Source organism: Pinus tabuliformis, chromosome 6 (assembly GCF_031772625.1).
Source record: "Pinus tabuliformis cultivar Carrire ecotype Pingquan chromosome 6, CPIR1, whole genome shotgun sequence".
Classification (NCBI taxonomy): Eukaryota; Viridiplantae; Streptophyta; class Pinopsida; order Pinales; family Pinaceae; genus Pinus; species Pinus tabuliformis.
The window spans coordinates 1,593,740,482-1,594,194,310 of NC_142292.1; the positions used below are offsets into that span (position 1 = coordinate 1,593,740,482).

Here is a 453,829-nt window from a genome sequence, read left to right on the forward strand (position 1 = left end):
AGTAGACTTCAGTGCCTTAGTAGAGTGGTGCCACTTGGATTGCCATGTCTTTGCCCCCCTCACCAGATGCTTTCACAACAATAGTGATTTCCTCGTAAGGTTTTTTGGAACTGAAGCAAAGGAAGGGGCGGTAGCAACACGTTGTATAAGAGTCAAAGACATGTAAGGCTTGAGCTGGTCAGGAGAGGTGTTTGTGGGAGGATCAATGTACCAAATTCAGATCCCCAAACTCATGTTAGGAAGACTCAACATAGCCATTAGTAGTGTAGAAAATATTCCTGGTGGCAGGAATAAGAAAGGAATCTAACCAAAGGGGTAATGATCTAGAGGAACACCTCCCAAGGGTGGATGGCCTGGGTGAAAACCACTAGTAGGGAAATGTCTTGGAGGAATTGTTCTTGAAGGACTAGTTAAGTCTTGAGAAGTAGATTGTTGGGAATTTGACTACTAAGAAGATGTATCGTACTGCTTGTTGGAGGTCTGTAATGCTTCAATCATGCAAACATTTGAAGATCTAGGCTTAGTGGAAATAAGCGATGGGCCGTAATAAGCCCCAAGTAGTGTGGAATCTTTATAGACTCTAGGGGAAACATCAATGAAGGTAGGAGTGGCCTTATTTCCCACCATTGATGAAATGACATTTTGAGGATACCTCTAGGATTGAGGGCCATAGTAAGTTAGTTGATCGATGGTGATGATCTTTCCATTATGGGGAAGCACATCTTACGAAATATAGGAGATGCAGCTGGTGAAATAGCGTACATGTAGCACTGACCAAGAAAGAGGTTATAATCTAGAGGGGCATCGATAAATTTAATATTGATCATGACCTTCCTGCTAGCAACACTAATGGGAAATTTTCGTATAAAATAAGATGTTGCAAGGGGTGATTGTCCCATGCACTAAGTGTGATATTTGATGGTGACAAGTCGGGGGAACCAAGTTGCTTCTAGACACTAGCAGCATCACACAAGTGGAAGTGCCTTACTCTACTATACGTCATTGAACAATGGTGTTTTTAATTAAGATTGGTATATGAAAAGAAACAAAGGAGGGAAGGGGGGAATGATTCGATTTATCACCATCAAAGGCGATCATATGATCATCAAAAGGATCCATAGTTCCTAAGGAAGTTATTAGAGCTTTCCATTGGGATTGGCATGTCTGAAGGGCTTCTAGCATTTCCCTGGAAACAGGAGACTACACAAAGTCATATACAATACTATAACTGTGGGTGACTCAAGAACTAGTATCATTTCGACATAATGGTCCTTCGGTGGAAAAAGGGAGTCATTTGAACCTTTAGGTTGAGAATCAATCATTGAATTATCAGGAGGCTTATCATATGGGTGTGATTGAGTTCGGAGGTTGATGTCTTTAGAATTCATCATGAGATTCTAATAATTTCCATTCCTACATTACGAAGGTGGAGAATTTTGGCGAGCATGGGTAGCCACATATCCTTGCCGAGGGAACGGATTGGTAGGCACTTCCAACTGCGTGAAAGGAGGAGGGGGTTGACCGATAGGTTGCTTCCCTATATAGGTAGCATCTTGGGATTCCCATGCTTAGTGCATCTGAGGGAGAAGGGGATAGTCATGAGTGTAATGGCCATAAGTCCTTCAACAAGGACAAGGTTTATTTGTCCCAAGAGCCTTGATATGCTTGGGTTGTCTTCCCTATTGATGGGATGCAAGATTTGACTCGTCACCATTATTAGCATGAGGTTTTCTACCTTGGTTTCCATGATTTCCTTGAGATGGTTGATTCTGGTTACCCTTCCCCTTGTTCCTTCTCTTAGGGTTGGGGGGAATAGTAGTACTCTACTAATCATACACTTGACTCTGTGGACGTAGTTCTTTCTATGGAAGATATTGTTTAGGCATGGGAGGTTGAGGTGTTGGTGTTTTTGGGGTTGTAGAACTAGGTAGTGCATATGAATAGTAAGGGTTCACGGTAAAATTTTGGTAACTAGGTTGAGCAATAAGTAGCCCTAGTATTGGCTAATGTGAATGGGAAAATGTGTATGATGTACTAGTACATTGGTAAGAGTTGATGTGCGAAGGATCAGGAGGAGGATAATTGTAGGTGGAACTGGTCCCCCTTGGGGTTGACCATAACTTGTAGGAGGTTGATAATATGGTGATGAGTGAGGTTAATATAGGGATCCAACAATACTGTCAATGACATGGGATGCCTCTGGTGCAAAAGCAAGACCATGCCTAGGAAGATTGGGAAGGACGGTATAAAAATAACTTAGCTAGTCGTATATCAAATAATATTTTAGAGCCATGTGGAGAGCTTATTCCTTGGTTTGAGGAAAGTGAAAGGTGACATCTTTATTTATTGGGTTTAGGAGATTTCTCAAAAACCAATCCATCTAGACACAACCCTCAAATTCAAGAGCTCTATAGAGGCTCCTCCTTCTACGCCATTCTTGTACATGGTAAAAAAGGCGAGTGGCAAAAGTTTGACGGCAATAAGTAAAAAATTTGGTACCCATGTCATATCGAAGAGGTAATTGGAAATATGATAGGAAGGAATTAGTGAGAGTCACAAAAGTATAATTAGAGGCATGTCATTGTTCGACATACCACTTGGAAACAACTCCAGTTAGAGTGTGTTAGAATAGATGAAGACAAATGGAGTTCTCGGTGATGGAGTTGGAAGAGCACGACAAATGGAAAGAGAGAACATGGTTTGTAGGGTATTCTCCAAGATTCCCTTCAAATTTGGGGATGTATGAGGAAAGTTTGATTTCCGTGGGAGGCCAATTCCAATCATGGAGAAGGGGGTCATTAATGAGTTGGTTTAAGTCAGGGAGGCTAAAGCTAGCCATGTAGGGAAGTAAAGGTTGATTAGCAACCAACCTGAAGAGGTTCTAGTATTTCATCCTTAAGGGTTACCTTGGTTATTACCAATGTTACCATCGTGGCTTCCACCACCCACATTAGTTCCTGACATGGTAACAGTGTGGGGTTGAGATGATGAAGAATCAAAGCATGAGCTAGAAGAACTAGAGTCTTTATATGGACTGGATGGTGGACTAGGTGGATGGATATTTATGCATCATGCAGGGGTAATAATATGTCCTAAAGGAAATTCGGGGCCAAGGCCATGAAGTCTCTATGAAAAATGCCTAAGGGGAACATTGGTGTTAGGATGAAAAATAACTCTAAACAACAAGGGATGAGGATAAAGAAAGAAAGTAAAAAATAGCAAGAAAAAACCCAGTGCAATTGTGCAAGGTGAGAATTAAATATAATTATATGCTACTCTAATTCTAGAAACCAAGTCCTATCAAAGAAAAATGACCTCTAGCCTAAAGGTTTTCTAAATTCTTAAACAAGTACTAGTTCCATTATTTTAAATGGACTTCCAAAAAACTTCTTACTTGATAGGGTTTGATGTTCGCAAGTAGAGTTATCTAGTGGAAGGTAAGGTAGGGGATTAGTGACTACCCACAACCACCCCTATAGGGTATTTTCTTAAGATGATCCATTAACATTCATTTGTCCCACGGGGTAGTTGAATATTAGGCTTCTTGGTAGTCAGTTGCCAATGCAGAACCCTAGAACAATGAGTCAAGTAGCCTCATGGAGAGTCGTGCACATCGAGACCTAATTATAACCACCTCTTAATCAAGTTTTTGGTGTGCTTCGGTTTTAACCGTGGGATTATGAAGGATTTCAAACTCCCTACAAGTACAAATTTCTATGTCTCAGTGGAAGTGATTGATGGCTGTTTTAGAAACCTATCCCACCATCCTAATCGAAACTACAAGATTATTTTTCCCAAGTGCCCAAGTGGGCTTAAATATATGTGAGTTAAGTCACTAATGTAGATTGTTTAAATTCTTGGCTTGGCAATGTTAACCGAGCTCTCATTCACTTAGGGTGTGAGTGTGTGTAAGATGTGTATGTGCATGGGTTGATTAAGGAATGTTTTATTATTCCAATTCTGCTAATAAATAAAGTTCATAAATTGTAAATAATATGGAAAATGAATAATAAAATAACAACAAGCTCAGGCACACAAATTCCCACCCAAAAAGGCTTATGAAGAAGTAAGAAAAGAGATGGAAAATGAAAGTGACCCAAAGAAACTGAGGGACCAAAATATCTATTGTCTATAGGGACTAGATCTTAAGGACAAATCTGTTGAAATGAAAAATCAACAAAAATAGAAGGTAAAGCGTTGGAAAATAGCAAAAAACAAACTGCAAAATGAAGGATTCTTAAGGGAATCCTAAAGAAGAAACTAAACACAAGTAATTAAGAGAAACAAAGTGTTGTAAAAAGGTCCTAGAAAGGAATGAAACGAATGATGGAAAAAAATGGTTGAAAGTTTTGCAAACTAAACTCCTCAACTCAACATTTTTTTACTAAATGGTAGAGGTGTACTCTAATCTATAAGGGGTTTTTACCTTCCTCAAAATAAGAAAAAATAATAAGAGACTCTAGGCCTAGGGATGAATGGGAATACTGAAGAAACTCTTATGAACACCCAGACAAAACTCTTGGAAAAATTTAAAAAATGCTGAAAATTTTGGGAAAACATAGGAAATGTAGGTCCTAACCTATTTTCTGTGTTTTGGTGCAAGTATTGGCCCAAAAGTTTTGTTGGCTTGTGTTGGCTCTACTCCAAAAAGTAAGTTGGCCCTCCAAGATTCCCGCTTTACAAATATGTTGTAGACAATGTCGTCTCCTACACTGATGGAACCTGTGACCGCAAAAAAGAAATGAAATGGAAACCTAGAAGAATAAAGCTTTTTTCGGCAAAGAATAAAAATCTAAAAGTAGAAATTGAAAGTGAGAGAAAGAAAAATGCTAAAAAATGTTGAAACAACAGTCACCAGGGTTCTAAATTTTTAGGCAAATGGAGTCGCCATTTTTTAGTATGAATTTTTCTAGCGAGTGTACCAAAATCCTTCACTTAAGCTACTGGTGACAAATAGCCCTAACAACAAATAAAAATGGTTGCTAATATGCTTCAAATTTGTGAAACATTAAGTAGGAAACCTACAAAAAGATGGCATGCAAACATAAAGGAACATATAACTGAAAATGATATACCAAAATCCCAATGGAAATAGAAGAAATTTGGTTTTATTAAAAATATAATGTTTACACCTTGTGAGGAGAATATGCAGGCTTCTATCTGCAAATCCCCCTCCATGAGATGGGTTCTTGAATATGGTGTGCTTCATATTCAACTTTCTCTCCTAATGGTTGCAGTGGGAAAATGGTGCTAATGGTGGTCTAAACTTGCAAATGGGAGCTCAAATATCGTAATAAGATAATGAGGACGATGAGAATAGTCATGGTGATGAATGAGGATAAAACATCTGTATCTGTAACAAAATATTAAGATAGATCTAGATTTAGGAAAATAATAAAAAATGTTGCACTAAATCAATATCTAGCCATTAGGAATATTTATCATATTTTAGAAAGAGAGATTTTATTTGAAATGATAAAATATCTTTCTTTAGAAAGTGATTAAAGTAATTAAGAAATAAGAAATATTTATTAATTAACTTATGGTGATAAAGTCAAAGATGGAATAGAAATAAATATTAAATAAACATTTAATAATTATTTCATGAGAGAAATAAGGGATAATTATGGAATGATAAATAAATAATGATTTATTTAATTATTCTCATGAGATTTTTTGGATTCTAAAGAAAAATGTTTGAGGAAAATGGTTCACAAATTATTTCCTAAGGTGAAAGTTGGTTTTAATATGTAAAACTCCATCTTACATGGTGTATTTTGATCAACCTAGAAGAAAATCGCTAGGTAATCATTTTTTGGGTGATAACACTCTATAAAAGATGCAATACTTTGTTCACATCAACAAGCTACAACATAATTACAACTACAACCAACATAGTTGCAACAATAATAAAAAATATAGCTAATAGAGTTTCAACAACAATAATAGCTACAATCAATGGAGTTTCAACAACATACAATGAATAGAGTTGCAGCGTCAGACATTGAAGAAAGTTGCAACAATGTATAGTTATAGCTAAGTTGCAACAACTATGAGCTACAACAAAACAAAAATACATTATTTTTATTCCACTACTATGTGTTCTTCCTTCTGTTACATTCATCCATATTTATACAAAAACTTTCAGTTCGTTAATTAGACTTGAAAAAATTAATAGCCCCTTCGTTGATAAATCTTCAAATCTCAATTAGGTAAAAGGACAAGGTTGAAATAAATTATATGGTGGTGTTTCTCGTTCAAATTTCAATGAGTTGAGGAGGTGGTAGCTCTTCACATTTTCATGTTACCCCTTCAGGTTTCAATGAGATGAGACCGAGGCAAATCTTCATGATTTTAGCCACTGATGAAATAGTTATTGTTACTGACATTCTCCCCCTTAATTGTTTCAACAAAAAGTTTTGTTGTTACATCAAAAAAGTAGTTACACCATACACATACCTATATTTTTCCCATGAATTTGAATAACTCATTTTCCAAGGGTTCTGTAACATACATCCAAATTAGTCTTCTAATCTACAAAATTCCATACAAATTTCATTAGTGTTTAATAATTCTTAAATGAAATGATTCCTTATATCAATATACTTACTTCATTTATGGAAAAACATTATTTATTGATAATGCAATGGAAAATTTGTTTTCACAAAAAAATCGAGTTGGTTCTTCTTACCCATCCAACAACTCAATTAACATTCTTCTCACCCATAAAGTTTGACAAGCTATTGTTGTTGCAGCAACATACTTTGCCTTATAAAATGGTAAAGTCACAATGGACCACTTATTTTATGCCCATGATACTACACTCAATCTAAAACTGAACATATACCTTGACATGTTTTTCCTATAATCAATATTTCCTACAAAATCACTTTTTGTATATCTAGTCAATTTAAAATCTAGATGTGATGTATACAAGATACCATAAAAAAAAATTAAAAAAAAATCGAACAATATACCTTAATATCGTTTTTACAACTTTCCAATGGGTACTCTTTGGAGACTCCATAAATCAGGAAATTAAACTTACAACAGACATTATTTCAACACTTGTTACAACCAAATATATGATACTTCAAACCAACTTCTTGTACAAGGACATATCAACACTTATCCTGTAATCCTTCTTATTGAGTTTTGTAGTAGTCGCATTATAACTTGATTACAATTCACCATCATAAATCTTTTCAATATATCTTTCTCATACTTAGATTTACAAATAAAAATACCAACTTCAGATTGAGCTATTTCAATACCAAGAAAATATTTCATCATCCATAAATTAGTCATATTAAAATCTTTTTTCGTCATTTTTTCAAAATCATCTATTGAAATATCTCCACTGAAAATAAAATCATCAATATACAAGCAAACTATGAAAATTTTACCTTCCTAATTTATATTTGTATATACAGTTGGCTCACTTGGACTTCTATTGGATCCTTTATTATTTAAATATTCATTTGTCATATTATACCATATTTGGGGTGCTTGTTTCAGTCCATATAATACTTTATTTAACCTATAGAAATTATCTTCTTGTCGTCAATTTCATATCCTCAAGCTAGTTTCACATAAAACTTTTCTTCTAAAAATAAATTTAAAACTGCAGACTTAACGTCTATCTAATACATTTTCCATCTATTTTTTCTCTAATAGCTAACGCCATCATTACTCTATCAATTCTAGCCACAGATGCAAAAAATTCATTATAATCAGTGTCAGGTTGTTGAGTGAACCCTTGTGCTACAAGTCTTGATTTTTGTTTCTCAACTTCACCTTTAGCATTCAACTTGCTCTTGTAAATTCATTTAAGACCTATACTATTTTTTCATTTAGGTAGATTTACAAGATCCCAAATATTATTTCTTTCTATGGATTCAATCTCTTCGTCCACACCCTTTACCCAAAATTATTCTTTAATAACTTATTCAAAATTTATGGGATCCTATGCAATTAATGAAATTTTTGAAACTTGATCTATTTCATCATTATGCTCATATATTTCTCTTAATATTCTAGTCTCCTAACTTTTAACTTTATACTTTAATGTAGCTAATGTAGGATTTGATTTATTACTTACCCCTAATCCTACTGTTTTTTGTACTTCATAACTTGATGGTCCACCATGTTCTTAAGTTCTGGGTGATCTAAACTTTAACATTAGGGGAATTTTTAGGTTTGAATTGGGCCTCTTGATGAAAATAATAAAATAATAGTTAAAATAATAAAAAAATATCTATGAATTTTTAAAGAAAAAGAAAGGATTTTTTTTTTAATTGTATTCTTGGTTTATCTCCTTTTAGTTTTACTCAAATTCCAATTGTAGACACCCATTGTATGTGGATTTAAATTCCACATCTAACGAGTGCCCACTAAACATACTTATGAGAAGGCCCACAACAAAACATAATTTTTTCATTTTTTTTTTATATGGGTCTACTTAGAAATATCCAGAGTGGATACTCGTTGGATGTGGAATTCAATTCTGCATCCAACAAGTGTATACACTTGACATTTGAGTAAATATATAAAGAGATAAGCAATAAATCACTACAAGAAAAAGGGTCATTGGTGAGGGTCATGCTTGTGATGGACCTTTAAGGTCTGTCACCAATGTCGCATATGGTGACGATCTTTAAAAAGAGTTGTTGTAAGTGTATATAGTGATGGTCCTTTACGATTTGTCACCAAAGCCATTTTCAATGACACTTTTAGTGAGGGCTATTAAAGGCCCATCGCTAATTCTCTCTTTGGTGAAACTTTTGGTGAGGGTCATTAAAGGACCATCAGTAATTCTCTCTTTGGTGACAGTTCTAGTGACGATCTTTTATTGACCGTCACCAATGATCTTTTTGGTTACTTTTGGTGATGGTCAATAAATGTTCGTCATCATTTATCATTCCAATGAGTTTTTGATGACACTTCATGCTGTGACGGACCTTTAAGGTCCATCACCATGTTGCATATGGTGACGGTCTTTAAAAAATCATTGTTATAATTGTATATAGTGATGGTCCTTAAGGTTTGTCGCTAAAGCCATTTTCAATGACACTTTTGGGTGAGGGTCGTTAATTGACGCATATTGGCATACTCTGGCACCCTGCACATCCTAGCATGTCTTAGCACCTGGAATGCCTTGGCACTATTTGGCACATGTTAGCACACCTCGGAACTACCTAGCACACTCTAGCACTTCTTGACATTCCCTGATATTCCCTGGCATGCCTTACCAATTCTTAGCATACCTTGTCATTCCATCCTTGGCATGACAACTAGCACTGATTGACACTCCCCAACACACCCCCATATTCATTCACTTCCATGCAATTTTACCTAGTGCTCCCTTGTGTTGTCCTAGTACTCCCTAACTCCTCAGCGTGCATTGGCACTCTCTAGCTCACCTTAGAGGTCATAAGTGAAGAATGAAACTTGTAACCAATGTTATCAGACTTGGAATAAACAATAAATCGACGAGGCAAAAGAGCTAAGAGTTTTAATTAGATTGGGGAAAAATCAGAAAAAAATCAGGAAAAAGTTAGTGAACTCAATAAATAAAAATATACACATATATTGAATTAAAAAAAAAACATTTTTCATTGATATTCAATAAAGCCATGTCCAAAAAATTCATAATATCAATAGATTTCCAAAATATCATGAATGAATAAACATCTCATATATGTTATGAGTCCAAACATGATCCAAAGTATTGAGTCATGACTCCTAACTAGTAACTACATAGAACTAGAAGCAACTGTTTCTAAAAGTTTACAAACAACTGTATACTAATTAGAAAAAAATCAGTAACTAAGAGTCTAAGACTCTTAAGAGTGAGAACTAGAAGTGATTCCTCCCACTCCTCCACTTTCTTGACTCTCAAAGTTCTTCATGTCATGTGCTTAAAAGAGGAGCCTCCTCTAATTGGACCCAATCTGTTGCATTTGTAGTTTGCAAATCTATCTCTTCAAGGTCTATTGGTGAATGATCCAAACCTATCATTATCATGAGACATTGAAATGTGAATTTAGGTTTGACTTTGAACTTTAAAGTTTAAACTTTAAATTCCAAATCAAATTATGAAACCTTCAAATTCAAGCTCTCACCTAGTATTTTCTTGTTGCAAAGTTGTAGATTGTAATGGAAAAATACAAGGTCATTTAAGCACTTTTGTGTCAATCAGTTGCACTTCTTAGAATGTATTTTCTCAAACATGCTCCAGTTGCACTCACAACATGAAGCACTGCATACTTGGTTTAAGATTCAAATGGAAAATCTCTTCGAATCTGGCGTATCACTACAAAAGTTTTGCCACCAAAGACCTAGAAAGTGGCAAGGGTTCGTGAGTAGATGTACTAAATACTAAATAGGAAAAACTTAAAAAGACAACAAAATTTAATAAAACATTTAACGTGCAAAATAAAGTTTAAACAAATTTAATGAACTGATAAAGCCTTCAAGCCTCAAAGGGTACCTGGCAACACCTTAGACCTTTCTCGTATAACACTGGTATAGGAAAGTAATTTAGGTGGTGCTCTATAATCCTATAGTTGGGAAAAGACACGACTTTGAAATTCTAGATCAGGGAAGCACCTTTCCATGCATGTCATAAGTCCTCTGTGAACCTCCCCATCCTAATTAAATTTGCTCTTATCATAAAAATACTATGGGTTTAAGAAGTACCTAGTAGCATGTAAGGGGGAATGCAATTTCCTATCCCAATGTGAAGCAATAATGTCCCAAAGAGGCATATACTTTGCCTGCTCATCCCCATATATTCGTTTGATGGCCTCCTTTGCGAGATCCATCACCTCATAAATGTAACTGATAGCAGGTTTATCACCATCAACCATCCTGAAAGTTCAAGCTTTCAAATTTAAATGAATATGAAACATTGAAAATAAAAATAAGCTTGAAATGAAATTTAAAACATGAGAAAGTTAAAAGACTTGAAGTACCTGAGAACTCTAACAAGGGACTCCATCACAGCAATAATCTCTTCGACATCTTTCCAAAAACCATCATTAAACACAAGTGCAACAACTTCAATGCCTTTAAGGGTCTTGGAATGTTTAGATGCCATCCACTTAGGTCCCAAGGACATCCTCTTCATATTTATCTTTTGGTCAACCACAAATTGCAAAGATATGAAATTTGTTGCAAATCTAGTTAGTGCAAGTCGAACAATTTCTTTACCTTCAGTGTATTTTCTCATGGTGTTTAGGACAATAATGTGGTTGTATAGGTATTTGGTTATGGATTTTTCCTTCTCCACAACTTCTTGTATCCAATGAAGCTTACCAATGTCCTCAAGCATTAAATATATATAATGAGCAACACAATAGGTCCAAAAAATAGTGGGGTGCCTAATCTCAAAAAGTCTACCAACAGCCATATAATTAGTTGCATTGTCAGTGACAATTTGTACAACATGTTCTTCTCCCACTTCTTGAACGACTTCCTCCATCATTTCACAAATAAGTTGTGCAGTCTTAACCTTGTCTGAGGCATCCATTGATTTGAGAAACATTGTACCTACTGGAAAAGATACAAGGAGATTTATTAAAGTTCTATTCCTCTGATCTGTCCATCCATCACTCATGATCATGCACCCTGTTTCTACCCATGATGAACGAAACTCAGATAGCACAAGCATGGCATCTTCAACACTTTCTAATAGAAAATTTGTCCTAATGCTCTCTAATGAAGGAGCTTTGAACCCTGGACCTATAACAACAACTGCATCAATCATATCTTGCCAATAAGGACTTATGGCACAATGGAAAGGTATGTCAAAATAGTACCAAAAGTTAGCAATGGCCTTCCTTGCCTGACTATGGATATTTTTTTTCCAACCAATGGTATCCAAGGTGGGTTGGGAACCGAGTTTTGTGCGGGGAGAAAAAAAGGTGTTTATGTTTCCACCTACAATGTTGAATGCAAGAGGATTCATTTGGCCTTGAGTTTGACTTGGACTTGGAGGCATGTGTGGGAAACTTGGGAACTGCATTGAGGATTCAACAGAGGGAGATGACAATGGGGTAGTGGAAGAAAAATTGTCAGCTTTAGGAGTTCCTATTTCTTTTTTTTGCTTTTCTTTCTTTGCGTTATGCTGACTCAACATATCAATGGCCAAGGTTTCTTGGTGTTTGACATTATTGTCAATGTTTTTGCAGAGACCTATATCATCGCCGGGTATTTATGCAAGGTGGTACTTGAATCTATAAATGCCTCCACTACATTTTGCTTTGCAAAATTTACAAAGGAGCTTAAGGTCTCCAAGATTCTTGTCACAATAAGCCCAAGCAAAGTCCTTCTCCCTTGGCATTGTTGTTGTTTTGGACTTGTGTTTAAATTGTAGCTTCTGTTTAGATTTGGAGTTGTGCCTTCTATTTAATTTGGCTCCTGTAAAATACAATAAAAAATTAAAATTAAAAATGCCATATATAACTTCGCAAAAAAGAGGGTTGGTTTTAAAGGATATGAGGTTTTGTTAAGGATCAAAGAGGAGTCTGTCCAGCAACACAAGCACATTTCGACCTAATATATCATTATGACCTCGAAACAAAATTAGGTATATATGAGGAAATGCTACCTAAAGGAAATATTATCAGCATATATTGCATTGTAATCTTGAATTTGCAAGTTCGTTTAGCATAAGACAACTGAACCAACACATCAATAACAGATTCTGGAAGAACAAAAATACCCAAAGTTGTGTATGCATGGTTAAAGCCTTTGAAGTCAGCAAGACATCGACCAAGGAAGGAATGCTTGATGACTTGGTCAGTGGTTAGTATGAAATCATTTCTTAGTGCATTTTTAAAATCTATTTAAGCCCCATTTATAGGGTTGAAAAGTCATAACCAAAGGAATACACTGAACATTCAATTGTTGAATAGTGAAACTTGAAACTTGCCATTGAAAACGACATTGAAACTTCAATATAGTAATATACCTATTATTTAAGCCAAGTGCCAATGTACCTCGATTGTTGAATAGTGAAGCGGATAAGCCTAAAGGTAACACACAATAAAGGTGACACGCAACTGCCCAAGGGTCGATATGGAGTATGGATACAACACACATTGGCGACTGCCCGATATGGAGTCTAGACTTAGGCTCACCTTGGCAGTTCCCCGATATTGAGTCTGGACTATGTAATAGTGAGTAGTGATTGATTACTGAAGGTCTCGGTGTATGAGTTTTAGGCCTGAGAAATGAGAAATAAATTTTGGAATGACTGATGTTTAGTTTTTAGCAATGCGGCATACCTAAACTTGAAAAACTCATGCTCATCGAGTCAAGGCTGAAAATCGAATAAATTGGAATCAATCGTAGGAATCTGCTTTAATTGGAAAGTCTCAAGTCAAACTTGCATTGACCATGATTTAAACTTTGTCAACGTGAGTTTGACTCGCAAATATTTAGATCGGATCATTTGGAGAGTGAGAAGATTCCAACTCGTGATTAATCGCGATTGATCGGCGAGTCCTGTTTCACTGCTTGTAACTGAAATCTAAACTGAAAATAGGAGATATTACAATTGAAACTATTTGTGAATTTTCTAAATTGAAATTGGCCCATCGGCATCGTTTCTATTTGCGGCTGAGCGCGTGAACGAAAGAGATTCATTTTAAATCAGGTTCATGGAGAAAATATTTTATTGAAGATGTTTCTTTTATGTCGAGGAAGACATAGTAATATTTTGTATTAAATTTGAATAACAATAGTATCTACTCTGTATCTCCCGTATCTCATTATTTTTATCTCCTATAACTCATACAGAAAGTGGGGTAATAGTGTACATGTAGCATCAAGCTCCACTCCTTTTAATCCAAAGTTTTGCATGCAAACCTTTGTGTCACTTGCGCCGCAAAGCCTTCACTGTAGAGTGTGGAGTTAACACCTACCTCTGCATGACAAAAGATACACATACCTTTTGACTTGGTTTTTTCACCTTTTGTCCATTATTTGTTTGGAGTCTGGGACAACAAGCTCCACATATTTTTTTCCATACCTCTATGTGAGTGTAAATTTGCACATTTTATCTGCTTCAACCAATATCAAAAGCATTTGTGAGCTTCTTTCAAGGCATGAATACATGCTTAAATCATGGAAATTAGCAAAGTTTCTAAAGAAAAAAATAACCATGGAGTTATCCTTTTCCATTTCAAAGATGTTAGGATTCTATTGAGAATTTTTTAGAGATAATTATTAACTGACCCTCTACTTTTCCCTTTTCCTTAATATAAACTGAATCTCTTATTACATTTCTAGTCAAGAGATTTACATCAAATACTGGATCAAAGGGCCAAGGACTTTTCATAAATTCTTCCTTGTCCAGTAGAAGAATAAATGGTCAACATGTCAGCTTAGCTCCAATTTCTTGGGAATTAATAATTTCTTTGAAAAATGACTATTCTTGTTTGAATCTAGAACTATGTTTAAGCTTTGAAAATGGATTTTCCTCCAAATTGATCTTGTAAAGTTCCTTATTAAAGGCTTCTCTATATCTCCTCCACTAAAATGAATGGCTTGTATGTTGAAAAGTATAGCAGAGCTCCCTTCTGAAAAGCCTGATCATCCCATTGTCACCAAGAGCTCCTCCTTTTCCCCAAATTGGACCCAAAACAACAATGAGTACTTAATTATGATCCAACCTGAGAAATTTTGATTGACACTGCAACTTAAGAGCTATTAAATTTAAAGTGCGCTAATATGATTCGTCATTATTTCATTGAATAAGTATATTGTTTTTGAATTTGTCATTTGTGCTTGTAGTATGTGGTATTGACCTTGTTTCACCTGAAAGGGTTTTTATTCTTGGACTATGACAATGCTAGTAAGATTTAGGCCTTTTGTAGTATTTGTACCCCATGATCATTTTTGCAAGATGTATGTCCTATGTGGAAAGAAATAAGCATTTAGTTATTACCTCCTAAACTAAAGCACTGTTTCTTTTATTAGGTGCCATGTAACATCCTCTACAAATTGAGGATGAATGGGACATAATATCCTATCCATCCCCGTAGACTATAGTCCTCCATAAAGGGGAAAAACCCCAAAATACCCATTGTTGGGCAATTTTTGGGGAAACTGGGCTTAAAAAACCCAAATTTGGGGTTTGGAGTAAGGTTTACTCAATCACTTAAGAATATGAAACCCCTTTGGAAAATCTATAAATAAAGAAGGATTGAATTCATTTTGGATCACCAAGTGTGGATTAATTCATTTGTTCTTGAGCATTAGGTCTAATATTTTTTGACCCCTTCTATCTCTTGTCAATTTCGGTGGTGAAATATTCCACCCTAGTTGACATTCCCTTATTATCTCATTGTGTGAGCACAAGGGTCTATAGCTGGTCAGCGAATTCTATTGGATATTGGTCTCTTGTCTTTTTCTAGGCATAAGATAAAGGTGAATGGATTTGGAGGATAGTGCATGATAGCTTAGTTCTATTTGGCATACACCTCTATTGAAGGAAGCAACAAAGTTTCTGAGTCCTTAATATCTTGTTCTGGGCAAAGCACTTACCTTAGGCAGTGGATTCTTTTCTGGCACCTAGAGTAGCAAAACTCTTTTCTTTATTTAGTTTTTGCATGCACAGTTAAAAGGATCACTTCCCTAGTTATTAATTCTCAGCCTTAGCTAAGGAAGCATGTTTTCATATCTCATATCATATTCACTAGTGTCAGACTTTAATTGTCTTATCTATCCATGCAAGGAAGGTGCATTAGGATTAGGAGTTAAGAAAGTTGAGACATTGTTGTACATGTTTCTAGATTCGTTATACCTTCTGGACTAAAGGAAAAGTGAATAGTAGTGTTTGAAAATTTTAGTTATTTCTTGTTTCAAAGAGTAATAAATAATGACGTGATTTGAGTTTCAAATCTATGTACTTGTTGTTACTTTCTTTAGTGGCATGTGCTTCCCTGTTTAGAACAAGGGGTTTTTCTATAGTATCTAGCCTCCAAAGCTTCTTCAATGCAAACTAAATATCAAATCATGCCCTCATACTCCAAATCATCTAAGGTATCACCCTAGAGAAGTTCCAAAGTAGACAAATGAGCTTTGATAGGCCAACTCCAACTCCATGTCACTATACAAGTGTTGACATCAGTGCTACAAAAATTATTCTGAAGTGTTTCATCCTACACCAATTCCTAATATGGATGCCCAAAGGGGTTCTAGAACAAGGCTCAACCTTCGTTACCACATTTAAGACTTTTCAAAGGGATCGGTCCCTTTAAACCATACCAATTTTTACACTTTCACAATTTGACCATGTTCCTATCAATTTATATTTTGTACTAAAAAGTCAGTCCTATTTTACATGTTTATTAAATTTAGGAACAATTATAGGTCAGCTCCAGAAAAATGTCAACAAATTTGTGGGTTAGTTTGGTATTTCTCCAAATACTATCACACATGTATTTATAATCACACATTTTCCTTTTTAGATCTTGATTTGTTGAACAAAAAGGTTCTCTGCCTATGTAATTTTGTCCCATACCTCCACATCAGCACTCACAGATAACAATATTCTTAATTCTTCATTTGTGTGCACAGTAAGGTCCCTTTTGGTTGTTATTTTTGATGGAGCAACCTCTGATAGTAAACCTTTTGCCACAGAGATGTTGTTGTTGGATAGAAATCTCCAGAGGAGTCTTACACCAGACATAAAAATGGTTATTGTATATCACAATAATAAGCATTAGCATATGAAGATGTGCATACCCTAAACTATGTGAATTCAATACATTACTTTTTCTTTCATGGAAAATTTCGTTCTGAATAGTAGATGTGTTGTGGCACTTGAGTGTGTTCTCATAAAAAATTCTAAGGCCAAACCCAGATTCTCATGTGTCATGGAAATTCAGCATATGCCTTGTTCACCTAAGAACTACTTGTAACTCATCTTAGGGTACTCATGTACAATCTCACTCATCCCACTTAACAATTTACCAAGACAAGGCTCATCACATCCAACCTTGGTCTAAAACAATTAAGCAACACAATTTACATCTTGACATGCCATAGCACCTGACATGTCTTAGAATGCCTTGGAACTATGTGGCATGCATTAACATCCCCTACATTTCTTGGCATGCTTTGACATTGCCTAGCACATCGTGGCACTTCCTGACATGCCTTGGTAGTTTAGCATACCTTGGCATTGCCTAGCATATAACCTTGTCACTCCCACCTTAACACACTTAGAACTCATTGAAACTCCCTCTCACACACTCTTATTCGTTAATTTCCATGAATTTTGAACTAGTGCTTCCCTATGTTTCCTTGACACCCCCTAACACTCCCTAGCTCACCCTAGCACCTGACACATCTTGGCCTACCGCCTTAACACTCTAGCATTCCTTGGCACTACATAGTATACCTTGTCACTCTCTCCTTAGCACACCTAGACATCACTGACACTCTTGGTCACAAACTCTTATTCATTCATTTACATGCATTTTTACCTAGTTCTCCCTTGTGTTTCCCTAGCAATCCTTATCACTCCTTGACATGTGTTGTTACACCCTAGCACCTATGACATCTTGGCATGTTGCCCTAGCCTCTAGCATGCCTTAACACTGCCTAGCATACCTTGTCAATTTGTCCTTAGCACACCTAGAACTCACTGAAACTTCTAATCACAAACTCTTATTTGTTCATTTCCATTCATTTTGACATAGTTCTCCCTTGTGTTTCCCTGGCACTCCCAGCTAACACTTCCTTACACGTGTTGGCACATCTTGGTTGCATGTCGCCCTAGAACTCTAGCATTCCTTAGCATTGCCAAGCATGCCTTGTAACTCCTCCTTAACACACTTGGAACTCACTAACACTCCATGCCACACACTCTTATTCCTTCATTTCCATGCATTATGACCTAGTGCTCCCTTGTGTTTCCCTAACACTCCCTAACACTCCTTGGCACACATTGGCACACCATGGCACTTTTCACATCTTAGTAGGATTTCCTAGCACTCTATCATCTATTGGCACTGCTTATCATACGTTTCCACTCCCTCCTTAGCACACCTATAACTTGTTAAAACTCCCTATCACACACGCACATTAATTCATTTACATGTAATTGAAACGAGTCCTCCCTTGTGTTTCCTTGGCAATCCCTAGCATGTGTTGGCACCACATCCTAGAACCTAGCACACATTGGCATGCCTTAGCACTTGGCATATCTTGACATGACTAACATTCCTTGGAAATTTATAACATGTGTTAGCACTTCATGAAATTCCCTTCACACCTTGGCACTCCCTATTTTTCATGCCCTCATAGATAACCTTACTTTTTTTGTGACTTGGGAACCCAACCAAGTCATTGAAAAAATAGTGTTGTGCCTAGACCAATGTCTCCCTTTGTTTCAAATTGCTTTTTCCATCCTCTTATCACAATCGTAGGCTTTCCTCTTACAAGTCCTAATATGAAATTCTCCTAACACACTTCGTCCATGGGACACCTAGAATTCACTGACACTCCCTGGCATAATCTCTTATTCATTCATTTCCATGAACTTTGACCTAGTTCTCCCTTACGATTCCCTGATACTCCCAAACACACCTTGACACGCATTGACACTATCTGGCATATGTTAGCACGCATTTTCATTCCTCGGCATGCCATGGAACTCCTTAATTATCATTCCCTCATAACTACCCTTATTTTATTTTAGACTTAGGAACCCAACCAAGTCCTGCCTCGACTACAACAAATTTACCAAGTTACATTTACTACAATTAGACTATGCCTTGTTCCCCTAATGGACTATAAATCATCTTAGGCTTCTCATGTCCAATATTAACTCATTCGACTTAACAAGTTACCAAGTCAAGGCTCATATCCAATAGCCCATAAAAAAACTAAGCAACATAGTTTACATCTTCACATGCCATAACATCTGGAACGTATAACAATCCATTGGCACTACATGGAACACATTATCACCCCCTACATTCCTTGGCATGATTTTCCACTCCCTAACAGACCCTACCACTCCTTAACATGCCCTGAAACTCTAGCATGCCTTCGCACTGCCTAGAATATACCCTTGTCACTCCCTCCTTAACACAATTGGAACTTGCTAACACTCCCTATCACACACTCTTATCTATTCATTTCCATGCAATTTGAACTAGTTCTCCCTTGTGTTCTCATGGCACTCCCTGACACACATTGGCACACCCTAGGACTTGGCACATCTTGGCATGTTGCCCTAGCACTCTAGCATTCCTTGGAACTACCTAGCATACCTTGTCACTCCCTCCTTAGCACACCTAGAATTTGCTGACAATCCCTGTCACACACTCTTATTCATTCATTTCCATGCATTTGAAACTAGTGCTCCCTTGTTTTTCCCTGACACTCCATAACTCTCCCTGGCATGCATTGGCACACCTTAGCACCTAGCACATCTTGTCATGTTTCCCTGGCCTCTAGAATGCCTTAGCACTACCTAGCATACCTTGTCACTCCCTCCTTAGCACACCCTGAAATCACTGACACTTCCTGTCACAAACTCTTAATCATTCATTTGCATGCATTATTTTCACCTAGTGCTCCCTTGTGTTTCCCTAATGCTCCCTAACACTTCCTAGCACTATTTTGCACACCTTGGCACCTAGCACATATCGGCTGCATGTCACTCTGGCACACTAGAATGACTTAGCATTGCTTAGCATACCACGTGACTCCCCTCTTACCACACCTGGAACTTATTGACACTCCCTGTCACACACTCTTATTCATTCATTTCCATGCATTTTGACCTGGTGCTCCCTTGTGTTTCCCTAGCACTCACTAACACTCACCACACATTGGCACACCTAACTGCAATGAGTTTCACTAACAGTCAATCCAAAAACCCTTCCAGAGTCTAGCTAGTTACTTGTTCTTCACTAAGATATTAGGGTTCAGTTTATTGTATAGTGTTCAATGTGAAAATATTACTAGGTGTTTTTATCGCATAGAGTAATTATGATCTTCCCCTTGTACACAAGGATAACTGAGAAATGTTTCCCATAATCATGCAAGTGGAAATTCAACTTGTACATCAGGATAACCACAAAATATTTATCATATTTACACAATGCAAGGTGATAGGAAAATATTTATATTATATACGTGAATATACTAATATCGGGACCATTAGCATCATAACTACATATTTACCACAAGACGAGGGTCACTAAAACCCCTTATAGCCATAAGGCCTTCCTCTTCTGCAGCTTCTTGACCACAAGGGTTTAATTGAAAAATACATAGTTCCTTTAAAGATTTGTAGGTTGAGGCAGCCACTTCAAGCCCTTGAACTTAAAGATAACCAAATATTTGCAATTTGTTACAATAATAAGTCCATTATGCACACTCCTCATCTTAGAGTTGGGTAGAGAGGGAGAATACTTGATTGGTGCCAACCTTGTAAATGAAAAACTTTGCCTACTCATTGGTTGGACACTCCACCACTAGTTGACACCACTAACACACACCAAAAGTCCAAGATACCCATAATATGTGCCCTACACCCAAGGGATTAGACTACACCTCCATAAAATGTACCTTCAACTTTAGATGTCCCAAAACAGTAATATCCTAACCCTAGGCTATTTGTTAGATTTTTGTAACTTTCATCCTAACTAACATTTGTTTTTAACTATTTAATCCACTTACCATATACTCTCTCTTGTCTGCACCCACCTAGTATACAAGAACAATTATGTTTTTAATACAACCAAGTTAAGAGGTCATGTTTCTTTCTTACACTTAAATGTTTTCAATACAACCAAGTTAAGAGCACGTGTTTCCTTTTCAAATTCCAAAAGTATAACATGTCTATCTCTATAAACTAACAACAAAATCATTGCATAAAAAGGTAAGCTTAAAATTAAATTAAAATTAGATTATTATTATTATGATAAATACACCAAATATGGAAAAATTGTTTTCAAACACAACCATAAAAAAAATGTTAGTTTATCAAATACAACTACAAACTTATTAAGCCAGCCTAGATCCACCTTAACTCGAATCTATCAAGCGCCGAGAGGGATCCAATCTCTCGATGTGCAAAACTCTTTTTTGACGCTTGGTAGATCCAGGTTAAGATGGATCTAGGCTAGTTATATAATACTATATAATATATATATATATATATTTGTATCTATGTGTCTCTTTCTTATTCCCTCTCTCTATCTCACCCCCCAAACATACACACTCTCTCTCCATATCTATCTCTCTCTCCCTCCCTCTTCCTCTCCGCCTCTCTCTCTTCCCTCTATCTCTCCTCTCTCCATCGCTCCCTTGTCACTCCCTCTCTCTCTCTACCTTTCTCCCTCTATGTCTTTCTTCTTCCTTCCCTCTCTCTCCCCCTCTAACTTCATCTCTCTCTCCTCTCTCTTAGTCCTCTCTCTCCCTTTCTCTCTCACCTCCCTCTATCCCCCCCCATCACTCTCTCTCTCTCTCTCCCCTCCATCTTTGTGCCTCCCTCTCTCTCTCTTTCCCTTCTCTCCCTATCTTTATCCCCACCTATTCTCTCTCTCCCTCCTCTCTTCTCTCCCTCTCTCTCTATCCATCTATCCCTTGTCACTCCCTCTCTCTCTCCACCTCTATCTCCCTATGCCTTAGTTCTTTCCTCCCTCTCTCTCCACCTCTATCTCCCTATGCCTTAGTTCTTTCCTCCCTCTCTCTCCCCCTCCAACTCCATATCTCTCTCCCCCACTCTCTTCTTCTCTCTCTCCCCTCTCTCTCTTCCTACCTCCTTCTCTCTGTCTCCCCCCATCACTCTCTCACTCTCTCTTTCTCTCTCTCTCTCTCTCTCTCTCCACCCTCCATCTTTGTCACTATCTCCCTCCCCCTCTCTTCCCTTCACTTTGCTTGCTATCATCACTTGGATCCTTAGTTAAGATAGATATATGTTGGTTCTTACTAATATTTGTATTATATAAATTTCACATCTTTAAATACAAAAGTATTCTCATTTTTAATTTTATTAAAACCTTAATTTAACTTATATGGGAATAATTTTAGTAGCCATGAGGATATAGGGTTTATATATATCTCAAAACTAATTACAACCCTTTTCCTATTAGCTTCAAATAAAAAATGTTATAAAATTAAATTAAATTAAAACATTTTTATTGTGAAATAAGTTATGGTTTTTGGGCATGTGGTATTGATAAGTCATGATATTGGCCCGTGGTATTGTAACAAAGCCTATTTACAAATTAATAATATCCATGGTAAAGTGGGGGTGAATATCGATGGTTAAGAATCTTGTCATATTGTTATAAAATATTTAGATTGTGAAATAAGATATGATTTTTTGGCATATGGTATTGATAATCCATGGTATTAGCCCATGCTATTGTAACAAAGCCTATTCACAAATTCATAATATCAATGACAAAGCGGGGGTGAATATCCATGATTAAGAATCTAGTCATATTCGTATAAATATTTTGATTTTGAAATAAGTATGTTTTCTGGGCATGTGATATTGATAAGCCATCACATTGGCCCATGGTATTGTAACAAAGTCTATTTCCAAGTTAATAATATCCATGGTAAAGCGAGAATGAATATCCACGGTTAAGAATATTTTGATATTGTTATAAAATATTTTGATTGTGAAATAAGTTATGTTTTTAGAGCATGTGGTATTGATAAGCCATAATATTGACTTATGGTATTATAACAAAACCAATTTTTTACAAGTTAATAATATCCACTGTAAAGTGGGGGGTGAATATCCATGGTTAAGAATCTTGTCATATTGTTATAAAATATTTTGGTTGTGAAATAAGTTATGGTTTTTGGGCTTGAGGTATTGATAAGCCATGGTATTGGCTCATGGCATTATAACAAAACCTATTCACAAGTTAATAACAAAATCAAAATATAACAACTTCAAGCTAATTTATTAATATTAATTAATTTATTATTAATTATAACATTTTGCTATTGATTGTATTACTATTCAATATTATGTTTAATTTATTATTATCATTAGTCATTACATATCTATATCATATTTGAATGACTTACTAATTAATCTATATTAACTTCATTATTATTTATTATTAATTGAGCCAACATTTAGATTGTTGCACTCATCCCCATACTTTGACTTTTATTATTATTATTACTATATTCTTTAACTAAGACCATATTTAGAATTGTTTACATACTTACATTATACCTACATCTACTTTATACTCTATAAATATTGTATTTATTGTTTTCTAGGGAGGGAAATTTTAACATTTTTGAAAAAAATTAGCCTTAATTTTGATGTAACAAATCCCTCCTAATTCCAATATTCATTTACTTTCTAAAACAAGTAGTATATTTTCACTTTTCATAGGGTGGAGGGAAAACTAGTAGATATTTTCACTTTTCATAGGGCGGGAGGGAAAACGAGATTGAAGAGAGTTGTGAATTAAATTTTCACTTTTCATAAGGCAGAGGGAGGGAAAACTAGTAGCATATTTTCACTTTTCACAGGGCGAGAGGGAAAATGAGATTGAAGAGAGTTGTGAATTAAGGTTTTACCAGTAGCAAATTGATATCGAACCCCACCATTAGATCTTCAATCCATTAATGGCGCCCAAGTATGTTTCATTTCTAACCTCGTTGCATTTACACCCCACTTTTAGTCTTCTTCCACATAGGGAGGAGTACACACACCTCAGATCTCTGGTTCAAAATTCACTATTTTTTTCATCCTTGCTTTTAAGTTTACGAGTAGCATATTTTCACTTTTCACAGGGCGGGAGGGAAAACGATATTGAAGAGAGTTGTGAATTAAGGTTTTACCAGTAGGACTAATATGGAACCCCACCATTGGATCTTCAATCCATTAATGGCACCCAGGTATGTTTCATTTCTATCCTCACTGCATTTCCACCCCACTTTTAGTCTTCTTCCACACAAGCAGGACTGGTTCAAAATTCACTATTTTTTTCATCCTTTCTTTTAAGTTTAAGAGTAGCATATTTTCACTTTTCACGGGGGGGGAGGGAAAATGACATTGAAGAGTGTTGCGAATTAAGGTTTTACCAGTAGCAGACTGGTATCGAACCCCACCATTGGATCTTCAATCCATTAATGGCGCCCAGGTATGTTTCATTTCTAACCTCGCTGCATTTCCACCCCACTTTTAGTCTTGTTCCACACAGGGAGGAGTACACACACCTCTGATCCCCGACCATTGGATCTTCAATCCATTAATGGCGCCCAGGTATGTTTCGTTTCTAACCTCACTGCATTTACACCCCACTTTTAGTCTTCTTCCACACAGGGAGGGGTACACATACCTTAGATCTTTGGTTCAAAATTCACTATTTTTTTCATCCTTGCTTTTAAGTTTACGAGTAGCATATTTTCACTTTTCACAGGGTGGGAGGGAAAACGAGATTAAAGAGAGTTGTGAGTTAAGGTTTTACCTCTTCAATCCATTAATGGTGCCTAGGTATGTTTCATTTCTAACCTAGCTATATTTCCACCCCACTTTTAGTCTTCTTCCACACAAGGAGGACTGGTTCAAAATTCACTATTTTTTTCATCCTTTCTTTTAAGTTTAAGAGTAGCATATTTTCACTTTTCATAGGGTGGGAGGGAAAACAAGGGAACATAGGTAAAAGCATATGTATTTTTCCTTGTTTTATGATTTGTCTCTATAGAGTTGATTTTACTGGGTGTACACTATATGCATCTCAAAATTTCTCTTTAGGAAATCCTATTTTTATTCTTTCCAAGAAAAACTGTCTAGGGAATCCCAATGGATGTTTCCCCACATTAATGGATGACATCCCTGGTAAACCCATTGGCATTGACTAGTGCACCTCACCCAAGGGATTTCAAATAGGGCACCTACCAACACAGAACTAGCCAAATACCTAGTAACATTAATGACATTCGGTTGGGCTAATCCCTTGGGCTCAATAAATCATAATCAACTACACTATTTTCCATATTAACATATTGATCCTATTTAACATTTTGTTAGAGTAACCATAACAATCCAAGCCTGTTACTATTTTTATTTTGGTTTTTAATTCCTTCTTTGGTGTGGGGACAACTTTATATGACTGTATAGATGTTTATTTTTGTCAGAGTATATGTTGAAAAGTAGATTCTCTCTTACATTCTACCTTGTCTGTTATGTATTGATGGAGTTCAGTTTCATTAGTTGTGACCAAAGAACTATGTCAGACATGTATACAAGGATTCTTGTATCATTATTTATAAAATGAACATTGTCCTTAAACAAGCAAAGTAGATCCTTAATGCTACATGTTTGTATCTCAGGGAACTTCCAATCCTAATAAATGAGGTGAAATTTAAGTGTTTCCAGAATCCAAATCTCAGGATTTGTGAATTCACTCATATATGGTCCTCGAAAAGTGAAGAGAAATTTAATTATTTCCAAATCTTAAGTTCTGTGAATTCACTCATATTCGGTGCTGGAATCTTTTGAGAAAACTGGAAGAATTTCTTTTAGTTGCATTCAAATTTTCCAAAAATAATACTAAATTTCTCCCTGACTAAAATTCTCCTTGAAATGGCTTTGGGATTGAAAATTTTGTAAATATTTTTAGGGAAACAACCCAAAATACTTTTTCTAGAGTTTTATAACACTAGGTACTAAAACAATCTTCTATTTTCTACTACAAATGTCTGATAGAGTCTTCCCAGAAACTGATCAGAAAATTAGGTAGATGCGCTGGATGGACTAAGTAATTTTTAATGAATAATCATTTAACATAAATGATATATTAGGTTGCATAAATATATAACTTAGAAGCATTAAATGAAGAAGAAATTTCAACAAGATTGACATATTCTTAATTGAGTTGAATGAGGCTAGGAATAACTTTGACTAGAGGGTGCTAAAAATGGCATAATTTTGTTCTGGTTGGATAGATTTAGAACTAAAAATCAACAGTTTTCTTGCTTGCATAACTTGGGAAGATTTATGTATCTCAAGTCTCAACCTTATTGAATAGTATGATTTATGCCTTGCAATGTTTAGATATGCTATGATACCACTTGCTAGTAACCTAAGCACTTTGGACGAAAATTTAGTTGTGAATTCTACTTGCAAAAGATATAAGTGAAAATATAGATTAATTGTCCCTTGTGTAGAATTTCCTTGAAATTCTGCTACTGCTTGAATGAATAAATCTGAAACTAATTTTTGCATGAAGACAAAAAATATCTCTACCAATTTGTAGTGGAATAAAACAAAAATAAAACACAGTCACACTATAGTAAAAAAAAAACAAAATATTCTAGGGAACCCAACTGGGAAAACCCTCTGCTAGCTGTAGAAATTTAAAATACTATCCATATTAGACTTTGAGATGCCTTCTTCAAGGCCAGGTTCATCGATGCTTATTACTTTCCATATTCATTTTCATAAGCAATAGGGTTGTTGTATGTCAAATCAGAGTAGCTAGAAAGTGTCTCTTTGATTTCAAAAAGAAGATCAGGATCAACTTCATCCAAGAATCCCCTAGAAGGCTCATCAGTAGCAAGAAGAAAGGTCTTTTCTTAATTTTGTTTCATCACATGCATCCATCATAATCATTGATTTTTCCTTAGGTAACCAACCTCAGACATATTGTTGGTTAATTTATGTTGTTGAAGTTTATTGAGTTTGAGATTTATCATGAAACTACTAGAAGCATACTAGAATGGGTGAGTTGATTATCTTGATAAGAATGTTATGGTTTGATCTAGTCCTTGAAAGGAACTTATAGTTGATGGTCAAAATTTCACATTCCTTTCATTTTTTTATCTTCACATATAACAAATATATCTATGTTATAGCCTCTAGCAAGATATATACAGTAACTATCGCTCAGAAGTTGGATTCCATCATTTTGGAGCTTGAGCTTACTCAACTTACCTTTGTTTGAGTTCAAAATGTCATTAGATCTCATTATATCGTCTATTGCAGAGCATGAATCCAATTTACCTTTGTTTCAATTAAAAATGTAATTAGATCTTGTGATATCATCTTTTGTAGAGAATGAATCCAATTTCTGATTGTCCATTTGCTTGAGGTATAACAAAGCTACTTTAATTCATTAAACTTAGTTTTCATATTCTATTTGCTGATTGTGATTCTGTAGGACACATCTGCATTGGAAAAGGGTCATATTTAATGAAGTGTGGAAGGAGAGGGAAGCTTCAGTTATGTCCTTCCAAACTTTCTAAGGTATGTAATAAAATTTTAAAAAATTTCTCCATAGAATGTTGTGCTTTAACTTTTTCTTTTGATAATGGATTATTTATGTGATCTCCCCTCTCTTACACACAACCAGAGTCCATACATACATGGTTTTTGGGATATGTGGACAATGGATAGATTTACGCTAACCATTTATCTAGAAATTTACATTGTAGAAGATCAAGCATTTACAGTTGAATATTTCGTTTCCACTAAATTAGAGTTGAAGAGTCGGTCTCCTATTTTTCAGGAATATGCCTCACTTTTAGTTCAATTTATTGCTGACTCTGTATAGATCTTCCATGGGAGGGAAAAGAGTGATCACTACCATTACTTAATATTTCTACAGACCAAGCAAAGATTCCAAATGTGTATAAATTAGTGGCTCCTTGGAGAATCCCAAGAGTGGTGCTATTGTAGCAACAAGAAATTCATTTATTTTGAGTTCTTCATTAGTGCATTGATAGTATATTGTTTATTCCATACAATACCTCAACAGTTTATGATCAAATTATAGTTAATCTTGTCATAATATTTTGACTTACCCTCTTTTAGAGGGAAACTAGAGTGTGTGTCAATCTTGCACATCACAATTGTGTCATGCAAAGTTTACCTGGGACAAGTTTTGTGGATCTAAGCAGCAAGATACCTGTTGGAATTCAAGAGGCAACAATACTACAAAGTGGGAAAGAGGTTTCATAGTTAACTAGGATTTCACATTATGGTTGGAGTTGGTTTGTTGGCAAGATGCTAGATACCCCAACTTCCTTTTTATGACTAAGTGCAAGATTGAATCCTTCGACATATTCCTCACTCAATTGTCATTAAGTGATGGGTTTTCTGAGAAGTGTTGCACACCTATAAACTTTACTAGAGTTGTTCTTGAGTCTTCGAAGGTGGTTAGCTTTTCAAAGAACACACGTACAAGAAGAGGAGAAATAATATGCTCGGCTAATTTGAAGTTATCTACTTGTGAGTAGGGTGTTCCGATTCATAAACCTGATGACTCGCTCTACTTCTTTCTAGTGAAAAACTTTGGGACTTGCCATGAATCGTGAGACGATTCCAACCCCATAACTATAAATTTCTTATTTAAATCTATACCAAATAGATTAGAATCTACACAAGGAGAACTCCATTCTTGTTTCAAAAGAACCTGTAATCGACTTCTACCATGCTATTTAATATTTTCTGTATTTATTCGCATCCTTGGTCTGTGACATAGAGATGCAATAGGCTCCCTTCGATTTTCTATACTAACACTCCTAAAAAATAATAAAGTATGCCCAAATCTATCATTTCAAATGATCTATGTAGCTCACCTTTTGGTTTTTCAATTATCGAATTTGTTACCTATATTGATGATAACTTCTACAACCGATACCATAGTGACAATATATGTTATAGTTTAATCTGTGTTTCTCTGAAGGTGTTTCTCTTCAGTAGAGCAACAATACATTGTAGTTTCCATTTAGGGGAGAAGTGTACCCAATATCAACCTTGGCCTGTGTGCAGATGGGTTGAATGCACATTATACTCTATCCATTGTTTTGAAGGTGTTTCTCCTTCAACAATACATCTTAGTAGATACTTTCAGTCTGCACCTTTAGTAGATGCATGCAGCCTTAGGATACATGTTGTAGATTATAGTTTTCCTATGAGGTTGTAGCAGCGATGAAAGAAGTGCATCGATTTTAGGCATATTTAGTATGCTTTTATAGTTTGACTTAAATGCTCACTTTTCTTAATTTAGGTGTTTTTCTTAGTTCTGTTTTATGCACAGATTTATATTTGAGAAAAGTGCACAGTAGAGAAGGGTTCTATATTTTGAGCAGGGGACACACTTCTAGGTAGGAGGTACTCTATTCTAGGAAGATTTTTCCATGAAGGTTAGGTGCTTTATCGGAGAATCCCAAAAGGTGCTATTGTAGCAATAAGAAATTTGTTTATTTTGAGTTCTTCATTAGTGCATTGATAGTATATTGTTTATTCCATGCAATACCTCAATATTGTATACAACCATATTTAGTATGTTTTTATAGTTTGACTTAGATGCTCACTTTTCTTAATTTAGTTTTTTTTCTTAGTTCTGTTTTATGCACAGATTTATCTTTAATAAAAGTGCACAGTAGAGAAGGGTTCTATATTTTGAGCAGGGGACACACTTCTAGGTAGGAGGTACTCTATTCTAGGAAGCTTTTTCCATGCAGGTTAGGTGATTTATCCAAGAATCCCAAGAGGCGCTATTGTAGTAATAAGAAATTCATTTATTTTGAGTTCTTCATTAGTGCATTGATAGTATATTGTTTATTCCATGCAATACCTCAATATTGTATGATCAAATTACAGTTAAGATTGTCATAATATTTTGACTTACCCTATTTTAGAGGGAAACTAGAGTGTGTGTCAAGCTTGCACGTCACAATTGTATCATGCAGAGTTTACCTAGCACGAGTTTTGTGGATCTAAGTAGCCATATACCTGTTGGAATTCAAGAGGGAACAATACTACAAAGTGGGGAAAGAGGTTTCACAGTTAACCTGCCTTTCAAATTATGGTTGGAGTCAGTTTGTTGGCAAGATGTTGGATACCCCAACTTCCTTTTTATGATTGAGTGCAAGATTGAATCCTTCGACATATTCCTCGCTCAATTGTCATTAAGCGATGGGTTTTCTCAGAAGTGTTTCACATCTATAAACTTTACCAGAGTTGTTATTGAGTCTTTGGATGTGGTTATCTTTTCAAAGCACACATGTACAAGAAGATGAGAAATAATATGCCCGACTAATTTCAAGTTATCTTCCTGCAAATAGGGTGTTCCCTTCCATAAACCTGATGACTCACTCTACTTCTTTCTAGTGAAAAAATTTGGGACTTTTCATGAATTGTGAGACAATTTCAACCCCATAACTATCAGTTTCTTATTTAAAGTTATACCCACTATATTAGAACCCGCACAAGGAGAATTCCATTCCTATTTCAAAATAACCTGCAATCGACTTATACCATGCTATTTAATATTTTATGTATTTCTTCGCATCCTTGGCCTGTGACATAAAGACGCAACAAGTTACCTTGAATTTTCTATACTAACACTCCTAAACAATAATAAAGTATGCCCAAATATGTCATTTCAAATGATCTATGCATCTCACCTTTTGTTTTTTCAATTATCGAAGTTGTTACCTATATTGATGAGATCATCAACAACCGAGGGCACAGTGACAATATCTGTTAGAGTTTTATCAGTGTTGCAATAAAGGTGTTTTTCCTTCAGCAGCACTACAATACATTGTAGTTTCCATTCAACGGAGAAGTATACCCGGTAGCAGCCTTGGTCTGTGTGCAAATGGGTTGAATTCACAATAGAATTTATCTATTGTTTTGAAAGTGTTTCTCCTTCAATAGTACTTCATCTCAGCAGATCCTTTCAATATACGCCTCTAACAAATGCATACAGCATTGGGGTACATGCTATAGATTCCAGTTTTGTTGTGAGGGTATAGAAATGATGAAAGAATCTCATCGATTTTAGGCATCTTATTGTTGTTGTATGAAAGCATGCTTCTCTAGTGTTTCCCAAACTTATATAGAGCCATATTTATTATACTTTTATAGTTTGACTTAGATGCTAACTTTTCTTAATTTAGATGTTTTTCTTAGTACTATTTTATGCACAGATTTATCTTTAAGAAAAGTGCACAGTAGAGAAGGGTTCTATATTTTGAGCAGGGGACACTCTTCTAGGTATGAGGTACTCCATTCTATGGAGCTTTTGTCATGCATGTTAGGTGCTTTATCCTAGACAGAGTTCCAAGTCCTTGCCTCTTTGACAAAGTTCCTGCCAGATAAGACATGGGTGGATAGAGTTCCAAGTCCCTAAATTTTCCAAAAACCCACCTAACCCTAGCTATCTAGCCAAAATCCTTTACATTCTAGTCATCTCTTGGCTGTGATTTCATAGAGAGAGCCCTCTCTGGTTTAGTAGGGTTAGCTACCAAACTACAAGCTAGGTCTGTAGTTACCTCCGTTGATCTCTTCATCAGCCTAGGACATTATGGAGGATAACAGATGACATGACAACTAGGGAGTGCCAAGGTGTTCTAGTGAATTTAAGGTTCCCAATTCATGGAAAATTGCAATTCTAGTTGTGAGGTCATGACTGCCAAGGTGTGTTAGGGAATGCTAGGGCATTATAAGATGTGCCAGATACTACAAAGACATGTCAAACAAGCTAAGATGTGCCAAGTGCTAAGGCATGCCAAGATTTACAAGGGTTCCAAGTCCCTGCCTCCTCTTCTTCCATATGATATCCACTTATGAGATTTCCTTTGCAATATTTGGTGCATTTGATAGTTATAGGTCATTTATAGGTTATAAATGTCTTCAGAGTTTCACTTCTAATTGAGTATTCAACTTAACATATTGATTCTCTTATACATAACTATTTTTCCCTCCACCCAATTTTCATAACTTCAATAACCATTAGGTAGGGACCTACATCTTCGATGTTGCTTTGCTTGTTTAGTAAAATATTGTTGAGGCTTTAATTTATTGAAAGTTGTAGAATTTACAATTGATGAAGTTTCAAGGTCTAATTTTAAAAAATATAATTCTTTAAAGGGTGCTAGCTCAATGGAAGGGCACCTGCTTTACAAGCAGGAGGTTGGTGGTTTGATTCCGTCATGCCCTGACATACATAAGGAATGGGGATGATCAATTTTTGGTGACGAAGGCTCTTTTGACCATCACCAATGAGCTTCGGTGACATTTTTTGACCCTCACCAAAAATATGAAATGGTGATGGTCAATGAACGCCACCATATATGTGCATCAATAGTGACGACCCTCAAAGGTCTGCAACCATAAATTATTGTTGTTGATATGAAATGGTGACGGTCATTATCCGCCATTATAGTCATTATTCGTGATAGACATTGAATGTCACCACAACACCTATACTTCTAGCAATGCGGCTTTTGGTGATGGTCAATGAACGTCACCATATATATACACCAATAGTGACGGCCATTAAAGGTCCATCACAATAAATCATTATTGTTCATATGAAATGGTGATGGTCAGTATTCGTCATTATAATCAATATTTGTGTTGGACCTTGAATGTCGCCATAACACCTATACTTTTGGCGACGCCACCTTTGGTGACATTCAGTTTTTGGTGACCGAGTCTATGGTCCATCTCCATTTCTCATATGCAATGGTGACGGTCACTATCCGTCATTATAAATCATTATTGGTGACGAACTTTGAATGTCACTACAACACCTATACTTTTGGCGACGCCACCTTTGGTCACGTTTAGTTTTTGATGACAGAGGCTATGTCCATCACCATTGCTCATATGAAATGGTGGCGGTCGTTATATGTCATTATAAATCATTATTGGTGATGGAATTTATATGTCACTATAACACCTATACTTTCGGTGACATTCAGTTTTTGGTGACGAATGCTCTTTTGACCATCACCAATGAGCTTATGGTGACATTTTTCACCCCTCACCAATGTCCTTTTTTCTTGTAGTGAATACAATAATAAAATGGTTTTCTTCTTTTCCCTCCAAAATATTTTCCCTTGCTGATGACATCATCATATTGAACCATATTGATTCATTTAAAGATAATTTTGTTAGTACATTTTTAGTTTTGAGGTCCATTCCTTACCAAACAATTCCCTTTATGTGTGCTAACTCCTACTGATTTCCTTGCTGAAGTACTTGCAACAAGTGTATATGCATATGGAGTCAACTTTATAGCATGTACATCCTTCTCATATCCATCATAATCTCAATGAGAGAATAAAAGTCCCTCTGCAATAGATTTATATATGCTTCCATCCCAAGCCTCTTCTTCCTTGAATCAACATCCCTACCAATAATTTACTTCTTCATAATGGGATTATAGATTCTATATGCCTTATAATCCTCACTATATTAAGTAAAGATACACTTCTCATTGTTTTCATCCAACTTCTCATCTCTTTAGGTACATGTGCCCAGGCTACACACCTGAAAATCCTCCAATAAGATATATTGCAACTCTTACCACTCCCTCTTTCTTCAAGAACTCATTCCTTCACACTCTTAGTTAGACACCTGTTGAGGATATAAACTAAACAAATAACTTCTTCTCCTCAATATTCATGTGGTAAATACTTCTCTGTTAGATTTATTTGAGCCATATTCATAATGGTTTGATTTTTCCTTTTAGCCACCCCTTTTTGTTATGGAGTATAACATGTAGTAAATGGTCTCTTGATTCTATGATACTAACAAAGCTCCATGAAATCATCTAGAATATATTCACCGCATCTATATGATCTTGAAACTTTAACATATTTTCTACTTTCTTTTTCAACCATAGCTTTAAACCTTTTGAATATAGTAAAATATTCATACTTTTCTCTTAGAAGATAAACCCAAGTTTTTGAATATAATCATTAATAAAAGTTAAAAAGTAAATATTACTAACCAAAGCATGTGTTTTCATTGATCCACACAATTTTTTTGTACATTCTCCGATGGAGATTTCACCCTATATGAAATTATAGATACAAATTTCTCTTTGTGATGCTTTGTAAGTATAAAACTCTCACATGAGCTTACTAGTTGTTGAATTTTAGGCAGCCCATACACCATCAACTTCTTTTATAAAAACTCTACAACACTATATAAATGACCATATCTTAATTTCCATAACCAAGATTCATCAAAGCACTTAGTTTTATATGCATGCAAAGCGTCAATGAATTTATTTTTCATTGTAAGTGGAAACAACCATTTCTTTTTCATCTCCACCCTTGCTATCAACTACTTACTTGGGTACTTACCAATGATTGTACATACCTTGTCCTTGAAGAACACTCTGTATATTTTCTATATTAGTTTCCCAATGCTTAACAAATTGCATTTTAAACTAGGTACATAGTATACATCCTTGATCATTCTTCTTTCACCATTTCTAGTATATACAACAATCACTCCTTTACCTTTAACACATACCTTATTATCATTGGCTAGCTTTACCTCATACTAAATACTAGTGTCTAGACTCACAAAAAAATATATGTTTCCATTCATGTGATTGAGGAACCTACTATCTAAAAACCAAACATCATTTGAACTTTCTTGAGTCACATTATAGGTCAAAAACACAAGTTTATGATTATCTTTAGAATCCTCTTTGATTCCTCCATACTAGATTTTGTTGTTACTCACCATTAAATTAAAAGGGTATTGTTGAGATTTCTTCTCAAATCTAAAATTATCTTTGTTGTCCATTTTATTAGATATTTTCCTCCTCTTCCTTTGTTACTTAACCTTCCTATGCCTCTTGCTTTAGTAAGTTGTAGTTTATTTTTGAAGGAATTCTCCAATGGATTACCATCATATATTGTCCTCATGGATTCATGTTCAACCAAAGAACGAGTGAACTCATTAATTTTCATTTGAATTACAACCATAGCTTCAAACTTCTTTGGAAGACTTTCTCAATCACTCTCTTATTTCATATGTAATCACCATATTGTCTTAATTGATTAACATTGCTCATGACATAAGTCATAAAACTAACCACAATCTCACTATCTTTCATTTCCAGATTCTCGAAATCTCTCCTCAAGTTTTGTAACTTAACATTCTTCATCTTGGATACACCTATAACAACCCTTTTTGGTTACCCCCTCATATAAATATTTTCATGTGCAATGGTAATTAATTGTGAGAAATGTAAAAGTAACTGGATTGATGAGAGGACATGGATTCAAAGTTTGAGAGGAAAAGTTTCTTGGGAATTTCTTGGGGAAATAACCAAGATTAGAATTTTTCATTAAATGGCCAACCATATCCTTATTGAATTAAAAATAAGCTGGTACAACAATTAAAATGGAGTATGGATGGTTGACGAAAAGGATGAGCCAACTTGATCTCATGGGACATGTTGTTCCAGTCCACATGCAAAATAATCTCAAAATGAAAAAGGTGTTATAGTGTGGTATACACTTGATAGCAAGAGACACAAAGACATGTTACTCCAAACAAGAATGCACACTCAATAGAGGAGAATATGAGGAGAGAGAACGCTCTCAGTTTCTCAAGGGATTTGCAAGTGAATGACTAAGGAAAAAGTCCAGCAAAAATTATTGAATACACTAGCTTGGAGCATGTTTAGGAGCATAGATTAAAGATGAACTTGTGGTGTTAAGAAGTTGGAGTGACAGTGGAATCTCGATCCCTGCTTAGCAGGTGGAGAGATTTTGCAGTCTGGGAGTTCTCTCGATGTTTCATAGGTGGATACCATGAGGGAAGACTCTAGATTCTCGTGAAACATATTAGGTAGAGACATGGTGTGTTATGGATTCCTTCCGGATTATAGGTGAAGGCACTGTGGGATCTAGACTGTTGTAGTGTGAATTAGGTGGAGACATTGTGAGCTCTAGATTCTTGTAGTTATTAGTGGGTGGATCATTGTGTGCTCTAGATTCTCTAAAGTGTTCTTTGGGTGGAGATACTATGTACTTTTGACTCATAAGTGCTAGGTGGAGGCACTGTGTGCTATGGATTCCCATGTGAATTCTTAACTAGACTAGTGTGAATGTTCTTTAAACACTTCACTCCTCAGACTCTAAATATGGATTAGGTGTGGTTAACTGCAAGAAATAATGGCAGTGCAATTGGCCTACAATTGGGAGGAGAGTTGAAGTCCCTTCCTTAGTTTCGAGTCACTCTACTAATAAGGTAAGTTTCTTACTTGTATCTTTATGTGTACCTATTGCACTTTGAATGATAAAAATTGTTGTTATATGACAACAAGTGTATCAACACAATTAATGATGGAATATGTATTCTTGTGTATTTTCAATGAGATGGTTTGTATGATTATTATCATGGCATGAAGGGCTTACATACCCCTATAGTTTCCTATGTATTTTATAATTTGTAGATCTATCTACATGATTACGTATGACTATGTAATGAACCCAATTAAACCATTATAGTGTGTAATTACCTAGTTTGGGTGCTATAATTGTCAAGGAGTCCCTCTAGTGTAAGAACTACTAAAATTCTATTCTTAAAGGGATCTGTATGGCATGCTAAGAATTAGTATGGATTTTTGTTGTACGTGAATGATTATTCTCCCTCTTTACTCATGGACCGATAATGAATTAATGCATGATATATTAGGGAACCTAATATAAATTATTTTAGATCCATTCCATAGGAGGATTTGGTATTACAATAGAAGAAACCATAGAGCATTGTTAGTCATTGATTGGCTGGTTATAACTCCTATTAATATGTGGATTATGTTTGATGTTTGAACTTGGATTGTTTCTACTTGATGTAAGAATGTATTCCAATGATCATGGAGGTTTTAGGCAAAGTTGTTCTTCTAGGAGAGCCTTGGCCAGTTCCCTGAAAAACATAAGTAAAAACCTTAAATCATTTTGAGTTGAATAAGCATAAATTGGCACTGTACCTAGGAGTATCTAGGCCAGATATAATTCAGGTGATCTAGGCATATATGAGAATCTCAATATATAGGAGAATTATTATGACGAATATCATGGGGAAACCAGATATAGATGAGGCTTGATAAATATGCAAAAGGATTGATTTAAGGTTTATCTAGTGTGGGGCCTAATTTGAGTAAACCTCATGAGGCCCAAATGAGTGCCCAAAGCTGGATATTTGGGATTATGGAAATATGTTTGGGGATTTTGATGCATCTCAGAATCCAAATCATTTGCCTCATGATAAAAATTCATAAGCAGTATATACAATGTATCACAAGATGTTTGTAACAAGTCCTAACACAAACAGGAATCTAAATGATTTTTATGTGAAAATTTCTTAGTAGCACCATATTTCTTTACAAATAGGATATAGCGTAAAACAAAGAAATAAAATGTGAGGGACAGACTTGGTGAGGTCCATAGGATTTTCTATATGGAAAGGGTTACGTGGATGTAGCCACATCGACATTGGTATGAAGGATAACATGGAACCACCTAGTGAGGTCCACGCAAGTGCCACATGGGTGCCGTGTGGCAGGATCTTGTTTGTGTGACAATGATTACATGATCAAACTTTAAATGGGCATAATTTTTGGCCTCTGTTTCAGATCAAGATAAAATTTATATAATAGAAAAACTCTTAATGAGTTACAGGCGATGGTATGTTCCAAAGTTAATTCCACTAACTCTGGAAATGAAATATTGTTATAACACGATCTTCATAATGGGACCATGGAGGTCAACCTAGTTAAAAGTAACACCTCTCATTAACCTAGAAATGTCCAAGGGGATGGGAGGGAGCATTGCAATTCCCTGGTAACATGTTTCAAGAGTGTCCCAAGCCTTCTTTGAAGAATTTGCACTTGACTCTGGAAATATCATGTCATTTAAACCTTGTTGGATTAAACCAAGGGCTTTATTATCCTTCTTTTAGTTCTCCTTCAAAAGAGTTCACTAAGCTTTTGTTAGAGCCATTTTTTTTGCTTGATCAACAAACTCTAGATACTCATAGTGAAAAATCTCCAAAGGTCAGGATAATGTAGTAATGTTCTCATTCTGATAAACCAAGAAACATAATTTCTCTCTGTTAGAATAAGAACCTATGATTGAGCCATACTAGTGATTGATGATATTTCAATTTAACATCTATACAATTGAAGCATAATTTTTTTTTTCTAACTTTGATATATAACTATATCTTCCAACTCACTACATGTTTTGAACATGAAAATAATTGCATAATAACAAAAAAATTGTAGGATATAAAGCATATGATTTCGTAAATACAATACTCTATTCACAACAAGAAGTTACCGTGGATTTGTAGCAATATGCAGTTGTGAAACAACCAAAAGTGTAATAATGTACAATGAATAAAAATACAACAATGGATAATGAACGGAGTTATAACAATGCACAGGTGTTGAGGCAACTATGAACTACAACTAAGCAAGTATAAACTACAACTAAACAAATATATTTTGTTTAAACAAAAACACTTTGTTTTTATTACACTACTTTATTTTCTTCCTTTTTGTTATATTCATCCATATTTATACATAGTTTTAAGTGGGTTAATTGGAGTTAAAAAAAAAATACATAGCTTTCAGTAAGTTAACTGGAGTTGTTTTCGGTATTTAAAAAAAAAACTGCCCCTTCATTGATAACCCTTCAAATCTCAATATGTAAAATGACAAAAGTGACAAAAGGGAGTAGTTTACCTAGTACTTTAACTTTTCCTAGAGTAGCAGGCATAATAGTTATTGTAAATGTCACATCTACGTTGATTTTTACCTCTCTCCTTGGAGGCCACCTTGGAAGTTGAGAAGTTAGAATCCATTTCTTTTGTGTCAGAGCGCTTATGGAGCCATTTTTGTCAGAGATACATATCATAAACTCTTGCATAATGGCTTGATGTCAGAATTTACAGTTTCATAACGTTTTGAAGTCAAAATTTGCAATTTCATAATGTTTGATGGGTATTAAGTTTTTATTTAAATGCAATGATGGTTTACTTCATTTTGTCTAAACATATTAAGAGTATTGTTTAAATTTAAAGAAGAAAAACAAACTAAGGGTATTGTTCAAATTTTTAACAATAATCTATTTAACATTAAATTGTGTATTAAATTTTTAATTAAATGTAATAATTGTTTACTTTATTTTATCTTTCTTCCAAAAAAATAGATTAAGAACAGTGTTCAAATTTTTAACCATAATCCATTTAACATGAAATTCGGAGGCTAGAATATTGTTGAATTATTTTTTTTATTTAAATATAAAACTTTGTTGAATAAATTTTTTTATTGAATAAAATTATACTGAAAAAATAAATAACAAATTTATTTTCTTAATACTTAATAATGTTATAAAATGGTAAAATACTAAAACTATTTTATTAATTTTATTTTAACTAATAATAATAACAATTAATTTATTAAATTGAAAATATAAAAGATAAATCTTTTAATTAATTTAATTTTCTAATAGTTTATTATAATAAACATATTCAACTTTCCTTATATTACAAAAGTAAACCATGTCTTTTAAAATTAACCAATCATAATAAACTTTATTTATTAATATCATGTTACCTAATATTTAATTATAATAAATATATTCAATTTGTAAATAATTTCTTTAAAATTAACCTATCATAATAAATTTTATGGTAACATGATATTTAAAATTTCAAATAATAGAAAGAAACAAAACCATTATATTGATATACAATAAATATTTTGTCAACGTTAAGTCAAAGACTAGTGTCTAAATTTTATTATAGTAGACACTCAATTTCATTTTTCATCTTTTCTTTTCTTTTTTTCCAATTTAACTTTTAATTTTTCTCTGTGATCACTTCATTTCATTGTCTGTTTATTCTAAACTATCTTTTCAATTTAACTTTTAACCTTTCCCTTTGGGTCACTTCATTTCATTGTTTGTTTATTTTAAGCTATGGATAATGACATTTTACTAGTAATTATCATGTGTTTTTTTACTTTCTTTTTTTATTTTGCCCCTGTGAAGTGATTGTAGGGTCATCAACATTAACATGTGACTTTTTATTTATGTTTTGATTGTCCCCATGTGATGTGATTGTAGGGTTATCAACATTAACACATTTGATTACAAATTTTGGGGTTTTTTAAAGTCATTATAAGGTCACCAACATTAACACATTTAATTAATAATTTATAATTTCGGGGTTGGTTTTTGATGATTTTCACAACAAAAATCATTAATGAATTTTTAATGAATCTAAATCAAATATTATTTTAATTTTAAGATAAATTGAATTCAATTAGTCATTAATCATGATAAATACCATTAATTGGAATTGCTAGTTACTTATTCAATTAATTACTTACTCACAAAAATATATTAAAAAAATCTATTATTATAATTTTTTATTATTTAAAATACAGTCTTTACATTATAAATACATTCACACATATTTTTTTTAAATATCTAAATTATAACCGCACTGTCTTATGAATTACACAAATCCAATACTTTATAAATTCATTCAACCCATTGACTTTTTTTTAAAACATCTAAATTATAACACAACTGACTTATAAATTACACAAACCCAACTTGTTACTTTAATAAATTTATGCTAAATTTCAAACAAAATAAAGTGGGAGATATAAAAAAGGCTTCAAAACATTCACGTGATAAATAATCTTTTACAATATAAAAGGTTCGTTAGACTATGCGATCAAAAAATGAACAATAGGATTTATAATATTGTTTATGATATTAAAAATATGTTACCACTGGCCACCAAAAACACGGAATATTTTGAGCCACATTTATAGCATAGCGGTGGCAATATAAGACCGACATGTTCAAACCCCTCGGCAAATTGATAACGCTATGCGCCATTACGATCACAGTCACAGCTGCAGTGGCTGGATGAGAACTTTGAATATTTGGTCCTTTACCTCATTGTCAGAAAGGGATATGCCATCATTGTATTTGAAGAGGAAGTGCATGCCTCGTGCAAGATTGAAAGTAAACCTTTTGCAGCACAGCGGCACTGTATTGTCATGCCTTAGAAATTCCCAATTCAGTTGGCTGACAGAAAGATCCAGGATGCCTTTCATATGATTTAAAGCATCTTCACGGGTACATTCCGGATTGTCTTTCACATAACACTCTGAACATGAAGCTACCTCCCCGTGTTCCTTCTCTTGCTTCAAACACACACATAGTGGCAAATGTTAAAACAAATCCTAATCTCATCTTATGTTTAAAATGAACATTAATTTGAATGTCAAATACCTCAAAGTCCGTTATGTCGTCCTTGACTCGGATCGTCAGTTCTAACAGCTCATGGATCTTGGATGGATAGACTATTTGTTTCAGAATGTCGTCTGGTAGAATCTGATCCATTAACAGAAGCGGAATCAAATTTAACACACACATCCCGGAGCTAGCGAGGCCATTCTTATAGTACTCATTAAACGAGGGGACATATCCAGCCGCCATCCATTCCGCTTCTTGCAGATAAGACTCAACGTATCGCTCCCACTAAAAGTGAAGGCAAGCGGTCAGATATTTCATTCATACAGACATACTAATAACAAGGACATAAAAAAGGGTACAAGCATGTTTTGCATAGATGTCTCTAATAATCATAGACAGTACATACGCCATTTTTTCTTATATACGCCGCCATGTCACGCCCTTGCTTTGTTTCCACTTCAGCAGTCTATTCATTCGATGTCTTCATGAAAAACTCGAATATTTTTTGAATGTGGTCTGGAAGGCGGCTTATTAGTGAAGTATCCCATCTGAAAATAATTCAAAATGTTTATTAAAAAAATTAAAAACTTCCTGCGATATAGGCTATCCCAGAACGTCACTCCTGCAGAACTAAAAATATTTAATGGATCGCGCCAATTTCTACATAATAGTCGCTATAATTTGAACTTGACTTGACCTTCTCACTCCCTCAGTGAAGATTTTGATTTCGTCCAATGTTCCGTGAGTATCATATAGGTCATCTATAACCGTCATCACTGTTGAAAGTTTTGTGAAGGCGATTCTGCTGCTACGAAATTCGAGCTCGAATGTGCCTAGAACCGCCCAAAAGTAAAGTTCCACGTGGCGTTTCCTATAGAAATCCAGCTGCGGCAGATATGACTCGGACCACCACCTATATGTTGCAAAGGTCATGTCACTAAATTGACAAGCAAGCATTATGATCAGATACATAATCTATGCTATCCTATCATAATGTCAAAGGCCAGTGCACCTCGAGATAAGTTGCATTTCCTTCTTATGTGTACATTGCAGAATATTGAAGTCCAATTTTGCCAGCTCTAAAATTTTCTGGTTCATACTAGACCTGAAAGAATACATGGTGAACATATATTAGTGTATGGAAAACACTTGTTGAAATTCAGGATTCATTGAAACTGATCAAATCTTATGGACAAGGTTAGTACTTGAGCCATGAATAGTTTTGTTCATATATTTCGATAAAGTTCCTAGCCTCCCACCTAGGCACACTACAATGCCATGGAAATTCCAATGCATATTTCACCTGGAAAACAGTAATCAAATCAGACTTTTGCCAATGTTAGGAGGGTAAAACATACAAAATAAATAAATAAATAATTTCCAGATGCGAAGAGTTTGCATACAATACCAGAAGTTAAAAAAGGTGTTTACAACTTACCTCTCTCTGGAGGCTTTGATCGATGTCAGCTACAGTGTGTCCTGTTAAAACTTGGGTTAGATACTGTGTTGTGAATGTCTTTGCCTCCTCCATCACTTTTTCGCCGGGAAACGAAATGTTTGAAGCTCGGAATAATGACAGCATGCTTCTCACTTCTTTATCAGCATTTCCTTCTTCACCAGTACTGGAACTACAGAAGAATTGCCCGTTTTCATCTTTGAAATTCTCTAAAACGTCTGTTTCATCAGTGCATGACATTCTATAAGTATCAAATATATTTGTCAAAGTTATCTCAGCTCACTTATTTAACTGTCAAACGACATCAAGGGTATATTTTATTCAAGAGACATTATATCGATGCATTCTGAGTGCCCGAAATCCCAACGCCGTAGAGTTGAGATCTTTAATGCCGGAATTTCTTGATCCGAGCCCGATGCCCGTTTCGTTCCAATATCTGCTAATCATCAATGAATGAGGTTTTAATGATCAATGAATGAGTATGTATCATCTAGAAGTGCATACAATCACTGAATCCTATAAATGGAAAATCAAATTCATGTGTAATGCTTAACCTGTAAACGTAATCGATAGCTTCTTTTATTTCAGGCTGAAAATGTCTATCAATTCCCAAACATTCGATAATATCCACCATCTGAAGACGTCGGATTAAATCGTCAGCGGCATCACTGCAGCTATCTTTCATGTCACTCAAAAATCGGTGTTTGATATCTTCAACAAGCGTTTCTCCTCGTTCACGATATGTAGGTGCCTGGTCACGGCGTATTTCAATGAAATACAAAGTTATCTTGCAGAGATTGATGAATGATGGATTTTAACATGTGAAACTGCAGTGCTTAATACATTAATTTTAAAGGAACATAAGGCAATAATGAGATTAAGATAAATACCGCGTATGACGTTGAGAGAGAATGTATAACGTCATCGTCCCAGACGTTGGAATGATGATTGCCTGTGCGTCTTTGAGTGCTCATGCTTAATATTGGCGTCACAGATTTCTTTGGCATTAGCATTCGAGCACTTGAAAGTTGTTGACAGAGAGCCAAACGATCATTCTTGGAGCTGATCAGCAATCTGTGGACACCCGATCTCGAAATCAACGGCGTTACAGAAACAAGAGCCATTAGCACTTGCTTCCTATTGTAACTATATAGCATTTCCCTGTCGTGCCTGGCCTATTTATATTACAATTTCTAATGAAAATTCCAAATAAATGGGATCTTCCATTTCGATGCGATTTTGCATACTTGATTTCTCTAAGGAATCCTTTTGGACGGTAAAGGTATTGACAATTTCGGCAAGGTCAGAAATGGAACTGTCTTACCTTTTAGATAAAAATAGTAAAATATACTTTACATTTATTCCGTTCCTTGTTTGCATCCTAGTCTGTCTCTCTTCTGTAATAATTATAATGATTCCATTCCTGGTCTGTTACATATTTGTTGAAATCTAATTTCAACGCCGATGTACCAAGCCAGAAACCGTTCATCGGAATTTTCTCGGAGCAATTTGCCGACGAAGGAATAATCCGGCTAGGAGCTCCGATATAATATGGAGCTGACACGTGGTTCACCACTGACGTAATGCAACGTAATTTTCTCGGGCGATAAAGCTAGGTGACTTGTTGTCCACCGTCCGATTCGTCCGAATGCTTTCCGCCATCGATCTCCTGAAGGTGCACGGGCTTGCAGCAAATCAATGCATTGCGTGGAGTAAAAGACTCATGGTTTGACCGCCGAATGAAAGAATTTAATGAATTTATGTGTTGTTCGTAGTTTTTAGGTAGATGCTTTTAATTTTGGTTATGGGCATGTGTCCCATATGATATACGTCACATTTTTTTTATATGTTTTATATATATTTTATATATACGTTGTCATAAAAAAAAGTCTACGATAGGGAGTCTTTAGTAAGTGCGTGCTATAGTCTTCATGTGTTGTTGTGCCTGCGAGCAAAAAAAAAGGTTTATGGGTATGGTGCCTTCGCACGGTGGTAGTGCGTTTTTTGGGTATGTATGTTTTATAAAACATTGTGTTGTGCCTGTGCGCATAAGTGGTTCATAGAAATGAATAGAACGCAGAGCGGTGCGAAAAGAGTTTAAGAACAGGGATATAATGTTTTTATTCTGCCATTGTAAAATATAGGAATTGTATGAAATTGGTTTTGTAATATCCACAGCAGTGGAAAATCTGTGACTACAATAGAGTTTGTTTTGCGAATCCCGTTCTGCACAGAGGGTGAAATATGTATCAGTTTTTGTTTAATGAATAGAAATCTTCTATGGTGGTGAAATACTCTGTTCCTCAGTAAGTTTTTTTTAAGCTTCCCTGTGCACAAAAGATCCTGGAAAGGTAGAAACAGAGCATTGCCTCTGTGTGTTTGAATTCTTGGTTTTTGGTATTTTCTCCATGAAAAAAATACCCAACAGTGGTATCAGAGCAGGCTTAGGCTCTTTAAAGAAGTTAAAGAAGCTAAAGGGAGAAGGTTGTTGCTACAGCAAAACTTCTCAGGCAGACAGAAGACAGTCAACAAAAGATTCAGGTATTCCAAAAGTTTTTTTTTGTGTTGCTGAAGAAGCAGTCAGTTGTTTTAATCACACAGTCAAGGATTTAGAGGCATAGATCAGAATGCAAGGAATGGCCAGCACAAGCACTGGTATGGGTATGTTTAACACCCAGCTCCCACAGTTCAATGGGAAGAACTATGACTACTGGTCTATAACTATGAGAGCCTTGTTTGCTTCTCAAGATTTATGGGAAATAGTTGAAGATGGTTTTGAAGAACCAGCAGATGAAACTGAGTTCAATGCATTAACTCAGGGAGAGAAGGATCTGCTGAAGAGCAATAGGAAGAAGGATGCAAAGGCCATTTTATTGTTGCATCTAGCAGTAGACCAGAGTATATTTCCAAGGATAGCAGCAGCTAAAACATCAAATGAAGCATGGCAAACCCTCAAGACAGCCTATCAAGGCATGGAGAGAGTGAAGACAGCGAAACTACAATTGCTGAGAAAGGATTTTGAGAACTTGAACATGAAGGAGTCAGATAACATTGACTCATTCTTCACTCATGTGATTGGTGTAATCACACAAATGAGAACTCATGGAGAAACCATTGAAGACAGAAGGATTGTGGAGAAAATATTGAGGGTCTTACCCTCAAAGTTTGATGCCATAGTCACCACCATTGAAGAGACAAAGGATCTCTCAAACTATTCAGTTGATGAGCTACATGCATCACTGATAACACATGAGCAGAGGTTGAGTAGGAATGAAAACTCATCTCTTGAGCAAACCTTCAAGACCCAGATGTCCTTTGGAAGAGGAAGAGGTCAAGGCAGAGGAAACAGAAGAGGAAGAGGCAGAAGCCAGAACAGAGGTGGAAGGAACAGCCCATCAAATGCACAAGGAAGAGGCAGCAATCAAAATCAGAACCAAGGCCAAGGCAGCAGCCAACAAGGAGGACAACATCATGCTCAAGGACAAAGGTATGATAAATCTAATGTTCAATGCTATTATTGCAAAAAGTATGGACATTATGCTAGTGATTGTAGAAAGAAACAGCATGATAAGAACAACAGACAAAATGCAAATGTTACAAGAGAAAACAACAGTCAAGACAATGTCCTGTTAGCTTGTAACATGGCTGAAACACATAGTGAGGACATATGGTTTTTAGACTCAGGTTGCAGCAACCATATGACAGGGAATATAGCCCTCTTTTCAGCCTTAAATCAGAATTTGAAATCAGAGGTCACACTAGGAACTGATTGTAAAGTGTCTGTTATGGGAAAAGGGGAGATAAAAATATTTACAAAACAAGGAGAAAGGAAAACCATAGCAGATGTATACTATGTCCCCGGAATGAGATGTAACCTCTTGAGTGTTGGACAGCTTGTCCAAAAGGGTTACAATGTTTACTTTGTAAATGATGTGTGCACCATCATGGACATACCACCCAGCAAAAGATGCATTGCTGAAGTGAAGATGACAAGGAACAGGATGTTCCCTCTCAGGATCAGGGCAGACTTGAAGAACAAGAAGGAAATGGCAGCAGTTACCAAAGAGGCCTTCCAAAGCGTGCCAAAGGATGAGAACTGGTTATGGCACTTGAGATTCAAGCATCTAAATTTGGAGGTATAAACTTATTGAGCAGAAAAGGAATGGTAAAGGGATTACCATTGATAGAGAAACTGGACAGCCTATGTGAAGGCTGCATTCTGGGAAAACAACATAGAGAAAGTTTTCCATCAGGGAAGAGCATAAGGGCAAAGGCACCCTTAGAGATTATCCACTCAGATTTGTGTGGACCAATGCAAGCTCCATCATTAGTTGGCAGCCTATATTTCTTAACATTCATTGATGACTGTACAAGAAAGACTTGGATATATTTCCTTAAAAACAAAAGTAAAGTGTTTGAGAAATTCCAAAATTTCAAGGCATTTGTTGAAAACCAAAGCGGGCTGCACATTAAAGTTTTGAGAAGTGATAGAGGAGGTGAGTATATCTCCAAGGAATTCCTAAGATTTTGTAGAGAAAATGGAATTCATAAACAGTTTACAGCAAGGTACACTCTGCAGCAAAATGGAGTTGCTGAAAGGAAGAACAGGACTATCATGGATATGGCGAGGAGCATGCTGAAGGCAAAGCATTTGCCAAATGAGTATTGGGCTGAAGCTGTACATTGTGCAGTTTATATATTGAATAGGTGTCCTACAAAAGCAGTCATGAACAAAGTGCCAGAAGAGGCATGGAGTGGGAGAAAGCAAGGAGTCACCCACATGAGAGTTTTTGGGTGTGTGGCCTATGCACACATACCAGACCAGCTAAGGAGGAAGTTGGACAGCAAAGGGGAGAAATGCATCTTCATTGGATACAGTGATGAATCCAAAGCCTACAGGCTGTACATCCCATCTACCAAGAAGTTCTTTGTAAGCAGGGATGTTCAATTCATTGAAGAGGAAGCTTGGGATGGAAGCATAGAGAAAACAGTGAATGTCAAGAACTGTTTGTCTCATGATGAAGATGAAGAGGAAGTGGCTGAAATGCATCCCCAAACAGCAGCGCCAACACAAGAACAGCAAGGTACACCATTGAGGATAAATGAGAGTGCTTCTCCAAGCACACCACAAGGAGGAAATTCAAGTGCATCTTCAAGCACTTGCACACCAAGTGAAAGAGGTAAGAAATTTAGAAATCTAAGTGACGTTTATGATGAAGGAATGAATTCCTTATTTGCCTTGTATTGTCATGTTGATGATCCTATTCATTTCGAAGATGCAATTAAAGATAGGAAATGGATAGAAGCTATGGATGAGGAGATGAATTCCATAGAGAGAAACAAAACATGGGATTTGGTTGAGTTACCAAAAGGCAAAGAAGTCATTGGTGTGAAATGGGTCTACAAGACCAAGAGCAATGCTGAAGGCAAGATTGAAAGGCATAAGGCAAGGCTGGTTGTCAAAGGCTACAAGCAGCAGTATGGAAGAGATTATGAGGAGACTTTCGCCCCGGTTGCAAGAATGGAAACCGTGAGAGCAGTGCTGTCCATAGCAGCACAAAATGAATGGAAAGTCTACCAAATGGATGTGAAATCAGCATTCCTAAATGGAGTGTTAATGGAAGAGGTCTATGTGGAACAGCCTCTCGGATATGAGAAGAAAGGTGAAGAGCACAAAGTGTGCAAATTGAAGAAAGCTCTTTATGGGCTGAAGCAAGCGCTAAGAGCATGGTACAACAGGATAGATTCTTATCTATTGGATAATGAATTCGACAAATGTGAAGGAGAACCCACAGTCTACATGAAGGAAAAGGATGGTAAAATTTTAATTGTTGTCTTGTATGTAGATGATGTTATTTTCAGTGGAAATGATATTTATCTTATTGAGAATTTTAAATCAGTCATGAAGGATGAATTTGAAATGACTGATATGGGTTTCTTGAGATACTTCTTAGGCATAGAAGTAGAGCAAAATGAAAAAGGAATTTTTATATCTCAAGCAAGATATGTAAATCAAATTTTGAGCAGATTTAAGATGGAAGAATGCAAGGCAGCAATCACTCCCACAGTGATGGGATTAAAGCTCAGCAGAGAGGACATCAGCAAGGATTTTGATCCTAGCTTGTATAAAAGTATTGTTGGCAGCCTTATGTATTTAACAGCAACTAGGCCTGATTTAATGTATGCTGTTAGTTTAATTTCCAGGTTCATGGAGAGGCCGAAGGAGGCACATTGGCAGGCAGCAAAGAGAATTTTGAGGTATGTCAAAGGCACCAAAATGTTTGGAATTTTATATCATGCCTCAGAACATTCAGATTTGGTTGGATACACTGACAGTGATTGGGCTGGAAGTGTAGATGATCGGAAAAGCACTTCCGGTTATGTTTTTAATATGGGTTCAGGAGCCATCTCATAGGCTTCTAAGAAGTAGTCCATTGTAGCATTGTCTACAGTAGAGGCTGAATATGTGGCAGCTACAACAGCAGCATGTCAAGCAGTGTGGATGAGAAGAATGTTGAGAAGCTTAGGCCAAGAGCAGGCAAAAGCGACAGTGATTTTTTGTGACAATAGCTCAGCTATTGCATTGTCAAAGAATTCAGTGTTTCATAAGAGAACGAAACACATTGATACCAGGTTTCACTACATCAGAGAATTGGTGAACAATGGAGAAATTGTCCTAGAACATTGCAGGACTCAAGAACAGGTAGCAGACATCTTGACAAAGCCACTGGATCAGAAGAGCTTTGAATTTTTGAGGAAGTGTCTCGGTATGACCGAATGCCCAGCTGTTGAAATTAAAGGGGAGTGTTGAAATCTAATTTCAACGCCGATGTACCAAGCCAGAAACCGTTCATCGGAATTTTCTCGGAGCAATATGCCGACGAAGGAATAATCCGGCAAGGAGCTCCGATATAATATGGAGCTGACACGTGGTTCACCACTGACGTAATGCAACGTAGTTTTCTCGGGCGATAAAGCTAGGTGACAGAGTGCCTTCCGATATTGTTGTCCACCATCCAATTCGCCCGAATGATTTCCACCGTCGATCTCCTGAAGGTGCACGGGCTTGCAGCAAATCAATGCATTGCGTGGAGTAAAAGACTCATGGTTTGACCGCCGAATGAAAGAATTTAATGAATTTATGTGTTGTTCGTAGTTTTTAGGTAGATGCTTTTAATTTTGGTTATGGGCATGTGTCCCATATGATATACGTCACATTTTTTTTATATGTTTTATATATATATATTATATATACGTTGTCATAAAAAAAAGTCTACGATAGGGAGTCTTTAGTAAGTGCGTGCTGTAGTCTTCATGTGTTGTTGTGCCTGCGAGCAAAAAAAAAGTTTATGGGTATGGTGCCTTCGAACGGTGGTAGTGCGTTTTTTGGGTATGTATGTTTTATAAAACATTGTGTTGTGCCTGTGCGCATAAGTGGTTCATAGAAATGAATAGAACGCACAGCAGTGCGAAAAGAGTTTAAGAACAGGGATATAATGTTTTTATTCTGCCATTGTAAAATATAGGAATTGTATGAAATTGGTTTTGTAATATCCACAGCAGTGGAAAATCTGTGACTACAACAGAGTTTGTTTTGTGAATCCCTCTCTGCACAGAGGGTGAAATATGTATCAGTTTTTGTTTAATGAATAGAAATCTTCTATGGTGGTGAAATACTCTGTTCCTCAGTAAGTTTTTTTTAAGCTTCCCTGTGCACAAAAGATCCTGGAAAGGTAGAAACAGAGCATTGCCTCTGTGTGTTTGAATTCTTGGTTTTTGGTATTTTCTCCATGAAAAAAATACCCAACAATATTTAAGAAAATCCATTTTGCAAAAATTTCGAGTTGGATTTGAATCTGACAATATGACATTATGTAGAGATTGATTGCTTATCAATTTAGTGACATGATTTTCTACGATACACTACGTCTATTATCCACATATATATAAAAGTGGTTGATTTGTAGTTTTCTGTTTTAAATTTGAGGTGTAGGTTTATTTTTAGGTATTACCGAAAATTGATTTATGAGGTGTTTCACAAATATGTTGAGATTCTAGAAATCTAGGGACGTTCTAGTCAATCGTGAATTCTAGAAATATGTTGAGATTCTATATGAAGTTCCAGCAGTATAGTGAATATACTACAATCTTAATGACAATTATACCAACTAACCTCTCCACTAACAATGAAACTACTTTTTCAAGCTACTTTTTCAAAATTTACGTTCTTGATTTTATATATTTCTTTTTAAATATGAAAGTCATTATATCCTTCAAATTATAACGCCATCATTAGCACAATCTAATATATATATATATATATATATATATATATATATATATATATATATATATATATAGACAAATGACTAAATATGTGTATTTAGTTTTATAGATAACATATTTGTCTACTTTATATAAAAATAACATCAAGGATAGCGATATACACATTTTTTAAAAATTTGGTGTTTGCATGTATCCCAAACCACCACTATATTCGAAGCAACCATGTTTATCTAGGTGGATATTGGTTGCCACATGCCTATTCCACATGGGCCAACACTTTTTCCTTTCAATTTCCTAATTTCCACCATTGTTTTCTATTTTTGGTAGGTTTTTGGGTCCTCAACTTCCAAAGCCATTTTGACGCCCTAAACAACATTTTTTGAAAATGGGGAAAAAAGAATACATTGGCAAGGGTTTGCAGTCGAAAGTTGTTTTCCTGAGATAGATATTTCTAAGCAGGTATTGTGCATGCCAAACAAAGATCGTATGCTAATGTTACAATCCCAGGAAGCTAGCATCCCAGCTAACCCCAACAGGGCCAACAAACTTTTGGTGATTCATCTCCTACAGTTAGATTTTTGGATGTTTAGAGTTTTTCATTGTTTTTCAATAATAAAAAGGACTCTGATCCTTATTCTAACATAGTCTAGAAGACATTTAGCTGTCACATCTCTTCTTACAGATAAGCCACCATCACCTGAGCTAGTTGATTTTGATTTTACAAGTAAATAATTTTCAACATTTGATATTAATTAATTGAAGTCCATTTTTTGTTATATCTCTGTGTTTCTATATAAATATTCATTTAAGTTCGTTCTTTCATAAATCTGAATCACAAGTCATCATGCACATAGGATTCCATCCATGAAAAATTAAAATTCAAAAAAGTGTCTAGTAATAAAATGTGTGCATGACTTCATAGCACTAAAACATATGAGTAACTAAATGTATAAATCTTTATCCAAATATTTCTTCAAAAAATTATGTTTGCATGTATTTAAAATTCAAAAAAATTGCGTAGGAATAAAAATTCAAAAATAAAGTGTGTATATCTAAAAATTAAAAAAGAAGTGTTTAGTACTAGAAAAAAAAAGTGTGTAGCACTAAAATTTTAAAATAAATATGTAGCACTTGTTGAGCCACAAAATGGGTATGTATTTACCATTAATTTCATCACCTTTTTCCTTGTTTCTTATCTTTTTCATATCTTAATGCTTTAATATATTGATTGATTATGATAAAAAACAACTGAATTACTCGCAGTTAAGATTTAGCCATAGTAACTGACTTTTACTCTTATTTATGCAGAAAAATGACGAAAGGAACAGTTCTTGTTCTCTAACGATGGAACATCATAAACCAACAAACGGAGGGTGAAACACATTGATTGCGGACAAGGCTGAGGGAGAATTAGGAGGATCAGCGTGAAAAAGGAAAGGTGTTTGAAGTTAGCAATCAGTTGCAAATCCCTCAGGATCAGGAGATATTGAGGGATCACATTTATCTTTTACCCTTTCCGATTATAAAGAAGATGATTGTAGGAAGAGAGGGGAGGAATCCTTGTTATTTCAAACTATAATTTTAATTTACAAATTCGTGTTGTCGAGAGAATGCGATCATATTGTAATGTTACTCAAGTTTAATGATTAATATATAATTTGAGGTTGTTGTTCATTCGCCTTATCTGAAGTAGCTTAGCAGCATTTGCTGGCAAATAAGGGCCCAACCTCTGGTGGATTAAACTACTTCTTTGTATTATATCTTTCTGATTTCAACAAGTTTGATTAATTTGTTAATTTTCCCATCTTATGTGCTTTTTACTATTTTTTTGAATTGAAGGAATATCTTTGCTTTATGTGATTTACAACACTCTCATTTGATTTAGTTTACATTCATTGTAGATTGAGTTACTTAGATAATTATTCGGATTGATTTAATCAACTGTAAAGAGTTTGGTTATTGCTATTGAACTCTCATATTGATATCATTTCCATCTGGATTGCTTCGTAGAGATTGAGTATGATTTAGATTGAATCAACTAGGAAGAGATGAGTTATTGCTACTATGCTCTCGGCTAATGTTATTGTTGATTAAATTTCTTGTGTGAGATTTGATTATGATTTCAGTAAAGAATTCAATCTTGAAGCTTAGATGTCATATTTCCTTTAATGATTGTAATTTGAGTTTATTAGATGCTTCTGTTTGTTCTTGTATTAAATATCTATACTTCATTTTAAGAAGCATTACTCTGTAAATTCATAGCATGCACATATTGTGTACACTCTTGAAATAAAAGGACTTGCCCGGGTTGATGATTAATGTGGGGTAATTAGGAGTTGCCGGGGAGATTGTTGCCACCTTACAAAGAGTGATGTATGTCTGATAATTGTTGTTGGGAAAGAATTGGGTATTGAAAACAGAAGGTAAGAACCTACGTAACGAGAAAGAAAGTGCTTGCTCCTCCGCCCGCTTTTCAGCACAATTACAGAAAAGTGAAGTAGGTGTTTGATGTTTGTCTGTTGAGAGAGAACTAGGTATTAAAAATGGAAGGGAAGAACCTGCGTAAGGAGCAAGTAAAATGCCTTCTCCCCTACCCGCTTTCCAGCAGAATTGCTAGGAACTTAAGGTAGAAATAAACATTTGAATTTTTGCATGAATGTATAAGAAGAAAATACTAGAAAACAATATAATTCCACATCCCAAACCTAAAAAATCTAAGGGACCGGTGACCCTTGGATGATCAAATTTTATCGATGACATCTTAAGAAAAGCTGAATCTCAGCCATTAGTAGGTCCCTGAACCATTTCTTCCAGAGAACCTACTATCTCCCTTCGGGCCACAGGTTCACCATCTGTAGCCTACGCTGAGGTCCACAGTAAAACTGAAGGGACTTATTAGAGTTGTCAAGACATTGAAAATTCAGGAACAACACCATCGCAAGAAGGGAATTCTTGCAACATTCGTGAAGGAGGAGCAGAAACAGGGGAAATAGAGGAACCAAGATCCCCTCAGGTAGTAATTGAACAAAAGACACCCAGTGTCCCAGATCAAGGGAGTGTTGTTAGGATCTTTCCTACCTATTATAGACAACCAAGGGATAACTCTCTAGCTCCAGAAATCCCAGAAGGGTACTGTAATATCTTTGATCAAATGGCCAATAATCCACAAGCACCCAAGACCTCTTCATTACAGTATCCTATCGTTGACATAGCTGTTAACGCACCCATGAAAGCTATCCCTCTACAAAATATTCCCACCTTTCATGGACTCACATCAGAAGATGTGGATGTGTTTCTGTTTGAATTTGATGTCCTATGTCGGGGTTATGATTACACCACCGACCCTTAGAAACTAAAGATGTTTCCCTCCACGTTAAAGGGAGCAGCCCTGTGTTAGTTTATGGGACTAGGTGGGGGCACCACAAACGATTGGGACCAAATGAATACCGCTTTCCTTAAAAAATATCAAGATTATTGCAGATCTAGGGAACTAAAAGATGAGATATTCCAAATGGTAGCAAGACCTAGTGAATCATTGGAAGAGTAGGTGGAGTGTTTCCAATATAACCTCCAAAGGTCTCCCTACGCAAATCTGCCTTTGCCTTATAACGTGGTAAAAACGACACTGATTAAGGGGATGAAAGACCAATGGATATAGACATTAAATATTATGGGTAAAGGTAATATCTATCAAGAAGACTATGCTAACATTATTAATTTGTGTATCAGATGCTCAAGGGGCAGTACAAGATTAAAACTAGATGAATGTGATATGATCACCAGGGACATCAAAATCTCTGGTGGAGGCATTACTCGTACTGAAATTGGCAACCTGTTGGAAGATTTTAAAATAGATATCTTGGGAACTTTGACAACACAATTGCACATCATGCAAGCCAAGCAGAAGCAGGTCGAAGCAGAACAGAACCTGGCAATCTTTTGCCCTTGATGCAAGAAGAAACATAGTCATAAAGAATGTTCATTGGATACGGTATAGACCTGTGCCATATGCACCAAAGAACATGCCACAGAAGATTGCCCATCACTTCCAGGGTTAAAAGCAGTCTTCAAAGAGGAAGAGGAAGAAAAGGAACCAGTCTACCTGTTAAATCAGTGTCGCCAATGGCAAGCATGAAAACCAGGTATGCCTCCCGACCCATCTTCATTCTTTCAACCCTCACAATATAATTCTCAGCAATACACAGGGGCTACATGGTAGAACCAATAACCTTTTCCTAATTGGTCACCACAAGAATTTTCTATGCCACCTTGGTCCAATCAATCAAGTCCAAAAAATAGTTGGCCAAATTCCTCTTACTTTCCACCATTTTAGCAGAACAACCCATATCCATCTCAATGGCCACCCTCCACTTCACAAAACCAAAACTGGCAGTCAAATTGGCAAATACCTACAAACCAGCTAGCAGGAACAATCCCCCTGCCTCAACCTATGCTACCAACACCTTACACGTTACAACAAAATCCTCAATCCAACATATGACCACAACTCCCAGCCTAGCCCAACCCGAATCCCAACAATAAACTAGTCCAGTCAGTACAAATTATTGAAGGGTTGGATCCGAAAACCGAGTTGAGAGAGTGTAATGAACTCAAATTGAGGTCTGGATGGATAATTGAGTCAAAGGAAGATAAAAATATGCAAATAGAAGAACCACTACCTGTAGAAGAAACACCTCAAACAGAGAATACAGTTAAATAGAAAAGCCATGATCAAACCATTACCTCTTCTCCACCATTCCCAGAAAGATTGATTATACCTCGCCCAATCAAATATCCCGATTTTGATCTCCTGGGAGAATTAAAAAATATTTGTGTAAAAATAACCCTCCTCCAGGCTATTCAGGACATTCCAATCTATGCAAAAACCATTAAGGAATTGTGTACCAAGAAGCCTACGAGGAAAATAAAAGCAACACCAACTATCCATGTAGTCGGAACTTTATTTGATTTATTATCAGGCGGAGAAACACCGGTGAAATATGAGGACCCAGGAAACCCTATAGTCACAGTACAAATAAATGTATGTTCCATCCCCAATGCATTAGTCAATCTAGGGGCAGCCATTAATATTATCACAATAACAAGATGTTAGAGACTTGGCATCACAGCTTTAGATCTAACTATGACCTTGCTGGAACTTCTTGACCTATCAGTTGTCAAACCAGAAGGGACATTACAGGATGTAATGGTGTCTGTAGATTCTTGGAATACCCAGCAGATTTCTTGATTATTAATCCTAGAAATCGGCTAGATGGACATCCTCTAATACTACGAAGACCTTGGATAGTGACCACAGATGCTTACATAGGCTATTGAATAGGCAGTATGACTATAGCAAGAGGAAGCAATGTGAAGAACCTAGCTTTATCCTCCAGCATAGCCAAGCCTAACTATAATAAAAATTAGGAAACAACTTTGTAACATATTTAACTGAAAATATTCGATCACCACTAACTATAGTAGATGCTCTTGAATTTAAGAATCAAATAGAAGATGACATTATTAACACTTACATTAACCACCCAGCTGTCGTATCTAATCTAAAATGTCACATGATTGAAGCAGCCCTGGATAACAAAATTGAATAAGATCCTTTAAAAGATATCAATGACCAAACAATACCAACAACAACTGTTTATAACAGTAAACCCATTGAAATTGAACCAAGGAAAGTCCTAAACATTAACAAGAACCTGACTGATGACCAGCAACAAAGGCTTATTCAACTCCTTAGAAAATATAAAGAGGCTTTCGCTTGGGATTACCCAGATATGAAAGGGATTGACCCCCAATTATGTATGCACCACATCTATACTAAGAAAGACGTGAGACACATTTGACAACCTCAACGAATATTAAACCCTCACCTAAAGGATGTTGTTAAAGTCGAACTACAGAAACTGTTAGATGTAAATTTCATCTATCCTATATCTGATAGCAAATGGGTTTCTCCATTAGTTGTGGTTCCTAAAAAGAATGGGAAGTGGCGTATATGTGTCGACTACAGAGAGCTTAATAAAGCAACACAAAAGGATCATTTTCCCCTCCCGTTCATTAACCAGGTGCTAGACACATTGGCAGGTAAAAAATTCTTCTCTTTCTTAGATGGCTTCAGTGGCTACAACCAAATCCCCTAAAGACCAAGATAAGACTACCGTCACCTGCCCCTGGGGAACGTTTGCTTACAAGGTATTCCTTTCGGACTATGCAACACACCTGCCACATTCTAGAGAGCCATACTCAACATTTTTGCAGATTTGATAAACGAGGGACTCGAGGTGTACATGGACGATTTTACACCCTATGGAGATGATTTCAAGCTGGCATTACAGACGCTGGAGAAAGTCCTGCAAAGATGCATTGCTGCCAGGCTCTGCTTAAGCCATGAGAAATGCCACATGATGATGACCGAGGGCCTCATCCTCCGTCATTACATCTCCACAGCTGGAATTTAGGTAGATCTAGTGAAAATTCAGATAATCCTCTTAATACCTACCCCCTGCACTCAAACTGAGGTACACAGTTTTTTGGGATTTTCTGGATATTATCGAAGATTTATAAAGAACTTCTCCCAAATTTCTGCACCATTATATGCTTTGACAAGAAATATCTATTTATATGGACTGAAAAATATGACATTGCCTTTGAAGAGTTAAAACGGCTAGTATCAACAGCCCTAGTATTACGGGGCCCGAACTAGGATTTACTATTTCAAATTTCATCTGATGCATCAGATACCATCATTGGATCAGTTCTTGGCCAAGAGGATGATAAGAAACCTTATTCGATATACTACATCAGCAAAAATTTAACTCCTGCTGAGTTGATCACATCGTGACCAAGAAATAGTTTCTAGCTGTAATCTATGCTATTAACAAATTTAGACACTATATAACATGATACCCTGTGGTTTTGTATACTGATCACTCTACTATCAAATATTTAGCTAATAAACCTATTACAAATGGGAGAGTGACACGACGGTTAATCCTTTTGCAGGAATTCAACATAACAATCAAGGATTGACCAGGAAAGGAAAATATAGTGGCAGACTTCCTCTCATGTGTGCCAAAGACAGACAACGCAGTGGCAGTAGAAGACCAGTTTCCCGATGAGCACCTATTTGTTGTAACTATGAAAACACCATGGTACGCTGATGTCATAAATTACCTAGCAGTGGGAAAATTACCCAAGCACCTGACGCCCAGAGAAAGAAAATTAATAGTGCAACCCAGCACTCGGTTCTCCTGGATTGAAGGGTACCTCTTTCACACAGGAGAAGATATGCATATCCACAGGTGTGTTAGGGAAGAGGAAATCTACGACACCTTAAAAGCTTACCATGATGGACCTTGCAATGGACACTTTCTAGACCACAGGACTGGACATAAAGTCTTATAGATGGGCTATTATTGGCCCACCATTTTTAAGGACGCCAAGAAACTTGTCCAGGCATGCGATAGCTACCAAAGAATGGGTCGCCCTAGCCAATCTGATTAGATGCCCCTGCATCCACAGTTAGTCATCGAACCTTTTGAATGCTGGGCATTAGATTTCATTGGCCCAATAAACCCATCATCTCATCAAAAGACATATATACTAGTTGCAACGGAATATGTGACTAAATGGGTGGAGGCAGAAGCATTACCAAGGGCCACAGAGGACACAATAATCCATTTTGTTTTCAAAATTTTCGTGCAGTATGGCTTGCGTAGAGAAATAATTATGGATAGAGGGCCACAATTTGTAAGCCATAATCTTGCTGCTACATTAAAAAATCATCACATCTTACACAGAATCACATCGCCATACCACTTGCAGGCAAACGGTCAGGTAGAAAGTACCAACAAAGTAATCAAGACCATACTAACAAAAACAGTCACCTCACATAGACATGATTGGGCTACCCGATTACCAGAAGCCATGTTGGTATATTGCACGACTTGGAGGAATACCATAGGATACTCCCCATATCAGCTAGTGTTTGGCAAAGAACCTATCTTCCCAATAGAATTTGAAATTCAGACAATGAGGATAGCCCAAGAAGTAGGCCTAGATCTGAATGAAGCACAAGTTAACAAACTACATCAAATTAACAAACTATATTGTATTTTTGGCTTATCTCCTTGTAGTTTTACTCAAATGCCAAGTGTAGACACCCGTTGTATGTGGATTTAAATTCCACATCTAACGAGTACCCACTAAACATACTTATGACAAGACCCATGACTAAAACACAATTTTTTCATGTTTTATATATATATATATATATATATATATATATATATATATATATGGGTCTACTTAGAAATATGCAGGATGGATACTCATTGGATGTGGAATTTAATTTTGCATCCAACAAGTATATACACTTGACATTTGAGTAAATATATAAAGAGATAAGCGATAAATACAATAAAAAGTGGTTTTCTTCTTTTCCCTCCAAAATATTTTCCCTTGCTGATGACATCATCATCTTGAACCATATTGATTCTTTTAAAGATAATTTTGTTAATACATTTTTTGTTTTGAGGCCCATTTTTACCAAACAATTCCCTTTATGTGGGCTAACTTGTGCTGATTTCCTTGTTGAAGTACTTGTAGCAAGTGTATATGCATATCGAGTCAACTTTATAGCCTGTACATCCTTCTCATCTCCATCATCACCTCAGTGAGAGAATACAATTCCCTCTGCAATAGATTTATATATGCTTCCATCCCAAGCCTCTTCTTCCTTGAATCAACATCCATAATAATAATTTACTTCTTCATAATGAGATTATAGATTCTATATTCCTTACACTCCTCACTATATTAAGTAAAGATACACTTCTCATTGTTTTCATCCAACTTCTGATCTCTTTAGGTACATGTGCATAGGCTACACACCTAAAAATCCTCCAATAAGATACGTTTGAACTTTTACCACTCCCTCTTTCTTTAGGAACTTGTTCCTTCACACTCTTAGCCAGAATCTTGTTGAGGATATAAACTAAAAAAATAACTTCTTGTCCTCAATATTCATGTTGTAGATACTTCTTTGTTAGCTTTCTTTGAGCCATATTGATAATGGTTTGATTCTTCCTTTTAGCCACCCATTTTTGTTATGGAGTATAACATGTAGTAAATTGTCTCTTGATTCTATGCCACTAACAAAGCTCCATGAAATCATCTGGAATATATTCACCACATTTATATGATCTTAAAACTTTAACATATTTTCTACTTTCTTTTTCAACCATAGATTTAAACCTTTTTAATATGGTAAAATCTTCATACTTTTCTCTTAGAAGATAAACCAAATTTTTTCAAATATAATCATTAATAAAAGTTGAAAAGTAAATATTTCTGACCAAAGCATGTGTTTTCATTGGTCCACACAATTTTTTTTGTACAATCTCCGATGGAGATTTCACCCTATCTAAAATTATAGATACAAATTTCTCTCTGTGATGCTTTTTAAGCATACAACTCTCACATGAGCTTATTATTTGTTGAGTTTTAGGCAGCCCTTACACTATCAACTTATTTTATAAAAAGTCTACAACACTAAAATATAAATGACCATATCTTAAATTCCATAACCAAGATTTGTCCAAGCACTTAGTTTTATAAGCATTCAAAGAGTGAGTGAATTTATTTTTCATTATAAGTGGAAACAACCAACTCTTTTTCATCTCCACCCTTTCTATCAACTACTTACTTGGGTACTTACCAATGATTTTACATACCTTGTCCTTGAAGAACACTGTGTATATTTTCTCTATTAGTTTCCCAATGATTAACAAATTGCATTTTAAACTAGGTACATAGTATACATCATTGATCATTCTTCTTTCACCATTTCTAGTAATAAACAATCACTCCTTTACCTTTAACACATACCTTCTTATCATTGGCTCGCTTTACCTCATACTAAATACTAGTGTCATGACTCACAAACAAATATATGTTTCCATTCATGTGATTGAGGCACCTACTATCTAAACACCAAACATGATTTGAACTTTCTTGAGTCAGATTATACGTCAAAAACACAAGTTTATGATTATCTTTACAATCCTCTTTGATTCCCTCCCTGCAAGATTTTGTTGTTGCTCACCATTAAATTAAAAGGGTATTGTTGAGATTTCTCCTCAGATCTAAAATTATTTTTGTTGTCCCTTTGATAATATGTTTTCCTCCCCTTCCTTTGTTACATAATCTTCCTCTGCCTCTTCCTTTAGTAAGTTTCAGTTTATTTTTGAATGAATTCTCCAATGGATTACCATCATATCTTATCATCATGGATTCATGTGCAGCCAAACAATGAGTGAACTCATTAATTTGCATTTGTATATTATATTTAAGCTCTTCAATGTATACAACCATAGCTTCAAGCTTCTTTGGAAAACTTTGGAAGAATTTCTCAACCACTCTCTTATTTCATATGTAATCACCATATTGTCTTAATTGATTAACGTTGCTCATGACCTAATCGTAAAACTAACCACAATCTCACTATCTTTCATTTCCAGATTTTCAAAATCTCTCCCCAAGTTTTGTAACTTAACATTCTTCATCTTGGATACACCTATAACAACCCTTTTTGGTTACCCCCTCATGTAAATATTTTCATGTGCAATGGTAATTAATTATGAGAAATGTAAAAGTAAATGGATTGATGAGAGGACATGGATTCAAAGCTTGAGAGTAAAATTTTCTTGGGAATTTCTTGGGGAAATAACCAAGAGTAGTATTTTCCATTAAATGGCCACCCATATCCTTGTTGAATTAAAAATAAGCTGGTACAGCAATTAAAATGGAGTATGGATGGTTGACCAAAAGGATGAACCAACTTGATCTCATGGGACATGTTGTTCCAATCCACATGCAAAATAATCTCAAAATGAAAAATGTGTTATAGTGTGGTATACACTTGATAGCAAGAGACACAAAGACATGTTACTCCAAACAAGACTGCACACTCAATAGAGGAGCATATGAGCATAGTGAACACTCGGGGTTTCTCAAGGGATTTGCAAGTGAATGACTAAGGAAAAAGACAAGAAAAAATCATTTAATACATTGGCTTGGAGCATGCTTAGGAGCATAGATTAAAGATGAACTTGTGGTGTTAAGAAGTTGGAGTGACAGTGGAATATCGATCCCCGCTTAGCCAGTGGAGAGATTGTGCAGTTTGGGAGTTCTCCCGATGTTTCACAAGTGGATACCATGAGCGAAGAGTCTAGATTCCCGTGAAACATATTAGGTAGAGACATGGTGTGTTATGGATTCCTTCCGGATTGTAGATGTAGGCACTGTGGGATCTAGATTGTTGTAGTGTGAATTAGGTGGAGACATTGCAAACTCTAGATTATTGTAGTTATTATTGGGTGGATCATTGTGTGCTCTAGATTGTCTCAAGTGTTGTTTGGGTGGAGATACTATTTACTTTCGACTCCTGGGTGCTAGGTGGAGGCACTGCGTGCTATGGATTCCGATGTGAATTCTTAACTAGACTAGTGTGAATATTCTTTAAACGCTTCACTCCTCAGACTCTAAATATGGATTAGGAATGGTTAATTGCAAAAAATAATGGCAGTGCAATTGGCCTACAAGTGGGAGGAGAGTTGAAGTCCCTTATTTTCAAGTCACTCTGCTAAAAAGGTAAGTTTCTTACTTGTATCTTTATGTGTACCTATTTCACTTTGAATGATAAAAATTGTTGTTATATGACAACGAGTGTATCAACACAATTAATGATGGAATATGTATTCTTGTGTAATTTCAATGAGATGGTTTGTATGATTATTATCATGACATGAGGGGCTTCCATACCCCTATAGTTTCCTATATATTTTATAATTTGTATATCTATCTACATGATTACGTATGACTATCTAGTGAACCCAATTAAACCATTATAGTGTGTGCAATTACCTAGTTTGGGTGTTATAATTGTCAAGGAGTCCCTCTTGTGTAAGAACTACTGAAATTCTATTCTTAAAGGGATATGTATTGGATGCTAAGAATTAGCATGGATTTTTGTTGTACATGAATGATTATTTTCCCTCTTTACTCATGGACCAATAATCAATTAATGCATGATATATTAGGGAACCTGATATAAATTATTTTAGATCCACTCCACAGGAGGATTTGGTTTTACAATAGAAGAAACCATAGAGCATTGTTAGCCATCGATTGGCTGGTTATGATTCCTATTAACATGTGGATTATGTCTAATGTTTGAACTTGGATTGTTTCTACTTGATGTAAGAATGTATTCCAATGATCATGGATGTTTTGGGCAAAGTTGTTCTTCTAGGAGAGCCTTGGCCAGTTCCCTGAAAAACGTAAGGAAAAACCTTAAATCATTTTGAGTTGACTAAGCATAAATTGGCACTATAGCTTTGAGTATCTGGGCTAGATATAATTCAAGTGATCTAGGCATATATGAGAATCTTGATATATAAGATAATTGTTATGATGAATCTCATGGGGAAACCAGATGAGGCTTGATACATATGCAAAAGGATTGATTCAAGGTTTATCTAGTGTGGGGACCAATTTGAGTAAACCTCATGAGGCCCAAATAAGTGCCCAAAGCTGGATATTTGGGATTATGGAAATATGTTTGGAGATTTTGATGCATCTCGGAATCCAAATCATTTGCCTCATGATAAAAAGTCATATGCAGTATATACAATGTATCATCAGAGGTTTGTAACAAGTCCTAACACAAATAGGAGTCCAAATCATTTTTATGTGAAAATTTCTTAGTAGCGCCATATTCCTTTACAAATTGGATATAGCGTAAAACAAAGAAATAAAATGTGAGGACCGGACTTGGTGGGGTCCATAGGATTTTCTATGTGGAAAGGGTTACGTGGATGTAGCCACGTCGACATTGGTGTGAAGGATAACATGGAACCACTTAGTAAGGTCCACACAAGTGCCACATGGGTGCCATGTGGCGGGATCTTGTTTTTGTGACAATGATTACATGATCAAACTTTAAATGGGCATAATTTTTGGCCTCTGTTTCAGATCAGGATAAAATTCATATCGTAGAAAATCTCTTAATGAGTTACAAGCGATGGTATGTTCCAAAGTTAATTCCACTAACTTTGGAAATGAAATATTGTTATAACCCCATTTTCATAATGGGACCATGGAGGTCAACTTAGTTAAAAGTAACACCTCTCATTAACCTAGAAATGTCCAAGGGGGTGGGAGAGAGCTTTACAACTCCCTGATAACATGTTTCAAGAGTGTCCCAAGCCTTCTTTGAAGAATTTGAACTTGACTCTGGAAATATAATGCCATTTAAACCTTGCTGGATTAAACCAAGAGCTTTATTATCCTTCTTTTAGTTCTCCTTCAAAGGATTTCACTAAGCGTTTGTTAGATCCATTTTTTTACTTGATCAAAAAACTCTGGATACTCATAGTGAAAAATCCTGAAAGGTCAGGATAATGTAGTAATGTTTTGATTCTGATAAACCAAGAATCGTACTTTCTCTCCATTAGAATAAGAACCTATGATTGAGCCATACTAGTGTTCGATGATACTTCAATTTAACATCTAGACAATTGAAGCATAATTTTTTTTTTCTAACATTGATACATAACTATATCTTCCAACTCACTACATGTTTTTAACATGAAAAAAATGACATAATAACAAAAAAATTATAGCATATAAAGCATATGATTTCACAAATAAAATACTCTATTCACAACAAGAAGTTATAGTGGATTTGTAGCAATATGTAGTTCTGAAACAACCAAAAGTGTAAGAGTGTACCATGAATAAAAATACAAGAAGTTATAGTGCATTTGTAGCAATATGTAGTTGTGAAACAACGAAAAGTGTAATAATGTACCACGAATAAAAATACAGCACTGGATAATGAACGGAGTTATAACAATGGACAGGTGTTGTGGCAACTATGAACTACAACTAAGCAAGTATAAACTACAACTAAGCAAATATATTTTGTTTAAACAAAAATACTTTGTTTTTATTACACTACCTTGTTTTCTTCTTTTTTGTTATATTCATCCATATTTATACATGGTTTTAAGTGGGTTAATTGGAGTTAAAAAAAAAATGCATAGCTTTCAGTAAGTTAACTGGAGTTGCTTTCGGTATTTAAAAAAAAACTGCCCCTTCATTGATAACCCTTCAAATCTCAATATGTAAAATGACAAAAGTGAAATAAATTCAATGGCGTTGGTGCTCCTTGGGAGCTCAATTATTTGAGGTAATGGTAGCTCTTCACAATTTCATTCGACCCTTAAGGTTTCGTCGAATTGAGGTTGTCTTAATTCTTTAAGAGTTAAGAGACTCGTGAAATAACTATTTAAGAAATTATAACAATAGATTTTAATAATAACGGTGTTGTTTAAGTGTTTTTAATAATAAAAAATTTAATAGAATTATAAGTGAAAATTCCGCTTCTGGCACATAAGACTCAACGTATTGCTCACACTAAAAGTGAAGGCAGCGAGTCAAATATTTGATTCATTTAGACATAGTAATAACAACCTCTTTATTTTATTTTTTAAAATGGTTCAAGCATGTTTTGCCCTGATGTTTACAATAATTATAGACCATACACACGTCATTCGTTATTCTTTCTTCTTGCAGTAGTTTAACCGGGTTGTTTTTTTTTTAATTATGGAAAATTGGGTAGGATTTCCATAAAATGTTAAATTTAAATTATAATTATCAAATTTCAAAATTTTAAATGCACCAAAATTTTTTAATGATGCTAAATTTATTTAAGAAAAACATAATTCAAGAACTCCTCCCGCATAAAAAAATTCCAGCTATATAGGCTATCCCACAACGTCAGTCGTGCAGAAACTACAAATAAATGGATCGCGGCCAATTATAAACATTAAAAGGACGTAGTTTATTATAGTTATAAACATGAGAAGGAAGTAGTTTATCAAGTATTTTTCATAGGGTGTCATCATAAACATTAAAAGGGAGTAGTTTATCTAGTACTTCAACTTTTCCTAGAGTAGCAGGCATAATAGTTATTGTAAATGTAACATCTAGGTTGATTTTTACCTTTTTCCTCGGAGGCCACCTTGGAAGTTGAGAAGTTAATATCCATTTCTTTTGTGTCATCTACTTTCGGATCATATATTTCGGGCGCTTATGGCGCCATTTTTGTCAGAGATACATATCATAAACTCTTGCATAAAGGCTTGAAGTCAGAATTTATAGTTTCATAACGTTTTTAAGTCAAAATTTGCAATTTCATAATGTTTGATGGGTATTAAGTTTTTATTTAAATGCAATGATGGTTTACTTCATTTTGTCTTTTCCTTACAAGTCTGAACATATTAAGAGTATTGTTTAAATTTTTAAGAAGAAAAACAAATTAAGAGTATTGTTCAAATTTTTAACAATAATCCATTTAACATTAAATTGTGTATTAAATTTTTAATTAAATGTAATAATTATTTATTTTATTTTATCTTTTTTCCAAAAAACAGATTAAGAGCATTGTTCAAATTTTTAACAATAATCCATTTAACATGAAATTGGGAGGCTAGAATATTGTTGAATAATTTTTTTTATTTAAATATAAAACTTTGTTGAATAAATTTTTTTATTGAAATAAAACTATAGTGAAAAAAATAAATAACAAGTTTATTTTCTTAATACTTAATAATGTTATAAAATGGTAAGTTACTAAAACTATTTTGTTAATTTTATTTTAACTAATAATAATAATAATTAATTTATTAAATTGAAAATATAAAAGATAAATCTTTTAATTAATTTAATTTTCTAATATTTTATTATAATAAACTTATTCAATTTTCCTTATATTACAAAAGTAAACCATGTTTTTTAAAATTAACCTATCATAATAAATTTTATGGTAACATGATATTTAAAATTTCAAATAATAGAAAGAAACAAAACCATTATATTGATATACAATAAATATTTTGTCAAAGTTAAGTCAAAGACTAGTGTCTAAATTTTATTATAGTAAACACTCAATTTCATTTTTCATCTTTTCTTTTCTTTTTTTCCAATTTAACTTTTAATTTTTCTTTCTGATCGCTTCATTTCATTGTCTGTTTATTCTAAACTATCTTTTCAATTTAACTTTTAACCTTTCCCTTTGGGTCACTTCATTTCATTGTTTGTTTATTTTAAGCTATGGATAATGACATTTTACTAGTAATTATCATGTGTTTTTTTACTTTCTTTTTTTATTTTGCCCCTGTGAAGTGATTGTAGGGTCATCAACATTAACATGTGACTTTTTATTTATGTTTTGATTGTCCCCGTGTGATGTGATTGCACGGTTATCAACATTAACACATTTGATTACAAATTTTGGGGTTTTTTTTAAGTCATTATAAGGTCACCAACATTAACACATTTAATTAATAATTTATAATTTCAAGGTTGGTTTGTGATGATTTTCACAACAAAAATCATTAATAAATTTTTAATGAATCTAAATCAAATATTATTTTAATTTTAAGATAAATTGAATTCAATTAGTCATTAATCATGATAATGTATATATATATATATATATATATATATATATATATATATAGTATTTACAAACATCTTTAATTAATTATATCATGTAAGATATCATTTTTATTTTTTCTACATAGCCTTACATGTTTCTTTAATGTAATTTTCTCTCAAGTTTCATTATGTTCATCTAGAGATATAAACTCTTTGATGATTTGTTCTTAAGTTTTCAAGATTAGAATTGTATCTATAAATTAATACAGGAAGCTTTTATGAATTAAAATCTGTAAAGTAATTTAATACAAAAGTTCCGATTATAAAAATTTATCTAACAACAACATTAAGATTTCTCTTTCACTCAAACTAAACTACATTTACATTTAAATCACATAAAAATTCACATTTATCTTCAACTATACTCTTTTTTACTCAATTCTTTTACAACATATGATGGAATTGGAATTGCTAGTTACTTATTCAATTAATTACTTACTCACAAAAACATATTAAAAAAATCTATTATTATAATTTTTTATTATTTAAAATACATTCTTTACCTTATAAATACATTCACACATATTTTTTTTAAATATCCAAATTATAACCCAAACTGTCTTATCAATTACACAGATCCAATACTTTATAAATACATTCAAGCCATCGACTTTTTTTAAAACATCAAAATTATAACACAACTGACTTATAAATTACACAAACCCAACTTGTTACTTTAATAAATTTATGCTAAATTTCAAACAAAATAAAGTGGGAGATATAAAAAAGGCTTCAAAACATTCACGTGATAAATAATCTTTTACAATATAAAAGGTTCGTTGGACTATGCGATCAAAAAATGAACAATAGGATTTATAATATTGTTTATGATATTAAAAATATGTTACCACTGGCCACCAAAAACACGGAATATTTTGAGCCACATTTATAGCATAGCGGTGGCAATATAAGGCCGACATGTTCAAACCCCTCGGCAAATTGATAACGCTATGCGCCATTACGATCACAGTCACAGCTGCAGTGGCTGGATGAGAACTTTGAATATTTGGTCCTTTACCTCATTGTCAGAAAGGGTTATGCCATCATTGTATTTGAAGAGGAAGTGCATGCCTCGTGCAAGATTGAAAGTAAACCTTTTGCAGCACAGCGGCACTGTATTGTCATGCTTTAGAAATTCCCAATTCAGTTGGCTGACAGAAAGATCCAGGATGCCTTTCATATGATTTAAAGCATCTTCACGGGTACATTCCGGATTGTCTTTCACATAACACTCTAAACTTGAAGCTACCTCCCCGCGTTCCTTCTCTTGCTTCAAACACACACATAGTGGCAAATGTTAAAACAAATCCTAATCTCATCTTATGTTTAAAATGAACATTAATTTGAATGTCAAATACCTCAAAGTCCGTTATGTCGTCCTTGACTCGGATCGTCAGTTCTAACAGATCATGGATCTTGGATGGATAGACTATTTGCTTCAGAATGTCGTCTGGTAGAATTTGATCCATTAACAGAAGCGGAATCAAATTTAACACACACATCCCGGAGCTAGCGAGGCCATTCTTATAGTACTCATTAAACGAGGGGACATATCCAGCCGCCATCCATTCCGCTTCTTGCAGATAAGACTCAACGTATCGCTCCCACTAAAAGTGAAGGCAAGCGGTCAGATATTTCATTCATACAGACATACTAATAACAAGGACATAAAAAAGGGTACAAGCATGTTTTGCATAGATGTCTCTAATAATCATAGACAGTACATACGCCATTTTTTCTTATATACGCCGCCATGTCACGCCCTTGCTTTTTTTCCACTTCAGCAGTCCATTCATTCGATGTCTTCATGAAAAACTCGAATATTTTTTGAATGTGGTCTGGAAGGCGGCTTATTAGTGAAGTATCCCATCTGAAAATAATTCAAAATGTTTATTAAAAAAATTAAAAACTTCCTGCGATATAGGCTATCCCAGAACGTCACTCCTGCAGAACTAAAATTATTTAATGGATCGCGCCAATTTCTACATAATAGTCGCTATAATTTGAACTTGACTTTGCATACAATACCAGATGGAGGGTAAAACATACAAAATAAATAAATAATTTCCAGATGCGAAGAGTTTGCATACAATACCAGAAGTTAAAAAAGGTGTTTACAACTTACCTCTCTCTGGAGGCTTTCATCGATGTCAGCTACAGTGTGTCCTGTTAAAACTTGGGTTAGATACTGTGTTGTGAATGTCTTTGCCTCCTCCATCACTTTTTCGCCGGGAAAGGAAATGTTTGAAGCTCGGAATAATGACCGCATGCTTCTCACTTCTTTATCAGCATTTCCTTCTTCACCAGTACTGGAACTACAGAAGAATTGCCCGTTTTCATCTTTGAAATTCTCTAAAACGTCTGTTTCATCAGTGCATGACATTCTATAAGTATCAAATATATTTGTTAAAGTTATCTCAGCTCACTTATTTAACTGTCAAACGACATCAAGGGTATATTTTATTCTGTCTGACCCGAAGAGACATTATATCGATGCATTCTGAGTGCCCGAAATCCCAACGCCGTAGAGTTGAGATCTTTAATGCCGGAATTTCTTGATCCGAGCCCGATGCCCGTTTCGTTCCAATATCTGCTAATCATCGATGCATGAGGTTTTAATGATCAATGAATGAGTATGTATCATCTAGAAGTGCATACAATCACTGAATCCTATAAATGGAAAATCAAATTCATGTGTAATGCTTAACCTGTAAACGTAATCGATAGCTTCTTTTATTTCAGGCTGGAAATGTCTATCAATTCCCAAACATTCGATAATATCCACCATCTGAAGACGTCGGATTAAATCGTCAGCGGCATCACTGCAGCTATCTTTCATGTCACTCAAAAGTCGGTGTTTGATATCTTCAACAAGCGTTTCTCCTCGTTCACGATATGTAGGTGCCTGGTCACGGCGTATTTCAATGAAATACAAAGTTATCTTGCAGAGATTGATGAATGATGGATTTTAACATGTGAAACTGCAGTGCTTAATACATTAATTTTAAAGGAACATAAGGCAATAATGAGATTAAGATAAATACCGCGTATGACGTTGAGAGAGAATGTATAACGTCATCGTCCCAGACGTTGGAATGATGATTGCCTGTGCGTCTTTGAGTGCTCATGCTTAATATTGGCGTCACAGATTTCTTTGGCATTAGCATTCCAGCACTTGAAAGTTGTTGACAGAGAGCCAAACGATCATTCTTGGAGCTGATCAGCAATCTGTGGACACCCGATCTCCAAATCAACGGCGTTACAGAAACAAGAGCCATTAGCACTTGCTTCCTATTGTAACTATATAGCATTTCCCTGTCGTGCCTGGCCTATTTATATTACAATTTCTAATGAAAATTCCAAATAAATGGGATCTTTCATTTCGATGCGATTTTGCATACTTGATTTCTCTAAGGAATCCTTTTGGACAGTAAAGGTATTGACAATTTCGGCAAGGTCAGAATAAATGGTTAAAGTTTACATTTTTTTTAATTTTTTTTTAGCATTTTATATATATATATATATATATATAATCTACACGGATGACTCGATATATGTATGTAGCATCCTATATATTCAAACATGCATGCAGCACTAAAAATTCAAAAAAACATGTAGCACTAAAAAAGTGTGTAGTACTAAAAGTTCAAATAAAGTGTGTGGCACTAAAAAAAAGTGTGTACCAGCAAAAAGTGTGTAGTACTAAAAATTCAAAAAAAGTATGAAGCACTAAAAAAAGTGTGTAGCACTAAAATATGTGTACACAAATTGAATTTTGAGTTCTCATTTCATTGGTATGCTACTTTTCATGTAAAACGTAATGTATATGTTTCCATTAGTACAACCTTTGAGTAACTTAATGACAAAATCTTTATCCAAAAGCTTGTGGATTTGTAGAGAATAAAGTGTTCTCGATCAAGCTACTTTTTCAAAATTTATGTTCTTAATTTTATATATTTCTTTTTAAATAATGAAATTCATTATATCCTTCAAATTATAAGGCCATCATTAGCACAATCTAATATATATATATATATATATATATATATATATATATATATAGACAAATGACTAAATATGTGTATTTAGTTTTATAGATAACATATTTGTCTACTTTATATAAAAATAACATCAAGGATAGCGATATACACAATTTTTAAAAATTTGGTGTTTGCATGTATCCCAAACCACCACTATATTCGAAGCAACCATGTTTATCTAGGTGGATATTGGTTGCCACATGCCTATTCCACATGGGCCAACACTTTTTCCTTTCAATTTCCTAATTTCCACCATTGTTTTCTATTTTTGGTAGGTTTTTGGGTCCTCAACTTCCAAAGCCATTTTGACGCCCTAAACAACATTTTTTGAAAATGGGGAAGAAAGAATACATTGGCAAGGGTTTGCAGTCGAAAGTTGTTTTCCTGAGATAGATATTTCTAAGCAGGTATTGTGCATGCCAAAAAAAGATCGTATGCTAATGTTACAATCCCAGGAAGCTAGCATCCCAGCTAACCCCAACAGGGCCAACAAACTTTTGGTGATTCATCTCCTACAGTTAGATTTTTCGATGTTTAGAGTTTTTCATTGTTTTTCAATAATAAAAAGGACTCTGATCCTTATTCTAACATAGTCTAGAAGACATTTAGCTGTCACATCTCTTCATACAGATAAGCCACCATCACCTGAGCTAGTTGATTTTCATTTTACAAGTAAATAATTTTCAACATTTGATATTAATTAATTGAAGTCCATTTTTTGTTATATCTCTGTGTTTCTATATAAATATTCATTTAAGTTCGTTCTTTCATAAATCTGAATCACAAGTCATCATGCACATAGGATTCCATCCATGAAAAATTAAAATTCAAAAAAGTCTCTAGTAATAAAATGTGTGCCTGACTTCATATCACTAAAACATATGAGTAACTAAATGTATAAATCTTTATCCAAATATTTCTTCGAAAAATTATGTTTGCATGTATTTAAAATTCAAAAAAATTGGGTAGGAATAAAAATTCAAAAATAAAGTGTGTATATCTAAAAATTAAAAAAGAAGTGTTTAGTACTGAAAAAAAAAGTATCTAGCACTAAAATTTTAAAATAAATTTGTAGCACTTGTTGAGCCACAAAATGGGTATGTATTTACCATTAATTTCATTACCTTTTTCCTTGTTTCTTATCTTTTTCATATCTTAATGCTTTAATATATTGATTGATTATGATAAAAAACAACTTAATTACTCGCAGTTAAGATTTAGCCATAGTAACTGACTTTTACTCTTATATATGCAAAAAAATGACGAAATGAACAGTTCTTGTTCTCTAACGATGGAACATCATAAACCAACAAACGGAGGGTGAAACACATTGATTGCGGACAAGGCTGAGGGAGAATTAGGAGGATCAGCGTGAAAAAGGAAAGGTGTTTGAAGTTAGCAATCAGTTGCAAATCCCTCAGGATCAGGAGATATTGAGGGATCACATTTATCTTTTACCCTTTCCGATTATAAAGAAGATGATTGTAGGAAGAGAGGGGAGGAATCCTTGTTATTTCAAACTATAATTTTAATTTACAAATTCGTGTTGTCGAGAGAATGCGATCATATTGTAATGTTACTCAAGTTTGATGATTAATATATAATTTGAGGTTGTTGTTCATTCGCCTTATCTGAAGTAGCTTAGCAGCATTTGTTGGCAGATAAGGGCCCGACCTCTGGTGGATTAAACTACTTCTTTGTATTATATCTTTCTCATTTCAACAAGTTTGATTAATTTGTTAATTTTCCCATCTTATGTGCTTTTTACTGTTTTTTTGAATTGAAGGAATATCTTTGCTTTATGTGATTTACAACACTCTCATTTGATTTAGTTTACATTCATTATAGATTGAGTTACTTAGATAATTATTCGGATTGATTTAATCAACTGTAAAGAGTTTGGTTATTGCTATTGATCTCTCATATTGATATCATTTCCATCTGGATTGCTTCGTAGAGATTGAGTATGATTTAGATTGAATCAACTAGGAAGAGATGAGTTATTGCTACTATGCTGTCGGCTAATGTTATTGTTGATTAAATTTCTTGTGTGAGATTTGATTATGATTTCAGTAAAGAATTCAATCTTGAAGCTTAGATGTCATATTTCCTTTAATGATTGTAATTTGAGTTTATTATATGCTTCTGTTTGTTCTTGTATTAAATATCTATACTTCATTTTAAGAAGCATTACTCTGTAAATTCATAACATGCACATATTGTGTACACTCTTGAAATAAAAGGACTTGCCCGGGTTGATGATTAATGTGGGGTAATTAGTAGTTGTCGGGGAGATTGTTGCCACCTTACAAAGAGTGATGTATGTTTAATAATTGTTGTTGGGAAAGAATTGGGTATTGAAAACAGAAGGTAAGAACCTACGTAACGAGAAAGAAAGTGCTTGCTCCTCCACCCGCTTTTCAGCACAATTACAGAAAAGTGAAGTAGGTGTTTGATGTTTGTCTGTTGAGAGAGAACTGGGTATTAAAAATGGAAGGGAAGAACCTGTGTAAGGAGCAAGTAAAATGCCTTCTCCCCTACCTGCTTTCCAGCAGAATTGCTAGGAACTTAAGGTAGAAATAAACATTTGAATTTTTGCATGAATGTATAAGAAGAAAATACTAGAAAACAATATAATTCCACATCCCAAACCTAAAAAATATAAGGGACCGGTGACCCTTGGATGATCAAATTTTATCGATGACATCTTAAGAAAAGCTGAATCTCAGCCATTAGTAGGTCCCTGAACCATTTCTTCCAGAGAACCTACTATCTCCCTTCGGGCCACAGGTTCACCATCTGTAGCCTACGCTGAGGTCCACAGTAAAACTGAAGGGACTGATTAGAGTTGTCAAGACATTGAAAATTCAGGAACAACACCCTCGCAAGAAGGGAATTCTTGCAACATTCGTGAAGGAGGAGCAGAAACAGGGGAAATAGAGGAACCGAGATCCCCTCAGGTAGTAATTGAACAAAAGACACCCAGTGTCCCAGATCAAGGGAGTGTTGTTAGGATCATTCCTACCTATTATAGACAACCAAGGGATAACTCTCTAGCTCCAGAAATCCCAGAAGGGTACTGTAATATCTTTGATCAAATGGCCAATAATCCACAAGCACCCGAGACCTCTACATTACAGTATCCTATCGTTGACATAGCTGTTAACGCACCCATGAAAGCTATCCCTCTACAAAATATTCCCACATTTCATGGACTCACATCAGAAGATGTGGATGTGTTTCTGTCTGAATTTGATGTCCTATGTCGGGGTTATGATTACACCACCGACCCTTAGAAACTAAAGATGTTTCCCTCCACGTTAAAGGTAGCAGCCTTGTGTTAGTTTATGGGACTAGGTGGGGGCACCACAAACGATTGGGACCAAATGAATACCGCTTTCCTTAAAAAATATCAAGATTATTGCAGATCTAGGGAACTAAAAGATGAGATATTCCAAATGGTAGCAAGACCTAGTGAATCATTGGAAGAGTAGGTGGAGTGTTTCCAATATAACCTCCAAAGGTCTCCCTACGCAAATCTGCCTTTGCCTTATAACGTGGTAAAAACGACACTGATTAAGGGGATGAGAGACCAATGGATATAGACATTAAATATTATGGGTAAAGGTAATATCTATCAAGAAGACTATGCAAACATTATTAATTTGTGTAGCAGATGCTCAAGGGGCAGTACAAGATTAAAACTAGATGAATGTGATATGATCACCAGGGACATCAAAATCTCTGGTGGAGGCATTACTCGTACTGAAATTGGCAACCTGTTGGAAGATTTTAAAATAGATATCTTGGGAACTTTGACAACACAATTGCACATCATGCAAGCCAAGCAGAAGCAGGTCGAAGCAGAACAAAACCTGGCAACCTTTTGCCCTTGATGCAAGAAGAAACATAGTCATAAAGAATGTTCATTGGATACGGTATAGACGTGTGCCATATGCACCAAAGAACATGCCACAGAAGATTGCCCATCACTTCCAGGGTTAAAAGCAGTCTTCAAAGAGGAAGAGGAAGAAAAGGAACCAGTCTACCTGTTAAATCAGTGTCGCCAATGGCAAGCATGAAAACCAGGTATGCCTCCCGACCCATCTTCATTCTTTCAACCCTCACAATAAAATTCTCAGCAATACACAGGGGCTACATGGTAGAAACAATAACCTTTTCCTAATTGGTCACCACAAGAATTTTCTATGCCACCTTGGTCCAATCAATCAAGTCCAAAAAATAGTTGGCCAAATTCCTCTTACTTTCCACCATGTTAGCAGAACAACCCATATCCATCTCAATGGCCACCCTCCACTTGACAAAACCAAAACTGGCAGTCAAATTGGCAAATACCTACAAACCAGCTAGCAGGAACAATCCCCCTGCCTCAACCTATGCTACCAACACCTTACATGTTACAACAAAATCCTCAATCCAACATATGACCACAACTCCGAGCCTAGCCCAACCCGAATCCCAACAATAAACTAGTCTAGTCAGTACAAATTATTGAAGGGTTGGATCCGAAAACCGAGTTGAGAGAGTGTAATGAACTCAAATTGAGGTCTGGATGGATAATTGAGTCAAAGGAAGATAAAAATATGCAAATAGAAGAACCACTACCTGTAGAAGAAACACCTCAAACAGAGAATACAGTTAAATAGAAAAGCCATGATCAAACCATTACCTCTTCTCCACCATTCCCAGAAAGATTGATTATACCTCGCCCAATCAAATATCCCGATTTTGATCTCCTGGGAGAATTAAAAAATATTTGTGTAAAAATAACCCTCCTCCAGGCTATTCAGGACATTCCAATCTATGCAAAAACCATTAAGGAATTGTGTACCAAGAAGCCTACGAGGAAAATAAAAGCAACACCAACTATCCATGTAGTCGGAACTTTATTTGATTTATTATCAGGCGGAGAAACACCGGTGAAATATGAGGACCCAGGAAACCCTATAGTCACAGTACAAATAAATGTATGTTCCATCCCCAATGCATTAGTCAATCTAGGGGCAGCCATTAATATTATCACAATAACAAGATGTTAGAGACTTGGCATCACAGCCTTAGATCTAACTATGACCTTGCTGGAACTTCTTGACCTATCAGTTGTCAAACCAGAAGGGACATTACAGGATGTAATGGTGTCTGTAGATTCTTGGGAATACCCAGCAGATTTCTTGATTATTAATCCTAGAAATCGGCTAGATGGACATCCTCTAATACTACGAAGACCTTGGATAGTGACCACAGATGCTTACATAGGCTATTGAATAGGCAGTATGACTATAGCAAGAGGAAGCAATGTGAAGAACCTAGCTTTATCCTCCAGCATAGCCAAGCCTAACTATAATAAAAATTAGGAAACAACTTTGTAACATATTTAACTGAAAATATTCGATCACCACTAACTATAGTAGATGCTCTTGAATTTAAGAATCAAATAGAAGATGACATTATTAACACTTACATTAACCACCCAGCTGTCGTATCTAATCTAAAATGTCACATGATTGAAGCAGCCCTGGATAACAAAATTGAATAAGATCCTTTAAAAGATATCAATGACCAAACAATACCAACAGCAACTGTTTATAACAGTAAACCCATTGAAATTGAACCAAGGAAAGTCCTAAACATTAACAACAACCTGACTGATGACCAGAAACAAAGGCTTATTCAACTCCTTAGAAAATATAAAGAGGCTTTCGCTTGGGATTACCCAGATATGAAAGGGACTGACCCCCAATTATGTATGCACCACATCTATACTAAGAAAGACGTGAGACACATTTGACAACCTCAACGAATATTAAACCCTCACCTAAAGGATGTTGTTAAAGTCGAACTACAGAAACTGTTAGATGTAAATTTCATCTACCCTATATCTGATAGCAAATGGGTTTCTCCATTAGTTGTGGTTCCTAAAAAGAATGGGAAATGGCGTATATGTGTCGACTACAGAGAGCTTAATAAAGCAACACAAAAGGATCATTTTCCCCTCCCGTTCATTAACCAGGTGCTAGACACATTGGCAGGTAAAAAATTCTTCTGTTTCTTAGATGGCTTCAGTGGCTACAACAAAATCCCCTAAAGACCAAGATAAGACTACCGTCCCCTGCCCCTGGGGAACGTTTGCTTACAAGGTATTCCTTTCGGACTATGCAACACACCTGCCACATTCTAGAGAGCCATACTCAACATTTTTGCAGATTTGATAAACGAGGGACTCGACGTGTACATGGATGATTTTACACCCTATGGAGATGATTTCAAGCTGGCATTACAGACGCTGGAGAAAGTCCTGCAAAGATGAATTGCTGCCAGGCTCTGCTTAAGCCATGAGAAATGCCACATGATGATGACCGAGGGCCTCATCCTCCATCATTACATCTCCACAGCTGGAATTTAGGTAGATCTAGTGAAAATTCAGATAATCCTCTTAATACCTACCCCCTGCACTCAAACTGAGGTACACAGTTTTTTGGGATTTTCTGGATATTATCGAAGATTTATAAAGAACTTCTCCCAAATTTCTGCACCATTATATGCTTTGACAAGAAATAACTATTTATATGGACTGAAAAATATGACATTGCCTTTGAAGAGTTAAAACGGCTAGTATCAACAACCCTAGTATTACGGGGCCCGAACTAGGATTTACTATTTCAAATTTCATCTGATGCATCATATACCATCATTGGATCAGTTCTTGGCCAAGAGGATGATAAGAAACCTTATTCGATATACTACATTAGCAAAAATTTAACTCCTGCTGAGTTGATCACATCGTGACCAAGAAATAGTTTCTAGCTGTAATCTATGCTATTAACAAATTTAGACACTATATAACATGATACCCTGTGGTTTTGTATACTGATCACTCTACTATCAAATATTTAGCTAATAAACCTATTAAAAATGGGAGAGTGACATGACGGTTAATCCTTTTGCAGGAATTCAACATAACAATCAAGGATTGACCAGGAAAGGAAAATATAGTGGCAGACTTCCTCTCGTGTGTGCCAAAGACAGACAACGCAGTGGCAGTAGAAGACCAGTTTCCCGATGAGCACCTATTTGTTGTAACTATGAAAACACCATGGTACGCTGATGTCATAAATTACCTAGCAGTGGGAAAATTACCCAAGCACCTGACGCCTAGAGAAAGAAAATTAATAGTGCAACGCAGCACTCGGTTCTCCTGGATTGAAGGGTACCTCTTTCACACAGGAGAAGATATGCATATCCACAGGTGTGTTAGGGAAGAGGAAATCTACGACACCTTAAAAGCTTACCATGATGGACCTTGCAATGGACACTTTCTAGACCAAAGGACTGGACATAAAGTCTTATAGATGGGCTATTATTGGCCCACCATTTTTAAGGACGCCAAGAAACTTGTCCAGGCATGCGATAGCTACCAAAGAATGGGTCGCCCTAGCCAATCTGATTAGATGCCCCTGCATCCACAGTTAGTCATCGAACCTTTTGAATGCTGGGCATTAGATTTCATTGGCCCAATAAACCCATCATCTCATCAAAAGACATATATACTAGTTGCAACGGAATATGTGACTAAATGGGTGGAGGCAGAAGCATTACCAAGGGCCACAGAGGACACAATAATCCATTTTGTTTTCAAAATTTTCGTGCAGTATGGCTTGCGTAGAGAAATAATTATGGATGGAGGGCCACAATTTGTAAGCCATAATCTTGCTGCTACATTAAAAAATCATCACATCTTACACAGAATCACATCGCCATACCACTTGCAGGCAAACGGTCAGGCAGAAAGTACCAACAAAGTAATCAAGACCATACTAACAAAAACAGTCACCTCACATAGACATGATTGGGCTACCCGATTACCAGAAGCCATGTTCGTATATTGCACGACTTGGAGGAATACCATAGGATACTCCCCATATCAGCTAGTGTTTAGCAAAGAACCTATCTTCCCAATAGAATTTGAAATTCAGACAATGAGGATAGCCGAAGAAGTAGGCCTAGATCTGAATGAAGCACAAGTTAACAAACTACATCAAATTAACAAACTATATTGTATTTTTGGCTTATCTCCTTGTAGTTTTACTCAAATTCCAAGTGTAGACACCCATTGTATGTGGATTTAAATTCCACATCTAACGAGTACCCACTAAACATACTTATGACAAGACCCATGACTAAACACAATTTTTTCATATTATATATATATATATATATATATATATATATATATATATATATATATATATATATATATATATATATATATATATATATATATATATTATGGGTCTACTTAGAAATATGCAGGATGGATACTCATTGGATGTGGAATTTAATTTTGCATCCAACAAGTATATACACATGACATTTGAGTAAATATATAAAGAGATAAGCGATAAATACAATAAAAAGTGGTTTTCTTCTTTTCCCTCCAAAATATTTTCCCTTGCTGATGACATCATCATCTTGAACCATATTGATTCTTTTAAAGATAATTTTGTTATACATTTTTTGTTTTGAGGCCCATTTTTACCAAACAATTCCCTTTATGTTGGCTAACTTGTGCTGATTTCCTTGTTGAAGTACTTGTAGCAAGTGTATATGCATATCGAGTCAAATTTATAGCCTGCACATCCTTTCATCTCCATCATCACCTCAATGAGAGAATACAATTCCCTCTCCAATAGATTTATATATGCTTCCATCCCAAGCCTCTTCTTCCTTGAATCAACATCCATAATAATAATTTACTTCTTCATAATGAGATTATAGATTCTATATTCCTTACACTCCTCACTATATTAAGTAAAGATACACTTCTCATTGTTTTCATCCAACTTCTAATCTCTTTAGGTACATGTGCATAGGCTACACACCTAAAAATCCTCCAATAAGATACGTTTGAACTTTTACCACTCCCTCTTTCTTTAGGAACTTGTTCCTTCACACTCTTAGCCAGAATCTTGTTGAGGATATAAACTAAACAAATAACTTCTTGTCCTCAATATTCATGTGGTAGATACTTCTTTGTTAGCTTTCTTTGAACCATATTGATAATGGTTTGATTCTTCCTTTTAGCCACCCATTTTTGTTATGGAGTATAACATGTAGTAAATTGTCTCTTGATTCTATGCCACTAACAAAGCTCCATGAAATCATCTGGAATATATTCACCACATTTATATGATCTTAAAACTTTAACATATTTTCTACTTTCTTTTTCAACCATAGATTTAAACCTTTTTAATATGGTAAAATCTTCATACTTTTCTCTTAGAAGATAAACCAAATTTTTTCAAATATAATCATTAATAAAAGTTGAAAAGTAAATATTTCTGACCAAAGCATGTGTTTTCATTGGTCCACACAATTTTTTTTTGTACAATCTCCGATGGAGATTTCACCCTATCTAAAATTATAGATACAAATTTCTCTCTGTGATGCTTTTTAAGCATACAACTCTCACATGAGCTTATTATTTGTTGAGTTTTAGGCAGCCCTTACACTATCAACTTATTTTATAAAAAGTATACAACACTAAAATATAAATGACCATATCTTAAATTCCATAACCAAGATTCGTCCAAGCACTTAGTTTTATAAGCATTCAAAGAGTGAGTGAATTTATTTTTCATTATAAGTGGAAACAACCAACTCTTTTTCATCTCCACCCTTTCTATCAACTACTTACTTGGGTACTTACCAATGATTTTACATACCTTGTCCTTGAAGAACACTGTGTATATTTTCTCTATTAGTTTCCCAATGATTAACAAATTGCATTTTAAACTAGGTACATAGTATACATCATTGATCATTCTTCTTTCACCATTTCTAGTAATACAACAATCACTCCTTTACCTTTAACACATACCTTCTTATCATTGGCTCGCTTTACCTCATACTAAATACTAGTTTCATGACTCACAAACAAATATATGTTTCCATTCATGTGATTGAGGCACCTACTATCTAAACACCAAACATGATTTGAACTTTCTTGAGTCAGATTATACGTCAAAAACACAAGTTTATGATTATCTTTACAATCCTCTTTGATTCCCTCCCTGCAAGATTTTGTTGTTGCTCACCATTAAATTAAAAGGGTATTGTTGAGATTTCTCCTCAGATCTAAAATTATTTTTGTTGTCCCTTTGATAATATGTTTTCCTCCCCTTCCTTTGTTACATAATCTTCCTCTGCCTCTTCCTTTAGTAAGTTTCAGTTTATTTTTGAATGAATTCTCCAATGGATTACCATCATATCTTATCATCATGGATTCATGTGCAGCCAAACAATGAGTGAACTCATTAATTTGCATTTGTATATTATATTTAAGCTCTTCAATGTATACAACCATAGCTTCAAGCTTCTTTGGAAAACTTTGGAAGAATTTCTCAACCACTCTCTTATTTCATATGTAATCACCATATTGTCTTAATTGATTAACATTGCTCATGACCTAATCGTAAAACTAACCACAATCTCACTATCTTTCATTTCCAGATTTTCAAAATCTCTCCCCAAGTTTTGTAACTTAACATTCTTCATCTTGGATACACCTATAACAACCCTTTTTGGTTACCCCCTCATGTAAATATTTTCATGTGCAATGGTAATTAATTATGAGAAATGTAAAAGTAAATGGATTGATGAGAGGACATGGATTCAAAGCTTGAGAGTAAATGTTTCTTGGGAATTTCTTGGGGAAATAACCAAGAGTAGTATTTTCCATTAAATGGCCACCCATATCCTTTTTGAATTAAAAATAAGCTGGTACAGCAATTAAAATGGAGTATGGATGGTTGACCAAAAGGATGAACCAACTTGATCTCATGGGACATGTTGTTCCAATCCACATGCAAAATAATCTCAAAATGAAAAATGTGTTATAGTGTGGTATACACTTGATAGCAAGAGACACAAAGACATGTTACTCCAAACAAGACTGCACACTCAATAGAGGAGCATATGAGCATAGTGAACACTCGGGGTTTCTCAAGGGATTTGCAAGTGAATGACTAAGGAAAAAGACAAGAAAAAATCATTTAATACATTGGCTTGGAGCATGCTTAGGAGCATAGATTAAAGATGAACTTGTGGTGTTAAGAAGTTGGAGTGACAGTGGAATATCGATCCCCGCTTAGCAAGTGGAGAGATTGTGCAGTTTGGGAGTTCTCTCGATGTTTCACAAGTGGATACCATGAGCGAAGAGTCTAGATTCCCGTGAAACATATTAGGTAGAGACATGGTGTGTTATGGATTCCTTCCGGATTGTAGATGTAGGCACTGTGGGATCTAGATTGTTGTAGTGTGAATTAGGTGGAGACATTGCAAACTCTAGATTATTGTAGTTATTATTGGGTGGATCATTGTGTGCTCTAGATTGTCTTAAGTGTTGTTTGGGTGGAGATACTATGTACTTTCGACTCCTGGGTGCTAGGTGGAGGCACTGCGTGCTATGGATTCCGATGTGAATTCTTAACTAGACTAGTGTGAATATTCTTTAAACGCTTCACTCCTCAGACTCTAAATATGGATTAGGCATGGTTAATTGCAAGAAATAATGGCAGTGCAATTGGCCTACAAGTGGGAGGAGAGTTGAAGTCCCTTATTTTCAAGTCACTCTGCTAAAAAGGTAAGTTTCTTACTTGTATCTTTATGTGTACCTATTTCACTTTGAATGATAAAAATTGTTGTTATATGACAACGAGTGTATCAACACAATTAATGATGGAATATGTATTCTTGTGTATTTTCAATGAGATGGTTTGTATGATTATTATCATGACATGAGGGGCTTCCATACCCCTATAGTTTCCTATATATTTTATAATTTGTATATCTATCTACATGATTACGTATGACTATCTAGTGGACCCAATTAAACCATTATAGTGTGTGCAATTACCTAGTTTGGGTGTTATAATTGTCAAGGAGTCCCTCTTGTGTAAGAACTACTGAAATTCTATTCTTAAAGGGATATGTATTGGATGCTAAGAATTAGCGTGGATTTTTGTTGTACATGAATGATTATTTTCCCTCTTTACTCATGGACCAATAATCAATTAATGCATGATATATTAGGGAACCTGATATAAATAATTTTAGATCCACTCCCCAGGAGGATTTGGTTTTACAATAGAAGAAACCATAGAGCATTGTTAGCCATCGATTGGCTGGTTATGATTCCTATTAACATGTGGATTATGTCTAATGTTTGAACTTGGATTGTTTCTACTTGATGTAAGAATGTATTCCAATGATCATGGATGTTTTCGGCAAAGTTGTTCTTCTAGGAGAGGCTTGGCCAGTTCCCTGAAAAACGTAAGGAAAAACCTTAAATCATTTTGAGTTGACTAAGCTTAAATTGGCACTATAGCTTTGAGTATCTGGGCTAGATATAATTCAAGTGATCTAGGCATATATGAGAATCTCGATATATAAGATAATTGTTATGATGAATCTCATGGGGAAACCAGATGAGGCTTGATACATATGCAAAAGGATTGATTCAAGGTTTATCTAGTGTGGGGACCAATTTGAGTAAACCTCATGAGGCCCAAATAAGTGCCCAGAGCTGGATATTTGGGATTATGGAAATATGTTTGGAGATTTTGATGCATCTTGGAATCCAAATCATTTGCCTCATGATAAAAAGTCATATGCAGTATATATAATGTATCATCAGAGGTTTGTAACAAGTCCTAACACAAATAGGAGTCCAAATCATTTTTATGTGAAAATTTCTTAGTAGCGCCATATTCCTTTACAAATTGGATATAGCGTAAAACAAAGAAATAAAATGTGAGGACCGGACTTGGTGGGGTCCATAGGATTTTCTATGTGGAAAGGGTTACGTGGATGTAGCCACGTCGACATTGGTGTGAAGGATAACATGGAACCACTTAGTAAGGTCCACACAAGTGCCACATGGGTGCCATGTGGCGGGATCTTGTTTGTGTGACAATGATTACATGATCAAACTTTAAATGGGCATAATTTTTGGCCTCTGTTTCAGATCAGGATAAAATTCATATCGTAGAAAATCTCTTAATGAGTTACAAGCGATGGTATGTTCCAAAGTTAATTCCACTAACATTGGAAATGAAATATTGTTATAACCCCATTTTCATAATGGGACCATGGAGGTCAACTTAGTTAAAAGTAACACCTCTCATTAACCTAGAAATGTCCAAGGGGGTGGGAGAGAGCTTTACAACTCCCTGATAACATGTTTCAAGAGTGTCCCAAGCCTTCTTTGAAGAATTTGAACTTGACTCTGGAAATATAATGCCTTTTAAACCTTGCTGGATTAAACCAAGAGCTTTATTATCCTTCTTTTAGTTCTCCTTCAAATGATTTCACTAAGCATTTGTTAGATCCATTTTTTTACTTGATAAAAAAACTCTGGATACTCATAGTGAAAAATCCTGAAAGGTCAGGATAATGTAGTAATGTTTTGATTCTGATAAACCAAGAATCGTACTTTCTCTCCATTAGAATAAGAACCTATGATTGAGCCATACTAGTGTTCGATGATACTTCAATTTAACATCTAGACAATTGAAGCATAATTTTTTTTTTCTAACATTGATACATAACTATATCTTCCAACTCACTACATGTTTTTAACATGAAAAAAATGACATAATAACAAAAAAATTATAGCATATAAAGCATATGATTTCACAAATAAAATACTTTATTCACAACAAGAGGTTATAGTGGATTTGTAGCAATATGTAGTTGTGAAACAACCAAAAGTGTAATAGTGTACCATGAATAAAAATACAAGAAGATATAGTGGATTTGTAGCAATATGTAGTTGTGAAACAACCAAAAGTGTAATAATGTACCATGAATAAAAATACAGCACTGGATAATGAACGGAGTTATAACAATGGACAGGTGTTGTGGCAACTATGAACTACAACTAAGCAAGTATAAACTACAACTAAGCAAATATATTTTGTTTAAACAAAAATACTTTGTTTTTATTACACTACTTTGTTTTCTTCTTTTTTGTTATATTCATCCATATTTATACATAGTTTTAAGTGGGTTAATTGGAGTTAAAAAAAAAATACATAGCTTTCAGTAAGTTAACTGGAGTTGTTTTCGGTATTTAAAAAAAAAACTGCCCCTTCATTGATAACCCTTCAAATCTCAATTATGTAAAATGACAAAAGTGAAATAAATTCAATGGCGTTGGTGCTCCTTGGGAGCTCAATTATTTGAGGTAATGGTAGCTCTTCACAATTTCATTCGACCCTTAAGGTTTCGTGGAATTGAGGTTGTCTTAATTCTTTAAGAGTTAAGAGACTCGTGAAATAACTATTTAAGAAATTATGACAATAGATTTTAATAATAATGGTGTTGTTTAAGTGTTTTTAATAATAAAAAATTTAATAGAATTATAAGTGAAAATTCCGCTTCTTGCACATAAGACTCAACGTATTGCTCGCACTAAAAGTGAAGGCAGCGAGTCAAATATTTGATTCATTTAGACATAGTAACAACAACCTCTTTATTTTATTTTTTAAAATGGTTCAAGCATGTTCTGTCCTGATGTCTACAATAATTATAGACCATACACACGTCATTCGTTATTCTTTCTTCTTGCAGTAGTTTAACCGGGTTGTTTTTTTTTTTAATTATGGAAAATTTGGTAGGATTTCGATAAAATGTTAAATTTAAATTATAGTTATCAAATTTCAGAATTTTAAATGCACCAAAATTTTTTAATGATGCTAAATTTATTTAAGAAAAACATAATTCAAGAACTCCTCCCGCATAAAAAAATTCCAGCTATATAGGCTATCCCACAACGTCAGTCGTGCAGAAACTACAAATAAATGGATCGCGGCCAATTATAAACATTAAAAGGACTTAGTTTATTATAGTTATAAACATGAGAAGGAAGTACTTTATCAAGTATTTTTCATAGGGTGTCATCATAAACATTAAAAGGGAGTAGTTTATCTAGTACTTCAACTTTTCCTAGAGTAGCAGGCATAATAGTTATTGTAAATGTAACATCTAGGCTGATTTTTACCTTTTTCCTCGGAGGCCACCTTGGAAGTTGAGAAGTTAGAATCCATTTCTTTTGTGTCATCTACTTTCGGATCATATATTTCGGACGCTTATGGAGCCATTTTTGTCAGAGATACATATCATAAACTCTTGCATAAAGGATTGAAGTCAGAATTTACAGTTTCATAACGTTTTTAAGTCAAAATTTGCAATTTCATAATGTTTGATGGGTATTAAGTTTTTATTTAAATGCAATGATGGTTTACTTCATTTTGTCTTTTCCTTACAAGTCTGAACATATTAAGAGTATTGTTTAAATTTTTAAGAAGAAAAACAAATTAAGAGTATTGTTCAAATTTTTAACAATAATCCATTTAACATTAAATTGTGTATTAAATTTTTAATTAAATGTAATAATTATTTATTTTATTTTATCTTTTTTCCAAAAAACAGATTAAGAGCATTGTTCAAATTTTTAACAATAATCCATTTAACATGAAATTGGGAGGCTAGAATATTGTTGAATAATTTTTTTTATTTAAATATAAAACTTTGTTGAATAATTTTTTTTATTGAAATAAAACTATAGTGAAAAAAATAAATAACAAGTTTATTTTCTTAATACTTAATAATGTTATAAAATGGTAAGTTACTAAAACTATTTTGTTAATTTTATTTTAACTAATAATAATAATAATTAATTTATTAAATTGAAAATATAAAAGATAAATCTTTTAATTAATTTAATTTTCTAATATTTTATTATAATAAACTTATTCAATTTCCTTATATTACAAAAGTAAACCATGTTTTTTAAAATTAACCTATCATAATAAATTTTATGGTAACATGATATTTAAAATTTCAAATAATAGAAAGAAACAAAACCATTATATTGATATACAATAAATATTGTGTCAAAGTTAAGTCAAAGACTAGTGTGTAAATTTTATTATAGTAAACTCAATTTCATTTTTCATCTTTTCTTTTCTTTTTTTCCAATTTAACTTTTAATTTTTCTTTCTGATCGCTTCATTTCATTGTCTGTTTATTCTAAACTATCTTTTCAATTTAACTTTTAACCTTTCCCTTTGGGTCACTTCATTTCATTGTTTGTTTATTTTAAGCTATGGATAATGACATTTTACTAGTAATTATCATGTGTTTTTTTACTTTCTTTTTTTATTTTGCCCCTGTGAAGTGATTGTAGGGTCATCAACATTAACATGTGACTTTTTATTTATGTTTTGATTGTCCCCGTGTGATGTGATTGCAGGGTTATCAACATTAACACATTTGATTACAAATTTTGGGGTTTTTTTTAAGTCATTATAAGGTCACCAACATTAACACATTTAATTAATAATTTATAATTTCGAGGTTGGTTTGTGATGATTTTCACAACAAAAATCATTAATAAATTTTTAATGAATCTAAATCAAATATTATTTTAATTTTAAGATAAATTGAATTCAATTAGTCATTAATCATGATAATGTATATAATATATATATATATAGTATTTACAAACATGTTTAATTAATTATATCGTGTAAGATATCATTTTTATTTTTTCTACATAGCCTTACATGTTTCTTTAATGTAATTTTCTCTCAAGTTTCATTATGTTCATCTAGAGATATAAACTCTTTGATGATTTGTTCTTAAGTTTTCAAGATTAGAATTGTATCTATAAATTAATACAGGAAGCTTTTATGAATTAAAATCTGTAAAGTAATTTATACAAAAGTTCCGATTATAAAAATTTATCTAACAACAACATTAAGATTTCTCTTTCACTCAAACTAAACTACATTTACATTTAAATCACATAAAATTCACATTTATCTTCAACTATACTCTTTTTTACTCAATTCTTTTACAACATATGATGGAATTGGAATTGCTAGTTACTTATTCAATTAATTACTTACTCACAAAAACATATTAAAAAAATCTATTATTATAATTTTTTATTATTTAAAATACATTCTTTCCCTTATAAATACATTCACACATATTTTTTTTAAATATCCAAATTATAACCCAAACTGTCTTATCAATTACACAGATCCAATACTTTATAAATACATTCAAGCCATCGACTTTTTTTAAAACATCAAAATTATAACACAACTGACTTATAAATTACACAAACCCAACTTGTTACTTTAATAAATTTATGCTAAATTTCAAACAAAATAAAGTGGGAGATATAAAAAAGGCTTCAAAACATTCACGTGATAAATAATCTTTTACAATATAAAAGGTTCGTTAGACTATGCGATCAAAAAATGAACAATAGGATTTATAATATTGTTTATGATATTAAAAATATGTTACCACTGGCCACCAAAAACACGGAATATTTTGAGCCATTTATAGCATAGCGGTGGCAATATAAGACCGATTGTTCAACAAAAATCATTAACAAATTTTTAATGAATCTAAATCAAATATTATTTTATTTTTAAGATAAATTGAATTCAATTAGTCATTAATCATGATAAATACCGTTATGTGTATATATCTATATATTATTTACTAACATCTTTAATTAATTATATCATGTAAGATATTATTTTTATTTTTTCTACATAGCCTTACATGTTTCTTTAATGTAATTTTCTCTCAAGTTTCATTATATTCATCTAGAGATATAAACCCTTTGATGATTTGTTCTTAAGTTTTTAAGATTAGAGTTGTATCTATAAACTAATACAAGAAGCTTTTATGAATTAAAATCTGTAAAGTAATTTAAGACAAAAGTTCCGATTATGAAAAGTTATCTAACAACAATATTAAGATTTCTCTTTCAGTCAAACTAAACTACATTTACATTTAAATCACATAAAAATTCACATTTATTTTCAACTATACTCTTTTTTACTCAATTCTTTTACAACATATGATGCAATTGCTACTTACTTATTCAATTAATTACTTACTCATAAAAATACATTAAAAAAATCTATTATTATAATTTTTATTATTTAAAATATATTCTTTACCTTATAATTACATTCACACATATTTTTTTAAATATCCAAATTATAACCCAACTATCTTATCAATTACACAAATCCAATACTTTATAAATACATTCAACCCATCGACCTTTTTTAAAACATCTAAATTATAACACAACTGACTTTTATAAATACATTCACACACACATGTTTTTTTTTTAAATATCCAAATTATAACCCAACTGTCTTATCAATTACACAGATCCAATACTTTATAAATACATTCAACCCATCGACTTTTTTCAAAACATCTAAATTATAACACAACTGACTTATAAATTACACAAACCCAACTTGTTACTTTAATAAATTTATGCTAAATTTCAAACAAAATAAAGTGGGAGATATAAAAAAGGCTTCAAAACATTCACGTGATAAATAATCTTTTACAATATAAAAGGTTCGTTAGACTATGCCATAAAAAAATGAACAATATGATTTATGATATTGTTTATGATATTAAAAATATGTTACCACTGGCCACCAAAAACACGGAATATTTTGAGCCACATTTATAGCATAGCGGTGGCAATATAAGACCGACATGTTCAAACCCCTCGGCAAATTGATAACGCTCTGCGCCATTACGATCACAGTCACAGCTGCAGTGGCTGGATGAGAACTTTGAATATTTGGTCCTTTACCTCATTGTCAGAAAGGGATATGCCATCATTGTATTTGAAGAGGAAGTGCATGCCTCGTGCAAGATTGAAAGTAAACCTTTTGCAGCACAGCGGCACTGTATTGTCATGCTTTAGAAATTCCCAATTCAGTTGGCTGACAGAAAGATCCAGGATGCCTTTCATATGATTTAAAGCATCTTCACGGGTACATTCCGGATTGTCTTTCATATAACACTCTGAACATGAAGCTACCTGCCCGTGTTCCTTCTCTTGCTTCAACCACACACATAGTGGCAAATGTTAAAACAAATCCTAATCTCATCTTATGTTTAAAATGAACATTAATTTGAATGTCAAATACCTCAAAGTCCGTTATGTCGTCCTTGACTCGGATCGTCAGTTCTAACAGATCATGGATCTTGGATGGATAGACTATTTGCTTCAGAATGTCGTCTGGTAGAATCTGATCCATTAACAGAAGCGGAATCAAATTTAACACACACATCCCGGAGCTAGCGAGGCCATTCTTATAGTACTCATTAAACGAGGGGACATATCCAGCCGCCATCCATTCCCCTTCTTGCAGATAAGACTCAACGTATCGCTCCCACTAAAAGTGAAGGCAAGCGGTCAGATATTTCATTCATACAGACATACTAATAACAAGGACATAAAAAAGGGTACAAGCATGTTTTGCATAGATGTCTCTAATAATCATAGACAGTACATACGCCATTTTTTCTTATATACGCCGCCATGTCACGCCCTTGCTTTTTTTCCACTTCAGCAGTCCATTCATTCGATGTCTTCATGAAGAACTCGAATATTTTTTGAATGTGGTCTGGAAGGCGGCTTATTAGTGAAGTATCCCATCTGAAAATAATTCAAAATGTTTATTAAAAAATTTAAAAACTTCCTGCGATATAGGCTATCCCAGAACGTCACTCTTGCAGAACTAAAAATATTTAATGGATCGCGCCAATTTCTACATAATAGTCGCTATAATTTGAACTTGACTTGACCTTCTCACTCCCTCAGTGAAGATTTTGATTTCGTCCAATGTTCCGTGAGTATCATATAGGTCATCTATAACCGTCATCACTGTTGAAAGTTTTGTGAAGGCGATTCTGCTGCTACGAAATTCGGGCTCGAATGTGCCTAGAACCGCCCAAAAGTAAAGTTCCACGTGACGTTTCCTATAGAAATCCAGCTGCGGCAGATATGACTCTGACCACCACCTATATATTGCAAAGGTCATGTCACTAAATTGACAAGCAAGCATAATGATCAGATACATAATCTATTGTATCCTATCATAATGTCAAAGGCCAGTGCACCTCGAGATAAGTTGCATTTCCTTCTTATGTGTACATTGCAGAATATTGAAGTCCAATTTTGCCAGCTCTAAAATTTTCTGGTTCATACTAGACCTGAAAGAATACATGGTGAACATATATTAGTGTATGGAAAACACTTGTTGAAATTCAGGATTCATTGAAACTGATCAAATCTTATGGACAAGGTTAGTACTTGAGCCATGAATAGTTTTGGTCATATATTTCGATAAAGTTCCTAGCCTCCCACCTAGGCACACTGCAATGCCATGGAAATTCCAATGCATATTTCACCTGGAAAACAGTAATCAAATCAGACTTCTGCCAATGTTAGGAGGGTAAAACATACAAAATAAATAAATAATTTCCAGATGCGAAGAGTTTGCATACAATACCAGAAGTTAAAAAAGGTGTTTATAACTTACCTCTCTCTGGAGGCTTTGATCGATGTCAGCTACAGTGTGTCCTGTTAAAACTTGGGTTAGATACTGTGTTGTGAATGTCTTTGCCTCCTCCATCACTTTTTCGCCGGGAAACGAAATGTTTGAAGCTCGGAATAATGACAGCATGCTTCTCACTTCTTTATCAGCATTTCCTTCTTCACCAGTACTGGAACTACAGAAGAATTGCCCGTTTTCGTCTTTGAAATTCTCTAAAACGTCTGTTTCATCAGTGCATGACATTCTATAAGTATCAAATATATTTGTTAAAGTTATCTCAGCTCACTTATTTAACTGTCAAACGACATCAAGGGTATATTTTATTCTGTCTGACCCGAAGAGACATTATATCGATGCATTCTGAGTGCCCGAAATCCCAACGCCGTAGAGTTGAGATCTTTAATGCCGGAATTCCTTGATCCGAGCCCGATGCCCGTTTCGTTCCAATATCTGCTAATCATCAATGAATGAGGTTTTAATGATCAATGAATGAGTATCTATCATCTAGAAGTGCATACAATCACTGAATCCTATAAATGGAAAATCAGATTCATGTGTAATGCTTAACCTGTAAACGTAATCGATAGCTTCTTTTATTTCAGGCTGAAAATGTCTATCAATTCCCAAACATTCGATAATATCCACCATCTGAAGACGTCGGATTAAATCGTCAGCGGCATCACTGCAGCTATCTTTCATGTCACTCAAAAGTCGGTGTTTGATATCTTCAACAAGCGTTTCTCCTCGTTCACGATATGTAGGTGCCTGGTCACGGCGTATTTCAATGAAATACAAAGTTATCTTGCAGAGATTGATGAATGATGGATTTTAACATGTGAAACTGCAGTGCTTAATACATTAATTTTAAAGGAACACAAGGCAATAATGAGATTAAGATAAATACCGCGTATGACGTTGAGAGAGAATGTATAACGTCATCGTCCCAGACGTTGGAATGATGATTGCCTGTGCGTCTTTGAGTGCTCATGCTTAATATTGGCGTCACAGATTTCTTTGGCATTAGCATTCCAGCACTTGAAAGTTGTTGACAGAGAGCCAAACGATCATTCTTGGAGCTGATCAGCAATCTGTGGACACCCGATCTCCAAATCAACGGCGTTACAGAAACAAGAGCCATTAGCACTTGCTTCCTATTGTAACTATATAGCATTTCCCTGTCGTGCCTGGCCTATTTATATTACAATTTCTAATGAAAATTCCAAATAAATGGGATCTTTCATTTCGATGCGATTTTGCATACTTGATTTCTCTAAGGAATCCTTTTGGACGGTAAAGGTATTGACAATTTCGGCAAGGTCAGAAATGGAACTGTCTTACCTTTTAGATAAAAATAGTAAAATACACTTTTGAGGAAGATGATCTGTAATAATTATAATGATTCCATTCCTTGTTTGCATCCTAGTCTGTCTCTCTTCTGTAATAATTATAATGATTCCATTCCTTGTCTGTTATATATTTAAGAAAATCTATTTTGCAAAAATTTCGAGTTGGATTTGAATCTGACAATATGACATTATGTAGAGATTGATTGCTTATCAATTTAGTGACATGATTTTCTACGATACACTACGTCTATTATCCACATATATATAAAAGTGGTTGATCTGTAGTTTTCTGTTTTAAATTTGAGGTGTAGGTTTATTTTTAGGTATTACGGAAAATTGATTTATGAGGTGTTTCACAAATATGTTGAGATTCTAGAAATCGAGGGACGTTCTAGTCAATCGTGAATTCTAGAAATATGTTGAGATTCTATATGAAGTTCCAGCAGTATAGTGAATATACTACAATCTTAATGACAATTATACCAACTAACCTCTCCACTAACAATGACCTGAACACAATCTATTAAACGAAAATAATAACAATTACAAATATATTTGAGGAGTTACAATTTTCTACTAGTAGAATTTCGTTCAGAAATCTTGCTCTGGTGAGGATGGTTCTAAATGGCCTATATCTGCGCATTGGACGAAATCAAAATACTCAAAGCGGCCGCAAAGAAGGTGAAGTTCAAAATATAGCGTCTATCATGTAAAAATGAGTTCTGGTTCATTTATTTGTAGTTTGTGATCCAGTATTTTGTGGGAGGTTTTGTATCTTTTTCTTCTAAATTTTATTTTTAATAAATACTTTTATATGCCATGTTTAAATAGGATATTTTGTTAATAGGAGACATTGACAGAATTGACTTCTTTATTAACAGGTATAATAAATTAATTATTTAAGTAACATATAGAATAAACTAATGGTTCAAGTGGAAAAGATAAAGGATAAAGGGTGGGATATATTTGATGTATCTGAGGCTAAAGGTGGATGTAAGTTAATGATGATACCTCATAATGTGTTAGTGGCAATGCAAAATTGAAAAAACATAATATATTAATTTGGAGGAATCATTAAAGGGACTTACATAATGAATTTGAAGATGGTGTAAGAAGATAAAATGTAGACAAATGAATGAGATTTTAAAATATATGATTTTTATTTATAGAAATTGTGTCTAAGTGATGATGATGATGGTGGTGGTGGTGGTTACCGTCCATTGAGACCAAATTGGTCTATCGGACCTATAATTTTATCTGGCTCCTCGTCCTTCTTGGCGAGATTAGTGTTGTAGCTTTCTTTTTTTCCTCTATGGTCTTCCAACTTTCTTTATCTTGCATCTTCTTCATCTCTTTTGATTCTTGGGACATTGGTGTCTTAGCTTCACGATCTATTGTGTTCGTCCTTTTGAAGATAGTCAGAGAAGAAGTTTGGTCTAGGAGATCTGTTTTGCCGTTAAATGGAGATTTATTTTGTGCGGTATTCAAACCCTCATAACTTGAGGGGTTGTCGAGTTCATTCTTTTGTTGTTGGGCAAGGTTTTCCCTTGCTTGTCTTGAGAATTGTTTATTTCTTTCCCGATTTCTTGTGATTCAGAGTTTTCTCGAGAATATTCTTCTTTGATGACAGTGTAGTGTTCTTTTTGTGCTCCTTCCCACCATGTAGATCTGTGGTGATTTTTTCTTGCAAAATTTTCCTAGGAGGCTTTTAGGCAATTTTTTGCTAGGTGGCCTATCTCAAAGCAGGACCGACATCTGAAGAGGACACATTCATAATCGAGTTTCTGGTTCCACACATAGTCTTTACTTGTTAGGTGTATTTTAGCTGGGAATCTGATGCTAAAATCCATTTCCACACAAATGCATGCATAGGTGGTTCTGGCATATTCCTTTGTTTCTTGGCACCTGCAATAAAATTTCCCAATTGCATTTCCAATGGCTTTTAGCGAAGTGAAATTCCAGAGATGCAAGGGTAGGTTTGGCAATCTCACCCAAACTGGTGCTAAGGTTATCGCTGTTGTTGAGAGATCGAATGATGGGTTCCATGGCCTCATGAATAGGCCTGATTTTTCCCAAAACCAAGGGTCGGAATCTAGAATACATTGTCTGCTTTCAGGGTTTTCAAAATCTACTATAAAGAAACCCCTAGCACAAGGGTAGATATTAATTGCATTAGGAATTAGAGGCTTCCATACCTCCGCGATCCAACTGTGGAGAGCTATTAGCTGTGGCCAAAAACCATTGAATCGGTAGATTAGGGCACTTTCAGAGAACTTCAAAGCCTCATCGAGTGAGGCTTGGACCACCTAGACAGTGGGAGCTGGGGCTTCACTGAGATATGGGCAGGAGCTTGCCCCCCAAAGGCGGACGGTGAGCCAGCAGCTATTTTCGCAAAGCTGGGAGCCATCTGGAGAATATTCTCCTGCCCGCAGATCTAACCACAAAAAGCCCAATCGAGCCGCGGATCTAACCGCAGAAGGAATTGGCAGACCTGTGAGAAAAGCCTCAGACCTATGCGTAATCAAATTTGGAGAGCCGCAGATCTTCTTTGGATGACCTTGGAGCCCTATTATCCTTGTCAAGCCTGGCGTTCAATTGTAAGGACCAGCATCTGGCATGTAAAGCCTGAGATTTTGCAAAGAAAATCGACAGACCAACGTCCTCCACCAGGCTGCCGATCTGAGGCTAGAAAGAGAGGCAGATCTACCGAAAATAAAAAGAAAATCAAAGCTGGGTCTGATGATGAAACTATTCCTTTCATTCCACGCAACAAGCCCTAGGTGCATTACCCTGGCCTTCGATACACCGGCGACGAGAATGACAGGCCACGGTTCTCTTAACAGCCCACAGTTCTACCAAAAAAGCGAGAGCCGCTCTATATCTCAATAGAGCCGCAGATCTAGAGTCTTTGGCGTAGATCTGGAGAGCTGCAGAGCCGCAAATCTAGACGACGACGAGTCGCAGAGGTTATCACGAAGAGCTGTAGAGCCGCAGATCCGGACAATGACGACGAGTTGCAGAGCCGCAGATGGATTTTGAGTTCTCATATCATTGGTATGTTATTTTTCATGCATAACATAATGTATATGTTTCTATTAGTACAAATTTTGAGTAGCTAAATAATGAAAACGTTATCCAAAGAGTGTTCTTAATCAAGCAATTTTTCCTAAAATTATGTTCTTAATTTTATAGTTTCCTTTTTAAATAATCAAAATCATTATAACCTTGAAATTACAAGGTCTTCTGTTAGTGCAACGTAAAAGTGTCTTAGCATTTTATATATATATATATATATATATATATATATATATATATATATATATATATATATATATATATATATATATATATATATAATCTACACGGATGACTCGATATGTGTATGTAGCATTCTATATATTCAAACATGTGTGCAGCACTAAAAATTCAGAAAAACATGTAGCACTAAAAAAGTGTGTAGTACTAAAAGTTCAAATAAAGTGTGTGGCACTAAAAAAAGTCTGTACCGGTAAAAAGTGTGTAGCACTAAAAATTCAAAAAAAGTATGTAGTACTAAAAAAAGTGTGTAGCACTAAAATATGTGTACACAAATTGAATTTTGAGTTCTCATTTCATTGGTATGCTTCTTTTCATGCAAAACGTAATGTATATGTTTCCATTAGTACAACCTTTGAGTAACTTAATGACAAAATATTTATCCAAAAACTTGTGGATTTGTAGAGAATAAAGTGTTCTCGATCAAGCTACTTTTTCAAAATTTACGTTCTTAATTTTATATATTTCTTTTTAAATAATGAAAGTCATTATATCCTTCAAATTATAAGGCCATCATTAGCACAATCTAATATATATATATATATATATATATATATATATATATATATATATATATAGACGAATGACTAAATATGTGTATTTAGTTTTATAGATAACATATTTGTCTACTTTGTATAAAAATAACATCAAGGATAGTGATATAAACATTTTTTAAAAAATTGGTGTTTGCATGTATCACAAACCACCACTATATTCGAGGCAACCATGTTTATCTTGGTGGATATTGGTGGCCACATGCCTATTCCACTTGGGCCCAACACTTCTTCCTTTCAATTTCCTAATTTCCACCATTGTTTTCTATTTTTGGTAGGCCTTTAGGTCCTGAACTTCCAAAGCCATTTTGACGCCCTAAACGACATTTTTTTTGACAAATGAGAAAAAAGGAATACATTGGCAAGGGTTTGCAGTCGAAAGTTGTTTTCCTGAGATAGATATTTCTAAGCAGGTATTGTGCATGCCAAACAAATATCATATGCCAATGTTACAATCCCAGGAAGCTAGCATCCCAGCTAACCCCAATAGGGCCAACAAACTTTTGGTGATTCATCTCCTACAGTTAGATTTTTTGATGTTTAGAGTTTTTCATTGTTTTTGAATAATAAAAAAGACTCTGATCCTTATTGTAACATAGTCTAGAAGACATTTAGATGTCACATCTCTTCTTACAGATAAGCCACCGTCACCCGAGCTAGTTCATTTTCATTTTACAAGTAAATAATTTTCAACATTTGATATTAATCAATTGAAGTCCATTTTTTGTTATATCTTTGTGTTTCTATATAAATATACATTTAAATTCGTTCTTTCATAAATCTAAATCACAAGTCATCATGGACATAGGATTCCATCCATGAAAAATTAAAATTCAAAAAAGTGTGTAGCAATAAAATGTGTGCATGACTTCATAGCACTAAAACATATGAGTAACTAAATGTCTAAATCTTTATCCAAATATTTCTTCAAAAAATTATGTTTGCATGTATTTAAAGTTCAAAAAAATGCGTAGCAATAAAAATTCAAAAATAAAGTGTGTATATCTAAAAATTCAAAAAGAAGTGTTTAGTACTAGAAAAAAAAAAGTGTGTAGCACTAAAATTTTCAAATAAATATGTAGCACTTGTTGAGTCACAAAATGGGTATGTATTTACCATTAATTTCATCACCTTTTTCCTTGTTTCTTATCTTTTTCATATCTTAATGCGTTAATATATTGATTGATTATGATAAAAAACGGCTGAATTACTCGCAGTTAAGATTTAGCCATAGTAACTGACTTTTACTCTTATTTATGCAAAAAAATGATGAAAGGAACAGTTCTTGTTCTCTAACGATGGAACATCATAAACCAACAAACTGAGGGTGAAACACGTCAATTGCGGACAAGGATGAGGGAGAATTAGGAGGATCAGCGCGAAAAAGGAAAGGTGAAGTTGGCAATCAGTTGCAAATCCCTCAGGATCTCTGGCAATCAGTTGCAAATCCCTCAGGATCGGGAGATCCTGAGGGATCACATTTATCTTTTACCCTTTCCGATTATAGAGAAAACAATTGTAGGAAGAGAGGGGAGGAATCCTTGTTATTTCAAACTATAATTTTAATTTACAAACTCGTGCTGTCGAGCGAATGCGATCATATTGTAATGTTACTCAAGTTTAATGATTAATATATAATTTGAGGTTGTTGTTCATTCACCTTATCTGAAGTAGCTTAGCAGCATTCGCTGGCAGATAAGAGCCCGACCTCTGGTGGATTAAACTACTTCTTTATATTATATCTTTCTGATTTCAACATGTTTGATTAATTTATTAATTTTCCCATCTTATGTGCTTTTTACTGTTTTTCTGAATTGAAGGAATATCTTTGCTTTATGTGATTTACAACACTCTCATTTGATTTAGTTTACATTCATTGCAGATTAAGTTACTTAGCTAATTATTCAGATTGATTTAATCAATTGTAAAGAGTTTGGTTATTGCTATTAAACTCTCATATCGATATCATTTCCATTTGGATTGCTTCGTAGAGATTGAGTATGATTTAGATTGAATCAACTAGGAAGAGATGAGTTATTGCTACTATGCTCTCGGCTGATTTTATTGTTGATTAAATTGCTTGTGTGAGATTTGATTATGATTTCAGTAAAGAATTCAATCTTTAAGCTTAGATGTCACATTTCCTTTAATGATTGTAATTTGAGTTTATTAGATGCTTCTATATGTTCTTGTATTAAATATCTATACTTGATTTTAAGAAACATTACTCTCTAAATTCATAGCATGCACATATTGTGTACACTCTTGAAATAAAAGGACTTGCCCGGGTTGATGATTAATGTGGGGTAATTAGGATTTGCTGGGGAGATTGTTGCCACCTTACAAAGAGTGATGTATGTCTGATAATTGTTGTTGGGGAAGAATTGGGTATTGAAAATGGAAGGTAAGAACCTACGTAACGAGAAAGTAAAGTTCTTGCTCCTCCGCCCACTTTTCAACACAATTACAGAAAAGTGAAGTAGGTGTTTGATGTTTGTCTATTGAGAGAGAACATGGTATTAAAAATGGAAGGTAAGAACCTGCATAAGGAGCAAGTAAAATGCCTGCTCCCCCACCCACTTTCCAGCAGGATTGTTATGAACTTAAGGTAGAAATAAACATTGGAATTTTTGCATGAATGACTAAGAAGAAAAGACCAGAAAACAATATAATTCCACATCCCAAACCTGAAAAATCTAAGGGATTGGTGACCCTTGGATGATCAAATTTTATCAATGACATCTTAAGAAAAGTTGAATCTCAGCCATCAATAAGTCCCTGAACCGTTGCTTCCAGACAACCTACTATCTCCCTTCGGGCCATAGGTTCACCATCTGTAGCCTACGTTGAGGTCCATAGTAAAACTGAAGGGACTGAGTAGAGTTGTCAAGACATTGAAAATTCACAAACAATACCCTCGCAAGAAGGGAATTCTTGCAACATTCGTGAAGGAGGAGGAGAAACAAGGGAAAAAAAGGAACCAAGATCCCCTCAGTTAGTAATTGAACAAAACACACCCAGTGTCCCAGATCAAGGGAGTGTTGTTAGGATCATTCCTACCTCTTATAGACAACCAAGGGATAACACTCTAGCTCCAGAAATCCCAGAAGGGTACTAGAATATCTTTGATCAAATGGCCAGTAATCCACAAGTACCCGAGACCTCTACATTACAGTATCCTATTGATGACATAGCTATTAACACACCCATGAAAGTTATCCCTCTACAAAATATTCCCACCTTTCATGGACTCACATCAGAAGATCCGGATGTGTTTATGTTTGAATTTGATGTCCTATTTCGGGGTTATGATTACACCACCGACCCTTAGAAACTGAAGTTGTTTCCCTCCACGTTAAAGGGAGTAGCCCTGCGTTAGTTTATGGGACTGGGTGGGGGCACCATAAATGATTGGGACCAAATGAAAACTGCTTTCCTTAAAAAATATCAAGATTATTGCAGATCTAGGGAACTAAAAGATGGGATATTCCAAAAGGTAGCAAGACCTAGTGAAACGTTGGAAGAGTATGTGGAGCGTTTCCAATATAACCTCCAAAGGTCTCCCTATGCAAATCTGCCTTTTCTTGATAACGTGCTAAAAACCACACTGATTAAGGGGATGAAATACCAATGGATAGAGACATTAAATATTATGGGTAAACGTGATATCTATCAAGAAGACTATGCTAACGTTATTAATTTGTGTATCGGGTGCATGAGGGGTAGTACAAGATTAAAACTAGCTGAACGCGATATGATCACCAGGGACAGCAAAATCTCTGGTGGAAGCATTACTTGTACTAAAATTGGCAACCTGTTGGAAGATTTCAAAACAGATATCCTGGGAACTTTGACAATACAATTACACATCATGTAGGCCAAGCAGGAGCAGTCCGAAGCAGAACAAAACGTAATGATCTTTTGCCCTTGATGCAAGAAGAAACATAGTCATAAAGAATGTCCATTAGATAGGGTACAGACCTGTGCCATATGCACCAAAGAACATGCCACAGAAGATTGCCCATCGCTTCCAGGATTAAAAGCGGTCTTCCAAGAGGAAGAGGAAGAAAAGGAACTAGTCTACCTGTTAAATCAGCATCACCAATGGCAAGCATGACAAACAGGTATGCCTCCCGACCCATCTTCATTCTTTCAACCCTCACAATATAATTCTCAGTAATACACAAGGGCTACATGGCAGAACCAATCACCTTTTCCTAATTGGTCGCCACAAGCATTTTCTATGCCACCTTGGTCCAATCAATCAATTCCAAACAATAGTTGTCCAAATTCCTCTTACTTCCACCATTCTAGCAGAACAACCCATATCCATCTCAATGGCTACCCTCCACTTTACAAAACCAAAACTGGTTGTCAAACTATCAAATACCTGCAAACCATCCAGCAGGAACAATCCCCCTGCCTCAACCTATGCTACCAGCACTTTACACGTTACAACAAAATCCTCAATCCAACATACAACCACAACTCCCAACCCAGCGCAAATCAAATCCCAACAATAGACTAGTCTAGTCGGTACAAATTATTGAAGGGCTGGATCCGGAAACCGAGTTCAGAGAATGTAATGAACTCAAATTGAGGTCTGGATGGATAATTGAGTCAAAGGAAGATAAAAATATACAAATATAAGAACCACTACCTGTAGAACAAACACCTCAAATGGAGAATACAGTTAAACAGAAAAGCCATGATCAAACCATTACCTCTTCTCCACCATTCCCAGAAAGATTGATTATATCTCGCCCAATCGAGTATCCCGATTTTGATCTCCTGGGAGAATTAAAAAATATTTGTGTAAAAATACCCCTCCTCCAGGCTATTCAAGACATTCCAATCTATGCAAAAGCCATTAAGGAATTGTGTACCAAGAAGCCTACGAGGAAAATAAAAGAAACACCAACTATCCATGTAGTTGGAACTTTATCTAATTTATTATCAGGCAGAGAAACACCGATGAAATATGAGGACCCAGGAAACCCTGTAGTCACAGTACAAATAAATGAATGTTCCATCCCCAATGCATTAGTCGATCTAGGGGGAGCCATTAATATTATCACAATAACAACATGTCAGAGACTTGGCATCACAGCCTTAGATCTAACTACGACCTTGCTGGAACTTGTTGACCAATCAGTTGTCAAACCAGAAGGGACATTACACGATGTAATGGTGTCTGTAGGTTCTTGGGAATACCCAACAGATTTCTTGATTATTAATCCTAGAAATCGGCTAGATGGACATCCTCTAATACTAGGAAGAACTTGGATAGAGACCGTAGATGCTTACATAAGATGTCGAATAGGAAATATTACTATAGCAAGAGGAAGCAATGTGAAGAACCTAGCTTTATATCCTCCAGCACGGCCAAGCCTAAATATAATAAAAACTAGGAAACAACTTATAACATATTTAACTAAAAATATTTGATCACCACTAACTGTAGTGGATGCTCTTGAATTTAAGAATCAAATAGAAGATGACATTATTAACACTTACATTAACCACCCAGCTGGCGTATCTAATCTAAAATGTCACATGATTGAAGCAGCCCTGGATAATGAAATTAAAGAATATCCTTTAAAGATATCAATGACCAAACAATACCAACAACAACTCTTTATAACAGTAAACCCATTGAAATTGAGCTAGGGAGAGTCCTAAACATTAACAAGAACTTGATTGATGACCAACATCAGAGGCTTATTCAACTCCTTAGAAAATAGAAAGAGGCTTTTGCTTGGGATTACCTAGATATGAAAGGGATTGACCCCCAGTTATGTATGCACCACATCTATACTAAGAAAGATGCGAGACCCATTTGACAACCTCAATGATTATTAAACCATCACCTAAAGGATGTTGTTAAAGTCGAACTACAAAAACTATTAGATGTAAATTTCATCTATCTTATATCTGATAGCAAATGGGTTTCTCCATTAGTTGTGGTTACTAAAAAGAATGGGAAGTGGTGTATATGTGTTGACTACAGAGATATTAATAAAGAAAGACAAAAAGATCATTTTCCCCTCCCGTTCATTAACCAGGTGCTAGACACATTGGCAAGTAAAAAATTCTTCTCTTTCTTAGACGGCTTTAGTGGCTACAACCAAATCCAAGTTGCCCCTAAAGACCAAGATAAGACTACCTTCACCTGCCCCTAGGGAATGTTTGCTTACAAGGTATTCCTTTCGGACTGTGCAATGCACCTGCCACATTCTAGAGATCCATACTCAACATTTTTGCAGATTTGATAAACGAGGGACTCGAGGTGTACATGGACTATTTTACACCCTATGGAGATGACTTTGAGCCAACATTACAAATGCTAGAGAAAGTCCTGCAAAGATGCATTGCTGCCAAGCTCTTCTTAAGCCATGAGAAATGCCACATGATGATGACCGAGGGCCTCATCCTCGGTCATTACATCTCCGCAGCTGGAATTCAGGTAGATCCAGTGAAAATTCAGATAATGCTCTTAATACCTACCCCCTGCACTCAAACTGAGGTACACAGTTTTTTGGGATTATCTGGATATTATCGAAGATTTATAAAGAACTTCTCCCAAATTGGTGCACCATTATATGCTTTTACAAGAAATATCAATTTATATGGACTGAAAAATGTGACATTGCCTTTGAAGAGTTAAAATCGCTAGTATCAATAGCCCCAGTACTACGGGACCCGAACTAGGATTTACCATTTTAGATTTCATCCTATGCATCAGATATCGCCATTGGAGTAGTTCTCGGCCAAGAGTATGATAAGAAACCTTATTCGCTATACTACATCATCAAAAATTTAACTCCTGCTGAGTTGAATTACACCGTGATCGAGAAAGTGTTTCTAGCTGTAACCTATGCTATTAACAAATTCAGACACTATATAACATGATACCCTGTGGTTTTGTATACTGATCACTCTGCTATCAAATATTTAACTAATAAACCTATTACGAATGGGAGAGTGACACGATGGTTAGTCCTTTTGCAGGAATTCAACATAATAATCAAGGATTGACCGAGAAAGGAAAATCTGGTGGCAGACTTCTTCTCATGTGTGCCAAAGACAGACAACACAATGGCAGTAGAAGACCAGTTTCCCGATGAGCACCTATTTGCTGTAACTGTGAAAACACCATGGTACGCTGATGTCGCAAATTACCTAGAAGTTGGAAAATTACCCAAGTACCTGACGCCCAGAGAAAGAAAAATTAATAGTGTAACCCAGCACTCGGTTCTCCTGGATCAGAGGGTACCTCTCTCACATAGGAGCAGATATGCATATCCGCAAGTGTGTCAGGGAAAACGAAATCTATGACATCTTAAAAGCCTGCCACGATGGACCTTGCGATGGACACTTTCTAGACTACAGGATTGAACATAAAGTCTTACAGATGGGCTATTATTGCCCCACCATTTTTAATGACGCTAAGAAATTTGTCTAGGCATGCGATAACTACCAAAGAATGGGTCGCCCTAGCCAGTCTGATGAGATGCCCTTGCATCCACAATTAGTCATCGAACATTTTGAACGCTGGGCATTAGATTTCATTGGCCCAATAAACCCATCATCTAATCAAAAGACGTATATACTAGTTGCAATGGAATATGTGACTAAATGGATTGAGGCAGAAGCATTACCAAGGGCCACAGAGGACACAATAATCCATTTTATTTTCCAAATTTTCGTTCGGTATGGCTTGCCTAGAGAAATAATTATGGATGGAGGGCCACAATTTGTAGCCCATAATCTTGCTGCTACATTAAAAAATCATCACATCTTACACAGAATCACATCTCCATACCACCCGCAGGCAAATGGCCAGGTAGAAAGTACCAACAAAGTAATCGAGACAATACTAACAAAAACAATCGCCTCACATAGACGCGACTGGGCTACCTGATTACTAGAAGCCCTGTGGGCATATCGCACGACTTGGAGGAATACCATAGGATACTCCCCATATTAGCTTGTGTTTGGCAAGGAACCTATCTACCCAATAGAATTTTAAATTCAGACATTGAGGATAGCCCAAGAAGTAGGTCTAGATCTGAATGAAGCACAGGTTAACAAACTACATCAAATTAATGAATTGGATGAAATCCGGCTATCAGCTCCTCGACACACTGCATTGATCCAACAACAAAGAGAAAAATGGCATGATGCCCTCATCAAGAAAAATATATTCCATGAAGGTGATTGGGCACTTCTGTATGATTCTAGGTTCTAGGATTTCCTGGGCAAACTCTAGACTAGATGGTTAGGTCCCTACAAGATACAAGAGGTGCACAATAATGGCACCCATACATTAGCCACCATTGATGGGTCTAGCTACTCTTTTAAAGCAAATGGACATCGAGTATGCCTCTATCACAAATGGCTTACAAGGGAATCCTTTTGCGAGCAAATACGTGAAGACTCTACGATACAAATTCTCACTGAAGGGGGAAACTATTCAACAGCACTAGTTTAGTGAAGAATTTATTTTTTGAAAATCTAAAAGTATAAATAGGAAGTGAGAGAAAGAAAAATGCAAAAAATGTTGAAACAACAGTCACCAGGGTTCTAAATTTTTAGGCAAAAGGAGTTTCCATTTGTTAGTATGAAGTTTTATAGCGAGTGTACTAAAATCCTTCACTTAAGCTACTGGTGACAAATAGCCCTAACAACAAATAAAAATGGCTGCTCATATGCTTCAAATCTACGAAACATTAAGTAGAAAACCTGCAAAAATATTGCATGCAAATATGAAGGAACATATAATAGAAAATGATATACCAAAATCCCAATGGAAATAGAAGAAATTTGATTTTATTAAAAATATAATGTTCACACCTTGTGAGGAGAATATGCACACTTCTATCTGCAAATCCCCCTCCATGGGATGGGTTCTTGAATACGTTGTGCTTTATATTCAACTTTCTCTCCCAATGGTTGTAGTGGAAAATGGTGCTAATGGCGGTTTGAACTTGAAAATTGGAGCTCAAATATCATAAGACGATAATGAGGACAATGAGAATAGTCATGGTGATGAATAAGGATAAAACATCTCTATCTATAACAAAATATTAAGATAGATCTAGAATTAGGAAAATAATAAAAATGTTGGACTAAATCAAGATCTAGCCATTAAGCATATTTATCATATTTTAGAAAGAGAAATTTTATTTGAAATGATCAAATATCTTTATTTAGAAAGTCATTAAAGTAATTAAGAAATAAAAAAATATTTATTATTTACTTTATGGGGATAAAGTCAAAGATGGATTAGAAATAAATATTAAATAAACATTTAATAGTTATTTCATGAGAGAAATAAGGGATAATTATGGAATAATAAATAAATAATGATTTGTTTAATTATTCTCATGAAATTTTTTGGATTTTAAAGAAAACTATTTGAGGAAAATGGTTCACAAATTATTTCCTAAGGTTAAATTTGCTTTTAATATTTAAAAACCCATCTTACACAGTGTATTTTGGTCAACCTAGAAGAAAATGGCTAGGTGATCATTTTTTGGGTGATAACACTCTATAAAAAATACAGTACTTTGTTCACAACAACAAGCTACAACATAATTACAACTACAACCAACAGAGTTGCAACAATAATAAAAACTGTAGCTAACAAAGTTTCAACAACAATAATAGCTATAATCAATGGAGTTGCAGCAACATACAATGAATAGAGTTGCAGAGTCAAACAATGAAGAAAGTTGCAACAATGTATAGTTATAGCTAAGATACAACAACTATGAGCTACAACAAAATAAAAATACATTATTTTTATTCCACTACTATGTGTTCTTCCTTCTGTTACATTCATCCATATTTATACATAACTTTCAGTTCGTTAATTAGACTTGAAAAAATTAAATTACCCCTTCGTTGATAAATCTTCAAATCTTAATTAGGTAAAAGGACAAAGTTGAAATAAACTCTCTGGTGGTGTTGCTCCAAATTTCAACGAGTTGAGGAGGTGGTAGCTCTTCACATTTTCATGTTACCCCTTCAAGTTTCAATGAGATGAGATCAAGGAAAATCTTCACGATTTTAGGCACTCATGAAATAATCATTGTCATTGACATTCTCCCCCTTAATTGTTTCAACCAAAAGTTTTGTTGTTACATCAAAAAAGTAGTTACACCATACACACACCTATATTTTTCCCATGAATTTGAAATAACTCATTTTCGAAGGGTTTTGTAAACATATATCCAAATTAGTCTTCTGATCTACAAAGTTCCATACAAATTGCATTAGTGTTTACTAATTCTTAAATGAAATGATTCCTTATATCAATATACTTACATATTTTATGGAAAAACATGATTTCTTGATAATGCAATGGTAAATTTGTTTTTCACAAAATAATCGAGTTGGTTCTTCTTTCCCATGTAGGAACTCAATTAACATTCTTCTCAGCCATAACATTTGACAAGAAATTATTGGTGCAACAACATACTTTGCCTTATAAAATGGTGAAATCACAATGGACCACTTATTTGATGCCCATGATACTGCACTCGATCTAAAACTAAACATATACCTTGACATACTCTTCCTGTAATCAATATTTCCTACAAAATCACTTTATGTATATCTAGTCAATTTAAAATCTAGGTGTGATGTATACAAGATAGCATAATTTGTTTTTCCAACAATATAGCTTAATATCCATTTTATAACTTTCCAAGGGGTACTCTTTGGAGACTCCATAAATCAGGAAATTAAACTTACAACAGACATTATTTCAACCCTTGTTACAGCCAAATATATGACACTTCCAACCAACTTCTTGTACAAATACATATCAACACTTAACCCGCAATAATTCTTATTGAGTTTTGTAGTAGTCACATTATAACTTGATTACAATTCACCATCATAAATATTTTCAATATTTATTTTGCATACTTAGATTGACAAATAAAAATGCCAACTTTAGATTGAGCTATTTCAATACCAAGAAAATATTTCATCATCCATAAATTAGTCATATTAAAATCTTTCTCATCGTTGTTTTAAAATAATCTATTGAAATTTCTCCACTGAAAATAAAATCATCAATATGCAAGCAAACTATCAAAATTTTACCTTCCTAATTTATCTTTGTATATACAGTTGACTCACTTGGACTTCTATTGAATCCTTTATTATTTAAATATTCATTAATTATATTGTATCATACTTGGCATGCTTGTTTTAGTCCATATAATACTTTCTTTAACCTATAAAAATTATCTTCTTGTCCGTCAATTTCATATCCTAAAGCTAGTTTCACATAAAACTATTCTTCTAAAACTAAATTTGAAACTTCAGACTTCATGTCTATTTAATGCATTTTCCATCTATTTTTTTCTCTAATAGCTAACACCATCCTTACTCTATCAACTCTAGCTACAGATGCAAAAAATTCATTATAATCAGTGTCAGGTTGTTGATTGAACCCTTGAGCTAAAAGTCTTTATTTTTGTTTCTCAACTTCACCTTTAGCATTCAACTTGCTCTTGTAAATTCGTTTAACACCTATACTATTTTTTCATTTAGGTAGATTTACAAGATCCCAAATATTATTTCTTTCTATGGCATCAATCTCTTCATCCATACCCTTTACCCAAAATTCTTCTTTAATAACTTATTCAAAATTTACGGGATCATATGCAATTAATGAAAATCTTCAAACTTGATCTATTTCATCATTATGCTCATAAATTTCTCTTAATATTCTAGTCTTCTAACCTTTAAATTTATACTTTAATGTAGCTAATGTAGGATTTGATTTATTACATACCCCTAATCTTGTTTTTTTTGTACTTCATAACTTGATGGTTCACCATGTTCTTAAGTTCTAGGTGTTCTAAACTTCAACATTGGGGGAATTTTTAGGTTTGAAATAGGCCTCCTGACGAAAATAGTAAAATAATAGTTAAAATAATAAAATAAGATCTATGAATTATTAAAGAAAAAGAAAGTAAACTATATTTTATATTGTATTTTTGGCTTATCTCCTAGTAGTTTTACTCAAATGCCATGTGTAGACACCTGTTGTATGTGGATTTAAATTCCACATCTAACGAGCACCCACTAAACATACTTATGACAAGACCCATGACTAAACAATTTTATATATATATATATATATATATATATATATATATATATATATATATATATGGGTCTACTTAGAAATATGTAGAATGGATACTCATTGGATGTGGAATTTAATTCTGCATCCAACAAGTATATACACTTGACATTTGAGTAAATATATAAAGTGATAAGAGATAAATACAATAAAAAATGTTTTTCTTCTTTTCCCTCCAAAATATTTTCCCTTGCTAATGACATCATCATCTTGAACCATATTGATTCTTTTAAAGATAATTTTGTTAGTACATTTTTTGTTTTGAGGCCCATTTTTTACCAAACAATTCCCTTTATATATGTGGCCTAACTTGTGCTGATTTCCTTGTTGAAGTACTTGTAGCAAGTGTATATGCATATGGAGTCAACTTTATAGCCTGTACATCCTTCTCATCTCCATCATCATCTCAATGAGAGAATACAATTCCCTTTGCAATAGATTTATATATGCTTCCATGCCAAGCCTCTTCTTCCTTGAATCAACCTCCCTAATAATAATATATTTCTTCATAATGGGATTATAGATTCTATATTTCTTATACTCCTCACTATATTAAGTAAAGATACACTTCTCATTGTTTTCACCCAACTTCTGATCTCTTTACGTACATGTGCATAGGCTACACACCTCAAAATCCTCCAATAAGATACGTTTCAACTCTTACCACTCCCTGTTTCTTTAGGAACTCGTTCCTTCACACTCTTAGCTAGAATCTTGTTGAGGATATAAAATAAACAAATAACTTCTTCTCCTCAATATTCATGTGGTAGATACTTCTCTGTTAGCTTTCTTTGAGCCATATTGATAATCGTTTGATTCTTCCTTTTAGCCACCCATTTTTGTTATGGAGTATAACATGTAGTAAATTGTCTCTTGATTCTATGCTACTAAAAAACCTCCATGAAATCATCTGGAATATATTCACCACATTTATATGATCTTAAAGCTTTAACATATTTTCTACTTTCTTTTTCAACCGTAGCTTTAAACCTTTTTAATATTGTAAAAGCTTCATACTTTTCTCTTACAAGATAAACTATTTTTTTTTAATATAATCATTAATAAAAGTTGAAAAGTATATATTTCTGACCAAAGCTTGTGTTTTCATTTTTCCACACAATTTTCTTTGTACAATCTCCGATGGAGATTTCACCCTATATGAGATTATAGATACAAATTTCTCTTTTTGATGCTTTTTAAGTATACAACTCTCACATGAGCTTATTGTTTGTTGAATTTTAGGTAGCCCTTACACTATCAACTTATTTTATAGAAAGTCTACAACACCAAAATATAAATGACCATATCTTAAATTCCATAACCAAGATTCATCCAAGCACTTAGTTTTATAAGCATTCAAAGAGTGAGTGAATTTATTTTTCATTATAAGTGGAAACAACCAATTCTTTTTCATCTCCACCCTTTCTATCAACTACTTACTTGGGTACTTACCAATGATTGTACATACCTTGTCCTTGAAGAACACTGTGTATATTTTCTCTATTAGTTTCCCAATGCTTAAAAAATTGCATTTTAAACTAGGTACATAGTATACATCATTGATCATTCTTCTTTCACCATTTCTAGTATATACAACAATCACTGCCTTACATTTAACACATACCTTATTATCATTGGCTAGCTTTACCTCATACTAAATACTAGTGTCTAGATTCATTAACAAATATATGTTTCCATTCATGTGATTGAGGCACCTACCATCTAAAAACCAAACATGATTTGAACTTTCTTGAGTCGCATTATAGGTCAAAAGCACAAGTTTATGATTATCTTTACAATCCTCTTTGATTCCTCCCTACAAGATTTTGTTGTTACTCACCATTAAATTAAAACGGTATTGTTGAGATTTCTCCTCAGATCTAAAATTATTTTTGTTGTCCCTTTCATAAGATGTTTTCCTCCTCTTCCTCTGTTAGTTAACCTTCCTCTACCTCTTCCTTTAGTAAGTTTCAGTTTATCTTTGAAGGAATTCTCCAATGGATTACCATCATATCTTATCATCATGGATTCATGTGCAACCAAACAATGAGTGAACTCATTAATTTGCATTTGAATATTATATTTAAGCTCTTCAATGGATACAACCATAGCTTCAAGCTTCTTTGGAAAAATTTGGAAGAATTTCTCAACCACTCTCTTATTTCATATGTAATCACCATATTGTCTTAATTGATTAACATTGCTCATGACCTAATCATAAAACTAACCACAATCTCACTATCTTTCATTTCCAGATTCTCAAAATCTCTCCCCAAGTTTTGTATCTTAACATTCTTCATCTTGGATACACCTATAAAAACCCTTTTTCATTACCCCCTCATGTAAATATTTTCATGTGCAATGGTAATTAATTATGAGAAATGTAAAAGTAACTGGATTGATGAGAGGACATGGATTCAAAGCTTGAGAGGAAAACTTTCTTGGGAATCTCTTGGGGAAATAACCAAGATTAGAATTTTCCATTAAATGGCCACCCATATCCTTGTTGAATTAAAAATAAGATGGTACAACAATTAAAATGGAGTATGGTTGGTTGACCAAAAGGATGAACCAACTTGATCTCATGGGACATGTTGTTCCAATCCACATGCAAAATAATCTCAAAATGAAAAACATGTTATAGTGTGGTATACAATTGATAGCAAGAGACACAAAGACATGTTACTCTAAACAAGACTACACACTCAATAGAGGAGCATATGAGGATTGCGAACACCCTCGATTTCTCAAGGGATTTGCAAGTGAATTACTAAGGAAAAAGACAAGAAAAAATTATTGAATATATTGGCTTGGAGCATGTTTAGGAGGATAGATTAAAGCTAAACTTGTGGTGTTAAGAAGTTGGAGTGACTGTGGAATCTCGATCCCTGCTTAGTAGGTGGGGAGATTGTGTAGTTTGGGAGTTCTCTCGATGTTTCACAGGTAGATACCATGAGGGAAGACTCTAGATTCCCATGAAACATATTAGGTAGAGACATGGTGTGTTATGGATTCCTTCCGGATTGTAGGTGGAGGCACTGTGGGATCTAGATTGTTGTAGTTAGGTGGAGACATTGTGAGCTCTAGATTCTTGTAGTTATTATTGGTTGGATCATTGTGTGCTCTAGATTCTCTTAAGTGTTGTTTGGGTGGAGATACTATGTACTTTCGACTCCTGGGTGCTAGGTGGAGGCACTGTGTGCTATGGATTCCCATGTGAATTCTTAACTAGACTAGTGTGAATTTTCTTTAAACACTTCACTCCTCAAACTCTAAATATGGATTAGGGATGGTTAACTGCAAGAAATAATGGCAGTGTAATTGGCCTACAATTGGGAGGAGAGTTGAAGTCCCTTCCTTAGTTTCGAGTCACTCTACTAATAAGGTAATTTTCTTGTATCTTTATGTGTACCTATTTCACTTTGAATGATAAAAATTGTTGTTATATGACAACGAGTGTATCAACACAATTAATGATGGAATATGTATTCTTCTGTATTTTCAATGAGATGGTTTCTATGATTATTATCATGGTATTAGGGTCTTACATACCCCTATAGTTTCCTAAATATTTTATAATTTGTATATCTATCTATATGATTACGTATGACTATATAATGAACCCAATTAAACCGTTATGGTGTGTGCAATTACCTAGTTTGGGTGTTATAACTGTCAAGGAGTCCCTCTTGTGTAAGAACTACTGAAATTCTATTCTTAAAGGGATATTTATGGCATGCTCAGAATTAGCATGGATTTTTGTTGTACATGAATGATTATTTTCCCTCTTTACTCATGGACCAATAATGAATTAATGCATGATATATTAGGGAACCTGATATAAATTAATTTAGACCCATTCCATAGGAGGATTTAGTATTACAATAGAAGAAACCACAGAGCATTGTTAGCCATTGATTGTCTAGTTATAATTCCTATTAATATGTGGATTATGTCTGATATTTGAACTTGGATTGTTTCTACTTGATGTAAGAATGTATTCCAATGATCATGGAGGTTTTGGGCAATGTTGTTCTTCTAAGAGAGCCTTGGCCAGTTCCCTGAAAAACTTAAGGAAAAACCTTAAATCATTTTGAGTTGGATAAGCATAAATTGGCATTGTAGCTGGGAGTATCTGGGCTAGATATAATTCAAGTGATCTAGGCATATATGAGAATCTCGATATATAGGAGAATTGTTATGATGAATCTCATGTGGAAACCAGATACAAATGAGGCTTGATACATATGCACAAGGATTGATTCAAGGTTTATCTAGTGTGGGGCCCAATTTGAGTAAACCTCATGAGGCCCAAATGAGTGCCCAAAGCTAGATATTTGGGATTATGGAAATATGTTTGGGGATTTTGATGCATCTCGGAATCCAAATCATTTGCCTCATGATAAAAAGTCATATGCAGGACATACAATGTACCGCCAGATGTTTGTAACAAGTCCTAACACAAACAGGAATCCAAATTATTGTTATGTGAAAATTTCTTACTAGCGCCATATTTCTTTACAAACTGGATATAGCGTAAAACAAAGAAATAAAATGTGAGGACCGGACTTGGTGGGGTCCATAGGATTTTCTATGTGGAAAGGGTTACGTGGATGTAGCCACTTCGACATTGGTGTGAAGGATAACATGGAACAACTTAGTAAGGTCCACACAAGTGCCACATGGGTGCCATGTTGTAGGATCTTGTTTGTGTGACAATGATTACATGATCAAACTTTAAATGGGCATAATTTTTGGCCTCTATTTCAGATCAGGATAAAATTCATCTCGTAGAAAATCTCTTAATGAGTTACAAGCGATGGTATGTTCCAAAGTTAATTCCACTAACTCTGGAAATTAAATATTGTTATAACCCCATTTTCATAATGGGACCATGGAGGTCAACTTAGTTAAAAGTAACACCTCTCATTAACCTAGAGATGTCCAAGCGGGTGGGTGGGAGCTTTACAACTCCCTGATAACATGTTTCAAGAGTGTCCCAAGCCTTCTTTGAAGAATTTGTGCTTGACTCTAGAAATATAATGTCATTTAAACCTTGATGGTTTAAACCAAGGGATTTATTATCCTTCTTTTAGTTCTCCTGCAAAAGAGTTCACTAAGCTTTTGTTAGAGCCATTTTTTTTGCTTGATCAGAAAAATCTAGATACTCATAGTGAAAAATCTCCAAAGGTCAGGATAATGTAGTAATGTTCTCATTCTGATAAACCAAGAATCATAATTTCTCTCCATTAGAATAAGAACCTATGATTGAGCCATACTAGTGTTTAATGATATTTCAATTTAACATCTAGACAATTGAAGCATATTTTTTTTTTCTAATGTTGATACATAACTATATCTTCCAACTCACTACATATTTCGAACATGAAAGAAACGACATAATAACAAAAAAAGAATGCAGCATATAAAGAATATGATTTCACAAATACAATACTATATTCACAACAAAAAGTTACAGTGGAATTGTAGCAATATGTAATTATGAAACAACCAAAAGTGTAATAATGTACCATGAATAAAAATACAGCAATGTATAATGAACGGAGTTATAACAATGAACAAGTGTTGTGGCAACTATGAACTACAACTAAGCAAATATAAACTACAACTAAACAAATATATTTTGTTTCAACAAAAATACTTTGTTCTTATTACACTACTTTGTTTTCTTCCTTTTGTTATATTCATCCATATTTATACATAGTTTTAAGTAGGTTAATTGGAGTTAAAAAAATACATAGATTTCAGTAAGTTAATTGGAGTTGTTTTGGGTATTAAAAAAAAATTGCCCCTTCATTGATAACCCTTCAAATCTCAATTATGTAAAATGACAAAAGTGAAATAAATTCAATGGCGTTGGTGCTCCTTGGGAGCTCAATTATTTGAGGTAATGGTAGCTCTTCACAATTTCATGCGACCCTTAAGGTTTCATGGAATTGAGATTGTGTTAATTCTTTAAGAGTTAAGAGACTCGTGAAATAAAAATTATGATAATAGATTTTAATAATAATGGTGTTGTTCAAGTGATTTTAATAATAAAAAAATTTAATATAATTATAAGTGAAAATTGAGTTTTTTGATTATTTAAAATGTAATTTTTGCCTCTTATTACATTCATATAGTTAAAAAAATTCTAAAACATTTAAATTCTATAAATTACACAAATCCAACTGATGTAGTTTTAATAAATTTATGCTAAATTTCAATTTCAAAATAAAGTGGGAAATATAAAAACGCTTCAAAACATTCTCTTAATGAACAATATGGTTTATGATATAAACGGTGGCAAATATAAGACCAACATATTCAAACCCCTCGGCAAATTGATAACGCTATGCACCATTACCATCATAGTCAGAGCTGTAGTGGCTGGATAAGAACATTGAATATTTGGACCTTTACTTCATTGTCACGAAGCCATATGCCATCTTTGTATTTGAAGAAAAAGTGCATGCCTCGTGCAACATTGAAAGTAACCTTTCTGTATCACAGCGACACATTGTCATGCTTTAGAAATTCCCAATTCAGTTGGCTGACAGAAAGATCCAGGATGCATTTCATATGATTTAAAGCATCTTCCCCGGTACATTCGGGATTTTCTCTAGGATAACACTCTGAACTTGAAGCTAACTCACCGCGTTCCTTGTATTGCTTCACACACACACTGGAAAATGTTAAAACAAATGCTAATCTCATCATGTTTAAAACAAAGCTTCACAAATGTTAAAACAAATGCTAATACCTCAAAATCTATTATGTCGTACTTGAGTAGGACGGTCAATTCTAAGAGATTATGGATCTTGGATGGATAGAATATCTGGTTCAGAATGTCGTCTGTGGAATCAAATTTAACACACACATCCCCGAGCTAGCGTGGCCATTCTTATAATACTCATTAGGCCCATTAACACAAGCCGAATCAAAGTTAACACAGACACTCTAAACTTGAAGCTAACTCACCTCGTTCATACAAATGCTTCACACATAGTGGAAAATGTTAATACAAATGCTAATTCATCTTGATTAAAATATAGCTTAATTTGAATGTTAAATACCTCAAAATCTGTAATGTCGTCCTTGATTCGGACCACCGTTAATTCTAAGAGATCATTGATCTTGGATGGATAGAATATTTCCTTCAGAATGTTGTCTGGTAGAATTTGGCCCATTAATCAGAATGTTGTCTGGTAGAATTAGGCCATTCTTATAGTACTCATTAAACGAGGGGATCATGTCCAACCGCCATCCATTCCGCTTCTTGCAGATAAGACTCGAGGCATCGCTCCCACTAAAAATGAAGGCAACATAATCATAACAACCTTTTTAATAGAAAAAAACTAAAGTATGTTTTGCGTAGTTGTCTATAATAATTATAGATAATACATACGCCATTTTTTTGTATGTACGCTGCCATATCCCGCCCTTGCATTTTTTCCACTTCAGCAGAACATTCATTGAATGTATTCATGAAGAACTCGAATAATAAGTATCCCCTCTGTAAATAATACAAGATGTTTATTAAAAATATAAAAGCTTTTTGCTATCCCACGATGTCACTGGCGCAGAAATTACAACAAATGAATGGATAGCGGGCAATTCAACTTCACCTTCTCACTCCCTCAGTGAAGATTTTGAGTTGGTCCAAAGTTCCGTGAGTATCATATAGGTCATCTGGAACAATCAACAGTGTTGAAACTTGTGTGCGTCCTATAGAAATTCAGCTGCGCGAGATATGAGTCTGCCCACCACCTATATTATATTGCACACGGTCATGTCCCTAAGTAGGCAGGCAATCAATCGCTACATAATGATGAGATACATAATCTCAAATCCCAGTGCATCTCTTTCTTATGCGCGCATTGCAGAATATTGAAGTCCAATTTCGCCAGCTCTAAAATTTCACCTTCTGGAACGATCAACAGTGTTGAAACTTGTGTGAAGGCGATTCTGCTGCTACAAAATTCGGGCTCGAATGTGCTTAGAACCGCCAAAAAGTAAAACTCCACGTGACGCGTTCTATAGAAATTCAGCTGCGCGAGATATGAGTCTGCCCACCACCTATATTATATTGCACACGGTCATGTCCGTAAGTAGGCAGGCAATCAATCTCTACAAATTATGAGATACATAATCTCAAATCCCAGTGCACCTGGAGATAAGTTGCATCTCTTTCTTATGCGCGCATTGGAGAATATTGAAGTCCAATTTCGCCAGCTCTAAAATTTTCTGGTTCATACTAGACCTGAAAGAATACATGGTGAACATATATTAGTGTATGGAAAACACTTGTTGAAATTCAGGATTCATTGAAACTGATCAAATCTTATGGACAAGGTTAGTACTTGAGCCATGAATAGTTTTGTTCATATATTTCGATAAAGTTCCTAGCCTCCCATCTAGGCACACTGCAATGCCATGGAAATTCCAATGCATATTTCACCTGGAAAACAGTAATTAAATCAGTCTCGTGCCGATGCTAGAAGGGTATAACATACAAAATAAATAAATAAAATGCAGATGCGAAGAGTTTACATATAATAAAGGAAGCAGGAAAAAGTGATTGCAGATTACCAGTGTGTCCTTTTAAAAGTTGGCTTAGATACTGTGTTGTGAATGTCCTTGCGTCCTCCATGACTTTTTCTCCGGTAAACGAAATGTTTGAAGCTCGGAATAATGACAACATGCTTCTCACTTCTTTATCAGCTCTTTCTTTTTCACCACTGGAATTGCAGAAGAACCGCCCATTTTCATCTTTGAAATTCTCAAAAACATCTGTTTCATGAATGCATGATATTCTGTGAGAACTGAAGTATTAAATATTTTTATTTAATTGTCAAATGACATCAAGGGTATATTTTAATCTATCTAACCCGAAAAGACGTTGTATCGATGCATTCCGAGTGCCCGAAATCCCAAAGCTGTAGAGTCGAGATCTTTGCTGAGTGAATCTCTTGATCCCGACCCGATGCCCCTTTCGTTCCAACAACTACACATCATGAAGAAGTGAGGTTTTAATGATCAATGAATGAAATCTAGAAGTGCATACAATAACCGAGTCCTATAAATGGTAAATCAAATTGCTTAACCTGTAAACGTAATCCAGAGCTGCTTTTATTTCAGTTTGAAAATGTCGATCAATTCCCAGACATTCGATAATATCAACCATCTGAAGACGTTTGATTAAATCATCGGCGCCATCACTGCAGCTATCATTCATGTGACTCAAAAACAGATGTTTGATATCTTCAATAAGTATTTCAGCTCGTTCACGATATGCAGGTGACTGATCACGGCGCATTTCAATGCATTACAATAATGTTATCTTGCAGAGATCGATGAATGATGGATTTTAACATGTGAACTTGTAGTCCTTACACCGATTCATACATTAATTCTAAACGAATATCATGAGATTAGTACAAATACCGCGTATGACGTTGACAGGGAATGTATAACATCATCGTCCCAGACGTTGGAATGATGATTGCCTGTGAGTCTTTGTGCATCAGTGCTCATGCTTCTCGTTATTGGTCTCATAGACTTCTTCGCTATTAACATTCCAGTACTTAAGCCAAACATTCCAGTACATATATCTCCATTAGGAGTAACCAAATGATGGAATCTTGCTACAAAACATGTAAAGTTGTAGAGAATAGAGTGTAAAGTTGTAGAGAATAGAGTGTTCATGATGAAAGTGTTATAAGCATACAATAAATATGAACAAGAACAAGCTACACTAATAACAACAAGGAAATCCAACCAAATAGATAAGATGGTTGGAGCATTTTTACCTTCTCTTAACCAACCATAATTTACTTTATCTTACATATTTACCAAGACAATGTGTATGATGACAACATAGGTATAAAGACCCTTACAACATCCCTCTTACCCTCAACCTTCTCTTAACCAACCATCATTTACTTTATCTTACATATTTAGTGAGTATTACCAATGTTTATGATGACAACATAGGTCTAAAGACCCTTACAACACCCCTCTTACCCTCAACCTTCTCTTAACCAAATCATTTACTTTATCTTACATATTTACCAAGTATTACCAATGTGTATGACGAAAACATAGGTCTAAAGACCCTTACAACATCCCTCTTACCCTCAACCTTCTCTTAACCAACCATCATTTACTTTATCTTACATATTTACCAAGCATTACCAATGTGTATGATGACAACATATGTCTAAAGACCCTTACAAAATCCCTCTTACCCTCAACCCTCTCTTAACGGACCATCATTTACTTTATCTTACATATTTACTGAGTATTACTATCATTTACTGAGACAATTTGTATTTCCTTCAGAGCATGTGTTTCCTCCTAAGAGGTCACAGGTTCAAAACCAGAGGGGGGTAGAGTATGTATGCCTTTGTAGACTTAGAAGTCAAATCGCTACGCGGAGGTGGGTCCCTTGTCCCACAAACAAGGGGGTCTCATAAACCAATTTGGTGTCTGCCATGGCTATGACCTTAAAAGTGGATATTATTATTACTATCATTTAGAAAATGTGTATGATGACAACATCGGTCTAAAGACCCTTACAACATCCCCCCACCTTCAATGCATTGAATAGGAAGATGCACGTGTATAAGGATTATTGTGACTTCTTCATGTTCGATGGTCACATCTTGCAAATCTTCATTATTCACATTTTTAGTGTAGTATTCTCAACCATATAAACTACAACTTCAACCAAGAACCTTAAGGAAGCTCCTCTTCAGTTTAGGGGTGTTCTTTTCGCTCTCTCTACTACAAGTCCAAGGCATGATTGTCATTTCTGGGAGTCTCTAATTCATCATAAAATTTGTGAAACATCTGCATAAAAACCATCCCACTTTTTCTTCTACTACAATAAAAAACAATTATGCAATCTTCATATTAGGAGATTATCATAATGTTTTCATCATCTTTAACACTTCATCTCTTTATGTGTATGTTCTGCTAGTTTGATTTGATGTTCTTGATTGCATCATTCACAACGAGTATTCTTTTAAAAATCATTTCTATTGTAAGTTCCTTTTATGTTGTTGGTTTTTATTATCTTATAATATATAGTTTTTATTTAAATTACATGAAAGATATGATAAAGGATATGACTTGGAATTTCTATGACTCTTTACAATCTTAGTCGACCCGACAGACATAAAAAAAAACTAACCAACTTAGTCGACCTGATAGACATCAACAAAAACTAACCAACTTTATTACATGAAACGGATTGAACTTGACTCTAACATCCTTCATGATAATTTTTGTTTTATACAAATCTCCATAAGTTTGATTGCAATAAACATATTAAAGCATTCTAATAATAGGTAGAAGTCGCTTCCTATAATAATCAACTTCATCAACGAACATAAATAGGCAAATAAATCGAAGTCAACTATTGTGGACTTGGTTGATGCTCTAATGAGACTTTTCTCAAAGTAAACTTGCATATGCTTTGTTTGGCGAATCTTTCGACCAAGTTCAAAAATGTGTGTCAAGAAGACTCATCCACTTCCATGTGCATTCTTGTTATCCATATCGACCAACACCACACATCAACCATAACTAAATTTGGCTGCATGGACTAGGTGGAACTTTAGTCAAATGAATCCGAGTCAAAAATAAAACAATTTAATCTATCCAATTAACAAAATTTTGACATCGCACGTCCAATAACAATATACCAATTGACCAACAATAAAATACGAGTTTCTTGAATACTTTGTATTCTTTATCGAAATTTTCTTGAATACTTTGCATTATTTATCTAAACTCGTACTTGAAAAAGTTTGAAAGGGTCAAATCACTTAGAAAGATTGACAAGGCAGTACGATTTAAAATATTTAAACACCATATTTTACTCCAACTTCTCCATATTCTTCTGAATTCTCCTCTTCTCTTTCACCATCTTATTTTTCTTCATCATTGTTGTCATTAACATCAATGTTATTACTATGGAAATGGTGGAACTCCAATTTCATTTTATCCAAAACAATGGCAAAAGAGCAACAACTTCCTTTTTTCAATAGAGCCACAATTTCCTTTTTTCAATAGAATATCTATGATTCTAATGATAAAAGGGTGAGTGACTTATTGAGGAATTCAAACCTCTCGTAACAATATCTTGGTGCCCAAATCTTTTCAGAATATGTCATAGAATACCATGATGGAAACTTCATGGGCATGGCACTTGGATCCCTCCTCAATCTTCTTCTTATAAACATGGAAGTATGTCCTTCCAGCAACATCGTCACCAACGATTTTGGAGGAAGCAAGATTTTTCTTGATCAATAACTTGTCGATTCATGTACAGAAAAATCTTAATCTTTGTCCTCCATTAGTGCAACCTAAAGGAGTCTTAACATTATGAAAGATTATAGGCCTTAGCCTCTTAATGTGCCATATAATTTTTCTCCAAATGGTTAAAGGCCAGAAAAGTTATAGTGGAAATAGAGAAGGGATGTATTTTACAATTTTGATGTATGCAAAGAGAAAAAGTATTGAAAATAGTAAACACTATTAATTTCACACATGAATACACACATAAGTTGACTCTATATGTGTATGTAGTTTCATGTACAACAACTTTGTTGAACTTGTAGAAAAATAACGTCAAAGATAGAGATATATATAGAAAAAATTAGAAATTGATGGTTTCATATATTTGCAACCCAAACCACCACATCCATGATCTCAAACCCATATTTAAAGAAGTCAAGCCATCGTGCACATAAGATTCAAGCTAGCAAAAGTTTAAACTAGAAATATTGCATGTGTGTTCCTAGCACTAAAAATGCATGCTTGTTCTAAGCACTAAAAATGTATGTGTCTTTCTAGCTCTAAAAATGTGTGTGTGTTCCTAGCACTAAAAAATTATGTGCATTTCTAGCAAAAAAATGCACACACATTCTGAGAAGCAAAAATGTATGTGCATCCCTAGTGCAAGGAATGCATGCATGTTCCTATTGCTAGTGGTTTATCACATAAAAAAAGGTTGATGTCGAGCTGGGGGGTGGGGTGAAGGAGGCGAGAGAGGAGGGGATAAAAGGACAAAGGGGAGAGAGAGAGAGAAGAACGAGTTGATGAGTAATGGGAGAGAGTGAGTGAGAGAGATAAGGAAAGAGAGTGGGGAATGGATAGGAAGGAAGATAATTGTGGTTGACACAAGGAGGAAGAGAGAGACAAAGGTGGATGGGGGTTGTTGTGAAGGTGGGAAATTTGAGAGAGAGAGAGAGAGAAAGAGTTTGTATGACTTTGTGAGATTGGAGTGGGGGGGAGAAAGAAAGAGTAGAGGGGGAAGAGATAATAAGAGCAAGAGATATAGATATGATGTGGGTGAGTGAGGGAAGAGAATAAGAAAGGGGGGATAATGAGGGAGATAGAGAGATAGGGAGGAGAGATAGAAAAGATGAAGGGATGGAGATAGAGATAGAATTGAATGACAGATAGAGAAAGTGAGAGGGAGGCATAAGAGAGAAGGAGAGAGGAGAGGGAAGGAGAGAAGGAAAGGAGGCAGGGTGGGAGGAATGAGAGAGGATTTAAGGAGAGAGAGAGAGAGGTCATGTGATAAAGAGAGGGAAATATAAAGTTGAAAGGGGGTTGTGAATTAGGGATTAAGGGAGTGGGGAGGATAGGAAGAGAGGAGGCATGGGAGAGTTGAGAGGGGAAGATGGGAGTTAGGAAGTGAGGGAGAGAATAAGAGAGAGAATGAGGAAAATATGTAATTGGAAGGAGGAGAGAGGGACTGATTAAGAGAGAGAGAGAGAGGGAGAGTGAGTGAGAGAGATGTATATAGATATGGAGAGAGGGGGGCCGGGGTGTAAGAGAGGAAATATAAATAGATCTGGAGGGGGTAGATAAAGGAAGGGAGAAGAAAGAAGAGAGATATATAGAGGGAAGGGGGCAGAGAGAGAGGTTGAGAGACAAAGAGAGGGTGATAAGGGAAAGAGAGAGTAAGGGAGTGAGGAAGATATGATATAAGGATGGAAGGAGGGAAGAGGAGAGGTGAGGGGGAACAACGGAAGGAGAGAGAGATAGAGGTTGAGAACAAGAGGGAGGGAGAGAGAGAGACAGGTAGATATGGAGAGAGAAATAGGTAAATATGCAGAGAGAGAGAGAGAGAGTGAGAGTTGGAGGGTGAGAGAAATATATGGATAAGAATAGGAGAGACAAAGAGTTAGAGACAAAGGAGGAAGGAGAGGGAGGATGTAACAACCCTCATGAAAATTCCATGTAATAAAAGTAAATAAAGGAAAAATAATAACCATAGATGATGGGACACTTATTCCAAGTTGAACATTGGGAATAATCCTAGTGATCGGGATCACTTGTGATTGGTTATGGCTGAGGAAAAAGGCAAAGGCAATGGCTAAGACTTTGGAAAGGCAAAATGGAATTTTTGGCACATTTATGAAAATAATGGAAATTAGGAGAAAAGGGAGGTGAAAGGTCACAAGTTGAATGTGAGGAGGAAATTGAAGGAAAATAATGGAAAATGAAGAAAATAGAGGCCTCATTCATAAAAAGGCTTATGAGGATCAGTTGGTAACCTTTTGTCACTTCAGTTTTGGAGCTCTCATTATTCTCTCTCTCTCTCTCATACTCTTGGAGAATTAGAGTTTTCTTGGAGCACTCTTGGAGGGTGTGGCATACTTGGATTTTTGGAGCAATAAGGCTTAGGAAGAGTAGGAAAGCACAAGAAGGCATCAGAATCAGCAGCTACATCATATTTACTTGTAGGTACTGAGTTGCAAATATGTTTCCTTCGCTAGTTTTGGTATGCATGGCATATGCATATGGATTTTTACTTGTCATATGTCATTGGCATGGAGGATGACTGGGATTCACAATGGATTGCCTAGCCTTGCCATTTCCTAGATAGCCATGGTGATTGTGGTTTTATTTTCATTGTTGTGTTTTTGGTTAGTTCTCATGTTTCCTTAGTTTGGGTTTAGTTACTAGTACTAGAGCCTTGGTTGGACAAACGCTCTAGAGCCCTAGAACAACATGGGTTAATTTACTATTCCTACAGCCTTGGTTGGAAAAATGCTTTGGAGACCTTGGTGAGTTGAGTTACTAGTCCTGGAGCCTTGGTTGGACAAATACTCTGGAGCCTAGTCAAATTTGTGGGTTGAGTTACGAGTCTTGGATACTTGGTTGGAAAAATGCTCTAGAGCCTTAGAAGGCTTGGATAGAGGTCGATCTGATGACAGCTTTGTGATGTTTGACCATGGGGTGGAATCATTGTTTGATGGGTTGAGGTGGATGGCCTCTGGAATCCCTATATGGTCTTTTATTGATGTTTTCTATGAAATCCCACATTCATGCTTGGAATATGGCATGGGGGCGAATCACTGAAGAGAGATTTGGCTCAACCATTCTATGGTCCAGTGGAACATGGAAGTCCCATATCGGGTTTGGATTTTGCATCCTCAATGAAAGATTATTTCTCCTTGTATTTCTATGAGTATTTTAATGGATTATATGTGGTTTATATGGTTGTACTTTCATGAGTATTTTTGCTGCTATTATGTTGGTTTTGTTTGTGTTTTAAGACAACAACCATGTGTGTCTATCATCATGTTTTACTTGTAATTGAATGATAAATTTATCTATGACCTAATGGATGGAATGGAAGTTGATGTGTCGAGGCATCAATGGTTCTTAGCGATTCTCACCTAAGTATGAGACACCTATGCTCAGAACTATTAACCACACCTGTAGATTACACATTTGCAATATGTTTGACGAAATGCTTGTCATGGCTAGTAGGGGCCTAGTCAAGGTCTTAAACAAGTATTTTCTTTAATACTTTCATTTCCATGTTATTTTACTGATCTGAAGAGATGGTTCAATTCTAGGCAGTGACCTGAGGTCTCGGCTTGAAAAAATGGCTCAAATTCTAGAGTCGTTGCCATATCACTGTCAATTTTGGTCTTTGGTCACTGGCAGGCAAGCCTGTGAGAGTGACTTTGGGTTGCTCGTCTCACTCATGCCTATAGCATGGGAGCGTTTGAGCCTTAAATTGTCCAAAATATCACAAGGACCCTAAGGCAAGTTGTCTAAAGTATTGGATTGGTTCTTGAGGGTCCTGTAGTTGATAATTAATGTATGGATGGTGTGTTTCTATTGGTTTCAATTCCTTAACATGACTTAGGAGGTAGAATCATATCATAATGGCATCTCGTCGCATGTTTACCCCAGTTGGTCGGTTGCTTGGGTAGATGTGGGAGGAGGGTGTTACAGAGTGGTATCAAAGCATGATTCACCCCTTAGACTAGACGGGCTATGTGTTGGTCATGCATGCATGTCAGTTGCATTCCATGTGCTTGTTGCATTTGCACGATGTTGTCCATGGTTGTAGTGTTGTCGTCATGTGAAATTTGAGGTGTTATTGTCAAATGCATCATTGTGAGTATATGACTGGGTATATGTCAATTTATGTCGCTTACATGTATCATTATAATATGCTTGGTTACATTCTTGCATGTTTGGTTACATTCTTGTATGCTTGGTTGCATGTATCATTCTTGCAGGTTTGATTTAAAGTATTGTTAATTCATGATTGGTCATATGTGTTTATGCATATTTGTGGATGTTTATGCATCACTCATGCATGTTCATGTTTTCAAGTGGTCAAGTGTATAGTGACATAATGATGGTGGTTGACATGCATGAGGTCGTGGTGTGTGTTGTTATTGAGGTCCTGCATTGATGACTAGACCCTAGTTAGAATGACAGTTGCATGGTCGTATGATTATGTTTTATGTTTCTATATGTTGTCATGATTATGTTATACATGTCTCACATTGATTTGTTGATCTTAAAAACAAGGTATCCTCCTCGAGCTACTAAGGTACGTTGGTTTATTTTGATTTGGTTTAGCTGACATGATACACCTTGTAGGAAGAAATATCAAATGGCTAGCAAGATGTTTGACTACAAAGACTCTCCCTATGAATTTGAGGAGTAGTATGGTGTTAGGAACTCTTCTAATTTGGAAGTTACAATGAGAAGCTTAAAGGAAGAAATAAGGAGTTGTAAGGCAGATAATGATTGAATCATACAAGCACAAGAAAAGTTAACAGAGGTAAATGTAGTCATACTTCAGAGCTTGTCATATTTGTAGCGACAGGGACTACTTCAGATCAACCATGAGAAGGAGGATAGAACTAATGGGGCATATGGTAGTAGATTGCATGGTGGTCACTGATCAAATAGATATGACACAATCAGAGATGGAAGATTTTTGAACACTTTGGATAGGAGAAGGGATAGACATAAGAATGATTCTAGTTTTAATTCAGATAAGCACTATGATCGTCATTGGTATCATCCTTACAGGAGGAGTGATAAGGGGTATTTTCCAGATGAATTTAAGAAATCAAAGCCACCTACTTTTGATGGATAGGTAAAGAAATCACAAGATGCAAAGGCATGGTTGCTAGGCATGAAGAAGTTCTTTAGGTTGCATGACTATTCAGAGAACATGAAAGCTAGAGTGGCTACATTCTGTCTCAAAGGAAAAACAAACAGTTGGTGGGAAGAAGTGAAGAATGTCAGAGGTATAGATGAGGAAGGTTTTACTTGGAGTGAGTTTGAGCAGATATTCAAGAAGAAGTATTTGTCAGAAAGACACTTTGATGACAAGTTGAAAGAATTCTATGAGCTAAATATGGGATCCATGATAGATGATGAGTACACTAGAAGATTCTTGGAGTTGTTGAGGTATGTGCCTTACCTCAAGGAGGAGAAGGCTAAGATTCATAGATTAGTTAGTGGGTTACCGGTTGCATTCAAAGATAGGATTGAGTTTGACGAGCCTATATCATCGCAGGAGGCTATTGTAGAAAATCTGTGATAGGTTAACCCGATAATACAATATAAATCAAAGCAGAATACTATAACCTACTTCTACTATCAATTTGCGGAAGCTTAAAAATCGAGATGAACAATATAACCAGAAGAAGAAGAATCAATGTCACAATACACATGAAAATACTTTGGGGAAAGTCTCAGATAAAAAACCCACACTATTGTATTATCATACATGGTGGAAATACATAGGAATTATACAAAGCCTTAGCTCTCACAGCTAACCAGCTCTTAGTACAATCCTCACAGATGCTCACTGGCAATCTTGGCTTCTCTCCAGCCTTCCTCTTTGCCCTCCAAGCTCCTATTTCCTTGTGTTGTTCCTTGTGGATGATTAGCCTTCAAAACTGTGCAATCCTCAAGGATGAATCCTTGACTGCATGCATGAGTTTTCTCCATGAGAAAACACATGCAACTAATAGTACACTGTCCTTGAACATTAATCTCAACTGGGTATTTCTCAGAATAGACATGCATGAGTTTCTGATGAGGGAATCTTCAGTTAACTGGAGTAGCACTAGTTGAGTGCATTAATGCATCAACTAACTGTTAACTCACTATTAGTTCCTCAAACAGTTTGGAACTAATTTAACTGGACTTAGCTCACTAAACTGAGTTAACTAATTACAACTCAAATATAACTCAATCTTATCTCCTTAATTTAAAGGATAACTCTTGCATGACTTCAGAAAGACTTCTAACTTGAATTTCTCCAACTAATTAATTTAAAATAAATTAATTAATTATTTCCAAGTAGCTGTTAAGACTAAATTAAATTTTAATTCACAATTTAATTCAAGGACAAATTAAATTGGAATATTCTTGTTCCCATATTTCAACACTCCCTCTCAATAAGAAAGGGATTATCTACCACCCCAATCCAGTCTCTATGGAACTCGAATTTACACTTTGACAATGCCTTTGTAAAAATGTTGGCATCTTGCTCCTCTGTCGAAATATCCTACAGCAACATGATCCTATCAACCTGTGAAAATCCACGGGCAACAAATCTTGCCTTATGCTTCTCCACACTACCATCAACAGCTTGCTTTACCTTGTAAAGCTAACGAGAACTCACAACTAACTTGTTCTCTGGTCTCATAACCACGTACCAAACACTCTTACGAACTATGGATTCATATTCCTCCACCATAACATCAATGCAAATCGGCTGCTGCACTACTTCCTTAAAGGAAGATGTCTCGATCTCAACACATTCCCCAGCAAGGGCAATGTATCCAGTGTACCTCTTAGGTGACCTCCTCTATCTGCGCTGAGAAGATGGTGCTCCCACATTCTCTCTCATATCCTCCAACAATTTGTCAGTTTCTTTTGTGCACTTCCGTCCATCTCCGGAAGACTCTGCTTGATTGGATGTCTCCACTCCTGGAACCTCTGCATGTGGTTGCTCCACATCAGTGTGAGGCTCCTCCTCCTTAGGAACCAACAATTCCTCCACATCTTGTAGTTGGAGCTCCCTCTCAAGGGAAACTTGCATGGCCTTCTACTCATCAAACTTGAGATATCTATGAATCATTGTCCTCTGACTGGTAAGCAAGTACACCTGATAGTTGTGAGGTGTATCAGTGTACCCCACAAATATCCGCAACTCTACTATCGGCTCAAGCTTCTTCCGTGCATCCTTTGTCACATGGAAATATAGCGATAAGCCAAATATCCTGAAGTGACCCACATCTAGTCTCTTACCAGAGAAAGCTTCCTCTGGTGTCTTCATCCCAAGTATGTGATGCAGGTTTCTATTATGCAAATAGATCGATGTGTTGCATGCCTTGGCCCACAAGTGAAGTGGTAGGCCTTGGTCATGCAGCATTGCCCGTGCTGGACCTACAATAGTTCTGTTCTTCCTCTTGGCCACCCCATTCTATTGTGGGTTATGAGGTGCCATTAACTCTTATTTAATTCCTTTAGCTACACAGAAGTCCTTAAACTCTTGAGAGACATATTCTCCACCGTTGTCACTTCTCAAGGCCTTGATCTTCTTCCTTGACTCTTTCTCGACCAAAGCTTTGAACTCACAAAACTTTGTGAACGTTTGGTCCTTCTTCTGCATGAAATAAATCCAGCATTTACGAGAATAGTCATCAATGAAAATCACATAATACCTTTGCTTCACTATGGATGCCATTGAGAATGGTCCACACAAATTAGTATGAACTCTCTGTAAGATAGCCTCTGCTCGATTGTCTCGACCATGAAAGAAATACTTGGTGTACTTTCCCAAGGTACAACCTTTGCATGTGTCAACTTGTTCAAGTTTACCTTTGGGAAGTCCTGTAGATATCTGATGCATTATCTTCAAAGCCCCATGATGCAAATGGCCCAACTGCTTGTGCCACAACTCGCCAATTTCTTGGCTTTGCACCAATTTTTCTTTCGTACTCATTGATGCACAATCTTCTACCTCTAGTTTATAGAGATTCTTCACCCAAATCCCTATCCTCTTGGTCTGACTCATTGCTATGTGCCTTAGGAACGCCTTTCCTTTACTGAAGACAACATCGTAGCCTTTGTCCTCCAACATCGCGATTGATACCAAGTTCTTCTTCAGTCCAGGTACATACATCACATTTTTCAAGGTGAGAGGAGCTCCATGCTCCCTCTAAAAAGCAACCATGCCCACTCCTGAAACACTATACCTTCCGTCGTCACCCATCTCTATGCGCATCTTGAGGTCTTTCTCCTCCAAGGCACTGAATAAATTTTTATCACCAGTCATGTGGAATGAGGCTCCACTGTCAAGATACCAAACACAACCCATCATCGATGACACCATGCATGCGATGAGGGTAAAGTCCATTTTGAACTGAGAGGCTAATGCCTCACCTTCCAATCCTTTTGAGGATCCCTTCTTGGACTTCTTTGATGGGCAATTAGTCGTATAATTTCCCATCTTATGACAATTAAAGCATCTTACTTTAGACATGTCACCCTTCTTCCCTCCATGAGAAGAATTCAATTTGAAATGGGAAGCCTTCCCCTTCCCTTTCCTTGCTTTACTTGCTAAGGCCAGATTTTCTTCATCATCATTCTTGGATGAAAAACCATCTCGTGTGCTCCTCCTGATCTCCTGCTGCAGAAGATCCAACCATAGTTGTTCCTAATCCAACAGTTTCTCCCTTCCATTCACAAAGTCCTAGTAGCTATTCCAACTCTTTGGAAGGCCAAGGAGAGCGAGGCTCACCATATCATCATCAGAAATAGTTATTCCCACACTACCAAGCTCATCTTTGCAGGTGGTGAGCTTGTTCAGATATGTGGAAATAGTATCGCCCTTCTCCATCTTGATTCTTCGAGGCTTATCCTTGAGCACCAATTTACTCTGGTCGCTACTGTTCTGGTAGAGGTCCTTCAATGTCTTCCACATTGAAAATGGAGTATTATTCCCATGGAGACTCAAGACAATATGGTCTCGAACTCCCTCAAGGATGATTCATCTCGCCTTCACCACACACTTCTTCCACTCAGCCTACTCTTGTGCATTAGTTGAAGTTGGCTTTGGGATTTCTACGTCAATGAATTCCTTCAAGCCATTGTATTCTAATACAACCTCCATTCTATTTTTCCATGCTATGTAATTTGAGCTACCTTCCAAGGCATACTCGAGTCTCAAGCCATAGAAGGCCATTGGCCAACCTTGAAGTATGATATGAATTTGATTTGCACCTGTAACCCCAAACATCAAACTTCGAATTCTCTTCTCAATATACTGTTCACAACTTCGATACCATGTAGAAAATATGTGATAGGTTAACCCGATAATGCAATATAAATCAAAGCAGAATATTATAACCTACTTCTACTATCAATTTGCGGAAGCTTAAATATCGAGCTGAACAATATAACTAGAAGAAGAAGAATCAATGGCACAATACACATGAAAATACTTTGGGGAAAGTCTTAGATAAAAACCCCACACTATTGTATTATCATACATGGTGAAAATACATAGGAATTATACAAAGCCTTAGCTCTCATAGCTAGCCAGTGCTTAGTACAATCCTCACAGATGCTCACAGGCAATCTTGGCTTCTCTCCATCCTTCCTCTCTGCCCTCCAAGCTCCTATTTCCTTACGATGTTCCTTGTGGATGATTAGCCTTCAAAACTACACAATCCTCAAGGATGAATCCTTGACTGCATGCATGAGTTTTCTCCATGAGAAAACACATGCAACTGATAGTACACTGTCCTTGAACATTAATCTCAATTGGGTCTTTCTCAGAATAGACATGCATGAGTCTCTGATGAGGGAATCTTCAGTTAACTGGAGTAGCACTAGTTGAGTGCATTAATGCATCAATTCACTGTTAACTCACTATTAGTTCCTCAAATAGTTTGGAGCTAATTTAATTGGACTTCACTCAGTAAACTGAGTTAACTAATTACAACTCAATATTATTTCCTTAATTTAAGGGATAACTCTGCATGACTTCAGAAATACTTCTAACTTGAATTTCTCCAACTAATTAATTTAAAATAAATTAATTAATTAATTCCAATTAGTTGTTAAGACTAAATTCGATTTTAATTCACAATTTAATCCAAGGACAAATTAAATTGGAATATTCTTGTTGCCATATTTCAACAGCTATCCAAAAAATGAAACATTGCTATGAACAATCGAAGCATAGAATTGAGACTAAGCCAGACTAGAGAGGTAATGCAAAGAACAAAGGAAAAAGGGACAAGAAGCGAGTACAACCACAAGACACAGGTAACAAGGAGAATGTTGCACACCTAAGAGGTTCAGTGCATCAGATAGAGGACAAAGACACAGATCTAAGGAGCATAATAAGGAGCCCGCGCGGTGTTTGATTTGTGGAGGAGATCATCACAGGGAGGATTTTCTGTAGAATTAGGGTGGTAGACCTCAGATATACAGTGCACAGGAGGCACAAACTGTTGGGGATGTTGGTCAGAGTATTCCACACATCTATGCAACATTGGGTAGCAAATACACAGAGCATCAGGCATCTATCATTGAAATCGATGGTAAGATTTGTGATCAATTTATTTCTATTTTGATTGACCTTGGATCTAATTATAGCTATGTTAGTCCTAACTTGGTGGATAAGTGTGGTTTGAGTAAGGAATTGCATGCAGATTTTTGGTTAGTGCAGTTGGATACATGTACAGCGAAGTGAGTTAATCATTGGGTAAGAGCTTGTGCATTTGACTTGAATGATATGCCTACCATAGCACATTTGAATGTATTACCGTTGGGTTCTTACAATATGTTGTTGGGCATGGACTGGTTGTATCTTCATAGAACCAAGGTGGATTGCTATGACAACTATTGAGTGTGTTGATGACAATGGGGAACCAAGAGTTTTACGGGGTAAGAAGAAAGCTACATCAGTTAGGATGGTGACAAATATGCAAGCAAAGCGTAGCTACAGGAAAGGGTGTAAGCTATTTGTAGTGCACATTTCTAGTGATAAGGGTAAGGAATTTGAGGATATGGATGTGTTCAACAGATACCTAGTTTTACAACAGTTCAAGGATGTATTTCCTGAGGACATGACAAAGTTGCCACCTCACAGGGAGGTATACTTTTCTATTGTGTTAGTACCAGGGGCAACTCCAACATCGAAAGCACCTTATAGGATGAGCACACCTCAGTTAGTTGAGCTAAAGTTGCAGTTGAAGGAAATGTTGGACAAGGGATACATTAGGCCAAGTGTGTCACCATGGGGCACATTGATATTGTCTGTGAAGAAGAAAGATGGAACACTCAGATTATGCATTGACTACAGGCAGTTGAACAAAGTGACCATCAAGAACAAGTACCCTTTGCCAAGGATTGATGACTTGTTCGATCAGCTGAAGGGAGCAACAATTTTCTCCAAGATCGACATGAGATCCGGATATCATTAGGTATGCTTCAAAGATGAAGACATTTGCAAGACCACTTTCCGGACCAGGTATGAACATTATGAGTTTGTTGTTGTTCCATTTAGATTAACTTATGCTCCAACTATGTTTATGTGTTTGATGAATAGTGTGTTGCATCCATATTTGGATAAGTTCGTTATTGTGTTCATTGATGATATACTGGTATATACTAAAAATGAGGAAGAGCATGCCGAACATTTAGCAGCAGTGTTGAGGTTGTTAAGAGAGCATCAGTTGTATGCTAAGCTCAACAAGTGTAGTTTATTTCAGACTTAGGTACAGTACTTGGGGTATGTTGTCTCCAAGGAGGGCATTGTAGTTGATCAAGAGAAGATAAGGGCCATCATGGAGTGGGTAGCTCTTAAGAATGTGGATGAGGTGAGATATTTTATGGGTTTGGCAAGTTATTATAGGAGGTTCATCAAGAACTTCTCGCATATTGTTTATCTTATCACATCATTGCAAAGGAAATGTAAGATGTTTGAATGGATTGAGGAGTGTGAGGCTAGCTTTGAGAAACTCAATTAGTTTTTGACACATGCACTAGCACTACATATTGCATATTCGAATAAAGAGTTTGTAGCATGCACAGATGCTTGCAAGGGAGGAATTGGTCGAGTCCTTATGTAGGATGGACAAGTGGTATGTTATGAGTCCCAGAGACTAAACAAGCACGAGAAGAACTACCCGACACATGATTTGGAGTTAGCAATGATCATACATGCATTAAAGATGTGGAGAGACTATCTTCTTGGTAGGTGATTTGTACTTACCAGTGATGACATTGGTTGAGGTATTTGTTTGACCAGCCAAATCTGAATGCCAGGAAGGCTAGATGGTTGGCCACGATCAACAAGTTTGATTTTGAGATTAAATACATCAAAGGTAATGAGAATAAGGTTGCATATTCTCTCAGCAGAAGGGTACAGGTAAATCACTTGGCAATTGTGAGCTCCTATGGGATGAAATTATATGATAAGATCTTGTAAGCAGGTCAGCAAGATGCTAGTATAGGTACAAGTAGTGGTATAGGTACAGGTGCAGGTGCACAGGGTATGGATTATTGTCTTATAGAAGATGGGTTAGTCAGGTTCCGAGACAGGATATATGTATTGGATAACAGTGAGCTTAATAAGGTGATCTTGAGGGAGTTTCATGCGAAATCGTATTCGAGTCACCCAAATTATCAGAAGACATTAACGTTAGCGAAGAGATTTTAGTATTGGCTGAATCCGAAGAGAGGTGTAGCAGAGTTCGTGGCTAGATGATTCGACTATTAGCGAGTGAAAGAAGAATGTAAACATCCAGGTGGACTGCTACAGCCGATTGCGATTCCAAAATGGAAATGGGAGGTCATTTCCATGGACTTCATCATAGGGTTTCCAAAGATAGTGAGACAACATCATTCCATCATGCTTAATGTGGACAGGTTGACAAAGGTTGCACACTTCATTCCAGTTAGGTCTACATTATCAGCTAGTGATGTAGCACACATATTCATCCGAGATGTGGTTAGATTGCACGGTGTTCCGAAGAAGATTGTTTCAGATAGGGGTGTGAAGTTCACTTCCAAATTTTGGAAGGGCTTATTTACAGGGTTAGGCACAAAGTTGGCCTTGAACACAACTTATCATCCACAGAAAAATTTAAAAATAGAGAGAGTCAACAGGGTATTGGAGGACATGTTGAGGATGTGTGTGATGCATTAGCAGTGGAAGTGGGAAGAGTATCTCCCTTTGGTAGAGTTCGCATACAACAACGCTTATCAGGAGTCATTGACAATGAGTCATTTTGAGGGATTCTATGGGCAGAGTTGTAACACTCATATCAGTTGGAGTGATCTGGTTAAAAGGGTGTTGATTGTACCATATATGTTGGTAGACACGAAACAGGAAATGTAGGTAATCAAGAAGAATCTAAAGGTAGCACAAGATAGGCAGAAGAGTCATACAGATCAAAATAGGTTGTTCAAGGAATTCTAGGTTGGGGAACACGTATACTTGCTCATCAAACCAAAGAAGAGCTCCTTGCAGATTGGATCATGTGTTAAGCTGACACCATGGTCTTGTGGACCCTTCAACATTATTGAGAGCATTGGGCGAGTAGCCTATCGACATGCACTACCTCTGATAGTGAAAGTCCATGATGTTTTCCATGCATTGTTGCTTAAGAAGTATATTAAAGATGTTGATCATGTGATTGATTGGTTTGTATTGCATGTGGAGCCAGATGGATAATTTCATCTTGAGCCTTAGAGCATATTGAAAAAAAGGTGCTCATGCTCCGGAATCGAGCAATCGAGCAAGTTAAGGTGCAGTGGAAGCACTTTGGGCCCGATGAAGTTACATGCGAGATGGTGGATTAGATGCGGGCAATGTATCCTTCCTTTTTTTCTGACTGAGGCAAAGAAACTTCGATATGGTGGTTTGGTATATGCTTTGATGTGGTCGGTATATGCTTTATGGTGGTTTGATATGTGCTTTATGGTGGTTGATATATTCTTTATGATGGTTTGGTATATGCTATATGATGTTTTGATATATGCTTAGATATGTGTTTAGTATATGCTTTGGTATATGTTTTGGGATATATTTTTGGTAATGTTGCTATATGTACACATGTATATGGATGTAAATATCGTCATGAGCTATGTTATAAAGCTCCACTATGTGGTATGTTCTTATGGTGTCATCTTATTATGTTGTTATGTTGATTGCTTCTGAGTAGGTTGATCATTGTAAATATTGCATCGAGCTAAGTTATAAGGCTCCATCGACAGTATATATTTCTCTCACAACAGTTTTGTGGTTATAGGTGTTGTTGAACACCGAGGACAGTGTTCCCCAGGTTTGTGCATCAGTGCTATGCATCTACTTATTGGTGCGATAAATTTCTTTCGCATTAGCATTCCAGTGTTTGAAAGTTGTTGACAAAAAGCCAATTGATCATTTGTGGAGTTCATCAACAATTTGTGGATGCCCCATCTGGAAACCAATGACGTTAAAGAAAGCCATTAGCACTTGCTTTTTGTATAACGTTTCGCTGTCTTTGCTGACCTATTTATACTACAATTTCAAAAGAGAAATCCAAACAAATGCGATCTTTCATTTCGTATGACTTTGCATACTTGATTTCTTTTGTTTAGGTAAAGGATTCTTTTGTCCAATAAAGCTATTGACAATTTAAGGATGGTGAGAATAAAAGGTTTAAAGTATAAAATAATTTTAATATTTTAAATAGTAAAACATATTTTAAGGAAGATTTTAGGTCTATGTCTGTTATATTATAATTATATGGGAATTTATAAGATAATTCCCTTTTAAAATATATTTAAAAATCATTCCATTCCTTGTCGGTTATATATTTAACAAAATCTATTTAATAAGAAAGAGATAGAACTTTGGCATTTGACAATACGATGGATATATTTTCCATCTGTACATACTCATTGTAGTGACGTGACATGATGCTGTGCAATACAGTACGTCCCCACACATATATATGAGTGGCTGAAATATTGATATCTGTAGTTTTCTACCTTAGATTTTGCATTTAGTGATGTGATATGATGCTATATCATAAAATAAGTAATTTTTTATATATAATAATAATAATGAAAATGGCTATATATTGACACCTGAAGTTTTTAATCTTAAATTTTCCGTGGAGCTTTATTTTAAGTGTACAAGTAGGTTGGTATGGTGTTTAATTTTTAGATTTAAATTTTACGTGAGGAGTGGTTGATAGACTGATATTTGTATTTTTTATTTTTTATTTTATTTTAGGTGGAGTTTTATTTTTAAAGAGTATAAGTTAATTGGTGTGGTGTTTATTTTTTATGTTAGATTTTTATGGAAGAGATTGGAGGTTCAAGTCAATTATAGATTTTAGAAATATAATGAATATAGAACAATTTTAATGACCATGCAAATTTTTTTATTCCAACTAATATGTACTGAATACAATTTTTTTTTTTTTTTGGAAAAAAATAATAAAATTACCAAATAAATTTGAACAGTTAGAAATTGCTTTCAAGTTTTCAATCTTTTTTATCTTAATTTTAGGTGGAGATTTATTAGTTGGTGTAGTGCTTACTTTTTACCGTGAGAATATTTGTATTCCAACAAACATGTCCAGGAACACAATCTATATTTTTTTTTTAAACATTACAAAATAAATTTCACCCGTTAGAAATTGCATTTAAGTTTTCTATCTTCTCTATCTAAATTTTAGGTGGAAATTTATTTTTAAGCATATAAGTTAGTTGGTATGGTGTTTACTTTTTAAATTTGAATTTTATAGAAAAGATTGAAGATTCAAGTCAATTATATATTCTAGAAACATGATGAATCTAGAAACATAATGAATATAGCACAATCTTAATGACCAAGATTTTTTTTTTTTTATTCCAACTAACATGTCCCATAACACAATCTATTTTTCTTAGAAAAAGGAAAAAAAACATTACAAAATAAATTTGAAGAGTTAGAAATTGCGTTCAAGTTTTCTATCTTTTCTATCTTAATTTTAAGTGGAACTTTATTTTTAAGGGTATAAGTTATTTGGTGTGGTGTTTATTTTTTAAGTTAGAATTTTATGGAAGAGATTGATGATTCAAGTCAATTATAAATTCTAGAAACATGATGATTCTAGAAACATAATGGATATAGCACAATCTTAATGACAACAAGAAATTTTTATTCCAACCAACATATCCATGAATACAATTTTTTTTTTTTGGAAAAAAATAACGAACATTGCAAAATAGATTTGAAGAGTTAGAAATTGGGTTCAAAAATCTAGTCATACTTTCACGATGATTCCAAATGACCTATATGAATAGAAATATTGAAAGAGATAGCAGTTCAAAATATAGTGTAATTCATGTAAAAAATTTATATATTTAACCTTTATGTGCAATTTTTAAATTGGATATTTTACTCATAACATTGTAAATTACATTGAAAAAGTTTGAGATTTTTTAATGAGCAAATAGAATAAATGAAATGTTTAGGTGGAAAAATTGAAGATCAAATATGTCTAGTGTATTTGAGATTAAGAGTTGTTATAAGTTATACTTCGTTAATTTGGAGGAATGATTAGAGATACTTATGCAATGCATTTAATGAATATAGTGATTAGTCAGTGCATGGCATATTTTTAGTAAGAAATAACCTTAACAATCATTTTCCTATTGATTATTATCAATTTAATATTAACTAATGTAAGTTATAATGTTTGACTTTGAAAACAAATATTTACTTTTCAATATATTTGAAAACAAATATTTAATTTTCAATATCATTGAAAAAACATTTTTCAATCATTTGATTGGGCCATAACTTGAAGCTCTTATTGCAACATTTGCACAATATAATGCCATGTGGGTAAATGCCTCATATTTTATTGCCCTAAATTAGGGATGAAGTTGCAATATTTATGTCATGATTTTTAGATATTTGTCCAATGAATTTTCATTCTTATGCTTAATAGGAAAACCACTTAAAATTACAATCCTTTGAAAATAGCTCATATTTACCTTAATAACATATTTGTCATCAAATACTTCCTACCATAATTTAAGGAAGTATTTGCATAAGAAAATGGATAGGAATAAGAAGTAAATAAAAATACTTATCAAGAGTTATTGTCCACCATTATTTGTGTTCCTGGACACTCTAACAAGTAGGAGTACATATGTAAATGTGTAGACTTACTAGTGGATACTACCCACCAAAAAATATATGCAAGTCCTTGCCCCTTAGTTGGCAATTATTTTTTCCACTTCATATATAGATTTGTAATTTGTATAAATGAATAGTTGTTTACTTGTGTAATAAATAAAATGTAGACAAATTAATTAGTTTGGCAATATATAAATGTTACTTCTAGAAATTGGGTTTAAATATTTGAATTTTGAGTTTTAGTATCATTGCTATGTTATTTTTTATGCAAAAAATAATGTATATATCTCCATTAGGGGTAACTAAATGATGGAATCTTGGTACAAAACATGTAAAGTTAGAGAATAAAGTTTTCATGATGAGAGTGTTATAAGCATACAATAAATATGAACAAGAACAAGATACACTTATAACAACAAGGAAATCCAACCAATGTTCTATTAGACTTTTGGTATATTTATACATATATAAGGTAATTGGAGCAGTTTTACCTTCTCTTAACCAACCATCATTTACTTTATCTTACATATTTACCGAGTATTACTATCATTTACTTAGACAATGTGTATGATGACAACATAGGTCTAAAGACCTTACAGCATCACCCTACCCTCAATGCCTTGCTCGTCCCGAGAAAGGATGCATCAATGTCTTGGGTCATTACTATTTTGAAGAAATATTCTTATTGTACATTGTGACTTCTTCATGTTAGATGACCACATCTTGCAAATCTTCATTATTCACATTTTTAATGCAGTCTTCTCAATCATATAGACTCTTACTCCAACCAAAAGCTTCGGAAGCTCCTCTCGAGTCTAGGGGTGTCCTTTTCGCTCTCTCTACGATAAGTCCAACACATGACTATTATTCTTGGGAGTCTCTAATTAATCATAAAATTTATGAAAGATTTGCATAAGAACCATCCCACATCCCCCCATCTTCATATTGGGGGATTATCATAGTGTTGTTATTATCTTTAGCACTTCATCTCTTTATATATGTTATACTCATTTGATTTGATGTTCTTGATTGCATCATTCACAACCAGTATTCTTTTAAAAATGGTTTTTGTTGCAAGTTCCTTTTATGTTATTGGTGTTTATTATCTTATAATATATAAAAACTGTATTTAAGTTAAATGAAGAAAATGACTTGGAATTTCTATTAAACAATTAATACATAAAAACTATATTTAAATTATTTAAATTAAATAAAAGAAATGACTTGAAATTTCTATTACTCAATTAACTATTACAATCTTAATCGACTAGCTGTCAATAGACATCAACAAAAAGTAACCAAAATTACATGAAACAGATTTGACTTAACTCTAGCATCCTTCATGATAATTTTATTTTTGTACAAATCTCCATAAGTTTGATTGCAATAAACATATTAAAGCAATCTAATAATAGGTAGAAGTTGGCTCATATAATAATGAACTTTATCAACCAAAATAAATAGACCAATAAATCAAATTCAACTATTATGGACTTGGTTGATGCTCTAATGAGACTTTTCTCGAAGTCAACTTGCATATGCTTTGTTTGTCGAATTTTTCAACTAAGTTCAAAGATGTGTGTGAAGAAGACTCATCCACTTCCATGTGCATTCTTGTTGTCCATATCGACCAACAACACACATCAACCATACCTAAAATTCGGCTGCATGGACTAGGTCGAACTTTAGTCAAATGAATCCCAGTCAAAATAAAACAATTTCATCTATCCAATTAACAAAATTATGGTAACTAAATTTTGGCATCGCAGGTCCAATAGCAATATACTAGTCAACCAACAATAAAATACAAAGAGTTGATAACCTTATGGAGGGGCGGGGGGAGGAGGAAATAGAAATAGAGCTGGAGGGGGTAGATAGAGGAAGAGAGTGGAAAGAAGAGAGGTATATAGAGAGAAGGGGGAAGAGAGAGAGGAGGAGAGACAAAGATAGGGTGATGAGGGGGAGAGAGAGAGAGTAAGGGAGTGAGGAAGAGAGGAGAGAAGGACAGAGGGAGGAAAGAGGAGAGGTGGGGGGGAACAACGGAAGGAGAGAGAGATAGAGGTTGAGATCAAGAGGGATGGAGAGAGAGACAGGTAGATATGGAGAGAGAAATAGGTAAATATGGAGAGAGAGAGAGAGTGAGAGTTGGAGGGTGAGAGAAATATATGGATAAGAGGAGGAGAGAAAAAGAGTTAGAGATAAAGGGGGAAAGAGAGGGAGGATGTAACAGCCCTCGTGAAAATTCTATGTAATAAAAGTAAATAAAGGAAAAATAATAACCATAGATGATGGATTACTTATTCCAAGTTGAATGTTGGGCATAATCCTAGTGATGGGGATCACTTGTGGTTGGTTATGGCTAAGGAAATGGCTAAGGCTTTGGAAAGACAAAATGACATTTTTGACACATTTATTTATGAAAATAATGGAAATGAGGAAAAAAGGGAGGTGAAAGGTCATAGGTTGCATGTGAGGAGGAAATTGAAGGAAAATAAAGGAAAATGAAGAAAATACAGGCCTCATTCATAAAAAGGCTTATGAGAATCAGTTGATAACCTTTTGTCAGTTCAGTTTTGGAGCTCTCATTACTCTCTCTCTCTCTCTCTCTCTCTCTCTCTCTCTCTCTCTCTCTCTCTCTCTCATACTCTTGGAGCACTCTTGGAGGTTGTGGCATACTTGGATTTTTGGAGCAAGAAAGCACAAGAAGGCACCAGGATCAGTAGCTACATCGTATTTGCTTGGAGGTATCGAGTTACATGTATGTTTCTTTCACTAGTTTTGGCATGCATGGCATATGCATGTGGATTTTTGGTTGTGATCTATCATTAACATGGAGGATGGTCGGGATTGATAGTGAATTTCCCACCCTCTCCATTTCCTAGATAGCCGTGGTGATTGTGGGTTTATTTTCATTGTTGTGTTTTTGGTTGGTTCTCATGTTTCCTTAGCTTAGGTTGAGTTACTAGTCTTGGAGCCTTGGTTGGACAAATGCTTTGGAGCCCTTGGTGGGTTGAGTTAATAGTCCTGGAGCTTTGGTTGGACAAATGCTTTGTAGCCCAGTAAAAGTTGTGGGTTGAGTTACTAGTCCTGGAGCGTTGGTTGGACAAATGCTCTGGAGCCCAGTAAAAGTTATGGGTTGAGTTACTAGTCTTGGAGCCTTGGTTGGACAAACACTATGGAGCCCTCTAAGGCTTGGATAAAGGCTGATCTAATGATGGTTTTGTGATGTCCGACCACGAGGTGGAATCACTATTTCATAGGTTGAGGTGGATGGCATCTGGAAGCCCTGGATGGTTTTTTATTGATGTGTTCTATGAAATCCCACATTCATGCTTGGAATATGGAACGGGGGTGAATGAATGAAGATAGATTTGGCTCAACCATTCTATGGTCGGGTGGAACGTGGAAGTACCATCTCGGGTTTGGATTTTGCATAATTAATGAAGGATTATTTCTCCTTGTATTTCTATGATCATTTTGATGGATTGTATGTGGTGTATAATGTTATACTTTCATGAGTATTTTGTTGCTATTATGTTGGTTATGTATGTGGTTTATGACAAAATCCATGTGTGGCTCTCGTCATGTTTTATTTGTAATTGAATGATAAATGTATCTATGACCTAATGGATGGAATGGCAGTTGATGCATTGAGGCATAAATGGTTCTTAGTGATTCTTATCTAGGTATGAGACACCTATGCTCAAAAATGTTAACCACACCTGGAGATTACACATTTGCAATATGTTTCATGAAATGCCTGTCATGGCTAGTAGGGGTCCAGTGAAGGTCTTAAAAAAGTTTTTTCTTTAATACTTTCATTTCCATGTTATTTTACCGATCTGAAGAGATCAGTTTTTGGCAGTGACTTGGGCTCTAGGCTTGAAAAAGTAGCTCAAATCCCAGAGTCGCTAGCATAGCACTGACATCTTTGGTCTCTGGTCACTAGCAGGCAAGCCTGTGAGAGTGAATTTGGGTTGCTGGTCACATTCATGCCTATAGCATGGGAGCGAATGAGCCTTAAATAGTTCAAAATCTCAGTGGGACCCCAAGGAAAGTTGTCTAAAGTATTGGATTGGTTCCTGAGGGTCATGTAGCTGATAATTAATGTCTGTATGGTGTCTTTCCATCAGTTCCACTTACTTAACATGACTTAGGAGGTCAAATCATATCATAGTGGCATCTCGTTGCATGTTTATCCCTTTTGGTCGGTTGCTTGGGTAGATGTGGGAGGAGGGTGTTACAGAGTGGTATCAGAGCATGGTTCACCCCTCGGACTGGACGGGCTATGTGTTGGTCATGAATGCATGTTAGTTGCATGTCTGTCTCTCACCCTCGCATTTCATGTGCTTCTTGCATTTGCATGATGTTATTCATGGTTGTAGTGATGTCATCATGTGAAATTTGAGGTGTTATTGTGGAATGCATTGTTGTGAGTGTATGACTGGTTACATGTCGATTTATGTTTCTTACATGTATCATTGTATCATGCTTGGTTACATTATTGCATGTTTGGTTACATTCTTGTATGCTTGGTTTCATGTATCATTCTTGCAGGTTTGATTTCAAGTATTGTTCATTCATGCTTAGTCATATGCGTTTATGCATATGTGTGGATGGCTATGCATCACTTATGCATGTGCATGTTTGCATGTGGTCAAGTGTATTGTGAAGTAATGATGGTGGTTGACATGCATGAGGTCGTGGTGTGTGTTGTTATTGAGGTCATGGATTGATTACTGGACCCTAGCTAGAACAACGGTTGCATGGTCGCATGCCTATGTTTTATGTTTCTATATGTTGTCATGATTATGTTATACATGTATCACGCTAATTTATTGATCTTGTAGATAAGGTATCCTCTCGTAGCTATACTAAGGTACGTTGGTTTATTGTGATTTGGTTTAGCTAACATGATACACCTTGCAGGAAGAAATATAAAATGGCTAGAAAGATGGTTGACTACAAATGCTCTCCCGATGAATCCGAGGAGTAGTATGGTGTTGGGAACTCTTCTGATTTGGCAGTTACACCAGGAAGCTTAAAGGAAGAAATAAGGAGTTGTAAGGAAAATAATGACATAATCATATAGACATAGTAAAAGTTAGCAGAGGTAAATGTGGTCATACTTCAAAGCTTGTAAGATTTGTAGTGACAGGGATCACTTCGGATCAGACATGAGCAAGAGGATAGAACTAATGGGGCATATGGTAGTTAATCACATGGTGGTCACCGATCAGATTGAGATGAAACAATCAGAGATGGTATAATTTTTAACACTCCAGATAGGAGAAGGGATATACATAGGTATGGTTCTAGTTCTAATTCAGATAAGCACTATGATCGTCATCGATATCATCCTTATAGGAGGAGTAATAACGGGTATTTTCCAGATGAGTTTAAGAAAGCAAAGCCACCTAATTTTGATGGAGAGGTAAATAAATCACAAGATGCAGAGGCATGGTTGTTAGGCATGAATAAGTTCTTTATATTGCATGAATATTTAGAGAACATGAAAGCTAGAGTGGCTACATTCAGTCTCAAAGGAAAAGAAGACATTTGGTGGGAAGAAGTGAAGAATGTCAGAGGTATAGATGAGGAAGATTTGACTTGGAGTGAGTTTGAGTAGCTATTCAAGAAGAGTTATTTGTCAGAGAAATACTTTGATGACAGGGTGGAGAAATCTATGAGCTAAAGATGGGATCCATGATAGATGATGGGTACACTAATAGATTCTTGGAGTTGTTGAGGTATGTGCCTTACCTCAAGGAGGAGAAGGCTAAGATTCATAGATTCATTAGTGGGTTACCGGTTGCTTTCAAATATAGGATTGAGTTTGACGAGCCTAGATCATTGGAGGAGGCTTTCTGAAAACTAAAACATTGCTATGAACAATCAAAGCACAGAATTGAGACTAAGCCAAACTAGAGAGGTAATGAAAAGAATAAAGGAAAAAGGGACAATAAGTGAGTACGACCACATGACATAGGTAACAAGGAGAATGTTGCACCACCTAAGAGATTCAATGCGTCAGATATAGGACAAGGGCACATATCTAAGGAGCAGAATAAGGAGCCTATGCAGTGTTGGTCTTGTGGAGGAGAACATCGCAGGAAGGATTGTCCGCAGAATCAGGGTGGTAGACCTAAGATATACAATGTGCAGGAGGCACAAACTGTTGGGGATGTTGGTTAGAGTATTCCACGCATCTATGCAGCATTGGATAACAAACAGGTAGAGTATCATGCATCTATCATTGAAATGGAAGGTAATCTTTGTGATCAAGTTATTTCTATTCTGATTGACCCTAGATCTAATTATAGCAATGTTAGTCTTGACTTGGTGGATAAGTGTGGTTTGAGTAAGGATTTGCATGCATAGTCTTGGTTAGTGTAGTTGGCTACATGTACAAAGAAACAAGGGCATCATTGGGTAAGAGCTTGTGCATTTGAATTGAATGGTATGCCTACCACGTCACATTTGAATGTATTACCGTTGGGTTCATACTGTATGTTATTGGGCATGGACTGGTTATATCTTCATAGAACCAAGGTGGATTGTTATGACAAAGCTATTGAGTGTGTTGATGACAATGGGGAACCGAGAGTCTTGAGGGTAAGAAGAAATCTACATCAATTAGGATGGTGACAACTATGCAAGCAAAGCATAGCCGTAAGAAAGGTGTAAGATACTCGCAGAGCACATTTCTAGTCATAAGGGTAGGGAACTTGAGAATATGGATGTGTTGAGAAGGTACCTAGTTTTACAACAGTTCAAGGATGTATTTCCTGAGAACATTACAGAGCTACCACCTCATAGGGAGGTAGACGTTTCTATTGAGTTAGTACTAGGGGCAACTCTAGCATCAAAAACACCTTATAGGATGAGAACACTTGAGTTAGTTGAGTTAATGTTTTAGTTGAAGGAAATGTTGGACAAGGGATACATTATGCCAAGTGTGTCACCATGGGGTGCACCAATATTACTTGTGAAGAAGAATGATGGAACACTTAGATTATGCATTGGTTATAGGCAGTTGAACAAAGTGACCATCAAGAACATGTACCCTTTGTCGAGGATTGATGACTTGTTCAATGAGCTAAAGGGAGCAGCACATTTCTCCAAGATCAACGTGAGATCTGGATATCATTAGGTATGCATCAAAGAGGAAGACATTTACAAGACCACTTTCTAGACTAGGTACGACCATTATGAGTTTTTTGTTGTTCCATTTGGCTTAACTAATGCTCCAACTACATTTATGTGTTTGATGAATAGTGTGTTACATTCATATATGGATAAGTTTGTTATCATGTTCATTGATGATACACTAGTATATTCTAAAAATGAGGAAGAACATGCCGAACATTTAGCAACAATTTTGAGGTTGTTGAGAAAGAATAAATTATATGATAAGCTCAACATGTGTAGTTTATTTTACACTGAGGTACACTACTTGGGGCATGTTGTCTCCAAGGAGGGCATTGCAGTTGATCAAGAGAAGGTAAGGGCCATCAAGGAGTGGGGAGCTCATAAGAATGTGGATGAGGTGAGATATTTCATGGGTTTGGCAGGTTATTATAGGAGGTTCATTAGGAACTTCTCACATATTTCTTATCTTATCACATCATTACAAAGGAAAGGTAACAAGTTCGAATGGACTAAGTAGTGTGAGGCTAGCTTTAAGGAACTCAAGTAGTTGTTGACACATGCACTAGTGCTACATATTGCATATTTGGAAAAATAGTTTGTAGTATGCACGGATGCTTGCAAGACAGGACTTGGTGGAGTCATTATGCCGGATGGATAGGTGGTATGTTATGAGTTCCAGAAAATAAATGAGCATGAGAAAAACTACCTGACACATGATTTTGAGTTAGCAGTGATCATACATGCATTAAATATGTGTAGACATTATCTTCTTGGCAGAAGATTTGTACTTATGAGTGATCATATTGGGTTGAGGATTTTGTTTGACTAGCTGAATCTGAATGCCAAGCAAGTTAGATGGTTGGCGACAATCAACGAGTTTGATTTCGTGATCAGGTACATCAAAAGTAAAGAGAAGAGGGTGGAAGATGCTATCAGCAGATGGGTACAGGTAAATCACTTAGCAGTTGTGAGCTCCTATGTGATGAAATTACATGATAGGATCTTGTAGGTAGGTCAGTAGGATGTCAGGTATATGGATATTGTGCACAGTTTGTAACAGGATGTTGGTATAGGTACATGTATAGGTGTAGTTACATGTATAGTTAGTGGTACAAGTACATGTGTAGGTACAGGTATAGGTAATGGTACAGGTACAGGTGCAGGTGCACAGGGTATGGATTATTGTCTTACAGTAGATGGGTTGTTCAGGTTCTGAGACAAGATATATGTACGGATAACAATGAGCTTAAGAAGGTGATCTTGAGGGAGTGTCATGTGAAACCGTATTTGGGTCACCCAGGTTATTAGAAGACATTAACTATAGTGAAGAGATTTTAGTGTTGGTCGAATCTCAAGAGAGATGTAGTAGATTTCGTGGCTAGATGTTTCGACTATCAGCGAGTGAAAGCATAATGTAAACATCCAGGTGGACTGCTATAGCCAATTGTTATTCCAGAATGGAAATGGGAGGACAAATCCATGGACTTCATCATAGGGTTTCCAAATTCAATGAGACAACATGATTCCATCATGGTTATTGTGGACAGGTTTACAAAGGTTGCACACTTCATTTTGGTTAAGTCTACATTCTTAGCTAGCGATGTAGCATAAATATTCATCTGAGATGTGGTTAGAATACACAATGTTTGGAAGAATAATTTTTCAGATAGGGATGCGAAGTTCACTTCCATGTTTTGGAAGGAGTTATTTGTAGCTTTGGACATAGAGTTGGCCTTCAGCATAGCTTATCATCCACAGATAGATGGACAGACAGAGAGGGTCAATATGATATTGGAGGATATGTTGAGGATGTATGTGATGAATTAGCAGTGGGAGTGGGAAGAGTATCTCCCTTTGGTAGAGTTTTCATACAAGAACAATTATCAGGAGTCATTGAGGATGAGTCATTTTGAGGGATTTTATGGGTAGAGTTGTAACACTCCTATTAGTTGGAGTGATCTGGTTAACATCGTGTTGATTGGACCATATATGTTGGTAGAAATGGAACATGAAATGTAGGTAATCAAGAAGAATCTAAAGGCAACATGTTGTAGCAGCTACAACCACCCTCCAAAATTTTGGCTTGCACCCAATTTCAAAGCCTCCTTTGAGAGTTTCACTTGATGACTGCACAAACTCGAGTTCACTCTGTGAGCTTGTGTGAGTCTTCGTACCCACCTTTATTGATCATTTCACCCAATATTTTGCATGTTGATGTCAATGTCATACTTGTGACCATGTTCCGTTCATGTTCAAGGTCTTTGCTTTGTGTGTACATGTTGTGCTCACTATGAAAATGTCTGTCGCACTCACACGTGGAGTCACATACATTGTCGCGCAAGCATCATCATAGTTGACCAATTATCAATCACAAGTTTCGCACTTGTCGCTCACACCATTGGTCAGTCATGTTGAGCATGTGTGTCTGGATGGTTTGATTCATCTCGTCGCCAAGTCATGTAAGTGTGTGTTTGCAAGATCACATATGCATCTTTTCACTCGTTCACACACTTAGTGATTTTGCTAAATTTCTGATGACTGGACTCCCCTTTGACAGTCGGACCATCACCCGGCCATCAACTCGATCGACTGTCACCTAGAACAACACAAAAGCACCAAGTAAGTTATTTCAAGCTGCGCTGCCTGCAAGAAAATCATTCAACCTTCATGCTGGTCAATCAGAGAGTTTGACCCGACAGCCACCCTGGGACTGACTCCCCTAAAAAATGGTGTAGAGGCTGCAGACCTTACCCACTCCGCTGACTGAGAAAATTTTCCAAACAAGCTAGACAGACACCTAGTTCCCATCCCTGTCTCCCTCATAAAATTGCACAGTTTTTCTAGCCAGCCCTCCCGATAGTTGACTGATTGCTTACCAAGAAAATTGCGTAGTTTTCATGAGCAATTCCTCTACTGCACATCAGTCCGCTTAGCTTAGAAATTGTGTAGAGGCAATTAACAGGCTAGCCTCCCAGCATCATCGTAGTTTTTCCCACCAGCAGCTCCCACCAGTCGACTGCTAGTTTCTTCCAGGAATTGCGTAGTTTTTGCTACCAAGCTCCTGCAGCCAACTACTAGTTCCCTCCAAGAATTGCATAGTTTTTGCTACCAATGACCCAACAACGGACTTCTAGCTCCCTCTAGAATTGTGTAGTTTTTGTTGCTAGTGACCTAGCAACTGAATGCTAGTTCCTCTCAAGAATTGCGCAGTTTTTTCTTCTAGTGTCCCGACATCCAGCAACTAGTTCCCTCTAAGAATTGCGCAATTTTGGTTGCTAGGCTCCCGCTGCCCGCTAGTTCCAGAAATTGCACAGATTTTGTCTGCCAGGCCTTCCCACAGCCCAGACTGTTCCTCCCAAAAACTGTGCATTTTTGTCCTCCAATTGAGCTAGACCCCGGAGACAGTCACTGTCAATCCAGATTTCCCATCTCCATCACCTAGTGGCTACTGCACAGTTTTCATCAGCAGTGCCTAGAGCCTCCATCCCAGCTCGCAACCTTGCCTCCTCTCCTAGTCACCTGCATTCGAAACGTTCATGTATCATGGTAGACTAGGAGGTTTTTGGATTTCATGTTGTCTCGTCATGAGTGCCTACAGATGCAGGTACACAAACAAACATGATGCGACAACAGATGGGATGAACGAAGGGAGCACATGCAGAAGGACATGTTCGCCAATGGATGAACAAGCTATGCATGCGAAGAGATGTGCTCGTGATTGGATGATCATGCAAAGATGTGTTCATGGATGGATGGACAAGAAAACATGCAAGATGTGTTCATGGACGAACATGCACTTTTCACGAACGAACGAACAAACCTATCAAGCCTTCCAACATACAAGCAAGGAGAAACGTGCAAATGCAACATAAAGTGAAGCAACAACCGTTGAGGACTTTGTGCATGTTGCCATGCGGAGGTGAAGCTATGACACACCATGAGGACATCCATCAATAGCAACACTGTAGCTCAACATACATACCAACAACAGCATGAATGTACTAGCACTGTCATTTTCAATCTTGTCATGAGTCATGTTGTCTACATGTCTATTGTGGGCCATACTGTCAATCAATGTAATGTAACATGGAAGTCCAAGAGACCAACTTGTTGAATTAAGAGTCATGTAAAGTCAAAAAGTCATGGAATTCAAACAGTCATGAGGGTAGTCGAACAACCACAAGCGTCAGTTTCAACCTTGGCTATAAATACCCCCTCATTTGTACATGCAAGAGACTTTTCACCTCAACTCTTCCCACATAGCCTTAACAGTCTGTAATATTTTCTTTGAGGAGTAATTAGTGGCTCCAATGCCCCACCCACAGGGTTAGTGATGTATGGTGTAACGATGTGTCTTGTAACTTTCACTTAATTTAGAACCTGGCTGATAGGCCAGCATGTTTTCACACATGTATTGTAACTATTGTAAGACTAATCTTGAACACTTGTAATGCATGTTTCTTTAACCTTTGTTTAACACTTGAACTCATTCACTTGTTATAATACATATATGTTAATAAAAATGTGTTGTATATGCTATTAGCGATGTCTCGCTTGTGTTGGTTACCTCCCTGGACATCAGACAAAACTTTCACATAGAACTTGTTATAACAACTGTTGCACTCGCACAAAATCATTCACTCAGTGTTGTACGTGTTATCCTCCATTGTGTGTTGTGACTTCTGCATCCATGTGGACTTTTCTTCAGGAAGTTGGGCACGTCCTGTTGTGTTATGTGTTCCTAATAGAGTTGGAGCTTCTTCCCAATCGACTTGGGATTCACTCCCACCCTCTCCCTCTACAATGAAAGAACCATTGACACAAGTGACACTAGTAATCACCGAGCATGTGAACCTCACTTCTTGAAGACAAAGTGAACCACTATCTTGTGCTGACAAGCAAGAGTTGAGGAAAATCCTTAAGATAATGGAAACTGGGATTCCCACACCAAACGGTGTGAGATCTAGTTGGGACTTCATACTGGGGTGATCCCCTAAATGTTGGTGGGTCCAACACAATCAACATTTCTGGCACTAGAAGGAGGGAAGCTAGTTGTATATGGCTAAATGTACTCTCACACTCACTCATAAACCATATGGTCAAGGCAACAACTCGAACTCCCTCTCACTTACGCGTGACTCTATAGTTGGTTTCTCACCTCCTTGGACTGAACTTGAAATTCCATATCATAGCCTTCGCTCCGTCCATCTAATCACCCACCAGTTCGTGGAAGTAATCAGACCGATCCCATGCATACAACCTATTCCATACGCATCAAGGAAGCCAAAATCCACTGACACAATGGTTTCTGTATCATTAGTGGAAGAAGCAGTTCTTGCCACACTTGAAGGTCTGACAGAAGCTATTGAAGATGGAGAGGAACCTCCGGTCTTCCGACAAGGGGAATTAGACACCCTTGTGATCTTGCGATCAGGCTCTTGTATAGGAGGTGGAGGGGAAAGCAGTGGAGAAGGCAAAGGTGGAGACGAACCAACAGATTCAGATCCGGAACCATCAGATTCTGAAAGAGAGGAGGAGGACGAAGAAGAACAATGCTATAGGATAAAATGCAGGTGTATGGAGAATGGAGATACCCTCAAGGGCCTTCCCCTTACCCTTGGTAGACTGTAAGATTATCTGCAGCCGTCACAAAGTTACATGCATGTCCATAAAGATTAACTAACTATCAAAGCAAAACAGATGGATTACCTCAAGCCTCTGTGTAGATTTGATGGAGAGCAAAATGCAGCTAGGTGGAAGTCCCCTGAGCTGGCTCCAGATCAAGTCCTTCACATAGAAGAGACAAGCATAATCATAGCATACAACCTTGATAACTAATACATGAATACATAAAAGACATCTAGTTACACATAACTAAGCTACTCATGCTAAAAGGTATTGGACAAACAAATAAATGAATGATAGTACCAACACCACGGAGTAGATAGTACAACTGAAATTATATATTAATGTCGGAAGAGTGATTACAACCATCTATTGCATCACCCTTCCCTTATCCCTCCAGCTTCTCTCTCTCTCTCTCTCCCTTCTTACCAACATATTATGTTTAGATTTGAGACTATGCTCAACAATCAAGTAAGCTATCCTTTCAAATTATCTGACCTCTATCACCATAGCCCTAGCTTTGCTTATGTAGCAATTGAGTTAGGGTTGCCAAGGTCCTCCATGAGCTCCTTAAGGTAAAAGCAATGAAGTTTCCATGCTTTTCAGCTCTTTCCCATTTTCCTCCATTAGGATTATAAATCCCCCAAATAGGTCGAACTTGAGATGTTTCCTTGCTTTTCTTGAGTAGATTTAGGAGCAAATATCTAGATATTTATGAGTCAATTCACTCCTTTGACCTTTAGAACTTCATTATGATCCACTAACGCTGTTCCGGAACTAACAACTAGAGTTAGTAGGGTCACTAACGCACCCTTAGGCTTACAGAGAAGATTTATAAAGCAGGTTGTCAATGTATAGCCAACGTTAGTGTCGAAACAAGGCATGTGATCTTGGTCTTTGCTTCAACTATCATGTCTTTCCCCTCTGAGCTGATGAGGGGGTCATTTTGCTGTATAACAGATGCCCCCTAAAGTGTGAGATCAGAGGCTACGACGATGGCCAAAATACTTTACTTAACTGTAAGTTTCCTTCTTCAACAAAAAGAGAGAGAGGATCGAAGCTTCAGGTGGTATGGGAAACCTGATAGAACACATATATATAAAACTACTAAAATCATGTCCTGAGTCGGGCATTACCATGCTCAGTAGTTATGTCAGAGTGATTTTCTCATAAAAGAGATATGACGATGTTGGATGACGATAAGCACAATGCAGATCCGGTGTCATAATAGGATAATTCTGATGAGCTGTCTCCAAAAAACAATATACGCAACTTGGGAGAGGAAGCAAGGCTGATTGATGCAAGCCTCCACCCAAGGTCTTGATTTCCGCTTCACCGAACATCATAGATAGATACATGTGAATATATGCGTTGATGTCGAACATGCACGAAATCATCTGATTACCAATCAATAATGGAGACTATTAACAGATGCGAGGAAGGCCACCAATAATGGTGATGGTCTCCAAGATGCACAATACAATCTAACGAGTGCGAAAGATGTTTTTTTCGTTGAACACCCATATAATCGCTTAACCAGGAGCCAATAATAAGAACCCCTGGTCAAACACAAGGTGACCTGCCACTAATGTCTGCAAGTACCAAGGCACTGAATGTGTTTCTGGGTTGTCTTCCTAGATAGAGTGTTGAAGTCAATAAGAAGATACCTGTCGAAAGGTAGGCAATAATGTGTCCTACATCAATCGACATGAAACATGACAAGAATGATTTGTTTTTTGAGGAATCTTTGAGCATTGGATCTAAACAACAGAGAGCATGATGAAAGGATATGCTTGATGGGTTGATGGAGGAAACAAAAGGTTAACCCTTGAACAATAGAAGGCATGACAATGGTTTTAATCACGCAACACTAGACTCATTAACACCAAAGAGTGTTAAGATATAGAGATGCAAGAACATCGGGGTATTTAGGCTAAACTGATAGGATGGTAGGATTCATATTGAGAGGCCATCACAAGGAAGGTTTATTTGAGGGAGTGCCATGTTCAAGGGAACGACTGCTTCCAAACCACGCTTTCTAATATTGAATGTAGTTGTATTGTCTACCTTCCTCGTCTGATTAGTTTAGTGAGTCCAGATGGGTAAACTCGTCGATCTTTTCATATTTTAAGAGTTTGAAAAGGACTGCGAAAAGAGTGACTCTACGCCCTATCTGATTAGTTTAATGAGTCCAGACATGCAAACTCATTGATCTTTTCATGTTTTGAGAGCCTAAAAAGGATCGTAAAAAGAGTGACTCTATATCTTGTCTGTGTAATTTAATGAGTCCAAACTAGACAACTCGGTGGTCTTTTCATATTTAGAGAGTCTGAAAAGATTGTAAAGAATGACTCCATGGTGGTCCCTTTGTCATAGTTGTTAACCAGGTGTGACAAAAGGTTAATAGTATACCTGGATTTGTTACTTTCTCATGAGTTAATCTATTGAATCCAGATAAAGAGAAACCTATGTTCAATAGATGTTGACCTCATTTTGTTACGAGTACGAGGAGATAGACTAAACTCATTTTTTGTCATGAATTTTTAATGAGTCATGTGACGACAAACTCAATACCTTCATCAAAGTTTAATGAGTCAAATGAAGAAAACTCAAGGTATCTTTTTCAGTTTATTGAGAAAGGAAAAAGAGATAAAAGAACTGCTCATTCATTCTTCATAGATTTAACGAGCCTGAAGAAGGGGAAAAACTTGGGGATTTTTTGATTTAAGAGCAAGAAATGGTCCCAAAAAAGCAAGTGCTCGTGTTGCTACCGTAGACTTTTAACGAGCCCGGTGACAAAAACTTGAGATTTTTCAGTTTAACGAGTGAGAAAAGTACCTAAAAGAATGCTCGGGTCATCTTTATAAATTTGTAATGAGCCTAAAGAAAAAACTCAGGATTTTTTTAGTTTTATGAGCGAGAAAAAAGTGCCTAAAAAGGATGCTCTAATGATATTTTTCAGTTTAATGAGCTAGAAAAAGAACAAAAGAAGAGTTTCTTGGACTGTCATTGTATGTGTTTAGCGAGCCCAATGATGAAAAACTTGGGGATTTTTTAGTTTTTTGAGAGCGAGAAAATATCCCATAAAATAACATCGCTCTTTTGAGAATTGCATGTAGCTTTTACTGCTTTTCATTCCTGAGGGTACTTTCATCAAAAGTGGAAAAAAAGTATAAAAAAGTAGTAGTTCCTATCCATATGGGTTCATGCATGATAAAAAATCCTGGGGAATGGACTACTGCCTCTTTGATGATTTCAAAAAAATCATGTCTCCAAAAATAAATATAAGGAAGTTTTTTGAGCTTTCACATGCATTGTTTTCACTATTTGAGAATTGTGAGAGCATTTTGGAGCCAAAGAGGAGCATATTTTCCGTGGACCATTGCAGGAGATCCGTGCAACCATTCAATGTGCCGTCAGTCCCACGTAGAGGCTAAAACCTTGCTCTATTCATTGCTTAACCTTTCTTATCAATTTATGGAGTGGAATTTTGCAGATTTGAGGTGCCCTAAAGCAGTATTTGCACACTAACGCCCTCTGGCAGGCCTGTAGGGAGCATTAAACACCTTATACGAACTGTTGGAGGGCGTTAATCCTCCCTGTGTACCACTGGGGGGGGGGGGGGGCGTTAGAGCTTAAGGGCACACTTTATAACCTCATGGAGTGATTCTTAAAGTTGTATTACCCCATTTTGACTGATCTTAGGGTTATTTTGCGCAGGTTTCAGGCCATAATGACTAGCCTATTGAGAGAATGGGCCCATGATAGCTAGGAATTGCTGATGCGAAATGATCCAGCATGTATACTTGCATTGCGCCGCTGCGGTTTACTGAAGTATGCAAAGCTAGAGCTAATGAAAGGGCAGGAGGATTTATTGAGATGGATTATCTAGCACTGGGATGAACACGAGCAAGTGTTCAGGATTACAGATCATGAGCTGGATATTGACTGTGATGACATATACTTTTTAACTGGTTTGTCATGTCGTGGGGCACAAGAAAACCTCACTAGGAGAAGGCCAGATCCACGATCTACCAATGAGCTAGTGAAATCCTACTGCATCCCTGAGAGTGGACCTGTCAGCAACAGAGTCCCCATAGAGAGGATAAGGTCTGGGTCTATGAGGGCCATTTTATGGTTGATTGTGCGGTTGGTGGGATCAAAGAGTCCCCACGTTGCAACAAAAGCCCAACTGTTGCTTGCAGTTGACTGTGTCTAGCCACAAATGTTCAACTGGTGTGAAGCAGTGCTTTGCCAATTGAAGGCAGAGTTAACGGCATGCAATACTGATACCCAACACAGTTTTGGGTATGGTACTCTCATAGTTTCATTCATTTTTGAGAGGGTACCTGTTATGTGCCCAAGGATGAGCTTAGGTCCCTTTGATCCGAGGGAGCTGAGGCAAGGGTGATGGTCATCACTTGATCCTCGCACAGGAGGAGGACCGATCCGACATTTCTTCGAGGAAGACTTCTTCCAGTGGCTTCGTGGCCAAATTGTGATGATTGATGACTATGCTTATGAGGGCATGGACTCCATTGGTGACCCTGATTTGGTGCTGCCGTCCAGGACCAACTGGGGTCCTTAAGGTGAGAATAATTTTTGAAAGTACTTCAAGTATTTTTTAGCTTTTGAATGTTCATGTAATGTTTTTATAGGCGAAATAAGTATTGACATGAAGCTTTATGCTTAACACAGATGTGGTGCCATTTCGACCTGCAGGCGAACCCCGCCATATGCGACGAGGAGGCAAACTACCTGCTAGGGGGGTGTTGATGCCAACAGTCTTCACGAAATTCTGCGGAACCTGGAGGGCTTGAGCATGGGTGTCCCCCCCTTCCTATGAGGGAGATTCCCACTCATATGCAACGACACACAGTCATTGTACCTGAGCAGTTTCTAGTTCCTCTTCGGAGGATAGCTAGAGCGGTTTTAGCATTTCAGGAGTAGTAGGCTCTTTTTGTCAGGTGTTTTGGTGTAGCCAATGTGTTTTTGTAGTTGGGCTTAGTAACCATTTTGTACTTAAAACATCCAAGTTTTGGAATATTTCGATGTAAAAGACTGGATTTTGATCTCTCTCTCTCTCTCTCTCTCTCTCTCTCTCTCTATATATATATATATATATATATATATATATATATATATATATATACATTTTGGTATTTTGATGGCGTAAATGTTTTCTAAATGTTTTTGTAAAAAATTTTAACTTAGTAAATTTTTACTTTTCTCGCATGTTTCTATAGTGAATGAGATAGATGCCAATCTAATACATAATTAGCTAATGAATCAGCAACCGCATTAAATTCTCTAGGAATGTGTTCATATGTTATTATTTCAAATTAACGTTCCAGGAGTTGTACCCTTTGTTAGTGTCAGTCTTTGAAGCCTTCCTCCAGTGATCAAACATACTCTTACAAAGTGATTTTAGGGTGTCAAGGTCAAATTTTGTCATTTCAGTGAGTCTTCAAGTAAAATTTGGTCACTGGGTATTAGGTCTAGGATTTTTTTCACTCCTTTCAAAGTTTTCCAAATGTCGGTCCATATCACCATTCGGCTTAGTGTACCATCATTCAAAAGGTTTTCATCATAATTTTGGGTTCCAATGGATTATTTCACACCTTGTTTGTGCTTCAGTTGTGCTCAGGTAAGGCTCATTTTCCTCTCCTAGGGTTTTTGTTTCTGAGTAAGAAAAAATAAATTTGGAAAATGTGAGAGAGGTTTTGTCCACAATAGGCCAAGGAAGAGAAACCTCCTTCACTTTTTATACAAGTTTCATGGTTTTAGAGAAATGATAAAATACAAGTTGCCTCAAGAGAGTTAATGCGCCTCTAGAGTGACCTTGGGAAAATCAAGATTTCTCCCAGCATGGTTGGCCAAATGACTTGCTTGATGAGTAAAATGATAACTAGACACAAATATCTTTCCAATGAGATTTCACAAGCTCAATTTGGAGTTGAGGAAGACCTTAAAATGTTCACTGCAACAACAGTCTGCATTTTGGCACCCTCATTCTGCACATTTTGACTAGTCTTGGGAGATTAGACTTTTGACAGTGTAAATAAACTCCAAATTGGAAAATTCAATATGTTCTAGAAAGTAGAATCGTTAGGATTTTCAACAAGCTATCACACGCCCAATTTAGACACTGGGAAGACATCCAAAACTGGGTTTGAAGTGGTGCTGTGCATAGGACGATGGCGCTGCGCATAGGATAAATTTTGCAACACAGGAATTTGACATAGGTGCACAGCGCCATCGGTGCTGCGCTTTTGATGGAGACACTTCTTGAAAGAATGTATTGCATATTCAGATTCAGCATGATGAAAATATCAATCCCTGAAAGTTTCAGCAATTTTGGAGCAAATCTTGGTCACCTAAAGGTAAAAAAACGATCAAAAAATGCCCTCTCTGCCTCTTTTTGGAAACACAGGAAGAAGTCTTGGGATATTCCACTTTTGAGGAGGGAAATGACCTCTAAATGCAAAAATTCAATATTTTCTAGAAACTAGATAGGAAGACCTTCCCAAAGAGCTATCTTGGGCTCAATTTGGTCAAGAGGAAGGCCTCCAAAACTAGGTCTAAAGCGTCGCTATGCATAGGAACAGTGGCGCTGCGCATAGGATAAATTTTGCCATTTTTGCTCAAAAATCAAATTTCGCCTAGTTTTTCTACAAGTTGACTTTTTCTTTCATCTTGGATGAATTTATGATTGTAAATTATGCTATGTTATGTAAATGTTATTGCAAAATGACCGTAGAGGGTAGATTCACGATTTTGAGGTGGTTGAGGGGTAAATGAAACAGTTTCCATGGTTATAGAGGCAAGTTGTCCACTGCCTATATTCTGTTCCTAGTTTAGAAATGGTTGAAACCACCCCTCTTCTCATGGATTCGACCCCTGATGGCTAGCATAGGTGGTTTGATGTCTATATTATGTATTTTTTCAATCATTAGCAAGGGTTGGACTCTTGTGGATGCTTTGAGCTACATTGTACATCTCTGCAGCAGTTTGGCAAGGAAATAAACCAGGATTTGCAGCTATTTTTGTGGGATTCTTGTGCTAATGTGTTTTAGCATTGTTTCTCCTTCTATCATTAGTTTTTTCTCATGTGTTATGTGTTCCAAATCTAATTCATTCTTCTAAACTAAATGAAATCAAGATAGATAGGTAGAATACATTGGTAACAGTGCTTTGCCTTGGGAATACGTTTAGTTTTTGATGCGTTCAGTTGTTTGAAGAGGACTCATGATCTTTGCATGCCCTCCTCAGCTCCTCACCAGTCTAAGACCTACCATCTCACTCAATTCCAAGTGCTAAAACACCTACCTACTTCGCCCCACAGAACACCCTGAATTCCTGACTTGATTTCTTGGACCCAAAGCCACTTGCTCCATTTGATCCAGCAACAAAACCATCAAAATCAACCCAAAAACCCTAGAGCTACTATACCTAGCCTAAAATCCATATTTGATTCAGTAATCTCAATTGAGATTGACAAGGGGAGAGCCCTCTCCCGACTTGGTAGGGATAGCTACCAGGTTAAGAGTTGTTTGTGGTTATCCTAGGATTGCCTCCCTTCAGCCTGAGGTCGATATACGTTCTAACACCCTTAAATAATGATGTAACAAGGTGGTATTATGAATGTGATAATGATTTTTCAATTGCATAACAACTAGCTAGGAGTCTAACCTGACCACAAGATTGGAGATGTCCCTTGATGATGCTTCCGTGAGAAGTGAAATTACGGACATGTACTCGGCAATATTGTTGGTGGAAGCACCAAGAAAGACTCCTCTAGAACAAAATAGTTCTGACTCGGGTGTGTAGATGACCCAGGCAGCGGACGCAATGTGCCGTGTATGACGATTGGCACCATCCGTGTATCCTACGTATGCTAAGGGTAATGAAGACATCTGCATTGCGAGAAGGATGTATGAGACAAATACTCCAATAAATATCAAAACAATCTAATCACACCAGAAAGGGAAGAAAAAATTATAAATACATAAAATTATAAAGCATCTGTCTAGTGCAATACTAGGCATAACACTTTTTTAGATAGAGCCCATTTCTGGGCTCAGCGAGCGGGACTCCTTCCCAGTCTTGAAGTTCATATGCCCCTTTTGAGAGGACTTTCTTGATGACATAGGGACCTAGCCATAAGGGTTGAAGTGTTCCTACCCCCAAGAGGTCATGTTTTTGATCATAGAGCAAAGAAAGATCTCCCTCTTGGTAACAACGATGCTTAACCTTTTTGTCATATTGGGTTTTTACCCGGCGCTTGTGAACCTCGAGTGCTAATTCAGCATCTCGACGGGTTTCGTCCAGTTAATTGAGGTATAGTAAGTGTTCTTCTTCGACAGTAGTGCCAGGCAGGAGTTCAACAACTATTTGCAGGGAAGGGATCTCACACTCGATGGGTAAAACTGCTTCTAGGCTATAAGTGATTTGGAAAGGTATAAATCTCGTGGTAGTTTTTAATGAAGTTCGGTATGCCCATAACACTGAATATAACATTCAGTGCCAATTGGTTTTATGATTTCCTACCAATCTATGGATCATGGTTTTTCAGATGCCATTGATGGCTTCTACTTGACCATTAGCTTGGGGTTAGTAGGAGGATGATTTGTCCTGATGAGAACCAAGCATCGATGTTAAATCAGACATCATGTGGTTCTAGAAATGAGATCCATGGTCTGTAACGATCATGCGGGTACACCAAAATGACAGATAACCTGATTGAATAGGAATAGGGCCATGATTTCTTCATTAGCTCTTTAGGTGGGAAGGTCTTTGACCCATTTCGTGAAATAGCCCACAACTATTATGATATAGTTGTGTCCAGCAGAGGAAACGAGATTGCAAGTTACGAAGTCTATCCCCCATTTGGCAAAGGGACTGATGGAGATAACCGGGTGCAGTAGGGCTGGAGGAGCACACATTTTCTTTGTGAATACTTGACAAGGATGGAATTTCCAGATAGCCTTGACACAATATTTCAACAATGTTGGCCAGTAATACATGTGTGCAAGATTTTCTGTGTAGTAGATATGCCTGAAAGATGGCCGCCACATGCCCCCGCATGGTAGTCATTTAAAACAAGTTTCATCTCTTCATGAGTGAGGAAACATCGAAGAACTGTATCCGCACCGCGATGATATAACGTATCGTTAATCACTAGATAGTTCCGCGCTTGGTGGTGGATGCTTTAACGGTCACCTGTTGAGAGTTCAGGGCAGAACCGTTTTGCTTGGAGGTAGACAAGAATGTCACCGTACCAAGGGTCAGTGGTTTCGATAAGATAGACAACTTCATCCAGAAGAGGATCATGGGCTATCTTGTTAGGATCGACGATGGGAAGTTTCAACAAAAATTCGTTGAAGACTAAGGAGTTCTTCCCCTTAACAGTTGTGAAAACCAAATCAAATTGTTGGAGGATCACTATCCATTTTGAATATTTTCCTCCAATTACTTGACGAGACAAAATATGTCTCATGGTATTCTCCAAGGTGATGACAGTAGTCTGTCGCAGCAGGATGTAGTGTCGAAATCAGTTGACAACAAAGAAAACTGCCAATGACAGCTTTTCCACATGTGAATATATGAGTTCGGGCCCAGCCAAGCCTTTGGACAGATAATAGATCACATGTTCACTCCGGTCATCATGAGTTTGAACCAAGACCATTCTGAGAGAGGATGGCGAGGCTGCTTGGTATAGAAGAAAGTCGCGGCCATAGTCGGGAGTGCTAAGGAGTGGGGCCGATATAATTGCCTTTTTCAAGGCGTCAAATAATCATTGAGCTTGATCATCCCACAGATACGGCACTCCCTTCTTAAGTAGGTGCATAAAGCCTTTTGTCAACTCAGCATAGTTTACGATGAACCATCATAAAGAGTTTTCTTTCCCTTACAAACATTGGAGCTGTAGAACAGATTGTGGTTCAGGCAATTGAGTAATTTCCTTTACCTTATCGGGATCAACCCTAATCCCGTACTTGGAGAAAATGAATCCAAGTAAGCATCCAGACCCGACAAAGAAAACACATTTATGCAGATTTAGGTGGATGTTGTAAAACTATCACCTAAGAAAGATGGCTCTTAAATGGTTTAGGTGCTGCGTTCGTTGCTTAGAATGGGTTGGAAGGTCATCCAAGTAATCTTGAATGATATGCTTGATATCGTGAAATGCGTAGTCCATGGCTCTTTGAAAGTTTCTCCAGCATTCATTAAATCGAATGGGAGTTTTCGATAGGAAAAGATGCCCCATGGGTAGACAAAGGTGGTTTGTGCTAGTCTTTGGGTTTTATAGCAATTTGGTTGTAACTTGAGAATCTATCCATGAATGAAAACGATTCACAACCAGCGCAGTCATCGATGATTTGATCGATGAACGGTGTCGGATAATTATCCTTGGGACACGCGTCGTTCAAGTCTTGATAGTCGACACATACGTAGATGGTTCCTTGTTTTTTATGGATAGGAACGAGATTGGAAACCCATTCTGTTAAAGGAACAGGATAGGCGAAACTAGCATGTAACAATTTTTCTACTTCACTTTTTATGGTTGCTGTTTTACGGGGATGGACCGATCAAAGCCTTTGACGGACAGGTTTAACATTGTTGTCAAGCTTGATCTCATGCTCGACAATAGACGGATCTATGCCAGGCATTTCCTCATAAGACCAGGCAAATACATCATGGAATTCCTTAAAAAGGTAGGTGAAGCTTGCAATTTCCTCAGGATTGCAATCTACTCCAATCTGGATGTTTTCTATGATGCTTGTCTTGACTGAAATATCGATGAGCAATGTCTTTGAAATATTTCCCATGTTTCCTTCCGCCTCCAAAGTTTGGATAGTCATATATGGTGAGGAAACGATTTCTGGTATGTCAGGGGATAGGATTTGAAGAGGCATCATGTCTGAATCAGATATCGAAACACGATGGTGTGAGTCCTCCCAAGGTCACTCTTCTAAACTCATGATTTCTTTAATATCTTCATCCATAGGTAGAACTTGATTGAGTGGATCGAAAGAAGGAGCGTTTATGGGAGGGGCAGTGGTATCGTTGGCCATAACCAAAGTGACCGGAGATGCAGATGCAGATTGAATGGCTTGGTAGGCCAGTTTAGCTGGTGAAAGCGGCATTTGTTCTCTGTATGTGTCAATGTCTGAAGGAGCCGGTAGGATCCATGGATTGGTCTATTCATGAGGAATAGATGAAAGCATATTGACTGTCTGTGAAACCTGGGGTAGCTGAAGAAGGAAACAACCTATGAGGGAAGAAGCCTTTAGTAGACTGGTACTAATACTGACGTAAGAGTTAGGTACACCACCTACTAGGGGTACCAAGCCACTTGGCAATGGGAAATAATCAGGGGTGCAAAAGGACAGTTGGTCCACTGTAACTACCTTTCCATTCAATGGAAATAGGATGATGCGAAAGACAATAGATACGATGACCATCATGGCATATGTCCAACTGTGACCCAGCAAGAGATTATAGTCGAGTTTTTTTATCTAAGACTTCTATGTCCACTGTTACCATTTTCCCATACAAAGTGATGGGGTAGCTAGCTAGGTAACCTTTTGGGATGAAAGTGTGGCCTTCGAAAGCTTTAAGGGAATTTGATGGCGGGGATAGGGTTGGGGAACCCAGAGCAAGCCAACATGAAGCCGACATGACGTAGGTAGAAGCACCTTCGTCGATGACAGTTATGTGTATACCTTTACCTTTCGAAAAAATTTGCACTTGAAATGCAAGCTGGTGGAAAAGGGGAGGTTTACACTTTTCCATGTCAAAAATTGCAAGCATGGAATCCTGTGGGTCGATACCACCAATAGTTGAAAGTAAAGCTTTCCTTTGTGTTGGACATGTTTGTAATACTTCGAGCACTGACATAGCCGATGACTCTTATGCGAAGTCTTCTACAATGATGTAGTTTTGGGCGGCAAGTGTAGATGTATTGTGCATTGTACGTCAAAGTGCCCCTTTAGGGGAGTGAATTACAAGGTTAGCAACTGGCCTTTCGATATGCAAATCGTTGGGCAGCAGTGGGTTTTGACTTGAGGAAGGTTCCTCTGCAAGAGCGACAGGAGCTACATAGGATTTGGCTCTTGTTTGTAGATCTACTGTTTCAAAGGTGTAAACAGTAGAAGATCCTTCACTAGTTGAAGTATTTTGTGAATCACCATTGCCTCCTTGCCGAGGCTAGGTTTGGTTGGCAATGAGGTGTTATTGCTGCTAAGCGGGGAAAGGATTATTAAGGACAGTGGGGGTCCTACTAGTATCCTTTTTAGCAATGTATTATGTGCATTCCTGAAGATGCGGGCAACAATAGGTCATGTGGTCTTCAACACAAATTTTGTAAGGGAATCTGGTGGGTTTATCCTTTCCATCGTCAGGAGGCGCAGTGGCCTTCTGCTTTGGGTTTTGCTGCTTTGTTGATTGTTCCTCAGAAGGAGTGGTATTTTTCTTATTCTTCTTATTCTTACCACCAGGTTTTTGTGTAGACTACACAGATTTTATCGTGGTGGTAGGAAGAGCAGTCGATTTCGTAGAGGGGTCCACTGACATCTGGGCAATGTGACCGTCGAGTTGTTTTACAGTAGCCCTAGAGGTTGCGCCAATAATCCCATCGACGTGTGCTTTGAGGTGCTAAGTAGCGGAAACATTCGAGTTACGAGGGGAATTGGGGATTACATTGTAAAGAGTGCTAGACTATGAATATATCAAGTCTAAGTGTTGGGCACGACGTATGGATTGGTCTTCTGTGACCGCACCACCTAAAGCGACATCTTTAGCGATTTGAAGGAGTAGGGACTTGTAAAACCAATCTGCTATGAGATAGTCTGGGAGGGGAGCTTTGACTAACCTCTGCCTACGTCTCCATTCATGTATATGATCAGAGATGTGGGTGGCGGTATCCTGATGTAATGAAGTGAGGAGCTCTATCCCAGTCTCATAGCGGATGGGTAGCTGGAAGTGCTTTAAGAATTCCATCGCTAGAGCGTCGAAGGTATTTAATGACATGCGTGGAAACTTAGCGTACCACTTAGCTATGTTGCCAGTGAGGGTACTGGGAAAAAGTCTAACCAGACACTATCATCCACCATGGAGTTGGAAACACACTAAAGATGATAGGTGCTGATATGGGTGCCCGGATTCTCCCCTTGTTTCCCTTCGAACATGGGGATGTCTGTTGGTATTTTATGCAAGATTGGTGACCAAAGTAAGTTATAATAGATGGGGTCATTTGTAAGTTTTTACAGGTTGGGGATATCCAATGTTGCCAAGAAAGAAAGAGTGTGTGGTGCCCCCGATTCGAACCAAGACGATGACATATGACTTGAGGATCCTTGCGGTCCTCCCATTGTTTGAGTCCCAATATATACATAGGCTACGTGGTATAGTAGTTGCCTTGGGGTATGGCATTGTAGTGTCGATTTCCATGGGGAATTCAATGTTGGGGTATAGAATTGCCCCCAGGATAAGCAGTGCCCCCTTGACTCATTTTGATTTGTGAGTAGGGTGCCCCCATGGATTGGTTGGGACCTCCTTGAGGATTCTTGCCCACCACAGAACTAACCATATGTCCTTGATTGACATAAGGAATGCTCATGTCAATCAATGATTGACCATGCATGCCTAAAAGTGGAGGGGGAATTGTTACATTCCCAAATGGTATATGCATATTGGGAGTTCCCCCAGATACTTGAATCTAGGGAGTTGAACTGTACAATGGATGCCAACCATATTGTTGGTTGAGGGGACCCACGCTAACCATGCTATATTGAGCGTTATAAGGAGCACTATATGTAGCACTTGTCGATGGTATAGAGTTTGACACTAAAGGGGTGGAACCTGGCATAGGTTGGGTGCCACTTGTGGAGGGTGTCATGTGAAGGTTCGTACCTGTTATCACTCAGGCTGTCCCTTGGCTCCTTAAGGGATACGACCGAGGTAACCACAAACCAATCTTTAGGCTGCAGCTCCTAGCCTACCTGCAGTCAGAGAGGGCTCTCTCTTTAATATTTAACTTTGTTTTGGGTTGATTTTAGGCTAGTTATGGTGTACATGGGTTTTGTTTTGATTTTGGTGAGAAGGATGATGTTTTCAAGCGGAGTTGGGATGCATAGAGTGAGAAGTTCAAACCATTGGGCATGGAGTCATGGATTAGGGCTTGCTGTTGTGTTTTCTTGGTCACAAGAGGAATACAGAGCAGGATAGCTACACATAGAACAATATCAAGCTGGAATAAAGATGGAATGAAGGTCATAGATGAAAGGAAACTAAGAATCTTTCATTAGCTAACAGAGAGGGAAGGTGAATGAAAGTTTGTCTAGAAGCAGTCAAGAATTCCTAAATAACAGTCATATGTGAAAGAAACAGGGTAAACATGATCATTTAAGTATGCATATTCATAACCATTTCTGAAGAAAACATATAGAAATAACAAGAACTGAGCATAGAGTGCAGTCAAGCAAAACCTAAGCTATTCATCCTTCTTGCTATTTAGAGGGTAACACAATGGTGGAGCAAACATATATAAACTGTAAACAGAGGTAGGAAAACACTTATTGAGCCATGTAGTAGCACAGGAATTCCACAGTCACTCTTTGTCATTAAATAACACAACAGACAGTCCTTTATCCAAAGCATTCCAACAATCTTTGATTATAGAGCTCTCAAAGTATACATCGCAAGTCTAGAATGAGGATTATCAACCAACCAACTCTTTAAACAATGAATTAGGGTGGTTTATATAGAGAAAATATCCAAAAATATCTATTACAGCAGACCTAAACAGATCTGAGGGAAATGAGTTCTTTAATCTAATCTTGTCCTGAAATTAATGCGAGAAGATATTTGTTTGAGTTGCGCTGGAGGCAGCTGCATCAAAATGAGTTAATATGGTGTCCTTGGTGGCTCGGTGTAGTGAGGCGGTTCTGCTACTTTTAGGTGTCTTTAATGTGCACTAATCCCGATATGATAAGCTTTGAATGGCCTTTACTGCTTCTTTGACTTGGATGGAGGCCTTTAATGTTCACCTGCTTTGATATTTCCGATCTGATACTCTTTGTCGCTTCACTGATACTCTTCAATTTAATCTGGGCTTTATCTTTCCTTTGATACTCTTTAACACTTGAATCGGGCCACTTTCTCTCCCTTGATATGCTTGAAACTGTCAAATCGCCCCTTTTCTACCCTTTCAAGGCAAAAATAACTACTGCAAATGCTTTTCGTGGCCTCTAGAATGCTATCAGTGCTGGCTGATTGAATATGAACATACATGAAGAAATCCTGTCAAATAACAGCGGGGGAATGCAACCTAATAATTGTGATGGGCTGAGGCTGGTTTTTAAGCCCTCCATTCTGAGAATTTTTTCTTAGCGATGCACGATTAGCGCTAATCGCGCATCGAAAACTGCGTCAGTTTCTCATTCCAGGCATCCTTTGCTGCGATTTTCGCCCTTCGCACCTTTTCGGTGATGACATCAGCATTATGTCAACGGTGGGTCCCGGTACAGCAGGGTGACATGGCAGTACGGCAGGGTGACATGGCACAGGACATGGTGGGAGGGTAGGGATGGAGGCAGATGCGGTGGCAGCGACGTGGTGCTGACGTCAGGGGCGGAGAGACAGAAGGCAGTTTGTGGTTTTATTGGACTTCCTTCTGTACGAGGGCGGTATGTGTTAGAGGGGCTCCGATATAATCGCGTGGAGACACGCGTCTTTTGTACGGTGGGGAAACCGCTAGCCTATCAGAGGCTAAGCGTCGGACGTCGGGGCGGCTCCGAAATGCACCTGGGCCATTGGATCTGGGAGGGCGGATCAGAGGGCCGACGGAGCGCAGAGCTGGCGGCAGGTTAGTGTACAGGGGCCCTCCATATATTTGATTTATTTATGTGGCAGGGGGGGTCAAAACTTTGGGTTTGTGGGTTATGGTATGTGTGCCGGGGGTGGATTTTCACTGTTTAAATCAAATAATTAAAAAAAATCCGAAAATGTGAGTGCGCAGGGTAAAACATTAAGGTTTATGGGTAAGAGAGGGGAAGGAATGGTTATTAGTTTAACCAGAGGTTAAGCTAACTCCAGGTTAAGATGCGGAAGGGCTAATGCCAAGCCCCAAATGGACTTAGCATTTCCCCAAACTGATGTTATAGGGCTATAGTGCCAGGGGATGGGAATATGTACATAGGGGAGCTATTTAGTGCTTTTTAGTAAGGGGAAGGGGAAATAGATAGGGATTTACATAATAATGTTAGAAGTTAATATGAAAATGACAAGAAAGCGCTAAGTTTAGAGATCTTAGGCTACTTAAAAGGGAAAAATGACTTATAGAGTGAATAAGAGTACTCTTAAGCAAAGCAAACCTTTACTTAGGCCAATGATATGACAAATGATGAAACTTAAGAGATATCAAGCAGATCTTGACCTCTTTGGGGAGGTTAGTGAGTGATTTGGGGAAATAAGAAGAAGGGGGAGTTAGACATGCCTCGCTTGAGCTCCTCCAAATGAAAAACTGCCTCATAATTGTGATCTGAATAGATATAACACTTGAAAATATGAAATGGATCACATAGCTTGATTCTGCAACCACAAAACTACTTACCCAGCCTACTTACCTAGCATTTTTTCTTCTTTTTGCATGGGTGCACTTAGACTTGCAGACCCTGATTATCTTCTTTTCTTTTGACTACCCTCCTATCTAAGTGTACCCTTATCTCTTCCAAGGGCCCAGATTTAGTAGTTGGGCTCCTTCATTTCTCTACCTAGCTACTCATCTGCCAAGCTTAAGCTGTTTGGACAAATATTCATTCTCTATCTTCTAAAACAAGCAATTTAAACCTAGGGAAGCCAAGATTAAGCTGTTTGGCTTTCCCTTAACTGTAAAACTCTTCAAAAATGGTATGATTCTTCAAAATGGAACTTCTTGGAAATATGGAACCTTGCAGCATGAAAACATGACATATTTGGCATGTAAAACAGTCAATCATGAAATATGAAACCTATTGCAATAGGAGGCTAACAGTGGCTCCACTTGGGGATGGTTTTTCAAGATGAAAAGCAAAGAACAGCAGGTCAGAATGCCTTGATCTTCAATTGTTACTGTAAACTGAAATTCTCGTTCTTCTCAATGCCTTTGACTGAATTCTTACAAGCTGATATGCAGTATCCTTTTGAGCTGAATTGCAGAAACATTACAGCTCTGCTTCTTGCCTTTTGGGTGCTTGTAAACATATTGAAATCTGCTTGAGCACTTCTTTGAATTTATTTCAAAAACAGAGATCTGAAATAGAGCTTTCTTTGATCTTTCTTTCAAAATTTGCTGCGTTGTTCCCTCTTATTGGCCTGCTATAAGAAAAAGTGCTGAAAATACAAATATTAATGTACAAATAGTATACAGAGCTGTGTTGCATTCAACAAAAGAGATCATGATAGTGCTTTATCATTCGGCCATTGACAGGGCCTTCTTCGGCTGTGCTGCCATCCAAACTTTTCAGAAAATATGTGTTGTTGCCTTGAATAGCATAAATAATAAAGGGGCCTTTCCACAGGAAATCAAACTTGCCATGCTTTCCTTTGTCCTCTCTTCTTGAATCCCATCTTAAGACTTTGTTGCCTAAGTAGAAATCTTCAGCCTTGGTTCTTTTGTCAAACATTTTCTTGAGCTTCTCTTGTAAAATCTGAGCTCTGTCGTACACTTGCTCTCTTGTTTGCTGCAAATGGATGGTTTGGTTTATTCTTCTTTGGATATCATTTGGCTCTGCCTGAATCTCTTGCAACAACTTGCTAACAGGGATTCCAAAAGAAGAGGGAAACTTGGCCTCCATGCCATAGACTAACTCATATGGGCTCATCCCAATGGATCTCTTGGTTGACAATCTGTCTGCCCATAGGGAATTTACAAGCTTTTTGTGCCAGTTCTTCTTGTTCTCCTCCAAGACTTTCTTAATGATGTTAATCAGATTTTTGTTGGATGATTCGGCCAAGCCATTACCTTGAGGGTAATAGGCTATGGAGTGTGTTAGCGCTCAAATCTGCCTCAGGCTGAGGAAGGCAAAACTCGACGCAACATCATACCACGCTCAGCCTCGTAGCTAGCCCTACGAGGACAGGAGAGGGCTCTCTCCGGGTCTATCTCGGCAAAAAGTAATCAATGAGGCTCGAGATGACTAAAATTGCAACTGATCTTAGGCTAGGTATTAAGTGCAGAGGTTTTGATTTGGTTGTTTTTAGGGTTTTGTTGAAAACAATGGGAAAGGCAATTTGGGCTCGGGGATGAGACACAGTTTCTGCAGAGGTCTGAATGGAGCAAGGTAGGCAATTGTTTGATGCCTTAAAAGCAATGAGGTGAATAGATCAGACAGGTGAGGAGCTAAGGAGAGCAAGAAAACCTCAAGGATTCTCCTTAAACAGATGAAAACATAGGATATTAAACAAACTTAAAGGCAGAGCATTACAGATTATGAATTCTACCTTAACACTTCATTTGTTCAATTGTAGAAGATGAGAGAAGGAAAATGATACACATAACAAACTTACAAGTACTGAAAGAAGCACACCATCAAGACATAAAGCCACAAGAATTCCAAACAGTGTTACAAAACCCTGGTCTTTCCTTTGCCAAAATGCTGAAGTAAAATGTACAATAAAGTCTCAAAGCCTCTTCCCTAAGAGTCCAACCCTGAAAATGACTAAGAAAATACATAATATAGGCAAGCTAACACATTCCCTTGCCTCTAGGGGTCGAGCTCATCATCCTAGGAGCTGTTTCAACCAATTCTAAACAAAGCACTACAATCTAGGCAGTCAAAACAACTTGCCTCTATAAGCTAGGAAACCAATTCATTCATTAAATTTTTTGCTATTTTATGAATGAATCATCTAGAATAGGTAAATAAGTGTCAAGTCGACATAAAGTTCCATTAATTACATCAAGAAGGGTGAAAAATCCCATCACAAGTCAAAACTGGTCAAAACTGGCCGAATTCCTGAGCTGGAAGGTGAAAAATTGGCCAAAATCCTCAACGCACAGCGCCCTGATCTCTACGCACAGCGCACTTTTCAGGCTAATTTTGAGGCACTTCCCGGCATCCAAATTGAGCTCAGGTTGGCTTGTTGGAAAGCGCTGGATGTCTTCTTTCCAACCCAAGTGGACGTTTCCCATTTGGAGCTCATTTGCCCCCTCAAAACTGCATTCTCCCAGAGGTACTTCCTGTTGTGGCAAAAGGTGGCAGCAAGGTGGTTTTCATCGTGTTTTTGAGCCTTTTGACCATCCAAATCTCGATGAAATGCTTCGGCAATAGATAAGCAGGTACATTTCATTATGAAAAATCCAAAAATGCAAACCATTTGTGATTTGGACCTCCCAATCTTAGGGGTAGCGCGCTGCGCGTTTGAACCAAAAAAACCTGTTTTTTGGACAAAATTTTCAAAAATGACAAAAATTTCTCCAAATTTGCCCAAATTCGGAGTAATGACCCTCTATCATGTATTGTGCCCCACCAATGAAGCCTCGGCCAAAATTTGGAGTGGATCAGGCTTTTTCCGCCGTTTAAGTGCCTTGCTCAATCGCCTCTTAAGGATCTTCATTTTCGCTTTGCAAACATGCATGCGGGCCCAGTAATGATTCTTCATGTGACGAAGCAATTCCTTGTCTCTATTGGCCTTTGCCAACAACCCCTCCAAGTGTCGGTTGACCTTCTCAAGCACAAATTGTTGCGCAACAAGTGTCAAATCACTCGGTCTTTTACGGGCCAACCTACGGTCTTCACGGATTCGTTGCAGCTCTATAAGTGTGTGCTCGTCCTCTAACTGTTTATTGCGCTGCTCCAAGTATTTGATCTGACATTCTGCCTTCAGCAACTTCTCATTCAATCTATCAATTTCGATCTTTTCCACATCACTCAATGCAACATCAATATCATGACCACCTGAATGGCCCTCCTCGTAAATTGGCTCCTTTCCTCTGTCCTGAACCTATACCTGTACCGAAGAAGAAGGCGAGACCCCTTCCATACCATGTGGAGATAATACTCGCCATGTAGATGCAAATAAGGCCTTGTGTCCTCGCTGATATGTCACACATGCTGGAGCGCTAACATGCTCTATCTCAGGAATGTCAAACTGATGTGAAGGCCCTCCCTCATCATGAACAATCTCAGGAGGTGGCTGTGGCGCTGTGAAAAGGTCTCGAGAAATAAAATCCTCCCAAGTGATGCCCTGCTGTGCCAACTGATGAACCACTATGATCTTGATCAACGCGTAATGATAAATACTATTATGTTGCTGTGCTAGGGTCTTCCTTTGTACAAGAGGCACCATCTTCTCTATGTTGCGAAACATGAAGTATGGAATGTTCATTATACGTACCCTTGTAAAATGCATCAACAAACGGACATGGTACGCATAAAGACGGGAGAATCTGCCCTCACAACTAAAATACCGAATGATGAGTTTCATCAAAGGTGCAAACTGATCATTCAGGTATTGAAAAGGAAAAATGCTGGTCAAGTGCCTCATATACCCAGGTTTGATGTATGGATGATAGTAAGATTTCTCTAACTGCTGATGTTTATTCCATTGCTCTCCAACATTTGATACCCCAGTGGCCTCTGCAATAGTTTCTGGTGACAAAATGAAATCAACTCCGGCGAGGTTTACATGGCCATCATGTAAATGTAGAATGAATAAACGAGCTAATTCACGATGATGCTGAATTTGTGAAATTAGCTCACAATAGTGATAGCATGACTGACGACAAAAACAATCCATTGCAAGCGGGCAAGCCCGCAATTGATCCAAAGAAGTAGGCTCTTCCCTACGAGGCTTACCGCCTTTGCCACCTCTGCGAGACCTTCATGGCACATTACCCTCTGCTGTAGAATCACTGTCATACCCCTGCTCATAAGATGAATATGTGTCTGACATAGCTCTGAAAACACAATGTCTGCAAAATGTATGCTGTTTACAGCTTTGGAGGCGTTTAGACACGATCTGGGCACATAGACAAGTTTTTTCTTTGGTTGTGATTCAACGCGCAGCGCACCACCCCAACGCGCAGCGCACACTCCAACGCGTAGCGCCTGTGTAATTTTACACTGGCTCAAATCACCCAACGCGCAACGCACTGCCCAACGCGCAGCGTGCCACCCCAACGTGCATCACACACCTGTAAACGGCCCGATTTGCTCACAAACTCACAAAATCGCCTGAGAACAATGCTCTTTGCTCTTGGAATGTGGAATGGGTTGCAAATGAGGAGAAATATCTTCATATAGACTCCTTGTTGATTTTTGCTTAATCCAAAACTTCTTTTCTTATGTTTGGTTGTTGACACTTTTTCAAAATTAATAGGCTCTGACCTTTTTGGTTTCCCCTTTAAAATTGGCTGAAATAATGATTTTCTCTGATAATTTTTTGCAGGGATAGCTCTGATATGCTCTGGCAAAGGAGACCAAGGCTGCACTTGAACGATTGAAGAACTGAAAATTTTTACAATTTTTACAAAAATGAGATGGCGACTTATCTTCAAAACAGAGTTTTGAAGAGAAGTCCTAATTCAGCTGTACAATGATGAAAATTATTGAAGTGATGATCTATCAAAGACATCCCTCTGGTCTGTTGGTCTTCTAAGACTTTTCAAGACAAAATTGACTCAACCCTAGACCTAAGACCTCAAAATTTAAAACATGATTGTAAATGACCTTTGAAGACTTATTTTAATAAGCAGGCCTGAACCAGCAGTGCCAAGCACGAGGGAAATGAATGACACAAACCGCTCCATCAGAGTTATGGCATGCCTAACGAAATGCAACTGACCAAAACTGATGGGACACCTAATCATGAAATGCAAAAGAGCTTTGATCTCTAACGGAGTGATAACTAGACCGACTCTAACAGAGTGACCTAAGGTAATGTGGAATTTGTGGCAAAAACTGATCATTTTCTTGGATTTTAAGGCAGCAGCGTTATCTATAATGATCTTCTCAGGACAGCCAAATCTGGACAAAATGTTGGTTTCAAGGGATTGGATGATGGTGGAGTCATTGGCTTGCCTACATGGGATGGCTTCAATCCACTTGGTAAAGTAATCTGTGGCTGTTAGAATCCACTTATGTTGGCCAGAAGAGGATGGATGGATTTCTCCAATGAAGTCAAGACTCCATTGTTGAAAGGGCTTCTCAGTTGAAATGGGCTTAAGGGGCAAGGGCAGAAGCTTTCTTTTGCCTTCAAAGATTTGGCATTTGTGGCATGAAACATCAAACTTTCTCACATCAGCAAACAAAGACGACCAGTAGAAACCAGCCCTTAGTATCTTATCAGCAGTGGACTTCCAATATAAGTGCCCTCCACAGTCCCCTGCATGAAATTCTTTCATGACACTGTCAGTTTCATTCATAATTAGACAATTCAACAATATTCCTTCATGATGTTTCCAAAACAGGGCACTATCTAAGACACAAAACTTTGATGCTTTCATCTTTAAAAATCTCTTTTTGGTTCTGGACAACCCTGAAGGAGCACACAGGTTTAACAATATAAAACATATATCAGCATACCATGGGGATTGCGAAAAAGATTCACTGATTTGTGGAGTCGCCAGCTCCTGTTCATTGTCCAGTTGATTAATGTCCAAGGCTTGAAAATTGGTTTCGTACATCAGTTTGGCTAAACCTTGTCCCTTTATCAGCTTGGTGGGTTTTATCTCAATGTCATACTCAAGGATATTGGCAATCCACTTGCCTCTTTTGCCTTCTATGCCCTCCTGAGTTAATATGTCTTTTACAACAGCATTTGGCACATAAGCAATCACATGTGAATATAAAATGTAAATTCTGAAATCTTTGATTGCTTTAACAAGGGCATATGCTTGCTTTTCCATGATTTGGTACTTCAAAGGTGCATCTCTAAGGGCTCGGCTGAAAAATGCAATTGGCTTTTCATTTCCCTGATCATCTTTCTGCAAAAGGACAACAGCAATGGTGTGTTCAGATGCAAATAAAAAAATGATGAAATTTTTATCAAATTGAGGACTTGTGAGGACTGGGGCTTGGGTTAAGGCAGATTTTATGCCCTCGAAAGCTTGCTTGGCCTCTAAAGTCCATTTTACCATGGAATCCTTCTTTAACATTTTATTTAGCATTCTTATCTGCTCGGCCAAGTTTGGGATAAATCTCCTTAGGAAATTGATCTTTCCTAGGAATGCTTGCAGTTCTTTGATGTTTCTCGGATAAGGGATTTGCAAAATGGCTTGGATTCTTTTCGGATCTATTCTAATTCCATCTCTTGAAATGATATGGCCTAGCAATTTTCCTTCTTCAAGGCCAAATAAAGACTTCTTGGGGTTCAAGGAAATGCCATATTTCCTACAGGTTAGGAACACTTGTCTCAAATGTTTTAGGTGCTCTTGATCAGATTTTGAGAAAGGAGTAAGGTCATCAAGGTAAACCACTAGGAAATCATGGATTTCCTTGGCAAATGCAATTTCCATGGCCCTTTGAAAGGTAGCACCTGCATTCTTTAGTCCGAAAGGCATCTTCACATACTTAAATGTTCCCCACAGTGTTGTAAAGGCTGTCTTGTCTTGGTCATCCGGGTGAACAAGTATTTGATTAAAACCTGAAAAGCCATCTAGCAAAGAAATTCTTGAAGACCCCACTACTCTTTGTAGAATGTGGTCCATTTTTGGCAGTGGGTAGTGATCTTTAAGGGAGACGTGGTTCAGATTTCTTAAGTCCACACATAGTCTAATCTCCCCTGTTTTCTTCCTTGTGGGAACAAGATTGGACACCCATTCTGAAAATCTAATGGGTGCTGTGATACCGGCCTCAAACATTCTTTTCACTTATTTCTCAATCAAAGGGAGAAGCACAGGATTGATTCTCCTTAGCTTCTATTTGAAGGGCTTTTGATTTGGCTTTAAGGGAATGGTATGTTGAATAACGGAGGTGTCATAGGACTTAAGGTCCTCGTAACTCCAGGAAAATACATCTTGAAACTCTTTAAATAAATCAACATATTTTGGTTTTTGATCGGGAGGCAAAGACTTGGACAGTTTAATCATTTTGGGATTTTCTGCTGTCCCAATATTACAGTCTTCCACAGCAGCGTTTAAGGGCTGCATCTTTGGCTTTTTGGGGACATCATTTGAATCAAATATGTCTTCTAATGGAGTGAGGCCAGCAGGTAGAAAATTTTCTTTTAAATCAATCACTTCGGCCTCTGCTTCAGCTATTTCATCTAAATGCATTTGCTTCAGCTCTTGCATGTTTTTCTCATCAAAAATGGTTGGGTGCAGCATTTGATTTGTTGCTTCAGCTATTATAGTTTGCTCATTTTGGCTCATTTGCTATTGTGGGTCATCCATGGCATCTTCATCAATGTTTGAGCTTGAGAATTCTTGCTGTAAGGTAAGAAAATTGTTGATTTGAGCATCATCCTCAAACACTTTCCAATCTTTGATATTGTTAGGGACAACAGGCCTGTGCTTTATCTCAGCAGTAAAGTGGTAATTGGGCTCAAAGGGCAGCTTGCAAGTGCTAGCAAAAGTAGGTAGACTATGAGCATGCATGTTATGGCTTCTAGAAATCTTAGCAAGCTTGGATTCGGTGAAGGAACTGAGTATTTCTGTGGTAGCAGACCTATAAGCTCTTAGCCTATTGTCATTAGTAACAAAGTTACCTTTCATCTATTGAATGATCAAATCGGAGTCACCTAGAATGGACACTTTTGCAGCTCCTAGAGCTTTGAGCAATTTAAGGCCTAAAAGGAGAGCCTCATACTCTGCCATGTTGTTGGTGCATTTGAAGTTTAGTCTGTAAGCATGACCCTCTGCATGGCTGTTATGTGTATTGTGAATCCATATTCCTGCCCCTACTCCTAGCTTATTGACAGAACCATCAAACTCTAAATACCATGTGATTTCTTGCTTGTGGTTAGTATTAAGAGTTTTAGTCATTTTAGGATTGGGCAGACCTAGGTTTTGTGCTTCATGTGGTTCTTCTTGTATGCTGGTTGCACTAATTGTTTTAACAGTTACACGGGTATGGGCAACCGACTCTTGATTGATGCATGTTTCTTGTTCTAAAGGCAAAGGCTTCTCATCAGTGGGAGGGCAGCTATCATCATTGAATAATATAAAGGAATCCATATCAGAATGGATTGAGTAAATTGGAAAGTTTTGGGATTTTTCCTCACTACTTACCACATACTTCATCAGTGTTTCTCTATACAGTCTCTTTGGTTGCCCAAAGACTAAAATAGTGGCATAGGAGAGGTCTAGTTGGAGAGATCCTTGGAGTTTTGCTCCCCAAGATCTTGATAAGAGCATGCCATACTTTGGTGGAATGTCAGCAACCACCACGTCCATTAGGATCGTTTTGTTGGGAAATTGGACTAAATACACACAAAGGTCTTTGATTAAGCCTAAACACTTGACCTAACTAGAATCAAATGAGAATAAGTCCTTGTAGGGTCTAGTGACATTAAGGTTTAGCTTCTCCATTACAACTTTGGGCATTAGATTGTGTGAAGCACCTGAATCAAACATAGCATTGTGCAACACTTTATCATGAATGTGCAAACTGACATAAAAGGGTAGAACAGCTCCATGTCCTGATTTACCATTGACTTCAGGACCAAAAAGTAATTCAGGTTGATTATCTAAGACATTAACATCATCCCTGTTCTCTGGCATTTGCAGTGATCTTTTGATTTGCTGTCTGTACACATCATGTTTGGCAAGCTCAGAGAGAGGAATAGATATCTTTAATTTACCAATTTCTGCTTCTAAATCAAAAGGTTTTTCTGACTGTGTTTTAGTATTGTGACTGGTAGATTTTCCCTTTTCAATTGTATCTTCAATGATCTTCTCTTGGTTATCAGTGATTTCTTGAGATTGTTCTGTTTTGGGAAGGCTTCGAGGAGTGCTATTTACATTGTCTTTTGAGGGAAAGGATACAAAAGGCTGGTTATTAGAGGGCTGCATGTCAGATACATCCTCTATGGTCACTTCTTTTAATTTTGGGTCTGTTTTATCAACAGGTTCTGTGATAGTGGCCTTGTCCTTAACTTTCTTAGGCTGCTTGTCATCCTTTGGCTTGATGGGATCAGATACATCAATGGTTCTTGTTCTCAATTTGTATTGTTTATGGACTTCATAGACAGCTGAATCATAGCCTTGTTTGAAGTCAAATGACTCTCCAGACTTAGTCTGAAGTTGATTTATATCATGGTCATCTTGGTCTTCTTGGGTTAGAAATACTTGTTGTTCACTCTTCAAACCCATCAAGTTTATGTGAGTGTCCTCTATCTGCTCACTAGATGTGGATGCTTCAGCATAGTTTTCATGAAAAGGAGGTCTTATATCATGGTCAGGACTTGCCCTTCCAACGTTTGGGTTCTGATTTTTTCTAAAGTTTGGATTTCTGATAGGATTGTTTTGCTGTCCTTCCCATGAGGCTTTTCTTTCAATAGTTCCCATTCTATTTTCAAAGCTATCCATACCTTTGATGATTGTGTCCAATTTTTGCTCAAAGGCTGAAGGTTCATCTTTAAAAGTAGTTCTTCTCTCAGCTCTTGCTCTATTTCGCTTGGCAATCAGATTTGCCTCCACACTAATAGCTACATTCTGCATGTCTGCTAAGGTTTGAGGGGCTCTTTCCCTTAACTGATAAGCCATGTCTGAATCAAATCCATCATGGAATTTGTATAAAGAAAGATTAGGTGAAGGTCTAAGGTTTTGTGGAATAGCGTTGTAAACATTGTTAAACCTGGCACAATAGTCTAAGACAGCTTCTTGAGGGCCTCTTTTGATAGTGTCATACTCGGATAATATGTGCAGAGGGTCCTTTTTCTTTTCCCATCTGTTAAGAAATGTTTGGTAAAGGGCCTCTAGGTCAGCTATGGAATTTGCAGGAAGAGCTCTAAACCAGGGCCCTACATCTCCTGTTAAACTTCTGACAAAAATTTTCATTCTTACACTATCATCATCTATTTCATAACTCTCAAAATAGTCCTGCATTTTCTTGGTATGTTGCAGGGCTGTGCCAGAACCAGTACCTTCAAAATATGTGATTTTGGTTTGATAATCCTAAGGCATAGCCCCTGGATTTGTAGGTAACTGTAAAGGTGCATATCTGTTAGCCATATTTACCGGGATAAGTGGAACGACTGGAAGAGCTGTAATAATAGTGGTGGTAGTGGTAGTATGCGCAGTGAATGGAGGTGTGGAAAAGGTGCTTGGAGAGGTGGACGATGAACAAGGGAAGTAGGGGTTGAACGAAACAAAACTTTAACAGGGGTTGGAAAACAGCTTGGCTGAACTGTTTTAGGACTAGAATCAGCAAACTATTCTTGTTTTTGTTTGCTAAGGTTTCTAGAGATTAAATTGGGATTTTCAAAAACAGCTGGTGTATTTGGGTTTGGATTTGACCTAGTATTACGTGTTTTCTTCATGGGAGCTAGCTTCTATCTTGCTTTTGGAATTTTTTGAATAGTTCCCCAGCGGAGTCGCCAATGATGTTATCACTCAGGTTGTCCCTTGGCTCCTTAAGGGATACGGCCGAGGTAACCACAAACAAATCTTTGGGCTGTAGGTCCTAGCCTACCTGCAGTCACAGAGGTCTCTCTCTTTAATATTTAACTTTGTTTTGGGTTGATTTTAGGCTAGTTATGGTGTACATGGGTTTTGTTTTGATTTTGGTGGGAAGGATGAGTTTTCAAGCGGAGTTGGGATGCATAGAGTGAGAAGTTCAAACCATTGGGCATGGAGTCATGGATTAGGGCTTGCTGTTGCGTTTTCTTGGTCACAAGAGGAATACAGAGCAGGATAGCTACACATAGAACAATATCAAGCTGGAATAAAGATGGAATGAAGGTCAGAGATGAAAGGCAACTAAGAATCTTTCATTAGCTAACAGAGAGGGAAGGTGAATGAAAGTTTGTCTACGAGCAATCAAGAATTCCTAAATAACAGTCATATGTGAAAGAAACAGGGTAAACATGATCATTTAAGTATGCATATTCATAACCATTTCTGAAGAAAACATATAGAAATAACAAGAACTGAGCATAGAGTGCAGTCAAGCAAAACCTAAGCTATTCATCCTTCTTGCTATTTAGATGGTAACACAATGGTGAAGTAAACATATATAAACTGTAAACAGAGGTATGAAAACACTTATTGAGCCATGTATTAGCACAGGAATTCCACAGTCACTCTTTGGCCATTAAATAACACAACAGATAGTCCTTCATCCAAAGCATTCCAGCAGTCTTTGATTATAGAGCTCTCAAAGTATACAGCGCAAGTCTAGAATGAGGATTATCAACCAACCAACCCTTTAAACAATGAAATAGGGTGGTTTATATAGAGAAAATATCCAAAAATACCTATTACAGTAGACCTAAACAGATCTGAGGGAAATGAGTTCTTTAATCTAATCTTGTCCTGAAATTAATGCAAGAAGATATTTGTTTGAGCTGCACTGGAGGCAGCTGCATTAAAATGAGTTAATATGGTGTCCTTGGTGGCTTGGTGCAGTGAGGTGGTTCTGATGCTTTTAGGTGGCTTTAATGTGCACTAATCCCGATCTGATAAGCTTTGAATGGCCTTTACTGCTTCTTTGACTTGGATGGAGGCCTTTAATGTTCACCTGCTTTGATATTGCTGATCTGATACTCTTTGCCGCTTCATTGATACTCTTCAATTTAATCTGGGCTTTATCTTTCCTCTGATACTCTTTAACACTTGAATTGGGCCACTTTCTCTCCCTTGATATGCTTGAAACTATCAAATCGCCCCTTTTCTGCCCTTTCAAGGCAAAAATAACTGCTGCAAATGCTTTTCGTGGCCTCTAGAATGTTATCGGCGCTGGCCGATTAAATATGAACATACATGAAGAAATCCTGTCAAATAATGGTGGAGGAATGCAACCTAATAACTATGCTGGGCTAAGGCTAGTTTTTAAGCCCTCCATTCTGAGCATTTTTTCTTAGCGATGCGCGATTAGCGCTAAGCACGATTAGCACTAATCGCGCATCGAAAACTACCTCAGTTTCTCATTCCGGGCATCCTTTGCTGCAATTTTCACCCTTCGCGCCTTTTCAGTGATGACATCGGCATGACGTCAGCATGACGTCAGCGGTGGGTCCCGATACGGCAGGGTGATGTGGCAGGGTGACGTGGCAGTATGGCAGGGTGATGTGGCATAGGACACAGTGGTGGGGTAGGGACGGAGGCAGATGCGGTGGCAGCGACGTGGCGCTGACGTCAGGGGCAGAGAGACAGAAGGCGGTTTGTGGTTTTATCGTATCACCTTCTGTACGAGGGCGGTATGTGTCAGAGGTGCTCCGATACAATCACTTGGAGACATGCGTCTTTTGTATGGTGGGGAAACCGCTAGCCTATCGGAGGCTAAGCGACGGACGTCGAGGCGGCTCTGAAATGCACCTGGGCTGTTGGATCTGGGAGGGCGGATCGGAGGGTCGATGGAGCGCGGAGCTGGCGGCAGGTTAGTGTACAGGGGCCCGCCATATATTTGATTTATTTATGTGGCGGGGGGGGTCAAAACTTTGGGTTTGTGGGTTATGGTATGTGCGCCGGGGGTGGAGTTTGACTGTTTAAATCAAATAATTAAACAAAACCCAAAAATGTGAGCGTGCAGGGTAAAACATTAAGGTTTATGGGTAAGAGAGGGGAAGGAATGGTTATTAGTTTAACCAGAGGTTAAGCTAACTCTAGGTTAAGACGCGGAAGGGCTAATGCCAAGCCCCAAATGGACTTAGCATTTCCCCAAACTGATGTTATAGGGCTATAGTGCCAGGGGATGGGAATATGTACATAGGGGAGCTATTTAGTGATTTTTAGTAAGGGGAAGGGGAAATAGATAGGGATTTACATAATAATGTTAGAAGTTAATATGAAAATGACAAGAAAGCGTTAAGTTTAGAGATCTTAGGCTAATTAAAAGGGAAAAATGACTTATAGAGTGAATAAGAGTACTCCTAAGCAAAGAAAACCTTTACTTAGGCCAATGATATGACAAATGATGAAACTTAAGAGATATCAAGCAGATCTTGACCTCTTTGGGGAGGTTAGTGAGTGATTTGGGGAAATAAGAAGAAGGGGGAGTTAGACATGCCTCGCTTGAGCTCCTCCAAATGAAAAACTGCCTCATAATTATGATCTGAATAGATATAACACTTGAAAATATGAAATGGATTATATAGCTTGATTCTGCAACCACAAAACTACTTACCCAGCCTACTTACCTAGCATTTTTTCTTCTTTTTGCATGGGTGCACTTAGACTTGCAGACCCTGATTATCTTCTTTTCTTTTGACTGCCCTCCTATCTAAGTGTACCCTTATCTCTTCCAAGGGCCCAGATTAAGTAGTTGGGCTCCTTCATTTCTCTACCTAGCTACTCATCTGCCAATCTTAAGCTGTTTGGACAAATATTCATTCTCTATCTTCTAAAACAAGCAATTTAAACCTAGGGAAGCCAAGATTAAGCTGTTTGGCTTTCCCTTAACTGTAAAACTCTTCAAAAATGGTATGATTCTTCAAAATGGAACTTCTTGGAAATATGGAACCTTGCAGCATGAAAACATGACATATTTGGCATGTAAAACAGTCAATCATGAAATATGAAATCTATTGCAATAGGAGGCTAACAGTACCTAGGACAAACAGGATAGTAGGGTTTGCCATAAATGTTGTTGTGGTGACTGTCGACTGGGGAAGTGGTGGGGGACCAAAAGTGTCCACAAAGTTCCATGACCCGTTAGTCGTCAATGGGGTGGATGGAAATGTTACAACTAAAGAAACAGGGAGTACAGGTGCCACGATAACCAAGAGTGGGTCCAACAAATTTGTGAGTAGAGGGTTAAAGGGAGGAATAAATCCTTTGGTAAAGAAATCCTCTGGAAAACTTGAATCGTTGTTTGTCCAAACAGATTCCGTGTGAGATGTAGGAGACTGATTCCCCAAGGATGGGGGATTCGATTCATTGGAGCTCAGTGGATCTTCCACAATGAGTGGAGGAAGTCCTAACAATCGTCTAGATTGACGATGAGGGCCGGATGTAGCCACGCTGATAATTAATTTTTATCAATAATTTTTATCGTGATATTTCTTAAAGTCTTAATGATAGCACATGGGTACCTAAAAATATAAAAAAAAATACATTAAGTTGATCAATCAGCAAACAGAGGGAAATGACCCTCTCTCATAAGCACCGATCACAGGAGATGAAACCCAGTATCACAATGAATAACAAAGAGGGCTGCCCAAATGTACAGTTATGGTTACTCTATAGCTTTGCCCGAACCTCAGATTGAGGGGCCAAGTACTCTCGTGAAGATGAGCACCCTCCCAAAAACTAAAGACAAAGTAGGTTTGTCTGTGTTAGGTACCAAGGTAGCCTACCCCAGTCACCTTGTGTAAGTCCCTAAAAGCTTGGCCACTAAGGATACCTCAGATCACAAACACTACCGAGGGGGACATAGTCACAGATAGCACGCTGTGTGGGCAGGATACCTGAGTCCCCGACTCAGCTCCGAAATCCTCGAAGGGATCCCCAATACACATAATACCCAAAGGAGTTGCAAGCAAAGGTGGGCTACCTTCACTTATAGTCCGATGTTGTCTCGTATTTAGCTCCGCTTTGACTGGAGTGGTCCTGGTAGTATAAGTACAGAAGGAATTTTCTCTCTTTTAATGACACTAGTTTTGGTTTTTGATCTTGGGCAGTTTAATCACATTGCATATCCGAAGATCCTAGCCTGAACTAATATTTGTTTGCTCAATAAAGAGTTACTGATTGTACAGTGATGTGTGGTTTGACGGTAAGTCACATGGGCGAAGCCTGGGCAGACCGAAGTTCAAATCTCATTGAGTACAATGACCTGCTATGGTGGCAGCTAGAGGGGCGGATTCCCCTTTCCCGTGAGTCTGCTCTTGCTAAAATCATAGGAACTTATTATAACCAACTTGCAAGTGGTTGGTTATGCTCTTGGTGTTATAGTGGCAGCTATGAGGTTTGATCCTTGGTCTCCCATAGATTAGGCCTGGCAGTTACCGATTCACCATGTGGTTAAAAAAAAAAAAAAAAAAAGAGTTACTGATTGATTTTAGGTAAATTTTATGTGTACTTTTTTAGTGTCTTCGATAGGGGAGTTGACGTATGAAATGTGATGAGACTCTGACCCAAAAATCATGCCCAAGACAATGCTTAAAAAATATTCAATTTGATGAAAACAAGTTGTATTCTACAGGTGAGAGTCTTTCACATATTCATATTTGTTCCATGCATCCTAGTCATTATAACACATGCATAACCAACATAAATCTTTCTAATGCTTTCCTAACAACTATTTAAAACCAAAATAAAGCATATTTTAACTAGATAAGTAGAAGAATGAATATAAAATGTGGATATTTCTTTCATAAAAAATGTTTTAAGAAAGAAAAAAAACTTATTTCCTAAAAAAAAAATCTTTCAGGACACCGATCTTGCTAACAAAATACAGCTATAGATCCCTTTCAGTTGATGAACAGGCTTCTTGTCCCTTTGAGTTTAGAGACACAGTTGTATGTTAAGATTTATGCGACTAACGCTTTGTAGCAGTGGCCACAAAGAGTTACTGGGTCCATTAATAAAGCACTGTGTAGTCTGCTAACCTACGTTAGTGTGTCAAAACAACTCAAAACAAGGCTTGTAGGATCAGATTCAAGGCTAAATATATGAAGGCAGAGTGTAGCAAGGTTTTGGTGGGTCAGAAAGGGAATGTAGAAGTATAGGGAGGTCTTAGAAGGAGGAGGAAACTGAGAACTGTCCGGATAAACTGGGAACTAGATGTATAGTCCCCAGTGGAGTCACCAATTCTGCTATAGGATAAAATGCATGATGTATGGAGAATAGAGATACCCTCAAGGGCCTTCTTCGGACCCTTGGCAGACTATAAGATTATCTACAACCATCACAAAATTATATGCATGTCCATAAACATTAGCAAACTATCAAAGCAAAACAGATGGATTACCTCAAGCCTCCATGTAGATTTGCTGGAGAGCACAATGCAGCTAGGTGAAAGTCCCTTGAGCCGGCTCCAGATCAAGTCCTACACATAGAAGAGACAAGCATAATCACAACATACAACCTTGATAACTAATACATGAATACATAAAAGACATCTAATTACACATAACTAAGCTACTCATGCTAAAAGGTATTGGACAAACAAATAGATGAATGATAGTACCAACACCACAGAGTAGATAGTAGAACTGCATTTCTATATTAATTTTAGAAGAGTGATTACAACCATCTGTTGCATCAACCTTCCCTTACCCCTCTAGCTTCTCTCTCTCTCTCCCTTCCTACCAACTTCTTAAGCTTAGATTTGAGACTATGCTCAACAATCAAGTAAGCTGTCCTTTCAAATGATCTGACCTCTATCACCATAGCCCTAGCTTTGCTTATGTAGCAATTGAGTTAGGGTTGCCAAGTATCTCCATGAGTTCCTTAAGGTAAAAGCAATGAAGTTGCCATGCTTTTCAGCTCTTTCCCATTTTCCTCCTTCATTAGGATTATAAATCCCTCAAATAGGTCAAACTTGAGTTGTTTCCTTGCTTTTCTTGAGTAGATTTAAGAGCAAATATCTAGATATTTATGAGTCAATTCACTCCTTTGACCTTTAGAACTTCATTAGGATCCACTAACAGGGTTCCCGAACTAACAACTAGAGTTAGTAGGGTCACTAACGTACACTTAGGCTTATAGAGAAGCTTTACAAAGTAGGTTGTTACTGTATAACCAGCGTTAGCGTGGAAACAAGGCATGTGATATTGGTCTTTGCTTCAGTTATCATGTCTTTCCCCTCTCAGTTGATGAGGGGGTCATTTTGTTGTATAACAAACAAGACATGGTTGACCAAAATATGGAATGGATGACTTAGGGACCATTGGCTCTCCCAAGTGTCTTACAGAAGATGCCAAAGAGAGCGGAGAGAATGAACATCAAGTTCAACCCTGACAGCATGGTGAAGGCAGAAGACCATTTGGACAAATTATACCTGCAGCTATAGGCCCTTTAGGTACGATATGACAATGTAGCATGTAGATTGTTCCCATGTACCTTCGATGGTCGTGAAGCTACATGGTATCACAACCTTCCACCAAACTCCATACAAAACTGGGGTGCATTCAAATGCGTGTTCCTTGAAAAGTTTGTTGATGACAAAACCCTAGCTATGCTACTCAAAGTATTGGGAAGTCGGAAGATGGAGGGAAAAGAAAAATTAAAAGACTTCAATCAGAGGTTTACATGCATATTGAATAAATTTGCAGCGGAAACCAAGCCTCATGACTCCATCACTGTTGATTACTACACATCCACACTACCAATCAAAATTTTTCAGTTAGTCAAGTGAGCTACCGAACTAACACTCTTGGAAAACTATGAAGAGGATATTGTTGTTGAGAAAGACCTGTGCACGATTGGAGTCATCAAGGATGATGAACCAACAAAGGAGTCAAACGACGCGAGCAAAAAGTCCCAAGCAATGGCGAGAAAGGGTAGAGACAAGGAAGGAAATGATATTGAAACCCTCACTTGCCTCATTAAGAACTTGACAACAAAAGTGTATGAGCTTAAACAACATAAAGCAGACACATTTTCAGGTAGTCATCCACCCAGGCTGAGACAGGCAAGCATCTCATCAAGAAGCAACCTGTACACTCCAAAAACTGCATAGAGCTCTATGTTCCATGTTGAACACTCCGCAGATCCTGAGTTCTGTTCATTCCATGAAGAACATCATGCCGAGAACTTTTGTTCAGACTGGAAGCAAGTCACAAACTCAATATACAGTCGTACATTCGATGTAGAGAGAAGTATCTAGGAGAAGCTAGAAGACATTGATAATGATGAAGGTATTGCACCTGATGAAGCATCAAGTTCTTGGCATGTGGTGAACACATGTTAGTGCTCGCAAGCAATGCTGAAGATGAACACCGAGAAGCAACCCCAAAATAAAAATGACTATTACAATCTCGGAGTAAAGGGGCCCCCCCTACACTTGGCAAAGTACAAGAAAATATGAGATTGTTGATGAAGAAGGCTGATCCATCAGCCACTCCAAAGTAAAAAACACAAAACAAGTTTGGGAAGACAGCGAAAAACAACAGTACGTCCATGAACAACAAACTATAGAACACTACGCCGGACAACACAAACATCCATTCTACCATGGACACCTTGGTGATTCTACCACCTATAGAATACAACATTGTAGATGACATGAAGAAAACTCATGTGAACATCAGTTTGTTCAAGTTATCTAAGATCTGGAGTCAGTGAGACATCCTGTTGCGCGCATTGGGATAGACAACAACAGATAGTGCAACCTCTACCAATGAGGGAGCAAGCACACCTCCTAGATCCCTTTCTACCATGATTAACACACTCTGGATGGAAGAAGTGAACTCAGGTTGACCTCCATTCCTTCTATCATTAATTTTTTTAACTACAATGTTCATAACTGCTTGGTTGATTCTGGCACAATAGACAACATCATGCCGCTCTCCATTGCTAAAAATATCAATGCACATTAGAGCAAGACATCCGTGTGAATCATCCAACTCGATCGAACATCGGTACCAGGAATTTTTGGACTTCGAGATGTCATCATCTGACTATCTCATAATGATCGAGTCCACCAATGCATCAACATTGTCATTGTGGACATACCGAAAGCATACGATCTACTACTCAATAGAGATTGGTCCAACAAGCTGAACGGATACCTTGCTATAGAATGGTATCACATGTGGCTTCTGTACAAGGGAAAATGCAACCAAATCTGAATGATATCCGAGAGTTATATGAAGCACAATGTCACTCCCCTTAATGATGAGAATGAACCATTGGCCTTTGCAGAACTCATGTTTAGAAACTGCCTCCTAGAAATAACGTTGGGGTGTTATCTTGCACGGCTAGCTCCAACCCCACTAGACATATAGTTGGGACTCCTTCCTTGCCCAACCGATGGTAATGAAAAATGTACATTACATTGTACTAGTAGTAGCAATAATAGTAGCAACAGTAGAAGCAACAATACTAGCATGTCAAATGGTCTGTGTGCAGACAAGTTGTGGACCATGTACTTTGATAGATCAAAGACACAGGACGGCTCAGGAGCCGGGTGTGTCTTGATCGACCCATACAAAATAGAACATCTGGTTTCAAGTCACTTGGAGTTCAATTGGATGAACAATGTTGTTGAGTATGAAGCACTCATGTTGGGCTTGCAGAAATCCATCAACCTCAACATGGTAGTGCTCAATGTAGTAGGTGATTCAGAGATAGTGGTACGATAGGTACGTAACACCATTCACTATTTATCACCGCATCTCAAAAGTTACTAGCAATATGTATGGTGACTAATCTCTAACTTCCAAGAATTTAACATCACTTCTATACCACATATGCGTAATGTAACTTCCAATGCTCTGGAAAACGCAGCTTCAATAATGTCACCGATTAGGGATAGATTTACTATTGAAATTTTGTACAAATCATCTATCCTGGATAACATAAATAATTTACACGTGTTTAATGATGATCAACAGATACTGCATTTCATGGCCAACACTGAAATCTTCAAAGATGCAGTGATAGATGATGACGAGCATGAGCGCTCTCTGCAAGCAAAAGGTGGTAATAGGAAAGGCCACCTTATCACAAAAGGTGTGGCAACATTGGAAAAGCTTTGTTACTTGCAAGAACGTTTTCAGGGGTCGAGGAACAAAAAGACCCACACTTCCACCATGATGCATGAACTGATTAATCGGGGAACAGAACAAGATCCAAATTTTGTCAATCTTGGTACATGTTGCACACAACAAGAGAAACAAGCCTTTGTCTTCTAGTTCAAACAGTACCGAGGTGTTCACGTGGATGTATTACGATATGAAAACTTATGACACGCAGATCATCCAACACATCATTTCGATCAAAGAAGGGGTCAAGCCATATCAGCAGAAGCTGAGAAAAGTACATCTGTCACTAGAACCCCTCATACAGAAATAACTTACCAAGTTTTTGGATGCATGGATCATACACAACATTTATCATTCCACGTGGGTTTCAAACCTTGTTCTTGTACACAAGAAGTCTGGGGAAATTCACTTGTGTGTTGATTTCTAGAATGTGAACCACACCTCAGACAAAGACAACTACCCCATGCCATCTATGGACCACATTCTATAAATAGTATCTGGGGCACAAATGTTTTCCCTTCTTGATGGTTTTTAAGGATACAATTAGGTTTTGGCAGAAGAACCTGACAGACTTAAGAATACTTTCTGTACCAAATTGGGTACATTTACTTACAAACGAATGCCATTTGGGCTTGTAAATGCAGACGCAACCTTTTAGCGCGCCATGGCCATCGCTTTTCACAGACTCATAAGAGAGAGCATAGTGGTATACCTCGATGATGTGACTATGTTCTTAAGAAGATGAGAGGACCACATATGCCATCTAAAGAAAATTTTTGAGTGATGTCAGAGATACAAGATTTCCCTGATTCCCAAAAAGAGTGTATTCGTAGAGTCTGAGGGGAACCTTCTCGGACACGTTGTTTCCAAAAGTGGGATCAAGGTGGATCTGGACCGGGTCTAGACTATTACATAGATCCCTCACGCAGCCAACAAGAAGGCCATGTAGTACTTCTTGTGATGAAGAAAGATACAGTCTACAACTAGGGCAAGAGGGTAAAGTATGCATTCGCCCAGATCAAGTAGGCCATTGCAGAAGTGCCTGCACTCTACAATCCAGAGTTCAAGAAAGATTTTCTACTATACAACTTTGCCTCTGATAATTCACTCGCTGCAGTACTCACTTAGAAGGACGAAATGAACAATGAATGTTCCATCTCCTTCATGAGTGCAAGCATGCAGGGACTAGAACTCAACTACCCCGCCGTCGACAAGCAAGCATATTCAGTTTACAACGTGGTGAAACACTTCAGGCCCTACATGTTGAAGAACCAATGCATAGTCTTCGCCCCTCGCCCAACAGTCTGCACATTGCTTATACAACAAGAACTGGGTGAATGACGTGTGAACTGGATGACATGCTTGGAAGAGTATGATATTGAAATCAAGCCAGTTCACACGATCAAAGGACATGAGATTTTAAGACTTGTGGCTCAAGCGGTACACACATCGAAGATTGAAGAAGAGCTTGTCAGCTAGGAGCATGAAATTGAGATGTATGATATAAGGCGAGCAACACCCATTGAAGACGGGACCTCTTGGTACGTAGATGTGAACCAGTACCTTTAGCATGACACCATACCTTATCAGTTTTCCATCGGATAAAAGAGGGAATTGTGCCTCAAAGCCTTAGCATATCAGTTGGTGCACGGAGTGCTTTACAGAAAGCACAATAACAAAGTTTTTCTTAGGTGCCTAGAGGCACATGAATCGAAGAAGGTACTTCAAGATCTGCACGATGGACCCACCAGGGGTCACTTTGCAAGAAACACCACTGTGAACAAAGTTATGCGAGATGGTTTCTACTGGCCCACATTATTCAAGGATGCACATGCTTATGCCCACAAGTGCCTGTTCAACAGCTCCATTGCACCTTGTTGCAGTGACCGAACCATTCCAATAGTGGGGCCTGGACATCATTGGGGAAATATTCCCACATTCGTCAAAGAAACACCACTAAATTCTAACATCAACTAATTACTTCACGTGGTGGATGGAAGAAGTTCCGCTCAAACAAGTGAACGACTAGGAGGTTATCAACTTCCTACAACAGAACATCATCTCACGCTTTGGCATTCCGGTATCACTTGTTTTGATAATGCAACGTACTTTTCATCTTTGAAACTCTATGATTTTTCATTACAGATATTGTGCTAAAACATTCATCTAACTATTACCCGCAAGGAAATGGTCTCGCAAAATCCACGAATAAAAACCTCATCCACATAATAAAAAGACCATTTTCTCTAAGCAACGCAACTAGCATACCACCTTGACGAATGCATTATGGGTTGACCGTGTAACACCCAAACCCTCTGTGAATACCTCACCGTACTTCCTAGCCTATCATAAAGAAGCCATCCTTCCACCCAATATCTACTTTCCTGTGCTTCAGCTTTCAAAAGAATCCCAAGGAAAGCCTTGCCAACTAGTTTAACGTAGGATGGATTCTCTCCATAAGCTTTAGGAAGAAAGGATGAAAGAAAAAGAAAAAATCACACTCCACCAAAACCGTATCAAGAGATGGTTTGATAAGAAGTCTACAGCGAAAGCTAACTTTGGTGTTGGTGACTTGGTTCTGAAATGGGATAAGTCCCATGAAGACAAAGCAAAACATACCAAGTTCCAGTCCATGTGGATTGGTCCATACATAGTCTATGAGAAGCTTGGCCCACACACATACCATCTGCAATAACTTGACGAGAAGATTGACAACCTTCCTAGCAACGAGCAAGATCTCAAGCACTACTTCCAGTAGGCCGGGCCGCACCCTGTGCCATGTACATAGTTTGCTTGGTGCTTGTTGTTTTCATCTTGTTTTCCTTGCTTACCATATTTGTTTTTATTTGGTTTGTTCTGCTTACTATTTTTTTTACGTTTGTTTTGTTTTCTCGATACCTTACTATTTTTTTCTGGAAATAAGTGCTTCCAACAACTACATTCTGGCTTTTGAATAGAGTATGTGGCTAAGATTTTAAGAGACTTGTAACACTGTAGCACTTGGAGAGTCTTATGTCTATCTTCTCTGTGCTTGGTTATAACCTTCGGCCAATGAAGTCTTGACAAAAAATATGAGCCGTCTGCAAGGGAAGTTTTGGTCCAGCCATGAACCTATGTCCACACTAGGAAACTCCATGCATGTACTCAGCCTTCTGCTCTGTGTGTTCAAGCTCATCCAACTAGTAGAAACGAAGAAGGGGAAAATCTAAATGAGAAAACATATGTCAGATGTATTACATGCTTCTCTGAAGGAGCAACCTCTTCTGATCTCAATAAGTTGGGATCTCTCTTCTGCCCCAAAAATAAATAAGTGCCTATGAACAATCCTCTTGAAAAATACAAAGGTGAAAGATGAGAAAGAATTCCTGCGCAGAGAGGTGAAGCATGCAACTCCATTAGGGTACTGACCAAGCTCGTTGGTAGTGTAGAAATGTGTGTGTTCCTGTGTGACTCCATCGGGGTATTGTTCAAGCCCACTGGCAGCAGAGCAACACCAGAGATGAAAACTTATACTCTGAAAATCTTCAGCTCATGATCTAAACTACCCTTCCCAAATTCAAAACACTGTGATCAAGCTAAAATTTTGGTTGTGTTTGATTGAGTGGGAAAAAGGTGAACCATGTATGTCCATGGGGTAAGTGGGGAAGCCGAAGTAACCCAGACAGGGATTCAATACTCCCCAAAAAACCAAGGCCCTATGCTATCAATGAACCAAAACATAGAAGATGGAGTTCTACCGGTGTGTCACCAAGTGTTGTATCGACTACAACCACCCTCAAAAATTTTGGCTTGCACCCAATTTTGGAGCCTCCTTTGAGAGTTTCACTTGATTACTGCACACACTCAGGTTCACTTCATGAGCTTGTGTGAGTCTTTGCACCCACCTTGCTTAATAATTTCACCCAATCTTTTACATGTTCATGTCAATGTCATGCTTGCGACCATGTTTTGGTCATGCTCAGGGTCTTGGCTTTGTGTGTACATGTTGTGTTCGCTATGAAAACGTCTGTCACACTCACACATGAAGTCACATACACTATTGCGTAAGCATCATCACGGTCGACCAATGATCAATCACAAATGTCGTGCTTGTCTCTCACACCGTCGGTAAGTCATGTTGAGCATGTGTGTCCAGATGGTTTGAATCGTCTCATCGTCAAGTCATGTAAGTGTGTGTTTACAAGATCACATATGCATATTTTCACTCATTCACACACTTAGTCATTTTGATAAAGTTCTGACGACCGGACACCCCTCTGACAACTGGACCATCATCTCACCATCAACTTGATCAACTATCACCCAGAACAACATAGAACCACCAATCAAGTTATTTCAAGTTGTGCTACCTGCAAGAAAACCAATCAACCTTCATGATGGTCAACCAAAGAGTTTGACCCGACAGCCACCTCGACACTGACTTCCCTAAAAAATTGCACAGAGGCTGCATACCTTGTCTGCTTTTCTAACTAAGAAAATTGTGTAGATAGGCCAGACAGACACGCAGTGCCCATCCCTGTCTCCCTCAGAAAATTGCGCAGTTTTTCCAACCAGCGCTCCTGACAGTCGACCGATTGCTCACCAAGAAAATTGCTTAGTTTTCATGAGCAAGTCCTCTGTTGCCCAATAGTCTGCTCAGCTTAGAAACAGTGTAGAGGTGATCAGCAGGCCAGCCTGTTATGAAACCAGCTCAAGAAAAGATAGAAAAGATAGATCAACGCCTTAGAATTCAGCCTCTTCGAGGGGGCAACCTCCTTTACATTACATAAATGAACAATTCTTGGATGATTCAAATGACAAAACCTCATTTCTATATATAGGAGTCTAAGGAGTCACAATATAACCCAGCCGACCTAACAATAATAATATAAAGCCACAAAAATAACAATAGAGGGATTCTACGGGGCATAGTAATAACAATATGGGGATAATAGGGGCACAACAATATTAATAAGGGATGCAACTGCAATAGTAATGGGGTAATCACTAGTATTATAGGGACCCAACATGCCCCTCTCCTTCAAGAAAGTGTTGTCCTCAACGCTTGAGTAGTTCTAGATGCTTCTGTTTAAAATTCTCATCCTCCCATGTGGAATCTTCAGCGGATAAGTTCTTCCACTTGATAAGATACTCCGAAATTGATCAATTTCGTAGCTGTCGAGTTCTTGTTTCTGTGACTGCTTCCGGTTCCAATATAATTTTTCCTTCCTCATCAAGTTCTGGAAATATTGTTTGAACTGGGAACTTATCGCCTATAACCTTCTTTAAACATGAAACATGGAAAACTAGGTGCAATCGAGAAGCTGCAGGAAGCTCCAATTTCTATGCCATAGTACCAATCTTTTGCAACACCTTGTACAAACCATAATACTTTGGTGATAATTTATTATCCTTCTTAGCTTGCTTGAGGGACATTTGCTTATATGGTTGTAGCCATAGGAATATCCAATCACCTACATCAAAACTTCTTTCGATGTGATGTTGATCTACTTGTTGTTTCATTCTATTCTGTGCCAACACGAGGTTATCCTTTAAGTGTTGGAGGACTTGTTGTTGAAGTTCAATGTGATGTTCCACTGCTTGAACCTTAGAATTTTCTCTTAAATATGATGTGATGGATGGTGGATGATATCCATAAAGTGCCATAAATGGGGTCATTTTTGTTGCTGTATGGAAGGAAGTGTTATACCACCATTCAGCCAGGGGCAACCATTTGACCCATTGTGTCTGTTTATCAGATACAAAGCAACGAAGATATACTTCCGAACATTTATTTACTATCTCAGTTTGCCCATCAGATTGAGGATTATAAGATGAGCTATGGGCTAACTGAGTACCAAGACAAGAAAATAATTCTGTCCAAAAAATTCTAGTGAAAATGGGATCTCTGTCACTTACAATAATCTTTGGGTTTCCATGTAGCTTTTGAATTGTTTCCATAAATGCAGTAGAAATTGTACTGGCTTTAAATGGATGCGATAATGCACAAAGGTGTGCATACTTGGTAAGTCTGTCAACTACCACCATGATGACACTCTTTCCCTCAAACTTGGGTAAACCTGTGATAAAATCCATTGAAACCTCCTCCAAACATTGGCTTGGAATGGATAAAGGTTGTAATAGACCCGGTGTCTTAATTGTTTCAACTTTATTTTGTTGGCAAACCAAGCATTCCGCCACAAATTTTTGAATATCCGATTTAAGGCCATCCAAAAAAATTCCTTCTTAACCCTGTGGTAAGTTTTTAAAAATCTTGAGTGCCCTCCTAAGGCAGAAGTGTGCAATTTCATAAGAATCTTTTGTTTTAGTTGGGAATTCTTGCAGAGGTATAAGCAATCTTTGTACCATAAAGAATCATTTTTCCAGCTAAATGTATCAGATGTACTGGAATCTTGTTGTAACTTTCAAATAAGTGCCCACACTTCTTCGTCATTCTTCCATTCCTCCCTTGCTTCGTTTATCCAATCTAGTTGGATAATAGAAATGGCGCACAACAATCCTTCCACATCCTCATCCTTTCTTGAGAGTGCATTTGCCACCACATTTTTCTTCCCTTTTTTGTAGATGATTTCAAAGTCATAACCCAACATCTTTGTGACCCACTTTTTTTTCTCTTGAGAGGATAATCTTTGATCTAAAAAGTATTTAAGGATATCATGATCTGTTTATACCTTGAAGTGTCTTCCCATTAGGTAGGGTCGCCATTTCTTAAGTGCATGGAGTATTGCCAACATTTTCTTCTCATAAATAGATTTGTGTAAAAGCTTTCCCTTGATTGGACGACTTTCATAAGCAATGGGTCTTTCATCTTACATTAAAACAGCACCAATTCCATTTCTTGAAGCATCACATTCCACAATAAAGGTTTTTGTGAAGTCCAGTGTAGCTAAGACCGGTGCTTGGCACATTGCCTCTTTAAGATGTTCGAAGGCCATTGTTTCTTTTGGAGTCCATGAAAATGCATCTTTCTTCAATAATGTTGTTAGAGGTGCTACTATTCTCCCATAATTCTTAACAAACTTGCGATAATACCCTGTCAACCCGAGAAATCCTCGCAGATGCTTTATGGATGTTGGGATTTTCCATTCCTTAATCGCTTTAATTTTGCTAGGGTCTACCTTAACTCCTTCATGAGAAACAATATGACCCAGATATTCCACCTCTTGTACTCCAAAGAAACATTTGGATCTTTTTGCATATAATTGTTTCTCCTCCAATAGTTGTAGCACCCTGTTAACATGTTCAACATGATCCTTCCAAGACTTGCTGTGGATTAGTATATCATCAAAAAATACTAACACAAATTTTCTAAGGAATGGTTTGAAAATGGAATTCATCAAACCTTGAAATGTTGAAGGTGCATTGGTAAGGCCAAAAGGCATGACGAAAAAATTCATAATGACCCTCATGAGTTCTAAATGTTGTTTTTAGAATGTCTTCAGTCTTCATTCTGATTTGATGATATCCTGAATGAAGATCCAACTTGGTGAAGTAAATTGATCCATGCAATTCATCCAGTAATTCATCAATGACAGGAATGGGAAACTTATTTTTAATAGTTAGCTTGTTGAGCTCCCTATAATCTGGACACATGCGCCATGATCCATCCTTCTTGTGCACTAATACTACTGGAGCAGAGAAAGAACTTTGACTCAGTTGAATTATACCAGCCTCTAGCATTTCTGCAACCATATGTTCAATTTCACTCTTTTGGGCATAGGGATATCTGTACGGCCTGATGTTTGGAGGAACACTTCCTGGAATCAAATGAATAGCATGATCATGATCATGAATAGGTGGGAGACCTTTGGGATTCCCAAATACCTTGGAATGATCGTCCAAGACTTTTTGGAGATATGGAGAAATAGATGATTGCAATGTGGAAACATCTAACAAACATAATTGTGCAATTACAACCCTTTGTTCCTTTTTTAGAAGCTTTGTCATACCGTTAGAGCTGATTATATTTCCCAGTTTCCCTGCAATACCCCTTAATTCAACTTCCTTTCCTTCCACATAAAATTTCATGAAAAGTTCTTGAAAATTAAAAGCTATTGTACCCAAGGATTGTAGCCATTAGACTCCTAGTACAACATTAGCACCTCCCATTGGAATGGAAAGCATTGGGCTAGTCAATACATATTCTCCCATCGATAGCTTGATATTATGGCACTTTCCAGAGCAATTTATTGTTCCTCTATTTGCAACCATCACTTAACACTCTGGTGTTGGATATAAGAAGCAATTCAATTCTTTTGCTATCTTACAATGAATAAAATTGTGGGTACTTCCTGAATCAATCAACACTATTACCTTTTTCTTCTTGATTTGTCCTTCTATCTTGATGGTTTGAGGAGTGGTAATTCCCGCCAATGCATTACAAGATATGGTCGGATTCATTTCTTCTTTATCTAGGCTTTGTTCCTGGAGTATATCCTCTTCTTTTGACCTTTCTTTCTCCTTTCCTTCTTCCTCTTCGCAATCTATGTAGAATAATTTCTTCTCAGCACACTTATGACCTTTAGTGTATTTTCTATCACAACTATAACAAAGCCCTTTTGCTCTTTTTTCTTCCAATTGTTGTGGTGTCAACCTTATAGGTTGTGGAAGACTAGGGGCAACAACACTTCCATCTTTATAGTTGTGAGTGGTATGCTTCTTGGTTGCAATAATTTTGCTTTCCATTTTTCTTGCTAACCTGAATGCCTTCTCTAATGAATCAAGTCCCCAAAGGCAAAATCATGTTGGATATTATCCTTTAAAATCCCTATGAACACATCAATCCTATGCTCCTCTAGAATATTTTTTACCCTTATGTTCAATTTTTGGAACTCCTCAATGTGCTCCATTATTGAACCCTTTTGTTTTAGACTTATCAATTGGCTAAAAAAAGTGTTGCTTTTTGTATCCTCATAATGTGCTGTCAATTCTTCCGTAAAAATTGCCCAAGTGATAATTTGTTTAGGAGAGCAAATCCATTGATACCATACAAGCTGATTTGGTTCCAAATATAAAGTTGCAATACGTACCTTTTGTGTGTTTTGCACATTATTGAGATCGAAAAATTGCTCCACTGTAATATCCATGTTGCGGGATCCTTGCCATCAAAATTCCTCATGTTGATTTTTGGAATATGGTGGGTCTTCGATCCCACATTAGAGTCTAAGAAATCATGATTAACATTTCTTTTGTTCGCATCATGAGTTTCCTTTACTACCTTTTCACCATTAGTAATTATTTCTTGTAGAAAATTTGTCAAATCTGTCTTCAAATCTGCCATGTCTCTCTTCAAATATGTCTTCAAATCTATCTTCAAATCATCCATCTTAGCTTCCACACCCTTATCTTAGATTCCACGCCATTTATCTTAGCTTTTGTTAGCTTTTGTGAGAGTGACATTTGTTGCACTTGTTCTTGTAATTTTGATATCTCATGTAGCATTTCTTCCTCTTCTTCATGAGTCATGCTAGAGCTTTCAGGTTGCTTACTAGGTGTTTGCATTTTCTTTCCTCGAGGCATAAATTACCGATAATAATGCTCTACTATGCCCTTTGAATTCCTTCAAAATAAATTTTCAAACCAAGCTTAAGCAAAAATTTAAAAAAAATCTACACACTGTTTTTCACTTTGTAGGAGCTCGATATTGCCTCTGATGTATCTCTGTACTTTCTGATCATATAGTTCTGAAATTGCGACCTTCAATATCCCTCTGTGTCCTCTTTCCAATGCCACCAGTCTAACCCAAATTTAATTCTCCAAGGAAGAGTTATGCGAAATCTCCCACAGTGACTTGATTATAGACTAGTTCAGTAGAGCGAACTTGTACGACATGCCACGAGTCACTGTTTCAACCTTTGGCTCTAAAAATATCTACAAGAAACTATAGTTTGTCCTCTTTCTGTAACTCCTTATGAAATTTCAATTCGATGCTCAGAGAGAAAGTTAAGCCTATTTTCCCTAGGTCACCTATTTGGAATGTAATTAAGGTGTCTGCAAAAAGACCAACTTCCTCAGATCATATCTCCTCAAATATAGCACACAAAGATCTGAAATTTGGACCCAAGGTTTAGCACGATGTCTTCTCAAATGGGTTCTTTTTTTAGCTTCTGAAACGTCGCAGAAAAAAAGTTATAGCGAAAATTCCACGATCACCTATTTGGAGCAGCGAAACCCTAGAATCCAAAGCTCTAATACCAAATGTTATGAAACCAGCTCAAGAAAAGATAGAAAAGATAGATCAACGCCTTAGAATTCAGCCTCTTCGAGGGGGCAACCTCCTTTACATTACATAAATGAACAATTCTTGGATGATTCAAATGACAAAACCTCCTTTCTATATATAGGAGTCTAAGGAGTCACAATATAACCCAGCTGACCTAACAACAATAATATAAAGCCACAAAAATAACAATAGAGGGATTTTATGGGGCACAGTAATAACAATATGGGGATAATAGGTACACAACAATATTAATAAGGTATGCAACTGCAATAGTAATGGGGTAATCACTAGTATTATAGGGACCCAACACAGCCTCCCAACATCAACATAGTTTTTCCCACTAGTGGCTCTTGACAGCCGACTGCTAGTTACCTCCAAGAATTGGGCAATATTTGCTGCCAAGCTCCAGCAGCCGAATGCTACCAGTGACCTAGCAGATGAATACCAGTTCCTTCCAGGTAGGGAAAATTTTAAGAACCCCCCCTAAATTTATAAATATAATAAATGGGCGAATCTCCATGGTATATAGGAAAAATGGAAGGCGATTTTATCAATAATATAATATGTATATATAATTTTTTGGCGAATCTCTCACCAGGCATGGCGAATATTTTACTCAATTATAAAATCTTGTAAGATCTTGGCGAGTCTTTCACTAAATAATAAAACTCTGTAAAGTCGTAGTGAATCTTAGCATAGGCTACATGCTGGTTTAATTCCCCCATTTAAATAGGCTACATTCCAGGTGAATACCATGGGTCAATACCATGTGCCATTTTGGTGAATACCATGGGTCAATACCATGTGCCATTTTTATTTTTATTAATTCTAATATTAGGGTTAATAATGATTTTTTGCATGGTATTAATAACAATCTAGTCCATGGTATTTGTCCCATAGTATTTTGGCCATAGGTTTCACCTAAATATAACCCATTTTTTGAGTGTCCTTAAATATAAGGTGACTTATGGAGTAAATATAAAAAAATGTTTTATTTGTTTACCATACCTCTCGTTTATTTATATTTTTATTAATTTACCATACCTCTTTTACAAATATGGTATTTGGCCCATAGGATTCACTTAAATAAAACCTCTTTCTTGAGCCTTCATAAATAGAACGAGGGTTATGGACTAAATATAAAAAGAGGTTTTATTTATTTACGATACGTCTAGTTTATTTATATTTTTATTTATTTACCATACCTTTTGATAAGTATAGAAAGACGTTTTATTTATTTACCATACCTCCACTTTACTTATATTTTTATTTGTTTACACCCTTACATGTATATAAGGTGACTTACGAAGTAAATATAAAAAATGTCTTATTTATTTACCATACCTCTCATTTATTTATATTTTTATTAATTTACCATACCTATTTTATAAATATGGTATTTGGCCCATAGGATTCACTTAAATAAAACCTATGGATTCACTTAAATTAAACCTATTATTGAAAATGGGCGAATGGAAGGTTGTAAGTCCTAATTTCAAGGGCTAAATTTACCTTTTTTACCCTCTCCCTTAAAATAAGGTGGGCTATTTGAGGTGATTTGTAAAAATGTACTATGATACAAAATATTCGCCCGCTAAAAATTTAAAACCCCTTAATTTCGCCAAAGGGCGAACATTCGCCCCTAAAATTATCCTTGCTTCCAGGAATTGCGAAGTTTTTGCTTCTAGTGACCTAGCAACTGACTACCAGTTCCCCTCAAGAATTGTGTAGTTTTTTATGCCAGTGTCCCGACAGCCAGTTGCTTGTCCCCTCTAGGAATTGCGTTGTTTTGGCTGCTAGGCTCCTACTTCCTACTCCTTCCAGAAATTGTGCATATTTTATCTGCCAAGCCTTCCCATGGCCTAGATTGTTCCTCCCAAAAACTATGCAGTTTTTTCCTGCAGCTGAGCTAGACCCCGCGGACATTCACTATCAATCCAGATTTCCCATCTCCATCACCGAGTGACTGCTACACAGTTTTCATCAACAGTGCCCAAAGCCTCCATCCCAGCTTGCAACCCTACCTCCTCTCCTGGTCATCTACATCTGAAATGATCATGCATCATGGTAGACTAGGATGTTTTTGGATTTGATGTCATCTTGTCATGAGTGACTGCAGATATAGGTACACAAATAATCATGGAACGACGACGGATGGGATGAATGAAGGGAGCACATGCATAAGGACATGTTCGCCAACAAACAAACAAAAGATGAATGTGAAGGGATGTGCTCACGAACAGATGATCATGCAAATATGTGTTCGCCAATGAACGAACGAGCAAACATGAAATATGTGTTCACTGGAGGACGGATGGACAAACATGCACTTTTTGCAAACGAACGAACCTGTTAAGCCTTCCAATATACAAGAAAGGAGAAACATGTGAATGCAACATCAAGGGAACCAACAACCATCAAAGACAGAGTGCATGTTGCCATGTGGAGGTGAAGCTGTGACACACCATGAGGACATCCATCACCAACAACACTGCATCTCGACATGCACACCAACAACAGCAAGAATATACCAGCACTCTCATGTCGAGTCTTGTCATGAGTCATGTTGTCCACATCTCTACTGTGGGCCACACTATTAATCAATGTAATGTAATGTCGAAGTCCAAAAGATCCACTTGTTGTATGAAGAGTCAGGTAAAGTCGAAAATTTATGGAAGTCAAATAGTCGTGAAGGTAGTCGAATAGCCACAAGGGTCAGTTTCCCCCTTGGCTATAAATACCTTCTCATTTGTACATGCAAGAGACTTTTCACCTCAGCTCCTCCCACATAGCCTTGAGATTCTATAATATTTTCTTTGAGGAGTAATTAGTGGCTCCAATGCCCCACCCACGGGGTTAGTGATGTATGGCGTAATGATGCGTCTTGGAACTTTCACTTAATTCAGAAGCCTGCTAACATGCCAACATGTTTTCACACATGTATTGTAACTTTTGTAAGACTAATCTTGAAATTTTGTAATGCATGTTGCTTTAACTTGTGTTTAACACTTGAACTCATTCACTTGTTGTAATACATATATGTTAATGAAAATGTGTTGTATATGTTGTTAACATTGTCTCGCCCATGTTGGCTACCTCCCCATACATCAGATAGAACTTTCACATAAAACTTGTTATAGCAACTATTGTAGTCACGCAGACTCATCTGCTCAGTGATGTACGTGTTATCTTCCCTTGTGTTTTGCAACTATTGCATCCGTGTGGACTATTCTTCCAAAAGTTGTGCACGTCCTATTGTGTTGTGTGTTCCTAACCGAGTTAGTGCTTCCTCCTAAACTACTTGTGATTCACTCACACCCTCTCCCTCTACAGTGAAAGAACTATTGACACAAGTGACACTAGCAATCACCAGGCGTGCAAACCTCACTACTTGAAGACAAAGAGGACCACTCTGATGTGATGACAAGAAAGAGTTGAGGAAAATCCTTAAGATAATGGCGACTGGGCCATCATACCGGATAGGACTCCCACACCAAACGGTGTGAGGTCAAGTTCGGACTTCATACCAAGCTGATCCCCTGAATGTTGGTGGTTCCAACACTGTTAACACAACACAAGATAGGAAGAAGAGTTATGCAAATCATAAAAAGTTGTTCAAGGAATTCCAGGTTGGGAAACATGTGTACTTCTGCATGAAACCAAAGAAGAGCTCCTTGTGGATTGGATCATGTGCTAAGTTGGCACCATGGTTTTGTGGACCCTTCAGCATTATTGAGAGGATTAGGCCAGTAGCCTATTGACTTTCACTTCCTCGTATAGTGAAATTCCATGATGTTTTCCATGTATTGTTGCTTAAGAAGTATGTTAAGGATGTTGATCATGTGATTGACTCATCTGTATTGCAGGTGGAACCAGATGGATAATTCTAGTTGGACCTTAATGTATATTTTAGAAAAAGGTGCTCATGCTTCAAAACCGAGAAATCAAGCAAGTTAAGGTGCAGTGGAAGCACTTTGGTCCCGATGAAGCTACATGTGAGATGGTGGATCGAATGTGGGCTATGTATCCTTCTTTTTTTTTTTTCTTTCTGACTGAGGCAAAGCAGCTTCGATATGGTGGTTTTGTATATGCTTTATGGTGGTCGGTATATGCTTTATGGTGGTTTGATATGTGATTTATGGTGGTTTGGTATATGATTTATGGTGGTTGATATATTCTTTATGATGGTTTGGCATATGTTATTTGATGTTTTGATATATGCTTAGATAGGGTGTTTAGTATATTTTTTGATATATGCTCTGGTATATGATTAGGTATATGTTTTGGGATATATTTTTGGTAATGTTTCTATATGTACACATATATATGGATGTAAATGCCATGAGATATGTTATAAATCTCCACTCTGCGCTATGGGTGTCATGTTATTATGATTATGTTGTCATGTTACTATGTTATCATGTGGTTTTGTTATCATGATGTTATGATGTCATCTGGATTGGCACTCAACAAGATGATCATTGTAAATATCGTAACGAGTTGTGTTATAAAGCTCCACTATGCGATATGTTGTTATGATGTCATGTTATTATGTTGGTTGCTTCTTAGTAGGTTGATCATTGTAAATATTGAATCGAGCTAAGTTATAAGGCTCCATCGGCTGTATATATGTTTCTCATAGGAGTTTTGTGGTTACAAGTGTTGTTGAACACCGAGGATGGTGTTCCCCCAAAGGGGAGGGTTCTGTAACAACCCTCGTGAAAATTTCATGTAATAAAAGTAAATAAAGGAAAAATATTAATGGCAGATGATGGGACACTTATTCCAAGCTGAACTTTGGGTAGAATCCTAGTGATGGGGATCACTTATGATTGGTTATGGCTAAGTAAATTGGAAAAGGAAATGGCCAAGGCTTTAGAAAGGAAAAATGGCATTTTTGGCACATTTATTTATGTAAATAATGGAAATTTGGAGAAAGGGGAGGTGAAAGGTCAGAGGTTGAATGTGAGGAGGAAATTGAAGGAAAATAATGGAAAACGAAGAAAATAGAGGCCTCATTCATAAAAAGGCTTTTGAGGATCAGTTTATCACCTTTTGTCAGTTTAGGTTTGGAGCTCTCACTATTCACTCTCTCTCTCATACTCTTGGAGACTTAGAGTTTTATTGGAGAACTCTTGGAAGGTGTGGCATACTTGGATTTTTGGATAAAGAAGGAAAAGGAAGAGAAGGAAAGCACAAAAGGCATCAGGATGAGCAACTACATCATATTTTCTTGCAGGTACTGAGTTGAATGTATGTTTCCTTCACTAGTTTTGGCATGCATGGCATATGGATGTGGATTTTTGGTTGTGATCTGTCATTGGCATGGAGGATGGTCAGGATTGATAGTGAATTGCCTAGCCTTGCCATTTCATGGCTAACCATGGTTATTGTGGGTTTATTTTCATTTCTGTGTTTTTGGTTAGTTCTTATGTTTCCTTAGCTTGGCTTGAGTTACTATTCCTAGGGACTTGAGTGGACAAACGCTCTGGAGCCCTGCAACAACTTGGGTTGAGTTACTAGTCATGGAGGCTTGGTTGGAAAAACATTCTGGAGCTTGGTAAAAGGTGTGGGTTGAGTTACTTATCCTAGAGCCTTGGTTGGAAAAACACTCCAGAGCCCTGGAAGGCTTGGATAAAGGCCGATTTGATGATGGTTTTGTGATGTCTGACCATGAGGTGGAACCACTGTTTCATGGGTTGAGGTGGATGGCCTCTAGAAGCCCTGGATGGTTTTTTATTGATGTGTTCTATGAAATCCCACATTCATGCTTGGAATATGGCATAGGTGTGAATGACTGAAGAGAGATTTTTCTCAGCCATTCTACGGTTGAGTGGAACATGGAAGTCCCATCTAAATTTTTGACTTTGCATCCTTAATGAAAATTTATTTCTCCTTTTATTTATTAGACAATTTTGATGGATTGTAAGTGGTCTATATGGCTATACTTTCATGAGTATTTATGTTGCTATTATGCTGGTTATGTATGTGTTTTATGACAAAAATCTTGTGTGGCTCTCATCATGTTTTCCTTGTAATTGAATGACCAATGTATCTATGAGATAATGGATGGAATGGAAATTGATATGTTGAGGCATCAATGGTTCTTGGTGATTCTCAGCTAAGTATGAGACCCATATGCTTAGAACTATTACCTACATTTATAGATTACACATTTGCAATATCATTGACGAAATGTCTGTCATGGCTAGTAGGGGTCCATTCAAGGTATTAAACAAGTATTTCCTTTAATACTATTATTTACATGTTATTTTATTGATCTAAAGAGATGGTTCAATTATGGGTAGTGACCTCAGCTCTGGGCCTGAAAAAGTGGCTCAAATCCTGGAGTCACTGACATAACACTGGTAGTTTTGGTCTCTAGTCGCTGGCAGGAAAGCCTTTGAGAGTGACTTTGGGTTGTTGGTCACACTCGTGCCTATAGCATGGGAGCTATTGATCCTTAAACTGTCCAAAAGCTCAATGGGACCCCAAGGCAAGTTGTTTAAAGTATTGGATTGGTTCCTGAGGGTCCTGTAGATGATAATTAACTTTTGTATGGTGTGTTTCTGTAGGTTCCACTTCCTTAACATGAATTAGGAGGTAAAATCATATCACAATGGCCTCTCATTGCATGTTTACCCGAGTTGATCAGTTGCTTGGGTAGATGTGGCAGGAGGGTGTTACAAAGGATGTGTGTGTGTGTGACAGAGAGAGAGAGAGACATAGAGAGTGGATGGGTGAAAATGTGAGACAAAGAAGGAGAAAGGGAGGGATAAAGAGATAGATGGGGAAGAATAGTGAGAAAATAAAGAGGGAGGGAGAGAGATTGGTAGGGAAAGAGGGAGAAAGACAAAGGAAGAGAGAGGGAGAGAGAGAAAAAAATATAGAGGGAGGTACATAGAGACAAAGATGGTGGAGAAATAAAGGAAGAGAAATGTGGGGAGAGGGAATGATCCAAGTGTATATAGGTGGCCACCCACCTCTTCTACTTACTCAATGGTTCTCTATCTTTTTCATATTTTCTCTTTATTTTTTTGGGTCCCAAGATTCCATGAATGTTTTAAGGCTCTAGATGATTTATTTCAGTGATTAAAGGGACCAAGGGATGCCATGGCATGCCTTAGCGCCAACCAAAAGTTTTAATTCTTTTATAGTTTTTTCCAATGGGTGGTTATACGCCCCAAACAATTATTTTATGAAAAATTTGTTCCTCTAGGAATATGATGTACCAACTAGCCACGTCATAATCCATAAAACATTTTGTGCTTCGTCTTCTAATTTTAGGGATTTTGACCTCTCGGGTTATTTATTTACATTAAAAAATCAAACTTTCAGTCTCTTGTAATAGATTTTACATATGCATGTAGCTGCCATCTCTTTCCCTATAGAAATAAATACCATCATTCTAACCCATTTATGTTCTACAATATTCTATTATTTTATTTATTATAAAATTTTGATTTTTGTTATATTATTATGGTCTTTACTATATTTTTTAGGTTTGTTTATTTTACTTTCCTACCTTTCATTTCATTCCTTTTACAACTTGGGTGATTGGTGCCAAAGCAATCTTCTCCCTATTGTTTCTTAGTGCATGTCCTAACAAGGTCAAGGTATAGAGAGTTTAATCTCAAGCTAGTTTCACTTGGAAACAATTGCTCTCGCAAACCCATGTGGCCTCTAATGGAAGAATAAAATATGATCGAGTGTGATATGATATCTATGTTTTGGTTGAGGAATAACCTACACGAAGGAGGAATGAAATGACAAACAATTTCACCCAAATCCTTGGACGATTTCCAACAGTGACCGAGGTGCCTTCAACAAGCAACAATTTTAGAGGTGTGGCACCCTTCAAGGGTAATTTAAGTTTGATATCCCATTATTTGAAGGCCAAATAGATGCAGATTCTTTAGAGAAATGGTTAAATCTATTGGATGGCTATTACTCTATCCATTTTTTTTCGAGAATAAGAATATGACCTTTACATTCCTAAAATCCCTTCCCCATTTCAAATATTGGTGGCAAGGTTATTAGGAGAGATAGAGTGAAGATGAGTATATGATATTCAATGTAGGATCCACTTGGTCCACTTTTTTTGATAGCCTCAAGGAGGAATTCTACCTTGTAGGCAACTATGATGACCAATATATGAGATTGACAACTTTGCGATAGGAGAGAGATAAGAAGGTGGTAGAGTACACCAATATTTTCCATACCTTTTGCTAGAAGTTGGGTATCAAAGACACCAAGTAGAAGTAGGCTTTGAAGTATTTTAGTTTCACACATAGGTATATTCAAATGGGGATGGATTTCGTAGAAATTTCCTCAATGGGAGCTACTTATATATATGTTGTCAGAATTGAGAAACAATTTAAGCAATGGAATAAGCAGGAGTTCATTTCTACAAATTCGCTGTAAAAGAAACCTAGGATAGGTGTTCATAACTCACATAATAAGGGAAAAATCAAGGAGTTCTGACTTCAATAAAACCAATCCAAGTCACAGGAAAATAAAGGTAATGGGAAGTTAAAGAAGGACATTAGAAAGTGGTGTGAGTTCCACAAAATCCCTTACACAACACTAAGGAATGCTACTTGAAATAATCATTGTTAGCTAAGAGTAAAGAAAAAAGAAGAATAATTTGCCTTAGATTCTATTTTAGAACACCATAAAGGAAATAAAATCATTGATGTAAAACCCAATGTTACGATCATAACCATAAATATCTAACCAAAAGAGTTAGAGGAGGCTAAGGAGGGGGAGTCCCTCTTCCATTCTCAAATGTGGCTACGGGGAACACCACTAAATTTCATTGCTGATAGTATAAGAGGAAAGAACTTTATCTTAGCTGAGGTCATCAAGATATTGAAATTATTGAAATTTTCACACCAAAAACCATACACCATTGGTTGGTTGAGAAATGGGAAAAACATCCATGTTAGCCAATAATGCCACTTATCCTACAACATCAATACCTTCAAAGATGAGGTATTGTGTGATGTTTTCCCACTCAATTTTTGTGATGTTCTTTTTGCTAAGCCTTATATGTGGAAATTTCATGTTTTTTATGAGTCTTGTCCACATAGTGTCATTGTTACTTTAATAGGTCATATCTATTGTGTGATAAAGCTAGCTTATACTACCACAATTTCAGAGATCTTAGCAAAATAATGTTAAAAGGTAATCTCTCAAACTACAATTTTTTTCGTCTTCATGGTTTAGTCATAAGGTGAAAGGAAGGTCAATATAACCACAACATCCTTAACACAAGGGATCTCTACATAATAGAATCATGTGGACAAGATTGGAGAGGCATACAGTGACATGTTTTCTTCACTTATGGGAATGACTCCTCAATGTTAGGTTAAACACTCAATTCACTTGATGCTCAGTGCTCCTTTATATAATGGTATGGTATAGTATAGTATAGTATAGTATAGTATATAGTATATATATATATATATATATATATATATATATATATATATATATATATATATATATATATATATATATATATATATATATATATATATATATATATATATATATAGATATATATATGCTCTCTTTTGGAGAATGAGGAAATATATCTTCATATTAATGAGCTCATCCAAAAGGGCCCCATTTGACCAAGCTCCTCACCTTGCGGGAGCTCAAATGTGTTGGTGTAGAAGAAGGATGAGACATCGAGACTCTATATTCATTATAGATCCATAAATAATATTACTATTAGTAATATATACATGATACCCTAGATTAACAACCTTCTTGATCAACTTAAGTGTTCCAAATTGTCTAGTAGTATTAATTTGAAGTGACGCTACCACTAGGTTCCAATTGAATAAACCAATTTATGGAAAACAAACTTCAAATGTAAAGAAGACATTTTTGAGTGGTTAGTCATGTTCTTTGTCTTTAATAATTCTCTAGAAACTTTAGCAGGGCGATGGATTATATCCTACAACTTTTTAGAAAATATTTTGTAGTTGATATTTAAATTACATCCTCATCTTTAGCAAAACCTAGGAAGAACTTTTGTAGCATATTTAGTATGTCCTAAGCACCCTATGACAATAGAAGTTATATGCCAATCTAGAGAAATGCTCATTTAGCATGAAAAAAATTCAATATTCGGGATGCATCATGGATGAACATGGGATGCATGTGGACCCAACCAAGATCCAAAACTTTTAGGATTGGCCTACCTTGATGACCCTAACAGATCTTTGTAGCCTCTTAGGCCTTTATAACTTCTATCTAAGGTTCTTATTGGGGTTCTCTCATATCGCTTCGACATTAATTCAAGTGACCAAGGATGGAGCTAAAGTAAATTTTTCGTGGTATAAATCATAATACAAAGAATTCAAGGGTCTAAAACATTGCCTCTACTTTGCACTAGTACCTACCTTGATATACATATAACAACCATTTTAGATTGAGATAGGTGCCTCTAACTATTCCATTGGTGCAATACCCATTCAATAAGGACATCTAATGGAAGATCATAATGAAAACATGAGTGTGCCAGGATAATGAAAGCACATTGCAGTAAGGTGGTAGGGCACTTCAGTGTGGATATGATAGTAATAAAACTTTAGAGGAATTTCTATTGGCCCAACAATTCACAAGATGTTCGTCAATATATCATATCATGCACTTCCTATCCAATTTATAAAATAGCCATCAAGAAGTTCTTGTAAACTCTGAGACAACCTTTGGTTGAGAGGAGGTCATTTCCTTGGACATCTATGCCAAATAGGTAAAATATATGTTTTCCCTCTTTTACATGATTTCCCAGAGATGTGTTAAAAGGGTGTAATGTATGGGTAACTCTTGGAAAGAAGACAAACCCTCCCAGATTGCCATGCTATATATGGAAATGACTTCCAAAGTTGTAGTAGAGTGAAATGATGGAGCAATGAAATATTCAATGTACAAGACTATATGAATAGAATCTCTTAGACCAAAATTTAGAAAAAACCATGAAATACTAAAGAAATGGAAACATGAAAATGTGGATTGAAATTTAAGGTTATTTTTATTAAAGATGCACAGGTACTGTGATTTATTCAAAGCAAAAGTAAATATGTCTGACTAAAATAACTAGCAGCTTCTTTACACATTCTCAAAGGAAGAAAATAGATAATGATTTACCGTAAAAGAAAGAACACATATCATGCCCAAAAGACAGTTGGAATCATCCATAAATTTTGTTAGTCTTGCAAGAAAGTCTGATACATTTCACAACAAAAATATCTCTCTCTGATTCCAAAAATCGGAACCCCAACTTGGCCCCTTAGTGTCTTTTTAAAGTAATTCTTACATTGAGGATAGTTACAAAATGGTTAACTTCCAAAACTAATTCATAACTATCTCTAGTTTACTCAGTTCTTATGAGGACTCCAAAGACTAAACTGAAAAACTAAACTATTTTAACTTTAAAATTACAAAGTGTCATATTTCTTCGAAATTGAAAATAAGTGTATTAATATCATTCAATAACTTCAGACTCTTGTATAGGCTCACTTGATGAAGCTACAAGTTCCATAACTCTAACCTTTGTTGGGCACACTAAATTTCAACATTTCTTCCATATTTTGAAGTCAAGAGTTGGACATTGTATTAGTTTGTTGTAGGCCATTCTCAGTTTTGTTATTTTGTTGTATGTTGGCTTCTCAAAAAACAGGCTATTAATTAACTACAAAAATTAAAAATCCCTCTGTAAATAGTTCACAATTGTTGTTACTTTCAGAATTATAGTTCGTTCATGAGAAGAATTAATTTTACTTTTGGCCTCTACCAAAAAAGTTTCATATTGTTGCCAGGGAAGTAGATTTCCCTATTAGTCCCAACGTCAAAGAAACCCTATCTGCTTTCAAAATTGGAATCAAAAGTTATCACAAATCTTGTGTTTTCCCTACTATAGAAAGAAGTTTTATGATAATCCAAATAAATATTTGGGTTTGATAATTTATGGTATGGGAGAAAATAAAACACTTCTACCATATTTTGTCTACACACCAAAAAATTTACAGCAGGAAAATTCTATTCAATTTAACTTGGTTGGTTGTATGGTCTTTAATGGGAAGATGTTGCCAAGGGTTTAATTCATAACTCCAAATATTCATAATGATGCAAATATGACCATAACTATAATCCATGATGTGGTTTCTCATTGGCCTGGTATTCTTCCTAAAATTTTGTATCTGCAATTAGACAACACAAGCCGTGAAAACAGAAATCAAGTTGTTTTTGGATTTCTAAACATGCTTGTTGAATTCATAATTTTTAAAAAGGTAAAGGTTGGTTTCCTTCTTGTTGGGCACACTCATGACCATATTGACCATATGTTTAGTCATTTTTTAGGAAAATTTTGGGGGAAGGATGTTGGAGCCTGCCAACATTAAGTGAATGTATTAAGAAATCATATATTCAAGAGCTTCTTTTTCATGTGTTGGAAGAAAGTAGTGACATGCGAAGGTTTATTATATGATTGCATGGTGAGGATAAATGAGTTGAAAAACTTAATGACATTAGCTTCTAGTATCAATTTCATATAAAAAAAAGTGATGGGAAAACACTTAGATGGGGCAAGAAGTATTCAACTGTTGCAGAATGAGGGTCGTCATCAGGTTTAGCATTTTTGAAGTTCATTCCAGATCATCTAATATTTGCATTAAAGATATTATTATCACAATCAATTGCTGAAATCCATAATGCACAGAAGCATAAGAGAGAGGTAAATTATTATGAATGCTTGGAAGAAATTAAAAGATGTATTAGAGATACATATGATTACTTTGATGTTGATGATTCAGTTTGGTGGGAGTCTTTTTTCAATAATCAAAGTGATATCATTTCAAGAACAAGAAATGAAGATACATGTTCGAAGACTCCATTTACTTGGCCACAAAATATTCCAAATGAACAGGAGGAAATACACATTGTTGAACGATAACAATCTCAAGGCATTATTAATTCTCCACATGTAGAGGAAAGAGAAATCTATATTGGTTCTAGAAGACCACGTGCACAACATGAAGCCATGGAAGACCTTTATAGGGGTTCTGTGCTGGATGTTAAGGAGGGTTTGATGATAACAGTATTAGCAGATGGAGATCCACTTAGCTTTCCATTTTGGGGTTCCAAGGTTATAAAGGTCATTAAAGAAAATGAACATAATACAATTGTTGATGTACATTGTTATGCCACAAATACCCACCCATTCAATAGTGTGTATAAGCCAGATATGGTAGTCGATAAAAAGATTCACAGAAAAAGAAAGGGTACAAATATAAATTGTCGCTGCACAAAACTCTTAAAATTGGAGGATGTTGGCATACTTGTCTATGACTTCAATTTAACAAAGAGAGGAAATATTCTCTTTAGGACCATAGATATTTTGAAGAAGTTGCTACCAGAAGAAACAATGTTGAGATGGATGTTTGCTGAACCTTGTCATAGATCTAGAAACCTTTTCAAACCTGAAATGGTGGGCATGAATGTTGACTCAGATGGGGCTCTAGTTGATGAAAGAGAATAATATGGGTCATCTTCATCTGCGTCTAGTCATTCATATGAAGATGTAGATTCTGATGGTGCACCAGAACCTACGAGTGATTTTTAATAAATGTCAAAGATATTTTATGTAAATGATGTTTGCATGGTAACTTGAAATAAATATTTTGACTTCCATATTGTCTTACATGAAGTTATGAGTCATTTGAATGTGTGTTCGATTATATGTTTTAATTATGAAGAATTCATCTCTTTAGAATATCCACAATGAAATCATTGAAATAATGAATTACCAAAATAATGTAGGTTATATTCAATCTACCAAAGTTTATATTTTGATTAAAAGTAAAGAAATATTAGAAATTAATGTTGAATTTTTAATTTATACAGTGATATTTCCATGATATTATTTATTGTTATCATTTGCTATAAGATAGTTTTAAAAATGTTGAAATTTTAATGTGTCATTAAAAGAGGACACTTCGTTTTGATGGTTGATTTTTAGGTTTTTGTTGCAATAGGATAAGTTGTCTTAGACTAAGATTTGAAAAGAGCTATAGTTTTAGCCTTTAAAATAAAAATTACTCTTAGAATAATGAATCTTTCATTTACTGTTTCATTTTTTTAAATTTTTTTTACTCATATAATTTGTCCATAATTTCATGGTTGAAATATGTAAAAAACTTAAGGTTTTTCTAAGTTACGATATTTTATCTTTAATGCTATTGTTGAAAACAATTACAATTTTAAGGTTTTTTTGAGTCAAGATATTTTATCTTTAACAACATGGATGGAAATTGTTGGAATTATAAGGCTTTGAGGCATGATATTTTATCTTTAACATCGTGTCTGAGAATCGTTCGAATTTTACGGTTTTTCAATGTCCTGATATTTTATCTTTAATTCCATTACTAAAAAGTGTCAAAATTGTAACTTTTTTTTTTTGTTCTAGCATCAACACTTATTCTTTTGAGGGTGTTTTTTTCATCCATTTTGTAGAAAAAAATGGTTTTTACTTCCATTTAAAAAAATGTTGAAAATTTACGTAAAAGGAAAAAAACATCATTCCGCAATACACAATTTTTGTTTTTGGGTTGTTTTTCATGTGTTCTTTGGGTTTTTTGGGCTAGAGTTCTCATTTTGAGGTAATAGTTCTCGTTTGATCAGCAAGCTCTAAGCCCCAAGTGCTTTATCTGACACTAACCTTTTATTTGTTTTACCACCAACTGTGAAACCCCAAAAACAAATAGAAAGTCCATTTTCATATTCCTCACAGCCTTCCAAACAAGCATCAAAGCTTCATATTTTGTGATATTGTTAGTGGAAACAAATTCCAATTTATAAGAAAGATGGATCCATGAAATACTCCTAAATAGGATCTATGCTAGGGAAACCACAAGAGCTTTTATCAGGTGAACACATTTTACTCTTTTTGAGTCAAATGAATATAATTATTTGTATTATTTAGTTATTTGTAAATTGAGCTGCTTCATTACAAAAAGAGGCATAAAATTATGAGAGGCCCCTGAGTCAAACATACAATTGTGTATCATGAGATCATGTACTAAAAGAGTAATATAAAAAGGAGGTGTATTTGGTTCCTATTCCTCGACATGAGGACCAAACATGACCACTGGCCTTTCTTCTTGCAGATTGACCATATCTGCTAAAACAATTGCTTGAGATAAATTTAAGAAATCTGAAATCTGCTTTCTGTAAGTAGGTTACTTTTCCAGCTCATCCAACAGAATAGGAATATTCACTTTCTCGAACTCCTTTTCCAAATAAAAAAAAACGAACATTTTTTTCTTGCTTTGCTTTCTCTTCCTATAGTGATTTATCTTTTTGGAATCTTTGCTCACCTGGAGCAGACTGATTTCTTTGCTTCTCCTGATTTACTTTGACCTGCTGGCCTTTAGAGGACTCTCCTTGTTGGACTAGAATAGTCTAGCTTGGTTTCTTCCCCTTATCATCAGCTTTCTGGATAGGTTGTTCGGATTGCTCCTCGCCTTGGTCTTGATTTTTGGATCTCTTTCCCGATCTAAGGTCATTTTTTATGCAACTCAACTTGTATCATGTCAACAAACTTCTTGTAGTAATCATCAATTTCTTCCTCACCCAGAACAACTTGTGAATCAAAATCAAGATTCTCCTTATAGCCCTTCTCACCTTCTTCTTCTGATAAAGTGGAATACTGATTTTCTTGGAATTTTAAAGTTTCTTCAAGTGCTTCTTCTATTTCATCCTCAATATATAGAGGAGGTTGTACCTAATCTTGACACTTCTTCTCCCTCTGCATAATTTGTAAAGGTAGTCTCCTGAACTGAGGATTGAAATTCCTATTTGGTGCGTGTTGAATATTCCAAGATGGATTCTTATTTTTTAGCTCCATTTTCACTAACTTGTTAGGAAAATTTTTGATGACCGTAGTCATCTCGTCGAGTTTTTGTTCTTGTGATTCCTTCTGCTATTTTGAGGGTCCAACTTCTTCTTATCCCTTTGTCTTATCTGCATGATCAATTTTTGATTTCAAGTTTCTAGCTGTAGATAATTTTGTCTCAATCTCCAAGGCATCAGTTTGAATTTGGTCTAATGTAGGAGATCTTCTTTCCCTCAATGTGAATCTAAAGTATGATTCAAAAGACCCTACAAAAACAAGTTTTTCACATGGAGGAGGTGGTTTAATCTATGTCAGAATACTGTTATAGATATTATTGAATATTTTGCTGAATTCAAAAACTTCTTCATTGGGATTCATTTTAATATCATTAAACTCTATCAAGAAATAGCCATGATCCTTTTTCTCTCCCCACTTTTGTATGAAAACATTTTCCAACTCTTCCCAAGTATTGATTAAATTTTTTGGGAGAGATTTAAACAATTTTTTGGCCTCTCCATTCAGATTCTACATAAACAATATCATTACCACATCCAAATATTCAATATTGAGATTTTCTGCAAAGGCATAGATGGTGGCCACATGCTTCTTAGTTGTAAGTTCATCTTCTCCTGTTAATGTTGGAAATAACTTCAAGTAATCTTGATGCATTTTGTTCATGGGTTGAGGAATATTTAGAGGATCATATTTTTTCAATAGGAAACATGGAATCACCATGCTTTGATTGGGGGTGGGGGGGAGGAAGATTTGCTGCTTGAAATGTAAAGGAGGGTGGAGGAATTACATAGATTAGATAATATTGAGAAATTGAAGGAATGGTCTCATATGCAATTGAAATGTCAGTAATCCTTATTTCTTCAACTTTTGAAAAAGGTAGGAAAGAAAAAGAAACAGATTCAAAGGATATTTCTTCAAGGTTAGGTTCAAGAAAAGGGAAATGAGGAGGAGGAAAAATCCCCTCAAAGAAATCCAAGTTTCTTGACCTTCCTTTTGGACATGTTTCTTTGATATCTTGGGTAAAAGAAATAGAAACAGGAGTAGATAAAGTAGGACTTAGGGTTTTAGGAGATTTTTTTTCTCTCCAGACCCTTATGGAGACAAGCTTCTAAGGATCTAATAGAGATGGCATTTTTTGCTCGGCAGTGTCTAACCATGTGTATGGTCTTCTTGGAGTTATGATTGTTGTTTTTAATTCACATCTTCGTGAGAAAATTCGGCCAACTCACTTTCTTTGTTCACCACACAAAAAAATGGTTTCAAGAAACACCGAGGGAAACATAAATTCATTCTTTGTTCCCTGGAAGTGGTGCCAAAATATGTGGTAACCATAGAGACAAGCTCTGGCTAAGAGTAGGTGAGTGTGTAGGAAATATATGTAGAATAGGTAAAATCTCTATTTTCCCTCTTGTGCATGATTTCTCAGAGATGTGTTCAAAGGGTGTAATGTATGGGTAACTCTTGGAGAGAAGAAAAACCCTCCCAAATGGCCATGCTATCTATGAAAATGACTTCCAAAGTTGTAGTACAGTGAACATATGAAGTAATGGAAGATTCAATGTACAAGGTTATATAAACAAAATCTTTTACACCAAACCTTAGCAGAAACCTTGAAAGATTAAGAAATGGAAACATGAAAAAGGTGGAGCATAGTTTAAGGTTATTTTTATCAAATATGCACAGGTACTATGAGTTGTTGAAAGCAAACTTAAATATGTTTGACTAAAATAAGTAGAAGCTTCTTTACACATTCTCAAAGTAAGAAAACAGATAATGACCTACAGTAAAAGAAAGAACACATATCATGCCCAATAAACAGTTAGAATCATTCGAAAATTTAATTACTCTTCTAGGAAAGTCTGATACATTACACAAAAAAATATCTCTCTTTGAGGCAAAAAATCGGAACCCAAACTGGTCCCTTCATGTCTTTTTAAATACATTCTTACATTGAGGATAGTTAGAAAATTGTTTACTACCAAAACTATTTCATAACTATCTCTAGTTTACTCGGTCCTTATGAGGACTCCAAAGACTATACTCAAAAACTGAACTATTTTAACTTTAAAATTACAAAATGTTATATTTCTTTGAAATTGAAAATAAGTGTATTATTATCATTCAATAACTTGAAGCTATTGTACAGCCTCGCTTAAAGATGCTCCATGTTCTGTAACTCAAACCTTTGGTGGGGACATCAAATTTCAACGTTTCTTTCGTATTGTTAAGTCAGGAGTTGGATATTGTACTAGTATGTTCTAGGCCATTCAAATATTTGTTATCCTGTTGTATGTTGCCTTCTTAGAAAATAGGGTTTTAATTCACCACAACAATTGAAAATCGATTTGTAAATAGCTCACAATTGTTGTTCCTTTCAAAACTGTAGTTCTTTTATGAGAAGCATTAATTTTACTTTTGGCCTCTACTAGCAAAGTTTCATATTTTTGCTAGGGAATTAGATTTCCCTATTGGTCCCAACTTGAAGGAAACCCTGCTCGAACTGTACTGTCAAAGTTGGAATTAAAATTTATCGCTAACAACTTGACCTCCAGTAGCCTTCTTTCTGTATTTTCCCTGTATATTTTTTTTTGTACCATCTTTCTTATCTCTGCTACAATAGAGGTTTTGTCAGCAACATTCATTTCTCTCAACTCTAGGGAATACATGGCATTTAAAAAGTCAATCAACTTTTTTGCTAAGTTTGCACTATTATGTGACTGAGATTTATTGGTGTAGATAACATATTCAAAATATCTTAGGATTCCTTTCTCTTCAACCATGAATACCATGTGATCCCAAATTTACTTGACCCGTTGAATGATGTAATTTCAGATGATCTCTCTCACTTGAATAAGGGACATATTGCCCTTTAATTTATCTTTCAATTCCTTTACTTCATCACAAGCTGATTGGGAGTTCTTGTCATGTTGGGTTGAATTTTCTCTAGAAATGTTTAATTTCCTCTCTTTGTGTTTCAGTTACTCCTTTGTATCATCTATATTCTTTTGTATCTTTTTCAACTCATCTTATGAAATTTTCAACTCAGTCATAACTCTGGTGAGTTTCTCAATGGGATCCCCAGGTCTTGGTTGAACCACAATTGTGTAGACATGTTTATCTATCTTCTGCTACAACTCTGCATTGAGTTCTTTAAGAGATGCTACTTCTTGATTCCTTTCCACCATCTCATGAGTTAAAATCTTCTTTTCTTTCTCAGTTTGAGCCAGCTCTCGAGCTAGAACATGTTCTGTAGCAGACAACTTTAATTTTATTCTTAATGTTTGGATCTTATATTCTACATGCTAAACTAATGCTTGAATAATTGTGTTATGCTTTGGGTTCACCCCAAGCTTAATGATCAGTTTTTTAAATTCTTCACTTTGAGTGTGAAGAGCTCAAGAGTTAGTTATCTCTAGCTTCAACTAATCAATTACCTTTCCTAATAATGCCTCTATTTTGCTTGCCTCCAAATATGTTTTACTTAGGTCACTATAAATTAATTCTCAAGTCTACTTGTGCAGGTTTATCTTGTTAGGAAAGAAAATTTCTTTTGTATTCACATACAAGCTAATTGTCTTGAAATCAAGTTCAAAAGAGATTGATTGTGAAATAGGATGTGTGAAGGATAATTTCAATTGATTTATTTCCAAATACCTCATTGAAAGGAGTCTAGTTTGATAACCAGCGATCGATTAAGCCTCCAACTATGTGGTAAAATTTACTTTGATTTTCTTCTTTCTTTCTTCAGTTTTCTGATAAGAATCCCTCAAATTACTCAAGGAACCATGTTCTTCTTCTCCAGGAATAGGAGAAGAGGGTACACACTTTACTCCTATCAGCAACTAAAATCCAACTTCACTGAAAGGCATCTCCTTTAGATACTAAATTTTTGTTTCTTCTCTTCGTGTTCTTTGCCTTTTTATGCTTTGAGAGCTCTCTCCTTCAAGATAAATGACATCTATGAGTTTTAACTTCCACATTTCTATATTTTTCAACCATACCACCATTGGATAATTTCTCTAGTTCAGGCCTTGATACATGTACATAAGGGGCATAATAATTCTCTACTCTCCTCCTTGAAATAATCTAATCAGGATTATTCGACCATTTTCTCCTTGCTAGATATTCATTGCTTGTAGCAAATTTTCAGCCTCCTCAACTGCCTATTTATTATTAACAATGAATGGAGAAACAATCCTCAAAAATTTGAATAGATATCCTTTTTAAATGATTAGAACAAAGTGTATTTGGTATACGTTCATGCTTTGCCTGATGAAATCCAATGCAAATATCCTCATAGGTACAAAAGAGGGAAGTTTTTAAGGAACAATCTATGCTCCATACAATCTAATTTCTACATAATATTCAAATAAGAGAAAATCTCCAACCTTCAGATCTTTTCTCAATTGCAAAAGGGACTTATATTTTGGCAAAAGCTTAGGAGGGGCATAATTATTAATAATTTTGTAGACAATTGACATAAAGGAGGCAATGTAATATGAAAAACCCTCGTTGTTTGGTTGAATTCTTACCAACGCAGTCTAATTTACGATTGTTTTCTTCTTTTCTTCGACATCCATCACATTTAGACCCAGGTCCATAAATTGTTCAACATGCACATATAGAAAGGGATACACTAATAGTGAAGGAAACTAAAAACACCCAGTAATATTGAAATGAAGGATTTGTGATCCGGATTTAAACAGGAACGCAACAAATTACAGAGATAACCATATACACAAAGATGCAGCGGAAATAATACTTCATTTCATTAATGGAAAATACTAAAATATGCTTACAAACAGAAATGGCAATAAACTAGCTAGGGCGATGGTAGCTTATCTCTGAGAAGAGATGTGATGGCTACATGCCTCTGAACTGTGTTACAATGAGGCTCGAAGGCCTATTTATTGTTGAGAAACAATGGACAAACCCTTAACATTCCAAAACCTAACCCTAGGAGATGAAACGCCAAACTGTGGGCCCCGTTTGGGTAAATTGGTACATCAACTTCCCGGGGTCGTAACTTTGGCATACGATCTCTGTTTGACGCGTACAATAGCTCGTTAGAAAGATCTATCCGAGCACTACCACTTTGGGAAGGGCAACATCGGTCCATGGACCCATGTTGCCCCCAGATTTCCCAAAAAACGTCGTTTAGGGCCTCAAAACGGCTCCGGAAGTTCAGGACCCGAAAAACTGCTAAAAATAGTAAGTTGTGCTACAATTAAGGAAACTGAAAATGCTGAGAAAGACAATGGTGGGGGTCCAGGTGGACTTGGCAGGTGGCCACCAATATCCACCTGGATCATTCCTCCCCCCTTAGGAAGCAATGGTCCCCATTGCGTTGAGCTCCTCCATGAGATGAGGAAACTTCTGCTGAACTTGTTCCCTGGTGAGCCACTTGCCCTGCTGAAGGAGTTGGCCCGCTTTGACAACTCGATACAGTTGGATCTTCTGTTGGCGAGTGTTCTTGATCTGTGTGTCCATGATCCGATCAGTTGCAGCTTGTTCCATGCAATCTGGATTTAATTCTGTGGGTTTGAGCTGTTCTGCAATGTCGGATGTGTCTAACAATGGTGGAAAGTATGGCCGAAGGCGGTCCACATTAAATACTGGGTGCAGGCCAAGGAATGGGGGAATGCTGAGCTCAAATGCATTGTCTCCCATAGCCTTAGTAATGGTGTAAGGACCATATCGGAGTGGTCTCAATTTTCGATAGGCTCCAGTAAGGCGTTCCTTTTGCAAATGCAACCAGACTTTGTCGCCCACCTGAAACTTGTGTGGCACCCGATGTTGATCATGTCGCTGCTTGTACTTGGCATTTGATTTCTCAAGAATGTCATGGACCTGCTGGCGAATATGTTGGATTCGCTCAATGAAGCTGGTGGCCTTATCTGTTTCGGACTGGACATGAGCTGAATTCATGTGAGTAGCTGCAAGTGGCATGGCCACATCAATGGGGCATAGTGGCTGGAATCCCAAACCCACCTGAAAAGGGCTATGGCCAGTGGAGCTGTGAAGAGCTCGGTTGTAGCTGTGCTGAACGTAGGGGAGGCTCTCGTCCCATGTGCGTGGATGCTTTGAGTTATACATGCGCAGAATGTGCACAATCATCCTATTGACAACCTCTGTCTGGCCATCAGTTTGAGGATGGAAGGCTGTGGACTTCGTGAGTTTGGTGTCCAGCATTGACCAGAGACTGGACCAAAAGGTGCTGAGAACCGACTGTCCCGATCTGAGATGATAGACTGTGGGATCCCAAAGTGCACCCACACTCGTTCAAAGAAGAGTTTAGCAGTGGCTTCTGCTGTGATATTCTTCTTGCAGGCCATCATAATGGCCATCTTTGAGAACCTGTCGACGACCACAAAAACACAGTCATTTCCATGCTTAGTGGAAGGAAGGCCTGACATGTAATCCATGGAGATGGATTCCCAAGGTCGACTAGGGGTAGGCAACGGGGTATAGAGGCCTTGCTTCTTAATGGTCGGTTTGGCAATGGCACAGGCAGTACATGATCGGATGTACTTCCCAACATCCTGTCGAAGATTCGGCCAATAGAAATAGTTTTGCAGTACTGCCACTGTTTTCTCGACCCCGAAATGCCCAGCAGCCCGACTGTAGTGTGCTTCCCAAATCATCTTGGCACGCTCGCTTGAAGGAACACAGAGGTGACCGAGGTGGCATAATAGGGCATCCTGGAGGTGAAAATCTGCAACTTGCCGACCCTCCAAGAGTGTCTGGTATGTGTGGCCGAATTCTGGGTCGCTTTTGTAGAGAAGTGGCCAATCAGAAGTCTCGTGCCCGCAAGAGTTGAGCACGGTGGTTAGCGCCATGATCGGTGGTCGACTGAGGCAATCTGCAACATTATTGGTGCTGCCCTTTTTATACTTGATATTCAAGTGAAACTGTTGCAGGTATGTAGACCACTTCTGATGGCGATCATTCTGCAATTTCCCTTGGGTCTGTATGAACTGCAGAGGTCGGTGGTCTGTGTGGATGACCGTTTCCTTCCCCAAAATGTAATGCTTCCATTGTCGACAGGCCTGTACAATGGAATACATCTCTTTATCATAAGTGGGGTACTTCCGGACTGTGTCTGAAAGTGTTTCACTGTGATATGCCACTGGATGTCCATGTTGAGTAAGGACTGCCCCAATAGCATAGTCAGAGGCATCTGTCTCGACCTCAAATGGTTGTTGTAAATCTGGTAACGCGAGCACTGGTGCCGTGCAGAGGCGATCCTTCAACTCCCTGAATGACTTCTGTTGAGATTCAGACCAAAAGAATTTTGCTTTCGCCCCGCCCTTGGTGACTTGACTCAAGGGCCAAGAAATATGAGAAAATCCCAACACAAACCTGCGGTAGAAGTTGGCAAGACCTAGAAAGCTGCGGAGCTCTGTTAGAGTGGTTGGAGAGGGCCAATCCCGAATGACTTGGACCTTGGCTGGATCGACATGCACCCCCTGTTCATCAATGATGTATCCCAGATACTGAACCTCGGTCATGCCAAAAGTGCATTTCTCCAAATTGGCACATAGCTTGTGTTGCCGCAGTGTTTGGAGAACCTGTCGGATGTGGTGGAGGTGCTCTTCCCAACTCTGGCTGAAGATCAGAATGTCATCCAAGTATACTACTACAAAGGAGTTGGTGAATGGCCGCAAGATGTCATCCATTAGCCTCATAAAGGTTGCAGGAGCATTCGTCAATCCGAAAGGCATGACCAACCATTCGAAGAGGCCCTCCTTGGATTTGAAGGCAGTCTTCCACACATCTGAGGGTTCAATTGGTACCTGGTGATATCCTGACTTCAGATCGATCTTGCTGAAATATTTCGCCCCCTTTAGTTGGTCTAGGAGGTCATCAATCCGCGGGATCGGGTACCTATTACGGACAGTGATCTTGTTCAGCCCGATAGTCAATACAGAGTCTCCACGTCCCATCCTTCTTCTGTACCAACACTATCGGGCTCCCACAGGGCGAAGAACTCGGACGGATGTGACCTTTCTGCAGGAGCTCCTGAATCTGTCTCTTGATTTCATTGTTCTCCAGAACGGAGCGCCGATAAATTGGTCCATTGGGTAGCGGCGCACCTGGGGTCAGATCGATGGAGTGCTTGACTTGACAGTGCAGAGGAACCCCTGCCGGGGAGGTGAAAATGTCTTCGTACTCCTCCACAATCTTGTCCATCTGTAGCTGCCGTGCAGAGGAACCCCGTTTGGAGGCCGTGGCCACTGTCTTCTTCTTCCCTTGAGGGCGTATCATCAGGAAAACAAATTTCCTGGTTTTGGAAATGATCTTACTGCATTGTTTTGCAGTAATCAAAGAGATGGCGGCAGGTGGTGCTACCTCTGGTATCCTGAACAACTTATTTCCCAATGTAATAATAACAGCACGGGGCCTTGATTCATACACAGCATGTCGCTTCCACAAGTATGGTTGTCCTAGTAATACATCACAAACTTCAAGGGGAGCAATGTCACACAATACCTCATCCGTGAAGGGCTTGATGTTGTATGGAAGGCGACACTGCTGGCTCACGCGAAGATCTCGCCCTTGGTGAAGCCACCCAATGGTGTATGGTTGTGGATGTGCTGTGGTCGGTAAGCCCAACCGCTTCACGACCTCTGCCGAAATGAGGTTCTTTTGACTCCCGCTATCAACAATGAACTGTATCGGGGAGCCCTTTACCCACATCTGGGAGTGGAAGAGACGCTCCTCCTCCTCTGGATCTTCGGGTTCATTTTTCTGGATCTTTGCGGTAGCAACAGTGGCGCTGGGATCCGCATCAATGATCTGCTTCCCTTTTTCATACCCCTTATCGGGTTCTGACTCAGAGTCGGAACATGCATCTGATTCTGAAACCTTTAGCTCAGCCACCAGTGACTGCTTGGCCCGACACTCACTTGTGTTGTGAGTGGAGCTCTTATGGAACTCGCACCATTTTCCAGTGTCCTTTCTCGGCTTCGCGGCGTTGCTCTTTGCTTGCAGCTTCGGCTGGTTGTCTTGGGCTGTCCCGCCTTGGCTTTGTCCTTTGTTCTGTGGTTTAGGGGCACCTTTCCCCTGCTTTGGATTCGCAGATCCAAAGTCTCGCTTCTTTTGTTTAAACTTCTGCTCGACCTTGACGGCATACCGGTATGCTGCGCCGAGCGAGGGGATGTTTAAGAACTGTATTTCTTCCTGGATGTACTTGTGCAGGCAGCCACGGTATTTGAGTATCAAATGTTGCTCCGAATCCTTGATACCCAACTTTGTGCGAAGGGTATGGAAAAGATTGGTGAACTCCGGCACGTCTTGGTCCCTTCCCTGCCGCAGCGTGGTCCACTTTATGTATTCATCCTCATAGCTTCCGACAGGGTAGTATTGCTCCTTGATGGCATCCCGGAATGAATCCCAGGTGGGTGCGGCTGAAAATAGTGAGCCAGTACTTTCATCCTTCTGCTCGCAGTAGGTTTCCCACCAGTCCTTGACGTGGGGGGCTGCTTTGAGAAGAGCAAAAACAATCTTTTCCCGACTCGAAAATTCATGAACAGAAAAATAACCCTCTAGCAGATTTAACCATTTATCTACGGCATCGGCGTCTATCTGACCCTCGAATATGGGGATTTCAAAATTAACTTGTACCTTAAAGGGTGTGGTGTTTCCAGAGGAGCTACTGGAAGCCGATGCGCCGCTTCTGGGTAGCCGCTGAAGGATCTGCGCAAAGCTGTCCATCATCGCGTTCCGTTGTCGCTCGAGCACTTCTTCGAGCAAGATTTTGATGGGATCTCCTGCCCCCTCGTCTTTCTTCTCGTCCGCCATGGGAGGCCGTCGGGATTTGCGAGGCTGGTCTTGCAAAGGTTCAACCAGTTCAAGCCCTAACTCCTTATATCCCGACCTTGTTGGGGACATGCAAAGAAAAACAGAGAAAAAGCAGACCGCTCTGATACCACTGATCCGGATTTAAACAGGAACGCAACAAATTACAGAGATAACCATATACACAAAGATGCAGCGGAAATAATACTTCATTTCATTAATGGAAAATACTGAAATATGCTTACAAACAGAAATGGCAATAAACTAGCTAGGGCGATGGTAGCTTATCTCTGAGAAGAGATGTGATGGCTACATGCCTCTGAACTGTGTTACAATGAGGCTCGAAGGCCTATTTATTGTTGAGAAACAATGGACAACCCTTAACATTCCAAAACCTAACCCTAGGAGATGAAACGCCAAACTGTGGGCCCCGTTTGGGTAAATTGGTACATCAACTTCCCGGGGTCGTAACTTTGGCATACGATCTCTGTTTGACGCGTACAATAGCTCGTTAGAAAGATCTATCCGAGCACTACCACTTTGGGAAGGGCAACATCGGTCCATGGACCCATGTTGCCCCCAGATTTCCCAAAAAACGTCGTTTAGGGCCTCAAAACGGCTCCGGAAGTTCAGGACCCGAAAAACTGCTAAAAATAGTAAGTTGTGCTACAATTAAGGAAACTGAAAATGCTGAGAAAGACAATGGTGGGGGTCCAGGTGGACTTGGCAGGTGGCCACCAATATCCACCTGGATCAATTTGTGTCTTAATGACATGCTCCCATAAGGAAAGAATATCCAGCACCACATTAGGTTGCATCATCAAGTGAAACAACTCAATAGCTTGAGAATCTATTACTGAAGTCTCATCCCTTCCCAAAATTATCATAATTATTTGCAACACAGACCTAACACTCCTAGAAAAACAAGTTACCATAAATTGGAAGGATTCTGAAGGAGAAAAAACATTTAGAGGCATAATATAAGTATATAATCTGTTATAGTACTTTGTTGATAGATTATGAAAGGTTGACAAGAGGGTTTCATTAGAGAAAGAATCATAATGGTTTGACTGTGGAACATCCAGAGCTTGGTGAATTAGTAATCAGAAAACTTGAAAAATGTTTTCTCCTAGATAATTCATGACATAATACCTCCAGTGATACAAGGATGAAGTCAACCAAGTGATATACTCTAGGAAAGGATAAGTTTGTGGAACAATTATAGAAAACATACCCGACTTGACCATTCTAGCTGACACTTCTAACTCATTTTGATTAACGAGGACATTTTGAAGAAATTCTATTAAATTAATAGGACAAACTGGGTCAAAAATGTCACGTTCCATATCCATGAGGGGAATGTGGGTTGAAGAACCAGATAGAACATTTTTTTTTATCATTTTAGACTTCTTTTCAAAATTCAAGGAATTATGAAGATGACTAAATACCTAGTGAATAAGTGCTAAGATGATGGCATTGACGTCGTTGGAGGCAACAACACTTGTTATGAAAAAGAAATTAAAATAAGAGAGAATTGGAAAAAATGAGGCTTTATAGGTGGAAAGAGGGAAAAACAGAGTAATGATAGTAAGGTTAAAGAAGTATGGAGGAGTTACATGGTCAAGAATCATGGCAGATGACGTGGAAAGGGTGGAATATGTGGCATTGTGAGAAGTGAGGTGGTGATGACAGAGAGCTTTTGAGAGGGCACATGCTGGCTTTCATTCCCACTCACCGTAGATGTATGAAAAAACACTTGCTGCTCCTGAGGCACCCTCAGCAGTAAGTTGTCTCTCAGGGGAGTGTTGTCACGTCAAGCTCGACCATAAATTTCCCTCGCAACATTTTCCCCTAGACTTCTTACAGGGCCACTCCCCCACATAACGAACGATGCCTTTGTGATGTCAAGTTCATTGTGAAGAAAGCGAGGATGCATGCAACAACATCACATCGAAAGAGTTTCATGTTTTTCAATCCTCGATCCCCTTTACCATAACGAGGATGGGATATATTTGTGCATAAAACATATTTTGAATATTATTTTTAATTTAAAATTTTCCTCCAATGTATTTATACTCCATCAAAACATTAGAATTTTTCAAAAATATCACATAAAGAGTCCCTTGATCTTTTTGTATTGTTTTTATTTCTTTTCTTTTCCTCTTGTTTTCTCTTTTGTCGTATTTTCATTCATATATATATATATATATATATATATATATATATATATATATATATATATATATATATATATATATAGATATATATATATATGGTTCTTCTTTAAATTTTTGTTTTTTTTTAATCAAAGAAAATTGGCTACAACACAAGCAAGGGTTGTACACTCCACTACCTACCCTAGACAAGCCTTGGGATTAGTTCCCATGGATTCTATGTTTATTTTAACCTACAAAAGGAATCATAGTAATGATTGTGTGTTTGTGTTTATTGATTGGTTCTCTAAGATGGCCATCCTTGCACTGCGCTGAAAGTGTATCAAGACTAAATCCATTGCTAAACTCTTCTTTGAGCATGCTTGGGTCCATTTTGGGCTATGTTGTACCATTATTTTAGATGGATATAGTAGGTTCCTTAGTATCTATTTCTCCATTCTATGATCTCTAATGGATACCAAGTTGACCAAATAAAATGCCTTCATCACCAAGCAGATGGAAAAATATAAGTGGTCAATAAGATTATTTTGGATATCTTGCACATTTAGAACTCAAAACATCCAAGTACATGTGATGAAATCCTTCAATATTTTAGCATATCTATAACAAATCCTTCCACAAATCTATTATCCAAATTCTTTTTTAGGTGTATTTGAGTTTTCAAGCATGGGCCCTAATTTATGTAGTGCTTTCCATTACATATTCATTCGTAGATACCTACCATGATCAAGCTAAGTTAGATAAAGTAGCGAAATTTGTTGAACATATCCAATACCTCCAATAATAGGTTCATGATATATTATATAAATCCAATGCCTAGTATAGGAAATTACATGACCAACATGGGATCCACACAAGTTTCATGTTAGTGATAAGGTGTAACTGCATTTATAAAAAGAGAATTTAACAAGCCCTTATAGGAAGCTCATAGCAGTTTGATATGGGCCTCATGTATTTTATAAGTTTGGGTACCCTAGAGAACTAGTCATTGATCAAGACAGCCAGTTTACATCTCACATGATTGAAAATTTGTTAATCCTGCATAAGATCAAGCATATAACATCCACTCCTTACCACCCACAAGCTAATGGGCAAGTGGAGGTGACCAACAGAGCGTTGGAGGGCATTCTGGCCAAAGTGATTAGTAGCAGTAGAAAGGATTGGGCAGATAGATTACTTGAGGCCACTTGAGCCTACAATACCACCTGGAAGATCACCACTAGATTCACTCCTTATGAGATGGTCTATGGGAAGAAGGCCCTGCTGTCCATTGAATTTGAGTACAACACTTTAAGAATGGCAACACAACTAGATCTAGATCTCACCAAGATGAAAAAAGAGAGAGTGGTCCAGTTGAATGGGTTAGATGAGTTTAGAATGCAGGCCCTCCTGCACACAGAGGTGACTCAAGTTCAAAGGAAGATCTGGAATGGCAAGAACATAAAGGATAAACAATTTCAAAAAGGTGATCGGGCTTTGTTGTATGATTCCAAATAAAAGGATTTTAAAGGAAAGTTAAGGACTAGATGGTTAGGGCCTTATGTCATAGAAAAATGTCATGATAATGGTTCAGTGCAGTTGAGAACCAATGATGCATATGCTATTCCTTTACTTATAAATGGGCATAGATTAAAGGTCTACAAGAAGTCCTTTTCAAAACAAGAATTCATTAGTGGTATAAGCAAGACAGTGATGGTAGTGGAGCAAGTCTCAGCTTCAACCTCATCAAGTCACTGAAATATATATATATATATATATATATATATGAGAAAGAAATAAAGATAATCAGGTGAAAACTCCATGAGGCACCTAAGTCCCACTATTGGGTTGAAAACCTCTTTAGGCATCCCAATGGTGTCAAGAAAAAGAAAAAAAAGAAAGAAAAAAGAGATAAAAAGATATTTGGGTGAAAACCTCTTTGGAGGCACCCAAGGCAATCAGCTAGGATGAAAACCTATTCGAGGCAGACTAGTTGTTTTCAAAAAAAGAAAAAAAGAAAAAAAAGAAAAAAACTTTGAAAATATTGTTTGTACGTGAGTAGGAGGAGGATCAAAAGGACCTATACAGTTCATTTTTTCATTCCTCCATTCCATATTCTTCATCATCCCATCATTCCCTCCATTTTTGAACTCATCTAGATCAGTTTGCATGGGTTCTGTGTTTTCTATAGGATTCCGTGTAAACCTACAGGATTCCCTGAAAACCTACAGGATGATCCTGTAGTAATTATAGTGGCTTGGGAATCCAAAGGAAAGTGACCCTAGAGCAAAGGGGATGACCTTCTTATGTAAAAGAAAATGTTTACTTCGCCATCTCATCACCATGCCTCTCACCACCATGATTACCCATGCATTCATCCAATAAGTCAATTTCAAAAAGATTACAATTTTCAGAAAAAAACAAATAAAATAGGATGAGAACAAAGGACAAGGGGACAATACTTGAAGTTTATACCTCTCACCTACCAATCACTAGGCCCCTTCTCTACCCATGACAACAACCCTCATGCTCTAGAAGTGAAGGAAAGAATAAAAATTTATGGGAGAGGCAGTTAGATGACATCCTATAGGTTTGCTTTAGGAAATCTTGTAGCAGCTTATCGCACAAAACAAAATGTCACAGGTTGCAGTCATCTTCAGCATGAAGATCCCAATGTTAAGGAAGCTCCTCTAGATCTTAGCAGCTGCAGCAGGATCATCAGCATCACCCTCCAGTACCTGCACATCAAAGAAAAAAACATCAAAGGAGGCCAATCTAAAAAAAAAACATATGCAACAAATACACAGCAGGGACATCATTCTCCAACAAGAAGCATCATCAAGGCATCTTTCCATAGGTATGTCATCTCGCTTAAACCCTCTTGTTAGCATAATATGATCAAAAGTGTAGGATTGTGTAATAGTTGGTTTTATAAGAAAAGGTGGCCAGTTAACTTGGCCACCTTCGGCCAATGAATGAGGAGAATAAAATTAGTTCACTACACACGTGGTAGCAGTCAAATTAGGAGAAAGAGGAGATGATGCCAAAAATGGGTAAATTACAGATGACCAAAGTGGGAGATGATTACGAGGTAAGGAGAAATGATGAAGTGGTAGTGGGACCAACGGTCCAAAATTGGGTGCTCGTACTTTGGTCTCCAGCACACCATCCCACACAATCACCCATATGAGGAAATAAAACATGGATTCCCATGCATAGGATGCATTCACAATCTTGAGGAGACATCGAAGCAAGGTTTCTCTCGGCACTTGAAGCAGTGTCTATAGGAAAGACGGTGAGCAGTTTTTCAACGTAGGAGCACCTACAGGGTCCTATAGGAAAACCTACAAGATCCTACAGGAGAACCTACAGGATAGAGAGCAGTCATCTATAGGATTGGCATTAGGAATTTCAGAATGGAAGAACCAAAGGTTGGCTTCATCAGGAAGTAACAAGGAGGTAGGAGCTATACCTTCCCACATTTTCCAAGTTAAAAATATAGAAAATAACCTTCCATATGATTAAGAAAATTGCAGTCTAGGGGAATTATATACAAAGTTCTCATTTAAAATCCCTCATCCATTAGAATTTGGAATTAGACCTATACAAGCCTCCACATTCATCAGAGAAAAGTGTCAGGGGGATTTAATAAGAGGGAATCCACAAACACAATGAGAATTCATCAGCACCCTCTTGTAGTAGAGATCTTCAAAAGGCATAATTGGATGGGTTTCTTTGAAAAAATTAGGGGATACGATGATGAGGTGGCCAGAGAATTTTCTCTCTCACTCATACCACTAACTAGGACCCATGCCATCGATGTGGTGAAAGGCCTCTCAGTAGAAATCACCCATGAAGTCATAGGCAGAATCACCATAGTTCCTTTAGGGTTGCCTTGGAGAAAGGAACATAAGGGTAACAACCAACTTGCAAAGAAGAAATTCTTTTTGAAAGGAGAGGAGGAAATGGAAGACAAAAATGGGGTCAGAAGAGAAATCATGCCATACCCTTGGAATGAAATTAGCTACCACCTCATTAAGTATATATCATGTGAAGGAAGATATAATGTGGTATATGGATACCATTTCAGGCTTCTCCAAGAACTGAGGTTTGGATCAGACACACCTCCTCAAAACAGACTAAGCATACCCTACTTTCTTCTTCAGTGATAGATTTGAGCATCAAGGTTTAGGAAGGAAAACATCAACAAGTAGCCCATTGTGGGTTAATTAAAATTATCCTAGAAGATGCCCTCCAAAACCTCAGACTCCCTATTACATGGACAACTTTCAGAGACATTCGGACAGAGGGAGAAATAAAAACTCTGGAATATGACAAAAGCCCCACTGCTGGTGAGAGGGATGAGGAGGAAACAGAGGTGGAAGAAGAGGAAGAAGAGGAAGAAAATGAGGAGGAAAGTGATGAAGAGACAGAAGAAAATGCAAAAGAAGAAACTGATGAACAGAGTGAGGAACTGGAGGGAGAAGAAGAAGAGAAAGACAAGGATGAGAAGGAGAATGGAAAAGAGGAAACAAAAGGAAAGGAAGAACAGAGGTCTACAATTCAAGAAAAAGAAGGGGAGGAATCACCAAGGGTATCTCCAGAACCCACTGAGAAAGAGTCAACAGCTCCCGTCAATGCCCTAAATACCCCTATCAAGTAAAAAGGAAAGAGACAGAGACAAACCCCATTGTACTTTAGGACAAGAAAAAGTACAAGGATTAGGAAAGGAAAACCTCAAACACCCACCAAAGTACAAGCCTCTGCCAAATATCCCATCACTTATGATAGGAGGCGTGTCACCAGGTCTACCTCATCCAAAAGAAAAGGTCCCCTAAAAGAGACATAAAAGGACCTATAGGAAGCATAGGTGATCCTACAGGAAACTTTGCTAAACCTATAGGAAACTCAGAAAATGGACCAAGACGGGATCATTCAGCAAGAAACAAACAAGGAAGAGCCAGAACTGAGGGAACCTAGTCCTCAACCCAACCTTGACTCTTACTAAAGGTTCATTGAATGGGGTAGGGTTATTCCACAGAAATTTTCCATCCCCTTATTTTTTGAGCTTGAAAAAGAAAGGGAAAGAATGCATAGGTGGATGCAAATTTCCAAATCTAAAGGAGTGGAGGACATAGGCCACATGGAGGAGAAAGTAAAGGAGACCGGCAGAGAATTTAGCAGCATAAGGGATAGAGAGGCAATGATGAAAGCTCAATTGTAAGCAGAGAATGCATGGCTAAGGGGATAGTTACAAGAGAGAGAAAGTCAATTGGCATCCATGGCCAATTTAGCCTTAGAGGCAATCCAGTGTAGGATGCCAACAAATTCCTATGCATTGTATCTTAAGGAACAATGGCTACAGATCCAAATTAAGACTTTAGCATGGAGAGGAACCATGCACTTCCAGAATTATAGAAAAATCATTGATCTCTATGATCAAATCACCTTGGAGGAAAGAGCTAAAATGTCTGAATTTTACCTACACAACTTGGCCTTGACAGATCTGAATGTGTGGGACCCAAATTCAAAACTAGGGGATTTACAATTGATGCCTTTGGCATCATGGATGAATCATGAGGAGAAGAGAGCTGCAGAGATGAAGAAAGTAATTGCAAGAGAAGAGGCAAAACCCCTCATCATAAGAGATGAGCAATCAAATCCAATGGATGTCATTATCACCCACAACCTGATTGCAAATGACCCTAAACTTGCACCTAGATACCTTGCTGCATAAGAGAAAGAAGTCACACACTTTGAGGACATGTTTAGGTTGTTAGGGGATGATAGCATGCAAGCTTTCCAAACAAGATGGAACACTTTGCCCTACAACCTGAAAATCAGAGAGTACTATTCCCCTCAGAGAATGAGAGAGGCACTAAATAGAACACCCATGTACAAGCAAGCTCTCTAAAGACTCAAAGACAATTGGATTGGCTTGAGACTTAGTCCACCACTGCTCTTAGGAATGTTGGAAGGAAGGAAGGAAGAGGAAGAAAGAAAGGAGTGGGAGTGGATAGAGAGGAAGGAAGGATTCTATGCATAGGAAGACGAAACTACAGCAGAAGCATGGGATGTCAGGGAGGCCGCTAGAGCAATGAAGGACATGGATATAGATTGAGTTGCTCAGAGGATGAACAACACTTTCAGTAGGGGGTGATGAGGAGCCTCATCATTGGGTAAATAAAAGGACCTTAATACACCTCCAAGCTTATTTAAATCGACCCTTCTCATAGTTCCTGAATCCTTACATATTTTGATTATATTTTTCTTAATGAGATGAGTAAAAGTGAGATGTTATGCCTAGTGGAATAATGTGCATTAATTGCAGGTTTTTGAGAGAAAATCATGGAAATTTTAGTTAATTAAGGGCAGAAACTCGAATGAGACAAGGAGGAGAGATTGTAGGAGATAGATCCTCCTCATTTACTACTCACTCAATCAAATATTCCTCCATCAAATCACACTAGCTCAGAGTTGCAAGCAGTCGAATCATGAAGATCAAAAGGCAGTTGAGGCAATGACAGTTGAAGAGCCAGTTTATCTTGAGTTTGGGAGTTGAGCCTCCCTAGATTTAAGGAAACTATTGGAGACTTCACTTGTATAAATAAGGAGGCCTAGAGCCTCATTAGAATTCGAATCTTTGATGTAAAAGAACTAAGCATTTTTCGAGTTCAAGACTTGTGGAAGACATTGTTATGTAATTTTATGATATGATAATGAGAATGAGTATTTCCTTGATCCAGCACTCATTTGACTCAAAGGGCTGAGGCTCTTGGGTTAGGGCCCAACCCTAGTAGCAAAGGCTTTTCTTCTTGTATTTTTATTCTTAGTTGACTTCATAGATTAATGGTTGAATTATCTTTAGCATTATTTCATTGCAAGTAGTTGTGGATTTGATTAGTTTGCTTCCATTTGTGCATTTATTTAGCAGTATATTAGGAAGATAAAGGAATATTAGAAAGATTTTAGTAGGTGGATTTAGCCTCACTCCTCCCTTCAGGGACCATGGTTTGAGGAAAGAACTCCTATGCAGCCCCAAAAAGATAGAATTCTTATTTCTCATGGAATTTAGGGTTTTCTGTTACTTAGGCCAACATTTTACCACTTTTCAAGAATAGGATTTAATTTTCATTTATGATTTCTTTAGCCTTGCATTAGATCTCATAAAGGTTTCATTATTCTGCAAGTTTTCCCGTGCGTGAAATAGGCAACTAGCTCATGAAATTCTGTTTTCTTTAGTTAATTGAAAATCTTTCTTGTTTAACATGATTCATGTATAAATGTTAGTGATTGATGTAGCACAGGAGTTTTAGTAGTACAGAGAGATTTCATGACCAGCAACCCCATCCTAACCTCATCCATCCTTGGTTTTCACTTTTTCCACTAAGTCCCTCACCAAATTCATCATTCCATAAGAATATTCCTCCAAGCTTGTTGAGCAAATCCAACCATCTCACAAACTCTACTTTGAGCTCTGAAGGAGTCCTAGCCACTCCCTTTCCTCACTTCACCAACCATTCACCTTCCCTAAGCCCTACACCACCTTCCAAATCTGTCCTCTTGCTCTCAGTCGGATCCTGTAAAAATACAGCGGATCCTGTAGGAGCATTAGGACATCTTGTAGGAGGCATTATGAAATCCTGTAGGAGGCATTAGGACATCTTGTAGGTCGACCTGTAGTGGCTTGATTTGAGGCTGATTTGTGGGAAAGGCACCTAGGAAGATAGGAGAAGACCCCTACTTGCCTCCCAAGCCATCTGGCCATTCACCATCATCACTAATCCACCTACCACATTGCCAAGAGAAGTTAGCATTCACATTTTCACAAAAAAAAAGACAAAAAGGAAAAAGAGTCGTTGTGTTCATTTAAATGCACAACAGTAGAATGTTTGAATGTTTCAAATTGCATTCCTAGGACAGTAGGGTTACGCACATGTTAAATTAGCATTCTTTTGAAGCAAAGCCTCTTAGTAGTTAGTTAGATGAATGGTGTGTTTAAGCATTCGATTTCAGTCTTTTCCTTACTATAGTAGACAAGATTTCATTTAGTGTAAATTTGCCTTTTTCTCATGGCTAATCAAGCTTCTTCTGAATCAATATAAGTCTGGTTTGAGAAACCATAGTGGTCTATCACCACCTTAGTAGTGACAAAGAGCAGACCCATTGCATCTACTTGTGTATACAACACTATCACCTCCAAGTTTGTATGAACCCCAAGTTGATAAAGTAAATTTGGTAACCCCGGGAGTTGTAGCATTCTTGCTGCAATACTGGTGCTCATCAGGAGGATACTGCAAGACTAAGGGTAATTCAGGCTTTGATAATAATATTGTGGTGCATTATAACCAGAAAAATACGGTGTAGGTTTAGAAGTCATACATGTACTTACCTGTGGCGATGACTTGCGTGCCCCCATAGCATGCAATGGCTTAGGTACCGAATTCTCTCCCTCAAATGTTGCCTTCCATCCTGGTGTGGTTGGGAATTCCTCAGTGCGATGATTTCCTGGACATATCACACACCTATTAGCACTTTTAACATCTACAAGACACTCACATAAAATATATATTTTCTACATTTTTGACAATAAATAGATAATGTTTCTTGCTCTTCTACTAATTTTTGTTGAAATTTTAAAGAAACTATCTGTTTACTAAAAATATTCATAATTTTAGTTTTCATGTTATCCATTTTATTTTCCAAACCAATAATCATAGCATTCATCGATCCAAATTTGATATTCCTAGAATTGCTTTTGATTCCCTTCCTAGATCTGGATATATTTCGTGAGAATTTCTCGCACATGTCACAAATATGATTAAAAGAATTCTGAGCAATGTCCCCTTTCCCTAATAGGTCCAAAATTTTCCTAGAACCATCAGAAATCCCACGTAGAAACAAGGTTCTAATTGTGCTCATACCAAACTTATGCTTTGACCTTTGAAGGATGCATAAAAATCTTTCTACATAATCCTCTAAAGTTTCATCATCACCTTGTGCAATGGTAAAGATGTCATTCTGTGTCTCTCATGTTTTGAAATATTCTTGATATTTAGTCAAGAAAACCCCCTTCATTTGTTCCCAAGAAGTAATAGTGTTTCCCCCAACCCCATGAGTCAGTGTAATGTTGAGTCCATAAGGGTTGTAGGGAATAGCTTTAGCTTCTGTGCATCCAAAGAATAGTCATAACTTCTACAAAGTATATCAAACTCAAAATTAAAAGCATCAAGATCTTCATGCACCTTACCATGAAAGTGTGGAAGAACAAATGGTGGAATATTTTTCATTTGAAAAGTTGCATTTGGTCCCACAATTGGAAACCCAAAAGTGGATTGTTCTTCTGGTGGTTGATTCTCACCCATCCATTCACCATGCACTTCTTCATTATTTGCCATTTTTCCTCCTAAAAACAGACCACTTACTTCAGACTATGAGGGATAATTTATTTTCTGATATAACTTCTCGATCCAAAAAATCTCCTTCTTCCCTTCTACTAGCTGTGAGATTCCTGCACTATTGTCTCAAGAATCTAGCCAAAGGGTACCAACGTGGTTAGTCTGTGTCTGCTTGGAATAGAAGGCCCGTTGTGAGAAAACTTTCTAATTTATCAATATTTCCTCTTCCCTTCTTCGGATTTAGACCCCTACCTCTCCTTTTCATTCATTTTTAAAGAAATAAAACCAGAAATAATAAAAAAAAAACTATAAAAATTCTTGCTCGAAGAAATAAATTCAAAATCAAATGTTGTAGCTGATTAAAAAAATATGTCTACATCACACAATTAATGTAAACAAAATTCCTTCAAGAAATAGAAGCACACTGCACTAAAAAATAAAGCAAGCCTACCTCTACTACAAAAAAGGGAAATGAAAACTTTACTAGAATTACTTTTAATTCCTCCCCGACAACGATGCCAAAATGTTGGTGGGTGGAATTGTAAATTCAATTCACAACATTTACTTGTCAAACTAGGGCCTTGTAGAATTCGAGGAACAACACAGTTTATGCCAAAGGTTCTGGACAAATTCTACAAATTTTACCTCAATCCTAAACAATGAAATCAATCAAGTTCAAAAGGGCTTCAAATGAAACTCTTATCTTCTATTCTTGTACTATTCACATAGTAACACCAAAACCACCTCCAGAAACTAGATTTCCACACAAAAATAATTAGAGACTCTTCAGAAAAACATTTCACCCTAAATAAAAAAATCAAGACTTTAATAGCACAATTAATCAAATGCAAATTGCATTCGTGTACTACGCAATCATTTAAAATACCTCGTTCATGTACTTAAAACAATATTTGTTCTCATACTTCCAAGCAACTATTTCCTACATTATGTGACACACTTACTATTATGGTGTCAAGATAGAAACTAGCTCAATTTAAGGGTGCACTATCAGATTCAACACACACTGTCTAATAACTCAACAATAAAACCTTGACTCAGAATAAGGAAATTGCATTAAACAATAAAACAAAAAGAAAGGAAGATGTCAAACACCTATGCTTGCAACATAAATAAATATTGACCAAATTGAGTCACTCGCTGCTCCAATTTTAATTGAAGCCCTCTTTCAAAACAAATCAAAACTTATGATAAATTTCATTATAGATTATCTCGGACTTAGATTGATAGATTATTAATAGAAGAAACTTTATTCCCGCACTAAAGACCTCAAGGCATCTGAGTTGTTTGTTCTGGGTTTCATGAAACCAATATCACTGTGTATTGTTTGAATCATAACATTTTAATAAAAAAAGAATAACCCTTCATCCACATATGATTTTAAACAATTGTCAAAGTCATTAGAATTTGTAATACAATCCCACAACCATCGATCATATACCAGAAATAGTACTTGATATAAATCAATCAAACTTAAACTTGTATGTTCAGTTGTGAAACAAGATTTTTATTCCAAAATAAATCTTCTTCATCGCAGCCCAATCTCCAAGTCCCAACTTGTTATCAAACAAACAAAACAATTACGAATCTGAAATCTAGGGTTCACACATTTGTTCAAAAAAATAACTTCAAAAATAAAGTTCAAGTCTTGGATCATCACAAGCAACATAGAAAATCTCTAAAAATCCTATTCAAGAAATAATTCTTCAGGAAGGAAGAAATTTTCATATCTAAGCTTTTTTCCCCTCTTCAAAAAGAAATACACAAGGTCCCTTCTTTTACACACGCACCCAACACTAGCAACTGAAAGAACAATAACTAACATCGACTTCAATGCATAACACACCACACAATGAAACGATTTTTGATAAAATATGTTGGGTTGGCTAGGTCCTTGCCAACCAACTTGTTTCCCTTTAAGGAAAGGAAACTATATTATATGCAGTAGATTAAGCATTTACAAAGGAATAGAACAATTTCATGAACCTAGCATTAAGCTCCTCTATTGATTAAAAAGTCTCAGCTCAGTACATTCAATAAAATGATATATCCAACTCCAAAGGAGGCATTATCAATACAAGATTTCAAAACATCAATATTATTACTTATCTAAGCTAACCTATCAATTCCTACAAATACATATATGTACATCTCAAACAGGCTCTCGGCCATGTCAAACTAGTTGCAACAATATATCAACTGACTTCTACCAATAGAAACCCTTACACTCTTCTATTTTTCTCAAACCACTTGCAAGAGGCCAATAGACAAAACCATGGTGAAGACAAGGGGCAAGATAATGTAGTTCTTCCTTGACAGATCACTTAATCCTCAGTGAAATTCTCGAAATCAATGATCTCCCTCCTTTAGTGTATGAACTAAGATTAGTGTAGGAATCTCGAGATATCTCCATGTACCACAACCTTCAATTTAGGATTAGTGACAACTACTACAAGAGGTTATTTTAGGTAATACCAAGGTCAACTTTTCATTAAAATATCAATCTAATTAATACTTCTAATGTAAATAAGCAACATTTTATCTATTATCCTAAAGAAACATATAAAAGGTAAAAGAATATATGCATGGAGGATTATTTGGCTTGTAAAATAGAGGTTAAGGTAAGGGTTTTAAAGTGAAAATTGGAAAATTTATAAGTCCTAACAAGCAAGTGGTTGGAATTAAATTCTCCAACAAATCATCCACGACAGATATAAGTCTCTCCACCACCTCTATATTGCACATGGTCATGTCACTAAATTGACAAGCAATCAATATCTACATAATTATTACATACATATTCCAAATATAAGTGCACTTACATATTGTCAAATGCTAGTGCACCTAGAGATAAGTTGCATCACATTCTTATATGTGGATTGCAGAATATTGAAGTCTAATATGGCCAACTCTAAAATTTTCTAGTTCATATTAGACTTGAAATTAATTTTCTAGTTCATATTAGACTTGAAATAATACATGTTGAACATACTTAGTGTATGAAAATATTTTATTGAAATTAAGGATTTTTTTTGGGTACTAATTGAAACTGAAATATTATGGACAGTGTTAGTACTTGAGCCATGAATAGTTTTGTTCATAAATTTCGATAAAGTTCCTAGCCTCCCATTTAGGGACACTGTAATGCAATGAAAATTATAATACATGTTTCACCTGGAAAAAACTCATGGAATCAGCCTTGAGCCGATGCTAGGAGTGTATAACATAAAAAATAAATAAAAAAATTTCAAAGAATTTACATATAGTACCAGAATTTGAAAAAAGTGTTTACATATTATTAATTAATTTCAAAACGACATCAAGCATACACTGAATCTATCTAACTCGAAGAGACATCATATTGTCGATTCATTCTGAGTGCCCAAAATCACAAAGCTGTAGAGGTGAGCTCTTTGATGAGGAAATTTCTTGATCTGAGCCCGATACCCCTTTCATTCCGATATCTACTAATCATGAAGGAATTAGGTTTTAATGATCATCAAATGAGTGTCTATCATATAGTAGTGAATGCAATCTCTGAATCTTATAAATGTTAAATCAAATTCATGAAAAATGTTTAAGCTATAAACGTAATCCATAGCTACTTTTATTCGAGGTTGAAAATGTAGATCATTTCCCAGAAACTCGATAGTATCAATAATATGGAGATGTTTTATTAAATGATCATCACTATCAATGCACCTATCTTTCATGTAATTCAAAAATAGATGTTTGATATCTTCAACAAGCATTTCAACTAGTTCCCAATATTCAGGTGCTTGATCATGGTGTTTTCGCTCTATGATTTTTAAGATTTGAAAGAAAAAAGATCATAAAGGATACATCAAACCACTTTGGAGTTTAGGATCTAGCCATCCTAGGCTCAGAGAGGGCTCTCTCTATATATTTTGAGATTTGATTATTCTTTCCGGTGTTTTAATATTTTAGGCTAGCTATATAGATAAAAGATTGATTAATTGATTGATTGTTTGGTTGGTTGGGATAGATCCTGTTTAAATCTTTTCCATTGGGCTATGGAGTCAAAAGCTGGATTGTAGCATCAATTTTTTCAGAGCATTCACAAGGCTAGTTAACTATATCTACTGGATCTTAAAACACAATAAGGAATGAAGTGACAAAATAGTGAAACCAGTTGTGGTTAAAAAGAAGTTAAGTATTTCTTAACCAAACCTTAGAGGAAAACACTTATATAGTAAACACAAACAAAAATAAGGTGCTCCAACATCATAGCTTACTCTAAAAATTTTGTTTTACTACGAGATTTGAATGATGCACAATGAAGAAAACAACAAACATTTAGCATAGAAAGAAAAACATCACCACATGAAAATAACTCATGTATCTTGCAAACGGTCTTTATTATCAATGCTCCAGCTCCAAAAATTACAATTCTTGTCAGGCGGAAAGAGTCGATAGTGCGGACACAAATCAACCTCCCTAGGAGCCTAAGACTCTCTAGTGACAAACAAGACAAACAAGAGCAATTCTTCTCTAAACATGCATTTACTATATGGGAAATCAAGTGTTTAGATCCTACCTGTAATCCAACGCTGTTGTAGCAGTCCAGATCTGCTGATCCGGATGAGCTCCTCCTTCACTTTGAAACCTGCATACACTAACAATCAAACGATTAAATAGCACTTGATAATCTCATAGAATAAAACATATTTAACACATAGACCAAGGAGTACATGAAACAACTCATAAATAACAAGTTATTGAGAAGAATGGACTCATTTGCATTAATAGGTAACAAAAGGAACAAATACAACCTGAGCCTTGGTGTTGTGCAAGTCCTTCCCAGGGTCCATCAAGAGTTCTCCTTTACTTTGACAAAGCTCACCCACTTCCAAATAGAACAAGCAAAGATGGCAATCTCTCCTCACAAGCTTCTAAATGGGAGTCCTAATTCCTGCAGCATTTACCCTTAGAAATGTATAGCTTCCAACCTCCCCTCCTTCTGACCCAATGCCTGTATTTATAGTGCTCAAGAGGAGGTTAATCAGGTCCACCATCAATGGGATAATCCCCTCTTTGGATGGGATAGCTCCCTTATTGATGGGATAAGTTCCTCTTTGGTAGGGGTGCATGAACCATTTGGAAGCGCTCAATACACGTCGAACAACCTTCTAGAATGCTCTAGAAATGACCACAAGTAACTTTTTAAAGATGAAACTTGCGGTCATTTCTAGAGCATTCTAGAAGGTTGTTCGACGTGTATTGAGCGCTTCCAGATGGTTCATGCACCCCTACCAAAGAGGAACTTATCCCATCAATAAGGGAGCTATCCCATCCAAAGAGGGGATTATCCCATTGATGGTGGACCTGATTAACCTCCTCTTGAGCACTATAAATACAGGCATTGGGTCAGAAGGAGGGGAGGTTGGAAGCTATACATTTCTAAGGGTAAATGCTGCAGGAATTAGGACTCCCATTTAGAAGCTTGTGAGGAGAGATTGCCATCTTTGCTTGTTCTATTTGGAAGTGGGTGAGCTTTGTCAAAGTAAAGGAGAACTCTTGATGGACCCTGGGAGGGACTTGCACAACACCAAGGCTCAGGTTGTATTTGTTCCTTTTGTTACCTATTAATGCAAATAAGTCCATTCTTCTCAATAACTTGTTATTTATGAGTTGTTTCATGTACTCCTTGGTCTATGTGTTAAATATGTTTTATTCTATGAGATTATCAAGTGCTATTTAATCGTTTGATTGTTAGTGTATGCAGGTTTCAAAGTGAAGGAGGAGCTCATCCGGATCAGCGGAGCTGGACTGCTACAACAGCGTTGGATTACAGGTAGGATCTAAACACTTGATTTCCCATATAGTAAATGCATGTTTAGAGAAGAATTGCTCTTGTTTGTCTTGTTTGTCACTAGAGAGTCTTAGGCTCCTAGGGAGGTTGATTTGTGTCCGCACTATCGACTCTTTCCGCCTGACAAATTGGCACTAATTATGAAAGTACTCCTTGGTAGGGGTGCATAATGCAAATGCATAATGCATAGTTCTTTTCCTGTGTCAAGCTCGTTAAAAAATGAAACAAATCCTCCTCTAATTGAGTCGAGAGTTTGACTAGATCTCATAGATGTTAAGTTGTGTATTTAGGTTAGTTATTTCAGTTTTTTGTTTTAGGTCCAGTCTCTCAAATGATCTCGTAACTCAACCTTCATTTCATCCAACTGGTTGAATGAAATGAAGTTGGGGGGGGGCATGCACTCTAGCAGTTATGCTTAGGGGGCATCAAGCACAGTTTTTCTCTGTTTCAAGCTTGTGAAAAATGAAACTACTTTAAAGCATAGTTTTTCTCTGTTTCAAGCTTTTGTAAAAATGAAACCTATCTCGAGTCAATTAGAGGAGGATTTGTTTCATTTTTTAACGAGCTTGACACAGGAAAAGAACTATGCTCGGATTTGGTTTCATGTTTACGCAAGCTTGAAACGAAAAACTATGCTTGTTATAAGTTCACATGCCCCCAGCATAATGACGCAAAACGAGGTAAAAGATTTCCCAACCCAGGTGAATGAAAAGTGTCGTGTTCAAGAGTGGTAATAAAGTTTCTTCTGAGACAAAAGATAACAAATAGGTTCATTCTTCTCTCTTTTCCCCCACCATTTCTGGCAAGTACCTCTTTATTTTTAACAAGGTTGAGGAGGATAACATATGCTTGATTATAAGCTCATCCTTCGGATGAGTCCAACCTAGTTTTGATTCGAACCCTAGGAAGGAGTGGTTCGTTCCTATTTGTAATTGAACAGGTCCTTTACTGTGAAATTTTAACGAGCCCAGTATAGGAGTAACTCGGCGTTTTTCATTTTTAGAGAGTCTGAAAAACTTAAGAAGACTCCAAGTTGAACTTTTTCGTAGATTTGTGTCCCTCAAGCCCGAAAAAGTATAAAATAATACCTGGGGGAACCGCTTGATCTTGCGACCAAGGAGTACTTTCATAATTAGTGCCACTGACCTGAAAAGTAAAAAGCGGTGCATTATCAATGGGATAATAAGGGGTGCATTATCAATGGGATAATCCCCTCTTTGGATGGGATAGCTCCCTTATTGATGGGATAAGTTCCTCTTTGGTAGGGGTGCATGAACCATCTGGAAGCGCTCAATACACGTCGAACAACCTTCTAGAATGCTCTAGAAATGACCACAAGTAACTTTTTAAAGATGAAACTTGCGCATTTTAACCTTTACAGGGGGACGCACCTGCCCCTTTACTTACAGAGCGTCCAAAGACGCAGCTTTTGTGAACATTGGGTGCGTCCCCGCAGGTAAGGTTGAGAGAACTTGCGTACCCAGAGATAAATACATTTATAAAGACTTTCTCTCTTTTTTGGAGTTTGACATGGAGAGCAGAGGTATAAGACTTGCCTAAGAGGATAGCATGACTGTTGATAGAGCCATACTAACTGTAAATAGTCATGGTGACATTTTTTAGTGTAACAATTCTCCAAAAGAAAAGTTTTTCAATTACTCGGATCCAACCTCTAATACTTCCAATGCATGAAGTATTTAACCAAAATCTACAACAAGTGCCGTATATACTTGGAAATTTGTTATTAATTACAAAGAAACTAAAATTTGACTAGTGTGACCACGAAGTGGGCATGATGAGATAACTTCAACATCTAGCCCCTTTTTTTCTAAATGTCATTGCTAGGTAATCAATTCTGCTGTAGTGGTTGATCTGGTTGTTCTTTAACAAATTGTGTTGGTGTTGCTGACATGACTGAGTGCTGACTCGGCTCTATATTGACTCCTCAATATTGCTTGTCTTGTTCCTCCTGGTAGTTGCATAGTTCGCTCCAATGTTCTTCATCTAGGATTTTAACTTTAATCATCCTGCAATATATCTCATCTGTTTCTGTGTACCGCGCAAAATTGGGCTTCATTATGAAAACATGTTTCAATTCGTGTTCAATGAAAATTGGATTGTTGATAGGATCTGACATTGCTTTTCCTGTTATGCTGCCTCTGATATTGGAGAGATTCACAAAATCCTTTGCTATGTCTTTTAGCCTCTTGACATAATCTTCTCTGGTCATGAGTTCATCATTAATGACAAACAGAGAAGGGAGACCTTTTTGTGTCAAAGGTTCAATTTTGTTGAAAAATCTGTTTACTGTTAGCTCCAAATTCTAGCATTTCTCCTCAAGCTATATAGTCAACTTCTTTTTTGTCAATACCTTCTTCACCTGTAGGATAGTTTCTGTTCTGTTTGATACTCCCAGCTCTTCTAGCTCATACCTATTCTTTGAATTTAGAAATTTGATGATTCTATTGGTTGTTGTTGGCATGTCACCCAGCTCTAGGTTAGTGGTTGAAATAACCTCTTTAGACTTTTCAACTAGCTCCTTCTGCTCAAATATGATTTGGATGTTGGGCCAAATCTCATTGATACCATTAATGATATTGTTCCAAATGATTTCCTTTAGCCTTCCCAGAGTGTTTCCAATTGATGACTCCTATTTAGATTTCTGTAATTTTTCAATTAAAGTTCATGCCCTCTACATTTCTACTAAATGTGCACTCTCGACTCTTTTAATATGGTCTTGAAAAACGTTGACTTGAGTTTCCAATCTCTTGATTTCTTCTGTCTGAAGGTTCATGCTCTCCATAGATTTGGTTATTTGTTCTGCACTGCTTCCTGTCGATGTAGTGGTAGTTGTTGGAGTAGTTTTGGGCATAGCTCTAAGAGGGAAAATCTGCATAGTGGTGGTGGTCAACTGTGCTGCTTTCTCCTTCTCCTTTACCATCTTCTCCATTTTTATTTCCATTTGTTTTATTTGGAGTGACTGCACCATTATCAGTTTCATCATTTCTGCCTTCTAACTTTTTTCCTCTATTTCTTTAGTCAAGGGATCTTGTGTTATAGCAATTTTGAGATGTTTTTATCAATGCTACCATATCAGCCCCTTATTTTTAATAATCTCTTCTACTGCTTTCACATCTGATGGATCATACCTAATTTTCACCACTAAATCTTCCAAGGACTTAATTCTGTTATCTTTTGTTTGAGATGAAACCTTTTCCATATTCAACTGAGATTGGGCATTTGATAAAGCCACCTGCATTTTAAGCAAATTCATAGAGGTACTTGTTAGAGTTGAGGAGATCATCTCACCTGTTTACTTATGAATTTCCAGATGATCAATAGGATGAACATTTCTGGCATGAAACTCAAAGGAAGTTTGTTTATAATCAGCTGGAGTTTTAGGTTCTTCTGTTTGTGCCTCAAGGAATGCCATATGCATTTTCCCTTTCTGAATGGAAAGCTGATAGAAGTCTACCTTCGGAAGTAGAAATTTGCTTCCAGAACTGAGCATAATTACTCTTTTTCAACATTTCATTTCTGATCTTTGTCTCTCTAAAAGTATAAAAAATGGTCTCCTCCTTTTCTCCTGTTACATTGGTATATGTAGAAATTTGAAGAGTTATTTCCCTTTCTGAGATAGGAGTTGTAGGAAAACATTGACCTCCTACTGGAGACAAATCAGGAATACCACTGAGGTTGATAATTGTTTGCTGTGGTGATTCTTTACCTAGGTCCATGTCCATACACATCCTTGCCCTTTTCCTAAATTTCAACTTTAACTCCTTTATAGAAGTATCAGTCCCTAATGACTCATATTCTCTTGGTCTTTTCCTAGTTGATTCTTTTTCCTATTCTTTGCCCTTGTCTGGTCTGTCCTCTATACTCTTCCTTTCTTGCTACCTAGGAGTTTGCACACTTAAAGAGGAAAGTATTTGTTCCTCAGCCCCTTGCAAGGTTTTAGGCATCCACTTTGTTTGGTTCATGAATTTTTCTATTTCAGGTCTATGAGTGTGAATGTAAGGTGTTGATTTGTTTTCCACCCTTTTCTTGGAGATGATACCCCATGGGTCATAGGACCATGTGAAGCTGCAGGTGAACTTCATTTATTTCAACTTCTTATCAGCCTCTTCACCTGCTGCCCTACTATTGCAAATAAAAGGACCAATTTGGGATTTGATATTGAATTGAGATTTCTTCTTTGCTGCTACAAAGTGCACTTCATCTGCATTGATCATGTGCCTAATATACTATAGTGCAAAGGTCCTCATGGGGAGGAACTTTGGAAGCTTGTAAGGGGCCAATTCACATCCATATATCCTTAATTCTATGTAATTTTGGTACAAATACTAATCTCCTGTTCTAGCTTGGTCGGTCAGCTGCATAATTATTTTAATTTCTTGACTCATTCTGGGTTCTGATGTACCACAAAGGAGGCTCATAGATGGATGGGCAAACATCTCTATGAATGTTTTGTATGTGAAGTCCCTTTAATCCTTCATCACCAAGGTTATCCAGAAGATGACAAACTGAGGTTCACCTTCTTCATTTAGCTTGATCATCAAAAACTGAAACCTATCTGCCTAAGAATAAACAAACATATAAACCAGTATTGAAGAATACTGAAACACTTCTTCTGTAGTAAAATTTATGAATTGTTTATGGATGGCATCTACCAGGAATTAACTAAAATTAAACAAGATAGAGAGCTTTGACTCTCATGATAATATGGATAGGAAACCTATTATGGCTTCATCAAGCCACTAATCTTAATAATAGCGTAGCATATATGAAATCGTAGTGACTATATGCTTGGTTCTATCAGGGAAAACAGAGGATGTATGTGGATGATTTTTGCTAGGAAGTGGGGTTTGTTGAGTCATGACTAGTTCCAGGGCTTTAGCTCTTTTAGAAAAGTCAAACCTTTGGTACATTTCACTGAGGATTTCATGGGAAAAAGAAGTTGTTTCTTCAATGTTAGGAGCTTGCATCATATGCATTATGGATTTAGCATCATTGGTTAAAATTATTTCTCCTGTTGGGGCTACTACTGCTCTTTCCTGTGGGTTATAGTAGGACTGGCAATTTCTGATCAATTCTGGGAAGCTATGGGTTTTGGGAAAAATGTAGAAAGGAAAATTTGTATCCCAGAGCCCTATATCATCCACTTCATTGACGAATTTGTCCTCCCACCAAAAATAGATGTCGAAGAGATCATATTCTAAAATGTTTCATGTATCTTGAAGTCTCTATCTGCAAGTGGAATATGGTCCAAGTCCACTGGTGGGTGCACCATTGGATTGAACAACTCCTATTCTTTTTTCTTCAGTGGCATGGCTATCTTCTGAAAATTTTAAACCTGGACTGTCTTTGGATTTGCAGGTGAACTGCGATTAGGAAAAGTAATGAGAAGAAAAGGGAACTCGGAGAGGGAAAACAGAAAGGGAATGAGCATAAAATGGGATTCAAGAAGGGGAATGCCTACTAAACAAAGACAAATGTAGCTTTCTTCTACTGAGTTGATAATTCACAGTGTCAACTATTGCTATGTGTATGTCTCAGAAAATCTTCACTTCACCTGTAAGAAAAGAGGACATATTGGAACTCTTTAAATGGGTGAGAGATGATGTGTTTGTGATTTCCATAGAGTTCCCGTTGAAGTGGGATGAAGTGGCACAGGTTCGTTGGCTAATGGTCTAGAGAATTGAATGTGCAATGATATAGCGCGGGAATGGAGGTGATAGGTGGATGGGATAGAGTGGTGAATGGTCATGACTAATGGGTGGTTTGTTTGAGAGGTTAAACCACTTTTTGGAGGGCCTGTGGAGTGGTAAGAAGAATTGGTGGGGCGGGGGGTGAGAAATTATGATAGCGCGACACCTAGGCAGAGGGAAACCATTGCTTCCCCCCCGACATTAACATTTGGAGGGTGAGGGGGGGAAGAAAACTCTTATGGGTCATTGGATCGACCATTGAGTGCAGGGATTTGATGGAAGGTGCGGGGTGGATAATCAAGGATATGACAGACACGTGGGTGATGGGAATTGGAAAAGAAATGAAATAGGAGCGGAGTATGGAATAAAGTTAGGAGTATGTTATTAGACTCCTATCCTTTATTAATTTATTTTTCCACATTAGGGAAAACAAATGAAATATAGAATAAAACATTTAGAAGGAATTTTTCATGTCCTTTTCCCCTTTATTATTCTTTCAATCTACCTACCCTTTGTTTCAAATCTAACTTTTTTTCTTTTGCAAGGTGCATTTAGACTTGCAGACCCTTTTTCGCTTTCTCTTTTATTTTATTTTATTTCTAACCTACTCTATCACTTATCTCTCCTATTGGTTCAAATTGAATAGTTGAACCAACTTCATTTCTACCTAGCTATTGATTTGCCAAGATTAAACTATTTGGCAGATCTTTATTTTCTACCCTATCAACAGAAATTGAAATTTGTTCAATCATGCTTAGACTGTATGAATTGAACAATATTTGGGGTTTTCTTTTCTTTCCATTTTTTTCACTTTTGTTGTTTTCCTTCTTTTTTTAAATACCCTCTTTCTTTTTCCTTTTTTTTTGGAAATCTATTGAATATTGAAATCTATGAACAATATGAAATCTGAAAAATGTGAGATGCTCAATCACCTTGGGATCATATAAATTATAGGACCTTAACAGTGGCTTTAGCTGGGGATGTCACTTCTTAGTGTGAAGTTTCAAGAACATAAGATCAGTAGCCTTGAGTCCTTCATATTTGCATTGTCTTCAATCTGATTTCTTTTTGTAGTAAATTCTTCAAAGCAGGCTTAGGGCCTTCTCTGTGGGCTTCAACCTTTGTCAAATGAGTTATTCAATCAAAGTCATAAAATACTGTGATATTTAAAATACTGTGATATTTGCAATGGAATGATGGAAATTTGTGTTGTTATGAGAAGTAATGCTTCAACATCCTACCATTGACAAGACCTCTTGGTAGCTTTGTTCCATCCAACTCTTTGAGAAAAAATGGATTCTTTCCTCTGAAAGCAGAAATAATATATGGACCTTTCCAAATATTTTCAAATTTACCATGCTTCCCTTTATCTTCTCTTCTTGAGTCCCATTTTAGCACTTTGTCTCCTGGGCTGAAATCATAAGCTTTGGTTATTTTGTCAAAAAATTTCTTTATGTTTTCCTGGACAACCTGAGTTCTATTGTATACCTCTTCTCTAGACTGCTGCAATTGAATTGTCTGATTTATCCTTGTTTGTATATCATTTGGTTTAGTTTGTACTTCCTGAATAATCTTCACGACTGGAACTCCCATGGAAGAAGGGAAAACTACATCCATTCCATAAACCAGTTGGTATGGGGACATGCCAATTGATTTCTTTGTAGTCAATCCATCATCCCATAATGCGTCGATCAATTTGTTATGCCATGAATTCTTATTGTCCTCTAGTATCTTCTTAATGATGTTTACCAAACTTTTGTTTGAGGATTCAACCAACCCATTACCTTGAGGGTAATAAGTTGTTGAATGACCCAAAGTGATATGGTACTTGTGACAAAAATCCACCACCTTCTTTTATTTGAAAGCTACAACATTGTCAGTGATAAGTTTCCTAGGACAGCCAAATCCGGAAAGGATATTAGTTTCAAGGAATTTTATAATAACAGAATTAGCAGCAGCTTTGGAAGGGATGGCTTCTATCCATTTGGTAAAGTAGTTTGTAGCAGTCAGGATCCATTTGTGTTGGGTAGAGGATGGAGGGTGAATTTCACCAATGAAATCCAATCCCCACCGTTGGAAAGGACTTTCAACAGAGATAGGCTTCAGGGTTAAGGATAATAATTTTCTCTTTCCTTAAAAGGTTTGGCGTTTATGGCAAGCAGTTACCATCTTATGGATGTCTGGGAAAAGTGTAAGCCAATAGAAACCAGCTCTAAGGATTTTATTAGCATTTGTTTTCTAATAAATATGGCCTCCATAGTCACCTTCACGGAATTCCTGCATAACTCTATCAGCATCATCTTTTAACAAACATTTGAGTAAGATACCTCCAACATGTTTCCAATATAATGTATTTTCAATAATGCAAAACTTGGTTGGTTTTAATTTTAGAAATCTAGCCTTTGTTTTCTATAATTGAGGAGGAGCATTCAAATTGAATAGAACATACAAAAGGTTTGCATACCAGGGGAAATTTAAGAATGCCTCATCTATTGGTGGAGTCGCCAGTTCCTCTCAATCATCTAAGACAAATACCATGTTGATATCTAGTGCATTAAAATTTGATTCATCCATTAGCTTGGCTAATCCTTGTCCTTTGATCAACTTGGTGGGCTTGATTTCTATATCATATTCCAGAATAACAACTATCCATTTGCCTCTCTTTCCATCAGGTCCATTTTGTCTTAGAATATCTTTGACAACCACATTAGGCACATAAGCAATGATATGAGAACGTAAAATATAAACTCTGAGATCTTTTATTGCTTTGACTAGAGCGAATGCCTATTTTTCCATGATATGTACTTTAAAGAAGCATCTCTTAGAGCTTTGCTAAAGAATGCTATTGTTTGTTCATATCCTTCTCTATTTTTCTGTAATAGTACAACTACAATAGTATGTTCAGATGTAAAAGAAAAGATAATAAAATCTTTGGTGAAATTTGGGTTGATTAAAACTAGGGATTTTGTTAATGCATGTTTGACTAGATCAAAATATTGTTTGGCTTCAACATATTTCATTATCTTTCTTGAGCATGTTTGTTATATTTCTAAGCAGTTCAACAAGATTTGGTATGAATCTTCTCAAAAAATTAATTTTCCAATAAAAGATTGAAGTTCCTTTTTGTTTCTTGGATGAATGATTTTAAGGATACCTTCAAACCTACTAGGGTCAATTCTGATTCCATCTTTGGAAATGATATGGCCTAGAAGTTTTCCTTCTTCAAGCCCAAACAATGTTTTCTTGGGATTCAGCGAGATACCAAATTTTCTGCATTTTTCAAATACTCTTCTCAAATGTGCTAGGTGTTCTTCATCAGTCTTTGAGAAAACAATGATGTCATCAAGATAAATCACAATAAAATGTCCAATTTCATCTGCAAAAGAAATGTCCATTTCTCTTTGGAAAGTGGCACCATCATTCATTAATCCAAAGGGCATTTTCACATACATGAATGTTCCCCAAGGAGTAGTAAAAGTTATTGAAATGAGGCTTCTATGATCCATAATAGTTGTAAGCAGAACTTTGGCGAAAATCACATGAGGAAAGAAGACGCGTTTCGAACCAACTAGTGTGGTTCATCGTCAGGACAAGTTGAAGAAATAGATCCAGCTATGCAATTTAAATAGTATGAGTAGAGACCCCCAAAGGCTATCTTGTCCAACGGCTAATTTTGACTATGGGACCAGAATTAAAAAGTCAAATTACTAATATAGTTATATTCCATGACCATTCTTTTAAAATATAAAGGATTTTTATATAAATAAAATAATTTAATAGGTGTTAATGTTACTAGTTAGTTAAAAGGTTTAATAAAAATATAAGTTATAAGAAATATTATAATACAATATACATAGGGTATAGGATAATAGTTAGTTAGAATGAGAAACGAGAAAAATAAATAAAATAAGGAAAATAATAATAATAAATAAATAAATAAATGAACCAAGTTAGTAAGGGTAAAAGTTAGTTGAAAAGACAAAATTAATAATAAATCAAAATAAAAGAGGAAAAACAAATAAATAAAAATAAAAATAAAATAAAAATAAAAATATATAAAACTAAAATAAAGCTAATAAAGGTACAAGTTAGTTTAAAAATTAAAAATTAAATAAATAAATAAAACTAAAACTTAGGAAAAAACTAAGAAGGAGGTTAGTAAAGGTTAGTTTAAAAATAAAAATAAAAATACATAAAAATAAATAAATAAAAATAATAAAAATAATAAAAGAATAAAAGTAAAAATACAAATAAAATAATAAAAATCAAAATATATAAAAGAGAATAGAGCTAAGGTAAAAGATAGTTGAAAAATGAATAAAAATAATAAATAGATCATTATACTGGAAGAAAAAAATAAAATAAATAAATGAATTAATTAATTAATTAAAAATTAATTAATTAATTAATTAATTAAAATAATAATAATAATAATAATAATAATAATAATAATAATAATAATAATGAATGTATATATAAGGTATATAAATAAATAAATAAATAAAAATAAAACAGAGAGAACGACAAAAAATAAAAAGGGGAGGGACAGGAAAAAGACCAATAGAAACCACAGAGCAAAACGGATCAACCCTAGGAGGAAGGAAGGCTCCAGGGGGAACACAGAAAGCTAGCACAGAGATAAAAAGGGGGCGGGGGGGGGGGGGAAGGAGAAAGACTAAGACGACAGGGCAGGGATCCAACAGCTACTGATTTTCCAGCCGTCATCTCTATTGAGATTGTTAGGCCTTCTTTCAATCTCAATAGCTTCCCTAAATTTACGATGATGGAATTGAGCAACCTTAGCAACAACCTTGGCCTCCTCAATACAAACCTGATGCATGGTCTTTTCCACATGCTCTGCTAACGCTGAAGACTTGGTTCTCCAATGTCTTAGGTCAGCTGCATGTTCGCTTATCCTCTGATGGATGGAGTGTCCTGTTTCCCCGATATAGGGGGTTCCACAAGAACAAGGGATCAAGTAGATGCCCTTCATGTCCATAGGGTCAACAGGATCTTTCACCGATCAGAGGGATTTATGAATGGTGTTGAGGGGCCTAAAGGTAGAGGGGATATCATACCTCTTAAGGATCCGAGCAATTTTGTCTGTGGTTCCTTGAACATAGGGAAGATGGACCCCTAGTCGGCGCTCCTTCGGTTCTTTATTAATTATCACATTTTTAGAGGCTTTAAGGAAAGCCTTCTGACCTAGGCGCCTACTGTAGCCATTCTCCACAAAGACATTAAGGAGATGGGATCTCTCCTTATCAAAGCTCTTATTATCAGAAATCCTCATGGCACGAGTAGCAAGGGTGTTAAGAACACCCATCTTTTGAGCAGGGAAATGATGGGAATCAGCATGAAGATACTGCTCAGTATGCGTTTTCTTTCGAAATACTGAGTGGGAGAGAGAGCCATCCATATTCTTAGAAATAAGAATATCCAGGAAAGGGAGGCAACCATTGACCCCTTTTTCCATGGTGAACTTAATGGCAGAGGACTGACAGTTGAGGTGATTGAAGAAGCGATTGAGCTCCTCTTGGCCATGGGACCAGATGACATTAGTGTCATCTACATAGCTTCTCCAAAGCTTAGGAAGGAGGTGAGCCGAGGCTAGAGCTTTGGCTTCGAAATCTTCCATAAAGAGATTGGCGACAATAGGGGAAAGGGGGGAACCCATGGCAACACCGCAAGTCTGTTCAAAGAACTCACCCGCGAAACAGAAGAAAGTGGAAGTGAGACAGATCTCAACCAGATGCGCGGTACCGGGATCGGTAGTGGAAGTGAGACAGATCTTAAGCCCCTGGTTGGCCGCACTGAGTCCTTCGTGAAAGACTCTGCATCCTTCATTAAGGAGCTTAAAGATATTAAACTTGACCCTAATGACATCCTTGTCAGCTTTGATGTGGTCTCCCTTTATACCTGCATCCCTATAAAGGAGGCCTTGGAAGTGATCTATCGCCTAACGGATCCCGATACCGTGCATCTGGTTGAGATCTATCTCACTTCCACTTTCTTCTATTTCGAGGGTGAGTTCTTTGAACAGACTTGTGGTGTTGCCATGGGTTCCCCCCTTCCCCTATTGTCGCCAATCTCTTTATGGAAGATTTCGAAGCCAAAGCTCTAGCCTCGGCTCATCTCCTTCTTAAGCTTTGGAGAAGGTATGTAGATGACAATAATGTCATCTGGTCCCATGGCCAAGAGGAGCTGGATCGCTTCTTCAATCACCTCAACTGTCAGTCCTCTGCCATTAAGTTCACCATGGAAAAAGAGGTCAATGGTTGCCTCCCTTTCCTGGATATTCTTATTTCTAAGAATATGGATGGCTCTCTCTCCCACTCAGTATTCCAAAAGAAAACGCATACTGAGCAGTATCTTCATGTCGATTCCCATCATTTCCCTGCTCAAAAGATGGGTGTTCTTAACACCCTTGCTACTCGTGCCGTGAGGATTTCTGATAATAAGAGCTTTGATAAGGAGAGATCCCATCTCCTTAATGTCTTTGTGGAGAATGGCTACAGTAGGCGCCTAGGTCAGAAGGCTTTTCTTAAAGCCTCTAAAAATGCGATAATTAATAAAGAACTAAAGGAGCGCCGACTAGGGGTCCATCTTCTCTATGTTCAAGGAACCACAGACAAAATTGCTCGGATCCTTAAGAGGTATAATATCCCCTCTACCTTTAGGCCCCTCAACACCATTCATAAATCCCTTCGATCGGTGAAAGATCCTGTTGACCCTATGGACATGAAGGGCGTCTACTTGATCCCTTGTTCTTGTGGAACCCCCTATATCAGGGAAACAGGACGCTCCATCCATCAGAGGATAAGCGAACATGCAGCTGACCTAAGACATGGGAGAACCAAGTCTTCAGTGTTAGTAGAGCATGTGGAAAAGACCAAGCATCAGGTTTGTATTGAGGAGGCCAAGGTTGTTGCTAAGGTTGCTCAATTCCATCATCGTAAATTCAGGGAAGCTATTGAGATTGAAAGAAGGCCTAACAATCTCAATAGAGATGATGGCTGGAAAATCAGTAGCTGTTGGATCCCTGCCCTGTAGCTGTTGGATCCCCCCCCCCCCCCTTTTTATCTCTGTGCTAGCTTTCTGTGTTCCCCCTGGAGCCTTCCTTCCTCCTAGGGTTGATCCGTTTTGCTCTGTGGTTTCTATTGGTCTTTTTCCTGTCCCTCCCCTTTTTATTTTTTGTCATTCTCTCTGTTTTATTTTTATTTATTTATTTATTTATATACCTTATATATACATATATTTATTATTATTATTATTATTATTATTATTTTAATTTATTTATTTATTTATTTTATTTTTTTTCTTCCAGTATAATGATCTATTTATTATTTTTATTCCTTTTTCAACTATCTTTTACCTTAGCTCTGTTCTCTTTTATATATTTTGATTTTTATTATTTTATTTGTATTTTTACTTTTATTATTTTATTATTTTTATTATTTTTATTTATTTATTTTTTAATTTTTAAACTAACTTGTACCTTTATTAGCTTTATTTTAGTTTTATATATTTTTATTTTATTTTTATTTTTATTTATTTGTTTTTCCTCTTTTATTTTGATTTATTATTAATTTTGTCTTTTCAACTAACTTTTACCCTTACTAGCTTGGTTCATTTATTTATTTATTTATTATTATTTATTATTATTTTTTTCCTTCTTTTATTTATTTTTCTCGTTTCTCATTCTAACTAACTATTATCCTATACCCTATGTATATTGTATTATAATATTTCTTATAACTTATATTTTTATTAAACCTTTTAACCAACTAGTAACATTAACACCTATTAAATTATTTTATTTAAATAAAAATATTTTGTATTTTAAAAGAATGGTCATGGAATATAACTATATTAGTAATTTAAATTTTTAATTCTGGTCCCATAGTCAAAATTAGCCATTGGACAAGATAGTCGTTGGGGGTCTCTGCTCATACTATTTAAATTGCATAGCTGGATTTGTTTCTTCAACTTGTCCTGACGATGAACCACACTAGTTGGTTCGAAACGCGTCGTCTTTCCTCATGTAATTTTCGCCGAAGTTCTGCTTACAAGTAGTAAAAGTTTTTTTATCTTGATCATCAGGATACACTAAAACTTGATTATACCCTGAGAAACCATCTAACAAGGAGATCCTACTAACCCACTACCCTTTGTAATATGTGATCCATTTTTGGTAAGGGGTAGTTGTCCTTAAGGGAAACCTTGTTTAGATTTCTAAAGTCAATGCACAATCTTATTTCATCAATCCTCTTTCTTGTAGGCACAATATTGGATACGCACTTGGAATATCTAATTGGGACTATGATTTTAGCCTCATACATTTTCTTGATTTCTTTTTCAACCAAGGGCATTAGGACAAGATTTATCCTACACAGCTTCTACTAAAACGGTTTTTTGTCTTCCCTGATTGGAATTTTGTGTTGTATAATGCTAGTATCATAAGATTTCAAATCCTCATAGCTCCAAGCAAATACATCTATGAATTCCTTAAACAGAGCTATATACCTTCATTTTGTCATGATAGGCAGTGATTTTGAGAGTTTTATGATTTTGGGGTTTTGCTCACTGCTTATGTTGCATTCTTCAATGTTTGTTCTTGTTGGTTTCATTTTTGGCTTTTTGGAAACATCATTAAAGTCAAATAGTTCTTCTAAATGGGCAAGCCCTCTGGGTAGAATGTTATCCTTGAGTTGAAGTACTTTAAATTCCTCTTTTTCTAGGTCTTTATGTATTTGAGTTTTATATACAGTTTTATTTGCTAAAATATTTACATCAAAAGAAGCAAGTTGCTCTATACTAATATGTACATTAGTTTGACTGTGTAGTCCATCCTCCAAATCTATGTTTCTATTCTCAAATTCATCTTTATATTGTAAAAAACTCTCAATTTGTTTATCACTTCTAAAAACTTGCTAGTATCTCATGTTATCAGGCATTGTAGGACGATGTTTCACCTCAATTGTGTATTGTTTGTTCGAGTGAGGTAATTGGCAGGCACTGGCTGAGAAATATAAACCATTTGCCATAACATTTTAGATCATTGGGATGACATCAAGGTCATACTCTTCAAATGTTCTTAGGAAATCAATCATAGCATTTATGTACTCTCCCAATCTAGGATGCTTTGTAGAATATTGTCCTTTAATTTGTTTTATGATTAATTCAGAATCTCCCTAGACTGAAATTCTTCTACCTACTTTTTAAAGCCATTTCAAGCCTAATAGTAATGCCTCATATTCTGCTATATTGTTTATACACAAAAAATTCAATTTGTAAGAATTACCTTCACCCTGATTAGTCTTTGAATTGTACAGCCAGACTCCTGCCCTAGAACCTGTTCTACCAAATGAACCATCGAAAGTCATATTCCAAATAGGCTATGTTTCAGGTTTTGTTGCACAATAAGTATTTGTGGATCATGTTTTTCATTAAAATCAATTTTTGCATGAGTGTCGTGTGTATCTATAGCCCCATCATTGTACAGAATGAAGGAATCAAGACTAGTATGGACAGAATAGAGGGGATAGTTGTCTGGATTTTCTTAGCTTCTCACCATATATTTCATTAAGGTTTCTCTATAAAGTCTTCTTGGTTGACCAAATACTAGTATTGTGGCATATGTCATATCCATTTGAAGTGTTTATTGTAACCTAGCCACCCGAGAGCATCATAATAACATGCCATACTTAGGTGGAATGTCTGCGACCACTATGTCCATCAATAAAGGTTTTGTTGGTATCTGGGCTAGTGTGACAAAAAAAATGGGGGAACACCTCCTTCCTGGGGCTTGCCATCAACTTCTAGAACAAACAACATCTTAGGCTGGACATCATTCAAGTTCATAGTATCGGTGGTTTCTCCTATGTTGAGTACCTTTAGAACCTAAGATCTATACACATTTTTGCTTATCAATTCAGTGAGAGGAATAGAAATTTTAAGTTTAGCAAGTTCATTCTCGATAATGAATGGTGTTGGAATTTTAAGTGGATTTGAGAAATCAACTCTTTCAGCCACTGCTTTTGTGCCAGGTTTAGTTTCTTGACTTGTACTAGGAATATCAATTTGGGTAGTCATAGTAGAAACATCAATTGTTTTCCTGGTAACATTTTCTGTGTTCTTATTTTCTGAATTGTTTACATTTTTCTTAGAGCTTTCAGCTGTTTTCTTAAGATCACGCTCAACAGTATTCTTGGCAGGGTGATCAAAATTATTTTTGTTTGATTTTCCATTGTTTTTCATACTCCTAATATTATAATGTGTATGGAATTCTAAGATGGCATTCTCAAATCCATGTTTATAGTCATCAGATTCTTCAGATTCCAACTTTGTTTGAGCTAAAAAAAACAGTTCTTGTTCCTCTTGTGTAAGAAAAATAGAAATATCTTCATTGGTCCCCATTAAATTAATTTGATTTTCCTTAACTTCTTCAACCACACCTACATCTTCATCCGCGTAATTTTCTTGAAATGGGGGCCTAATTTGTTGATATGGGCCTCTTTGTTCTCTTTGTCTGATTTGTGGAGTGTTTCTTCTGGGATTTGGATTTCGGTTCTGGGGAATAGGTTGTTTTTTCCTAGGGACACTTCTCTCCTTCAAACTTATTCTCTCCATCATTCTTTCCATGGTCCTCACTAAAGAATCAATCTTAGCCTTTGTCATGGAAGTTGAAGCTTCTTCTCTTATTGTCACTCTTCTTTTAGTTTTCATCCTGGCTCTTTTTGCTTGTAACTTAGCCTCTAAACTTACAAAATCCCTTTGCATCGCTTCTAATGTTTGAAAAGTCCTTTCCCTAAGCTGGTAGGACATATCCACATCAAATCGATATGGGAATTTTATCAAGGCTAAATCCTATGGTGGTTTAAGATTTACAAGAATTACATTATAGGTATTGTTGAATCTAGGACAATAGTCTTGAACACTTTCACCTAATTCCCTCTTAATATTTTCATATTCTGATAAAATTTGTAGAGGGTTCTTTTTGCCTTCCCATCTATTAAGAAAGTTTGGTGGAACACAGGGAGATCATTTATATTATTTGCAGGAAAAGATTTAAACCATTTTCGAACTTCTCCTCCTAAACTTTGAGCAAACATTTTGAGCTTAACACTTTCTGCATATACCTCTTGTAAGTCAAAACAATCATTCATTTTATCCACATGTTGTTGGGCTATTAAAGAACTAGTCTCATCAAACAAAGTGATTTTGGACTGATAGTCTTGTGGCATATTGGCCAATGGTGCTGGCAACACCAAGGGAGCATACCTGGCTGCCATGATTGGTGGTGGTGGAAGACTACCTGAAGGAAGTTGAACAGTGGATGAGGTTGGATTAGCACTAGGTGGAGATGAGAGTAAAGGAATTTGAGTAACCCTATGTGGAAGGATAAAAGAAGGGGTGGGAATTGTGGAGGCAGTAGGACTTGGTGACTGAATATGTATAGATTGAGATGAGATGGAAGACGCTGCTATGTTTAAGGCAGTTAATTCTACTGAGTGTTGAAGGTAAACATCATCAATTTTTGAGGCGAGATCTATTAGTAAATCTTGAAGAGTGTCAAAATGTTGTAAGAGCTAAAGATCTGATTGAGTTTGTGAAGAATATTCTCTTACTGGGCTCTTTGGTAAAACTAATGGATCATAGATAATATGATCTTTCCAATTCTCTGATTTGGTCCTGAATAAGCCTTGTTCAAAGTTTAAATCAAATTGGATATCCTAAAAAGTAACAAAGTCTTCAAGGAGAGAGTTGGCTCTATGAAGAAATCTGTTGCTTGTCTGACTCTAAGTTCTAGGAATTTTTCTTAAGATCTTTTCAGGATTGTCCACTATGGTAGGAGGATTTTGATATGGGTGGGATCTAGTAGAGATTCTTTTGGGAGCCAGTGTTTATATTTAAAACATAGAAAAAATGAATATATACAAAAGTAGAAAGGAAACCATTCTTAGGAGCTATCTTATCATACAAATCTTTTGACTGGGTACTTTGAATCCGAATGAAATGACAAATTTTCAATAGTTCCCTAGTATGGTCACCACTATGTTATCGCTCTATGATTTTTAAGATTGGGAAGTAAAAGGATCATAAAGGATACATCAAACCACTTTGGAGTCTACGATCTAGCCATCCTAGGCTAAGAGAGGGCTCTCTCTGTATATTTTGAGATTTGATTTTTCTTTCCAGTGTTTTAATGTTTTATGCTAGCTATATATAAAAGATTGATTAATTGATTGATTGTTTGGTTGGTTGGGATAGATCTTGTTTAAACCTTTTCCATTGGGCTATGGAGTCAAAATCTAGATTGTAGCATCAAATTTTTTAGAGCATTCACAAGGCTAGCTAACTATATCTACTAGAACTTAAAACACAATAAGGAATGAAATGATAGAATAGTGAAATCAATTGTGGTTAAAAAGCAGTTAAGTATTTCTTAACCAAACCTCAAAGGAAAACACTTATATAGTAAACACAGGCAGAAATAAGGTGCTCCAACATCATATCTTACTCTAAAATTTTTGTTTTACTATGAGATTTTACTAATGCATAATGAAGGAAAAAACAAAACATTTAGCACAGAAAGAAAAACATCACCAAATAAAAATAGCTCAAGTATCTTGCAAACGGTTCTTATTATCAATGCTCCAACTCCAAAAATTACATTTCTCCAAAAGAAAAGTTTTTCAATTACTCGGGTCCAACCTCTAATACTTCCGATGCATGAAGTATTTAACTAAAACCTACAACAACTTCCATATACAATTGGAAATTTTTTATTAATTACAAAGAAACTAAAATTTGACTAGTGTGATCACAAAGTGGCCACGATGAGATAACTTCGACATCTGGCCCCTTTTTTTCTGAATGTCTTTGTTTGGTAATCAATTCTACTTTAGTGGCTGATCTGGCTATTCTTTAACAAATTATGTTGGTGTTTCTGACTCGGCTAAGTGCTTACTTGGTGTTGAACCTCAGAATTACCTTCGCCTTGACATTTTTTCTCACCTTTTTCTCTCATTTTCTCATAAGACTACAGGTCCAATTAATGATAAATGCTAGGTTTTGTCTTAGGAAAAATTAAAATTATCTCCATATTATATTTTCATGTTCTTGCTATTTTAATAAATTTTTGTAAAGTAGCTACGGAATGCAACCTATTCTGCAGCTAACTATGGGTTCCGTAGCTACTCTCATGGTTTGGCAGGTTATAGGTGTCAAATGAAGAACTGAGCCACATGGGATTTCCAGAATCATCTCCACATGGATGCTATCCTATTCACTTGGCCCAGATCGACAAAAAAGCATGCCTAAAGTCATGGTCAAAGATGGAGTCAAATACGTTATCTAGAAGCAATAGGACTCTTGATTTGCCTTTTGTAGCTCGGATAGATCTTTCTAATGAGCTATTGTATGCGTCAAACAGAGATCATATGCCAAAGTTACGACCCCAGGAAGTTGATGTACCAATTTATCCAAACGGGGCCCACAGTTTGGCGTTTCATCTTCTAGGGTTAGGTTTGGGAATGTTAAGTGTTTTCCATTGTTTCTCAACAATAAACAGGCCTTCGAGCCTCATTGTAACACAGTTCAGAGGCATGTAGCCACCACATCTCTTCTCATAGATAAGCTACCATCGCCCTAGCTGGTTTATTTCCATTACTGTTTGTAATCATATTTCAGTATTTTACATTAATGAAATGAAGTATTATTTCCGTTGCATATCTGTGTGTATGGTTATCTCTATAATTTGTTTCGTTCCTGTTTAAGTCCGGATCAATGGTATCAGAGCGGTCTGCTTTTTCTCTATTTTTCTTTGCATGTCCCCAACGAGGTTAGGATATAAGGAGTTAGGGCTTGAACTGGTCAAACCTTTGCAAGAATAGCCTCGCAAATCGTGATGGCCTCCCATGGTGGATGAGAAGAAAGACGAGGGGGCGGGAGATCCTATCAAAATCTTGATCGAAGAAGCCCTCGAGTGACAACAGAACTCAATGATGGATAGCTTTGCCCAGATCCTTCAACGGCTACCCAGAAGCGACGCATCGGCTTCTAGCAGCTACTCTTGAAATGCCACGCCCTTTAAGGTACAAGTTAATTTTGAAATCCCCATATTTGAGGGTCAGATAGACGCAGATACCGTAGATAAATGGCTAAATCTACAAGAGGGTTATTTTTCTATTCATGAATTTTCAGGTCGGGAAAAGATTGTTTTCGCTCTTCTCAAAGCAGCCCCCCATGTCAAGGACTGGTGGGAAACTTACAATGAGTAGAAGGATGAAAATACTAGCTCACTATTTTCAGCCACACCCACCTGGAATTCATTCTGGGATGCCATTAAGGAGCAGTAATACCCTGTCAGAAGTTATGAGGATGAATACATAAAGTGGACCACGCTGCAGCAGGGAAGGGACCAAGACGTGTCGGAGTTCACCAATGTTTTCCATACCCTTCAAACAAAGTTGGGTATCAAGGATTCGGAGCAACATTTGATACTAAAATACCGTGGCTGCCTGCACAAGTACATCCAGGAAGAAATAGAATTCCTAAACATCTCCTCGCTCAGCACAACATACCGATATGCCGTCAAGGTCGAGCAGAAGTTTAAACAAAAGAAGCGAGACTTTGGATCTGTGAATCTGAAGCAAGGGAAAGGTGCCCCTAAACCACAGAACAAAGGGCAAAGCCAAGGCGGGGTAGCCCAAGACAACCCGCCAAAGCTGCAAGCAAATAACAACGCCGCGAAGCCGAAAAAGGACACGAGAAAATGGTGTGAGTTCCATAAGAGCTCCACTCACAACACAAGTGCGTGTCAGGCCAAGCAGTCACTGGTGGCTGAGCTAAAGGTTTCAGAATCAGATGCAAGTTCCAACTCTGAGTTAGAACCTGACAAGGGGAATGACAAAGGCAAGCAGATCATTGATGCGGATCCCAACGCCACTGTTGCTACCGCCAAGATCCAGAAAAATGAACCCGAAGATCCAGAGGAGGAGGAGCGTCTCTTCCACTCCCAGATTTGGGTAAAGGGCTCCCCGCTACAGTTCATTGTCGATAGTGGGAGCCAAAAGAACCTCATTTTGGTAGAGGTCATGAAGTGGTTGGGCTTACTGACCACAACACATACACTACCGTACACCATTGGGTGGCTTCACAAAGGACGGGATCTTCGCATGAGCCAACAGTGTCACCTTCCATACAACATCAAGCCCTTCACAGATGAGGTATTGTGTGACATTGCTCCCCTTGAAGTTTGTGATGTATTATTAGGAAAACCATACCTGTGGAAGCAACATGCTATGTATGAATCAAGACCCCGTGTTGTTATTATTACATTGGGAAATAAGTTGTACAAGATACCAGAGGTAGCGTTGCCTACTGCCATCTCTTTGATTACTACAAAACAATGCAGTAAGCTCATTTCCAAAACCAGGAAATTTGTTTCCCTGATGATACGCCCTCAAGGAAAGAAGAAGACGGTGGCCATGGCCTCCAGACAGGGCCCCTCCACATGAAAACTACAGATGGACAAGGTCGTGGAGGAGTATGAGGACATCTTCACCTCCCCCGCAGGGGCCCCTATGCACTGTCAGGTCAAGCACTCCATCGATCTGACCCCAGGTGCACCGCTACCCAATGGACCAATTTATCGGCGCTCCATTCTGGAGAATGATGAAATCAAGAGGCAGATTCAGGAGTTGTTGCAAAAAGGTCACATCCATCCGAGTTCATCGCCTTGTGGGAGCCCAATCGTGTTGGTATAGAAGAAGGATGGGACTTGGAGACTCCGTATTGACTATCGGGCGCTGAACAAGATCACTGTCCGTAATAGGTACCCGATCCCGCGGATTGACAACCTCCTGGACCAACTAAAAGGGGCGAAATATTTCAGCACGATCGATCTGAAGTTAGGATATCACCGGTACTAATCGAACCCTCTGATGTGTGGAAGACTGCCTTCAAAGCCAAGGTGGGCCTTTTCGAATGGTTGGTTATGCCTTTTGGATTGACGAATGCTCTTGCAACCTTCATGAGGCTAATGGATGACATATTGTGGCCATTCACCAACTCATTTGTAGTGGTATACTTGGATGACATTCTGATCTTTAGCCAGAGTTGGGAAGAGCACCTCCACCACATCTGACAGGTTCTCCAAACACTGTAGCAACACAAGCTATGTGTCGACTTGGAGAAATGCACTTTTGGCATGACCCAGGTTCAATATCTGGGATACATTATTGATGAATAGGGGGTGCATGTGGATCCAGCCAAGGTCCAAGTCATTCAGGATTGGCCATTTTCAACCACTCTGATAGAGCTCCGCAGCGTTCTAGGTCTTGCCAACTTCTACAATAGGTTCGTGTTGGGGTTTTCTCATATCACTTGGCCCTTGAGTCAAGTCACCAAGGGCAGAGCGAAAGCAAAATTCTTTTCGTCTGAATCTCAATAGCAGGCATTCATAGAGTTGAAAGATCGCCTCTACACAACACCAGTGCTCGCGTTACCAGATTTACAACAACCATTTGAGGTCGAGACAGATGCCTTTGATTATGCTATTGGGGCAGTCCTTACTCAACACAGGCATCCAGTGGCATATCACAGTGAAACACTTTCAGACACAGTCTAGAAGTATCCCACTTATGATAAAGAGATGTATTCCATTGTGCAGGCCTACCGACAATGGAAGAATTACATTTTGGGGAAGGAAACGGTCATCCACACAAACCACCGACCCCTGCAGTTCATACAAACCCAAGGGAAATTGCAGAATGATCGCCATCAGAAGTGCTCTACATACCTGCAACAATTCCATTTGAATATCAAGTATAAGAAGGGCAGCACCAATAATGTTGCAAATTGCCTCAGTCAACCACCGATCATGGCATTAACCACCGTGCTCAAGTCTTGTGGGCACAAGACTTTTGAATTCGGCCACTTCTCTACAAAAGAAACCCAGAATTCGGCCACACATACTAGACACTCTTGGAGGGTCAGCATGTTACATATTTTCACCTCCAAGATGCCCTATTATGCCATCTGGGTCACCTTTGTGTTCCTTCAAGTGAGCTTGCCAAGATGATTTGGGAAGCACACTATAGTCGGGCTATTGGGCATTTCGGGGTCAAGAAAACGGTGGCAGTACTGCAAAAGTATTTCTATTGGCCGAATCTTCAACAGGATGTTGGGAAGTACATAAGATCATGTACTGCCTGTGCCATTGCAAAACCAACCATCAAGAAGTAAGGCCTCTATGCCCCACTGCCTACCCCTAGTCGACCTTGGGAATCCATCTCCATGGATTACATGTCAGGCCTTCCCTCCACTAAGCATGGAAATGATTGTGATTTTGTGGTCGTCAACAGGTTCTCGAAGATGGCCATTATGGCGGCCTGCAAGAAGAATATCACAGCAGAAGCCACTGCTAAACTCTTCTTTGAACGAGTGTGGGTGCACTTTGCGATCCCACAGTATATCATCTCAGATCAGGACAGTTGGTTCCTCAGTACATTTTGGTCGAGTCTCTTGCCAATGCTAGACACCAAATTCACTAAGTCCACAGCCTTCCATCCTCAAACTGATGGCCAGACAGAGGTTGTCAATAGGATGATTGTTCACATTCTGTGCATGTACAACTCAAAGAATCCACGCACATGGGATGAGAGCCTCCCCTATTTTCAGCACAACTACAACTGAGCTCTTCACAACTCGACTGGCCACAACCATTTTTAAGTGGGCTTGGGATTCCAGCCACTATGCCCCATTGATGTGGCCATGCCACTTGCAGCTACTCACACAGATTCGGCTCATGTCCAGTCCGAAATAGATAAGGCAACCAGCTTCATTGAGCACATCCAACATATTTTCCAGCAGGTCCATGACATTCTAGAGAAATCAAATGCCAAGTACAAGCAGCAACATGATCAACATCAGGTGCCACACAACTTTCAGGTGGGTGACAAAGTCTGGTTGCATTTGCAAAAGGAACGCCTTACTGGAGCCTATCGGAAACTAAGATCTCTCCGATATGGTCCTTACCCCATTACTAAGGCTGTGGGAGACAATGCATTTGAGCTTAGCATTCCCCCATTCCTTGGCTTGCACCCAGTGTTTAATGTGGACCGCCTTCGGCCATACTTTCCACCATTGCTAGACACATCCGACATTGCAGAACAGCTCACACCTGCAGAATTAAATCCAAATTGCATGCAACAAGCTGCAACTGATCGGATCATGGACACACAGATCAAGAACAATCGTCAATAGAATATCCAACTGTATCGAATTGTCAAAGCAGGCCAACTCCTTTACCAAGGCAAGTGGCTCACCAGGGACCAAGTTCAGCAAAAGTTTCCTCACCTCATGGAGGAACTCAATGCAATGGGGACCATTGCTTCCTAAGGGGGGAGGAATTATCCAGGTGGATATTGGTGGCCACCTGCCAAGTCCACCTAGACCCCCACCATTGTTTCTCTCAACATTTTCAGTTTCCTTAATTGTAGCACAACTTACTATTTTTACCAGTTTTTCGGGTCCTGAACTTCCGGAGCCATTTTGAGGCCCTAAATGATGTTTTTTTGGGAAATATAGGGGAAACATGGGTCCATAGGCTAATGTTTCCCTTCCCAAAGTGGTAGTGCTCAGATAGATCTTTCTAACAAGCTATTGTATGTGTCAAACGGAGATCGTATGCCAAAGTTACGACCCCGGGAAGTTGATGTACCAATTTACCCAAACAGGGCCCACAGTTTGGCGTTTCATCTTCTAGGGTTAGGTTTCGGAACGTTAAGGGTTTTCCATTGTTTCTCAACAATAAACAAGCCTTAGAGACTCATTGTAACATAGTTCAGAGGCATGTAGCCACCACATCTCTTCTCAGAGATAAGCTACCATCGCCCTAGCTGGTTTATTTCCATTACTGTTTGTAAGCATATTTCAGTGTTTTACATTAATGAAATGAAGTATTATTTCCGCTGCATATCTGTGTTTATGGTTATCTCTATAATTTGTTGCGTTCCTATTTAAGTCCGGATCACCTGCATTGAAGGAGGTTTTTCACTTGTTGTTTTCAGTTTAATTTCTATTACTCTGTTTTCTACAAGTATGTTTTCTCTAATTTAGAATGATGTTTCATTTTAGTTTGTAACCAATAGTGTAAGGATAAAATCACAACTGTGCAACCTTTTTCTTATGAGATATTTTATGAAAAATGACTGACTGAAGATTGAAGTAATATGAATACATAGTTTCTTATTTTTTTGTTACTCATTTTTTAGCATAGAACTGTCAATCTCACCTTCTGTCCTCCCAAATTTTCATGGATTACAAAGTGAAGACCTTGAAACCTTCTTATTTGAATTTGAAGTCTTATGCAGAACTTACGATTATTTACAAGACTCCCAAAAACTCAAATTTTTTCCTTCAACATTGAAAGGAGCTACTTTAAAATGGTTCATGGGATTAGTCACTCAGTCTATTAGAATATGGAATGACATGAAGAAAGTTTTTTTGGACAGGTATTTGGATTATTGCATGCCTATCAATCACAAAGATGAAGTGTTCAAAATGATGCAAAGAGAGGATGGAATTTTGGAGGATTTAATTGAAAGATTCAACTATAACTTAGAAAGAGAAAAAATGGATAACTTAGATCAAGATACGTTAAAATATCTTTTATTGAAATCCATTAGGGATGAGTGGATAGATATCCTTAACATGATAGGAAAGGGAGATATCTCTCAACTCCCATTAAGTGACATTGGAGAATTATGTGTTGATCTCTCAAGAGGAAAGTCCAAAACTGGTAAAGGTCCAAGAGATCCTTCTCTTGTTAGAGTGAATATATCTGCAACTAGATAAGTGAGTAGAGCAGAAATTGGAAACATGCTTGATGAATTTAAAATAGATATTCTAGGGAGCCTTCGTGAACAGATAAACACCCTTAAGTTACAAAACAACCAGAAATCCAAGACTGACACTTTGGCTATTTTTTGTCCCAAATGCAGAAAGAAGCACACTTTAAGAGAATGCCCTTTAGATGCAAAAAACATAGAGACTTGTGTGATTTGTTCAGAAAACCATGAGACCAAAAGTTGTCCTTCAATTCCTGGTCTTAAGGTTTTTTTTCAAGAGGAAACAATTTCAAATCCAATAGAATCTCTTTGCTTTGCCTCTAGAAGACCTTGGTAGGGGCAACAAAACCAAGGTTTTAACAACCAAATGTATATGTAGCCCCCTCCAAATTGGAATTCTTGGCAGCAACCTTGGCCTCAATCTCAAACTCAACCTTGGGCTCAAGGAATGCAGAATCCTTATGGAAGATTCTCTCCATACTATCAATATCCCCCATCATATCTAAACTATCCTCCCCAACAAATTCCTCAAGAAAATCAATAGCCCCAACTTCAAAACCAAAACCCTCAACTTTCACTGCCATTTCCACAGAGACCAAACTAGTTACCTTCCCAACCATTACAAAACCCCAACAATAAAAATTCTCAAAATACCTATATGGTGGAAGGACAACAATTTCCAACTTATATGATCACTCCATTAGATCTCAATGATGTCCAACTAAGATCTGGTAGGATATTAGAAAAGAAAAAAACTTCCGTAGTTATTCAAGAACAAGATAATTTTGAGGAAGATTCTCTACAACAAAATAAAAGTTTTGAAGGAATATCTCAAAACTAGAATATTGAAAATGAAAAACAGAAAGAACCAATAAACTCAACTCCTATCATAGAGCAAAAGCGAGTATCCGCTTCTACATCTTCTTTTCTAAAAATGTTACATGTCAACAGAGGGGTAGAAAAGCATATTATGTTGCATAATTATGATTTTCTAGATGAATTGAAAAATGTCTATATCAAAATCCCATTGTTAGAAGCCCTTAAGGAGATCCCAATTCTAGCTAAAACGATAAAGGAGTTGAGCATGAAGAAACCAGGAAGAAAAACAAAAGAAGTAAAAAGAATTCATCTAGTAGGAAAAATATCAGACATAGTGATGGGAAAATTTTCCATACAAAAATATGTGGATCTAGGAAGTACATTTGTAAAAACCCATATCAATGGAGTTGAAATTCCAAATACACTGATTGATTTAGGAGCAACAATAAACATCATGAGCAAACAAACCATGGAACATCTCAAACTTCCCAATCTTCTTTATACACCTACATTACTGCAGTTGGCAGATAGATCCGTAATCAAACTAGATGGTGTATTAGAAGATATTTCAGTGTCCTTGGACTCTTGGGAGTACCCTGTTGATTTTATGATTTTAACCCCAAAGGGATATCTATGGGGGCATCCACTTATCTTAAGAAGACCTTGGCTGGCTACAACTAATGCTTTCATTAGCTGTAGAGTTGGTGATATGTAGATCTCTGATGGTAATTCAACTAATAAATTCACTCTATATCCTCCAGCAATAACAATCACAGAGATAGATGACAAAGAATGGATTGATGATGAAAATTATATTCAAACTCTCTTTATTATTTCAACCATTAGTGAAGATAGTCAAATCTTAAATACAATGGAAAATTTTGAATCATCTCCAGAATATGAACATGATCAATTTCAAGAAAAATCCAATATTGAATATTTGTCATCTAGACAGATGTCTCTTTGTTCTATGGAAGAATTTGGTAGCTCTACAGTTGAAACCTTTCTAGGGAAAACATTGAACATAAACAATAACTTGGAAAAATTACAACAGGAAAAGCTAATCAAAACTTTACAACAACATTCTTCTGCATATGCATGGGAACACATTGACATGAAAGGAATTAGTCCTAAGACTTGTATACATCACATCTACATTGAGGAAAATTGTAAACCTATCAGACAACCTCAAAGAAGGATGAATCCAAATCTTAGGGAAATTGTGAAAGAAGAGTTGCAAAAATTGCTGAAGGTAAACTTCATTTACCCAATTTCAGACATCCAATGGGTTTCTACTCTATTGATTGTTCCTAAAAGTAATGGTAAATGGAGGGTATGTATTTATTATCAAGAATTGAATAAAGCTACCCTGAAAGATCATTTTCCTTTGCCTTTTATAGATCAAGTGTTAGATACATTAGCAGGTAAAAAGTATTTCTAATTTTTGGATGGTTTTAGTGGTTATAATCAGATTTAGGTAGCACCTGAAGATCAAGATAAAACCACATTCAGCTGCCCATGGGGAATTTATGCCTACCAATTACTCCCTTTTGGATTGTGCAATGCACCTACAACATTCCAAAGAGTAGAACTAGGAATTTTTTGTGATCTAATACATGATTTTGTAGAGGTGTATATGGATGACTTTACAGTTTATGGGAATACATTTGAAGAAGATTTAGAAAAATTGGAAAAATTTATTAAAAGATGTAAAGAAGTAAACCTTTCACTAAGCCATGAAAAATGTTTTATGATGTTTACAGAAGGGGTTGCTTTAGGACATCACATTTTAGGAGATGGAATTAAGGTTGATAAATCTAAAGTTGAAGTCATCTCTAAATTATTAATTCCAAGTTGTCAAAAGGATGTTAGAAGTTTTCTAGGATTCACAGGATACTATAGAAGGTTTATAGGAAATTTCACTAAACTAGCATCCCCACTCTTCAAATTACTTACCAAAGATTGTGAATTCAATTGGAATTCTGACTACCAGTTGGCATTTGAGACTTTAGAAGCGAAAATTTCTGAGGCACCCATCTTAATAGGTCCAAATTGGAAACTACCTTTTCATATTTCAACAGATTCTTCAGATACAACTTTGGGAGTTGTATTAGGACAAAAAGATTTGATCCCTTATGCCATCTATTACACAAGCAAGAATTTGACTCCCATTGAGTTAAATTACACTGTAATTGAAAATGAATTCTTAGTCGTTGTTAATGTTATCAATAAGTTCAGACATTACATAAAGAGGATATGAAACCTTTCTTTCATACAAATCACTCTGCAATTAGGTAATTAATGAATAAACCTATTACTAATGGTAGAGTTACCAGATGGTTATTACTCCTGCAAGAATTCAACCTCACTGATCTAGATAGACCTGGAAAACAAAACACAGTCGCTGATTTCTTGTCTAGAATTCAAAATATCAAAGATGACACTCCAGTTGAAGATAAATTTCCTGGTGAATATCTTTTTACAGTAACTACTCAAACCCCTTGGTTTGCAAATATTGCTAATTACTTAGTCACAAGAAAATTACCTTCACATTTGTTTCCCAAAGAGAAAGAAAAGATCATTCAAACAAGTGCAAATTTCTCATGGATTACTAATAAATTGTATAAAACAGGTCCAGATCTCATGATCAGAAGATGTGTTCGAGAAGATGAAATGCCTGAAATACTTAAGGCATGTCATGATGAACCTTGTGTTGGACACTTTGCTGACAAGAGGAGAACCTATAAAATCCTTCATTTAGGATATTATTGGCCCTCCATCTTTAAAGATGCCAAAGAATATATCAAAAGGTGTTACTGCTGCCAAAGGGTAGGGAAACCTGCTCCTTCAGATGAAATGCCACTACAAAATTAGGTACTCATTGAACCTTTTGAAAAATGGGCTTTGGATTTTGTTGGACCAATTAATGCTCCATCTAAAAAAAATAAGTATATTTTGGTATGCACCAATTATGTCACCAAATGGGTAGAGGCTAAAGCATTACCTTTTTCTAATGAAAAATATGTAGTTAATTTTCTTTTTAAGGACATCTTCACTTGTTTTGGTGTTCCAAGAGAAATTGTGACAGATCAAGGATCTCAATTTACATCTAAATGGTGGAGAGACTTGGGGAATATTACAAGATAAAACATAGAAAGTCTACTCCTTACCATCAACAAGCAAATGATCAAGTTGAATCTACCAATAAGGTGATTGATGGAATTCTCATTAAGACTATACATCTACACAGAAGAGATTGGGCAGAAAGGATTCCTGAAGCCTTATGGGCCTACAGAACTACATGGAGAAACACAACAGGACATACTCCCTATGAGCTTGCTTATGGAAAGCAAGTCTTGTTCCCTATAGAGTTTCAAATTAGAACCTTCAATATGGTAGTCCAATTGGGACTAGATTTATAAGAAGCACAGAAACATAGATTGGCAAAACTCAATGAGCTTGATGAAATCAGGTAAGATGCAGTTTAAAGAACCAGTTTAGTCCAACAACAAGTGGATAAATGACATGATAAGTATATCAAGGAGAAGAAGTTTCAAGCAGGGGATTGGGCACTTTTGTTCGACTCAAAATTCAATATTTTCAAGCAAAGTTTCAAACTCATTGGCTTGGGCAATATGATATTGAAGAAGTCTTTAATAATGGAGCAGTGAGAATAAGGACAATAGATGAAAGAAAGGTACCTCTTCTTGTGAATGGTCATCCATTAAAGATATATCATAAGCCAATTTCAAGAGGTGATTTTTCCAGTATTTTCCAAGATAACACTGAAATGAAGTTGGTGAAGAAGAATTCTTCTTCTCCACTAACTTACTTTTTCTTGTATATATATATATATATATATATATATATATATATATATATATATATATATAGTACGAAGACCAATTGTTCATTGGCATACTTATACATGAAATATAGGGTGAAAATCAGAGATTTCTGACATCCTATATTTCCTATTTTCTTTCTGTAATAAGTAGTGACATAAAGCTACATTCATTTGTAGTTCCTAATATGCAAATTCATTTCATCCCACTTCACTTTCATTCCCTTTCACTGTTATATTCCATTTCCATTTCATTTCACATTCATGTTCCATAGCCATACTTCATCTTTATCATATCCTCCAGCTAATTACATTTCGCAGCTAATTTGATTCTGCAGCCATATCTCATTCTGCAGCTCTATTCCAAACAAACGATGATTGTAGTGAATTGAAGAATCTTGTTTTTGAAGATTGATATGCTAAAAAGGGTATCTGCAGATCAACATCAAAGGAAATAACAAACGAAAAGGTTAAGTTATAAGAGGTGAAGTGTAAAAAATTATTTTAAATAGCAAGGTTAGACAATAAGGCATGTATAATATGGGAATTCATATGTTTCCTTGGCAAATCATCATTTGATTTGATTGTAATCTCCATCGTATTGCATATTTTCCACATCCTCCATATTTTGTCACATAGCGGTCCATAATTAAATCCCTCATTGTTTTTAATAGTCATGACTACGACGTTACATACTTGTCCACGTTTCTCCAAAACCCTTACCATCTACTTATTTTCATGCGAACCCGCAATTCCTTTCATCATATTCGAAGTCAGTCCATTTCATAAACCAGGAAGGGTAATTCTAAAGGTTGAGGAACTCTGCATAGTAGAAGACATGGGGCTCATTGTCAGATTAGAACCAGTAGGAGCCAAGTATATGGAAGGATACCCACAACTCCAGGAAATGTTGCAGAAGGTTGGATGGCTCAAATTCATTGAGAAAGTTGATGGTTTTCATAAGGAGATCATGAAATACTTTGCTAGAACTTTTGATGGCACAAAGGTACAAATTGGAGATATTAATTTTACAGTAACTGAGTCATTTATAACCGAGGCTACATAACTTCCAAGGCACGGTGAACTATGGTTCAAAAACAAGGAATTCCATAGTGAATCATGGAAATTAATACTCAGAAACCCAGGTGTGGATGTCTCTATTTTTAGAAAAGGAATTCCCATTTTAGCTCTTAAAAGTAAGTGGAGGAACATGCTTTTGATATTACATAAATTTATCACCTGTGAAGAAAGATTCGGTTGCATGTATGTCTACCATGTCCGTTTACTGATAAATTTCCTAGAAAACGGAGAAATCAATCTTCCTTTCTTTCTGCTAAATAGTTTAAGAAGGATGGCCTCAAATGTGCAAAAGAAAATAGAGTGCATAGATACAACCATGTATCATCATGGGTTGATAAAGGTACTGATTGAGTTTCATTTAAAAGGCATAGGAGATACCTGGGAGAATTTCCTCATTAGAAACCATTTCCAAGAAGCACCAGAATCACCTAAAGAAGATAATGTTAGAAGAAGAAGAAGAAGAAAGAAGACTGGAATAACTATTAAAGATAGACCTAAGTCTTCATTACAAAAAGATGATGAAAAATTAATCTCTGAAGAACTAACAGAAATCAAGAAGCAAATCAGGGCAAGAGGAAAAATAAGAAAGGAGAAAAAGTTCACAGAGGAGGAGAATGTAAGTCATCCACAACCTAGAAGAAGCTCTAGACTCCGAGGTTTGATAAAGAAAACATCGTCAAAAGGGACAAAGTTCATAAAATTAGAAGAAAACCCCATAAACTTCTCCTCTTAACATCCCTTCTACACACAGTCCTCAAAATTCTCTTGATCATCATTTTGAAGGTAGCCCAAGCAGAAGATCTCCAGGCATAGACCCAGTGCAATAACAAATATATGATTATATAGAATCAATGGATAAGAGAAGTGCCTCAATGAACCCAGAACCTTCTTTCAATCCAAAAGAACCTCTAATTGACTCTCTCAAACAATACATTTATGAATTAGAGATATTGAATAGAGATATCAAATAGGAGAATGAAACCTTGAAGGAACAAAATGAATTGACCAAGGCAATTCATGATAATACCATTCTACATCAAGGACTGTGGTATAAGAAAAAAAGGAAGTTGAAAAGAAAGAATAAGATTCTGAACAGAACAACCATTAACCTCAAGTACGAGCTTCTTATGAGAAAACCCAGAATGACAGTCACTTCAAAGAAAAGAAAAAGAAGAAAATTGGATGTACTAGCATAGGTGTTTGAGCATATGCATTAGAGAAGAAGAACTCACATTTTTTGCGAATTGCATGAGGACATGGAATGATTTTGCAGTGGGGGTAGGTTGAACCTTAGAATTACCTTCCCCTTAACATTTGTTCTCACCTTTTTCTCTCATTTTCTCATAACACTACAGGTCCAATAAATGATAAATGCTAGGTTTTGTCTTAGGAAAGCATTAAAATGATCTCCATATTATATTTCCATGTTCTTTATATTTTAATAGATTTTTGTAAATTAGCTACAGAACACAACCTATTCTACAACTAACTGTGGGTTCTGTAGCTACTCTCATGGTTTGGCAGGTTATAGGTGTCAAATGAGAACTAGGCCACATGGGCATTTCCAGAATCATCTCCAAATGGATGCTATCCTATTCACTCGGCCCAGATCGACAGAAAAGCAGGCCTAAAGTCATGGCCAAAGATGGAGTCAAATACATTATCTAGAAGCAATAGGACTCTTGATTTTCTCTTTCATAGCTAATCAAGAGTTTAACAGTTCTGTTGAGGAGTTAATTCGGATTAAGCCACCTGTAGCTGATTAGAAGTTAAGCAGTTAATTCGAATTAAGCCACCTGTTGCTGATCAGAAGTTAAATAGACCTATTACAGTTCAAATTAAGCCACTGGTAGCAAGTTTTTCTTATAAACAGTCATGATATATTCGAATTAGCCACCTGTAGCAAGATTTTCTCTTAGACAGTTATGTTATTTTCCTATAAATATCGGTTGCATAAAACTGAGAAGTAGTTTGAAGCTAGAAGGAATTACAGGCTTTTTGTTAATACTCTATAATTAGACTTCGTTTTGTTCATAACACAAACTTCGTTTTGTCAATGGTGGTTTAAAAGTGCATCTTTAGCTAGCTAGCATTCAACGACATCAGTTGCAAAGGGCCCCTGCATTGAAGGAGGTTTTTCACTTGTTGTTTTCAGTTTAATTTATATTACTCTGTTTTCTACAAGTCTGTTTTCTCTAATTTAGAATGATGTTTCATTTCAGTTTGTAACCAATAGTGTAAGGATAAAATCACAACTGTGCAGCCTTATTCTTCTGATATATTTTATGAAAAATGACCGAATGAAGATTGAAGTAATAAGAATACACAATTGCTTAGTTTCTTACTTTTTTTCTACTCATTTTTTAGCATAGAACTGTCAATTAGCTGTATTAATAGATGTTCTCAAAACAATTTTAAAATGATGATAATTCTAACTTAAATGGTTAAATATCTAATTCATGCTGTGATTGAGTTTACTCAATACATTGTTAGTTTTACATGCTTTTATCTTTTCTTTTCTGCTTTCAGGTCCTTAGTTGCATCACTTGACATTCCAAAAAATCATTTCTAGGAGATTGATTCCATCATATTCCAATATTGAATGGTTGAATGGTTAAATGAATGCAATTACTGAATTACCTTTTGCATCAATATCACTTTTGGTTTTAAGAATTAGATCCACAGATTAGGGCTAATGGTAGGATAAGATAGATGCTCTATTTTTCTTATTATTAGGTTCTAACTAGTTAAAACAGTTCTTGGTCCATTTTTAGGAGATTAGGCTAACGTAGGAAGCTTTCCTTTCTTTCGAAATTTGTTAGATCCATTTAAATATCTCATAGATTGTATATTCTTAGACATCAAAGAATAGAAACCCCCAAAACAAACATAAAAATACAAAACAAATAAGTAAGAGAAAGGCTAACTAAGCACATATAGTGCATCACACTTCATCAGTCTACAAACCTTGGTTGATAATTCATGTAAGCAATTTAGGACACTAAATTGACTAAACACTCGGCTCTGTGCTGACTCCTAAATCTTTCTTGTCTTCTTCCTCTTGGTAGTCGCATAGTTTGCTCCACTCTTCTTCATCTGGGATTTTAACTTAATTCATCTCGTGGTATATATCACATGTTTCTATGTACCGTGCAAAAGTGGGCTTCACTGTGAAAATGTGTTTCAATTCATGTTCAATGAAAATTGGATTGCTGATAACATCCAGCATTGCTTTTCCTGTTATGTTGCCTTTGATATTGGAGAGATTGACAACATCCTTTGCTATGTCTTTTAGCCTCTTGACATAATCTTCTTTGGTCATGAGTTTATCATTAATGACAAATAGAGAAGGGAGACATTTTTGTGTCAAAGGTTCAATTCTATTGAAAAATCTATTTACTATTAGTTCCAAATTCTGGCATTTTTGCTCAAGCTATATAGTAAAGTTCTTTTTTGTCAATACCTTATTCACCTATAGGATAGTTTATGTTCTGTCTGCTTACTCCCAACTCTTCTAGCTCATACCTGTTCTTTGAGTTTAGAAATTTGATGATTCTGTTGGCTATTGCGAACATGTCTCCCAGCTCTAGGTCAGTGGTTGAAATAGCCTCTTTAGCTTTTTCAACTAGCTCCTTCTGCTCAAATATGATTTGGATGTTGGGCCAAATCTCATTCATACCATTAATGATATTGTTCCAGATGATTTCTTTTACCCTTCCAAGAGTGTTTCCAATTGATGGCTCCTTTTCAAATTTCTGCAATTTTTCAATTGATGTTTGTGCTCTCTGCGTTTCTACTGAATGTGCACTCTCAGATCTTTTATTTTGGTCCTGAAAGCATTGAATTGAGTTTCCAATCTCTTGATTTCTTCTGTCTAAAGGTTGATGATCTCCATAGATTTGGTTAGTTCTTCTGCATGGCTTCCTATCCCTATAGTGGTAGTTGTTGGAGTAGTTGTGGGCATAGTTGTAAGAGGGACAACCTCCATAGTGATGGTGGTCAACTGTGATACTTTCTCCTTTTCCTGTACCATCTTCTCCATTTCTATTTCCATCTGTTTTATTTTGGGTGGCTTTCCATTATCAGTTTCATCATTTCTACCTTTTGACTCTTCGTTTCCTCTATTTCTTTAGTCAAGGGATCTTGTGTTGCAGGAATTTTGAGTTGTTTTCTCAAGGCTGCTATATCAACCTCCTTATTTTTAATAATCTCTTCTATTGCTTTCACATCTGATGGATCATACCCAATTTTCACCACTATATCTTCCAAGGACTTAATTTTGTTATCTTTTGATTGAGATGAAATATTTCCCATCTTCAGCTGAAATTGGGCATTTGATAAAGCCACTTGCATTTTAAACAAATTCATAGAGGTACTTGTTAGAGTGGAGGAGATCATCCCACCTATTTGCTTATGCATTTCCAGCTGATCAAAAGGATGAACATTTGTGGCATCAAACTCAAAGGAAGCTTGTTTATAACCAGCTAGAGTTTTAGGTTCTATTGTTTGTGCCTCAAGGAATTCCATATGCATTTTCCCTTTCTATGAATCGAAAGTTGATAGAAGTCTGCCTTGGGGGGTAGAAATTTGTTTCCAAAACTGAGCATAAGTACTCTTTTTCAACATTTCATTTCTAATCTTTATCTCTATGAAAGTATCAAAAATGGTCTCCTCCTTTTCTCTTGTTACAATGGTAGATGTAGAAATTTGAAAAGTTTGTTGCCTTTCTAAGATTGGAGTTGTAGGAAAAAATTGACCTCATGCTGGAGATGAATCAAGAATATCATTAAGGTTAATAATTGTTTGTTGTGGTGATTCTTTACCTAGGTCCATGTCCATACACATCTTTTCCGTTTTCCTAAATTTCAGCTTGAACTCCTTTATAGAAGTATTAGTCCCTAGTGTCTGATCTTCTATCGGTCTTTTCCCAGTTGCTTCTTTTTCTTGTTCTTTGCCCTTGTCTAGTCTATCCTTTGTACTCTACCTTTATTGCTGCCTAGGAGTCTGTGCACTTGAAGATGAAAGTATATGTTCCTCAGCCTCTAGCAAGGTTTCAGGCATCCACTCTGTCTAGTTCATGAATTTTTCTATTTCAAGCCTGTGAGTGTGAATATAAGGTGTTGATTTGTTTTCCACCCTTTTCTTGGAGATGATACTCCATGGGTCATAGGACCATGTGAAGCTGTGGGTCAAATTCATTTCTTTCAACTTCTTATCAACCTCCTCGCCTATTCCCTGCTGTTGCAAATAAATGGACCAATCTAGGATTTGATCCTAAATTGAGATTTCTTCTTTGTTGCTACGAAGTGCACTTCATCTGCATTGATCATCTACCTGATATACTCTAGTGCAAAGATCCTCATGGGGAGGAACTTTGGCATCTTGTAAGGGGCCAATTCACATCCATATATCCTTAATTCTGTGTAATTTTGGTACAAATACCAATCTCCTATTCTAGCTTGGTCGGTCAGCTGCATAATTCTTTTAATTTCTTCATTGATTCTGGGTTCTGCTGTACCACTGAGGAGGCTCATAGCTGGATGGACAAGCATCTCTATGAATGTTTTCTATGTGAAGTCCCTTTGATCCTTCATCACCAAGGTTGTCCAGAAGATGACAGACAGAGGTTCACCTTCTTCATTTAGCTTGCTCATCACAAACTAAAACATGTCTTCCTGAAAATTAACAAACATACCAACCAATACTGAAGAATACTGAAACACTTCTTTTACAGTAAAATTTATGAATTGTTCATGGATGGCATCTGCCAGGAATTGACTAAAATTAAACAAGATAGAGGGCTTTGACTCTGATGACAATATGGATAGGAAACCTATTATGGCTTCATCAAGCCACTGATCTGAATAATACCCTAGAAGATATGAAAGCATAGTGACTATATGCCTGGTTCTATTAGGGAAAATAGAGCATGGATATGGAGGATTTTTGCTAGGCAGTGGGGTCTGTTCAATCATGAATAGTTCCAAGGTTTTAGCTCTTTTAGCAAAGTCTAACCTTTGGTACATTTCACTGAGGATTTCATGGGAAAAAGGAGTGGTTCCTTCAATGATAGGAGCTTGCATCATTTTCATTATGGATTTAGCATCAATGGTGAACAATATTTCTCCTGCAGGGGCTATTACCGCTCTTTGCTGTGGACTATAGCAAGACTGGCATTTTCTAATCAATTATGGGCAGCTATGGGTTTTGGGAAAATTGTAGAAAGGAAAATTTGTATCCTAGAGCCCTATATCATCCATTTCATCAACGAATTTGTCTTCCCACCAATAATAGATGTCGAAGAGATCAAATTCTAACATTGTTTCATGTATCTTGAAGTCTCTATCTACAAGTGGAATATGGTCCAAGTCCACTGGTGGCTACACCATTGGATTGAACAACTCCTGTTCTTTCTTCTTCAATGGCATGGCTATCTTCTAAAAATTTTAAACCTAGATTGTCTTTGGATTTGCTGGTGAATTGCAATTAGGAAAAGGAATGAGAAGAAAAGGGAACTCGGACAGGGAAAACATAAAGGGAATGAGCAGAAAACAGGATTCAAGAAGGGGAATTCTTGCTAAACGTAGACAAGTGTAATTTTTTGCTGCCGAGTTGATAATTCACCGGGTCAACTATTGCTCTGTGTATGTCTCAACAAATCTTCACTTCACCTGTAAGCAAACATGACATATTGAAACTCTGTAAATGGGTGAGAGATGATGTGTTTGTGATTTCTGCAAAGTTCCCATTGAAGTGGCATGAAATGGCGAGGGTCCTTTGGCTAACGTCCAGCGGATTGAATGTGCAACAATATAGCATAGGAATAGAGGTGATAGGTGGATGGGATGGAGTTGTGAACGGTCATGACAGATGGGTGGTTTGTTTGAGAGTGGAAACCACTTTTCGTAGGGCCTATGGAGTGGAAAGAAAAATTGGTGAGGGGGCATGAAAAATTATGATAGTGCGGCATGTAGTTGGAGGGAAACCACTTATTTTGAACCCCCCTAGCATTAATGTTCAGAGGGTGAGGTGGGGGTTGGGGGCGAAAAATCTTATGGGTCATTGGATCGACCATTGAGTGTGGGATTTGATGGAAGGTGCGAGGTGGATAATCAAGGATATGACAGGCACGTGGGTGATGGGAATTGGAAAAGAAATGAAATGGGGGCAGAGTATGGAATAAAGTTAGTAGTATGTTATTAGACCCCTATCCTTTATTAATTTATTTTTTCCACATTAGGGAAAACACATGAAATATAGAATAAAGCATTTAAAAGGAATTTTTCATGTCCTTTTCCCCTTTATTATTCTTTCAATCTACCTACCCTTTGTTTCTAATCTAACATTTTTTCTTTTGCAGGGTGCATTTAGACTTGCAGACCCTTTTTCGCTTTTTTTTTTTTTTTTTTCTAACCTACTCTATCACTTATCTCTCGTATTGGTGATTGAACAGTTGAACCAACTTCATTTCTACCTAGCTACTGATTTTCCAAGCTTAAACTCTTTGGCAGATCTCTATTTTCTACCCTATCAACATAAATTGAAATTTGTTCAATCATGCTTAGACTGTATGAATTGAACAATATTTGGGGTTTTATTTTCTTTCCATTTTTTTTCTCTTTTGTTGTTTTCCTTCCTTTTTTAAATACCTTTTTTTTTTTTGAAATCAATTGAATATTGAAATCTATGAACAATATGAAATATGAAAAATGTGAGATACTCAATCACCTTGAGATCCTATAAATTATAGCACCCTAACAAATGACTCATTTCAGTGAAATACAATGTTATCTTGCAGAGCTTGATGAATGATGTATTTCAACATGTGAGAATTGCAGTGTTTAATACATTAATTCTAAAGGAACTTAAGAGAATATGTAGAAAAATACAATGAGCTTAAGATAAATACCGTGTATGATGTTGAGAGACAATGTATGACATCATCATGCTAGACATTGGAATGATGATTTCCTGTTCGTTTTGTCTATCATTGCTCATACTTGTGATTACTGGCATGACTGACTTCTTTGGCATTAACATTCCAATACTTGAAGGTTGTTAATAGAGAGACAAACGATCATTCTTGGAGTTGATTAACAAGCTCCATCTCAAAACCAACGGTATTACAGAAACAAGAACTATTAGCGCTTGCTTCCTAATGTAACTATATAGCATTTCCCTATCTTTTCTGGCCTACTTATATTACAATTTCTAAAGGAAATTCCAAACAGATTCACATATTTGATCTCTTTCGTTTCAGTAAAGAATGAAAATTTTAGGCAAAGGTTAGAATAAATGTTCAAATTTTAAATTAATATATTTATGAGAGATGGAATTGTTTTAGTTTTTAATAAAAATAGTAAAACATATTTAGGTCTATGGTATATATTTTTCAATGATTTCGTCATTTTCTGCATCTAGTTTATGTGTTATATATAATAAATATAACATAATTTTTAATTTTAATTATTAAGTTTTTTTACTAGAAGTTGGAATATTAATCTTTTTCTTAATTACAAATTTTGCTGGGACTATGTAAAATTAAAAATATCTTATTTTTATGGTGGTATCTATATCAATGGATGGAAATCTCACCAATAATTTTCTTGCATTACTAAAACATATGTTTTAAATATTTCTAAATTATGTAATTTACAAAAACTTATTATAAATTTACTATGCCATTTGTTAATTGCTACCTATAAGAATTGACAAGAAGTGGAATGATTAAACAAATGTTTTAAAAGACACCTATCAAAGTGGTGGGAAGTGGAGTTACTATACCTCAATGGGCCTATTTATGGATATAAGCCACATATCATAATGATGTGCATTGGAATTACTATGCCTAAAGTAGCAAAACCACATTAATAAAGGGGGTTGACATAACCCAATAGGAATATGTCAATTATGTCATGATAAATAAAATTTAATGAGAAGTAATCAAAATTTTCAATTCTTGTTGAGTATTTTTCATTTTATTTCATTGTCTTTGAGAGTATTAGGTAAATTATTGCCAAAAATGTATAATTTTCAACTTTCGTTGCATAAGAATAAAAGAAGCTTCATTTTCATGGTGTTTGAATATATGTTTAACCAACTTTACACTAATTTTTTTTTATTATTAACAATATATTTTAGTTAATTACTATCTCATCACAATTGGAGATTAAGGTTGATCAAAATTACATCTCAAATCTAACCAGTCTAATAGTGGTATGCTTATATTTATCACATGTTTTATATATGAAACTTATGCTCTAGTATCCAATAACAACTTTTGAAAAAAATTAATCCACTCGACATAAACAAAAGTTAATGATCAATAAATCTAAGCTTGGCTCTTTATTAAATTATTTCCTTCCATTTTAGTTCAATAAAAAATAAGCTCTATTAGCTTCCACACTGAGTACAATATTCCTAAAATATCTATTGAGGGATGCATTGGCAGCTTCTGGCCTTCCCATAGAGGAGGACATTGTGAGGAATATTAAATGTGTCTCTTGATGATCACATAGGAGACCTCACTATCATGTAAGCTTGTTGACACCAGAATTAGCACACCCATGTTTCTGACCTCAAGTTCCACATTCCTATGTTATCAAATGTTAAAAGAATAAATTCCATGACTATGATACACCTATATTGAAACAAAACAACACAACAGTCATTTTATTAGGTGTAGTGGTAATGGTGATAAAAAGTGAGATATTTCCATTCTCAAAATGGTAAACTTAACTTTCATGATACATTTTGAGCAGCTATAAGAATGTACATAAAAAATGAGGGAGACAATTTATTTTCGAATCATCGAAGAGATTGTATGCATTCCTACTTGCAACAATCCATGTACCACCCTCGATTCTATAGATGAAATGAAAATGAAATCAATTAAGCAAAACATGTCTATAGAATTCTTATTTTGGAGAAAAATACCACAACCCTAGCTTAACCAGAACCATGAATCCAACAAACCATTGTTAAGAGAGAAACAAATTTTGGCAATGAAACTTCATGCATTGGAAATTAGAACTAACCCCACTATAAAGAAAGAATAAATAAGTAATATACATCCAAATACCATGACTAGATAGTGTTTTCATCGTTCATGAGAATAATATTAATGAAGTGCGACAGACAACACAAGAAACTTCCATTGTCAAGACTATCAGAAATGTCTCCAAAGGTGTACACTTTGCTGATGTTATAGTAATCTACAAGTTGCACTGATATGTTTGGATGTACAAAGGAGACATGATATATCCCTATAATACTAGTGTAGCACCCATATTGTTATTGTTGTGCCTAATATAATTCCACTATTGTTATTTTTGAGCCCTTAAATTATTTTTGTTATGTAAGCCCTAATTATATTTTTCCCCTTTAGACTCCTATATATACCAAGGAGTGTGAAAATTCCTTGAATACAATTAACTAGACATTTTTCTCCTAACCGAAAGCAATTTATTTATCTTCTGTTAATTAGTAATGACAAATAGTGAATAATTCACAATTGCATTCTTCATCATAAAAATTCTATGGAAATTTAAAATGTGGAACTCAGAAATAGATGCACACATAATAAAATGACACTCTTATTTTTTTACAATTATCCCTAGAAAAACCAGTGCAACACATGATGTTTTTATTATTATGTAGCAAATGTAGAGAATTACAACTATTAGGAATTCTAATATAGCTCCAAAAATTTATCTCCTCTAGAAATATATTTGGAAAATCCTTTTCCGTCACATCTATTCAATGTGGCCTTCTTTGGGAAACTCACACCTCCTTGGAAATTCAGATTACCTAACTCGGTGTGCACACTACTACCACTAGAAAAACTCATTATTCCCTGGAACCACCTGTAGTTGAGTCATCTTGCTACCTTTTTCCTTGAGAAACAATTTGGTCTTCCTTTCAAGACTAGGTCTAGGAGCTAGCAACTGAATCAATCTTCCTTCTGGTAACTCACAATGGAGAATGTGTTCTCCTCTGCTCGATAATTCAACCTCCTTTCTTGAATCTAGATCATTGGAAAACCTCCTGAGAATTTATCTAGAACTTCTCACTGTTGCAAACCCTTCTACTGTCTCTCCCATAGCTTCAATTGTATCATTGTTGAATGCTGCAAGCTAGGTAAGTGGAACTGTTGTGCTCATAATTGATATTCTCGATGCCTCTTCTCCAAGACCTCGAATTGCTCTTATAACCTTTTTTTGGACCTTCAATGGCCAAGATCTAATCCCAATCAAAGGCTTAAATCACTTTGACTCTATCAATAGAAGTCTCTAGAGAAAAATTGAATTACCTTAATTAATTAACTTTTATTTACCACTTTCCCTAAGTTAGACTTAGGACATATTTTAATTATGGAAATTTAATTTAATTTAGATGCTTCCCAAGATTATCTCATGAAAACATTTCTGGGTTTTGGAGATATCATGTTCTTTAGCCTCTTAGCATCATCTGAAACTAGAATGTCTATCCGCTGCTACCAAATCAACCAAAAAATAGCACTCCCTCTTAGTGAGGAAGGTGTTCTCCACTATACCCATATGTTCTCTAAAGTAGGCAAACTTAGCTCATGAGTTTATCAGTCACCTACTGCTCTATGGGAACATTTTGTAGTGGAACTGATCCATGCTATTGATTTATAACATTTGTGATACCTCCTTTCTTCACATCTTCAACATGAACTAACTCCCTATCACTGGAAATCATTATGAAGGAAATAGTTATTATCCGCCATGATACTGCGCATACTTTGATTCTACTACTGACTCTATAGCTGAATCAATCTGATCTCACACTATTGATGCACTAGAGTTTCCTCTGCATTGTTTCTATCACAACATGATTGTGGTAACAACTAGAATAGTGAGTCTCAATCTCTCTTTGAATAAGACTGAGAAATATATTAGCTGGAAACCCTCTCATCGAGTCTCTCTCTCGCTGGAATAGTGCTTGCACTCCGAAGTTGGCCAATTCACAGTACCACTTGTGTCACTGCAACAAGCCTTGCAACTATTTCTCTAATATTTAACTATGCTACACTAGCTCTGCTATTGTCTCCCAAGTATCTGACTACAACTACCTTTGCTACGATCTATATGACTCTGTCCTACTGAAAATAAACTCATGTACTTCCCATATCATGATTGCTCGTCCTACTTTACTACTGTGAAATCCCATAGGAAAGGTACTAATCCATGTGAAGAATACATAACAATTGGATCAGATCTACTAATTAAGCATTCCATGGTTAGATCTATATCTCCTGCTTCTTTTCGCATGGACCCTGCTCATCCTAGCACACTGGAATATCACACTCCTCTTCCTAAGTCTAGTGTTGCTTCATCTCCTTTCGAGCACTATTATTTATGGGAACCCTGCTTCATCTTTCCCTTTCCCACAAGGGAAAAGTTTCCCTCCTTAGTGAAATTCACACTCCTGCCAGCAACTTGCACTGACAATTAGAAATATGTACATCCCAAGTGGAACTTGCACTACCACATGAAAAATGTTTCCACAAATATTTCCTCCTCTTTCAACTAGATTGAGAAAATCACTCTTCCTCCGACACGTGTCATCAGCAACTGAAACATTATTCATCTCTTGAAAACTGTGAAAATTTGGGAAACTCAAATAAACTAGAGATCTCTCACTCCTCCAACTAATCAATTGATTTGGAAACCCTAGGTCTCCTATGTGAAAACAAACTCAGCCTCCTACTGCAAACTCACACCCCTCTGCAACTCACACTAGATCCTACAACTTGCACTGCTCAATGAGAAATGCTCCTGGAAATTAATTCTGGTGTAAATTCTAGCCCCCTCTATCTCTCAAGTTATTCACACCTCCTCCAAAAAATAGATCCAGTGACTGGAAATGAAATTATTTCTTCAACTTTGTGAACTATGTAATCTAACTATTTGATTTTCTTGCTTTATCCACCTTATATAAGTAAATCAAGCTTTATTTGACTCTGAGAATACTAGAGAAATGACTTCCTTGTGTGCTTTCTCTTAATTTCCCTATGTTAATTTTCAATTGAAAAACCCTTGCCACAAAACTTCTACGTTAGATCTTCTCTATGAGCTCATTGATGTACTCTCTCTCGAAATCCTACTACTTTTTGCTACATATGCTGAGACAAATCAATATTTTCCTTCACCCTGAACTCGAAATCAATTTTCTGCCTCCAATAATTCGCATTTCCTAGCGGATTGCGCACATCTAAAATTTTGTGCTTCACATCTCCCTCTAAAACTGCAAAATTTCTCTTTCTTTTACCTAGATCCTTTGATTTGATCTTTGATGCCCTGATACCATATGAAAATTCTTTGAATGTAATTAACTAGAAATTATTCTCCTAACTGAAACAAGATTATTTTTCTTTTGTTAATTATTAATGACAAATAATGAATAATTCATAATTGTATTCTTTACCATAAAAATGTTGCGAAAATATAAAATACGGAACTGAGAAATAGATGCACACACATAATAAAATGACACTTTTATTTTTGGAAAATTCTCCTTGGAAAAACCCCAAAGGGAAAATGAGTTTAGTAGATGAGGGTTTTATTATTATGCAAAAAATGTAGAGGATCACAACTACTATCCTTTCTGGCTTAGATCCATCAATCTATCTCCACTAGAAACATACTGTGAAAATACTCTTTCCTCATAGCTTCTTGATTTGGCCTTCTCTGGGCAACTCACACCTCCTTTTCAATCCACACTACCTGACTGGGTGTATGCATTGTTGCCTCTAGAAAATTTCATTTTTCCCTGGAACCACCTCCAATTGAGTCGACTTGTCTCCCTCTTCCTCTAGAAACTATTCACTCTACCTCCTAGGACTAGATCTACACACTAGGAATTGAATCAATATTCCTTCTAACAACTCATGCTGCAGAATGAGGCCTCCTCTATTGGATAATACGGTCTCTTGTCCTGACTCTGGATCACCGAGAAACCTCCTTAGAATTTCTACAAAAATTCTCCCTACTAGAAACCCTGTTATTTTCTCTTCCCTAGCTTCAAGTGCGCCCTTGCTAGATGTTGAAAACTAGGTAATTCGAATTACGGTGATCACAACTGATCTTTCTGATGCCTCTTCTCCAAGCCCTCAACTTGATCTTATAATCTTTTGTTGGACCTCCAATAGCCAAGATTTAATCCCGATTAATGGTTTAGATCACTTTGAATCCATCAATAGAAGTCTCTAGAGAAAAAAAAACAAATTACCATAATTAATTAACTTTGATTTATCCCTTTTCCTAAGTTAGACCTACGAAATATTTTAATTATGGAAAATTAAGTGAAGGTATTTCCCAATATTATCTCGTGAAGATTTTTTTGGGTTTTGGATATATCATGTTGCTCAGCCTCTTAGCATCATTTGAGACTAGAACAACTATCCACTATTACCAAATCCATAAAAAAATAACGAGGTCTTGTCATTTGGATCATCTAAGAATTGTTCATTTATGTGATGTAAAGGGAGGTTGCCCCCTCAAAGTGGTTTATTATCTAGTTGTTGATCTATATTTTCTGATATTTTTGTGCTATTTTGATCTAGATACATAAGAAGACACCATTCGCTCCATAGAAAACAACATTATGGAGAATGCAAAGAAGCAAGTTCGTAATGCATAGAGAATTAGTTAAATGCAAGTCCAAATTAGATGTAAACACTTAGTAACCAACAAAAGGGAATGGAAGTGGAAGATAATGGAAGCAGTAATCAGGTTGAATAGTTGGCGATGGCTCCAATCCACTAAATAGATAGCAAATTATATAAATTCTAAAATTTAGTTTTTTGTTCTTTTCTTTGAAACTGAAAAATGATTCAAATACTTTTAATTCCATTTGTTAAATGGTGTATACGACTAAGAATATTCCCTTGAGATCAAATCTTGTCCATTTGTCTAATAAAAAAATAAAATTTTGCAAGCCCACTTCTAGGAGTTTAAATAAATATGCCTATCTAAGTAAACATAAGCCTATGAGCTTAATTACTACACCCAAATTACTAGGTCTTAGTGGTGAAAAATGGAATTGTTAAGTTGAATAGGGATTCGAGGTTAATAATTGAATTATTAAAAACAATTAAGTGTATAACTAGGATTTAACATTAGGGATTCGAGGTTAATAATTAAATTACTAAAAACAATTAAATGTATATCTAGGATTTAACATCATATGGTTGAGATTCCATTGGTTGAGATTCCATACCATCATCTTATGCATTTTACACCTTTTCATTTTCAATTAAATTAGTTCATTATTGTCACCACATGTGATCTTAACCAGTTTTCTTGCCCCGTTTCATATTAACGCCAATCTCTTCCCTCTTCACCACTTATCGTACCCCCTTTACTCTTATTTAACCATGTTATTCCTTCCACTATTCTCTTTATTCTTATTTAACCATGTTTTTCCTTCCACTAAGTCTCCATGTCATCACCACTTGTGACCACACCATTGTGTTTCATCGACCATCTACCGTTTCGATTTCTTGATCATCCTATCCATTTCTCTTTCCATTACTGCTAGATTTTCCCCCACACCTCCATGAACGCAGTTTCAATCCATTTGTTATTGCTATCTTCATCCTGACCTTCTCTTTCCATTATTGACATCTTTTCCCCACGACTGCACAGACCTAGACTCCCTTCAAACCGTTGGATTTTTCAGACTGGAAGCATGCCTCGCCCACCTTCACCACTTGTGACCACGCCATTGAATTTCATCTACCATCTACCATTTCATGCCCGGCCCATCTTCACAACTTGTGACCACACCATTGACTTTCATCTACCATCTTACAGTTTCATGCTCGGCCCGCCTTCACCACCATCACCACTTGTGACCACACCATTGACTTTCATCTACCATCTACCGTTTAGATACCGACTACCGTTTCTATTTCATGATCCTTTTGTTATTGTTATCTTCATCCTATCCATTTCTCTTTCCATTAATTGAAATTCAAATATTGAAAATGATACACCATTGTTAAATTTTCTTCTTTTGGTTTGGCTAATCCTTATGGATTTTTTGCATAACATGATGTGTCTCACTTCCGAAGCTCTTGGCCGATTATGGTTATTAGCCAGTATAATTGAACTATGTTCGATGTGGTTTTATTAATTGTGGTAAACAAAGACGGGTTTACCGTGGTTTATCAATTGAATAATGACTGGTTTACTGTGGTTTATCAGTTGTAGACAAGAATGGGGAAGGTCATTGCAGCCATGTCAAGGGGAAATACCCTAAATATATACCCAACCAACGTGTGGAGTTTAACCAAAGGATGGTTCTGTAGACTCAAGTACGGTAGGCGCAATACCACCATTGCATTGGCCACTCCATTGCTTCAGGCATGTGCCATTTTAAACACATTGCTTCATACTTCAGGCATGTGCCATTTTGAACAAATAGCCGGAGTTCCATCCAAGCTTGATGCATGAACGACTCTATGGGTGAAGCCCTCACTATTACAAAATAGGCTAGGGTTTTAGAACAACATTCTGACACACATGGACATGAATATGAATGCACCAATGAATATTAACAAATAAATGTTTTTTTTTAATTGAAGTTGCATTGGCCACTGCCGCATCGAATCGAACTAGAAAGACACAGATCAAATCCAGGGTTATAAAGTCTAAGTATTGCATCATGTGTATTATACCATATTTGATTATATTATATTTAATTTTTATGTCGTTGTGGATGCATCATGCGTCCCAAAGCCCCTTTTTCGCGCAATACTAGTGTGAAGTGAAGGGACATTAGACATTAATATGCCCACTTTAATAGAGATGACATCATAGATGAATGAACGATGCATCAATGTGCAAAGTCAATGATCACCTCACAACATATATGGTCACATCGTTGCAAATATTACATATTACAAATTCAAGGGACTCACTAGGAAATAGTGAAGCCACGGAGTTGCTGTAGTTGTTCTTTGCACAACGAAATTGGATTGTTGGACGACTCACTATGTTGCTATGTTGTTTTTAATAATAATTCACAAAGTTTTAGAAAACAATGAAAATAAGGGAGGGAAAGCACCACAACCTATTACTCATGAAAATAAAGAAGATATTTCTACTCTGCCTTTTCTTTTAACATGGTTTTTTTTTTGCAATGGATAAGTTTTGTTTGTATTAGTGTATAATTTTTTTTCTCAACCTAAACCTGGCTTGGTTTAATGAATATTGATAACTGAAACATGAGCCCTCTGAAAACATATCTTTTTTGTTGTTATTCTTTTCCATTGCCTTTTGTCAACTGATAGTTTACCTAATAGTTTGTACGTAATATAGTTTGTACGTAATAGAATGTTCAAATTTTGTTAATGGAAGATGCTGCTAAAATTGCGGCCCTCCCTTGGGTCAAGGGGACAGGTTTTTTGGTTTTACAAAATTGGAAAGTGTGCTTCGATCCAGTGACGGAGAAACCTAAATGAAAAATCATATGGGCTAAGCTGCTGAGCTTCCCCATTGAACTATGGATAAAGGGAGTGATTCACGAAATTACTAGCAAAATTCGAAAACTTTATTATGTGGACGAAGGATGTATAGGGCTTCATGACAACAAGGCGACTTGGTTTCTGGTGGAGGTGGACCAATCTGGTGGTTTTCCCACTGCCATTGACATCTATCGGGCAAGCTTATCCATCCAGAAGAAAATTGATTATTCGGGAGTCCCCTTCAGGTGTTTGGGATGTCACAAAACTAAACACTTAGAGGTGAATTGTCCCTTCCGCCATGGATCATCTAGAGAGGCATTGAAAATACTGAGTCTCATTCATAGATTACGTCCTGGACAGAAACATATAGAATTACAAGGGAAAAATACACAACCAAGGTTGGAGACGACAACTGAAAAACCCAATCAGATACGATCTCGCCTGTTAATAAAAACAAGGTGGCCCTTGAAGCACTTTCCGAACCAAAAAATAAGAACATAATCAATGGGACTAACAAGAAACCCTCTCTGTTGCTGCACCGAACCCACACCAAGAGGAAGGGCTCTACTGCCAATAATGAAGCAATCAAATCCAACAGACTCTCCTTATTTCCCCAATATGCAACATGAATATCCAGGATTCCAATATATCTCCTAGCTCAGTGGACAAAGATTTATTGGCTCTGGCTGGCAACCTAAGTTTGGGGCTAGAACCTTTATCCATCAGAAAAGTTTTATTCCAAATTGAGGACATGGTTGAGGATAGAGGAAAGGAAAAATCATAGTCAATTAGTAGTAGAAAAAAGTCTCCAAATACAGGAAGATTACTTTGTATTGTTTGAGCGAAGGAGACCTCAATACTCGATTTTCTAAAGTAGTGGAGGAGACATTGTACTCGTCCTTTGACCCTGGACCTTATAATATTTCAAATAATCTCTTGGGGAAACATCTGATCGAGACCTTAGAGCATCGATTCCTGTACAATCCACCATCTCATGAAGATCACGTCCCTTATAGTCAGGAGGTTGTCATCTACCCAAACAATCAGATCACCCAACCACTACATCAAATCAAAACACCCTTCAATTGTATTGCTGCAAGAAACCATGGCATCTAAAGAGAAAGTGTTGGAAATATTACTCAAAATTTGTCGAGCCTAGTGTGCATGTGCCACGAGTTCAAATGGAAATTTAGGCAGACTCGCCTCTATCTAGAATCCATCAACCTTTTATTTTCAGGCCTATCAAACATGTGCTACGATTCTTTTGACTAAATATGGATTGGGGTCAATTCAAAGAATTTGTATCATGAACATATATGTTCCTTACAACAACATAAAACCTTTTTGGGAAAATCTTGAATTATCTAGAATTCTTAATGATCGGCCAATTCTACTTGCTGGAGAATTAAACTTCACCTTGAATTTAGGGAAGACTTGCGGACAAAAGGCTGTATTGAACCCTTTGGAAAATTATGTTGCTAAGCTCTTGCAGAGGAAAATTCTCATCAATGTTGTACCTTTCCCTTTTATCCCTACATGGCATAATGGTAAGATTGGGGATGAGGGAATTGCCAAGCAGCTATACCACTTCTTGGTGGATTCAATTTGGTATCATAAGATGATTCAACCACAGTCCTGGACTTTCCACACTAGCATCTCTGACCATGAAACAATTGTACTGGAATGGCATTATGATAAGGAACAACACAAGATCCCTTCAAATTAAATTTTCCATGGTTAAGCGATCTTGAGTTTCAGGGTCTGGTCAACACCTCTTGGTCTTCTTCGATCCTTATGGCTATCGATAATCCAGTGTCTCGGGTTCAATTTAAGCTTAAAAGGTTGAAATCAGAAGTTAAATTCTAGATTAACAATCAGAAAATCAAAATCAAACAAGAATTAATGGAAATTGTGAAAGAAATAGAATTATTGATGGATCTGATCATCCCTGGTTTCTTTTCTGAACACCAATAGAAATCTATCATATCATTGATGCTAAGAAAGGACAAACTTCTCAGAGTCCAAGAAGAGGAATGGCATAAAAAAAGCAAGTTGGTCTAGATCAAGAGGAGAGAAAAAAGTACAAAACTTTTCCACCAGTCTACCACAAAGTAGAAGCATCAAAATTCCATTTGGGCTATAAAATGTGAAGATGGATCAAGTCTCACATCCACTACGCACATAAAATAGGTGGCATTCAAACATTTCAGGCCCCATTTTAGAGAAACAGATGGTGACTTCATGGCAACAAAAATGGAGTTGGTAAACTTATTCCCCCAGATGGTCAGTGAGGAGGACATTGAAACGATGGATGAACCCATATTGAAGGAGGAATTGTTGCAAACCTTGAAATAAAAGGCTAAGGAAAAGAGTCCTGGGTCAGATGGATGGACTATGGACCTTTTTATTTTTTTCTACGAGCTGATGGGTTCAGAACTAGTCAGTATGGGGCAATCAATCTAGAATTCTAGGCACATTCCAGGTGCAACAAATTCAACTTTTCTAACTCTAATTCCTAAAAAAATATAATCCTTGCTCTCTTGATGAATATAGACCAATTTCCTTATGTAATGCAGTTTAAAAAATGTTTTCAAAACTTCTTGCAAACAGAATTGAAAGGATTTTGTATCCTCACATTTCGTTGGAGCAATTTGTTTTTTTGTCCAACAGGAGAATTCAAGATGTCATAGCAATTGTTGGAGAAACCTTGCACTGAATCAAATCTAGAAAATTAAAGTGACGCCTTATGAAAATTGATCTAATCCAGGCATATGACTATGTGGAATGGGAATTTTTATTAATGATCTTATACAAAGTTAGTTTCCTTCAGAAACATGTTCGGTAGATCAAAGCATGCTTCTCTTCAGCTGTTATAGCTATCCTTATTAATGGTGAACCTAACCATTTCTTCAAAATATATAGGGGATTCCGTCAACGCTATGTGTTGTCCCCTTTTCTCTTCATACCGGTTATAGAAGCCCTCAGTATGGATATAAAGGCCAAAACAGAGGCTGGTGACATTTCTGGATATAAATTAAACATAAATTGTTCTATGTCCCACATTTTATTTGTGGATGACATTTTATGCACCATGAAGGCAACACTTGATGAATGGCCATATTTCCATTTGGTCCTTGAAAAATTTGGACATGCATCCGATCTGCTAATTAAATAACATAAGTCTAAAATTTTCTCTGATAATGTTGGTTTGGAATAGATTCGCCAGATTGTTGCTCTTTTTGGGCTAAAAATTAGCCCCATGTCAGTGTGGTGCAAGTTAAATTATCGATGCAGACAAAGACAATTCCTCTACCTCGAAAGAGCGGGTCTAGCCACAAACAAACAATCTATTGAAAATTTCCTTAATCTAGAATCAAATAAGAAGACCTACCTCTTAGAACGCTGTTCCATTTGGTGATGATCCTACTTCCTTACTCTAGCTATCTTTCCTTTCCTTCCTTCCAATACTTGAAACAAGAAAACAAAAAGCAACAACAAATGTGATAGCATAGAAATTGCATTCAACCTACTTAAAAGGTCAAGGAATCTCAAGCCATCAAATGTAAGATAACACTTAATGTAGGAAATCAATCAATAGTTGTATTCATATAAATTCATAAAGAGATCGCTGTTATCACTCAGGTTTTTCCAAAAAGTTGTAAGAAAGGGAATACTGCTGAGGTAACCACAGACCAATCTTTTAGATATAGAATCTAGCCAATCTGTATCCAGAGAGGGCTCTCTCTTTTTGATTTAGCTTTGTTTTTTTAAATGTATTAGGCTACTTATGAAGTTCAAGGGTTTTGTTTTGAGTTTGGGTGGTGAGATTCAATAGAACAATGAGGTAAAATTGAGCAGTTCAGTCCATTGGGCATGATGGAGTCAGAGAAGGAAGGATTTCTGGATTTGGCTTCTTACCAGAGGATGGTATCACAGAGCAAGGTAGTCAAACAGGGAGCAAATGAAGGATTGAAACAGATGAAATGGGCTTGAATGGGTGAAGGGCAATTAAGAATCCTTCAACATATTGAAAGAGGGAAAATGGATGGTTACTGATAAAGAGCAGTTAAGAATTCTTTGCCAAATAATCAATATGAAAGAATCAGGGGAAACAGGAGCAATTAAGAATTCACTGTTTATTATAATTCTGAAGAAAACACAGAGAACAATAAAGATTGAAAACAGAGTGCAGTCAAGCAAATTCTGAAATTAACCTTTTTCTTTATCATTCTGTTTATGAAACATAGATGATATAGTAAACCAGAAAACTGTAAAACACAAGATATAGGGGACTTATTGATCCGGAGGTTGATTCAATAATTCTGTGACAAGTCCTCTGTTTCAATTCTTCATCCAGTAGGCCAGACAAGAGTTTGATTCCAACAACTCTCTATTCCAAAGTTCAATATTACAACAGAATCTAAGAAATCCACACAACACCCAACCCGCTTCAAACTCTAATGGAGGGGGTATTTATACAACAAGATATGTACAACCTATATCTCGTAACAGCTATGAGATAATATCTAGTTTCTTACCTAAAATAGTTTACAAGTAACATAGAAGCGGCTCGAGAAAGAAACTGATGTTGTGCTGGAGGCAGGCCTTTAAGGTTCAACTTGTAATTGTCTTCTGTAGTAGCTTTGCAACGACTGTATGTCTGAAATGTGCTCTTCAATTCTGATCTGCTGCTTTTAATTCTGCTCTGACATTCTTCAATGCTGATCTGATACACTTTAATGCTCGTCTGATACTCTTTGACTTGTTTTGATGCTCTTTAATGCTGAACTGATACACTTTAACTTGTCTTCCTCTGGAAATTTGTGGCTCTGAAGGCCTCACTGGTTAGAGTAGCGAATATCCTTGTTCATCCCTTTATTTCTTTTTTTTGCGAGCTCAGAAGTCCCTCAGTTTGCTTTCAATTGTGTTTGAAGAGGAAGAAGCTGTAAAATGGCAACTTGGTTGAGGCCGCGAGCTAGTGTGCTGGAGCTTTTTTGGTCGGGAGCCGGTCGAAACTGATCTGTGAACTCGGACGCTTTGATCAACAGAGCGTTGTTTGCAGTGAAATATAGCAAAAAATGATATTTAACCTTTATTTGACAAATGTAGTTTTGGTAGGAATTTTTGATTTGAAGGACAGATGACATCAGCAGGAGGTATGGGACAGATGACATGGCAGTGATGTGGTAGGTGATGTCAGCAGAAGGATGGATGATGTCAGCAAAGGGTCAGTGGTAAGCAGATTGGCCTGCACCGCTTTTGGGACTAGGCGGTTTCGGGCGCGGAGGGAGCGAGCATAGCGGGAGCGTGACATGTGGTGGCGTACAGGCGCCAAAACCGCTAGTTCCCTGTGACTTAAAGTTTGGCGATGGAGGGGGTCGTGAAATGGTTATTAACTGTTGGATGTGCGAGGATTGATTGGACAGCGGGCACTCAAGGAATATGGCGAAAGTTTAATGCGTGGGCCCAAAAAAAATAAACTGTGTTTTTAAATGTGTCAGGGTTGTTTTGATTGGGAGGGGGGACTTGGTTATTAATTAACTAGAGGTTAATTAATCCCTGTTTATACAATGATATGGTCGTATTTTGACCGGGGAGGGAGATATTAATATTTTAGGGTTTTTATTATATTTTCATAATACGGGATAAGGGTAATATTTACATGGGATTTATATAATAAATGTTAATCATTAATATGAAAATGAATGAAAGCACCAAGTTCTAAACTTAGGCTAGAAGGGGAAAAAAAGGGTTTATACAAAAATATGGTAAATTCCCTAAGTAAAACAGATTTTTACTTAGGCAGTCATTTTGAATCGGAATGAGTGATTTTAGTGATATTAAGAGCAGATTCTTAATACCTTTGGGGAAGTTAGTGAATTATTTTGGGGAAAAAACATGAAGGGAAGTTAGTTAGGAAACCTTGCCTCGCTTGAGCTGCATTAAAATATCTACTTTGCACTTGTGATAGGAGTGAAAGTTAACACACTTTTTGAAACATAATCCATCACAAGTCTCATTCTGCCACACCATTCTACCTACCCAGCCTACTTTGGCTAGCATTTTTTCTTCTCTTTTCTTGGGTGCACTTGGACTGGTAAACCCTCATCAATTTTCTTTTCTTTCTATGGTAAGCCTGCCTAAGTCTGCACTTATTACTTCCAAAGGCTCAGATTAAACTTTTGAGCTCCTTTATTTCTCTACCTATCTACTTATCTTCCAAGATTAAATAGTTTGGTCAGACTTTTATTCTCTATCTCTAAAGCAGGAAATTCAAACATGAACTAGCCAAGATTAAGGTGTTTGGCCATTCATTAATTGTGGCAAAAGTTTTAAAAAGCTGCACACAATACTTTATTTACAAAAAATGAAATAGTAGTGGCATTTGGACTTGCACACTTTCCTAGTCTTTCTTTATTTTGGTTTCATTTCTTCTCATTTTTTGACCATTTTATTCTTTTTACCCTTTGATTTTTCTTTTAGGGTATACCCTCTTTACATTTTTTACATTTTTTGATTTTTTTGATAATATGGAAACCTTTTCAACAAGGAAAAGGATGAACATATTAGAGAGCTGAATCAGTCAATCATGAAATATGACACCTATTGGTATAGGAGTACAACAGTGGCTCCACTTGGGGATGGCTTTCCCTGGTGGAAAGTCAAGAACACCAAGTCAGATGGCCTTTTGAAAAACTTTAACTGTGTTCCGAAATCTTTCTTTGTTGGTTGCTTTATTGTATATATGACAGCACACTTGTGAAGCTTAGGGCCTTCTTTTCGGGCTTCAACTGTAGCAACTTACTATCCAATCCAAACTGTGACATTATCAAGGATATAGTATGTACATATTAGAGTCAAAAATTCATCAAAAAACTGGATCAAAGTAATTTTTCAGCATTTGACCATTCACTGGTCCATCCTTTGTTTCTGTACCGTCCAAGATTTTCTGAAAGTAAGTATTGTTCCCTTTCAATGCTTGGATGATGAATGGCCCTTTCCATAGGAAGTTAAACTTCCCATGTTTTCCTTTGTCTTCTCTCCCAGAATCACACCTTAGAACTTTGTCTCCAATGTAGAAATCTTCTGCTTTGGTCCTTTTATCAAATAATTTCTTGAGTTTTTCTTGTAACACTTGGGATTTTTGGTGCACTTCTTCTCTGGTCTGTTGCAAATGGATGGTCTGATTTATTCTCCTTTGAATGTCATTGGGTTCCACCTGAGCTTCTTGAAGTAATTTCATCACAGGAACTCCTAAAGATGAAGGAAACACAGCCTCCATGCCATAAAGTAACTCATAAGGGGTAGTTCCAATAGATATATTTGTAGTAAGTCTATCTGCCCATAGTGCACTTGTGAGTTTCTTGTGCAAGTTTTTCTTGTTCTCTTCCAGCAGTTTCTTGATAATAATAATTAGGCTTTTATTAGAGGACTCAGCTAGACCATTACCTTATGGGTAATAGGCTGTGGAATGGCTTAAAGGGATATGGTATTTGCTGCAAAAATTTATCATTTTCATCGACTTAAAGGCAGTAACATTATCAGTTATGATTTTTTCAGGACAGCCAAACCTAGACAAGATGTTGGTTTCTAAGAATCCTATAATCACTGTGTCATTAGCCTGTCTAGAAGGAATGGCTTCTATCCATTTGGTGAAATAGTCTGTGGCAGTAAGGATCCATTTATGTTGGCCAGAAGAGGGAGGGTGTATTTCTCCAATGAAGTCCAAACCCCATTATTGAAAGGGTTTTTTAGTGGAAATTTGTCTCAAGGGTAAGGGCAACAGTTTCCATTTGCCTTCAAAAATTTGGCATTTGTGGCAAGCAATGACAAATTTCTTTACATCGGCGAACAAGGTTGGCTAGTAAAATCCAGCCCTTAGGATTTTGTCTACAGTTGATTTCCAGTAGAGGTGTCCACCACAGTTCCCTGCATGAAATTATTTGAGAACTTTGTCAGCTTCTTCTTTTATTAAAAAATTCAATAGAATACATTCATGATTTTTCCAAAAAAGAGCATTATCTAAGATACAAAACTTAGAAGCTTTCATCTTTAAAAACCTTTTCTTTGTTCTGGATAACCCTGGAGGAGCCTGCAGGTTTAATAATACATGAGTTATATCAGCATACCAAGGTGATTCTAAGAAGGCCTGGCTGATTTGTGGAGTCGCCATCTCTTGTTCATTATCCAGTTCATTAATATCCAGGGCTTGAAAATTTGTTTCAGTCATGAGTTTGGCTAATCCCTGTCCTTTTATTAGCTTTGTAGGTTTTATTTCAATGTCATACTCCAATATTTTAGCTATCCATTTACCTCATTTGCCTTCAATTCCATCCTGAGTCAGGATATTTTTGAAAACAACATTTGGTACATAAGCTACTACAGGTGAATACAATATATAGACTCTGAAGTCTTGAGTAGATTTCACAAGTGCATAAGCCTGTTTCTCCATGATTTTGTATTTCAGAGGTGCATCTCTAAGTACTTTACTGAAAAATGCTATGGGATTTTCACTTCCTTGATCATCTTTTTGCAGTAAAACAACTATTATAGTGTGTTCTGATGAAAATGAGAAAATTATGAAGTCTCTATCGAACTTTGGACTTGTAAGGACTGGTGTTTTGGTCAAAGCTATTTTAATTTCTTTGAATGCTTGTTTGGCTTCTTCTATCCATTTGACCTTTCAATCCTTTTTTAACATATTGTTCAGCAATCTAATTAATTCATCCAAATTAGATATGAATCTTCTCAAAAAGTTAATCTTCCCTAGGAAAGCTTGAAGTTCTTTGACATTTTTGGGGTGGGGTAGTTGCAGAATAGCTTCTATTCTAGCAGGATCAATTCTAATGCTATATTTGGAGATGATATGGCCTAACACTTTTCTTTCTTCTAGACCAAACAGAGATTTTTTAGGATTTAATGAAATACCATACTTTCTACATTTTAAAAACACTTGTCTTAAATGATCTAAATGTTGCTGGTCTAATTTGGAAAACACAGTGAGGTCATCTAGATATACAACCAGAAAATCGTAAATTTCTTTTGCAAAAGCTATGTCCATTGCTCATTGAAAGGTTTCCCATGCATTCTTAAGTTCGAATGGAATTTTAACATATTTGAATGTACCCCATGGTGTTGTAAATGTGGTCTTTTCTTGGTCATCAGGGTGAACCAAAATCTGATTAAAACTTGAAAACCCATCCAAAAGTGAAATCCTAGAAGCTCCTACTACCCTTTGTAAAATGTGATCCATTTTAGGTAAAAGGTAATTTTCCTTCAAAGAAACCTTGTTAACATTTCTTAAGTCAACACATGATCTGATTTCTCCTGTCTTCTTCCTTGTAGGCACTAAATTAGATACCCACTCTGAAAATCTGATTGGGGCAATTATCCCTGCATCATTCATTCGTCTGATTTCTTTTTCAATTAAAGGAAGCAGTATAGGCTTGATTCTTTTGAGCTTTTGTTTGAATGGTTTCTAATTTTCCTTAAGGGTATTTTATGTTATTACAGAAGTGTCATAAGATTTCAGGTCTTCATAGCTCTAGGCAAAAACATCCTGGAATTCTTTGATCAGTTCAACATACTTAAGTTTTTGATCCGAGGGCAAAGATTTGGACAATTTTATCATTTTTGGATTCTGTTCAGTTCCAATGTTGTAGTCTTCAATGTCTGCTTTTGGAGGTTTCATCTGAGGTTTCTTTGGAATGTCATTAAAATCAAAGAGATCTTCCAAAGGAGTTAATCCTGTCAGCAACTGATTGTCTTTCAAATTGATAACTTCAAATTTTTCTTCAATAATCTCATCGACATCTGTTTCTTTAAGATTATTTATTTCCTCTCTAGTAAATTTTGTTGGATGAAGCATTTGAGCTGCAATTTCTGTTGAAATGTCTATTTGTGCCTGATTTGTTGGATTAAATTCAATGACTGTATCTCCATCTGTGTTAGTGCTGGAAAATTCTTCTTCTAGGGTTAAGAAATCGTTGATCTGATTATCACTGTCAAACACTTGCCAGTTCTTCAAATTATTAGGTATGGCTGGCCTGTGTCTAATCTTAGTTGTGAATTGATGATTTGGTTCAAATGGTAACTTACAGGTGCTGGCAAACATTGCTAGGCTATGAGCTTGCAAGTTATGTTTTCTCGGGATTTTGGCAAGCTGAGTTTCTAGAAATGTGCTGAGGATCTCCATATTTGTCTCTCTGTATTTTCTCAATATGGGATCATCTGTCAAGAACTTCCCTTTTATTTGTTGAATGATTAAATTAGAATCTCCCAGGACTGACACTCTAGTTGCTCCCAACTTCTTGACTAGTTTAAGACCTACCAACAGAGCTTCATATTCAGCCATATTATTAGTGAATCTAAAGTTAAATCTATAGGCATGACCTTTAGCATGATTGTTTTCAAGATTGTGCACCCAGACTCCTGCCCCTGCTCCTAATTTGTTCACAGAACCATCAAATTCTAAGTACTAAAGGATTTTATGCTCAAAATTAGTATCTGGAGTTTTAGGGGTCTATTCAATAGGGAGATCTAGTTTTTTGGTTTCTTCTAGTTTATTTGATGTTTCATGATTTTCAGAAATTTCTTGGATCCGGACAGTAGACTTTCCGTTTGCAATTTTTTGTGTTTCATGTGTTATATCTTTCAGTTCATGTGGGGGGTCAATTTCAGTATTGTAAAGGATGAAAGAATCCATATCTGAATGTACTAAGTAGATAGGGAAATTTTGAGGTTTCTCTTGACTACTTACTACATACTTCATTAAGGTTACTCTGTATAGTCTCTTGGGTTGACCAAACACTGAAATAGTAGCGTAAGACATGTCTAACTGTAGAGATCCTTGGAGCTTTGCACCCCAAGATCTAGACAATAACATACCATACTTTGGAGGAATATCAGCTACTACTATGTCCATTAAGATGGTTTTGGCAAGGTATTGGACTAGTGACACACAAATTTTTGATTAAACCCAAACATTTGACCTGACTTGAATCAAAAGAGAAAAGATCTTTATATGGCTTGGTGATGTCAAGGTCAAGCTTATCCATTACAGATTTAGGTATTAAGTTATGGGAAGCACCAGAATCAAACATGGAATTATGGAGTATTTTACCATGTACGTTTAAACCCACATAGAAAGGAGGAATTTCTCCTTCTACTGTTTTTCCATTTACTTCAAGGCCAAATATCAATTTAGGTTGGTTATCAAAAATGTTTACTGAATCTTCGTTCACAGAAATTTAGAGTGATCTACTGATTTGACTTCTGTAGACATCATGTTTATCTAATTCTGATAATGGAACAGCTATCTTTAGTTTTCCTACTTCTGTCTCAAGATTGAAAGGTTTTTCGGTTTGAGTTCTTGTATTTCGGACAACTGAATTTTCTGTGTTTTTCTCCTCTTCAGGAGTGGATTGATGGGCTGAACTTCTTTCCAATTCAATTTCTAGAGGCTCTTCTTCTTTTCCTTTAGTAGGAATAGTGGTGGGATGTTGTCTGTTGTGTGGCTGATTGTCTGATATATCTTCAACGATGGGGTTATTCAAGTTAGGATCTGTTCTAGAAAAAATATGTATAGGGTGGGTACTGATTTTACCTTTGTTAAGCTGTTTGGAATCTTTCTGTTTGCTAATTTCAGGGACATCTATTCTTCTGCTCCTTAGATTGTATTGTTTGTGGACTTCATAAATGGCTGTATCATATCCCTCCCTAAGGTCAAATGATTTACCTGACTGAGTTTGGAATTGTTTCACAATGTGAGCTTCTTGATCCTCTTGGGTCAAGAAAACTTGTTATTCATTGTTGAGTCCCATTAGATTAATTTGGGTGTCTTATGTTGGTTCGTCAGAAGATGAGGCTTCATCATAATTTTCTTGAAATGGGGGCCTAATATTTTGGTCAGGCCCTATCTTTCCAGTGATAGGATTTTGGTTCTTCCTGAAATTTGGATCTCCCAGTATTGTTTGGTTGACCATCCCAAGGGGATTTTCTCTCAATTGTTTCCACTCTATCTCCAAGTCTGCCCATTCCTTTAATAATTGCATCTAATTTTTGTTCAAAGGCAGAAATTTCTTCTTTGAAAGGTGTCCTCCTTTCAGAGCTGGCTCTAGATCGTTTAGATATCAAATTGGCCTCCACACTGACAGTTATACTCTGCATATCTTCTAAGTTTCGAGGAGCTCTTTCCCTAAGTTGGTATGCCATATCAGAATCAAATGCATCAGGGAATTTGATCAAGGCCAAATATGGAGGAGGTCTGAGATTTTGAGGAATAACATTGTAGACATTGTTGAATCTGGTACTGTAATCTTGGACAGTTTCTTGTGTGCCTCTTCTTAGGTTTTCATACTCTGATAAAATGTGGAGAGGATCTTTCTTCTTTTCACATCTATTCAAGAAGGTCTGATAAAGAGCTTGTGGGTCATTGATGCTATTTGCAGGTGATGAGCCCCAATTTTGGTACAATTTGGGCTCATTTTGGCCTATTCTACTTGCTCAAACCATTCATTTTTTACTGCTTATGCATGCATTTCTTAGTTTATTCATGTTGTTTGTAGGAAGAAGGGTAGGCACTCTATCTACGTGACTAATGCATTGTGATTCCAGGTTTTGGCATTAAAAGGGAGCAAAAGACAACGAAAAGGAGACAAGGAGATAATGAGGTGGCACTGCTGACTTTTAGGAGAGGATGTCCACGGTCTTGGGGACATTCCTCGTGATTCCCACCAAGAACTCCGAGCTCCAATCCATCTCCCCTCCGAGCTTAGAAGCAGCCAGCTGTTCTACAGGAACAGCAGTTATAAACTGCTCTACAGGAACAGCAGTTATGACCGTCCTACAGGATCAGCAGTTAAACTCTAGTTGGACAGCCGAGCTCCTAAAATCAAGGACACTTGTTGGATCATCGTTTTTGTATAAGTGTAGAGGCCTTAGCCTTGGATAGGTTGTTGAAACTCTCGTCTTGCTATTGTAATTTTCGAGCACAGCTCAGTTTTTGTTCCTTTTTGTAAGCCAATTTGGCATGATATCAGATTATGAATAAAGAAGGCAGATTCTGATCTAGTTCTGAGTTTTCTTAAGGAGACTATAGCTCTCAGGTTAGGGCCCAACCTGAGAGCCATAGATCCCCTCTGCTGTAGTGTTGTTTCCATTTCATTTCAGCACTTTGAGCTTTTCATTTGCACATGCAATTCGAATTACAGGTTGTTAAGTTGGTCTTTTTCATGAGTTAGATAGGAGTTGCTTATGATGACTTTGTTTCCACTTGCTTAGTGTAGCAGAGGATAGATATAATCGATTGGAGCTCCAACAAAAAGGTTGTTAAGGCTCACTGCCGTCTCATCTGGGATTGGAGTGCAGTCCATGACTAGCCACCAAAAATACGCATTTCTTTGTTCCATGATTGCTGCAAACACAGTCACGTTATGTTAGATGCTTCCACATGATTCACACCTGCACCACACTCCTTTACCACAGCTTCATGCACATTCTCCTTCGCGTTTAGATTGTTGTTCATTGAATTTATAAGCACAGGTAGTCTAAGTTAATGCATTTTTGGTTTGGTGATAGTCACAAGCATTTGTTCCATTTACACTGCTTTCTCTCATTCCATTACTTCGTCCTCCATCTTGATCACACATGCAACCACATCTATGACCTCTGCTCCGCTCTGTCATCTCCCAAAGTCTTTCACTCCTCACGTACTTCCATTCTCTAGCCCTTTCATTGACCTAGCCCTCTATCTTCCAACCTACTCCCTACATTCACTCCCTATCCTATTCCTCCACTTCTACAGCCATCACCAGCCTCATTCCTACCTTACACATCTCCCCCTACCATTTCATCACTCCTCCATCACGCCAAACACTCACGGTAGGTCATCCTGTAGCCGTTTGTAGACATCCTGTAGAAACCAGAGTATCCTGTAGGATCCCCTGCAGACTTCCTGTAGGAGGCCACTCACTCGGTTGCCGAGCTTCTGAATGCGAGGAACCTCTGTGGATGGATGCTAAGGATCCCTAGGGACCTCTCCTAGCCTCCCCAACCTGTCCCACGCTTTCCTTCCTTCTCCATCCCATCTGCACAATCAAACCCTAGTTAGCACAAAATCACAATCATTCCACACACTTAAGGGAAAAATACAAAAACATCTCTTTCATGATGCAAGTAGTTTAGATCCATGCATTTGCACTTATTAGAGGTAACAGCAGCATTGGTAGAAGTTTCGTTCACATTTCTTGCATTGTAGAGGTTAGACTAGTTAAATTAGGGTTTCCTAGGTTTACATGCTTCGATTTGCTTTCAGTCCATTTTGTCAAGTAGAGTAGTTTTCCTTTGAGAATAGCTTTCGTCCATCAATTAGCAAGCTTCTTCTGAGAGCCTATAGAAGTTGGCTTGAGCCCTAGCGGACTTGTGCCAGCTGACCAAGTGACAGCTGCGACAAGAGCTAGTACTTGTGCATATAGCACCGTCGCTTCCAAGTTTGTACGAACTACCGGGTTGATAAAATGAGAGACAGGAAGCCCCAGGAGTTGTAGCATTATTGCTACAATACTGGAGCTCACCATCTTTTTGGCGCCATTGCCGGGGAAGCGTCAGAGTATTAGTAATTGTTGCTTTTCTTCTACTTTCGTACTCTTACTTCTGCTCAGTAGTTTATTTCATTTCCATTCTGCAAAAGTAGCTTAGCATTTCCTGCTTTCCTAGAATAGCATTTCCTGCTTTCCTAGATTAGCATTTCCTGCTTTCCTAGATTAATATTTCTTGCTTTCCTAGACTAATATTTCTTGCTTTCCTAGAGTAATTTTTCTTGCTTTCCTAGATTAGCTTTCCAATTCTGCAATTTCATTTGAGCAATATAGTTAGTTGTAGATCACTTTGTTTCAGTTTTGCAGGTACCAAAGAAAAAGCAAAAGCACTCAAAAAAGAAAAGTCCTTTCCATTTCATGCCTCGTAGGAACCGAGATAGATCAGGCAAATTCCTACCAAACACCCCCACCACATCACTGAGTCACCCTTCTCTCTTCTTTGGTGACAGTGACCCAGAGGAACCTATAGGTGAACGTCCTGAGATATACCAAGACCCTATAGAAGAAGAAGAGTTAGAGACCACTCCATCTGAAGCCATGGCTGATAATAGGAGAGAAGATGAGAGAATAGAAGGAGCTTTCCCCATCCGAGAGACCAATGGAGATATGAAAATGAAAAACATTAGCCCCTCCGCCTTGCCTCACTTCCATGGACTGACCACTGAGGATCCTGATACCTTCTTGTTTGAGTTTGCTGTCCTTTGTAGAACCTATGACTATACTGAAGATGAGCAAAAGCTGAAGCTTTTCCCTTCCACTCTTAAGGATGCAGCACTACGCTGGTTCATGGGATTACCTGGGAATAGCATCGCTACTTGGGCTCAGATGCAGCAAGCCTTCAATACCAAGTATAGGGATTATTGTAGGTCCAAGGAAACCAAGGGAGAGATCTTTCGAATGACCATGGGGAATGATGAGTCTTTAGAGGATTATGAGGAGAGGTTCCAACTTAGCTATAAACGGGCCAGGTGCACACTTGACCCTGAATCCCTCAAGTTGGTTCTACTCCGAGGAGTCCCTGAAGATCTCTTAGACACCCTTCACATGTTAGCTGGGGGGGACATTTACCAACTGCCTTATGAGGACATCAAGACTGTGTTTCGAAATCATTCCAGGGCAGCTAGAAAACGAGGTAGAGGAAATCTCCTCTCCACCGGTGTCCCTTTCTCCAAACATGAGTTTACAAACCAATTAGAAGATCTTAAGAGTGAGGTGAGACAGACCATTGCCATGCAGCTGGACACATTCAGGATCCAGCAGAAGAAAGAAGAAGCTGAGAGAGCCTTGGCTGTCTTCTGTCCTAGGTGCACCAGAAGACACCCTAAGAACGAATGTCCATTGCATTCGGTTGAAGTGTGTTTCGTTTGTGAGGAGGACCACCCAACAAATCAGTGTCCAACCTTACCTGGGTTTAAAGCCATGTACCAAGGAACCGAAGCCCCCACTGAACCTCTCTACTTCATCAACCAAAGGAGGCCTCAAGGATCTAGACCTTATCAGCAGGGGATGCAAGGGGCATCTCAAGCTTATTACAACCCCAACCACTCGACTCCCATGCCTTCCTGGGGTCCCCCTGCTCATCCTTCTTGGTCCATGCCTCCTCCATGGTCTTATCCACCTCAGTACCCTACTCAACCTACTTCTCATCCATATCACTCACATACCCAGTCGCAGCCTCAATGGAGTGCTCCTCAGTCGGGGTGGAGGCCCCAATACAACACTCCTCCTGCCATTTTGCCTCCACCACCAGTTCAACCTCAGCCTTTACCTCCTGCTCCTCCAAGGCAACCTCAGATGCCTGCTCAACCAAACCCGAACCCCAACAATAGACAGGCTCAGCAGGTATATACTGGGGAGACCTCATGCCCTACCTATGCTGTGGAGATCCAGGAGATCAATCTTAGATCTGGAAAGTCTCTTCCAGATCGCCAACCTCCTCCCCCAGAGGATGAGGAAAACCATCAGGAGAGTGAACCAAAGCCTATTCCACCCTTTCCTGAGAGACTAACAGCCACCACACAACCTGACCCAGAAGAAGATGAGCTTTTGGGTGAGCTCAAGCAGTTGTGTGTAAAAATCCCACTTCTCCAAGCCATCAAGGATGTGCCAATATATAACAAGCTGGTTAAGGAGAAGTGTTTCAAACACCCAAGCAGACGGAAGAAAGATGCCTCAACTATCAATGTCATAGGACAGCTGTCTGACCTTATGCTAGGACAAGTCATCTGCCCAAAGTACCTAGATCCTGGAAGTCCTGTAGTAGATGTTCACATCAATGGCACCATTATCCCCCACACCTTGATTGATCTGGGGGCGGCCATCAATGTGATGACCAGGGATACCATGCTTAAACTCAATCTTCAAGATTCCTTGAGGAAGACCTCGACAGTACTGCAATTAGCAGATCGCTCCACCGTGACTCCCGAAGGGATTGTGGAGGATGTCTTGGTCTCTATCGATTCTTGGGAATACCCTGCAGACTTCCTGGTTCTGCAACCAAAGGCCAAGCTTACTGGATATCCTCTCATCTTGGGAAGGCCTTGGTTAGCTACTGCAGATGCTTACATAAGTTGTCGGGCAGGAAACATGACCATCAAAAATGGTCCCATGTCCAAGCAACTAGTCCTATACCCTCCTGCCCAACCTTCTTTAGAGCATGATTTACCACTCTGGTTGGAGGAAGGAGAAGAAGACGAGGTGTATTCAGCACCTCTGTGTACCCTAGATACCACTGGAAGAAATCCCCCAACCGAGGATGATTTGATTGAGACCCTGATCCAGAATCCACCTTCCAGTGCACTATCTTTAGAGAAGTTGGTGGAGGATGCCCAAGCTAGCACCTTAGTGGACCTTTGTACAACCAGCCCTGTCACTCCCAGAGTCAAAAGTGTGGAGTTCGGCCCTGAGAGAGCATTAAAGATCAGCTCCTCCCTATCTCCTTCCCAGGAGAAGGAGTTGTGTAGCCTATTGGCCAGCCACTTAGATGCTTTTGCTTGGAGCTATAAGGAGATGAAAGGAGTCCATCCCTCGGTCTGTACCCATCATATATACATCAAAGAGGATTGTAAACCAGTTAGGCAACCCCAGAGGAGAATGAATCCAGCCCTTAAGGACATTGTCAAGGAAGAATTGCAAAAACTGTTGGATGCCGGATTCATCTACCCCATCTCAGATAGTGAATGGGTGTCCCTTCTAGTGTTGGTTCCCAAGAAGAATGGGAAGTGGAGGATCTGTGTAGATTACCGTGAGCTGAACAAAGCTACCAAAAAAGACCATTTCCCTCTACCTTTCATAGATCAAGTGTTGGATGGACTAGCAGGAAAGAAGTTCTTCTCTTTCCTGGATGGGTTTAGTGGGTACAATCAAATCCAAATCAGCCCGGAAGACCAAGATAAGACCACCTTCACTTGTCCTTGGGGTACCTTTGCCTACCGAGTCCTTCCCTTTGGGCTATGCAATGCTCCTGCTACTTTTCAGAGAGCTGTCTTGAGCATCTTCTCGGAGTTGGTCCATGATGCAGTGGAAATATACATGGATGACTTTACTCCTTATGGGGCCAACTTCCAGGAAGCATTGTCCAACCTGGGGAAAGTCCTAACCAAATGCACCGAGATGAACTTGTCCCTCAGCCCTGAAAAATGTGAATTCCTAATGACTGAAGGGACCGTGCTAGGCCATACCATTTCTTCCCAAGGATTGCAGGTGGATCCTAACAAAATTACTCTCATCAAGAGGGTTCCACCTCCTCAAAAAGTAAGGGATGTCCGGAGTTTCTTGGGATTAGCAGGATACTACCGGAGATTCATTAAGGACTTCAGCAAGTTAGCCTCACCATTGTTTGGTCTGTTGGCAAAAGATGTGGAGTTTAAGTGGACTGACGATTGTCAGAGGAGTTTGAATGAGTTAAAGGACAAGTTGGTGTCAGCACCAATCTTGAGAGGTCCAAACTGGGCCCTACCTTTCCACATCCACACTGATGCCTCGAACAAAGCCATAGGTGCAGCCTTAGGACAAGTTGAGCAAAAACTTCCATATGCCATTTACTTCGTTAGCAAAAACTTGTCCAAAGCAGAGCTGAATTACACTGTAACCGAGAAGGAATTCTTAGCTGTGGTCCATGCACTGAACAAGTTCCGACATTATATTACTGGTTACCAGACTTTTGTACATACTGACCATGCTGCTATTAGATATTTGATGAATAAACCCGATGTGAATGCTCGTATTATTAGATGGTTACTTTTATTGCAGCAGTTTGATCTAACCATTGTTGATAAACCAGGAAGAGAAAATGTTGTTGCTGACTTCTTGTCTAGATTGGATTTGTCTGCAGATGAAGATGGGACGGTGGATGACCAGATGCCTGATGAGCATCTGTTTGCTATCTCAGTACTCTCTCCATGGTTTGCTGATATAGCAAACTACCTTGTTTCAGCTCAGTTCCCTCCGCACCTCTCTTCAAAAGAGAAGAGCAAAATCATCAGAAAGAGTGCCTCATTTACTTGGATCGGGGGCAACCTGTTCAAGCTTGGCCCCGATCAGATATTAAGGCGTTGTGTAAGGGAGGAGGAAGTCTTCGACATCCTCCTCACCTGTCATGACGGGCCTTGTGGAGGACATTTTGCAGCAAACAGAACTGCCCTCAAGATCCTGCAGGCAGGCTACTATTGGCCCACACTTCATCAAGATGTCAGAAGATATGTCAGCCAGTGTGACCAATGCCAAAGAATGGGGAAACCGACCCAAAGGGATGAGATGCCTCTCCAACCTCAAGTGACTCTTGAGCCATTTGAGAAGTGGGGCATGGACTTTGTGGGTCCAATCAATCCCTCTTCGAGGCAGAGATCCTACATCATTGTGTGTACTGACTACTTGACAAAGTGGGCAGAGACTAAAGCAATCAAAGCAGCAACAGAAGAGAAGGTGGTCGAGTTCTTAAGAGAGAACATCTTCTACAAGTTTGGCTACCCAAGAGAGCTGGTGACCGATCAAGGGAGCCAGTTCACATCCAACTTGGTTGAAGATCTACTAGCTCATCACAAGATCAAGCATAGGACTTCCACCCCCTATCATCCTCAAGCAAATGGGCAGGTGGAAGTCACCAATAGAGCATTAGAAGGGAACTTGACTAAAGTGGTGAGCAGCAGCAGAAAGGACTGGGCAGATCGCCTGGTTGAAGCCACATGGGCTTACAACACCACTTGGAAGACCACCACCGGCTTCACACCTTATGAGCTGGTCTATGGGAAGAAAGCTTTGCTGTCCATTGAGTTTGAGTATAACACTTTGAGGATGGCAGCTCAGCTGGACCTAGATCTCAGCCATGCACAGCAAGAAAGGTTATTGCAGCTGAATGGACTGGATGAGCACCGCATGCAGGCCCTCCTTCACTCAGAAGTGGTTCAACTTCAGAGGAAGGTGTGGCATGACCAACATCTCCATGACAAGCAATTTCAGCCGGGAGATTGGGCTTTGTTGTATGATTCCAGATACAAAGATTTCAAGGGGAAGTTGAGAACCAGATGGCTAGGACCATATTCAGTGGAAAAGTGTCATGACAATGGATCTGTCCTCATTCGAACCATTGATGAGGAAGCCATTCCCATGCTTGTCAATGGGCATCGATTGAAGATCTACAGGAAGCCTCCCTCAAGACAAGAGTTCATCAAAACTATGGAGAAAGCAGTATTGGTCATAGAGAAGGGTCCTGCCCCTGCTTTGGGCACACCCTGAAGAATCTAAAAAAAAAAAAAAAAAAAAAGAAAAAAATAATAAAGATCCTTGGGTGAAAACCTTCCTGAGGCGCCCAAGGCAGGTGGTAGGGGTGAAAACCTCATCTGAGGCGCCCCTGCTATCTTTCAAAAAAAAAAGAAAAGAAATAAAGATCCTTGAGTGAAAACCTCTCTGAGGCGCTTAAGGCAGGTGGTAAGGGTGAAAACCTCATTGAGGCGCCCCTGCTATCTTTCAAAAAAAGAAAGAAGAAAAAAACAAGATCAATAAGTCATTATGTGAAATTTGCATGCAGATTGCAGGTGTTCTATGGAGGAGAGGAAGCCTCTCAAGTCAAAGTCAAAGGTCCTTCTCATGCAGCCAGGACACCTCACAAGCTCCTCCTCCAAGAATGCTTATGTTTTTCAAGGTATGTGCAATTTTATCATGGTTTGAATCTTCTACAGGAAACTGCTGTCTTTCTACAGGAAGGCACAGTTTTTCTACAGGAAGGTGCAAATTTCTACAGGAAGAGCTGCCTGTCTACAGGAAGCTCTGTACCTCTACAGGAAACTTCCTATAGAAGCTCAGAATGAGCCAGAATGCGTTTCATGAGCAGATCTGATGACTACGGGTTGGTGTGGACACATGCAAGCCTCTTTTGGGCCCATGCACGATGCTGATACCTTGCTCCACCATCCTCGTCACCATGCAACTAAGATCCCTGCACCAGCAAACCAGATCAATGAGTTCTCGTGGAAAAATCAGTTATCAGAGAAAAATGAACACCGAGAGCTCATACCACGTCCATGTCGAGCATCAGAAGCTTCGGGAGCGCGATTAGCAGGTCATCTCCATTGTCAAGTAGCATGCACCCAAGGAGGTGAGACTGTTACAAGGCACCCCGCGGGAATCCTGTAGCAGTCAAACCTGCAGGAGTGGATACCATTCATCGCCCAGCCATCTGCGACCAACACACGGGCGCATGCAACCAGAGCGTCCACTACAGCGCCAGCATCCTGTAACCACGAGCCTCCGGGACTGTGTAAGCCACAGGCAGCAGGTAGATTCGTCGTCCAAAAACTGGAAATCATGTGCAGACGCGCGCAGGTAAGTGTTCTAATCCTTCCTTCCATCAAATCGCATGAGTATTACTTTGATTTGTTTGCATGGCGTAGAAATGAATGGTTGAGCGGCCGTAAGGCCAGTTGACTGGCCACGTTGGCTAGTGAAGGGATAGTCAGATGATGGGTGGTAGCCACGACAAAGGGAACACGCAGCACGCACGTGAAGATCAGTCCCGTCAACCGAGAAACGAGTTTAACCGAAAAGGGCGGCGGCAGATCTGTGGGAATGAATGCAGCAGCAAGTGAATGTGCAGGCGGATGATGGGTGACGTCACCCAACGGTCCGGCGGGGACAGCTCACCCTCCGCGCCACGAGCTGCGCCGATTCAAAATCTAATCGGCTAGATTGTGCACGTATATCCATCCACCTCCACTTCAAAACTTGAGTAACTCTTCTGAATACCTCTGCATGTTGATACGCCAAGCTTTCGGCCGACTGAACACCAGTGAAGCGCACCTCAACCGCAGTCCAATTGCAGTCCTCCCCGAGGTTTGCACACTGCTCCTACAGGAACAGTTTCTACAGGAATGCAGTCCTACAGGAAGCAGTTTCTACAGGAACGCAGCTCTACAGGAAGGTGAAGTCTTCACGTAAGAAAAGGTGGCAGAAAAGAGGTAACCCTGAAACTCCTTCCGCAATTGGCTTTCAAAGGTGGCAAGGTCATTATTCACAGTCTGGTCATAAAAAAATATTGGATTGCCGTGCCTATACTATCGCTTCTACAGGATAGCAGTATAATTAGACTGTAGTCTGTGAATTCATTGCATGCTCTGTCTATAAGACCGAATTTCCTTTGTATCTACCGCCTTTGGTCAAAACCACTGTGTTCATCATGCCTGGTGGGTTTATCAGGCGAGAGCCCACTGATTCAAATACACTAAGAAGAAATCCGGCAGTGGTTGAGCTCTTCACTAGAGCACAATGGATGCCTTTTTGTGATAAGCTACAGGGCTACGATGATGAAGTAGCTGAGGAATTCTTGCAGGCTCTGCAGCCTAAGTCCCAGACACTGGCCACAGTAACCTTCAGAGGTCTAAGCCTCAAACTCACCCCAGAGCATATAAGTCGAATCACAGAACTGCCCATGGGTCTGCCGTGGGATAAAGAAGAGCGGAAGCAGAGCCAGCAAGCAAAGAAGGAGTTCTTCCCACCTGAAGAATCATTCACAGAGGACAAAAATGGGGTGAAAAGGACAAGCCTGTTGCCACCATGGAACGAAGTCAGTTTGCAAATTATGAAATATATCACTTGTGAGGGTCGTTACAGCATCGTATATGCGTATCACTTCAGGCTGCTCAATGAACTAAGACACCAGATTGACCTCCCTGCAGCACAGAGGCTGAGCATTCCTTACTTTTTACTGCAGTCCTTGATGGAGTGCTCCACAAAGCTCAAGGACGGAATTCCGGATCAGGTAGCCCACCATGGGCTAGTCAAGCTTCTTGTGGAGGATGCTCTCCACTCATATAAAGTCCCCCTCGCATGGGAATCATTTAGGAATTTAACAAGAGAAGGGAACATAAAAATGTTGCTTGAAGAAACGGAATCCTCTAGCGGTGAAGAAGAAGAGCCAATAGCCGAGAGTAAGAAAGGGAAAAGCCAAAAGGTCCCGACTCCAACACAGAAGAAAGAACGAAAGGAGAAGGAGGAGGGAAAGGATGACAGAGCAAAAGAGGACACCCCCATCCTGTCAGCAAGGGAAAAGAGGTTGAAAAGTAGGGCAGTCAAAACTGAGGTGGTCCCTGCCAGCCCAAGCACCTCGTCAGCTCCTGCAGTCAAAGCCAAAAGCAAAATCCATGCAACCAAGCAAGAAAAGGTGGTGAGAGTTGCATCTGCAGGAACGCAAAAACTGGCTTCTACAGGAAGCCCGAAAACACAAACACAGGCTTCTACAGGAAGCCCGAAAACACAAACACAGGCTTCTACAGGAAGCCCGAAAACAAAGACAAAGGCTTCTACAGGAAGCCCGAAGATCAGTAAGGAGCAGGCTTCTACAGGAAGCCCAAGAGCAACGACCAAGGCTTCTACAGGAAGCCCGAAAATCGTTGGAGAACAGGCTTCTACAGGAGGCCCAAAAACGGAGACAAAGGCTTCTACAGGAAGCCCGAAAGTGCAACCACAGGCTTCTACAGGAAGCCCGAAGACAGAGACAGGGGCTTCTACAAGAAGCCCGAGATTGGAAAGAGGGGCTTCTACAAGAGGCCCGAAGGTCATTGAGAAACAGCCTCCTATAGAGAGTCCGAAGACAAAGAAAGAATCTTCTACAGGAGGCCCGGAAGCGGGCAAAGCAGGGTCTTCCACAGGAAGCCCGAAATCTAAAAAGGAGGGGCCCTCTACAAGGAGCTCCGAGAGAGCAAAACGCAGGAAAGAGAAGGCTGGCATTCTCGAAAAGGAGGCAGCAGCGGCACTGGCTGCCCTCAGCACACCTCCAAAACCGAAAGAGAAAAGGGAGAGGGAGACCCCTCTACCACCTGAAGCCAGGAGAAGCAAGAGGATGACCGCGGGCAAGCCACAGCCTCCACCCAGCAGCCAAACCACTTCAGGGGATGTCCCTACTTCACCCAGTGCAAGGACCCCCTCTAAAACATCAGCTACCCCCGAAAAGGGGAGCCCAAAAATAACTTCCTGGACACGAAAGATCGGCCAGTCGCCTTCCGAAGCCCGACTCAAGGAAATAGGAAAGGGGAAGGAAGCATCACCCTCGTCACCACCAGGGGCAGAGAAGGCAGGGCCATCAAAAGCAGAAAAGAAAGAGCCTGTTCCGGTCCCGAGTCCTCGGCCAAGGACAAGGAGCAGGAGCAAGGTTGCTCAAGGATGAGCAAATGGTTCAGCTGGGGGGTGATGATGAGCCCCAATTTTGGTACAATTTGGGCTCATTTTGGCCTATTCTACTTGCTCAAACCATTCATTTTTTACTGCTTATGCATGCATTTCTTAGTTTATTCATGTTGTTTGTAGGAAGAAGGGTAGGCACTCTATCTACGTGACTAATGCATTGTGATTCCAGGTTTTGGCATTAAAAGGGAGCAAAAGACAACGAAAAGGAGACAAGGAGACAATGAGGTGGCACTGCTGACTTTTAGGAGAGGATGTCCACGGTCTTGGGGACATTCCTCGTGATTCCCACCAAGAACTCCGAGCTCCAATCCATCTCCCCTCCGAGCTTAGAAGCAGCCAGCTGTTCTACAGGAACAGCAGTTATAAACTGCTCTACAGGAACAACAGTTATGACCGTCCTACAGGATCAGCAGTTAAACTCTAGTTGGACAGCCGAGCTCCTAAAATCAAGGACACTTGTTGGATCATCGTTTTTGTATAAGTGTAGAGGCCTTAGCCTTGGATAGGTTGTTGAAACTCTCGTCTTGCTATTGTAATTTTCGAGCACAGTGCAGTTTTTGTTCCTTTTTGTAAGCCAATTTGGCATGATATCAGATTATGAATAAAGAAGGCAGATTCTGATCTAGTTCTGAGTTTTCTTAAGGAGACTATAGCTCTCAGGTTAGGGCCCAACCTGAGAGCCATAGATCCCCTCTGCTGTAGTGTTGTTTCCATTTCATTTCAGCACTTTGAGCTTTTCATTTGCACATGCAATTCGAATTACAGGTTGTTAAGTTGGTCTTTTTCATGAGTTAGATAGGAGTTGCTTATGATGACTTTGTTTCCACTTGCTTAGTGTAGCAGAGGATAGATATAATCGATTGGAGCTCCAACAAAAAAGTTGTTAAGGCTCACTGCCGTCTCATCTGGGATTGGAGTGCAGTCCATGACTAGCCACCAAAAATACGCATTTCTTTGTTCCATGATTGCTGCAAACACAGTCACGTTATGTTAGATGCTTCCACATGATTCACACCTGCACCACACTCCTTTACCACAGCTTCATGCACATTCTCCTTCGCGTTTAGATTGCTGTTCATTGAATTTATAAGCACAGGTAGTCTAAGTTAATGCATTTTTGGTTTGGTGATAGTCACAAGCATTTGTTCCATTTACACTGCTTTCTCTCATTCCATTACTTCGTCCTCCATTCACACATGCAACCACATCTTTGACCTCTGCTCCGCTCTGTCATCTCCCAAAGTCTTTCACTCCTCACGTACTTCCATTCTCTAGCCCTTTCATTGACCTAGCCCTCTATCTTCCAACCTACTCCCTACATTCACTCCCTATCCTATTCCTCCACTTCTACAGCCATCACCAGCCTCATTCCTACCTTACACATCTCCCCCTACCATTTCATCACTCCTCCATCACGCCAAACACTCACGGTAGGTCATCCTGTAGCCGTTTGTAGACATCCTGTAGAAACCAGAGTATCCTGTAGGATCCCCTGCAGACTTCCTGTAGGAGGCCACTCACTCGGTTGCCGAGCTTCTGAATGCGAGGAACCTCTGTGGATGGATGCTAAGGATCCCTAGGGACCTCTCCTAGCCTCCCCAACCTGTCCCACGCTTTCCTTCCTTCTCCATCCCATCTGCACAATCAAACCCTAGTTAGCACAAAATCACAATCATTCCACACACTTAAGGGAAAAATACAAAAACATCTCTTTCATGATGCAAGTAGTTTAGATCCATGCATTTGCACTTATTAGAGGTAACAGCAGCATTGGTAGAAGTTTCGTTCACATTTCTTGCATTGTAGAGGTTAGACTAGTTAAATTAGGGTTTCCTAGGTTTACATGCTTCGATTTGCTTTCAGTCCATTTTGTCAAGTAGAGTAGTTTTCCTTTGAGAATAGCTTTCGTCCATCAATTAGCAAGCTTCTTCTGAGAGCCTATAGAAGTTGGCTTGAGCCCTAGCGGACTTGTGCCAGCTGACCAAGTGACAGCTGCGACAAGAGCTAGTACTTGTGCATATAGCACCGTCGCTTCCAAGTTTGTACGAACTACCGGGTTGATAAAATGAGAGACAGGAAGCCCCAGGAGTTGTAGCATTATTGCTACAATACTGGAGCTCACCAGCAGGGAGGGCTCTAAACCAGGTTCTAACGTCTCCAGTTAAACTTTGAACAAATACTTTCATTTTGACATCATCATCATTAATCTCATAGTTTTCAAAATAGTCGGTCATTTCCTTGGTATGTTGGTGAGTTGTGTAAGTACCCGTACCTTCAAAATAGGTGATTTTGCTTTGATAGTCTTGGGGCATGACCCCTGGATTGGCAGGTAAGTTTAGGGGAGTATATCGGTTTGCCATGGTTGCAGAAATAAGTGTGACAACTAGAGGAGTATGGATAACAATGGGAATGTATGTTGTAGATGGATGAGTGGAAAGGGTATTTTGAGGTGCAGATGGTGAACTTGGAGAAGCTGTAGTAATCAGAGAAAGATTTGGTTTTCTTTCAAAGGTAAGCTCAGATTGAATGGAGTTCTGCAAATGTCTGTCAAGGTGTGAACTAGAAGAATTTTCTTGCCTCTCTTGTCTTCTAAGAATCCTAGAAATTAGATTAGGATTTTCAAACACAGGTGGTGGATTAGGATCAGGATTTGATCTGGTGTAATGAATCATTTTTGAAGCCAGTTTCTAGATATGTTTTTGTTTTTTTTTTTTTTTTGAAATAGGTTTGACAATACAACTTTAACAGTCTCTTCTAGGAAGTTTTAAATGTGGGAGTTTTGAACTTTCCTAAAGATTTATTTGAGAAGAGGAACTGATCAAGTATTTGAAACTAGATGTTCAATCCATAAACTAGGTCAGAGATAGACAGAAGCAGCATTTATTTACTTCTGCAATTGCAAAGCAAAAGCATTTCAAAGGCTACCTGGCTAACATCAGGCTCCGTCTGTAGCTTATAAAATAAACAATAGTAACAAACAATTATTCAGGTCCTCAGCGGAGTCGCCAATGATGTTATCACTCAGGTTTTTCCCAAAAGTTGTAAGAAAGGGAATACTGCCGAGGTAACCACAAACCAATCTTTTAGATACAGAATCTAGCCAATTTGTATCCAGAGAGGGCTCTCTCTTTTTTATTTAGCTTTGTTTTTTTAAAGGTATTAGGCTAGTTATGAAGTTCAAGGGTTTTGTTTTGAGTTTGGGTGGTGAGATTCAATAGAACAGTGAGGTAAAATTGAGCAGTTCAGTCCATTGGGCATGATGGAGTCAAAGAAGGAAGGTAATCCAAACTTAAATAGGAATGCAACAAATTACAGAGATAACCATAAACACAGATTACCTTCCAAACTTAAATAGGAATGCAACAAATTACAGAGATAACCATAAACACAGATATGCAGTGGAAATAATACTTCATTTCATTAATGTAAAATACTGAAATATGCTTACAAACAGTAATGGAAATAAACTAGCTAGGGCGATGGTAGCTTATCTCTGAGAAGAGATGTGGTGGCTACATGCCTCTGAAATGTGTTACAGTGAGGCTCGAAGGCCTATTTATTGTTGAGAAACAAAGAAAAACCCTTAACATTCCAAAACCTAACCCTAGAAGATGAAACGCCAAAATGTGGGCCCCGTTTGGGTAAATTGGTACACCAACTTCCCGAGGTTGTAACTTTGGCATACGATCTCCGTTTGATGCGTACAATAGCTCGTTAGAAAGATCTCTCCGAGCACTACCACTTTGGGAGGCAACATCCGTCCATGGACCCATGTTGCCCCAGATTTCCCAAAAACATCGTTTAGCGCCTCAAAACGGCTCTAGAAGTTCAGGACCCGAAAAACTGCTAAAAATAGTAAGTTGTGCTACAATTAAGGAAACTGAAAATGCTGAGAGAAACAATGGTGGGGGTCCAGGTGGACTTGGTAGGTGGCCACCAATATCCACCTGGATCATTCCTCCTCCCTTAGGAAGCAACGGTCCCCATTGCATTGAGCTCCTCCATGAGATGAGGAAACTTTTGCTGAACTTGTTCCTTGGTGAGCCACTTGCCCTCGTGAAGGAGTTGGCCTGCTTTGACAACTCGATACAGTTGGATATTCTGTTGGCGAGTGTTCTTGATCTGTGTGTCCATGATCCGATCAGTTGCAGCTTGTTCCATGCAATCTAGATTTAATTCTGTGGGTGTGAGCTATTCTGCAATGTCGGATGTGTCTAGCAATGGTGGAAAGTATGGCCGAAGGCGGTCGACATTGAACACTGGGTGTAGGCCAAGGAATGGGGGAATGTTGAGCTCAAATGCATTGTCTCCCACAACCTTAGTAATGGTGTAAGGACCATATTTGAGTGGTCTTAGTTTCTGATAGGCTCCAGTAAGTCATTAATTTTGCAAATGCAACCAGACTTTGTCGCCCACCTGAAACTTGTGTGGCACCCGATGTTGATCATGTCGCTGCTTGTAATTGGCATTTCATTTCTCCAGAATGTCATGGACCTACTGGCGAATATGTCGGATGCACTCAATGAAGCTAGTGGCCTTATCTGTTTCGAACTGGACATGAGCTGAATTTATTTGAGTAACTGCAAGTGACATGGCCACATCAATGGGGCATAGTGGATGGAATCCCAAACCCACCTGAAAAGGGCTATGGCCAGTGGAGCTGTGAAGAGCTCGGTTGTAGCTGTGTTGAACATAGGGGAGGCTCTCGTCCCACGTGTGTGGATGCTTTGAGTTATACATGCGCAGAATGTGTACAATCATCCTGTTGACAACCTCTCTCTGGCCATCAGTTTGAGGATGAAAGGCTGTGGACTTCGTGAGTTCGGTGTCCAGCATTGACCAGAGACTGGACCAAAATGTGGTGAGGAACCGACTGTCCCGATCTGAGATGATAGACTGTGGGATCCCAAAGTGCACCCACACTCGTTCAAAGAAGAGTTTAGCAGTGGCTTCTGCTGTGATATTCTTCTTGCAGGTTGCCATAATGGCCATCTTCGAGAACCTGTCGACGACCACAAAAACACAGTCATTTCCATGCTTATTGGAAGGAAGGTCTGACATGTAATCCATGGAGATGGATTCCCAAGGTCGACTAGGGGTAGGAAATGGGGTATAGAGGCCGTGCTTCTTGATGGTTGGTTTGGCGATGGCACAGGTAGTACATGATCTGATGTACTTCCCAACATCCTGTCGAAGATTCAGCCAATAGAAATAATTTTGCAGTACTGCTACTGTTTTCTTGACCCTAAAATGCCCAGCAGCCCGACTGTAGTGTGCTTCCCAAATCATCTTGGCACGCTCGCTTGAAGGGACACAAAGGTGACCTAGGTGGCATAACAAGGCATCCTAGAGGTGAAAATATGGAACATGCCGACCCTCCAAGAGTGTCTGGTATGTGTGGCCGAATTCTGGGTCGCTTTTGTAGAGAAGTGGCCAATCAGAAGTCTCATGCCCACAAGAGTTGAGCACGGTGGTTAACTCCATGATTGGTGGGCGACTGAGGCAATCTGCAACATTATTGGTGCTGCCCTTCTTATACTTGATATTCAAGTGGAACTGTTGCAGGTATGTAGACCACATCTGATGGCGATCATTCTGCAATTTCCCTTAGGTCTGTATGAACTGCAAGGGTCGGTGGTCTGTGTGGATGACTGTTTCCTTCCCCATAATGTAATGCTTCCATTTTCGGCAGGCCTGTACAATGGAATACATCTCTTTATCATAAGTGGGGTACTTCCGAACTGTGTCTGAAAGTGTTTCACTGTGATATGCCACTGGATGTCCATGTTGGGTAAGGACTGCCCCAATAGCATAGTCAGAGGCATCTGTCTCAACCTCAAATGGTTGTTGTAAATCTGGTAACGCGAGCACTGGTGCCGTGCAGAGGTGATCCTTCAACTCTATGAATGCCTTCTGTTGAGATTCAGACCAAAAGAATTTTGCTTTCGCTCCTCCCTTGGTGACTTGACTCAAGGGCCAAGTAATATGAGAAAACCCCAACACGAACCTGGGGTAGAAGTTGGGAAGACCTAGAAAGCTGCATAGCTCTGTTAGAGTGGTTGGAGATGGCCAATCCCAAATGACTTGGATCTTGGCTGGATCCACATGCACCCCTTGTTCATCAATGATGTATCCCAGATACTGAACCTGTGTCATGCCAAAAGTGCATTTCTCCGAATTGGCACATAGCTTGTGTTGCCGCAGTGTTTGGAGAACCTGTCGGATGTGGCGGAGGTGCTCTTCCCAACTCTAGCTGAAGATCAGAATGTCATCCAAGTATACTACTACAAATGAGTTGGTGAATGGCCGCAATATGTCATCCATTAGCCTCATGAAGGTTGCAGGAGCATTCGTCAATCCGAAAGGCATAACCAACCATTCGAAAAGGCCCTCCTTGGATTTGAAGGCAGTCTTCCACACATCAGAGGGTTCGATTGGTACCTGGTGATATCCTGACTTCAGATCGATCTTGCTGAAATATTTCGCCCCATTTAGTTGGTCCAGGAGGTCATCAATCTGCAGGATCGGGTACATATTACGGACAGTGATCTTGTTCAGTGTCCGATAGTCAATACAGAGTCTCCACGTCCCATCCTTCTTCTGTACCAACACGATTGGGCTCCCACAAGGCGATGAACTCGGACGGATGTGACCTTTCTACAGGAGCTCCTGAATCTGCCTCTTGATTTCATCGTTCTCTAGAATGGAGCGCCGATAGATTGGTCCATTGGGTAGCGGTGCACCTGGGGTCAGATCGATGGAGTGCTTGACCTGACAGTGCAGAGGAACCCCTGTGGGGGAGGTGAAGATGTCCTCGTACTCCCCCACGACCTTGTCCATCTGTAGTTGTCGTGCAGAGGGGCCTTGTCTGGAGGCCGCGATCACCGTCTTCTTCTTTCCTTGAGGGCGTATCATCAGGAAAACAAATTTCCCCATTTTGGAAATGAGCTTACTACATTGTTTTGCAATAATCAAAGAGATGGTGGTAGGTGGTGCTACCTCTGGTATCCTATACAACTTATTTCCCAATGTAACAATAACAGCACGGGGCCTTGATTCATACACAGCATGTCGCTTCCACAAGTATGGCTGTCCTAATAATACATCACAAACTTCAAAGGGAGAAATGTCACACAATACCTCATCCTTGAAGGGCTTGATGTTGTATGGAAGGAAACACTGCTGGCTCACGCGAAGATCTCGTCCTTGGTGAAGCCACCCAATGGTGTATGGTTGTGGATGTGCTGTGGTCGGTAAGCCCAACCGCTTCACGACCTTTGCCGAAATGAGGTTCTTTTGGCTCCCACTATCAACAATGAACTATAGCGGGGAGCCCTTTACCCACATCTGGGAGTGGAAGAGATGCTCCTCCTCCTCTGGATCTTCGGGTTCATTTTTCTGGATCTTGGCGGTAGTAACAGTGGCGTTGGGATCTGCATCAATGATCTGCTTCCCTTTGTCATTCCCATTGTCGGGTTCTGACTCAGAGTCGGAACATGCATCTGATTCTGAAACCTTTAGCTCAGCCACCAGTGACTGCTTGGCCCCACACTCACTTGTGTTGTGAGTGGAGCTCTTATGGAACTCACATCATTTTCCCGTGTCCTTTTTCGGCTTCGCGGCGCTGTTCTTTGCTTGCAGCTTCGGCGGGTTGTCTTGGGCTTCCCCGCCTTGGATTTGTCCTTTGTTTTGTGGTTTAGGGGAACCTTTCCCCTGCTTTGGATTCGCAGATCCAAAGTCTCGCTTCTTTTGTTTAAACTTCTGTTCGACCTTGATGGCATATCGGTATGTTGTGCCAAGCGAGGAGATATTCAGGAATTGTATTTCTTCCTGGATGTACTTATGCAGGCAGCTGCAGTATTTGAATATCAAATGCTGCTCCAAATCCTTGATACCCAACTTTGTGCGAAGGGTATGGAAAAGATTGGTGAACACCGACATGTCTTGGTCCCTTCCCTGCCGCAGCGTGGTCCACTTTATGTATTCATCCTCATAGCTTCCGATAGGGTAGTACTACTCCTTGATGGCATCCCAGAATGAATTCCAGGTGGGTGTGGCTGAAAATAGTGAACCAGTACTTTCATCCTTCTCCTCGCAGTAGGTTTCCCACCAGTCCTTGACGTGGGGGCCTACTTTGAGAAGAGCGAAAACAATCTTTTCCCGACTCAAAAATTCATGAATAGAAAAATAACCCTCTAGCAGATTTAACCATTTATCTACGGCATCTGCATCTATCTGACCCTCGAATATGGGGATTTCAAAATTAACTTGTACCTTAAAGGGCGTGGCATTTCCAGAGTAGCTGCTAGAAGCCGATGCGTCACTTCTGGGTAGCCACTGAAGGATCTGGGCAAAGTTGTCCATCATCTCGTTCCGTTGTCGCTCGAGGGCTTCTTCGAGCAAGATTTTGATAGGATATCCTGCCCCCTCGTCTTTCTTCTCATCTGCCATGGGAGGTCGTCGGGATTTACGAGGCTGGTCTTGCAAAGGTTCGACCAGTTCAAGCCCTAACTCCTTATATCCCGACCTTGTTGGGGGCATGCAAAGAAAAACAGAGAAAAAGCAGACCGCTCTGATACCACTAATCCGGACTTAAATAGGAACGCAACAAATTACAGAGATAACCATAAACACAGATATGCAGTGGAAATAATACTTCATTTCATTAATGTAAAATACTGAAATATGCTTACAAACAGTAATGGAAATAAACTAGCGAGGGCAATGGTAGCTTATCTTTGAGAAGAGATGTGGTGGCTACATGCCTCTGAATTGTGTTACAATGAGGCTCGAAGGCCTATTTATTATTGAGAAACAATGGAAAACCCTTAAAATTCCAAAACCTAACCCTAGAAGATGAAATGCCAAATTGTGGGCCCCGTTTGGGTAAATTGGTACACCAACTTCCTGAGGTCGTAACTTTGGCATACGATCTTCGTTTGACGCGTACAATAGCTCTTTAGAAAGATCTATCCGAGCACTACCACTTTGGGAGGCAACAGTGATCCATGGACCCATGTTGCCTCAGATTTCCCAAAAAACGTCGTTTAGGGCCTCAAAACGGCTCCAGAAGTTCAGGACCCGAAAAACTACTAAAAATAGTAAGTTGTGCTACAATTAAGGAAACTAAAAATGCTGAGAGAAACATTGGTGGGGGTCCAGGTGGACTTGGCAAGTGGCCACCAATATCCACCTGGATCAGAAGGCTTTCTAGATTTGGCTTCTTACCAAAGGATAGTATCACAAAGCAAGGTAGTCAAACAGGGAACAAATGAAGGATTGAAACAGATGAAATGGGCTCAAATGGGTGAAGGGCAGTTAAGAATCCTTCAACATATTGAAAGAGGGAAAATGGATGGTTACTGATAAAGAGCAGTTAAGAATTCTTTACCAAATAATCAATATGAAAGAATCAGGGGAAACAGGAGCAATTAAGAATTCACTGTTTATTCTAATTCTGAAGAAAACACAGAGAACAATAAAGATTGAAAACAGAGTGCAGTCAAACAAATTCTGAAATTAACCTTTTTTTTATCATTTAGTTTATGAAACACAGATGATATAGTAAACTAAACACAAGATATAGGGGACTTATTGATCCGGAGGTTGATTCAAGAATTCTTTGACAAGTCCTTTGCTTCAATTCTTCACCCAGTAGGCCAGACAAGAGTTTGATTCCAATAACTCTCTATTCCAAAGTTCAATATTACAATAGAGTCTAAGAAATCCACACAACACCCAACCCCCTTCAAACTCTAATGGAGGGGGTATTTATACAACAAAATATGTACAACCTATATCTCGTAATAGCTGTTAGATAATATCTAGTTTTTTACCTAAAATAGTTTACAAGTAACATAGAAGTGGCTTGAGAAGGAAACTGATGTTGTGTTGGAGGCAGGCCTTTAGGGTTCGGCTTGTAGATATCTTCTGTAGTAGCTCTGCGCCAACTATATGTCTGAAATGTGCTCTTCAATTCTGATCTGCTGCTTTTAATTCTGCTCTGACATTCTTTAATGCTGATCTGATACACTTTAATGCTCGTCTGATACTCTTTGACTTGTTTTGATGCTCTTTAATGCTGAACTGATACACTTTAACTTGTCTTCCTCTGGCAATTTGTGGCTCTGAAGGCCTCACTGGTTAGAGTAGCGAATATCCCTGTTCATCCCTTTATTTCTTTTTTCTGCAAGCTCGGAAGTCCCTCGGTTTGTTTTCAACTGTGTTTGAAGAGGAAGAAGTTGTAAAATGGCAACTTGGTTGAGGCCATGAGCTAGTGTGCTAGAGCTTTTCTGGTCGGGAGCCGGTTAAAACTGATCTATGAACTTGGACGCTTTGATCCTCGGAGCGCCGTTTGCAACGAAATATAGCAAAAAATGATATTTTAGCCTTTATTTGACAAATGCAGTTTTGGTGGGAATTTTTGATTCGAAGGATGGATGATGTCAGCAGGAGGTACGGGATAGATGACATGGCGGTGATGTGGTAGGTAATGTTAGCAGAAGTATGGATGACGTTAGCGAAGGGTCAGTGGTAAGTGGTTTGGCCTGCACCACTTTTGGGGCTGGGCAGTTTCAGGCGAGGAGGGAGCGAGCATAGTGGGAGCGCAACGCGTGGCAGCGTACGGGCGCCAAAACCGCCAGTTCCCCACGACTTAAAGCTCGGCGATGGAGGGGGTCGCGAAATGGTTATTAACTGTTGGATGTGTGAGGATTGATCGAACGGTGGGTGCTCAAGGAATATGGTCGAAGTTTAATGCGCGGGCCCAAAACAAATAAATTGTGTTTTAAATGTTTCAGGGCTGTTTTGATTTGGGGGGGGACTTGGTTATTAATTAACCAGAGGTTAATTAATTCCTGTTTATACAGTGATATGGTTGTATTCCGATCGGGGAGGGAGATATTAATATTTTGGGATTTTTATTATATTTTCATAATACGGGATAAGGGTAATATTTACATGGGAGTTATATAATAGATTTTAATCATTAATATGAAAATGAATGAAAGCGCCAGGTTCTAAACTTAGGCTAGAAGAGGAAAAAAAAGGGTTTATACAAAAATATGGTTAATTCCCTAAGTAAAACAGAATTTTACTTAGGCAGTCATTTTGAAATGGAATGAGTGATTTTAGTGATATTAAGAGCAGATTCTTAATACCTTTGGGGAAGTTAATGAATGATTTTGGGGAAAAAAACATGAAGGGAAGTTAGTTAGGAAACCTTGCCTCGCTTGAGCTGCATCAAAATATCTGCTTTCCACTTGTTATAGGAGTGAAAGTTAACACACTTTTTGAAACATAATCCATCACAAGTCTCATTCTGCCACACCATTCTACCTACCCAGCCTACTTTGGCTAGCATTTTTTCTTCTCTTTGCTTGGGTGCACTTGGACTGGCAAACCCTCATCAACTTTTCTTTTCTTTGTATGGTAAGCCTACCTAAGTCTACACTTATTACTTCCAAGGGCTCAGATTAAACTGTTGAGCTCGTTTGTTTCTCTACCTATCTACTTATCTGCCAAGATTAAACAGTTTGGTCATACTTTTATTCTCTATCTCTAAAACAGGAAATTCAAACATGAACTAGCCAAGATTAAGCTGTTTGGCCATTCATTAATTGTGGCAAAAGTTTTAACAAGCTGTACACAATGCTTTATTTACAGAAAATGAAATAGTAGTGGCATTTGGACTTGCACACTTTCCTGGTCTTTCTTTATTTGGCGTTCATTTCTTCTCATTTTTTGACCATTTTATTCTTTTTACCCTTTGATTTTGTCTTTTAGGGTATACCCTCTTTACATTTTTTTGATTTTTTTGATAATATGGAAACCTTTGCAACAAAGAAAAGGATGAACATATTAGAGAGCTCAACCAGTCAATCATGAAATATGAAACCTATTGGTATAGGAGTACAACAATTACAACCAATGCCTTAACGTTGCTAGTCTCCTCCAATGTATCTGGGTTTCCACACCTCCGCTAGCATCTCATGAATAGCCCTAACAATGGAAATTTTGAGGCTTCTTCCCTTTAGTCTCAAACCAAACCAAACACACTATTCTCCCTACACAAACATAAACTAGAAGGTTACAAGCTATGATATCTTGCCAGTTATTCAAGTTCCAAAAATACTAAGACATAAACTTAGTTTAGCTTATAAAAGGAGGGGTTTATATAGCTTGGATGGAGGGGAGATGGTTCCTCTTATCATGGGAGAGGCCTTATCTATTGGGTTTGTTCCATCTTAATCGGGGAAAGAAGCCCAAACTAACATCCTCGGCTCCATCCAACCCAACCATTTACCAGAGTTCCGTTACAAAGTTTCTAGACCTAGAAGCTTCGAATCCATATTCAACAAACTTGTCAAAAGAGGATCGACATAACTAAGAAAAGGGTCATTGCACCATACAATTCTAGGCTTGGTTTCAATCTCTACAAATCGGCGTGAGGAGGAAATGGGTCATTAGCGCCGGTCTTGTAAACTGGGGTAAAAGGAAGATTCTTGGGAAATAATGCAAAAAGGAATTATTCTGCTCATGAAGAGGGACATAATGGGAGTCTCTTCATGATGGGATAGTATATAGGGTTCACTGTAGAGGTCCTCCAAGATCGTGGAACAGGGAGCATAAGGATAGTGAAAAATTGTCGTGTAACAGATGCCCCTTAAAGCATGAAGGCTGAACTATAGTGAGGGGTGAAATGCTTTACAAGTAGACGTGGGGAACCAAAGTCCGTCGTTCGAAAACCTACAAGAAAGCATAGATATAGATACATCATTGAAACTCTGACAAATGATACATGAATCGTGGTATGGATGCAAACATCTAGAGAGAGACCATATAAATGGATCCAAGGCATGGCCACGACCATCCAATAAAGAGGATTATATCGAAAACAAAGTATGGTCGCAGCCATCCAATAATGAGAAGGATCACATATGACAACTCATGGTATGGTCGCAACTATCCATTTGAGAGAGACATGTATATCAAAATGATCAAGTCACATTGCCTTGCAACCTATACTTTTGTAATCTGAGTCCAGGGTCTTGTGCTCCAACACGGCCCGATCAAAGAACAAATTCTAACATGTGAATAGATGTCTTGAAGTCGAACATGCTAGAAAGTCGCTTGATTACCGGTCAATGATGTGAACCATTAACAAGCATGAGAGAAACCACCAATAATGACAATGGTTATCAAGGTACCAGCAACACAATCCATGGAATATGAATAAAGGAACTGAAGTCGAACACTCGTGAAATCACTCAATTGAAAGCTAATTATGTGAACTTTTCATCGAGTGCGAAGAAATTTCCATTAGGGCATGCAAGCTCTAAGTACTATAAGGGAGTTCATAATGGATCCTTCATCATCAGCATGAAACAGAAATACAATGAATGGGAGTAATCCAAGAATGTGGCAAATGATCAGACAATGTGCAGGTAAGAAGACTTCTCTTGAGCATGTGGATGACATGACTCTATATTTTGGTGGCATTTGACATCATAGGATCAGAGGTCATGGTGACATGGTAGACATCATATGAGACATTTAAAATGGATAACCCAAAACCCATGGAGGCAAGTGATAGAGTGAGGATGTCACAAAACCTGACACGAACAACAGATGAGTGTCAATGTTCAAGAGTGACATGCTGCCTCAAGTGAAGAATACAACAGATGAAATACTTCCAATTTCCCCCACCATTTATGGCGAGTATCCTAGTTATTTTTGAAACACAAGCTTGAAGGGGATAACATATGCTTGTAATATAAGCCCATCCTTTGTATGGATCCTACCTAGTAAATTTTAACAAGCCCTAGGAAGGATAAGCAGTGTCGTCATAATGACAAGTCCTATGTCATTTAATATTTTAATGAGTCCAACAAGGTGAAACTTGGAAGCTTTTTCAAGTTTAGAGAGTTTGAAAAAGACACGGAAAAGAAAACTCCAAGGGTCCCTTTTCATAAAGTTGTCTCTCGAACCTGAAAAGGTAGAAAACAATATCCGAGAGAACCTTCTAGTCATGTTTGACTAAGGTATTCCCTTTTCATAAATAGTTTATCCCATCCTGAAAAAGGGGTAAATGTATACTAGGTAAACGACATTTTGCATCCTTTAACGAGTTCAAAATTACAAGAGCTCGGCAATATTTTCATGTTTTGAGAGTAAAAAAAGAGCTTAAAGCAGACTCCATATTTTTATTTACTTTAATGAGTAAAGAAAGGGAAAAATACTCGACAATATTTTCATTTTTTATGAGTCAAAAAATAACTTAAAGGTGACTCATCCTGGAGGAATCAGTGGTATGAAGGCTAGCAACAGGTTTCGGTTAAGTGGGGAACAACTTGAAACAGTGAAAGGTTAAGAGGTTGGTTAGTAAAACTACTCATCGTTGCGGTTCCTCAAGAAAGGGTAAGAAAACCAAGCGAAAGCAAATGATCGGCCAAAGAGATGGAATGGAGAAAAAACCAAGGCTTATTTGACGGGAGAGGCTAATAAAAATGACAATCACGAGATGTAAATTAGGCATGGGTTAATTTTTACACAAGCTTGAACCATGGGGAACTCTGCTTGAATTTTGTTGCATGTTTACACAAGCTCGAAAAGAAAAACAATGCTTGAGTTTGATTTCATTTTTACACAGCTTGAAATAAATACAAAATATGCTTGAGTTAAGTTTGCATGCCGCTAGCATAACTACCCAATTCAAGGTACATGCCCCCCCAAGTTTCATTTCATTCAGCTAGGTTGATGGAATGAAGGTTCACTTTTGAGATCCAAGAAAGACTCAACTGGGATTTGACGAGATCTTAATCAAAGACTCAATTTGGAAAAGGAAGGTGTTTCATTTTTTAACGAGGTTGACACAATAAAAGAACTATTCTCAAAACTCCTTGTTTCATTTTTTAACGAGGTAGATACAGGAAGAAACTATCGTCGGACCCTTGTTTCATTTTTTAACGAGCTTGACACAAGACAAGGAACTATGCCCTGTATCCCTTGTTTAATTTTTTAATGAGCTTGGCACAAGACAAGGTGTTGGCTTGATGGGGCCTGACCCAAGTTCATAATTAATTAGCCAAACAAACCCCTATACTGCTGGCCCTTTCGGCAACAGCCCATGGAGCGCGGACTGAGATCTCACCCGAAGTAGTATGGGGGGATGCTGGAACCAAGTTTCCGCACCCTTTAGATGTTTGACGGGTTGACTTAGTCCAACCAAAAATGGCTTCGTGCAGGTCACTTCGCTCACTCTCCTGTCCTACGAGGCCTTCACGCTTTGTTATACTCACCTTCACGCAACCCTAATCAGGGGCTGAGGTGATTTTGCACTACTAAGGCAGTGATCTGCACTCTTTCCCTAAGTTACACTGCAAATCCTACTTATCTTCTTATAACTGTTAGTTAACTTTGCGTAAACAGATACTTATCTTATATTCGCTTATTCAACACATTCATATAAGTTTGCGTAGCAAATAAACAGTAAACTCGCAGTTCATACCCAATATACTTCAATGCATAAAATAGGAAAAAGACACATAGAATGATAAGAAACTTCTCTTTATTATTTTCTCCAACAGTTACAGACTCAACACACCCTACACACTCAGCTGCAAGGGTTCGCGCACTTAGCTGTGGACTACTAGGCCTCTGGACACTCACCTTCAGAGCCTTCTCCTACTCTATGACCCAAAGACATGACTTTACACTTCCGCTCAAACTCGATGCCTCATCTTCTATTAGTTTCTTAGATCTAATAAGATGTCTCTACAACTTAGAGCCTCGCTCTATTTATACAATCCCATGGTCCGCGGACCATGGGTAGAACTCTCAAGCCGACATTACATTACAAAAGTAAGGGCAGACAACCCTGTGACTCAATTACAATTTCGCGCTCTGCGCCCACACTTCGTAGAGTCTTTACATTAGACTTAGTCAAAACTTGGGCTTTAAGCCCCAAAACTTGCCTTGGGGGATCCCGTGCCCAACAGGCCCCCAACACAAACATCGTGACTCACTCTTGAGTCACTTTGTCGGTGTGAAGATCTTCACGTGGAGACCTCTCAACTCTGCTCGGACCGTTGCGAGGTTAGCAGCGCGTAAAGCCACTGCCTACTAGACTTCCTGTGGCTAGTCAGATGGTCAAGCCACCTGTGTAAGGCTTCAATCAACTACTATTTAATTTTCCTAGGAAAATTTCACCATTCAGTTTCACCAGCTACACCACACCACCATCTGTGACTTCCTTAATAACATATGGTCCCATCCAATGCATTTGGTGTTTCCCTAGAAATTTATCAAAAATTTTGTCATATAACAGCACCAAATCATTCACCCTAAAAGTGCACTGCTGGATATGTCGATCGTTCCATTCCTTTTCGCTTTGTTTTTGTACCTGTTGATGGAATCTAGCCAAAAATTGTTCTTCTTCGAGTTCCTCCAGCTATGCGAGCCTCTCCTCCAGGGCTCGCAATCCATCATACTTGTGAGTGCTGCTATGCGCAGACTAAGCATGATACACTCCATCGACATTATGACTTCCACTCCACAGACTAGCCTAAAAGGCATATATCCCATCAGTTTCTTGCATGTGGTCCTATAAGCCCATAACACTGCGGGGACATGCAGCTCCCAATCATTTCGATATGAATTGCATACTTTTGTCAGCACGGTCTCCAATATTTTGTTAAATGCTTCCATGGTTCCATTAGTCTACAGGTGGTACGGTGTGCTTTTCTGATGATACACCTGCAATTCTTCCATCAGCGCACTGATCATTTCATTCAGGAAATGTGTACCGCGATCGCTCATCAAAATCTTCGGACACCTGAATCATGTTAGTACGTGTTCAAACAGAAACGTCGTGGCTCTGCAATCTTTCACTGGCTATGCTTCTGCCCAATGCGTCAGGTATTCTGTCACAGTAATAATATATCTCGCACCTATCTTTCCTTGCGATTTGATAGGTCCTACAAAGTCGATCACCCACTTTTCAAAGGGCTGCAATGTCATTTGCGTGTTCAAAGGCATCTGTCCCTCTACGACAACTTTCCTATTCTTTGACATACATCACATGCCTTGCAATGTGATTTTGAATCTCGATGAATAATTGGCCACCACAACCCTGCACGGAGAATCTTCTGCACGGTTTCTCTCCCTGCATAATGACCTCCTAGGGGCCCCCATGAGCGCCTGCGAGGATGCTACTTCGTTCAAATTATAGTACATACCTTCTTAGTATCTCATCAGTCTGCATCTTGTATAAATGCCCTGCAATGACAGAAAGGTCTGCCGTGTGCACCACTAGTTCCTTATTCTGCTAGATAGAGTAACCTTCCAGCGCAATTTCAGTTGTTAGAAAGTAGATTATATCTTCAAAGTGTCCATCCACTATGCACACAACAAAAAGTTGCATGTTAAGTAGTCCTTCCTCCAAACTGGTAGGTTCCTCCCCTATCTCAATGCGCGACAACTGATCTGGTCACACGTTCAATCGTCCAAGCTTCACAACAACTTCAGAATCATATTCTTGGAACAATAAGAGCCACCTGCATATGCACCCCCCCAACACAGGCTTATTGACCAAGTATTTTAGTGCAGAATGATCTGTATACATCTTGAAGTGTCCCCCTAGAAAATAGTGTCAATATTTCTGGAGCACATACACCATAGCTAGTCCTTTGTGTTTAGTGGTACAATAGTTCTTTTCTGCTTTAGATAACCTGCGACTTGCGAACGTGATAGGGTGATCCGAGCCTTCTCCACTTTCCTGTGTGAGAACTGCCCCCAACGCAATGCACGATGCATCAACATGAACATGAAATTCTTTCTTCCAGTTCGGGAAGACAAGAATTGGTGCAGTAACCATCTTCTGCTTAAATATATCTAGGCTCTTCTTACAATCATCATCCCAGTAGAACGTGACATCCTTCTTTAGTATCTTTTCCATCGATGCGGTGATTTGGGCGTAAATCTTGATAAACTTTTTGTAGCAACCCTTATGTCCCAAGGTAGCACGCAGCTGCTTCACACTGCGTGGTGCTTCCAAATTCAGAATTATTGCAATTTTTGTGGGGTCTACCATTAGCCCTTGTTTACAAACCACATGTTCCAACATGTTCCCAAAAGGAATGAGGAACGTTGAGCGCGATTTGATATCTTCAACATGTATCCAATGTCAAGCGCAGGTTTTCTACATGGTTCCTAACCAACCCAAACATAGTCCAATCATCAAAATAGACCTCTAAGTATTTACAAATATATTCCCTGGACACCGCAACAACTATGCGTGAGAAGGTAGCTGGCGTGTTCGTTAATCCAAATGGCATAACAGTGTATTGAAAGCAACCCCACTCTATTGCGAAGGTTGTCTTACTCCTATCCTCCGGTGTGATTCTGATTTGGTGGTACCCTGAGAACCCATCGGTGAAAGAATGTGCTTCCTGACCGCCTACATTGTCCAACATCTCAGCGGTGAACGGAGTTGGGAATGGATGATGTACACACGCATCATTCAACTTTCTGAGATCCACACATATTCTTATTTCATCCTTCTACTCCTTTTCTTGTACCACCATGGGACTTACCCAATCGGATTCCTCAACAGGCTCGATAATGCCTACCATGAGCATCTTGTCTAATTCTACATGGACCTTCTCCTTGTATTTTGGGTTTAGGCGATACAGTCTATACTTTACTGGCTTCGCGTCGAGTTTTAACATGATCCACATTACCCCTAAGTCTCCGATTATTCCCTTTAAGTCCGTAAACTTGGTCGAGAATAAGTCCTGATACTCATGGAGTAGTTTAGCTACTTTATCGACTGTCGTGGTGTCCTAGTAGTCCCCAATATTTGTGAATTTAGGTTTCGCCTGTGTACCAATATTTACCTGCTTAGTCTTTATTGGCGCGGTTATGTCAGGGTTCTCGATTTGTGGTCCTTGAACCTCGCGTTGGCCTTTTGTCCCTGGAATATCAATGTTCCTCAGATCTTCATCTTCTTCCTCAATAGTTACATTATAACACTCCAATGCACAACTTAGCTGAGCATCCCAGTCAGGCTGAATCATTTCTACTGACTCCTGTGGCATCCTAAAGATTGGTACTTTTACCTCTTGTAGGCTTCATCAATACTGTCCCATCCATCCTCAAAGTTGAAATTCATCACGAACCCTTCATGTAGGACATCCCATTCATTTGCTCCATGTCAGAGCTTTGTCTCTATATACCAATTCATTGCTATAACGTCCAGGGTGTGATAAAACAGGTGCACCCATTCAGGTTGAGGCTTTTCTCCATATGCCTACGTCAACTTAGCCAGATGTGTGTGTGGATCATCCCGCCCATTGTATTTACCTGTGAATCATACTCTAGGATGTCCAAACTATGTGCACATCATCCTCCTACATGCGTGCCAGTCTTCAAAGCTCCCTTTGTGCGTACCCCACCACCTCGTGGGCGTAGCGCGCAGTACCCAATTCAAGGCTTTGAAACATTGCTTCTCTGGCACCTCCCTTTCAAATCTGTTCAGGAAAGCACCTACCTCTCCTAATCCATTGTAAGTAGGTAGATCTTATGTTTCCATTGATATGCAACGCAGTGATCTTGTCATCATGTTACAGTTCAGCATGGTTACCTCGTGTAACTGGTTCTGCCACCGCTCTATCTCCTCATCTAAATTTGAGGTACAAGAGATTTCATGCTTCCATGAAATTTGTCCATCTACAGTGGGATTTACCCAGTCTTTCTCTCACGCGGTTATCTTGTAGATGTAGTACAGATTGTCTTCGCTTTCATAGTCGTGCATTGGCTCAGTGTAGCATGATCCCTCAGCAGGGTTCATGGTATTGCTACGCGTAGGGACTTCTTTTCAAAAATCATCTTGTGCTTTTTTAGATTAATCACCCCATTCATGTTAGTGGCCCAATCAATTCCTAAGAGCATGGGGTAGGGATTGTTGTCATCAACAATCTCTACCACTTCAAAGTTTACTAGCATGCTCACTCCCTCAATATCCATAGCAATTCCTTGCAATCGACCTAGGGGTATTATCTTCTATTGGTTTGCCATGCGTAGCTGAATAGGAGACCACTACAACGTAGGCCTCCCCATGCGCTCCCATGTCTGCTTCGGTAGAACATTCGTGTCTGACCCTAAATCCAAAATTACTTGGTCCATCTCATATTCTCCAATCTGCGCGGTTAACCTCATTTCTCTTCCTATTCTTGTCTTGTGGTTTCCAATCTTTCGGACTATGTGCGGTTCTCCTTGCATGGTCCCTGCACATATGTTAATGAGTTCCTGTGATCCCTTTACAACCTTACTATCGCAGAATAGCTTCATGCACATTTCCAGGAACATTTCGAGCATCGATGGTTCCATCTCCGACTCCAGTCTATCTTTGCTTCATGAAGTGGAGGCATCATCGAAGCTCTTCTTAGCTTCCATAGACGTTTCTCGAGCGCGCTCCAAATCAAACTCCGCTTCTTTCGCTAGAGCTTTGTGAACCCAAGTATTTTCTTCAGGCTGTTTACCTTTATCATCTTCCATCGTAATTCCACTTCGGAGAACAATATTCACATTTGGATTGTCCTCTCATGGCTTAGACCTCATCATGTGCAGGTTCTGAGTTGGGGGAGGTGGTAGCGCTCCCTTGTCACGTAGCCTAGCTATAAACGTAGGACAATCCTCCGTCTCACAATCAAACAAGGTACAGTATAGAAATGATGGACACGTTGGATTTGTACAATCGTGGGCATAATGTCCTGACACTCTACAATTGTAGCATATCAGTTGTTTGTGACCTCTCCCAGGTCCTCCTCCACCTCGGCCTCGTCCGTGCCCCTAGAATCGAGTTCATACCATCCCCTCCCCTTGGTCTAGCAGCCGCGTTTCGACCTGAACCCTATTTCAACGTAAACCCTATAGGTGGGAGTTCTATCCATCATTAACTCATAACTTCTACATGTACGCTCATCGTGTCCCACCGATCTACATAAATTATAGAATAACTATTGCAAGTTCTGTGTGTACTTTTGCAACAAATGGTAGTTGTCTGTAGCATGCTTTCCCCCTATTTGACAAATCGCACACCACAGAGCAGGCACCGCACTCAGTCCTGTTTGTGCTTCTAGTCTTAACGACATCGATCCCCCTCCGGTGAGGTAATTCATGAATACCAGGAAGTGGTCTTTATCATGACCTTGAACTCTTCATTTCACAAACCACACCTCTTCCCATGCTTCTGGTCGGACTGTTCTGTCTTGTTTTAGACTCTGCATCTTGAGGCATAAGTTTTTCAACTGCGCATGGATTTGTTGAACTCCCAAGTTAGGATCTTGTATCAGGGTCTCATGCAACCTCATCGCGATCTCTAAAGCCTCTACCTAAGTTGTTAACCTTTGCTGTGACAACGCATTCCTCAAATGTGGCGATAGTGATGCTACAAACCATTTGCGGTGTTTTCCATCCATCAGAGTCATGTTAACTTCGCGAATCGTGCACTTCAGCGTTTGATCCAACTCACAAGGAGTCTCACCTGGTAGCATCCTGATCTCTTTGAACACAATGATCGACTACACTTCTGACTTCAGCCTGCTAAAATCCCTAGTTAGCGCAACTGGGATAACCGTGATTCCTGCATTCAGATTATCACTTGAGTGCTTGATGTACCAAGTCAGCACGCAATCCTGCAAAGCGCTAACTAATGTCTCTTTCTTGATATTATCATCTGTAACTCCTTGCACTTCCCATATGGCTTTTACAATGAACCAAAAATGGTCTGGATATTCATTTCCTACTCCCTTGAACACAAGAAAATTTATTGAGCTTGCCATATTAAAACGTGGTGGTGGTGGGGGTGGTACGGGTGAAGATGGAAGTGATGATGGTGAAACTGGTGGTGGTGTGGGTGGAGGTGGTATACGTAGAATCCTCTGTATTATCAAATGGATCGTACTTTGCGGAGATACCTCGCGAGCTCTTCCTCGTCTCTTTGCGGAGGTTAGATCAAGGAGCTAGTCTATAGTCCCACACTTCCCTCGTTTCTGTAAATTCTCCCACTTCGCGTAGCCCTGAACATCAATGTAGCTGCATAATCCTCTTTTCACACAATAGAATTTTAATCCAAGTGTTTAGAGACTTTACATACTTACCTCGTGGTCCCTTGAGAAAGTGGTGCTCTGCCTCGCTATAGCTGACCGAAGTATCTACCATGAATTTAGCAATGAATCCTCCTATAATCCAATCGAGCCAGTGATCAATAGCACGTGCAATCTTATCCTCTGATGCTTCCAATCTACGCACCAACTCTGGGGTCCACACAATAGGTCCGTCAAGCTTCCACCTTCCTTGGCTATCTACTAACTTTGCGATCCACTCATATAGCTTAGTAGGAAAAGATGCAAATAAAATTTCCTAGATCTTTGTGTACAGGTAGCAGTCTAACCACTCTTCCTTCGATAGTCATGGGTTCTTGTTCTCTTGCACTGCGAATTCATGAATTTTCCTGTCCAACCACCCTTCAATCTCCTTCTTAGTTGGATTCTAGTGATGCAACATTAGAAATCTCTATGCAGATTCCGGTCCCAGCAATGGAAATATTTTTTGGCTTGATGGGGCCTGATCCAGGTTCAAAGTTAATTAGCCAAACAAATCCCTATACTACTGGCCCTTTTGTCAACAACTCGCAGAGCGCAGACTGAGGTATCACTTGAAACAGTATGGGGGGATGCTGGAACCAAGTTTCTTCACCCTTGAGATGTCTGAGGGGTCAACTTAGTCCAACTAGGAATAGCTTCGTGCAGGTCACTTCACGCACACTTTTGTCCTGCAAGGCCTTTGCGCTCTGTTATACTCACCTTCATGCAACCTGAATCAGGGGCTGAGGTGATTTCGCATTGTTAAGGTAGCGATATGTGATCTTTCCCTAAGTTACACCATGGATCCTACTTATCTTCTTATAACTATTAACTTCGCGTAAACAGATACTTATCTTCTATTCACTTATTCAACACATTCATATTAGTTTGCGCAACAAATAAACAGTAAACTTGCAATTCATACCCAATATACTTCAATGCATAAAATAGGAAAAAGACACATAGAATGATAAGAAACTTCTCTTTATTATTTTCTCCAATGGTTACATACTCAACTCACCCTACGCACTCAGCTGCAGGGGTCTGCGCACTTAGCTGCGGACTACTAGGCCTCTACGCACTCAACTGCAGAGCCTGCTCCTACTCTACGATCCAAAGACATGACTTTACACTTCCACTGAGACTCAATGCCTCATCTTCTCTTAGATTTTTAGATCTAATAAGTTGTCTCTACAACTTAGAGCCTCACTCTATTTATGCAATCCCATGGTCCATGGACCATGGGTAGAACTCTCAAGCCGACATTACATTACAAAAGTAAGGGTGGACAATATTGTGACTCAATTACAACTTCGCGCTCCGTGCCCACACTTTGCGGAGTCTTTACATCGGACGTAGTCAAAACTTGGGCTTTAAGCCCCAAAACGTTCCTTGGGGGATCTTGCACCCAACACAAGGAACTATGCTCAAACGTTTGTTCATGGACCATATGAGAACATCACTCCCAAGAGGTCCTCACTAGATGGGAGAACCACGCTCTGGGAGGAATACATGTCAACTGGTACCAATTATAGATCGGGTTCCAATGCCCCCAGTACATAATGTATTATGCCATCAGTGTGATCGTCAGAAGATGTGGGGACAGAATGGGTAGCCACATAATTGACTTGTGGTGAGGAGGTTACTTCTTGCAAACAAGAAGCAATAAGGGATGATGGTTGCATAGGAGGCACCTAGTGACCAATGAATGATAATTGATTAATGGTCACTATTCTCCCTTCGTGTGGAAAACAAACCTCATGGAAAAGCGAAGAAGCAAGAGCTCCCATGACATAAACATAGTCACATCCAAGGAGAATATTGAAATGTAAGGGACCTTGGACTACAATCACGTCTATATAGACGGTCTTTCCTCCCAAAGTAATAGGTAACTTCAGAAGGCTCCCTAAGGGTTGACTGGTTCCTCTATTGAAAGGCAACATATTCTGAGTGATAGGCACAAGATGAGGGGAACCTAAAGCTTGCCAAGTAGTAGAAGACATGATGCTAACAAACATGCCTTCATCTAATAGAGTGCCATGTACTACCATATTATAGGCTTGTACTGTGATCTGGAAAGGAACATAAGATGGGAGGCAAAAGCAGTCAATTGACTCCAATCAAAAGAAACGACAGAACTACTTGGTGGGGGTATCATATTATTGTTCCCATGCCCTGCAGGAGAAGAGGAAGGACTCTCCTGAACAATCGGGATGGGAGGGTCACTCTTCGATTCAGGAGAATCTGAGGAGATGAGAAGAACATGAGTAGAATGATCACCACTACTATCTTCAGGAACATAGTGAACAAATGAAGGCGGACCCAAGTCGACACTCTTTTTGACCAATGGTTGGTCAGGACCAGACATGGGAGAGTCATGCTTAGGGAGGGTAGGATGGGTAAGAGGTGAATCCAATTCAATCTCTTTGCTGACTAGGATAGGGTTAGAAGAAAGCCTTTGATAACCAATGGGAAGTTGGGGTTGAGGAGCTGTAAGGTTTTCCAAAACTTTGGAAGCTTTATCCATAAGAGGACAAAGGTGAAGAAGATTCTCTCCTTCACATAACCTACAAGGGAATTTAATTTTTCCCTTCTTCTTACCATCGCTAGCTGAGGGTGTAGCATCAACATGATCTCTAGAGGTTGATGGGAATGGTCGATCCAGATTTTGAGACCATACCTCTAAGACTTTGGGAATACCAGGACAGTCTCGAAGGAGATGGTCACCCTTACACAGCCTACAAGGGAAGTTTACTTTCTGTAAAGGATTGAAAGATTTGTTAATGTGAAGTGCATTTGGAGCAATAGTTGCATGGTTGGCCTCTCACATATCTGACTTCTTCTTCTTCGTCTACTTCTTCTTCTTCTTAGCCTCCTGGTTACTGGATTTCATAGTTTCACCAGGAAAAGTAGAAGAGGAAGGTGAAGAAATAGGGGAAGAAGGTGAAAGGTCAACCTTAGAATCAACATGATGTGGTTCAAATGAAGGAGATGGCTGGATAGGAGTTGGGACACTCGGGACTACCGAGGTCAAAAATAAGCAGATAGGTAAACTAATGGTTAACCCGGGGAGGGACAACGTTTCCATATAAGGAGCACCAACGTTTCCAAAAGAAGGAAAAGTATGAGGATTCCAATCCGAGGGGAATCCTTGACTGGTAGACTCTGTAAATGTTTCCATTGGAATCGACCCTAAAGAATCAGTAGGGAAGGTAGATTTAACCAAGGATATTTCGTGGGTAGTTAACTTTAAGACACCGAAACAAAACTTTGCTTTTTCATATTTTAAGAGTTGAGAAAAGGATGAAAGGTGACTCTAGTCGCTTTCAGATTTAACAAGAACAAAAGGACAAGTGCTCGATGATCTTTGATATTTAGGGAGTCAAAAAGATCAAAATGACTGCTCAGGATAATCTAGGAAAAAAGGATTACTAGGTAACCGTGAGTTGGAGAATACCTCCCGGCGAACCAAGAAGTACAAGGAGGCAATCTCCCCAAATGTTGTGTTTGGTGTATCATGTTTATAAGGTGGGAGAGTCAGCTTACAACAGATAAAGGATTGCAACCTAGTTGGGTCTCCCTATATATGCACGATAGTACAAGGAGAACAAGTCTGTACTAGCACTATCTGGTGCTGAAGTGAATGGCAACTTCTATGTTTAAAGACATCGGAACATGTCTCTAGGCTAGACCTTCTAAATGTCATTGTTAGGTTTCAAAGCTTCCTTAGGTTAATGATCCAGGTGGATGTTGGTGGCCACCCACCTATCCCATTTGGACCCCCACAACTGTCTCTTTCAGCTTTTTCAATTTCCTAAATTGTAGCACAGTTTACTATTTTTAGCAGTTTTTCAGGTCCTAAACTTCCGGAGCCGTTTTGAGGCCCTAAACGATGTTTTTTGGGAAATATGGGGGCAACGTGGGTCCATGGACCGATGTTGCCCTTCCCAAAGTGGTAGTACTCAGATAGATCTTTCTAACGAGCTATCGTACGCATCAAACGGAGATCGTATGCCAAAGTTACGACCCCAGGAAATTGATGTACCAATTTACCCAAACGGGGCCCACAATGTGGCGTTTCATCTTCTAGGGTAAGATTTCGGAATGTTAAGGGTTTTACATCTCAATAATAAATAGGCCTTCGAGCCTCATTGTAACACAGTTCGGAACAGTTCAGAGGCATGTAGCGGCCACATCTCTTCTCAGAGATAAGCTACCATCGCCCTAGCTGGTTTCTTTCCATTTCTGTTTGTAAGCATATTTCAATATTTTCCATTAATGAAATGAAGTATTATTTCCGCTGCATCTCTGTATTTATGGTTATCGCATCTCTATATTTATGGTTATCTCTGTAATCTATTGCGTTCCTATTTAAATCCGGATCAGTGGTATCAAAGCGGTCTGCTTTTTCTCTGTTTTTCTTTGCATGTCCCCAACGAGTTCGGGATATAAGGAGTTAGGGCTTGAACTAGTCGAACCTTTGCAAGACCAGCCTCGCAAATCCCGACGGCCTCCCATGGCGGATGAGAAGAAAGATGAGGGGGTAGGAGATCCTATCAAAATCTTGCTCGAAGAAGCGCTTGAGCGGCAAAGGAACGCGATGATGGATAACTTTGCACAGATCCTTCAGCGGCTACCTAGAGGCGACGCATCGGCTTCCAACAGCGACTCTGGAAATGCCACACCCTTCAAGGTACAAGTTAATTTTGAAATCCCCATCTTCGAGGGTCAAATAGATGCAGATGCCGTAGATAAATGGTTGAATCTGCTAGATGGGTATTTTTCTGTTCATGAATTTTCAAATCGGGAAAAGATTGTTTTCGCTCTTCTCAAAGCAGCCCCCCACGTCAAGGACTGGTGGGAAACCTACTGCGAGCAGAAGGATGAAAGTACAGGCTCACTATTTTCAGCCACACTCACTTGGAATGACTTTCGAGATGCCATCAAGGAGCAGTACTACCCTGTCGGAAGCTATGAGGACAAATACATCAAATGGACCACACTGCGGCCGGGACGAGACCAGGATGTGCCAGAGTTCACAAACATTTTTCATACCCTTCGCACACAGTTGGGTATCAAAGATTCTGAGCTGCATCTGGTACTCAAATACCGCGGCTGCCTACACAGATACATCCAGGAAGAGATGGGGTTCTTGAACATCCCCTCACTCGGCACAGCATACCGATACGCTGTCAAAATCGAGCAGAAGTTCAAACAGAAGAAGCGAGACTTTGGATCTGCAAATCCGAAGCCCAAAGGACAAAGCCAAGGCGGGGTGACCCAAGACAACCCGTCGAAGCCGCAAGAAAAGAACAACACCATGAAGCCGAAGAAGGACACAGGGAAGTGGTGTGAGTTCCACAAGAGTCCCACTCATAACACAAGTGAGTGTCGGACCAAGCAGTCGCTGGTGGCCGAGTTGAAGGCTTCTGAATCAGATGCATGTTCCGACCCTGAGCCAGAACCCGACAAGGGGAATGGAAAAGGGAAGCAAATCATTGATGCAGATCCCAGTGCCACTGTTGCCACTACCAAGATCCAGAAAGATGAGCCCGAAAATCCAGAGGAAGGGGAGCGTCTTTTCCACTCACAGATGTGGGTGAAGGGTTCGCCGCTACAATTCATTGTTGACAGTGGCAGCCAAAAGAACCTCATTTCAGCAGAGGTCGTGAAGCGGTTGGGCCTACCGACTACACCGCACCCGCAGCCGTACAGTATCGGGTGGCTTCACGAAGGACGAGATCTGAAAGTTCGCCAGCAGTGCCGCCTTCCCTACAGCATCAAACCCTTCACAGGCGAGGTATTGTGTGATGCTACACCTCTGGATGTTTGTGATGTATTATTAGGCCAGCCATACTTGTGGAGGCGACATGCCATGTATGAGTCCAGGCCTCGTGCTGTCATTATTTCTTTGAATAATTCATTATACAGGATACCAGAGGTAGCCCCACCTACCGCCACATCTTTGATCACTGCCAAGAAAGGCAGCAAGCTCATATCACAGACCAGGAAATTCATCTGTCTGGTTCACTCCCAAAGTAAGGGGAATATCGTTGCGACATCCATGACCCCTGCAAAGGGTTCGTCTACGCAGCAGCAGCAGCAAAGGAATACTGTCATGACAAAACACAGGAACAACTTCTCCTCATCCACAGGGATACTACATAAGCTTCAAGTAGGCAACAAATTCTGGTTGCATCTGCAGAGAGAACGCCTTACCAGAACCCATCAGAAACTCAGGCCACCCCGACATGGTCCTTACACCAGTACCAAGGCTACGGGAAACAATGCTTTGAAGCACAACATTCCTCCATTCCTTCGCTTGCACCGAGTGATCAATGTGGACCGTCGTCGACCATGCTGCCCACCATTTCTAAACACATCAGAGATTGCAGAACAGCTCACCAGGGACCAAGTTCAGCAGATGGAGGAACTCAACGCAATGGGGACCATTGCTTCCTAAGGGGGGAGGAATGATCCAGGTGGATGTTGGTGGCCACCCACCTATCCCATTTGGACCCCCACAACTGTCTCTTTCAGCTTTTTCAATTTCCTAAATTGTAGCACAATTTACTATTTTTAGCAGTTTTTCGGGTCCTAAACTTCCGAAGCCGTTTTGAGGCCCTAAACGACGTTTTTTGGGAAATCTTTCTAACGATAGATCTTTCTAACGAGCTATCGTACACGTCAAACGGAGATCGTATGCCAAAGTTACGACCCCGGGAAATTGATGTACCAATTTACCCAAACGGGGCCCACAATGTGGCATTTCATCTTCTAGGGTTAGATTTCGGAATTTTAAGGGTTTTACATTGTTTCTCAATAATAAATAGGCCTTCGAGCCTCATTGTAACACAGTTCGGAACAGTTCAGAGGCATGTAGCCGCCACATCTCTTCTCAGAGATAAGCTACCATCGCCCTAGCTGGTTTCTTTCCATTTCTGTTTGTAAGCATATTTCAGTATTTTCCATTAATGAAATGAAGTATTATTTCCACTGCATCTCTGTATTTATGGTTATCGCATCTCTGTATTTATGGTTATCTCTGTAATCTATTGCATTCCTGTTTAAATCCGGATCAGTTAATTTAATAAATTTTAATGGTTGATCTTGAATTAGGTTTCAATTCGAAGGCCCTACCGTTGTCATGTGAAAACTCCTATATGCAGGTATATGAGAAAAGAAATCTTTGTCTTCGATGAAAGTTAACACTAATTGAGGGATACAGAGCACACAATCAATGCAACAATCAACAAATGGAATATTTCCCTAGTACATGAACTAAATGCACTTAATTTTCCCTTAACAACAAAAGAAGTTTCATTTCATTTCCAATGCTTATGATGATGCAATTCTAGCTTCTTAATGACACTACTAATGCAATATTTTTTGCTTAAGTAAACTAGAATGATGTTCTTCTTTTCATAAAATGCAAAATGAATCTTTCACATAAAGCACTTTCAATGAAAATTTTCACAATTCCGAACAAACAAGCATCAATCAAGTCCAAAGCATGATAAATGAAACTAAAAGAAACTTCTTCCTTAAATCGAACACCAAACACATAAATGATTCAATCTACAAACCAGCAATGTAATCTATGCTCAAAAAGAGAAAAGAGACACTTGAAATAAGAGAATAAACGAGACTCTTTCACTCATTCAATTGAAAATGAAGTAGTGAATATTTTGCGACTAAAAGATGGATTAAATGAAGAAATGAAGATGTTGTGACTGAAATATGGATTAAATGAAGCAGCAAATCAGAAACTTGATACAATGAGTGAATTAACAAATGAACGATAATTTACCTAGATGCCCTAGGATCATAGAAACCATCCAAAAAACTCAAAAAATCAAGAAATGAAACTTCAAGCCAATAAATCAATCAAAACAAGCAAACAAAGCATCCTAGTCACTTCTGGGTGGAAGAAGAGAGTCTGAGGGTCAAGGCACACTGGAACTGAATGGGAGAAATTCTCATTTTTTCTTAACTCAGAGATGGACATGACTGGCCATAATACAACTAGTGTTGATTGGCATGACCGACACGACTAACTAGACTACAACTAGCTCTGATAGATTTGATCGACATGACTAGCCAGGCTACAACTAGCACTGATGGAGGGATTCAAAGAAAAAATTAAAAAGAACTTCACACAGGGCCAGACTTAACACATCACAGGGTGGGCTAGTGTTTGTATGCCTTCAAATGGGCTAAAAGGTAGAAATTATTAGGGAAAGACACACTAGTTATGATTCAGGGGAAACCCTAATCTTCACCTACATGAATCGATGTGATTTCCTAACTGACAACAAGCACCAGAAAGGGGATCGACGTGACTATTTTAGAGAAACCCGCATTGATTAGTGTGATTGTCAGAAAAATAAACGCACTGACCAAGGATTCCAAGAAAAAAATAAAAATTTTCAAGGGATAAAACCAGACTCGCCACTGTAAATTTTAAACTTAGGGCAGTAAACCAAGAAAAGTAGGGAAAACTAAAGGCAAAAGGTGATACTAGAGAAGTTCACACACAACCATGAAATGAAAATCAGTGAAATAGGAGGATTGGCTTCCCAGTGCAGTCACCAATTTGCGGTGTAGGTAAATTCTCGATGTGGACAAAGACAATTCCTCTAGCCCGAGAGAGTGGGTCTAGCCACAAACAAACAATCTATGGAAAACTTCCTTAAGCTAGAATCAAATAAGAGGGCCTACCAGTTAGAACACTATTTCACTTGGTGATGATCTTGCTTCCTTATTGCAGCTACCTTTCGTTTCCTTCCTTCGAATACCTAAAACAAGCAAACAAACATCAACAAAAAACGTGATAGCATATGAATTGCATTCAACCTACTTAAGAGGTCAAGGAATATTAAGCCATAAAATGTAAGATAACACTTAATGTAGGAAATCAATCAATAGTTGTATTCTTATAAATTCAGAAAGATATTACAACCAATGCCTTGACGTTGCTGGTCTCCTCTAATGTATCCAGGTTCCCACACCTCCGCTAGCATCTTATGGATAGGCCCAACAATGGAAGTTTTAAGGCTTCTTCCCTTTAGTATCAAACCAAACCAAACACACTATTCTCCCTCCACAAACATAAAATACAAGGCTACAAGCTATGATATCTTGTTGGTTATTCAAGCTCCAAAAATACTAAGACTGAAACTTAGTTTAGATTGTAAAAGGAGGGGTTTATATAGCTTGGATGGAGGGGAGATGGTTCCTCTTATCATGGGACATGCCTTATCTTTTGGATTTTTTCCATCTTAATAGGGGACAGGAGCCCAGACTAACTTCCTCAGCTCCATCCAGCCCAACCATTTACCAGACTTCCATTACAAATCTTCTAGACCTGGAAGCTTCGACTCCATATTTAAAAAACTTGCCAAAAGAGGATTGGGGCAACTAAGAAAAGGGTCAATTGTGTTGTATGGCGCTAGGCCTAGTTTCAATCTCTACAAATCGGTGCGATGAGGAAATGGGTCATTGGTGTCGGTCTTGTAAACTATGGTAAAAGGAAGATTCTTGGGAAATGATTCAAAATGGAATTGTTCTACTCATGAAGAGGGACATAATGGGAGTCTCTTCATGATGGGATAGTATATAGGGTTCACTGTAAAGGTCCTCCAGGATCATGGAACAGGGAGCACAGGGATAGTGATAAAATGTTGTGTAACAGTCAGTGGGTCTCAATTACTTGGGCTTCCATCCCGAACCTAGTAATTATCGCATTACTGCTGGACTTGGCTGTTAGATAAAGTTGAAAAGAAGCTGACATGTTGGGATCACAATTGGCACTCGATTGGGGGCAAGGTCACCATGATCCTAGTTGTTCTACAAAGTATCCCGATCTACTGGATCCATCTATTCTATATTCTCCAAGCAACCATTAACAAGATTGATGCTCTTATCTCCGAATTCCTTTGGTCTAGAACTGGACCCGATTGCAAGATCCATCTTGCTCGCCTAAACATGCTTTCTATGTCCATTCAGTTGGGTGGTTTGGGTATTTAGGAATCTCAAAGGTTTAACATTACTCTTCTAGCATCCAATATGTGGAGGGCCTTCGAAGAAAGAGGTCTCTAGCAATGAATAACTTTCAACAAATATCTTCCTTTTCTTGGGTTGGAGGAATAGTTGGTTGCAGGTGTGCCAATCAATCCTCATTCATCTTTCATATGGAGAAGCTTAAAACATGTGATTATGTGGTTTTGTAGTAATCTTCACTGGTTGGTGTGTAATGGCCAGAGCATTTACATTGGGATGGATGCTATAAAGGGCCTTTCTAGTTCCCATATTCCCTCCGTCTAGTGCAATCACTTTTTAAATCACCAAGGAATCTTCACACTTGAAAATATGGCTAGGGTGCAACCCTTCTATTACAGCTCTATTTGGGCACATCAAATCCCAACATCCAAATCAGTGTTTTAGGGCTCATCAAACCCTAATTTCAGTTGCTACATGCCCTAAACAAGTCACCCTTTTGAAAGCCTCCTTCCCAGAAAGTTTCATGACCTAAGGCATCCAGAAATGGTCTCTAAAGGGACCAACGCAGGTATATACACTGTCAGGGTGCTCTGCAGAGCAAGTAGATACACTGTCAAGGTGCTCTACAGAGCACCTGAGCCCTCTTTAGGCTGTGCTGGGTGAATTTGAGCGAAATTCAATTGGGGTTTAGGGAATATTCTTATCTCTTGGAGTAATCTAGAAGCTTCCCTCAATTATCTACTCCTATGAGCTTGAAAATGGATGAGGAATGAGTTAAGGTGCATCCTATCCTCTCATCCCTTCCTCCATGGAACTAATTCTAAGTATAGAAGGCCATTCAATGCCATCATTTATGACAAAACCTCCTTCATCCTCCTATAAATTGACTACTCATCTAAGTGATGAAGGGCTAGCTAGATTACGTTGAATTGTAAGGAGATAATGCTGCTATGAGACTTGAATTTGGAGCAAATGATGTGATGCCACAAGATTTTCTTGCTTTTGATGTGATGTGGATGGGATCCAAGCTGGAGGAATGAATTTGAATCAAACACTAATGGTTTTAATTCCTTCTTCTATCTAATGAAGTGTTTGAACCTTTTTCCATATGATGTGTTCTTTCATAATGCTTATATGTATGAATTGCTTCTGATTCTTTTCATTTATATTCAATGGATCGTATGCTTTGATCAGTTTTTGTCTTCTATTAAGTTGATAGGGTACTTTTCAAGCGGGTTAAGTATGGGAAGGAGCAATGGAATCGATACAAGGGAGATGAGAGGAAATCAGAACTACAGGTAGGCCTTCTATCCTCTCTTCTTATGTATTTCTTATAGGGAAAGTCTAAAACACTTTAAATTGTTGTTCTAGGCACAGCTACTTGTCTAGTGAATTAGTATTTATCCGTGGATGCTAAATTCTCCAAAACAAATTGGCGACTCCGCTGGGGAAGAATCCTCTTTCCTAGTAGCTTATCCACCTCCTAAGACATCCTTGTAGAGTCTATTTGTGTTCATAGATTGTAATTCAGCTATTTACATTGAAAAATTGGTCAAAAATTGAGGTTAGATGACACTTGAGTGGCCTCTCAGAAATCAGCGTAGGTTTGGTCAGGGGACAGTGCTCTGCAACATAGTTAGGCCCTCTTTGACCTATGTTGATCAACCTTAGGTCAAATTCCCACCTTTGGAGAGTTCTTTTGCCAAGTTCTCTCTGTTTGTTTGCTTGCTGATTGATCAACAAATGTCATGTCTCAGAGAACAAATTTTTTTCTCCGTTGCCAGCCCTAATTTGATTTGATTGATTAATGTTTCTTTAATGTTTTCCTTGTCATTATCAGTATATAGTCAAAGTTAGAATATATTTGATTAATCTTCATTCGAAAGAAAGTGTCGTAAAGTCTTCTTTTCCTTCGAAACAAGATTGTCGTCAAAGTCTTCATTCTTATTAAAGATTGATTGATTGTATGTGCATATTTCCTTTTTTGTTCATCATAAAATTAAGGGATTTGAAAAGGAAAACTTGCATCATTCATATTGTAGTTTGTGAATGATTGAAAGGAATAGCTAGGGAAATTTCATTAGTTGTGCTCTTTGCTCTTTGTCAAATATCTGATTGCTCTATCCCTACTAGCTAAGGATTCTCATTGTTAAATTGAATGGAAAGAATGATTATCATAGTAGTTGCATTTTAGGGATTTCAAATATACATCACGTGGTGAACCTTAAAAGGAAAATTCTAAAGAAGATCAACTTAAAATTTATCTGAATTTACTTAATGGAGCATTGTCACCTAACGAAGAACATTTAGTGGTTCTAGGCTAGAGATGTGTTTTGGCGTCGTAAAACAAAGCAGCTGTCGCTAACTTGTTTGCAATACATCCCGAGTTTGATACCTCATTCCACATACATGAGTATATCGTAGATCGTCCACGTACCCTCGTGTATATAGGGTAGTGTTATAGTATGTAAAGTATATGGGAATGCTCTCACTATGTGGTTTTGCATTAGACAACGCTTATACGGATTGGGCCTCCACGTACTTTCAATTATATATGGGAGGACAACACTAGGTTGCTATCCATCCTTAGGTAACTAAGTCGGCCACCTTGTACACTGTGATACACCGAACACAACATGTGGGGGGATTGCGTACCCGTACTTCTTGGTTCGCCAAGAGATATTCTGCAGTTCACAGTTGCTTGCTAAGCCTTTTGCCTAGATCATCCCTGTTTTGTTTTTTTATGTTACTTTGATTAAAATGAAATTAATTAACCGTGGATAACGTCCTCCATGCTCCCTCTTTAGTTGACCTTAGGTTGAAACATATGGCGACAAATCTGGAGTCCACCGATCAAGGAATTCCTTTTGATGGGAATCCTAGTCCTTTTCCTCCTTTCGGAAATATTGGCTCTCCTTATATTGCTACATTATCCCTACCGAGATTTACCATTGGCTTGCTAGTATGGGTTTTTTCAACCTCCTTGGTTCAAAATGTTGTAATTTCTCTACAATCGAGTACACCTCCAACTAGACAAAATCAACCTCCAATTGATCCTAAAGTTGACCCTTTGCCTTCTTCCTTGGTTGTTTCTTCCTCCCCTTCTTCCTCTTCGCTTGGTGAAAGTATTGGTAATAGTAACCAGGTGGCTAAGAAGAATAAGAAAGGGAAGAAGAAGAAAAAGAAGCAAATTCAGCAGAGGGGCAACCAAGAAACCATTGCTTTGAATGCAACATCTGATGAGAAACCATCGTTAAGTGTCACAAAGTTTGATACCCATGCAAACTTTGTACGGGAGACCATCTTCTTCGAAATTGTCCTGATATTCCTCAGATCTTAGAAGAATTGTCTTCTCGTTCACATCATCCTGTGTCATCAACTTTTGGAGATCATGATGGTGACACACCATCAACTAGTGATAGTAAAGTTCATGGAAAGAAGGGTAAAGTTAAGTTTCCCTGTAGGTTATGTGAAGGGAATCATCCCATTCACCTTTGTCCCTATCTGGATGAAGCCAAAAAAGTGTTGGATAACCATCTTGCTTCACCGCAGTGACTTCCACATGGTTACGGGAAGCTCTCCCTAAATCCTTCACTAGTTGATGAATTGACTGACCAAAATCAACCATTAGTCAAACCCACTCTCTCTGAAAGTGATTCCTATGAGTCTATACCCATCCCAAATCAACAAGGTGAGGTAACAATTGACCCGATTTCACCTTCATTAAATCGTACCCTTCCCGAAGAGAGTGAATATGATACCACTCAAGTTCTTTTTGTTTCTTTAGATTCAAATGAGCTTGGGGGAAATCCACCTATTCCATCAAGATAGGAGGAAAATCCTCCCACTCTCGTAACTTAAGGGGTTAATTCTCCTGTTTCTATGGTACCCCCTCCAAGTAGTCTAGTCACTTCCTTTGATTGGAATTGACTGGCAGGATTCCATCTTCCTTCTTATGTGCCTTTCTAGATCATAGTACAAGTTTGTAATATGATTGTATCGGGCACTATTATAGATGAAGGTGCATCAGTGAGTATCCTTTCCTCAATTGCTTGGCAAGTGCTTGGTTCGTCATCGCTTGTGCCTGTTACCCAGAATCTGTTGGGTTTTAACAGGGGAGCCAATCAACCATTAGGGATCCTCCCTCAGTTACCTATTACTTTGGGAGGAAAAATCGTTTATCTGAATGTGATGGTAGTCCTAGGCCCTTTAGATTACAATTTACTTCTTGGCCATGACTATGTTTATGACATGGGAGCTATTGTTTCAACACTCTTTCAAGTGATTTCTTTCCTGCATGAAGGTATAATTGTCTCCATTGACCAGCTTTCATTTCCCGGTCCATATATGGCACCTAGTCAACCATATTCCCTAATTGGTCTTTTTGTACCAATTTGTATCATCCCTGCCATGGGTTATTTATCTAGCAAACTGTTCCATACCTACATCAACTGACGATCAATTCAGTGATGTTGTACATCATGTACTGGAATCATTGGAACCAGATCTTTCCTTCATGACCTCTTATGCGTTCTGATCGACCAATGAGGATAGTTATTTTACTATGTCAACCTCGCTAAAAAATGAAACAACCCTCATGAGGATAGTTATTTTACTGTTTCAACCTCGTTAAAAAATGAAACAGGTCCATGAGGACAGTTCTTTTACTGTGTCAACCTCATTAAGAAATGAAACAAGGAATACGAGGATAGTTCCTAGTCTTGTGTCAACCTCGTTAAAAAATGAAACCAAGGATATGAGGATAGTTCCTTGTCTTGTGTCAACCTCATTAAAAAATTCAACCAAGGAGTATGAGCATAGTTCTTTGTCTTGTGTCAAGCTCATTAAAAAATGAAACAAGGTCCCCTAGAGAAAAGTTCCAATTCGAGCCTTTGATTAGATCTAGTAAAATCCCAGTCGAGTCTTTCAGTTGATCTACTATATGAACCTTCATTCCATCCACTTGATAGCCACGAGTAGTCTACTTAGGTGAATGTAATGAAGCTTGGGGGGCATGCATCTAGTGGTAAAGTTAATTTTCCTTGTAGGTTATGTGAAGGGAATCACCCTATTCATCTTTTTCCCTATCTGGACGAAGCCAAAAGGTGTTGGATAACCGTCCAGCTTCACTGCAGTGACTTCCATTTGGTTACAGGAGACTCTCCCTTTCATCATGCTAGGGGCATGTAAGCCAATCTCAAGCATAGTTTTTCGTTTCAAGCTTGTGTAAACATGAAACTAAATCCAAGCATAGTTCCCTATGGTTCAAGCTTATGTAAAAATGAACCCATTTCCATTTTTAACCCTCATGATTGCCATTCTATTAGCCTCTTTCATCAGATGAGCCTTGGTTGTTTTCATCCCATCGCCACCATCCCTTTGGGCGATCATATGTTTTCACTTGGTTGTTTTACCATTTTTTAGGAATAGTTGCAATGGGTGGTCTTATTAGCCAGCTTCTTCACATAAATCAACATGTTTTGAGAAGTTCCAACATCACCAGAACTAGTTGCTATCCTAGACACCACTTGTTCCTCAAAGTGGAGTCCTCTTTAAGCTCTTTTTAGACTCTCTAAGCATGAAAATATTGTCGAGTGCTTGTCCTTTCCAGCTCATTAACGGATTGGAAATGATATCCCTCTTGTATTGTTTTACGTTTTTTTGGACTTGAGAGATTAATTTACGAAAAATAACTTGTGGAGTTTTCTTTTTGTACCTTTTCAAACTCTATAAACATGAAAAGGAACAAGTCATCTTTGTCATTAAACTTATTAAAAACATCAAATAGCGACAAACTTGTCCATCTAGACAAGACCGAGTTTCACCTTCGCTAGACACGTTAAAACATCAAATCGCGATGGATTCGCTTGAAGGGTGAAATTATACAACAATCATATGTTATCCTCCTCAAGCTTGATAAAAATAAAGAGGTACTAGTCAGCAATGACTGGGGAAAATGGAAAAAGGGGAAAACCACTTTATGGTAGCAGGTCGCTCTTGAACATGACACTTTCACTCCATCATCAAGACTATCTGGGTTGGGTTATTAATTTGATAGTTATCACATCGTTGGTCTATCATACCATCCATTGCTTTGTTTAGGGTCAATGCTACCAATTCACTTTAGTGTCACCAACTTGTTCAAGAGACGTCAGTCAGTCAAAATCCATCTTTTGCAATACCATAAGCCTTCACTTTCATGACCGTCATTCCTAAACCTTGTGTCGTCAGTCAAATTCCATCTCTAAAAATCACTACACTCGTTTCGTGTCGTTGATGTGGGATACATCAAGGCCCTCCTACAACGAGTCGCTTCTTGTCAACATCAACTCATTATCCAAGAAGTTGACTTAGAAACATCCATTCAGTACCTTGAAGCGTGCATACATTAATGGCAGGTTTCTCGCTTTTGATGATAGGCATACATCAATGGCCTTCAACCAAAAGAATTTGTATGGTGTTCGACATCAAATCATCCATTCACACCATGCAAAATTTACTGCAGTACCTTGAGAATCATTATCATTATCGGTGATTTCTCTTGCATATGTTAACAACTTACATCATCGGCTGGTAATCAGATGGTGTCTCCCCATGTTCAACTTCAAATCACATATTCACATGGTTAGACTCATACTTGAGTGAATGGTTGAACAAGATTGAAGACCCTAGATCTAGTTTCATCCATCTAGGTTGCGATATCAGGAGTACTAAATCATATGTACAATGGCTTTACATTGATAGTTATTCCGATCATGGGTCTATATTTGTAGACGACTGTTTATGTACATGTAATGAAAGTTTATAAGATGAGCATGGGTATGTCTTCCCTCAGCAATTCATGTAAAATCAAATATCATGATATATGTATTGTAATTGATGCAGGTCACCTTCCACTTCGATACTTCCTCATCACATCGTAAATCATTTCATTCGACATTGGCATTTTTTTGACTTCATGTAGGGGGAAGCTGTTATAGATCTATTTGGGCACATCAAATCCCAACATCCAAATCAGTGTTTTAGGGCTCATAAAAAACTAATTTCAATTGCTACATTTCCTAAACAAGTCATCCTTTTGAATTCCTCCTTCCTAGAAAGTTTCATGACCTAAGACATCTAGAAATGGTCTCTAAAGGGACTGACTCAGGTAGATACACTACCAAGGTGCACTGCAGAGTAGGTAGATACACTGTCAGGGTGCTATGTGGAGCACCTAAGTCCTCTTTAGGCTGTTCTTGGCAAATTTGAGTGAAATTCAATTGGGGTTTAAGGAATATTCTTATCTCTTAGAGTCATATAGAAGCTTCCCTCAGTTATCTACTCCCATGAGCTTGAAAATGGATGAGGAATGAGTTAAGGTGTGTCCTATCCTCTTATCCCTTCCTCGATGGAACTAATTCCAAGTATAGAAGGCTATTAAATGCCACCATTTATGACAAAACCTCCTTCATACTCCTATAAATTTACCACTCATCTAAGTGATAAGGGGTTGGCTGGATTATGTTGAATTGTAAGGAGATAATGCTGCTATGAGACTTGACTTTGGAGCAAATGATGTGATTCCACAAGCTTGTCTTGCTTTTGATGTGATGTGGATGGGATCCAAGCTGGAGGAATGACTTTGAATCATACACTGATGGTTTTAGTTCCTTCTTCTATATAATAAAGTGTTTGAACCTTTTTCCATATGATGTGTTCTTTCATAATGCTTATATGTATGAATTGCTTTTGATTCCTTTCATTTATATTCAATGGATCATATGCTTTGATCAATTTTCATCTTTTGTTGTGTTGATAGGGTACTTTTCAAGCGGATTAAGTATGGGAAGGAGCGACTGAATCGATATAAGGGAGACGAGAGGAAAACGAAACTACAGGTAGGCCTTCTATCCTCTCTTCTTATCTATTGCTTATAGGGAAAGTCTAAAACACTTTAAACTGTTGTTCTAGGCACAGCTACTTGTCTAGTGAATTAGTATTTATCCGTAGATGCTAAATTCTCCAAAACACCTTCCCCCTGGCCTTTCATTCCTAGCCTCATGCTTGGCATTTGGGCCCCCCTCAGCATTTCGAAGGGGAATGGGAGTATTACCACTATCTTCTATGTCAAGTTGGGATCACTTTATATAGAATAAATACCTTTTGGTATGGGGCAATTAGATACTAAATGATTGAATCTCTATCAAAGAAGTATATTCTTACATTTCCTCCTCCATTCACTATTTACCTTATTCTGATTGGTCTGCTAACATGTGGTGTTGGGACGCTCCATTGAAGATCAATTTTTTTTCTTAGCTTACAGTCTATAACTGCATTCTCACTTGTGATATCTTGTTGAAGAAGGGTTTCATTGGCCTTGGCAGGTGCATTCTACACAAATCGGCTCTTGATGACTGCTCCCACTTATTTTTACATTGTCCCTTTGCTTCTACTGTTTGGCTGGAGGTTTCTCTTTTGATAGGTGTTTCTGTCACTTGAGATGACTCTTCAATTGTGGCTTGCCCCATCACTTGGGCTCAAAATGCACCTTCTTATAGGTATGTTCCATTATATGTGATATGGGGGATATGGAGGGCTCAGAATGATCTTATCTTTGAAGGAAAATTCTATGACTCATATCAGGTTGCCTTAAAAATTGTTGCCTTCTTCATGGAAATTGGTCCTTGGTTTCCAGAGGCCTCTTCCTATTCTATTTCCATAATTGATTTGTCTGGAATCTTTCCCATATGTTTTTTTGATGGGGCTTCCTTGGGAGGCATATCTAGCTATGGTGCTTTCCTAAGAATTAACCCCTCTTCACATTATAGGTTCTGCTAGTCTGGTGGTAGGGGAGACAACAATAGGGCTGAGATGATTGCTTTATGGGGTCCCTTACAATGTTCCTTATGGCTGGGCATTGAGAAAATTTCAATCTCTAGGGATTCCCTTACTTTGATTCAATTATGGGGGCTTCACTAAAAAATACTCTTAACATATCATGAGTGTTCGTGCCATACTAAACAATATCCTTAATTTGACTACATAATGGAAAATACCTATAACAAACACATTTTTAAACCTCTACCAATATGGACCCAATACACTTTCCAAATTTTAAAACCCCCTACTTTCACTAGATATTATAGGTATCCACTTTTTCATTAACATTTTTTATACCTCTTAAAAAAAAATCATTAAATTTAAGCTCCATTTTTTATACCTGTCAGTATAAAAACCCTTTACCCCCTATTATATGCTCAATATATTGTGTTCTTTTTTCTTAAATATATATCCCCCAATATGAATGCATGTGGTATGGTATTGCTCCTCCAGCGAAGCCCTTATGGATTCAATGGATTTTGGGCCTCTCAACCCTTCGGGTCTCCTCCCTTTGCAATTCGATGATCCGTAATAGGGATCTAAAGGAAGCCTTTTCTGACATCTCCTTGGATCATATCTTCCGAGAACAAAATATCGTTGTTGACACCCTCTCCAAGCAGAACCTATCTCTTTCTCCTGGTTTTTTCCATTTTGAGTATTTTGCAGCTGGTTTGTTATGTGGGAAGGGCTTTTTCGAATTTTTGTAGGTGGTTTTTTGTAGGTTTTTCCTATCTCTTGTGGCCTCTCCTAGGCCTGTTGTATGATTCGATGTCTATCTTTGTTTTCCTTTCTGGTTTTGATGTCATCTAAGTATGCTTGCTACCTGTTACACTAAAAAATATCACCACGACTATTTACAGTTAGTATGGCTCTATCAACAGTCATGCTATCCTCCTGGGCAAGTCTTATGCCTCTGCTCTCCATGTCAAACTCCAAAAAAGAGAGAAAGTCTTTGTAAATGTGTTTATCTCTGGGTACGCAGATTCTCTCGGCCTTACCTGCGTATACGCACCTAATGTTCACAAAAACTGCGTACTTGTACGCTCTGTATGTAAAGGGGCAGGTGCGTACCCCTGTAAAGGTCAAAAGGCGCGAGTTTCATCTTTAAAAAGTTACTTGTGGTCATTTCTAGAGCATTCTAGAAGGTTGTTCGACGTGTATTGAGCGCCTCCAGATGGTTCATGTACCCCTATGAAAGAGGAACTTATCCCATCAAGAGAGGAGCTATCCCATCCAAAGAGGGGATTATCCCATTGATGGTGGACCTGATTAACTTCCTCTTGAGCACTATAAATACAGGCATTGGGCCAGAAGGAGGGGAGGTTGAAAGCTAAACATTTCTAAGGGTAGATGCTGCTGGAATTAGGACTCCCATTTAGAAGCTTGTGAGGAGAGATTCCCATCCTTACTTGTTCCATTTGGAAGTGGGTGAGCTTTGTCAAAGTAAAGGAGAACTCTTGATGGACCCTGGGAGGGACTTGCACAACACCAAGGCTCAGGTTGTAATTGTTCCTTTTGTTTCCTATTAATGCAAATGAGTCCATTCTTCTCAATAACTTGTTATTTATGAGTTGCTTCATATACTCCTTGGTCTATATGTTAAATATGTTTTATTTTATGTGATATTCAGGTGCTATTTAATCGTTTGATTGTTAGTGAATGCAGGTTTCGAAGAGAAGGAGGAACTCATCCGGATCAACGAAGCTGGACTACTACAACAGCGTTGGGTTACAGGTAAGATCTAAAACACTTGATTTCTCATAGTATAAATGCATATTTAGAGAAGGATTGCTCCTATTTGTCTTGTTTGTCACTAGAAAGTCTTAGGCTTCTAGGGAGGTGGACTTTGTCCGCAAAGTGCACTCATTCCGCGTGACACTACCATGCTCTCTAAGGGTTGCTATGTTTTATTTTTTGGATGGATTCTGGTCTTCAAGGCTCATTGTTGAGAAACACTGATGAGCTGTATTTGATCCAAGTAGATGTAAAACTCTTCCTCATTTTTAATGAAGAATGGTTATGTTTTTTTCCTCTGAAAAGAAAAATCAACACTTTACCTCTTTGAAACTTTGTAGGTGTTTTCATGCTTTTTCTCATTGCATGTTTCATTTTTTTATTTTTAATATTTAATTTGTAACCTAATCATTCGATTGTGGTTGTATAAATCGATAATACATGATAGGGCCCCCTAGGTCTCAATTGAGTCCGATGAGATGAATATTAGTGTCCATCAAAATTCTTTTACATAATCACAGGAGTTTGGGGAACAAGAAACATAAGATCAGTGTTTGCAAAGATTGGAAATGGAAAAGACGACAATGGAGATGATGGATGGTGAGAATGATGACAATGCTTTGAATTTGGGTTTGAATTTTATGTCGAATCATCCTAGTTCATCGAGTAATGAAAAGAAATTGCTCGAAAATCAAGAGGAAAAAATCAAATTTTGTTTCGAAAATCTATCATATTTATTCAAAGACAACCTAGTTATTAACAAAGTTCGCAAACTTGACTACGAAAACACAGGGAATTGAGTTGGAGGTTGAATTGTTTCTCAACTATTTATATGCCACATGAAATGTTAAAAATGGTTGGAAGTATTCATATATTGCATACAAAAGTGTATGCGCTCAACACACACAGTTTACATTAGAGATTTCTCTAATATATAGAGTTTATCAGATCTAACTTATTCTTAATTTAGAAGGAGAGGTTGAGAGAATTTCTCAACCATTACCAACAGCTCATAAACCACAAATATAGGATGTAAGCATTAACTCGAAGTTCCCCTCTTAATTCTTATATTACATAAATTTATTGAAACCACCCATAAACAAAAAAATACATAATCATTTTTTAATTGGTTTACAACTTATCGGTATAGGCTTCATCAAGTTGCCTCATAACTCTCGTAAAGGTGTATTCAACAAGTTGGATTCCCGAGTTCCACTCCTGAACTCGTGAATCACATATCTCTCAAAGTCAATTACTAAACAATGTCCCAAGCCATCATATAACCTCACTAGAATACCACTCCCACATCTTCAAGAATGAGAGATCCTTCCCTAGATCCATAACTTCCATACCATCTCGACAACCATCCATGTTGAACTTTTACCCTCTAAAAATGAAACTTCACCAATATCCACACCCTATAACAACTGATCTAGACTCATGCATTGTAATGATTTCATTCAAATTTCTCTCATATGTATATGTATTTGATTATGTTGTAGAGAGGGTGAATAAATGGATCAGATTCCCAACAACAATTGTAAATAAAATTACTAAGTGTTCCATATTGCACCATCAAGACACATGCCTTTACTATAACTCCATGCGCAATGATATGTTTTGTGCTTCACTTAGTATATAGCTTGTCAATCATCTATGGTTCAAATCTCAGTCAAACCACATCACGCTTTCACTGCGCAAACAACACCTAGGGCAAGACTTCCTTCTAACACCCCTGTATAACAGTGTGTTCACACCCTTGTCTAACAACATGTTCATAGTCAAGGACACCAAAGGGGTGGGATTGAGATATTGAATTCACATTTCTATTTTGGATTAACAGCTGAGAAAATAGCTCCAGTGTGGCACAAACTTGTGTTCCAAACCTTAGTAATCTCCAAATATTTGAATTAGACCCATGTGGTAGGTCATGTCTTTGCATCCTGAAGATTCTCATTGATAGTGAGAGAACATATACCCCACTCCCGCTATCTAGGATCGTTCACGGTTTTGAGCTCAGGGTTCTCAACTCAAATCAACAGGCGTATCAATGGCTTCACATCACATGTACACCTCAACTATCCACACTGCAAAAGACACCAGCAAATTATAGTCTCCCCACAAACAAATTACATTCTCCCTCTGCCTTTGGGCCCTCCCATGAGGGAGTTAGTCTAGATAGACTCTGATACCTTTTTAAAAATGGTTGAAAGTACTTTTATACCATGTTAAAAATGATTGAAAGTACTCATATATTTCATACTAAGATGTATGGGCTCAACATACACACTGTTTACATTCAAAGATTACTCTAATATATAGAGTTTTTCAGATCTAATTTATTCCTAATTTAGAAAGAGAGGTTAAGGGAATTTCTCAATCAGCACCAACAACTCATAAATCAACATTAAAAATATAAGATGTAAGCATTAACTCCAAGTTGAAAAACATCCTTCTTCAAACATGGCCACAATTACTAAGAAAGTTCAAACCATGATGATGAAAACTCAAGGAATTGAGTTGCACACCAATTTATTTGTTAGCTTTGTTTTAGATGCCACATGTAAACATAGAAAATGTTAGGCATATTAAGACATGATACTTTCTCCTAATACTATGTGGAAAAGTCTACTCATGCGATGAGGAAATAAGTGACATTATAGGGCCAGAATGACCAGAAATTTGATTACAACACAATAAAAGTTTATGGATGTTGTGTTTACGCTTTGCAGGATTCAAGCTTTTGAACTATAAAAATCATTGCATGGAATTGTAAACTAATGGTTTAGTGTAATTTACGTTTTATTTTTTTAAATAATTTTAAATAAAATAATTATAATGAAGGGACATTGTTTTAATAATAATATATTGTTAATTTCATTTCACATAATTATTGTAGCAGAGTGTGGAGGTGTAGTGGAAGTTTTCCTCACCTCGAGGAAAACTTCCATTACACCTCCACACTCTGTTACCAATAATTATTTGAAATGAAATTAAAAATATATTATTTAATCACTTCCGATGAAACCCTTCCTCCATAGTCTCTAAATACATGTCCACTCATGTAGCCTAGTCATTATTTGTATTTTCATATTAGTTTACATATATTTATATGCACTATGAGATTTACAAGAGGGGTAGAAAAAAGAGTTGTCATGAATTCCACATTATTAGGGTTTCTTAATTTTAGAAAACTAGGGTTTTCAAATTGCACAAAACTATGCTTTTTCAATTCCACTTCAATATACATCAATGGAAAATTCCAACTTCAAATGCAAGGAGAATATGGCATGTTTACTTACATTATTTAATTTTTCACTCAAATTTAAATCGGAATGTCATAATTGTCAAAACAACAATTCCATCCATATGCATTTCATGGTTCATATATGGAAATGAGTTTTCAAATAACATCATTCAATTCGTATGTGTTGAACATAATAAAAATAAAGAAGATATTTACTTAAGTGTGAGTTACATTTCTCATTCATATGATACATATTAAAAAATCATATTATAACCTTTGGTTTCATATTCCAAGAGATCTCTTAGACTTGTCATGACTTTTTTACTTCACTTGTGGCTTCTTGCCTTCCACATAAGTGAATATTCTAAATTTACATAACCCATAAAGATTATGTTTCCAACATTCACCCTCTTAATTTGAAGGGGTGTATGTGAGTCCAAGAAATGATATAAAATATGAAGGTAAATAGTACTGAATGGTTGGTTATAATATTTGAATCTAGTTGTTTAAGGAATACCAAAAACCAAATGGGTAGCGGATATATTGGTTGTGATTTAAGGGAGACCACCAATTTGGATCTTTGCTTGAAGTAATTACTAGAAAAACTCTAAATTTGGCGAGAAAATAATGTATTTTTGACATTTAAGTGCTCCTTGGTGAAGGTTTCAATATGAACACAAGTTGTTGAAATGGTGGTGTGAATATGACTACAAACTATCATCTAGCAGAAGAAGTAAATATTCTACTGAGTACTTTTTTAACAACGACCATAAACCAACTGGTGGTTTTAGAATGACCACAAACCAAATTGTACTCATGGAACATGAGTCCATCTTTGGATATAGATTTGACTCTGGTTGTATAATTTTGGCTCTAGGATCTAGATGTAGGTTCTTGTTCTAGTCACGATTCATGCTCACTTGATACAACTTCAAAGAGAGTAGTAGACTATAAATTCCCCCCTTGTTAGATACAAGGTAATAAGATGAAAATATATCCACTTCAAGATGTGCCAATACCAGAGAATGAAATTTATGGTATAATCAATATATCTTCTTGGATATTTAATACCATTACAAAGAACTAACCCATCCAAGGTGAATATTTCCTCTTCTAGGGTTTTTGTGACTAGAACATTTGTCGCATGGATGAGTATGCTTTTCATAATGATTATAAGGGTGAATATTAAAAAATTTATCTTTTAGGTGGCTCACTTGATTTCAATGCTGGCATATGTGAATTTACACAAAAGTGGAGCAAGTGAAGATGAGATTTATTGAAGAAACTCATCACATTGAAATTGGATTGGTTTAAAGTAGTTTGGAATTTGAAAGGTCCCTTCCTTTTTATCTCCATAAATGGTTTTGTTTTTTTTGTTGATGACTCCTTCCCATGTTTTATGGTTCATTTGGGAAGTGTAATATGAACTTTTTCATCTTCATGTGAATATGATCCTAAAGTCAAATCACTAATATGATCAAGTGTAAGGTAATTACATGATTCTTTCTCAAAATCATAAAGAGAATTTTTCTAAATAAGAGATAGTTTAGAATGTTGACTCTTTTTCTTCATCGTAATTGAGCTATGAATCAAGCTGATAAAACTTTATTTTTTCACGTGCATCTTGCAAATAGGTATTAAAATTAACAAAAGTGGACTCTTTTATTTTGACCATATCTTCAACAATATGGAATATCATAGCATTAAGTAAATCTATTGCCTCACTAATTTAACCCATTTTTCAACAAAACAAGTTCAATAGATGAAGGGTGTCAATTTCTCCTGAAAATGCACCTATAAAGTTATAGAAAAAAATAATTGTGAAATGGAGAAAATTGTTCCTTGTCAAATAAGAATTCATCTATTTTGATGCTCCATAGTTTGAGAGATACAATGCATACTAGAATTAGATGATAATATTGTATTATAAAATGATCCTCCTAATAAGATTATCCTAAATGGAAATTTGCATAACATGTGAAAAAATTGGTGGATTCCAAAAAAAACTATGCCTATTCTTAAAATCTTTGCCTCTACAAAACTCAATAGAAAAGGGCTTCAAAACTACATCGAGTTCATGACAAAGTTTCAATAGGACCATAACCTACAAATTCCTTCTAACTCATATTTAAATTTTAAATTCATAAAGAGAATAATGTTTAAGTGCCCCCAATTTCAAATGGCTACCATTAAACAACTCATACACAATTTCGAACATTGATGCATTTGAATAGTGGAACAAATCATTGATTCGATTCCAAAAAGAAAACCTAGACAAAAGAAGAAGGGGTGCTTCCAAATCATGTGATTGTCCCAAAACATTTCTCACTTTATAATTTAGAGATCCTATTCCAACATTCCTTTCATCATATTAATGATAATTAATTTATTATATCTCATATACATTCTCATATATGACACATGTATGAAAATTTCCAAACCCCCTCCACTCTAAGGTCTCATACATTCTAGGGAAATTATGATTTGTTAAGGAATTCCAACATGGGATCAGGCTCCCTTTCTTCTATTGACTCTATATCTAGGGTGCCCTAGGAATACAAATAATTAAATACCATAAATAACAATTGGAGGGTCATAATTGCATATCTTCAAAACTTGATATATGCCACAAGAAAAAAACCATAGTTTTGGTTGAAATATGTGACAAATAAGGTTACTTTAAGATTTATGGCTATATTGTGTAGATGAGTGCTCACTTCCAAGAGCTTTATAACCCAGTGGGGATGGACAATGTGGTGAGTACATAAGAAGAATTTTTTCTATCATATTCTTAGCAAAAGTCTTGAATGTAGAATCCCATAACTTAAGACAAAAAACACGTCTTGAAACTCCCATTATATAAGAAACCACAAACCAAGGTATGACCAATTACTATTAATAAAATATATGAATATAAATAAATATATCCATGAATCACATTAGTTTCCAAGTATATGCATTGAGATGAGGAGAACGATTACATGCCAATAGAAATGGTATTGAGAAAGGAGATATTCTGGGCTAGCCTTGTGAGCATAGTTTCGCAGACTGATGAGCATTAAAGTAACATTAAGAACATAATTCGTTCTAGCTCTTCGTTGAATCCATGACATAGAAAATAATGGCCCAACTCTATTCACACCAGATTTACCACACCAAAAAATAATTGGGTTCACCATAAATGAATGCATGTGACATGAGTTATTTTGATTTATATCTCACTACTTCTTCCCATACCATTATTTTTCTAATTTTGCAAATTTTCTACCTCAATAATTGTTTCTTAAAACCTAAAGAGCAACCCAATTTTATCTATTCTAAATTACCCCATTTGATAAGAAAAGGATGTGAATACATTAGTCACAAAATGTTTGGTTTCGATAAGAAGATATAATGAGTTTGGGACACCATAGCCACAAGTCATGAGTTATGTTTTATTCTCAAATAGGTGCATACTTCTATAGCGAGTTGTGATTAGAGAAGGAAGAAAAAAAGAATATGAACTAATGATTATTCTTCTTTCTCAGCTCTATAGAGGGACAATTATACTTAAAATAGATAAATTTTTAGGGTTTGACAATGATGGTGTTACTTCTAGAGCCACAAAACCAACATTGAAAGTTGAGTCTAGGAACCCACAAAATGAGAGAGTGGGGTTTCAACACAATGAAAAATAGAGATAATTTCTAGGTCTCGGAGAGGAAGGTTGACATACCCACTAATAGTGGGCAACTAAATGGTTTTAGGTTAAAATTACTAGGGTTTATAATGACACAAGAGAGAATAAAACCCAATAATAAGAATTTCCATTTATTGAAAACCAAATATAGGCAGATGGTGATGAGAATAATGGAGAGGTGTTTTCATACACCAATGAGTGTGGTAACACACTTACATGATAGATCTTGCCACACACAACTAAAATATTATTGATAAAAAGGCATAGCAACAAAAATAAAACTTGTCTTTGATACCATTTTTGAGAACATTAAAATGGAGAATATACTTATATGAGGTTGAGTTACATTTCTCATCCATATTATACACATTAATACATATTATTATCACCATTGTTTTGATCTTCCAAGAGGTCTCTTGGACTTCATATGACTTTTCAGCATCACTTGTGGCTTCTCTCCTTCCACACAATTGAGTATTATAAATTTACATAATCCATAAGTATTATGTTTCTAACAATATGCAAATAAGTTTTCCTTTTTGACACAAAATCCCTACAAATTATTTTAATTTTGATCCCTAAAACTAGTCACATGTAAGGGTCAAATAAAAAATGAAACTACAAAATCCATTGATTGAAATTCATACATACATACAACGTTTTTATCTTATCTCTTTAGTTTATATTTTATCACTTTTGGAATTAAGTAGTCGATTCTAAAATTAAAATAAATAATCAAAAGCATGTGTTCAAATCCAAATAAACAAGAGAGGATTGGAGGGAAATGATGCATCTTTCTTTTTTTTATAACAAAAATGAGTATTGGTCAAGGAAAATACTTGGGATAATTACGTGGTCAACTTGTTCAAAGGCATATGGAGTGAAATTTTCTTCTAACGACCCATTCCTAGATTACAACATAAAGTCCCAATCCTGTTGGTACTCTTATTTGCTGAGTTGTATATATTCGACAAAATTGGTACAAAATACATATACATTTGAAACCAAACATAATATACTTAAAAAAAGTGATTAATCTTCATGATATAGAGGCATGTTGAGGTCTATGCCATTTTGGGGATCTAGATAATTGTTAGTCGGATGGGCCACCTAAAACTGAAGTTCTGTGAGGATGCTTCTTAGAGCATCAATATCATCTTCCAAGCGAGAAATTTTTTATTACATAACTAGAATTGTGTCGAGCTATCTACACTTAGAAGTTTGTTGTTTATACACCTTTACATTCAAATGATAGAATTTCATATTGATATCTTCATGTTCCTTCCTATAATGATCACAGACAGTGGAGGCCGAAGAATAGGATTCTAAGGAGTCAGATTCCATAATTGAGCCAAGAATATGTAGGTACCAAGTAAGAGGAGGTACAACTTCTAAATTGCAAAGAAAAGGATGTTGAGAATTGTCAAAAGAAATCATTATTCTAGGATGTATCCCATTTGACAACAGACAAGCACTACTGATAGGGAGAGGGTGGCTCATAAACTTAAGACGTCAGAAGATAGGGTGATCCATGACCTGAATCACCACTAGTATGAGGAAAGAGATGAAATTGAAGGCCAAAATCTTACTTTATTGTTGATTTTTCACAAGGGACTAATAATTGGGGGACTTACATTCAACCTCGAGAGGCCAAAGTGCCACAAAACCCAACTGCGTTGATGAAGCGACCCCACCAGGTTGAACTAACAAAGGAAAGCCTTCAACAAAGAAAAGTTCTCATCGCTAAGCTTCTAGTATAGCCAACACTTAGAATCCACCCTAAAGATAGGGAAGAACCACTCCAATTTCTGTTGAGAGTTCTAAGATCTAAAACTGCATTGCTCAAGATATGTGATTAATCTAAGGTTCCCATAGTGAGATTTATTCTCTTCATGCCATTAGAAATGCAACCAATACATCAAGTCAAAATAATTCTTTCATGTATGCCTAGACAGAGAAATCATTTTGAGATGATCCAAGGGGATGCTACCATAACTATTTTGATAACCAAGACAAAGTGAGGGTATATTATGTGCAGGTGAACTAAAGTATAATACATTTTCATGGAGCAGGTGGACATGTTTATCCATGTATAACTGACAAGGCATCATCATGACAGATATAGGGGAGAAAACCTAGGTCGATGTCCATGTATATTTAACACTAGAGGGAAGGGAGAGAGGAGGGGAGGGGTGCATGGGTGCTAAGGGGTAGAACATAGGGAAGGGAGACATAAGGGGATTAATCATAGAAACATTTAGCGGATTAAAACATTCCCTATTACACCATTAATTTTAGTTTATCCTTAAGGCTTAAGAAAAGCTCTATTGGCTTGAGAATCAACTTTGGAGTTAAGGTTTCTTAGAATGTGGAAATAGGAAGTATTGGAAAAAGAGAGGAGGAGTTTGTTTATTCAATGAAATAAAAGACTTAAAGGTATTATCTGTGGGGGAAGAGTCAATTATCAAATAACTAATTTCTATGAAGGAATCACCCAGAATATTTATGTCTTTGATGCCACGTTCTTGAGCAAGAGAGACTCCTAGGAAGAGCCCGTACATTTTGGCCTAATTGTTAGACTTTTTTCCAAGACCCCAAGAGAATTTTTCACAATATTTACTTTGGGATTTATTAAAATCCCTCACCCTCTTTCTTCCCCTGATGCATCTTGGTTTTGACTAGTAGGCATTATTTATATTTATTAAGCATCATTTTCATTAATAGTCCATTGATTCATTAGTGTCTTCATCAGTTATTCAGCATCCATGGTAGTGTCCTTGTAGCATCATGGTTGTGCCCTTAGATTACATTTATTGTCTCTTGATTGTTGTGTTTTTTTTTTATACCGCCTCACAAAATTCATAATATGTCCCTAAATGGCTCTTGGAAGTGAGTTACAACTAGCCATAGAATTCAAACTGGAGCTTTTATGGAAAAACGGTCAGTTTGATTTGACTTCTGGCACTGGGTTATAACCAGGGACACACCCCTCTGAATACTCCATAGGTAAAAATCTAATTTATTTTAGAATCTTCAAAGTTAGGATTTTGTTCAATAAAGGTCAACCCAATTTTTTCATAAGGTGTTGGATTTTGTAGAATTCTCACTTGAGTGATTGTGGGTAGTTTGCTCACATCGCCCTTGGCAAAAAAAAAATGTTTCAGCCTACAAAACTTGTTTCTACTAATCATTTTGCTTTTCATACCCCTTGAAAAAATTCACAATATGTTCCTAAATGGAAAGCTTGCAATCCAGTTACAACCCACCATAAAATTCAAACTGGGACTTACATGGAAAAATCATCAATTTTCTTACACTCATGGCACTAGGTTATAATTGGGGATGACCCCCTCTAAGGCTCGATGGGTCGACAATTATTTTCTTTTAAGATCTAGTCAAATTGGCTATACCTTATTCCCTTGACATTTAAAATATGTTTGCATGTGTATCCTCTCTTCTAACATTGGCACCTTCTTTTTGGAAAATATTAAGAACAAAGAACTAAATGAGTGATAGGCTTACTACCTTTTGTTTATGTCCATTGAATATCATATTAATCACTAAAGACAATAAACCAATCATTGGCTCACTACATGACACATAATATTTTCCCTTTCCTTTACACTCTTGATTTATTCAGCTCAACATCCATATGATTATGACATCCAAAATCATGCCAAAAATACACCATACCACCTATTAATGCAAATATCTCCATAGAAACAATATCTCTAACCATGGAGAATTTTTTAGTGGACCTTTAAACACTTCCATTCTTGCACTTTAGAGCAAGATAACTCAAAGGATTCCAATCAATCCAAACAATATGAATAAAAATTTACCAAATTTACCAACTCACTTACAAAGACATACCTAGCCAATGAGTAATCCTAACCTAGGTTTTCCACAAAATTCCATTAATCTAGGGACTTTGCAAATCCATGCTTCATCCCCCTCTAATAATGATATTTTTTTATTAATATTTTCTCTAATTTATTTTTATTCCTTCATCATTAAGTAAGCATATTTTTATATTTAGGTATAAATGAATAATACCACTAAATTATAATGAAAATATTGAAAAAATTATTGAAATTAATGAAGAGAGAGAGAACAACATAATACACAACTACAACATCCAACTCACAAACATATTTTAAACATGTTGATAAAAACCACCGAGTAGCAAATAGAATTACAACACATAAAACACAAGATTTCATCAATTGAATTAACCCATGTGTTAGTATGAAGTTTTCTGGAAAGTGTACCAAAATCCTTCACTTAAGCCATTGGTGGCAAATAACCCTAACAATTTTTTTTTCGCCAATGCTTTTCAGATCTACTATATAAATTTTAGAAATCCTCCAATAAATAACACGCAAATACAAAAAAACATACAACAATGAACAATATTAAGGAAACCCAATGGAAATATGATCAATTAAATTTTGTTATTAAAAGAGAATGTTTACAACTAATGAGGAGAATATGCAGACTTGGTTCTACAAATCCCCCTCCGTGGGGTGGGTCCTTTGATTACCTATGCCTTAGCTATAACTTCAGTTCTCTTTCCTAGAATGTATGCGATGGGCAAAAAAGCAGTGGTAATGGCTTGAACTCAAGATAGGAGCTCAAATCTCACAGGATGATAGTGAGGATGATGAGAAGGTCATGTGGAAGAATGAGGAGAAAACCCCTCTAGTTATAACAAAATATTAGGATAGATCTAGATTCAGGAAAATAATAAAAAATGTTGGACTAAATCAATATCTAGCTATTCAGAATATTTTATTATATTTTAGAGAAGGAAAGATTATTTGAAATGATCAAATATTTTTATTTAGAAAGTGGTTAAAGTAATTAACAAATAAAAAATGATTTATTAATTACGTTATGGGTATAAATTCAAAGATGGATTAGAAATAGCTATTAGATAATGATCTAATAATTATTTCATGAGAGAAATAAGGAATAATTATTGAAAAATAAATAAATAATGATTTATTTAATTATTCTCATGGGGTTTTTTGGATTTTAAAGAGAGATAATTTAGGAAAATGGTTCACTAAATTATTTCCTAAGGTGAAATTAGGTTTTAGCATGTAGAAACTCAACTTACATGGTTTATTTCAATCAACGTAGTAGAAAATGGCTAGGTTATAATTTTTTAGGTGATAACAGATTCCTCCCCAATGTAAGAGTTTCTGGAGCAAATCGTATGACTTAAATACATTGTAGGTTCACTTTTATGAGACACCAAATGGGAGAGAGAGGGGGAGAGAGAGAGAAATAGATCAATGAAGTGAAGGACTAAAACTGGAGGGGGTGAGACCTACTTGTTAGATAGAATTATCCTTTTATGATGAGTACAAGATCTCAATGAGGTGGGGGAGGCATACCCATACACACAAAGATAACTTAGTACAGATGATAATTATGTGCTCAACAATTTGGGTCTAAGAAACATGGTACATGATACATGATATGTTGGCATCAATGGGCCAAAAAGTGATACAATGATATAATGAGTCCCATATACAGAAGTTACTTGCAAGGAAGAGGCCAAGAATGATAGAATTAAATATGCTAAATGGAGTACATAGGACATAATGCCCCCAAGTTGATATGAGGGATAGATCACAACCAAAGAAGCCTTGTTGAACAAGCCAGGGATCTGAAGATCTGAAAGAGATATGCATGTTGTGGGATTTGTGATGAGTGGAATTTTATCCAGTCAAATCTGCGGAACTGCATCTGAGGTTGGATCATGATCTGCTAACATCTAGGCATGTGGGGGGATACTTGAACGTCCACCCCTTCATGAAGTCTAGAACATCTATAAAATGCCTAATGAATGATGGGACAATCTACTAGATCACTGGATTATCAAGTGTATGATTCTTGATTGTGCAATAATGAGATAGAGTTGAGCATGCGAGAAACAACCAAGTTAAAAGAAAGGAAGATTCCATTTTCTTGATATGAGGCACCCAAAAATAATGGAGGGAACCAAGGTACACCTCCCTCTAGACCACTCTCTTGGAATTAATGTGTTGAATTTTTTATCACTTGGATTGAACCTCAGGCTGAAGGAAGGCAATGCCAGGGTAACCACAAACCACGCTTAGCCAAGTAGCTAGCCCTACTAGGTCGGGAGAGGGCTCTCTCCATAAGGATCTCAATCAAGATGATTGGGTTACGAAAATGATTCTAGGCTAGGTATAGTAGCACGAAGTTTTGATTGGATTTTGAAGGGGTTTTGCTGGATCGAGAGTAGCTGGACAATTTAGGTCTAGGGAATTAGGTCAAAATTACAAGGTGTTTAATGGGGCAAGGTAGGTATAAGTTTTAGCACTCTAGGGATTGATGGGTGAGGTATTTAAGACTAGTGAGAGGCTAGGAAGAGCATGTGATTTACCATGGATCCTTCCCAAACTGTAGAAAACATATAACGGTGAATATTTTCCCAAAGTAGAGCAGTGATGTAATGGATTCTGCCTATCAACTTGAAAGAATTCTCTTAGAAGCAATGAAATGATTAACGAAATACACAAAACATACTAACATATGGTCACAAGAGAAGAAACTGTAATAAAACTCCATACCACATGGATCCCATAAAAATAGCTACAATTCTTATTAATCTCCTGCTAAACTACTACAAAATGATGTACATTCAAGGTCTGAGCATCCAGCTGAGTCCAACCCTTTACAATGAGAAAGAAGAAGATATAGGCTATGTTTCAACCTCCTCCCACCCTCAAGGGTTGAATCCCTAAGGTGAGGAGCTAATCTAACCAACACTGAACAAGAAACAAGAATATAGGCATCTTAACAACTTGCCTCTAAAAGTGAAAAACTGATTCATTTGAGCTGAAATTGACTTTTAATGCAATGAATTTACCCTCTACTACTAATTATCCATCATATTTACATGCCAAGTCATCATTTACAATGGTAAAACATCCTCCATGAGATAAAATCCATGAACACAGTCAAAAAATGGAAAAATAACCATCCTGTGCAAATTTGCCCTACGCGCAGCGCCACTAGCCCAACACGTAGTGCCACTTTCAGGTCCCTTTTGGAGGCCTTCCTAGCATCCAAATTGAGGTCATGATAGCTCATTGGAAATGTCTTCAAATAATATTTCCAAAACACCTATAATTTCTTCATTTGAAACTCATTTGACCCCTCAAAACGTGATTCTCCCAAGACTGCTTCTGTGTGTCCAAAAAGTGGCAGAAATGTCATTTTTAAGGTGGTTTTTTTACCTTTTGGTGGACCAGTTTTGCCCAAAAAACGTAGAAAATCCATAGGGTGCTTGTACTCATCACTATGAATCCAAAAATTCAAACTATTTGTGCATTGGGTGCCCCTAGGAAAAGCGCAGCTCCAATGGCGCTGCACATTGAGCCTGATTTTCTATGTTTAAAATTTAAAATTTTGCAAATGATAAAAACTATTCCAAACTTGACCAAAATTGGTGAGAAGTGCCATCATCAAGTATCTTGATGAGCCAAGGAAGCTTCAACAAGCAATGTTGGCTTATTGGGCCCTAACCCAGTTTCGAAAGAGTTATTAGCCAAACAAATCCCGCAGCGACCGGCCCTTTCGGCAACAGCGCGCAAAGTGCGGACTGAGGTCTCAGTCGATGTAGTAGGGGAGGGTGCTGGAACCAGGTTTCCACACCCTTAGGATGTCTTGATGTGGTCTGGAGAGGCCACGAACTGTTATGTGGCCTCGCACCACTGGGTACTCCTATCGGCTCTCACGTAGATCCGCGCAGACACACTTTCTTATTAATCAAATTATTACAGATCTGAGCCTTCTATTGCAGTCTTTAAGCAAACATTTAAACTTAAAACCCCATGCACACAATTATAATGGATGACGCCTAAATTCAGAATATAAGCAATAAATAGATCCGCAAGAAAAACACAATGATTCAGAAATTCTTATCTTTATTGATCTTCTTTTCAATACAACCATATCTGCCCTACGCACTCAGTTGCAAGGGTCCGCGCACACAGTTGTGGACTCTATCAGGCCTTTGCGCACATAGCTACAGAGCCGCTATCTACTCACTCACACCATTGACTCAGACTTATAGATGCTTCAAGACTTCTTGCTTAATAAACCCATTACATTCGAGATGAAACATACATCCCCAAAAAACTGACTCCTAACCATAGAGCCTTGCTCTATTTATACATTTCCATTGTCCACAAACCATGAGCTGGCCAACTTATTTTACATTATTTGTGGGTGGACAACCCTTTGACTTGACTCATTACACTTCATGCTCCGTGCATCTTGTAGAGTCTTTACCCTACCTTTACACAAAATTGCAGGCTTTGAGCCCCAAAACCGTTACACAGGGCCTCCACTACCCAACAGTTCCCCAACACAATCATTATGACTCATCCGAGTCACTCGACTGGTGTGACAATATTCATGCAGAGGTCGGTCAACAACTTCTGTGCTTCACTTGTACTTGCAACATACTCTTCCGCCATCCATTGTACCTGTTTGATGCGGGCTGCTGACACATCTGTCTTTGTTTCAGTTGCTTCACTGGGTAACCTCTGGTGGTGTTGAATGTTGTACTTGCAGTTTCAGCTCTCTAATCTACAAGCTAAGAGCTAACTAAATCTTCACGGCCTCCTCCTTTGTGTTGTGGAACCCACTAGCCAGCTTGTGGATTCATACGCCAACAGGTAGCTCGGGCACAATCTCTAGCTCAGGGGCACGCGAACATGCTTCCCCTACCAGTCGTTCCAACTATTGACTCTGTGCGATCACTTTGTCTTGTTGGAGGCTCAACTATTCTATGTCGATTCTTTGTTCAATGAGTACTTGTTCCATGCGGCCTTCCCTAGCACGGAGCTCCATCGTGGTGCTGTCCTGGAGTTGGTACAAACTTTCGCGCGGGAGGGCATCCAAATTTAAGCCAAGCCCTGTAAGCTGGCCCACCACAGCTCTATCTGCCACATTCTCGGTTATCAATTCTCCTGTTGGTATCACAATAGTATGATCCATTTGGGCCTTTATCAGCTGCTCAATGGCTAACATACCCGTAACTCCATGAGTAGCAATGGTTCCCGACTGCGAGGCCCATGTCCCAAGTTTCTGTATTTGAGCTCGGAGCACCCCCAACACAATCTGTTGTTCCAACATGGCCTCGTCGATTGCTTCCTGGGTGACTTCGCAAACTTTGTCCCCTATGTCACCTAGGTCACCCTCGGTCAATGTGGTGAGTTCTCTGTCCCATTTAGACACCTTGGCCTTCTTCCGTGGCTTCGTCCGTTCTATCAGCGATGACCATTTTAAGGGCGCAGCAATTGACGGTGTTCCTTCCATCCATATATCTATGGTCATCTCAGTGGGAACCTTCAGACCAATTTTGTCCTTTATCATCATAGCCTCTCCTATTGGTGCCTTCCCTATCGAAGTTTGTGCTGCCTCCCGGGCCGCCCGAATCTCTGCAGTTTGTTCTGCATTTGCTGTGCTGCGTGCTTAGCTTCAGCCTTCTATTTTTGGATCACGGCCTTGTCGCACCCCACCGCATCTAGTCCACGCCATTCTGGTGGCCAGGTATCCAATACTACATCGATGGCTTTGTCAATGGCATTGAAAAGAAGTGTGGTCCATGTCTGGTCAGGGTCCTTGCATGCTCGAATGTAGACAAAGTGCATGTCTGCTTTAAACTCGGCGATGTGCTTCACACTATCATATATTTCGTTGGACATACTGGGTTGCTGGATGATCCAGTGTCGAACATTTGTGTCCACTATTATCTAGAAAATATTGATGCCCTGGATTCTTGCAACATCCTTGGTCACCCAGAGTGACACATATTTGGTGACTTCTGGCCAATCCTAGTCGAAAGAGGGAAACTGGCTATCTTCGGGTCACTCACTGGTAACTAGCACAATAGACAATAGCAACCATGGATAGTGGAAGGTCTTGCCCTCTTCTTGGACCTCCCTATAGTTGGTTAAAAACTCGTCATAGAGGAACTGCACCCAATTGAACCATTCTCCTGCGGTTCATTGCTTAGCTAGCGTGACAACCATCACTAGAACCTCGTTGTTGCAACACTTCCGCATGACTTTCCCTGCTAGCAACTGGATATCAACACAGACCACTTTGTCCGAAATACTGTCAATAGTATACCCTCGCTGCCGCTTCCCCAGCTTGTATTTATTTTTCAAGGTTTCTATCATTGTCACATCGCCACTCTTATCAACGATCTCCATGCGATCTCTTCCTTCACAGGGGAGCTGCGAGATCCTACGAATGAGTTTTGTCGTGATGTGGACGGGTTTATCTATCCATAAATATCCATCGTGTAACAGACAGAGCAGCTATCTGATGACCAATATTGTAATAGGGGGCTGGAGAAAGTGGGGAATGGATAGGAGACAAAGAAACCCAGCTTCCTCCACCTTTCGCAACCTTTCCTTCAGTTGAATTGTCGTAACCATCCCTTCCACGCTTTGCTCCATCAGTTCACTAGTTGCTAAATGGGAAATTTGTCTATGTCTGCAAGGTCCCAGTCTTCAAATTTCATCATCAAAATACGACCAGTCACTGTGCTTTCAAGTGGAACCCCTTTTGGAAGAGGCGGGGTGATGAGTATGTTGTCAACGTCATCCAGATTTGTGGGGACCTTAGCCTTCCCTTTGCTTGGGGGAACATACTTGGGTCGTCAAACTGGCTGGATATTTGCTTCACCTTCCTTGTCTAGGTCTATTTCTTCGACATAGGTCAGAGATCCCTCTTCCTCCTCATCGCTTTCAATTGTAACAACTTTGTTATTTTCTTCCATTGTGAGCTTGCTAAAGCACAGATTTTGCGGTGACCTCCATATTGGTCCTGGTATCTGGGGTCCTTCTTGCTCCATGGCGTCCTAGGTGATTTAGGGATTTCGACTTCCTATGGTGTAGGATTCTGTGGAACCTCCTTGGTGGGGGTTATCGACCTGAGGAATGCTTCTCAAGATTCCTTTGGCATTGCCTGAAACCACAATCTTTCTTCCATCAGTTGTTCATCCATATTGCTTTTCTTGGCTTGAACCCGGGGCATCCTATTCTTCGAATGTTCAAGCATTGTTGGATGTCGTTTCACTTTCTTGTTATATACGATTTCAAATTTGAATTCGGCTTTTCGCCCTATTTGTGGCTCATTAATGTGATATTGGTGGTTACCCCTATGCCTCAATTACCTGTCGCCCACTTCTCGATGTCTTAAATGACACATATCATCATGAACAGTAACTGCAACAGTCGCCTTCTATCCCTCCTCTGCGGCAGCACAACCCCTAGTACGCGGATGTGTTCTATGCATTTGACTGGCCTTGCACGCCATGGCCAAATCGTACAGCTTTCCTGCAGCCTATTTTATAGTCCCTCACCCTCTTTCAACTGTGTGGAGCATTAAGACTGGACCTCCTACAGATAGTCAAGTGGTCGCACCCTTCATGCGAACCTTCCTCTTCCTTGCTAACTTGGGCTGCGGGCACCCTTTGCGTTCCTTTGAGTCAGGTAGCAGATTGCGGTGTGTGCTCCCTTGTGCCTGAGGGTGCATTCGCAGCCATGATAGTAGGGTTACGGCTTGTGCTAGTAGTGTAGGAGGGTCGGCCATGTCCGGTTCCCTTAGTGGCTCTTTCGCGCGGCCTATTTGTGGTTCTCCAAAATTTTTTTTGGCAATTTCTTCATCCAACCTCACACTTTTCCTCCTCAGCCTAATCCCTGCTTCCTTTAGCTCATGAAGTCTCAAGTTGCCACGGCGAGTGGCTTCCCCTAACTGCCAGATCCTTTCGTCCAAGTCTTCTTGTTCAAGTTAAAGTGCAAGGCCAGTGGCTAGGAACATATTCCTCGGTCCCTTGATTTTAGAGCGTTTATTCATGGGTAGAGTTTTCTACGCACACCCTGCTTGGTTTATGGTTTTCTTAGCCCAGTGAACCTTTGTGATGCATAGATGCTGTTGGGTTGATGGTTACCCCTCATACTGTTGTGGACTCCGTTGTAGCCGCGTACTTGACCTGTTATATCGTGGCTACCCTGGTCGCCACGTAAGTCCTCTAACCTGTAACCACCTTCTACATCCGTGCTCACTCTACCTCATCTTCCTATGCTGTACTGGTGTGCGCGTTACTTCTGTCATCGCACTATGCTGCTCCTACACTATGATTGAAGTGCCAAGGATGACAGACTACTCCTCATTTTTTGCACCGTTATCCTTAGGCCGTTGTCTTACTTCAGTGGTCACGCATCTCAATGATTTTATCATCATATTACAGTTGAGTGTTGTGACCGCATGCCATTGGTTCTGCCATCATTCAAGTTCCTCATCTGAATCCGATGTGTAGGAACTATCACACTCCCATGAGAGTTCTTCGTTCGCTAAGGGAGTCACCCGATCCTGGTCTTGCGCTGTTATCTGGTAAATGCAGTCCAGTTCATTGTCATTGTCCTCGTCATGCACCAGCTCGATGTAGCACTCTCCTTCAGCTGGGTCCACTGGAACTATGACACGGAGTGACTTTTTCTCGAATATAATTTTCCGTCTTTTTAAGTTGATGACCCCATTCATGTCTGCAGCCCAATCTATTCCTAGCAATGCAGGGTAAGGATTACTGTCATCAACAATTTCTATTACCTCAAAGTCGGTCTACGTACTTACTCCTTCAATGTCCACTGTCACCCCTTGCAGTCATCCCATTAGTAAGATCTTTTGCTGATTGGCCATCCGTAGTTGAATAGGAGACCACTATAGTGCGTGCCTACCCATGCATTCCCACATTTGCTTAGGTAACACATTTGCATCTGACCCTAGATCCAAAATGACCTGGTCCATCTCATATTCACCAATTTGTGCCATCATTCGCATCTCCCGCCCAGTGCGCAGAGCATGTTTCCCCAGTTTCCAGACTATTTGTTGTTCCCCTGATCCCACACACCTAGTAATCAGCTCTTGAAGCCCTTTAACCACCCTATTATCGCGTAGCAACTTTGTACATGTCCCTAAAAAGGTGGTAAGCATAGAGGGATTCATTGTTGGCTCATTGGGATCCTTATCACCTGGGGTAGATACTTCCGTGAAGCTCTCCTGAGCTTCTTTAGACTTCCCTTTCGCATATCCTATTCCCAAGTCAGGTTCCTTTGTCAGAGGATCACGACCCTTCCCATCTTCTCCAGGTCGTTTCCTCACATCTCCTCTAGTGGTTGTGCCACTCCTTAGTACCATGTTTACACTGGGGTCCTCTTCTCGGGGTTCCGACCTCATCATTTGGACATTTTGAGTCGGAGTGGGCTGCAATACCCCCTTTTCGCGCATCTGGGCAATAAGCGCTGGACAGTCTACCATTTCATTATTGAATTGCTCACAGTATGGACAAGATATCCTTGTTGGATTAGTGTAGTCAAGAGCATAGTGCCCTGGCCCTTCACAGTTATAACAGATCAGTTGTCCACGCCCTTGCCTAGGCCCCATTCCTCTGCCTCGTCCACATCCTTGAAATCCCCTGCGTGGCCCTATGGCTGGATCGAAACCTCACGCTTCAATCTACACTCAATAGGCTGAGGTCCTTTCCATCATTAGATCGTAACTTCGACATGTTCGCTCGTCGTGACCCACTGACCTACAAAAGTTGCAATACAACTGCTGCAGGGTCTGGGTATACTTCTACAATAGGTGGCAGTTTTCTATTGCATGCTTTCCCCCTACATGACAAATTGCGCACCAGAGCGCGTGTGCCACACTTGGCCTTGCTTGTACCTCCAGCTTTCAGGGCATTGGGCCCCCTCCCACCAGATAATTTGCGAAGACGGGGTAGTGGTCCTTGTCATGTCCTTGAATTTTTCATTTAATGCACCCTACCTCTGTATGCGCCTCCAGTCAGGGCACCATTTCTTGCTTCAAGATTTGCATTTCTAAACACAGGTTTTGTAGTTGTGCGTGGATTTGCTGAACTCCCAACCCTAGATCTTGTATTGGAGTTTCATACAACCTTATTGTGGTTTCTAGTGCTTCAGCTTGGGTTGAGATCTTTTGCTGTGATAGCGCCGTCCTCAGATGTGGTGTCAAATATGCCACAAACCACGCACAGTGCTACACATCCGTCAACGTCATGTTAGCCTCGTGGATTGTGCTTTTCAATCTCTGATCTAGATCCCATGGGGTTTCACCAGGTAACATCGTGATCTCCTTGAACCCAATGACTGACTACGTCTCTGATTTTGGCCAACCAAATTATTTGTTCAATGCATCCTGGATCACCATTATTCCCGCATTTGGATGATCGCTTGAGTACTTTATATACCACATCAATGCGCGGTCCTGTAGTGCACTAACCAGGGTAGCCTTTTTGATGTTATCATCCATTATGCCTTGCGCTTCCCATACAACCTTTACCACAAGCCAGAACTGACCTAGTTCCTCACTTCCTACACCCTTGAATACCGGCAACTTGACTGCAGTCGCCATCCCAACCTTCAGTGGTGGCGGAGGAGGGTTGGGTGAAGATGGATTTGATGTAGGTGAAGTAGGTGATGGCGTGGACGGTGATGGTATTTGTGGAATGCGCTGCTTAATCAACTGGATTGCACTTCTCGGGGAGAACCCCGTGAGCTCCTCCTCGCTCTCTCGCGAAATAGAAATCAGAGGACTATTCTCTAATCATTCGGTTCCTAGGTAGCCTCTTCTGCTCCACATTATGCCGGACATTAATGAATGCGCATAATCCATTTTTCACATAACAACATTTTAATACAAGTATTCAATGATTTGATATACTTAGCTCGCAGTCCTTGGAGAAAGCGCCTTTCTACTTCACTATAACTCATAGTTGTGTCTATCGTGAACTTAGTGATAAACCCTCCTATTATCCGATCCAACCAATGATCTACTATGCGTGTAATTTTGTCTTCAGATGCTTCTAGCTTGCGCACTAATTCTGGTGTCCACATAATGGGTTGATCTAGTCTGCACCTTCCCACACTATCAGATAACCTCGTGATCCACTCATGCAACTCTATCAAGAATGACGTGAAGAAGATCTCATGGACCTTTGTGTATATGTAATGATCCTACCACCTTTCTTTTGACATCTGCAAATTTCTGTTTTCCTGAACCATGAACTTGTGAAGCTTTTGATCCAACCACTCTTCAAGCTCTTTCTTCATAGGGTTCCAGTGTTCCGACATCAAACATCCCTTAGGCAGATCTCGGTCCCAGCAATAGAACCATTTGTTGGCTTATTGGGCCCTAACCTAGGTTCAAAAGAGTTATTAGCCAAACAAATCCCGTAGCTACCAGCCCTTTCGGCAACAACCTGAGGAGTGCGGACTGAGGTCTCACCCGAGATAGTAGGGGAGGGTGCTGGAACTAGGTTTCTGCACCCTTGGGATGTCGTGATGTGGTCTAAGGGGGTCGCAAACCGTTCTTTGGCCTCACGCCAGTAGTTACTGCTATCGGCTCTTGCATAGATCCACACAGACACACTTTTTTATTAATCAAATTATTACAGATCTGAGCCTTTTATTATAGTCTTTAAGAAAAAATTTAAACTTAAAACCCCATGTGCGCAATTATAATAGATGATGGATAAATTCATAATATAAGCAATAGACAGATCCGCAAGAAAACACACAATGATTCAAAAATTCTTATCTTTATTGTTCTTTTTCAATACAACCAGATCTACCCTGTGCACTCAACTGCAGGGGTCTGTGCACACAACTACGAACTATACGAGGCCTCTGCGCACACAGTTGCGGAGCCTCTATCTACTCACCCACACCCTTAACTCGGACTTACAGATGCTTCAAGACTTCTTGCTTCATAAACCCATTAAATTTGAGATCAAAAATACATCCCCAAAAAACTGACTTCTAACCATAGAGCGTTGCTCTATTTATACATTTCCATGGTCCATGGACCATGAGCAGGCCGACTTATTTTACATTATTTTTGGGCGCACAACCCTTTGAATTGACTCATTACACTTCACGCTCCGTGCATCTCGCAGAGTCTTTACCCTACCTTTACCCAAAATTGCAGGCTTTGAGCCCCAAAACCGTTACGCGCGGCCTCCGGTACCCAACAAGAAACCTAAGCCTATCCTCCTCCTTTTTGCCTTTTAGAGCCCGCCTTAGCCTAACTTTCATCTTTTTGACCCTCATGTTGCAAATTTTGTTTCAGCTCCTGTAATGGTAGGCCATGTGCCTGATCATCTGGTTGTCTCTATTGGCCTTCTGCAACATATTCTCTAAGTGAAAATTGACCCTGTCAAGCCAAGTCTTTCTATCATCCTCAATTTCTTTCTCAATAGGAGTCAAAATTATCTATGCCTCTTTGTCACTTTGTCGTTTCACCTTGAGAAGTTCCAGCTCCATGAGGACCTACTTGTCACTCAACTGCTTGTTCTCTTGTTCCAAATATGTGATGATATACTTGGCCCTCTCCAAATTGTCCATAAATGCTTGGAATTGAGCCTCCTTTTCATGTATGATGATTTCCTTTATTGTTTCTTCATCTTGAGCTTCTAAGTCAATTATTTCCCCACCATGATGAATATAATGCTGCACTGGCTCATCATGCTCTGTCAAATCAATGTCTCTCTCTTTCTCCTCATCATCAAAACTTTCCTCCGGCATCTTTTCCTTCCCTTTGTGCAGTTGTTGCACCTGTACCTGATGTGTTGACGAAGAAGGCAAAGCCCCTTCCACACCCTGTGGAGCACACATTTTCCTATGGGTCGATGAAGAAGGTAAGGTCCCTTCCACATCCTTTGGAGCAAACACTTTCCTATTAGCTGCAAACAATCTCCTTGTGCCCCTCCGATATGTCATGTACATCCCGGGCACCTCAGTAGCTCTAGTCTCTTTGGCCTCCTCATTTGTTTTCACCTGAGCACTGGTAGAAGGTCCTCCCGATTCTTTAGACGGCGGTGGAGGAATTTTAGGAGCCCTAAAGATGTCATGAGCAATAAATTTCTCCCCTATCCATGTTTGCAACTTTTGAGGCTGTGCACTCCTAGAAAAGGGATGGAGGCAGTGAGCAAGAGTGATTAGGAATAAGGGAAGGGGAGGTGATCTTGTGAGGTATTTGGTGGACTAGGTAAACATGAAAATGAGTGGGAGGGTATGGACTATGAAAATGAGGGAGACGGGCTAGGGTTTTAGGGTATTTCTTTGGGAACGAAGGAAAAAGGGGATATGGAGTGATATAGGGGAGGGGTTTAGGGCTTTAGTGATAGGTGATGGGATAATAGGGGTTAGGGTTTCTAGGGTATAATTGAGGAAGAAACTAGGGTTTCACATTTGTCATGGTAAATTCTTTCAAACACTTCAATTACAACTTCAATGATGAGGTAGAGGGAGTGCACTTACTTGTTTGAGAGATGAGAGGGTTCTTTGGAAGTTTTTATGAAGTTTGGAGGCTTTCTGGTCTTTGCTGCTCAATGCACAGTGCCAACTACAAACTTGTAGTGCAACTTCTCAATGCACAACACCGTGTAATTTTGCACTGTTGAAAACTCCCTACGCACAGTGCCCAGCTCAGACGTGCAACGCCACCTCCTAAATGTGCAACACCATTTCAATCCAACTTTTGACTGCCTTCTTGATGTCCAAATTGAGTGTGGAATAGCTCGTTGGAAAGCTTGTCGAGTCTAATTTCCATAAAATTTGATTTTTTCAATTTGGAACTCATTTTTCCTGTCAAAAGCTCCATCTCCCAGGACTGGTCAAAATGTGAAAAATGAGGCTGCCAAAATGCAGAGTGCTATTTCAGTCAACTTTTGGAGGTTTTCCTCAACTCAAAATTGAGCTCATGAGAGCTCATTGGAAAGATATTTGTGTGTCATTATCATTTGACTCATCAAGAAAGCTATTTGGTCACTCCAGATTGGAGAAAGATTGATTTTCCCGAGGTCACTCCACAAGTGCATCAACTCTCCTGAGGCAAATGATGCTTTGGACATTTCTCCCAAACCATGAGACCTGGGTAAAACCTGAAGGAGGTTTTTATTATTGGGTCTATTGTGGACAAAAATCTCTCATGTTTGTGAAATTCATATTTTCTTGCTCATAAACACTATTTGAATAAAACCTATCCCGATGTGTGGAATAGGAGATTTGTAGAAATGAAGGGAAATGAAGGGGATGAGGGGCTTCTAGTTTCTTGAGAAAATTTTTGGTAGTGAGGGATGTTAGGAAGCGGGTGAAAGTGGAACTTCAAGGATTGAGTGAGGGGAAGGAGTCCAAAAGGGAAAAACACAGGCCTAACCTAGAAAAGTGTCAAATTGTAGCAATAGGCTAGGGTTTGTGGGAAAATGATGAATTTGAGGGATATCAGTGATGGGAAGTGTTTCAGAATGTATATTAAGGATAGGGGAAGGTGTATGAGCATCAAGATACAAGTTTTGTTGATGATTTGACCATACAAGAAAAATTACCTTCAAAACCCTAGGAGAGGGAAGTGAGCCTTACCTAAGCACAATTGAAGCACAAACAAGGCGTAAAATGACCCATTGGAACCTAAAATAATGATGACAACTCTTTGAATGATGGTACACTCAACTGAATGGTGACATGAACCAATACTTGGAAAACTTTGGAAGGAATGAAAACAATCCTAGACCTAATACCTAGTGACCAAATTTTACTTGAAGACTCATTGAAATAACAAAATTTGACTTTGACACCCTAAGACCACTTTGTATGAGCATGTTTGATCATTGGTGGAAGGCTGAAAATACTGACACTAACAGAAGTCGACATAAGAGGGCCTACTAGAGTTGAGGAAATGAGGAGTACTCAGTAAAGGCACAAAGATCATGGTAATGTGACTGATAGAGACTGAAACTAGGGATGATGATGGAGAAATAAGGGGAAGTGTGGACTTATGACTTCCCTTGCTAGAGAATAATATGCAAGGTTTACCTGGTAACAACTGACATGATTATAGAGGGGATTGTCTATTGCTCAAATGAAGGCCTGTCAGAGACTGATCATGATAGATAGAGGCAAAATATGGGCAAGACAGGATGAATAAAACACAAAGAGGGAATAAGATATTGTGATAAGACTCAATGAGATGTTGAATATACTCCATGAGACATAAGGGTGACTCATCTCTGATGCTCTAAATGAAGGTGACTCAATAATATTTCCACATGGGAAATGCCCAAAGGGGACCATAAAAACATGAGAAAATAAGGGTTACTCATGATGAAACTCAACACATGCATTCAAAGTACAAAGACAAAGTTGTGCCAGAGTACATGTGACCTATATGGAGAGATTTGATTTGAATGGGTGACAAAGTGAGACCTCATGGAAAAAATGGCTTCCCAGTGAAGTTTCAAATTACAAAAAATGAAGAGAGACCCATTATATAGCTTGGTGATATATTTCCAATGGTGTGGATGGTTCGTCAAACCGAGATACGATTTACTTGTAATGGCCAAGGGAAAATTAGGTTTTTTCTTATATAAGAGGTTCTTGCCCCCAAATACAATTCATTTGTGTATTTACATATTGGAGAATTTGGAGAGGAGGAGGAGTACTTGAAACTTAACGAGGTCATAACGGAAAAACCTCAGAGGAGAGAACTAGACGAGTTTGTAGAGTGCCACTATGTTCTAGGTGCTCAAATAAGGGAATCAAGTGTCTGACCTCATGGGAATGAGATACTCTAGAGGATGATGAATAGATGTAGGGGCATAGGTTCCCTCCTCCCCCCCCCCGATTTTATATGGTTATAGCATGTGATGGACATGATGGATATATTAGAATAGTGGAATCCAAACATTGATACGGATATGGGATACAAATGTTATTATGCATGATTTTATGGTGTCATCACCATTTGTTTCTTATGGTTGTCTTCCTATACGAAGAATTGGTGGATGTAGTAGGAGAAAGGAAACGTTTGATTACCAATCTCACTTGGTACTACATATATTTGTCAAAGGGACTAAATTTATGGGTTTTCTTACATGGTTTATGTTGGCTACTAAGTTGCTCCTAAAGAATCATCTTAATCCTATGCCCATTAATTTATCGACCTGGGATTTGTCTTTTTATTACGAGGTTGTCGGCACAGTCAATTCAGGGATAATGCTTAAATTATTGGGACATATGTAAGACTAATATAAAGCAAAGGCTAAGAAGGAACACTCTCACGAAAATACTGGATCTGTTCAAATTATAGACAAGAATAAATTGTTGTGTAGAAATCATAGAACAATTTAACTATCTCTTCAGAAAATCACAAAAAGATATTAAATTCTACAAAACCAACAATCCTCATTATAATGAGAAATTTAACAAGAATATATAATGTTTTTTAAAGGAAATTCTCTGTAATCACTCATTACCATAATCACTCGTAGATTCTAACCGTAAAACATGGTAATGGAAATTCACTCAATTACGAAGTAAATCTGAAGATGCACACAGCTGAATAGTAAAATATGAGAATTCACCCGACTGAAAAATAAATTTGAGAATTTGCACAAATGGATCATAAATATGAGAATTCATACAATTAAATTGTAAATCTAAGAATTCACATAGCTGAATCGTAAATCTAAGAATTCACATAGCTGAATCATAAATCTAATAATTCACATAACTGAATCATAAATCTAAGAATTTAAACAAGGTACATCAAATCATTCAAGCGGAAAGCAATAACCGTGGTCTCGAGAAGTTAACCCTCTTAGAGAAAATTCAATATGCTAGATTGAAACTGAACTATATTTTCACTGATATCAAAAATTAATTACAAAAAGGTTTGTAAAACCCTTAAAGCAGTCTATTGTTTAATCACCTTTTACAGTCAGTGAGAATAATCCAAATCATCCCCCTTTTACTAGAGTTTAATTGCATTTATGTATTACAATGTATTTCTAGTGTAGGAATAGTAAAGTTATCCTGAGAATCAGAAGATTCTCAGGATTACTTATTAAACTATAAAATATCCATCACATTTCTGAGATAACAGATTGTATCCTCTCTTTGATTGTCCCATGCACATAGGCGCATATCCTTGATCAGCATGTCATGATGAGCCCAATGGTTTTTTCACAACTTGGTTTCTCTTCAGTGATTCTAGGGAACAATAATTGTCCATCAAATCTCTATTGTACATAAACTAACCCAAATTTTGAATTAATGATATCTCAAGTATTCCAATTGACTCATTAACAAGGTAGAATACCAAGACGTCATTATCTACTTTCTAGGGCTTCTAACTACCAAATGATTACAATTTCAACTTAACGAACTTGAAAAACAAATTATTAAATGAAGAAACAGAGGGAAGAAGAATACGAATTCCATGACCCAACAGTGTCACCATACCAAAGAGTGGCTTCAGATATAATGAACTGATGTTCATATAGATAACCGTTGTGGTTGAACAACAACAATGTCTAAGGGATTGGGTTGTTAAGGGAAGAGGGAGGGATGATTAAGTGGGGTCATCCTTAGGGTGATTTGAGTGATATGGGACTCAATAATATCTTAAGTAAGGGGAAGAAAAGTGGCACTAGAGTCTACACTACTAGATGCACTGGGAGTCTTCGAGAGAATTGCTTCTTCTGGACCCTCAAAAGTGGATGCCCCCCTATCCAAACATTGTGTGGTAGTGTAATGGCTGCAGGGTGGATGTGTTTTTAATTCCTGGGTTCGAAGTAATGGATGATGGAAAAAATCATTATCATGGGTGACGTGGTTCACATATGCATTCTCATGAGGAGGAGATAGATGACAAGTGGATGAAAAATACACAGATGTTGAGACCGAAGTGTCTTTAGAAGATGTATCTAAATAAACACATTCAGAAGCTTGCAAGGAGTATGAATAAGTCGATCCCATGGATTATGAAATGTAGAGAATGGGCACAAAGTTGTCTATCATTTCGACATCAAGAGGGGGGATCATTATGGGGAGTTGAGGAGCCTCCTCCCCTGGCAAGGAATTGGTGCCAGGGGCTGCACCTAGAGAAGTAGAAGGGTCACTAGGAGTGGTATCCATTTCGCAAAAAATGTGGAGTATATCAAAAAATATATCGAGATGAGGACAATGATGATAATAATGTTTGTACATATCACACAAAGAATAGGGGTGTTTCATGTGCAAAAAAAAAAAATTTCTTGTCAAAATTAGGGAAGGTGACTTTCACCTAAGGGATGCTAAGATTGGGTTAAATGTCAGATTCAAAAACCATGATTTTAATGTGGGGAAGATCAGGGTAATTTTTGGTGGCATGACCATGAACATCACACAAAGCACATGGAGGAGTAGACTTCAGTGCCTTAGTAGGAGTAGGTGCCACTTGGATTGCCATGTCTTTGCCCCCCTCACCAGATGCTTTCACAACAATAGTGATTTCCTCGTAAGGTTTTTTTGGAACTGAAGCAAAGGAAGGGGCGGTAGCAACACGTTGTATAAGAGTCAAAGACATGTAAGGCTTGAGCTGGTCAGGAGAGGTGTTTGTGGGAGGATCAATGTACCAAATTTAGATCCCCAAACTCATGTTACGAAGACTCAACGTAGCCATTAGTAGTGTAGAAAATATGCCTGGTGGCAGGAATAAGAAAGGAATCTAACCAAAAGGGTAATGATCTAGAGGAACACCTCCCAAGGTTGGATGGCCTGGGTGAAAACCACTAGTAGGGAAATGTCTTGGAGGAATTGTTCTTGAAGGACTAGTTAAGTCTTGAGAAGTAGATTGTTGGGAATTTGACTACTAAGAAGATGTATCGTACTGCTTGTTGGAGGTCTGTAATGCTTCATTCATGCAAACATTTGAAGATCTAGGCTTAGTGGAAATAAGCGATGGGTCGTAATAAGCCCCAAGTAGTGTGGAATCTTTATAGACTCTAGGGGAAACATCAATGAAGGTAACAGTGGCCTTATTTCCCACCATTGATGAAATGACATTTTGAGGATACCTCTAGGATTGAGGGCCATAGTAAGTTAGTTGATCGATGGTGATGATCTCTCCATTATGGGGAAGCACATCTTACGAAATATAGGAGATGCGACTGGTGAAATAGCGTACATGTAGCACTGACCAAGAAAGAGGTTATAATCTAGAGGGGCATCGATAAATTTAATATTGATCATTACCTTCCTGCTAGCAACACTAATGGGAAATTTTCGTATAAAATAAGATGTTGCAAGGGGTGATTGTCCCATGCACTAAGTGTGATATTTGATGGTGACAAGTCGGGGGAACCAGGTTGCTTCTAGACACTAGCAGCCATCACACAAGTGGAAGTGCCTTACTCTACTATACGTCATTGAACAATGGTGTTTTTAATTAAGATTGATATATGAAAAGAAACAAAGGAGGGAAGGGGGGAATGATTCGATTTATCACCATCAAAGGCGATCATATGATCATCAAAAGGATCCATAGTTCCTAAGGAAGTTATTAGAGCTTTCCATTGGGATTGGCATGTCTGAAGGGCTTCTAGCATTTCCCTGGAAACAGGAGACTACACAAAGTCATATACAATACTATAACTGTGGGTGACTCAAGAACTAGTATCATTTCGACATAATGGTCCTTCGGTGGAAAAAGGGAGTCATTTGAACCTTTAGGTTGAGAATCAATCATTGAATTATCAGGAGGCTTATCATATGGGTGTGATTGAGTTCGAAGGTTGATGTCTTTAGAATTCATCATGAGATTCTAATAATTTCCATTCCTACATTACGAAGGTGGATAATTTTGGCGAGCATGGGTAGCCACATATCCTTGCCGAGGGAACGGATTGGTAGGCACTTCCAACTGCGTGAAAGGAGGAGGGGGTTGACTGATAGGTTGCTTCCCTATATAGGTAGCATCTTGGGATTCCCATGCTTAGTGCATCTGAGGGAGAAGTGGATAGTCATGAGTGTAATGGCCATAAGTCCTTCAACAAGGACAAGGTTTATTTGTCCAAAGAGCGTTGATATGCTTGGGTTGTCTTCCCTATTGATGGGATGCAAGATTTGACTCGTCACCATTATTAGCATGAGGTTTTCTACCTTGGTTTCCATGATTTCCTTGAGATGGTTGATTCTGGTTACCCTTCCCCTTGTTCCTTCTCTTAGGGTTGGGGGGAATAGTAGTACTCTACTAATCATACACTTGACTCTGTGGACGTAGTTCTTTTTATGGAAGATATTGTTTAGGCATGGAAGGTTGAGGTGTTGGTGTTTTTGGGGTTGTAGAACTAGGTAGTGCATATGAATAGTAAGGGTTCACGGTAAAATTTTGGTAACTAGGTTGAGCAATAAGTAGCCCTAGTATTGGCTAATGTGAATCGAAAATGTGTATGATGTACTAGTACATTGGTAAGAGTTGATGTGCGAAGGATCAGGAGGAGGATAATTGTAGGTGGAACTGGTCCCCCTTGGGGTTGACCATAACTTGTAGGAGGTTGATAATATGGTGATGAGTGAGGTTAATATAGGGATCCAACAATACTTTCAATGACATGGGATGCCTCTGGTGCAAAAGCAGGACCATGCCTAGGAAGATTGGGAAGGACGGTATAAAAATAACTTAGCTAGTCGTATATCAAATAATATTTTAGAGCCATGTGGAGAGCTTATTCCTTTGTTTGAGGAAAGTGAAAGGTGACATCTTTATTTATTGGGTTTAGGAGATTTCTCAAAAACCAATGCATCTAGACACAACCCTCAAATTCAAGAGCTCTATAGAGGCTCCTCCTTCTATGCCATTCTTGTACATGGTAAAAAAGGCGAGGGGCAAAAGTTTGACGGCAATAAGTAAAAAATTGGTACCCATGTCATATCGAAGAGGTAATTGGAAATATGATAGGAAGGAATTAGTGAGAGTCACAAAAGTATAATTAGAGGCATGTCATTGTTCGACATACCACTTGGAAACAACTCCAGTTAGAGTGTGTTAGAATAGATGAAGACAAATGGAGTTCTCGGTGATGGAGTTGGAAGAGCACGACAAATGGAAAGAGAGAACATGGTTTGTAGGGTATTCTCCAAGATTCCCTTCAAATTTGGGGATGTATGAGGAAAGTTTGATTTCCGTGGGAGGCCAATTCCAATCATGGATAAGGGGGTCATTAATGAGTTGGTTTAAGTCAGGGAGGCTAAAGCTAGCCATGTAGGGAAGTAAAGGTTGATTAGCAACCAACCTAAAGAGGTTCTAGTATTTCATCCTTAAGGGTTACCTTGGTTATTACCAATGTTACCATCGTGGCTTCCACCACCCACATTAGTTCCTGACATGGTAACAGTGTGGGGTTGAGATGATGAAGAATCAAAGTATGAGCTAGAAGAACTAGAGTCTTTATATAGATTGAATGGTGGACTAGGTGGATGGATATTTATGCATCATGCAGGGGTAATAATATGTTCTAAAGGAAATTCGGGGCCAAGGCCATGAAGGCTCTATGAAAAATGCCTAAGGGGAACATTGGTGTTAGGATGAAAAATAACTCTAAACAACAAGGGATGAGGATAAAGAAAGAAAGTAAAAAATAGCAAGAAAAAACCCAGTGCAATTGTGCAAGGTGAGAATTAAATATGATTATATGCTACTCTAATTCTAGAAACCAAGTCCTATCAAAGAAAAATGACCTCTAGCCTAAAGGTTTTCTAAATTCTTAAACAAGTACTAGTTCCATTATTTTAAATGGACTTCCCAAAAACTTCTTACTTGATAGGGTTTGATGTTCGCAAGTAGAGTTATCTAGTGGAAGGTAAGGTAGGGGATTAATGACTACCCACAACCACCCCTATAGGGTATTTTCTTAAGATGATCCATTAACATTCATTTGTCCCACGTGGGTAGTTGAATATTAGGCTTCTTGGTAGTCAGTTGCCAATGCAGAACCCTAGAACAATGAGTCAAGTAGCCTCATGGAGAGTCGTGCACATCGAGACCTAATTATAACCACTCTTAATCAAGTTTTTGGTGTGCTTCAGTTTTAACCGTGGGATTATGAAGGATTTCAAACTCCCTACAAGTACAAATTTCTATGTCTCAGTGGAAGTGATTGATGGCTGTTTTGGAAACCTATCCCACCATCCTAATCGAAACTACAAGATTATTTTTCCCAAGTGCCCAAGTGGGCTTAAATATATGTGAGTTAAGTCACTAATGTAGATTGTTTAAATTCTTGGCTTGGCAATGTTAACCGAGCTCTCATTCACTTAGGGTGTGAGTGTATGTAAGATGTGTATGTGCATGGGTTGATTAAGGAATGTTTTATTATTCCAATTCTGCTAATAAATAAAGTTTATAAATTGTAAATAATATGGAAAATGAATAATAAAATAACAACAAGCTCAGGCACACAAATTTCCACCCAAAAAGGCTTATGAAGAAGTAAGAAAAGAGATGGAAAATGAAAGTGACCCAAAGAAACTGAGGGACCAAAATATCTATTGTCTATAGGGACTAGATCTTAACGACAAATCTATTGAAATGAAAAATCAACAAAAATAGAAGGTAAAGCATTGGAAAATAGCAAAAAACAAACTACAAAATGAAGGATTCTTAAGGGAATCCTAAAGAAGAAACTAAACAAAAGTAATTAAGAGAAACAAAGTGTTGTAAAAAGGTCCTAGAAAGGAATGAAACGAATGATGGAAAAAAATGGTTGAAAGTTTTGCAAACTAAACTCCTCAACTCAACATTTTTTTAACTAAATGGTAGAGGTGTACTCTAATCTATAAGGGGTTTTTACCTTCCTCAAAATAAGAAAAAATAATAAGAGACTCTAGGCCTAGGGATGAATGGGAATACTGAAGAAACTCTTATGAACACCCAAACAAAACTCTTGGAAAAATTTAAAAAATGCTGAAAATTTTGGGAAAACATAGGAAATGTAGGTCCTAACCTATTTTCTGTGTTTTGGTGCAAGTATTGGCCCAAAAGTTTTGTTGTCTTGTGTTGGCTCTACTCCAAAAAGTAAGTTGGCCCTCCAAGATTCCCGCTTTACAAATATGTTGTAGACAATGTCGTCTCCTACACTGATGGAACCTGTGACCTGCAAAAAAGAAATGGAAACCTAGAAGAATAAAGCTTTTTTCGGCAAAGAATAAAAATCTAAAAGTAGAAATTGAAAGTGAGAGAAAGAAAAATGCTAAAAAATGTTGAAACAACAGTCACGAGGGTTCTAAATTTTTAGGCAAATGGAGTCGCCATTTTTTAGTATGAATTTTTCTAGCGAGTGTACCAAAATCCTTCACTTAAGCTACTGGTGACAAATAGCCCTAACAACAAATAAAAATGGTTGCTAATATGCTTCAAATCTGTGAAACATTAAGTAGGAAACGTACAAAAAGATGGCATGCAAACATAAAGGAACATATAACTGAAAATGATATACCAAAATCCCAATGGAAATAGAAGAAATTTGGTTTTATTAAAAATATAATGTTTACACCTTGTGAGGAGAATATGCAGGCTTCTATCTACAAATCCCCCTCAATGAGATGGGTTCTTGAATATGGTGTGCTTCATATTCAACTTTCTCTCCTAATGGTTGCAGTGGGAAAATGGTGCTAATGGTGGTCTAAACTTGCAAATGGGAGCTCAAATATCGTAATAAGATAATGAGGACGATGAGAATAGTCACGGTGATGAATGAGGATAAAACATCTGTATCTGTAACAAAATATTAAGATAGATCTAGATTTAGGAAAATAATAAAAAATGTTGCACTAAATCAATATCTAGCCATTAGGAATATTTATCATATTTTAGAAAGAGAGATTTTATTTGAAATGATAAAATATCTTTCTTTAGAAAGTGATTAAAGTAATTAAGAAATAAGAAATATTTATTAATTAACTTATGGTGATAAAGTCAAAGATGGAATAGAAATAAATATTAAATAAACATTTAATAATTATTTCATGAGAGAAATAAGGGATAATTATGGAATGATAAATAAATAATGATTTATTTAATTATTCTCATGAGATTTTTTGGATTCTAAAGAAAAATGTTTGAGGAAAATGGTTCACAAAATACTTCCTAAGGTGAAAGTTGGTTTTAATATGTAAAACTCCATCTTACATGGTGTATTTTGATCAACCTAGAAGAAAATCACTAGGTAATCATTTTTTGGGTGATAACACTCTATAAAAGATGCAATACTTTGTTCACATCAACAAGCTACAACATAATTACAACTACAACCAACATAGTTGCAACAATAATAAAAAATATAGCTAATAGAGTTTCAACAACAATAATAGCTACAATCAATGGAGTTTCAACAACATACAATGAATAGAGTTGCAGCGTCAGACATTGAAGAAAGTTGCAACAATGTATAGTTATAGCTAAGTTGCAACAACTATGAGCTACAACAAAACAAAAATACATTATTTTTATTCCACTACTATGTGTTCTTCCTTCTGTTACATTCATCCATATTTATACAAAAACTTTCAGTTCGTTAATTAGACTTCAAAAAATTAATAGCCCCTTCGTTGATAAATCTTCAAATCTCAATTAGTAAAAGGAAAAGGTTGAAATAAATTATATGGTGGTGTTTCTCGTTCAAATTTCAATGAGTTGAGGAGGTGGTAGCTCTTCACATTTTCATGTTACCCCCTCAGGTTTCAATGAGATGAGACCGAGGCAAATCTTCATGAATTTAGCCACTGATGAAATAGTTATTGTTACTAACATTCTCCCCCTTAATTGTTTCAAACAAAAGTTTTGTTGTTACATCAAAAAAGTAGTTACACCATACACACACCTATATTTTTCCCATGAATCTGAAAAACTCATTTTCCAAGGGTTCTGTAACATACATCCAAATTAGTCTTCTAATCTACAAAATTCCATACAAATTTCATTAGTGTTTAATAATTCTTAAATGAAATGATTCCTTATATCAATATACTTACTTCATTTATGGAAAAACATTATTTATTGATAATGCAATGGAAAATTTGTTTTCACAAAAAAATCGAGTTGGTTCTTCTTACCCATCCAACAATTCAATTAACATTCTTCTCACCCATAAAGTTTGACAAGCTATTGTTGTTGCAGCAACATACTTTGCCTTATAAAATGGTAAAGTCACAATGGACCACTTATTTTATGCCCATGATACTACACTCAATCTAAAACTGAACATATACTTTGACATGTTTTTCCTATAATCAATATTTCCTACAAAATCACTTTTTGTATATCTAGTCAATTTAAAATCTAGATGTGATGTATACAAGATACCATAAAAAAAATTAAAAAAAATCGAACAATATACCTTAATATCGTTTTTACAACTTTCCAATGGGTACTCTTTTGAGGCTCCTTAAATCAGGAAATTAAACTTACAACAGACATTATTTCAACACTTGTTACAACCAAATATATGATACTTCAAACCAACTTCTTGTACAAGGACATATCAACACTTATCATGTAATCCTTCTTATTGAGTTTTGTAGCAGTCGCATTATAACTTGATTACAATTCACCATCATAAATCTTTTCAATATATCTTTCTCATACTTAGATTTACAAATAAAAATACCAACTTCAGATTGAGCTATTTCAATACCAAGAAAATATTTCATCATCCATAAATTAGTCATATTAAAATCTTTTTTCGTCATTTTTTCAAAATCATCTATTGAAATATCTCCACTGAAAATAAAATCATCAATATACAAGCAAACTATGAAAATTTTACCTTCCTAATTTATATTTGTATATACAGTTGGCTCACTTGGACTTCTATAGGATCCTTTATTATTTAAATATTCATTTGTCATATTATACCGTATTTGGGGTGCTTGTTTTAGTCCATATAATACTTTATTTAACCTATAGAAATTATCTTCTTGTCTGTCAATTTCATATCCTCAAGCTAGTTTCACATAAAACTTTTCTTCTAAAAATAAATTTAAAACTACAGACTTAACGTCTATCTAATACATTTTCCATCTATTTTTTTCTCTAATAGCTAACGCCATCATTACTCTATCAATTCTAGCCACAGATGCAAAAAATTCATTATAATCAGTGTCAGGTTGTTGAGTGAACCCTTGTGCTACAAGTCTTGATTTTTGTTTCTCAACTTCACCTTTAGCATTCAACTTGCTCTTGTAAATTCATTTAAGACCTATACTATTTTTTCATTTAGGTAGATTTACAAGATCCCAAATATTATTTCTTTCTATGGATTCAATCTCTTCGTCCACACCCTCTACCCAAAATTATTCTTTAATAACTTATTCAAAATTTATGGGATCCTATGCAATTAATGAAATTTTTGAAACTTGATCTATTTCATCATTATGCTCATATATTTCTCTTAATATTCTAGTCTCCTAACTTTTAACTTTATACTTTAATGTAGCTAATGTAGGATTTGATTTAATACTTACCCCTAAACCTACTGTTTTTTGTACTTCATAACTTGATGGTCCACCATGTTCTTAAGTTCTGGGTCATCTAAACTTTAACATTAGGGGAATTTTTAGGTTTGAATTGGGCCTCTTGATGAAAATAATAAAATAATAGTAAAAATAATAAAAAAATATCTATGAATTTTTAAAGAAAAAGAAAGGATTTTTTTTTAATTGTATTCTTGGTTTATCTCCTTTTAGTTTTACTGAAATTCCAATTGTAGACACCCATTGTATGTGGATTTAAATTCCAAATCTAATGAGTGCCCACTAAACATACTTATGAGAAGGCCCACAACAAAACATAATTTTTTCATTTTTTTTTTATATGGGTCTACTTAGAAATATCCAGAGTGGATACTCGTTGGATGTGGAATTCAATTCTGCATCCAACAAGTGTATACACTTGACATTTGAGTAAATATATAAAGAGATAAGCAATAAATCACTACAAGAAAAAGGGTCATTGGTGAGGGTCATGCTTGTGATGGACCTTTAAGGTCTGTCACCAATGTCACATATGGTGACGATCTTTAAAAAAGAGTTGTTGTAAGTGTATATAGTGATGGTCCTTTACAATTTGTCACCAAAGCCATTTTCAATGACACTTGTAGTGAGGGCCATTAAAGGCCCATCGCTAATTCTCTCTTTGGTGACACTTCTAGTGACGATCTTTTATTGACCGTCACCAATGATCTTTTTGGTTACTTTTGGTGATGGTCAATAAATGTTCGTCATCATTTATCATTCCAATGAGTTTTTGATGACACTTCATGCCTATGATGGACCTTTAAGGTCCATCACCAATGTTGCATATGGTGACGGTCTTTAAAAAATCATTGTTGTAATTGTATATAGTGATGGTCCTTAAGGTTTGTCACCAAAGCCATTTTCAATGACACTTTTGGTGAGGGTCGTTAATTGATCATCACTAATTCGCTCTTTGGTGACACATTTGGTGAGGGTCGTTAAAGGCCTATCACTAATTCTCTCTTTGGTGACACTTCAAATGACGATTTTTTATTGACCCTCACGAATGCTCTTTTTGGTTACTTTTGGTGACAGCTAAAAAATGTTCACCATCATGGATCATTCCAATAAGTTTTTGATGATGCTATGTACTTGTTACTATAATTTTTGTCAAAATATAATGATTTAAGACCATTGTTGTGGAGTCTTTTTCATTATGTGTCCAAGGTCATAGTGGTTATAATAGCGAGTCAATTTGTTAAGAAGTAATTAGTGTGTATCATTTCCCTCAAGTCATAAGAATATAGTCTTCCTACGAGTCAACACATGATTCATCTCTATTAGGTTTATTATCTAGCAAATTTCCTTTAAATAAAGTTCCACTTGTGTGTGTAGGAACTATATTATTTAATACATAATCAAGCTCTGTCAATTCTATTAATGAGAGAGACCTAGCACTCCTCAACACTCATGTCACACCTGAAAATGCTTTGGAACAATACACTAACATTCCTTGGCACCTCACATGTCTTGGAACATCTTTGTACCTAGAACATATTGCCATGAGTAGGACACCAAAGCACATGTTGGCATGCCATAGCATAGCATAGCACTCCCCTATCATGTGTTGGCATTCCCTGTAGTCCCTAGCATGCCCTGGAACTCATTGGCATAATATTGCATTGACAAAAATTATCACTTGGCACACATTGGCACTTGGCATGTATTAGAACATATTATTAGTGTGCATAGCATGCCCCTTTTGAAAAGGATAAAGTCCCAACTTATTAACCCTCTTATGTGTTCATTTCCTTTCATTTTAGTTTTGTTATTACTTTTGTTGCCTTGAAACTCCTTGACGCATATTGGCATACTCTGGCACCCTGCACATCCTAGCATGTCTTAGCACCTGGAATGCCTTGGCACTATTTGGCACATGTTAGCACACCTCGGAACTACCTAGCACACTCTAGCACTTCTTGACATTCCCTGATATTCCATGGCATGCCTTACCAATTCATAGGATACCTTGTCATTCCCTCCTTGGCATGACAACTAGCACTGATTGGCACTCCCCAACACACCCTCATATTCATTCACTTCCATGAATTTTGACCTAGTGCTCCCTTGTGTTGTCCTAGTACTCCCTAACTCCTTAGGGTGCATTGGCACTATCTAGCTCACCTTAGAGGTCATAAGTGAAGAATAAAACTTGTAACCAATGTTATTAGACTTGGAATAAACAATAAATCGACGAGGCAAAAGAGCTAAGAGTTTTAATTACATTGGGGAAAAATCAGAAAAAAATCAAGAAAAAGTTAGTGAACTCAATAAATAAAAATATATACATATATTGAATTAAAAAAAAACATTTTTCATTGATATTCAATAAAGCCATGTCAAAAAATTTCATAATATCAATAGATTTCCAAAATATCATGAATGAATAAACATCTCATATATGTTATGAGTCCAAACATGATCCAAAGTATTGAGTCATGACTCCTAACTAGTAACTACATAGAACTAGAAGCAACTGTTTCTAAAAGTTTACAAACAACTGTATACTAATTAGAAAAAAATCAGTAACTAAGAGTCTAAGACTCTTAAGAGTGAGAACTAGAAGTGATTCCTCCCACTCCTCCACTTTCTTGACTCTCAAAGTTCTTCATGTCATGTGCTTAAAAGAGGAGCCTCCTCTAATTGGACCCAATTTGTTGCATTTGTAGTTTGCAAATCTATCTCTTCAAGGTCTATTGGTGAATGATCCAAACCTATCATTATCATGAGATATTGAAATGTGAATTTAGGTTTGACTTTGAATTTTAAAGTTTAAACTTTAAATTCCAAATGAAATTATGAAACCTTCAAATTCAAGCTGTCACCTAGTATTTTCTTGTTGCAAAGTTGTAGATTGTAATGGAAAAATACAAGGTCATTTAAGCACTTTTGTGCCAATCAGTTGCACTTCTTAGAATGTATTTTCTCAAACATGCTCCAGTTGCACTCACAACATGAAGCACTGCATACTTGGTTTAAGATTCAAATGGAAAATCTCTTTGAATCTGGCGTATCACTACAAAAGTTTTGCCACCAAAGACCTAGAAAGTGGCAAGGGTTCGTGAGTAGATGTACTAAATACTAAATAGGAAAAACTTAAAAGGACAACAAAATCTAATAAAACATTTAACGTGCAAAATAAAGTTTAAACAAATTTAATGAACTGATAAAGCCTTCAAGCCTCAAAGGGTACCTGGCAACACCTTAGACCTTTCTCATATAACACTGGCATAGGAAAGTAATTTAGGTGGTGCTCTATAATCCTATAGTTGGGAAAAGACACGACTTTGAAATTCTAGATCAGGGAAGCACCTTTCCATGCATGTCATAAGTCCTTTGTGAACCTCCCCATCCTAATTAAATTTGCTCTTATCATAAAAATACTATGGGTTTAAGAAGTAGCTAGTAGCATGTAAGGGGGAATGCAATTTCCTATCCCAATGTGAAGCAATAATGTCCCAAAGAGGCATATACTTTGCCTGCTCATCCCCATATATTCGTTTGATGGCCTCCTTTGCGAGATCCATCACCTCATAAATGTAACTGATAGCGGGTTTATCACCATCAACCATCCTGAAAGTTCAAGCTTTCAAATTTAAATGAATATGAAACATTGAAAATAAAAATAAGCTTGAAATGAAATTTAAAACATGAGAAAGTTAAAAGACTTGAAGTACCTGAGAACTCTAACAAGGGACTCCATCATAGCAATAATCTCTTCGACATCTTTCCAAAAACCATCATTAAACACAAGTGCAACAACTTCAATGCCTTTAAGGGTCTTGGAATGTTTAGATGCCATCCACTTAGGTCCCAAGGGCATCCTCTTCATATTTATCTTTTGGTCAACCACAAATTGCAAAGATATGAAATGTGTTGCAAATCTAGTTAGTGCAAGTCGAACAATTTCTTTACCTTCAGTGTATTTTCTCATGGTGTTTAGGACAATAATGTGGTTGTATAGGTATTTGGTTATGGATTTTTCCTTCTCCACAACTTGTATCTAATGAAGCTTACCAATGTCCTCAAGCATTAAATATATGTAATGAGCAACACAATAGGTCCAAAAAATAGTGGGGTGCCTAATCTCAAAAAGTCTACCAACAACCATATAATTAGTTGCATTGTCGGTGACAATTTGTACAACATGTTCTTCTCCCACTTCTTGAACGACTTCCTCCATCATTTCACAAATAAGTTGTCCAGTCTTAACCTTGTCTGAGGCATCCATTGATTTGAGAAACATTGTATCTACTGGAAAAGATACAAGGAGAATTATTAAAGTTCTATTCCTCTGATCTGTCCATCCATCACTCATGATCATGCACCTTGTTTCTACCCATGATGAACGAAACTCAGATAGCACAAGCATGGCATCTTCAACACTTTCTAATAGAAAATTTGTCCTAATGCTCTCTAATGAAGGAGCTTTGAACCCTGGACCTATCACAACAACTGCATCAATCATATCTTGCCAATAAGGACTTATGGCACAATGGAAAGGTATGTCAAAATAGTACCAAAAGTTAGCAATGGCCTTCCTTGCCTGATTATGGATAATTTTTTTTCCAACCAATGGTATCCAAGGTGGGTTGGGAACCGAGTTTTGTGCGGAGAGAAAAAAAGGTGTTTATGTTTCCACCTACAATGTTGAATGCAAGAGGATTCATTTGGCCTTGAGTTTGACTTGGACTTGGAGGCATGTGTGGGAAACTTGGGAACTGCATTGAGGATTCAACAGAGGGAGATGACAATGGGGTAGTGGAAGAAAAATTGTCAGCTTTAGGATTTCCTATTTCTTTTTTTTGCTTTTCTTTCTTTGCGTTATGCTGACTCAACATATCAATGGCCAAGGTTTCTTGGTGTTTGACATTATTGTCAATGTTTTTGCAGAGACCTATATCATCGCCGGGTATTTATGCAAGGTGGTACTTGAATATATAAATGCCTCCACTACATTTTGCTTTGCAAAATTTACAAAGGAGCTTAAGGTCTCCAAGATTCTTGTCACAATAAGCCCAAGCAAAGTCCTTCTCCCTTGGCATTGTTGTTGTTTTGGACTTGTGTTTAAATTGTAGCTTCCATTTAGATTTGGAGTTGTGCCTTCTATTTAATTTGGCTCCTGTAGAATACAATAAAAAATTAAAATTAAAAATGCCATATATAACTTCGCAAAAAAGAGGGTTGGTTTTACAAGATATGAGGTTTTGTTAAGGATCAAAGAGGAGTCTGTCCAACAACACAAGCACATTTCAACCTAATATATCATTATGACCTCGAAACAAAATTACGTATATATGAGGAAATGCTACCTAAAGGAAATATTATCAGCATATATTGCATTGTAATCTTGAATTTGCAAGTTTGTTTAGCATAAGACAACTGAACTAACACATCAATAACAGATTCTGGAAGAACAAAAATACCCAAAGTTATGTATGCATGGTTAAAGCCTTTGAAGTCAGCAAGACATCGACCAAGGAAGGAATGCTTGATGACTTGGTCAGTGGTTAGTATGAAATCATTTCTTAGTGCATTTTTAAAATCTATTTAAGCCCCATTTATAGGGTTGCAAAGTCATAACCAAAGGAATACACTGAACATTCAATTGTTGAATAGTGAAACTTGAGACTTGCCATTGAAAACGACATTGAAACTTCAATATAGTAATATACCTATTATTTAAGCCAAGTGCCAATGTACCTCGATTGTTGAATAGTGAAGCGGATAAGCCTAAAGGTAACACACAATAAAGGTGACACGCAACTGCCCAAGGGTCGATATGGAGTATGGATACAAAACACGTTGGCGACTGCCCGATATGAAGTCTAGACTTAGGCTCACCTTGGCAGTTCCCTAACATTGAGTCTGGACTATGTAATAGTGAGTAGTGATTGATTACTAAAGGTCTCGGTGTATGAGTTTTAGGCCTGAGAAATGAGAAATAAATTTTGGAATGACTGATGTTTAGTTTTTAGCAATGCGGCATACCTAAACTTAAAAAACTCATGCTCATCGAGTCAAGGCTGAAAATCGAATAAATTGGAATCAATCGTAGGAATCTGCTTTAATTGGAAAGTCTCAAGTCAAACTTGCATTGACCATGATTTAAACTTTGTCAACGTGAGTTTGACTCGCAAATATTTAGATCGGATCATTTGGAGAGTGAGAAGATTCCAACTCGTGATTAATCTCGATTGATCGGCGAGTCCTGTTTCACTGCTTGTAACTGAAATCTAAACTGAAAATAGGAGATATTACAATTGAAACTATTTATGAATTTTCTAAATTGAAATTGGCCCATCGGCATCATTTCTATTTGCGGCTGAGTGCATGAACAAAAGAGATTCATTTTAAATCAGGTTCATGGAGAAAATATTTTATTGAAGATGTTTCTTTTATGTCGAGGAAGACATAGTAATATTTTGTATTAAATTTGAATAACAATAGTATCTACTCTGTATCTCCCGTATCTCATTATTTTTATCTCCTATAACTCATACAGAAAGTGGGGTAATAGTGTACATGTAGCATCAAGCTCCACTCCTTTTAATCCAAAGTTTTGTGTGCAAACCTTTGTGTCACTTGTGCCACAAAGCCTTCACTGTAGAGTGTGGAGTTAACACCTACCTCTGCATGACAAAAGATACACATACCTTTTGACTTGGTTTTTTCACCTTTTGTCCATTATTTGTTTGGAGTCTGCGACAACAAGCTCCACATATGTTTTTCCATACCTCTATGTGAGTGTAAATTTGCACATTTTATCTGCTTCAACCAAAATCAAAAGCATTTGTGAGCTTCTTTCAAGGCATGAATACATGCTTAAATCATGGAAATTAGCAAAGTTTCTAAAGAAAAAAATAACCATGGAGTTATCCTTTTCCATTTCAAAGATGTTAGGATTCTATTGAGAATTTTTTAGAGATAATTATTAACTGACCCTCTACTTTTCCCTTTTCCTTAATATAAACTGAATCTCTTATTACATTTCTAGTCAAGAGATTTACATCAGATATTGGATCAAAGGGCCAAGGACTTTTCATAAATTCTTCCTTATCCAGTAGAAGAATAAATGGTCAACATGTCAGCTTAGCTCCAATTTCTTGGGAATTAATAATTTCTTTGAAAAATGACTATTCTTGTTTGAATCTAGAACTATGTTTAAGCTTTGAAAATGGATTTTCCTCCAAATTGATCTTGTAAAGTTCCTTATTAAAGGCTTCTCTATATCTCCTCCACTAAAATGAATGGCTTGCATGTTGAAAAGTATAGTAGTGCTCCCTTCTGAAAAGCCTGATCATCCCATTGTCACCAAGAGCTCCTCCTTTTCCCCAAATTGGACCCAAAACAACAATGAGAACTTAATTATGATCCAACCTGAGAAATTTTGATTGACACTGCAACTTAAGAGCTATTAAATTTAAACTGTGCTAATTTGATTCGTCATTATTTCATTGAATAAGTATATTGTTTTTGAATTTGTCATTTGTGCTTGTAGTATGTGGTATTGACCTTGTTTCACCTGAAAGGGTTTTTATTCTTGGACTATGACAATGCTAGTAAGATTTAGGCCTTTTGTAGTATTTGTACCCCATGATCATTTTTGCAAGATGTATGTCCTATGTGGAAAGAAATAAGCATTTAGTTATTACCTCCTAAACTAAAGCACTGCTTCTTTTATTAGGTGCCATGTAACATCCTCTACAAATTGAGGATGAATGGGACATAATATCCTATCCATCCCCGTAGACTATAGTCCTCCATAAAGGGGAAAAACCCCAAAATACCCATTGTTGGGCAATTTTTGGGGAAACTGGGCTTAAAAAACCCAAATTTGGGGTTTGGAGTAAGGTTTACTCAATCACTTAAGAATATGAAACCCCTTTGGAAAATCTATAAATAAAGAAGGATTGAATTCATTTTGGATAACCAAGTGTGGATTAATTCATTTGTTCTTGAGCATTAGGTCTAATATTTTTCGACCCCTTCTATCTCTTGTCAATTTCGGTGGTGAAATATTCCACCCTAGTTGACATTCCCTTATTATCTCATTGTGTGAGCACAAGGGTCTATAGCTGGTCAGCGAATTCTATTGGATATTGGTCTCTTGTCTTTTTCTAGGCATAAGATAAAGGTGAATGGATTTGGAGGATAGTGCATGATAGCTTAGTTCTATTTGGCATACACCTCTATTGAAGGAAGCAACAAAGTTTCTGAGTCCTTAATATCTTGTTCTGGGCAAAGCACTTACCTTAGGCAGTGGATTCTTTTCTGGCACCTAGAGTAGCGAAACTCTTTTCTTTATTTAGTTTTTGCATGCACAATTAAAGGATCACTTCCCTAGTTATTAATTCTCAGCCTTAGCTAAGGAAGCATGTTTTCATATCTCATATCATATTCACTAGTGTCAGACTTTAATTGTCTTATATATCCATGCAAGGAAGGTGCATTAGGATTAGGAGTTAAGAAAGTTGAGACATTGTTGTACATGTTTCTAGATTCGTTATACCTTCTGGACTAAAGGAAAAGTGAATAGTAGTGTTTGAAAATTTTAGTTATTTCTTGTTTCAAAGAGTAATAAATAATGACGTGATTTGAGTTTCAAATCTATGTACTTGTTGTTACTTTCTTTAGTGGCATGTGCTTCCCTGTTTAGGACAAGGGGTTTTTCTATAGTATGTAGCCTCCAAAGCTTCTTCAATGCAAACTAAATATCAAATCATGCCCTCATACTCCAAATCATCTAAGGTATCACCCTAGAGAAGTTCCAAAGTAGACAAATGAGCTTTGATAGGCCAACTCTAACTCCATGTCACTATACAAGTGTTGACATCGGTGCTACAAAAATTCTTCTGAAGTGTTTCATCCTACACCAATTCCTCATATGGATGCCCAAAGGGGTTCTAGAGCAAGGCTCAACCTTCATTACCACATTTAAGACTTTTCAAAGGGATCGGTCCGTTTAAACCATACCAATATTTACACTTTCACAATTTGACCATGTTCCTATCAATTTATATTTTGTACTAAAAAGTCAGTCCTATTTTACATGTTTATTAAATTTAGGAACAATTATAGGTCAGCTCCAGAAAAATGTCAACAAATTTGTGGGTTAGTTTGGTATTTCTCCAAATACGATCACACATGTATTTATAATCACACTTTTTCCTTTTTAGATCTTGATTTGTTGAACAAAAAGGTTCTCTGCCTATGTAATTTTGTCCCATACCTCCACATCAGCATTCACAGATAACAATATTCTTAATTCTTCATTTGTGTGCACAGTAAGGTCCCTTTTGGTTGTTATTTTTTATGGAGCAACCTCTGATAGTAAACCTTTTGCCACAGAGATGTTGTTCTTGGATAGAAATCTCCAGAGGAGTCTTACACCAGACATAAAAATGGTTATTGTATATCACAATAATAAGCATTAGCATATGAATATGTGCATACCCTAAACTATGTGAATTCAATACATTACTTTTTCTTTCATGGAAAATTTCGTTCTGAATAGTAGATGTGTTGTGGCACTTGAGTGTGTTCTCATAAAAAATTCTAAGGCCAAACCCGGATTCTCATGTGTCATGGAAATTCAGCATATGCCTTGTTCACCTAAGAACTACTTGTAACTCATCTTAGGGTACTCATGTACAATCTCACTCATCCCACTTAACAATTTACCAAGACAAGGCTCATCACATCCAACCTTGGTCTAAAACAATTAAGCAACACAGTTTACATCTTGACATGCCATAGCACCTGACATGTCTTAGAATGCCTTGGAACTATGTGGCATGCATTAACATCCCCAACATTTCTTGGCATGCTTTGACATTGCCTAGCACATCGCGGCACTTCCTGACATGCCTTGTTAGTTTAGCATACCTTGGCATTGCCTAGCATATAACCTTGTCACTCCCACCTTAACACACTTAGAACTCATTGAAACTCCCTCTCACACACTCTTATTCATTAATTTCCATGAATTTTGAACTAGTGCTTCCCTATGTTTCCTTGACACCCCCTAACACTCCCTACGTCACCCTAGCACCTGACACATCTTGGCCTACCGCCTTAACACTCTAGCATTCCTTGGCACTACATAGTATACCTTGTCACTCTCTCCTTAGCACACCTAGACATCACTGACACTCTTGGTCACAAACTCTTATTCATTAATTTACATGCACTTTTACCTAGTTCTCCCTTGTGTTTCCCTAGCAATCCTTATCACTCCCTGACATGTGTTGTTACACCCTAGCACCTATGACATCTTGGCATGTTGCCCTAGCCTCTAGAATGCCTTAACACTGCCTAGCATACCTTGTCAATTTGCTCTTAGCACACCTAGAACTCACTGAAACTTCTAATCACAAACTCTTATTTGTTCATTTCCATTCATTTTGACATAGTTCTCCCTTGTGTTTCCCTGGCACTCCCAGCTAACACTTCCTTACACGTGTTGGCACATCTTGGTTGCATGTCGCCCTAGAACTCTAGCATTCCTTAGCATTGTGAAGCATGCCTTGTAACTCCTCCTTAACACACTTGGAACTCACTAACACTCCATGCCACACACTCTTATTCTTTCATTTCCATGCATTATGACCTAGTGCTCCCTTGTGTTTCCCTAACACTCCCTAACACTCCTTGGCACACATTGGCACACCATGGCACTTTTCACATCTTAGTAGGATTTCCTAGCACTCTATCATCTATTGGCACTGCTTATCATACGTTTCCACTCCGTCCTTAGCACATCTATAACTTGTTAAAACTCCCTATCACACACGCACATTAATTCATTTACATGTAATTGAAACGAGTCCTCCCTTGTGTTTCCTTGGCAATCCCTAGCATGTGTTGGCACCACATCCTAGAACCTAGCACACATTGGCGTGCCTTAGCACTTGGCATATCTTGACATGACTAACATTCCTTGGAAATTTATAACATGTGATAGCACTTCATGAAATTCCCTTCACACCTTGGCACTCCTTATTTTTCATGCCCTCATAGATAACCTTACTTTTTTTGTGACTTGGGAACCAAACCAAGTCACTGAAAAAATAGTGTTGTGCCTAGACCAATGTCTCCCTTTGTTTCAAACTGCTTTTTCCATCCTCTTATCACAATCGTAGGCTTTCCTCTTACAAGTCCTAATATGAAATTCTCCTAACACACTTTGTCCATGGGACACCTAGAATTCACTGACACTCCCTGGCATAATCTCTTATTCATTCATTTCCATGAACTTTGACCTAGTTCTCCCTTACGATTCCCTGATACTCCCAAACACACCTTGACACACATTGACACTATCTAGCATATTTTAGCACGCATTTTCATTCCTTGGCATGCCATGGAACTCCTTAATTATCATTCCCTCATAACTACCCTTATTTTATTTTAGACTTAGGAACCCAACCAAGTCCTGCCTCGACTACAACAAATTTACCAAGTTACATTTACTACAATTACACTATGCCTTGTTCCCCTAATGGACTATAAATCATCTTAGGCTTCTCATGTCCAATATTAACTCATTCGACTTAACAAGTTACCAAGTCAAGGCTCATATCCAATAGCCCATAAAAAAACTAAGCAACATAGTTTACATCTTCACATGCCATAACATCTGGAACGTATAACAATCCATTGGCACTACATGGAACACATTATCACACCCTACATTCCTTGGCATGATTTTCCACTCCCTAATAGACCCTACCACTCCTTAACATGCCCTGAAACTCTAGCATGCCTTCGCACTGCCTAGAATATACCCTTGTCACTCCCTCCTTAACACAATTGGAACTTGGTAACACTCCCTATCACACACTCTTATCTATTCATTTCCATGCAATTTGAACTAGTTCTCCCTTGTTTCCTCATGGCACTCCCTGACACACATTGGGACATCTTGGCATGTTGCCCTGGCACTCTAGCATTCCTTGGAACTACCTAGCATACCTTGTCACTCCATCCTTAGCACACCTAGAATTTGCTGCCAATCCCTGTCACACACTCTTATTCATTCATTTCCATGCATTTGAAACTAGTGCTCCCTTGTTTTTCCCTGACACTCCATAACTCTCCCTGGCATGCATTGGCACACCTTAGCACCTAGCATACCTTGTCATGTTTCCCTGGCCTCTAGAATGCCTTAGCACTACCTAGCATACCTTGTCATTTCCTCCTTAGCACACCCTGAAATCACTGACACTTCCTGTCACAAACTCTTAATCATTCATTTGCATGCATTATTTTCACCTAGTGCTCCTTTGTGTTTCCCTAATGCTCCCTAACACTTCCTAGCACTATTTTTCACACCTTGGCACCTAGCACATATCGGCTGCATGTCACTCTGGCACACTAGAATGACTTAGCGTTGCTTAGCATACCACGTGACTCCCCTCTTACCACACCTGGAACTTATTGACACTCCCTGTCACACACTCTTATTCATTCATTTCCATGCATTTTGACCTGGTGCTCCCTTGTGTTTCCCTAGCACTCACTAACACTCACCACACATTGGCACACCTAATTGCAATGAGTTTCACTAACAGTCAATCCAAAAACCCTTCCAGAGTCTAGCTAGTTACTTGTTCTTCACTAAGATATTAGGGTTCATTTTATTGTATAGTGTTCAATGTGAAATTATTACTAGGTGTTTTTATCACATAGAGTAATTATGATCTTCCCCTTGTACACAAGGATAACTGAGAAGTGTTTCCCATAATCATGCAAGTGGAAATTCAACTTGTACATCAGGATAACCACAAAATATTATCATATTTACACAATGCAAGGTGATACGAAAATATTTATATTATATACGTGAATATACTAATATCGGGACCATTAGCATCATAACTACATATTTACCACAAGACGAGGGTCACTAAAACCCCTTATAGCCATAAAGCCTTCCTCTTCTGCAGCTTCTTGACCACAAGGGTTTAATTGAAAAACACATAGTTCCTTTAAAGATTTGTAGATTGAGGCAGCCACTTCAAGCCCTTGAACTTAAAGATAACCAAATATTTGCAATTTGTTACAATAATAAGTCCATTATGCACACTCCTCATCTTAGAGTTGGGTAGAGAGGGAGAATACTTGATTGGTGCCAACCTTGTAAACGAAAAACTTTGCCTACTCATTCGTTGGACACTCCACCACTAGTTGACACCACTAACACACACCAAAAGTCCAAGATACCCATAATATGTGCCCTACACCCAAGGGATTAGACTACACCTTCATAAAATGTACCTTCAACTTTAGATGTCCCAAAACAGTAATATCCTAACCCTAGGCTATTTGTTAGATTTTTGTAACTTTCATCCTAACTAACATTTGTTTTTAACTATTTAATCCACTTACCATATACTCTCTCTTGTCTGCACTCACCTAGTATACAAGAACAATTATGTTTTTAATACAACCAAGTTAAGAGGTCATGTTTCTTTCTTACACTTAAATGTTTTCAATACAACCAAGTTAAGAGCACGTGTTTCCTTTTCAAATTCCAAAAGTATAACATGTCTATCTCTATAAACTAACAACAAAATCATTGCATAAGAAAGGTAAGCTTAAAATTAAATTAAAATTAGATTATTATTATTATGATAAATACACCAAATATGGAAAAATTGTTTTCAAACAAAACCATAAAAAAAAGTGTTACTTTATCAAATACAACTACAAACTTATTAAGCCAGCCTAGATCCACCTTAACTCGAATCTATCAAGCACCAAGAGGGATCCAATCTCTGGATGTGAAAAACTCTTTTTTGACGCTTGGTAGATCTAGGTTAAGATGGATCTAGGCTAGTTATATAATACTATATAATATATATATTTGTATCTATGCGTCTCTTTCTTATTCCCTCTCTCTATCTCACCCCCCAAACATACACACTCTCTCTCCATATCTATCTCTCTCCCACCCTCTTCCTCTCCGCCTCTCTCTCTTCCCTCTATCTCTCCTCTCTCCATCGCTCCCTTGTCACCTCCTCTCTCTCTCTACCTTTCTTCCTCTAGGTCTTTCTTCTTCCTTCCCTCTCTCTCCCCCTCTAACTTCATCTCTCTCTCCTCTCTCTTAGTCCTCTCTCTCCCTTTCTCTCTCACCTCCCTCTATCCCCCCCCATCACTCTCTCTCTCTCTCCCACCTCCATCTTTGTCCCTCCCTCTCTCTCTCTTTCCCTTCTCTCCCTATGTTTATTCCCACCTATTCTCTCTCTCCCATCCTCTCTTCTCTCCCTCTCTCTCTATCCATCTATCCCTTGTCACTCCCTCTCTCTCTCCACCTCTATCTCCCTATGCCTTAGTTCTTTCCTCCCTTTCTCTCCACCTCTATCTCCCTATGCATTAGTTCTTTCCTCCCTCTCTCTCCCCCTCCAACTCCATATCTCTCTCCCCCACTCTCTTCTTCACTCTCTCCCCTCTCTCTCTTCCTACCTCCTTCTCTCTGTCTCCCCCCATCACTCTCTCACTCTCTCTCTCTCTCTCTCTCTCTCTCTCTCTCCATCTTTGTCACTATCTCCCTCCCGCTCTCTTCCCTTCACTTTGCTTGCTATCATCACTTGGATCCTTAGTTAAGATAGATATATGATGGTTCTTACTAATATTTGTATTATATAAATTTCACATCTTTAAATGCAAAAGTATTCTCATTTTTAATTTTGTTAAAGCCTTAATTTAACTTATATGGGAATAATTTTAGTAGCCATGAGGATATAGGGTTTATATATATCTCAAAACTAATTACAACCCTTTTCCTATTAGCTTCAAATAAAAAATTTTATAAAATTAAATTAAATTAAAACATTTTTATTGTGAAATAAGTTATGTTTTTTGGGCATGTGGTATTGATAAGTCATGATATTGGCCCGTGGTATTGTAACGAAGCCTATTTACAAATTAATAATATCCATGGTAAAGTGGGGGTGAATAATGATGGTTAAGAATCTTGTCATATTGTTATAAAATATTTAGATTGTGAAATAAGATATGATCTTTTGGCATATGGTATTGATAATCCATGGCATTAGCCCATGCTATTGTAACAAAGCCTATTCACAAATTCATAATATCAATGACAAAGCGGGGGCGAATATCCATGATTAGGAATCCAGTCATATTCGTATAAATATTTTGATTTTGAAATAAGTATGTTTTCTGGGCATGTGATATTGATAAGCCATCACATTGGCCCATGGTATTGTAACAAAGTCTATTTCCAAGTTAATAATATCCATGGTAAAGCGAGAATGAATATCCACGGTTAAGAATATTTTGATATTGTTATAAAATATTTTGATTGTGAAATAAGTTATGTTTTTAGAGCATGTGGTATTGATAAGCCATAATATTGATCAATGGTATTATAACAAAACCATTTTTTACAAGTTAATAATATCCACTGTAAAGTGGGGGGTGAATATCCATGGTTAAGAATCTTGTCATATTGTTATAAAATATTTTGGTTGTGAAATAAGTTATGGTTTTTGGGCTTGAGGTATTGATAAGCCATGGTATTGGCTCATGGCATTATAACAAAACCTATTCACAAGTTAATAACAAAATCAAAATATAACAACTTGAATTTTATTATTTTTATTATTAATTGAGCCAACATTTAGATTGTTGCACTCATCCCCATACTTTTGACTTTTTTTATTATTATTACTATTATTCTTTAACTAAGACCATATTTAGAATTGTTTACATACTTACATTATACCTACACATCTACTTTATACTCTATAAATATTGTATTTATTGCTTTCTAGGGAGGGAAATTTTAACATTTTTGAAAAAAATTAGCCTTAATTTAACAAATCCTTCCTAATTCCAATATTCATTTACTTTCTAAAACAAGTAGTATATTTTCACTTTTCATAGGGTGGAGCGAAAACTAGTAGATATTTTCACCTTTCACAGGGCGGGAGGAAAAACGAGATTGAAGAGAGTTGTGAATTAAATTTTCACTTTTCATAAGGTAGAGGGAGGGAAAACTAGTAGCATATTTTCACTTTTGACAGGGCGAGAGGGAAAATGAGATTGAAGAGAGTTGTGAATTAAGGTTTTACCAGTAGCAAATTGATATCTAACCCCACCATTAGATCTTCAATCCATTAATGGCGCCCAAGTATGTTTCATTTCTAACCTCGTTGCATTTACACCCCACTTTTAGTCTTCTTCAACATAGGGTGGAGTACACACACCTCAGATCTCTGGTTCAAAATTCACTATTTTTTTCATCCTTTCTTTTAAGTTTATGAGTAGCATATTTTCACTTTTCACAGGGCGGGAGGGAAAACAATATTGAAGAGAGTTGTGAATTAATTTTTAACCAGTAGGACTAATATGGAACCCCCACCATTGGATCTTCAATCCATTAGTGGCACCCAGGTATGTTTCATTTCTATCCTCACTGCATTTCCACCCCACTTTTAGTCTTCTTCCACACAAGCAGGACTGATTCAAAATTCACTATTTTTTTCATCCTTTCTTTTAAGCTTAACAGTAGCATATTTTCACTTTTCACGGGGGGGGGGGGAGGGAAAATGACATTGAAGAGTGTTGCGAATTAAGGTTTTACTAGTAGTAGACTGGTATCGAACCCCACCATTGGATCTTCAATCCATTAATGGCGCCCAGGTATGTTTCATTTCTAACCTCGCTGCATTTCCACCCCACTTTTAGTCTTGTTCCACACAGGGAGGAGTACACACACCTCTGATCCCCGACCATTAGATCTTCAATCCATTAATGGCGCCCAGGTATGTTTCGTTTCTAACCTCACTGCATTTACACCCCACTTTTAGTCTTCTTCCACAGAGGGAGGGGTACACATACATTAGATCTTTGGTTCAAAATTCACCTTTTTTTTCATCCTTGCTTTTAAGTTTACGAGTAGCATATTTTCACTTTTCACAGGGTAGGAGGGAAAACGAGATTAAAGAGAGTTGTGAGTTAAGGTTTTACCTCTTCAATCCATTAATGGTGCCTAGGTATGTTTCATTTCTAACCTAGCTATATTTCCACCCCACTTTTAGTCTTCTTCCACACAAGGAGGACTGGTTCAAAATTCACTATTTTTTTCATCCTCTCTTTTAAGTTCAAGAGTAGCATATTTCCACTTTTCCTAGGGTGGGAGGGAAAACGAGGGAACATAGGTAAAAGCATATGTATTTTTCCTTGTTTTATGGTTTGTCTCTATAGAGTTGATTCTACTAGGTGTACACTATATGCATCTCAAAATTTCTCTTTTGGAAATCCTATTTTTATTCTTTCCAAGGAAAACTGTCTAGGGAATTGCAATGGATGTTTCCCCACATTAATGGATGACATCCCTATTAAACCCATTGGCATTGACTAGTGCACCTCACCCAAGGGATTTCAAATAGGGCACCTACCAACACAGAACTAGCCAAATACCTAGTAACATTAATGACATTCGGTTGGGCTAATCCCTTGGGCTCAATAAATCATAATCAACTACACTATTTTCCATATTAACATATTGATCCTATTTAACATTTTGTTAGAGTAACCATAACAATCCAAGCCTGTTACTATTTTTATTTTGGTTTTTAATTCCTTCTTTGGTGTGGGGACAACTTTATATGACTGTATAGATGTTTATTTTTGTTAGAGTATATGTTGAAAAGTAGATTCTCTCTTACATTCTACCTTGTATGTTATGTATTGATGGAGTTCAGTTTCATTAGTTGTGACCAAAGAACTATGTCAGACATGTATACAAGGATTCCTGTATCATTATTTATAAAATGAACATTGTCCTTAAACAAGCAAAGTAGATCCTTAATGCTACATGTTTGTATCTCAGGGAACTTCCAATCCCAATAAATGAGGTGAAATTTAAGTGTTTCCAGAATCCAAATCTCAGGATTTGTGAATTCACTCATATATGGTCCTCGAAAAGTGAAGAGAAATTTAAGTGTTTCCAGAATCCAAATCTCAGGATTTGTGAATTCACTCATATATGGTCCTCGAAAAGTGAAGAGAAATTTAATTATTTCCAAATCTTAAGTTCTGTGAATTCACTCATATTCGGTGCTCGAATATTTTGAGAAAACTAGAAGAATTTCTTTTAGTTGCATTCAAATTTTCCAAAAATAATACTAAATTTCTCCCTGACTAAAATTCTCCTTGAAATGGCTTTGGGATTGAAAATTTTGTAAATATTTTTAGGGAAACAACCCAAAATACTTTTTCTAGAGTTTTATAACACTAGGTACTAAAACAATCTTCTATTTTCTACTACAAATGTCTGATAGAGTCTTCCCAGAAACTTATCAGAAAATTAGGTAGATGCGCTGGATGGACTAAGTAATTTTTAATGAATAATCATTTAACATAAATGATATATTAGGTTGCATAAATATATAACTTAGAAGCATTAAATGAAGAAGAAATTTCAACAATATTTACATATTCTTAATTGAGTTGAATGAGGCTAGGAATAACTTTGACTAGAGGGTGTTGAAAATGGCATAATTTTGTTCTGGTTGGATAGATTTAGAACTAAAAAATCAACATTTTTCTTGCTTGCATAACTTGGGAAGATTTATGTATCTCAAGTCTCAACCTTATTGAATAGTGTGATTTATGCCTTGCAATGTTTAGATATGCTATGATACCAATTGCTAGTAACCTAAGCACTTTGGACGAAAATTTAGTTGTGAATTCTACTTGAAAAAGATATAAGTGAAAATATAGATTAATTGTCCCTTGTGTAGAATTTCCTTGAAATTCTGCTACTGCTTGAATGAATAAATCTGAAACTAATTTTTGCATGAAGACAAAAAATATCTCTACCAATTTGTAGTTGAATAAAATAAAAATAAAACACAGTCACACTATAGTAAAAAAAAAAAGCAAAATATTCTAGGGAACCCAACTGGGAAAACCCTCTGCTAGCTGTAGAAATTTAAAATACTATCCATATTAGAATTTGAGATGCCTTCTTCAAGGCCAGGTTCATCGATGCTTATTACTTTCCATATTCATTTTCATAAGCAATAGGGTTTTCGTATGTCAAATCAGAGTAGCTAGAAAGTGTCTCTTTGATTTCAAAAAGAAGATCAGGATCAACTTCATCCAAGAATCCCCTAGAAGGCTCATCAGTAGCAAGAAGAAAGGTCTTTTTTAATTTTATTTCATCACAAGCATCAATCATAATCATTGATTTTCCTTCATTTCTTTCACAATCATTTTCAATGTTAGATGCAAAAGGTATTTTAGTATGATATAATCCTTAGGTAACCAACCTCAGACATATTGTTGGTTAATTTATGTTGTTAGAAGTTTATTGAGTTTGAGATTTATCATGAAACTACTAGAAGCATACTAGAATGGGTGAGTTGATTATCTTGATAAGAATGTTATGGTTTGATCTAGTCCTTGAAAGGAACTTATAGTTGATGGTCAAAATTTCACATTCCTTTCATTTTTTTATCTTCACATATAACAAATATATCTATGTTATAGCCTCTAGCAAGATATATACAGTAACTGCTGCTCAAAAGTTGGATTCCATCATTTTGGAGCTTGAGCTTACTCAACCTACCTTTGTTTGAGTTCAAACTGTCATTAGATCTCATTATGTCATCTATTGTAGAGCATGAATCCAATTTAGCTTTGTTTCAATTAAAAATGTAATTAGATCTTGTGATATCATCTTTTGTAGAGAATGAATCCAATTTCTGATTGTCCATTTGCTTGAGGTATAACAAAGCTACTTTAATTCATTAAACTTAGTTTTCATATTCTATTTGCTAATTGTGATTTTCTAGGACACATCTGCATTGGAAAAGGGTCATATTTAATGAAGTGTGGAAGGAGAGGGAAGCTTCAGTTATGTCCTTCCAAACTTTCTAAGGTATGTAATAAAATTTTAAAAAATTTCTCCATAGAATGTTGTGCTTTAACTTTTTCTTTTGATAATGGATTATTTATGTGATCTCCCCTCTCTTACACACAACCAGAGTCCATACATACATGGTTTTTTGGGATATGTGGGCAATGGATAGATTTACGCTAACCATTTATCTAGAAATTTACATTGTAGAAGATCAAGCATTTACAGTTGAATATTTCGTTTCCACTAAATTAGGGTTGAAGAGTCGGTCTCCTATTTTTCAGGAGTATGCCTCACTTTTAGTTCAAGTTATTGCTGACTTTGTATAGATCTTCCATGGGAGGGAAAAGAGTGATCACTACCATTACTTAATATTTCTACAGACCAAGCAAAGATTCCAAATGTGTATAAATTAGTGGCTCCTTGGAGAATCCCATGAGTGGTGCTATTGTAGCAACAAGAAATTCATTTATTTTGAGTTCTTCATTAGTGCATTGATAGTATATTGTTTATTCCATACAATACCTCAACAGTTTATGATCAAATTATAGTTAATCTTGTCATAATATTTTGACTTACCCTCTTTTAGAGGGAAACTAGAGTGCGTGTCAATCTTGCACATCACAATTGTGTCATGCAAAGTTTACCTGGGACAAGTTTTGTGGATCTAAGAAGCAAGATACCTGTTGGAATTCAAGAGGCAACAATACTACAAAGTGGGAAAGAGGTTTCATAGTTAACTACGATTTCACATTATGGTTGGAGTCGGTTTGTTGGCAAGATGCTAGATACCCCTATAAACTTTACTAGAGTTGTTCTTGAGTCTTTGGAGGTGGTCATATTTTCAAAGAACACATGTACAAGAAGAGGAGAAATAATATGCTCGGCTAATTTGAAGTTATCTACTTGTGAGTAGGGTGTTCCGATTCATAAACATGATGACTTGCTCTACTTCTTTCTAGTGAACAACTTTGGGACTTGCCATGAATCGTGAGACGATTCCAACCCCATAACTATAAATTTCTTATTTAAATCTATACCAAATAGACTAGAATCTACACATGGAGAACTCCATTCTTGTTTCAAAAGAACTTGTAATCGACTTCTACCATGCTATTTAATATTTTCTGTATTTATTCGTATCCTTGGTCTGTGACATAGAGATGCAATAGGCTGCCTTCGATTTTCTATACTAACACTCCTAAAAAATAATAAAGTATGCCCAAATCTATCATTTCAAATGATCTATGTAGCTCACCTTTTGGTTTTTCAATTATCAAAGTTGTTACCTATATTGATGATAACTTCTACAACCAATACCATAGTGACAATATATGTTATAGTTTAATCTGTGTTTCTCTGAAGGTGTTTCTCCTTCAACAATACATCTTAGTAGATACTTTTAGTCTGCACCTTTAGTAGATGCATGCAGCCTTAGGATACATGTTGTAGATTATAGTTTTCCTATGAGGTTGTAGCAGCGATGAAAGAAGTGCATCGATTTTAGGCATATTTAGTATGCTTTTATAGTTTGACTTAAATGCTCACTTTTCCTAATTTAGGTGTTTTTCTTAGTTCTGTTTTATGCACAGATTTATATTTGAGAAAAGTGCACAGTAGAGAAGGGTTCTATATTTTGAGCATGGGACACACTTCTAGGTAGGAGGTACTCTATTCTAGGAAGATTTTTCCATGAAGGTTAGGTGATTTATCGGAGAATGCCAAAAGGTGCTATTGTAGCAATAAGAAATTTGTTTATTTTGAGTTCTTCATTAGTGCATTGATAGTATATTGTTTATTCCATGCAATACCTCAATATTGTATACAACCATATTTAGTATGTTTTTATAGTTTGACTTAGATGCTCACTTTTCTTAATTTAGGTTTTTTTCTTAGTTCTGTTTTATGCACAGATTTATCTTTAATAAAAGTTCACAGTAGAGAAGGGTTCTATATTTTGAGCAGGGGACACACTTCTAGGTAGGAGGTACTCTATTCTAGGAAGCTCTTTCCATGCAGGTTAGGTGATTTATCCAAGAATCCCAAGAGGCGCTATTGTAGTAATAAGAAATTCATTTATTTTGAGTTCTTCATTAGTGCATTGATAGTATATATTGTTTATTCCATGCAATACCTCAATATTGTATGATCATATTACAGTTAAGATTGTCATAATATTTTGACTTACCTTATTTTAGAGCGAAACTAGAGTGTGTGTCAAGCTTGCACGTCACAATTGTATCATGCAGAGTTTACCTAGCACGAGTTTTGTGGATCTAAGTAGCCATATACCTGTTGGAATTCAAGAGGGAATAATACTACAAAGTGGGGAAGGAGGTTTCACAGTTAACCTGCCTTTCAAATTATGGTTGGAGTTAGTTTGTTGGCAAGATGTTGGATACCCCAACTTCCTTTTTATTATTGAGTGCAAGATTGAATCCTTCGACACATTCCTCGCTCAATTGTCATTAAGTGGTGGGTTTTCTTAGAAGTGTTGCACATCTATAAACTTTACCAGAGTTGTTATTGGTTCTTTGGATGTGGTTATCTTTTCAAAGCACACATGTACAAGAAGACGAGAAATAATATGCCTGACTAATTTCAAGTTATCTTCCTACAAATAGGGTGTTCCCTTCCATAAACCTAATGACTCACTCTACTTCTTTCTAGTGAAAAAATTTGGGACTTTTCATGAATTGTGAGACAATTTCAACCCCATAACTATCAGTTTCTTATTTAAAGTTATACCCACTATATTAGAACCCGCACAAGGAGAATTCCATTCCTATTTCAAAATAACCTGCAATAGACTTATACCATGCTATTTAATATTTTATGTATTTCTTCGCATCCTTGGCCTGTGACATAAAGACACAACAAGTTACCTTGAATTTTCTATACTAACACTCCTAAACAATAATAAAGTATGCCCAAATATGTCATTTCAAATTATCTATGCATCTCACCTTTTGGTTTTTCAATTATCGAAGTTGTTACCTATATTGATGAGATCATCAACAACCGAGGGCACAGTGACAATATCTGTTAGAGTTTTATCAGTTTTGCAATAAAGGTGTTTTTCCTTCAGCAGCACTACAATACATTGTAGTTTCCATTCAACAGAGAAGTATACCCGGTAGCAGCCTTGGTCTGTGTGCAAATGGGTTGAATTCACAATAGAATTTATCTATTGTTTTGAAAGTGTTTCTCCTTCAATAGTACTTCATCTCAGCAGATCCTCTCAATATACACCTCCAACAAATGCATACAGCATTGGGGTACATGCTATAGATTCCAGTTTTGTTGTGAGGGTATAGAAATGATGAAAGAATCTCATCGATTTTAGGCATCTTATTGTTGTTGTATGAAAGCATGCTTGTCTAGTGTTTCCCAAACTTATATAGAGCCACATTTATTATACTTTTATAGTTTGACTTAGATGCTAACTTTTCTTAATTTAGATGTTTTTCTTAGTACTATTTTATGCATAGATTTATCTTTAAGAAAAGTGCACAGTAGAGAAGGGTTCTATATTTTGAGCAGGGGACACTCTTCTAGGTATGAGGTACTCCATTTTATGGAGCTTTTGTCATGCATGTTAGGTGCTTTATCCTAGACAGAGTTCCAAGTCCTTGCCTCTTTGACAAAGTTCCTGCCAGATAAGACATGGGTAGATAGAGTTCCAAGTCCCTAAATTTTCCAAAAACCAACCTAACCCTAGCTATCTAGCCAAAAATCCTTTACATTCTAGTCATCTCTTGGCTGTGATTTCATAGAGAGAGCCCTCTCTATTTTAGTAGGGTTAGCTACCAAACTACAAGCTAGGTCTGTAGTTACCTCCGTTGATCTCTTCATCAGCCTAGGACATTATGGAGGATAACAGATGACATGACAACTAGGGAGTGCCAAGGTGTTCTAGTGAATTTAAGGTTCCCAATTCATGGAAAATTGCAATTCTAGTTGTGAGGTCATGAATGCCAAGGTGTGTTAGGGAATGCTAGGGCATTATAAGATGTGCCAGATACTACAAAGACATGTCAAACAAGCTAAGATGTGCCAAGTGCTAAGGCATGCCAAGATTTACAAGGGTTCCAAGTCCCTGCCTCCTCTTCTTCCATATGATATCCACTTATGAGATTTCCTTTACAATATTTGGTGCATTTGATAGTTATAGGTCATTTATAGGTTATAAATGTCTTCAAAGTTTCACTTCTAATTGAGTATTCAACTTAACATATTGATTCTCTTATAAATAACTATTTTCCCTCCACCCAATTTTCATAACTTCAATAACCATTAGGTAGGGACCTACATCTTCGATGTTGCTTTGCTTGTTTAGTAAAATATTGTTGAGTCTTTAATTTATTGAAAGTTGTAGAATTTACAATTGATGAAGTTTCAAGGTCTAATTTTAAAAAATATAATTCTTTAAAGGGTGCTAGCTCAATGGAAGGGCACCTGCTTTACAAGCAAGAGGTTGGTGGTTTGATTTCGTCATGCCCTGACATACATAAGGAATGGGTATGATCAATTTTTGGTGACGAAGGCTCTTTTGACCATCACTAATGAGCTTCGTTGACATTTTTCGACCCTCACCAAAAATATGAAATGGTGATGGTCAATGAACGCCACCATATATGTGCATCAATAGTGACGACCCTCAAAGGTCTGCAACCATAAATTATTGTTGTTGATATGAAATGGTGACGGTCATTATCCGCCATTATAGTCATTATTCGTGATAGACATTGAGTGTCACCACAACACCTATACTTCTAGCAATGCGGATTTTGGTGATGGTCAATGAACGTCACCATATATATACACCAATAGTGACGGCCACTAAAGATCCATCACAATAAATCATTATTGTTCATATGAAATGGTGACGGTCACTATCCGTCATTATAATCAATATTCGTGTTGGACCTTGAATGTCGCCATAACACCTATACTTTTGGCGACGCCACCTTTGGTGACATTCAGTTTTTGGTGACCGAGTCTATGGTCCGTCTCCATTTCTCATATGCAATGGTGATGGTCGCTATCCGTCATTATAAATCATTATTGGTGACGAACTTTGAATGTCACTACAACACCTATACTTTTGGCGACACCACCTTTGGTCACGTTTAGTTTTTGATGACAGAGGCTATGTCCATCACCATTGCTCATATGAAATGGTGGCGGTCATTATACGTCATTATAAATCATTATTGGTGATGAAATTTGTATGTCACTATAACACCTATACTTTCAGTGACGTTCAGTTTTTGGTGACGAATGCTCTTTTGACCATCACCAATGAGCTTATGGTGACATTTTTCACCCCTCACCAATGTCCTTTTTTCTTGTAGTGAATACAATAATAAAATGGTTTTCTTCTTTTCCCTCCAAAATATTTTCCCTTGCTGATGACATCATCATATTGAACCATATTGATTCATTTAAAGATAATTTTGTTAGTATTTTTTTAGTTTTGAGGTCCATTCCTTACCAAACAATTCCCTTTATGTGTGCTAACTCCTACTGATTTCCTTGTTGAAGTACTTGCAACAAGTGTATATGCATATGAAGTCAACTTTATAGCATGTACATCCTTCTCATATCCATCATAATCTCAATGAGAGAATACAATTCCCTCTGCAATAGATTTATATATGCTTCCATCCCAAGCCTCTTCTTCCTTGAATCAACATCCCTACCAATAATTTACTTCTTCATAATGGGATTATAGATTCTATATGCCTTATAATCCTCACTATATTAAGTAAAGGTACACTTCTCATTGTTTTCATACAACTTCTCATCTCTTCAGGTACATGTGCCCAGGCTACACACTTGAAAATCCTCCAATAAGATATATCGCAACTCTTACCACTCCCTCTTTCTTCAAGAACTCATTCCTTCACACTCTTAGTTAGACACCTGTTGAGGTAATAAACTAAACAAATAACTTCTTCTCCTCAATATTCATGTGGTAAATACTTCTTTGTTAGATTTATTTGAGCCATATTCATAATGGTTTGATTTTTCCTTTTAGCCACCCCTTTTTGTTATGGAGTATAACATGTAGTAAATGGTCTCTTGATTCTATGATACTAACAAAGCTCCATGAAATCATCTAGAATATATTCACCGCATCTGTATGATCTTGAAACTTTAACATATTTTCTACTTTCTTTTTCAACCATAGCTTTAAACCTTTTGAATATAGTAAAATATTCATACTTTTCTCTTAGAAGATAAACCCAATTTTTTGAATATAATCATTAATAAAAGTTAAAAAGTAAATATTACTAACCAAAGCATGTGTTTTCATTGATCTACACAATTTTTTAATACATTCTCCGATGGAGATTTCACCCTATATGAAATTATAGATACAAATTTCTCTTTGTGATGCTTTGTAAGTATAAAACTCTCACATGAGCTTACTAGTTGTTGAATTTTAGGCAGCCCATACACCATCAACTTCTTTTATAAAAACTATACAACACTATATAAATGACCATATCTTAATTTCCATAACCAAGATTCATCAAAGCACTTAGTTTTATATGCATGCAAAGTGTCAATGAATTTATTTTTCATTGTAAGTGGAAACAACCATTTCTTTTTCATCTCCACCCTTGCTATCAACTACTTACTTGGGTACTTACCAATGATTGTACATACCTTGTCCTTGAAGAACACTTTGTATATTTTCTATATTAGTTTCCCAATGCTTAACAAATTGCATTTTAAACTAGGTACATAGTATACATCCTTGATCATTCTTCTTTCACCATTTCTAGTATATACAACAATCACTCCTTTACCTTTAACACATACCTTATTATCATTGGCTAGCTTTACCTCATACTAAATACTACTGTCTAGACTCACAAAAAAATATATGTTTCCATTCATGTGATTGAGGAACCTACTATCTAAAAACCAAACATCATTTGAACTTTCTTGAGTCACATTATAGGTCAAAAGCCCAAGTTTATGATTATCTTTAGAATCCTCTTTGATTCCTCCCTACTAGATTTTGTTGTTACTCACCATTAAATTAAAAGGGTATTGTTGATATTTCTTCTCAAACCTAAATTATCTTTGTTTTCCATTTTATTAGATATTTTCCTCCTCTTCCTTTGTTACTTAACCTTCCTATGCCTCTTGCTTTAGTAAGTTGCAATTTATTTTTGAAGGACTTCTCCAATGGATTACCATCATATCTTGTCATCATGGATTCATGTTCAACCAAAGAATGAGTGAACTCATTAATTTTCATTTGAATATTATATGTAAGCTCTGCAATGTATACAAGCTTCAAACTTCTTTGGAAGACTTTGGAAGACTTTCTCAATCACTCTCTTATTTCATATGTAATCACCATATTGTCTTAATTGATTAACATTGCTCATGACCTAAGTCATAAAACTAACCACAATCTCACTATCTTTCATTTCCGGATTCTCGAAATCTCTCCTCAAGTTTTGTAACTTAACATTCTTTGTGTTGGATACACCTATAACAACCCTTTCAGGTTACCCCCTCATATAAATATTTTCATGTGCAATGGTAATTAATTGTGAGAAACGTAAAATTAACTGGATTGATGAGAGGAAATGTATTCAAAGTTTGAGAGGAAAAGTTTCTTGGGAATTTCTTGGGGAAATAACCAAGATTAGAATTTTTCATTAAATGGCCACCCATATCCTTATTGAATTAAAAATAAGCTGGTACAACAATTAAAATGGAGAATGGATGGTTGATCAAAAGGATGAGTCAACTTGATCTCATGGGACATGTTGTTCCAGTCCACATGCAAAATAATCTCAAAATGAAAAAGGTGTTATAGTGTGGTATACACTTGATAGCAAGAGACACAAAGACATGTTACTCCAAACAAGAATGCACACTCAATAGAGGAGCGTATGAGGAGAGAGAACGCTCTCAATTTCTCAAAGGATTTGCAAGTGAATGACTAAGGAAAAAGACCAGACAAAATTATTGAATACACTAGCTTGGAGCATGTTTAGGAGCATAGATTAAAGATGAACTTGTGGTGTTAAGAAGTTGGAGTGACAGTGGAATCTCCATCCCTGCTTAGCAGGTGGATAGATTTTGTAGTCTGGGAGTTCTCTCGATGCTTCACAGGTGGATACCATGAGGGAAGACTCTAGATTCCCATGAAACATATTAGGTAGAGACATGGTGTGTTATGGATTCCTTCCGGATTATAGGTGAAGGCACTGTGGGATCTAGACTGTTGTAGTGTGAATTAGGTGGAGACATTGTGAGCTCTAGATTCTTGTAGTTATTAGTGGGTGGATCATTGTGTGCTCTAGATTATCTAAAGTGTTCTTTGGGTGGAGATACTATGTACTTTTGACTCGTAGGTGCTAGGTGGAGGCACTGTGTGCTATGGATTCCCATGTGAATTCTTAACTAGACTAGTGTGAATGTTCTTTAAACACTTCACTCCTCAGACTCTAAATATGGATTAGGTGTTGTTAACTGCAAGAAATAATGGCAGTGCAATTGGCCTACAATTGGGAGGAGAGTTGAAGTCCCTTACTTAGTTTCGAGTCACTCTACTAACAAGGTAAGTTTCTTACTTATATCTTTATGTGTACCTATTGCACTTTGAATGATAAAAATTGTTGTTATATGACAACAAGTGTATCAACACAATTAATGAGGGAATATGTATTCTTGTGTATTTTCAATGAGATGGTTTACAGTATGATTATTATCATGGCATGAGGGGCTTACATACCCCTATAGTTTCCTATATATTTTATAATTTGTAGATCTATCTACATGATTACGTATGACTATGTAATGAACCCAATTAAACCATTATAGTGTGTGTAATTACCTAGTTTGGGTGCTATAATTGTCAAGGAGTCCCTCTAGTGTAAGAACTACTAAAGTTCTATTCTTAAAGGGATCTGTATGGCATGCTAAGAATTAGTATGGATTTTTGTTGTACGTGAATTATTATTTTCCCTCTTTACTCATGGACCAATAATGAATTAATGCATGATATATTGGGGAACCTAATATAAATTATTTTAGATCCATTCCATAGGAGGATTTGGTATTACAATAGAAGAAACCATAGAGCATTGTTAGCCATTGATTGGCTGGTTATAACTCCTATTAATATGTGGATTATGTTTGATGTTTGAACTTGGATTGTTTCTACTTGATGTAAGAATGTATTCCAATGATCATGGAGGTTTTAGGCAAAGTTGTTCTTCTAGGAGAGCCTTGGCCAGTTCCCTGAAAAACTTAAGGAAAAACCTTAAATCATTTTGAGTTGAATAAGCATAAATTGGCACTGTACCTAAGCGTATTTGGGCCAGATATAATTCAGGTGATCTAGGCATATATGAGAATCTCAATATATAGGAGAATTATTATGACGAATATCATGGGGAAACCAGATACAGATGAGGCTTGATACATATGCAAAAGGATTGATTTAAGGTTTATCTAGTGTGGGGCCTAATTTTAGTAAACCTCATGAGGCCCAAATGAGTGCCCAAAGCTGGATATTTGGGATTATGGAAATATGTTTGGGGATTTTGATGCATCTCAGAATCCAAATCATTTGCCTCATGATAAAAAGTCATAAGTAGTATATACAATGTATCGCCAGATGTTTGTAACAAGTCCTAACACAAACAGGAATCTAAATGATTTTTATGTGAAAATTTCTTAGTAGTACCATATTTCTTTACAAATAGGATATAGCGTAAAAAAAAGAAATAAAATGTGAGGGATAGACTTGGTGGGGTCCACAGGATTTTCTATATGGAAAGGGTTACATGGATGTAGCCACATCGACATTGGTGTGAAGGATAACATGGAACCACCTAGTGAGGTCCACGCAAGTGCCACATGGGTGCCGTGTGGCAGGATCTTGTTTGTGTGACAACGATTACATGATCAAACTTTAAATGGGCATAATTTTTGGCCTCTGTTTCAGATCAAGATAAAATTTATATCGTAGAAAATCTCTTAATGAGTTACAGGCGATGGTATGTTCCAAAGTTAATTCCACTAACTCTGGAAATGAAATATTGTTATAACCCGATCTTCATAATGGGACCATGGAGGTCAACCTAGTTAAAAGTAACACCTCTCATTAACCTAGAAATGTCCAAGGGGATGGGAGGGAGCATTGCAACTCCCTGGTAACATGTTTCAAGAGTGTCCCAAGCCTTCTTTGAAGAATTTTCACTTGACTCTAGAAATATAATGTCATTTAAACCTTGTTGGATTAAACCAAGGGCTTTATTATCCTTCGTTTAGTTCTCCTTCAAAAGAGTTCACTAAGCTTTTGTTAGAGCCATTTTTTTTGCTTGATCAACAAACTCTAGATACTCATAGTGAAAAATCTCCAAAGGTCAGGATAATATAGTAATGTTCTCACTCTGATAAACCAAGAATCATAATTTCTCTCCGTTAGAATAAGAACCTATGATTGAGCCATACTAGTGTTTGATGATATTTCAATTTAACATCTATACAATTGAAGCATATTTTTTTTTTCTAACGTTGATATATAACTATATCTTCCAACTCACTACATGTTTTGAACATGAAAAGAATGGCATAATAACAAAAAAAATTGTAGCATATAAAACATATGATTTCGCAAATACAATACTCTATTCACAACAAGAAGTTATCGCGGATTTGTAGCAATATGTAGTTGTGAAACAACCAAAAGTGTAATAATGTACCATGAATAAAAATACAACAATGGATAATGAACGGAGTTATAACAATGCATAGGTGTTGAGGCAACTATGAACTACAACTAAGCAAGTATAAACTACAACTAAACAAATATATTTTGTTTAAACAAAAACACTTTGTTTTTATTACACTACTTTGTTTTCTTCGTTTTGTTATATTCATCCATATTTATACATAGTTTTAAGTGGGTTAATTGGAGTTAAATAAAATACATAGCTTTCAGTGAGTTAATGGGAGTTGTCTTGAGTATTAAAAAAAAATTGCCCCTTCATTGATAACCCTTCAAATCTCAATTATGTAAAATGACAAAAGTGAAATAAATTCAATGGCGTTGGTGCTGCTTGGGAGTTCAATTATGTGAGGTAATCGTAGCTCTTACAATTTCATGCGACCCTTAAGGTTTCATGGAATTGAGGTTGTGTCAATTCTTTAAGAGTTAAGAGACTTGCGAAATAATTATTTAAGAAATTATGATAATATATTTTAATAATAATGGTGTTGTTTAAGTGTTTTTAATAGTAAAAAATTAATATAATTATAAGTGAAAATTATGATTTTTGACTATTTAAAATGTAATTTTTGCTTTATTAATACATTCATATAGTTAAAAAAACTCTAAAACATTTAGATTATATAAATTACACAAATCCAACTGATGTAGTTTTAAAAAATTTATGCTAAATTTCAATTTCAAAATAAAGTGGGAAATACAAAAACGCTTCAAAAAATTCTTTTAATGCGTGATAAATCAGACTTAGCCATCAAAATGAACAATATGGTTTATGATATAAACGGTGGCAAATATAAGACCAACATATTCAAACCCCTAGGCAAATTGATAACACTATGCACCATTACCATCATAGTTACAGCTGTAGTGGCTCGATAAGAACATTGAATATTTGGTTCTTTACTTCATTGTCACGAAGGCATATGCCATCTTTTTATTTGAAGAAAAAGTGCATGCCTCGTGCAAGATTGAAAGTAAACTTTTTGTAACACAGTGTCATGCTTTAGAAATTCCCAATTCAGTTGGCTCACAGAAAGATCCAGGATGCATTTCATATGATTTAAAGCATCTTCCGCGGTACATTCGGGATTTTCTTTAGTATAACACTCTGAAATTGAAGCTAACTCACCGCGTTCCTTGTATTGCTTCACACACACACACTGGAAAATGTTAAAACAAATGCTAATCTCATCATGTTTAAAACAAAGCTTAGTTTCAATGTCGAATACCTCAAAATCAATTCTAAGAAATTATGGATCTTGGATGGATAGAATATTTGGTTCAGAATGTCGTCTGTGGAATTTGGCCTTACAGCAACTGTTATAGAAATTTTTGTGCCTTACAGCATTGAGCATGAAATGTCAATAATCCAAGGGATCCAAAGTCCCTAAATGAGTTGTTCCTACCCCTAAAAGAACAAGGTCAACCAATGACAGCTTCTCCCAGAAGTTCTCCACCAAAAACCACTCAGAAATGGTCAAATCAGGATCAATTCAATAGCTCCACTAGCTGTCTGCGCTGAAATGCAAAGTCTGCACTGGCTAGGTGCACTGCAACACAGGTAGAAGCACTACCAGGGTGCGCTGAGCGGGAATTGACAAATGGCAAGTTCATTCAACGAGGTGTAAATACCCTGGAAGCTTCCAGAATCTTCCTCAATGACACTTGCCTCAGTGAATTCGACCAAGTGATGAGTAAGAGGTTCTCAACCTCCAAGTGGAAACAAGAACTGACAGAGAGAAGCCACAAGTCAAAACATGAGCTGACTCATCCTCTCTGCTCACATCTATATATGGATCTCTCACCCAGAGGTTTAGGAGGCTGGAATTTTGTATTTTGCAGAGAATTGCTGTTGGTTTGAGATTGAGATTAGTACATTGGGTGATTTATGCTTTGTTGGAGGAGAGGAAGGGATTCTTTTGCTGGGAGGTAGATGCTGGATCGGGACTCATTTGGTTGTATCTCCTCTTGAACCTTGTTATCATATCAATAAAGCTACCTGAGTTTCTCCTATATGCTTGTATTTCAATGATGTTTTGTTATATTTTCATATTTAGTTTATATCTGATCCTAAACTAGTTATGAATGTGAATCTATATCTTTTGTGTAGTTTTCCTCTCTTGTGATCTTGCAGGAACTGGGTGAAGCTGGACCAGTGAAAGAGCAGGCAGTGGGAAGCGAATGAAAGAGAGAGAGAGATTGGATCGACAAACTAGCGGAAGACACTGGTTGGTTACATCCTTCTTTCCCTATTTGCATCTCATAAAGAAGAATACTCAGATAGTTTTCCTTGTTTGTTGCTAAGGCACTATCACCTCTTAGAGTGGGATAGGGGCATTCCGAATTGGATACTTTTCCCAACAACATATTGGCCCACCATTTTTAAGGATGCCAAGAAACTTGTCCAGGCATGCGATAGCTACCAAAGAATGGGTCACCCTAGCCAGTCTGATTAGATGCCCCTGCATCCACAGTTAATCATCGAACCTTTTGAATGCTGGGCATTAGATTTCATTGGCCCAATAAATCCATCATCTCATCAAAAGACATATATACTAGTTGCAACGGAATATGTGACTAAATGGGTGGAGGTAGAAGCATTACCAAGGGCCACAGAGGACACAATAATCCATTTTGTTTTCAAAATTTTCGTGCAGTATGGCTTGCATAGAGAAATAATTATGGATGGAGGGCCACAATTTGTAAGCCATAATCTTGCTGCTACATTAAAAAATCATCACATCTTACACAGAATCACATCCCCATACCACTTGCAGGCAAACGGTCAGGTAGAAAGTACCAACAAAGTAATCAAGACCATACTAACAAAAACAGTCGCCTCACATAGACATGATTGGGCTACCCGATTACCAGAAGCCATGTTGGTATATTGCACGACTTGGAGGAATACCATAGGATACTCCCCATATCAGCTAGTGTTTGGTAAAGAACCTATCTTCCCAATAGAATTTGAAATTCAGACAATGAGGATAGCCCAAGAAGTAGGCCTAGATTTGAATGAAGCACAAGTTAACAAACTACATAAAATTAATGAATTGGATGAAATCCAGCTATCAGCTCCTCAGCACATTGCATTGATCCAACAACAAAGAGAAAAATGGCATGATGCCCTCATCAAGAAAAAGATATTCCATGAAGGTGATTGGGCACTTCTATATGATTCTAGGTTCTAGGATTTCCTAGGCAAACTCCAGACTAGATGGTTAGGTCCCTATGAGATACAAGAGGTTCACGATAATGGCACCCTTACATTAGCCACCATTGATGGGTCTGGCTACTCTTTTAAAGTGAATGGACATTGACTATGCCTCTAACACAAACCGCTTACAAGGGAATCCTTTTGCCATAAAATATGTGAAGACTCTACGATACAAATTCTTGCTGAAGAGGGAAACTCTTCGACAGCACCAGTCTAGTGAAGAATTTATTTTTTGAAAATCTAAAAGTAGAAATAGGAAGTGAGAGAAAGAAAAATGAAAAAAATGTTCAAACAACAGTCACCAGGGTTCTAAATTTTTAGGCAAACGGAGTTTCCATTTGCTAGTATGAAGTTTTCTAGCCAGTGTACCAAAATCCTTCACTTAAGCTACTGGTGACAAATAGCCCTAACAACAAATAAAAATGGTTGCTAATATGCTTCAAATCTGTGAAACATTAAGTAGAAAACCTACAAAAATATGGAATGCAAATATAACGGAACATATAATGGAAAATGATATACCAAAATCCCAATGGAAATAGAAGAAATTTGATTTTATTAAAAATATAATGTTCACACCTTGTGAGGAGAATATGCATGCTTCTATCTGCAAATCCCCCTCCATGGGATGGGTTCTTGAATACGCTGTGCTTTATATTCAACTTTCTCTCCTAATGGTTGCAGTGGGAAAATGGTGCTAATGGTGGTTTGAACTTGAAAATGGGAGCTCAAATATCATAAGATGATAATGAGGACGATGAGAATAGTCATGGTGATGAATGAGGATAAAACATCTCTATCTATAATAAAATATTAAGACAGATCTAGATTTAGGAAAATAATAAAAATGTTGGACTAAATCAAGATCTAGCCATTAAGAATAATTATCATATTTTAGAAAGAGAAATTTTATTTGAAATGATCAAATATCTTTATTTAGAAAGTGATTAAACTAATTAAGAAATAAAAAAATATTTATTATTTACTTTATGGGGATAAAGTCAAAGATGGATTAGAAATAAATATTAAATAAACATTTAATAATTATTTCATGAGAGAAATAAGGGATAATTATGGAATAATAAATAATGATTTGTATAATTATTCTCATGATATTTTTTGGATTTTAAAGAAAAATATTTGAGGAAAATGGTTCACAAATTATTTCCTAAGGCTAAATTTGGTTTTAATATGTAAAAACCCATCTGACACGGTGTATTTTGGTCAACCTAGAAGAAAATGGCTAGGTGATCATTTTTTGGGTGATAACACTCTATAAAAAATACAATACTTTGTTCACAAAAACAAGCTACAACATAATTACAACTACAACCAATAGAGTTGCAACAATAATAAAAACTATAGCTAACGAAGTTTCAACAACAATAATAGCTATAATCAATGGAGTTGCAGCAACATACAATGAATAGAGTTGCAGAGTCGGACAATGAAGAAAGTTGCAACAATGTATAATTATAGCTAAGCTGCAACAACTATGAGCTACAGCAAAATAAAAATAAATTATTTTTATTCCACTACTATGTGTTCTTCCTTTTGTTACATTCATCCATACTTATACATAATTTTCAGTTCGTTATTTAGACTTGAAAAAATTAAATTGCCCCTTCATTGATAAATCTTCAAATCTTAGTTAGGTAAAAGGACAAAGTTGAAATAAACTTTGTGGTGGTGTTGCTCCAAATTTCAACGAGTTGAGGAGGTGGTAGCTCTTCACATTTTCATGTTACCCATTTGGGTTTCAATGAGATGAGATCGAGGAAAATCTTCACGATTTTAGGCACTAATGAAATAATTATTGTTACTGACATTCTACCCCTTAATTGTTTCAACCAAAAGTTTTGTTGTTACATCAAAAAAGTAGTTATACCATACACACACCTATATTTTTCCCATGAATTTGAAATAACTCATTTTTGAAGGGTTTTGTAAACATATATCCAAATTAGTCTTTTGATGAACAAAGTTCCATACAAATTGCATTAGTGTTTACTAATTCTTAAATGAAATGATTCCTTATATCAATATACTTACTTATTTTATGGAAAAGCATGATTTCTTGATAATGCAATGGCAAATTTATTTTCACAAAAGAATCGAGTTAGTTCTTCTTTAACATGCAACAACTCAATTAACATTCTTCTCACCCATAACATTTGACAAGCAATTATTGTTGCAACAACATACTTTGCCTTATAAAATGATAAAGTCACAATGGACCACTTATTTGATGCCCATGATACTACACTCGATCTAAAACTGAACATATACCTTGACATACTCTTCCTGTAATCAATATTTCCTACAAAATCACTTTATGTATATCTAGTCAATTTAAAATCTAGGTGTGATGTATACAAGATACCATAATTTGTTTTTCCAACAATATAGCTTAATATCCATTTTACAACTTTCCAAGGGGTACTCTTTGGAAACTCCATAAATCAGGAAATTAAACTTACAATAGACATTATTTCAACCCTTGTTACAACCAAATATATGATACTTCTAACAAACTTCTCGTACAAATACATATCAACACTTAACCTGCAATCATTTTTATTGAGTTTTGTAGCAGTCACATTATAACTTGATTACAATTCACCATCATAAATCTTTTCAATATTTATTTTGCATACTTAGATTAACAAATAAAAATACCAACTTCAGATTGAGCTATTTCAATACCAAGAAAGTATTTCATCATCCATAAATTAGTCATATTAAAATCTTTCTCATCGTTGTTTTAAAATAATCTATTGAAATTTCTCCACTGAAAATAAAATCATCAATATGCAAGAAAACTATCAAAATTTTACCTTCCTAATTTATCTTTGTATATACAGTTGACTCACTTAGACTTCTATTGAATCCTTTATTATTTAAATATTCATTAATTATATTGTATCATACTTGGGGTGCTTGTTTTAGTCCATATAATACTTTCTTTAACCTATAAACATTATCTTCTTGTCCATCAATTTCATATGCTTAAGCTAGTTTCACATAAAACTATTCTTCTAAAACTAAATTTAAAACTTCAGACTTCATGTCTATTTAATGCATTTCCCATCTATTTTTTTCTCCAATAGCTAACATCATCCTTACTCTATCAACTCTAGCTACAGATGCAAAAAATTCATTATAATTAGTGTCAGGTTGTTGATTGAACCCTTGAGCTACAAGTCTTGATTTTTATTTCTCAACTTCACCTTTAGCATTCAGTTTGCTCTTGTAAATTCATTTAACACCTATACTATTTTTTCATTTAGGTAGATTTACAAGATCCCAAATATTATTTCTTTCTATGGCATCAATCTCTTCATCCATACCCTTTACCCAAAATTCTTCTTTAATAACTTACTCAAAATTTATGGGATCATATGCAATTAATGAAAATTTTCAAACTCGATCTATTTCATCATTATGCTCATATATTTCTCTTAATATTCTCGTCTTCTAACCTTTAAATTTATACTTTAATGTGCTAATGTAGGATTTGATTTATTACTTACCCCTAATCTTCTTGTTTTTTGGACTTCATAACTTGATGGTTCACCATGTTCTTAAGTTCTAGGTGTTCTAAACTTCAACATTGGGGGAATTTTTAGGTTTGAAATAGGCCTCCTGACGAAAATAATAAAATAAGATCTATGAATTATTAAAGAAAAAGAAAGTAAACTATTTTTTATATTGTATTTTTGGCTTATCTCCTTGTAGTTTTACTCAAATGCCAAGTGTAGACACCCGTTGTATGTGGATTTAAATTCCACATCTAACGAGTACCCACTAAACATACTTATGACAGACCCATGACTAAACACAATTTTTTCATGTTTTTTATTTTTATTTATATATATATATATATATATATATATATATATATATATATATATATATATATATATATATATATATATATATATATATATATATATATATATATATATATATATATATATGGGTCTACTTAGAAATATGCAGGATGGATACTCATTGGATGTGGAATTTAATTCTGCATCCAACAAGTATATACACTTGACATTTGAGTAAATATATAAAGAGATAAGCGATAAATACAATAAAAAGTGGTTTTCTTCTTTTCCCTCCAAAATATTTTCCCTTGCTGATGACATCATCATCTTGAACCATATTGATTCTTTTAAAGATAATTTTGTTAGTACATTTTTTGTTTTGAGGCCCATTTTTACCAAACAATTCCCTTTATGTGGGCTAACTTGTGCTGATTTCCTTGTTGAAGTACTTGTAGCAAGTGTATATGCATATGGAGTCAACTTTATAGCCTGTACATCCTTCTCATCTCCATCATCACCTCAATGAGAGAATACAATTCCCTCTGCAATAGATTTATATATGCTTCCATCCCAAGCCTCTTCTTCCTTGAATCAACATCCATAATAATAATATACTTCTTCATAATGAGATTATAGATTCTATATTCCTTACACTCCTCACTATATTAAGTAAAGATACACTTCTCATTGTTTTCATCCAACTTCTGATCTCTTTAGGTACATGTGCATAGGCTACACACCTAAAAATCCTCCAATAAGATACGTTTCAACTTTTACCACTCCCTGTTTCTTTAGGAACTTGTTCCTTCACACTCTTAGCCAGAATCTTGTTGAGGATATAAACTAAACAAATAACTTCTTCTCCTCAATATTCATGTGGTAGATACTTCTTTGTTAGCTTTCTTTGAGCCATATTGATAATGGTTTGATTCTTCCTTTTAGCCACCCATTTTTGTTATGGAGTATAACATGTAGTAAATTGTCTCTTGATTCTATGCCACTAACAAAGCTCCATGAAATCATCTGGAATATATTCACCACATTTATATGATCTTAAAACTTTAACATATTTTCTACTTTCTTTTTCAACCATAGCTTTAAACCTTTTTAATATGGTAAAATCTTCATACTTTTCTCTTAGAAGATAAACCAAATTTTTTCAAATATAATCATTAATAAAAGTTGAAAAGTAAATATTTCTGACCAAATCATGTGTTTTCATTGGTCCACACAATTTTTTTTGTACAATCTCCGATGGAGATTTCACCCTATCTAAAATTATAGATACAAATTTCTCTCTGTGATGCTTTTTAAGCATACAACTCTCACATGAGCTTATTATTTGTTGAGTTTTAGGCAGCCCTTACACTATCAAATTATTTTATAAAAAGTCTACAACACTAAAATATAAATGACCATATCTTAAATTCCATAACCAAGATTCATCCAAGCACTTAGTTTTATAAGCATTCAAAGAGTGGGTGAATTTATTTTTCATTATAAGTGGAAACAACCAACTCTTTTTCATCTCCACCCTTTCTATCAACTACTTACTTGGGTACTTACCAATGATTTTACATACCTTGTCCTTGAAGAACACTGTGTATATTTTCTCTATTAGTTTCCCAATGCTTAACAAATTGCATTTTAAACTAGGTACATAGTATACATCATTGATCATTCTTCTTTCACCATTTCTAGTAATACAACAATCACTCCTTTACCTTTAACACATACCTTCTTATCATTGGCTCGCTTTACCTCATACTAAATACTAGTGTCATGACTCACAAACAAATATATGTTTCCATTCATGTGATTGAGGCACCTACTATCTAAAAACCAAACATGATTTGAACTTTCTTGAGTCAGATTATACGTCAAAAACACAAGTTTATGATTATCTTTACAATCCTCTTTGATTCGCTCCCTGCAAGATTTTGTTGTTGCTCACCATTAAATTAAAAGGGTATTGTTGAGATTTCTCCTCAGATCTAAAATTATTTTTGTTGTCCCTTTGATAAGATGTTTTCCTCCCCTTCCTTTGTTACATAATCTTCCCTGCCTCTTCCTTTAGTAAGTTTCAGTTTATTTCTGAATGAATTCTCCAATGGATTACCATCATATCTTATCATCATGGATTCATGTGCAGCCAAACAATGAGTGAACTCATTAATTTGCATTTGTATATTATATTTAAGCTCTTCATTGTATACAACCATAGCTTCAAGCTTCTTTGGAAAACTTTGGAAGAATTTCTCAACCACTCTCTTATTTCATATGTAATCACCATATTGTCTTAATTGATTAACATTGCTCATGACCTAATCGTAAAACTAACCACAATCTCACTATCTTTCATTTCCAGATTTTCAAAATCTCTCCCCAAGTTTTGTAACTTAACATTCTTCATCTTGCATACACCTATAACAACCCTTTTTGGTTACCCCCTCATGTAAATATTTTCATGTGCAATGGTAATTAATTATGAGAAATGTAAAAGTAAATGGATTGATGAGAGGACATGGATTCAAAGCTTGAGAGGAAAAGTTTCTTGGGAATTTCTTGGGGAAATAACCAAGAGTAGTATTTTCCATTAAATGGCCACCCATATCCTTGTTGAATTAAAAATAAGCTGGTACAGCAACTAAAATGGAGTATGGATGGTTGACCAAAAGGATGAACCAACTTGATCTCATGGGACATGTTGTTCCAATCCACATGCAAAATAATCTCAAAATGAAAAATGTGTTATAGTGTGGTATAAACTTGATAGCAAGAGACGCAAAGACATGTTACTCCAAACAAGACTGCACACTCAATAGAGGAGCATATGAGCATAGTGAACACTCTCGGTTTCTCATGGGATTTGCAAGTGAATGACTAAGGAAAAAGACAAGAAAAAATCATTTAATACATTGGCTTGGAGCATAGATTAAAGATGAACTTGTGGTGTTAAGAAGTTGGAGTGACAGTGGAATATCGATCCCCGCTTAGCAAGTGGAGAGATTGTGCAGTTTGGGAGTTCTCTCGATATTTCACAAGTGGATACCATGAGCGAAGAGTCTAGATTCCCGTGAAACATATTAGGTAGAGACATGGTGTGTTATGGATTCCTTCCAGATTGTAGATGTAGGCACTGTGGGATCTAGATTGTTGTAGTGTGAATTAGGTGGAGACATTGCAAACTCTAGATTATTGTAGTTATTATTGGGTGGATCATTGTGTGCTCTAGATTGTCTTAAGTGTTGTTTGGGTGGAGATACTATGTACTTTTGACTCCTGGGTGCTAGGTGGAGGCATTGCGTGCTATGGATTCCGATGTGAATTCTTAACTAGACTAGTGTGAATATTCTTTAAACGCTTCACTCCTCAGACTCTAAATATGGATTAGGCATGGTTAATTGCAAGAAATAATGGCAGTGCAATTGACCTACAAGTGGGAGGAGAGTTGAAGTCCCTTATTTTCAAGTCACTCTGCTAAAAAGGTAAGTTTCTTACTTGTATCTTTATGTGTACCTATTTCACTTTGAATGATAAAAATTGTTGTTATATGACAACGAGTGTATCAACATAATTAATGATGGAATATGTATTCTTGTGTATTTTCAATGAGATGGTTTGTATGATTATTATCATGGCATGAGGGGCTTACATACCCCTATAGTTTCCTATATATTTTATAATTTGTATATCTATCTACATGATTACGTATGACTATCTAGTGAACCCAATTAAACCATTATAGTGTGTGCAATTACCTAGTTTGGGTGTTATAACTGTCAAGGAGTCCCTCTTGTGTAAGAACTACTAAAATTCTATTCTTAAAGGGATATGTATTGGATGCTAAGAATTAGCATGGATTTTTGTTGTACATGAATGATTATTTTCCCTCTTTACTCAGGGACCAATAATCAATTAATGCATGATATATTAAGGAACCTGATATAAATTATTTTAGATCCATTCCACAAGAGGATTTGGTATTACAATAGAAGAAACCATAGAGCATTGTTAGCCATCGATTGGCTGGTTATGATTCCTATTAACATGTGGATTATGTCTAATGTTTGAACTTGGATTGTTTCTACTTGATGTAAGAATGTATTCCAATGATCATGCACATTTTGGGCAAAGTTGTTCTTCTAGGAGAGCCTTGGCTAGTTCCCTGAAAAAAGTAAGGAAAAACCTTAAATCATTTTGAGTTGACTAAGCATAAATTGGCACTATAGCTTTGAGTATCTGGGCTAGATATAATTCAAGTGATCTAGGCATATATGAGAATCTCGATATATAAGATAATTGTTATGATGAATCTCATGGGGAAACAAGATATAGATGAGGCTTGATACATATGCAAAAGGATTGATTCAAGGTTTATCTAGTGTGGGGCCCAATTTGAGTAAACCTCATGAGGCCCAAATAAGTGCCCAAAGCTGGATATTTGGGATTATGGAAATATGTTTGGGGATTTTGATGCATCTCGGAATCCAAATCATTTGCCTCATGATAAAAAGTCATATGCAGTATATACAATGTATGATCAGATGTTTGTAACAAGTCCTAACACAAATAGGAGTCCAAATCATTTTTATGTGAAAATTTCTTAGTAACGCCATATTCCTTTACAAATTGGATATAGCGTAAAACAAAGAAATAAAATGTGAGGACCAGACTTGGTGGGGTCCATAGGATTTTCTATGTGGGAAGGGTTACGTGGATGTAGCCACGTCGACATTGGTGTGAAGGATAACATGGAACCACTTAGTAAGGTCCACACAAGTGCCACATGGGTGCCATGTGGCGGGATCTTGTTTGTGTGACAATGATTACATGATCAAACTTTAAATGGGCATAATTTTTGGCCTCTGTTTCAGATCAGGATAAAATTCATATTGTAGAAAATCTCTTAATGTGTTACAAGCGATGGTATGTTCCAAAGTTAATTCCACTAACTTTGGAAATGAAATATTGTTATAACCCCATTTTCATAATGGGACCATGGAGGTCAACTTAGTTAAAAGTAACACCTCTCATTAACCTAGAAATGTCCAAGGGGGTGGGAGGGAGCTTTACAACTCCCTGATAACATGTTTCAAGAGTGTCCCAAGCCTTCTTTGAAGAATTTGAACTTGACTATGGAAATATAATGCCATTTAAACCTTGCTGGATTAAACCAAGAGCTTTATTATCCTTCTTTTAGTTCTCGTTCAAAGGATTTCACTAAGCGTTTGTTAGATCCATTTTTTTACTTGATCAACAAACTCTGGATACTCATAGTGAAAAATCCTGAAAGGTCAGGATAATGTAGTAATGTTTTGATTCTGATAAACCAAGAATCGCACTTTCTCTCCATTAGAATAAGAACCTATGATTGAGCCATACTAGTGTTCGATGATACTTCAATTTAACATCTAGACAATTGAAGCATAATTTTTTTTTTCTAACATTGATACATAACTATATCTTCCAACTCACTACATGTTTTGAACATGAAAAAAATGACATAATAACAAAAAAATTATAGCATATAAAGCATATGATTTCACAAATAAAATACTTTATTCACAACAAGAAGTTATAGTGGATTTGTAGCAATATGTAGTTGTGAAACAACCAAAAGTGTAATAATGTACCATGAATAAAAATACAGCACTAGATAACGAACGGAGTTATAACAATGGACAGGTGTTGTGGCAACTATGAACTACAACTAAGCAAGTATAAACTACAACTGAGCAAATATATTTTGTTTAAACAAAAATACTTTGTTTTTATTACACTACTTTGTTTTCTTCCTTTTTTGTTATATTCATCCATAATTATACATAATTTTAAGTGGGTTAATTGGAATTAAAAAAAAATACATAGCTTTCAGTAAGTTAACTGCAGTTGTTTTCGGTATTAAAAAAAAAAACTGCCCCTTCATTGATAACCCTTCAAATCTCAATTATGTAAAATGACAAAAGTGAAATAAATTCAGTGGCATTGGTGCTCCTTGGGAGCTCAATTATTTGAGGTAATGGTAGCTCTTCACAATTTCATTCGACCCTTAAGGTTTCGTGGAATTGAGGTTGTCTTAATTCTTTAAGAGTTAAGAGACTCGTGAAATAACTATTTAAGAAATTATGACAATAGATTTTAATAATAATGGTGTTGTTTAAGTGTTTTTAATAATAAACAATTTAATAGAATTATAAGTGAAAATTCCGCTTCTTGCACATACGACTCAACGTATTGCTCGCACTAAAAAGTGAAGGCAGCGAGTCAAATATTTGATTCATTTAGACATAATAATAACAACCTCTTTATTTTATTTTTTAAAATGGTACAAGCATGTTTTGCCCTGATGTCTACAATAATTATAGACCATACATACGTCACTCGTTATTCTTTCTTCTTGCAGTAGTTTATTTCGATAAAATCTTAAATTTAAATTATAGTTATCAAATTTCAGAATTTCAAATGCACCAAAATTTTTTAATGATGCTAAATTTATTTAAGAAAAACATAATTCAAGAACTACTTCCGCAACGTCAGTCGTGCACAAACTACTAACCTACAACGTCAGTCGTGCACAAACTACAAATAAATGGATCGCGGCCAATTATAAACATTAAAAGGACGTAGTTTATTATAGTTATAAACATGAGAAGGAAGTATTTTATCAAGTACTTTTCATAGGGTGTCATCATAAACATTAAAAGGGAGTAGTTTATCTAGTACTTTAACTTTTTCTAGAGTAGCAGGCATAATAGTTATTGTAAATGTAACATCTAGGTTGATTTTTACCTCTTTTCTCGGAGGCCACCTTGGAAGTTGAGAAGTTAGAATCCATTTCTTTTGTGTCACTTACTTTCGGATCATATATTTCGGGCGCTTATGGAGCCATTTTTGTCAGAGATACATATCATAAACTCTTGCATAATGGCTTGAAGTCAGAATTTACAGTTTCATAACGTTTTGAAGTCAAAATTTGCAATTTCATAATGTTTGATGGGTATTAAGTTTTTATTTAAATGCAATGATGGTTTACTTCATTTTGTCTTTTCCCTACAAGTCTGAACATATTAAGAGTATTGTTTAAATTTTTAAGAAGAAAAACAAATTAAGGGTATTGTTCAAATTTTTAACAATAATCCATTTAACATTAAATTGTGTATTAAATTTTTAATTAAATGTAATAATTGTTTATTTTATTTTATCTTTTTTCCAAAAGACAGATTAAGAGCATTGTTCAAATTTTTAACAATAATCCATTTAACATGAAATTGGGAGGCTAGAATATTGTTGAATAATTTCTTTTATTTAAATATAAAACTTTGTTGAATAAATTTTTTTATTCAAATAAAACTATATTGAAAAAAATAAATAACAAGTTTATTTTCTTAATACTTAATAATGTTATAAAATGGCAAGTTACTAAAACTATTTTGTTAATTTTATTTTAACTAATAATAATAATAATAACTAATTTATTAAATTGAAAATATAAAAGATAAATCTTTTAATTAATTTTATTTTCTAATATTTTATTATAATAAACTTATTCAATTTTCCTTATATTACAAAAGTAAACCATGTCTTTTAAAATTAACCAATCATAATAAACTTTATTTATTAATATCATGTTACCTAATATTTAATTATAATAAATATATTCAATTTCTAAATAATTTCTTTAAAATTAACCTATCATAATAAATTTTACGGTAACATGATATTTAAAATTTCAAATAATAGAAAGAAACAAAACCATTATATTGATATACAATAAATATTTTGTCAAAGTTAAGTCAAAGACTAGTGTCTAAATTTTATTATAGTAAACACTCAATTTCATTTTTCATCTTTTCTTTTCTTTTTTTCCAATTTAACTTTTAATTTTTCTCTCTGATCACTTCATTTCATTGTCTGTTTATTCTAAACTATCTTTTCAATTTAACTTTTAACCTTTCCCTTTGGGTCACTTCATTTCATTGTTTGTTTATTTTAAGCTATGGATAATGACATTTTACTAGTAATTATCATGTGTTTTTTTACTTTCTTTTTTTACTTTGCCCCTGTGAAGTGATTGTAGGGTCATCAACATTAACATGTGACTTTGTTTATTCTAAACTATCTTTTCAATTTAACTTTTAACCTTTCCCTTTGGGTCACTTCATTTCATTGTTTGTTTATTTTAAGCTATGGATAATGACATTTTACTAGTAATTATCATGTGTTTTTTTACTTTCTTTTTTTACTTTGCCCCTGTGAAGTGATTGTAGGGTCATCAACATTAACATGTGACTTTTTATTTTTGTTTTGATTGTCCCCGTGTGATGTGATTGCAGGGTTATCAACATTGACACATTTGATTACAAATTTTGGGGTTTTTTTAAGTCATTATAAGGTCACCAACATTAACACATTTAATTAATAATTTATAATTTCGGGGTTGGTTTGTGATGATTTTCACAACAAAAATCATTAATAAATTTTTAATGAATCTAAATCAAATATTATTTTAATTTTAAGATAAATTGAATTCAATTAGTCATTAATCATGATAAATATTATTATTATTATTATTATTATCATCATTATATATATATATATATATATATATATATATATATATATATATATATATATATATATTATTTACAAACATTTTTGATTAATTATATCGTGTAAGATATCATTTTTATTTTTTCTACATAGCCTTACATGTTTTTTTAATGTAATTTTTTCTCAAGTTTCATTATGTTCATCTAGAGATATAAAGCCTTTGATGATTTGTTCTTAAGTTTTTAAGATTAGAGTTGTATCTATAAATTAATACAAGAAACTTTTATGAATTAAAATCTGTAAAGTAATTTGAGACAAAAGTTCCGATTATAAAAAGTTATCTAACAACAACATTAAGATTTCTCTTTCACTCAAACTAAACTACATTTACATTTAAATCACATAAAAATTCACATTTATCTTCAACTATACTCTTTTTTACTCAATTCTTTTACAACATATGATGGAATTGCTAGTTACTTATTCAATTAATTACTTACTCACAAAAATATACTAAAAAACTCTATTATTATAATTTTTTATTATTTAAAATACATTCTTTACCTTATAAATACATTTTACCTTATAAATACATTCTTTACCTTATAAATACATTTACTTATAAATACATTCTTTACCTTATAAATACAAAGTTATCTTGCAGAGATTGATGAATGATGGATTTTAACATGTGAAATTGCAGTGCTTAATACATTAATTTTAAAGGAACATAAGGCAATATGTAGAAAATATATAATGAGATTAAGATAAATACCGCGTATGACGTTGAGAGAGAATGTATAACGTCATCGTCCCAGACGTTGGAATGATGATTGCCTGTGCGTCTTTGAGTGCTCATGCTTAATATTGGCGTCACAGATTTCTTTGGCATTAGCATTCCAGCACTTGAAAGTTGTTGACAGAGAGCCAAACGATCATTCTTGGAGCTGATCAGCAATCTGTGGACACCCGATCTCCAAATCAACGGCGTTACAGAAACAAGAGCCATTAGCACTTGCTTCCTATTGTAACTATATAGCATTTCCCTGTCGTGCCTGGCCTATTTATATTACAATTTCTAATGAAAATTCCAAATAAATGGGATCTTTCATTTCGATGCGATTTTGCATACTTGATTTCTCTAAGGAATCCTTTTGGACGGTAAAGGTATTGACAATTTCGGCAAGGTCAGAAATGGAACTGTCTTACCTTTTAGATAAAAATAGTAAAATACACTTTTGAGGAAGATGATCTTTAGATCTTCGTTATATACTTTACATTTATTCCGTTCCTTGTTTGCATCCTAGTCTGTCTCTCTTATGTAATAATTATAATGATTCCATTCCTTGTCTGTTATATATTTAAGAAAATCTATTTTGCAAAAATTTCGAGTTGGATTTAGTGACATGATTTTCTACGATACACCACGTCTATTATCCACATATATATAAAAGTGGTTGATCTGTAGTTTTCTATTTTAAATTTGAGGTGTAGGTTTATTTTTAGGTATTACCGAAAATTGATTTATGAGGTGTTTCACAAATATGTTGAGATTCTAGAAATCGAGGGACGTTCTAGTCAATCGTGAATTCTAGAAATATGTTGAGATTCTATATGAAGTTCCAGCAGTATAGTGAATATACTACAATCTTAATGACAATTATACCAACTAACCTCTCCACTAACAATGACCTGAACACAATCTATTAAACGAAAATAATAACAATTACAAATATATTTGAGGAGTTAGAATTTTCTTGTCACATACCCTGGTAACCTCGCGGGTAAAAGTAGGGAGTTAGAATTAATTTATACAATTACCACAAGTAATTAATCAATTAACAACTCCGCAAATCATCACTAACCATTAGATATCACATTCACTAATACATCAAGTAAATTGCAGTGAAAGACAATAAGTTATATATCCATTTTCATAACCGTTAACCATTCATGTGGTAGTGTTCTGACATAAGCTGTCTCATGAATCGCCTGCATCCATTACTTGATATCTTTAACCATACTAAATAATCATGCACTAAGACATTATGCTTGTCACAACAAATAAAGAACCATCATCATCAAGGACCCATCATCAACAATGGACCCATAAAGCAATCACATCAATCACACCATTGAACACGGATATACCCTGGAAACCCCATAGGGTGAAAACCAGCAAACGTTTAATCTTCTTATTAAACGCTCGTGAGGGTTTTCACCCCTCACTCAATGGTTTATAAGGGATTCCATCCCTTAACCATTGTCTTAAAATCGTTACAATAAGTTAACATTGAGTTATCACATAACTAGCTACAAGTTAATACAATTTACATGTAAATCTTTCACTTACATACCGCCACATACAACATCCCTTGTGGCATAATGGTTCTAGCAATGGACAATACTGTAGCTTGAATTCATCTGCATGGACGAATAATCCTTTTTCCTGCCATAATGTTAAACATCACTTTCCTTGGCACCATCTGCCATCGTTTCCTGTCAATGCAGTCATTAACAATCTTGGCAAAAAGATTAGTTACATTATTATTCAAACAATAATCAACATCTAAAGAGATCTTTTTTCCCTGTCAATGCAGTCATTAACAATCTTGGCAACAAGATTAGTTACATTATTATTCAAACAATAATCAACATCTAAAGAGATCTTTTAACCAAGAAAAGAGGTAAACTAGTCAATCTTTTACGATATACAATACCACATGCATTAACCTTTTCTCTTACAAAGAGAACATCTAAAATCAGTCATTCTTCTAATGCATGCACTTTCTATCATTGTGATCTCATGACAAAGAAAGCAACCATGCTTGAATTTACTCTTAGCGCTCTTCATTTTAATGGACTTACGGTCAGTTTAATATACAGCCACAGGTATCCGAATTGTATTCGCTACACTCAATAATTTGCTCATACAATTCTCTCAATACCCTAAGCAATCAATACATTAAACCCAACTTTAAGCTTTATGCCCCTGTAGAACATTGTCTATATATATAACCTCTGCCATTGAACTCTTATCCCTGCAAAACACACAGTCAGAGGTACCGAGTTCTGTGCAATCAATCAATGTCAGCTCTATAAAATGTATCCAAAGAACTGTCCGCTCGCACGTTGGAACCACCTCTGCCTCAGATCTCATAGACACATCAACAAATAAACTATCTCTGTAAATGGTCAACACATCAACACTCTAACGTAATCTTTGAAGCAACTTCGCAACATGCTAACAATCTCTGCCAATACTATAAATTCTTGAAGAAAAAACCCCAAATATGCGTGTACATTATGACACCAAAACCTTAAGACGGACTGGTAAGTCCCGCTACAAGGCTGAACGCATATATATATATATGCTACATCGTTAGCTATATAAATTAAGGAAAAACACAAAAGCAAACCAAATCCCGGACCGGACAGCCGTAGTCGGAGATCGATAATACATTCATAATCTAGACTCTGTAGCTTGCATGCATTGAATCCACAATCAAAACAACGCATCTAAATAACCATTAAATAAACAATGTCTGTGGGCAGAATAGCTCAACAATGGTACTATGTGCACTCTCAGGCCGACTTATATATAAACCCCGGCTACAAAGTCGAATGGAAAAGAGATCGAGCCGCCGGATATCAAAACCAAACACAATATATAACAGCAGTAATATAACAGAGGTATTATAACTAAAATATAACTACTTTCGTACGGAGAGTCTCTTGGCGTTAAACGCATTTTCATATCATATAACTCCCTCGGCCATTCAGTCGCGCCTCTTTTATCAAGATAAAACTCGTTTTTACCTCCCACAAATCCCCCGGCTCAAGTATGATATGCGGTGACTGTGTATTCATCCCCACCACCAGGGTTCCTCGCCCAGCCCGGAGAAATAAGTAATGGACCCGGTTCCATAGCTCGATTCATCGGTCGAGTTCGTTGGAGAAGGTGCACGGGGAACCGAAAAACAATAACTGCCCATTCGCTCTCATTTCCAATACCCAAATTCAAGAATCGGTCCCGGATTCTAAGTCGCCATTCGCGCCATCCTTTAATTGATAGCTTATGGATAATAAAGATTAGTTTCTGTAACCAATTCGTGATTCCTTTTTTTAAAAGAATTATTATTTCATCACTGAATAATTTATGTTAAGTTACCACGACTTCCGGTTTACAAACAACCCGTAAATAGTTATTACGCTAGGGGTGTTACATCTCTACTAGTAGAATTTCGTTCAGAAATCTTGCTCTGGTGAGGATGGTTCTAAATGGCCTATATCTGCGCATTGGACGAAATCAAAATACTCAAAGCGGCCGCAAAGAAGGTGAAGTTCAAAATATAGCGTCTATCATGTAAAAATGAGTTGTGATTCATTTATTTGTGGTCTGTGATCCAGTATTTTGTGGGAGGTTTGGTATCTTTTTCTTCTAAATTTTATTTTTAATAAATACTTTTATGTGCTATTTTTAAATAGGATATTTTGCTAATAAGAGACATTGAAAGAATTGGCTTCTTTATCAACATGTAGAGAAAATTAATTGTTTAAGTAACATATAGAATAAACTAATTGTTTAACTGGAAAAGATAAAGGGTGGGATATGTTTGATGTATAGACTAAGGGTGGATGTAAGTTAATGATGATATCTCATAATGTGTTAATGGCATTGCAAAATTGAAAAAACATAATATGTTAACTTCGAGGAATCATTAAAGGGAGCTACATAATGAATTTGAAGATGGTGTAAAAAGATAAAATGTAGACAAATGAATGAGATTTTAAAAGATATGATTTTTATTTATAGATATTGTGTCTAACTATTTGGATTTTGAGTTCTCATATCATTGGTATGTTATTTTTCATGCAAAGCATAATGTATATGTTTCTATTAGTACAACTTTTGAGTAGCTAAATAATGAATTCTTTATCCAAAAAGTGTTCTTGATCAAGCGATTTTTTCAAAAATTATGTTCTTAACTTTATAGTTTCCTTTTTAAATAATCAAAATCATTATATCCTTGAAATTACAAGGTCTTCCGGTAGCGCAACCTAAAAGTGTCTTAACATATTATCATATCTATTTCTCTCTATATATATATATATATATATATATATATATATATATATATATATATATATATATATGGACTTGATATGTGTATGTAGCATCCTAGATAATGGATTTGCCTACTTTATAGAAAACAAATTCAAATATAGCAATATACATAAATATTTTTTTTTAAATTGATATTTGTATGCATTTGCAACCCAAACCACCGCTTTTATGATCCCAATCCTATATTCAAAGCAACCAAGTTGCCGTGCACATAGGATTCCAACCATGAAAAATTAAAATTCAAAAAAGTGTGTAGCACTAAAAATGTGTGTGACTTCATAGCACTAAAAATGTATGCACGATTCTAGCAAAAAAATGGATGTGTGTTCCTATCACTAAAAACATGTGTATTGCTAGTGCAAGGAATGCGTATACACTCCTATAGCTAATGACTTAACACATGAGAAACTATTGGCGAGGGGTTGTTATGGTAGGGAGGGGGAGGGAGAGGGAGGGAGGGATAAGTGGGCGAAGGGACAAAGAGAGAGAGAGAGAGTGGGAGGTTGATAAGAATGAGTTGGTGAGTGACGGGAGAGAGTGAGTGAGAGAAATAAAGAAAAAGGGTGGGGAAGGGAGAGGGAGGGAGATAATTGTGGTTTATATAAAGAGGAAGAGAGAGACAAAGTTGGAGTATAACATGTAGTAAATGGTCTTTTGATTCTATGATACTAACAAAGCTCCATGAAATCATCTAGAATATATTCACCGCATCTATATGATCTTGAAACTTTAACATATTTTCTACTTTCTTTTTCAACCATAGCTTTAAACCTTTTGAATATAGTAAAGTATTCATACTTTTCTCTTGGAAGATAAACACAAGTTTTTGAATATAAACATTAATAAAAGTTAAGAAGTAAATATTACTAACCAAAGCATGTGTTTTCATTGATCCACACAATTTTTTTTGTACATTCTCCGATGGAGATTTCACCCTATATGAAATTATAGATACAAATTTCTCTTTGTGATGCTTTGTAAGTATAAAACTCTCACATGAGCTTACTAGTTGTTGAATTTTAGGTAGCCCATACACCATCAACTTCTTTTATAATAACTCTACAACACTATATAAATGACCATATCTTAATTTCCATAACCATGATTCATCAAAGCACTTAGTTTTATATGCATGCAAAGCGTCAATGAATTTATTTTTCATTGTAAGTGGAAACAACCATTTCTTTTTCATCTCCACCCTTGCTATCAACTACTTACTTGGGTACTTACCAATGATTGTACATACCTTGTCCTTGAAGAACACTATGTATATTTTCTATATTAGTTTCCCAATGCTTAACAAATTGCATTTAAACTAGGTACATAGTATACATCCTTGATCATTCTTCTTTCACCATTTCTAGTATATACAACAATCACTCCTTTACCTTTAACACATACCTTATTATCATTGGCTAGCTTTACCTCATACTAAATACTAGTGTCTAGACTCACAAAAAAATATATGTTTCCATTCATGTGATTGAGGAACCTACTATCTAAAAACCAAACATCATTTGAACTTTCTTGAGTCACATTATAGGTCAAAAGCCCAAGTTTATGATTATCTTTAGAATCCTCTTTGATTCCTCCCTACTAGATTTTGTTGTTACTCACCATTAAATTAAAAGAGTATTGTTGAGATTTCTTCTCAAATCTAAAATTATCTTTGTTGTCCATTTTATTAGATATTTTCCTCCTCTTCCTTTGTTACTTAACCTTCCTATGCCTCTTGCTTTAGTAAGTTGCAATTTATTTTTGAAGGAATTCTCCAATGGATTACCATCATATCTTGTCATCATGGATTCATGTTCAACCAAAGAATGAGTGAACTCATTAATTTTCATTTGAATATTATATGTAAGCTCTTCAATGTATACAACCATAGCTTCAAACTTCTTTGGAAGACTTTGGAAGACTTTCTCAATCACTCTCTTATTTCATATGTAATCACCATATTGTCTTAATTGATTAACATTGCTCATGACCTAAGTCATAAAACTAACCACAATCTCACTATCTTTCATTTCCAGATTCTCGAAATCTCTCCTGAAGTTTTGTAACTTAACATTCTTCATCTTGGATACACCTATAACAACCCTTTCTGGTTACCCCCTCATATAAATATTTTCATGTGCAATGGTAATTAATTGTGAGAAATGTAAAATTAACTGGATTGATGAGAGGAAATGGATTCAAAGTTTGAGAGGAAAAGTTTCTTGGGAATTTCTTGGGGAAATAACCAAGATTAGAATTTTTCATTAAATGGCCACCCATATCCTTATTGAATTAAAAATAAGCTGGTACAACAATTAAAATGGAGTATGGATGGTTGACCAAAAGGATGAGCCAACTTGATCTCATGGGACATGTTGTTCCAGTCCACATGCAAAATAATCTCAAAATGAAAAAGGTGTTATAGTGTGGTATACACTTGATAGCAAGAGACACAAAGACATGTTACTCCAAACAAGAATGCACACTCAATAGAGGAGCATATGAGGAGAGAGAACACTCTCAGTTTCTCAAGGGATTTGCAAGTGAATGACTAAGGAAAAAGTCTAGAAAAAATTATTGAATACACTAGCTTGGAGCATGTTTAGGAGCATAGATTAAAGATGAACTTGTGGTGTTAAGAAGTTGGAGTGACAGTGGAATCTCGATCCCTGCTTAGCAGGTGGAGAGATTTTGCAGTCTGGGAGTTCTCTTGATGTTTCACAGGTGGATACCATGAGGGAAGACTCTAGATTCCCGTGAAACATATTAGGAAGAGACATGGTGTGTTATGGATTCCTTCCGGATTATAGGTGAAGGCACTGTGGGATCTAGACTGTTGTAGTGTGAATTAGGTGGAGACATTGTGAGCTCTAGATTCTCTAAAGTGTGGATCATTTGGCTCTAGATGGAGATACTATGTACTTTTGACTCGTAGGTGCTAGGTGGAGGCACTGTGTGCTATGGATTCCCATGTGAATTCTTAACTAGACTAGTGTGAATGTTCTTTAAACACTTCACTCCTCAGACTCTAAATATGGATTAGGTGTGGTTAACTACAAGAAATAATGGCAGTGCAATTGGCCTACAATTGGGACGAGAGTTGAAGTCCCTTCCTTAGTTGCGAGTCACTCTACTAATAAGGTAAGTTTCTTACTTGTATCTTTATGTGTACCTATTGCACTTTGAATGATAAAAATTGTTGTTTTATGACAACAAGTGTATCAACACAATTAATGATGGAATATGTCTTCTTGTGTATTTTCAATGAGATGGTTTGTATGATTATTATCATGGCATGAGGGGCTTACGTACCCCTATAGTTTCCTATATATTTTATAATTTGTAGATCTATCTACATGATTACGTATGACTATGTAATGAACCCAATTAAACCATTATAGTGTGTGTAATTACCTAGTTTGGGTGCTATAATTGTCAAGGAGTCCCTCTAGTGTAAGAACTACTAAAATTCTATTCTTAAAGGGATCTGTATGGCATGCTAAGAATTAGTATGGATTTTTGTTGTACGTGAATGATTATTTTCCCTCTTTACTCATGGACCAATAATGAATTAATGCATGATATATTAGGGAACCTAATATAAATTATTTTAGATCCATTCCATAGGAGGATTTGGTATTACAATAGAAGAAACCATAGAGCATTGTTAGCCATTGATTGGCTGGTTATAACTCCTATTACTATGTGGATTATGTTTGATGTTTGAACTTGGATTGTTTCTACTTAATGTAAGAATGTATTCCAATGATCATGGAGGTTTTAGGCAAAGTTGTTCTTCTAAGAGAGCCTTGGCCAGTTCCCTGAAAAACTTAAGGAAAAATCTTAAATCATTTTGAGTTGAGTAAGCATAAATTGGCACTGTACCTAGGAGTATCTGGGCCAGATATAATTCAGGTGATCTAGGCATATATGAGAATCTCAATATATAGGAGAATTATTATGATGATTATCATGGGGAAACCGGATACAAATGAGGCTTGATACATATGCAAAAGGATTGATTTAAGGTTTATCTAGTGTGGGGCCTAATTTGAGTAAACCTCATGAGGCCCAAATGAGTGCCCACAACTAGATATTTGGGATTATGGAAATATGTTTGGGGATTTTGATGCATCTCAGAATCCAAATCATTTGCCTCATGATAAAAAGTCATAAGCAGTATATACAATGTATCACCACATGTTTGTAACAAGTCCTAACACAAACGGGAATCTAAATGATTTTTATGTGAAAATTTCTTAGTAGCACCATATTTCTTTAGAAATAGGATATAGCGTAAAACAAAGAAATAAAATGTGAGGGACAGACTTGGTGGGGTGCACAGGATTTTCTATATGGAAAGGGTTACGTGGATGTAGCCACATCAACATTGGTATGAAGGATAACATGGAACCACCTAGTGAGGTCCACGCAAGTGCCACATGGGTGCCGTGTGGCAGGATCTTGTTTGTGTGACAATGATTACATGATCAAACTTTAAATGGACATAATTTTGGGCCTCTCTTTCAGATCAAGATAAAATTCATATTGTAGAAAATCTCTTAATGAGTTACAGGCGATGGTATGTTCGAAAGTTAATTCCACTAACTCTGGAAATGAAATATTGTTATAACCCGATCTTCATAATGGGACCATGGAGGTCAACTTAGTTAAAAGTAACACCTCTCATTAACCTAGAAATGTCCAAGGGGATGGGAGGGAGCATTGCAACTCCCTGGTAACATGTTTCAAGAGTGTCCCAAGCCTTCTTTGAAGAATTTGCACTTGACTCTAGAAATATAATGTCATTTAAACCTTGTTGGATTAAACCAAGGGCTTTATTATCCTTCTTTTAGTTCTCCTTCAAAAGAGTTCACTAAGCTTTTGTTAGAGCCATTCTTTTTGCTTGATCAACAAACTCTAAATACTCATAGTGAAAAATCTCCAAAGGTCAGGATAATGTAGTAATGTTCTCATTCTGATAAACCAAGAATTATAATTTCTCTCTGTTAGAATAAGAACCTATGATTGAGCCATACTAGTGTTTGATGATATTTCAATTTAACATCTATACAATTGAAGCATAATTTTTTTTTTCTAACGTTGATATATAACTATATCTTCCAACTCACTACATGTTTTGAACACGAAAATAATGGCATAATAACAAAAAAAATTGTAGCATATAAAGCATATGATTTCGCAAATACAATACCCTATTCACAACAAGAAGTTACCGTGGATTTGTAGCAATATGCAGTTGTGAAACAACCAAAAGTGTAATAATGTACCATGAATAAAAATACAACAATGGATAATGAACGGAGTTATAACAATGCACATGTGTTGAGGCAACTATGAACTACAACTAAGCAAATATAAACTACAACTAAACAAATATATTTTGTTTAAACAAAAACACTTTGTTTTTATTACACTACTTTGTTTTCTTCCTTTTGTTATATTCATCCATATTTATACATAGTTTTAAGTGGGTTAATTGGAGTTAAATAAAATACATAGCTTTCAGTAAGTTAATGGAAGTTGTTTTCGGTATAAAAAAAAAATTGCCCCTTCATTGATAACCCTTCAAATCTCAATTATGTAAAATGACAAAAGTGAAATAAATTCAATGGCATTGGTGCTCCTTGGGAGTTCAATTATGTGAGGTATGGTAGCTCTTACAATTTCATGCGACCCTTAAGGTTTCATGGAATTGAGGTTGTGTTAATTCTTTAAGAGTTAAGAGACTCGCGAAATAATTATTTAAGAAATTATGATAATATATTTTAATAATAATGGTGTTGTTTAAATGCTTTTAATAATAAAAAAATTAATATAATTATAAGTGAAAATTGTGATTTTTGATTATTTAAAAACACAAGCGGAATCAAATTTAACACGCACATCCCCAACACGCACATCCCCAAGCTGGCGTGGCCATTCTTATAATTCTCATTAAATGAGGGGACAACATATCCAGCCGCCATCTATTCAGCTTCGATAAAATCTGGTAGAGATTTTTGTAAATTTAAATTATAATTATCAAAAAATTACATCAATTTTTTTTTTAATAACGGTTAAATTTATTTAAAAAAAAACATAATTCAAAAACTACTGCCGCGTAAAAAAATTCCAGCTATATAGGCTATCCCACAACGTCACTCATGCAGAAACTATAAATAAATGGATCGCAGCCCATTATAAACAGTAAAAGGACGTAGTTTATTATAGTTATAAATATTAGAAGGAAGTAGTTTATCAAGTACTTTTCATAGGGTGTCATTATAAACATTAAAAGGGAGTAGTTTATCTAGTACTTTAACTTTTCCTAGAGTAGCAGGCATAATAGTTATTGTAAATGTCACATCTACGTTGATTTTTACCTCTCTCTTTGGAGGCCACCTTGGAAGTTGAGAAGTTAGAATCCATTTCTTTTGTGTCACCTACTTTCAGATCATATATTTTGAGCGCTTATGGAGCCATTTTTGTTAGAGATACATATCATAAACTCTTGCATAATGGCTTGAAGTCAGAATTTACAGTTTCATAACGTTTTGAAGTTAAAATTTGCAATTTCATAATGTTTGATGGGTATTAAGTTTTTATTTAAATGCAATGGTGGTTTATTTCATTTTTTCTTTTCTCTACAAGTCTGAACATATTAGGAGTATTGTTTAAATTTTTAAGAAGAAAAACAAATGGCCTGAAGTCAGAATTTACAGTTTCATAACGTTTTGAAGTCAAAATTTGCAATTTCATAATGTTTGATGGGTATTAAGTTTTTATTTAAATGCAATGATGGTTTACTTCATTTTGTCTTTTCTCTACAAGTCTGAACATATTAAGAGTATTGTTTAAATTTTTAAGAAGAATATTAAGAGTATTGTTTAAATTTTTAAGAAGAAAAACAAATTAAGGGTATTGTTCAAATTTTTTAACAATAATCCATTTAACATTAATTGTGTATTAAATTTTTAATTAAATGTAATAATTGTTTACTTTATTTTATCTTTTTTCCAAAAACACAGATTAAGAGCATTGTTCAAATTTTTAACAATAATCCATTTAACATGAAATTGGGAGGCTAGAATATTGTTGAATAACTTTTTTTATTTAAATTAAAAACTTTGTTGACTAAATTTTTTATTGAAAAAATTATAGTGAAAAAAATAAATAACAAGTTTACTTTCTTAATACTTAATAATGTTATAAAATGGTAATATAATACAAAAACTATTTTGTTAATTTTATTTAACTAATAATAATAATAATTAATTTATTAAATTGAAAATATAAAAGATAAATTTTTCTTTTAATTAATTTTATTTTCTAATATTTTTATTACAATAAACATATTCAACTTTCTTTAATTTGGTCCTTTACCTCATTGTCAGAAAGGGATATGCCATCTTTGTATTTGAAAGGAAGTGCATGCCTCGTGCAAGATTGAAAGTAAACCTTTTGCAGCACAG

At 37.2% G+C, this 453,829-nt stretch overlaps 2 protein-coding genes and 2 pseudogenes across 5 annotated transcripts; all 4 read right to left on the minus strand.

The window, feature by feature from the left end:
* Nucleotides 1-40,540: 40,540 nt before the first annotated feature.
* Nucleotides 40,541-43,847, minus strand: LOC149264929 (delta-selinene-like synthase, chloroplastic; annotated as a pseudogene). The gene is made up of 10 exons (XR_016250379.1): nucleotides 43,414-43,847; nucleotides 43,078-43,274; nucleotides 42,827-42,959; nucleotides 42,506-42,730; nucleotides 42,273-42,370; nucleotides 42,080-42,172; nucleotides 41,765-41,980; nucleotides 41,474-41,615; nucleotides 41,104-41,352; nucleotides 40,541-41,015 (listed from the first exon to the last, which is right to left on the minus strand). The product of XR_016250379.1 is annotated as a delta-selinene-like synthase, chloroplastic (transcript).
* Nucleotides 43,848-68,232: 24,385 nt separating this feature from the next.
* On the minus strand, nucleotides 68,233-70,710 carry LOC149264930 (delta-selinene synthase-like). Its single transcript, XM_089401253.1, has 8 exons — nucleotides 70,438-70,710; nucleotides 70,102-70,298; nucleotides 69,868-69,983; nucleotides 69,519-69,754; nucleotides 69,331-69,389; nucleotides 69,122-69,263; nucleotides 68,752-69,000; nucleotides 68,233-68,663 (listed from the first exon to the last, which is right to left on the minus strand). The coding sequence occupies exons 1-8, from the start codon at nucleotides 70,702-70,704 to the stop codon at nucleotides 68,364-68,366; spliced, it is 1,566 nt and encodes a 521-aa protein (XP_089257379.1). The 5' UTR covers nucleotides 70,705-70,710; the 3' UTR covers nucleotides 68,233-68,363.
* Nucleotides 70,711-89,983: 19,273 nt separating this feature from the next.
* On the minus strand, nucleotides 89,984-93,259 carry LOC149264931 (delta-selinene-like synthase, chloroplastic). 3 transcript variants are annotated; one of them, XM_089429038.1, is made up of 10 exons: nucleotides 92,824-93,259; nucleotides 92,488-92,720; nucleotides 92,254-92,369; nucleotides 91,905-92,140; nucleotides 91,730-91,773; nucleotides 91,483-91,575; nucleotides 91,168-91,383; nucleotides 90,877-91,018; nucleotides 90,507-90,755; nucleotides 89,984-90,418 (listed from the first exon to the last, which is right to left on the minus strand). In XM_089429038.1, exons 1-10 carry the CDS (start codon nucleotides 93,088-93,090, stop codon nucleotides 90,119-90,121), a joined length of 1,896 nt encoding a protein of 631 aa, XP_089285164.1. In that variant the 5' UTR covers nucleotides 93,091-93,259; the 3' UTR covers nucleotides 89,984-90,118. The 3 variants fall into 3 exon arrangements, with proteins under 3 accessions (XP_089285164.1, XP_089285161.1, XP_089285162.1); XM_089429035.1 differs by having other exon boundaries at nucleotides 89,985-90,418; nucleotides 91,676-91,773; nucleotides 92,824-93,257; XM_089429036.1 differs by having other exon boundaries at nucleotides 89,986-90,418; nucleotides 91,676-91,773; nucleotides 92,488-92,684; nucleotides 92,824-93,255.
* A 22,419-nt stretch (nucleotides 93,260-115,678) lies between these two features.
* LOC149264932 (delta-selinene synthase-like) lies at nucleotides 115,679-442,432 on the minus strand (annotated as a pseudogene).
* Nucleotides 442,433-453,829: the final 11,397 nt, after the last annotated feature.

Coding starts and splice junctions, on each gene's coding strand:
- LOC149264930 (XM_089401253.1), bottom strand. CDS start 70,704: ATGCTATATAGTTACAATAGGAAGCAAGTGCTAATGGCTCTTGTTTCT. Junction 70,299..70,437: donor CTCTCTCAACGTCATACGCG/GTATTTATCTTA, acceptor CGCCGTGACCAG/GCACCTACATATCGTGAACG. Junction 69,001..69,121: donor CGTATATAAGAAAAAATGGC/GTATGTACTGTC, acceptor CTTCACTTTTAG/TGGGAGCGATACGTTGAGTC.
- LOC149264931 (XM_089429035.1), bottom strand. CDS start 93,090: ATGCTATATAGTTACAATAGGAAGCAAGTGCTAATGGCTCTTGTTTCT. Junction 91,774..91,904: donor ATCAAAGCCTCCAGAGAGAG/GTAAGTTATAAA, acceptor ACTGTTTTCCAG/GTGAAATATGCATTGGAATT. Junction 91,019..91,167: donor TTCACTGAGGGAGTGAGAAG/GTCAAGTCAAGT, acceptor AATTATTTTCAG/ATGGGATACTTCACTAATAA.